At 39.8% G+C, this 510,258-nt stretch overlaps 4 protein-coding genes across 5 annotated transcripts in view; 1 reads left to right on the plus strand and 3 right to left on the minus strand.

Moving 5' to 3' along the window:
* Window positions 1–82,537, plus strand: part of MAGI3 (membrane associated guanylate kinase, WW and PDZ domain containing 3) — a 254,024-nt gene extending 171,487 nt beyond the window's left edge. Inside the window, exons 8-22 of one of the 2 annotated variants that reach the window (XM_075196269.1) lie at window positions 16,318–16,424; window positions 16,544–16,732; window positions 18,481–19,089; window positions 22,504–22,535; window positions 25,534–25,696; window positions 29,478–29,569; window positions 41,127–41,319; window positions 44,007–44,198; window positions 48,571–48,756; window positions 55,722–55,824; window positions 58,379–58,496; window positions 67,540–67,683; window positions 75,557–75,695; window positions 77,156–77,246; window positions 78,300–78,430. In XM_075196269.1, coding sequence (XP_075052370.1) covers window positions 16,318–16,424; window positions 16,544–16,732; window positions 18,481–19,089; window positions 22,504–22,535; window positions 25,534–25,696; window positions 29,478–29,569; window positions 41,127–41,319; window positions 44,007–44,198; window positions 48,571–48,756; window positions 55,722–55,824; window positions 58,379–58,496; window positions 67,540–67,683; window positions 75,557–75,695; window positions 77,156–77,205 — 2,317 coding nt within the window. In that variant the 3' untranslated portion in view covers window positions 77,206–77,246; window positions 78,300–78,430. Of the gene's footprint in view, window positions 1–16,317; window positions 16,425–16,543; window positions 16,733–18,480; window positions 19,090–22,503; window positions 22,536–25,533; window positions 25,697–29,477; window positions 29,570–41,126; window positions 41,320–44,006; window positions 44,199–48,570; window positions 48,757–55,721; window positions 55,825–58,378; window positions 58,497–67,539; window positions 67,684–75,556; window positions 75,696–77,155; window positions 77,247–78,299 lie in introns of both variants that reach the window. The other variant, XM_075196267.1, reaches the window with a different exon arrangement.
* Window positions 82,538–147,386: 64,849 nt separating this feature from the next.
* Window positions 147,387–228,466, minus strand: PHTF1 (putative homeodomain transcription factor 1). The gene is made up of 19 exons (XM_075196270.1): window positions 228,313–228,466; window positions 222,814–222,929; window positions 211,558–211,620; window positions 208,092–208,161; window positions 204,261–204,419; window positions 199,830–199,986; window positions 198,578–198,679; window positions 195,432–195,570; window positions 190,052–190,222; window positions 185,403–185,483; window positions 183,454–183,675; window positions 182,828–182,956; window positions 169,468–169,740; window positions 154,378–154,509; window positions 154,205–154,291; window positions 153,463–153,618; window positions 152,057–152,152; window positions 149,031–149,156; window positions 147,387–147,971 (listed from the first exon to the last, which is right to left on the minus strand). Exons 2-19 carry the CDS (start codon window positions 222,856–222,858, stop codon window positions 147,951–147,953), a joined length of 2,229 nt encoding a protein of 742 aa, XP_075052371.1. The 5' UTR covers window positions 222,859–222,929; window positions 228,313–228,466; the 3' UTR covers window positions 147,387–147,950.
* Window positions 228,467–243,038: 14,572 nt separating this feature from the next.
* On the minus strand, window positions 243,039–262,016 carry RSBN1 (round spermatid basic protein 1). The gene is made up of 7 exons (XM_075196271.1): window positions 260,871–262,016; window positions 254,783–255,459; window positions 251,277–251,414; window positions 247,062–247,204; window positions 246,174–246,341; window positions 245,770–245,878; window positions 243,039–245,610 (listed from the first exon to the last, which is right to left on the minus strand). The coding sequence occupies exons 1-7, from the start codon at window positions 261,307–261,309 to the stop codon at window positions 245,218–245,220; spliced, it is 2,067 nt and encodes a 688-aa protein (XP_075052372.1). The 5' UTR covers window positions 261,310–262,016; the 3' UTR covers window positions 243,039–245,217.
* A 4,794-nt stretch (window positions 262,017–266,810) lies between these two features.
* Window positions 266,811–377,347, minus strand: PTPN22 (protein tyrosine phosphatase non-receptor type 22). The gene is made up of 21 exons (XM_075196283.1): window positions 376,930–377,347; window positions 322,245–322,353; window positions 316,205–316,281; window positions 313,031–313,126; window positions 311,340–311,378; window positions 311,106–311,177; window positions 310,955–311,014; window positions 309,324–309,466; window positions 307,668–307,734; window positions 298,471–298,548; window positions 298,088–298,180; window positions 293,862–293,923; window positions 289,951–290,693; window positions 289,493–289,570; window positions 284,554–284,696; window positions 282,796–282,823; window positions 280,477–280,560; window positions 278,807–278,916; window positions 277,129–277,159; window positions 273,781–273,852; window positions 266,811–269,783 (listed from the first exon to the last, which is right to left on the minus strand). Exons 1-21 carry the CDS (start codon window positions 377,014–377,016, stop codon window positions 269,719–269,721), a joined length of 2,337 nt encoding a protein of 778 aa, XP_075052384.1. The 5' UTR covers window positions 377,017–377,347; the 3' UTR covers window positions 266,811–269,718.
* Window positions 377,348–510,258: the final 132,911 nt, after the last annotated feature.

Consider the following 510,258-nt stretch of genomic DNA (forward strand, 5'->3'; position numbering starts at 1 on the left):
GTAGGCTTTAAAATATTTTTTCGCATAAAGGTTGCTTATGGCTTTTAACCCTTCCCATACCATAGTTGCTTTTAGCGCACCGAAGGGATTACCACCCATAGCATTTTGCAGAAAAGCCGCGTTGTCATAGCAACATCTCTATCAGCAGCAGCCTTGTGCAATTTATTTTAGAGGACATTTCACCTGAAATAAACAGAACTAGGATGTCATGTGAACTTTTCTTTTTGGCCATGTATATTTTTGGTCCGATGCAGAAGGCGGAGGCAATTTGTCATTCCAGATTCCTGCACGGTGTCTTGTGTTCATATAAACACCCACTCGTATATCCATTTGAGATGGGGGGACGGCTTCCAGCGTTCTGCCTCTTCTACTGAGCAACACAAAAAATACCAGTTTGCTTGGAAAGGTTTCTGCCAGCCTGGGGACCTGTCTTGTTAGATGTGTAACTAGCTCAGACCGAGAGGATATTTACCAGAAATATTTCCTATGTATGGTACTGTGTCTGTTTTATGTAACACTCAGCTTTTTGTGGCAACTTGGTCCCCATCTCGAATTAAAGCTAAAATAATAGTTACCCAAACGTAAAAGTTAATCTTGCAGCAATCCCAAATGTATGGGAAAACTTCCAAACCTATGAAAGAATGTCATTTACCATTTTTTTGCACACTGAAAGCTAACAAGGGTACAAAAAAAGGCAATACATTATTCCTGTTGTATTCCTCAATAGTCTTGTAATTGGTCTTCCTGGTCAGCAGAATAAATAAATAATTTCATGTGCATACCAAAACGCGCTTCCCCCACAAAATGCAGCTTTGTCTCCCCTAAATATTTTTACTTTGGGTGAGTTGCTGAAATTAGTACATATAAATTTGAGAATAGTATTTGTTTACTTAAGTTTTCCTTTGACACGTTAAATATATAGTAGCAGGCATTATTTTATATTGCATTGTGTGGCATGAAGTTGACTTTACTAGATTAAATTATGAGGCGAAAATGCATATTTTTTTCCTTTTGAAACTGATTTACCTAGGAAACTTTATTGATTGTTCTTGGAGTCCGCCGGAGAGTCAAGGATGTCGCTACCGGAAACTTTCGTGCACTGCTTGTTTTTCCAGATCCCTGAATTATTCAAATTAACCGCATACGTGGGGATAATTTTGTGTGTATTGTATATATGTATATATTTATAGATAGAGATATATATATATATATATATATATATATATATATATATATATATATATATATATATATATATATATATATATATATGAGAGAGAGAGATTAACTGATAATGAAGCCAGCTGAGGCATTTATCTTAATTAAGATACTTAACAGTGTAATTTTGATGGCCTCTACATTATTAATAAATATAATACAATTACAATGTTTATTTAGTGTTACAGTAAATTACTGCGATAATGGGCTAATTCTATTATTTGCAAGGTTCCGTAGCAACCTTGCGGTTATGTTACCACATAATGTTCTAGTTCGTTTTTTAGCTGTGTTTATTTTGTGGAGGCAAATTGAGAGAAGTTTTCACTACCATAATTGCCGTTAGATAGCCATGGGTTTAGTACAAAACCTTGCAGCTTATTGAATCACCCTCTTTATGTTGATGATTGTGAGGGGTGAAAGGGGCACAGTTTAAGGCATTAGGATAGCTAGACTTCAAAAAGGGGCCAAAATAGTTAAAGAATGTTCCAGAGATGTTACAGAAATAACAGATGGCATCATTTTGAGGGGAATTATTATTCCTTCAAGCAAGGGATGTAACCGTTCCTCTTTTATCCAGGGTGCTCTCATACTCCATAGAACTGCTTTACAAGTTAAGCTGGGTACACACCTATGCAGTCTTACTTCAGTTTCAATTTCTGTAACGATTTCACCAACAATTGAAAGTCCCGATGAGCATGCCCATTCTTGCATATGCACCTACACAATTTACCTTCAGATCTGTGATCTTCATTGCTCAAAACTATCTGCTGACATCATTCCATCGCTGATCCTGATTTTTAGAAAGTTTGTAAAACCAAATCAATAGATGCAATGTGTTTTGGTACACTAAAACATGATTGTGAGAGCGTACACAATGTAGCAATACCTGACCAAGTGGTTGTTAATGTTGTGATCTGCACGGTAATTCAGTGGCGGATCCAGGGGGGGGGGGCGATCGCCCCCCCTAGCAGACACTTGCTGCCAACGGCTGCACAGTATGTGCAGGTCCGTCCAGCCGTGACAGGCAGGGACAGTGTGCTGCCCGGCTGCTCTGACTGTGTTTAAAACAATCAGAGCAGCCGGGCAGCACACTGTCCCTGCCTGTCACGGCTGGACGGACCTGCACATAGTGTGCAGCCGTCAGCAGCCTAAGATGTTAGAAAGGGACGGGGCCTAAATCGCCCCCCCCCCCCCTAAATCGCCCCGGGTACAGTATTTTTCTAGATCCGCCCCTGCGGTAATTGCATAGTTATGTACCCAACTTTACAATGGCAAGATGCAGCATCCAGAGACCATTCCTTGTACCATTCCTCACTGAAGACAGTTGACTGAAATAATAGCATGCACATAGCCCTTACTGATGACTGCCTTTAAAGTAGAGATGCTAAGGCTCGGTTCCTCATTAACTGAACACACCCGAACTTAGGGGATCCGAGTACTTTTGCGCTTTTTCAGATTCCAAAACGAGGCAAAATGTCATTGGGATGTCGTCGGATCTCGCAAATTTTGGAATCTATAAATACCGCCCCCCACGGCGATCTAGCGCCATTTGAGAGAGGGATACAGAAGGGGTAGGATAGAGTGTAGAGCAGTTGGCCAGGCAAACTTACAGAATTGAAAGAGGAGGGTGGTAGCAGTGTTAAAGAAAGCTCCATTGCCAATTGTCATTGGTGAAATACAAATATACTGGTCCTTGCAGGCTTTTTTTCTGAATTTGAACCAAAAAGTGCAGGGTGTTATCCAAATGGATTCACAGCAGTACACAGAAGAGCAGGAGCAACAAGCAGCTGCTGCCACCAGTCCTGATGATAGTAATCCCTGTACGTCATCTGGTAAAGCCTATGTAAAAGTACATAGTCTTTTTAAGTCAGGGGGAAAAAAAACAAGAAAAAAAAAACACTGTGGTGATGAAAAAAAGAGCTGTAATCTATGAAAAGTTATCTGCCGGGGGAAAAAAAATTGCCAACTTGCCATTCTACACACACAGTGGCAAAGAAAGAATGAGGCCTTCGCCTTTCTCTGAGTGCGAGATCTAAAATTGTTACTGAGGCATCTTCTTGTAAGATCACTCATGACCAAGCAAGACCAAGTAATTTGGACTCCAAAAGTGGTACACAAATACTGTTACGTGTGAAAGCTGAGCTGGAAGAGAACAGTAAGGCTTTAGAGGAAAATGTATGCTCCGATTCAGAAATGACACCAATCCCTGAGGAAAGTCCATGCACGAGTGTTATGTGTAATCGTGACCATTCTGATACTGTACCCATAAAGAAGGCCCCTTTCAACCTTTCTGCAGATGTGTGCCTGAACAGCCCGAGTGTAGCAGGTGATACACAAATTAAGGATGCCACTTTGGAATTGGAAGAGGATGAGGGGGATATTTGTATAGATGACGAGGCCGCTAATGAGGATGTTGATGAGGATGATGTTATTTGTGTAAGTCCTGCACCAGTGGAAGCAGTTCTGGCACGTGATAAGAAGGCCATTGTCATGCCTGGTCATAAGACCAAAAAAGCCACTTCTTTTGTGTGGAATTATTTCTACCCAAATCCTGCCAACAGTTGTCTAGCCATTTGTAGTGTATGTAAAGGCACAGACAGTCGAGGGAGGGACCTTAACGATCTAGGAACTTCATCCATGTTCGCCATTTGACGCAAGTTCATGGCAAGGTGTTGGACTGCTTGTTGTTATTTTTTTACCATAACTTTACAATTTTCCCATTATCAGCTAGGTCCCTTCTCTCACCTACATCCCGACGCCTGCAATCTACACCCACGACACCGTTTCTCATCAATATCCTCAGTAGCGATCAGAGTTAGTCCTGCATCCAAGTTACTAAGGCTAGATGACACCTGCACTATCCTTGATTCCTCTGAAGAATTCTTGAGCGTTTGTCCCGCTGCTGCTGCTGTTGCTGCTGCTGGTGAATCTTCGTCCAAGAAGCAGACCAAGAAGAAGACTGCTAGTAGTTTACAACAATTGACTGTTAAACAATCATTTGCAAGAGGAAGCAAGTATGAAAGCTGTCGCCCAGTCGCAAAGCGGATCACAGATGCCATGGCGACTATGCTCGTATTAGATCTGCGTCCAATATCCACTATTAATGCAGCTGGTTTTAAACAGTAACTTGAGGTCTTGTGTCCCTGTTACCAAATTCCATCACGACACCATTTCAGTAGAAAAGCTATTCCTCACCTCTACCAGAAGGTTCATAAAAAATTTATTATGGGGCGGCAAAATGCCATTCTACCCACTGTACACGTAACCACAGATATGTGGACGAGCGGAACTGGGCAAACTAAAGATTATTTGACTATGACAGCTCACTGGGTTGGTAATTCACTTTCACCAGCAGGAACAGCAGCAGCATGTACCCAGTACGTCACATTTTTCAGAGGTAGGCTACTCTATGTATCACCAGCTTTACTAAGAGGCATACAGCTGACAATCTGTTACAAAAACTAAGGAATGTCATTGCAACATGGCTTATCCCACTTGGACTCTCCTCAGGATATGCCATTTCTGATAACGCCACCAATATTGTGAGAGCATTACAGCTGGATGAATTTCATCACGTTCCCTGTTTTGCTCACACTATTGTGTGAGCAAAACTTGGTGGTACAGAGCTTTTTGAGAAATTACATGGACGTGCAGAAGATTCTGTCTGTGGCCCGTAAAATATCTGGACATTTCCGGCATTCGGCAACAGCGTGTAGGAGTTTGTAGCAGCCACAAGAGCAATTTAATTTGCCTTGCCACCAACTGAAGCAAGAGGTGATGACAAGGAGGAATTCCACCCTGTATATGCTTCTGCATATGGATGAACAGCGAAAAGCCATCCACGCTTACTCCACAAGCCATGACATTGGGAAAGGAGGGGAGATGTATTTTAGTCAAGCGCAGTGGAGAATACTTTCCGTGTGGTGCAAGGTGCTGAAACCATTTTGAAGTAGTCACCTGTGAAGTGAGTTCAGACACTGCGATTAATTAGACTTTTGGACTTTTGGAAAAGCAGCTTGAGAAACTGAAGGAGGAGATTAAACAAAGCAATTCCGCTAAGTATGTCGGACTTGTAGATCAAGTACTTCATTCGCTTCGCCAGTATCCAAGAGTTATCAAAATCTTGAAATCGGATCACTACATTTTGGCGACTGTGCTTGATCCTCGGTTTAAGACCTATGCCTTCTCTTTGTTTCCAACTGACCTAGATCTGAAGAGATGCAAGGAGCTCCTGGTGAGCAAGATGACAGTTCAAGTGTTACATGACAGGACGACGTCTCCTCCTTCAGTTTCTCAGTCAACTGCTGCTAGGAAAAACCTTAGCTTTCCCAAGGGACCCAGGGATGATGCAGATGTCTCGGCACCAAATTTTGACATCTGGTCTGGTCTAAAAGAATTGACCAAAAAACGTGAAACCTCTGCCGTAACTCCACCTGATCCTACTATCAACATTCAAAGGATAGTGAAGGATTATTTTCACGACATAGAAATAGACACATCAGACAGTCCCTTTACATACTGTGGGGAAAAATAGGGAATTTGGAGACCCATGTACCAACTTGCTTTGCACTAAGCTGCCCACCCTCCAGTGTGTACTCTGAAAGAGTTTTCAGCACAACCGGGAAACTTGTCAGCGATCGGCGTAGAGGGCTACTTTCTCAAAATTTGGAAAAGATGTTCATAAAAATGAACTTCAAGTTCCACAAGGAAGGCCTTTCACGCCAATTAGTTCAAAGTACTGAGACTTCTGCAATGGTGGATTCCAGCGGTGATGAATTAATGTGTGAGTATGATGTACACACTGATGAGGATGAGGATGATGACAACAACATCTTGCCACAGTAGAGTTCATTAACACCACTGTTACCTTAGGTGGCTTAAGGCCATCATTACCTTGTTTTGTGGGGGCCCAAACAAACCAAGCACTTCAGCCACAAGGAGTGGTACTTTTGTGGCTGAAGTGCTTGGTTTGTTAAACTGTGCATGTCCTTTTTAAGATCCAACATAAGGGTGGGTGTGAGGGCCCAAGGACAATGCCATCTTGCACCATTTTTCCTTTCAGCTAACACTGTGTGCCAATGTTACCTACATGTGCTATATATTGTTGTGTGCTTAGCAAAACTCTTAGACACCCATTGATGATGCAGATGACTCGGCACAACATTTTGACATCTGGTCTTGTCTACTGTAAAAATATTGTCCAGAATTAGTGACACATGTGCTGTAACTCCACCTGATCCTACTATCATCTATCAACATCCAAAGAATGGTGGAGGATTATTTAAAATAAATTTGAACGGTATAAAGGCAACAGTTTTATCAACAAAGAACAACGTTGCTTGCAGAATTAATGTAAGCATGGATGTTTAAATAGACGTGTGTGTGTGTGTGTGTGTGTGTGTGTGTGTGTATATATATGTATATATATGTGTATATATATATATGTGTGTGTATATATATATATATATATATATATATATATATATATATATATATATATATAATTACCTTCAACTTTGCTGCTGTTTCATTAAGTGTTTGTAATTGGCACTTTACATGGAAGATACAGATTATAATACTAATACTATAATATAATACTAGATTATAATTTTGTGGGAATTTGGGCTGATTCAAAGCTCACTGATGAACTGGCTTCTTGCTCTGAATTACAATGGCTCTCTTTAGTGCATTGTCTGGTACCCTGGATTGGCGTGTGTCTGATAAAAGCACGCATCCCGGGGGGAGTCAGCGCTCGTTGCCATGTATTAGCTGTAGAATTACCTCACTTATCCAAGAAACAGGAGGAGCAATCAAATGAACCATAACTGGCTCCAAAGACAATTCCATCTTGCCCCACTTTTCTTTTCTGCCACTGTTGTGTGCCAATGTGTCTTAGATATGGTAGGAACTGCGGTGTGTTTGAGTCATTGCTCTGTCGCTTACCATCAAGCCAGGTCACTGCAGTATTTGTCCAAAAGTGAAAATATGAAAATAATATTGTGACCTGTGAGTGAGGTGGTCAAAATTGACTGCAAATGACTTGAAATTAGTGTTATTAAGGTTAATAGTAATGTAGGATCAAAAAAAAGAGCAAAATTATGTGATTTTAGCAATTTTGCTAAAAAAATACAGATCCAAAACACACAGGGGTGGTTTTACCAAAACCAAAACCCGAAGCTAATCAAGATCCAAAACCAAAACCACTTCATGGGGGTCAGTGAGCATCTCTACTTTAAAGGCAACAAAATAGAATACTTTACAAAAAAGATAATAAATCAATGGATTTGTTTCCTTGCAGATCTGATGGATTCATATAGGAAAGCAATTCTAAAATGCATCTGACAATCATATAGTTTTTATAAGAACTTCTAAAAAGAAACATAGAGAAAAAGAACAATGCATATGAAACTAAATGAATCGGTATATTCCTTCACCTGTAAAATTATTTGTTTCCACATTAGAAAGCTTAGATGAGGTAGAGTAGATTGCACTTAGCAAATGATTAATTAAGTGGGCAAACTGTTTTATCTCTTGGCAGATCTTTAATATAGTTATAAATAGCTTGCAGTATTTCAGGTAATTGCCCAAAAATTACATTTTGCAATGCAAATCACTTTGTGCTGCAATGAACACTAGTCACTCTGTGTAGAACTTGTTATGTAAATGAGATAAGTAATAGATCTGCAGACCCTTTCAGCAATAGAAACTCATGACTGTGCATGGATCTCAGAAGTTGGTGCTTGAATAGATTATTGAAGTAAAAGTCTTATTTGGAAGATATTCCTACAGTCCCCAACAGGATGGTAGGAACTCTTGTGATAGTAAATTTTGCTGGATGACCCCCCCTCAGAGGACTTTGTTTACTTGCATTCTATCTGCCTGATGAAGACTGTAGCAGTGATATTTTAACCATTTTACCCTTAGGAACATATTAGGCATGATTCACTTTTCAATCTGGTATGGATTGCAGAGTCTAACATTTTGTCTTGTTAGAGGTATGCTCACACCCATACCTAATTTGTCATTTTAGCTCAAATGAATACTCTGATACAGATTGTAAAGGTTTCCCCAGCTGTCTCAAAATTGTGTGTTCTGTATAATGGATGACTAGCAGTTGTTGACAAAAAAAAGTAGACACTTTAGTAACTATTTTGTTAAATGATGTTTTGGTATACTTAAGGTATACTTTTTTTTTATGAGAGTGTAGTAGTCAGCCTGTCTCACAAATTTTTCTCGTCAGAGAATATTGTAGCATTGCTGCATTGGAAGGGCAGGGCAGCACGTTGGCTAAGTGGTTAGCACTTCGGCCTTACAGCACTGGGGTAATGAGTTCAATTCCCGACCATGGCCTTAACTGTGAGGAGTTTGTATGTTCTCCCCGTGTTTGCATGGGTTTCTTTCGGGTGCTCCGGTTTCCTCCCACACTCCAAAAACATACTGGTAGGTTAATTGACTGCTAACAAATTGACCCTAGTCTTTGTGTGTGTGTGTTAGGAAATTTAGACTGTAAGCCCCAATGGGGCAGGAACCAATGTGAAGGAGTTCTCTGTACAGCGCTGCGGAATTAGTGGCGCTATATAAGTAAATGGTGATGATGATGGGAAAGGAGCCTGGGGAATTGTGATACTGGGTGTATTTTGAGCAGTGTCATGTCTGCTTTACTCTCTTCTTTCTCCATCATCTCAATCAAAGAAGCAGTAAGTAATGTTCAATTAGTATATGCACAAATGGGGGACTATATTACTGGTTGCAGTATTACTTGGATAATACACTCCCTATTGTAAAGATATTTGCAGGTTTTATTAGCACTTTACCAAATTATCCTTTTGGTCTACTCATTTTTGTGAGAGAAATAAAAGGGTCACACAGCTGTGACAGTAAACTGGTTGTGAACAGCTGCTTGGGCATGTTCGAGGGGCCAGGTGCAGGGTTGATGTTTTGGGTGTCTTGTGATTATCAACCTTGCCTCAGCCAGAGTTATACTGGAGGAGGAGTGAAAGCGAAGCAAGAGGTATTGTTTAGATCAGTGATCCTGATACACTTCAGGGGCCGAATGGGTAGCCACCAATATCCAAAATGAAGCATACCCTTAATCTCTGTATTAAGGTATAACACATGTAATCAAAGAAAGCGGCATCTACCTGTATTATCATATCAGTCGCCATTTTAAAGAAGTGTTAGACTTTAAGAAACAAACTCACAGTACCATACGCAGCCCTAGGGCCGTTTGTTGTCCATCATTGGCTTCAATAGTGTATGAGCAACTGCAGACTGTTATCTTTGCAGGGCCGGTGCTAGGGTCCTCGGCGCCCTAGGCACAATGTCAAAATCCCCCCCCACGCCTTTCCTTACCTTTGCTCCACAAAGCTGGTGCTCTCTGCCGGGTCCCGTCCCTCACTGACACTGTCGGGCCATGATGATGGTGTCACGCCCGACAGTCAGTGAGTGGAGGAGAGGAGACAAAGCGCCCCATCAGCTGTTAGAGGGGAGGGCGGCGGTGGTGATCCATAGCCCCTCCCCGTGGATCTATTTGAAGCTGTGCAGCGGCCGTGGAAGGTATGCTCCACCGTTGCCGCACAGTTTTAGACTACACCGGCAGTTCCCAAACTGTGCGCCGCGGCTCCCTGGGGTGCCGCGACGCTGTCACAGGGGTGCCACGATCGCCCTGGCAAAAAAAACAACCCAAAAAAACGTACCCATCATCCAGCGCCGGATCCTCCTCCTCACTGACTGCCGGGCTTGACGTCATCAAGTCCGCCAGCGTCAGTGAGGAGCAGCAGCAGAGAAGACGTCAGGGAAGAAGGTAAGTGAAGGGGGGCACTGAGAGACACGTTGAAGGGGACAGAGAGAGGCTGAAGGAGGGGAGACAGAGAGAGGCTGAAGGAGGGGAGACAGAGAGAGGCTGAAGGAGGGGAGACAGAGAGAGGCTGAAGGAGGGGAGACAGAGAGAGGCTGAAGGAGGGGAGACAGAGAGAGGCTGAAGGAGGGGAGACAGAGAGAGGCTGAAGGAGGGGAGACAGAGAGAGGCTGAAGGAGGGGAGACAGAGAGAGGCTGAAGGAGGGGAGACAGAGAGAGGCTGAAGGAGGGGAGACAGAGAGAGGCTGAAGGAGGGGAGACAGAGAGAGGCTGAAGGAGGGGAGACAGAGAGAGGCTGAAGGAGGGGGGACAGAGAGAGGCTGAAGGAGGGGGGACAGAGAGAGGCTGAAGGAGGGGGGACAGAGAGAGGCTGAAGGAGGGGGGACAGAGAGAGGCTGAAGGAGGGGGGACAGAGAGAGGCTGAAGGAGGGGGGACAGAGAGAGGCTGAAGGAGGGGGGACAGAGAGAGGCTGAAGGAGGGGGACACAGGGTGTGGTATGGCGAAGAGGGGGGACACAGGGTGTGGTATGGCGAAGAGGGGGGACACAGGGTGTGGTATGGCGAAGAGGGGGGACACAGGGTGTGGTATGGCGAAGAGGGGGGACACAGGGTGTGGTATGGCGAAGAGGGGGGACACAGGGTGTGAGATGGCGAAGAGGGGGGACACAGGGTGTGAGATGGCGAAGAGGGGGACACAGAGTGATATGATAAAGGGGCACAATGTGATGGTGATTTGACCCAACTACTTAAAAACCGGGACTACCCGGTAATTATTTTTGCTTAGGGGTGCCTTGGAAAAATTATGGTGACTCTAAGGGTGCCTCGAGCTGAGAAAGTTTGGGAACCACTGGACTACACTAATAAATGCTTTTTAATTCTGTGGCGCCCACCAGAGCCCGGCGCCCTAGGCAACTGCCTAACCTTGCCTAATGGGAGCGCCGGGCCTGTATCTTTGTCACTCTCTGGTATCTGAGGTAAGTTCTATAATGTACTATTTAATAAAGATACACTGAATAGTGATGTGAGAGTAGAAAATATAAGGATATCTTTTTACAGTGTATACAAGTATTCATACCACTCATGAATTATTCTGATATTACTAATTTTATATTTGCATTAAGACTTGTAATTTGTGAATATAGAGTGATAAACTAAGATATGTGTTGCCTGTATTGATCAAGCAAGCTCCTATGTGTGCACACGGACAAATGTAGTTAGGATATATATTTATACATACTTATTATATATATTTTTTTTGCATTTGCTGGTTTATATTGGTGGTTTCACAGAACAATGAAATCTGACTGACGTATTTGAAAGCTTCTAGTATACAGCCAAGTCCATTAAGAGATATGATATTTAGTACTCCATCTGTCTAATTTCCAATCGCTTTATGTTTACATAATCGCAAATTAGCAATTCCAGCACATGTTGTTGCATTATAAACACTTCAAGGAGCGAGCTCATATCACAAACTTAGAATATGATTTACATAATGTTAATGTAGACTGCCGTATTAAAAAAAGAAGGGCGAACCGGCCTCTATAACAGGCTTTTGTTTCTTTTGTTGTACTGCTGTAGTCTCACCTAATACTAATGCAGATGCAAAGGTTTAATTGCAGAATGATGAATTAGCGTGGCACGTGATACTGCAGCAAAAAGCTTAAAATGCAGCCCTCTGATATATATTGCCTGTGGCATGGCTGTTGGAATAATCCTGAATTGACTGAGGTGTTTGATCCGGGTTGTCTCTGTAGTCTGTGTATGAATATTTAACTACCTGTGAGAGAAGACTCTCCGCAGAGCAGACAGCACAGTGAGAAGCTGTAATTTCCTGCTGCTTTTGAGACACCTGGGACAGGAATTACTTGTGCAGAATCTATTGCACGGAGAACAAATAATGACTGTCCAAAAACATACTGGTAGGTTAATTGGCCACTGACAATTGGACCCTTGTGTGTGTGATGGGGAATTTAGACTGTAAGCTCCAATGGAGCAGGGCCTGATGTGATTACATATTATCTTTACAGAGCTGCGTAATATTATTGACGCTATATATATATATAAACAATAATATTAAACTCTGTTATTGACCCTCATGCTAGATCTGTTGTAAACCAGAATTCTGCATTTAATCAGCAGGCACAGGACTTATGCTGTCTCTTTTTTTAAAGTATATATTTTTATTTATTTATAAAAATTAGCACTTGTGGAATTAGAAATATAAAAGCTTATGCTTTGTTGGGGGGGGTTATGTATTTTTTTGTTTTTTTTCTTCTTCCATGCTGCATCCAATGCATTGAAAAACCTCAACTGAACGGGGTTGTGTTCTGCCTGGAGCGACAAAGTACTTCAAATGATCCTAAGGAGTTATAAAACTGCAGGTTTACAAAAGTGGAGATGTTGCCTATAGCAACCAATCAGATTATAGCTGTCATTTTGTAGAATGTACTAAATAAATGATAGCTAGAATCTGACTGGTTGCTATAGGCAATATCTCCACTTTTTCAAACCCGCAGTTTAGTAAATATACCCCTAAGAATAAAAATCCCTCTCAGTATGGTCCTGGTGCGGAGTTGAACTTTCTTCATTGATTGTGCATATATTATAGGATTTCGTAGGGATATTTTTTTTTTATTTTTTTTTGCTTTTAACTTGTACACAAGAAGGAATATTATATCTGCTATACTATATCAAACCTCAAAGAAAATAGGTTTTTCTCTATCAAAACAAATGTTCTCAAACTTTTCTTACTTGTGACCTGATGGTGTTTACATGGTTGTGTGTATTTTTCATGTAAATGTGGCATATATACCACAGTTGTAGAGCTGAACCAATTGAAATGTCTACGACTCCGCATATGGGTGTAAATAATATGCTATTTTTATATGTGCCTTTTTTTGTGTAAATTACGCCCAATTTGCAGCCAGCTCAGCATCAGGGCCAATGTTTCTTAAAATATTCAAAGTCACATTGCTGTGTTTCGTATGCATATTGCTGTGGGATAGTTGTTGGAAGACTCCATTAATATTGGCTATCGCATTGCACAGAACGTTAGCATTGGTAAAGCTTAAAACTCCAGAGATGATCTCTGTGTATGTCACACGGAAATAGGTAGTGGACCTTTCCCCTATAGAAAAAAGGGTAATCTAAAAATATTTTTGGCTATTTGCAAAAATTTTGGGAAATTGTAATGGGTTTTTCATGGAATACATGTTTGCTTATGCATGGGAGTTCTGTGTTCACAAACGAGTTAATTATCTTTGTACTCATTACAGAACATGCCAAATGTGTAATTGCATTGATAATTCACTCGTAGAAATATCTGGAGAGTCTGCTTAATTTGAGAGTGCTAGTCACAGTGACAGCTTTGTGAGAGGGAGAGTCTGTGAGTGTCACGGTGAAACTGAGCACGCTAGATTAAATTACTGTTCTTAGTGACATGTCGGGAAAACACTGCAGTAATTAGAGAACAATTTAAAATATTCTTTGTTTTCATGAAATCTGTGCGTTCTCCTTATTGTAAACTTAATTTGTTTAACATGATCCTCTTTGTATCTTTGTAATTTTCCATGTCTTAGAATGGACAAGTAGAATGCTGTGTAATATGATTAGGGTTTATCTTTCAGAGCATTTAGTAAATGAGGAGTTTACACCTAGTGTAGCTAGCATTAGATGATTATGTCTGTGACATAAGATTCTTTTGCAGTCAAACATATTAAACTTTAACGTGTTCAGTTGCTCTTTCAGGATATGAATATTTTTTTATTTATTTTTTTGATGCTATGGTGACTCACTCTTGAATTTCATGTGAATAGTTTTTTCATGTACACCTTTATGTGAAGCCACTATAACTGTGTCTAACATAAAGAAATAACATTCTCAGCCATCTCCATATTCATACCTCCCAACATTTAAAATGTATAAATCAGGACACTGCCACAATTCCTCAAATAAGGTGCATGGCACATTAGAGGTGTAATCACGTCCACTGGGTGGTGTGTGTCTAGGACTTCTGAAGTACTAGACCACACCCAACCTCACTCCCCTCGAGGCCTCGAGGGGAGTAAGAACCAGGGAGTGGTGGGGGGCGGAGGGGGCAGTTGGCCCCCTATGGTTTCTGTTGGGTGGGCAAACACTATGTTTTGCCCCCCCATGAATTTCTACACAAAAGCCTTTATTTTACTTTCTGAAGTCATGGTATCTGTTCTAAACTTGTGAAACGTTTATAAATGCGTTTGTCTTCGTATAACTACCAAATGTTCTTTAATATAGATTGCGTTAGTGTCGATTTAATACAGCTTGATTTGGTTATTTAAAAAACTCTTAAGTGTTCTGTTTATAAACATTTAATAAATAACCTGTATTGATGATGAACAACTATTCACTTTACTTTTACTCTGATTTCTGTGTGGTGCGTCCTGTAAGAAACATAAGATATAGTCATTTAAATTTATAGCACATACCATAACCAGTGAGGCAGTGGCCATAGATTTAAAAATACTCCCAGTCAAATGAGATTAGGCTGTCAATGAAATCTGATTAAAAACTAGGTTAATGACTATGAAAATGTAAATTTTTAAGATGAACAATTGAATTTATCTATCTTTCTAACAACTATTGGGCATTAATATTAATAATAATAATTGTTTAATGTATAAAGACATTTTTGGCCAACTGACAAAAAATAACATAGGATTTGAGAGTCTTTGTATATCTACAGTCACTATTATAACTGTCATAAAATTAGATACCAAATGCAAGAATAAGGGGCTCCAAGCCCTATATTAGTCCTTGTCCTTTTGCCCCCCCCATGAAAATTTTCATTTCTACGCATCTGCTCCCTTCCCCCTAAAAAAACCAAAACCCTTGAATTGCCTAATGCATTAGTGGCACCTGCCTCTTGTCCACGTGGCACCCACTCTTGTACGTAAGCAGGGATGTACTTGCCAACTTTGCAAAGTCGGGACAAACCTGCTGAGTTGGAGGACACTACCCTCAAATCAAGAATATCCTGCCGACAGTTGGGAGAATATGCCATAGGTTCCCGATCACCAAATATAGGTGTCTTAATCAAAACAGACCATTGTCAGTGAATGGTTAAACATCTCTTCTCTGTATCATATTTATAGTGCATACATGTGTGAAATGTATAAATACAGTATCTAAATATGTTATTTTGGAGTGTTTGGAACAATAGAAATTATGGCTGTGGCTCAGCTTAAGGGTTAACTATCAACGTACTAGATAAGCTCTTGTAGAGTCGGTGACTTTTTGCAGTGGTGTTTTTAAAAGATATTAGGGGGTAAATGTATCATACTCCGATTTGTACAAGTCGCCGGAAATCGGCGAGTTGACAGCTAAAATTTAAAGCGGCGCTGTCTTGTAAAGGGAAACATCCCTTTGCAAGGCAGCGCCGCTTTAAATTTTAGCTGTCAACATGCCGATTTCCAGCGACTTGTACAAATCGGAGTATGATACATTTACCCCTAGATTTCTTCTTCAACTATTTTTGGGATCAAAAACATTAGTCACCATACGATTTATAATGGGTCCCTGCAATACTCCTCTTGCGACCCAGGTGTATGGTCCTAACTAAAACAAATTACATATTTTATTATTTTTTTCTTCTGTACTCTATTTTCTAACTGTTGCCTTAATAATCTTCTGACTAACTAATAAATAGAAAGCATATGTTTACTAAAATGCGAGTCATGGATGGTAAAACTGATTTACAGATATAGGGCTGGAATTAGCAGTAAACCTAAAATTGCACTCTTGGTGGTTGACTTGTATCTCCATGGCCCATCTATTCTGAGCGTGCAAACAAATGCCCTGATCTACCTCTCCAAACGCAAGTATAATATACACAACTCAATATACGGGTGCAAGTTGTGTACATACACAGTGAGGCATATTTTATGCAAGATGCATTTTTACATGGTGCAGATGGTCTTTAAATTATAATGTGTATCCTGCCACAGTACACAGGAAGAGTGGAGTACAAACATGCGTTTCCGTCCTGTTGAACATGCAAATCTATAGAGAAAAGAAATAGGTGCACCTTTCTCTGATAATTGTAACCAGTGCCCTTTTGAAGATCAGTTTAACATAGCTGTGTTGTAAACAGACTTCTTGCAGTATCACATGGGAACTTTATCCTTTTATGTGTAGCTGGATCACTTTGACAGAGCATCTTTCGTACTGATTCATCTTTTTTTTTATTTTTTTATTTTTTTAAGCCACATAAATCAGAAAACACAGTTTGAAAATCCAGTTTTGGAAGCCAAAAGAAGGAAACAGCTTGGACATCTGAGTTTGCCTCCACCTGAGGGAGCATTAATTGCAGGTAAATTTGTTGCTCATTATTCATCTATAGTATCGTGGAAATGTATACTGGCATTAATCACTTTTTGTGTTTTAACTTTTTTTTTTTTCTTTTGATTAATTTTTTTGTACCCACTTCAGAGCCTGACAAGTCCCTATTCACCAGGGATCCGGCACTGTTAAAGGGTGCACTGCTGCGCACATCACTTAAGAAGAGTTCTATGGGGTTTGGATTCACTATTATTGGAGGAGACAGACCAGACGAGTTCTTGCAGGTGAAAAACGTTCTGAAAGATGGTCCAGCTGCACAAGATGGCAAAATTACTCCAGGTATAAAGTACAGGCTTACCCAGATAAATATGCCCAAATCAGTCCACAGTTTATTAAACTTCTTGGGAGTACAGACAGTGATTAAAGAACCTAGAAGCTTTACATTGGGTTTATTACACTGTATATTGCCAATGTGTATTCTGTACCTTTTTCTTACATTAAACAAGAACGTCATTTATGAATAAAATATAACTACACTCTGAGATCTAACTGGCACTTCCATGTCTTAGACCCTGCATTTCCTTCCTTTGCCATAATGCTGGTTTGTGTGTGTGTGTGTTTGTGTGTGTGTATTTATATATTGTACACCCTGGAAAACATAAGATATCGAAGTGTAGCTGATTTTATTGGCTGCTGCTTAGTCAGCACTATCGGTACAATTGCTCTGATAGTTGAGTGCATATATCACTCTCCAGAGTCTCAAACACTGGAGAAATGACTGAACGGATAATTTGGTTGGAGTTTTTCTTTTAGTGGATCTGGCAATTCAATTTTTTAGACTCTCCTTATTCTACTTTTTTTTTTTATTTATTTTAAGTGGAAAGTGTGGAACCCAATATGTTATAGTAGAAATCATTATTTTGTGCTCAGAGATCAATTTTATAGATTTATTTTTTTTCCGTATTATATTATTTACTGTCTTTAGCTAACTGCTCCAAATTTTTACAGTATTCATAAAAACTCTATTTTGACCCGCCCCCCGGTGTTTTCATATACAATAATTTTCCCGTAAAAGTGATCCATATCCGTTCCCTTTTTATAAACAACTGCAGTGAGAGGATTAAAGTAGTGACTGCAGCTCAGAAAATGAACTGCATCCATATGAAAACATATGCTCAGCCATCAGTCTGAAATAAAGTCCTCCCAAAAACCATTTGCCACTGTTGTTAATAGAAATGAATAAACGGGCCACTCTGCAATCAGCAGAGGAATGAGTTCTGTTATAGAAATGTGTAAAATGGTAAAATTAAATTGGCATTTAGCGAGAGTCTGGTTTCATGGAACACTGAGTTCCAAGCTGTGCTCTCTGTGCAGGCCATTTTCCAAAGTGCCGAAACTTCAGAGCATGCAAATTATTTAGTTTAGCGTAAAAGTGTTTTAAAGTCACAAATGCTTTTTGCTCTATTTGCAAAACTTCGGTAGTAATAATATTTTTTTTTCTAGACTTTAAAGACCACCCATCAATTAGAATATTTCTAATAAAATAATGCTCACACTACATAAGTTTTTTTTGTTTTAAAAATCTATCTCTATACATAACTTAAAGAGAGTTTCATATGTGTTTTCTCAACATCCATCACACTTAGCTGTCTTATTGAGTGTGCATTGTTTTGGATCAGTATCCGTTACATCTTGGTCTCAGCCAACTCAGCACTAACAGCCCTCTCCTCTGTGGAGAAACACTCTGCAGAATATTAGCTCCCACTACAGCTATTGTTTAGAATATGCAACAACAATATAAAGATATATTATGCTGCAAACTTGAGAAGACTGCCGTATTAGTTAATTCATTGTGAAATGGTTGGGTAGATTTAACGTGGATGGTAAAAGTTCTGATGCAGCTATAAAAGTTTTGAAGAACAATTGTTCAGGTATATCATTGTAATTCTACTTTTTAGGTCCTAAAGAAAGTTTTTAAATTCCCGATAGTTTGGCATAGTGATAAAACATTGATTTTTACAAATGATAGTATTTGCTGTATAATTTTTGTTTAGCTTGAAGTACATAATTTATTGTCTCTTTGCCAGGTGATGTGATTGTAGACATAAATGGAACCTGTGTCCTAGGTCACACACATGCAGAAGTCGTCCAAATGTTCCAGCTCATCCCTATAAATCAATATGTGAATATGACCCTTTGTCGGGGCTACCCACTTCCTGAAGATAGTGATGATCCTGTCGCTGACATTCTTAATACTTCTCCACCAATCATCAATGGGCAGATGACTACACAAGGAGAAAACATGGGAAGTCAAGACTTGAAAGCTGGAATAGTTATTCTGGACCAGAATGGAAAACCAGGTCATTTGTTAGTGAATGGCCGATTGAATGGACCATCTCTGGATCTGCAAGATCAAAGGACATCTATGGCATCATCTGGAAACTCACAGCCTGAACTTGTAACCGTTCCTTTATTAAAAGGACCTAAAGGTTTTGGATTTGCTATCGCTGATAGTGCAATGGGGCAGAAGGTCAAAATGATCTTGGATAGTCAGTGGTGCCCTGGACTCCAGAAAGGAGATGTAATCAAAGAAATCTATCATCAAAATGTGCAGAACCTGACGCACATACAGGTTGTTGAAGTCCTGAAGCAGTTCCCAGTGGGATCTGAAGTACCGTTACTCATCTTAAGAGGAGGTCAGTAACACAGATGGTTTGAGTGTAAATCCATTCTTACAACATATGTGCATGTTATGAGCGGTGCTTTTTTTTTTTTTAGTTAAAAAATGTGTACATATAAATGACAGTATTATTTTCTGTGTGTGCACAAAGCATAGCTGCAAAGCCTCCAATGCAGCACAACGTACAACTATGTACAAAATGCATATGTTTTTATGAATATAGATACCAAAATTACACTTTTAAATGCCAATGGTAGGTTGTCAATAAAGAGGTTATTTTATGGATATAAGTGTTTCATTTAAAGAAGCATTTTAACATATACAAGGCTGGTGGAAGGGAACTAGGTGCCCTATGTCTTCTCCCTCTATACATATGGCTTCTTATCATGTATGGGGAAAATAGGGACTGGGGGCATTAAGCAGAGGAGGAGCGATGCCGTTCTCCTTGATGCTGGTTGCTGCTGCCCTGTGTCTGTTTTCGGCTGGGAGTGCAGCACTGTGCTGTATATATACTGGTGCTGTCTATGGACACTGCTGCCTTACAGGTGTATATAAGTCTCAATAGACCTCGGTGCACTACAATCCCCATCATATTATGGTTGTCGAACTAAACTTCATTAAAATTTAATTTAATGGGAGGATTTTAAACACTTAATAAATAAATGCTAATTTACAAAGCTCAGGGAATATGACTGTAGCGAGAATTGCATTCAATATACACAGTACGAGAGCCTGGGACATTTTCCCTGGAAAAGTCTGTATTTCGGGGACAACTGGCAGCTATGTTACATACACAAGCTTCATTTCTGTCTATAGCACTGCAGTGAATTCTACCTGCTTGATTAGAGCTGGCCATTAAAGCAATGGCTCCATCATTAGCTAAATTACCAGTGGCTTTTAATTCCAAGATAATGGAGTGCCCTCAAATATGCTATAAAAGCCTGTTATCAGCAAACAAATGTCAGCATTCAGAATATAAATGAGCATCTGTTTTTCTGCTACTATCCATAAGCAGTAAGAATCCATATGAATGTACATTAGACACATCCTTGTTGTTTCAGCATGGACATAGTTAATAGCAATTACATTTACTCCATTTCCATTCCATCCTAATTAGCTTATACTTGCACATAATGCGGTTCCTGATAGCTGCCAGTTAAAGATTGTCTCTGTCTTCTGTAATGGCCCAGACGGTGCCCTTTTAAGAGCTGTTTTATTCCCAGTGATTGAATCCGAGTGGCCTTATCAAGGCTCATTCATGTGTTACATTCATTGACTTCGCGTCTCTAAATGGGGGAAAAAAATATAGAGCTGGATTAAGAGAGAATGCTATGTAGCGCAGTCTGATCTCGGCTTTTGTTTTTCAAACCTTTGTGATGCTGTTGCAATTGAAATTATAATTTGTGACTGTTCAGTTAAATATAATTATAAATCTATATGTCTAAGTAACGTTATAAAAATGGAGAGAAATTATTTTACTGCTTGAAAACTAGTGTTTGTATGGTATTTGAGTAATGGGCCTAACATTATGGTCTATCCCCCTCGGTTCTACATGTGATGAAACATCCACTTTGCAGCAGAGTAGAAATGGAAGTCACCCTGCGTGTTTTATTTGGTTATTTTCCTTAGAGCAAAATAGCATTGGTCGAACTTGTGGATCATATTACAGATCTATGGTGTCTTTTGCTTTATAGATATTCTTTTTATCCAGTGGTCCTTTATTTTTTTTCATTATGTGTTTCTATTTTTTTTTTCTTACTTATACCTCACCTGTCTTGACAGACATTTCACATTTTTCTTTTTGTGTCAAGATCCAAACTAATAACCACTAAATAATAGGATTATTTTGGTGTTTGTCTACCACTACCACACACTTTTCTGCATCCTGATTCTTTGTATATTTTACCCAGATCTCTTTCTGCAAACTGTGCTGAAGCATTTGGGTCTATTTATTTGAAGCCCTATTACTTCCACCACTTGGTCCATATTGATCAATGTGTTGGTGGTTTAAATGTTTATATGTGAATCTTAAATGTAGCAGTTAGTTATCTTTTTAACTCTGCTTTTTAGGATGGTTCACTATATATTATATAATGCGTGGATTACTTTGCCTGTTCTGTTAGGCCATATATTTGGATTTATACCGATCAGACAAAATATTAATACCACTGACAAGTGAAGTGAATAACATTGATTATCTCGTTACGATGGCAATTGTCAAGGGGTGGGATATATTAGGCAGGGAGTGAACAATTGGTTATTGAAGTTGATGTGTTGGAAGCAGGAAAAGTATAAGGATTTGAGCGACTTTGACAAAGGCCAAATCGTGATGGTTAGACGATTGGGTCAGAGCATTTTCAGAACTGCAGGTGGGCCCAGTATGTAGTGGTTAGTATATACCAAAAGTGGTCCAAGGAAGCACAACCGGTGAACCGGCCACAGGGTCTTGAGCGCCCAAGGCTCATTGATGCACGTGGTGAGTGAAGGCTAGCCCACCTGAGCCAGTCCCACAAAAGAGCTAATGTAGCACAAATTGCTGAAAAAGTTAGTACTGTCTATGATCGAAAGGTGTCTGCTTGCTGTGTATGGGGTTCCAAAGCAGCAGACCGCTCTGAGTGCCCACACTGACCCCTGTCCACTGCCAAAAGCGCCTACAATGGGCACATTGGCTCCAGAACTGGACCAAGGTGCAATCCAAAACGTGGCCTGGTTTGATGAATCATGTTTGCTTTTACATCATGTGGATGCCCGGGTGTGCCTGCATCGTTACCTGGGAAAGAGAGTGTACTAGTGTGCACTATGGGATGAAAGCCAGCTGGCACAAGCAGTGTGATGCTCTGGGAAATCTTGGGTCCTTGCAATCATGTGAATGTTACTTTGCTACGTACCACCTACCTAAACATTTTTGTAGACCAAGTACACCCGTTCATGGCAACGCTCTTCCTTGGAGGCCCCACCTCGCAACTTACAGTACTTGAAGGATCTGCTGCTAACGTCTTTGTGCCAGATACCACAGGACACATTCAGAGGTCTTGGGGAGTCCATGTCTGAAAGTTTCAAAGATGTTTAGGCAGCAAGAGAGGGACCTATACAATATTTGGCAGGTGGTTTTAATGTTGTGACTGTTCGGCGCCTATAACAGTACTAAATGTTCTTGTTTACACAAGGTCGTTTACTGGGAATATATAGGATATTTATCCAGTTTATTGTAAGTAACTTTAAATATTCTAGTAATGTATTCATACAATCTGCAGTATTTCAGCCAAGTAGATTATTTGTTACCCATATCTGGCACAATTAAGTTATAATAACTGCATCTACATAAACTCCACAGTGACAGCAGTGTAGCCATATGCAATAATTGTTTCTCTGATCACATAACACCTCAGTCCTTTCTTTGCAGTGATAAAATGTACTCTTCTATTTGCAGGCCCTCCATCACCAACCAAAGTTACAAAAGTGGTGAGTATCCATCAAACGGATTACAAGGTACAACCTTCATGTAATGAATTGTCATCTTATCCTATTTTTGCTAGAAAGTCCCTGACATAAATTGCAGGGCGTTGAGGAAATAATGTATTTCTATCTCCGTTCTCGCTTTTAAGCAAAAGGAACAGTATTTTTTTCCATTGGGTATTTTCGCTGAAGTCAGATAAGCTGCAATGTCAAAGAATTCAGATATATTGCTGAGTTTGTGTTGTACAAAAATAACTTTAGTCCTGTTATAGCAGTACTTTTATGTGTATAATCAAAGCATGGTAGAAATCGGTTATCTCTGGCCCCACAGCAGTATTTAAAGCTTTACCCCTTATGAGATTTCATATGTGATAAGACATGCCACTATTTCATTTTATATGTATTAAATTAATCAACCGTAATATATATGTAGTTATTAGATTTAATAACAAGTATAGTTTAATGGTTAAATCTATAAATTGGAGAATTTGGTCGAGTTAAAATTGCACAACATCGCCTTAAATAATTTGTTGATCAATTTCCAAAACTATCAAATGTATTAACAATTGATTTTTTTTTTATTTTTGGCTGATTTTACTGTGCTGTGTAAATTTGCCATACTTCCCATTCATAAGAATGGGCAATGCATTTTCAGTGTGCACAATTGAAATTAATCACAAGCTACATTTACATGCTGACAACTTGTGATTGGCTGAAGAGTAACCGACTTCCAGCCTCATTGAAAACAAGGGCATTGTCAGCAAAACAATGAATTACTACTGTAGAACTGTTCCAGTGTGCCCTGGTTGAAGGACATGTATATATTTAAGGTACCATGTAGTCTGTTTATCATTAGAACCCCAGATTGTGGTGATAAGTCTGGATTTTTTATTTATTTATGGTGGTACTTGTTTAAATAGGTTTCCCCAGACAAATTGCCTAAGCCAGTGAAACTGAACTGCTGTCAGATTCATCACTTGTGATAACACTGTTCTAACCAGCAGTTGCCCATTTCTCATATTTGATGAAGCAAAAATTAGCCAGATCATCATCAGAAATTGACTCTTTGATAAATCCGTTTCCCTATTGTTTATTTCAAAATGTTTACTACAAAATCAAGGTTTTATATTTCATACACACATAAAATATATACAGTTACTCACTGTAAGTAATCTTTGTTTATTCTTCCAAGTCTATTGAATATTGTTTACCAATAAACGTCTCCTTTATTGAAAGCTAATAAACATATCATGATCACCATGTATTTATTTAATTCACATCAGTCCCTGTCACATTGGAGCTCAGTCTAAATTCACACACACACACACACACACACACACACACACACACACACACACACACACACACACACACACACACACACACACACGTTAATTTTGTCAGCAGCCAATTAACTTAATAGTATGTTTTTGGAGTGTGGGAGGAAACCCAGGCAAAGACTGGGTGCACACTGCAGTGTTTTCAGCAGATCATTGGTCTAACCAGATGATAAACAACTGATTGGCCCCATATCACGGTAGTGTGTATTCTGCAACGAGGAACGATTATCATTTCAAAGCACATCATTTCATTGAACGGGATTGTTAATCTGAACGAAAAATCTTGTTCAATGATGAAACGATGCCGTTCCAATCCTGCAGTGTGTATGCACTCATGATCAGAATGTCCGTAGAGTTTATAGAGTCAAGATCTTTTCAGACGATGGTTATGACAGATGAAGAGCACAGATCTGCAAAACGTGTATAGTGTGTACACATCAATCGGCATGCTGATCGGGGCTTTTTTCCCCTAGTCATTGATAAAATCATTATAGATCACAAAGTGGTTGAAAGACAAACTCCACTCAGATAAGGCCATAGTTGGGAATTGAACTCTTGACCCAAGTGCTGTGAGGCAGAAGTGCTAACTGCTAAGCCACTAAAACACTTTAGTTAGTTGCAGCATTTCATAGTTAATCTGTATATCTCCAATATTATAATTCTATGTGGAAAATGAAGGTACAGTCTCAGATGTTTGATTTGTTCTGGTTATCAATCTAATATATAAAAGCCTAGCGGTGTGTGTTTGTGTGTGGAAAAAACTATTTTCTCAGAAAGGGCTCATCCAATTGACCTTGATTTGACTAGAATGCATGAGTATCATGCACGGGTTAACTTGTGCTATAATAATAACCAATATAATAGCCAATATGTAAGAATTCCTGAAAAACTGTTGAAACCGTATGAAAACAGTTTAGAGGTATGTTGTAGAAAGGTTTATGGAATTTAATATATGTCGAGATAAAGTGAATGCACAGCTTTCTTGAATAGAACAATTGGGAAGCTACAAGCAATGATTTAGGGGCTGATTTATCAAAGGACGAACAGCTGACTTTAGGGCTTTCTTTAATTTTGCTCTGTATATAAAAAAAGATAAAACACTGCTTTTACTGATAACCCTGGCCATAAGTTTCGTTGTTGATGGCCTGTGCACGGGGAAGGCTATTTAACAAATAAAGCTGCAATACCTGCTCTTAGGATGACGATAACCAATTAAAATGATTAAACTAATGCTATTTTCTGTGAATAAAGCATTTTTTACTGTTTAAAGTTTTAGGTACTGCTTTCATTTTGTAAATAAAATATATATTTTTAAAAAATTTCTTTTACATTTTTTTTCCGCACATGAGGTTTTCAGTTCCACAGTGCATGTGCAAGCTTGCTCACACAATTGCACACACGCAAAGATTGCACCAGCAAATTGATAACTTATCCATCAGCTACCAAGGGGTTATTTCATTGTTACATTGCAATAAAAAAATCAGCCTTATCACTGCGATTAAGGCTCTTGATAATTAGGTCCCTTTTGTTTGGTGTTCCATGTGCAGTTACAGTGGCAGCAACTATGTGGTGTCGGGACTCATATACATACATATTTTGTTATATTCTAAGTAGAACCTTTCAATGTAGACTGAACTGAAGTGAATGGCATCGCTCTTTTACAGAAATCTGACAAGCAGGAGCTTGCAGGCAGTCTTGAAGCAATTGGCACAACTGAGCCTTTGCCACAGCCTTTGCCCTTTCCTCCAAATCTCGCAAGATCAAACTCCCCAAAACTTGACCCTTCTGAGGTGTACAAGAAATCAAAAAACATCTTCGAAGATAAACGTGAGTACTTCTCTATACATAAACAGATAAGGGGGGTGGTTGTGTTTATTGTTGTTTGGTCTTGGGAGTTGTGCAGTTTGCGGAACAGTTCGCCTCTGCAACGGCTGTATTGTTGCACTCTTGCTCAAATAAGTTGTGCCCTGCCTCTCTTCCGAAGGGCGTGCATCGGAGAACATGACCAATGCACCATAGGAATGTAACCAGAACCTCACACTAAATACTCAACAGTTAGCAGTCGTCTGCTATGCTCTGCATTCTGTACAGGTCCATTAACCAGTTGGGCCCAGTGAGATGAGGTAGGGCGTTTAGGCATAACAACAATACAATCCAAAAAGTAATTGTTAGCTGAGCTTCCTCTTGTTTCCTTGTTGCTACCCCTTATGCTGCCTCATGTGAGGTGGGTTCCCAACCCCACTTAGAATAGGATATGGATAATATTTGTAAAACCCTTGGCACAATAGTGTAGGACTTCAAAGCAATGTGATTTAGTTTTATAAAACTAGATCACATCGCTTTATAGTGCTTTCTTATTGCGTTTATGGTTTTCCAAATATTATCCATAATAATAGTATAACAAGTTTGATATTCAGCTTTGATGTGAAATCTCATTTCAGCAGACATTTAAAATGCCTTTTTTATGCATTTTGGCTGCAAACGCATCAGAATTGTCATACATAAAGAACTTGCCTTCATAATCACATAGTAACATTGTATAAAATATTGTTAATATGGAAGAGGAAGTTATTTTTTGATGTTTGGTGCATTCAGTTATCTTATAATTCTAATGTTTAACCCATGACTCTATGTGACCACAGTATATTCATGTTGGACTTTTCCAGTGGTCCTCCTTTAGTACTTTTGACATCACGTGATGTCATAGATAGAAGTGGTATGGACATTACATGCACTTTGCATCTCTATTCCTTTGTCTTGTAGTTGGTAAATTAACAAATTTTTGTAGGTGTATATAAATAATTTATTTATATTGTCTTGGTTACAGGAAATACAGTGCAGTTGGTCTTATGTATGCTTTTCTGAATTATTGCTGTTATAAAGCAAGTAGACATCACCTTCTATATTACAGAATCTTTGTTTAGCAAACCTTATTTTTCGGTGGCAAGGTTCTTTGACAAGAACACTTCCTATGAATAGTAATTTGTCAGTTTGAAATAATATATATAATCAAATCTCTGTAAGTAAGACGAACACTGCATTACTTCTGCTGAAGTGAATGTTATTTATTAGACCAATTGGTCTTGGTTATATGTGCATTTTAAAACAAGACCTGATGACTGCAATTCTTTGACCGCTGTAAAGGAAATCCCACGTGTGGTCTGAACCCACTAGCTGGTTATGCAAAGTTGTTGTTGTTGTTGGGTCATTTGGGCATTCTGTCACACAAGTTATCCTCTGAACACATTATTGGACATGATGACTGATGCTTTGTTACAGTTACATGGAACCTAAGGGTTGCTTAGAAGGGCAGGATTTCCCAGAAGCCTTACACAAGCTAACTTATCAGAACAATTTGTTTTCTAAAGTTGAATGAATGTTAAGTTTGTCTCTTTTTTTTTTTTCATATATAGTCTTTTCAGTGCTTGACACCTGAGTTCACTGTTACAGTATTCAGAAAGCTTGACAGTTATTAGTGTCTTTTATTAAGTCAAGGCTGCCACTTTTATATAGAGTGGCTGACCTCCCTAGTCCCACGGTATCCTGTAATACACATTTTTTTTTATTGCTCTCCATCATCATCATCATCAACATTTATTTATATAACGCCAGCAAATTCCGTAGTGCTTTACAATTGGGAACAACTATTAATAAAACAATACTGGGTAATACATACAGAGAGGTAAGAGAACCCTGCGCATACAAATGGATCATATTTACATCAGTTTTACAATCTTGGTCTTTGATGCTTGCTAGTTGCTGTTATAATTTCTCTGAATATCTGATTATTTATCTAAAGAGGCTACTGTGCCATATATATGATGAAGGCAATGCAAAATATTATATAATGGAGATGCTCAGTTCTGATCAACCATCTATTAAACTGTGTTACATGTAGCAGTAAATTAATATGTATTTGTTCCATATGTCATTATTTTTATAATGCCAGCTTTGGCCTGTGTATTAAGAATGCACTATAACAAAGATGCTTGGTCTAAATCAAGGGACCATCTGTTATAGAAGTTTGACAGATATTTTTTTTTGTTTGCATGGTACGACAGTTTTATACAAAATAGAACGATTAGGCTCCCATTTATCATTTTGCGGCAATAAAAAGTTTTCATAGACCCAATTTACCAATAAATGTTTCCCAGGACAACCGAGTGATGCTCAGCTCCCCAGCAATACTGGACGGAGTCTTACAGCTTCGCCATCAGTCTGGCTCCCTCTGTGCATACATGTCCCGGTCACACATGCACAGTGGAACTGGACGCTCGCACTTGGGCTTCCATTTGCACTTTCATTTAAAAAATAAAAAGTAAGAAATAGTCTAGAAAATGTAAAAACAATAAAATAATAATTTTAAATAATTGAACAATTGAAAAAAATGCTTTATTAAATTAATAAAACATTCTTTGTTTTGTTCTCCCAGAGGCTGCAGCGATCCTGCTGCACCTGTGAGAGGAGAGGGCTGGAAAGATGATATCTTCCTATTTCTCCCGGGTATTTTCCTATATGCCCATTTTGGGATTGACATATGAGGATTACCGGAGGTACATGGACCGTCGTGATCCTTTGTAAAGAGGCATCTATGTTTTGCTAGGAGACACCTGGTGAAACTATTCACTGGATACTGCTACTGTCAGCGGTAAACCTCTAATATATTGGGCAGAGCACTGTTTTTGACCGAGAAAGCTGTTCTCTCCCAAAGATAAATAGACCCCTTAATACTGTACATATGCTGCAACACATCAAAATTATATTTATTTTTATTTTAATATATAATATTTAATATAAAATAACGTGTCTGCGTACTGTTGTATGCAGATACGTACATGTACTAGCACATATGAGAAATAATATAGAGTAAAACTCAAACTGAGCTATCTGGAATTGGTCTTGTATCTGTCTCCTGAGACACTTGCTGTTTGTGTGATAAGCCATTTGCTAACCAAAAAAAGCTCTAAATACTTAAAAAATATACAGAATAATAAAAACATGTGTTTATTAGGTAAAAATACCTAAAATTAAGATAACGCCACACGGTGCATACACAGGACATTGTATTAACTTCTCTGTATCAGATAAGCAATTGTGAATGCATAAATACATTTTCTATTGGGTACAAATTGACCACTAAAAAATGTCGGTGTTCGTATAGAGTCTGTTTAAATTACCTGAGATTAGGAATAAGTATTGCTATAAAATATCTTGTGTTTTACTATTGGCAAAGGAAGACTGTTTAGAATATTCTATCTTCAAAACATAAAGCTTGAACCAGTAGACTGTTAAATGTAAAAGTTTTCATCTACATTTTATTACTTTTTCATTTAACTCTGTAAGGGCTAGCGTACATGGAGATAGCCTGGTCTTGGAATGTTTGTCCTGTTCTCCAGCAGACTACCGAATAAAACAGACTAATATTGCATTGCCCAGTGTCCATATACACCGCACCAGATCTTTAATGGAATGCCATGGTGCTCGTGTGCATGAACCCCAAAATGTTACATTTCCACCTGACATACCAGCAATTTAATTGATTAGAACTGAGATCTTGCCATTGTCAGTCAGTGTTTCTCACTGCTGTACCTTTATTCTGTATGTGTAGCTCCCAATACAAAGGATTTGGATGTTTTCCTGCGCAAGCAAGAATCTGGCTTTGGATTCAGGGTCCTTGGAGGGGATGGACCAGAACAGGCGGTGAGTACCATTAAGGAGTTTGCTTAGTACTTCCAAATGCAGTTACAAAAAAACTACACAGTATATTAATCATGCCAGAAGCTGTAAACAAGGCATGTTCTAGGCTGTTAGTGCATCTATAATCTAATGTGTGTAATAGTGTCCTCAACGGTTTTTGGGTAACCCTAATACCAGAGAAAACATGTGTTATTTGGTAGTGATAGGGCTTGTTTTCTTGTCACCCAAAATATGATGCGGGATAACGTTTACTATAAACCAGTGGCATTATTTATTCATGAGGAGCCTATTCACCAAGTATTGTCTCATCTTAAAATTGCTCAATGGAGGATTGGTGTACAGTTGTAACTCTTGCCACCACACTTCCGAACCACCTAGTGTATTCTCTATTAAGATCTCTTTATTCCATTATTAGGCAACCACTTTATAACACTACCATAGCTATGGCCCTCTCAATTTTGTGTGTTGTGTTCTAAGTGTTTAGAAGGGAGTATTGTATTACATCCATTGACTACACTGCACTGCTTCACACTTTGTCCTTATTTACACCACACCAACATTTTGTTTACCTCCGTTGAATTATCATAGCCCAAATTAAACACATTCCAGCTCCTCAGGACTTCATAGCGCCAAATTGTATATCCTTTCTCTGCCAGAGCCCATTTTGTGGCATTTCTGGGAGTGTCATTACCTACAGCCTTCCATTCCCTTACTAAACACTGGTTCATTGGGAAGTTGGACCACAAAGCTGCAGGCTCCACCAAATGCTGTTGTGCAGCATTACGAGTACAGCCTCATGGTTCAAAGCATGAATCTGTTATTGGTGGTGGCAACATACATGTGTATTGGATGGGGATCAGTGTTAGGATTGCTCATGGTTAAAATTTGTTTATTTTATGTTTATATGACCATGAGTGTGGCAGAGGGTGGTTGGGCATTTAACTGATGATCTGGAAAGACAATGTAGTGCTAGTGTAGGTGGATTTATCTCTCTGGGAAAAAGATTGATGTATAGTTACAATTCTGCTCTTTATTTGTGAAAGAACAAGGTATTTTAAACCCAATTTGTGAACAATGAAGTTGAGTAACTGATGGATAAAGTAATTGAACCCTATCTTCTGGCAGCAATCAATTTCATGTACCTGCAGGGGCTCTGTGTTGTTTTATTGATTAGTTTTCCACTCTGCATGCCCAATAGTTTCATGCAATTGAAGACTGGAAACCACAGCAACAAGGCATACACAGTTCACCACTGTCATTTGTAAGTTGATGAAATAGTACAGAATCAATGGCCATAAATAATACTTCTTGTTTGCTCTTTTAAGGCTTATATACATTAATACATTAAGATCATTTGAGCTAGAGCTAGCAAGTTTGCTAGAGTAGATCGCTTCCTGGGAATGTTTGCCTTTAGAGACCACAGTGTGGGAATTTTCATACTTCATCAACATTTATTTATATAGCGTCAGCAAATTTTGTAGCGCTTTATAATTGGTAAGTAACAAAGAGCAGATAATTACTTTGAAATTAGAACTCTTCATTTTCTTTTCACCCACTAATTTGTTCATTTTAATTCTACTACTTATTGCTCATCTTAAAAAGTGCATAACATAGATAAAATTATAGTGTATTTACTCAACCTGCTCCAGAGAAACTTAAACCATATAACTTAAGTGACTGCTGAGTATGTTTAGACATTGCTGTGCATTAATGTGCGTGCGTGACAATATGCATCCTATAGTGTGACCTTTTTGGAATTGTATCTGTAAAAATTTGCCAAGTACCCCTTCATCTCAGTAGATATTTGCTAAGTGGCTAAGAATTAAAAAGTGGGTGTAACTATACAAACTAATAGACAAGTTGTTATTTCTCTTTATCTGTGATTTCTTACACAAATTAGTTTTCACTGCACAGCATAATAATACACTTCATTGGGCAGCACAGTGGCTAAGTGGTTAGCACTTCTGCCTTACAGCACTGGTGTCATGAGCTCAATTCCTGACCATGACCTTATTTGTGAGGAGTTTGTATGTTCTCCCTGTGTTTGTGTGTGTTTCCCCCGGGTGCTCCGGTTTCCTTCCCACACTCCAAAAACATACTGCTAGGTTAATTGGCTGCTAACAAATTGACTCTAGTCTGTCTGTGTGTGTGTATTAGGGAATTTAGACTGAAAGCCCCAATGGGTCAGGGACTGATGTGAGTGAGTTCTCTGTAAAGCGCTGTGGAATTAGTGGCGCTATATAAATAAATGATGATGATGATACCCAGCAATTGACAAGTAAACACTAATATGCCGAGCAAATAATTACCATATTACAGTCAGCAAATGAAATAACGAGCATACGATAATCCAGCAAATAAAATTACCCAATAAATAATCAACGTATCAAGCAAGCAACTGAAATGTATATATTAATTTAATTAATTAATTTAAAATTGGCATTCTTTTTTTTTTATGCTGCTCAAAAGTTTTAATATGCGAGTTGAGCAGAAGGTGGCGATGGATGTTCCTCACAGCCCATGATGAAATGGTATTGCTGTTAAATATGATACACTATTCATTTCTAGGAGACAATTTTCACTCCATATGTCTCCCTTCAGTATTTGTTTTTAATTCTTCATAATCTTTGCACTTGGATAGCTGGATGTCATCAGCCTCCTATCCTGCCGTTGTAATACCCATCTTCAGGGCACATTGGGCACCTCCACGTTACCATGTTGTGCTGCACAATGCCCGCTGGGAGACTGGTAGACTATCAGTGATTCAACAGCATAGCAATGAGCATTAACAAATTTGCAAACCAAGCCAAGCAGTGGTGATATGAAACTCAGCCAGTGTGTACATGGGGGATAAAATAAAATAATACTTTGCATGCAGCTTAAAAGGAATTTTTCCATTTTATCTATGTAAATATTGATTAAGTATCCCACTACATCTGTGAATGTTAAATAATTAGCTTATGCACATATATATATATATATATATATATATATATATATATATATATATATATATATATATATATATATATATATATATATATATATATATATATTATATATATATTTATTTATTTTACGGTTACCGTGATCTATGATTTTGAGTTATATTAAACAGACTGACAGTAACCCTTTAATCATTTTACAGTGCACCTAACACTGGTAAGCAACACTGCTCTAGTTGGTGCAAACAGGTATTCACTTCAGACGTAAGAGACCTAGTAGGGAACTAAATCACTTCTCATTGCCCAGGGTACTGGTGTCACACATGTTGTTTATGCTAAAAGCACACTCCAGCCCTTCTCGAAGTGAGGAGGATGCACTGAATTGTACCACATTGATCAAGCCTACTTCATTGTGTATGTCACTATCAAAATAACACTGAGGTGATTTAACAAGAAGCTGATCTCGCTGTAAGTGTAATTAAGATGTGCTCCATCTGTAAGTGATCTTAGGACTTAACAGGCCACATTTTAACGATAACTGAATTGTTTGCGTAGATACTGATCCCCAAAACACTAAGACAGTAACTGATTTATTTGTGCTTCAACATAGATGATCTTCAAGTTAGAAACATTAACTGCATTTGACGATTGCCAACACCAGACCAGCTGAGGTCACCTGTCCCATTAGATAAACCAAACACATTTTAAATATTTTGAACAATGCTGGCACCTTTGCCTGGAGACTGCTCAGGATTTATATGTATTTTGATATGAAAAAATATTTATAATTTTTATATGGTAATAGTATTGGACTCCACTAACCCAGATTGTTGTGGGGCAAAGGGGTTTCTTTTGAGCTTTTTTAAAGCTTATTTTATAATGAATGTAGGGTCTTTTTCCCCTAATCCTGTTAATGCACATCATGCTGATTATCCTGCATGACATCAACCAAAAAGTAATCTTCAGTGCTGACTGAAGATAAAGATTTACTTGAAAGCCTTAATCCCTCAAATGAATGAGGAGGAGACCTAAACATAGAACGATCTATAACATCAGCCTGACAAAGCTGCAAACTACCATGTTTATCAATGAGCCATGGTTCTTGTGGACCCTTTGAGAGTTTCTATACAAAAATGGTATTTGTTGGAAATGCGATTATTCTGCTAACTATAGAGCACAGAGAGAACATTATATATGTCTTCAGGGCCACAATATTGTTAATCATTTCCTTTGTGTGTAGCTCTATTTATACATATGCCTGACTGGTTTCATCTAATTGAAAAGTAATAAAACATTGCATTCAATTCTATTTACATATAAATATTTTGTTTGGTTTGTACGATACCACAATTAATTACATATACAACTTTAATTGTCACTGGTGATTTCTAAATTTTCATAAGTTTTCTGTGATTTTCATCTTAAGGGGATTAAATCTTGTTCCATATTTTAAGATACAGGATATGTTTGTAAAGGAACCCAGTGAAAGTAACTAGGTTGCTGGTGAACCTTTGCTTGCAACATACGTTTGGCACACTTCCTCAGTGTTGAGACTAGAGATGGGCGGGTCCGGTTCTCCGAGAACCGAACCCACCCGAACTTTGGGTATCCGAGTACCGAGCTGAGCAGCTCGGTACTCTCCCGCCAATTCCGAATCCAAATCGAGGCCGAACGTCATTGTGACGTCGTCGGATCTCGGGACTCGGTTCTCGCGATACTTCAACTTTATAAATACACGCCTCCACAGCAATCCATCGCCATTTGACAGAGGGAGAGAGCAGGGTGTAGTCATAGGCTAATTAGAGCAGGGACAGAGAAAGAATACAATATTGTTCTTGCAATTGCTCTAACCAAAATCGCTAGTGCAGAGAGGAGGATAGAGGTTTATTATTTTTTCTTCATATTTGGCACTCCCCAGCGCTTTTGGGTTGTCCCCCATAATTGTGCATTAATATTTCTGGCTGTCAAAAGTCATATCTGTCAGCAGTATCTACTCAATAAATGTTAGCACTCCTCAGTGTTTTTGGGGTGTCCTCTCTAATTGTGCATTAATATTTCTGGCTGTCAAAAGTCATATCTGTCAGCAGTATCTACTCAATAATTTTAAGCACTCCTCAGTGTTTTTGGGGTGTCCTCTCTAATTGTGCATTAATATTTCTGGCTGTCAAAAGTCATATCTGTCAGCAGTATCTACTCAATAATTTTAAGCACTCCTCAGTGTTTTTGGGGTGTCCTCTCTAATTGTGCATTAATATTTCTGGCTGTCAAAAGTCATATCTGTCAGCAGTATCTACTCAATAAATTTTAGCACTCCTCTGTGTTTTTGGGGTGTCCTCCCTAATTGTGCATTAATATTTCTGGCTGTCAAAAGTCATATCTGTCAGCAGTATCTACTCAATAAATGTTAGCACTCCTCAGTGTTTTTGGGGTGTCCTCTCTAATTGTGCATTAATATTTCTGGCTGTCAAAAGTCATATCTGTCAGCAGTATCTACTCAATAAATGTTAGCACTCCTCAGTGTTTTTGGGGTGTCCTCTCTAATTGTGCATTAATATTTCTGGCTGTCAAAAGTCATATCTGTCAGCAGTATCTACTCAATAAATGTTAGCACTCCTCAGTGTTTTTGGGGTGTCCTCTCTAATTGTGCATTAATATTTCTGGCTGTCAAAAGTCATATCTGTCAGCAGTATCTACTCAATAATTTTAAGCACTCCTCAGTGTTTTTGGGGTGTCCTCTCTAATTGTGCATTAATATTTCTGGCTGTCAAAAGTCATATCTGTCAGCAGTATCTACTCAATAATTTTAAGCACTCCTCAGTGTTTTTGGGGTGTCCTCTCTAATTGTGCATTAATATTTCTGGCTGTCAAAAGTCATATCTGTCAGCAGTATCTACTCAATAAATTTTAGCACTCCTCTGTGTTTTTGGGGTGTCCTCCCTAATTGTGCATTAATATTTCTGGCTGTCAAAAGTCATATCTGTCAGCAGTATCTACTCAATAAATGTTAGCACTCCTCAGTGTTTTTGGGGTGTCCTCTCTAATTGTGCATTAATATTTCTGGCTGTCAAAAGTCATATCTGTCAGCAGTATCTACTCAATAATTTTAAGCACTCCTCAGTGTTTTTGGGGTGTCCTCTCTAATTGTGCATTAATATTTCTGGCTGTCAAAAGTCATATCTGTCAGCAGTATCTACTCAATAATTTTAAGCACTCCTCAGTGTTTTTGGGGTGTCCTCTCTAATTGTGCATTAATATTTCTGGCTGTCAAAAGTCATATCTGTCAGCAGTATCTACTCAATAAATTTTAGCACTCCTCAGTGTTTTTGGGGTGTCCTCCCTAATTGTGCATTAATATTTCTGGCTGTCAAAAGTCATATCTGTCAGCAGTATCTACGCAATGGATTCAAAGCAGTCCACATATGATCTAAATGAGCAACCAGGTTCTGTCACCAGTCCTGATGTTAGTGTTCCCAGTACGTCATCTGGCCAAGGCGATGTCAAACAACAGAGTGTTTTCAAATTAGTGCAAAAAACAAAAACCAAAAAAAAATTTACTGTATTGAAGCGAAAACGAAGTGTAACTGAGCAAAAGTTAAGTGACGATAAAAAAAAAATTGCAAGCATGCCATTCTACACACGCAGTGGCAAAGAGAGAATGAGGCCTTCACCTTTGGCTATTAGTGGCAGATCCCAAAAAGTTACCCAGCCTACAATTGGTGCACAACTACTGTTACGCGTCAAAGCTGAGCTGCAAGATACCAGTGAGGCATTACAGGAGAATATTTGCTCTGATTCACAAATGACAACAATCCCTGTGGAGAGTCCATCCAACAGTGGGATGTCTAATCGTGAGCATTCTGCTGATGTGTGCCTTAATAGCCCGAGTGTAGCCGGTGATACCCAAATTGAGGATGCCACTTTGGAATTAGAAGAGGATGAGGGGGAGATTTGTGTAGGCGACGAGGGCGCTAATGAGGATGTTGATGAGGATGAGGTTGTTTGTGTAAGTCCTGCACCAGTGGCAGCAGTTCTGGCACGTGACAAGAAAAAGGCCATTGTTATGCCTGGGCATAAAACAAAAAAATCCACTTCTTATGTGTGGAATTATTTCTACCCAAATCCAGACAACAATTGTATAGCCATTTGTAGTGTATGTGAAGCCACAGTCAGTCGAGGGAGGGACCTTAACCATCTTGGAACCTCGTCTATGTTACGCCATTTAACGAGAGTTCATGGCAAAGTGTTGGGAAAAGCTGAAAGTTCTTCCCAAAAGAATACAAGCACTCCCTCATCAGCTAAGACCCTCCGCTCACCGACATACCGACGGCCACAAAATACACCCACCACACCATCCTCATCAATATCCTCAGTAGCGCTCGGAGTTAGCCCGGCATCCCACTTAAGGCTGGATGACTCCGGCACTATTATTGATTCCTCTGAAGAAAGCGTTAGTCCTGCTGCTGCTGTTGCTGCTGCTGGGGGTGAATCGTCATCCCAGAGGCAGGTGAATAAAATGAGCAGTCCTACATTTCAGCAATTAACTGTGAAACAATCCTTTGCGAGGGGAAGCAAATATGACAGCAGTCACCCAGTCGCCAAGCGAATCACAGACGCCATGGCTGCAATGTTAGTGTTAGATCTGCGTCCAATCTCCACCATAAACGCAGCTGGTTTTTCACAGTTAATTGAGGTTTTGTGTCCGCGTTACAGAATTCCATCGCGACACCATTTCTCCCGTAAAGCTATTCCACAACTATACCAAAAAGTGTGTAAAAATGTAGAGATTGCGCTGAAAAATGCCATTCTGCCCACTGTTCACTTAACCACAGATATGTGGACAAGTGGAAGTGGCCAAACCAAAGACTATATGACTGTGACAGCCCACTGGGTTGGTCATTCACCTTCACCAGCAGGAACAGCAGCAGCATGTACACCACTACGTAACATTTGTCACAGGCAGGCCACTCTTTGTATCACCGGCTTCACTAACAGGCATACGGCTGACAATTTGTTACGCAAACTGAGAGATGTGATTGATGCATGGCTTATACCACTCGGACTCTCCCCAGGGTATGTCATTTCAGATAACGCCAACAATATAGTGCGAGCATTACAGCTGGGTGATTTCCAACATATTCCCTGTTTTGCTCACACCATCAACTTGGTGGTGCAGAGCTTCCTACGAAACAACCGTGAGGTGCAGGAGATGCTTTCGGTGGCCCGTAAAATTTCAGGCCATTTCAGGCATTCAGCCACAGCATGTAGGAGATTACAGCAGCTCCAAGAGCAGTTTAACTTGCCCTGCCACCAACTTAAGCAAGAGGTGGTAACTCGGTGGAATTCCACCCTGTACATGCTTCAGAGGATGGAGGAACAGCGCAAAGCCATCCAAGCATATTGCACAAGTCATGACATTGGGAAAGGAGGGGGGATGTATTTCACTCTTGCACAGTGGGGAATCCTTTCAGTGCTGTGCAAGGTGCTGAAACCATTTGAAGTTGTGACATGTGAGGTCAGTGCAGACTCTGCTAGTTTGAGCCAAGTCATTCCTTTAATTAGACTATTGGAAAAGCAGCTTGAGAAAATGAAGGAGGAGCTGAAAGCAAGCAATTCAGCAAAGTATGTTGGCCTTGTCGATCAAGTACTTAATTCGCTTCACAATGATCCTCGAGTTATTAAGATCTTGAACTCGGATCAGTACGTTTTGGCCACTGTGCTTGATCCAAGGTTTAAAACCTACATTGAGTCTTTACTTGTAAATGAGCGAGATGTGAACTTTTGCAAGGAGCTATTGCTCAGCAAGTTGGCCGCTGAACTGGGCCTCGGCTTGACGACGTGTCCTCCTTCACTTTCTCAAGCTGTTGCTCGTAAAAAATTAAATTTCCAAAAAAGAAGCAGGGAAGACACAGGGGGCAGACGAGAACAATTTAACATCTGGGCTGGTTTGAAGGATTTTTCAAAAAAAAGTGTCACTTTGCCCATAAGTCCATCCAATATGAGTATAAACATGCAAAGGATGGTGGAGGATTACTTTCAAGAGGTAGTTGATATGGAAATGTCAGACAGTCCCTTTCCTTACTGGGAAGAAAAGCAAGCTATTTGGAAACCCATGTACAAACTTGCTTTGCAATACCTAAGCTGCCCACCCTCCAGTGTGTACTCTGAACGAGTGTTCAGCACAGCAGGGAACTTAGTCAGTGATCGCCGTACAAGGTTACTTCCCAAAAATGTGGAGAAAATGATGTTTATAAAAAATGAACTACATCTTCCACGAGGAAGGCCTTCACCATCCAAGACATGCAAGCACTGACTGTTCTCTAATGGCGGATTCAAGCGGCGATGAATTGATAGTCTGTGATGATGACGATAACACTGATGAGGGTGAGGATGAAGCTGAAGATGATGCCGATAACATCTTTTTAAAACTTTCTATGTAAGTGTAGGGTGCAATCTACCCCCAAAGAGGAAAGGGACTTGTGGCATTTCCATATCACATACCATCTTGAAAGGCTGCTGTTAGGGCAATTTATCCTTAAGGGTAGGGTGTCATAGACAGAGTGACCCTAAACTGGCTTTGTCCATTTTTCATAATATTGTACAGTCTATAATGGCTGAATTTTTTAGTATTTTATACAAGTGGAGGGGGGCCTAGAGAGACAGAAACCAAACTGGCTTTCTCCATGTCAATTAATATTGTACAGTCTATAATGGCTGAATTTTTTAGTATTTTATACAAGTGGAGGGGGGCCTAGAGAGACAGAAACCAAACTGGCTTTCTCCATGTCAATTAATATTGTACAGTCTATAATGGCTGAATTTTTTAGTATTTTATACAAGTGGAGGGGGGCCTAGAGAGACAGAAACCAAACTGGCTTTCTCCATGTCAATTAATATTGTACAGTCTATAATGGCTGAATTTTTTAGTATTTTATACAAGTGGAGGGGGGCCTAGAGAGACAGAAACCAAACTGGCTTTCTCCATGTCAATTAATATTGTACAGTCTATAATGGCTGAATTTTTGGGTATTTTATACAAGTGGAGGGGGGCCTTGAGAGACAGAAACCAAACTGGCTTTCTCCATGTCAATTAATATTGTACAGTCTATAATGGCTGAATTTTTTGGTATTTTATACAAGTGGAGGGGGGCCTTGAGAGACAGAAACCAAACTGGCTTTTTCCATTTCTTTACATATTTAACTATAAGTGTAGGGTGTAATATACATTCAAAGACGATGGCTGCATTGCCAATATGCATAGATGGAGAGGAAGACAATCTGTTTTGTGTGTAGAATAGGCCTACCAACGAAGAATTAAACTGTTTTTTGGGATGATTTATTACCTCAACAATTAGATTACTTGTCTCTAAAACAGTTGGAGCACTAAATTGGGTTAATTTAGGCCCAAAAACATGGATTTTCCCAAAAAATAGCAAAACAAAACCAAACAAAACCAAAACCAAAACCAAAACACGCAATGGAGGTTTTGCAAAACCAAAACCAAAACACGACGGTAATCCAGATCCAAAACCGAATCCAAAACCAAAACACGGGGGTCAGTGACCATCTCTAGTTGAGACTGCTGACAAGTAGCAGTTATCCCGTGGTCTTTAGATATGCACTTATTTCGCAACTCACAACCAATCACATCTGGTCTTTCACAGCAAGGAATGCCCCCCCTTTGAAGCACTGCTGGTCAAAGGGTGTCCAAACCCGTAGTTGGCTTTTAATTCTTCTTAGATGTACAATCTCTTTTAAGTGATCAGAGGTTACATGAATAAATAAATGCTATGTTATCTGTAAAGACACTTGCCAAGCTTTAATTTATAGTGAATATATAAATATACAGTATATAATGTTTTATATTCTCTAATGGTTTCTTGGGAAACGCACTTCTTTTGAAGATCTTACTTAGCTATTGCTAACAGTTATCACTTGCTCTTAACAGAAGATCTATGTCTTAAAAAAGATATTTTTGAGAAAACAAATAGGTTTTTTTTCTTAAGAGTGACACAAAGTCATACAAGATAGATGCCTAAATATTTATTCAAGAGCCAATTCAGGATTTTTGCAGGGCAGGCATTTGCCATAGTTTACCAGCTTAACGGATCCTAGTGAACCAGATTTAATTTTAATATCGCTTTAAGTCATTTACAGACACAAATCTTTTAGTTAATAATTTAACAATTACATGATTTTATTTTTAACCAAACTGAATGTTAGACCTCATACCCCTTGTTTTCTTTTAAAATTAATCTTACACGTGTTTTTAATCAATGTAATTGGGTCTGACACTAGAAACCGTTGGTTCTAGAATTACCATACACACTGGCATTATTACGTGTATATTTAATGTTGGGAACAAATACAGTAATAACACAATGATGGGTAATACAATCTATAGTTTATCAACAATGTCTGCAGCTTAGATGTATTTTTACTAACATTAAAAAAAATACATAGGAAATGCCAATGGGTATGTGCCACTATGCCTAATTAAAATTAATCTTGGCACTATTTCTCTAATACAATACATTTTTGTGTGCATCAGTCTCTTCTGTAATACACCATACTGCCAGTAATAAATCACTCTCTACTGTTTTCGTCCCTGCTTGCAGATTTACATTGGAGCCATTATTCCTCTAGGCGCAGCAGAAAAAGATGGACGTCTACGTGCTGCTGATGAACTAATCTGTATTGATGGTGTTCCTGTGAAAGGAAAGTCACATAAGCAGGTCCTAGATTTAATGACGACCGCTGCTCGCAACGGTCATGTGCTGCTTACAGTGAGAAGGCAGATCTACTACACAGGTAGGAGAAGCTTGATGAATAGATATTTCATACCAGAGTTAACTGTGCAACTGTAACTTTTATTTTGTGGATTTTAGGGTATAAAAAAGTAATGAGTGATTAAAAACATTTTAATTCAAATTGCTAGATCTCAACAGGAATCATTTCTTCCTGAATTCCTTAAGGATACACTAAACCGTGTCACAACTGTAATAAACAGAACCCCTCATATATTAGTGTCAAGTGCAATGTTATACTGTGTGCATGGTAGGTGTGATTGTGGATATGCTGAGTTTATTTATGGAGCTGGACTCTTTGGGGTAAATTTATCAAGCTGCGGGTTTGAAAAAGTGAAGATGTTGCCTATAATATATATACTATAGGCAACTCTCCAGTTTTTCAAACCTGCAGCTTTATAAATTTACCCCTCGGTCAGAAATTAACTGTAGATGCAGTGTGGGAATGCAAAAATTAAAATAAATTCATAGGCAGCAGTGTAACAGAATCCAGTGACCATATTATAATATTGCATAACGTGTAGGTAGCAACCCGTGGCTCTCCAACCGTTATAGTACTAGAAGTCCCAGCATGCCCTACCAGCCCAATTAACAACTATAGAGCCACAAGTTGCTTAAGTCTGATATAATGTGTGCTTAAATCATAAAAGTGATTTTTCTGCCGAATTTCCACTTTGATTGCTAGAGATACATTCAATTACCCTATATAAGGATTTCCTGGTTGATTATGAGGTTTTAATCTCCGTAATAATCTGGCAAATGTATGGATGACCATTTACTATCGTGATATATGACTATTACCGCCAACCAACTCCTCGCAAAAGTACTTCTAAATTAACCTAAGAAATATAATTCTTAATAATTCTTAAATTAATATTCTTAAATCCATAGGATCAATATTCATATAATAGCTTATGCTCATATCTTCAAGAAAAACTACACACAAAATATAGTTTAATTTAAAATGTGTTGTATTATTAACTTTCTAATTGTAAAACTTATGTATATATTATAAAACGGTAAACAGCGTAACAATATTTTACACAAGTATAGATTTTGGTGCCATATATTACATTTATTACCTGTTGTATATTTATACAAGTCATTTTGTGTGTGTTTTTACTAACTAGAGACCTATGGAGGAGGGAGACCACACAGACAATCATGCACACATGTTAGCCTTCCAAATATTCTCACATACTCTACCACATTTATCTCTCTATCATTTCATTTCACTTACTCTATTTTATCTGATTCCACTCAAATAACCACAACATAACTCCATTACAACATTAAACCAACACAGAACCACACAGCACCATGTATAATACAAATGCTTCCATTTAAACCAACAATCTTTCCTAAACGCAACAGGAATTCCAAGAATTGTACAGCATTGCAGGAGTCAACATACTGTCAGCCATCTTAATAACATGTGCTCGTAATGACCTAATTGACTGCCAATGCAGTCTTTCATAGCAACAGGGCCCAGTTCTTATTGGACTACACAATCACATACAAATCAGACTAACACCATACCATTACCTATGTTATTTCTACTCAGCATTGCATCATTATTACAAGGCATGCAGTTATGTAACACTATCCATACCAAACCAAAGTCTTCACTTTTAAAACCAACACAAGCTCCAAATAACTCTTGTACCAAACTCAGACACTTCCATTCATATTTGCCATCTGTATACAAACTTTCATATCACTTACAACAAATAATCATTCAGTCCCATACACTCTACACATATGCATCCAGATTTGACCATCTTCCATTCAACAACACATTACAACATTTATAACATTTTGTTTCCAGACTCAATCACATTTCATTCATTCCATTCAAAAACTCCATTCTAACATCTATCCTGCTGGTCAGGGCCCAAGGCCCTCAGGCAACTCCCTTTCCTGCATGTCCATCTAGAAGCTATGGCTGCATCTCTAGTCAGGCTGGGGAACAGAGCACGAAGAGAGAGTTTCTCCTTGTATCACGTGTAAACCCTTTCTTGTGGACGGAGTGTGCCTTTTCCACAGGAAACTGCTCACGGCATTCATATGCTAATTACTGACCAACGGAACAAGACTTGTTTCACTGGTATTCAAGTTCCACAGTAACAGGTGGGGGAAGGAGAGCTTTGTGCCTAGGTCACCTAATTCAATTGTGGCTGAATCTGTTCATATGTTATGAAATCAGATATAAAATAATAGATTATTTATATACTCTTCATTAAACCCCTAGGAACCTGTCTTGATACTAGGAATAAAAACAATTTTACAATGCACATTATTTAAACACACTATTTGTACTGATGTTTGTGATACCATAGGTAAATTGGAAATTAATTTAGAACTATATTTGGCAAACAGATATAAACATTACTTCATACTTGCCAACTAAGGTGACGTATATGCAAATTGCGTTGTTTTCCACTCACCTTCGCAATGCATTACCGCGTTTGTGTCATTTCACAGCTGGGGTGGGGCCCAAATGATGCGGTTCGCGTCATAGAGGCCCCCATCCTGGGATGCGGGTGAATGGCCTGCTCTCCCAGGAATTCGGGAATCTCCCGGAAGAGTGGGCAAATATGCATTCCTTTTATCTGTTTTGGATGTAGTTAATTGAACCTAGCTCATACATACCACCTTAAAGTAAATTGTTATGTTTTTTGAACATTTCAGAGAAACAGCAAGAAGAGGAGGACCCACAGCATATCCACCCTGCACTTAATGGCTCTCCCAGGCTGAACAGGTTTGAGGTGACTGGTGCTCCTAAGCCTCTGGCAGAGGCGTATGATATCATCTTACAGCGCAAAGAAAATGAAGGCTTTGGGTTTGTCATCTTGACCTCAAAGAACAAGCCCCCTCCTGGAGGTGAGAAATGTTGATGCTTTAATCCTTTACCTCAACTGACCATATAAAGAAAACTTTCTTTATGGCAAATTGAAACACTATTTTTCACAATTCTTGAGCACAATTCACATTTTTCAGATCTCCAAATAATCTGTACTAGTAATTTTTCCTCTAGGGAATGGTTATTGGCGCTCTGGATCTCCTAGTCAGCCGTTATGTTACAATATGTTTATCAGCTGCTGTAAAGCTAGAGCGTTCTGCTCTAATTAGTATAATAGTAAGGATCCCTTACTATAGTAATTGTTACTGTATCTACATTTCCACACTATTTTATATTGCATTTTTTTATGAGTAGATTTGAACAAAACATTGAACCAAAATAAAACTTTTCTTCCTGTGTATTAGCTCAGCGAGCTTTTCAAGACAATACTTTTTTTTAAAAAAAACCTGTCTAAATATTAGTATTAATGTTGATTTTCAGATGCAGTTCCATCTGGGTGGCCTTGATAAATAAATTCCAGTGCTGCTATGCTTAATCCTTCTGTGTGTTCACATTTAATGTGCTGAAACAGATGTTGCATGCATTAACAATACCTCACATTGCTGAGCGAGACATCGAGGCATACTGGAACACGAGTCAATTAGCTCAAAGCCACAAACCTGCCTGAACAGTAATGTTGGGTAAAGGTGCAGTTCTCTTAGCATGACCTAGTTTCACAGGTGATTTTTTTTTTTCTGCCGATTGCCCGCTCACGTGTTAATTTTATTTGTTGTTTTTTGTTTTTTTTTATATAAGATTTAAATTTTCATTGGGACTGCCAAGGTAAAATATCTGAACAACTATTGAGCATGTCAGTTATTGCCAGGAGAAATTAAAAATAGAATCCAAATATTTGGCTGTATCACAAAAAATACAGTGGACCTCATGAGGCTCACTGATTGGGTACCGTATATTGCTCTGTTTTTGCAGTGTTACATTTAGATGGGCCTCCCAGCACACTTCAAGATGTACATTTAGTCTCTGTTCTCAGTGAACGGAGGGGTACTTGTGTGGTTTTGAAGATCATGATTTTGGGGGCAAAGGGCACCTTAATATTCACTTCTTCACTGAAGTACAACTGGAAGTTGCCATAAAGGACAAGACTGGTTCTCCACCAGCTCAGAGCTGTGCACTTTCGCAAAGCAAGGACTTTCCCTAAAAATGATCCCTCTCCACCTATCTCTTTTTAATAATCTCACTCAACAAAATTAATGGACATATTTATCATAGGGCAAAAAGCCCTATGGCCAGCAGAAACGGGTGTCTTGGCCAGCGATTAGGCTTAGCCCTATTCATCAGTGAAGAGGGAAATTAGCCCTTACTGCTCCAGGCCAGTATCACTGTGTGCTTTCACTCAGCTGCCCTGGTGATATTTTATTGATAAATTGTTGCCATAGACGCAGTGATTAAAAAAAAAAAATGGCCTCATTGCTGCATAATAGGAAATATACCCATTAGTCTTGATTTTGCACTGCTCTGCAAAGATAGGTGCACCTGTGTGCCTACACCATGCATAACCAGTAACACTCTTGTTCCACCTAACTCCTGCCTGTGCACATGTATATTAATCCGTCTTGCTCCACAAACCCATGCACTTTGGCGAAAGTCTAGGTGCATTCTGTAGCTAATGAGAATTTTGCTCCTCCACTGTTTTTGTGCCCCTTAAATAAGATCCATAAAGTTACTTAGTGCATTGTTCTATGAGAGGATATTTTGTTGTTCCAGCTCCTCTAAGAACTTTCTTGAGCTGCTTATAAGTGCATTTGACAGTGTAACAGTTAGAGATGCTCACTGACCCCCGTGTTTTGGTTTTGGATTTGGATCTGGATTACCGTCGTGTTTTGGTTTTGGTTTTGCCAAACCGCCCTTGCGTGTTTTGGCTTTGGTTTTGTTTGATTTTTAAACAAAATTGCAAAACAAAACCAATGTTTTTGGCATAAAATAACCTAATTTAGTGCTCCACCTGTTTCTTGGACAAGTAAGGTAATTCTAAAGCTAATAAATTAGGAAGAAAACAGTTGAATCCCTGGTAGGCCGTCCTTAATTCTGCACACAAACCTGGTTGTCTTCCTCTTCATCTTAGCCTATTGGCAATGCAGCCATCGTCCTTGGGTGTATATTACACCCTACACTTATAGTTAAATATATAAAGAAATGGACAAAGGCAGTTTGGTTTCAGTCTCTATAGCCCCCCCCCCCCTCCACTTGTAGTTTAATAGAAAAAAAGCAGCCTGCATAGACTGTCTTTGTCCATTTATTTTTATATTCTAATTCTACAGTTTGGTATCTGTCTGCATCAGACCCACTCTCCACTAGGAGTAAAACAGTTATATAGTCTAGAATATAAATATAAATTGAGAAAGGCAATTTGGTATCTGTCTGCATCATAATCATCATCAACATCATCATTAGTGCCCTCGTTGCCTACACAAATCTCCCCCTCATCCTCTTCTAATTCCAAAGTGGCATCCTCAATTGGTGTATCACCGGCTACACTCGGGCTGTTAAGGCACACATCAGCAGAACTTGCTGAAAGGAACCTTCTTTATGGGTACACTGTCACTAACAGAATGCTCACGATTAGACATACCACTGGTGGATGGACTCTCCACAGGGATTGGTGTCATTTCTGATTCAGAGCATACATTATCCTCTAATGCCTTACTGTTTTCTTGCAGCTCGGCTTTGACACGTAACAGTAGTTGTGCACCACTTTTAGGCTCCAAATTACTTGGTCTTGCTTGGTCACGAGTGACCGTACAAGAAGAAGGCTCAGTAACATTTTTGGATCTGCCACTAATAGAGAAAGGCGAAGGCCTCATTCTTTCTTTGCCACTGCGTGTGTAGAATGGCATGTTGGCAATTTTTTTTTTCGGCACTTAACTTTTCCTCAGTTACACTTCTTTTTCGCTTCAATACGGTAAAAAAATTTTGGGTGTGTGTTTTTTTGCCCGATTTAAAGACTATGTACCTTTACATCGCCTTTCCCAGATGACGTACTGGGAACACTACCATCAGGACTGGTGACAGAACCGGGTTGCTGATTCTGCTCATATGTGGACTGCTTTGAATCCATTTTAATGAGGCCAAAGCACTTCAAGTGCCAAAATTGTATTAGATAGATACTGCTGAGAAATATGACTTTTGACAGCCAGAAAAACTACAGTAAAACACTGGGGAATATGGGACACCCCAAAAGCACTTGTAGTGCTAAATATTATTTTTTTACACTGCTGACAAATAGGACTTTTGACAGCCAAAAAAATTAATGCAAAAGAATGAGGGACACCCCAAAAGCACTTGGAGTGCCAGAAACTGAACAAAAACCCTCCTCTATCCTCCTCTTACTGCTGTAACAACTGGTATTAAGATTAGAATGCTATTGAATAGAAACAATAATGTGTCCAATTACTGCTCTGTCCCTGCGCTGATATAGCCCGTGTGACCTAGCCCTGCTTTCTCCCTCTGTCAAATGGCGATGGATTACTGTGGAGGCTGGTATTTATGCTTTTCAAATCTCGCGAGAACCGAGCTCAGAAATACGTATACATCACGATGACGTTTTGCCTCGATTTAGAATCTGAACGGGCGGGAGAGTACCGAGCGTGCTCGGCTCGGTACTCGGATAGGCTAAATTCGGTTGAATTCGGATCTTGGGGAACCGAGCCCACCCATCTCTAGTAACAGTACTTTTTTAATTTTCATTGTGCATAAATGGAGATACATGAACGGGCAGAAGATGAAAGTGGTTGGTGCTGGAGAGTCTATAGCCAATCTTAACATTAGGAATTTAACAGCAACTCCGATTGGTACAGCTCTGGCTACTGCTGAATGCCCATACATAGGTAAGTTTAAGGTGGAAGGGGCAAAATAAGAGGTAACCAATCCGAGCATCTAAATTATACATACAGAATTATATAAGGCCCCTCTCGGACTGCTGCGGAAAGCGAACCTCTATATGAAACAAAGTGCACCTATCCATCTTTTTACTTTATCATTTTACCGCTGTTTACAACTTAATAAACTCATATAAGTATACCTACACAGAACTATATAAGTTACCTATTTAATTATGACCAATTGTAAAGCGCTACGGAATTTGCTGGCGCTATATAAATAAATGATTATGATACTAAGCTTGCTTTGAACGTATGTGCGAATAACAAATATAAACATCTTGAGCAGTGCTGTATAAAGGGTTTATTTATGTAAACACAGCACATTTGTCTTAGGTCTATTCAGGGCCTTCTTAAATGCTTTTATTAGACTGAATGTTTTGAAATCAACAATCTTGGCACAGACAGTGGTTGTGGACAAGCTACTAAAGTAAAAGTTTGTCTTTCTCAATTGCAGTGATTCCCCACAAGATTGGACGTGTAATAGAAGGTAGCCCTGCGGACCGGTGCAGGAAGCTGAAAGTGGGAGACAGGATTTCAGCTGTTAATGGCCAGTCCATTGTGGAGCTGGCGCATGATAACATTGTACAACTCATAAAGGATGCTGGGAATACTGTAACTCTCACAGTGATTGCAGAAGAGGGTAAGCAAAAGACTCAGTCATTCTACTTTTGATAGCTTAGAGTGTCTTGGGTGTCATCATTTAAGGCCACCCCTACCTGTCACTAGCTCCACCCATTAGCTTGTCAAACCAATCTCCCATGGTACCTATCTTTTTTTCTGGTCATAGCTCATGTATGGCACCTTTATAATGCACAATTTCATTAGTATTTTATATTTTATTAACATTATTGTATATTTTTATATCGTGTTTTATGGGATTTTACTTCACTGTGTTCACCATACTCCAGCTATAATTACATGCTATTACATTATTGTTTTTATGTTTTATTACCACTATAGTATATGGATTTTACATTTGCATTGATTTAAGTGAGAAATATAATTTGAGCATATGTGCCGAAACTTAGGGTGAGTCAGAGCATGTGTCTGTTATCATTTGGACATGTCAGGACTTGAGTGGAAAATAAGACTCATGCGCATGCTTAAACATTTTGATGAAAAAAAACAAAACACTTTTATTGGTACGTTTGTATTATACATTTATTTGAGTAGACGATACTTCTAAATTGGACTTTATTAGCCAGCACAGAGTATATACCATATATAATATAATCTTTTAGAATGTACAGTTGCATAATCATATATAAGAAGTCAGACAAGCAATAGATAATGGCTATGAAGCACCTATCACAGAATAATGTGCCCATTACAGTTTTCAAATTACCTTTCCAAACATTTTTGGACAAGACATTAATAACTGTTAGTATATGTCTTATTCCATTGTTATATTTAGAAAATTCAATCATTAAGACCAGATTTGCACTCCACTGTGTATCTATGTTAGAAAGCCAAATGATAGTTCTTAAAAATTAGTAGGAAATGTACTGGCATCTTGTCCAAGTCAGCAAGTCCTTGACATTAGAGGTGTAATTAGAGAAGTCCAATTTACCGCTACTAGATAAGTGTGGTCTAACATAATGGACCACTTCACAAATTACTTGTGTTTTGAACTTATACATCTGGCTTGATCATCTAATTTTTAAAGTTGTTAGGAATCTAGGTCATCTATAATAAACACTACAGGGTGATATGTTTCCATCCTCCAGGAAGCCCTCATGCGTGCTCTGATATCGAGTGAGGGCCTCGGCATCAAGTCCTGTCCTGGAAGCCAATGGACCGGCATCTCTAGTCTTCCTTTCACCGCTGGGCCCCATAGTCACCGCACCCCCTGCAACATCCATAGTTCTGCCACTGAATATCATATATATATACTCTATACTGGCTATTTATAACCTTTTACCTGTACATAATTGCTGAAAACTAAAATATGAAAGCCTAATGTGCTTAAGTGTTTTTTTCCATAAGTATTTTAGTCCTGTTTTCCAGTTTAGTCTCCAGACATGTCCAGGAGATTCCAGACACATGTCCAGATTCATCCGAAGTTTCTGCTCATGCACACACTGAAATATGAATCAATACAGGGGTGTAAATCGTATACCAAAATGGCAATATAAAACAATGTAATAATGTATTATGAATATCCTGATATGAAATATTAATGCATATAATGTGTTGTAACCAAAGGGAAATATACATGATGATGTACGACCACATCAAGAACAGGTAGGTACCACGGGGGTGGCATAGCTGATGGGTAAGGGGTGTGGGTTAAAGAGGTGCATGCCAGTTGTCATTTGACGCTTGGGAAAGGCTTTCATGTGGCCATGCCCACTTCTTTTTCGAGCCCTGCACCGTATTGTGACTTTTTATATGTTCCCTTCTATTTTTCCCCATCACACTTTTAGATGTTTGTGCTGTTTAATAAATTTGCGGGTTGGTTTTCTATTAATAAACATTGCAAAGTTCATACCAAGTGGACCCAACAACTACACACAGTGAAATTAGCCATTTCATGGACTGAACATATCGTGAAAGTACAACATATCAATTCACTAGGAACTAGTGACATCACTGAGGCATGAGGCACAAAGTGGCTGCCTCCAGAGTGTGTATGTGACAGGTGCACTTTAAATCAAACACAGCTACTAAAAATACAATTGGCGATCTGCTTGAAAACACATGATAAAGTAGTTCATCACAGACTTTTGTATCTGGTCAGCAGAGAATATTTATTTGCAGTAGTCTAAAATCTCTTGTTCAAATTATTTGTGTGTATCTTTACTCTATATTCCTGCCTTGAGAATGAAGTATATAAACAGTACATCTGCTTGCTTCTACTCTTGCAATTTATTCAAGACCGTGGCTCCTCAGTTTAATTAGAAGCATTATAATTCCGTTGCCAAATAGTTGGCTTTGCCCATTTTCGAATAATACGTACCTTAATCCAGCAAGCAGATGGATTAGCACAAGGGTTCATTCTCATTTCAGTGCAAATATTAGACTTGAAGTCATCAGTTTTATGCAAGGAAATATCTAAGACTCAATTTACCTGTTCTTAAATATATAATGAGACAGAGGCTTTTTTTCAGATTTATCAAAAAGAGTCTGTTATTAAAAGCCCTGGGATTTAAGAGTCATGATCTAAGAAGTCTCTCACAGAATTTCAGAAAATGTTGCCTTTTTTAGATCCCATTGTGATTATTTCAAGAGTGAACTGTAATGTGTATGTAAAATGTGTGTGTATGTGTACATAAAATACTCTAACAAACTAATGGTGTTCTGAATGTGTATCTGGATTACTGATTCTATATCGGGAGAGACAGACAAGTACAGTTGTGCCATTATAAACAGAATGCGTGTTACTAGAGCAAGAGCCTTGACTTCTTGGAACAGCCACACATTTACAAGTCATCTTTTAAAACAACCCTTAAGAATCCTCCCTACAAGGGCACCAAGAGAATCCTCCTGCACTCCCCCCAATTGCCAGTCAGTAAAAATGACCTAATTTAAATTTGGTCTCTACAATAGTAATAAAACCAAAATTCACAATTGCTTAATCTGCAGATGAATGTGTAAAGCGCTGCCCATCACTTACACGGTGCTACAGCATGGTCTTAACTGTGATCAATGTCAACAATGGGACACATATGCATCTTTTAAATGGAGTGAAAAATGTACCCCCAGACCGGTAATCCCACCTACAGACCACTGTTTTATACTGTTGTGCTCAGTATGTGAAGTTTTCTTATTTTGTGTAATAGAAAGCAGAGAACATACAAGGAGTACTTATCAGGGCATAATGCACCATCCACCATTTCCACAATAATTTTTCACAGGCTGCTGATTAAACGTAACATCTGCCTTCTTTAGCATCTTCCGGTCTGTGTTAGCAAATGTATAAAGACAAAACATGGGAAGAAGGGTGGAGGAGAAGTAGAGGATGATCTCAAGCATACAAGATATGTATAATATGAGTTTATCCAGCCGTATCTTGTCAAAACCAGGATCGAGATTTTAAATGATAAACTTTTCCCATTAATTGCTTTCCATTGACCAGGTCTATCGGACCATTCAGACAAGGATAGAGTGATTTGAGCTGCAGTGAAAGCTCTGGCTGTCATGCTGGTGTGTGTGTTGCCATCAGAGGAAATTTCGGGAGCAGGAAAGATTTTATTTTCACATTCAGGCTAGTGTCAGACAGGCATTTTGTTCGCCCACCTAAATAGCGCCACAGTGCTTATGCGTTTTGCTTTGCTGTACATAGCAGGTAGTGTGAGCATCAAGCTGCCTGTGCTAATATTTTTCCAGCAGTATTTATAGAGCATATAAGTGGTGATGCCACAGGAACTCAGTGCTTGTACTCTTCAAAGTTTGGATACGCTCTCAGTCAATGGAGCAGAAACCCTGGGCGAATATATCAAATTGTAGGTCTTGAGAACTAGCGGATCTGTTAATTATGTCCTGATATGTAAAGACACACATTTGAAAGAGAATGTTCTTCTTCACTACATGACTGGCTGTGTATTATATGTACATTATATAATGCACATAATATAAATAATCTCCCTTGTTATGCCGCACACTATATACTGCATGTGTCTGCCCCTTGCGCTGCCCTCTATTGCAGAGTGGCACAACTTGAGACTGACTGTATGGAACTGAGTCACAGCCCCCCCACTGCCACCACCACCAGCCTGTCATTAATTTACCACCTTATGGCTCCTCACCCCACAGAGCCCTTGTGAACATGTCTCATATCTCTACACCATGGGGGAGCCGGCACCAGCATCACTGAACCAAGCTTTGGCTCCCCCGTTAAATTCTGCTGTCAGAGTTGGGACTGTAGGCAATAGGTGTTCAGGACAAATTAAGTGTGTATTTGTGAGAATATATTGTGTGTATATTTATATAAAAATGAATGTGTGTGTGTGCATGTATATATGTATACATTTGTATATATCACATAATTATAAGTCAGGAGATCTTAAATTCTGTTGGCATGCTGAACAATTTAGTATTGGCTCTTTGCCCATTCAGCTACAGTTCCAAATGAGAAGCTTATTGGGGCCTGTACTGAATAGAAGAACAGCATCACACTGCAGTTAAACGTTTCATTGCTTTCCTTGCTTCTTGGCTGCATTTCTGAGCCCCTCGGTTCCACAGTTGTTATCTCTGTACACAGCTGGTGTACAGCCTGAACATCGCAAAGATGTGGGGAAAGAGGCCAAGACATGGTTATATTAGGTGTATCACTGCTTCAGATGTCTGCTGATTAACTCATTGCTATCCATTCTACACTGACTGAGAGTCCAGCTTTCTGCATTATCACTAAATAATTATAAATATGAAAGAGACTGAAACAGTGGTTTGTCAGATTTGAATGGAGGGGATTTTCAATCACTCCTTTGTCTTAAAAAGAGAACATCTAAAGCCAAGACTTTAATCAAAACAGTATGCTTGGGCCATCATTTCAGATTTTTTTTTTTAAATGTTTCTGTCTTTTTAATGATATTTTCAGTAAAGCATATGGGACCATTGGTGTTCTCTCACAATTTTTTTTAAGGAGTTTATAGCATCATCATAAAGTTTGCCATAAAATAGATGAATTGTATTATTTAAATCCATGGAAGGGACATAAGGAAGGCTGACTTTATTAAAAGGAGCATTCCCATTATTTTCAACAGTTCAGTCAATGAAATGCTCTAGAACAGGGGTTGGCAACCTTTTTCTATCGGAGTGCCGGCTAAAATCTAGTCAAGCCCGGGTGTGCCAGTTGTGTGTGGGGGTGTGTGTGTATGTATGTATGTATGTATGTATGTATGTATATGTATGTATGTATATGTATATATATGTATATATATAATATATATATATCTATATCTCTATCGCACATACATACAGATCTGCCTAGAGAAATTCATGGCCCCAGTACAGCAACTCCATGGGTCCTCCCTTTTAGTTAAGCATGGTTAAAAAAATGTTGTGCAACCTTTCGTCACACATGCCCCCTCTCCAGCACACCTTCTTCTTACCTTATTCTCCACTGCACAGCATGGGAAGATATCCAGCAGCCCGCCGAGTACCATGTGACTACTGCAGTCACATGACCTGGCGTCTGAAGGTACCTGTGCTGAAGGGGATTTAGCCACTGCCGATCCCCCTGCACTCAATAATTTTTAAAATATTTTATTTTTTTTCAAAATTAGGTCTCCAGAGGGTACTCGGGCCACCAAGCAGGCCCAGGCAATTTGTAGCCGCCCCCTCCCCTCTCTGCGGCTATAAATATATATATATATTTCTCATTTTATGAGGCTAATATCATATTAACAGAAAGGAACCAGCAAAAAAAAAGTTATGCCGCACAGTAGTGCCCCAGTTCACATCATACCTCATAATTGTGCCCCCAATTCATCTTATGCCACATAGTTGTGCCCCCAATTCATACCTTGCCACAGTTGCCCCCAGAAACACATAGTATGCCACAGTTGCCCCCAGAAACACATAATATGCCACAGTTGCCCCCAGAAACACATAATATGCCACAGTTGCCCCCAGAAACACATAATATGCCACAGTTGCCCTCAAACACATAATATGCCACAGTTGCCCTCAGAAACACATAATATGCCACAGTTGCCCTCAGAAACACATAATATGCCACAGTTGCCCTTGCGCAGCAGTTCAGCTCTTCTCCGGCTGTCATTTAGACAGCGGACGGCGTGCCAGGACTCAGGGGGCTCCGTGCCACTTCCGGCACGCGTCCTGGGGGTTGCCGACCCCTGCTCTAGAAAGTATGCACGTGTGGCAAAATCAGCAGAATAGGTGTAAAACATTAGTATTTATCATATATAATTAGCCACCAGAAATGTGTGGAGGCAAATCAATATTTGTGTTGACAAAGTTACTCTGCTACAACTTTAACTGCAACATAACTAGATTTTTGTGCTTTTGACACTTGATGTTTTTTTTTTTTTTTTTTTTCCAAAAGATGTATTTTCAATAACAAAATTGCAGCTGGTAAAAATATATGTTCTCATTTACTAAATATATGTTCACAGAGCACACTGGGTGTTGTTAATTTGTGTTCTATTCATGTGTTTTCATACTTTTATTCTATTATTATAATATCATCCATTCAAAGATTGTTCATATTGTATAATGTGTATTATGTCTTTATTCAACTTATTGTTCTCACTACATTTTAAATGTTTTTATTTGTGCTCTGCTATAATATAAACTTTGATATATATATATATACATTGCTGTAGCAAAATATTGTGTGTGTGTGTGTGTGTGTGTATATGTGTATGTATGTGTGTGTGTATATATATATATTATATATTATATATTATATGTGTGTGTGTGTGTTTTGGGTTTTTTTTAGTGCTCATAAGTAGGTGAGGAAGCAAACAATATTCAGTTTTAAAAGTAAATAATTTATTCATGGAACTTTAAAGGTTCAGTCAAAATAAAGATAACACAAAGGTGGTTAAACTGCTGTCTCTAAGCACTTTCTACAAAAGGTATTTTTGTGTGGCTTTTGTTGTATGAATACCCTAGCTCCAATATTGTTTCCTCCATCAGAACATAGAGGTCCTCCATCTGGATCCAACTCTGCAAGACAGAGTCCTGCTTCCCAGCACCGTGCCATGGGTCAATCGCAACCAAGTTATGGGACTTTAGACAGGTAAGTGACGTGTAACCATCCTGGACAAATTTCCACAAATGTTAGGAGCCAGCAATTTTGTAAAAAAGCAAGCATAGCATCATAACTAGCATCATAGCTAACAATGCCAGCATATAATTACTCCAAATATTGTGTCCCACCACACACAGCAAGCGGGTGTCCCCACCAATTTTTTCTAATACAGACTTTTATCTTAACCCCAATGCATCATCTGGATTAGAAATCCTCTGATATCTGTAAAAGGTGATTTATGCAAAATATGTATAATACAGCAAGATAATAAACAAAATGTATTAATACCATTAGAAATGGGCCATATATAAAACATATTGGGACAATTAAGTAAAATATTAAACATTTTAGAAAAAAAACAAGTATGATGTACAGTATAGAGTACAGATATAAAATCTCCTTTCTCCAGTATAAATTTCTAGACCAAATCGTCTCTTGAAAGAATCCACTTTGCTCTGGATTAAATTTGAAACTCAAATACATATTATTGTATCTTTTATATAGAGAAATATTGAAATGCCACTAAAATTATAAATAGCAGTAAGAAAATATTGTCATATAATAGAATAGCCTGTAGTAACGTTAAAGGTTTGAAATTTAAAGTAAATATAGGAACTATAATTCACTTATTGGACATATTGTTACTAAATAGCAGTGATTGACAACAGGCTGCCCTCCAATCTTTCACCCGTGGCCCCCAGCTCCTCCTGCTTTATTGTCCCTTTGTTTGTTATAACTTGTAACTCTTGTTTGAAATGCCAACTGATATGTTGTTATTATAGACGGGTCTAGTACTTTGAATAAATGTATGATTTTACCAGTGAGGGTAAAATGATGATAATCCTATTATGTAATTTCTGTGAACTTTAGGATCAAATTGTCACTATGCATGGATACACCATCTTTATCCATTATTTAATCCTAATGTACATTTACAGAGCTCCTGGGTGATTTAATGGGAACTTTTTCTCTTTCTCGTACTACAATTTATTCTCTTTTCTTAGTAACCCCCTCTGACTATAATTGGTCTGTGTTCTGAATACCAGAAACATTATCATTTGAGGCTTTAATAGCTCATGAATTTACAGAGAATTTGGACTTTTTCCATACCATATATAATTATTCCTCTGTGGACTGCAATTTATTTACTATTTATTTACATTCTTCTGGGAATCATAAGACCAGGGTCCTGGTGATTACAGCACTATGACCATCCATTATAATACACTGTCCTTTTACTGCACCCACAGCTGCTCTATAATGAAACCTTGCCTGGGTCTGGCACAGCATCTTATATGCAGTGGATCTGTAATCGTCCGTGACCATCTCTGATGGATGCGCTGGATCTATCACTCATAGCCGGCTTCCCGTGCGGAGGGCATAACTTATTTGTTATTATGAACTAGTGACTTGGATTTTTCCAACCCTGACAAACCATATCACTGTGTCACATTATATTGTTTGTGTCATCATATTTCATTAATATATTGGAAAGATGATTTCCATATGTTTGTTAGTGACTGTGTAGCCGATGGGGACACTTTAAGGTTAGAGATGAGTTAGCAAATTTTTGGGCCAAACTACTCTTCATGAGAATGCAGCATACTAATTAATCAGTAGCTACTAACATCACTATGGCATAAAATGGAAACAGCGGTTTTGTGTTCAGAGGATGCAGCCAAATAATTTTATTAGGAACTAGTTACTTCACTGAGGCAAAAAGTATAGGCTGCTGTATTGTTGGTTGAACTAGTTTCCCTGAGAATGTTGCCTGCCAGCAGCCATTTTGGGGCAAGCCAGTATTAACAAGAATGCAGTCTATACTATTCACTTGAAACTAGCACCAAGAGGATGAAACCACAAAATGGCTGTTTCCACTAAGTGAAGGCAGGGGTTGAAGTGTATTGGGTTTTGAAAGAAGAAAGACTAGATGGGCTTATAATGTTCACTTCTGGTGGGTCTAAATATTTTAAGGAAAGCCTGCAAGAGTATAAAATTGCACATGACACACATAAATATCTGTTAGAGTCAAATAGCTAGATTTACTAAGCCAGGGGTTTGAAAAAGTGGGGATGTTGCCTATAGCAACCAATCAGATTCTAGTTATTTAGTGCTTTCTACAAAATGACAGCTAGAATCTGATTGGTTGCTATAGGCAACTTCCCCACTTTTTCAAACCCGCAGCTTAGTAAATCTAGCCCAAAATGTTTACTTAGGTGTTTGAGAACAAAATTCAGTAGTTGCAGGAATAAGAAAAAATAGGTTGTCACCAAACTTCCTTACAAAGTGTTCAGGTTCCTTTGTGGATATGACCTTTAATGGAGAAGCACAGTTCTATATGAAATAAAGAAGTTATTTGACTTGGCTGACCTGGTTGTATTTGAATGAAAGGAGGAGGGTGACGAGATAGTGGGAGATGATAAAATAGAAGATATTATGACAAGAGAGGACTGATAAAGTGAAAAAGGACACTATATAACTGGTATATTTACAAACCCCAGCAGACATGTCCCAGTAACACATATAAACTCTCTTTATACAGAAATACATTGGATGCAGATAGTAGTAAGGGAGACCTCTCTGCACCGTATAGATTCCTGTGGGCTGATCACAAGCCTGATGCTTCACTCACCCTGCCTTCTGGAAGCAGACACTCACAGGTAAGATATTACAAGTCTCACTCTTAAGGTTTTGTTTGTAATGTATGTATCCGACACTTTTCTGGTTTCCTTGCCATGCACTGTTGTGATGTGATTGTTACTGAGCATTTTAGTCTATAGCTTTTACTCTTATCTTATGGACAGTTGTCAAAAACTTCTCTTAGCCACATTAAAGAAGCAGGTGAATCTGAGTTGTAGTAGCACCTTGGTAATATTTTTTCATTGACCGTAGCTTGCCTGAAAATTACATGGTATATGGGGAGATCTTTAAGTTACTCCCTAAGGATAGTATACAAATAGGCCAGTACGCAAATACGTCCTATTTAAAAGAATAGACATCTGGTAAATACCATTTGCATGGCAGTCCTTTCTGTTAAGAATCACTGGATTTTTACAGCATGTTAAGAGAATGTGCTGCAAGGTATTTGGCCCATTGTGAAAAGAAAAAGAAATACCTGGCGCATAAATAACATAGTATGTAAATCAGTACAAAAAAACATTTATTTATACACATAAGATCCATCCCTTGTCCGGACCAGCAGAGAACGATCTAAAAAACAATTCACAGTCCCAATAAGGAAAAGGAACTAATGCTGATAAAAATGGGAGGGTATGTATGAATAAAAGACACAATGAACAGAAAAAAGGAATATGACAGTCCAAATTATGAAAAAAACAGCAAAAAAAAGGGGAAGAGAAATCCAAAGAGTCCAAAGAGAATATCCAGAACTGCAGGAATAAACAGTGGAGAAAGAAGTAAAAAAAATCACTCGCTATTTTTGAAGGTAACGCTGATTGCAAGCTGCAGAGTCCGAGTCCGATAACATAGGTAGGTGGAAGCAGTACGTCTACTCCGTCCTCTAGTGTCCAGTTGAACGTTCCATAATAAACAGGTACCTGTGTTGAATCCTCTGCGTCCTGGACGTGTTCGCGCATGCGCTCCAACCTCCGGAGTTCGATGTTCGGCAATTCAGCAGGTTAGAATCAGTCCATGTAGAGAGATGTTTAAAAATAGTGGTTGAAGTGGTAAGAAGTAACCAACGCGTTTCTCCCAAAAATGGGCTTCCTCAGGGATATCGATAACCTTATGTTTGTGCCAGTGCCGTACAGTAGGGAAAACGGTACATACATAAAGCAGGGACATACAATGTAGACAAAATAAATGCAGACATGAAAACAAAGTGTATGAAGGACCCTGCTCATTAGAGAGCTTACATTCTAAGCGGAACAGGGCACAGCTGAAACGAGGAGTAAATGTGTTTCAGAGTGGAGATTAGGACAGTTGTGAGGGTGCATTAGTGTGAATAGTGTTATCTGGTATAAGGTCGCCTCTAAAAACAGAGATGGGTTTTTTAAATGTTGCAAATACTCTTGTCCTTTTGTGTGCGTTGATCATTTATACACAGGGTTGTGAACCGCTAGAGAAGAAGCAATGTTTTCACCTGTCCGTAATTAATTGGCCCAACAAAAAAAATCATGGAAAAGTGTTACACCAATGATTTAGAGATTGTGTAGGGTTGTGAACCCCTTTCTTATAATCCTTGATATCCAATTTTGTTGTAGATGCCGCTTCTATTTTCGGTCCTAGGCAGATTTTCCTACAGCATGATGCGTGTATTCAGTATAAAAATGTTGCTTGACGCTATTTTTTTTTAATCACATATTCAGTTAAAGGTGTTTTCATGAGGTGGAAACCCTGTTTATACATTGCTGTGTTTTTATGAGGCAAATAAAAACTGTTTAAAAGTTTATTTTGGTTCAGAAGATATTTTTAAAAAAATATTTTAGTTTTGAGTGGAGTTTACAAAGATACAGGGCCGGATTAACCCGAGGTCTAACTGGGCTACAGCCCAGGGGCCTCCGGCATCCAGAGGGCCCTTGACGGTGCTCCGTGGCATTAGTGATCGGAGCAGGATCAATGCTGCTGAGCCTGTCCCTGTTGTCCTTCCGCGGCGCTCAGTATTCTCCTTACTGAGGAGATCTCGTGAGTCTCACTCTCGCGAGATCTCCTCAGTAAAGAGCTTTAAGCACGGTGGAAGGACTACAGTGACAGGAGAACAGAAAGAGGTAAGTGCTTGGGGTGGGGGGCGGCTCACAGGGAGGGGGGGCCTCACGGGGGAATGGAGGCCCCCTTAGCCCAGGGCCTCCATTCCCTTAATCGGCACTGCAAGGATAAGATAAAATACAGTTACTACTACTTAAAGTTTGTGTGGCGTTGCCCAATCCAGACAGTCCTCCCCAAAAGCTGTAATAGTTCAATGTGCAAGTGCTATTTCCTACTACCCCTTGTCTGATTCAAACAGGCATGATGTTGATGATGCCCTTTCACTGTCAAGTTCCTATTTCTGTGAATAGAGAGCTCATGGATAAGGGGAATTAACACTGCTGATAGTGTGAAAAAGGCCTACATTAAAGTCAGTATTGCAACACTGGACTACTTTTGCATAGAAGTTGTTTATTAATATGAAAATTCCAGAAAAGGGGAAAAGTTGTGTAATAAACGTACAGTAAATAATTCTGTAGAAGTTGTAAAACAAAGGGATTAGTTTTTGGTGTACTTATAAATGTGAAATTAATGTACCGTAGGGAATGGGACTAAATTGGTTCAGGAAACAATCATAAAATGTTTAAATTCTGCATCAGTGTCTTAGACTTCAGTATGAACAATTATTCCAAATATTTTATGCATGCCAGCAGAAATCCTGTTTTCATTGTCCATTGCATATGATGAACAATATCTCACTGTGGAAGGAGCTTTTGTAAGCAAACTCCTTCCTACTAGCCTTGCCCTGGAAGTTTGCCATCAAAAGATCAGAGATGAGCGACCGATGGTCCACCAGCTATTGGAAACTACAAGCCCTAGCCTCCATATGGCAAGGCTTGTATGAACTGGATAACCAAATGTCTCCTATTTCTGCCCAGATGCTTTGAAAAAAATTTTTTTTAAGCAATTGGGAAGACAGATCTTGTTCTGGATGGTATTAATGTGCATTGAGTTAAGCTAATACATACTTATTCTGGTCTTTACGAACTGTCTGGTTTGGGCATGACAATTTCATGGTGAAGAAAATCTTGACTAACAAAAACCAATAGGCCTAAAGAACTACCACTTCTGATATGTATAAATGTTAGCACATGTATATACCTGAGATCATTCTTCTTTATATCATTATGGTTGATTTAAGGCCATCATTCTTGTGCTTAATTTGCCTATCCTATCAATCATTGGAGATGACTTTGTACATGTTTGTAACCTATTTAGATCATTCCTATGTAGACTGGTATCATTGAAGAAGCTGTAAGCTTTCATGGACCAATTTCCTTGGGTTCCCCTGACAACTGTAGCTAATAAGAATATTATTCTATAACATGCTGTCACGGTACAGTGCATTATTAACTGAATATAGGTGTTCAGGGTACCAGGCCCGGATTTAACCTGTTTCACGGCTCCAGCAATCCACCTGTAATTAAAAATAATAATGGAACCATGGATCAGCAGAAATACAGGTACATGTGGAAAAATGTTACATTTAAAAGGATTGAATGAAGTGGAGGTCATTTATGAAGCAGAAAAAAATCTAATGTGTGGGGAAAATGTGGCTCTGTTGGAGAGCGCATAGTTTTAGAGGCGTGGAGGGGAGTGTACATGGAATTTACATCAGCTCAAACTTGGGGACTTCTGGTCTTGTCCTATGTTTTTAATAGTATCCATTTCACACTTTTATTGGTCTGTTCTAAGCAATGTGGTAAAAAAAAATTCACTCACACAAAATTGCCACATAAAATATAAACCATTCTGGAAGTGTTTACTGAGTGTAGGTGATGGTTCAAAACCAGGTAGTTTTTCAATTCTCGATGTGTACACTTTGTAAATGAGGCCCAGTGAATTGCAAATTGCCATTGGGAACTGAAGACACACAGCCTGCTACCCTTGTAGTACTTCTGACCTAGGCATGGTCTTTGTAAGCCTTTCCTGAGATCTTGGCCTGAGGTAAGCTGGGACCTAGAATCTATATCAAATGCTTTGAGCAGAACAACTTAACAACCAGGAGACAGAAATGTAGAGGCTGCAGGTGGTAGCAATGCCAACAGGAATGATGCCTATACCCACAAGACGACAAGGCGGAACCTGCAGTGGTAGCAGTGAGTTCTGGGATGAGGCTGACATCCAAGAGACAGAAAGGCGGAGGCTGCAGTGGTAGAGTGAGAGCTGGATGGAGGTTTATACCCACAAGACAAAAAGCGGAGCCTGCAGTGATAGCATTGAGAGCTGGAATGAGGCTTTCATCCAAGAGACAGAAAGGTGGAGGCTGCAGTGGTAGCAGTGAAAGCTAGACTGATGCTTACATCCAAGAGACAGAAAGGTGGAGGCTGCAGTAGTAGCATTGAGAGCTGTAATGAGGCTTTCATCCAAGAGACAGAAAGGCGGAAGCTGCAGTGGTAGCAGTGAGAGCTAGACTGAGGCTGACATCCAAGAGACAGAAAGGCGGAGCCTACAGTGGTTGCAATGAGAGCTGAAATTACACTATTTGTTAAGTATTACTGGTGGTAATTATCAAAACGATGTATTCTCTAAAGTGAGTTGGGCGGGAAGACATGGCTAAATTGTTTAGTTTACAATGCAAGTATGTGTGGGATAGTTAATACAAAAGAGAACTAATAACACAGGGGTGGTCTATGGTGGTAATTTTCCTCTTAGAGCAGTTATGCTAGCAAAAGAAGAATAATTCTACTCATTAGTATATTGATTACACTACGCTACTTATCTGATTACACTGGACATTGCAATTAGGCAATTCCTTTAATTCCTCATTTTTGCTATTTGACTACTAGTCCCAATGCTTGCCAAAATATTTTTCTTTCTCTCTTTTCATGGCATTATCTTTAGGACTATATCATCCCTCACCCATCCTGCAACACACACCTCTGTCCACATTGCCCCTTCATTACTTCACTCACCTCTAGTGAACACTCATGAACTCTTTTGCTATTTAAATTCAATAACTTTAACAGCCTCACCCTGCCGCCAGAAACTAAAAGGACACACATCTTACAATCATCTTTCCTACCTTTCTTCCTCCCTGCTTCTATTAGCTGGTGATATATCACCTAATCCAGGTCCCCCTCACTTCTCCCACACACATATATCTGAACACTATAGAAATCTGGCAAACCTCAAACACATCACCTGTCTCACCTCTCTTCCAAAGTCCTTTAGATGTGCCCTTTGGAATGCACGCTCTGTTTGTAACAAACTTACCTCCGTACATGATCTCTTCCTCTCATACAACCTCAACCTTCTAGCAATAACAGAAACATGGCTCACGCAATCAGACACTGCCTCACCTGCAGCCCTTTCACATGGTGGTCTCCATTTCACCCACACCCCCAGACCAGGAGGCAGACAAGGAGGGGGGGTTGGACTACTTCTCTCCCCACAGTGCACATTCACAGTTCTACCAAGTGTCCCATCACTCACATTCACATCTTTTGAAGTACATGCTGTTAGGATTTTTAACCCATTCTCTATGCGTGTTGCTGTCATCTATCGCCCCCCTGGTCCACACCAACAATTTCTTGAACACTTCTCTGCATGGCTCCCTTACTTCTTATCTACTGATATCCCCACCATCATCATGGGTGATTTCAACATCCCTATTTCTAATCCACGTTCCAATGCTGCTTCCAAACTACTCTCTCTAACCTCCTCACTGACCTCTCCCAGTGGATTGAATCTGCTGCTCATCAGGATGGCCACTGTCTTGATCTTGTTTTCTCTAGACTATGCTCAGTTTCTAATTTCCTTAACACTCCTTTCCCCCTCTCGGATCATCACCTTATTAGCTACGCGCTCACCCCCAGTTCTTTACCCTCCCTGGTGTCAAACTCTTCCAAGCCTCCTCGTACCCGCAGGAATATCAACGCTATTGATTTTTAACAGTTTCCCACCTCTCTCCAACACCTTCTCTTCCTTCTCTTCCTCTCTTTTGTACCACCCTCTGACACTCTCTCTTCATTTGATCCCACAAATGAAGAGGAAGTTTCTACTCTCTTCTCATCTTCCTACTCTACCTCCTGTCCTCTTGATCCCATTCCCTCACAAATGGGTATGTCCCTGTCTCCTGTGCTCATTCCCCCTCTAACTAAAATCTGTAATCTATCTCTTTCTACTGGTATTTTTCCATCTATATTCAAGCATGCAGTGATTACTCCCATTTTAAAAAAACAGAATTCTGACCCTAACGCTCTTATAAATTACCGCCCCATCTCCCAGCTCCCATGCCCCTCCAAGCTTCTCGAGAGAATTGCCTACACACGTCTCACACACTTTCTTACAGAAAACAACTTATTGGATCCTCTGCAGTCAGGCTTTCGCTCTCAACACTCCACAGAGACTGCGCTGACCAAAGTTGTCAATGATTTGATCACTGCAAAAAATAATAACCAATACTCTCTTCTAATTCTCCTGGATCTCTCTGCTGCATTTGACACTGTTGACCACTCTCTCCTCATACAAATGCTGCAATCCCTAGGTCTTGAAGGCACTGTCCTATCCTGGTTCTCATCCTACCTATCTAATCGCTCTTTCAGTGTTAATTTCTCTGGATCCACCTCTGCTCCGCTTCCTTTATCAGTTGGAGTTCCACAGGGCTCAGTCCTAGGTCCTCTGCTATTCTCTATCTACACCACTTCTCTTAGAAAACTAATAAGCTCCTTTGGATTTCAGTATCATCTCTATGCGGATGATACACAAATTTATCTATCCTCTCCTGATCTTTCACCATCTGTGTTGTATCGCATTACTGACTGTCTTTCTGCCATTTCATCTTGGATGTCTTCTCGCCAACTCAAACTCAATCTTTCAAAAACTGAATTAATAGTATTCCCACCCAAGAAAAGAAGCTTCCTGCCTGACATTTCTATTTCTGTCGATAACATGACCATAAATGCCACCCCGCAAGCTCGTTGCCTAGGTGTAATCCTTGATTCACAACTGTCGTTTATTCCCCACATCAACTCTATATCTAAATCCTGTTACATACACCTAAAGAACATTTCCAGAATACGCACATATCTGACACAAGACACCGCAAAAACATTAATTCATGCACTCATCATCTCCCGCATCGACTATTGCAATTCCCTCCTTACTGGTCTTCCCAAAGTCAGACTTGAACCCCTACAATCTATTTTGCACGCAGCGGCTAGACTGATTTTCCTTACAAACCGTTATTCCTCTGCTGAGCCACTCTGTCAGTCTCTACATTGGCTGCCTGTATTTCAACGAATCCAATATAAAATTCTTCTACTAACATACAAGGCCATCAACAAAATTGCACCGACATACATTTCCTCACTTGTCTCGAAATATATCCCTACTCGACACCTCCGTTCTGCACAAGATCTACGTCTCTCCTCCACTCTCATCACAACCTCCCATTCTCGGTTACAGGATTTTTTCCGGGCTGCACCTACTTTGTGGAATTCCCTCCCTCGCACAGTAAGACTTTCCTCTAGTCTTCAAACCTTCAAGTGTTCACTAAAAACCCACCTCTTCAGACAAGGTTATTATATTCCTCAACCATCAACTTAATTTCCCTAGATTACCCTATTGCCATCCTCTACACTGCTAACGCAAGACAACAACCTTCTGACCAACATTGCAACACACACAGCCCACTCAGTACTTTTACCTTTGCAGTCTGGCTGGTCCATTGTGCAATATGATGTAGCACATGCCCTTGTGTTTCTAACTCCCATTGTCCTAAATATTGTAAGCTTTCGAGCAGGGTTCTCTTACCTCTCTGTCTGTATGTATTACCCAGTATTGTCTTATTAATGTTTGTTCCCAATTGTAAAGCGCTACGGAATTTGCTGGCGCTATATAAATAAATGTTGATGATGATGATTGATTAAAAAAAACAGTGATTTTTGCTTCTGTATTAATCTGTATAGCACCACTCCTATATACCATACAAGGTCAGACAGACACGTTTATTCTCGTGAGATAAAAAATATGTCCAACTTCTATTTGTAATGGACTTGTTTGTTTTCTATTTCCTTTATATAAGGTATTCAGTATAAATAACTGAAGCACAGAGGTTTGGGATTATTAGTTCATTGATCATATTTTTATTTAAAAATCTTGCACCGACTATTTGCTGTATAACTCCACTGGTGAAGAGCCTTCATAAGCTGTAATAGTTGAACAGACCCTCTGACCCCTTGCTGTTCTGATCCCAGCAGTGGGTATGGAATAAGTTCTATTGAGTGTTTTGACCAATGACCAGATTATAACACTGCTAGTCTCTTCACTCCATAAATCAGATCTCCCTCGCAACCAATCTGATTATGTAATTTTAACCTGGTAATGAAACTGCTAGAGCTTATATAGAAGGGTGGTTTTTTTTCTTCTAGCATTCTAAAGGTGTATTGTATGCCTGTAATGCAATAGTAATATGTGGTGTTCTGGACTTTAATGAAATGTAAAAGGAAAACTTGCATAAAGGCATGCCTGAATTTCTCTGCATATCAGCCTGAAAAGTATATTCATTTTTTTTTCAAGGTCCTGAATGCTGTAAATTAGCACTGACCAGGTGGTGGAGCCATTAGACGGAACTGAGACTAGGGGCCAGATTTACTAAACTGCGGGTTTGAAAAAGTGGGGATGTTGCCTATAGCAACCAATAAGATTCTAGCTGTCATTTTGTAGAAAGCACTAAATGAATGAAAGCTAGAATCTGATTGGTTGCTATAGGCAACATCCCCACTTTTTCAAACCCGCAGCTTAGTAAATCTAGCCCTAGGTCTTTAGCCAAAATTATGTAAAGTTCAACTATTATGTAGCATTATTGTGATGCATCTCTGGAAAATTGGACTATTTTTGTTTCAAAGCATTAATTTAGTGCAAACACTCTACCCCCAACCCCCCCCCCCCCTCCAAAACAAAATGAAACACAATGTTCCTTGCATTGGGGAATGACTTTTCTGTTTGGTATAAGTAACATGCAGTAAATATGTGTTCATTTATTTATTTTTTCAGAGTTTGGGCTGTTACCCTGTGGAGTTGGAGAGAGGACCTAGGGGCTTTGGGTTTAGCCTCCGTGGAGGCAAAGAGTACAACATGGGGTTATTCATTCTCCGCCTTGCAGAAGATGGGCCTGCGATCAAAGATGGACGCATTCATGTATGTAACACTTGAAGCTTATGCCTTCCTTGTTGTCCAACCTCCAGATTGTGTAATAACTAAAGGCATGTAAATGCTTAATGATGTAAAACAATAAAGTTGCAGGAGGCCTGTTTCAAATTCTTCCTGCTGTATCGATATAACAGTTTTATTATAAACCCTGTATAGTTCTCCCATCTAAAATTGTGGAATATGTTGATTATATAGAGGGATGCTAAGTGGGTGTTTTCCTAACACTTCCTACTACATTCTTGCAAATATTTTCTCGTAGGAATGCTGTCCCTGCTTGTTTATCCTTTAATATGCCACTATTATGAATGCAATAAATGTTTTCAAGATTTACTAGCAATAGTAATTTGATTGTTACCCATTGTGTGACTTTAGAGTATTCCATACTTGCCAACTCTCCCGTAATGTCCGGGAGACTCCCGCATTTTGCGAGAGTCTCCCGGACGAGTGTGGCAATCTCCCTGATTGTAAGTGGGAAAAAATCAGTTTAAACGCCGCGATTCACCCGGAATCGCGGCGTTTAGCCCCGCCCCCGCTGTAAAATGACGCGATTTGCGTCATTCCGTAACGGGGGCGGGGCCAAAATGACGCGATTTCGCCGCCCCGCCCCCTGCACGCCCACCTCCCAGCCAGCATCTTCCGGAAAAAGAAAAAGAAATGTTGGCAAGTATGGAGTATTCTTATGTCCCAGTTCTGCAGAATGTCAGTTGTGTTAGAAGCATAATAAATTTTCACAGCAGACCAAGGTCTTCCGAGCACAATATTAGGATTGGAGATAAATTTGGTACCAGGTATTATTAGACCATGCACTATTTTGTTGTCCAAGTATTTTTCATAAGATTCAATGATTATTAAAGTAAAGTGGCCGTGACTTTGGGACGAATTGAGGATTGAGTTTACGTGATAACTCTTGTACCTCTCCAGCTTTCCCTAAAGCGAGCTTGCAGTTTTAAAGTAACATTGCATGGCATCAATTTGCAGACCCTGAGAAAGAAGATTTCTGCAATATCTGCTGTAGGGAGCTACATAATATCTGTAGCGTTGTAGATGGCTTTTCTTATAAAGCATGTTTTGTATAGAAAGCTCATTATTTTATAACTGATCTGGGGAAAATCAGATGACTTATCCTGTATCACAACCAGGCGCGGGCTGGGAGAGCTCGGCCCGGGGGCGCACAGGCGGCCGCATCGCGTGTCACATTATGCGGCCGTCTGTGTGCTGGACGCAGCCGCATCGCGTGTTTTGCGATGCAGCCGCGGATAATGTGCTAAAAATTTGACCTCCTGGGGAGTTGGGGTCGGCCCAAACAGGGGTCGGACTGAGCGGCCCGGGGGGCCGATGCCCCCCTGCCCCCCGGCCCAGCCCGCCCCTGATCACAACATAGCAATATATTATAGATTTGAAGCTTGTGACTGCCTTGTCTACCTGTGTTAATACCCAGTCTTGTTTTATTACTGTATACAGTTAGAAAGCCATACAGGGTTTGCTGGAGCTATAGAAGTAAATGTTCAATAATAAGTATAATGTTGATAATATTTAGTTTTGGTACATTTTTGTAACAGCTAACATTAGGGTAACAAAATTAGTAGTATTGTGATAAATACTTAATACATAGGAGAGAATTGTGTTATGTTTGATTTGTTGAAGTTTAATGCTAGTCTCTACTAGAGCCCGTCACTGAGGTACTGTCCTGTCTACCTGATCATAACCCACTTACCAACCCTTGCTGGGGATCAGCTTCTACCATAGCTGGCAAGTTGGCTCCATCTCTTGTAGACAGCATAGAGGAGATAGTTATTTTATGTTATGCTTGCACAGAGGGGAGCAGAGTCTTCTGGTCACTGTGCTGCAATGTAAGAGCAGAGTATTGCCATTAAACACCCTAATAAGCGTCTATTCTACCAATGTTCTGCTGGAATGGCCGGCATAGTGGGTATCCATTGTTGTGGTGCCCAGATGTAGAATGGGCTGGTCCAGATTATAGAGGCCCATGAATGGGGTGGTCTAGGCCACAGGGAAAAAAAATATGAACTATGCAGAATAGCCTGCTTTACATGTTATTGGAACATTAAAATAAAAGCTGTTTTTTTTTTCTGGTACAGTAGGGTTGAGAGGGGGGATGGTTCAGCTATGAATCCTGTGTAAAGTAAAGAGGTGCTGGAAACCATAGCAGTCAATTAGTTTGTGACACTTCTTTTTCTAAAAATTTTTAGAAAATGAAAGCAAGTATCTACTTGTTTGCTGTGTGTCACAACAGAGCTTTTTATCTATATAATAAATGTTCCCAAATGTAACTTGAGACATTTGACAGCCAAGTTAAGTGCAGGGTGTTATGCCCGAGAGAGTATAAGAGATTAATGTAGATAAATCAAGTAAATTGACTGGTATTCTTTTGTAATACAAATCTGGGGCTTACCATATACCATTGCTCTAACACTTTTAATAATATAGAGCTCTGCCAATGTGATTTGCAACAAATGTAATGGTGTTGCGGAAATATCCAGATATCAGGAATCCTTTAGAAAATCATTCCTGATGTCTGGCATGATTAAAGATCTGGGAACATGTTAAATTTTATACGTAATCTTCGAGGTAAAGAGGAATGTTATCTGATTTATTTGTGTGGTTTTATGGGTCCGTTCCACCTGTCTCTCTGGATTTCCATCTGCAATAATACCCGTGCTAGTCCAAGCTCACAGACTGTGTCTACACCATGTATGCCTTTTCTCTTTCCTTCACTAACTCCCTTTGACTGTAATATTTGTAGAGGGTTTTTTTTCTTCTGTTGAACCTCTAAATTAGTACATCTTGGCCTAAGGAACACATTTTGTTTTTGTTAGTATGAATGGTGTTATGATAGCGCATAGTTAAGCATAGTTAAGATAGGAAAAAGGTAGGCACCCTGTGGCTGTTAAACCTTTGTAGGACTACAAATCCAAGCATGCTGTTCCAGACAAGAGTCACATGATACAGTATGGGGTAGGAAAACACAAAGGCATTTAAATTCCTTCGCTCCACATTATAAACTCTATCGTTTCTTGTACAAAGTAAATATGTTTGGACACTGATTTAGTGGGGATGTAGTTCAGTAACAAATGTTTGCGTAATAGTGTAGAGCAGGGTTTCCTAAACCCAGTCCTCAGGGCTCCCCTAACAGTGCAGGTTTTCCATATCTCCTTGCTGGAGGACAGGTGTATTCATTACTGACTGACACATTGTAACAGATCCACAGGTGGTCCTAATTATGTCACATGTGATCCGGAAAACCTGCACTGTTGGGGAGCCCTGAGGACTGGGTTTGGGAAACCCTGGTGTAGAGTATTTGCAGGAGTATTGTCTTAGGAGAGGCCAAGTTGCTTTGTAATTGGTAGGTTGAAGACGAAAATGACTGTCTCTTAAGTCAACCATAATTTACCACACTATTTATCCTGCTGCCATTTCGGTGAGACACATTCTACTTCTGTTGTTATGGTTACCCCTGTGCCTGCGGTTTTGTTACAGCTGGTTGCAAGGGTAAAATTGGTATTTATTCCCTGTCCTAGGAAACAAATGACTGTCAAAACCTATATGGTTCTGTTTTATTTCTTTCGATATCGATGGGGGTATAGATAAAGATGGGGATGTAGAGATTTTGTATATATTGTATACAATATAGATAATTTATTATCCTTTTTATTAGCTTTTGTTACATAGCGTCTGCATATTATACATTTCAGAGAATATCTATTTAATCATTAACATCGGACTTGCCCCATTGGAGCTTACACTCTAAGTTCTCAATCACACAAACACACACACACTCGTGTGGTTGTTAATGGTGACCGCTTCTTCACTGCTTCGGGAGAGAATGTCGCCAATCCTGTCACAGAGGTGAGACCCCCAAAGAGAGACAAGACCCCAAGTAACTGGACACTTTTAAAGGAATGATCTTTATTTTCAAGATTCAGGGGAATGGTGAAGTCACAGTCATAGAGCTTGACTGCTTACAACACTAATAAATTACCATATAAATGACTCTAAATAGATTGGTACAACATTAATAAATAAATAATAATAATAAATAATTACCATATAAATGATTCTACAAAGAACAATCTTCATATAATGCTTAATATATGACTCTAGAGAACAATTTTAAAATTTCTGATAAATAATTTTAGTACTCATTACTGTTCTACTAGACACTTTTTTTTTTTTTTTATATATATATATATAAATTAAACATATACAAAGGCTGTTTCTATTTAAACCAAATATATCCAAAACTATTTCATGGCTATTAATGTTCAGTTTCATTATTAATTGCCCTGTGGTTCTAAGGTATAGTAACTCTTTACTATTAGGTTCAGTTTCTGCCTCTCTATAACAATGTCTCTTAGTTGTTCGTGCAAACACTGAGAGGTTTTCTCCTGGCTTAGGCTCACAACTTACTGTGGGTGCCGTGTCACTGAGTAGAGACCTATTTGTATCTTTCTTTTTATACCTTTCTCTGCACCTCTTCGCTCACTTGTCTCTGTCTCTTACTCCTGTTTCTTTCTCTACTCCCCCTCAGACTTGCTGCTGCACCCTTACTGCTCTGCATTTATCTCACTGTGTCCCTTCACCAATACTTATACTTTCACCTCATTTCATTACCACCCTTTACATTTCTATTAATGTTCTGTTACCCTCTCCCTCTCTCTGCTCCTCAGTTTTGTGGCTGCTTTCTCTTCTCCCTCCAGCTCTCAACTGACTCTGATGAGCGGTTGTTTTTCTTTTCTTTTTTTCTTTTTTTTTCAAGCCCCTTGCAGTGGTCGAAGTGGCAGTATGGAAGATGTAAGTGACTGGAATTTGATAGTTTTACAATGAAGGTGATATGCCACTGTACGCCAACCTATTTTGACCACTAGTCTTCAAACTTAATCTGATTGGGGAGCTGTGGAGCAACGACAGGAGGTTTGCTTCAATCACATGAAGGGGGGGTGGGGTTTGTGTTGAAAGTCAGACACGTGATTGCAGCCTGTTTTCTTGCCCTGCTAGTGGCTGGTGGTTCACAGATTGTTTCTCCCTTTTGTTACATTGACAGCTATATATATTTAACCAGATCCCACTGGTCACCACGGTATTTCCTTACTCTTGCACACAATCGTATTCCACAAAATTGAATTCATATTATCCCTACATTTTATTAATAATAGAAAAAAAAGGTTTCTCATACCATCAAGCAATAAAAATGGGGATCTTCTTTTGTATTGCATATAATACTCCTAAAGATGCTCAGGTGGTTGCAGCCATGCCGCCAGCCTAGCCTCAGCTCAGAAAGAATCATATTGCACAAAGATCATTAAGTCAGAATAGGAAGAATGGGTGCGGTCCATGGAGGGGACTGGAGGGAAATCAAGTGCTTGTAAATGGCTAACCATACTCCGTGGGCTAGGTTCACCCCATCACTTGGTAGGCCCCCTGCAATCACTCCTACCATGATGGAGGGGTGGGACGCCAGTGTTCTCTGTCACCTAGGGCAATAAAATTACTAGTTTAAATCTGAGTATAACACACATCACATCTTGAGTTATTTAATATGAAAGCAAAGTTCAAACTAGTAGTAATACAGCATTTATAAAGCAATGATGATTTAATAGCGATGGTGAGCCAAAGTGAAACAGGTTGTACCTAGGGCTCCTGACTAGTCCATATATTAAGCTTGCAAAAGGGCATGTTATTTCATTCTCAAAATGCCAGCATTGGATAACTACATAAGAATTTAAATCCCCCCATATTTACACTGTGATTGTCAGTTGCCTGTAGTGATAATGTATCAATATACATCAGAAAACTATTTAAAATCACATTTTACTGTAGATATGTTTTCCAGTAATCCCTCTTTACCTGACTTTTTGTTTTTCTCAAAATGCCAAAATTTGAAACCTGGGTGCATCTCTTTATATACGGAAATGCATCGTGTATTACCCTGCTGTGACTGTAGGTTGTTCTATTTGTTACTCAGATGTGTATGCAGTGATTGATTCAGCACACACAGGATGTTTCTTGCTAGTCAGATTGCTTTTACTGTAAGCTGAGTCACTGCCTCTCAACTCACAGTTCAATAAACAAACGTCAGCTAAATCTACAAGTTATTTTTATTACCTTTTATTGGAGCTTCAGGCCCTCACTGTCAGTATGAGGAAAAACGACAGGAATGGACGCTGTGGCATCGCATAGGTCAGCATTCTGCAGACAGAATTCTATGGTACCAGATGTGCAGTATCTGTAAATTACAGGTTCCTATGTACAGTCAGGTTTTTTCCAAAATCAAATATCACTAACACTAACTACTACAGCTGTTATCGTGCTGATTTTGAGGCCAAAATGGCATCTTTACTAGACCGAGCTGAAAGGTGGTAATTGCAACAATTTAAGCAAAAGAAAAATGTTTTGTAAGAAACCATTGTTTTCTTACATTCATATAATTTATTGATATAATTTACAGTTTTGTTTTTTTCACTTGTTCTAAAGAGAACATTCCCAACACATTTATTGTACACGAAGAGCAAAACACATTTTGACTATTGATGAGCAGCAGGTTCTCCTAACCAGAGTAACTATATTGCATGTGTGGTTTGCGTCAAAGCTCCTCAACATTTAATATGTTTCCCCAATAAGAGAGAGATTTGACATATTATATGTGTTGTACACCACAGGACAATCACTTATTCTTAATAATACAAGCATTTTGTAGGTTGCAGTCTTGGAGGTCTTAGGTGTTAGAATTGTAGTCATTAAAAAATGGAAAAATGATCTTGCTCCAAGATTTCTTCATCACTTTAGTATGTACACTTGTTTATGGGGTTACAGTCTTCTTTACACGTGTGTTTTATTGCAGTTGTCTACCCATTGCATTTGTCTAAACAACAGAAGATATCTATTGCTCTTTGTCAGAAAGCACTCTGTCAGGAGAGAGGGTTTGTGTCCCACCCCATGACCCTTCATAATCATATTAACAAACTCTGGGTGTTGCAACGTCAGTGTCTGTGGTATGAAAATTACCCCATGCCTGGTGATAACCCAGTAGAAATAGATTGGATAATTATCAGATATGCTAGTATATACCGCTGGAATTTGACTGCAGGTGACCTCTATTGACCTGTGTTTTGTCATTATTTTCCAACCTCACAAGCCAACCTCAGTGAATCCAGTGGCCATATAATGCTTCAAGTTCGTCTCAATTAGTCATTACAGACACTCCAAAACCGACATGCAGTTTAAACAAAACAAAACACAGCTACAAGTTATTTTAATTGTCAGGTTGCAAAAACATTCTTTGAAAGAGCTTTCACATATATTCAAACAAACTGTACTGTGAAATATTTTTATATTCTATGTTATTTTACCAGTTGGCTTTGGTATTACAAGTGAATAAAATTAAATGATTTTGAAAACAGGTTTATTATAGAGACTCAAAGTATATTGAGTAACAGATGTTTTTTTTTTTGGTAGGAATATTTTTAGACTTTACTTGGGGCTACTTTTCTAGCAAACTTTAATGCCGTGATTTGTAGTAAGGAAATTTGTGTATATTGTTGGAATAAATTTTTACATTTCCTTCTAAATTGTTTAGCATTGATTGTCAGCACTTGTGTATTGCAAAAAAATAATATGCCCTCTATTGTTGATAATACAGAGAATAGATTTTTGCCTTTGTTTTCAATCTCCTATGGTTAATGTTACTCTACCTGTGGCCTTGTGCTTTTGTGGTCAAAAAGTTGCTACAGGAGTTGTAATTGTTGTGTTCTGCCTTTCACGTTGACACATTGAGATCTTTTTATTTTTTTGTGCCCTTCGTCTTATATATCTTATATGGCTCATATTAATTATGTTTTGTTAGGTTGGGGACCAGATAGTTGAAATTAATGGAGAACCAACGCAAGGCATCACTCACACTCGAGCCATTGAGCTGATCCAAGCTGGTGGGACCAAAGTTCTCCTCTTACTGAGACCGGGAACAGGGCTTATTCCAGACCATGGTGAGTATATGCCTTGTTGCTGTATTACCCTCAGTGCTGCTATGTATTTCTTACAGCTGGGTTTACGGTTATAAGCAAGGGGGGGTGACTAAGATAGGTGCAAGGGGCGCAGCTGCTGTAGGGCCCACCTTCTGGTTTGAAACCCTATCTGTTAAGTTTTTCACATTTGGGTGGTACATGGTGACCCTTACAAACTTTTTTTATGGGGCCCACAAATGCCTAGTTACGTCCCTGGCTATAAAAATTAAGAAGTGTGCAGAACTTTTTTAATGACCCAAGATTCATGTAATGAACATAACTGGACATTTGTTCTTTTCAGTTGCTAAAAGGTTGGTGAAACAATTCTCTTTAATTTTGTTAAAATATAGGGTGGAAAATGCAAAAACATTAGAAATGATTATTCAATATATAAATGTAAAAACGTAGTTTACCTATGTGTCCCTCCTCATTGTTTGTCTTATGCAACTTGAGAAATGAGTGAAGCAACAGAAACCATGGTGCTAACATTTATAGAAACATATGAGATCATCTCTACATGGTCTCAAACAAACCTAATTCAACTGCATTTACAATGACCGGGTTGATGTTTTCTCTCTTCTATTTTATAATAACTGAAATCTTTATTTAGGTGGCTACAAAAAGGTGGCAAGGAAGACGGAGGTATTGCTAGGGATCCAGTGACATGTCCACAATCGGCACATTTGTACTTGCTACTGCCATGCACACAGTATATAAAGTCACTAAAGGAACACTAATCAAAGAGGACATTTCTATTTAATAGCTGTTCTTGTGTTTCACAATAGTTAAAGTACATCAAGCAAGTTGCTATAAATCAATTACAAATTATAGGGCCCTCTTTATACTTCCAGCTTAAAGCAAAGGCCATAACACATTTTAATATATATTATTTTTGCAGATAATAAATGTGATGGTGAGGGTGGCATTATAAGAAGGGAGTACAGTAATAATAAAAACATTATAAGGGGCAGTATTCTTGAAACCGGGCGCTCAACATCAGAACCTAGTAATGCCCATGAAGGAAGTAAACTCCATAATAGGGAGGTGGAATAAGTCAAATGCAGAGTAAAAAATTACGCATCAAATTTTATTTATAATAGTGGTAGTATTACCTGATATATTTTGCCAAATGGTGACTTATTCATTTATTTATTTTATTTTAAAATTTGTATGTGCTGAGAAAATGAAGATATTTTTATATTATTATGCTATCATTTTACTTATTTTGCCTGTTTGGTGCTGCTTTGATATTTTGGATCTGTCATTAACAGACAAAGATAATTGGGAATCAATATGTTAACAGATATTACCAAAGCTGATGGTCTAACTGAGCATTTCTGTACCTGCCACACATTGCTAATGATCGTCTGGTTATAGACTGTTGCTAGCTAAGCTTTGGTGATGTTGGTATTCTGTTCCAGGCTTGTTTTCCTTCTCCTCAGGTTTGGCTCCTTCCAGCCTCTGCTCCTACGTGAAACCTGATCAGCAATAAGGCTTTCTCGTGCTTTTCTTGGTCTTTCCCTTAAAGACTTGGTAAATGTGCATGTCCCATGATTCATCTTTTCACTTCCTCCTCCATCTTCTCGGTGTCTTTTGTCTGCTCTAATTGCAGCTCAGGCTCATTAAATTGCATGTGCACGCGCCGATTAACCAATCGCATCCAGTGGCCTTACTAAGGTACAGAGGTCGCAGGCCTTGGGGAAATTGCTTATAGCGAACGTTAACAATCACATAGTCCCCCATGTTGCAGTAATCTAAGCAGTGGTTTTATTCAGGTTTAGATCTTATTGCTGGTTTTAAATAGATTTTTTTAAAAAAAATAAAAATATATATAACTATTAACTAGTACCCATTCAGATATTTAATTTGAAAAAGTTTTTAACATTATATGTGTATGTGGGGACATCTATGTAAGTGGGTATATCCAACAATGTGTGCTGCAATATTGGCCTTTAGAACTATTAGACTCTAAAGTTACTAATGTTACATGCATGCTTTAAAATGTTGCAAAGACCTGATTGGCTATGAATTTGAAGAACTGTAAAACTTAGTTGTGCTCTGGATTGTATTTCTAATGTAACTTGCACTGGTCACACGAGTGGACCATGTATATGTGTTTGTATTTTAAAACAAGATGTAAAACATCTTACACTGCATGAAATACAGCTTAATGTACTTGGTCTACACTTCTACTTTTATTTATTTTTATTTTACTTTTACATATGAGCACATTTGGCTATGTGCACCCTTTAGCTTGAATTGTCCTGTTGAATTGAAGTTGTCCTGTAGAAAATAGTTGTCTTCGTTAAAGGAAAGTGCACTATATATCATTTACTCTACATGTTGTTGCATTTCAAACTACACACACTCTCATATGGGGTTTTAGCTTCATAAATGCATGGAGTTTTTTTTTTGTTATGAAGGCTTTTAAGTACACAAGGAATGTTCATGAATAATTCCCCTGCACAGTATACTGTATAAGCCATTACATGTCACAAATGTTTACCTCATTTAATTTATTTTTTCTAAAGTGCTTATTGAACAGTCTCAATGCTAACTTTATTTCATTTGTTGCATTTAATTTAGATGATCTGGACGGTATTGATCCTGCATCTACAAATGTAATATATGATGACCTCTCAGCATTTTCATCAACTTCATATGTGGATCCCACTGCTGGAGTTTTTCATTTGCCAGTACCTTATGAGGATTTTTTTGAAGTTCAGGAAACTGAGAAAATGGGTGAGCCAAATGATATACAGCAAATCAAAGAAGTTACTGTATTGCCTAGTGTTAGTGCTCAAGAGAAGAAAGACATTAAGCAAGAAAACCTTCTGTCACCTGTCCAAAACAAAAATCGGCAAAGAGAAAGGTCTGTGAGTCCCAATAATTTAAATAAAAAGAAACCAGTTGAGGCTGGGAAAGAAATTGGCACACGGAGAGGACGATCTGCAAGTCCAAAAAAAGATAGTAAAATATATAAAGAACATCCCCAAAGACTCCAGGGATCTAGACAAACAGACTCTAAAAGAACACAAAAGGAAGTCCGAGATCGATCTTTAAGTCCCAGAAAATCATATAACAAAAATGCAGAGGGTGCTAATGAGGCTTCCACTTACACTAAAGACCAGAGTAGACATAGGAGAAGGTCTGCCAGTCCAAAAAAGGCTTACAAGAAGGAGGAAATAGAGAAAAAAATCATTGGAGAAGAAGAGAAACTGCAAAAACAACAAAACAAGTCCCAGAAACCTAATGTCAAAGCTGAATGTGTTGACCAGCCTAGTGAAAGAAAAGACAAAAAGTCAGTTAGGGAACATAGAGAAGAAAAATCAAAGACACACGAAAAGCATGAAAGACCAAAGAAAGAGGAGAGAGAGGAGAAGCCCAGGAGAGAGGGGAGGGAGGAGAAGCCCAGGAGGGAGGGGAGGGAGGAGAAGCCCAGGAGGGAGGGGAGGGAGGAGAAGCCCAGGAGGGGGGAGAGGGAGGAGAAGCCCAGGAGGGGGGAGAGGGAGGAGAAGCCCAGGAGGGAGGAGAGGGAGGAGAAGCCCAGGAGGGAGGAGAGGGAGGAGAAGCCCAGGAGGGAGGAGAGGGAGGAGAAGCCCAGGAGGGAGGAGAGGGAGGAGAAGCCCAGGAGGGAGGAGAGGGAGGAGAAGCCCAGGAGGGAGGAGAGGGAGGAGAAGCCCAGGAGAGAGGGGAGGGAGGAGAAGCCCGAGAGGGAGGAGAAGCCCAGCAGAGAGGGGAGGGAGGAGAAGCCCATCAGACATGATAAATCCCGAAAAGAAAGCAGAGATGATAAATCTAGTAGAGACTTGCAGCAATCAAAAGGCGAAAGAAAGATAGATGGGCAGCATGAGAAGTCCAGGCGAGAGGGAAGATCAAGTCTTCATGATGTTCATGACAGAAAATCTCTGGAACACAAAAGTAAGTACACTGAGGAAAAATCTCAAAGAAATATTACAGATTATGATAATAGAAAGCAAGAGACTGAATTATTTAAAAAAGGTGGTGGTGGTTATTCCACCGTTAAACAAGAAATGCAAGACCAAGTTCTGAAATCTAAACTATCAGAGAAGAACCACTATGAAGCACCCTCAGTTGCTCTTCATGAGCCACGAACCAAGAATTCTGCAGTCGAAACTGCAGAGAAAACCAAAGATGAAGGAGTGTCTGGGACAGCAGGGAAAAAAACACATCTAAGTCCAGGACCATGGAAAGTGCCCAGCACAAATAAAGTCACAGAAGCTGACACAATGAATATATAGACATCAATCCCATGTGCCGCCAGCTGAGTGCAGCAAATGTATGTTAAAGTTCTTTAACTGCACGAAGGACATTTTGGATTTTGCTTGCAATGAATGGTCTTCCAAAGGCTTGAGATCGACATAACCCTATGAAGGTGTCCTGTTGCACTTTTTGGACATTATGCTGCTATTACAAAATTTGGGACAGTGTTGTACAGATCCTGAACAATTTTTATTTACTTTTTGCCAATGTGATCATAATTCCACTACTTGTGCCAATTTATCTACCTGCTCAGTTTTTTTCCTACTGTGTGTTTGTGTAAAGTCTAAACTAAACTAAGCCAAAAAGGCCTGGCTGAAATATGATTAGCATGTTGCATGTTTACAAACTGTAACAAAACAACATACAGGTTTGTACCTGTCAAAGAAAAGACAATATTGGGATGACATATGGTTGGTTACATGTGACTATCCACTGATGTTTTATATACTGCTTTATCCTGTGTGAAAGTATCATACCACAACAAAGATTGTGTGAAGAACATATTTGAGTCCAGTTACCAACTAGTTTTCTACTTTTAAACCAGTGCTTAACATGTATATGTGTTACTGCAAAAATAGCAGAAGAACAGTTAAATTTTGCACTCATCTTCCCCTGAAGGATTTTTATTCTAATGTACATGATTTAATATGAAAGGAACAAAAAGATATATGTGCAGTAAACTGGGCAGCATGTATCTTATCGGCTTTTGAAATAATGATTTTGCATAACTTAATTATAGTTGTGCGAGGGGAAAACAAGCTTTTTCAGATCAATAAAAAGCAAAGTGTGACTGGGATCAAGATAAGAGATAGAACTCTTTATATGGTGCAATTTCTTACAAAGCAAGAATGGCATTTTTAGAATGCAACTTATCCGTTACAGGTGAAACACTGTGACTGTTGTGGATGCTACCACCACTATTAATATTTTCTTTGTCAGATGACACTTTCTGCAAAATGCATCCCACAACTTAACATCTTAGCAGCTAAAGGACTCCAAGGCAAATTGTTTGTAAATTATGCTGTACCATGTATGTGCATCCACATTTAAGATAGCGTGTAAGAGGTCACAGCTGTCACACATTCCTGCACCTAGTTCATTAGTGTACAGTTCTGTCTTCTTAAAGTGGAACTGCGGTTTATACACAGTGGAAGTATCATGAGAATGCAGCCTATACATTCTCTAGTAACCAGTGACATTACAGGGACACAGGCAGTGTGATCGATGGTAATAACTTCATAAGCTGCATTTTGAATGAATATTTTTAATGAACATTGTTTCAGCCTACACGTATGTCTCCAATGTGTGTAGGCGGCAAGTCCACTTTCAATAGTTAAATGACCCACAAAACCCACAAGTTACTACAGCTACTTTATCAGTGCATGTCACAAGAAATACCCATTTTTATGTTTGCATGTGTTTTGACTTTCTTTTTCCCTTTTAATTAAAAAGTGCAGTGGGCAAATACAGTATTACTGCCATGCCCTATTTTTTTTCAAGTATTTTTGAATGCTGACCTATAATAGAAAGAAAACAAAACACTAAACTCCTTTTTATACGTAGGGAGAGAGCTATTCCCTATTTCAGATTAAAAAATGACTTGAGGGAAGTCTAGTTGGTAGACGGCCATCAGATTGAACACCACAGAATAATCTATATTTGGTGATTTATTTAGTGTTATGTTTCACCCACAAAGCCTTATTAATATTAGGAAACTGTAATTATTTGCCTCAATGTTTGCATGCTATTGAGAGCTATTATAAATGTTCGTCAGTGAACTATACACTTTTACATCATATCAATTTGACTAAAGCAGGTTAAACCCTCAAACACACTTCTGACTTAACTAGGAAGAACAAGTTAATCAAGTGCGTGTGTGTCAAATATCAGGCCATCATCTATACAATATTAGTCTTGAGACTGCATTTTGCTGTAGACTTTTTAAAGACACTAAGCCTAGGGATGGTTCACCTTACCAACATATTGCTATATACCTCTGTTCTTCTGTTTTGTTATGGTGAATGTTGCTCTGCTGTGATTAACTCTTTCATTGCCAGGGTGATTTAATGTCTGCTTCCTCTGCCAACAAAACTGTTAATCCAGATGTTATGCACCTAGCTGATTACTGTGATTTGATCTATTCTGTTTAACATATTCTGATAATTTTCAAAAGTAAATCGTTTTCGAAAGGAACTGGTATTTCCAAATCTCTAAGTAAAGTTGCCTTGAAATATTAATGGAATCAAGAATAGATTTACTGGTTGTAAATGTTTATATAATGTACAGCACCTATAAATATATACATATATCTTTCCAAAATATAGAATAGATCTGTAAAGCAGTTATTTTTTTTTTATATAGATATATATATATATGAGAACAATCCAGTCAATGGCCTTCAGTTCTTGCACTGTAAAATAAAAAAATAAATTGCTGTATAATTTTGGTTTATTTTCAAATAATGCATTATATATTGTATGTGTTCGGCAGAAGCATCATGCAGAATTAGGAACTATTTTGCATTAAAATGAATACATTCATTTGCTTTGTCTCTTGTTATTAAGACCCTTAGCAGGTTTACTAAAGATTAAATTAAATACACATTTTATTTGTCTTTATTTTCATTTAAAATAGTGCACAATATACACATTCAAACAAGATTTAAGTATTAAATTGCTGCACCATGTTCCATTCACAGGTAAGCAGAATAGACTGCATTAACATTGTAATTTGCCTTTATTAAAATACCTAATAAAGAATGCAGTTTAATAATAACCTTGAAAGATTGAATTAAAAATTCTGCTTTTGGGTAAGTTTTTACTGTATAACATTGAGCTCTGTAGTATTTTGGACAAGGTAGCTTATGATTGGAATGTATATTCTATATACACATAGCAATCTCTGAACTGCAAGTGTGGTCATTTAGAACTAAGTGGTGAAACATTGCTGCATTTGTGGTCCCAAACCAGTTTCTAATCCCATGTACACCTTAGGGTCTGACAGATATGTTTGGCGATGACTGCGATCTGCTAGTATGGGCAGTCTTCATCTAACTTCACTAATTGGGCCCCATAGTCCTAGAACTTCATATCGAGCTCAGACAATCCATTCAGTGGGTGGCAGTGGATGTTGCAAATTTAACCCGACTGAATAGGTTTTGCTTTTCTTAACTGGCCATAGACGTATTCAGCAAGTGTGTAACTATGCTGCAAATATGACATTATGGCTACTGTGGTCAAAGTGGTCCTCATAGCTGTGGTAAAATTGCTAAGTTTTAACATAAAAGTGGCCAATTTAACAAATATAAAACTACATGAAATCAAGGCATCTAATCCAGAATTTTACTGAATACTGTATGTACAGTTTATTCCCCCTCCATTGTGTCTGTTTATAGAATGTATATAAGACATACACTCCAAATCAAAGAAAATACTAACACACTTCCTTTGCTTATACCTAGACAGAGTTTATATTTGTCAAGACTTCTGTAAAGTGTCATAAAACATTAAGTGGGGAATTCATTTCCCTGCATTGTTCTTTAGAACAAAGTGGGTTGTGCACTATTACCATTACTTCGGTAACATATGCGCATTATTACTGTCACTACGGTAATTTCAATGTTGATTTTTCAGCTCCGCAAGCAAAAATCTGCGTTAAAATTACCGTAGTAATGGTAATTGAGTGCGGCCCACATTGTTCTTTAGAACAACGCAGGCGATTAAAATCCCCCTACAAAAATGGTTGTAGCCATGGATTTCACTCACCCCTTGTCCTGACGGCAAAATATCAAAGGAAAGAAAAAAGTAGCTTCCATTCTTGCACAGAGGTCTTTTTTTCCATAATGAATATCATCATCATTTATTTATATAGCACTGTTATGTGCGTATTGTCGCTAACCAATAACGATTGTCGAATCTCGATTTGTGTTTCCAAAGCACAAAGATTTATTCGCAATAAGTGGAATAATATGCTCAAGCGAAGTAATAGTAAATACAGCCGTTACTTATCGCAGGCGCTCTGGATCCAGTGCAGTCATTCAATCCTGAAGTCTGGGGACAAGATGTCTGCACTCTGGATCACAAGCTGCTGCTTATATACACAATCAAATACAGTAATACAATGAAGATGGTATAGCTTGCATCTATTGGTCCGGGTCTCAGGAATGTCCAAGGGGTCGTCAATCATTGGCTGGTTCATCCTAAGGAATCCAAAGGAGGGGGTCATCTCTGCAGGGGGTATGCTCTGCTCTTCCCGCCAGGATTCCTTAGTCTTAAGTAGTTCATAATTCCCTATCATTCATAACTTGCGTATGCACTCTGCGATTCCTTCGCAGAGTGAACCAAACAGTAGGATATGTAACAAGGTTCATTATGATACCACTCATGAGGTTATTCCTTTAACCCGTTCCGTGTATTTCACTAATATGCATGTAACTCTGATATAACATATAAATACTACTATATTTCGACATAACTGACTATGTGTTGCAACTACCATTAATGTGTACTATTTTATAAGTATGCGTGTTTGTGCGAATGTATGGTAAAAGACCAATTACTGTTGCTGCCACGTGCAGTGGATGCGTACGCCCTTTCACGCCGTAGCGTGCCCTTGTACGTCATAGCGTACCGTACGCATCTTTTCAGACAAAGACAACCAAGTTTGCTAGACTTTAATTGAAATGACTTTATCCAATTTGCTGACTTCGACAGTTCCACCCTTTGATAGTGTAATAAACTATCACCCAATCACCGTTTCAAGTTCAGGATTATACAATACTTCTTCACAGACCATGATCTCAGTATCTGGTACCACCCTTTCAGTCTCTTTCTCAGTGTTACTCCCATGAGACCGTTTTCCACACTTCAACATAGTAGGAACACATTTGACAACTAAACCAATTGCTAAGATGACACCCAGTATAAGGAGAAGGAGCTTACCTACACTCGCAATCATTTCCTGTACCCACTCCCCCAGACCGGAGAACCATTTTGCTGGGTTCAACCATGAGAACCAACCCGCCACCTTTTCCCCGACCTCATATAACGAAGAATTATGGCTCTTTCGAAATTCCCATTTCAGCTGCAAAATTTCATCCATCTTCCGGTCTATAACCTCTTTAGGGTCATCAGTATTATTAGTAATGTACGTGCAACATTTGACACCGAACTGGGTGGCCAGTGTCACACAGTACCCACCAGTAATAGAGGTGAGATAATTTAGTACCAGTCTATGTTGCACCAACTCCTTTTTGTATGCTTGTAGCTCCCTTCCAGTATACCTGAAAGTGTCATCATACATCTCGGTGATATTATCTATTAATTTAGCTAGGTCTTGGATATATTTAAAGTTTAATGTTTCCCGAGCGGTCCTGGTGAGATCTAGAGCAACCATAACTTGGAAACCAGCAGTTTCACTAATCAATTTTGTAGCTATGGGTTCCTCACCAGGAATCATATTTCTCTTGCCATGGTGTTCATACTGTGTGTGTATGTATGCTGGTGATGTAGTCTTGTGAATATCAACCATTTCTTCATGAGTAATAGTCATGATTTCAGGAACCAGTTTAGCTAAGAAACACAAGCCTTTGGAACTCGGAGTCACCCAGGAAGAGTACTTCGGATATGTTCAGAGGGAATGGCACTAGTCCTATGTTATGCTGCCCTTGAGGCACATGAAAGCACACCCAACACTCGGTTTGGTTCAGCACCTTACCCACCAGGGAGTGATAATCCTCCAAGGGATGCCCGCCTATATTCAGAGTACTGGGGGACTGGCATCGTTGGATGCATCTCTCTTCAACTAGGGAGTTGCAGAACTTGCAGATACAATACTCATCAGACAATAGCCCCTCACACTGCCTCCGAGTTCCTGAGCTAGCAGACCTTTTCATAACCCCTGGACCAAGTTTGATAATGGGCTGCTCAGGATATCCTATTAACTTTTCTTCGGCCTCCATTTCATCTGTATCACTCCCAGAACTCTCCTCCGTCCTCCATCCTCCTTCACAAAAATAGAATGTCCTAGAAAAAGTAAAAACAAGGAAAATCCTGGAACAAAAGAAAAACAAAAACCGCCACTCCATCGCTGGAAAGGTAGTTCTGAGGCAACGTCTCTGGTTCAGGTGTCTCAACTGCAGGCTTTAGGTCTCCCGGAACAGGCTTACGAGTGACAGCTCTATGTCGTCGGTCTGAGTCTTGTCTTGCACTTTCTCCGGATTATGGACTCTCCTGCAGTGGGTGGAATGGACCCAAGTGTCTCTCTCTGCAACCTTCAGTGATGTAGTACTGGTCAGCAGCACTTGGTACGGGCCTTCCCAACGGTCTGTTAAACAACCTGAACGTAGGAAATTGCGGATCATAACATAGTCTCCAGGTTCAACATCATGACAGTTCGTCTCTGGCATACCAGGTGACAGCATTTTTAGTTTTTGTTGTTGTTGTTTCAGCTGTCTACTCATTCTTATAAGATATTGTACAGTCACTTCATTATTACACTTTAAGTCGTCTTGTGGACTCACGATCAAATGAGGTTGTCGTCCGAACAGTATCTCAAAGGGGGACAGATTAAGAGGAGGTCTAGGAGTGGTTTGAATGCTGTCGAGGACCAACGGCAAAGCCTCAGGCCATGCCAACCCAGTTTCAGCCATTATCTTACCTAGTTTGTTCTTGATAGTACCGTTTACTCTCTCCACCTTACCACTGGCTTGTGGTCGGTAAGGGGTGTGAAGTCTGCTACTGATTCCCATGAGTTTACACACATTTTGGAAGATATCACCAGTAAAATGGGTACCCCTATCACTTTCAATGATTCTAGGGATACCGAACCTACACACAAAGTCTTGTACAATTTTCTTTGCAGTGAACACAGCAGTATTAGTGGCCGCCGGATATGCTTCTACCCAACCGGAAAACACATCAATACACACTAACACATACTTTAGATTCCTGCACGGTGGTAATTGGATATAGTCAATTTGTATTACCTGAAAAGGTCCGTCTGTAGGAGGGATGTGGGATGGCTCAGTTGGAATAGTTTTCCCAACATTTTTCCTCAAACAAGTAAGACATGACATTGCTTTCTTACCAGCTTGAGAGGAAAATCCGGGAGCACACCAGTATGCTCTCACCAGTTTGCACATACCTTCTTTACCCAGGTGAGTCAGGCCGTGTGCTGCTTCAGCCAGGCTTGGATAGTATGTTCGGGGAGCTACAGGCTTACCTTGTCCATCCCTCCAGAGTCCTGAGGACTCTTGACCACATCCCTTCGCCTTCCAGACCGCCTTCTCCTGCAGGGAACACAAATCTTGCATTTCAATTAATTTCTGCGTGTCTAATGTCTGAAAAACCATCATAGTCTCGGTCGATACAGTCATAGGTTGCCCTGCTGCCCATTTAGCAGCTTCGTCTGCCCTGTTGTTGCCCAATGACACTGGGTCTTCTTCAAAGGTATGGGCGTTGCACTTTATGATGGCTACTGTTCTGGGTAACTGTATCGCTGTCAGAAGTCCTTTTATGTGTTGTGAGTGTGCTACTGGTGTACCTGCTGCTGTTGTAAAGTTTCTAAGACGCCAAAGGGCCCCAAAATCGTGCACTACCCCGAAGGCGTACCTAGAGTCAGTATATATATTGGCTGATTTACCCTCTGCCAATTCACACGCTCTCCTTAGTGCTACTGGTTCCGCCACCTGGGCTGAGTGAGGTGGACCAAGGGTTTCAGCTTCTACCACATCCTGATCGTCTACAACAGCGTAACCAGTACATAGCTCTCCTGTCTGTCTGTCTATGGCAACTTCCGTCTGTATAAAACGTAAAATCTGCTTTTTCTAAGGGGGTGTCACGTATGTCGGGCCTTGCAGTAAAGGTCTGATTCAGGTGTTCCATACAGTCATGCGTGTCAGTATTCTTGCCTAACTCATCATCAACCAGGGTCTCCTCACCTCCCACCCTTTGTGTCTCTTGAGACACATACGGAAGGTATGTAGCTGGATTTAAGGTGTTACATCGTTTGATGGTGATGTTTGAGGGTGCCATCAGGGCTAGTTCCCATTTTGTGAATCTAGCTGAAGAAACATGTCTGGTTTGGGCTGAATTTAACAGAGCTGATACAGCATGGGGTGTATAGATGGTTGAATTATGACCTAATACTACATCTTCGCTCTTACTTACTAAAAGGGCCGTTGCTGCTACACTTCTGAGACATGTTGGGAGTGACCTTGCCACATTGTCTAATTGTGCACTGTAGTATGCTACCGGTCTGCTAGCGTCACCATGTTTCTGTGCGAGGACACCTGCTGCACAGCCATCAGCTTCTGTACAAAATAGCTCAAAAGGCTTTTCATAATCAGGTATTTCCAATGCAGGTGCTCTTGTCAGACTATCTTTAAGTTTAAAGAACGCTTGCTCTGACTCTGGTTTTGAGGAAGAGACTAGCTCCTGCAATGGTAATGCCAGAATAGAAAAACCTGGGATCCAGGACCTACAGTATCCACACATCCCCAAGAAAGTACGAATCTGCTTCTGGCTCTGCGGCAGGGTCATGTGTTGTATGGCCTCAATTCTGTCGGTTGTCAGGTGTCTTAGCCCCTTAGTGAGGCAGTGTCCTAAGTATTTGACCTTAGTCTGACATGGCTGTAATTTATCCTTTGCCACCTTGTGCCCTGTTTGTGAAAGATGAAGCAACAACAATTTAGTATCATGCAAACATGACATAAAAGAATCGGAGCACAACAACAAATCGTCCACATATTGAATTAGAACAGACCCATTGTGGGGTTGAAAGGATTGCAAACAGTCATGTAAGGCTTGGGAGAAAATACTGGGGCTGTCAATGAACCCCTGGGGTAGTCTGGTCCATGTATATTGCACTCCTCTGTAGGAGAATGCAAAAAGGTATTGGCAGTCAGGGTGAAGAGGGACTGAGAAGAAAGCAGAACATAGATCAATGACAGTAAAATGACTGGCAGACGGTGGAATCTGCATGAGGATGACAGCTGGATTCGGCACTACGGGGAATTGGCTCTCAACAACTTTGTTAATTCCCCTTAAATCCTGGACTAATCTATAGCCCCTCCCCCCACTCTTCTTCACAGGGAAAATGGGACTATTTGCTGTACTGGCTGTACGAATTAAAATCCCTTGTTGTAACAGCCTCTCAATTACAGGATATACCCCTAGTTCCACCTCCGGTTTTAATGGATACTGTGGGATTTTTGGAGCTATCCTACCACTTTTTAGATTGACCATGACAGGGGCTACGTTTGCCATCAGTCCAGTGTCCTGTCCATCTCTGGTCCATAGGGAACCTGGTATTCCCAGCAACATCCCCTTTACTTGAGATGGATTTTGTTCTATAACAGTAGAGTGTAACATTAACCTTTGAGGGGTGTCCAATATATCCTGTACCTCATGTGCGACCTTCTCCGGCATATCTAAGAACACACCATCAGAAGTACAGTATATGACACATCCCATTTTACATAACAAGTCTCTCCCTAGCAAGTTAGTAGGAGCCGCTGCAGCCAAGAGAAACGAATGCTTAGTATGCAGAGGCCCGATAGTAACTTCGGCGGGTTTAGTTAGAGGATAATGTAACACTTTTCCCGTTACCCCCATAGCTGGAATAGTTTTACTGGTCACCTGTAGGTTGAAAGGAGAGGTTATCACAGATCGGGCCGCCCCTGTATCTACAAGAAAAGTTTGTTTCCTACCAGCTATGTCAACTATCATTGTTGGTTCTTCACTCTGACTCTCAGTTAACCTCACTGGCTGTAGACTACAGGTATGACCTGACCCCTACTGCTGACTATTGATTTCCCGCGCAGCATTTGTTGCCGTAATATGCGCGGGTAGATGTGAGTCTTCTGTCTATGTGAATCCCTCCTTGGAGGATATCTATGTGACCCACCTTTCTGTGTATTGAGTCTTTCCTTTTTACACTCTCTAGCGTAATGTCCTTCCTCATTACAGTTGAAACACCTGATCACTTTAGGTTTCCTGTTATATGGGTTGTATGCTGGTGGTCGTGTATGCACCCTTTCTAGAGCCTGTATACTTACCATCATTAACCTATCACTTTTCTCCTCCCTTTTTCTAAAAAGGTTTTTGTCATGCTCCACAGCAGACTCCCTAAGAGAGTCTACCGTGACGCCTCTCCAATTAGGTAATGTGGTTTGTACTCTCGTCTTTAAATTTTCTCTAAGGCCATCCATCAGTACTCCTACAGCTACCTCTCTGTGATGTGGGTCCTCACTTATGTTGGATATCCCAGTAAATCGTGCGATCGCTGTTATAGCTCTAGCAAAGTAATCTGAGGCAGTTTCACTATCCTTTTGTTTAATGGTGAAAATCTTACTCCAATTTACTACTACTGGAAAACAGATGGCTAAGTGTTTGACAATTTGTTCTATATTCCGTTGGTTAATCTCATCAGTCAAGGTTTCATCTTCCTCCAACAAACAATCTTCAATAAATTTTTGTATGTTCGTATTGGGAGGAAGACACGCCCTCAACACTACCCGCCAATCCTTACTGGTTGGTTCGTGAGCATTTCCTAAATCTTTAACAAATTTCTGACATTTAGCTAACTCTTTTCTAGGATCTGGGAATTCAGTCATAATGGAACGTAATTCTGATCTAGTCCAGGGACAATGCATTGTAACATTTCTTAAAGGAACTACACCATCCTTATCCGGTTTCCCATTGGGAACTGATATTGTGCGGACCGGGAACGCACCATCTGGTACACTGACTTCAGGAGACACTACAGGATTTACTGGTCCTAGATTTAGAACGCTTTCACTCCTAGTGATCACGCTACTCTCACCTATCTCAGCCATTTTCTCAAACTTGCGCTGAGCCTCTAGTACACTAACGGCATGGGCAATGGCCGAAATCACAGTGGGTTCATCTTCACTTTCAGATACACTTGATTTAAACTGGTTTAAAACAGGATACAACTTAGCAATTTTTCTATTTTCAGTTTTAACAACGGCTGTACTTACCCCTCCCGCCACATAAGGTGGCGGGGGCGCGCTTGTGCTGAGTTCGCCACGCTTCGCAACGATTACATCCGCCTTGCGCGCGCTTTTCGTCACGCCTACTTCCGGTTTGCATTCGCTGCTCTGCCACGTGTTACTTTCCATTTGCCACAATTTTAAACAATCATTATGTTTATTCCTCACTTTCGTTGAGGTAATCAACCATACTTTATCTTTTACGGTATTTAGTACCTCTGCATTAAAACTTCCTATTGTTGGGAAAGGCCTATCACAAGTTTTGGTCATCTTGACCCACGTGTCACAATACACAGTTGCGTATGCACCATATTTCTTACACATGAGAAACTTCGCTGAACCAATAGGGCCTTCCTTAGGCAGTACACTGACCATCTCTAGCGTATGCTTAGCACCCATGTTGAACAATATACCTTCTACCCGGAACACAGACACACCGCAATGCTCTGTTCCTTCCTGCCAAATGTGAAACACAGACACACCGCAATGCTCTGTTCTTTCCACCTAATAATTTCAACTCTGTTGCTATACTCACCGCTAGAGATCTATAATGCTCGGTGAACGTATTTCCTTTAGCCGCGTTCACTCGCTTTTCTCGCCCCTGGCGAGGATCCCTAATACAGAAATATCACTGTGGGCTCCAAGGGCTATCAGCTCCTTGATACCCTGGCTCAACCACAAAAATCTGCTGAGTTTATTATCGCTGGGAGCGCAAGTTAATACAATCAACCTGCTTTTCCAGTATAATTCCTCGTAGCTGCTTCACCAATTCGCACTAACGGTGCGATCGGATCGCACTGCCTACCAATACTAATTATTAGCAAACCTTGCGATCTGTTGGTAGCGCTTTGCGAAAACCCGGTTTTCGCATTCGGTATACCTGCCCTGTATACCGTCCTCCAGTTGGGCAATCCGCCTCGTCAGACAGCAACTGAGCACAATCCACAATAAAACAGTGTATCTACGTTACAACATCACACACTATACACCTTTTCTGCGCAGAAAATCAAAAGTTCCCAACAACAGTAATAATATCTCGGAGGCTTTCACAAGTAATTATACTATACATGTACAATAACTATCAAAACGATTGTTTAACCACGTGGCAAGTCTACCGGAAGTTCGCGTACGCACAGCAGGAAATACACATACGCTAAGCAATGCAATACAGTTAAAACGCACAATGACAGAAAAAAGAAACAGTTTTCTCTTTTGTCCCTAGTTTCTAGTTAGCGTGCCCTAGATAATGCAAAACGGACATTCGGTTTCGCAACACAGAGTAAAATTCAGGTTTTGAACACCATGCGTTCTTACCCGTTTATGATGCGTCTCCACCCTTTGTTGAGGAACCGAAATCCGTTGGTCTTGCGTATCATCGGCAACGAAACCTCCAAAGCTCACGAGCCCCCAAATTGTTATGTGCGTATTGTCGCTAACCAATAACGATTGTCGAATCTCGATTTGTGTTTCCAAAGCACAGATTTATTCGCAATAAGTGGAATAATATGCTCAAGCGAAGTAATAGTAAATACAGCCGTTACTTATCGCAGGCGCTCTGGATCCAGTGCAGTCATTCAATCCTGAAGTCTGGGGACAAGATGTCTGCACTCTGGATCACAAGCTGCTGCTTATATACACAATCAAATACAGTAATACAATGAAGATGGTATAGCTTGCATCTATTGGTCCGGGTCTCAGGAATGTCCAAGGGGTCGTCAATCATTGGCTGGTTCATCCTAAGGAATCCAAAGGAGGGGGTCATCTCTGCAGGGGGTATGCTCTGCTCTTCCCGCCAGGATTCCTTAGTCTTAAGTAGTTCATAATTCCCTGTCATTCATAACTTGCGTATGCACTCTGCGATTCCCTCGCAGAGTGAATCAAACAGTAGGATATGTAACAAGGTTCATTATGATACCACTCATGAGGTTATTCCTTTAACCCGTTCCGTGTATTTCACTAATATGCATGTAACTCTGATATAACATATAAATACTACTATATTTCGACATAACTGACTATGTGTTGCAACTACCATTAATGTGTACTATTTTATAAGTATGCGTGTTTGTGCGAATGTATGGTAAAAGACCAATTACTGTTGCTGCCACGTGCAGTGGATGCGTACGCCCTTTCACGCCGTAGCGTGCCCTTGTACGTCATAGCGTACCGTACGCATCTTTTCAGACAAAGACAACCAAGTTTGCTAGACTTTAATTGAAATGACTTTATCCAATTTGCTGACTTCGACAGCACCAACAGATTCTGTAGCGCTTTCCAATTGGGGACAAACACAGTAAACTAATAAACAAACTGGGTTAAACAGACAGAGGTGAGAAGGCCCTGCTTACAATCTATGGATATATGAATAGTTAGCATACCTACTGTTTTGAAGTAAGGGCTATATAAGCAGGGATTTCCATATAGTCCTTTCAAGTTTGCATTCGTGAATGTACCATCAGTTTGTATGAAGCCTGAGAGATAACCCTTTCAATGAATCCTGATATATTAAGAGCACGTCTACTCTTCCAGTTTTTAGCTATGTAATTTAGAAGTTGCAGCACACAGGATAAACGCCACTACTGTTGACTCTTCTGAGACAATGGCCCCCATTAGTAAGGCCAATGTTTGATCAGACAGATGTGCGATATTGGACTGAGGTAATAGCAATTTAAAACTGCCTTGTGAAAGTGCCTTATGCATCTATAATTCCACCAAATTTGGCTCAGGAGCCCAGTTAACCACATTGCTCCTGCAACTGAAGGAGCAATCCAATGAAAATGTTTTGATAGTATAAGAGGCATTAAGTATCATAAAATATTCCAGACCCAAAGATAACAAAATATTGGCTAGCAGGCTTATGTTGTGAGTTACTTATCCCGTTTAATACCCCCCCACAAAGGGGACATATATATTTTTATTTCTCAAACTATTGCATAACCAATGTGTAGCTTAATGGTAATTGATGAATGTCCTATATTATTTGTCTACTATTTATATGAAGTACTATGTGTAAAGAAAGGCATAGCCTTTTTAGACCAACCTTTACATTCAGACCTGTCTAGTAGTCTTGAATGTAGAGATGCTCACTCACCCCCGTGTTTTGGTTTTGGATCTGGATTACCGTTGTGTTTTGGTTTTAGTTTTGCCAAACCGCCCTTGCGTGTTTTGGTTTTGTTTGGTTTTGTTTTGCTATTTTTGAAAAAAATAAAAAAAATTTGGTCTAAAATAACCTAATTTAGTGCTCCACCAGTTTCTTGGATAAGTGAGGTAATTCTAAAGCTAATAAATTATGAAAAAACAGTTTAATCCCTGGTAGGCCGTCCTTAATTCTAACACTTGCCTGCAAATTATACAGACAAACCTGGTTCTCTACCTCCTCCATCTTTGATTATTGACAACGTAGCCATTGTCTTTGGGTGTATATTATACCCTCCACTTGTAGTTGAATAGAAAAAAAGCAGCCTGCATAGACTGTAGAATTATAATATAAAAATAAATGGACCAAGGTAGTTTCGTATCTGTCTGCATCAGACCCCCTCTCCACTAGGAGTAAAATAGAAAACTATTCAGACGTTATAAAGTCTAGAATAGAAATAGAAATTGAAAAAGGCAATTTGGTATCTGTCTGCATCATCATCATCATCATTAGTGCCCTCGTCGCCTACACAAATCTCCCCCTCATCCTCTTCTTATTCCAAAGTGGCATCCTCAATTGGTGTATCACCGGCTACACTCGGGCTGTTAAGGCACACATCAGCAGAACTGCTGAAAGGAACCTTCTTTATGGGTACACTGTCACTAACAGAATGCTCATGTGTCACGACTAGTATAGCGTACCTGCTATCGTTGGCACTACTCGGAGGAAGGCGCGGAGTCTAACGTGCACCTGGTGTTCACCAGGGACCCCCGCAAGGAGGTATGGACTTGGCTGCAGGAAACACGCAGGTCGCGGTCCTTCCACGAGTCAGATAGCGAAGCACGAGAGGGATATCAGACAGGCGGGTTCAGCAATGATGCGGGTAATGCAGGTACACAAGGAGAATTCAAACGGGGTGTGAGTCAAGCCGGGTCGATAACGTTCTGACAGCGAGGTACAAAGGGAGATCCAAAGGGGTAGTCAAGGCAATCCGGGTCACAATGGTCACAGGCAAATGGCAATAAACTGGAGGAAGGCAAGGGTCAGGAAACAGATAGACACAGGAACACTGGAACGCTGGAGGACAGGAAAGGACCTGAAACTCTGGCACAGGAGGTGAGGTCAGAGGCACTTAAATAGGGCTGCTAACCAATGCCCTCAGCACTAGTGGTGCTGTAATAGCTGTAGCGCCGTAGCGCTAGTCATAGGGCAGCGCCGTAGCGCTCTCTATCTGCAGCGTCCCGTTGCCTAGCAACGGGGACGCTTCTGGGTCTGGGCCGGCCGGGCGGAAGGGGAAATGACGCGTCTGGTTGCTAGGCAACCAGACGTTCTTGTATGGACAGGCGGGCGGCCGCCGAGCGGCGCCTGACATCATGATTAGACATACCACTGGTGGATGGACTCTGCACAGGGATTGGTGTCATTTCTGATTCAGAGCATACATTATCCTCTAATGCCTTACTGTTTTCTTGCAGCTCGGCATTCACGCGTAACAGTAGTTGTGCACCACTTTTAGACTCCAAATTACTTGGTTTTGCTTGGTCACGAGTGACCTTACAAGAAGGCTCAGTAACATTTTTTGATCTGCCACTAATAGAGAAAGGCGAAGGCCTCATTCTCTCTTTGCCACTGCGTGTGTAGGATGGCATGTTGGTAATTTTTTTATTTTATCCGCACGTAACTTTTCCTCAGTTACATTTCTTTTTCGCTTCAACACGGTAAAAAAATTTTTAGTGTGTGTTTTTTTTCCCTGATTTAAAAAGACTATGTACTTTTACATCGCCTTTCCCAGATGATGTACTGGGAACACTACCATCAGGACTGGTGACAGAACCTGGTTGCTGATTCTGCTCATATGTGGACTGCTTTGAATCCATTTTAATAAGCCCAAACCACTTGTAGTACAAAAAATTGTTGAAATACTGCTGACAAATGACTTTTGACAGCCAGAAAAATTACAGTAAAACACTGGGGAATATGGGACACCCCAAAAGCACTTGTAGTGCTAAATATTTTTTTTATACTGCCGACAAATATGACCCTTGACAGCCAGAAAAATTTATGCAAAATAATGGGGAACACCCCAAAAGCACTTGGAGTGCCAGAAATTGAAAAAAAACAACCCTCCTCTTATTGCTGTAACAACTGGTATTAAGATTAGAATGGTATTGAATAGAAACAATAATGTGTCCAATTACTGCTCTGTCCCTGCGCTGATATAGCCTGTGTGACCTAATCCTGCGCTCTCCCTCTGTTAAATGGCTGTGGATTGCTGTGGAGGCTGGTATTTATGCTTTTCAAATCTCGCGAGAACCGAGCTCAGAAATACGAATACGTCACGATGATGTTTTGCCTCGATTTCGATTCCGAATGGGCGGGAGAGTACCGAGTGTGCTCGGCCCGGTACTCGGATAGGCTAAATTCGGATGAATTCAGATCTCGAGGAACCGAGCCCACCCATCTCTACTTGAATGTGACCCTAGTGATCTCTCAAATGCCTTATTTGCATCCAGAGAAGGTGTTTTGTTCAACCTAGCTAATTGAATGAGATTGATAAATCCCCTTGATCCATTCGGGGCTTACAGTCATTCACAAATAACTGCAGCATTTATTTAATATAATGTTTTTTTTAAAGGTTTTAAATTACACCTGACGAGTGGAATTGTTGTAAAATTACCAGGACTGTCAGACTTTTATCAGGTTAACATATCCTTAAGAAAAAATCCTTGTTTAATAACCAAGTTGAAAGTTCAAGCAGATCAGGTTGTCGAGAAACTAATTGCTCTCTCACGGGTTTATGATTAATATTTGTATAGCGTCGGCATATTCCACAACGCTTTACAATCGGGAACAAACTTTGTACTAAATTAAGACTGGGTATTAACTGACAGACAAACTGGTAAGCAGGTCCTGCTCGTAAGCTTACAATCTATAAGACAATAGAAGTTTAGTGAATGAGGTTAAGTGCCACATATTGATACAGCCATATTGCAAGGGTAAAAAGTGCTTAGTGGGGCTATTTGGTCCAATCACACAGCAATGTTGATCTGGGGGTCAGAGGGTTGTTTGAGCATAGAAAAATAACACATGTAGGTTTTGTGTGAACTGTATAGAGGGGTGGCAATCTGATAGAATAGCATATAAGATGGAATTTGATAAGCCTGCCTAAAAAGAGGCTAAAGGAAAGTCTTGTGGGATGGAGGGCATATCTGAATTTTCTCACCGATAGAAATATACATATCATTATATTGCATCATGCGGCATCAGAAGCTTTCAATATTTATATTAAGACCGAGTTCTTTAATATGATTCAATGTAAAATATTTAAATGCAAACCTTGGAATTATGGTTGGCCACTCACTGAGATATAAACATTCTTTATGGTTTTTATTTTTTTTATTAACTTTTATTATTGAAGCATGTCAAAAATAGCATAAATAGTCATGTATATTTAAGAACTAATATAGCAGATAAAGCAAACTATTCAACAATTGGCATAATCGTCAATGGAGAAGTGAGCTTTTATAGGAGCCACTTGGAGCCCATTGGTTTTCGCCAACAGAAGTCATGATCTCATCACACAACAAAACAAGGGAGAGAGGGGAAACAAAAAAAAGTTACTGTCACAAAAGTTCAAATTGTAAACAACACCCAGGAACCATCAATGGAGGTAAGATATGCAGTTGGAGCATCTAAAGATTGATCAGAGCTTCATTGGCATATAAACTGTTTCGTACCATACGGTATGTCAAAAAGGTAAAAAGTGGAGAGGGTGTCAAAGAAGCTTTCCCATTAATCAAAGAATGCCTGGACGCGACTTTCCTTCTGCAAGAAGGCCTCCATCCAATCCATATGGAATATATGGAAAAGTTTCTTCCAAAATAATGGAGGGATTGGGGTGGATGTTCTGTACTCACATCGCGCGCATACTTTTTCTAGCAGCTGCTGAGACTGCAAACAGGAGTTCCCTACTGCCTTTTGATACTTTTACACCTGTGGCTAATAATTTAAAGAGCCCGATTCAGGTGGGATATCTAACCAAGTACTCATTAGTAAATATCCAAACGTTGGTTCAGTACATTTTATTGGTGAGTAATCTCACAGGCAATGGATGATATCCACCATCGGGGAGCCACATTTCGAACATGAGTGATCAGCAATCAACCCAATTTTAAAGCGATGAGATGAAGACAAGTAGAATCTATTTTATATTTTTTTTGTATAATTTGTTTCTATTGAAAGTATAGAGGGATATATACAGCAGATGAACTACAATGCTCTCAAACAATTTTGCTTTTGTATTTGGTTCATCAATCAATAATGAATAACGCTAAGTATACAGACAGACAAAACACAACAGACCTAGGAAAAAAAAGATAGAACGGAGGACATAAAGGGTGGAGTGGAGGAAACGAAAAGAGGAGGGAGGAGTCCTATTATGAAAGCAGTTTAGCTAAGAAGGTAATGCCAAACAAAAATATGTAGATCCTGCCTGCTCACTAGTGTGCCTACCCAGACAATCCTCTAGTGTTAGGAGGCCTTCCATAGTTCATGATGTAGCTGTACTCCGGAGACTCCTGAAATTGAAGCCAGCAGAGCCACATCGCTTTGTATTCCACAACCTTCTTTTGGCCAGAAAGGGCGATGTCATCCATGAGCCTGTAGAAGTCAATCCATCTGAACCATCCCTGCATGCCAGGAGCAGCTGGAGACCGCCAATGGACTGGGATGACCACCATGGCTGTGTTGCTCAAATGTCGGAGCAAAGGTTTTTTTGTACTGAGAGATGGAAACATCTGGGATGCTAAACAGTCAGAAATTGCGCCCATCCGGAACCTGACAACCCATGATTTCCTCTGTGACCGTTCTTACTTTGCGCCATTACTGCACTATTACAGAACACAAGCACAAAATATGTAGGTGGGATCCCGTCCCTGATCCACATATCTAGCACGACCCTGAGACACCGGGGTGCATCTTACTTAATTGAGAAGGACACCTGTTCCAATGAGAGAGAACTTTGTACTGTCTCTTCATCACTGAATAGCTAGTAGAGCTCACTAGGGTGTACTGGAACGCTCTAGCCCAGAACTGGTCGAAGGTAGGGCTCCACAGTTCTCTATCCCATACACTAGCATAGCCCAGTAGTGCAGGGTAGAGGTTAAGAATAAGCAATTGGTATGTGGTTGAGATAGTGTATTGGCACAGCTCCTCAAAATCAGACAGGCTTCTACTCAATGCTTTCATAGCAGTCTTCATCTGCAAGTAATGACTGGCCTACAAATACAGCCAGAACTCTGATGCGGGCACATTCAAATTTTCCTGCAAGAGAGAAAAGGTGCGTACACGTCCATTAGCCACAAGCTGGCCACTCCTGATCACCTTACCTGCAGACCACAACCTAAAAGCCACTGATGTTAGTTCAAGGGGGAAGTCTAGGTTAGCAGTCATGGGGGTGAGAGGAGATAAAGGAGATGAGATAAACATCAAAGTGCGCATTCGAGCCCATCATTGACGTTTGGGAGCAATGGTGGGATGGGAGGAATGTGGAAGTTTGGTGAGCCAGGGAAGGACAGTGGTGGAGATATTCATTGCTTGCCCCTCAATATGAACCCTGTGCTTGGTTGACTCTGCTCTAGTCCACTCCATGACCCTATTGAGGTGTACAGCTTCATAATATTTAGCATAGAGAGGCAGCTGAAGGCCCCCTTGTGCCTTCCGTGTATTAAATATCATGGCAAAATCTGGGAGGCTTACCAGCCCATACAAATTCGAGAGCCAATTTTTGAAGATCTATAAAATATCTTGGGGGGAATGTGTATAGGGAGGGTTTGGAGGAGATATAAAAGTTTTGGTAGGATGTTCACTTTAATTATATACATCCTCCCAAGCCAGGAGATCTCCAGCGCCCAAATTTCACACAAAACTTGAGAATTAGAGGATGAAATTGATTTTATACAAGACAGAGAGGTCCTTAGTTTGCAATATTCCTAAATATTTAATATATTAAATTTAAAGTGGGGTGACAGGTAAAGGGGAAGGAGCAACAAAGACTTTCAAGAACATGAGGCAGGATGGAGAGATTGAGGGCCATAGATTTAATATAATTAATTTTGAAGCTGAACAGTGCCCCGAACCTCTCAAACTCAAGAATTAAATTGAATAGTGAAACATGTATTCTAACCTCCCCCAACCGTCACATCGGGGTTATTCCTAATGGATCAAGACAGAGCCTCCATGGAAAAGCGGGCAATCCTGATGTCTGCCACTGTAGATGGAAAATGTGTTGGAAAGAGAGCCTTTCATTTTATTGCAGGCTGTAGGATTCTTGTAAAGGTGGAGAATTCTATGAGAACAAACCTGACCAAGTCCCATGTGTTCTAACATCCCCTTGAGGAATTTCCAATCTACCCTGTCAAAGGCCTTTTCCATGCCTATTGACAATAACAAGGCCGGAGTGTGCCTAGTCTCTATCAAATACATCAGGCCTATGATCTTGGTTGTGTTGTCCCAAGCCTCACAGCTAGGAACAGACCCAACCTGGCCATTATGTATGAGGTCTGGTAGGAGGATCTTTAGGCGATTTGCCGTCATTTTCTCAAAGTTTTAGATCAACAATTAACGGAGATTGAGCGGTCCTACCATCTTTAGAAAGAATCTTAACATGTGCTACAAGTGACTGCTGGGAGAAGCTAGATTTATCTGAGACCTCATTAAAGGCCCCTAAGAGAAGAGGGTTTATCACTTGGCCAAACATCTTATATTAGCCAGTTGGCATGGAGGAGATATCCTCCTCCAACTCTTTCAGGATAAAAGGTTGATCCAGCATTTCCCTGTCAGACTCCGAGAGCTTGGGGAAATTGCATTTCTCAAGGTATTTTACTAATCAGTTCCTGCTTAGAGTCAGAAGTCGGCAGGGGGAATGAACCAGCAATGTTTTATAAACGGGAATAATAAGCGTGAAAAGCTGAGGCTATTTCCCATGTCATATGACTCTCCTTCCCACTACCATCTTTCACCAAATGAATTAAAGCGACTGTGCCCAAGCTAACAGCTTTCCCGGCTTGTTGCTCCATTGGAAGAATGTGTTTGCAGCGATCAAAGACCAACTTAGTTCGATCGCCAAGCAACTTATTGAGAGCAACCCTGGCTTCAGTCAATTAAAGCAACATTCCCCCTGCCAGGGAGAACTTGTGTTTTGGTTTCCAGATCCCTTATTTTAAGTAGGAGATCTGCCTTGAGAACATTCTTTTGTTGTTTATCAAATTACCCTAATTGAACGCAATTATGGGCCTCCCAAATGGTCACCTTAGACATTTCATCAGCATCACTGTGTGCAGTGTAGTCCTCAGTAGCAGCACCAATGTGGTCCTTAGAGTTGGTGTCATAAAGGAGGGATGATTCGTTGAGTCTCCACGTCAATTGCTTAGGGAGGTTAAGAGGAATGTGTGTAGTGCGCGACATGGGGGCATTGTCCTACCATGTTATTTGGCTCTGTCTGATCAAATGTGGGTTCTTTAGCTAACCATCAGGTAGTCAAATCTAGAGTATGCTGAGTCAGGGTGTAAGTAGAAGTGTAATCATGGTCTAGGGGATCCTTAAGGCACCAGGAGTCAGCCAGCTGGAGGTCATGAAAATGTGTTTTACCTTACAATAGACATTGCCCAGGTGTCTTCGAAGTCCCGTCCGAGGTATCTAAGGCCGACTCCAGGATTCAATTCGAGTTGTCCCTTAACAGCACTATTCTCTCCAATTGGGGCTTCAGGGAGTGCAAAGTTGTCACTAAGAAAGTCGCCTGGCTGTGATTAGGAACATTAACATTGACAAACATAAATTGCTGGTGTAAAATCTTACACTTCACAAGAAGCCCTTGGTCCTCACTAAAAGAGTAATGGGATACATCAGAAAGTTGCATAGGTTTGGAGAGTAGTACTGCAACACCCTGAGGGGTTATTGCTATAGAAGGAAAGTGGGTAGTGCTTGCTACGGAGAAGGGATGATGAGTCAAGTTTGAAATGCCTCTCCTGGATAAGTACCATATCGGCCAGATGAGCATGAAAAAATGGAGCACCTGGGACCTTTTTTCAGGAACATTAAGACATTTAGCGTTTATGAAATAGACTCTGAGAGTAGCCAGAGGCAGAGGAGGCAGCCATAGTTTTACCTGTGGTGAACTCATTTAGGAGGGATCAAAGATGCAGTGAGGAGAGAGAGGCACATGGGGGCAATAGGAGGCAGTCTAGAAAGGTGGGTAGAGAAGATAAACAAAACATAAGACAAACAAACAAAATCAATGTACCGCACCTGGGGTAAAGTACGAGGGCATAGCGGTGACCGTAACGCCCAACAAACCGATATGTATGACGTATACCCTGAAATTGAGCAATCTACATCAGTAATTTTTCAGATTAGATTATAAAGTAATCTTGGTAAGAGTCAAACATCAAAAATAATTATCATGTAAAAACAGAGATACAGACACATTCATTACCATAAGCGGGAGTGATAGAATTATGTGAATGTTTTCCAAACAAAGCAAATAGGTGAACGACAGCGTAAGTTAAGTGTATCTTCAACAAAATCTGTGCAAAGATGCGTGAGGCTTGACGGATTATGTATATCAAATACGATCATTTGAAACAGTAACATTTGCAATCTGTTCCAAGTGTCTGTAAGGGTGTAGACCACTTGTACCCTAAATCAGGGAGTGTCTTTCAGGTTGCGGGCTGGGGTTTCTTTGGGGCTTCTGTTTGACTGACAAGCTTGTTACCATTGCTCCCGCTGTGGAAGAGGTGGCGGATGGAATCTGGTGGAGTCCTCCTGCTATTCAACAAAGCTTGTTTCCCATTATGTGTGTCATTTAGGCTAAAGTGGAATACCCAGCGATATCTCATATTGTGCTCCTTGGACAAAGGTCTCAAGGCATGTCTCTGCTGTAGGGCATTCCAGGAGAGATTTTGAAAAACCTGGACTCTGTGCCCATTAAAGTCAATACCATCAAGGTCCCTTATGTTCCTCAAAATCTCTTCATATTGGTAATGGTAATGCAGTCAGCAGATAATGTCTCTGGGTTTTTCTGTGGCAAGGACTTTGGGGCGCAGAACTCTGTGGGCCAGATCAAAGATGATTGGGGCAGATGGATCAAGTCCCAAGTTGAAGGTTTTTGTGAGAACATCCACAATGCCCTGAGGAGGGCCATCCTCCGGAATGCCCCGTATACACAAGTTGCTGTAGCGCCCTTGATTGTCAAAGTCACCCACTTTCGCCTGAAGGTCCATAAATGTCGAAGCCTGATGGGACATCGTCTTCTGTAGTTTAGCAACATAGTCATTAGAGCATTTTGTGTCATCCTCCAAGGAGAGTGCGGCCAGGTGCGAGATTTCAGCATGTGTTCTTGAGACTGCAGTGGAGACTGTCTCTTGCAGTTTGTGTTCCAAATCTAGGATATTCTGTTTGGATGATAAGGACGTAACATGTTGGAGAATCTCTTGCAGATCTGCAGCATCCCCAGGGGGTGAAGATGTCACCATGGATTCTGGAATAGTGCATTCACTGGATATACACTTCGTGATGTGTTGCCATGAAGCGGGTCAGAAGTAGATGTAGTGGTAGACACCTTGAGGTATTGTCGGATTTCAGGACGAAGTGAGGTATCACTACCATGGGTGGCCTCCTTAACCGCGGCTTTCTTGTCTTTGCCCATGGAGGATAGGGTACGTCTGTTTAGTTTAGGTTACCTCAAATGCTGCATCGTCAATTAGCAAAAGTAGATGTGGGGAAGAGCGGCAGACCACATACCCACATTGGTTTAGAGCACCCCCTTATGGTATATATTTAGGAACATCTCCACATAATTTGTCACTGGGAGCAGTCTACTAGAGGTTGCTAAAGAACAAAGTAAAAAGGCAGGTCTGGAAAGAGGCCCCTCCATTGTCCCTTTCCCATCGTGACTGTATCATAGTCAAGTGTTTCTTGTAAACAGTTTTATAATGAATTGAAATCGCCCCACAAGTAGGAGTAGGTCAAAGTTCTAAGGGTTTGTGCCAATAGTTTTGGGGAAATATCCTAGCTACTAACCTTGCATGTGGTTAAACGGAGTAACCACTACAGGTCGGTCCCCTGTCTGTTGGAAAGTCAAGGGTTTCTTAAGACATTCAGAAACTGCCTCACATTTTTAACTCCCGCATCACTTTAGAAAGTAAAGTGGTAGGCAGCCAGTAGAGGAAGATAGATAAGTAAGACTTTAGTTTCTGTTTCCCTCGTAAAATGTGCTGCAATTTTCTAGTAAATATCAAAAGGGGTGTAGGAAAAAGGTCAAGCTCCGAACAGGGAGGAAATTTTGCTCTAGCAGGGTATTTTCATTTGTATTAGATTCTTGCATCGAATACCTCAAGTATCTTACTTGGGTGGCCTAATTATATTGTTCCACAGTCGGCAAATTAATTCCACCATTAGTTCTGGGCTAAGAAAACAGAAATATGATCTATGTTCAGCGCTTCATATACAATTGCAGCCGAATCAAATCCCAAATGACAAAGGTACACAACTTGTCAGCCAAATAAAAATGCTAATGAATAAGCATTGGAGAGTTGGTTGCTTGGCCGGGATACTTTTCATCTGATACAGAGGAATTGCCGAAGTACTTTGGACGTTTACATCCTATATTTACACGCGTTCCATGTTTCTGCTATTCGGTACGAACAACTACAATCCTTTGTGTATGTGACTGGTTAATGAATTTTTATTGTTTTTGTATTAAATACGAGTGGTTTTATAAAAATGTATTGCACTAGATTTTTTTCTTTCTCCTTATGTGATTGGTGATTACAAGCGCTGTCGATGCCCTGGGGTGGATCAAAGTGCTTAGAAGTTCAACACAAGTACCCACTATGTGCACATCGGGACAATATACTCTAAGTTTTATTCCTTGGGGGAGAAGGCCCTGCTATAAGTAATACAAAATAAAGAAAGGACTGTTTGTACCCTCAGATGTTTGTATGATACAGGTGTAGGAGTTCTCTCCGGACAATCTTACATACTATTATATCGTCATTCTATGATACAGTACTCTTTGAAAGAGTTTGGCTTGTTCTGGATGGGGGACCAATGGCGCTGATTTAAATCCCGATTTTTGTTTCTTTTCATTAGTTCTGGGTTGTTGAAGTTTATATTTGTCACGACAGTCATCACTCGGGTCAGAAACATAGTCATAATAATATGGAGACCTGTTGGTGAAGGGAACAATATTTTAACATGTTTGATTTATTAGCTATAGAGGTATAGGCAAGAATATGGCCACACATGACTGCCTTGGAGGTCTCCCAAAAGAGAGTCTGGTTGCCCCAATTTCCAATGTTATCACCTTGGAACTCCAGCCATTTTTGTTTGACAAATTGTTGACATTTTTCAGACTGGTAGAGGTGTGAGGGAAACCTCCAAGAGTGGTGTCTAGGTGTTAGGGAAGGCATATGAATTGTGACAAGTCATTGCATGATCAGAGATCAGTCAAAAGTGCATCAGATACCAAAATATAATCTGTATGGGAAAAGGATTTGTGGACTCATGAATTAAATGTAAGAGATCTTACCGTAGGATTGAAAGTCTCCAGGGGTTTACCAAATTATGGGTTGCTTTAAGACTGAAAATTTGTCCTCTGTCCTGGGGAGTGAATATTTTAGGAGTTGGGGATTTATCCAGCATGGGGCCATCTACCAGATTAAAATCTCCCAACAAAACAAGATTGAGCATGTCTCTTTGTAGTAGAAATTGGTAAATCTGCAAGCAAAATTCCCCTTGGTTAGAATTAGGGGCATGCAAGTTAAATAAAGTGTAGTTGGTATCAAGAATACATATGTCCATTAAAACATAATGTCCCTCCAGATCAATGATAGAATGGAGCATAGTATATGGAAAGTGGCCAGCACTATGGCTACCCCTCTAGATTTAGTCCAATATGGGGCAAAAACACAGTTCCGTATCCACCTCACTTTGAGAGCGGAGTTGTTCTTGTCTCTCTAATGCAGAGTTGTCCAACCCGTGGCCTGTGGGCCGCATGCGGTCCAGCACGCCTGTAAATGTGGCCCAGAAGGAGTTTTGGTTGTGGCAAGGGGGCAGCGCTGTTAATGGGGAAAAAAAATCCTGCAAAGAAAAGAAATTACTTACCTTGCGGTCACGCGGTCACGTCAGCTGGTACTCTGGCTCCCTCCCTTGTCTCCTCCTCTGTGCGGTGCTCGCAGTGAATGTCGGGCATAATGTCATCACGCCCAACATCCATTGCGGAGCGCAGCACAGAGGAGACACCCGCGCAAGAAGAACAATAAGCAGCACAGAATTGGAGAAGAGAAGAGGACAGGAGAACAAGCCGATTAAAAGGTAAGTTAAGAGGGATTTTTTTTTATTATTTCAAGGGACGCTGACCAGTGAATAAAAGTCACCTGGTCCTGGAGCATCATGGACCTTATCTCCCTGCTACATACTTCTACTTGTATTACTAATGGGGCATTATATATTATTCTCTTTGGCCCATTATAAGTTGTTATCCCTTAACTAACATAGTGGTGTAATTATCAAAACAGGTCACAATTTGGGGTCACAGTGGTGTATATGTCAGGTACCGCAGGCCTGGTCAGGGCACCCTGATATACAATACCTGGCTTAAATGCACTTTATTGATATTGCATTGAAACAATACAAAAAGTGATTATAGTATAATAACTAGAGGAGTTTTTGAACAGGGCGATTGAAAGGTAAGTATAGGGGGATTTGAAAAAAAAGTGATATATATATATGATATATATATATCTATCACTTTTTTTCTCATATATATATATATGTTAACTATGTTTTCCATGGTTTTTTGGATGATCAGCTATCGTTATTGTTAGTGTATCTTATGTGCGGCCCAAACCAACTTGTTGTCTTCCAATGTCACCAAACATTATTTAAGGCTTGGAAATGGCAGCAGCAGCTCCTCAATGATTTATTGGGCTACAAAATGGGATTCTACCCTCTGTACACTTAACCACAGATATTTGGATAAGCGGAACTGAGCAAACTAAAGATTATATGACTGTGACAGCCCACGGGGTTGGTGATTCACCTTCACCAGCAGGAACAGCAGCAGCATGTACCCAAGTACACTGAAAAAATGGCGCTGTGGGAAGTGGCTAAATGTACATATAGTAATGCAATAAATATAAGAGATTGGTTCAATCAATAATAAATTCTGCCAGCATAAAGGCTCACCACAGCGGGACAACATAGATTCACATCTTAGTTCCCGACAGAAAAAAAGGAAATAATCTTACCAGTAAATATCAGAAGCATACCCTCCGGAGGGAATAGAATAAAAGTCTGTATGCTTCTGATGTTTACAGGTAATAAGATTTTTTTTCTTTTTCTGTAAAACTAAGATGTGGATCTATATTGTCCCGCTGTGGTTAGACTTTATGCTGGCAGAATTTTTTTCTGGAAGATTTCTTAACCCGAGTTCCACTCTCATAAACCTGTGGGGATCGGCTCTTCGTATTAGTGACACTACTTGAGGATTTTTGGTTCTCTAATTGAATTTATGGAGGATCCCAGGAGAGCAGGGCCGGACTGGCCATCGGGCACTTCTGGCAAATGCCAGAAGGGCCGATGGCACCGTGGGCCGGTCCGGCTACCTGCAATCACCATTGTGCTAATTAAATAATAAAAAATAAAAAAATCCTACTTGCGGTGGAGCCGTCATGACGGCTCTGTGGGCGGGGCCGCACTTCAGGTTTGCGGCCGCGCGATGTAACGTCAGAATGTTATGCGCGCCCGCGTAGGACTGTATCACAGGGCGCACAGGTTCCCGGAGGCTGCAGAGGTGAGTACATTTTTTTTTTCCACAGTCAAAATGGGTCCAACGAGGGGGAGTCTCTGCATGGAGGGTCAATCTCTGAATGGGGGAGGACAGTACCCGATAATCTCTGAAGGGGGGGGGAAAGAGGACCCGATAATCTCTGAAGGGGGGGGGGGAAGAGGACCCGATAATCTCTGAAGGGGGGGGAAAGAGGACAGGACCCAATAATACGTGAAGGGAGGGGGAAGAGGACCCGATAATGTTTGAAGGGGGGGGAGGGAGAGGACCCGATAATTTTTGAAGGGGGGGGAAGAGAGGACAGAATCCGATTATCTCTGCCAGGGGGGGGGGGAAGAGGACAGGACCCGATAATATGTGATGGGGGGGGGGGGAGAGGACCCGATAATGTTTGAAGGGGGGGAGGAGTGGGGCTGAAAATGTCTACATGGTTAATGAAATGTCTTGGGTTAGGGTGGGGCTGAAAATGTCTGAAGGGGAGTGGAGAGAGGGGCTGAAAATGTCTACAGGGTTAATGAAATGTCTGCAGGGGTGGGGCTGAAAATGCCTGGAGGGTTAATGAAATGTCTTGGGTTAGGGTGGGGCTGAAAATGTCTGAAGGGGGGAGAGAGGGGCTGAAAATGTCTATAGGGTTAATAAAATGTCTGCAGGGGTGGGGGGGGAGAGGGGATGAAAATGTCTGCAGGGTTAATGCAATGTCTTGGGTGGTATTTAAAAAATATGGCAGTTTTGGGGGACATGATATTTTTTTTTTTGTGGCAGTTACATGGCTGTTCAACTATCACTATTATATTAAATACCAGTGAGATGGGGCAGGTAGAGGTTAATATTTTATTGACCACAAATGGTTAGATATTACTTGTATATGCCTGTACAATGGGGTAGTGTTATCGGGCCATAATGGGGTGGTGTTTTTTTAAATTAAAGAACCTAATCATTCTGGATTTGTTAACATTTTGTAATTTAATACATTTTTTGCATTTTCAGTACAGGACTCCAAATTTCCAGAAGTCAGCGAGAAGACAACAAAGCAGCAAGAGAGAAGAGCAAGAACAGGTAAGAGACAACTGTCTAATCAATCTAAATTGAATGCTGGAGAATATTTTAGAATATTTATATTTAGGAGTATTCCTATACATTGGAGGGGAGGCGCTGTTGGTGTATTTGACTACGGTGACTAAAACCCTTAATCAGGCCCTGGGTTTACTGTAGTCATTTTATGTTGTCTCACGCAGTCAGAACAGTCCGCTTTTGTAAATGTAGCAAACTGCTTGGTACTTGTTAATCTGTGACTGTGCTCAAAACATTTTCAGAATAGGTTTGGTTAGTTCATGTCCAACTACATGTATCTGACAGTTCTTTCGATTGTTTTTCAAATGTGTTACCCATTTATGCTGAGGATTTTTTTACTTTTCTTGTGTCCTATTGATATGTCCGTATTAATCTCTGCAATGAAATGTCTTTTTATTATCCGTTATTTTATGATTTTGTTGTGACTGTGTATTCATTTATAATATTAAATGAATTTAACGTTTTGTACGTATCCCTGAATGTCTAATTGGCCATCTGTATGTATATGTTGTTTTTTTTTTATTATCTATTATGTGTTTTTTATTAATCATCTTCAGCGCAGTTTGCTTAACCTTTTTTGTTCTATGTGTTGCAAATTCAGATGCTCTGGATTATTTGGATAAATATTATTTTAGCTATTGTCTTCACTTATCAGCCAGTTTTATTTGGTAAACTTGATTTCTAAATATTTTGTGTACATTTTTTTGGTTGAATCTGTTTTAATTCTGGTTTCTCTGGTGGATGGCTAAATTGAACAGATGCAATTTTTTAGTGGATGGGCTGACCGAATGGATTAGAGTGTTAAAATGTATTCTAAAAAAATAGTCAATTTAAATTACTAATATGTTGACAACTCTCATTTAGTCTTGTATTAGTAGTTAATTTATGTAATGTTTGTTACATTTTAGGCTTATTGGTCAGGACAAGTTAAAGTGGTGTATTCTCTTCTTTGTTGAGGTTGTGTAAGCTTTGATTGGATTTTTACTCTTTCTGGTATCTTTGGATAAGTTCAAGGAATGAGTGTAGCAAGGAAAGTCTCTTGGTATTTTATAATATTTTCTGCCATCTACTCACAGTTAAGGTCAGGGCCCCGGAATGAGCTGCAGCATTGTAAATCCTTAGTCTCAGCCCCATGAAAGCGGGGGACCGAGGGCACGTACCCTTGTGACCCCCCCTTAATCTGACTCTGTATATCCCACACAAAGGAATAAAATTTTAGCATGTTGGTACAAAAGTAGACTCGCTGATGCACTTAACTTGTTTTCATGAAGGAATCTCCCATCAGTGAAGAGGAGGGACACCATTATCCCAGAGACAGACAGCAGTCAATATACCTTTCATAAGGCACAGCATAGCATTGAGTGGAGGCATTGGACTGAAAGTTGAGCAAAAATAGAAGAGCATCTAACAAAATTAGTGGCCTTTGCTCCTTTGTCAGGTGAGTATATATATATATATATATATATATATATATATATATATATATATATATATATACTGAAATCTCACAATTTACACAATTCATTGGTTAATTTATCAACAATATTAAAAATAAACCCAAAATTATCTCCCTTGAATAGTTTTTGTACCCTGTTGGAAGAAAGTATGGACTCCAAACCAAAACGAAAAGGTGGAGCTGAAAAAATCAGGGAGAAGAAAAAGAAGACTCTTGAAGCTGATGCCGAAAAATGCGTTAAAATAACTGATATGTTCAGTCGACATCAACAAGGTCACACTATTCCTGGGAAAACATCCACGGAAGAAAATGTTTCAGAAATGCAAATTGATCAAGAAAGTGAAACTCAGTTATGTATTCCAGAATCCCCAAGCACCAGTCAACAGAAGGAACAGTCAGTTATATCTGTGCATGAGCACCAAATTGCTGCACTAGCGTATGGTCTAGTAACCGAACAAGATGTCAGCGTTGTCATGAAGGAATCCTTGCCAGAACAAGAGGGTGAAGAAAGGCAATTTTTTTTGGAAACCAGTAGCTTGCCATGTACACAAGTTTTAGAGTCACAGTCTCCATTCAATTACTTTGTTCGGCCGAAAACAAATCAGCTAGCTTTATTTTTTAGTTATCACCCAAAACAAAACATAAGTGATCATATCATAAAGAAAGCTGTCCTTCGCAAAGATGGATCAATCCGCAAGTGGCTGACATACTGTGAGGTCCAAAACACTGTATTTTGCTCTGTCTATCTGGCATTTTCAAAGACTTCTGTAACAAATCCATTCATTGAAGGAATGACAGACAGGAGACATATTCATCAAAGAATTGAAGAACACGAAAAAAGTGTACTGCACAGATCCTGCGCTGAAGCTTACTTTTTGAATGCCAGCAGTGCAGATATCAATAACTTACTGCTTTGCAATCAAATGTCTGTACACAGAGAACAAGTCAAAAAAAGACGTCAGATATTGGAGCGGGTGATAGACATTATAAAAGTGATTGGTAAATGTGGACTTAGCTATAGGGGAAACAAATTTGAGGCTGCATACACTTTAGAGGACATTTCTGTCGATCACGGCAATTTTTTAGAGTTTGTTTTACTGCTCAGCAAGTACGATGCTTGTCTACGAGAACACATCAGCGATTGCATAGCAAAAAGCAAGAAGTTGCATTCAAGAGGAAAGGGCAGAGGGTCGTTTATAACTTTTCTCTCCAAAACAACTCTTAACAAAGTTATAGAAACTATACGACAGCTTATTCAAGAGACTGTGGCAAGTGATGTTAGAGAAGCTGAGATGTTCTCAGTACAAATTGACACCACTCAGGATATCACATCAAAAGAACAGTGTTCAGTAATTGTTCATTATGTAACAGATCAAATTCATGAGAAGCTCCTTGCAGTGGTAGATTGTGAATCTTCAACTGGAGAATACTTTCTTAACTTGGTAAAGCAAGTTCTACAGAAATGCAAAATAAACATAAATAATTGCACTGGCAGTTCTACTGATGGCGCAGCAAACATGCAAGGACAATATAAAGGCTTCTCTACATGGTTGTCAGCTGAATCACCGCACCAAGTTCATGTCTGGTGTTATGCGCATGTACTGAATTTAGTACTAGCACATACCACAATAGGTGTTGTTGAAAGTGCCTCGTTATTTGCTTTAATTAATGATGTTGCAGTATTTATTCGGGACTCTTTTCAACGCATGAATACATGGCTAAATGTCAGTCAGGACCCTCACCAACGAAGACTGTCTGTGATTGGTGAAACTCGCTGGTGGTCTAAAGATGCAGCACTTAGAAAAGTATTTGGCTCATTTTCACAACCTGATTCTGCTTTGTACATTGACCTTGTTGTCACATTGGCAAAGATTAAAGAGCACCCAAGATCTAGAGCTGAAGTGCGCCTAAAAGCAAGAACATTTGTGGAATCTCTTCTTAAATACGAGACCATTCTCACAGCTCAAATTTTTCTTCGTATATTTGAATTGACAACACCATTGTCAAAATATCTACAAACAAGTGGTTTGGATATATTAAAAGCTCATCACATGGTGTCTGGGACACAGGAAAATCTTAGAAAACTTGTAAGAGATTTTGATGGGGTTAAGAACACTGCAGATAATTTTGTAATGTGGGCAAATCACAAGCTGCAAAATCTTGAAGACTGTGACCTTGAAGTACAGACCACTCTACCTCAAAAAAGGTTAAGGAAGAAAAAATCCATGCCTGGTGAGTCTGCTCAAGACGAAGTTATATGTGATGCTATTACAGCATAAAAAATCCAAGTACACAATGTGATCCTTGACATAATCACTGAGAGCATAAATCGACGTTTTCTCACCAGTGGATAACTGTACGCTGATTATGTTTGTCTGGACCCTAGGAACTTTTTCATCATAAGAGAACAAGGACTTCAGAACACAGCAATGGAAGACTTAAGTAAAGTCTTGATCAAATTTGATGAAAACGCCAGAGGTGAAAATTTGCGCTGTGAATTAACTAATCTAGCTTTGCACTGGGAAAAATTAAAGACATCAGCGCTAGAAGAATATACTGTTCGAGTGGCAACAGAAATCCCTGCAGAAGACCAGAGTGAAGAAGGTGGTGACATAGAAATGGAGCTGGTGAATAAGCCATGTGCGACATGTAAGAACTGTGCCATTTGTTGCTATCAAATTCTACGGCGATACAATTTATTAGCAGATGCCTCTAATGTGATTGGCCTGGCCTACAAATACATACTGACTCTATCATTCACACAAGTTGCTTGTGAGAGAAGCTTCTCCACCTTGAGGTTTATCAAGAATAGACTGAGGAATACTGTATCCCAGGACCATTTGGATTCTTTCATGCTGATGGCTACAGAAAGACATTCTCATGAGTCTTGATGTGGAAGACATAATCGACAGAATTGCAGAAAGGAGTGAAGTCCTGCGAAGTCAACTCATTCCTTAAAAGCTCGCTATGCACAGAGTTTTTGCAGTGATTTTAGGGGTTAGCTTTTATATGGGGGGAAATCACAAGGTTAAAAATAAGCTTCAGTTATATGTAAAGGATACAACATTTATATCACTCCTCGCTCACACTGGAGAGATCAGAAGAAATAACTATACTGCTATATAATTCAATACAATGTTGTATCCTTTAGATATTGCATAAGCTTATTCTTAACATGTGATTTCCCCAAAAACCTCTTTGAAATTACCTTCAAGTCTTAAAATAATTCAGTCTGTTAAATATACCGAATAAAAGTTACAGCAAAGGTGACAGCAGCCATAAAGGATGTGGGAAGTTAAGTAGCAGAGCCTCTTGTACCTGGTGGAAGGGGTCATGATGGAGGATCTGCTGACTTTTGGTTTGTTTACATTGTAGTAAATGGGTAGTTTCATGCAGTTCTGTGCAATATTTATGTTTTACATGTTTTACTTGTTATTTTATTTACAATTCTTACGTTATTTAAAATAGTTATGTTATTTAAAATTCTTATGTTTATAATTCTTACGTTATTTAAAATAGTTATGTTATTTAAAATTCTTATGTTATTTATAATTCTTACTGTCACTCACCGGACTGTGAGTGCTTCTTCCCGTATATTTAGGAACCGTGGCCGTCCTCCATCCTGAGGGTCTGCGCATGCGCAGCCCTTTCAAACCCTTCAGTACCTGTTCCTTTAACTTAATTGGCAGATCAGGCAACACTCCCTATATTAAGCACCTGTGGTCAATACCACGTTGCCTGATCTTGGAGTCTCATTCCCATGAGCCTCTGAAGGTGTTTCCTCGTGTATTCAGCGCTGCTGATTCCTGTGGTTTCCAAACCACTTCTACCCCTGTGGTTTCCAGACCACTTCTACTCCTGTGGTTTCCTAACCACTTCAACCCTCCTGTGTATCATCGTGACTGTTAGCTGATTCCTATCCGCTGCCTCCGTGCACTACAGTCTTCAAGCCACTTCAACTCTGCTATGTATCATCGTGACTGTTAGCTGATTCCTATCCGCTGCCTCCGTGCACTACAGTCTTCAAACCACTTCAACTCTGCTATGTATCATCGTGACTGTTAGCTGATTCCTATCCGCTGCCTCCGTGCACTACAGTCTTCAATCTACTTCAACTCACCTGTGTGCCATCATGACTGTTAGCTGATTCCTATCCGCTGCCTCCGTGCACTACAGTCTTCAATCTACTTCAACTCGCCTGTGTTTCATCGTGACTGTTTGGCTGATTCCTATCCGCTGCCTCCGTGCGCGTCAGTCTTCAGCTCATCTCATCTCTCCCGTGTTTCCTCGAGACTGCTACAACTGATTCCTATCCGCTACTCTCCGTGCTCAACAGTTCCAGCTCAGCTCTGCTCTCCCGTGTTTCATCGTTGCTGCACCTGCTGGTTGCCATCCGCTACCTCCGTGTATCTGCAGAGTCCTGCTGCTGCTACTTCTCAGTTCTACTCGTCCTACAACAGCTGACCCGCTCTCCATGCTTCTCCGTGTTCCCGCTGGTCTCTACTCGCCAGTCTGCATCGGATCTGCGCTTCACTGTTTTCATCTCATCTAGATCATCGCTACTCTTCAGGGTCCTCCAGGAGTCCAGTCCTACATACTACTGCATCCTGAGTATTTGTTCCCCTGCTGGTCTACCTACCTGTGCGCTGCACCTACTTGATGACCGCTTCACCCCTCCAGGGACTTCGCATCCTGCCGGCCTCCAGCCGTTCAGGTATCTCTGCACTCCTGTCTGACAGCCTGCTTCTGAACCACGGTATGCATACTTCTCATTGACTGTGCTGGTGTATTGCATATCTTGCTGGACTGAGTTTGTTCTCCTCTGGAGTTTACTATCCGCTGAGACTATTGCCATCATTGACTCTGTTATCTTGTGACGGATTACCTCAAGTGACTTTCTATTATTGCAGTGCTGTTCAGTCATTAATATATTGTGCATGTTATTGTGGATCAAGTTTAAGGTGCCCGTGTATCCCCTGTATTGCAGTCTCTCCCCGTGCTCCTCCTCACATATATATTCAGTGGTACAACTTGCTAGAGGCAGACCACTGATCCTTGTTTCCTGTGTCACCTGTTCCAGTATCCCCTCACATAGCAGTGGTACAACTTGCTAACGCAGACCACTGACTCCCCGGATACCTCCACGTGGATTCCATTCCTTCACTCAGACAGCGGTACAACTTGCTATCCGCAGACCGCTGACTCTCATCACCTCCTCGTTTCTGTTGGACATTCCTCCTCACTATAGCAGTGGTACAACTTGCTACCGCAGACCACTGACTACCTTCACGTGTCCTTTGTCCATACAGTTCCTCGTGTTTTTCTACATCCATATTACCAGTGCTGCTAGTCATAGACTTTCCTGAGCATCTCCATCATCTGCTATTTCCTGTTCCGTGATCACCCTGCTACCAGAGTACCATATTACCATCTATACTGCTCTGGTAAGCCTATCACCTGGTGATCCCTGGGTAAAGACTCCTAGTGCCCGTGACACTTACGTTATTTAAAATACTTATGTTATTTAAAAGACTTACGTTTTATGCTGTGGCTTATAGTATGTTATGATTCAATAAATTACTATTGCCATTACGTCTCAAAACAATTACTGTCTTATATGGTTCAGGGGGAAGTAGCATGGAAACATTATACATTGTATTTTAACTATATATTTTAAAAGATTAGGGTTTGGTGCATTTTCATGGTGCTCCAGGTGATTTGCACAACAAGGGAATTGATCAGGGTGGGCAGAGGACAAAGTGTGATACACAAGTTTGTGCTGATGCTTCATGTTGGACTGCACCAGCAACGCCACTTCAGTGTGCAACAATATTGTACATGGAGCCCACAGCAGGTGGGCCTGTGTGCTTTAAATGCCAGGGCTGATTTTTAGTCCCAGTCCGGCCCTGCAGGAGAGAATTCATTGCACTCTAGGATTATGGACTCCATGCTTATGGGCTCCATGCGATTTGTGACCCTAAGTGAGGGAGTCTTATACAATAGCCACACCATCTGCTACTTGTTTATATTTTTAAAAGCAAATTTCTATGTGTTTTTATTTTATAGTGTTATGTATTAAACATTTTGTCTTTTGATTGAACAAATCTCTTATGTTTATTGTATTACTATATGTACATTTAGCCACTTCCCACAGCGCCATTTTTTTAGTGTTTTTTTGTATTTTCTAGGGTTTCCAATAGTCCCTAAATGAGCTGCAGTGTGAACTGGCTAATCTCTTAAGGATATTGGTCTCCCTAAGAACATCACATTTTATTTACTGTTTTTCCTGTGAGCGCCGGACTTAACCCTTTGGTGGGTCTGAGGTTGTTAATGTACCCAAGTACGTCACATTTTTCAGAGGCAAGCTACTCTGTGTATCACCGTCTTCACTAAGGCATACAGCTGGCAATCTGTTGCAAAAACTAAGGGATGTCATTGCAACATGGTTTATCCCGCTTAGACTCTCCTCAGGATATGTAATTTCTGATAACGCCACCAATGTTGTCAGAGCATTACAGCTGGGTGAATTCTATCACATTTCCTGTTTTGCTCGCACAATAAACTTGGTGGTGCAGAGCTTTTAAAAAAATGATCATGTTGGAGATTGCAGCAGCTACAAGAGCAAGTTAAATTGCCTTGCCACCAACTGAAGCAAGAGGTGGTAACAAGGTGGAATTCCACCCTGTATATGCTTGAGGATGGAGGAGCAGCGAAAAGCCATCCACGCTTACTTCACAAGCCATCATATTGGAAAATGAGGGGGGATGTATTTTCCTCAAGCGCAGTGGAGAATACTTTCCGTGTTGTGCAAGGTGCTGAAACCATTCAAAGTAGTCACCTGTGAAGTGAGTTCAGACACTGCGAGCTTGAACCAAGTGATTCCGTTAAAACAAAGCAATAACGCTAAGTATGTTGGATTTGTAGATAAAGTACTTTATTCGCTTCGCAAGGATCCAAAAGTTATCAAAATGTTGAAATCAGATCACTACATTTTTGCTTGATCCTAGGTTTAAGAGCTATGTCTTCTTTTTGCTTACAACTGACCCAGATCTCAAGAGATGCAAGGAGCTCCTGGTGAGCAAGATGACAGCTCAAGTGTTACGTGACGGTGTCTCCTCCTTCAGTTTCTCAGTCAACTGCTGCTCGGAAAAAACTTTGCTTTCCAAACAGACCCAGGTACGATGCAGATGACTCAGCACAACATTTTGACATCTGGTCTGATCTAAAAGAATTGACCAAAAAACGTGAAACCTCTGCCGTAACTTTACCTGATCCTATCAACATTCACAGGATGGTGGAGGACTATTTTAATGACAGCATAGAAATAAACACATCAGACAGACCCTTTACATACTGGGAGGAAAAATAGGGAATTTGGAGACCCATGTACCAACTCGATTTGGACTACCTAAGCTGCCCACCCTCCAGTGGGTACTCGGAATGAATTTTCAGCACAGCCAGGAGCCTTGTCAGAGATCGGCGTAGGAGGCTACTTCCTCAAAATGTGGAAAAGATGATGTTCATCAAAATGAACTACCATTTCCACGAAGAAGGTCTTTCCTGCCAATTACATCAAAGTACAGAGACTGCTGTAATGGTGGATTCCAGCGGGGCTAAATTAATAATGTGTGAGGATGATATACAAACTGATGAGGGTGAGGATGAGGCTGAGGATGATGACAACAACATCTTGCCACAGTAGAGTTCATTAACAGCACTGTTAACTGAAGGCCATTAAGGCCATTGTTAACTTGTTTTGTGGGGGCCCAAACAAATCAAGCACTTCATCCACAAAAGTGGCACTCCTTGTTGCTGAAGTGCTTGGTTAAAGTGTACATGTCCTTTTTAAGATCCAACATAAGGGTGGGTGGGAAGGCCCAAGGACAATCCCATCTTGCACCACTTTTCCTTTCAGCTACCGCTGTGTGTCAATGTTACCTAGATGTTTTAGTAACAAAGAACAATGTTGCCTGCAGAAGTATTGTAAGCATGAATGTCTAAATAGATGTGTGTGTGTATGTATATATATATATATATATATATATATATATATATATATATATATATATATATATATATATATATTACTCAAATATTTCACTTTGCTGCTGTGTCATCAGTATTCCACAAAGTGTTTGTAATCTGCACTTTACGTCAAAGGTACCTAGCTATATTTTATTTTTTGGGGGATTGGGGCTTCTAAGCTCGGTGATGTCCTTGCTTTTTGCTGTGAATGCCAATGACTTTTTTTAGTGCATTGTCTGGAACAAGATCCGATATACTCATGTCAGAGTGATTCAGACAATTTTTGGACAACTGGTGGAATTACCCTTCTGAAGATTGCTTTCAATCATCCTTTCAATTGCTTCTCTCTCGTACATGTGACCACATACTTTGTTTTACACTGGATTCATCATCTCCAACTGTGTTATAGGAGTGCTCTGGGTTATGGTCATCCCCTCGTCTTCATCTTTCAAAGCTTTGTCTGCAAGGGCACGTGACTCGCCCATTTGTTTTCTCAGTTCCCTTAACTGTTTTTAAAAACTGAACATATTTATCGTCCTGCCTCAGGGCCTCCTCTGTATTATTCTTCTGAAGTGCAGTGTATCTCTCGAGTACACGCTCTCTTAAATCCGGGATCTCATGCGGTGGGTAAAGTTTTAACTTAAGGACGATCTCCTCAAATGCGTGTATATATTGGTTTCAATCTCTGTTTAATGCAGTGTATTCCAAGATGATTCCATGCTGCCCACATGTTCCATGTCACAGACTGTCTGAAGCAAATGTAATGCCACTCCAGTTGTAATTGCCAAACTTATGTAGACACATAAATGGATGTTCTTCAGGGATGAGAGGGAGGTATCCAGAGAGGAGAAGGAGATTAAAGATGCAGCACAAGCAGACATGGGTTAATAATGTAGAGTTCATTGACAGTACTGTTGGGCTTAAGGCAGCTAAGCTATTGGTAGATTGTTTTGTGGTGGCCCAAACAAACCAAGCACTTGAGCCACAAAAGTGTCACTCCTTGTCGCTGGAGTGCTTGCTTTGTTAAAATGTACATGTAATTTTCAATATCTTATATAAGGGTGGGTGGGAGGTCCCAAGGACAATTCCATCTTGCACCACTTTTCTTTTCTGCCACTGCTAGATGTGCTATGAACTACCGTGTGTTTGTGTTGTTGCTCTGTTGCTTCGCATCCAACCAGGTAGCTGCAGTCTTTGTTCAAAAGTGGATGAAAACCACTTGAATGGAGATAGAGAAGAAAGTCTTGCATAAGAAGGAATCTTCAAATCCCAAGTTTCTCACCCTTTTTTTAAATTTTTAAAACAACTGAACCTCAACTCTTAAGTAGCACCCTTTAATCTACCTCTCTTCTATCCCAAACCACCAAATAGAATCAGAATCAGAGCCATTCATATTTTAACTCTATCTCCCCTTCAATCAAAGCCCCCTGTCATGGTTATAGACACCATAGGGAGCACCGGTTGATATTTACGCAACTGAACAGGGAGGCGCGGAGTACAGGGAGAGGAAGAAGAAGAACGACTGGGGATCTTGTGTCTGGAACAAACCTTGCAGGCCAGAATATATTTCTTAACATCAGTGACCAGGGAAGACCTCCAGTAGAGGTGAGAGAGGAGAGTTACCGTTTTCTTGATACCGACATGTTCAGCAAACCTAGACCTGTGAGTCCATGCCAAGACTTTGGTGCGCAGGTGGGCAGAGACGAAAGATCTGCCAATGGGAGGAGTCTTGACAGAGGTCAAGGCTAAACCTTAAGAAGGGGTAATAATGGGCTTGAATACCGGAGAAGAATTAGTCAGAGGGGTCGAAAGACCTAGAAAGGGCATCAGCCCTGAAGTTCTTGGTGTGTGGACCGAAGGGCAAAATCAATTGGAATCTGCTGAAAAACAATGACCACCGAGCCTATCTAGGATTTAGGCTTTGAGCAGACTGAAGGTAGGTTAAATTTTTATGGTCAGTAAATACTGTGACGGTAAAGAGACTCCCCTCCAAGAGGTAACTTCAAGGTCAGCTTTGATGGCCAAGAGTTCCTTGTCGCCAATACAGTAAATGACTTCATTAGGAGTAAATTTTTTAGACGGGAATCCACAAGGTCTGAGCTTACCGGAGGAATCCATTTGAGAGAGCACCACCCCTATTCCTACCGCATCGACTTCCAAAAACAAGGGTTTGTTTTGGCCCGGCTGACACAGAACAGGGGCAGAAGAAAAAGCCTGTTTCAAGACCTTAAATGCTAGCATAGCATCCTGAGACAAAGATTTGACTCATCCTCCCTTATGGGTAAGTAGTGGGAAAGATAAGGGTAGAGAAATTCTTAATAAATTGTCGGTAATAATTGGTAAATCAATGAAGCATTGAGTAGTTTTCAAACCGATGGGTTGGGGCCAATTGAGAATAGCATCCACTTTGCTCGTATCCATCTGCAGACATGTGCAAGAGATCAAATAGCCAAGAAAGGATACCTGAGACTGTTCAAAAAGACATCTCTCTAGCTTAGAGTACAAATGATTGTCCTGTAGGCAGCGGAGTACCTCCTTAACGTGGTTACGATGGGATGAGAGGTCTTGAGAGAAGATCAAAATATTGTTCAAGTAAATGACTACCATTTGATATAAATGATCCCGGAAGATCTCATTGACAAACTCTTGGAAGACTGCTGGTGTGTTACTAATCCAGAAGGGCATCACAAGATATTCGTGGTGATCGTCTCTGGTCACTACGAATATTATTATTATTATTATTATTAATATTATTATTAATTATTAATATTATTATAATATACTTATTATAATATAATTATTATATATATTATTATATAATAGTATATTATAATATTAATAATTATTAATATTATTAATATTAATATTAGCGGTCTTCCACTCGTCCCCTTGGCAAATTCTGATCAAATTATAGTTACCACTTAGGTCCAAATTGGTAAAGATCTGCGCCCCACAGTGGCGATCAAAGAGTTCAGGAATGAGAAGAAGAGGATATCGTTTTTCTTTACCATAATCGCGTTTAGCTGACGGTAATCTATGCATGGTCCAAGGGTACCATCTTTTTTCATTATGAAGAAGAACCCTGCGCCAACTGGCGAGGAGGATTCCCGAATAAACCCTCGTATGAGGTTCTCCTACACATACTCTGACATGGCTTGGGTCTCTGGTAAGTATAGAGGGTACACCTTGCCTCTGGTAATGTTTTTACTGGGAATCAGATCTATAGGACAATCCCAGGGCCGGTGAAGAGGTAGAACCTCAGATGCAGCTTTACTGATGATATCAAGGAATTCAGAGTATGGTTACGGCAGAGTCTTGAGTGAGGATATGATGATGCATGGAATAGCGGACCCAGGAGGTCGAACAGACTTCAGGTAGCGTCCATTGCAGGACGAACCCCAGGAAATAACTTGTGCATGAATCCAATCAAATTGTGGAGAGTGCATTCTCAGCCAAGGGAGACCCAAAATGGATTAATAGACTGCGGGAGCACTAGGAAACTAATCCAATCTGAGTGTAGAACTCCTACCAACAGCTGAATGGGACAGGCCCTACTGGTGATTGAGCGTTGAAGACTCGATTACCATCAACAGCAGTTAATGTCAAAGGCCTGTGTAGCCAAATGGAGTTCAAAGACCAAGCTGGCCGATATGAAATTCCCGGCGGATCCCAAGTCTACAAAAGCTTAAAATGATTGGGATTCTTTATGGGTAAAGCTGGGTACACACTACAGAAATTCCAACCAACTTTTTATGCCGAGCGATTTTACATGCGATCGATGGTCCGATCGCTCGGTCCATGGACTGCATACACACTAGCCTTGTTTAGGACGATAAAGGGAAGAGCGGACGTCCCTTTAGCGACTTTTTACAGCCATGTTATTAAAGTAATTCTATCATTTTCAAATAAGCATTGCCCAAGCGATTGTATTGTGTTTCTAACGCACAAAGTGATTTATTTTAGCAGATGCAAATTTTAACAGTTCAATACATGATTATGTTATGATACAGTACAGTACAGCCAATACCAAAAGATACATAAACACCACTGCGCTAACCACGGGCACCAGTGGACAGTAGTTCAGCCGTGAATACTGTGATCAGAGTAGACTGAGGCTAGTGGGGGTGCAGCTATGATTATATATACTTTCAGTGTTAGAGTGAACAATAGAGATGACGTGGCTTGTTTCTATAGGTCCAGACTTCAGATGGGTCCAGGGTAAACAGGTCATAGGCTGGTTCAATCTAAGGAATCCAAAGGTGGGGGCCATCTCTCCAGGGGATGAGCTCTGTTCTTCCCACCAAAACTCCAATTACAATCAGCCCATTAGCATTTTACAGCCAGCATCATATTAAGGGTTTATTCCCTAACAACAATAACTTGAGTATGCAATGTGCTATCTCTTCGCCGAATGAACCAGACAGCTGCTGATGAATAGGGGTTTAATATGATACTAGACATGACACCTTTCCTATAACCTGAACCTTAAATAACACTGAAGTGTACATATAATCATATTATATAAACTAAATACTATCTGCTCATAAATTACTGTGTAACGGAACCAATATGAATGATATAAATACCTAAATGTTGTAATGCGAGTGTGTACGTGCGTATTTTACCTTGCGATTGCCGTATGCCACGTGTAGCGTGGCATACTGAGTGCAATCGACCAATAAAACAATATTAACCAATATACATCCAATTATACGACTTTCACAATGTTGACGTGAGCAATGATTTTAATTTCGTACACACTGCAGCGACATTTGCAGGAAATGTAACGAGTTACCAAAAACATTAGCATAAAGGGGCAGAGCTTTCGCTATAGTTAACACCCAAAGCTGCATAAAAAGAGAAAGCAACACTGTCTCTTCATTCATTTCTATAAAATAGAAGTTTAGTAATATACATTAAACTTAGAAAAACATTTAACTGCTAAAGTGCAATGCAATGAATATTCCCTAATAATAAAATCCCTTCGTATGTAATGGAATGCTCCATTCTCGGCGTGCATCATCGCTGATTGGTCCACAGCAGAAACGAACGCCCATGTCTGAGTGTATAAAATGACATAGGAGCCTGTTTGGCGCCGAGGAGCGTCAGAAGATGGCTAGTGAGAGAGTGTCAGTGGGGGTTGCGGGTGAGGAGAAGATGTCAGTGGGGGTTGTGGGTGAGGAGAAGGTGTCAGTGGGGGTTGCAGCTATGGAGACAGAGACGGAGATAGAGTCAGAGATGGTGCTGGAAGGGCCAAAAAATGTTGGAAAAGTTAAGGTGGGGGATGGAGATACTCAAGAAGAGCAAAGAGTAAATCCAATGAGCCCAAGAGAGGTGGAGATGATGATCAAAGTACTGGACCAGGACGACAACGACATTAAAAAAAGGTCAGTAGCACGTGTAGTCTACCTGTTAGAAGGACTTTATTTCATTCTTGTGTCATATAAAGAAATGTAAACTAATTTGTAACCTAATTTTTTATGTCAGATCGAAGAATTAACGGTGAGAAGGCCTGTTTAGATACCACTGATACCACTAATGTTACACCTGAAAAATATACTAAAGAAGTTCTTCACGAAGGTATTTCAGTGAACATGTGTAGACAACTTAATGCTTTGGGCACATACCTGTACCGTTATAATAACCAAAATGGCGCCTGTTTTCCAGAATGTATGGAGGTTAAGCCCGCTATTGATGCGATTTCGCCACAGGGACCAAAATATAAACTGATCTCGAGCAGTGTGAAAGGTGAGAAAATGAGAGTATTTATGTCGTTGACTATAAATTACAGATATAAAAGTTAAATGGTAAACATTTTTTTATTTCCTTGTATCGTAGATAAAGAAATCAAAGGAAATAGAAACCCAAGCAACTTTAAAAATACTAAATACTAAAAATAATACTCTGCAGTACTCTGCGCTTTGATTGGTTTGGGTGCGCTCACTTCTCATGCGGATCTTTCAGACAGCTGTGTGTGTTACAATTTTTATACCTTTTTCTTGCAATAAAAATGTTGCTTGAACACTGTGTGGTTTATTCTGGGTACTTCACAATTATAAGTTAATAAAGGTTAATATAACTTTAATATGTTATAAAGGTATAAGTGTATAAAGAGTAAATATGAATACATAGAGGCAAAGGGTAATAACACACGTGCTTTATACAAGTGTAATGGTCTGCAGCCAGACAGGTGCAATATACATTGATACAAAACACAAGTCAGTGATGTGCGGATTCCGCACCACGTGGGACTGGAACAGACATCAAAAAATTTACATACACACGTCCCCCAGGTCGAGGAAGTATCGGAGGATTGTTGTGGATCGGTCGGAAGTTTATACACACTACACAGCGGAAACGAGATTGGAACGAAAATATTAAACGGTACGACCAACCAAATGAGGCGACAATCGTCCATTTGGGCAGACTTTCGACCATCGTGTCACTGCACACACTAACCCGACTTTTGAACGAGCGGTCGTATGTCGGCTGATTGAGCCGATTATTGGACGAAAACCTTGTAGTGAGTACCCAGCTTAAGAAAGGTGATGGGCATCAGGAACTCAGATTCTTTTTGCGGATAGGAAGAAGAGGACTGTGATCCTAGGTTAACCTCCCTAATATAAGAAGTACGAGTTACACAGCCTCTTAGAGCCTTAGAGCAAGCGGAGAGGAGATGCCTGGAATCTCCACTATATGCACAGATGATTTTTGATACGCCTTTCCTGTTCTTCAGGGGATAAGCGGGAGTGACCTATCTGCATAGACTCTTCCATGGAAATAACTGGAGACTGAAAGTGAAGGGCCAGACGAGGAAATAAGCGTCGAACTGTCATGCTCTTGTGTGCATTCTCTATGGCGAATGTCTAGAGGGATATCATGTCATCGACGTTGGTAGGCAATTTGCGGGAGGTTAGGTCATCTATTATGCCATCATTCAGACCCTGCCAGAAGGTGGCAATCAGTGCCTTGTTATTCCAACGGAGCTCAGAAGCAAGAATCCGGAATTGGACTGCATACTTTCCAATGGTAAGAAATCCCTGACATAGATTTAAAAGGCCAGAAGCGGCAGAGGACACTCTGCCTGGTTCGTCAAAGACCTTGCGGAAACTTCTGATGAACACGATGGCATTCTGAAGTATAGGATCATCATGTTCCCACAAAGATGATGCCCAAGCGAGGGTCTACCCCAACAGAAGAGATTATGTAGGCCGCCTTGGTGCCCTCAGAAGAGAAATTCTCTGGAGCAAGTTCAAATTGAATGGCACACTGGTTGAGGAAACCACGACACTTCTTAGGGTCTCCGTCAAATTTCTCTACATGGCAATGGCTGAGGTTGTTGCCGTAATTACTATTGCCACAGGGCGAGATGGTAAGGAGCTTTCGAGAGAGTCCAGACAAGATACCACCCCTTGAATACATTGTAGGAGCTGGGCCTGGTTGGTCTCTTGCTGTTCTACTCTTGAAGCCAGATATAGAAGAAGCTCCCGAGCGGATAGTTCATCCTTTCCATTCATGGCCAGAGTATTCTGTCACGGTTACAGACACCATAGGAAGCACCGGCTGGTATTTACGCAACTGAACAGGGAGGCGCGGAGTCTAAAGCACCCCCGGTCTTCACTAGGGACCCCCGCAATGAGGTATGGCCTTGGCTGCGTTGGATGTGCATGTTGCAGTTCTCCAAGTCAGTTACCAGTGCAGTGCAGGTAGACAGGAATAGTCAGGCTGTCTGGGTCGACCAAATGGTAGTGCAGTACACGGAGAACCAAAAGAAGAGTCGGGAACAAGCAGAAGGTCAATGACTATGCAGCGAAACACAATGGAGCATACAAACTAGAGATGCTCACTGACCCACGTGAACTGGTTTTGGATCTTGGTTAGCTTTGTGTTTTGGTTTATTTTTTGGTTGTATTTGATTTTATTTTTTTTATGAAAAAAATGAGGCCTGTTTTCTGCATTCACTCTAGGAAGGCCAATACGATGTGTTCTTTTAATCACTAAATCTTTACATTCTTCAGTCACTTTAAGCAATAAGTGATAAAGTGTTGTAAGGCAGACCCTTTCAGTGTCTCAGGCTGTCCCACAATACATAAGTTATTTCTTCTGGATCTGTTTTCTAAATCATCCAGTTTATACTAGAGATGCTCACTGACCCCCGTGAAGTGGTTTTGGATCGGGATTAGCTTTGTATTTTGGTTTTGGCAAAACCACCCCCCGTGTGTTTTGGTTTTGGATTTGTATTTTTTAGAAAAATTCCTAAAATATGATAAAATCACATAATTTTGTCCTTTTATTGTTCCTACATTATTATTAACCTCAACAACACTAATATCAATATTATTTTCATACACTTTCGAACAAATACTGCAGTGACCTGGCTGGATGGTAAGCAACAGAGCAATGACTCAAACACATGGCAGTTCCTAGCCCATCTAGGACACATTGGCACACAGCAGTGGCAGAAAAGAAAAGTGGGGCAAAATTGAATTGTCCTTGGATCATGAAACCAGTTATAGTTCATTTGATCGCTCTACCTGTTTCTTGGATAACTGAGGTAATTCTACAGCTAATGCCAGAGTGCAGTTTCAAAAGAAGACAGGGAAAGCTGATTCGGTGGTCAAAGCAGCTGACGCCCGGGTAGTATGTCCCATTGCAATTGCTTCTGCGCATGCGTGCAGTGAGGAACTTTAAGTGCGTAAGGAACTGTAAGGGCGGAGAAAACAGGCGACGCTCTCCTGAACCTAGGAGGAATGCGGGGACTGCGTCTGACACCCACTAAGCAATCTTGAGCAATGAAATTGCTACACAAACACCAGCTGACCAATCCCTGGAGAAGACACTTGAACTTAATTTTGGATAGCAGCAATTCTCAAATCCTGTGATCTGATCATGCCCCAATCTACATTTCAATTGTTCTTGAGTATGCCTTTGTCAGACAGTGAACGTTAATGGAAGTAAAGGACAATAGCGTTCTCACACTGAAAGAGATAGCAAATGTGTTCCATAACTACTACTTTGTTATATAATTTAAAATGGGACACACCCTCCCAAAATTCATTACTTCTAAAATAAACTAAAAGACTATCATAAGACAATGGAATTCCTATATATTCAAACCCAAAAGACCTCAAAGTCCCTTCACCATAGAAAAATTGGACCAAGTTATATCTACAGCTCCTAATGGGAAGAGCCCAGGTTTTTATGGATTTTGAATATTATGCTATAACATTTTTAAAGAGATATTATTGCTTTGCTTGTCCAAGCTCTCAATGAAATAAATCCTTCTCACTTCAGTCTTTGGAAGCACATCTAATGGTTATCCCTAAGGATGTGAAGGACCCATGCCAGTATTCCAGTTATAGACCGATTTCCTTATAAAATATAGATCACAAATTATATGATAAGCTTCTTGTTAATCTTCTGAAACCTTAAGACCCTTTTACCTGATCTGTTTCATAGAGCTCAGGTAGGTTTTGTGCCTGCACAATGATGCAAAGTTCAACACTGCTAAAATAATTGACTTCAGCCATCATGCCAAGCAACACAAACTCCATACATACGGTCCTCAACAAATGCTGAAAAAGCATTTGATAGGTTTGATTGGTCTTTGTCAAGTCTGCTGGAGCACATTGGACTTTAAAAAATTATGGTATTATACTATGTCTTTGATTGCTATGAACACCCTGCATTTCTTGAGTTCTGTAGATGCCATAATTATGAGTAAGGGTTTGTAATGGTTAAATTATTTTTAACTTGTAGAAGTTTGTTTCCTTATCAAAGTAGAAGAAAAGCCATCTTTTTAGGTATTTTTCTAAAATTATTGAGGCATTATATAAACTGGGTAATTCATGGCAAATATCGTCTGTTGGCCATAAGAAAGATCTGTAATTAATGATAAACTTTTTAAAAAGTAGAATTTACTGGCCCACTACCTTGGGAATACTAATTATTTATCTGTATAGTACGTGGCTCCCGTTGAGCTTGCGCTTTCTCTGAAGCCCACCAATTCTGGGTATTCTTCTTCCCTTCCACGTTGGTTACCGACAATGGCGATGGCGGTCTCTTTAAACTCTCGGAAGGTTTTGCCTGGCATATGGGCTTTCATCAGTCGTAGCTGAATCTTAACGCTTTCTTGGGCGACTCCTTCTACGAACTGTACGGTCAGGGCTTCGTCCGCATTTCGTACTTCCCCGTTGTCCACTGCCTGAATGGCTCTTAGCATCTCTTGTAGGCTCAGGGCATAGTCCCGCAGTGTCTCATTCTGTTGTTGCTTGCGAGCATATAGTTTCATCTTCAGCTCCGGAAGAGTTCTTGTCTCAAACGTTGTGGAAATTTTTTTTAAAACTTGTGCCGCTTCTTTCTTGTCGTCCATCGGCCATGAGATTCCTTCTCTGAGTGCCGACCCTGTGAGTTGCCCTATTAAGATCTCCACTTTCTGCTGTTCATTCAACGAGTATAGCCGGAACATGGATTCCAGTTTGTTCTCGAATTCTGTGAATGAAGTCTTCTGTAGCTTGTCGTGGTCCTCGCTGTACTTCGGGAGCCATGGGGCCCCGAAATAGTACGGTAGGGTTATGGGCACATTTGGTGTTGCTGCTGGTTGCGCTGTTCCCCCGCCTTGTTGCTGATCCATTTTTCACTGAAGGTATTACTCTCCTGATGCACTCGGATCCTGTTCGGTTTGACGCCAAAGTTATGTGGTGGTCGAGACTGATGGGATTTCCTTCCCTTACCTTGTCCTCCAGACACGAGTCAGGTTCTTTTTTGGTCGGATATCCGGTGGTCAGGAGATAAATACTTCAATGAAAGGGACAAGGATTGGTCAAATAACTTGGGTTTATTAATAATGCGGTAAAGATAATTTTGGTAAGCCACCGCGCCACTGACCCCTTCAACTCAATGGTAATGACAAAATATTCATTTGATCAACATAGAGCACAATAGCATTTAACATATAATATAACAATAAATCAATTTTTAGGTAAATCACTTAACATTAACATTCAACTAAAACATGTGGTACCAATATTATCCCTGGTAACGTTACCATATTTTACACTCAGTCCTGGGCTGACCTGTGCACAGGAATTTTGTAGTACATTAAATCTGTCAGCATGGAGGAAAGCAAGTGGAGGAATCTGTGACAAAGGTGATTTGCAGACCTACTGTATTTTCAACTAGAGTTCCTTCATATGATCAACTTCCAGCAGTAATACCTCTTATCTCTCTCAGCCTGTTCCTGAAGTAGTGAGCAGCTACATGGAAAGATTCAACTCAGATTTCTTATCTCTCGGTCTGTCTTCTTGTCACTCATAAAACTCATCTCTCTCCCTCAGAAGTCTAGAACTTTCCTCTCCCCACTGCTTTCTGGGAGTTCAGTTATTACCAAACTCAGTGGACTAGTTGCTATGACACATACTCTTCCTTCCTGCACATCCTCCTGGACACGCCTCTTCAGTTCAACTGTCAACTGTCATTCCCACTGTGTCTTTCTCAGCCTCCATTAAAGCCCTTGTAGCTCTGCATTTCAAAAGCGTTTATGTACTTCCTCTGTGCTGTTTAACATGGTTTTGGGGCACCACAAATGCTTCAAACTTACAGAGCTTCCTGCTGGTGGAAACACTGAGCAAGTAGCTGCGTTTTAAACTTAGGGTAGAGCACTGCTTTTAAACAGAACTCCTAATTTTGGTTCATTCATCTTGCTGTGTTCAATCATTGGGCTTTTTGTACGGTATTTTTTAGGGGACTCTAAGACATCTTAATAATAATAATAATTAATATTATTATGTTTAATTTATATGGCACCACAAAGGGTCCACAGCATCATACATAGAGCATGGACAAAACAGAAATGACATACAGGGCAGTACAAAAAAAACAAGTACAATAGAAACCAACTCAGCTGAGAACAGGTGAATAGGGCAATGAAGTATAAGTGAATTCTAGAAAACTTAGAAGCTAGGAAAGAGGAGGAGGAGAGGTGGGGAGTAAACTAATGCAAGCTGAACCTGCCCAACAGCGTGGGCAGACTAATTGGATCTTTGATAAAGTTTGGCTGAGCTGAACGAAACGCTTCGACATTGAGGAGTAGGAGGAAGTTATCAACACTGTTTGTCTTTACAATACAAACTTCTATTGATCCAACAGATTCTATCTGGTTTATAACCTCACATGCAGTGGCCACTCGGAGGTGCTATGAACTCCTTCTAAGCTTACTAATCAGTCCTCATGGCACGGCGATAACTGTGAATGTTTGTGGGGCTAATGATATTGTGTCTGTGCCAGCTGCTACGGGTCTCACAAGCCTACCAGTTACTCACAAACACGGCAGGATCGTGATTGGAGTAACTGGCTTCCACCTAAAGGTCTGTTCACATTTATTTGGATATCTATACATTCGTGCTAAATGGTGGAAATCAAGCCGAGTTATCTAACTGTGTCAGGAGTCTCTGTCCATTATTGAAGGTAGAATTACACCGTTACCGAACAGATTTTAAACTAGTGGATCAGATATCTATACCGTGTGCTGAATCAGTGGACACTTAGGTATAGTCTTTATTGAGACTGGTCTCTATGTATGGGATATTTGGGATCTTTTTGCTTGTATGTATTTTTTATGACTATGCATTATTAAATATTTGTATCGGACAACTATCCCCAATTTTTATTTAAATACTTCTGCCATTAAGACTTTAAAACATTTTTTGGTATTTACCTACCGTATTGGATTTTTGGCGCTGTCATGTGTTCTTGATTGGTTTTATTTTCAGAGGGTTTGGCATCAACCCCTTGAATAGTACAGCTGCTGTGATTATATTACTATTTGTCTTAATCTTCTCAGCGCAGAACACACTTTTTTTTTTTTCTATGAATATACAAAGGCAAGGGAGAAGAGGAGAACCAAGGGCAGGTGCAAAAGTGAGGCTGGGGAGCCAAAGGCAGAGGTAACAGGAGGAGGAAGAAAAGAGGGTTAGACGATCCTGCTCGTGGGAAATTGCAATTTAAAGGGAAGTGGCAGTCTGACTGGAAACACAAAGTGGGGAGGGGAATAGAAGTCTGAAAGTAAATGTCAGGAAACGAGTTTGATATCCCCTTAAACAGCCTGTCCCTCATTTCTCACAAAATTTACTTTTTCTAGCCTTGGTTTATGTTCCCCAGCTCACCAGGGTACAAGTGCAGTGTCTAATTAAATGTGGATAAGAGGACATTGTAGCCATGCCTATATAAAAGACTTTTTCACTACATGTTGCTCATTGTTTATTGTATCTTGTTGATATTGCAGGGAAGCTGTTATTCATTGTTCTTAAAGTGAAGCCAGGTGAGTTATGGGCAAGGTTCAGGTGGTGTCCATGATACAGGTGAGGGGGCTGTAGCTGCATCCATTCTCCTGCTCCTTTCTCTGCAGGAAGTCCTGAATAGCTGAAAGCCTGGTCTGGCTGAAAAAGCTTGTAAGGGGTTAATCTCAGGAGGAGCTGAGTGCTATCTTAGATTTGGAGGTGAGGAAGGCCAATTAGTATCCTTTGTCCTCCACAGGACTGGGCCAGACATTCTGTCAGGGGAACAGCAGGGGAGCCACTTTGGAAGGACTGCTCATCTCCACTCCCACTCCATCCCTCTTATTAAGCACCCACCAATATTTAAGAGGGAGAGAGCCAGCGGTTTGCTCAGGAAGGGGAAAATATTGTGGAAATTTGACCCTGGATATAAGGAGCCACTCCAGGGGAGCATGAGATGTTTATTCTGAGTATTTATTCCTGGAAGGTGCAGGGTGGCTGGTGTTGAGTTTCTGTTCTCTACCAATAACTGCAGCTGAGAGAAATTAATGGGTGTTTGGGTTATCCAAATCGGGACAGCCAGATGACTGTAATTTCTTAAGATAGTAGAGTAGGGGACAGATAATGTGATAAACCTGCCTGGCATTTACTTATTGTGTGTATATAATATTCTAGTGATTGTTTTTATTACAATAAATGTATTATTGCACTTTCTGACTTAATTTGCCTGAGTAATTATAAGAACCCTAGAAGGTACTGGGTAGGCTTCCCTGGCATAGTAAGGCACCCCTGGGTGGCCAGCCAGCATGAAGTGGGTAGAATTGGGCCAGATAAACCTTGTATCCCCACAGAAGAGATGAACAAGAACAGGTAGTAAGAGAGGAGGAAGAAGAATTAGGGGGATGTATACTATGATAGCGAAGAAGGATCATGAAGAAGAGAAGATGAGGGCAAGAGAGAGGTTATAAAGAGGAAAGATAGGCTTTCCTAAACAGGTGGGTTTAAGGTATAGTTTGAAGTTATGCGGTTTAGGGGACATACTGATAGAATGAATGAGATTGTTCCAGAGAAGGGGGTAAGTACGGGAGAAATCTTGAATGTGGGATTGAAATGTGGTAAGCAGATGAGAGATGAGGCAGCAGTTGTTGGCTGACCATAGGAAAAAAGCAGGCGTATGAATGGAGATGAGGTTGGAGATGTAAGGAGCAGTGAATTTAGAGAGGGCATTATGGGTGACCTGATTGAAGAGGATTCTGTAACAGATGGGGAGCCACTGCAGTGCTTGTCAGAGAGAGGAGGCAAATGTTGATTGGCGGCAACGGAAGATTAGTCAGACTGTAGCATTGAACATGGACTGAAAAGAACTGAGATAGGATTGGGGGAGGCCAGTAAAGAGAAGGTTGCAGTAATCAAGGCAGGAGATGATCAGAGGTTGAATAAGAGTTTTGTGGCATCAATGGAGAGGAAAGGTCTGATACAAGCTATATTCCAGAGATGGAAGTGAAAGGATTAAGTGAGGGTTTGAATGTGTGCATGTGGGGTGGCATGAAGGAGAAGGAGGAGTCAAGGATGACATCCACGCATCGAACTTGGGGAAAGAGGAGATGCTGGTATTGCCAAAAGTGGTGCAGAGAGTGGGAGTGGAGGATAGTCTTGAGGGAGGGAACGCTAGAAGTTCAGATTTGGCCATGTTAAGTTTAAGGAAACAATGGGGCATCCAGGAGGAGATGGCAGAGTGGCAGCATGACACCTTGTGAGGAGGGAAGGGGAGAGGTCAGGAGATGAGAGGTAAATTTGGGTGTCATATCGGCATAGAGGTGATATTGGAGGCCGAAGAAACTGATATGTTCACCCATTGAAGAGGTGTACAAAGAAAAGAAAAGAGCAGAGGACAGAGCCCTAAGGGATTCCTACAGGTAGAGGAGAAATGGAGAGGATGTGCCCGAGTTTGAAATAAAGAAAGAGCGATTAGAGAGATAAGAGGTGAACCATGAAAGAACAGTGTCAGAAAGGCGAAGGGTGTGACATCTAGTAAGTTTCAACTTTTCTAAAATGTGAAAAAAACACACTTGCAAGGGTTCTTACTGTTACAGAGAAAGTCCATATCTGTCCCTCACTTTCTCTCTTCTTGCAATACCTGTTAAAGATAATGAAACCCTAGAACTGATTCACATGGTCTTCACCTGTAGGAGCCCCCTTGATTTTTGAGCATGATATGCTCATGAATACTCATTGCCCCACGGTCTTATCTAGTAGTAGTATTAGGGGCATTGCAAGGTAAAAATTGGTGGATTGGAAATGGTTGGAGGCAGCACAATAGCAGATTAAAATATATATTCAGAGGTCAGGGCTGGCAGTGTATATAGTAGAGTCCAATAAACAATCTGAGGTCTGGGACAAAAGAGAAAGGCAACTTCCAATTTCAGGAAGAAGAACTCAACCACAGGTTTAACACACTGTTTCAGAGCGAGCTATGAATAGCACAGCAAGTGGGAAGACAGAATTATAAAGGGTAAGAGACCAATAGTGGAAGGACTGCAGATCAGCCTATTCATTACTGCAAATAGAATTCAGGAGTGTGCTGCCTGACAATCACCAACAGACAATGCCCAACAACCAGCACAATGCCCAGAAGAATGACCAAATTCAAGCAAAGACACTGTTGCCACTAGGCAATGAGATCAAGGCAGTATAGTATCTCTGGGAATTGAAGACACTACATACTGCCCTGCTGTTAGGAACCCCTCCAACCGGCACAACACAACCCGGGGTCTACTCTGCCAGTCAGGTGTTCACTGGAGCCCCTGATGGTGGGGACAGGCTGGGCTGCAGACTGACAGAGGGTCGTGAAGTGTGTACCGGCTGGGGAGAACCCAGGCAAGCGGAGTGTAGTCCAAGCAGAGGTCAAGGGCCGGCAGCAGATAGCAGATCCGATAAACAAGCCGAGGTCAGGCATCACGAGCAGACAGGGAGGTCGGTATTCAAGCCAGAGGTCAAGGTCACGAGAAACACAGGCAGGGTCCAAATCCAGGCAAGGGGTCATACACAGGTAATCAGTAGAATTTCCAACAGACAGGAACAAGGCACAGAGCAGGTCAGCAGACTGGCAAACAGAAGCTATAACCGGCAATGAGGCAGCAGACCAAATTGCCTTAAATACCCAGATGGACCAATCAGAGCTTGCCCCCAGATAGAGCACATTTGCAGGCTAATTGCCTGCTACACTATCCACCAATCGGGGCTAAGCCCTGGCATCCACATTTGCAGGCTAATGCCTGTTAATTCAGCCACAGGCTGAATCCGATTGTTTGCCCCCTATGCACGTGCACGCCCGGCTGCCGGGACGCCGCGCTGCAGAGGCTTGGCAACGGTCGGCAGTTGGGCGGAAGTGACATCCCGGTCATCATGGTGACAGCCGGGACGTCGGGAGGCGTAGGAAGCGAGCCGAGGCGGCTGTGAGACACCTGCTGTGAGCTTCAGTTTATGCAACTGCCCCTGGATTTACTCCAAAGCATGAAAATCTTAAATGCCCTATGTGAACAAGTAGGCATATTTGTGCATATAAAAAGCACTGTGGGTTCACATTAATTGTGGTTTTGTTAAAAACTCTTATTGAGTTTGTTTACACCTGGTAGGCAGGCATGAGTGGTACTCAAAGATCACTTCTGTTCCCTCCCATTGTCCTCTCCCACCTTCCCACCTACCTCTAAACAAATGTCTGATAAGTATCTTACGGTTACAAAGAAGTTTGACACAGTGGTGATAGTGAGACTTTTTAGCCCACACATACAGTCACTTTGAAAGGCCACCAATGTTCTTGTTCTAATTGCTGGTGTAGCAGTCAACACCATGCAATATAATGAAAGCATTTCTGTATCTAGAAAAAATTTATACACATTTTATGTAATCTTTTACTTCATAACTCCAATCATATTAGAAAGCTTTAAAAATTATATCCGTGTGCATTTAATCTTCTAGTTTCTCAATTTTGGTACATTATTCCCAAGACTTTTCCTCCCCTTCATGTGCTCAGGACAGCCTACCTACCTACCCTTCAGCACCGATCCTACGCTTGCCAGTAAAATGCACATGAGAGCTGCTGTATCCAAGCCTTACATTTGCTTACAACCTATGGCACACCTGGTAACAACTATTACCAATGTGACAACAGTCTGCTCCCAATTCCCCACTTATTTCTCAATTTCAGTAACCTAACCTGAATCACAGCAGTGATTTAATACAGACTCTGGGTATTGCAAAGTAAGTTGAAAACAGGCACATAACGCACTGTGGAATGGTCTGTCACTCTTCCATCACCATCTCTATGTTTTAGCTATTACAACAACTTGGTATTGCCATTCTTTACCTGCAAACTTTTTCTGTTCCTTATCCAATACTTCTCCCCTTCATCCATTATTACCCTCACCCCTCCCCAAACAGCACCATTAATTTACTGGACAGTAGCATTAATTTGCCAACTGAGCTATAAATCCTTGATGAATTGAAGGCAAATGTGGGATTTTCATGAGTGTAAAAGTATGTCTGTCTTAATTTGAGTCATAAGCATAAATAGGAAATAGATCATAGGCAAGTTTTTTCTGATGAAATCAGGCACCGGGGAGTTTTAAAAAATGGACTTTCATACATTTACCACCAGATGTCATTTTGTAGAATGTACTAAATAAATGATAACTAGCCCTCAGTACTATTTTTTTTTTTTTTACATTTTTTTCTTGCGATCTTTTGGGATTCTTTTTTTTTGGGGGGGGGGGGGGGTGGTGATCCATTTCGTTCGTTGGTGGGGGGAGCTGAAAAAAAAAAAATACATACTCGTGTGATAGCGTCCCTCCTCTCCTCTCCTCTCCATTCACACTGACTGTCGGGCATGGTGTCATCAAGTCACGCCCGACAGTTAGTGAGGAGCGCCGCAGATAGTCACAGGATCAAGCAAGAAGAGAGAAGAGAAGACATAGGAAAATAAAAGAAAGAAGCTAACAAAAGGTAAGTAAAGAAATGGAGAGGAAAGGAGAAAGGGAAAGTGCTATAAAGAAGGGGAGAGAGAGGCACAGAGTAAAAAAAAAGGGGGTGCAAGGCACAGAGTGAAAAAGAAGGTGGAGAGCAGCATGGTGGGCACAGTGTGAGCATAAGGGGGCACAGTGTAGTTGTGATGAAGGGGCACAGTATTGGGTGTGTAATTGCACAGAGGGCTTGTTGCAATGTAGTGTGTGTGAGGTAGGTGGTGGCTAATTAATTGGTGCTATTTTGTTTGTATGGTGATGGTGAGGCAATTTAATATTGGGGACTATTAATTTAAGATGGGGTGGTTTGGGGGCTATTGAATGTGGGGGTGAGTTTGGGGAGAATGAGGTCTCTTTACTAAATGTGACTATGAATTATTTAATGGCAGTGATGGTTACGGGACATAGGTATTGCTGGGGCTGTTTGGAGTAAGGGAAATAGGTTTATTTATTAAATGTGAATACTATTATTTTAATGTTGGGGCTGGAGGAAGCCCTAATTATTAGTCGTGGGTGCTATTGGTTTAACGCTGGGTCTGGCTGTAATTTTCTAAATGTAGCCATTTTTTTTCCAAATAGGTCCTCCAACATTCCAGGATCCAGACAAGCCGCAACTAAAGAAACCAGCAGCCACAGGTGGTGAAAGTGAGAAGAACAGGTAGGAGAGAGCAGCAGAGTGTGTGAAATGTTGTGATTCTAGTAGGGACAATGCCAATTTTTGGTGAGTGTTGTGCCCAATGTAAGGTGCAGGCCAAGACTGAACTCTTTCTGTACACCCTGCATTCTTTCTATACTACACTGTGTGGTGCTAGATGTCTTGAAAGTTAGGAGTGCTGGGACATATGTCACACTCTGGTGAATTTAGGACCTAGTATTTTTTATGTGCTAGCCACGCCCCGATGGCACATTGCCACGCCCCCAATTGTATGACCACACCTCCGAAAAATTTAGCAAACTTTTTTACTCAACTATGAGGGGAGCCCCATGAATTTGTTGTACCGGGGCCCTGAATTCCTCTTGGCAGCCCTGGTAGCAGCCATTGGTACAGAACTAATTGTAACAATCCTAATTAGACCTTGAGTTCTTTAAGCATCTTTCTTTGAGTGTGAATGTGATGCCCTGTGCTTGGTCATTGCTATGCCAGGAATCTGGGTGAGGCTGAAAGTCATGATGGGAACTGCTTTAAAACAAAAGCTCCAATGATTCTGATATTTCTGATTGAATGGTAATAAATGGGGGATTCTGTGAGATATATATATCCTATATGTTTCTCTACACGCTATCCATTTACAGGCAGTGTTGATTTAGAATTGATCCACGTTTCAGCAACCTGTGACTCTCACGCCTGTGACAGAACTACGAGTGCCAGCAGACTCCGAATGGCTTCTGTCTGGTCTGCTGGGACTTGTAGTTCCCGCGCAGGTGGCATAGCTGCGTGTTTGCATTTATTAAAGTTAGGTGAGCTGCAGCATTTGAGCATGCAGCCTAGGGGGGAAGCAATAAAATCTTATTAAGGTGCAGTGCAGGGTGCAAAATAGTGCATGCCCTGTTTACAAAAAAAAATGCTCCCAGATCAATTTCCGAAAACATTTGGTGTCCCCTAGGACTATCCGTCCCTGTAATTTTAGATGGCCCCGCGGGGGAGCCCCTGATTACGCACACTCGGGCTTCACAAAGATGTTACAGCACAATAGCACGAGCACACAGGTGGTGAAAGTGAGAAGAACAGGTAGGAGAGAGCAGCAGAGTGTGTGAAATGTTGTGATTCTAGTAGGGACAATTTTGGGTGAGTGTTGTGCCCAATGTAAGGTGCAATAGCACGAGCAGTCTGTGACGTCTCCGCAGCTCAGCTTTACCGTGGAGACGTCCAGGGGTCCGGCAGTCCCGTAAGAGTTTGCTTACAGAGCAGAGCTATGAGCTCTAAGGGACTCTCGATGCCCGGCATCGTGCTCCTGTTGGCACTGATGCTCACGGCGGAGGGAGCACCGCTCTACAGAGAGCCTTTAAAGAAGGAAGAGATTTCGGACTTTGCACTTGACAATGGACATAACAATTCTTCAGACGATGACCACGGCTTTAAGAATGATGTACTTCATGACACCGGCCAAAACAGTTCTGTACGTGATGACACCGGCCAAAACAATAATCTACTTGATGACAACGGCCTTGAGAATCAAGCAATTGATGACACCGGCACTGGTAATGATTATCAGAATATTCACGATACTGGAACAGAGGCACCAAAGACTGCGATCATGCAGAATTTAAATGAGGAATATGCAAATACCGAGATTGCCAATACCAAAAAAGACAACATGAAGAATGCCAAAATGCAAGTGAGGAGCAAGCCATTAACCTTGAAGAACCAGGCTCCGGCAAAAATGCCCCATAACAACATTACCCTGGTGTGCCTCACGGCTTCAGTGCTCCTCCTTGTATTCTTTATGGTGATAATATTCCTCATTATCAATTTAAAAACACTTAGGGGTATGTTTGGCAATGCTGTGACAGAAGGCAGGGTCGACAGAGGAGTCCCCTGATGCCTTTGCCTCAGAAAAAATGAAACAAACTGCATATGATCGATGCAGAAAAAACCCCAGAAAAAAAACCTTATTTTTTTTTTTTATCTATTAAATAACCCTACATGAACTGTAAGTATTTTGTGGAATTTGTCATAGAACAGATAAGAACAATGCTATAGGTAAAATTGGTAATAAGGTTGTTAATTGTTAGCTACTGGGTCATATCCTCCATCGTCCAGACCAGGCCTGGCCAACCTGTGGATCTTCAGGGGTTGTGAAACTACAAGTCCCAGCAGGATGCCCTGACAGCTATCAGCTGTCTATCTACTTGCAAAGCATGTTTGGGCTTATAGTTCAGAACATCTGGAGAACCACAGGTTGGCCAGGCCTGGTCCAGACCATGACCCTAGCCGTCATTAGGCCACGCTTCTAAATCACTATGTCACTAACCGTTTTTGCTAGATTAAGAGGGGACTTTTTTGCAACTCATCAAATTGCAACTGATTGAGCTGATTTTTTATACTTATATTTATAAACCAAACTCGTAAAATCTCTACATCCATACTCGCTATATTTATTGATCACCCAAAACCAATTTTCTACCATGTACCCGCCTAACATTTTATAGTAAATTAAGATATTTTTAAAATTAAATTTGTAGAGCAGGGGCCAGGGTTTCACTAAGGATTGTTTTACTGACATTTAGAGCTTTGTTTGGGAAGAGGGTTTTATTACGCTTTGACTTGGGGCTCAATTATCCTGTCCCTAACCCTAAGAGAAACCGGGGCATCCAGGTGTACCAGTGCAAAAAAACAGGTGTTGTGGAATGCATTAAGTGCAAGGCGATATTGGAAGAAAAGGGGCTGCGGCTGCACGGAGAACCAGCTGAAGGAGCGTCTACACATCTGGGGCTACAGAATGCCATTCTCCAGGAACCCAGCAAAACCAAAACATAAGAGTGCCATACCCAGCATTGAAATATATTCAATATCTTAATTATATTCACAACTAGTGGTCCTGTAAGTAAGAGTAGGACAAAAACAAACAATGAGAACATCAGCTTACCGGCAGGACACACAAGTGTTGGGTACTCTTGTGTACTGAATGGTATGATCGGTGGAAAAGTCACTTTTCGTCATAGGCACCAAAGACTAAATTGTTAGCTTAATTGTGCTACATAAAATGATAGAACTTTGTAGGCTTTATATAAAAATACTCTACATAACATAATAAATAAATAAAACTACTTCCATATTGCTAGCCTCTGAAACACAAGAATACTTTGGCTCCAGACAAGCTGCAACTAAAGAAACCAACAGCCACAGGTGGTGAAAGTGACAATAACAGGTAGGAGAGAGCAGGAGAGTCTGTCAAATGTTGTGATTCTAGTGGGACAATGCCAATTTTTGGTGACTGTTCTGCCCAATGTAAGGTGCAGGGCAATGTTGCTTAGCCACGCCCCCAATTGTATGAACACACCCACACACACTTTTGGCAAATTTTTGCCATGCTCAACTATATGGGGGGCCCCATGAAGTTGTTGTACCAAAGCCCTGAATTCCTCTTGGCAACCCTGTCCACATGCTCATGTAGAAATCGATTATTTTAAACTTCTGTTATAGAGGAAGGGTTATGAGATCTTCAGTGAACAAAGGATAACTTATTTGGTAGCATTGCTTAACAGACCAGGTTATTGGCTACCAAAGATATAGATTTGTAGGAATCTTTGAAGATTCTCAGGAGGCTGTTGGTCAAAGCGGGTGGCAGGGGACCCAGGACTTTGTGGCAGTAAATCGGCCTCTTCCTGTCTTATCATTGAATCCAGACTAAAAGAAGCAGTAAAATCCCAGATAATGACCTCTAGTAGGTCTTGGGGTCTTGTGTTACCCTTTGCCTGATTGTGGGTTTGGGGAGAAATCTTAAATAAATGAGTTGTGTAACTGCTCTCTTAGCCAGTCACCCTTATTTTTCTTTTCTTACTAGACCCTTTTGCATTCTCAGAATACCCTTACAGAGTAATTACAATTATAATTGTAGATATTAAAAATTATGTTTTTGGTAACTAATTATATATATATTAGAAAAACATAATATAAGACATCCCAACTATAATACTATTAATGTAGTTAAATATCTAATGAAAATTAAAATAAAGATCCAGAAACTTCAGTGAGTTAAGAATAACAAGTTTACAGATAGATGTCTTATCTCTTTATAAATGTTAGAGTATTCACTGCTAATTAACATAGTTAATTAAGCACAATCCCTTAGGCAGCAACAACATTTCTTACAGAAGCAAGTATTTTATTGTCACACTTACATATTCCCTTTCTTGTCCTTTTTTTATTTCTATGACACTGGGTATGTCATGTACAGTAATCCCTTTAATACCAGAAGGCCTGAATATTATGCCCTATTTCCATATCTGCTCATATCCTACAATCTATATTAACAATACTTGTAACCTCACCTTCTTAAATTAAAACAATGCCTTAATCTAATTGGGTTCAGTTTCAGTGGGTGAAGCATTGACTCCCATTGCTGTCACATAAATGGCACTACATGAAATGGAGAGACTTATTTTTCCATTTTGTCCCTAGGGGTTGTAACTCTCTAAAATCTTTCTAAATCTTCCAGTTGCTTTTACTGAAGCTGCCTCTCTAGAACTAAACAGGACGTCCTATCTTTCATTGAGGAGTACATGTGTATGAGGTTATTCATTGTTAATACAAGCCTAGTCATTATAGCCTCACCCAGAAGACAATTCTTCAGAATAGGAGATGCTTGTTTGCATAAAGTAGGAAGCATAACATTAAAAAAATCTCATTAACTGTTCCCATTTTTTTCAAATGTTGACCAGAGTATCCTATGCTGCACTGAGGAATCTTAACAAGGTTCAACGTAAGACCATGCTTTTTATTGCAAATTGGTATTATCTTTCAGTATTCATTGTTTTTTTCCATCTATTTGTCTATCATATTTGTGCTACAATTTTATTCAGTTATTCCCCAGTTTACTATTGTTATTACTTGATGCAAAGTGGTCACCCTTTGCTATTTAGATATCTGTTGACTGAGAGATCTGTTAACTATAGAAGGCACTGCAATAAGTTGAAATCACTGTGGTATTCTTAGAACCACTTCAGAATGTTCCAAGCTTTAGGGCACAGAGCCTTATGTTTCAGGAAAAAAAACATTCATAGATAGGTAAATTGATACAGATATCACATGGCACTCAAACAATAGTCTATTAATTTTAAGGGTCCAACTAGGTGACATGAAAACCCATCTAACATAACATTGTCATTACCAACCTGTAAAACTATACATCCCAACTTCATACCTTTAAATCTTCCACAAACATTGCTCTCCTCACTTATACCTCACAAGCTGCAAATCCCTGCAGTCACATTTGACTCCTTGCTTTAACCAAACTCCATCTTACCCAACAACAGCATTTATTTAGTGCCCAAGATATCACTGACAAGTTTAAAGAAAATAGGCAGAGATGGCAATGTAAAACTGTACTAGACATCTTCATGCCTACCCCCAACTCCATCCTTGACTCTTTCAGCCCATTGCTCTCACCCTCTCAATTCACTACATCTACTTTATTATATGCTCCCTCCATCACATTGGTCTCTGTCTTGACTGAACTATTCAACCATTCCCTCTCCACATGTATTTCCCTTTGCCTTTAAACAGACAATTATTTTATTCTCAAGAACCTTAATACAACCTTGCCCTGCACCTACTGCCCGTTTTCTACTTCCGTTTGCTTCAAAGCTACTTGAGCACCTTATCTACAATACATTGGCCCTTTCTCTTACTTCTTCGGGGTGATTACCTGCTGGCATTCAAACATTGTATCTGACTTGTATTTTAAACGTGCAATGCATGCAAAATTGGATCCATCCTATTCTATGTGTCCATACCCATTTCTATACTCGTGTTTGCATGTATTTGTATTGTGCTGTGACAGAGTTTTTTTTGGATACTACGTGTTGTTCTGGTTTTTCTCACTGATTGGTATGGTCCATTTATTTCTATACCCAAATCAATTCAAAAGGCATTATGTGCTACATGTGGAAACTTAATTTAAATAAATGACCCTTAGACATCAATGGAGCTGCGCAGTGTAGTAATTGTTTGTCCCTCATATCAATAGTTTGAATTAGTCTCTATTGATGTATAATTAAAGTCGGGAGTCTCTAGGACCTCCCTCACCACCAGTGATTACTTTAGAGTCAAATAATGTATGTATCGTTTATGCCCCACATCTTTTAGAGTGTAATATACTTTTGGCAGTGTCCACTTTACCTTTGTGTTCCACCTCTTTCCAGTGTTTTTGTATCTTAGTTCAATGCAAGTGTTCCTTTTTTTTATTGAGGAATAGGTCATTGTCTGCCATACCCCATCTGTAGGGGTGTAGAAAGCAGGTGGGGGCAGTTGCCCTCCCTCCATCATTTTTGTTTTGTAGGCAAAGACTGTGTTTTTTTGCCCCTCCCCATAAACTTCTACACAAAAGACTTCATGCTACTTTCTGAAGTCAGAGTATCTGTGAAACTTTTCTAAATTATATATTGTCTTAGTAAAACTACCAAATGTTCTTTAATATAGATTGTCTTAGTATAGATTTATTACAGATTGATTGATTTGTTTATTTAAAAAACTTTAAGGGGTGTATTTCCTAAACTGCAGCTTTTGAAAAAGTGGAGATGTTGTCTTTAGCACCCAATCAGATTCCTACGCCCCTGCCCATCTGTGTTGCAAGTAATATGTCTCTGTGTCATTGTTTTACCTCTTGAGCAAATCCATAACTTGCGGAAGTCGTGGCAGTCTCCATTGATCGTTTTCATCAAGCGCCTGTTTTTGACCACAGAACTACCTAGATTGGATGTTCTTTTGGGGGTGGATCACTCAATATATCTGTGACATTGATGTGCTATAATAGTTAATCAACACTGTTCTTGATACATACACACTGGTTTGTCTGACCAGCATTCATGATTTTCCCAATTCTCTCTCTGAATAACACATGCAACCGATAAATACCTGTCTCCGTCCATTAAATATCACTGTTTGCACATTTGTTGTTGATATGAATTGAGCAGTCAAATGGGAAGGGGAAGTGTACACAATAAATTGTCCCCTGGTATATTCTACAATGATCAGGAGAAATGTTATGCTTAGTCTGTGCACAAACAGAACAATAAACCCTATTAGTCTATTAAAGGATAATGGAGTCAGGAGATCAGAACTTCTTCTGGATAAATACAGAAAACAACTGCTTGCACTTATCTCAAAAGCAAATGTACAATTTCACAATTATATAATGTATCGGTATTTGGGACTGTGATGTAAATATATTATATACATGACTTACCCCCTTTCAAAATCTATAAATAAAAAAGATTGCAAATTCCTACAGTAAAACAGAGTTCCAATACATGTCTGTCTTGTGGCAATGTAAGAGTTAAGGCTTGTCTGCATTCACAAATGCTCTGCAGATATCGCTGTACTGGAAGCATAAAACCCCTGCAGGTTTTATATTTTTTACAGTTGAAGAGCCATTCACTTGGCTTTTTATGACTTAATTAAATTAATGAGTCACATAATGATGCACCATATCTGTGTATCAAACTACACAAATTAAAAAAAAAAAAAAAAGAAGCCATATCAAGCGGCATCTCATTTCCCTGTTTAACAATGTTAAACACACACTTAGGGCGAACGAGTGTAAATGAGCTTGCAACAGCGATAGAAATTCTGATTAGTGTTTCAGGGCAGAACTTTCAGCTGCCACCTCCTAGAAAATGACAACACAGTAATGCAAAGCAATGCAGTCTGTGACCGCACAGTTTCAGCTGCTTGTATGTTTGCAACAAACTCATTCAATGTATCGCTGCAACCTTTTAAGTAATTTTAAGGATGCTTTGCTAGTGGGCTGCTGCATTTATGTAAATACTGCATTCTCACCACTACGATTACTTCAACACTGAGCATGATTATCATGCAATTCTGAATACATGCATTAAATAAATATTAAATTGTACAGCATTCAACATACAAAGAGACAAGGCCAAACATTTTCAAATCTTCAAACACTTGGCTGACCCTGTAAATAAGGGGTAATTCTCTATGTCCCTGCTCTCTATATGGCATTGAAATACAACCAGCAGAAACAATTTAAGCCTATTTTTACAGGATGTAGTTCAACTGCAGTAAAATACTGCTGTAAAAATCACCCTAGCAACTGAGAGAGCTGTGGTCTCAGAGAGGTTGCTGCAGTTCCCTGTTGATGATGTGCTTCATGTCCTTTGAGAAATCATTTTTTGGGCTTCATAGAACTTCTAAGAATTCAAATAATTAATTCAACTTCGCACAGAGATCCTTTCAAGTTGGTGAGAGAGGGAAATGTTCATTGGATGGCTTTGTTCTATTAATGTAAATAGCGTCTAATGGGTCTCATTTGGAGGTATGAGCAAATTCAGCTAAAGGGTGCAATCTTGCACCTGGATAAATCATGCTGCAATGCAAGGGGTGCAAGTACATTTTTTTTGCATGCATGGAAAATACTGCCTGATTTTGCATATAGCACACAAACACTAGGACACTTTATTTTTACACTGTAATTTATAGATGAGCTAGGAAGCACCCCACTGCCAAATTTAAATCTGTCCACACATTTTAAATTCCCACACAGCCATTTTTGCCAAGGTGCAAAGTTGCACATTCTCCTTACCTCCAACTGTCATGATTTCGATTTCAGCAGGTCAGTCCTGATTTAAGGGAACTGTACCACTATCCCATGGTCGGAACATTTGTTCTGACTAGCGAAAAGCTGGGAGGTATGCCTGGTGCCACATACACCAGAAGCAGGTACCTATGATGCATGTGGCAATTCAGGTGTAGGAAGCGTGACTGTATCCTGCTTTTGATACTTCAAACTCCTATCTGCACATGAGGCACAATATGCATAACTACACCAACTATTCCTAACCAGTGTGTGGGAACACGTGTGTCTCTAAATACCAGACTCAATGGGGTAGATTCAATTAGCTTTATTACCGTTACTATGGTAATGGCTGAGCATTATTACCATTACAACTATAATCGCTGATTTTTGCACGTAGCTCTATGAGCAATAAGCAAAAATCAGCAGAGAGATTACCGTAGTAACAGTAATAATGCGTGTGCCACGTTGTTCTAAAGAACAATGCAGCTAATTGAATCTACCCTAATGTGTCCCAACAATGTATGGGTGATAAAAGAAATATGTTTACAAAATATGAAGGATAATATGTAAACTATGTTTTAATAGAAATTGACAGGATTTTGCTATGATTTACTTTGTTTCAATGTCTTGCTTTTTAAATTGGGTAGGTGGGAGCGATGGGGATATATTTACTAAACTGCGAAGTTGAAGTGTTGCCTATAGCAACCAATCAGATTCTAGCTGTCATTTTGTAGAATGTATTAAATAAATAACTAGAATCTGATTGGTTGCTACATGAAACATCTCCACTTCTTTAAACCCGCAGTTTAGTAAATATACCCCATGGTATCCCAAGCATCTAAAAGGTTGCTGCATTAAATATGTAAATTTTCAGCTTCACTCAATTTTTTGGGGGAAAAGGAAAGAACCCTGGGAAAACTTGCATTGTATCTTCAGAGTTATTAGAAGTTTCAAAGCTTCCTCCAGAGACATTTCACACAAATCAATGTTGCAGCAGAAGAGGCCTTTGTGCAGATGTGCACAGTTCCGGGGATATAATTTTTCAGTTCTGCTTTTGATTCATCATTTCGCGGAATGACATTCTGAATTGTATTTGTAAATTCAGCATTTTGTGGAATTTATAGCTGGGCCGACTCATTCTGCTCTCTGTGGTGGTGTTGTGTATGATTTGGGAACTTCATATGGATCACTTAAGGTCAAATTCCATCTCACTTTTGGTCAAATTCCATCTCAGACAAGTGCAAAATTCAGAGCCCAAATCCTAAATAAGGCAAAAATTCAGCAGAACAGTTCTTAAAAGGTCGCTCATCTTCAGCTGACACCTGCATTTATTTTTATTTATAAAACCTCATTATCACAGCACAACTGGCAAGCCCTCTAAAAATTGAGGGTATTTTTAATAAGGGTGAAGTTTGTATGAGTAAGAGATTATTTTCATAGCTTATACATTTGTAATATGCCAATAAAACATGTTGCCTATTTTCCTCTACCCACACTTTGAACTATAAATCAATTTTATGGGCACAGTTTAAATGTTAAACCCGGGTTAACAAGGCAAATTTTTAACATATTAAATATACTGTCTCTGATATTCCAAAATTCATCCATTACAAATTTCAATAAATATATATTTTTTTTATGATTTTGTACAAAAAAAAAGGATAAAATTATCTGCTATAAAAAGTATTTTGGCACTTTTCAAATAGGGCAACGTCTTCCAAATTCTCTCTACATCTCGCTGATTCTTCTTCATGCAAAACCTGTATAGTGCATGCAATAGAGAGGTCTCCAAGCCACAAATCAGATATCCAATCCAATGTGTCTGCATAGATGTCTTTCTCCATAGTAGAAGGTCATGGTTTAATTTTCCACAGCTATGAAGAGAAAGGAGGTGGGGAAAAAAACACTTTTACCAGTTCCACAGTGCTGCAACAATTTTCTGATCCAATTATACAATACAATAAATTGAAAATATCTGTGCTAAAAGTGGAAAAAAAAGTGTTAATCAATTTTCCCCAGGAAAAAGTAATCAAGTTATGACAAGAAACGACAACGCTATTTCATGTATCCCATTGATTTGAGATAAGACTTGCTTAACAAGTACATTGCTAGGTTCCAGGTACTCCTGTTTAAGCATAACTGGGGTAATGTATAAATCAGTTACCTGAGATCAAAACTTTTAAAGTTCATTATCATCAATATGCCTGATACCTATTTTTTCTGGATAAAATTTAACACAAAAAGTTAATGTGTGCTTGTTTATTGTTACTGATAGAGCTGACATGGACACAGAGATTAAAATCAGAGAAGAACACTAATCTGACACTTTTATTTTTGAAGCGTTGATAACTTTGTTTCCTTAATTTGGAGTGTGTGTGTCATCTATGATGTCTCTCCAACCGCCTTTGCCCACTACTAATGGTAAACACTGAGTGATCTCTCTTGCTCTATTCACTCAAGGGGTCAGCCGTGAACTGTCAGCTATAAACAACACTATCAGCTAAATAGCAATAACAGCTATTCCTTCATGCCCCACACTTTGTAATGAAGGGTCACCACATCAATCCATCAAACTGTGCTGTGTAATATAGGGCCCAGATCTAAGACTCAAATCCTATAGAGTTTCATAGCAGCCCATGGGCTGTAATGCCTTGGTTTACTTTTGTGCTGTCCGCTGTAGCTAAGTAAGTTATTCCTGACTTTTGCAGAACTAGCTAAAGGGGTTTAAAGATTTAAATTAAACTAATCGTATTAACCAATCAGGCATTTGCTCTCATTAGTCTAACTTGATGACTACATTCATGACATTCATTTGTTGCTGTGAGTTACATATGTAACTTACATATATTCCGAGATTCCCCATGTTATGCAGAGAAATGAAGCTGACTGCAACAGAAAATGGTAGCAGAATAGGCTCTGTATACTAGACTCACCCTAATGTTGAATCCCAAAAGGTCGCTCACAACACCGGACACTACAGAAAGAATGACCACACGGGTTATATTATAAATTAAAGGGTTCACTGTAAGTCCATACAGCCTGAATGGGGTGTCAATTTCCTGCAAAGCAATAAAGAATATTATTGATAAAGTAAGATATTAGTTTTTGAGTGATGTAAGTGCTAGATTTATTCTAGTAAGTAAAATGTTGCTGATTGCTAAATCATGTCATTTCCTCATTTACAACATTTTACTATAATCAGCACCTATACTTTACAGAACTGTACAGAATGTACCCATTTGAAGCACCGCCATTTTCACTTTACATAATCTAAGTGTGTAATTTATTGGCGCAGAAAAATCTTGGCAGGATGCCATGTTTCTTTCCACTCTACAAGAAAGTGACAAGTTCACTCCATGTTTAAATTAAAATTGTGGTGAAGATACACTTCCCGCGTTGTGTAAAACTAAATATTATTGAAATCTGACATTTAGTAACAAATACACAATTTGAACTGTTTGCCAATTTGATAGCGGATATATCCCTTTTCCTTTGTACATGGTAAATATAAATTGTATGCAATAAATTTTGGAGAACCGAGCTGGAATGTGACCTGCATACACTAGTAGAGTAACTCTCAATGCCAGGCTGAAAGGGCTAATAAAGGCTAATATAATACTGGGATGCATATAAACAGAAGTACAGATGCACACACAAAAAAAACGTTTTACCAAATCAATAGTTAGACTGCATGTTGCATATGATGGAAGGTTTATATTAACTAAGGTCTAGACAAATTGTGATTATTTATTTATTTATTGACATGGCAGCAGAAGACGTGTGAGTGAGGAGCTCCTACTATATTTTTTTCCTATACATATCTAATGCCTTATCTTTAATGGATTTTACAGACAAATTGTGAAACAACTGATAAAGTACAAGTATCAACTGCACAGAGGATATAAATACAGTATCACACATTTCAGGTTCTGCCACAGTATGGGAACTTTTACATACGGATCTGCAAATGTTCTTGGCAGCTCTTTTATGTAAGGTCACTTACAGTTTAAGTTTAGTGGTCCTTTTAAGGATTGTTTATTTCTAAGCTGACACTAGAGAAGAGGTTCTACAGCATCTTATGTATTGATAGTGGTTGATAAAATCAGTAAAACTTCACAGCAATGCCATCTTCTGGTAGAAAGTGTATATTTTAACTATAGAACTCTAGGCTACCTATAAAACAGGAAATATTATAATAAGAAAATATATTAACTTTTAACCCAGAGGTCGGGGGAAATTAGTAATTTGCGGAGCCAAGCTGCAATATTTGGATATTTGTACCTTTAAGCACTGTTCATGCCAACACGACTTATTTACTAAAAATTTCCAAATATAAAATAGGGAATTATGGGATAAATTTGGTTAGGAGGGTAGGTCTTCACTAAGGGTTTGGTCACAAAACTCTTTTTTAACAAAAAGCCTGTACATTATTGTGCTCTACAAAAAGCTCAAGATATGAAAGGAAATGAAAACGGTGGTGTAAGAGATGGGAGAAATTGATATGAACAAAACCCCATTGGTCTTCTGCATTCACCAAACCATTAGCAATGCTAGTAATGCCTTTAGAGCGAATTTAAACTGCAATCTGTATTAAACATGCTGTATTAAAACATGGAATGATAGATCCACATATCTATTAACATTATATAAATAAGATTTGAATATTATATATAAGAATTGTAACATTTTCTCCATTTGAACTACGAACACTACTATGTTTGGGAGAAAAAAAAAAAAAGGTAAAACGTGTGAATCTGTTGAACCTGTCAGACTTTCTCAAACTTAGCTTAATTTTTTTAGATACATTTTTAGAAATTTAGACAATTATGAAATTGGGGTTAATAATCAGGGTTAGTAGTTACTGAGAAGGAGGTTAATAATCAAGTGGGGGTTAATAATTAATGAGGAGTTGCTGACGATGAAAGTGTTCATGGTGATGCTATACAGATTACTAGATGAGGTGATGAGTGTTAATAATGAGTAAGATGGGGGGTGTTGTGAGGATGTTAAAGCAGCAATCATCACTAACTGGTATTACTTTAAATAATTTACATAAAGGGGCCAAAAATATATTGCATTGTCCCCTGATTCGGTGTAACCTTGTTGTACTTCTGGTAAGCTGTCCATGCCTCCCAACAATGCTAGCTATTGCGACGGGGAGGACACAGTCCCCTCAAATCAGAAATTCGCTTTTGCCACAAAACCTCTTTTGGCAGACGGCAGAAGGGTTGCAGGTCTTCAGCATCCTTGGTCTTCTATTGTTTATTATTAATAGCTCCTGATCTTTACTGTACCTGTGTGACCAGGAAGCAACAATCTCCATGAAATTATTCTCCACTATTTTCTTCTTTTTAATATATAGGCTAACAATCTAATTTTTATATGTATGGGATAAAAGAGATAATGCATTTCTGGACAGTAACGATTTGATGGGTCCCATCACTTCACTGTTTGTCCCAGCTCATGGACAGTTAGGTGGTGTGCCAATAGTGCAAGTTGCAATTAAAATATATTTTATGGGAGGGAATTGGGGTGACCTAGCTCTTTGGAAGCACTGGGCATGCATCCAATGTGGCATGGCCATGTCAATTCTCCATGTGTTCTAGCACACTAAATTTGTCCAGGACAAATTTGGGAGGTATGACGATGTAAAATGTTCAAGGTCCGAGGGAGCCAACTGAGGAATTTGAACCAGTTTTAGCACCATGGCTTTTAGTATCAATCAATGCTATTTTATAAATAAGAATAGTAATCATAAAGTTATTCTTACTGCAACAGGTGCAGTCCACTAATTTAAAAGCTAGTCTAGTCACCTGAGGTGCATAATTGGCTCAGACTTCTGGCAGGAAAAGTTCCAACAAGGTCCAATCAATTTCCATTACTCAACTCTAGCTAAGTAACATTGTAATTTCCCCCTAAGTATGTATCACCCATATGATCACCTTTCTCACATACATACTTTGATGAGTTTGGAGGACAATTTCAGGACATTATTCACAATATTGAGTTGTTCTTTCTTGTTTGGCTTCTTTTCCATTTTGAGATAAAGGTTGATCTTTAAAAGCAAAGTAATATAAATTATAACAGGGTAGTTCTCAGTTCATTATATAAATATGTATAAAATAAAAGTTTAACATAACAGATAATCATAGTGATAGACTTGGGGAAAAAAAGAGACTGCCAGTTTATTCTCAATTATAATCCCAATTTGTTTAATTTCAAATGTTCTGAAAGTTTTGTTCTGTGGATATGCATATAAGCCGCTTCCTTTCTGAAGCACAGACTTATGGGTACGTCATCTAAATATGTCTTTTGCGTCAATGCTTGGCCACTGGGCGTTCACAAAGACACTATTCAGTGCTGAGACATAATCCACCCACTGACGTACATTTTCACTCTTATACCGCTTTCATACTGCTGCCCAGGCAGTATCCCGGATATATGAACCTGGGAAAGTACTGGGGGACAGAGGCTTCCCCTGGAGTTAAAATCCCAGGTAGACCGCATTCATACTGAACATGGGTCTGCCCGGAGTCTCCATGGCAACATCACAAGAGGAGCTCTGATTGGCTCCTCTTCTGATGATTTTTTTTTTTTTACTTTAACATTGTGTCTGGCAAAAACCCGGGTTTTTGGTGCAGTATGAAAGGGGTATTATTGGAGCCAAGAGCTCATCTGTGTACAATAAAGAGCCCTTGCATGTTAAGTGGTATAGATACAGACTCTCTGAACCAATATAAAAAATTAAAAGATTTGTAGTTTGATTTGCTTATCACCAGATCTATTAAAGTCAAAGACATATAAATCGCCAACTTCCCTTAAAAAAATAATTTAAATTGGCAGATATCACAAAAGTACTGCCATCTCTAATTCAACTGTGAAAAGTATAGAACAAGGGGAATCTATGAAAGATCGATTTTAGTAAATCGCTGTGTAATTCACTAAAAATACTTTCACTGGTTTCAGACACTGAAGTGTGCTTCAAAACCAGTGAAAAAGAAAATTAACCCCTAAAAAAACAACCTCTTAAACATGTACATTTTTTTCCATTCATTTTAATGACACATTCCTTTGTCTTTCAAGTGCTTGTGATACATGTAGAAATAGCATTGAAATGAATAGGAAAAGCACTATAATACATAAAAAAAATAAAAATATCAGGCAGCATGAAACGATTCTTATTAATATCTTCATTATTTTTTTATGTGTAACGATTTTGACCAATTTAAAAGGAAGGGAAAACTGAGCTGTAGTAGATTCTCCATAAAATCTTAGTCATCATCTTGAGACCTAGGTTACCACACATCCAACAAACTATACATCAACAAGCTAAAGCTTCTGAGGTTGGAGCGTCTTATGACTTACCTCTTCGGTCAGTAGTATTGACACATTACTGTATTTCTTGTTGGTGTCTGATCCCAGTGAAGTCAGACGTAGGAGAAAGATCAGCAAAGCTACCTCCCATATGAGGAACTCCCAGTTATACACATAGTTTAGAAAGGTAGTATGACCATGTAGGACCTATGTCGAGATGATACAATGAGAATATATTAAAAATAAGATTGCAAATTTATCAACGATCCACTGTGGTGCTCTGTAGAAATGATTATATATAGGTGCCCACACACAGGAAGATCCACCACTTGGCTGAGCAATGGGTGACCAAATCTACATTAATTTTGGCCACAAACAAGTGTCACCAAATTGGTAATATCAAATATGAATCAATCAATTTGTCTGGGCCTTTGACTGCACACTATTATATTGCAGTCCTTGTTAGACTATGTTTCTCATAGGTACACACAAGCAGTGATTTGTGCTCAATTTGGTTTAAAACAACCAAACTGAACATTCAATCTTATGGACCTGTTCAGATAAGAGATGTAGATGTAGTTGTCGTAGCCCTTGACCTAGTGTGTAGACCTAGCAGTGTCATATGTACACATATGATAATTAGTTTTACTTTGTTATATATCGGTATATTAACTACTGTGAACATTTGTATGTACACAGCATAAGTTAAAGATGGTGAATCTGTCTTTACTTGTATTCATGCATAGGTGTGTGCATGACGCACTAGCTGAATATTTCACAAGTGAATAATTACCTGAGCACAGCAAATGAAAGCGATAGATAGAGTTAATAAATAGACCGAAGACACAATAACATCCACAGATCTCTGGGGTCCTCGTCTCTGGTAAGGAAAATATGATCATCAGAAGTACAAAATGGAGTTTTGCTTACAATACACAGCAGCAGCTTTGTAACAATTTAGCTCACCTTCAAATAGGATCGTAGAGACAGCCACATCTTAATGTTCTCCACCTTCTTCAGCCTGAAGTGAGGGATTTCAGATTTCAGAGCTTTCCTGGCAGAGGTCAGGTGACTAAATAGCTTGGCTATCAGAAATCTCTGCAGGAGCAGAGGAAGGTATCACACAGCAACAGTGGAGGAAGATACAGTAGTTATAATTCACAGCTACAAAAGGACTGCAGTACATAGAAGGTCACAGAGAGAAACAGAGATTATACACAAATGAAATTCTCACAGGAATGAAACAGCATAACATGATACTATACAAGCCCGCACACTGTCTTCTAGATAAAAAAATAAAAATACAGGCACCGATATGTAGGAATGCAATAGGTTATGGGGAAACATGATTACTAGGTGCCACTTACTAAAGTACTTATGAGCAGTGATGCTAAACCATTTAGTACAGAGTGGAATGACAGGGGAAAAGTGGAGAAAGTCAGGAGTAAAGAAATAATTTTGTAAATATCGGGCATGGTGTTCTAAAGTACAGAAATCCCATTCTCAAAAAAAACAAAACTAAAATCACAAGTTTCTGCGGCTTAGATCACATACCTGTTTATGTTGGTGTAAAATGTAAACAAACAATGCTATAACAATAACGATACATTTAAACCTAAAATGTAAGCAGGGCCTATTAAAAAATAAAGGGGAAAATGGGCCAAGCCTAACTGCCCACAATTACACTCCTCAGTAATAGAGTCTGGATTGGAGAGTTCCTGTCTCAGCCCCCTGGTGTACGAGGACATCAAAAGACTCCTTTTTAAAGTTAAATGTAAAGTTAAAAAGGTCAAGTTAAAAAAATAAAAATAAATGCTAGGCTCGCTCATATGTATAAATAGATGATGATGATGATGATGATGATATAGAACGCCCTTTACTCTGAGCACTGCTTAGTGGGTTCTGCACCACTTTGGATGTCACTGCTTATTCTGCCCCAGTGATGAATAGTTACTTACTGGCGGGATTGGAGGGGAAAGAACAAAAAGAGAAAGGAGAGAAATCATAAATATACACAGAGTAAAGAGATACATGACCTTCCCATGTGGTTTGAGTATGTCAAGAAAGTATTTATCCTGGCTGACGGACATAACAATGGAAGTAAAGAGATCCAAGTTGAGCCATGTAACCAAATACCCGTAACTGAGTTCTGGTAAGCTGGTTAGTGTGTGAACAGTTTCCTGGTCAAGTCCAAGCTCAAGCCCATTGAGACAGCTTTAACCTTGTCTGGTAGTTGACTGGATGAATGGTCACAGGAATGATGACAGATGAGAAGCAGAGTGAGAGAGCTGCAGTCAAGATATATACGTTAGTGGGAAACCAGTAAGAGCCATGCAGAGGTGCAGTGACACAGGTCTTGAGTCATTAAGGAAAGTAAGAAGTAAATGTTTTCTGGGACAAACCATGTTACAAAGCAAGGGGTGCAAATTAGTTTCTTATTTTGCACATAAGTTTAATACTGGCTGTTTTTTCATGTAGCGCACAAATACTTCATAACTTTATTTTTACACTAAAATTTAAAATTGATCTAGGACATGCCCTACCCCAACTATAAATCTGTCCCCACATTTTAAACTTACCTCCCCCTCCAATGCAACATGGTTTTGCCCAGGTGCAAAATTACTCCTCTTTCATGCTTGGCTCTCCTTAATGACTCAGGCCCACAGAGTGCATTTATGGGAATGCTCCTAGGCTGAAACTGTTAAATTGGTCCATGCTTTGAGTAGAGTTGTGATGACTAGGAACTCAATACCATGACCTGTAATGTGTGTAGTGTTCATGTCCAGAAAGGGGAAGGCACAAGAGACACTATAGCGATGTGTAATAACAGGGTTCTGGGGATTAATCTACAGAGAACAGAGCAGAAGGCAAGTGTGGGAGTTACCATTGTGTTTTGCAAAGTAGATTGAGCGCCCACTAAAGTCTTAAACTGGTCCTGAATACACTTACCTTATACCACCCTAAAAAGAGAACACATGGTTTCACTTAGCTCTATAGTGAATGTAGCCTAAATACAAATCTCAAATTCTGTCATGGGCAAGGGTGGCAATGTATCATTTAGGAATATGCTACAGAGCTTTCCAGGCATCTCATGGTTAGGGCACCAGAAAGTATATAAACATATTTCATCCAGATCACTTTAAAAATTATTACAATATCATATACTGAATGGAGAAAAATGAAAGATCACAAAAATACTTGGAAGGGCTGCTAGTTGTACAGCCTTGGCCTACACCAATAATGGGCAGCATGACAGCGGTAAAGGGCCTCGTGTTGCCCGCCGCTGGGCTACAGCGTACACAAAGACCAATAAAATACCAAAATAAACCACACTGCTTTGTGCTTTATATTGTATTCTGAATTCTCAACACTATGTTGAAAATTTTAGTATGCAAGTTCTATTTTTTCTGTATGGAATCCTGCTTTGTGTTTTAAAATGTCATGTAAATAGCCTCAAAAGTATGCATATGTTATCCATATACTATTGGTGCATTTTTTAGACGCATACCTGTGAACATAGCTCAACATCTGGCCTCAAGGGCTGAAAGCCATATTTTTGGCTTCTGTCAGCCGGACTGACTACCCTGACCTGGAACTGACCAAAGATATGCGAAGCATGTGTCAGATGTCACTGTGTCACCCTAAGGACACATTAAAATAATTTATTTTTAAAAATATAGGATAGCAGAGCAAGTCCATCCGGTCACCTTTTCTTTCACCCCACTGATGCCACCAGTTATGGGCTTAGTGTGCCACCCTTTTTTTTTTTTTTTTCATCTCTCAACAGTTTATACCAATTACCCTCCGTAATCTCCTGCTGGTATTTTAGGACAGTAGACACTCACGACTTGTGAGTGGAGGCTGCGCTTTAGTTGTAAGAGAGTGGTTGCTGCCACCTATAGGATCTTACACAGGCACCTGGTACCATTTACTTCTGGGTGTAGTGTATTCTCAATCCATTATTAACATAGTTAAAGATTTCTTGAGAACTCTTCTGAAGGCCTTTAAAAGGAAACACTTTTTGATGTTTAATATTATGGTTGTTGGATACTCATTATAATACAATGTCTATTCAATCCCCCAGCCAATTCCACAATTTCACTGAATATCAAATCCTACACTGAAGTTTTGTTTGCTGTGAGTTTTTTATTTCAAAGCAATGCAACTCAATTATTTTTTCTGGTTTTTTTTTAAACAGTATTTTTTGAGGTAGTATATAGGGAAAATGATGGGGGGAATACAGAAGGAAAAAGGGCAAGAGCACATAAGGAACAGGTAATGTAGGTTACAATAGGAGCACAAATGTAAATGTAATTCCCAAGGTAAGTAGTATACAAATAATGAAATTTGCTGACAGATTCAATTTGAAGGTTGGACTGATTTTAGAAGGTAGCAAAAAAGTGTCTGATCTGCAATTTTTATTTTTAATGGAACATGGAACGTGTGTTAGCTTTCCTCAATGGTTTTGGGGGAAGGGGGATTATGGAAGCCATGTCTGTGAGAAATGTTTACGTTGTTTTGAGTCCAATGCATGAAATTTGTGTATATGCTGGATTATTCTACTTCGATCTGTGGAGACCAAATTAAGTTGGTGCGTACAGACACCCATATGCACAACAAGAACTGTTTTATGTTACAAGTACATGCTAAGACAATGACAGAAACATCTGACTGAGTCCCCACACTTTGCTTTTTTGTAGAACCACCTTTTGCAGCAATAACAGTCTACAAGTCTCATTTTCTAGAGACCAGAGGTCCACCTTCTCAATGAGGAGGCTACAATCCATTTCTAACATCGGCCGTCTGGCTACACGGAAACTTTTAGCCCTTTGAGTTGGAAGGGAACCAAGATTCCGTTATCCGATTCGGAGGAAGACCAAAACCGGCACTCTGAACATACACGTGGGAGATAGAGGAATCCGGAGCGGGTGTGTTGGCTGAGACCTCCACCTTGGGTAAGCAAGTGCCCCACCCACAGGCTTTATACTACCCATACAAACTTATATGTTTTTATACAGAGGAGGTTATATGAATGTAAACTCCACTATACCATCTTAGACGGACTTCATTCCGTTCATTCGGTTTAAGTGTGTCAATGTCCAACTGTGACTTTCAAATCGACGGAATTTGTTTATCTTGACTATTTCTACCATTGCAATTTGCATATACATCGATTGTTTCAAGACTCTCCCCACTCCGGTTATTGATCTAATTTTGCTGTACAGCTCATGAATTTATAGATACCAACTCAACAAGCTTCTAACAATATGGTCTAATTGCAAACAGATACCATCAGATGTCGAGATAATATTCAATCTTAATATAGGTGCACCTATTATCGATACTCCCTCAAGATAGGGATCTGTTTGTTTTTGTATGCATACTGAGAATTATCCATGTTTTAATCATTGTTCAATATTGTTTTAATAAATTTGTTTTATATCAATCACATTGCATTTCCAGCTTCTTTGGAGGATTTGATATCCACTGCAATTTGTTTTTGTTATATATTGTTGATTTTACGGGGTTGCAGATCCCGTGCAGTGGTTTCTCTCTTCCTCTCCATAATTTGCTCCAAATATACTTAGTGTTTTTAGGTTTATGCACACAGAGCCTGATTCATGTTCAGATGCAACTTGCACACAAGTTTTTCTTTAAAGAAAAAAAAAGAGCATGGACTGTGACTGTAGTTTCATCAGTATTCAAATCGAAGCGGATCTCAATATACGTACTTAGGAGAAACCCACAATTTGGGTGCATTTGTTTCGGAATACCCTTAGCACTCCCTTACTGTACATTGCCTACGTTAGTCCACCCATTTGCCCCCCCTTTCTGCTCCTCAAGCCGTAGGCTGTCGTAAATGTAATTTATGTGCAAATGCAATTTAATTGTGCTCCTTGGTGTAAGGTTCCTTTCCGAGCATGCCCAGTTATTATATGCAAGATACTCTATGCAAATGGATGTATGTTGGAACATGAATCAGGCTCACTGTGCTGTTTGGGTTTTGGTTACATATTGAAGTATTGGCAGCCGTTTTACTGTTCCTTACTTCTACAACTGATACACCTTGGGACATTTCACTGCTATTGACAGGCTGCACAACTAAGGCAATCAGAATTTTTCACTAGCACAAAGTCTTCATCTAATTATTTCTTCTGCTTCTGCTACCTGTCAGCCTTATTACAGTGGCGATTGGGGAATTATTGTCACAATGTGGTTTTGTTCAGCTTAACTGCCTTATACAATTCTGATATATTCAGTGATTTTTCATCTACACTACAATAATCCCTTCCCATGGGTTAATTGAATCGAATATTTTCTCTACACCTTGCCTATGCTCCTAGAACAACCACACCACACTTGGGAGACTGTTTCACTCCATGTTCTAATAGTTTAAAAAGTAAACTGTCTCTTTGAAGAAAAAAAGTTCTTCCTAACTACTTCTACATTTATTTTTCATTCAGTAACACAGATTACATAGGTTACTTAGTAACTGAAGTGAGGTAATATACAAGATTGAAAAAATCTGAAGCCACAGTGCATTTTGTTCTGCTCTTTGAAAGTTGTCCAAGAGTGCTTTGTGCAATATTTTCTAGGATTCAGAGGTACAAAAACATGCAATAAAAAATAGGTGGATGTGGTTGAATTGTGGATGGGCGTGACAAGCTTTCTTTCTGCTGTGATAAAGCCTCTCCCTTCCCCACTAGCCTAACTTACTGTCAAATATTCTTGATAAGATGGTCACAACTATGATTCAGTTTAGATGTAGCAAGCATTAAATTGTTTTCTAACACCACATTGTTTTTATTAATCTTCTGCAGGCTTTCACTTTAACATCATATTGCACCACGTGTTTCTGAAGCCGTAATACTGAAATTCCCTACAATATATTTTTCTGCCACCAGGTGGCACCTTGACAATGATGTACTACATATGCCTGATAAGTGAAAAGTATGCAGAGCATGTGTACTATGCTCTGTGATTCATATTCATATTTTCGACCCCCTGCTTAAATGAATGAATCACCAGCATCTGTGGTCTGAGCAGAGGTAACTGTCAGTCACTTGCAGAAACCCGGCATAGTAGCAGAGAAAGTGCAAGTCAAGCAAGTGCTTGACAGCTACCTCCTCTCAGACCACAGTTGCTACACCGTGTAATAACAATACATCATTAAATGTGTGAGGTCCCCCTGCTGTAGTGAAAACCAGTACCGGGCTGGTACCTCTACAAAAAGGGGATTGTAATAAACAGCGTAATTACCTACCCATCCTAGAGCCTAACAGCCCTGCACTGATAAGCACTAGGAATATTCCTGACCCCCATCGGCTTACGTATAATGAAAAGGGATCCCTAACACCAGCCCAGCAGCTGTCTAACATCAGAGCTGGTTAAGGAATTTGGAAGAAACATATGCAGCTAGTTTTCTAAAGGATTTTGAATTACACAGGGCACTGACAGTCTCCACCAGCAGTGTAATTGCTTTTAAAGGCATGATGCACAGAGGAGGTGTGGTAGGGACTGCCACAGATACAGCACAACAAAGACCACCCAGTGGGTGCGCTATTTATTGCAGTTTGTCAGAAGAGTGACAGCACACAGCATGGGAACAGTGGCGGAATTACCACCGTTGCAGGGAATACATTGATCATACTTGGCAACTCTCCCGGAATGTCCGGGAGACTCCCGCATTTTGCGAGAGTCTCCCGGACTCCCGGGCGAGTGTGGCAATCTCCCGAATTCTGCCCACTTCACTAGGAAGTGCCCACTTCCTAGTGAAGTGGGTAGAATTAGATCCCAAACGCCGCGATTCCCGATGAAACGCAGTGTTTAGCCCCGCCCCCCGCTGTCAAATGACGCAATTTGCGTCATGACGTCACAGGGGACGGGCGCCAAAATGACGCGATTTTGGCCGCCCCGCACCCTCATGCCCCCCTCCACTGGCTGGCTCCCAGAAGGGAGCTGAAGAAAGTAGGTAAGTATGACATTGATGCACATCCATTAATGCTGGTAGTGCCACCTCTACCTGCAGACAGCATAACCTAAGAACTTGTGCAGTGAAGACCAAAAGGAACTTCACAATGCATATGCAGACACCCAGCGCATGGTCATCAGAGCAGAGTGGTGGCTGCAGGAGGATAGACAGCTTCATTGGTCCCCACTCCTCCCAAGTTTTGCCATGTTGACAATGCTATTCTCCCCCTGCATGAGAACATATTAATCTTTGTCTCACAAATTAAAGGGTACATCTGTTTGGAATTTGAGTATGGTTATGAGGATACATCTATATGTCTCTTCCTAACATTGCTTTATTGCCCGTGATGAAAGTATCTCCCAGAAAAGTACAATCAAAATTTGGTGATGCTGCAAATTTTCCACTATAAAATATGCAGCACTTACAGATCATACAACTATGATTTACAGATGGCCAGAGATTCTATAGTGCTGCAGAAAATAAATAAATAAAATATATAAACAACTTTAGTAATCACCTAACTGACCACAATAGGTCACAAATTATATATGCTTGAAATTGGTTCTCAAATTGATTCTTTGAACCAAATCTAAAGTTTAAAAATTTTCAATAAATTCTTTAGCTTGCTAAAGCCATCCAGTTCTTCTGTGTTAAAGGAACACCAAAACACAGAAATTAACATAGCTTTTAACACAGCACTATTATTTTCCTATACATGTCTATTTCAACAAAAATCTGTAAAATAATTTTATATATATATAAATAAATGTATGTGTATATATATATATATATGTATATGTAGAAGCTAGTTATGGCTTCTTATCTCTTGACAAACATTTTCATTCACTTTTTTCCTGGAGCAATTACAATATGACAGGCTGTCTATTTGTTTTTATTATTTATTTTTATTACACAGTGCTTGTTATTTGCCATTCTCTGCTATTCAGCTGAGTATGTGTTTTCTGCAAGTCATTCACTAATTTTAAATTAAATTAAGTGTTTTAATTATTACAGCATCTGTTGTTCAGATGTAAACGACAGTTTTCACCGTGACCTAATACTTACAATGATTCAACAGCAAACCACACTGGTAGCTATGGTACTGCAAGTAAAATGGGTTGGTGTTTAATGCTAACAATATGTGTAGATACACTACACTGCATGGCTTCACAATAGCAGAATTGTTCATTGTTTAAAAAAAAAAAAAAAAGAGAGAAATCAAAGTTTGCTGCATCTGTAATAATTTTGACATTCTTTTTGTTTTATTGTATTGTTGGCCACATACACTACGATATCAGCAGTGATATCAGGCAAATGGGCAGATAAAACGGTCTGTGGCCTCAAAACTACAGTAATGTCCCATAATAATCCAATTAAAATAAATTGGGCCACTAAAAAACATGCTGGTAAATCAGGTTAGAAAATCGCATCTTACAGCTTGTTTGCAGTAATCTCCCAACTGCACTAATACACCCCAGTGAATTTGGAAAATGTTAAGTAAACTGGCCAAAGCTGTTGAATTCATCCAATTTGGTCACCGACTGGATATTGATTCTGGACTGAGCGGTAAGATCAACCCATGTGTGGCCAGTTAATTTATTAGGTGATAATGTATCTTGCACTGACACTTATCAGGATGTCAAAAGTAACTTCTACAACCAAGCTAGTCTTTCTATTGCCAGGCATTGAGTGGAGTGTCCTATCCCCTGACAACAGGCTGCCAGCAGCACTGTCCAGGAACTTTAGGTGCGTGGATGATGTCATGGGATCGGAGCCAAGGTAACTAATGGTTTGGGACCAGGTTGTGCTTAGGATATCCCTTATCTAAATTTACAGTTTTTCTGGTGAAATTATCCTTTAAATAGTATAGGCTAATGTTATGGTATACCTTATATAAAACTGAAGCTGTATTTTTAAACATTTTCATTTCTTTCTTAATATATTAGTTAGCCTTACAGACTTCCATTACATGACTTATATATAGTGTTTTATAAGGGATGTAAAACTGTCAGTGAAGACAAAAGTATTAAGGGGTTAATATGTAAATGACTGTATAATCAGAATTCTGATGTAAGAACTCACTAATTATATTATTGGGCACTACAATTACAAGTATATTATTGTCTGAAGTGTATTATACCAAAATAATGTAGATAGTTGAACTAATATGTTTTTCTATATGTACATTTTTGTTCTAGAGGAGATACAAGGCAGTACATGCATTAACAATACAAGACACCTGGTGAAATGTATTTTCCTTTAGCATGCCTATGGCTCCAATACTTATAAATATTATGGTGCACATTTAGAGGGAGTCATGAGGACTTTTTGTGACAACATAGTTGGAGGGCCTATTTTTCTGTTAATGCAACAGTACAGATTTGGATTACTATGCATGCAGCATATAGTTACCAAGACACATAGCAATGGTTTGGAAACATATCCTCCCGAACAGTGCAAAAGTCTGGACTAATGTCATCTTAAGGCTGCACTACCACTTTAGTAATTTTTTTTATTAAAGTGCCCCTACCCCTAGCCGGAGCACTGGGAAAATGATGGATGCATGTAGCAGCCCCCGGGTCTCCGGACTGTTCGTATTGCATACAAATTAAGCTAACCAAACTCAAATGATGGCAAAGGAGAAGCATGAACAGGAAGACCAATCACAAGGCTCAATCTCTGAATTGCAGCTTGTGATTGGTCCTCACCCACACCACCTATATTCCCAAAGTGTTCAGCTAAGGATGTTAGAGGAACGAAGAGGCTTCCAAGGCTTCAGCTAGGGGGAGAGATACCTTAGTAAAATATTTAACTAGGTTGCAGTGCAGTTTTAAGGCATGGTTTCCTATTTTATTTATATTGTGAACCGCTGTGTGCTTATAGATAACAAGGACGTATAGAACCTGATACTTTGTACTAATATAGTTGTATGGTAATGTTTAGGCACCCTTGATAAAATTGCATGTTTCACAGAGTCTCTAAATGTAAACATTACATATTTCTGAATATTTATTGCATTATTACTGTTTATTTGCTGCATTTAACCGATTAAAAATTTGTAAAAAATTTTATTAGATGTCTTAGTTCTTTATTAATTAAGCCAGTTGAAGACATTTCCAGAGTTTAATAAATGATCTGACCCTTCTAACCTCTCAGGTTACTATGCCTACAATGAACAACTGTGAGCTCCTCTAAGTGGCCGACCGAGGATCTGAAAATATAGATAATTACAAAGAAGGGAAGGATGTAAAAAAAAATAGCTTAATGCTTCCAGCTTGAAATTTACACTGTCAGAAACATCATTAAGACATGTAACTTTTGAAGCCAAAGCAAGATCTTTGAGGCTGAGTAAAATGTTTAATAGAGCTGCATTCAATGCAAAGGACTTAGAGAAAGGTTAAGCTGACACCAGAGTAATGGTCCACAGTACAGAACTGCTTACACAAAAATGATCTGCATGGAAGAGGTCAGAAGGAAACCTTTACTACAAGCTCATTATAAAAGTCAATGTCTGCAATACAAAGCTTAGAAAAGCCAGAAATAAAATGGAATAAAATATTGTAGACTACTGAAACAAGAATGTTACTTTTTGGTTACAACCATAAAAGATATACTTGGACAAACATAATGTAAATCAGCTGAAGAACTCCATGCCGACCGTTAAGCATTGGGTAGATCTATTACAGTATGGAATTTATTGGCAGCCAGTGGCTCAAGAAAACTTTCTGGTTGGAAGACCAAAAGGTTTAAGCTAAATATTTACAAAGTACAGAAGCTAATTTCAATGAAGAAATAGAAGATGAAAGAAGTTGAATATTTTAGCAAGAAACTTCTAAAACATAGCTCACAATCATCATATAGTACTTACAGGACAATACAATGAAGGTTTTGGAATGGCCTTCACAGTCCCCAGACTTGAATATTATAGAGAATCTGTGGGGAGATCTGAAACATTGCAGTGTAGGTTCTGAGCCAGAACGAGTTCTGCAAGGTAAAGTTGGGGAAAAAAATTCCAAAGAGACAAGAATGCACACACAGAAAAACGGTCAGCGCGGAAAGTGAATCACAGACTATTAAAATTCACTATTAAAATATTATATTACAACAATATTATTACGGCAAAACAAGGAAAAGGTCCAAAAATGTAAATGACATACATAAGCTGATCAGCTGACTGTTTCCGGAGAAATATTATGCGAGACATGGCTGCAGGTTTCAGACAATCATTAGAAATCTGTTAGCTGGCTACAAGAAACATTTGGAAGCTGTGATTTCTGCCAAAGGAGGTGTTACTAAACACTAACTGACAAGGTGCCCAAACTTTTGCACGAACATTCACCATTCTTGTTATGTTTAAACTGTTAAATTCAGCAAACTGTAAAATGTGTGTGTGTGTATATACATATATATATATATATATATATATATATACACACACACATATATACATACACACATACACACACACATAGATACATGTATGTATATATATATATATATATATATATATATATATATATTGTCGAAGTCGTATATTTGGATGAACGAAAGTATATTGGTTAATACTGTTTTGCCGTGCGATTGCGATCCGTACGCCACGTTACAAAGATCCGTACGCCACGTAACACGTGGCATGGTGCGATGGCACGGTAAAATACGCACGCACACACTCGCATTACAACATTTAGTTATTTATATAATTCATATTGGTTCCGTTACACTGTAATTTATGAGCAGATAGTATTTGGTTTATTATTAGTCTATATATATGTATATATAATGATTATATGTACACTTCACTGATATTCAAGGTTTCGGTTATAGGAAAGGTATCATGCCTAGTATCATATTAAAATCCTAATCATCAGCAGCTGTCCGGTTCCATCGCCGAAGAGATCGCATATTGCATACTCTAGTTATTGATGTTAGGGAATAAACCTTTGTATGATGCTGGCTATGAAATGCTAATTGTAACTGGAGCATTGGCGGGAAGAAAGGAGCCCATCCCCTGGAGAGATGACCCCCACCTTTGGATTCCTTAGATTGAATCAGCCTATGACCTGTTTAGCCTGGACCCATCTGATGTCTGGACCTATAGAAGCAAGCCACGTCATTTGCATTGTTCTCTGTAACACTGACTGTGTATATATGATCATAGCTGTGCACCCAGCTCTCAGTCTTCACTGATCACAGTATTCTAACAGATATACTGTCCACCGGGTCCCGTGGGTGCGCAGCGAGCACATGCGATAGCAGCGGTATGTATTTATCTTTTGGTATTGGCTGTACTGTATCATAATATAATAATGTATTGAATTGTTGACTATTTACATCTGCTAATATAAATCACTTTGTGCGTTAGAAACACAATACAATCGCTTGGGCAATGCTTATTTGAAAACGATAGAATTACTTTAATAATATATATCATAATAATCTAATTTAAAGAGACACATGTAATGCAAGCAGCTCTAAAGCAGTAGCATTTGAGCCAGACATGTTTCATGTGTACAAGTGTGTAGAATTATGCCCTACGATAGCATAGTGAAAGCTTAGAGATGTGGCTTGGCAGTGTTAGTAGTACATGCACTTTAGTTTATTTGTACACAATATGATAATGCAATGAAGTGACATATTCAGAAGAGAATATTGTCTTGAGTTTTTAAGAGATGCGAAAATCACATTTTCAATATAAAATGTAGTTAAATACAAACACAAAACATAAATACTAATTAAATTAGATACAAACATCTGTTCCCCCTTTCAAAATCAAACGAAAACTACTAACATGCAGTACTCCAAATGGAACTGTCAATTAAGTAATGAGAAATGACAGCCGTGACTTGATACATTATACCCGCAACACTAATGATTGAAGTACTACCAGCTGGAGGGGTCAATACACAATCAGCGGCGGTTAGATAGTCGTCATCTTCATTGTGCATCATTGCTCCAGCCCTCCAGCACCTGCAAGGGTACGCCTTCTAAAAAGGCATATCTGCAGATGCGTCCATGTCTAATTGTTCTGCAATTATGTTAAAATGCCCTTACCATGCTCTGCCTATGCTTGCCCGAACCCTGACTGCCTTCGTTGAGCCTCTTCAGGCATAAGGAGATGTGAGTTAATGATATGCAAAAAACTACACACTGTAATATTTATCGTACACATTTAGGTGCACATGCACAGTACGGAAATGCATATCTTACGCAACAAATAAAATAACTGATGTACATCCAACTGTAAATGAGCGCCATAATCTCTAGCCGAACTGCTCATAAATTGCTTAGATATGCAAATCACATATCACACATCAATGTGTGATATGCGAAACAGAAAGGTTTAGCTGCTACCAGAGTAGTGTGCATGCCCTTAATGCAATAAAGGAAGCAGTTGCTTTAATAATCTATTGCTTCACTCTTCTGAGGCAGAAATGGAGGTACACAGGATGTACCACAAAATCATTTTTCATTACACAAACCAAAATAGCATTTACCATGTTTACTGGAGACCATTTCTATGAGTATCTTAAAAGTTACAGTTGAGTAGTGTTTTGCATTACTACTTTTTAATATTACATATTACTATAATCCTTTATATTGTTATATAGTGACAAAAAATGCCACTATATTGAACTAGAATGTAACATAATCATCATTTATTTATAAGACTCCACAAATTCTGCAGTGCCATACAATAAACAAAAATACACAGAATAAAATACAAATAAATAAGGGGAAAAAGAAACAATAGCATCAGTAAAAATCAATACAAAATAACATCATAGAAAGAGCAACTACGTTAAAAGCAAATTGATAGGATAGGGGTGGAGAGAAAGGAGCAGTTAGAGTGTGAGGAGCAAGCTGTCTTAAGATGGGGCAGGGTAGGCAAAAGTGGAAACGTGAGATCTGAGGGAACGCCTGAAATATTGAAGGTTGGGGGCAAGTCTGGTTAGATAGGATAGGGAGTTCCAAGGGTGAGGTTGTGATAGGAGAGGCAATAGTTCATTGACAGAAAGGAGTGGAAGAGTAGAGTATTTTTTGGCAAGGTAACTGATGTAGGAGGGGGAGGCATTAAAGAGGGCTTTATAACTGAGAATAAACAGCTTGAATTGTATTCCTGAGGGAATGTGGAGAGAGGCACAGCAAGAGAGCAAAGGCAGGAGAGGAAGATTAATTGCAATGCCACTTTCATTACAGATTGAAAGGGGGACAGACATTTGGCAGAAAGGCTAGAAATTAGTAGATTGCAGTAATCAAGGCAGGAGATGACAAGGGCATGGATGATTGTCTTGGTGACAACCAGGAAGAGGAACTGGCACTTTTGAGAATGTGGAAGTGAACGGATTGGACGGAGGACTAAATGTAGAGAATGAAGTTTAGAGTGGAGTAAATAATGACCCCCAGGCAGCATGCATGGGGGACAGGGGAGAAGGTAACAACCTCAATCTTAAAGAAGAGGGGAGGAGTGAGAGGACATGACACTGAGTGGTGGAAAGACTAAGTTCAGTTGTGGATATGTTGAGTTGAGGTAGGATTCAGCCATCCAAGTGGAGATAGCAGAGAGGCAGTCAGACATGTGGGAGAGGAGAGAAGGAGAGGAAAGGTAGATTAGGGTGTGATCAGCATAGAAGTGATAGTAAAGGGAGAAAGAGCAGATGAGTTGACCCAGAGAATGGATCAAGGTTGTGAATGGTGTCAAGCAGGCGATAGTAGTCAACTGTGTAAAAAACGGCAGAGAGGTCAAGGAGCAAGAACCAGGAGAAGTGGCCCTTTGATTTAGCCTATAGTAGATAATTAGTGACCTTGTTGAGGACGGTCTTGGTGGAGTGGAGAGAACAGAAGATTGGTTGTAAGGGGTCAAGGAGATTGTGAACGGTGAGAAAGTGTGGTAAACGGTTGGAAAGGAATGGGAGTTGGCATACAGGGCAGCAGCTAGAGAGAGAAGCAGGGTGGAGAGATAGTTTGTTCACAATGGGAGTGTGAGGTAGACAAATTAACCATAATGCATTGAAACAGAAGCCATGATAAGACTAATAGCATAATATAATATGTAACATAATATAAACACTTTATTCTATACCAACCTGTTTGTAAGTTCTTTCTGCCACACACATCAGAAAGAAAAACATCCACGTGAGACAGATGCGAAGCACCAGATTAATAGATGAGAGAATCAACAAAAGTGGTGTTGGGGGTCCGCCACAAAAGACTGCCAGAAACTCTTTGCCAGTCAGTGAAAAGATCTGGTCTTTGTCCCGTTGATGACACAAGTTGAAGAGGAAGGGGAAGACAGACAAACCCAGAGTGACCACATTTCCAAGCATCTGATAGCCCACACCATGTTCATAGGAGCCCACCTGCACATTGCATAAAATAGACATTTGAAAGTTTAAAAAATATTCAGTGATCTGAAGCATTTCTAAAGAATTCCTTCTACCCCTTGTACATAACGTCCCCTACATGTTAGTTTACTAATGCAGCTGATGGGCTAGCTGTACACACAGAAACAGAGCAGTAACCCCAGCAATCCTCAAACAATGTGTCGGGGACATGTGTGTGTAACAGTGCTAAAACAACATGAAAAAAGTTGATACCGACTGGTCTTGCAAACAGTAAACTAATAAAAAGTATATGTCGGATTGGTTGCTATGGGATACTCCACTGTGCAAGGTTGATCTTATATTAGTAATGAATAACCATTGTTTCTGCTGTGTAGAGTGTTTCCATTGGCAATTATCATAAACCAGCACAATGCCCAATTTAACAGTCAACACACACACACACACAAATACATATACACAAATGAAAGTTTGAAGTCAAAGTGGAAATTTTGAAATACCAGTATGAAAAAAGTAATGGGAATGTAAGTGAATGGATAGTTTTAGAAAGAAAGCAGAAGAAGAAGCAGTGGCATCATATACCACTTTATACACCCCCACTCTGCCGTGTGTGTGTGTGTGTGTGTGTGTGTGTGTGTATATACATATATATGTGTATATATCTAAAATGTAAAGTTTTGTTTCAAAACATTCCTTTATGTTGTCTTAGCAGCTGTCTATCAAGCCTATTTCAGGCTCTTTTGGGCGTGGCTCACAAGCAGCCCTATCCTAGATGTAAACCTCTTTACCCGGGAGGTGCGTGCATCTTATTTTAATTACATTTCAATAGTCTTTGAAGCATATAGATCAGTGTAGCACCTGCATCAATGAGGTACCCTTGACGTTGGGATGCAGGCTTAAAGATTTCGATCAAAATATGAACCAAACCAATACCTTTCATTTTCATAGAAAGACACACACAAGCACTGACGACAACTGTCTTTTTGTTTTTGTATACATATAGGAAATGTATGTCACCATGCAGCTGGCACCATATATAATTTGGGATTAACCGAGCTCTGGTTTATTTTTTCACAGATGCCTTCGTATGCTTTCCAGGTGAACAGTTCTTATTGAAGTTCTCATTCATACTTGGATTCTTGTACTATATTTAGCCCTGTCTGAACCTATTGTTGGAGATGATACCAACATGTTTTCCGAAATACATTTACCTATTGGAGACATATTGAGTTTTTCTGATTCAGAGGCAGAACATATTTTATTAAAAAATAACCTTCTTTCCAAGTGAGGCTACTGCTGAGGAATATTTTTGCTATTTTAATAAACTTAAAAAATGCTAAATATTATTTTTCTTACATGGAGTAAAACTGTCAAACTTCAGCAGTGAGAAAAACATTCCTATATGTTTCATAGCCTCATGCAGGAAATGGGTTGTATACTATAACAAATGCTCACTTGATTTCATATTACTTGTCATAGAGAAACATAAAGTACAAATTAATCTGATTAAAGAGAAGATTGCTTTGTATTAAACCAGTAATAAACCAGACATTAGAGCTTAAAAACTAAATGTCCTTTAGTTTTGGATACTTACTACTGGAAGCTGTATCCCACAAAACCATCACTAGCGCAAACACGTGAAGCCTTGAAATCTTGATGAGACCCTTTTCCAAAATACCCTTGTTAGACACGGTTCATAAGAGTCATATACATTATGTGGACCACCCTGGCAGACCAACCATATCTGCCAGGGATTCCCTTATATCAACCCATTTCAATGTATCTGGACCAATATTATCAGACCTGTATACAAAATGAGGCTTTATAAAGGAAATTGCTTCATTCTTACTAAAAATGTAAGGGGTTTAAGCATACAAGACAAGAATTGTATGCACAATTGACATGTGTAGTCTCTATTACAAGTATATTGCATGATGAGGATTTGAAAACGTCCAAACAACTTCTTCTAAACAATGTTCATTATCTAGGACCTCAAATGGAAATGTTTCTGGATTGTTGGAGCTAATTCTAACTAGAAATTATTTCTGGTATGTCGGTGCATTCTGTCTGCAGCTGGTTGGCTGTGCAATGGGCTCTTGCATTGCACCGTCATATGCAAGTCCTTTTGTTTGCGGAAGAAAAGACACTGTTTTTCTCTGATCCACATATTAGGGGGAGATTCAATTAGCCGAAGTGTCTCCGGAATGTCTGTAAGACACATTGTGGTGGAGATTTGACGAAAAATGTCCGCTCATTTTTCCTTGCAGGAGTGACTGAAAGAAATTCTTTAGAATCCCTGGCCAAGAATTTTTGCAATGGAGTCCCTGGTAGGTCTAAGATAGAATCCATCTGTCTATTGCCACTCACACACCTATTCGCAAAGGAGATCCCACACCCAACAAAGCTGGATGGGAAGTAACTTTGTCAAGCGCATAAAATTTAAGGGGGCATAGGCCCAGGATGCAAGGATGCCCATGGCTGTCTTCCCTCTACTGACCACTGCCACTACCAAGGCTGATATTTTGACCTAAGTGGAACACAAAAAGAAATGATCCTCTGGCCTGTAAACTTGAGTGCATTGATTGAAAGAAAATATTCTCATATTTCCCGTAACCTGACGGAAGCTGTAAAGTTAATATCCAATGAAACAGTGTTCCCCAAAATTAAGGGGTTGCTTAGACTTGGGTGTATTGAGTGGGAGGAAATATTTGTCTTTGCTGTAGCCTGACAGATGCTGTAAAGTTGAGAACCAAACCAAACCAAACCATGCCACCAAAATAGAAAGGCTTCTAAAGACTTTCTTTTTGGATTCCCTTCAGCTACACAGTACCTGATCCAAGAGTTCACCAGGCAACGACTGCTGAATTTGAGATTCTAAAAGTAATTAAAGCCTCATCCAGCAAAACGCCTCCAAGCAAGTGTGATGCTTCCTTAAGGGGTAGCAAATCAGAGTTAGGCCCCTAGTGCTGCACCAGCAGCTTATTAAATGGACTTTAAAATGTTGTCACATTTTCTAACAGAGCAGTAGAAGTGCCATAAGTAGTTGGTCAATACCCCAACTATGAGGGTTTCTACTTAAATCCATATGGATCTACCAACGGTTTATACATTACTTGTGAGGAAAGATGTGCTACAGAATTGTCTCAAAACCTTCTACACCCATGATTACCTGATGATGTTTACGCGATCTGTGAGGAGAGCATGTCTGAAGAGTCTAATGTGAAGACCAGCATGCCAATACTACCATGGAAGTCCCCAATGTTTTGCCCACAAACCACAGCTGGGTCAAAACGGTGGGACTTGCAGAAAACTGGGTGACAGTCTCTCCAAGGAGCGCCTATTTTAGATGATCTTGTTGAAAGGAGAATTACAGGATTGTCACTCACCTCTTACGGACGCTCAGCAATTTATTTAATTAATCAAAGGATTTAGCTAGGGATCCTGACCAAGCTGCCATCACCAAGTCCACTGTGTCCCCTTCTTTTAGTTATGCTTATGATCCGTAATTCATCTGCTTCATATACCACACATATGGCATCTGCATCCTGCCGTCCACTAGGTAATTGAAACAAATTACTGATTGTCCCATACAAATTTAGACTTCGAACTGATTACTTAATCATCAGGCACAGTATAAAGTCAACAGCGTACCATACATCAGAGAAATCTGACCTAGAAGAAATATTATATATTCTGTTCTGGTACAGGTACAGTAATACAAAACACAAGTTACTAGAATATACAATATATCAGTGTTCCCACAGTAAAGGTACCTCTGTAAAACAGCTCCCACATGCACACAAACAGAGTGATTTACAGGATTTTAGAATGAGATACTTGGCTTCCAGAGAGCAGTCAAAGCACTTGATCATTACCAGAAGAGAGAGGATCAGTGTTCACTTTTCCAGCAGCAGGAAGGCAACCAGAGGTCAGCAAAGTTCCAACTGCTGCAGAGATTTGCTACTATTCTCTTCCTGGGAATAATTTTCTGGCAGGCTTCACCATAAGGGAAGCCCGCTAAGGGAATGTTGCATCATACACTCTTCTGAACTCACTTGGGAGGCAGGGTAAATAGAATGTGCCAGCGGCCATATTAGAAGCATGGTGCTCGTCTGAGCAAATCTACCGCTTCGGTGAGGACACTCCTGGAGCCCTATAGTTAGCAGTGTCCCCCAGATAGGTGTAAAAGAAATATATAACTCCAGCCATCAATCGTTGTGTCTTAGTATTCAGATCCATGATGGCGCAGAGTACAAGATGTGCAGAAGGACATTGCTGGATTAGCAGATAGCAGCTGTAAGCATATGTATCAAATAGAAATATATAATATTAGCCGCCATGTGTAGTGCTAGTGGGGTGTCCATTTTCAATCTATAAAAAGACTTTTGGCTTTCTTTGGGTTTTATACGAAGCTCTTACTGGGACGTGTGCTGCGTGCCCATGTTGCACTTCAGCATAGAAGTGCATTTCCAGACGTATTTTGAGCAATGTAATAAGAATATTCAAGTCCGAAAAAAACTGCTACATGTAAGAACAACAGTCTCCATATTCCAATAATTAATTTAAGCCCTTAATGAGGCTGAATTGAACAGTATTATAGGAGAGACTTTTCCGCCACTCTGTACACATCGGTGGTAGGTGAAAACTTTGATATACACTGGGCTGATGCAAAACCCAGGCCTTTTGTGGTGCACACTGAATGTGCTTTGAAAGTGACCTCAGGTGACTTTTAATGGATCGAAAAAAACATGAATTGTGCTCTTGTTTTGTGCTCCTTCTACAGTGCAGCCTTAATATTGAAATTTCTCCAGGCTGTTATGCCGGTAGAAGCATCAGGTTTAGGTACCAGTGGCGGGTTAGGTGAAGATTCATTCACATAAAACATTGTTTCCTCAAGATCTCCTTTAAACAATACTAAAACTAAAAAAAAAGAAGTTCAATGTCGCTATATTATATATAGAGAATATTTCTTGGTACAAAAAGTTATTGAACTATTATTCCTGAAACACAGAGTTGATACTAAGCTAAATCTTTTGGCATGCTATCTGTCCCCTATCTTGCAGAAAGCAGGCATGAAAACTACCAGCTTCGGGTGCATATCTAGAAAAGTCAGGACTGATTTTGAACGTGGTCTTGTACACGCAGCATCAATTTAAAAAAAAACACAGACCATTCCAAGTAAGGTATGAATAATAATGTATTATGAGACCCAGCAAATGTCATATCTGAAATTCACCCCCAAAGAATAGGGAAGAATAGGGAAATGATCACATGTTATGTTTAATATTGAAGAAAACACCTGCTTCTGCATGGACTGTCAGAACAAAACTAAGAACCAGTGAAGCAATTAATCAGCTAATTGCAATTAAATAAATAAAAACAATGAAGCCGAGCATAGATCCTACAGGTATTGACTATTTTAATCCACACATTGTTACTGCCTTAAATCTCCTTTCAAATATTGTGCTTTATAAGCCTGTTGGCTTATTTACCTCCATCTGTCATCACCTCACAAAAATGCTTTGCTTCTTTCATTATAATTGTTTTGTTAAAATAAAATAGTTATCATTTTTTTTTTCTTACTCACTATTCTACATTTTTACAGATCACTCTTTGTAATTATGCATTTTCGTGCTGATCTGCCATTTCCGTGACTGCTATATAAATACAGATATTATACACAACAGCTGCTAAACGTGATGGGTAAATTAATTAAAACAAATCCTAATGGCATCAACATGAAGGAGGGAGATAAGTCTGGGGATTTGGGAAGCCATACATTTCATTAACGTGATAATTACTGCTTTAACCTTTTTCCCTACACGCTGCTCTATGCTTCAATTATCCAGGTAGAATGTCAGGAATGACTCTTTGAAGGTCACTATCACAATGAAAATGATAAAGATATAACACAAACAGATGGTCTGCAACCCAATGCCCAGTATTTGGTAAAGCACATCCATTCCTTACACACAGTGGAGGAAACCATTTTGTGGGCTGAATGCAGCCTGGTGATGAGGTACTCTCATTAATGTGTCACAAAATGGCTGCCTCTGATGAGTGTTGGCACCAAACACACTTGAAAAAACAGGTCTTTTGCCATTTATTATGTCAATTTTAATTATTAGTATTGTGGATACTTTATATAGAATTATTAATTGAAACCGTTTGCAAATGTGTAAATCATTTTTTTTATTTTAATCAAATGTTTTTATTATTGGTTGTTATAATAAAACAAAAATAAAACCAAGTCAGCAGTCGAAAACTGTAACTGCCACCAAACGGGCATCAACAATATACAAGTACAGCTGCATAAGACAAAAAATTTGTCACACAACTAGTATCCAGGATTAACATCTGTGAACAATATGAAAATCTCCAGGTAGAAAAGAAATCAGTCACACAAGTAATGTCCAGGATAAACATATAAGAACAAAATGCAAATCTCAAGGTAATTGAGAAGAGTTAAGAAAACAAGTAGCATAAAGCTACAAATCCCCATTGCTCATCCTGGAGGTCACCAAGATCTACCTCCTACTTCCCCCGCAATTGTAAAATGGTATTTGTGACAAATTAACTTGTAAATTGAAATAGGTAAAGGAGGTAAGCTTCATGTATCTTAAAGGCTGAAACAGAGTTTTCATGGGGGTCTCTCTAAAGGGTAGAACCTCCTGCCAAACTGGGCCAGCAGGGCATGCCGTACCTGAAGGTAGCAGAAATACATAGAATTTGGGACCACACATTCATCCTTAAGTTGTTCAAACAATTTGAGAACACCATTGGTATATAGTTGTCCCAGGACAGATATCCCATACTAGGACCAAAGAAAGTGTCCAGCCAGAGATTTCAATTCTGAAAATTTAGTGAGCCCCTATAAAGGGGTACAAGGGTCTATGAGCAAAACTCCATATTTTAAACCGACTGCATGAGCAGTACAGGATCGGTACCAGACAACAAAATCTGGAGTGTGGCGGCTAGCTGCCTGACGCAGTAATTCCAAGTGGAGATCATGATAATCTGGGTCCGATACCCAGAATTGCAGGCGAGTAATTTGGGAGGGGTAATAATATAATTTATTGAAACCCCTAACTTTCCAGAGCATACCTTGAATGTCTTTATTTACTGAATATTCAGGCACCATTGTATGTGAAAACAATATGTATGCTGAATTGGGACAGGCATTCCCTGTGACTGACCCGGAGATGGAGGGACGCGGGGTACATAGTGTGACAGGTATATAAAAATAAGAAAAGTAAGTGTGAAGCACCAACATACTAAAAGTTAGAAACAAAAGGAGCAAACAAACGAACATTCCCAACCCTGCACAGACCACCCCAACCATGGCATACCTCATCCCCAAACATACCAAAAATAATTACCTACCCAAAGACTCTGAAAGGGCCATAGTCAACAAAAAGAGAAAAAAATACAACTATGACACTAAAATTAAAAAGGAGAGGAAGGAGATGTAGTAGGCCCTAACATCATGATCCCCAAAACAGTGAAAAATGTATTGTGGTGTTGAGAGGTTCCCGCTAGGGCGCGGCAACCAACAGCCGCCAACATGCATTAGGAGATACTCACAGATAATAACAGGCATGTGAGAAACAATGTGAGAGAAAATTACAAATCGTAAAACATGGGACATAAGCATGAGATACCATCAGTGTCCAGCTGCAAAAAAAAGGAGAAACGTCCATATGAGGGAGAATACAAGTTATACAGTCCTAATCAGGATCATTGAGGCTCTTTACAATTCAGCAATGCGACAGCAGTATGTGGAGAGTAAAAGAAATAGGTGTTTACATCCGCTTGCACCCGCGGTCTTGACGAAGAAACGCATAGTGTATGGTAACTGAAGATCCTGCAATGTCCTCTTGGCTTGTAGGAACTGAGCCTTAGCCTTCTGAACATCAATAGAAAAATCCAGGAAGAAGGCTACACTTTGGTTTTGGTATAGCAGGAGATCTTTAGTCCAGGTGAGATGTAGAATAGCAATTCTGTCCTTAAAATGGAGAATTTTTGGAATAAAGGTACATGGAGGTGCACCTGGAGGCGGTCTCTGTTTAGAAATGCGAGGTGCTCTTTCAATAGCAAATTGTGCAGTTAAGCCATCTCTCCCAAACAGTTGTATCAGCCAATTCTCCAAGAAGGTTTCCAGGTGATCCCTCTTTCAAGAAGGCCCATAAATCTAACATTATTGTGGCTTAAACTTCCTTTAACGTCTGATAACTTTTGTTTACGGGAGACCATTTGGGACTCTATGTTGGCAAGCTGCTGTTTCATAGGTGCAGTGGTATCCACTAGAGTAGAAATGTGGGTCTAAGCCTCACCAACTCTCTTCCTTATTTTTTGCACATCATGACGTAATAAGTCCACATGCACCTCCCATATTTTGTTCTCCATCTTTTCAGAGGAATGAATAGCAATGTAAAATCTCCTGCAAGGAAATTACAGGAACATCAGAAGTCGGAGGCTCTGCCACAAGTTGGGGTCCCTGAGAGGTAGACTTCAGCATCTCAGCCGGCTCAGATGCAGAGGATGATCTAGCAAAACGATCCAATCTGCCAGAGACAGTGGCATAGGAGTTCTTTCCCATAATGATTGGTAGACTCAGATAAACTTATTAGGCAGAGGTGAGGGGTGGCAAGCTGTCAGCAGTCTGGACCACAAGGTATGTTATGTAGGATAGGTACTGAGAGCTAGGTACTGGAGTGTACAGCCAGAGTACAATATCAGACAGCAGACTGAGTAAAGCTACTATAACAAAATATGTATGTATGAGATATTGACATGGCTGCCGTAAGAGCAATATAGGCCCCTGGCAAATCAATGCACTGGGGCCCTACCTACACAACCATTTACAGGAATAGAAATATAAATTATTGATAAAATTAAGCTTATATTTATCGGTACCTCCAGTAAAATCAGTATTTAAACATTGAAAAAAACATGCTGTACAGCAGAGATTAATCCACACAGACGTTTGGACAATATAACATGAGCCTTGAAGTTGAAAAACAAGAAGTTCAACATAAAATGGTACACAGTTGGTAAATCTGGATGGAGATGGCACAGTACGAAATTACTATGAATTATTTATTATTAATTGTTCAACATAAACATTTGCGAAATTTCTTTGCAGAGAAATGTTTTAAAAAATTGTGTGTTTATTTTGTCTTGCTTATGTACAAATAGTATGTGTACGTTATTTTCGTCAAGGTCAAGATATGTATTCGCAACAGCAAGATCGCATGTACAGAAAACAGCTGAAAATGAGGTGATTAGTCCACCTAAACGTTTTTATAGAGGGTTTGAAGGTTCTGGATAAATCTCTTGGAATAATATACTGAAAATTTGGCAAACCTATGCTTGTGGGGACCCTGGGCAACTGATCAGCGTGCCCATGCATTAAGACAGCTCTGGATATTAATGAACACCAGGAGAGGTGTAAGGACAGAGATGCCCTTAGATATGGGAAGCAGAAGGTAACTGGAGAACTGGTAACTGATAGCAGGAGAAATTGTGGGTTTGAAAATGTGGAGATGTTACCTATAGTAACCAATCAGATTCTAGCGTTCATTTATTTAGTGCATTCAACACAGCTATCTGAATAGTTTGTATAGGCAACATCTCGTTTTCAAACCCGCAGATTGATAAATTTACCCCTTAGTGTTACAGTGCCTGCTCAAGATGACCCTGAGTAAGCTGGCTGGGTAAACATATGAAATACCAGAGGAGATGCTGGCTGGTCCCTGTGCACTAGCGTTCCTGGCTACAGAAGAAGGAGGATGGAGGACACACTCAAGGAGAGAAAACCGGCACCACCACAGGCTCCAAGATGTCGACTGGAATCCTCAAAAGGTGGGAAGGAGACCCGCAGACTCCAGTAAGGCGACACACCTCTGCTAGTGAGACAGCAACGGACAAAGGTAAGTAAGTAGGAACCGCAGTACAGCAGGTTACAGCCTGAAGGAGGGAGACAGCGCAGGAACCTGGAAGGCACACTGTTGGAGGCACCAAAACAGGACCGCAGGAGATGCCAGGCAGATAAATTACTGTATAAAGGAGAAGTAGGCGGATCTTTAAAACAGAGCGAAAGTAGTAGTGCGTGCTTCCCCATGAGCTAACAGGCCACAACCCCCATGTAAGTCATGTTTGCATACTACTGGCATCATGGGGGAAGTACTGTATAGTGTGTGTGTACACATTTACATGTACATTATCATACAGCCACTTCTAAATTTCTACCTTGACCGCATGCATATAGATATCACATAGGTGGCACTTCATAATAGTGCATTAAAAAAGAAAGGTAAAACATATATAATATTATATATATAATAATATATATATATATATATATATATATATATATATATATATATATATTATATAATATATATAATATATATATATAATTATATATATATAAAATATAAATTAGTATGCACAAGATCAAGTGAAATATACATTGCCTCTCAAAACAGATATGCTATTTATCTCACAAATGCAAATTGTTTTCTGGTTTTTTTTATAGGTGAGAATAATCCCACACTCTTAGCATTGATTGGTAGAATTGTTAATATATACTGATATGCTTATATTATAGCAGAGCCTTTTTTGAGAAGCACTAATGTTTGTATACTTTTTATATCTGTGGTATGTGTGTCTCCTGTTAATATGAATTTTATAAATTTGCAATAATAGATAAAATATATTCAAGAAACTTATCTGGATAACGCACTTTAAAGTGCATGTTAGATGTCATTAATTGTTTAGTTCACTGAACGATTAACTTGCCCTGCAATTTGTTAATAATCCTGAATATTAATTATTTTATATGTCTTTGATTGGAATTTACAGGCAGCTTTCTGGCTCTGTATTATAAAGCTTTTGGTTTGCTATGAGACTCACACCTCCAACACTGATTAGCTAGCCCAGCAAAGGCTGAGAATATGCCAATGTGTGTGACTAGATGGAGATGCAAAGTTCCAAAAATATGAATTTTACAAGTATGATTATGATTGGAATGCTATTTGAGTGGATGACTGGCAATAATTTGATAGTGGTGGTAAGTTAAATTGGACCGACAGCAAGTTTAATTTTATTGTCTTCCAATTACCCATATCTTCAAATGTTAGAGCATAGTTTTCAAAATAAATATGAAGTTGATTGTATCAAAATGAACCTTACACTATTAGGTCCAGTATTTTATATGAAGAAATGTTCAATAACTTTGTTAGCTTAGAAAACAGAAGCTTTCGATCAGAGAAGGTGGAAAACACCAACATTCTTGGTTGACTGTAGTATATTTAAAGTGAAAGTGTTACAGGCAAGGCTAAACCTCTGACAAAGTTCTGGTGATGAAATGCATAGGCACAGTAAAGCTTTACGGTATTGTATGTCTGTTTTCAGCAAATTCACTCAAAGAATGTGTCCTGGGGGTCTATATTTACTAAACTGCGGGTTTGAAAAAGTGGAGATGTTGCCTATAGCGACCAATCAGATTCTAGTTGTCATTTATTTAGTACATTCTGTAAAATGACAGCTAGAATCTGATTGGTTGCTATAGGCAACATCTCCACTTTTTCAAACCCGTAGTTTAGTAAATATACCCTTTAGTGTTAGCTTTTTCTCGATGTACATTTTTCTGTTAATAAGCTGAGATAGTGATATATATTTTGTCAGGGATATACATGTGGTACTTAAAAACTATTTAAATGTTTGCCAATTGACCACTTGATGTAATTTGTTGCACATATTAAAAAAAATGTATGTTTTCTGTTCTTTATTTTTACATAATAACTTAAGACCAGAACTAAAATATAGTACAAGTGAGACACAAATGAAAAACGTGGTGGTGAGATTTTGGATTTGAATGTAAACATTTCATTTTTGTATTTGAGTAATGTCGGCACACTTGCGTTCTGTATTTTGAGTTGTATACATCTTAAGATTCATGCAACTTTCAATCTACGTACAGATGTGCCCGGAGAAAGCATGCGACAATCAATATCAAATCCAAAACGTTCACCCAGTTTATGTTGGGAGCACAATGTCTATCTTGTAGTCAAAATCTGTGTAACTAACAATAAAACACATCTCAAAAGGGGCATGCTAAATTGCAACTGCATGCCCTTACCTTACTACACCTGCATGTTAGCACCTCTGATCTGCCTCTCCAAGCGCAAGGGCGAGATATGTGTAACTCTAAATGCAGAATCAAGTTGTGCATATCATCAACATTTACTTATATAGCGCCAGCAAATTCCGTAGCGCTTTACAATTGGGAACAAACAGAAATAAAACAATACTGGGAAATACAGACAGAGAGGTAAGAGGGCCCTGCTCACAAGCTTACCATCTATTGTGCATGATCTGTGCGACACCTCTGCATCAAGATGTAAAGTTACATTGCATAAATGCACCTATAAGCAACTCTCAATCAGGCTCTTAGCGGAATGAATTATTGTGAATGTTGCATGTCAAATTCTTGCCCTGGAACTGCTGGTGAGAAAATGTTCCCAAACCTTTAGCAGTCTAAGGGCGCCTACATTAAAAAAACACCTACCCATTAAAAGCCTAGACAAAACCCTTTGTTCTGTTTACCAAGCTGTTGTTCAATAATATTGTATGTGTGTTCAAGCCCTTGAAACTAAAACTTCACTTTGAATGTAGTTTTTCTTTAATCAATTGCATTCCAGTTAATATAGTATGGTATTTTGATGCGCATTCAACTGTCTTTTTAAGTGTGACTGTGTGCACTCTTCTTTTGTACTGTTGATAATTATGATGTGCTACATAAAATGCAGAATAAGAATGGATATTTATGTAAGAAAATATAGACTGACATGCCACTTATTCACACCCACTGCTTTGGTTACATCAGCACATTTTTGCTCAAAACATTTTCTTCCCACACATTTCAAAAATTAGAGGGAACATTTGGGTGCCATTCAAAATTACAAAGACGTTTACTTTACAAACTATATGTTGGGCTATCGGCTACCTTTAAAAAAACAAAACCAAACTAAAACAAATCAAATCTTAGTAATAAAAAGTCTTGTAAAGTGTCTACTGATCTTTATAAACACATACTCACTTGATTCATGATGATCCCACTGATATCCAGCACAGACATGTCTGCCTTCTTACACTCATTCCTCTCCCATATGATTGCGCTAACTCGCTCAGACGTGGGGTTTGTATTTTGTAGCCAAAACAAATGGTTCTAAAAGGAAAAGAAATTGATGTCACAGGTAAAATTCACACACTCATAAAAGCAAACTTGGATGGAACTTCCACATCAAATAAATGTAACCCCACTCAAAAATGATGTTGTCGGTGGGCACATTGCTCTGCTGTAAGCAGACATCTTAAGACATCTACTTGGGTGCTTCTTGCCTCATTCTGGGGCAGCACAGAAGCCAGAATCTAAATGTCTGGGGCGTGCAGTCTCCTATGTAGCAATAATACTCCACATAGACTGTAAATTGGTAGATTCACACTCAGTGGTTTGGCCCATTATGCGCCCTAGCTGACATGTATGGTTTGCCAAATTAGTTTTGATATTTTTGTCATAAATGAACACTGCTTTAAACACCGTCTTAGAGTAGTGGGGTGTGGTTTCATCTATTTCAGACAGAGGGAATTAAATACCATAATCCTGACAAATTCTGATTAGTAAATGATGCCTTCTGAGCTAAGCTGTCTATCTCCCCATCTCACCAGCTGGAACACATCCTTGGCTGGAGGCTTCCTGCTGCCTCCAACATAGTTCTGTGAGAGGTCATCATCACTGTCACTCTCGCATGAGGATCGGCACTGGGGTCCATGAAGCAAGTCATCTAGAAGCATATCTTCTGTTTCTGAGCCCTGCCGAGTGCTCTCCGAGTCCTGATGAGAGGCTGTGTAACTGTGAGAACTACAACTTACACCAGACCTGGAGACCTGCCATGGAATAGTGGAAAAAGGGTTATATCATTTGACCAATGAACAATTCATATCATTTGCCCAAATACACAACTAGTATATATTAAAGTAAATGGACGCATGAGCAGATAATTTCTAAATTAACATAGACAAACTATTTAATTTCACAAACCAAAAGCCAAATATTAATACAACTGTCATTTATTGAAAATCTGCAACATATTCTGCAGTTTTGTACAACTGGGGAAAACAGAGTGACAAAAATACACAAACCAACCCATGTTATAAAGTGATTTGTTCTTTTAACTCTGCTAGAATGATTGGTTAGTGTGGAGCATGGGGTTAAAGTTGGGATGAAGAGAATTTGGGATACTTTTATACTCATATTATTTTGAGCAGATGTCTCAGATTACAAACGTCTCGAAAGATATACAAAGAGTACAAAATGTATACAGAGATATTTCCACATAATGTGAGTTTAACAGACCTGCTAAAGTGACTCATTGTCACTTATATACTTCACCTGCTTTTACAAATGGAAATGAGTGGGGCTATGAGGCAGGAGCAGAGCATTATCACACCATTGGAATGATACATGTTGGCAGGTTAAAGTATTGTATGGCAGTACTCAGTGATGCAGGGAATCACCATCCAAAATAATATACTTTATATAATTATTATACTTTATAACTTTCAAGCAGCTGTAGTACAATATATGGAAAAGCAACTTCGTTTTAATAATTATAATAAACATCCTGGCCCATTAGAGCAGGATGGTCTTGAAGAGATCAAGACCAATTTTAGTTACATTGTAATGTCAACTAGAAAGTTTTACCCAACATTCACTCTCCCCAAACAGCAGGTATCACAGGATTCATGCGATTGATATGTTGCATGGTCGGAAGAACTCACCCTTACCAGCACTGCAACGCTTCTTGTCCAACCAGAAGGAGGATAAATTAAGACAGCACTGTATAATTTAATAGTATAAGTGCTGAAAGACAGCTCAAAATCAGCTCCCGTGTCCCATACGGACAGAACCTTTTTCCGTTGCCGACTACAAGATGCATTTCAGTGTGGGATCAGTTTTTTCTCTGGAACTGTGGGTAGAGCAGGAGAATCCCTAGCAGGGCTCCCCGTAGTCTGCTCTTGTGAGGATTGGATGCTGACAAATTACTTTAGCTAGAGCTACCATTTAAGACTCTGAATTTATGTTACTATGTTAAATAAAAGTCTATTAATACACATGCCTTGTGCAGCTTATGTAGGCCTTTAATTAATTAATGCTTCTAATAGCTAGATAATAAGTAGTCATGTGTTTCCATGATCCAAGTGCAAAAGAAGATGGAAAGGCTTTAGATAATTACAGAGATTTTACTTTTCAGTAATTACACATTAGGTCAGGTTTGTGCACGAATTACATGTAGTTTGAATTTGTTAGCGTTCGGCTGACATACAGGACATGGTTTTTGGGAGCACTGATAATTGCACTTACGCTACGTAACAAGAAAGCACAGAAAACATCCACAAAAAAGTTGAACACATTTATAAATGTCAATAAATAAACAAATACAATATTTCACTTTGCACAAGAAACATTTTCAAGCCACTTAAAACTGAATTGTGGATGTAGAATCTTCACTGGACCTAGGTAAAAATAAAAGTCAGTGAAGATATGTAACCATTTAAACAGAGACAGCAAATCAATTAGTTTATATGTACTTCTTATTTCTCATAGAGAATACCTGGCTGAAGACATATTCTTCTTCTGAATCCGCTGGGCTATCTGACTCCTGGTTATTTCTCTGTAAACCTCTGTATTTTTCCTAAAGAAAAAACATATAATTTAGTAACCACAAAATATGCTGGTGTAAAATATTTTTCAATTTGCACAAATGAACCTAGTTACAGTGCATCCAGAGAGTATTCACAGCACTTCACTTTTTCCACATTTTGTTATGTTACAATCTTATTCCAAAATGGAATAAATTCTTTTTTACCCTCAATATTCTACACACAATACTCCATAATGACAATGTGAAAAAAGGTTTTTTGAGATTTTTGCAAATTTATTAAAAATAAAAAACTAGAAATATGCCTTCTCCATGCAGCGGATGATTTAGCCAATTGCATACCAGGCATGAGAAGATATAGTAGGAGATCAGAGATCATGACAGGCATTAATAACAAAAAACAGAAAAATAAAAACAAGCAGAAGACAAGAGGACAACAACAGAAGAAGATGTCCTTTAATATAATTTCTATGCGTTCTCAGGAAGCGAAATGGACTCATGATGTTGGGTAAATGCAAAGCAAATGTTGGTAATTCCAGTGGTCTCATATCTTATAGCTTCCATCTGAATGTTCCTGTAAGGAACAGGTGTATCCATATAGAACTATCCATGTAAGATACAGAAGCTGCCCTTCTCTATCTGCAGTTATTTTATAGCTTCCATCTGAATGTTCATATAAGGAACTGGTGTATCCATGTAAACCTATCCATGTAAGATACAGAAGCTGCCCTTCTCTATCTGCAGTTATTTTATATATAGGTATGCTTAAAGTTAAAATCAGGCTTGTTGTGTTTCTCTCTTACTGTTATATATATATTGCTGCCATTTTAATATACTTATTAGGAGCATTTACAGGTAAATGTAGATGATGACAACAATTTAGCTCATTTTAGTGACTTTCTTGACTTTTTATTAAAGGCTAATTTCATTGTCCCTAGTATTCTACTATCCTATCCCCCTATATTCCAACTAAAAAATATAGTACATGGGGGAGTATTCCCAACTTACAGGAACTGATAAGTAGGGACCTATAACAGCCTAAGCTACATTTAAGGTGCATGTCATGTACAACTAGCAGGAAGTTCTATACATCGTGCCACCTCCTGCCTGTTAGGAAATTCAACCCGCCAGCGGGAATAGTGATAAGTGGTGATGGCTTTATTTTTCTGACACAGAAGAAGACTCAGTAGGTAGGTTAGGATGGGATAGTAAAAAAAAAAGCTAAGTGAACCTAGCCTTAAATTATTCAGTCATTGTCTTTAAATTATCAATTCAATTTAGACCCCTGTACAGCTCACATGACCTGAAGTTTGCTACAGCAAAACAGCTCCAGCTTCCATTACTTTCGTTCATGGAAACTATGGTAAAAAACTTTTTTCCAAACAGAGAGCTAAACATCCAAACTGAAAACAGCATGTGGCATCGTTTTATATCTCGTGTGATTAATTAGGAAGCAGTACAGAGGTCTTTAGCTTTGTTACTGTGGCTTTCTGCAATATACAGAAGTTCAATGAATCAAGCCGTACACAGGGGGCAGGTGGATCAATGTGCAATTAAACACAGAACAAAATAAAGCAAAACATCTATTAAAACTCGTCTCCTGTCCCAGTTTTGGATTAAGATGCACAGTCTACAGTGGGTACTGAAAATCCAAGCACCTCTCTCATTGCCAATTTATCAAACACTTTGGACTATGTGTACACTGGCGTTAATAATTTCCATTTCTCCTCTGTTCCTTTTTTTGACTGCAAACAGCGGACGACAGATTGAATCTCACAAAATGATCATTGTTCCCCATGGAAAGACGCTGGTGCAGTGCTCTACTAGCCCCTGTCCCTGCTTTATCATCTATTCTGAAAGACTGCCGTGATCGCTGTACTTGTGTCTCTCCATAGTGATCAATTATCTCTATGTGAGATTCTGTATCTCCTCCACTGAGCTGTCCAAACTGGAGAAAGTGAATTAATTAATGCCCGAGTGCATAGGCCCTTACTCTATGTAGGTCAATGAACTAAGTCAATAGGGCAAAGTATTCCTTTGAAATAATTGTAACATCATTTTACTGATTATAGTCATTGTGACTCAAAATATCATATGTTTCAATCTCCTAACTTATCAATTTTTCAAGACGTACCCACTTGGTTCACCACTTACTTAAAGGGTGATTGAATATTTTTCACAAACCTGATTACACATGGAAGGTACTTTCTGCATGCATGTTACATTTAACTGATTACTTATTGGAGACATTTGCAAAATTTTCATTTAATAGTGAAAGTAGTTCTACTGTCAATAGTCCAATTGTATTTGCTTTAAGGAGAGATTTTTTTATAATTGTATTTGTACACATAGTACACATAGTGAGCTATTGTAATTTTTATCTTTGTGGGTAATTCTTGAAAACTATCTTTATTATAGAGTATTAAATGCACAATTTTGTAAATGTGATCAAAGAAATACCTTTCTAGACACTTCTGTGAAGCCCAGTAATTTTTTTCTAGCTATATATATTTTCGCAATGCAGTCCTAGAGCTTGGAGTGAAACTGCAGTAACATCATAGATCTGTGTGTAATAGTTGTAGCAGAAAATTACAAGTACCACTTTGCATTTCAAAGAGTTTGTGTTAGGGCTTTCCCGAATTCTGCATATGATTTTATAACAGTAGCAAAGGTTTTCACCTATAGCAGCCGCCTTTCCCGTAGATATAGTTACTCTCACAGGTACTCGAATGCCCCCAGTAGTAAAAGCTTATACTGAAGGAACAGGTTAGCAAGGACTAGGAGGCTGGGACACAACTCTGAAGAACAATGAAAGGAGTGACCGGAGCCAAGCCAGTGGTCGTAGGTCAGTAGCAAACCACGAAGTGTCAATACAGGCCAGGAGATCGGGGGCAGGCAGTGAGCAAGAATAGTCCAAGTAACAAGGCCAAAGGGTCAAGGGCAGGCTGCAAACAAATGTGGTCCAGATAACAAGCCTAGGGGTCAGATAACAGGTGGTCAAAAAATAGCAGAACTCAGACAGAGAGCAGGCACAGCAATTGATGGCAAGAGTGCTATAATAGGCAGGGAGGCTAAGCCCTCCCTGATTTTTAAACAGAGAGGGCCAATCAGAGGTGGAGAAGGTGCACACCCCAAGTCCACAATTTTGAGTGCAATCAGGTGATTGCAATGCGATTGTGCGTCCCGGATGCCTGTCAAACAGCTGGGGGCAGAGATATACTGAAGCATCCCAGCTGCCAAGGCAACAGACGGGACGGAACTATAAGCCGTCACAATAGTGAGGCAATTCAGGTAGGATTCAAAGGCAATGAGCCTATTACGCAGCTGCGATATTAAAAGGCATCTGTAGTGAGCCCGCCTATAGCAGGGAGATTACAAGACCAGTTACTTACCACAGGCTCAGGATATTGAAAGGAGGCCATAATAAAAGGACTTTAATCAAGAGTTCATAAGCTCCCAGGTGGCTGCAAATGCAAAAACCTACCCAAGAGCAATAAGAACATTCAGAAAAAGTACTTGGTTATGCTGTGTATTATTCAACACTTTTCAATAATCTCAGTGTGAGCTGTTATCTCTAAACAATGCCTATACTCAGGCATATTCAGCTAATTCTGACAGTTCCACTACTATATTTGGACCCCCCAGACAGCCATCTCCACTTAGTAGCATGACACCCTCACATTTCTGCATGTACCAATTTTTTTCTTATTAAAATGCACTAATATGGAAGTATGCAGCACCTGTACTATACATCACTTTTACTTTCCAAGGTACCAGGCACATATAAGTGGTGCATAAGGCCTACAAAGTGCTTTGTGTGCACTTTTCAAACCTCATAATATTAAAAGATTGTGAAAATGGCTCTGCTCATTAATAAGTGAATAAACAGAACATTCATGTGACCTGAAGTTTTCTCCAGCTAACTTTCCTTAGGTTCCAAATAAGGTTAAACAATTATAATGTGTCCTATAAATTTGTGTTCACTATGTTCACTTACAGAAACAGAGAAGTAATATGTTAAATATTTTGGAAGGAAAAACGGGGACTGCTCTGCTCTATGCTACTTCCACTGGTCTGATTCAAGCAGACAGCATTGCATGCAAATGGGAAATTCATGGGGCATCAACAAAAGAGCTGTCTTTCTGAAGATGGGCAGTGGTGAAGTGGTAGTGGTATAGAGCAGAGCAGTGTAATACTGAATGTTACAGTTTGGGTGGAGTTCTTTATGGAGAATATTGGTAAACCTTTAAGAAACATATGCAGCATTAAAATAGAAAGCATACAAATTCTTAATTTTGTAAATATCTTTTATGCTGGAGGCAAATTAAGAAAATTCTGAGCTCTTTCTATCAGGCATACGCTTCATGATGGAAGTCATGAGCCTTATCAGACTCATCTCAATGAATGTTAATCCCATGATGCCCAGCGCTCCAGTTTGTCCCTATGTATCATTTACTGTCTTATATTTTACAATGAAAGAGAAGGAGAGAGACTATTTACATTCACTTGTAAGAGAAAAATAATAAAAAAGGGTGATAATATAAAAATGTAAAAATATGATTCGCCAATATGTATTCACTTAAACATAGAACAAAGGTAACCTGAGAACTATTATTGATAGATGAGTTCAGGTTTCTCCTGATCAAAGTGCATCCGTTGTCACTTGATGTCCCCTCTACACTCCGCAGGGAAAATAATTCACTCCTTGATTTCACATCCTCCTCGCTTGTCAAATCTTCTGACATCCCATTACCGTCTTGTCTCAATCCACACTAGAAAAACGTCATCACAAGGTGTTAAGACACATTAAATATATTAAAACACTAATTAAGAAACGCAAAGCTACAGTGTGGTACTGTTCTGTTTCCATATTTATTTTTCGTATATATATGAATATGGTCCAGGTATGGACGCCTATTGTAACTGTCACACACAAGGCTAAACAACAAATTGGGATAAATTTGAGCGCTGATAACTCAGCCTATAAATTGAATGAAATGAATCTCTAAAATCTTGATTTATTTTCCAGACAGCATGTCAGGAAGAAATACGCACTCACTGAATGCTGCAAAAGAGTGTTTAAAACGGAGACTGAGTTATTATTACACTGAGTGGAATCAGATTGCATATGTTAGCATTCATTAAAAATGGGTGGGGGTGGGTTAACGGCTATATAAAAGCCGACATAGTTTTAAAAGATGTGACAATAACGATGGGTATAATGGTGATAATAATAAAATGACTACTTACCATATAACAGATAAGAACTTTTCCGAAGCTTGAAATGACCGCCCACTGTAATATCCGAATGGGCTAAACAGCGACACTACCAAATTACGTAATTTATCATGGACAGAATGATAAAGCCGCTTTTAAAGTGGCAATACTCGGACCCCAAGCTTGTATGCCATTATACATGGTGTGGGGTCCGTTTATTGCCGTTGTAAAAGCAGTATTTTCACTCTGTCCATGGTAAATTACGTAATTTGGTAGTGTCGCTGTTTAGCCCATTCGGATATTACAGTGGGCGGTCATTTCAAGCTTCGGAAAAGTTCTTATCTGTTATATGGTAAGTAGTCATTTTATTATTATCACCATTATACCCATCGTTATTATTACCTCATTTAAAACTATGTCGGCTTTTATATAGCCGTGATATTGACTACCACCATAAGAAATAAGGAGGGTTTTCAGTTATGAGTAAAACCTGCAGCTTAATGGAAACTGTATCTCTAACATCAAAAAAATTTATCCTATTTTTTACATAGACATTGCATTATAAAAAGCAGAGGGCAGCTTTAAACAGTACAAACAAATGACACACACACTATTTGTCTCTTTGCATTTGTGGAATATAAATATTAACAAATGTTGCAGGAATTTTCTTGCCTTCTATTAAAGTGTTACTGGATTGGAGAGATTAGATTTCTGATAGATAAACTGTTTTGACTCTCCAATAAACCCTTTATTGACTCTCGAAGGCAGGCAAAGTGGGTGACACCTAAAATTTGCTAAGAGCCTGTACAAAGGGAGATATCAAACCATGCCTAGAACATGCTCTTCCCTGTACTATGCTCATTAAAGAAAATATAATTTTTGAGTTTAGAGAGCATTTAACCTAACAAGAACAGTGATCTAGATCTATGTGCATGTTAAGTACAAGAGTGACAACAATATACAAGGAAAGAAAAAATATGTGATTGGAGTGGGAAGTAGAGGAACAGGGGGCTCAGGGAAGAGCGATATGGCTAACAAGACCAGCAGTACAATTGTACAGGAAGCCGTGAGGCTACATACTCTAAACCACACGTTTTAAAATTCAACAAGATTCCTTTATGAATCTATACACTCCTTTTGTATGCAAGTATTACATTAACGAGATTATCCTAAATACAAACACTTGTCAACACTCATTTTAATGCCAATTATAATAAAGGGATTTTGGGGTAACTTTGTGGTGCCGATTCCGAATATGAAATCTGTTTTGCTAGATTGGCTATAATTTTTGAGATAATTGGTACCCCATTGAAAAGCATAAAAATGCAACAAATTTAATTGTCAGGCAGAGCCTACCGCATTGAAATTGTCTCAAATAATAAAAAAGTAAACACATGAAATACATAATGTCAATTTATTCGGTATAATAGAAAAGCATAGTAATGCATAGTAAAACGCTGTTTGTATGATTTTCTTTTATGTGGGTTATTAAGACAATCACGTTGGAAGCTCCAACAATAGTCTGACATCATATGTCTGTCTCATGTGCCTTGATACCTTTCCTCCTTCACCTTTATTTCTTGAGAAAATCTGTCCCTTTTCCTCACTAAAATCACCAAGATTATCTGGTAATCTATGAAAGCAGCCATGGAAAAAGTATAACTTTATGCTGATATTAGTACCGACATTTAAAAAGTTTGTGAGCATGTTTTGCACCAGTTCTTCATAATTGTCTGCTTTGTGGTTATCCAGGAAGTTCTTGACAACTGAGACATAACTGCACCAGGAAGAAGCTTCAACATTATTCATAAATTATGTGAAATTAGAATCCTTGATAACTTTCATTGAATTTATTTTTACTTTAAACACTCTATATATACAAATTGTCACTACAATCACTCCATATACAACTTGAGTTATTTACACTAAATACATGTATACAAATATATTACATAGACGAGAGACAAGAAAAATACAATAGACAAATGAATGAACGCTGAGTGAACACTTAGAATGTATGTGTGTCTCACCATCTAGAATGTTCTGGTAGATTCCCATATGCATGCGTTATGGCTAAGTTCCATATTAACTGAGGGTAACCATTACCTCAAGAACCAATTCCAAAAAATACTTTCATTTTTGAATTCAGCAGCCACAAAACAGCCTAAATTTGTTCAAATGTCCTTAGCAACTAAAAAATACTTTTTGTTGGGCATTATAACCAGTACAACTGACCTTGTTGTTAAGTGGTATGAAATAATTTAAACAGATAAAACTGCAATGTAAAAAACTGCCTGAATACCTGTGCGTTTGTGTGTAAGCGTAAGTTTCCTGTTCTACGAGTGTGCATGCTTTTCTACAGGTTTGGAGAGTGTATTATCTCATAATAATATGTATAAGTTTTTATATTTATTATAAAACTTTAGCTTCAGTTACAGTAATATTGTAAAGCTTGGGCTAAATTATTGCATTTTAATATGCCTTTTCCATACCATAGAGCAGGGGTAGGCAACCTGCGGCTCTCCAGGTGTTGTGAAACTACAAATCCCAGCATGCCTTGCCACCTCTCTGCTGGTTATCTACTGGCAAAGCATGCTGGGACTTGTAGTTTCACAACACCTGGAGAGCCGCAGGTTGCCTACCCCTGCCATAGAGAATGTTGTACATGTAATGTATATCAATTACTGAGTTTCTCACCTTTCCATTTATAGCTGCTTACTCTTTCTTTCACACTCTGCCTCGGTGACCTCATTATAGCATGCTGGTACTCTATAATGAGGCAGGTCTATGTTTGAGCTGTCAGTTATACACTAGTCACACGGTACTCCCCCTCCCCCCCTCCCCTTCATCAAAGGGATTACCTCCACCGATCATCAGCAAGCTCCCTTACTCCTAAGCCTGCGCACACAAGTATCCGGCTAAAGATGCCATGCACACTACAATTTTGATGGCCAATTATACCATTTGAGACCTAATTTGCAATGGGCCAAAAAACATTGTCGATCTTAATTGGCACCTTACAGGGGTAAATGGTAATGTTGTTGGAATGATGACCATTTATCTGTGTATTAATACTGTGTATGTAATCTTTTGGTCAAACCAGTGTAGCCAAATCTGACCCTTAAGAGGAAGATAACTTGCTGCTGATTGGTGGAGGGCTTTCCAATAGAAGAGCGGGGTACTGTGTGAGCAGGGCATGCTCTCTCAGTAGGCAGTTTGATAAACTGTCGCTGAATGACAGAGTGTGAACAAGGAATTGAGCAGGTATTTCTGATAAGAGGAGAAACAAAGTAAATGATAAACACTGTATTACTTTATAAACATGCTGTGAAGAGCATTCAGTAATGAAAAGAAGGGAAGTATTACTGAGCAATAAGAAACAAGGACATTCTTAGGGCTGTTGAGTTCTATGAAAAAATCTGCAAAGCTCTTAAAATTAAAGGGCAGGTAGACACTGAGGGCTTGATTCAGAGTTGGACTTAAGTACATTTGCGCAACATAAAAATGCAGCACATGGCACATGTGCACAACGTACACCTGCATTTTGAGTTGAGCGTCTCTTATACTTACAGCCCTTTGTGTTTAGAGACACAAATAGGGTGTTAGCATGCATGTTCTGTACAGTATTGGTGTGAAGAGGCAAGTTAAACATGCCCTTTAAAAGATTTGTCTGACAATGACCTACACTTATCTTGAAAATATGCCTTTTAGGAGGCTTATCTTTGGCAAATCCCTTAAGCCTGGTGCAACAAATGATGATGAGAATGGCTGCAATTATTGGGCCTGACATATATATATACACCAGATTTAAATATTCACGTATTTTAAGAAATGTAAGTGTACAGGAGCTTAAATCTAAATATGGCAACAAGTGGTATTTACAAACATTGCATTTAGATGTCCATTTGTTATTTACAAACACTGCAACTAGGTGCACATTTGTTATAAGTCAATTAATGGATAAAAGCAAATTAGTTACTATGGTTTAATGCAAAGTCACACCTAAATGCAATGCTGCTATTATCAACATTATGTTTATTATATATCACCAGGGCCGGATTAACCATAGGGCTAACTGGGCTACAGCCCAGGGGTCTATGGCATCCAGGGGGCCCTTGAAAGTGCTCAGCAGCAGTATTGATCGGTCGGGGGCGCCCCCGGCGCGATCAGTGCTGCTGAGTACTTTCACTGCGGTCCTTCCCCCGCGCTGTAGTCTCCTTACTGAGGAGATCTGGTGTCTCACTCTCACGAGACCTCCTCAGTAAAGAGCGTACAGCGCGCCGGGGAAGGAGGTAAGTGCAGGGGGGGCGGGGCGTTCAGCTCGGATCACGGGGGGGGGCCCTCACGGGGGAATGGAGGCCCCCTTAGCCCAGGGGCCTCCATTCCCTTAATCCGGCCCTGTATGTCACTAGTATGTGTTTCGAATGTGGGAGGAAATCTACACAAACATAGGGAGAACACATAAATGTCACACAGATGTGCCCTACTCAGAGATGGAACACATTCATTTCCAAAGATGCAATGCTAATCACTGTGCTACCTATATTGTTATTAAATAACCCTGAGTACATTTACTACTTTATGGTAAGGTGGCCACCAGGTGGCACTATTCTATCACTGTCTACAAATCAAAATACATTTTGGAGAAACCAGCAGCAGTTCATATGAATATAAAGCACTATAAAGTTATATATTAATGCTTCCAAGAGTCCTAGTGGCTGATCCTAGTAGACAATATTAGAATGTGTACTCTTTATTGTATACCTGATTCTTTTCTCCATCTGAAATTACAGAGTTGCAAATTGAGCAATAGGATTCAAGCATACAGGAATCTCCTCCCCTCCTTCCAGTACCATCATGACGTGTCCTATAAGTTTTCTTAGGCAGATTTTTCCTTTTAACTCTAAGTGAAACAAATAATACAGATGAAGAGATTTGTGGAACATTAGTCTTAAACAGCAACTTAACACCCCCATATAAAATTGCATTGTTTTCTTTAAAACAATGAATAATGACTTGTCTTTTAGCATTAACTTTTTATTTATCTGTAGTGAAGCTATAGTGTAAGGACCCAAACTTTCTTTTTAAACTACAACTACTTTATCTTACTCTTGTTTGCATCCAATGCACTGACATTAGGGATCTGGTATCAGAAATTAGAGAAGTGAGTTACATGAAAATGTAAATACTGAAAACAGAAGAATTTCCGGAACAAAGGTTTAGTGTGATATATATTAGAGTGTTCTGTTATATCAAGGAATATAATTTCATGAAGGTCTTCTACAGAAATATATCTAGTAGTATAGATTTCTTTGAGATGTCCAAATCATGAATCAGACACTGCTGCGTACGCTTGAGCTTGGCATCCCATTACTATACATTGCCTACATGCATATACCCATTCTGTAGTAAGGATCCTTTGGGCTCAAAGATGAATTGGACGTTTCTATGTTCACTGGCATATGGTTCACTTCTGTGCACACGCAGAGTTACTGTGCACAAAATACGCAAGTAACGCCTTTTACATTCCTTAATGAATCAGGCACTATATGTCTCCCTCCCCCCAACATTCTCACCCGCAGAATAAACATGTCCCCGGGTATGACAGCTCCCTAAAATCAGGACGTTTGGTCGGTAGGCAAAAATTACAGTTACAATAAAATTTGATGTTATGTGTAGCAGTAGTTTTGTGAAGTTATCTATGCACTAGCTATCATACATGCACCCCAGAGCATTTGGCTTTCATGCAGACATGTTAACATGGCCTATTTATTTGAGAAACATTTGTCTGGTTTAGCATTTCCTTAATTAATTAATTAACCTGGACTCAATTAACTGATATAATAGATGTTATTTTATTACATTTTTATGATTGCAATGTAAACTACCCACACTCACACTCGTCCACCTGTATTGCCAGCATATAGTAGATACCAGCTCTCATTGGACACCCAAGGGGAGTCTACACATGAACATAGCTATGTTTTTCATCAACTAATTAACTGAGGCCAGAGTTTGTTGGACAGCATGTGGGAAATAATAATGCAGACAAATATGGTTTTATGAAGTTAGCCATGTCTGTCTGGTAACGGGCCATACAACAGTAATTCCCTGCTACATGTCTTGTTACACACTGTAGCCTTTGAAGGAATTATTTTGCTTTTCATGAAATGGAACGTGAGTGGACTTATCTAAAACCATGTACCCAGGGCCGCTGGAACACGGGAAGTGCTGCAATTAATGTGTAACATTCCTGACTTATACACTATAGCATGCTACTGACTTTTTGTCAGGTGACAAGTACAGGAGGGGGCTTGGTGACGATCATATGAAAATACTGTGGTCTCAATAAAATGCATATTTTGCCACAAAATGACCAATTCTGTAAAAGCTAAAGTCCTACCATACTTTTTTCCAGATTTGTACTGTTAAGTTTGTTTTATATAAATCAGTCATGCAATCAGTCAGCACATGACCACACAGAAAGAGAAGACCATTTTACAATGTATGTTTAAGTCAAACTCTTTAAAACATTACAGGCTAAAGGAATGTGCCCAGAATAACCATCACTGTTCCACAAGTTCAGAGTCATTTAATTAGTTAGATTATGTCCTCACTTACATGTAAAACACAGCTAGGACCAGATACAGATTGAGAGTCAATGTTGCCATAGGTTTTGTGAATGAATATTCAAATTTGCACCCTCTCCGGTCATGTTCCCCCTGCATAATTCCAAACTGGGACAAATATATCCAGGGGCACACACAGGGAAAAAAAACATATAGAGAGAGCTGCTGTGTATGCGGCCACGCATGCGCAGCAGCTCCATTTCGGCGGCACTGCACTGAACAGCAGCCGCGGCGCTGTCAAAGAAGCCACCGCGGCGGTGCTGTATTGTACTACAATACAGCACCGCAGTGGACACTTCTTTGACAGCGCTGCGGCTGCTGTATAGTACAGTGCCACTATGTAGGGACACTGTTCTTCGCAGAGGGGAGGGGTTTCTGAAGAACCAGAAACCCCCCTGCATGCGCCCCTGAATATGTGGTTGGTAAAGACCAGGAAGCAAAAATGTTTTACAAAAATGAGCATAACACCCCTTTTCATCAGTATTGCATTGTAGCCTAGATTCTAAACTAGCAGGGTCATCCAGCGTTGCACAGGTCTGATTAGTAATGTGTAGCAGTTTTTATATAGTAGCAACTTATTCGGTACATGGACCAAAAAAATTAGAAAATAGGATTTGTTACTTTTCCTTCCAGCAGTCAAACAATTCAATTGTTTATAACCAAAAAATGATGTTTTCAATATTGGGCAGTAGACATACAGATAGGGAGCATCCACCAATCCATATTTGTTCATCAGACTGCCAGATTCTAAAGTGTGATTTCAGAGAACGTGATCCACTGCTCCAGTGTCCAATGTCAGTAAGCTTTACACCCCAATGTTTGGCATTAGTGAGTGCTGCAACTGAGGACAGACAGATTTTTACACGCTATGCGCTTTAGCACTCAACTGTTTTGCAGCTGTGTTGTTGCTCCTACACGTTTCTACTTCACAATAGCAGCAAATACAGTTGACCAGGGCAGCTCTGGCAGGGCAGAAATTCACAGTTCAAATCTGTATACACATGAGCAGGGGTGGAACAGTGCATCTCTGGGGCCAGGAGAGGCAGCTCTAGCCTCCCAGCCACCAATGTGCTGTCAACACAGCAGTCTGGAGGTCTTGGGAGACTGAGTTAGCATTGGCAAGTCCCTCCTCACCTTCAGCCCTAATTGGCTGGATGCCCTGCAGTTACAGGTGGGAGCTTTCCTGCACAATCTGTTTTCATGAAAGATCACCCTAACAATCACATGACAATATAGAGAATAATTGCAAGATAAGCATATTGCAGGTAAGTACAAACACACCTATTGCAGAAGAAGGATTTGAGTGGGTTGCAGGAAGCTGGTGCCTTTGAGAATTTGCTGAATTCTTTTTTGTCATCACTGTTTAATACTTTCTGGGACTTTCTGCATAAAAAGAAATGAAATAATTATAATCAGTTTTCTAGACAGATGGCTTAGAGCAAAGCGTTTAATCATTTGTTGTTTGGTATCTATAGCAATGTATATGTTGCACACAATATAAACCATTTTAATAAGTAACATTTATATTCCTGTAAAAATTGTGGGCATAGATAATTATGCATAGAGGTCGTATCTATGTACCTGTATTTGCTTTACATACATGACAGGGAATTACATCTTTTTTTTGCAATGATATCCTGAAGCAACAATTATAATAGCAGTACCCAGCAATTGAAACCAATTAAAAAACCAAAGAAGAATAAAGCTCTATTCTGAGTACTTTCATTTTAATCTACAATGTTTTAAATTAAGTTTGTATTCTTTCTTTCCCTAGTGTTCCTCTAAATATACTACTTTACATTATGTGAAAGAAAACAGAATGAATATAATGGAAAATAAAATCATATCAGAGAAATAAAAAGCATATTAGACCACATAAAGGCATGAAGTGCCAGGAATCGAGACTTTAAAGACGGTACATAAATCACTTTTTTGATGTTTAGAAATTGATATACTGAGGCATGCTAATTTTAAAGAAAGCTTATAGCCACATTGTTACATTTTCAACTCCTACCGCAAACAGCTAAACCAATGCTTAGAGATCATTTCTGGATAAAGCTCATCAATAGATTCTGGACTACAGCTTTGTAGGTGGCACTGATCACTGAGCAGCAAACCCCCATCGGCCATAAAGAATTTAAGGTTTCAGAATGCAATATCAGGTCAAAAGTATCAAGTTCAATAGAAGTTATCATTGTAATTCAGTCTTATATAAAATGAAACATACAACTGATCTTTCAAACATGGCTTTGCCTGCCATGGGACAATGTGAATAATGGAAGATATCCTTTTTAAATGTAAGGTGAGATTAGAGAGAAACAAAAGAGAAGGGAAAAGGTTGAACACCCTTTAGATTGTAAGCTCTTGTGAAAGGTAACAAGATCATTGTTATTTGTGGCAGTCTGTATTTGTGTATGAAACCACACGGAACCCCCTATTGTACTGCCTTGCAGCATCTATTGGAGGCATATTATAATAAAATAACTGTATACAAAGCAAATGAGCAGAAACTAACCAAGCTCGAGTCTCCTACCTCTGTCTCTTTTCTCCATTTGTCCCTGATACCCTGTGGCTCTGTGTAGATACAATCTGACAATGAACCGTTCCTAGAAGCAGCATGATGCACATAGGTCCGGCCAGCTCACTCAGACTTGCAATAGGCACCAAGCAATACAGCACAACCGCTGTCACTATAAAAATATAAAAGAAGTGCTAAGTGAATACATAATGAAAAATGTTGCATTAATTATAAAGATTCCATACAACAATGTAGAGATTCTGGCACCAAAATTGCTTAAAATAAAAGTATTTATATTTTAGACCACAAGTGATATCCCAAGTGTGTAGCGTTTACTGGGACACTGATAAATGCAAATAATGCAATGAACATAACAGGAGATATCTATAAAAAAAAAAAGTATGTTTTCAGCAGAGGTTGGAGGGGTTCTTCCGCCTTCCACTTGGGATCCCGATAGCCACTACTCACCAGAATAAGATGACATTGTCTCGGTGCCTTGTGCCAGACAGCAGGTGATTGGGAACAACCTCATGCTCCAACACTACAGACAGTCATTAATAGAGTCTGGCACACATGGAGTACATGACTAGCATTCTTCATAATAAGACTTCGTTCACTTGAGTATGGGAACCATGGGCTTCCCACTTTCACATACATCTTCCCTACATCATCCCTTAATACCTACTTCACCCTCCTTTTCTTTTCCCCATCCTTTCATCTTCCTTTACGGCGGTAAGCCACACCTTACTTGAATCTATGTTTTGCCTCTTTTTTTCCGAAAAATAGTTCAGCAATTGTAATTTTCAGTTTTTTAGATAGTTTGCTATGGAATTTTTGTGTCACCGCGCTCTTACTTGTTTTATGTGTTGTTTATGTAACTACTTTACTTTGAGTGTTGGTGTATTTGATATTTTCAATGACACTGTCATCCGTTATGATATGCTGATCTTCGAATAAATAAAGTTATTAAAAATAAAAAAATGGTGTGTTTTAATTGCAATTTAAGGGAGCTGTATTGTTACAATAACCTTCTGTTTTTCTATGTTTAGTTTTAAACTGTTTTTATGGTTTTCCTATGATGTAAAATTGTAACTGTAATTATAGCTAAGCATTTACAGTACATTCAAATGTGTCAAATAAAAAGCTTCACAATTTATTTAACCCCATACATTATGTTTGTTTTTTTTATTTAAAGCTGTTTCACCACCTAGGTAAATATTTTACCAACGTGTCTCTCCCCTATCCAGAGCCCCATGGGATGTTACATCTATCCATCTTTCTCATGACTATGTAGGTTCTGTAATGCAGAACCAGCAAATAGACTAAACTAACCAACTTTAAAAGTTAATGTAAAGGAGGCGTGAGTAGGAGCACCAATCACAAGCCACAATCTTGTAACCACAACTTGTGATAGGTCCTCCCACCCCTACTTTAACCCGGGGCTGTTGGAGGAAAACAAAAGCCCCAAAAATGACAGCTGCATGGAGTAGACCCCAGGTCTATAATGGGTGGCACTTTATTAAAATCTTTTACTAGTTTGTAGTGAAGCTTTAAAGATGTTTTACCACCACTTAGACAAATAAGCTGAACTGTATCTTCCAGCAATCCAGACAGAGAATTGAATCAGTGAGGCATTTTAAGCCAAAGAAGACAGTGTGTTGGATGTAATTCAACCACATAATGCATCGTCTGACTTACATCCAAACACACACCACAGTTGTCAATTTCTGAACAAGGAAGTGTCATATCTGGCAGCTTAGTAATCATTATCTGCATTATCAGCAAGTAGCTTCTATCATCCTAGGGCAATTTAGACAATGAAAGCAAATGTCTGATTGTTATGGTTAAAATGTGAATTTTTCACCTAAGTGCAATGTTGGTAAAGAAACCCTTAGAGCTGCTGCAAAGTTACAATTTGAAGTCAGGCATGTGCCTCTATATACTGTACACCAGGCAGCACATATTCCAAATAGACATAATGAAAAATACCCTAAAACATAGCCCGGCTAGTGCACATGATCATAAAACAACTGTATTATATTTGAAAATATGATAAATCTTTATTTTGAGCAAAACACAGAATCTGATATTGTGAATTGCCTGTAGAAGAACAAGAAGGATAAGGACAAAAAGAAGTGCTCTTCAGTTAGACAGTATATATTAAAAACCTAAGGAAAAAAATACTGCGAATACTATATTAAAATTCAGATTGTCTCTGCAAAGAAAACACAACTTACACTATATGTTTTCTACAGAAGTGGAATTTGCTCAATCAATTTATAGGCTATAGCAGGTGCTTGAAAGGGTGGGGTTATCCTAAAAGGAACAAACACAGAGAAAAATCCCCCAGCACACTGCTATAGTTAGCAAAAGACCTGTCATTTCTACTTGTACATAAAAATGCAAATGTCTTAGTTGCACACATTTGCAAATGTATGTTAAAGCCACCCACCTCTCCACGGTGCTTTTGCTAATAGGGTGGTCCGAATTCTAAACAGTGAGAGTCCCATATATTTGGGCCATACATATATGTGTTTTTAAATTGAAAGCTAACTTACCAAGAGGTACCCCAGAAGCCTCCAAATAGCAATACAGCTACTCAGCTACTGACACCAACATGCCTCTCTTTTTTTCTCTGTGTTTGTTCCTTTTAGGATAACCCCACCCTTTCAAGCACCTGCTATGAGCCTATAAATTGATTGAGCAACTTCCACTTCTGTATTTATCCGAGAGGCATGTTGGTGTCAGTAGCTGAGGTAGGATGCATGCTTGGAAACAATTGACACCCACAGTTACAGACCAAGTCAATCTTGTCAAAATTATTCTGCAGCCAAAATTATATGTTCTGCAGCAGACGCTGGTTTATGTACCACAGAATATCTTTCTAAGTTTACCACTTTATGTAGATCCAGGAGAACAGGTGGACCCGGAGGTTCGGGAGAGCATGAAGGGAGGAATTGTACTGATCTTCATGAATACTTGCTTAATGTGACAGGAACTCTACACTTATGGGTACCATTTCTCCCGGCTGGCATACATACTACCCTGGATCCCTCTTTGGTGTCTCAGGCAGTTAAGATATGGAACCTTTCGGTTAAACTCACTGCTGAATATGGGTATAATCCTGAAATACCCCTTTTGGTTCAATACTGACCTGGGTGAACTATTGCCCATGGATGGGGCAGCTGCCTGATGCAAATTTGGGGTTCATCACCTTGGAAATCTATATGAAGAATTTGTTTTGCGATTCTTTGATCAAATTAGAGTGACTTATGGAGTTCCCAGAGGTTATTTTTACAGATATTTAGAGGCATGCTCTGATTTGCAGTTTCAAGGGGCTGTTCGCCGTCTCCATGATAATCCCGAGACTAATGCTGAGGGGACTTGGTCCTAGACACCATATCTCGTCCATGTACTGGATTCTTTTAGATGCGCTGGGTTCTAGCGGCATCTTGGGATTGTGAATCACTTGATAAGTTGATCTGGGTCTGAATAGTAATAAGGACTGGGGTACGATCCTTATGAATGCTTATAAGGTCACTGCGTCTGCGAAATCCAAGTTTTCATCCTCCATAGGGTATATTTAACTCCTTTACGGCTATCTAAACAGGAGACATTTAATGACCTATCCGAAATGTGTGAGCTAGCAGGGCACCTTCTGGTACCTCCTCAGGGAATGTCCCACGTGTCTGAGTTCTGAGATGAAGTCATGGACTGCATATTAAAAAAGGGAGTTGGTATGCCCCCAATTAATCCTAGAATGTGCCATCTTGGCCTTGAGCTGGCAGTCAAAATCCATAAACTTATCATACAGTTACTGTCTACCTTGTTCATATTGGCCAAAGTTATTATTGAAGTGGATGGAGCCTGAGCAGCCGAATGCCTGTGACTGAGCCAGCCTAGTTTATGAGACTGTTGGTCATGAAAGGTTCATGTATACGAGTCGTAATATTTTGTATAAATATGAAAAGATTTGGCACAGGTGGAGAATATCTCCCTATATCCTGGAGTAGTTGCAAGAATTTGATTACTCGCAATGATCTGTATCTGGCAGACACCCAGTCACTCTTCATGTCTTTTCCTTTTGTGTGTATCAAATATTTGCATTTTTCATGGTGATGTTTACTCTTGCATGCACAATGTATTCTACACTGTTTGTTTTCCTTGCTGCGCTCATGATGTGCATTTGATTTGATTTTGTAGGAGACATATGCTTCATCTGCAGTGCTCTATATTTGTACAGTGTTTGTCTATATAAAACATGTTAGATGCCCTTAGGTGGGATTAGTTTGGTGTTTGTTTTTCAGAAAAAATAACAAGAAAACTAATTATATTATAATATATATATATAATTTTACAATATGGTAAAAGGACACATGCTTTCAGTGTTGCTTAAGAGAGATGTGACTGTGTAGACAGGTTCCAGAAAAGCGTACTGATGAATACCTTGCATGATGTAAAGCACCAATAGCCAAGTGAAGACACAGGGACTGGTAACACGCATCCACCACTTGCTGAACATAGGAAACAGCACCACTCTTACTAAACCTTTTCGAGTAAGAGATGTCCATGGGCTTTCAGGTTTAGCTTTGGCAAATGTTGACCCTGGAATAAATGTAAATGGATTTCACACTCTGCATTAATATCTCCAAGCTTTGTTACTAAATTAGTTGTAGACTGTACATAGTAAGAGTGGCTTAAACTACCATAGTTACAGAAGTTGCAATGGTCGCAAGTGCAACTGGCTCTCTAAGTTGCAACCTCACACACAGCCATCAGTCCACCTGTGACAGTGGAGGTGCTGGGAGTACTTGCTGCCACCCACTGCAAAACGGATACTTGTGCCTGCTGTCAGGATGGGGTTAGGTGGCTCTATGGGCAGCCGTGCTCCCTTTCAGCCCAGAATCTTCACATGTGGAGGATCCAGGCCTATGAGCATCATACTGATCAGAGAAACATAGCAAGGCTCAGCATGGGCAAAACAGTCACTTGGTGATTCCTGGCTGTGAAGGCATCAATAGGTGATTAATTGGTGGATGCAGATCCCTTCTGTGCAATAATTATGGGGGTCCTTTCTGTGTAATTTTATGGGGATCTTCCTAATACATATCAGAGTAAGGAGACAAATGTAACATTCTTATGCTATAAAAAGATGCCCATCGCGTCAGTGCTTTGGGGATATGACCATGGAAGTATTTATAATATATGTGGCCATTGGTGGTCTAACCAGAAGGGGTGACAGACCGGGAGGTTTTATTTTCGAATTCCTCTCCATTGCTTGTAATAACTTCCAGGGTTGAAGAGAAGAAAGGGGAGAGGTGATTTGAATGCGCAATATCGGTGAACACTGATTATTGAATATTACTAATACTACTGTGCACATAGCTGTATTAATGCCTGCTACTCTATTAGGCACCACTGCAACTCAAAAGAAGTTTGTTTGTCCTCCTTACTACCACTGTCTATATAACTGGGCATTACTATTACTGGACATTTAAATTACTTCTGCATCTTACATAATCCCACTACTATTGTTTTACATATAACTGGGCACTTAATTGGCCATTACTGGTACTTATGTGCATCTTTGCCTACTTATAATATATGGCTGGGCATTATCTTCTTTATCATTAAAATGTTAAAATATCATTTTTCAAGGGCATTTTTTATCTTGCCGACTACTCTCAGATTTTAATGCCCATTATCACTTACTCATTAAGTCTTGCTAAGCATTATCAAAGGCATATGGACACATAATATTGTGTTTTGGAAATGGTCTTATTCTTGATAACAGAGACTTAAATGACAGCTCTCCTTGGACATTATCATAAGGCCTGAGAAGAGATGCTTAACACTGAGGTCTAGAGATTAAAATTTGTGACTTTATAAATGGATACATCTTCTGGTATGTCAAATGTATATATTTGTTTTTTCTTTTGTTTAATAGGAATGTATTATGCTATTTGTAAGAAATTATTAACAATCAAACAATAAATCACTACTGTTCACTATTACTTTATTATTCATGAAAATGTGATTGGTATGTGTGGGTGTTTAATGGGTTAAAAGAGGAGGATTAAAATAGTTTTTTGGGGTAAGGGGGCGGATATACTCTTAAATCATAGCCTTTGTAGCTAAATCTAAATTCAACACTAAATACACCCCTTGATGTTACAGAACAGATAAGTAAAATGTATTTTCTGTTTTTAATATTATACTTTGTTTTTGTTTCTAACAATTGTACTATATGAAATGGAGAGACAAGTTGAGAGAGGGAGGCTCCATGTGTTGAACCGATAGCCAGCAGGTGCTCCTCTAAACATTAGAAAGTGCTTCATAGCTAAATTACATTACATACAGGAGTTTTGATGTTTTTATCACAGTGAGAAGCAAACCATTCTTACTTTGAGAATAGATCCTGAATTTGTTTGAAAGTGGTTCTTGAAATTCACAACATATGCTCAAAAAAGATTGAGCGTAATTTAACCAAAGCACAAAGGTTCAACAATGTTTGAGTCGATTCAATCATATTTCAGCTTAATGGCTACATTATACAGTACTTTTAATGGTTTTCCATGTGAACATCAAGCTTTGAACACAATCACAGTAATGTTTACAGTTTGAATTAAAATATTGTTAAAATACCATGCAACATTTTATGGTTTATTTTGTCATATTTAGCAACAACAAACTTTTCAACGTGAACTTAAGTTTGAGGTTCTCCCGTTCAAGGGCAGACGGCGGTGGTATTTGAAACAAACCTCAAAACTGTCAAATTCATTCATAACAAACCGGTTTGTATTATTGTATTAGAGCACCTCTAAGCAAGGAAATAGATTAATGCACACAGCAAATAATTAAAAATTAGAATTAAAAGAAACAAGAAAAAAAACCAGGATAACTCTGTTCTACACTGATACTGTTCAACAATAAATTGGAGAGGACACCGTTGAAATAAAAGAGACAAGCACCAACCAACTAGCGGTTTTGGGGAATGTGGATATGGGCAGTTTACTCATTCTCAGCTGTGGGCCTTTGTATTTGTTCAAAAGGTTTGGCAGTAACTGAGAAGGAAAATCTGCTGCTACATTCATCCCACAAACATGGAGATTTTTGGATAAATTATTTTGAATACCTCAAGTTTTTACTTGTCTGAACCATTGCTATGTCCCTGTCCTCTGCACTGTGCTGAGATGTTATTACTTGGGATGCTCTGCACTAGCTTACATAGCAGCATTATCAGTTTGACTGGCATTTGACGGAATGGCCATAAGTTAGCGAAATGTGAGAACATTGCTGAAAGCTGGTGAACAGACAAAAGGTATTGTAACCTATGCCAACCAATCAGGCACCTGCTTTATTTAAAAAAAAATAAAGCACTAGAATAATGACAGAATCTATTTGCTTGCAGAACCTTTTTGTTCAATAGCTCAATATTCATAAATGCCCCCAAGGGTGTTTTGTCAAGTGCCAATCCAACTGGAAAGGCTATTATGCAAGCTTGGGCATAGTAAGCCAAATGCTCTATGGAAGACAGACAGCCATTTGTATGTGTGAGTGGATAAGTACAATTCATAACCAGGTTTCTGTACACATTAGAAAGGCATACAATTAGGTTTAGTTGGAAAAAACTTTTAAAGGAGATTCTATTTAAATATATTTTCACACTACCGCTCTCCTATCCCCCTCCTCAAAACCAAGCAAGTAGAAATGTGTGGTTCTGCTATTTGGGCAGGTAAGGGGAACTATGTTTACTGTACAAGGAAGCACACATACGCTGTACTTGTGCTGTATAATATTAGTTGGAGATTGGTGTACTGCAGGGGGTGCCGCTGCTATGGGGGGCACAGGTGACAGTGACTCAGTAATGCTGGTTCACCCTCCCAAAGTCCTGCTCTGCTCTTCATTATTTCAGAGTGAGAGCCTTGTCCAAGTAAGCTCGGGGGTTGGCACATGCACAATGAAAATGAGCAAAGTGGGGGCCTGGAGAGGGTGGACCAACATCGCTAAGCCCTCTGCCAAATTTTGCTATGGGGCCCTACAATGGGGTGTTCAGCCACTGTTGGAGGCATTGATCAAAATCTCTCACTGCAAAAGCACTAAGGAAACTACTTTGTTACAAGTTGAAAATAAAGGTTATTATGTTTTTGATAAGCTGTTTTATAGAGAATCAATATGGCACCATGACAGTCATCAATGAATGTGTCTCAGTTTCTTTACAAAACCCAATAAATGACAATGACATGCACATTTACACATTACATTACATTTACTTACCTCTGACCAGGTCAACATCAATCAGGTCAGATTTCATTTGGGCCATCTTCTTTGGCTTATTCTTGAATCCCTTAGAGATAAATTACCACATATAAGAGGACATTAGATGAACTTTGTTTGATTGCTTCCATCAGATTTTACATTAATACACTTTACTTTATAGAGCAGGATTAATTACATTTGATGTGAAAATACACCAATCAATTGACTGCAAATGTATTAAAAAAGTCAAAAGATTTCTAAATAGGTGACGTTAATATTAATTGGCTGGAGATTCCCTTTTCAAAAATAATACATCTACAGAATAATACATTTTCTTACATGAAACAGATTGTTTTGCACAGAAATAACAACTCACTACTAGCTATTTATTGTAGGAATATACTTCCATTGCACACATAAACGTTATTGCCTACCATACATTACAGTGACAATCCCACTGTCAGTCATACATTGCTCAGAGATACCCCCACTGCCAGCCATATACTGCAAGGAGATTCCGCAACTGACAGCCATATACTGTAAGTGGATACCTCCACTGCTAGCAATATATTGCATGGAGATACTACCACTGCAACCCAATTATTGCATATAGATACCCCCACTGCCAGCCAAATATTGCATAGCGATACACCCACTGCCAGCCATATATTGCATATGGATTATCCCCATTTGAAGCTATAAACTGCACAGAGATGAACTCCATTATGTTCTTGCCATATATTGTCCTCCCCACCACCCAATTGCTGAAAATATACTATACAAAGATCATCAGCTCAACTGTCAGGCATATAATGCACGAAGGACCTCCCCCAACTGCTGACCATTTATTGCAGAAATAATCTCATTGACTACCAGCCAGAATGTTCTGTAGCCTACATTGTCTCTATTGTTTTTGGGAACAAACTTCAATCGCAAGTGTACTTGTAATGGTCCCAAGAACCAAAGACCATGTGTCCCGGCCTGTCTGTTAGTGTTAGAGTGTTAGGGTTAGGGATATTATTGTCAGCCCAATAACATTGTCTACATTCAAATTGTCGATTTAACAATACTGTCTACATTTGTATTGTTGACCTAACAATACTGTCGATCATGTGAATTGTCAACCTATCAATACTGTTGATGTCATTATTGTTGACTTTTCAACCCTGTCTAGACTAAAACATACATTTGAATAACACTCAGGTAACTAGAATGCTGAAGTAGCCAATACAAAAGCTGCAGTCAATGCTTTTGTACAGAGATTGCTACCCAAAAATTGTAAAATAATTGCATTTGTATGGCAAACAGAACTACTTGCAGAATTAGAATGTATAGATAACCATTACCTGTCAGGATAATAACAAGGTAGATTCAAAAACCAAATGAATGGCTTTACAATTATAAAATTGTTCTGGTGGGAAAGGGAAAACTGGTGAAGATTTCAGCATCAGAGTGACCCCAATACCTGCCGCTGTGACTGTTAAGGCCCTGGAAAGCACAATGTCCAAACAAATAAGCAACTGAAAAATGTTTTCTGTACCCCTGAGTTTTCAACCCCAATGACTAATTGCACTTTTGGTCCCGTTAGACCAATTGGGATCTTCTGTTACTTGTACTACAGTAGGAAATCAGGTAGAATGATTGATAGGCACAGAAGTCTCTAACTGTGTATTGAAATCTTCTTAATTCTCTTCTGTTCCACTCTCCTCTGAAACTATCAGTGCTCTAGGTGATTAATAAGCCATTCATTCACCCCGCCTCTTAATCTCTCTCTCTCTCTCTGGCTATCTGACTAATGTCTACTTTCTGACCAAGGTGTATTTCTGTTTACTTCCCATAGAGATATTTAGGGCCTTATTTAGAGTTAGTAGCAAATATAGCTAAAGGGTGCAGATGTGCACCTGGACAAAGCATGTTGGGACGGAAGGGGTGCAAATGCATTTTTTTTCTGCATGCAGGCAAAATATTGGCCACTTTATTTTTAACCAGCAATTTATTGCTGGGCTAGAAACACCCACTCCCAACTCTATAGTTCTTTGCACATTTAAATTTGCCAATATTCTTATATAGTAAGAAAAATTACAGTTTCCAGTATTACGGTAGAAACAGCAGGTGGATGGAAACGAAATCATGGGCCAGAGTAAAAGATTTAACAAAACTGTGTGTCTACAATTAGCCACTTCTGGCTTTGTTTGCTTTATGGACAATGCTATTTTGGATATATAAATTCTGAAATTAAGCATGGTAATTCTCTTACTAAAGGTGGGATTAGAAATACAAGAAACAATTCTGAAATTGAAAGGCATTTTCTTATTTTATTCCTTATATAAGGAGTTAGTAGGACTGTCAAGGAAATCTGATTGTTACCCAGAGTTCTAGAAAAGGTTAGAAAAACTGCAAGCTTAATACAAAAGGTCACTGTATAAATGTCTGACATGAGAACTGCAACCCTGCAGAACAGAATTGTATTAAGGCTGGCCATTACAGGGGGAGTACGTATGTACCCTAGTTGTGTCTATATTCCTGATAACTCACTAAATATGCTTGATAATACTGAACACAGTAGAAAAAGAAGTATCAAAAACTGCTTAAAGATGAATTACCGAGTTTAGTTGGTTTGGTACTCCAGGGACACAAATATTTTATGGTATACTGATATCAGTTTGTTTCCTCATATTTTTGCTTCTGATGTTTAGCAAATACTGTCTTATTCATATGTGTAGTAAAATAACAGATCCTGTGCCACTTCATCTCATGAAAATATTGCAAATTAAAACTAAGTACTTTGATGTAAAAAATAGAGAAAAAGAAAGAGATAAATCTGTGAATATTCTGATATGTATTAACATTAATAATTACGTGGAGCTGAAAAAAGCTCAAAAGATGGGAATGTGGAGGTCATATCCAATAGTTCAAAAGTTTAAGGGTTATCTGTATTACAAAGTGTCCTAGAAAAAAAAAAAGGGAAATAAAAGGTAAGTGCATGTGTGATAATAGCAAAGTTAATTGTTTCTGTAAATGATGTAGTTGCCTAAAGGACTGTTCTTAGAAACATTAACCTATGTATACAAAACAAAGAATAGGCCTAAGTATTCAAGATAGTTAAGATAAGTTTTGACTTTTGAAATAGGAAACTCCTCATTAACCACCAAGAAGAAAGGAATGTGCACTGATAAGAGTAACTGTTTTATCAGCAAACTCTTATTGTATGCTGCGCATGAGAAATATGTTAAAAAATTGTTTCATGAAATAAACAGAAGTGTGTCTCCCTCTGGAAAGAGGATGCACACTGGGAGAGGTCGGTAACGTACATGGTCAATCTATGCTGGTAAACATCCTCCATGTGTGTACCTGATTCCTAAATAAGTGTGACTCTGGTCATTCTCACGTATAACTATATTAGTATACAGAAGCCTCCGAACCTTGGTTTCTTCCACAATTTTTGCTGTAAGTTTAAGCTAAAGAAGAATATAATGTGCATTACCTTCACCTTGAACTCCTTCTGTTCTACTGATTTCTCCCATATTTGTTTGTCATATGCACCAATCTGAAACAAAAGTAGTATTGAGTATATTTCCATATTAGAAGGAAGGAGAATATGCTACCTCAGGGATAGGGAAATTGTAGAATTACTTAACCCAGTTGTCCAGTGTTACATGATGTTCTGCTGTTAGCTTTATCTATTTTATGAAACACAGCATAACAATAAATTCAATCAGACGCCACAAAATATTCTTATATAATGCTAACTGATCTAATAGTGCCCTTTGCAACTCTGCAATAATGAGGGCTACTGGAACCCTCTATACATATGCACCATAAATATAATAATATATAGAAGATTAAAGAGGTAATCTCCAAAATATAGCAATTTATTAAAAAAAAAAAAAAAGTTAGTAGTCAAAATTCAATTTTAAAGATGCGTTATAAATTCAGCTTTTGAGTATTCTGGATATTTTGTAACTGAAAGAACTGTCAACTTCCTATCTTGACATAAGAGTTGCAATTAAGCATGCATGCTGCTAGTTCATCAATCAACATTTGTTGTATTATTTCATCAGTTTTCATATTTCTTTAAAATTGCAAGAATAATATAAGAAGTGTGAGATTTATATATCACTATTGATTGTAAAGATTTTTATTGTTATATTTTGCATATCAGTACTTTAATCTTCCATATATTACACAGCCCTTGAAGTTGCTAAGGGTAGTTGAAGAAATTTAGAGTACTTTATGATTGCTGATTTCAAAAATTATTTTTTCGAATTGGCTGTAGTTTGTGAGATAATGGTTACCCTAATTTAATAGGGAACTTAGCCATAACACAAACATATGGGAATCTACCAGAACATTCTAGGAGGTGAGACACGAGAGTATTCTAGATGTTCACTCTGCAATCATTCTAGAATATTCCACCTCTGTATATAAGTGATCAGTCACCCAACCAGTAGTCAGTTGAATGGCTCGCGTTGTCTATTGTGCTTTTCTTGTTTCTCATCTATATAATATATTGTATACATGTAATTCGTGTAAATAAGTGAAGTTGAACACGGAGTGGTTGTAGTGACAATTTGTATATACAGAGCATTTCAAGTAAGAATAAAGTCAATTAACGATAAAATGTGTTTTATTTACAATGCCCATGTGACAATATGATATTACAAAAACTTTATCTTTTTGGTGTTTATTTTTTTTAAGAGAAATATGAGTTATTCACAAAGAGGCTGCTTAAATAGAGATGTTCACTGGCCCCCATGCTTTGGTTTTGGATCTGTATTAACTTTGTGGTTTTGTTTTGGCAAAACCGCCCTCGCATGTTTTGGTTTTGAGCCTGTATTGTTTTGGAAAATTGCTAAAATATGCCAAAAGCACATAACTCTTTTTTGCTCTTTTGCTCTTTTTTTGTTCCTACATTATTATTCACCTCAATAACACTAATTTTCAGTCATTTACAGACAATTTTGAACACCTCACTGGTCACAATATTTTTTTCATAATGGCATCCCTCAATTTGTATATCTCCGGCTACACTTGAGCTGCTTATCCACACATCTGCAGAAATGGTGAAAGGAGGCTTCTTTAGGAGTACAGTATTAGAAAGGTCAGGCTTACACTTAGCACTTGTGGATAGACTCTCCGCAGGGATTTGTGTCATTTCTGAATCTGAACATACAGTGTCTTTTAATACCTTACTGTTTTTTTCCAGCTCGGCTTTTACACTTAAAAGTATTTGGGCAACCACTTTTTGAGTCTGAATGACAAGGTCTTGCATTGTCATGCCTGACCTTACATAAAGATGCCTCACCGACAGTTGCAGAACTAGAACTCATACAGAAAGGCAAAGGCCAGATTGTTTCCTTGCCACTGCGTGTGTAGAACGGCATGTAGATAATTTTATGTTTTGTTTGCAGTTAACTATGCCTTGATTACAGGTGTTTTTTTCTTTTCCAAGGTAAAAGCTTTTTTTTTACATTTTTGTTTCCCTGACTTAAAAACACTATGCACTAGAACATAGGCTTGATCAGATGATGTAGAGGGATTACTATCATCATGAATGGTGCCAGCAGTTGCTTGGTGCTCCTAGTCTTCTGTGGACTGAATCCATATCAATGGCACAGAGCAATGTGACTGGAGACTGGAGAGTGACAAGAACACTGTTACCCCTGTTTCTGTGTTACCAATGGCACAGAGCAATGTCACTGGAGAATTATAAGACTACCACTCCTCCTGTTTTTGTATGAACAATGGCACAGTGTCACACGCTGGGCGATCGGGCTGTACACCCGATCCCCGGCACTCTTACCTGCCTCAGCCGACCAGTCGCTCCATTCTGGGCCCTGCCATATTCATTCTAGGTCTGCGCATGCGCAGACCGGCTCCCTTTATTTACTAGGCTCCTCTCCTATTGGCTAGGGATTTTGGCTCCAAGTTTAAAAGGCACATCCTCTGAATCCTCAGTGCCTGTACTTTTTGGTACCTTCTTGGTGCAAGACGTGACTACCTGGTTCCTGCTTGTCCACAGAGCTGACACTCTACTCTAATGCAAACATCTCCCTTCAGTGTAACCTGCTAACTACTGAACCAACACTTCCAAAGTGTTTCTGCCGCCATTCCAGTGGTAACCAGTCGTTTACAGAGGTGACACTCTATTACAGCGCTACACCTCCATTCCTGTATAATCTGCTCACTACAGAGCTGACATTTTCTAGTGTTCTGCAACCATTCCAGTGGTAACCTGTTGTCTGCAGAGCTGACACCTCATTCTGTCTCCCTCTGCCACTCCTGAGGCATCCGCCAATCTCTCCTGAACAAGTTGTCTGCCATCGCTGACCCTCTTTACTTGTTCCTCTAAGAAGTTTCGCCTAGAACTCCTAGTAAGGGCCGCGACCTGCAAGATAGATGCAGCAAAGACCAAACCGCCTTGCGGCTGGTCCCTGGTGAATACTGTCTCCTCATTAGACTCCTCGCCTTACTTGAGCATTGTTAATCTAGGCAACCTGTAGGATCCATTCCAGTGAACCGTAACATACAGAGCAATGTCACTGGAGACTTATAAGAACTCTGCCACCCCTCCTCTTTCTGTTTTAGCTATGATGCTGGCCAACTACACTGGAGTCTGCCAAGAATGCTGCTGCTCCTTATGTGTCTGTGAAATGAAACTGGATCTCCGTGTAGGGCAGTACTTATAGAATCCAAAACTCGCAAGATCCGACATCGCAACAATGGTGTTTTGGCTCGTTTTCAGCTCCGAGGACGCACGAAAATACCAAGCCGGCTCGGCTTGGTATTCGGATCTGCTAAGTTTGGGGGGGCTGGGTTTTTTGGAAAACCGAGCATCTCTATGCTTAGAACAATCCTAATGCATTCTGCTACATTTGTGGTGAATACTCTCTGCAAAAATAAACAAAAAACATCACAGACTTTGTAAAGCAAGCTTATCTTGCGTATTTTGGCATGACCTGCCAAAACCTGTGTAGAATGCTTACGATGGTGAAAAAATCTGGAAACAAAAAGTTTAAACTTCAGTGTGCAGAGAGCCGAAAAAGCACCATGCAATTTTTTTGTCATTAATGTGAAAGGTTTCAATCGATAAAAGAAACTCAAGTGAGAGTATCCTGATTTGGAATCAGAAAGGCGACCTGTGCCACACAGCAAAGATGTTCCCATACCAGTGTTTACCACACTGCCTGACTTTCCGTTGTCAGATGTAGAAGAAATTTAGGACTTAGATGGAAAAACTGGAAGTGAATTTGAAAGAAGCATTTCAACACTTCAGCAGTTCTCAGCACTTCAGCAGTTCAGAAGAACTCAATGATCTGACACAGGACCTCAGTCTGTCAAGGCATACATCTGAACTTATAGAATCCAGACTAGAAGAAAAGAACTGTCAATAGCCAGAAACTAAAATAACAGCTGATCAGTCAAGAGAGGCACAACTTCTCCCTTATTTTAGCCAACATGAAGAACTTGTGTAATGCAATAACTTCTTCAAATGGGGATGGAAAAATCGACCAGGAGATTGGCGGCTTTTTATAAAGAAGTAGAAGCTTGAAATGTGTTTTATTGCACAATGGTAACCGATATGCATCGCTTTTAATTGCTCACTCAACAAAACCTAAAGAAGAATATGAAAATATCAAAATGGTCTAGCAGAAGCTCTGCTATCATGAGCACCAGTTGTCTATTTGTATTGATCTAAAGATAGTAAACTTCAAGCTTGGGCAGCAAAGTGGAGATCACTGGAGAAAAAGTGACAAGGCCTTCAAGAGAAAACATGACTCTAGGTGCAGTTAACATCATTAACGAGCACTTGGTTAACAAATAAAAAAAACCTTCTCGCAAAACCTCATATCTAGCTGGGATTAATGAAACAATTTGTTAAGGTCTTGGACAAAGATGGTGATTGCTTCAAATAAATTTGTACACCATTCACTGGACTAAGTATGGAAAAACTAAAATCTGGAATGTTTGATGGCCCTCAAATTCGTGAATTTATCAAGGATTATAATTTTACAAAATTTATGAATGGTGTTGAAGCTTCTTCCTGGTGCATTTATGTCTCAGTTGTCAAGAACTTCTTGGGTAAACACAAAGCAGATAATTATGAAAAACTGGTGCAATACATGCTCACAAACTTTAAAAGTTTGAGTACTAATATGAGCATAAAGATACACTTTCTCCATGGCCACTTACACAGATTTCTGGATAATGTTTGTGATTTTAGTGAGGAACAAGGGGGGAGGTTTCATCAAGATTTAAAGGTGATGGAGGAAAGGTATCATGGCACATGGGACAGATACATGATGTCAGACTATTGCTGGAGCCTCCAATGTGATTGTCCTGATAACCCACATAAAAGAAAATCATAGAAACAGCGTTTTATTATGCATTAATTGTAATTCTCCAAATCAGCTTAAAATGTTTAACTGTTATTAAACTGAATAAAATGCCATTATGTATCTCATGTGTTTACTTTTGCATTATTTGAGACAATATCAATGCATTTTGAAAGTAGGCTCTGCCTGACCATTACATTTTTTTGTGTTTCAAATGGGAACCATATATCTCAAAAATTAGAGCCAATGTAGCAAAACCAATGTCATAATCGGAGTCAGCACCACACATTTATCCCAAAATCACTCTATTATGATTGGCAATAAAATGAGTATTGACCAGTGTTCATTTATTTTATGTCTCACAATTCTGAACATCTCTAAGAATGTCCATTATTGTTTTGCACACTGTCATGGCCAAATGTTTTGAGAATGACGCAAATATTATTTTTCACAAAGTCTGCTGCCTCTTTATGATGGCAATTTGCATATACTCCAGAATGTCATGAAGAGTGATCAGATGAATTGCAATTAATTAAAAGCCCAAAGTCCCTCTTTGCCATGACAATGAACTTTATCCCAAAAACATTTTCACTGCATTTCAGCCCTGCCACAAAAGGACCAGCTGACATCAGGTCAGTGATTCTCTCGTTAACACAGGTGAGAGTGTTGAAGAGAACAAGGCTGGAGATCACTCAGTCAAGCTCATTGAGTTAGAATAACAGACAGGAAACTTTAAAAGGAGATTGGTGCTTGAAATCATTGTTCTTCCTCTATTAACCATGCTTACCTGCAAGGAAACACATGCAGTCATCATTGCTTTGCACAAATGCACAAAAAGGGTTTCACAGGCAAGGATAGTGCTGCTACTAAGATTGCACCTAAATCAACCATTTATAAGATCATCAAGAACTTCAAGGAGACAGGTTCAATAGTTGTGAAGAAGTCTTCAGGGCGCCTAAGAATGTGTAGCAAGCGACAGGACCGTATCCTAAAATTGATTCAGCTGCGGGATCGGGGCAACACCAGTGCAGAGCTTGCTCAGGAATGGCAGCAGGCAGGTGTGAGTGCATCTGCACACACAGTGAGGCGAATACTTTTGGAAGATGGCCTGGTGTCAAGAAGGCCAGCAAAGAAGCCACTTCTCACCAGAAAAAACATCAGGGACAGACTGATATTCTTCAAAAGGTGCAGGGATTGGACTGCTGAGGACTGGGGTAAAGTCATTTTCTCTAATGAATCCCGTTTCAGATTGTTTGGGGCATCTGGAAAAATGCCTGTCTGGAGATGGAAGGTGAGCGCTACCATCAGTCCTGTGTCATGCCAATAATAAAGCTTCATGAGACCATTCATGTGTGGGGTTGCTTCTCAGCCAAGGGAGTGGGCTCACTCACAATTTTGGCTAAGAACACAGCCATGAATAAAGAATGGTACCAAAACATCTTCCAAGAGCAACTTCTCCCAACCATCCAAGAACACTTTGGAGACAACAAAGCCTTTTCCAGCATGATGGAGCACCTTGCCATGAGGCAAAAGTGATAACTAAGTGGCTTGGGGATCGAAATTTAGGGTCCATGGCCAGGAAACTCCCCAGACCTTAATCCCATTGAGAACTTGCGGTCAATCGTCAAGAGGCAGGTGGACAAACAAAAATCCACAAATTTTGACAAATTCCAAGCATTGATTAGGCAAGCACGGGCAGCCATCAGTCAGTAGTTGATTGACAGCATGTCAGGACGAACTGCAGAGGTCTTCAAAAAGAAGGGTCAACATTGCAAATATTAACTCATTGCATAAACTTAATGCAATTGTCAAGAACAGCCTTTGACACTTATGAAATGCTTACAATTTTACTTCAGTATACCATAGCAACATCTGTCAAAAAGGTCTAAAAACACAGAAGCTGAAAACGTTGTCATTCGCAAAACTTTTGGCCATGACTGTACTTTAATGCCAGAAAATCTTTTTTTAATTCACCAGTGTGATAATGTTTCATAAACTCTGATTTTTAGGTTTACAAGTTACAGAACATATAGATCTCTTTTTCTTAATGCTAGTCACACATGCCCTAATCTCAAAGTTAAAAACAAGGTAATTTATTTGATATAACCTTGTGTGTAACCTTAAAATGAGCCGGATAGCCTGTGTGTATTTTATCTTTCAACTGTGCTAACAGGCCACTTTTGGGACTTATGCTTTACACTTGGAGACTGCAATGGCAAACAAAGATATATTGTAATTATCCCCACACAGTCCAATCCTGTACTCAACCTAAGCGCCAAATGGCCAGATCAAGTGCAACCAAAATGGACAGTCTGTTGCTCAGTGCTTAGCTCCTAGTTGTGTATGTTTGTAAAAAAATTACTAGTACGGTATATAGATAATTTCTGGTCAGGAGAGAATACACATATTACTAAAGTGGCATCTGTGAACTGTAAGAAGATACTATGCAGTATACGCATAATAAACAGGAGTGGCCATAAATGTTGCATTTTCTTCTAATAATGCATCATTTATTAAAAACTGTTGACATTAAAAAATATTCACATATATCCACATACATATTTCTTTGGTTTGCAGTGGAATAAAAACACAAAAGTCGCAGCCTATTCCACATGGAAATCCTTAAATGTGCCAAACAAAATTGTTGGTACCTTTTAAAAGTAGTTAAAAATAATTAGATTTCAGCAGGTGATTCTCCTTCACTTTGGAACTGAACCAACCTGTGTGAAGTAGCAGTTGCCAGCAATATAAAAATCTCTAATCAAACGAGGTTGAATAGAAAAGGGGACTCTTCTCCTGGTTTGTGCCACTGTGTGTATTGCAATGAGCATAGAGAAATGAAAGAAAGCCAGAGAATTGACTGAGCAGGTCAGACAGAAAATTGCAGCTACTCATTGACAATCTCAAGGCTACAAATGCAGTTCCAAATTATGTAATGTTATTATGAAGTTTAAGGCCCATGACACTGTAGCGTGGTGTCTTGCACGTGTGCATGGTATCATGAAATATAGAGATTTCCAGCTCATTTTGGAGCACAACGTTAAACCCAGCATCAGAAGAAGGGTTTTCATCAAAGATTTTCAAGCAGGATAATGGCTAGAAACATAATTCAAATAGCATTCGGGAATGATTCAAGACAAGATGCGGCCTACAATGAGTCCAGAGAACACCTGTGGAGAGATCTTAAAACAGCAGTTGGGAGAAAGTACCCTTCAAATCTGAGAAAACTGATTGCCAATAGAAAGATGCAGGAAGCTCATCTATGGCTATGGGAAGCAGATGACTGCAGTTAATTTGACCAAAGGCTGTGCTACCAAACATTACGAGTTGGTGTCAATCATTTTGTCAAAGCCATTTTTTTTATTGGATCATATTAAATTCAGAATAAAAAACAAAGGTTCTGAAACATTAATAGTGAAAGAGTTGTGGAGATGAAATACTGCCTCAGCTTATGTTTAGAGGAAAATGTGAGTTACTTAAAATAAAAAAAATAAAAAAAATAAAAAAAAAAAATGCAAGGGTGCCAATAATTTTGGCCAAGACACTACGCAGCATATAGTGATGAAGGGAAGAGCTTTTTAATGAAACATAGTGAAAGCTTTGCATTTCCTATCAAATTAACTCTAATTGCAATACTCAAAATATATTCTATTTTTGTTGTTATTTTATATAGGATAAAAAGCAATATCAACAAGACAATAAGAGATGTGGAGATTAAAAACTTAAACAGCATAGTAGAATATTACAGAAAAAATAAACATAACAATTTAAAATGTATTATCTAAACAGACTATAACAGTTTATATAAGTTTATATATACAGTTCAGATAAAATAAATAACATTTAGGAGGTGCAGCTAGCTTCCTGATTGTTGGTAGGCTCCAAATTTTAATGATCTTCTTCACAATGTTGACAACAAACATTATAGGACAATATCTATTTGATGTTAAATACTTTTGTGTCAAAAAAGACAAACCTTCATTTTATTACTTTAGCTTAGCTTAATGAACAGTATCCCCTTCCCCCGGTATAAATATCTTGATGTAAAAACGCTTAAATGTTGTGCCTTTTCCCCAGTCATTCATTTGTAAACTTGCCTGATGAAGGGGCCTCTGTGCTCTGAAAGCTAGCAAATATTATCATTTTTTTTTTGGTTAGCCAATAAAGGTATCAATCCTATAATACGTTTGTCTTTTTTGACACTAAAGTATTTAACATCACATAGATTTTTCTGGCTAACACGGTACTGCAATAATAATAATAAAAAAATATTTTTTGCTACACATTTTGATAAAGGACAAGAAATAAACATACATTACATTACAAACATTATTAAGTCTCCTATTAATAATCATGGCGCATGGTAACTAGAATTTATAAGTTGATTATGTTTGGGCCTTCACTGCACATGCATCCACCTGAGAATGCCAAGAAAAGGCCTCCTCTCATTGAGTAAGAGGGTGGAACAGCAATGCTGGGACCGCCTCGCTTCTAGGGCCCACAGTGGGCTTTTCTGCTACAGTGGCGGTAGTTCTGCCACTAGGAGGGAAACATGATATGGGGGAAATAAACATTACAAAAGGGTGGTGTTATGACATGTGCAACATGAAATATTATTGGGAAATATGGAATGATATGGCGATGATATATAAGGCATTATATGGCATGGAACAATATGGGAGTCAATGGGATGCAAAAGAGATATTATGGGGGAGAATAAAATTACATAAAATGGAATTATATGATATTGGAAGGAGATTGAATGATATAAGATGAAGATGGAATGACATGAAAAAGGGATGAAATTACATTAAGTGGAGATGGAATAATGTCAACAATAGGTGGAGGGAGGGAGGAAGAGAGTGAGGAAAAAAGAATAGAAAAAGTAACAGGATGAGCAAGCATGTGAAAAAAGTAAGGAGAAGGGTGGGCCACAAAGTAATGAGGGTGAGTCCAGTTGTCACGATCTACCTCCGGCTGCACTGAAGCATCTTCCATAGGGATGCTGCTTGCCTACTGCAGCTTCTGCCTGCTAAGAACTATGTTTGGACTTTGCCATTATGTCAATCTGTCCTGCAGTACCCCTCTATCACCAGAGGGGCTGCTGTCTTACATTCCAAATCACTAGCAGGAGTTATCTCCTTCCCTAATCAGCACCCACACGTTTCACTGCCTTTATAAAATTACCTCTCCCAGTAATCAGTGGCAGTTCATTGTTGTCTTGTCTGCTGCTTCTGATTCTTCAGAGTAATTCTGTGTCCTGTTCCAGACTGACTCCCTGATATTGACCTCTGCTTTGTTCTCGGTTCTGTTGCTTATCTTCTGATCCAGACCCTGACTCCATTCCTGACTACACTCCAGCTCAGATTTTTCAGCTACACATTCATGCTGCAAAACTCCTCTTCCAGCATATCGCTAATATATGCTCTATTGGATTGAGTTCTGATGGCTTTGAAAGCTATTGGAGTACATTGAACTCATTGTCATGTTTGTGGAAGCAACATGTGCTTTGTGACATGGTGCTTTATCCTACTGCTCAACTGTGTCAATAAAACATTTCACACACCATTACACCACCACCAGCCTGTATCATTAACACAAGGTAGGTTGGATCCATGGATTCATGTTGTTTACGCCAAATTCTGATCATGCCATGAGACCAGGCAAGGTCTTTTTCCAAACTTCAATTGTCCAGTGTTGGTGAGCCTGTGCCCACTGTAGCCTCAGTTTCCTTTTATTAGTTGACAGAACCCGGTGTGGTCTTCTCCTGCTGTTGCCCATTCACTTCCAGGATTTGACATGCTGTCCATTAAGAAACGCTCTTCTGTATACCACTATTGTACCACAAGGTTATTTGAGTTACTGTCGCCTTCTCGAAAGCTTGAAACAGTCTGGCCATTCTCTTCTGAACTCTCTCATTAACAAGGCAATTTTGCCCATAGAACTATAGCTCACTGGAAGTTTTTTTTGTTTTCGCACCATTCTCTGTAAACTCTAGTGTGCATGAAATTCCCATTAGAACAGCAGTTTCTGAGATACTCACACCATCCAGTCTGACACTAGCAATCATTTCACGGCCAAAGTTACTTAGATCACATTTCTTCCCCATTCTGGTGTTGGGTCTGAACAACAACAGAACCTCTTGACCATGTCTGCATGGCTTTCAGCGTTGAGTTACTGCCACATGATTAAGCTAATTACATATTTGCATTAACGAGCAGGTGTACAGGTGCCACTCAAATATATATGCACAGTATAGATGAGCCCAGTAGCCAAGATTATTACACCTGTGTTTTATGGTGTATAACAATAGACCAACTCTATACTTCCCTGTAAAATCTATGCATAACAGAAAATAGTTTTTTGATTCTTTGACTACTGTGTTTAATGAAATCGTTACTTACTTTTTTTTGATACCAAGATATTGCATCTCTATTTTCCACAGCCATTCTGTTATCCTTTCATTGGAGATTCTATCTGTAGACCACGGCAGGACACCGAGCATGACACACACCTAAAACTGGATAAAAATACAGAGTATAAAGAGATGCCTGAATTAAAGGAAAGTTTAATCATGACCCATTTTATTTCACACCATGGGCCTGATTGAGAGCTGAACATAAATCGAACTCTCACGCTCGAAATTCAGCTGAGGCGGATCACGATGACTGAAGTACAGCAAGAGTGGCACGTTAATGGAGATGAAGCCTACTCTAAATAGGTTGTATCTCCAGATATATATTTCAGGTGTATCTTTTACAGGTCTCGATCGATGTTGCAGAGATACGTGCTGATGATGATTATCACCAGTACAGATTTTTGCAGTATTTTAAAAAGATTAAATAGGAAACATCCTCCCCAGAGTGAAAACAGCGCTCATAACCTGGTCTCTTTACAGCTAATTTAGGATTCTGACATGATTATCTAGAAGGTTTTCAGTGCACTGGAAGCTGACTTGAATGGTCCCTGCAAGGGACCGATCTTACAGGCTTTAGTAAGCCTTTTTCTTAACCAAAAATCAGCTGGGTCTGTGCATGTGCAGAACGATTTTGCGTAGGATATGCTGACAACAGCCAAATATGTGTCTTGATGAATCAGGCTCTGTAAAAGGGATTTGCTCATATTGTCTAAATCTGATTTCTAATATCCATGTAATGGCCATCAAGCATAGCTACTCATCCAAGTCTGTCTGCATCAGGTGGGAGAAACATATAACTGAGAATCAGCTCTGTGCTGAATAATATGTAAAATACAAATTCAGCACAGTAACCTACTAGAAAAGACTGGGAGCAAATGGGCCTCTGAAATAAATATCTAGAAGGTTTGTGTCTGCGACCCTTCCCCTCTTTCATTCATTTCCAAAGATTAAACAGCACTCATTTACCACATCAATATGCCACACAAGAGTAAGAAAAATCCATTCAGAGCAACATGGCTCACTTATTTACAAGGAAATCAATGACCACTGTGCAAAACTCAGATCAGTCTTTCTCCTTCAGCCCTACTCCTCCATCAGAAATAAAGTTTGATTCCAACACCCAATCTCTTGTCACCAAGTTGGTTAATGATATTAAAGCAACGTTTCAATATAAACTGAAGAAGGCAAATTTAAATTTGACATTGCTAGTTGTGGCACTGGAATGGACTTCTTGGAGTCCAAAACAGACAAACTGTGAATTCTACAGCAACATAAATATCGATGGGGATTCCCATTTCAACAGTCGTATTTGCAGAGAATCTATAAATTTTTAATCAATGGAACAAGGTCAGAGGTTCTCTTCAAGCTGGAAATCCTTCCTGTAATTAATCTGTACCTAATGTTTCAACTAATCAAAGAAGCTCCCTGGAAATGCAAACATCCAAACCACCAGCACCTGAGTAGACAAAACTAGGTCAATTAATCTGAGAGACCACTCCAAATTGATAAGGCAAACGGATTGATGCTGTGATCAATATGCTATGTTCTTACCGTGAACTTCATCTTCAGATGGACTAAGAGAAAACGCTCATTTGTCCATTGCCTGTGGATACAAATCCATGTTTATTTAGCTTGACCTTAAATGTGCCCTTTGTTACAGAGTCTCATCAAACTTTTCTACCAGAAGTTACAAGATAAGTTTTATAGTTTGTTAGTTAACCTCTCATTCTGGGTTGGACAGAATGGTACCCTTCCTTTATACTGGTAGAGTATCACCATCATAGTGCCACTTCAGACCAAATCTCTAGGCCATTTTATTAAGTTTCTTCATAAAGCAGACAAGCCTAGATTGCCAAGGCCTTTCTGTTTCACCATATTTGCCTAATGTACTGTTCGTAAACTTCTGATGCAGACTGCAAATTACTGTATAGAACAGTCAAGAGTCCGCATTTTATAGTTTATTTTTTGTTTAATGTTTTACTGTTGATCTAATGAAATCTCCTCCTCGGTACCGTATGTGGCACCTTGATAATTCACAACTCTTGAATCCACATTTTATAGTTTATTTGTTGCTTAATGTTATTGTTCTCTCTGTTCACTTATTTTGTTATCTCTCTGTGGAATACCCCACCCCCCTCCCACTGCCTAAAACACAAACACTTTCCATCATCTCTTTCCTTCTATTCCCCTCCAATTTCCTCCATATGCATTTTACCCCCTCCCCTTGCCACTTGCCTGGTCCTCCCCCATACTACTTCCTTCCCCCTCTAGACTAACCTACCTTCCCTCCTCTCCATCCCCCCATCCCTGGACACAAACCAACTATATCAACCTCCCCAGAAGACACTCCATCTACGTAACACAGAATACATAGTTCTGAATGACCTCACCTCCATCTCATAGCCACCCCCAAGCACCCTTAATTCTCCAACAGGGGGAAAAAAATATTTCTCTGTACTTCTTATGATCCTTCACAGGGTTTTCTTACTCAAGGGTATTCACCCTATGAGGATTTCCTAACCTGCTTTCCTATGGTCCTTTTCCTGCACCCTTTTCCTCCCACAGATCCAGGCACACTAGCCTTTTTCTTGCCTATAGTGCACCTCCTCGCTGACACGAGGTTGACCTCAGTATGTTCTCTAAATGGCTCTAAAGTTCCTATCCATTAATCTAAATGTCCTGAACTAAACCAGTGCACAATGTTCCAAGGAGCCTGCAGGATGGAGAGAGTTGATGTCTATTCTGCAAGGTACACTCTCATCCTCAATGTAAGAAATTTCCCCAGACTTTCTTCACCTCAGCCAACTGTAAAAAGCGAGAAATAGTGATCCTGATACATGAAAGTTCTCTTTGTTCTAAACAAATCACTAACAGACTCTGATCATTATCAGAGGTGACTTCAATTAAGTGATAAATAAGGCATTAGACAAAACAACTCCTTTATCTACTAGCAGTGAAGCCACTCCCTCATGCCTTATCAGACTTTTGTGGGTCTCCTTAAGTGGCTGGCCTTATGTGACCCCTTGCACTTGAAAAATTCCACAGCAAAAGACTATAAACATTGTCAGTGCCACACCATACTTTCATATAAACATAATATTTGTCACACAATCTCTTTGCAAGGCTGAGATAACCCCTTTCTCTTGGACAGACCATGCAGGAGTGTACATACTACTTGATCTAATCAAATCTCCTCCTCAGTACCGTATGTGGAGCGTTGATGAATCAATCCACTTTCCAAGATATTAAGGCAGCAATGACAGAATACTTTTAAATGAATTCCTTTGAGGAGGTCGCACGGGGGGTATATGGGAAGCTCGAAAGTCTACTGTTTGGAAGGGCAGATAACTGCACTTTTGTCTCACAACATATGCGAATTACCTTGAGAGACCCTTTCACTCAGATCAATTCCCTCAAAGGTCAAGTTAACATTATTTGCAAAGCTGCTAACACCTTAAAAAAAACTCCAACAAAGCTTTTATGACAAAGCCGGCAAGACTGCCTCCATTTTGCCAAAAAGAGGGCACTCGGTCTGATCAGTGAGATCAAAATAAAGATAGAGTCCACACTACCTATAAGCCTCCTGAAATCATCAAATTATTTTTAATTCTGGATGTGATGAAAGTTTTATTGGAACAAAATTTTCACTTCAAACAGCATCAAAAGAAAAGAATACATATGACTAGACACTACCTGTTCCAGGCTAACTTTCCTCAACAACTCTCCCAGATTAAATCTGTCCTTGATAATTGGAGACATCATTACAAATCCCCAGATTTTTGTACTGAACACATTTTGCTTTTTCAAATTTCTACAGCAATATGTCACAAGTTACTTGGCAAAAAATAGTGCCCCAGGTGAGGGTTCTGGGGAGGTTGGCTCATATTTGGGGACACTGTCCTCAAAGACCTCCGCTAAAATATGTGAGCCATAGACATTATAACTCAATGCCCGCCTTCTGTTCACTTAATCCCAATATTAATTTATTCAATTAGTCACTTTGTATTCTGATATAGGTATCAAAATCTGAAGCGACTTTTTTCACTAGTCTTCCTGGATGACACCACTAACTCCTCCCGTTTTCTCCACTTGCAGCGGGATGCAACACTGCTCCGTTTCCCCTCCCGGCCCCTCCGAGACCTTATCAAAAATGTAATCAGCACATTCTCATGCAATTCCTCTATGATACTTATTTACTGTGTCAATGACATCCTAATAATACAGTCTCATATTTCTTGTTATACCACACAGAACATTGTATGTTTTATACTCTACTGTCATTTGCTGACCCTCTACCAGATAAAGTTGTTGAAAAGATGTAAATAAAGAGATTTACCCATTACCTCATTGTCATCTTTATGCCACACCTAAATCCTTTTTCTTTTTTTCCTCCTTTAATCCAATAATTAAAAAAAAAAAAAAAACCTGTTGGAAGCCAATAGACATGCTCCTCTAGGCCAGGGGCATGTCAGCAAGTAACCAATCAGAGCAGCTTGCACTGATTATCTAGAGTGTGAAAAGGATGCGCTGATTGGTTACTTGCATACAGACCTGATTTGTTGCAATTAACTTCATTAATCATTCATAAAATCTATAAATTAACTTAATTAACACAATAAAATCAATTCATACCACATGTGGTGGGCTCAATAAGCAAGAAAACATTCAGAGCATCTTTTTTACATAAAACTGCTGATGGGTTATTTGCGTAAAGGCCTCTAGCCTGTCATTTGCTTTTATCGGAAATAAACATTGGGTTAATGTAGAGACGTAGAGAAGGAAAAAAGAAGGAAGATCTTGGCTTGGACATTCCTTGCTTGTTGCGTGCTGTTGTCACCCATACATCCAGCCATACATGGTCTAGCTTAGCCCCACAATCTGGTACATTGGTATCCCAAGCAGGGTGTAAAAGTGCAGGGTTACAGGATCCTTTGGTAACCAATGATTAACATTTATATAACAGCATGTGCAGAATGTGAATGAATATATGTAACATTTTCAATTTGATTGTACTGTATGGAAATTAATGTATGGGTATGTAAATATAGGCAATTTTATTTCAATACACTAAAATGATTTATTACATATAAATTGTTTAAACCTAAATAACGGTTATATAATAAGTATAAAACATATGCAAATGTTCAGAACACAGTAGAATCAAATACCTTAAAAGAAGATTATAAAATCAACATGATTGAACCACTATATTTGTTTAGATTTCAATACATTAAATATGTCATAATATTTCTGTAAGAAAAGACATTAGTTTCACCTGAACAGATTAATAACTGACTGTCTATAGAAAACGTGCCAATCTCCTGCTAGGTCTTTGAAAACACTGAAATAACTACAATAGGTTAGTGAAATATGCATGTCTAGCTATGAATACACAGTTCATTTGAAGTGAATGACAGTGAGAGGGATCTCCACAGTGACATTAGAATTAGGATAGTAATCCCTGAACAAATGAAATGTTACTTACAGTTTTGTTTCCAGCTCTGTATTAGACTCAGTGACTAAGCACACAGCCGTCTCTCCACACGATAGCTAGGTGCACAGATATCGCTTACTGATACACACACATACCCAGGTGTCAGTCCAGCAATAACAGATAAGCAAACTCAAACCAGCTTACACTTCCTTTTTCCGGGTATGTGATGAAATCCATTGTAGCTACAGTGCATTTAAAGGGAAAGTACGTTTAGCCTATTAAGACAACAAAGAGAAGCATAGATAAAAAAAACTTTTATCTAACTTAAAAAATCGCTATCATTGACAGTAAACATACAATTTGCAAATGCATGCTTAATCGATTTCCTTGTAAATATATCATTTGTCAACCATGAATGGATGCCTGCAAGAAGTACGTTAATTATTATGGGGAACTCTTTAAACCTTAATTAGAATTTGTTAGCAAAATTAAACTTTTGTTAAGCGCTCATACAGTATTTCCAATGCAAGTCAAAATACATTATTTGCCTTATTAATTATTCTTTTTTTCATGTAATATGGAATTTTATATTCCACATTTGGTTTTACCAACCTAATTATAATAATTTAATGTGGGTCTGCATAGCAATAACTACTTGCATGAAACATAAATGTAAAGCAGCCTTGTTACATGTTTATTTCCTATGTGTCCAAATGTACATGTCTGATCTGGTGCACCATAAAAATTACTGTGAAATTATCACTAGTTAGTATTAGTTTCTGTACTGTTGTACACATAAAATCAGTTTTATTAACAAATAACTATGACATTAACATTTCACAGCAGTAATAGATACAACATGCTTCCAAATAGAAAAAAAATTCTATGGTAGAGTGGTAAAGTACTCAGTTGAAGTACTGTAGCCAGATATCTGCATTTGGAGGCTTCTCATGTGTACATTTTCTCACTAGTAATATTTAACAGTCCTCATTTAAAAAGTACCTAAACTAACAAAATTAGCAATAGTCTTTGATTGTTTTACTTTAACAGGTATTTGTGGACTGAGTGAAGTTAATGTTTCATTGTTTAATTCTGTTTTTTCATGAAAATCCCCTGAAATCATGGGCCAAATGCACATTTATGTAACGTGCTATATTGCACAATTTAACAGGTTCCAAAAATCAAAGATTTTTGGAACTTGTTCATGTACGTCAGCTCAGGCTGGCGTACATTACCGTATTTGTTGTTTTTCATCATCACGCATGTGTGGAGTGATCATATGAACATTGCCTGTCACATATGATGCATGTCTTTCTGTAAGTGTTGTTTGTGTGCATGTCTCAGGTTTTCGGATGGAGCATGCGCACAAGACTGCTGTGGATCGCACCAGACTTCTGGGGATCGCACATGACTGCTGGGGATTGCACAACAGTTCGGGAGAGAAGAGACAATGTTAAAGGTGAGTTTACAACTTGTCAAGAATAGCACTTGTTCATGTCTGCTGTTCCTGTTGAAGTTTTTTTAATAAATACGATCTTTCAATCCTTATCTTTGCAATAAGGATTGAAAGGGATTGTTTTCAAAACACATTCATTAAATGTATCATAAATATGCCCTTTTGTGTTTGAACCCTCTCTAAATACTTATTATTATTTATATTTTGCTGCCTCTAAATACTTCCTTAAGCTTATGTAGTTCCCTGCCCTAGTGTAGGGTGGTGTGGGTGCACCTACCTCTGGAGGTTCTCTCACTCACCACACAGTTCTAGCTTAGTACTCTTTCTTCCAGGAACAGTGGGTGTCTGTGTGGATAGGTGATCCTGAACATGCAGATTTAGTGACAAGAAAGTGTTAGTCAGACACAGGCATAGCAATATACTACTATTTATAGTTGACAAATGAAAGGAATACCAGACTATATCTTTCTGACTAAATAGATAATCACTTTATTATTATCTACAGCACTGTACTGGGTTGTATACATCACAGTCGAGGTATTAAATAATTAATGCTCTGAGCTGATACTCTCACTGATTAATGCTACCACTCTACCTCTGACTCTCCCGCCTTTGCTCTACCAGGGTCATTCCATCTGACTTGCTCTCACTTCACTTCAAGATGTCTGTCTCCATCGTCCCCTGAGTTCTGCCACACTTGGTACTCTCAGGTCTCAATTCACACACCTACCACGATGCCTCTCAAAGCAGACACCTATGCTTTTATCATTCAGCTCCCTAACAGCTCAGAATGACAGCACCTGCCTTGGATGCTCCTCTCGAACTCTCACCACAACGCACAGCAATCTCTCAAACTCTTCTTGCCATCATTGGATGCCTCCCTCTTTGGGCCGCAGGCTCGGTCTGGCACACCACAGCCAACTCTTGCTATTGCTGGGTTATGAAGCCTCCCTCTCAGAACTCACAACTTTTCTGGCACACAGCTATAACTTTCTTGTCAATGTGTCTGTGACAGGATGGACCGCCTATGCCAACCGGCTGGGCTTACTTTCCCACCGTTTCCTTTTGTTATCCAAAATGTTGCCGCAGTAGGAGGGGCTTACAAATGCTGCCACCACTGGACTCCTTACCAGCATCCAGTACCGGGTTTCTTCTGGGTAACTGACACTGCAAGTGTACTCCGGTACTGGTGTACATGGGCTGGTACTCCTTACTTGTTACTATGGATCAGGGTTGCTGTGGATGGATCCCTCTTGGCCTATCACACTGACCAGAGCTGCAGGGTAGCAGGCAGAGCGGTGGTACTGGAAAAGCTGGGTCCAAACCTCAGAAACAGCCGGGAACGGATTAGATTTTGGGTCTAATACGGCGGTTCCCAAACTGTGCGCCGTGGCTCCCTGGGGTGCTGCAGCGCTGTCTCAGGGGTGCCGCGATCGCCTTAGAAAAAAAAAAAAAACGTACCCATTATCCAGCGCCGGATCCTCCTCCTCACTGACTGTCGGGCGTGACGTCATCATGTCCGACAGCCTCAGTGAGGAGCAGCAGCACAGAAGACGTCAGGGAAGAAGGTAAATAAAGGAAGTGAAGGGGGACACAGAGAGGCTGAAGGGGGACACAGAGAGACACTGAAGGGGGACACAGAGAGACACTGAAGGGGGACACAGAGAGACACTGAAGGGGGACACAGAGACACTGAAGGGGGACACAGAGAGGCTGAGGGGGACACAGAGAGACACTGAAGGGGGACACAGAGAGGAGGGGACAGAGAGAGATGCTGGAGGGGGACAGAGAGAGATGCTAAAGGGGGGTCAGAGTGTGAGATGGTGAAGAGGGGGACACAGGGTGTGAGATGGCGAAGAGGGGGACACAGGGTGTGAGATGGCGAAGAGGGGGACACAGGGTGTGAGATGGCGAAGAGGGGGACACAGGGTGTGAGATGGCGAAGGGGATACAGAGTGATATGATAAAGGGGCACAATGTGATGGTGAAGGGGTCTAAATACATCTTACGTCATTTTGACCCAACTACTTAAAAAACGGGACTACCCGGTAATTATTTTTGCTTAGGGGTGCCTTGGAAAAATTATGGTACTCTAAGGGTGCCTCGAGCTGAGAAAGTTTGGGAACCACTAGTCTAATATATAGGTCAAAGGATTTTCAGCATGGAAGATATTTTCAAGCAGGTCTTTGAAGCAAGTGATGTTTATTTGCAGTCATACTGATTGGAGGTACCAGTGCTAAGATCAGGTGAAATCAGAAGAACAACTTGTAATACAAAACAGTGCTGTTTTTATACACATTTGAGCGCAGTCTCACTGAATAAGCCAGCCCAGTCGAGGTCTGAGTTATTTTTAGAATCAGGATGTAATTTGTTTATCCAAACATGGATTCACATGCAATTCAAAGCTAACAATATTTACACTTATCTGTGATATCCTAGAACTTGCTGTGATTTCCTGCATAACATGATATTTGCAAAGTTCAGAAAGGTTTGAACACGCTGGACAAAAGGCCACACAAGAAGTTTGAAGTTTTTTCACTACCCAAACAATGGCCAAACATTCCTTCTCAATTGTGGCATACCCCACCTCCCGGTTTAGCAGTTTTCTGCTCAAACAGACCACAGGGTGCCCCTACCCATCTGGCCCCACCTGGCTAAATACTTCTCCCAGTCCATACTGTGGCGCGTCCGTTTGCACAATAAAGTCCTTGTCATAATTAGGCACCAACAGTTCAGTAGCATGAACCAGGGCTTCCTTCAATGACTAAAATGCCAGCTCACAAACAGGTGTTCAGTCAACTACTTTGGAGAGTTTGTTCTTAGTGAGATCTGTCAGGGGCTTCGCTACAGTACTAAAGTCTGGGACAGAACGTCTGTAATACCCTGCAGTCGTTAAGAATGTCAGTACATGCAACTGGGTCATGGGCTGGGGCCAGGCTCTCATTGCCTCTACCTTAGCTGGTTCTGACCTAACCCTACCTGCCCCCACACGATCACCCAGGTATTGTACCTCTGACATACCCATCTGACACTTCTCTGCCGTAACAGTCAGACATGCCCACCCAATCTTTCCTAACACCATCCCTATTTGCTCCAGATTATCTCCCCAAATCTTACTGAAAATGGAAATGTCTTCTAGGTATCCCTGAACTCTGTCCAACTCATCTACAAAAGCAGTAATACAGGGCAAGGGATAGGTGTCAGACATGGGCACATTATTCAACTGGCGGTAGTATACGCAAAACCGCATTGCCTTATCATTCGTGGGCACCAATACAACGGAGGAAGCAGATGGACTGCGCAATGGCTGGTTCACCCCTAGCTCAAGCAGCCCCCACATCTCCCTGTATAGACTCTCCTTGGCCGCTGGTTGAGACCCCATACGCAGGTTGCCTAACTGGCCTATGCTCACCAGTGTCCACGTAGTGCATCACCAAGGAAGTCCGACCAGGCTTTCTACTGAACTCAGTCGCAAAGGGCCACAGCACTGCCTCGAGCTGCTCCCTCTTGCAGGCACTCAACTGCTCATCCCAGCCCCCTTCCTCTACACCACCTTCACCTCTGGCATCCACAAGGTGGTCAGGTAGTGGGTCACTTCCTGGTTCCTCAGTTGGTAAGCAGCAAACCGCTGTTACCGACTCTACATGCTTGTGGTATGGTTCAATATTTTTCCGCAGTTATAGAGGATAGAGCTACAGCCTCTGGATACCGGGTATCGTAGTCTACCATGGTGAGGATGTATCTCTTCCCCGATCTACTGGGCACAGACAGGGGACCTACTATGTCCACAGCCACTCGCTGAAGAGGTTTCCCAACTATCGGCAAGGACCTGACGGGAGCACGAGCACTTGGGGGGCACGAGACGTTGACACACATCACAGGACTTACAGTAGGCCCCGACGTCATCCGACATTCCCAGCCAGAAAAATTCTGTGTCAGGTGCTTCATCGTTCGGTCTCTTCCCTGGTTTCCCATCATAGGGATTTCGTGGGCAATTGACATCAGTTGCGTGCGAAAGCCCCGTGGTACCACCAGTTGAACTTGTTCCCGGACTGGTCTATCCCCATCTACCTTCTAGCTACACGGTACAATAACCCTTTACGCCAGGTCACACTCCCTACCTCCATCGCTGGAAGGCTGCCGCCAGCCTGGCGCCTCATGCCTTCCAGTGAGGGATAAGAGAGCTGTGCTGCCCTGAACTCCACCCTGTGGCCCTCACTATCGGCATGATACGCTGCAGGGGGGTCTATGTTGGGGTAACTAGGGTCAGTCAAAGGGTGGTCACGGTGGTCTGCTATACTCACCTATGGAACTGGCATACTGCTAGGGACAGGAGCATCACCGGGCAGCCCCACAAGATCAGGTTGGCAAGAGACGACATGCAAAATGTAGACTTAACCTCATGTGTCAATCTCCCATTGTCCCATAGATTGTAAGTTTGCGAGCAGGGTCTTCTCACCTCTTTGTCTGTTTTACCCAGTTTGTTTATTAGTTTATTATGTTTGTCCCCAATTGTAAAGCGCTACGGAATATGTTGGCGCTATATAAATAGATGATGATGATGATGATGATACTCTGCGTTGCTAGGGGACGTAGTCTTTCCAGAGGCAAAGGGCTGGTTGTTTCCTGAAGAAATAGCAGATGTGGTCTTTTCCTCTGGGCTGGCTGAAGCTGTGGTTGATGGTGATGGCTGTTGTCTAGCAGCTATGGTCTTTTCCTCTGGGCTGGGTTGTGCAGTTGTAGATCCTGAAGACTGTAGTTTAGCAGCTTGGTTTCGGGTAATAGAGTTGAGAAATGCAGTCAAAATTCCACCCCCAACATCGTCGCCTAAGATCACGTCAGTTGGGAGGCCATCCATAACGGTAACATCTCACAACTCTCAGCCATCTCCCCAGTCCAGATACACCCTTGCAACAGGCACTTCCTTCTCCAGTCCATCTGCCACAGCAACTTTGGCACTGCGACCCTGCAATACTGCAGTAGGATATATAAGATGGGGACTCACGACAATGATTGAGGCCCCTGAGTCTCTAAGTCCCCATCATCCCACAGGAGAGTGGTCCTTGAGGATAAGCCAGCTATGGCTGAATCCACCTTAGGCACCACCATTTCAGCACATCCTAATCCTGAAAAGGGTACATGCGATTCAGTCTCCCTATGTTAGGATGACTCTTATCTAAGGCTTGACATTCCTTAGCAATCAAGTCTTTAATCACCTTATGTATATGGAACACTCTAGACTTTACTTGGTGCTCCGAAAACAATGCATCCTGAGGTTTTATTGGAACTGTCGGCTCCTCAATACCTAAGGATTTTTTTAATATGCTTAAGTATAACATTCACAGTATCCAAATTAAACACCCTGGGATCCTCTTTCACCTCAGCCTCACTATCTGACTCAGAATCCCACTCCTGAGGAGAACTGAATGTTTCAGAGGAGGGCCCTGGCCTCATTTCCACCATATCTTCTGCTATAGGAATCCTGTCCCTCTTTGTGGTCTGAAAATCCTGCATCGCTTTAACCATCCATAAAAAGAACTGTTTGAATTGTTCAGGGGGGCCAGGCTCTTCTACCGTTTCAGGGGTGCATGACACACATAATGGATCACTACAATCTTTCGCTAATCGGCCATCACAAGCTGCACACACATGATTTTTCACTTTACATTTCCGTTATCCCTGCACAAGCTTCACAGAGGTACTGTAAACAATAGAAGAAAGGAACTAAGTAACCTATCCTACAATACACAAAACCGCTTTCTAAGGGCTTATCTTGGGGTGTCCTTCAGCTTTTTTGGGGTGGGCTCCTGGTCCACAGTGCACTTATAATAATGGGCTTCAGCTGCTCATACACGGTGCCTACCTAGACATCATCATAGTGAGCCTTTTAGCAGAGTAATTATCTCACCTGTCTCCATCCTGACAGGTGAGTAGGACAAGAAATAGCTCTGCCGGCAAACCAGAGCGCGCGTGTCCTCCATGCACGTCCGCCGGGAGTCCAGAAAACAAAATACTTCAGAGAGGAGAAACTCTCGTCCCAGACCTGCCCCGCTGATACTGCACACTCAGAGGTTTTCTGGCTTTCGTCTGTGCTGACTGCTAGCAGGTAAGCCCTCTCAAATAAAATAAAATAAAAACAAAACACTACACTACCCTGTCCTACACACACTGAGACAGGAAAAGAAGACACTGAGGAAGAGGAAGAGCTGCCTTATATAGGGACCAGGTGGGGCAAAATTCTTCCTGTCTAGCTGATCAGGGTATTATCCCATTGTAAGGGCTGCCATGGAGTAGGGAATGGAAAATGTTTTGTTTGTTTTCTGATACTAATTAAACTTTGTTTTTTCTTCTTCTTTAGACAACGACAGCCAGAGAGATATATATGTATTAAATATGGGGATACAGGAGAAATGCAAAGTTTTTCACTTAAAGGCAAAAGTTAACAGTGGGTCATTCTAATACTCTTTCTTCTAGAGTGGGTCATGATAACTTATTTGGCTGAGTTATTATTTTATGTATTCCAGGCAGACACACATGGGAGATAGAGTATGCATCTCAAGGGTTAATTTTGTTATAGCGACAAGTCCATCACAGGTTGTATAGTTATTGTGATCAGAGATACAGGGTTCTTTATGAACTATTGATGGACGACACTGGATTGGATAGGTAATGTAACACCCTGTAAGGTTTAAAAAGAATGGGGAGGGGTCATAGATTAGTTAAGATTTAAGGGGATTAATGAAATAGTTGAGAGCTAATTCCCCGTAGTGCCCAATCCAGCTGTCATCTTGCTGTAAATCTCCTTTCCTGCTTTTCTGCCAATCATTTCAATATTATTATTCTTTTCTGTCTTTTTTCCCATTGTTTACACTTAACTGTCAATACCGCAGTCTTTTCTTATAAAGAGGTACAAAATACATAGACACTGTCTCAAAGGGTTATAGGCAACCTCAATATCAGGACACAAGCCTGATGTGACTGTTTTCAATCTTTTCGATCAAATAAGGGGTGCAGTATGAAAAATAGTATTGCAGTGTCCTGATTTGTTTATATAATCAGTTTGAAACTAAATACTTGTTCATTCATTTCTTGGTAACAGGACATAAGGTTGCAAAATAATGGATCACAGCCATGCCAGACAAAGGTCCAATACTTGAGATATTGTCTCAACCATGGAGCTAGGACATTTTTTGACAACAGTGAGAATTAGGGGTACACACACTACACTGACATAGTCACGAAGGTAGATAAAGGTTGTGTTTTTTTATGCTTACAGAAGCTGCTGATTTTTAAGCAGCAGGAGTTTTGTTAGGGAAATATGATTCAAGTTTTATAGATTGCATGCGGTATCTGCCCACCCAAGTTCTGCCTAAACTACATATGTCTCCTGAGCAAGGTGTACAAAGTGTGCCTCTAGATCAGTGTTGGCTAACCTGTGACACTCCAGGTGTTGTGAAACTACAAGTCCCAGCATACCCTTCCAGCAATAAGCTGCTATATATTGGCAAAGCATGCTGGGGCTTGTAGTTTCACAACATCTGGAGTGTCACAGGTTAGCCAACAGTGCTCTAGATGCATAAAGGGTGGAAGGAGACTAGCTGAAAATGAATTAGGCAGACATACAGAGATGCATGACTGTGAATAAGACTTTTACCACAAGATCTGACATAAGTGCCAAGATCTGACATAATAACCCTTTAGAAAATGTAAAATTTTCATGTTTTATATTTTTCATAGTCAGACAGACATGTACTGGATATTGTTATAAATGAACTTGTGGGATCGAGAATGGCATGCGAGTTGGCCGAGTAAATCAGTTGATATACACTGGGTTTAAGTACATTTCTAGGATAGGGGGCGACAAAGGAACTTTTATGACAATAGCAGGACACAAGTAGCATACTCACATTACATGAAGGACTTGTGACAGTGACAGTTACCAAATGAAGTAGCTGTTCTTTAATTTAAAGCCTACACACGGCTGTAATAACAGGGCGAATGAAGCCGTCAAGCGGGCAGCAGGATTAAATATAACAACTGACAAAACAATGTTTTTTGTATAAATTGTAAACACACAAGAATTAAGTAAAATACAAGCTTTGTGTTCCCTGCAGAAAAAGGCAGTCTGGAAGGTGAAGGGATGTGGTCAGGAATCCTATGGCGAGGTGGGCGAGGTAGGCCTGTGGCTCCCAGAGTGTATCTTCTAGTCCTAGCTGAGGCAGCACATGGTCTGACTCATCTCTATAAAGAAGGTATGTGTAAGCTGGTAAGGGAATACTGGTGTGCAGCAGACTTTTCTTCTCAAGCTAGTAGGAAGGCAATGTCCTTTCTGACTTGATTGAGAGGAAATGTTGAAAAGACAATACCAATAGAGGCATCCCATACCACTCCTACAGATGGACGTTTTCCAGGTAAAACAAATCCACTTCATCCAATTGCCACTTTGCAGGATTCTCAAGTATATACTGATGTAATATCTCTCCATGTAAAGGTTCATTCAAATGTTTCTATTATTGCTGTGTCATACTCAGGATTCTGGTTAGTAGATATGGTATCCCTAGAGTTATAGAAGGTTATAGGGGTATTCATTTTACTGGTAATAACTTTTAGATAATGAGTACAACGTATGAGCAGCGATAGTAAGTTACATACTCTTTATCAGCCACAAGCCAGTGGGAAAATAGAGTAAACGGTACTATCTAGAAGGAATTGAATAGAGTGATAGTTGAAACTAGATTGGAGTGGCCGGAAGCTTTGGCTACTAGCCCTCCCCATTATCAGAACCACTCCTAAATCTTCTCTTAAGCGGTCATCTTTTGAAATAGTTTTGATGAGCCACCTCACTTGATGTTATTCCTGAGATGAGTTTATCATGGACTGTTGAAAATCTTATAAAGCGAAGCAAATAGTTAGACAGCAACAAAGGACGTTTGAAACACTGTCTCCTGAGATGTTACACTAACTGTCATGACGTTGGACTGGGAGAGTATGTTATAGACTGTAATTTCCTACGTTCAAGTTGTTTGACAGACAGGCATCAAGTGTTGACGACCAGCACCACTTCCCTGGGAGTAGCAGACAAGACACTTGGACCCATTCCACCCACTGCAGAGGAGTCAACAACCCAGAGAAAGTTTAAATTACAGCCGAGGATGACACTCGTGAATCTGTTCCGGGAGAACGCAGTTAAAAACACCTGAGGCAAGGACTTTGCAAAGACTGGTCACCTATACTGGAGCAGCGGCTTCTCTGTTTTCCCTTTCCAGTGTTTCTCTCATCATTATTCTCTTTCCAGGACAGTCAATTCTTTCAGTGGTGATCAGGTGATGGAGACTGGTTCAGGTAGTGATACTGAGGATGTGGGGATGAAGGAGAAATTGTTAGCACAATCGGTCCAGCCAATTACAGTATTCAACTCAGAGGTAAAAGAAAAATGTTGCTAATCGTGGAGCTCAGAGACAGTGTGAGGCGCTGTTGTCTGAAGAACATTGCGTCTAAGTACTGTGACCCCAATCGTTGAAGAGAGGTCCAGTCAGCGATGTCAGTTCAGTAATAATTTGGACTTGAGCAGGTATCCATGAGAATGGATATCATTCTTCGGTGGGTAAGGTTTTAGACTAAACTGAAAGCGGAGTGTGCTCTCACATGCCTCAGGGACTAAATTATGTAGGACTAATTCTCTTTCCACAAAATATTTCTCAGGTACCTTAATTATGGGGTGGAAGGGCCAGTAGAGGCACGGTAATACAGCTAGGTCCCTTAGTTTGAAGTTTCCCAATACTCGGCCAAACGATCACCGTTTCACGTACAAAGAAACTTGAGTATTGGGAGACAGCACAGAAAACAGCCCGCCCCACAAATGTTGATGAAAAACCTATTGATGTTATTAGAGTGCAATTAACTAAAAAGGCTGAAGGAGAATACATAAGATTATGTTAACAGACATAGGATGGCGTTATTGGTAAAAATGTATTGGTTAAATGTCATAAGCTATAAGACATGCCTCGGACAGCTGGACCTACCAGGCATAAGGAACCTTACTAGAATATTGATTGATGTAACATTTTATTGTACCTGGTATCCTTTCCGATAATGTATTACATATGTGGGTGAAGGCTAGAAGCATACAAAAGGTTAACTGAGCTCCAAAGGTATATATTATGTAGGAAAAAGAATGGTAACCTGACTGAAATCCAGTGTGATTGTACTAACAGTGACATATATTACAAAGAATAAAACATACTATTGAGTTCCTGCAATAAAATTTTAGGGTGAGAATGTTGGGTATACTCTCATAAGGTGGCCCATGGAAGTCAAATAATTGGATGAAGTAAACTAAATTGATTAATATTGTTTTACCATGCAATTGCAATTAGTATGCCATGTGCAATTGCACAGATTATTAACACACACATTTACATTAGAACTTACACTTTTAAATAGTACACATTTTATTAAGGTTCCAATCCACATTTATTTATTAGTAAAATGTATTCAAGATTATTTATACATAAATGATATTATATTAGAAGGTATCTAAGGCTCAGGATATAGGATGTATCATGGTTAGTGTCATTTTGATCTGCACATTACCCTCAGGAATCCGCTATCAGCGAAGCAATCGCTAGTTATGGAAAATAAAGTATTAATGTTCAAAATGATAGTGTTTGGAATGCAAATAGGTTGGTTTAAACTGGATTAGGTCAGTTCCCTTAGGCACAACATGTGCTTAGCTGTTGGAGTGAGCCGACCCTTGCTTTACCGTAGGAGTCCTTTGAACAGACCTATGATTTGCATTATACTGGACTGACCTCACTCCTGCACCAATGAAGAAAAACCTTAGTTTATCTTTGTGTACATTGTGACATCACTGGTTTTTTTTTTTAGTTGCCCAGCCGTCCATTGGTTATTTTACCACTAGACATACATACATGGCCAAAAGTATGTATACACTCCTTCTAATCAGTGTGTTTGGTCATTTCAGCCACACCCCTTTCAATGTGGAACAGTCATAGACCCACACCTTTCCAACATATTTGTTCGTCAAATTTCTGCCTTGCTAGAGCTGCCCCATCAACTGCAAGTGCAGTTTTTTGGAAATTTCTAACAGCAACAATAGAAAGTGAGCACAGAGTGCTGTAGTGAATACTCACTACAGCATTTCAAATTGCCACTGGAAGCATCAGTGCAAGAACTGGTCGTCGGGAGCTTCATTGATTGAATTTCCATGCCACTTCACATCACATCACCATGCCAGAAATCGACTGGAGTTGTGTAAATCACACCCAAAGGACTCTGGATCAATGAAAATGTATTCTCTGGTGTAATGAATCACACTTACCCATTATGCAGTCTGATGGATGAAGCTGTGTTTTGCAAATGCCAAAAGAACAGTTCCTAAGCAAATGCGTACTACTAACTGTAAAATTAGTTAGAGGAATAATGGTCTGGGTCTATTTTTCAAGGTTTAGACTGAACCCCTTAATTCTAAAGAAGGGAAATCTTAATACTACAGCTTACAATGACAGAGAGCATTAAGAGCCTGAAACTTGGTGCCAACAGTTTGGGGAAGACCCTTTCAAGTTTCAGCATGACACAGCCCCATACACAAAGAGAGGTCCATCGCAAAATGTTTTCCAGAGTGTGCTGTGAAAAAGCTTCTCTGGCCAGAAAAGAGCCCTGATCCCAAACCCATCAAACAACTTTGGGATAAAATGAAATGCCAACTGCAAACCAGGTGTTATCACTCATCAACCTCACTAATGCACTCACGGATGAATGGATACAAATCCCTCATCCATGGTTTGTTTTTTTTCACTTACAATCTATTGGAAAGCATACCCAGTAGGGTGGAGGCTGTGCTAGCAGCAAAGGGAGGATCAACTCTATATTGATGCCATGGTTTTGGAATGAGATGTTCAACAAGCACATATTGAATACTTGCTGGGTCTCAAATCTGCATCTTTATCTTATACTAGATTACAAAACAATTACAATGATATGCCAAATTCCTTTCGCGTATCCAGTTTGATAAAATTTGTAAAGAGTCTCATTCGAGAAATAAAAAAAACTGTTTACAAGAATACAGTTCTTGCAAAACAGACATAAGCCTAGTTTATGGATGGGTTTTTACAAAAAATTATGGTTTGACACTGGAAATTTGGGAGCAACATACAGGCAACTGAAGAAAATGTGCTATAATACATAGCAACCAAATGTGTTCTTATTTAAAAACTGTAATAGGAAAAAAAAATAAAAAAATAAAAGTTACATACTAAAAAGGTTGTTGCAGTTTTAAGCAACTGGAACGACAGTTTTCATAAGCTTTCCTTAACCAATATACACTTCTGAACTGTCACCATAAGGGAAAGTAACCCACCACTATAATTTACCTTTTGTAATAAGCTGCAAACAATTGTAAAATGTGCTTCAAGGAAAAAGGAATATTCTCAAGCATGCTTACCTACAAACTAAAAAGTCTTGAAAAGGATTCTCTATTCTAGAGAACAGGTAGGTCATAGACCAAATTCCACATTGTAATGTTTTACAATTATTAAGGGCAGCACAGTGACCTAGTGGTTAGCACTTCTGCCTCACAGCACTGGGGTCATGAGTTCGATTCCCAACCATGCCCTTATCTGTGTGGAGTTTGTATGTTTTCCCTGTGTTTGCATGGGTTTCCTCCGGGTGCTACGGTTTCCTCCCACACTCCAAAGACATACTAGTAGGTTAATTGGCCGCTATCAAAATTGACCCTAGTCTCTCCCTGTCTGTCTGTCCCCCTCTCTGTCTGTGTGTGTGTGTGTGTGTGTGTGTCTATATTAGGGAATTTAGAATTCTCTGTACAGCGCTGTGTAATTAGTGGCGCTATATAAATAAATGATGATGATGATGAACTTGCTTACTGGTTACTTTGAGTGGTGGCACACGAATGATAGAGCTTTTCCAGAGGAAAAACACTAGAGTTCTTAGTGATCAAAATTATCCATGACGACATTTTAGAGCAAAAGATTAAAGCAGTGGCATCTACAAACACAGCTTGGCATTATACCATGCTATGCATGTATGAAATAGCAATTATAGTTCTTTCCCCATTGACTCCAGGACACCTTATTTATACAAAATATCCAAAAAATCATGCATTCTAAACATTTTAAGATGTAAAAGATTAAATAAAAATAATAAATTCATGTTCAGCAAATTTCTACGTACATTAATGTAGAGCAAAGCTACTGTATGGGATTGCAAAAGTGTGGTGTAATGGCTTACAGACTGAAGGGGAAAGGGAGATGGTTAATGGACTTTAAATCAGACAACAAAATTATTTACAATAATTCATTTATTTTAAAATGAAAATAAAGATCATTTAAGAGCCATATGCTTAAAATCTATTTGGCTTTATCTTGTATACAATCATATCAATAAATCAGCTAATGCCACTGTGAAAACTAAAAATTATACAACAGAAAGTGGCTCACTTGATCTGTATCGTATCGCAACACGTTACTGAAGTGTATTGTTATATTTCTGAGAAATGTGTCATTTATAAAATTCCTATACAGCTGGTTATACTTCAACAGACATTAGACTAGGCCACTGACTTGATAGTTATACACACGTCATTAGAAATATGAACAAAATGCTCTTAAATGAGCCGGGTGCATATGGCATTACAGTGGTTCAGAATTCCAGTGCTGGTAAGGAAATTCCTGCAAAGAAAAGCAGGAGTGTGCCATCTTTGCTCTTCACTTGTACTGAAACTAATGTACAGTGATCCAGGTCAGTTATTGGCATTTAGTGGATATTTGGAAGCTATAGTTTAACATCTGGAGAGCAGAGCTGCACACTCCTTATCCAAATAACAGAGGATTTTCCAGTTTCCTTAAAGAGTTTCTCCACAAAGGTCAAAAAAAAAAAAAAAAGTATTTTTTTTTTACACCCCCTGTGAACATTACATAGTAAAATCGTTTTCACCTTTGGCGAGTCACTTAAACAATGATTCTGTACCGCAGGGGTGGTGCCCCTGTTCTCCCTGCAGTCTTGTGTGAAATAGCGTGCACTACAATTTAGTTTGCTGGCCCAGTTCCTCTAAAACGAGGCTATGAAGTCCGCATTGAACAAACAGCAAAAGTGACCAGAAAGGAATACTACAGATTTTTTTTCTTCTTCACCATTTGTGGAGATGCCCATTAAGCAATACCTCTGGAAGAACGACAAGCTCAAGGAGGAATTTAACAAACACCCAAGACAGTTACCAGATGATTATATCCTATGGCAAACTGCATCTATATTTCATTGGTTAAGAGACATTGATCATTTTATACATGTAAATTGAGGCAAGTACATTCCATTCCTCCTTGGCCATTAGTATCTCTACATATGTTTACAGTTCCATCCATACTAAACCAGGATTGATATAAGAATTGCTTAATGTTATTCTTTAAAAGCCACTGAATTAAGAAACATACTATTAAAGCAAGTCCTACAGTAATAATTTTGCCAACAGCAATTACATAAGTAAAATGGATATTTGTGTAGTAGAAATCATGTAATAACCTTTTCAGTAGACACAAGAACATGAAATAATTTACATGACAACACACCACTGAACATTTAGCTGTATGGGGTAAAAAAAACAAAACACAAAAAACCCAAAACCCATATTTTAAATTAAGTCTTTGTTTTTCTTTTAGACACAATATATATAATAAAATTAAGTGCTGGAATCTGTTAGCATGTCCTTGATTCAACTGATGCGCATAAAAATGAAAAAGCATATAAAAACATAAATACATAAAAAAATAAAAAGCAAAGAAATAGAACATGATTTAAGCCAAGTTGTACTTTCTAAAAACAGGTGGAAAACATGGAAGTATCTGAAATTCTAGTACCAAATTAAAAGTATTGCATATAAAACACAAAGACACAAAAAAAAAAAAAAAAAAAAAAAAAGTTAAAAATTGACTGTCAAGCTGATTAGTAGCTGACGTTTGTATAAAGTTAGATCAATCATCCATGATGGTTAAAATGTGTTGTGCCACTTAAAAACAAACAAAACCCCCACTACATATAGTAACACAAGTGCTTCAGTCCATCTTTCAAAAAGGTTTTCAGTCTTGCTATGGTTTTAAGAATAAATTGTATATGGGAGTTTAAGAAAGTCAAATAGCTACATTTACAAACATTACATAAAAGTGCTTCTTATTTACCCCAAGCTTAAAAATAGTAGTAGATTGAAAGCCCTGCCAGAATGATCTGCCAAAATGACAATTTCATGTAGAAAGACATTTTCACGGATCACATACTTCTTTTCAGCCAGCAGTGCTCAAGTTATATTTTGCTACCCCAAACGGCTGCACTGCCTGAAAGACACAGAAAATGTTCTGAAATTGTTTTTGAAATTACAGGTCAGTCTGTTATAAAACTATAACTTCACATCAAAAAACTTTAAAAATAGGCTTAAGAAACTAAATGAAAGAAAAAAAAAAAAAAAATCTTATTTACAAATCTGACTGATGTGTGTTAAGGGTTTGTGTCAATGGTGTCTGGTTTTCCAACCTTTGTGATGGAATGTGTGGTGCTACAAAAGGTCCTTGTGTCGTTATGGAAATAGGGGTCTCCTCTGGCTCCATTTTTACACTGGCGGGTTCTTTGACTGGAGGTGAAATACCAAAGCGGTGGTCCATTTCTATAGGTTGAGTCTCTTTGTTGGAGTTATACTGCTTCAGACGTATGTGCCATGCCAAGCTGCAGACGGCAGACACGGTCTTAAACTGGTGGATGACATTGCGAGGGATAAAATAGATGTCGTTATCACACAACTGGATGCGTGCATACCGGATCCCTTCTCGACGCATTTGGTTCAGCTTTGCTTCATCCACCCATTGCACACACTGAAAAAAAACAAAAACAAAACGGTTTTACTGCAAACCAAAAAGAAGGCAATGGGAAGGGAGAAATGACGATCAAAACATAAAAAAACCCACCAAAAACTTAATACAGTACACGTAATACAGAATAGTGGAATTAATCCTTTTCTCCAACAACAGTACCTGGGAAACAGGAGGTTCGTGGAGATCTAGTTGCAGCCTCTGCACAACATGAGAAAAGTCCTCTGCGTGGAAGCAGATCACATCTTTGGTTATGCGAGGTTGATCACTCCTGGTGAGAAAAAACAAAATATGCCACTCAAGCAGTCCTATTAACTGATCAGTCATACAGTTGTCAAGACAGAGTGCTCACTTCCACCATTCTCTGTGACCATATACAATTTTAGTCCATTATACGGTTTACACGTAGCTTTGAAATCTGTTTAATCTCAAATATTTCCTTAATTTTTAAGACCATGCAGGGTAATTGTGAAGATAAAACAAAAAATCCCTGCTATAAATGTTAATGCAAAATATTATATATCATTCTAGATACTATATATCGATTTGTCTTATAATTTACCAACCATTCTCCAAACTGCACAGCTTTCAAAACCCCTACAGCAGCTGTACTCTCCCAGTCAAATCCTTGACCAACATGATCAGCATGCGCTCTCGTTCGGTCCTCAAAGAGGACTTCTCTGGGTTCACTAGTACGAGGAAGGTATTGCAAGTTCTTTATCTCATTCATAGACCTGCAGACAGGATAAAAAAAACACACATCAATAGAAAATATTAAATACAAATTAAAATATAAAATTTAAAGTCTCAACAATCAGCTAGATACATTGCAAATGTCCCAAAATGCACTTAATATGTATCAAATGCTATTCCACATGTAACTCAAGGCAAAGCTGGTGCTGCCCATAGCAACCAGATATTTGTGTTAATTTTCTAGACCAACGATAGGCAATCTGATAACACTTCGGGGATGCATATTCGGCCCTCTAACCATCAAAGGCCTGCACATTACCCCTTAATCTCTGTATTAATTTAAAACAATGCATATAATTAAAGGCATATCTAGCTGTATTAATATATCAGCAGGCATTTTATCAAGTGTTACAAGCTATAACAAACAAATCTGATAATAAAGCAGGAAGGAGCTTGGGATCGCAGGTGAAGAATCAGATTGTTGCGTGCGGCCCCAAGGCCACCTGTTCCCAATCACTTTTCTAAACAGTGGTAGGCGAAAAGGACTACAAGAACTGGATTGATCTCTACGGGCAATCCTAAGTTTTCCGCAGTTAATGTAATTCATGTAAACTATTAAACAGTTAAGTGTTATGTTATATTCAGCAAATTTGCAGATCTAAAAAACAAAAACAAAAACCCACAAAACATTTTTGGTTTGTTTTTTGCTTTAAACAAAATCATCACATGCACCTTTATGATCAGGCTAAGGTCTTTTTTACCTTCGTCGTTTGAATGGAGATTTCGGCATGTCTGCTGTGGGGATCATTTGCTCTCCTGGTCTCACCCACATGATTGGCCCATCATCACTTTGTGATCTGCACTGAAGCTTAAGTGTAGACATTGTTCCCCATGGCAAGGTCATCTGCAAACATAATCAGCAACAAGAATGCACTCCATTTCATTTTACAACATGTAAAATAACCAGTGTGAAGGATACAGATGGGCTATCCTTTCAATTGCTCAATTTCATGTTTGTTACATAAATATAGTACAAAAAACCATGGTCTATTTTAAAAGACAAATGTCTACTGCATAGATATAGCAGAAAGCAGGATGATACATTCTCATAATCCTTTCATTATAACACACTAACACCTCCAAGGTCTCGCCACATTTCCCTCCCTGTTGAAAATACCACCCTTTACTCTGTCCCTCATGTCCACTGCCTAGGTATCATCATCATCTCCTCCCTCTCCTTCACATTGTCCCTTTTCCAACCCTGACACTTTTGTAATCTCCAGGATCAGGCCCTCTTACCCTGTATGCAACTAAAATGGACCTCCACTTACTTCTTGTTATCTCTTGCATCAATTACTGTAATCTTCTCATGTCTCTCCCTACCGCAATCTGTCACTGCTGGCAAACTCATTTTCCTCTTGTCGCTCTACCTCTACCACCACATGTTTCAGAATCCAATACAAACTCATTAACCTCAAAGCCCTCAACCACTCTTCTTCTACCTACATATCCAATCTCATTTCTATACATACTCCTTCCAGCCCACTCCGCTTTGTCAATGACCGCTGCCTCTTCACTCTTTACCTCTTCCCACTCCCGCCTTCAGGATTTCTCCCATGCAGGATTTCTGCAATAAGCGAAAAATGTCAAAGTCTTATGTGAGACAATATAAGAATTTTGTAATAAAAGCTATGCAGGGACTACTTTGCCATCACTGCAAATTCCTTTGGTTTTTAACCATATGGACAGATCGACATCACATAAATCATTTTAACTCAGGTAAAAATACACAATTTGCAGGGAGTACACAGAGGTAAATTTTACATTTGAATTTATGGTCTTTATGAAAGTGGAATTGGGAGACCCACTAACCATAGGAGGCACTACAAACTATAGGACATCCACTATAAGGCAGTGCATTCAGAACTCATTTGTACACTAAAGCCTCCTCCTAACTCTCCCTCTGCATCTTCCATCTCTGCCCCCCCCCCCATTCAGTTTCACTCTATCCGCGTCCACCCATCGCCTCTAGAATGTAGGCTCTCTCACTTTTGTACTTCCAAAGATCATTTTAAATATTATACAAAGCTGTACATTGAGGGGACCATTATAAAAATAAGTTACATACATGACAAGAAATGTAAAGATGGTCAGATGAGCTTAAAATCAAAGAGGTGTAAAGAACATTTAGGGTAGTATAAAAAAATAAAAAAATAGCAGAATTGTAGCTATTGGTGGGTATACATAAAAGAGAGCTAAGCCATAAACAGCAATATGTACAAAGAGGTCAGAAAGCCAATATGGAGTACATCAGCTGTGAATTCAAGGCCCATATACCGGAACGTATTTTGGAGACAAGCTTCTACTGAGTGAAATCAAACTTAATTCAGCCCCTCATTAATAGTAATATTACAGACCATGAGAGATCCAGGCATCCACAGCCATATAGAGGCATTGGAGTAGCTGCCTGATTATTACAGTGTCATGGAACACTTAAACCTGCCAAATAGTGATGAGCAACCAAAGGTAGCCCACACACCAGGGGCACTAGGACCTCACCATGAACTGTGCTTTATTCCAGAACGTTTAAGTCCAAGGGGGCAGTTTCCACATTATATTAATTCTATTTAACTTACATACCTAACTAATATAACATTACATTGGTGATATTATTATTGTAGGTTTGTAAGGTGCCACAGTGCTCCGCAGCGCCGTACAGTAGGGCAAACAGTACATACAAGGTAGACAAAATAAACACATGAAAACAATGGTTATAAAAAGGACCCTCATTGGAGAGCTTCCATTCTAAGTGGAAGAGGGCACAGCTGAAACAAGAGGAGCAAATGTGGTTCAGAATGGAGATTGGAACAGTTGTGAGGGTGTATTAGTGTGAATAGTGTTATCAGGGCTAAGGTCACAAAAAAAAAGGGGGGGGGGTTTTTCAAAGAGCGTCTAAAGATTTGAAGGCTGTGTGAAAGTCTGACTGAGCATGGTAGGGAACTCCGTAAGTGGGGAGCAGCACAGGAGAAGTCTTGTAGGCGGGAGGCGATCAAAAACGAGACAAGGCGCAGGACGGCGGTAGCTCTAAGATGGCAGGAGGGAGAGAGTATTTTGATATGCGATTTGAGATGTATGCAGGTGTAGTGTTGTTGAGGGCTTTGTAGGTAAGGGTGAGTAATTTCAATGTGGTTCTGGAGGACAGTGAGCCAGTGTAGGGATTTACAAAGTGGTGCAGCAGATGTGGAATGGTGAGAGGCAGATCAGTCTTGCAGCAGCATTTAGGATGGATTGAAGTGTGGATATACGAGTGTCAAGAATGCCAGATGGCAGGAGGTTGCAATAGTCAGGACGGGAGATGAGAGAATGAATAAGAATTTTTGTAGCATGTTGAGTAAGAAAAGGGTGTATTCTGGCAATGTTTTTAAGGTGGAGTCGACAGGAGAGTCTGGATGTGAGTAATAAAGCAGAAGGTCGAATCAAGTGTGACACCAAGGCAGCGGGCTTGGAAGACTGAGGAAATGGTGGTGTAATTGGCAGTGAGGAAGATTTGTGAGCAGGTGGTGACTGGCACGAGAGAAGATAAGCAGCTCAGTTTTGGACATGTTGAGCTTTAAGTAGCGTTGGGACATCCATGTGGATATAGCAGAAAGACAGTTGGGTACACGAGAGTACAGAAGGAGACAGGTCAGGGGAAGAAATATAGATTTGGGTGTCATCAGCGTAGAGGTGGTATTGGAGGCCGAATGAGAGAATTAGTGCCTGAAGAGAAGAGTACAATAAAAAAAAGAAAAAGCCAAGAATAGAGCTTTGTGAGACACCCAATAGATAGTGGAATTGAGGATGTGCCAGACGTAGAAACACTAAAAGATCGTCTCGATAGGTAGGAAGTGAACCAGGATAGAACTGTGTCGCGAAGGCCAATGTAGTGAAGGGGGTGTTTGAGAAGAGGGTGATCAACAGTATCAATAGCAGCAGAGAGGTCCAGGAGAAGGAGTATTGAGGTATTGAGAAATGAACCTTAGACTTTGCATTAAGTAGATCATTGATCACTTTTGTGAGAGCAGTTTCAGTAAAATATTGGGGGCGGAAGTCTGATTACAGAGTTGACAATGGAATGAGAGGAGAGAAAGTGAGAGGTGTTTGCCTCCAAACCACTTGAGTGATTAGTGTACAAAGGGGAGGAGAGAAATAAGGTGGTAGTTAGAGAGAGCCTGGATCGAGATGGTTTCTTTAGAATTGGTGAGATGAGCGCATGTTTTAAGGAGGATGGAAAGGTGCCAGTGGAGAGAGACAGGTTGAAGAGGTGAGACAGAGGGGGAGCAGAGAAGTTGGGAGGGAATAGGGTCGAGGGGACAGGTTGTAGGGTGAGATAATGAGTGCAGAGTTTTCATCTTCAGTTACTGGAGAGAATGAATTGAAGGTGGATTGGGGAGTGCGGGCAAAGGTGGGTAGAGTGAATGGTGTCAGTGGAATTTGGCATGAATGGTGTCGATTTTGTCTTTGAAACAAGTGGCAAAATCATGGGCTGTGATGGAGGAAGGGGGAGGGGATGCAGGTGGGCAGAGAAGTTGAAGGTGGCAAAGAGGCAATGTGGATTAGAAGACTGGGTGGATATTAGAGATTTGAAGAATGTTGTTTGGCAATTGAAAGGGCAGTGCTGTAAGATGAAAGGATGAAATTATAGTGGAGGAAATCTGGATAGGAGCGAGATTTCCTCTAGTGGCGCTCTTTTGCAGGTAGCGGGTCTGTTTGGTGTGCCATTGTTGGGGTTTGGATAGTCAGAAACTATATGTAGTAGCTGGAGCTGCTGGGGTTGAAGTGAGTGTTTTGTTATACAAATAGGCAGCCTGATTAGGACAGGACAATGCAGTTTTTGGGAAGAAAATAGTTGTTTTAGTGAAAATGAGAAGTGGGTAGAATTAAGACTACATCGGTTTCGCTGTGTACGTGTGAATTTGATATTTTTTTTAACCAACCTTTAAAAATGGAGATTCTTCCAACATGTCTAGGAACTCAGGGAAAAAGTCTCCAACCTCTTCATCAACTGCTCCCACCAAGCTTATTTGCCTCATTGGGCCAGCTCTATATGTTCCACAACAATACGTCCTGCTGACCTATTAAAAAAGAAAAGAAAAAAAAAAAAAGTGATCAGCTGTTAAGACATGTTGATGATCTTAAATTTTAAATAAATTAAAGATGTGGCATGTATTACGTTCAGATATTGCATGCTTACTTTTCTATTGCACTTTACTGGGCAATTTATTCTTCATTATTTCACTATGGTGTTCCAAATCAACAATTTACTGAATAGAGCCAATTGTACATTTATTGAATATGCAATGACTGAAAACCTGTAGCACAGAAACATGGTGGTGCTTGGCTGCCTATCCACTGCCTCTTGACCCTAGTCACCATCAGTAAAGTTTTGACTGATAGCAATAGAGAAGTCAAATATAAAACCGGTTGATAGATTTGTTAAATTACACATGGGTCAACACAATTTTAGACAAAAATTCTATCTTACATTCTCCAATTTAAATTAAATTTGGTATAATAAATGCTGCCATGGATGTAAAGAAATCCCCCAAATCTTAGGCTGAAATGTGCACTGGTTTTGAAGTTATATATGACTTTAAAGTTGCACTTTAACGAAAAAGTTGCTTTTAATGTTTTTGGGTTTGTTTTTGTTTTTTTAATTTGGAAATACCACTCTATACATCTTGTCTATAGCTTTTTCCCTTATGTGAAAAACAGTAGGCAGAGACCAGGATAACGTAATTGCACCTGGCTGTGTGTATGTTGCAGAGGTGGAATTTTCCCCAGCAGCCCTTATGCCCGCCTCTGGATTCCATTGGCCCCTGGATGTTGGGAGTGTGTTACATTCATGGATGTCATTTTGAATTGATTCGGAGTGAGGATTTTATTCGGCTGTGATAACCTCTAAGAGGGAGATTCGCTCCTAACAGCCTGCATGCTACTTGTGGCAAACTGCTCTAGGCCATTTCCAAAACATAGACTGCATGCATATTTTACTTCCTTTTGTTTTTTGAGTCAATAATAAGGCTATATGGATACCTTTACATCTATCTACAAGGTGAATTGGCCACTCACTTCGGTTTATCACAAACAAGATACCATATCAGCACGCTGGCTAAGTATCTAGCACTTCTGCCTCACAGCACTGGGGTCATGAGTTCAATTTCCAACCATGGCCTTATCTGTATGGAGTTTGTATGTTCTCCCTGTGTTTTCGTGGGTTTCCTCCGGGTGCTCCGATTTCCTCCCACACTCCAAAAACATACTGGTAGGTTAATTGGATGCTATCAAAATTGGCCCTAGTCTTTCCCTCTGTCTGTGTGTGTGTGTATGTAAGGTCCAATGGGGTAGGGACTGATGTGAATGAGTTCTCTGTACAGAGCTGCGGAATCAGTGGCGCTATATACATAAAATGATGATGTCACAAACTCTTATTATTTGTTATTAGTTCTCATTGAGAGCTGGTGATTAAGTGTGCAAATTATTATTTTCTATCTTTAGACATGCTTGCCACCTTTGAGTACCTTAATTGGATTATAGGCATATGGTCTTAGTGCAAGCTCATTGCTTGTCATTATCATACATTGTATTCGGTTATTATACTTTTTGTCAGATATTGTCTGTTATTTTATTTAGATTACTCATTTATGAGACAATAAAAGTATTGTTTATTTTAAGACGTCATCCGCCATATTCATTCAGGTTCGACATCAACTTATTCCCTTGGCGCACCTTATTGTATGTTTTGGTTGTTCATCTTTAAAACAACTGGTATAAAAAAATAAGTAGATAAACAAAAAAACAAATGATTCGCCAAAAGCAAGTGACTCCCTTAGCTATCTGGAGAGAAGTCGGAAGACTCAGTTTGACTGAAATTAAAATGTATAGCTGAACCGGACTATAATAAATAATTACTACTTACATATTAATAAGTTATGAGCAGTCTGTCACTATCTTCTGACCTGCCACTCTAATATATCATGTACCATCCCTAATGTTAGGGGCTTTACAAAAAAGAAAGGAGGATTATGGGTCAGATACATAAGGTATGGCTTTCTAGTAGTGAATGTTAAGATCTATAAACAGTTTGACACATTTATAGCAACTAGTTAAAACGCTACAATAAATAAAAAGCAAGCACAAAAAGTGATACAAAACCATTGCGCATGGTTGATCCACTTAATAAATGTATACTTTCAAGTCTGTAAAAGTTGCATCCATGATCAGGTGAATACAGTGTACCACTCAGGATTCATGCGATAGCATGGTTAAATGCCAGTGGGTACAAGCCCTTGAAAGATTTTAACAAGTCAATTTTGGTCCATTTAACAGTTAGCTACAGAGCAAGACTCAAGACTCTTGATATAAGAGACCAAATCCAAAAAATGAAAATTTTAAACAGTAGAATAGATGCAGCAAGAGAATGCTCAACAGTGACTAAACATTCTGTAAATAAACAAAAGAGAGGTTAAAAACCATACACAGAGAAACAGTGATCGCTAATCTAAAAATAGGCCATAAAGCTAGCTTCTGCACAATGATTTCAGCTGACAGGGGGAACAATTGGTGGATCAAAACCTCAATAACATAAAAGCCTCTTTGATGAATACCAAACGACACAATTCGACGCATTTCTTCACTCAGGACATTGTACAGGCATAGAACACTTAAATAAAATATCAATGCGCAAAAAAAATGTTTTATTATTTGTTTCTCGTCTTTTCCCATAGCTGGTATGATTTAAAAATTAGTTACAGCACATGCTTAAAGTCATGCAAGTATTTCCTGTTGGATACAAGATATAATTTTATTAATGCATGTTATATACTAGGCTGGTAATTGAAATAAAGCTCTAGATTATGTAAAAGCAGCATATCAACATTACATCAAAAACAAAGATTCATAACAAATAATTGTTTTATTAAGAGTTATATGCCTGTAGTGAGTGAACAGGGAGCATTGTTATAATGCCTGTCAACTTATAACCATCCCTCTATATGTCCATCGGTGACTAATAGTGGAAAAGGAAGAAATTAACCTACATCAAGCTATACCCCACTAAGGCCTTTTCTGTTGCCACAATTGAAGGTTGCATCAAATGCTTTCCCTGTTAGCTGGAGCCATTCTCTGGTTCTCACATCCAGGAATGTATGGTGTATTGAGATAAGCTGTAACTGTTTAGCCATTATTTTGAGTATTAAACTGTTGGGTGTCCCCTTCACTTTCCTATTTCTTAGTCAAGTACTTCACAGTCTGTATTGATCCAAGTGCTGAACTCTATCTGCATTGCTGTACGATTTGATTTTTTAAATGTTTGTAATACTTAACCACATGTACACGGCTTTAAGAGGTTTAGGAGAGCCCCAATGTTTATTTTACATACAATAAAATAAAGTTTGCAATTCTCCTACAATTTAATAACAAATTTTAAAACATTGAAATTTACCTGTGTATGGAAGTTTGCTATTGTTGTCGTCTCTATATCTTTCTTGCCAAGGATCTCCATTTTCACTGGGGTGTTTGGAAAATTGAAAGCAAAGTAGTCCAGAAAATCTGGCAAGTAAGCAGCTGCGCCATGAACTATAGCTAGCGCATAATCAGCTGCACTCTTGTCATTTTCATTAAATGTCCTTTCAAGGAACTCTTCAGCAAACCTCTCCATCTCCACAGGAGACAAAAAGGAGAGTTCATCCATGTACGCATGTAAAACGGGTGCTCCACCATTTGACTGATTCTCCTCGTGCATTAATCTGTTAAACCGAGATCCTGTATCTAAAGTACTAGTACGGATGCAGCGCTCTTGATGAGAAGCAAAAGGCATCTGGACCTCCTGGGGGACTCTATATTCTTCAGTACCCAAGTCAGAGCGGCACAGTTGCTCATCCTTCAAATATCTGCACGACTCCTTGTTCACTTCTACCTCTGCTTGGTCTAGGGATTCTTGGTTGATGCGAGTGAGTCCAGCACAGAGAGTCTGCACCTCTTTGTTGTACATCTTCAACCGCTGTCCCCTCAAGTCATCCCGATGTTTTTTTTTCTTCTTTTTCTTCATTTTCTTAATGAGTAAAGCATTGTCATCATCCTTCATCAGTCTCTGGGATTTACCATTTTCATCTGAAATTTCTGTGATAAATCACAATGAGGTTATTCAACTGTTCTAATACTAATTTACAGGTGCACGTTTTAAACATTTTTAAGAAAAAACAGACTATAGAATGTTGAGGAGCACATACTAAGTCAGCTTAGATGACTCAGCTACCCAACCTTAACACTGGTGCTCCCCATCCTTAAGAGCTGACTTAAGGACTAGGACCAGCAATATTCAACCAGCTATATTTTAGGGACAACATGCAAAAGAGCCGCATATCAACCTCAATCTCTGTGAGAAGTTAAAACAAAACTTCTAATCAAATATACACCTATCAAAAATAACATAACAAACATTTTATTGTAAGGCAAACAAAGAAGTGCTACTACCCATCACAAACAAATCTGACACCAAAGCAGAAAAAAACTGGAAGCCACAGATGAAGGCCCTTGGGCCTCCCGGTTACCCATCACTGGTCCTCTTTGGAATGTATAAGCATCTAAAGCTCATCATAATGTAGGCTTCATATTAGTCAATGTCACATACAGGTCACATTTTACAGTTAGAGTACTACTGCCATTTACTGTATAAAGTTATAGGATGCAGGACTATCTTCTGAAACTGAGGAGACTACATAAAGAGTAAAAATTAAAAGTTTCTTTGGAATCACACTCAGATTATAGCAGCAAGTATTACGTAGGGACCTACTTTCTTGTCAAATCAAATACAACTGTTTATGTAGTCAGACTTGATATCCTTGACTAAAAGTAAGGCCTATTAAGACAATGTTTTATTTTATTATTTTATGCGTGAACAAGCCAGGTTTCAGAAACTCCGTGTAGCACCAAATGTAGTAGATTGTTGCAAAGCTTAATACCAGTCACAGCACAATCCAATAAAGGATTCATCAAAAAAAATAAATAAAAAATAAATAAATCAAAGAGCAAAGATATTTCGCTTAAAATGGGGGAGGTGGCCCATTTTCAGCTTGCATGGATATGCAATCCATGATATGAAATAATCAATATTACAAATGTGTATATACCTGCATATATATATATATATGCAGGTATATACACATGCAGGTATATACACATTTGTAATATTGATTATTTCATATCATGGATTGTATATCCATGCAAGCTGAAAATGAAATGTATTGCCTTTAAACCTGTAAAGAAGCAACTTCAGATGATTGGAGTGTTGAAACACCATCACTATTGTTTTGTGTAAAATATATATATATATATATATATATATATATATATATATATATATATATATATATATATATATATATATATATATATATATATATATATATATATATATATATATATATACACACACACATGAAAATAAAACAATAATTTTTGGCACTGAAGGGGTTTAGAGTTTAGGGGCCACTTCTCACTAGCCAGGCAATTTTGTAAGATTTGGATGTAGAGCAGAATCTACATTTATGTGATTCTATTCCTCTTTAACATAAAGGGGCATATTCAATTGTTGGCGTTACTGGCTAAAGTAACGCAGCGCGCGCCCTATTACCATCATTACGGTAATAGTGCGTGTATATAACGTTATTACAGTACATTTCAGCTCGTGGCTCAGGGAGCTGCGAGCTGAAATCCGGCTCAGTATTACCGTAATAATGGTAATACTTTTTCCGCGGCGCAAAACGGGAACAATTGAATATGCCCCAAAGAGTAAATACATTGTTTCATAAATTAAGCTTTCCATTCATGTGTCACTTGCATTTCACTGTTTATAGGTTATGTTGTCATACTGAAATAAAGCTGTATAAATTTATACATTTTAAAATAAGAGAACATAGTTTGTTTTAAAGTGGTTAAAACTGAAGACTCGTGTCAACTGATGCCATATAGTCCTAACCCTCACACCATATATGAATAGCACTAGCCCAAAACACAACAGTGCTGATATGCAAAATATTTCTTTAAAAACAAAAACAAACAAAAAAACGACAATAGGAAAAACTGAACTTTAGGGTGACAATACAATACTATTTCCCCATAAACAAAGATGTTTTATGAAACTAGATGTTGGATAGAACAGTAAAATTATTTTATAGTTTAATTAAAACTACGCTACATAATTTTGTGGGTTGAATATCTCACAGAAAACCTATATAAACAAAATAAAAATAACATTGTGTTAAGTCCATAGATAGCATTTATGTCTAGTTTTCAATAACTGTCTATCTGGCAAAATGGCCAAAATAGGGTATGATGCTAAATAGCATTCAGATGTGAAATTCATCAGCCACATATGAAGCGGGTCGAACTGGCATGTGTGTGGCATCAATTTTTTTTTAGGTTATAATCTGGCTTTTTGGACAGGCATCTCAGATGAAGTAAAATCCACGTAGCATTGGAAGTCCCAATTGGTAGCCTGGGTGGCTACTATAGGAGAGAAAAACTAAACAAAAACGTTAAAATATTGATTTTAATATTAGCCATTGGCAAAGACTACTAATACTCACCAAGATACAGAACAAGAGAAAATAATAAAAATCTATACTTAAATAAAAAAACCACCCTGCTGAAATCCAGGTTCACTGAATGAATGTAAAACAATCTAGAGTCCATCATACTCACGTGTTGTGAAAATAAATGTCAAAAGCAATAATTCATTACGGATAAAATCAAACATGAAAATTCTCACAAGACACTTCTGATAGAGTAAAAAAAAAAATGGTACAACACCAGCCTTGGGGATAATACCCAATGCATTTTTTATGCAAGCGCAAAGCATGAAAATGCATGTAAAAATATAACTCATTCTCTTTCCTTCACATATTGTAGTCCAGCAGAGATGTTGTCTGGTGTCCGGGACATCATTCTCTCCCTAACCTACATTGTTTCACCCTTCCTAAATATGTGTTACTTCTCCCTACTATTTCCAGATCTTTCAAAACATCAGAATTTGCTTGCCACATATGTCCCGAGTGCTACTACTTGCCATATAGCCAGCTGCAGAAAGAGCGTTATCCCTCCGACAACAGCGGAGCTCTGGAGATAGATCTGGCACGCCTACGAGATGGAACTAATGACAAGCATCTTAAGGAACTCACCTATCTCATTCTACAAAACATGGGGCTAGATTTACTAAGCTGCGGGTTTGAAAAAGTGGGGATGTTGCCTAAAGCAACCAATCAGATTCTAGCTGTCATTTTGTAGAAAGTACTAAATAAATGAAAGCTAGAATCTGATTGGTTGCTATAGGCAACATCCCCACTTTTTCAAACCCGCAGCTTAGTAAATATACCCCATGGAGTCCTTGGACCCAGTTCGTATATAATGGGAGATGGATAAATTGCTCTATCCCAATCTATGTTATTTGTTTGTACTCCTCTGCATTAATACGATCATTGCATTCAAAGCATGTCACTTTGGTTGAAAAAGTCCGGTTTAACCAAACTTGTGCTGTATTTCTCATTTCCATGGACCTGTACGCTACATGTAGAAACACCATTGACATTAATATGCTATAAAAAGAAATGGCCTCACCTGCATTGTTAACGTGTGATACATTTTTAATGATGTGCAATAAAAGCAGGAAGCCATTTTAAGGCCCCTACCGCGAGCCAATCGCATTGTGGCTAACATGAGAAGCTGCTCATAATTGGCCGAGCTACTAAAGAGGAGTCCCAGTAATCTCAGATCACAGACATTCTGCAGAGCAGTTTATAATCCTTTCTGGAGTTTTTTTTTCTTCCCTTTCCATTTTTATTTCCTGTGAATCACAAGAAGATTATACAGTGGATTTTTTTTATTTATTAATAAACTGAGGGATTTTTCTTTCAACAAAATTTTACCTAACGTGTTTTATATATATTTTATTAATATTCTTGTATAATGTAAAGAAGACTTATACTGGAATCCCTGAGATGGCAAAGTTGCCAGTCCAGTGGTCCCAATATTCCCTGATACCCACAGCCTTACAGTGGCAGGAAGTCCCCTGACACTAACGGTAACAGAGTGCAGGCCGTGTAACTTTCGGCCGTAACGTAGCCAAGTGAATTCCCCCCAAAAGCATGAGACCAAGAGAAATAAAAACAATCATGATGCTTAAAAAGTCTCATAAGGAAAAACAAAAATAAACATGTCTTGACAAAGCGTGGCAAGACATGAAAATAATTTAGAACATGGCCTTGTGCACAGTTACATGTGTACAGAAATCATTAATCAGTATTTTAGAAAGTATTGCTGTGTCTAACAGTGCAAGAAAATAAAGCCCACAATGAATGAACAGTAATTTTGCTTTAAACTAATATTTTGTTAACCTCATTAAACAGATTAAAACGGTTATATCTCAGACAAGAGACACGTTTTACATAGGATCAAGCCATATCAAACTGCATCTTAAGAAAAAGTGGGGCAGATCTGTTGAGGTGTCTAGCAGGTCTCTGACACCAGAGAAAAGCAAGTTAAAGCCTCATACCCACTGACATTTTACTTACATTATTAATGATAAAAATAATGCCAACTCCTTTTAGCATTCCAGATTTGGTTACACACATCAAACACAAAAACAAAAGAACTATCATTCTGCCAATCGCTACCGCAATGCAAGTAAAATTTCTATGTATATGGAGGGAAAAGAAGAGAAAGCTCACACAGGGCAGTTTAAGCACAGATCTGACAAGGAGAAAAGTCTGTACACCGAGCAACTTGTTTAGCCTTAGATAGAATGTGGACAGGCTTGTTCTAATTTACTGAAGGTCTGTCAAAAAGAAAATACTGTCATAAATGTTATATCATTGCCTTCATTTTTCCAGGGATTGTAAAAAGGATAAAAACAAACATTAAAGTATTGTAAAAGATAAAGTTAAAAAACAAAAAACAAAACACAAGACACCTCAGAAGTCTGGTGGAGTATTATTGCACATATTCAAACGGGATTGCAAAGGGAATGAACTACTTCAATAAACCTGTGACATATAACAAGGTTTCCCCCTTTGCTGTTACCACCAACCTCCCTTGAATAGAAGAAAAAAAAGTTCTGTTTTGCTTCCCTTTTAACACACTTCTATGCACTCCTCCGTCATTACAAATACAAAACATCCTCATCTGCAAACACTACAGAAAACATGACAAAACCATTCAACAAGACTGTTGTCACAGCTCTCACAACATTTCCACCCATGGTTTAACAAAATATGCCAAAGTTTGACAATAACCAGTGCGGAGAGGATATGCTGGGACATAGTTGTAACACAGCTGCTCAGGGGGACAACCTCTATGAGGAACAATGCAGAGTATTCTGGGACTTATAGTACCACAACAACAAGAGAACCACAGGTTTGCCTCTACACTGTTATATCATGAAATAAGCTCCAGGAGAGAAAGCCATGTGCCTATATTCAGTGCACCGTGCGGTCACACCCCCCTCACACCGATGACAGACACCCCTATCTAGTCACCTTTCTTGACAGGTCTCAGGGGGCTCTCTCCTTCGCCATTCTCCTTCTTCGTCCGGTGCTTCCTGTCGCCCTTGTCCCTAGGCCTTTCCAGCTGAGGCAGGGTGAACAGGGCCTGGCTGCTGGGGGGCACAGGCGGGGCAGTGTTGGGCAGGACCGCTGGTGGTGGAGGCAACAAGAGCATCTCCTCTTTGCCATGGCGGTGATGGTGGTGCTTGTGGTGGTGATGATGGTGGTGGTGATGATGGTGACAGCTGTGATGGGTGTCATTGCCCAGCTTCCTCCTCTTCGTTTCCTTCTCAGACAGGTCCTCTCCAGTGTCCTCTTCACCTTTCTTCTTTCTCTTCTTCTCCGATGAAGGCGAGCTATCCCTCCGCTTCTTCTTACGTCCCCCCTTGGCTTTGTCTCTCTCCTCTGCAAACGTACCAAGCTGCGCGGCCATTTCCCCTAACGACGACTTTTAAATGGCCCAACGTCTAGCACAGCGCATGAGCACAGCGATGTGCCGTGTGGGTTGTGTAGTCTTTCTATCCGCCTATCAGAGGGACCCAATGGAATGAACAGCGCAGGCGCATGCCGCGTTGGCTCACGGGAGATGTAGTCCCGAAAGCGGAAGATTGTAGTCCGTGAGCGAGGTTCGTGCCTGAGCGCACGCAGTACCTGACGTCACTGCTGGCACATGTTAACCATTCAGCTGCTGATTGTTTACATTCTTCTGCTACTCCGCTGGAAACTATGGTGGACACACTACAGTTCCGGAGTATGCGTGTGACAATGTTGTGGCTTCCTGTATTTTAAGCAGTCTATTTGATTATGTATATCTCTATGAACATGAGTTACAGTACCGCTGTAATTGAAATACCATAAGTAATATTAAACGTTCCATGTGTTACAATGGAAAAGAAAAGTATCCTTTGGTGGGAAAAAGTTACAGTTCTGGCATTTTACCTTCACATTTCTACCTCTACTTAGCTCGAGTTGATATACTCATCTTGAGAAGGGAGAAGATGACCATCCAGGACTGTGGCAGGCTGATCCACAGCCAGCTAAGAGACTACAACACCATGGACAGCCCTGAGGAAGGAAGACGATTGATTGTTGTCCCCCTCTTCCCCTTCTCCCCCCCTTGTGTCTGTCTTTTCAATAAAGCTTTTGGCCTGTGTTTCCCCCTCCAAACTATTCCCCCATCACTGTATGAAGTTTTGTTGTAATGTCTTGCCTTAATTGACGCACCTTTCCCCATTTGTGTCTGTCTCAATAAAGCTTTGGCATTTGATCTCCCCACCCTACCCCTCTCACCTACCGCCCCCTCACAACCACTGCTTATTTGGAAATGTTATTTGTTTATGTTTGGTATGTTTAGTGCAGTATCTGATGTATAGAGTAGGATTTAATATCTTGTACCTTATGCCTTTTATTGTGCTTAAAAGTATGAATGAATATGTTTCACGGTGTACTGTGTACACTGAAATGTAATGTGTGTTTTATTGTGTCTTTATGCAAATAAAGATACTTTATCAATCAAAAATGAGTCAATATACTTAAAGTGAAGGCAATCTATATTTATATTCTCTAGAAAAAAAATACTATTCGTTTACTGTCATCTGTTAATAATATAGTCATTAATGACCAAACATTTTTTTGTGTTTTTTTTTACCTTAAAGTACATGTATTAGGATCTTATTCATGTCTACTGTACATTTTTACAGTTGCCTGATTGCAAACACATGCTCCCTCCAAGGTCTCCTCCTCTGTGCGGCGCTCGCAGTGCAGATCGGGCGTGACGTCATCATGCCCGCCCGACATCCATTGCGGAGCGCGACGGAGGAGGAGACCATGGAGGGAGCCGGATCGCCAGCTGACCGCAAGGTAAGTATTTTCTTTCTTTTTTTTCAGGTTTTTTTTTTTGTGCTGCCTCCAACGGGCCCCCCTGGGCTGCAGGGCCCATATATATAGCCACTTTTTTTTTTTTTAATATATATGTATATATAGGGGCCCCGGTGCACTGCTTTGCCCGGGGGCCCAAAATGTTGTTCAGAGGGCCCTGTCGGACACTGCTGCGTGCGCTCAGGCTTGGCGGGCCTTTACTATACATTGTGTATATGTATACACCCATTTCACTGCTGTTCCGCCCATGAAATCGTAGGCTGTCGTAAGGGTCCTTTGCATTTGAAGATGAATTTGGCGTTGTTGCAGTTTCGGGCGTATGGTTAGTTTCTGGGCTTGCGCAGAGCAATTTCATGCAAAATACAGCACATATCAGCATTTATGTTTCTTAATGAATCAGGCCCTGCAGTTTTATTTCCTGAAGTAATAATCAATTGTAATTAGATGTAAGTGGTCTGTTTGTAATATGTATAGTTGTTTCTACAAGCTCTTGACTCTGAAGACAAATTTTGCTCTATAACTTTGTATGGGAATTAATAATGCCCTTTAAACCATAAGTTGAGCAGTTCTAGCGTACTGTTCTGATGTTAGGTTTAAAATATAGGTTAGACCAGTGGTTCCCAAACTGGGTGCCGCGGCTCCCTGGGGTGCCATGGAAGTCTCACTAGGGTCGGTGGTAAGCAAGGCAGAGGCAACTTGGTAATTATTTTGACATGGGGGGACCTTGAAAAATTATGGAGACCCTAAGGGTGCCTCAAACTGAGAAAGTTTGGGATCCACTGGGTTAGACTGTATCAGTTGGTAAAAGTAAAGAAGGATGTAGAAGAGGAGTGGGGCTAGGAAAATGTATTTGCATAGTTGCTAAATGTCTCAGTTGTCTTAGTTTTTAATTAAGTTCCCTGATTTTAGAGTTCTGTAAATGGAAATATTTGTCAAGACAGTAAGTAGGTAGTGTGACAGGATGGACCGCCTATGCCACCCTGTCTGCTGTTGCTGGGAAGCGGCTGGGCTTACTTTGCCACCGTTCCCTTTTGTTATCCCAAATACGCCCTCTTGCTGCTGTAGGAGGGGCTTACAAAGGCTGCCACCACTGGACTGCTATACCGGCATCCAGAACCGGGATTTTTCTGTGTAACTGATGCTGCTAGCATATCTCGTTGCTGGTGTACCTGGGCTGGTACTCTTGACATCTTTCTATGGATCAGCGATGCTTGTGGATTGATCCTCCCTGGTCTATCACATTGACCAGGGCTGCCTGGGTTGCAGGCAGAGTGGTGGTACTGGAAAAGCTTGGGTCCAAACCTCAGAGACAGCCGGAGAATGGATTAGATTTAGGGTCTAATCTGCAGTTCACAGGAATACAGCAATATTGAAGATGTTTTCAAGAAGGTCTCTGAAGCAAGTGATGTTTATCTGCTATTACACTGGTTGGAGGTACCAGTGATCAGGTCGGATGAAAATCAGAAGAACAAGTTTCCAAAAAAAGCTAGTGCCTTTTATACAGTTTAGACACAGGCTATTTTTAGCATCAGGATATAACCTGTTTACACAAACATGGATTTACATTGCAAAGCCAATAATATTTACACTTAGCTATGAAATTCTTAAAAACCTTGCTGTGATATCCTGCGTCTTATTTCAGAGGCATGATACATACTAGCAAGTGAAAATGTCTAATTGACATGAATACCTTCTTCAGACAGTAGCCGAATACACATTCCCACAGAACAACACAAACCCAAACAAGCAAATTCCCCACATCACAATACACCAAAGGCTTTCTAAACAAAGGCTCATTGTATCAGATATATACATCAGATATAATGCATTTCCTCTAGAAAGGCTAAACAGAAAAAACACATTTTCTACCCTTGTCTCAGAAATAACGATTTCCTATCTCAAAATAAACATAATATCAAACATAAGTGCTTGTGCAATTATATAAATAATCACCCTGCGCTATTTCCTTTAAATAAATTTATACCATAGAGCCATAGATTAGGATTTATAGAGCATGTTGTAGCAGAACAAATAATTGTTGTTTTTTAGTACACATGTAGGGAAGTTGTTCCTGCTGTATTAGCCATGTTATTCAAGTTTAAATGAGGTTTCATAGCAATTGCGTTGTTAACATCTGCCCAGTATTTGTGTGTTACATGAAAAGGCATTTATTATTTTCCCTACATGCAAAAGAAAATTACATTTGCACTTCCTGCATAACAACATGGTTTGTCTAGGTGCATATTTGCACTTTTTTACCTGGATTTGCTCCTAAATGTAAATGAGGCTTATTAGTTTGAAATTACATTTTGTGGTTAGTAAATTAATATAATGCTTCTTTTATTTAACAATGATTAATTGCACAGTTACAAGTCTATTATTCTGTTTAAAAACTCTTCCTGGTTCTGGCCAAATATGCTCACATTAAATCAAGGCCACACCCACTTTCGAATACTATAAATTTTAGGGATGTACCAAATCCAGCATTTTTTGTTTATTTATTATATTTGCGAGATTTGGCTTTGGCCATAACATAAGGCTTGTTATTTGTCAGAATCTTTTGTAAAATGATTTAGTATTGTCTAAGTCAGCTAATTGGATAAAGTCATTTCAATTAATATGTAACAGCTTGATTGTCTTTGTCTGAAAATTATGCGTATAGCACGCTACGGCGTGGAAAAGCGTATCCAGCTGCGACACGTGGCAACAACAGATTTTACACATTTACACACATTCACACGATCATACACATTTGTAATTAGTACACAGTAATTGTAGTTGCAACATATAGTTATTTATGTCAAAATTTAGCAATGTTTTCAGTTAATATTCTAAGTTATATACATGTTAGGGACTTCAAAGGTTCAGGTTACAGGAAGCATGTCATGTTTAGTATCATTTTAATCCCCTATTTATCCACCGTTGTCCAGTTCATTCGCCATAGGGATCGCACATTGCATACTCTAGTTAGCGATGATAGGGAATAAATGTTTAAAATGATATTGTCTGTGTAATGTAAATAGACTAGTTTAAACTGCATTCTTGGCGGGAAAATCAGAGTGCATCACCTGGAGAGCTGACCCCCACCTTTGGATATTTTTGTTTGAACTGGCCTATGACCTGCCTTACACTGGACCCTCCTGAAGCCTGGACCTATAGAAGCAAGCCACATCATCTGCATTGTTTTACTGTATTCACTGACTGTATATAAGCAGGGGCTCTGAACCTAGTGAACAGTCTACTTGACCTGAGCCTTCAGACCTGAATGACTGTACACTGGATCCAGGGCGCCTGCGATAAGTAACGGCTGTACTTATTTTATTCTGATTTGTTATTCTGCTACTTTTGGCTATTAAATCACATTGTGCTTTGGAACCACATTACGGCAATCGACAATCATTATTGGATAGGAACTAGATGTGCATAACAGTATACAGTTAAATCCTAAACTCTTGAGTGCATCATTTATATGTGTTACTAGTCTGTATGTTGCACACATTGATTTATTGCAGGTGAGAACATAAAATAGATGAACTGGATTGGATTTGTCCAAAGTCATCTTATGGGTATAGTGTGTTATCTGTTTGGATAATTTACCATGCGCGTGGCATATATAAATGCACATATACCCCTGGAAGGTAACAGTAAAGTTGGCCAGTGCAGAATATTGACCTTATATAATGCATAAGTGACCCTAGAACGATAAGCATGTCTGAGAATGATCTAAGTTAAGTTTTGGCCTGCCTATGTATGTAATTAGACAGAGTAGCAAAATCAGCCCAAGAGTGGCCTTGGAAGATACTGAAATGGTAAGAAACAGAAGAGAAAGAAAAAGGTGCTTAAGAGGAAGGCATTGTCAAGGCAAAAGAATGTCCCATTGTGAGAGAGATTAATCTAGTGAGTGTTGGTAGTAGAGAGGCTCAAAGCTAAATGTCTAGTAGAGAAACAAAGGCTGAAAATAAGCATTAAAAGAGTAGAAGTGAGGGTAACACTACACCAAAAATGGAAGAAAAATTGCATTAAATCCCATTAAAGAATTCCATGCAAATAAATAGATTCGATCAATATAAATATTTATTAAGACCATACAAACATTCTCAAAATGGGTTACAGTTGTATTTTTGTGATAATTAAAAAATTGTTCCTTTTCTAATACCATTTATGAAGGCAATTCATCTATCATCATTGACTAAGAGAAAATCCATTAAGATATCCTTTTATTATATTGTTGTAAAATGGTTTGTGATGTTTTTGAGAATTAAGGAAAGCAGGGTTTATAGGACAATTCTGCCATACCTATGCTGTTATATTAGGCTAACATTTGAAAAATATCAAATATGCTATAAACGCTAATGTGGAACCCGATTAAGATTCCAGTAAACAAAGTAAACATTTACATCTTGTTCTGGATTTTAATGAATCCAAAGAGTTTCAGCCAACAGAATTCTCAATTGAATTCTGATTTCATATAAGTTTGGTGAACATGACACAGCTTTAAGGACCACAATTAAAGATGCAATTTTATCTTTTAGGCCCTTAATGCTTAGTTTTATTATGCAAAATTATGGTATTCATCAGATTATCTGGATTTAGCATTAGGTAAATCCCTTGTAAGTACTGTTAGTCTACAGATTTTATACATTAATATTCATTGAAGGAGAGTAGAAAAAATTCAATAGTAATGTGTTGTATCAGGAAGGTTGTGGGTCTAATTCTGTTTGTCTATAGATAATATAGATTGTGTTACATGCAAAGATGCCACTGTTTGGTATTCCGCTTGGATATTTTGCTGCTTCCATAAATTAGTAGTTTCCCCAAGCACAGGCTTAGGCCTAGGGCAGGAGAATTCTCCTCTTTTTGTTCTCATTTTTTCAGTGTCCCAAGAAGTGCAATTACCTGTATTACCAATGGTAAGATACACAACTGCAATGTTTCATACTTAAGCGGCAATTCCAGCGTAACTACTTGCTGTTTGTTCACTATATATATATATATATATATCTATAATATAAATGTTTAGTGGCGTGTGTTAGTCTGTGTGTGTGTGTGTGGAAAATATAAAACCAAGCTGCAGTGCCACCTGCTGGGCGGAGTTATACACTGACCTACTAAATTCTTAGTGTGTGTGGGAAAAAAAATTCAGAAAGGGCTGAAATTTGGTATACTAAGATGTTTTTAATTTGTTAATTTCATTTGTTAATTGTTAAAAGTGTTTATAAAGATTTAAAAAAAATATATATATATTTCTTAAAGGAGAAGTGACAGTTGGGAGTGGTTGGTGGTTGCCGGGGGTGACAGTGGGGAGTTTTTAACACCTTAAGTAGCTTGATTTGACTAGAATGCATGAGTATCATGCACAGGTTAACTTGTATGTATATATATATATATATATATATATATATATATATGTATATACAGTGTGTTCGCCTGAAAGGGATTATTTTAAACTTCCTGTCAAGGTGACAAGGGTGCAGTGTGTGTAAGGTGTTATTTCTGATTTCTGGTAATATGGTTAATATGAATTTTGTGTTCCCCAATACAGAAGCACTGCATTAGGGGGTACAACAGATCACTGTTAATAGTGATCTAGTGTTTGCTGTTCAGCTAGCTACCATTAGATCTCTATTAAAAGGGATCTCACATTAATGAGTGGAATTACAAATATGGAGCAAGTCCCTCCTACACCTATGTGGCCCGCCAGTACAAAGAAAGATAAAAAAAAGTAAAGAAAAGAAAAAAATATAAACAAAATATTAATATGTAGAAAATGAAAATGTCCCTGTCATCCATCTCCTTTCCCAACCCATCCAAACTGTGTAAAGCCATTCTGTGTGACACAGATGCATTTTGACTAAATATTAAGATTTTGCAGTTGTTCCATGCCATTAGGGAAGGAAAGTAAATTGATACTTAAATGAGTACATTTCTTCTAGGGTCTTATTACTATCAGATCTTAAATAAGTATACCTATTTGGAATAGCTGTGCATAGGAGAACTAGCTAACTAGATACCATTGTGGCCTGTTTTCCCTTATATATTGTTTATAAATTAAAAATGTATTTGTTACCAAAAGAAAGCCATATCTGTCCCAGAAAAAACTATATAAAACTCATTTGGGTAGACTAAGAAATAAAAAAAGATATTCCCATTGAAATCGATACATCCCAAAAAGTCAAATTTGGTCTGGTCATAGAGAACTGAAAAACCTCCGGTCATCAAATGGTTAAATATAATGGGAGATACTTTCCAGGGCACCAATTTGTCACCCAGAAATTAATATTAATCCTGTATCATAATCTGTTTCTTGGAGTTCAATTAAGCTAGAATCCCATGCAGAGGCTGGATGGGCCGGGGGGCAGGGAGGCATCGGTCCCCCGGGCCGCTTAGAGTGACCGCTGTTCGGGCCGCACAGGCGGTCGCATCATATGACACGCGATGCGGCCGCATCGCCTGTCATGTGATGCGGCCGCCTGTGCGCCCCCCGGGCTGCATGTTGTCAGCCCGCGCCTGATCCCATGCACACAATGGGGTATTGTTTATCAATCATCTGTTTTGTAAAATTGACAATTTTTGGTGATGTTGCTAGCAGGATTTAAGCACATTTTATGCAAATTTAACAAAGGCAAACCCAAGATTGGATTGGAAAATATATATTTAGCAACCCACACACCAAGCTTTGCATTTGATAAAATTGCCACTTACAATCCCACAGGCAAAATTGACAGAAAAAGATTTTTTACAAAACTGATGGTTGATAAATAATACCTAATGGCTCACAGCAGTTCTGTGTTACAAAAACAGTCACAGTTGCAGAAACATTTACAATGTATAAATAAACAGTCACAAACTAAATGTAAATAATAATTAGAATCAAAACAAGAATGAAGCCTGACTTTGTTCAAAACCTTCAGGTTGAAAATGGAAAGTTACAGTTATACTATTTAAGACAATTTACATGTGTACATTATATGTTCCATGTTGCTGGTGGATTTCTGGGACCCTTCGGTTTACAAAATCGATGTCCAAATCCTGCGAATATTTGGTAAGAAAGGTAATATGTTAGAATAGTTGAATTATATTTTTGTTTCATTTTGCAGTACAAAAACTTTTATATTACTTGCAGAGGAGTAAATACAATGCAAAATCTTACAGTGAAATTGAATGATAGGACAATTTATATACAGTATAGAACATATAGATTAACTATAAACAATGCCAAAACAATATCAGGAGTTCACAAAGCTGAATAACAATCACATCATCTTGATTGAAGTAATAATATGCCTATTTTTTTACTGTGTAAATGTAATTTGGAATTTATAGTGCAACATACTGTCAGTGTCAGATAAAAGAGAACTGTTGAATCAATTTCATTATTTACTAACATCTGCCATCTTCTCCTGGATGTCCTCCAGATTTCTTAAACTCCGCATTGCCAAAACTAAACTCATTGTCTTCTCTCCATCTAGAAACTCCTCCCCCTGCCCTCTCTATCACTGTTAACATTTCCACGATCTCATCTGTTACCCATGGGCAGCACGGTGGCTGAATGGTTAGCACTTCTACCTCACAGCACTGGGGTCATGAGTTTGATTCCCGACCATGACCTTATCTGTGTGGAGTTTGTATGTTCTCCCCGTGTTTGCATGGGTTTCCTCCAGGTGCTCCGGTTTCCTCCCACACTCCAAAAACATACTGGTAGGGTAATTGGCTGCTATCAAAATTGCCCTTAGTTTTTCTTGGCCTGTGTATGTTAGGGAATTTAGATTGTAAGATCCAATGGGGCAGGGACTGATGTGAATGGGTTCTCTGTACAGCGCTGCGAAAATAAGTGGCGCTTTATAAATAAATAGATGATGATGATGATGATCTCCACTGCCTGGGTGTCATCCTTGACTCATCTCTCTCCTTTGCTCCCCACATTCAATCTCTTGCCAAATCCTGCCGCTCTCAGTTATGCAACATTGCTTGCATTCGGCTCTTCCTCTTCCAGGATGCCACCAAATGTCTCATCCACACTCTGATCATCTCTCGTTTGGACTACTGTAAGCTTCTCCTTACTGGCATCCACCAGTCTCATCTCACTCCGCTTTAATCAATACTGAATACCACTGCTTGGCTTACCTTCCTTTCTTGCTGTACCACATCTATCCCCCCCCCTCCCCTACCAACCCCTACACTGGCTTCCCTTTCCCTAAAGAATCATTTTCAAGCTCCTCACCCTCACATACAAGGCCCTCACCAACTCCACTGCTCCCTTAATCTCTATCCTCATCTCTATTCGGACTCCATCCCACCCACTGCAATTGGCCAATGATCGCCGCTTGTCTTCCCCTCTGATAACCTCATCTCACTCCTGTATTCAAGACTTGTTCGGCACTGCCCCCTCTACTGGAACGACATCTCTCTTTCCATCAGAACATCAACCAGTCTGTGCAGCTTCAAATGGGCATTAAAAACCCACCTATTCTTAAGAGCCTATCTGTCATCCGCTTAACTACCCACCTTGTCAGTTACCTGTCCATCTCATCCCTTACTCCTACAACCGCCGTATAACCCCATTTCCCCCCTTGTGTCTTTGGTATGTCTGTCCTTCCCTTTAGATTGTAAGCTCCTTTGGGCAGGGCACTCTCTCCTACTTTTTCCACCACTTTTAACTTTGCTCTCTAGCTACTGTACCCACCTCCTTCTTGGGCTTTCTGTTTACTGACTCCACTCTTGCTTTTCTCTTCACCTTTTCAGTAGCTCTTAACCGGTTAGCTGTGCCCACATTTTTGCTCACAGGTTTCCAGCTTGTCCTGAATATCCCTCACCCTTTCTTATTAGCTGTGCTTTGAGCATGAGTTATAGTGTTACTTGTTTATTGTACCATACTTTTCTACCTTGTACTGTTTTATGGTTTGTACCCTGTACAGCACTGCAGACATTTTGTGGCGCCCTATAAATAAAAACTAATAATAATAATAATAATTGCACAAAGGTGCAAAAGTAGACTAAACAATAGAAACCAATCAATTATTTGCTTTACAGCCATTGTTTAAGCTGTGCATACAGCATGCAAATTTGAAGGTTAATTAGCTATTTTAGACTTAACTGGCTAAAAATGACAGCATATTTAGACTCAAAAAGACTGATAACTGAGATCAACATATCAGGATTTATCAGATGTAAACTAGAAAGGATGGTAAATCCATTTGAAGGACGACTGCTTCTGATGGTGTATGCGGTTATCAAGCATCCATGCTGGTTGTGGCCATTGGATCCAGCAGTTACTGAGCAGTAAATAGATAGGACCAGACACATATAAGATAAAAGCTGACAAATTTCTTAACTTGCACTAAACAGATACAAGCTAATTGTTGCTTGATTCTTGTCAGGATTATGAACAAAGGTTGGGATAGAAAGAGTGGCAGATTGAGGCATTTCACTATATCTTAGCCTATTTCTATTGTTTACACTAGTTGCCTTGACATCACTTCCCTGACACTCAAGTGCTTTGCACCATTGATCAGCACTGTGAGGGCTGGGGTGATTGATTTATTGGGATTAGTTCCTGGTGGCTTAATAAGGCTGTCGACAACACACTCTCATTGTCTGTATATACTTTGTTATCTGTTAGATTTTTGACCCTGCTTATTTATTGACCATTTTTGTCTGCCACCTGCACTGACCTGAGCCTGTTTATTAATTATACTTGTCTACTGCTTGCCCTGACCACAGTTTGTGACCACTACTATTCTGTTTGCCATATGCTACTAATTTCGATTGTATCTGAGTATTCAGCATTTTGTAGTAAGTTATCATTTGTCATCTGGTAAGACCTGGGGTCAACTAACTAATCAACTTCTAATTTAGAAGTGGGGGTATGGAAAATTTAAGTGAACATATAATTGTAGCAAACTTATATAATGGTACCCCATTGAAACTTATATAAAATATTCATAAGGACTAAATATTTTCATCTGAAACAGAGCAGACAAAAATGTAGAATGTATATCCCATATGTCAAGCTTCTTAGAAACACAAGTCCACTTGCTAAAGAGTGAGTTGCTCTATCTTTAGTAATGGTATCTCCTTTGAAAGTTCCTTTAAACAATGAGGGAATTCTGTTTTTAAACAAACAAATGCTCTTCAAACGTTAGCCGGGAAATAATCAAAACCTCAAATTAGGAATCATCCAGTCCAAGCAAGGTAAAATATCTTCACTCAGAACATAGTAAAATAAGTTATGAGTATGGACTTTATGAATACAGCAGTTCCGGGTTGAAAAAGAGCCTTATATAACATGACATAGCCCGACAGATCAAGGGAGATATAAAAAAAAGGTTTTATCTCAACAATCTCAATCTGATATGTCTATTGCCCTTTTTCTTTTCGGTTGATATTTTTAGTGTGGGGGGGGGCATTATATATTGTGATGGGCACTTCTATAAAAAGCAATCAACCTCATGCTATCCAGCCTGGGGGGGTTTGTTGTTGACATAATTAGGGGGAATTCTGTGCACCCAGATTTCCCCGCTTTATGTTGACAGTCAGTCCTGGCTAGCTACTACACAGTGCTAGATACAGGAAGTGTCTAGGGGAGATGGATAATATGCACACAGTATTAACATAACAATAATCGTATTGATGAAGCTGACAAAGGGGGTAGATTGCACTTTTAAGGAATCAAGATTGGACTTTGTGTGCCTTCACATAGCTGAGTGCCCAGTAAAATTAACAGCAGATTATTCTTAAGATATAGAATATTTATGTGTACCATGAGAGAGAAATGAGATGCATAGTTTCCCTTTGGTTTTGGTTAGCAAATTATAATTTCTAGGTGTGATCTAAGGGATTTAGCTAACCCCAATGTGATATTACCCATGTCCTTTCCTGCATCTGAGGAGAGTTTTTTTTACAGTGGGATAATTGATGAGACTGTGCTGGTGTTGGTCTTTATAGCTTATATTCAGCTACATGGTGGTTTACATAGAAACCTGTTTCGAAGACTACATATACATTATTATTGCCAAAAAGCTCTTACCAAAATTTAAAAATGAGAGGGAGCCTCTTGATTGAGAAGTTTCAGATTCTTGTTTTACCAAACTGCAAACATCTATGAAAGAATATTAAAATGTTAACCAATAGCCAAGGAAATTATCTTCAAAACAGTACACCAAATAATAATGTGTAAATCAGAAATATAATCCATGCTTGTGTCAAATAATACCTTTGAATTATTGAGAGATTTTATTTTTTCCTCCCCATTTGTTATTATTTTTCATCTGGGCAAGTTTTTACATACCTAACCACAACCTCTGTGACACAGCAATAGGGTTTCTGGGATCCGTCTCGGGACCATTGGGACTAGTTGTGGCAGGAATGAATTGGAAACTAGGAAGGCGGATGAAGGTCTTGGAGGAGAAATGCTGGACTGGACTCCGTACTGAAATAAATAACTGGAAACTGGATCTGGTGGACTGGAGCGTTGATGCAGGAACAGAGGTACTGAACCCACGGCCAGAGACTCAGTGCATCCAAGGAACCAGAAACTCAGATGAATATAGTACCAAAACTGGGACAGGGAAGGCTCAGAATTCAGGCAGCGGATTATCAGGGGTGACTACCTCCTGAGCTGTATAAGCCTGGAACCGGCCCCGGACACATCAGAACTCAGACCCTGAGACAAGCCTGGAACTGGAAATCGATACCCAGAGACACAGATGGCTCCAGAAGTTGGAAGACTCAGAGGAGTAACCTACTACCCCAAATAGCTAGATCCACATGAGGGGTGACAGCTGGAATTTGTATAGCAGCAGATAGAATGAATCTGAATCCACACAAAGGGTTAATGGCTGAAGTCTGTATTACAGCAGCAGAATGAAGCTGAATTTACATAAAAGGTTAATGGATGAGGTCAAGTCAGGTGCTCAGAATAAGCAGGATCTAACAAAATGTCTCACTGAAGATGGCAGCCTCCAGTACAGCAGACAGAAGTCACGCTTTGTCACAAGATTTAGAATGCTGCATTCTGACAGGAGGGAGATGCATAGTGATATGACACCGCTGAGTGGCGTAAACAGGGCTAATTCATGATACCCTGTTGCCATCTCTTTTCCTCTTTTGGTGATCTTCATAGTCTCCTTGGTGGCAGCAGCTGCCGCCACAACTTCAACTTCTAACATGGGGAAAAAGTGTCTTGGCTTTGTGTCCAGCATGGAGCATGATACCAAAAATAAATATGTCAGGTACACTGCTACTGTGAGCTGTTGGATAACTACAACAGTGCCCATGCAGCAGAAAACCAAAAGCCTTCTATCAAAAGAGAAGAGGAAGGAGGTTTGGTTTCTATAAATGGTGAACGATAGTAATGGTTGCCAGCTGCTGCTGCCTGTTTTAAGATTTCAACAGGGACTAATTAATCCTTCATGTCTTAAGCTTGCACTGTCTCCCCTCATTCCATCTGTACCACGACACTGGTAGTTACACACAAATGCCAGTTGACAGTCGCTATATTAATATTGGTGGCATATAATGCTTCTATTTTACAGCAGCCACATGCACTTGCCCACCAGCAGCAGCAGCATATTTCCCACTAGCAGCAACTGCTGCCTTATTCTATTGTTCTTGCTGGTTTGCAACCTATCCATGCCCTGGAGTTTGGGATCCATTTTAACAAGACTGAATAGATGTGGGAGCTGAGGAGGCAGCTCAATGTGGAGTTCAGTAGAGGGCCCAGTATGAAGCTGTATTTATGTCTAACAGGAGGTCTGAGACAGTCACCAGTTGGAATCATGAAGTATCACATCCTTGTGGAGTGGAATCACGCCAAGTGACCACAGTTACTGGTAAGACGGAAACCTCAGCAATACAAGGACCATGTATTTGTGTGTTCAGCCACTAAACTGAAAGTGATAAGCGGCCTAGCCACTGGATAGAGAAGGGCCAAGAATGAGATAGTGTTCTGAATGGATTATGTTGTTTTTTTATGTTTCCTTCAAAATAGTTAATTTTAACAGTGGTGCTAAAGTTAAATGAAGCTCATTTAGATACAAAGTATCAGCTGACCAAGTGGAGAAAACTATGTGCACCTACACACTGTGTCACTGATCAAAAGGCTGCTACGTATGAAGCTAATTCTATCACTGTATGAACACACAAATGTATAGATCTCTATTATCTCAAATTCCTGGAACTTATGGTTTTATGGGTTTTTGGCGTACCATACCTAAAATTACTAAATTACCCCTGCGCTTCCCCTGCTATTCAATTCCTTATTATCTTATATAGCAGTGAACCCCACAGGGATTAAAAGAGAAGGTATTTTATGAACATGTCTGTGTGTAGGACATTATCACTAAGCACCAACATTTATAACTTTTTTTTCTTTGAGTTTTCCAGTTTCTCCAGAACTTCCTGGCTATCGGGTTTTTGGATAAGAGACAAATCATAGCACGTGTGATATATCTAAGTTTAGCAAATTGTACTAAGTTATAAATTGTAAATGACCAATTATTGTGGTATAATGGTAGGTTTAGAAAGTGATTATAGAAAGATTTAGTGAAAAAGCTGGGAAGAAAATTTAAGAATACAGTTCATTTGGTGAGAAAATATTTTTAAAATAATCACCCTTCAAAAAACATTGTGCTAAAATAGCCCAGATCTTAATTCCATTGATCACAGGGGTATGTAAATAAAGTTTTACAGACCATTCATATTGCAATGTGTCCGTTTTGCATGGAATTAGGGACTAAGTGCTTTCTGAAACCACATGAACCTTGGTACACAACTTGTCTCATTGATTGGCAGTGGTTATTAAGGCAAACAATTAGCTAGCCAAGTACTAATATAGCACTAACATTTTTCTTTATTATTAACTGTTGCTCTAATATTCATTTTTTGTAAAATGTAAATTGTTTTGGTTAAAAAAAACCTATTTATTAAGTTTGCTTTATAGTTTCCCCCAAAAAATAATCAGAAAGATATTAAGGTTAATTTACAAACAGCAACATGTGCAAATGGGAAGTGTGGTTAGTGTTGTGCCAATGCTCTTATTTGTCCAACTAGTGAATACATAGCAGCATGTCAGCATTCTACTTTTGGAAATTGATCCTAATAAATTGAGGACTAGACTACATATACAAGATTTGGGTGCACATTTAAATGTACATGGGGAGATTTGAAAAAGCCATTTAAAAGTCGTGTAAATTAGCAATTTAGGACCATCGCTTGATTAATTACAGCTTAATTTTTTCTCATACATATCATGAGAGCCGGGGACACCTAGATTGTTACGTCACATGACACATATAATATCTCCTTTTCTCTCTCTCACATACACACACTTTTTCAGAACTACAATTGATTTTAAGAAATATTTGATTAAACTTACTCTTTTTGACATTCCTCAATATTTTTAAACTCTGTAAAGGAGAAAAAAAAAGAAATTTACAACATGAAAACATTAAAAAAAATCAGTAAGGTCACAAACAATATCATGGTCATGTCGTGTTTTTCCATTTTACATAAAACCCTTGGTGAAATCTAATCTATATGTCCCTTTGTATGTATATTATACAGCTATGAGCAAGTCTGTACATACAATCTGCCATTTTATTGGCCAATTAGGCCATTTATTATATATTACACCACATATCACAGTTTGTGTTGGCCCAAAAAGACAGCAGATCCCAATCAACATCTTATTAGGTCCTATCAGATGTCGTAATGGATGAATGACAAAAGTGATTGATGACTTCATCTAACCGTGTATGTGATAATTACTACACTGCTCTGCTAATGCTACCTACTTGGACCCAACTCTATGGACTGAGCAGTGAATGACCGGATCTTTTAGAATTAGCCACACTTGTATGACTAAATCCTACAGAGATCTGGCAGCTCGGTGGCTGGATTGTTATATATATGGGTAGCTTTATTCCTTACCAGCTTGCTACATTGACTTTCCAGTTCCTTTGTGATACTATCACATCAGATCTAACTTTGACTAGGATAGTGGATAAATATGGGATATGCTCATGAACACATTGCTTTAAAAGAATGGGAAAAAATAAAAGGGAAAGAATATTAATGCTGTGCTTTTGGGTTTCTTTACCAATTAAATAATTGTTCTGAAGTTATTTTCTTGTCATAGCCATACTACACTGACCAAGATCCAAGTTCTTATTCAGAAATGAAGCAATCATTTTGGTACACTTCCATCATGTCATAATAATATCAATCGATGTATAGTATTCATGAAAATCCCTCCCAAAATGTGGACCTTTTTTGGATTTTGTGTACTTCCAGCACCACATACCAGAACAGAATAAGAGATCCAGAATGTTTTGAGCAGAACCTAATGAAAGCAGTGTTTTATAACATAGTCAACTAATTATACTAAACTTTTAAGATCTCTCCAGTGACCTGTGAAAGAAAAACCAAACAGGGATTTGCAATAAATTCCAGGAAGCAGTAAATTAATTATTTCATGCAAGAATCATGACGTGTGTAAAAACAGATGTTATACTGTGGAATTTAAATAATTTTTTGGGTTGTTATTGTACTTTTGAATGATTTGGGCTGCCATGTACTTTAGTAATGTGTTTAGGCCAAGGCAGCACAAATCAGGTAAGTTGGAATCATCCTTTATTTCCTGTGTGTATACTGTATGCTTTTTAAAGATGTTTTTCAATGAATGTATTCTAAAAAATTAAACTTTGATGTAAGCAACTACCTGATCTGAGAGCAGACTTGGCTTTGGAGTTGAGTGGACCGAATCCACAACTGGCAATTTTATGTGATCCAACCACTATGATATTATTATATTTTTTCATTAAACAATGCGAATATGCAAATGCTCTAGCCACAGCAGTGCTACTACTTTGTCCAGTACATCTACTACTCAATGAGATGTCACTATGTAATGGTTAATTACCAAATACTTGTGAAAATATTTGGTAGCTACAAATGAAGTGAGAGGAAGCTAAAGGTAAGAGCACTATGAGCATTCTCATTTATGTCCCCTAGCACTTATAACCTTTATGTCGCCATCTAAAAGCACATATTACCTTTTTCCTTGTAATTTGTTTGCCAGGCTCTGAAGACGACAAAGAGCCACTAGTTTCTGTTTCATTGGGATCTAATGGCAGCGGGATTTCAGAAACAACGTTTTTTGCACCTGAAAAACAAGAGACTGTTCAGGGTCTAGATAGCAGTCACAAATAAAAAATATCAGTTGCTTTTCAATGCAATACTTTTCTAAACACCAATCTCTAATGTGACATTTTGCCTAATCAGTAGTACATATGTTTTCCTGCTAAAGCAGCTAGCTATAATGCATGGATTACTTAGGCTTACTATTGCATAGAACAAAGACAATGGAGATTAAAGGTGGACACAAAGGGGCGCAATTTAGATTTGGATGTAAATCAATCTGCGCTATGTAAAAATGAGACTTGCATCAAATTTGTTGCACTGTGCATGAGCTTAACTTGTGGCTGTATTTTCAGCTGAGCATAACTTATACTCGATGGGTCTGATTCATTAAGGATCCTAAATGAAGAGGTATCTTATTTCAGTCTCCTGGACAAAACCATGTTACAATGCAAGGGGTGCAAACTAGTTTTCTGTTTTGCACATAAGCTAAATACTGACTGTTTTTTCATGTAGCACACAAATATCAACTTTAAATTTCAGTGTACAAATAAGCTATAAAGTATTTGTGTGCTACATGAAAAAACAGTCAGTATTTAACTTATGTGCAAAACAGAAAACTAGTTTGCACCCCTTGCATTGTAACATGGTTTTGTCCAGGAGACTGAAATAAGATACCTCTTCATTTAAGATCCTTAATGAATCAGGCCCGATGTCCCTGCTTAGAGAGGCTGATCAGGTGCGTTCATGTGTAAGTTCAGTACAGTAAGGGCAGGGTTATGGTATGCCATTTAGAGATGCGTTGGACTTTGACTTACCTATTTCTGTAAAACAGGCCTTTTAGGAGGCATATTTTCGTACAGGTATCTTTAGTGGGAATGCTGAGGTGGAACAATTGCCTGTACCCGTAGCTGAAAAACACTGGGGCTGGTAGGCTCTGGGAGGAATGGAACATGCTGTTTTTTTGTGCCCTCGTCCCATGGAGGCATCAGCCATGCGCTGACAGCCCTGGTTTTCACTATAACAGGGGAACTGGGAAACCAGCCCAGGCTGTCTAGTACTGGGCGGATTCAGGACTTGTTGTGATGGTATGTCCACTTTTTCATTGTTGATTGTTAGCAGCATCTTGAATCCGGAGGTAACTGTCAGTCACCTGCAGTTCTCCGCTATTCAGCTGAGTGTGTGCTTTTTTCTGCAAGCGATTGACACTTACCTCAGCTTAGGCCCACAGATGCTGCCAGTTCATTAATTTAAGCCATGAATTTACCATAGTAATTTTATTCACAAAGCACTGTTATTCATCTGACATGCGTCGTAAGATTCTCTCAATGTGAACTATTTATTGTGTGGAATTTCACTATTAGGCTTTGGGAAACAGAATTGACATAATGCAATTTGTTTCTTTAAAGTAGAATATTGCTACATCTGTAAAGTTGTCAATGTCCAAGCTCTACTGATTTTGTGAAGACAATATTTCTCTGAAGAAAATCAAAAGTTTACAGTCTATTTCAAAGATCTTTAGAAAGCACTTTCTTACCATAGTGTATCTTATAATATGTTATTAGATTTCTGTCTTTATACCCACCACTAGCTTCATCAGCAACAATATAAGAGTCCTCAGTTCTTTCTGGCACAGGTGGTGGAGAAGCCGATCTGTCTCGTGTTTTTTCTAGGATATAGAAGTCTTAAGTCAGTTCCTAGTGCATGTCACAAGAAAGTGTCACATTCAAAAAAATATATTTTGATTATTGAATACATGTAGTTCACTTGGTTGTCAGAAAAAAAGGTCTATTTGTAGGTTTTATCTTCTTGCATATTAAAGGATTTGTCCACCTTTATATAACCTAATGGCCATGAGCCAAACCATGCTGTATGGTCAGACAGCTGTTGAAGTATGACTCCATCCATCTATGTAATAAAGTAGAATAGAGCACTTCTATTATGCTCTATTGAATAGGAATGAATTTGTTACATGTGGCTAGGGCAACATAGACAAACCGAGGGGAAGGGGGGTTTCTAGTGCCTGGAACCCCCCCTCCATGACTGGGGCACTGTATAATTGAGGTGGATGGACCCTGCTCCCACTTCACACAGCTCTGCACGCAATGCTGCGTGCACTAACAGTAGTGCACGCAGCATTGCCCATGTATATTATAGGGATAGGAAGAGCAGCCAAGCACTGTCTAAAATTATAGCCACTCCCCCATGCTTGCTAGTCACGCCCACTGGCGCCGTGGTGTGGAAACCCCCCTCTAAAAATGCGTTTGCCCCTGGGAAAGTACATAAATAGGGTTGTGGATTGTCCAAAAGTGTCCAACTTTTTTAACCAGGGCTGTCTATAAAATACTATGTTAGTATTTGACTATGAACTGTATATATTAAACAGGCAAAAGCCCTAGCTCCGGTAATAATGCAGATAGGGCTAGCGCCCTGCCAGAGTTTTGCCAGGTTTCTATTTGCAAAAGGTTCCTCATACAAAGCATGGGAAGCCTATCTAACAAGTATATCAGGATGGCAATAGCAGTTGATATCCAATGAAAACATGCTTTATATATTTAAAAAACAATTTCTTCAAATCAGACCTCTTGGAAATAATACATTTTCAGATATTTTTCAAATATTTGTAACGTTTTTTTTTTCCACAGTAAATCATAGTGACAGAAGGTTTTCTAGTTCTGCTGTAGGCAGCTTTAGAATACCAGCTCTATCACCACTTATTAATAAATAGACCTGATAATGCTACTGTATGCATTTTTGTTATGTTATTAAACCATGTTATTAAACCATGTGTTATCTAAAAACAATCCCATGATTTAATATTGGACTAGGGAATTACAGATTACCCTAGAGACACAGACATGCCTTAAAGATGCCATATATACAAAAATCTGTCTGCAAATTTGAATGGTTTTTGGGAAAATTGGTCACGACTTCCCTTAAAAAAACCTTGGAACCTGATCAACATCTGATCAGGAACCATCAGGTGTCAACTGGGAGAGGTAGAAAATCCATTTGGACTATAGGAGTGATCTGGAAGAATTTGCAATCATTAACTGACCACGCTAATGGGCTCCTATCTATCCAGTTTGGTTGCACAGGTGTTTGCATATATATGTACAGCTTAACACTACTTTAAAATGAGAAAACATTTCTGTCCCTGTTTAGTGTTCTCATTTTATGAATATATATAAAATGTTTTGAAAATAGGACATCACTGTGCATTACAATAAATCATTACATAATAGAAATGAGGCACTATGTTCTAATCAAATTAAGCAAACTTCAATTATATTAATTTTACACAATATATTTAACAAATTGCCACAGGAAAATCGCATTGTGATTACCCTAGATAGGCTGCAGGTCCACAAATAAATGAGTGTAAAAGCCACAATATAGACCAGCTTACAATTACTTTAGGACCACACACTAATTAATTACAACAGAATCTCCAAAAACATTACTTAGTTATGTCTTAGCTCATGAGAGGGATCAGGTCTTTTTTTATTACATATAACACTATTGTACATTTTTAGGATTGAAGTGTGTCTAAAAATTCAATGAATCTGGAAAGTGAAAATAGCATCTATTCAAATGTATCGGCAGAGGTCTGATCACCGCCACCCTTTAGGATGTGAAAAAACCAAGTCCCTTTGCAAGGGAGAAAGTCTTTGCATTAAATAGCTCTTGTTTTTGAACATTGGCTCAATAAAGAGTGCACAGATGTACCTAGACCACATTCAGGAAAGAACATCCAGATACATCTAGCTACTCCTATCAGAATATGCACCAGATATAACAAAATCGCATTTGCACAGCACAACTGTCATGTTAGTAGGTGTGCAAATAACCTTTAAGATATTCAAGGTCCAGTCAATGTTGTTTTTAATAAATGTTAACTTACCAAACCTTGATCCCCTCACTTTTACACTCTATAATAAGTAAGAACAGAAAAGAACAACCAATGTTAAGAATTGAAATCTTCACAATCAAACAAAATATTATAATTCAATACACATGTATATATCTTTAAAATATACACATAAAGAACTTAATAAATAACATCATGAAAATATGACATTGATTTGCTAAATAATTGCTGAAACTGTTATACTAGTACTAGTGCAGTATATACAATGCAAAGAAATGTTCAGTTACTGTAAAATTATGTTCCTAAGTTGTTGTTGTTTTTTTAAATAGGTTGCAACATAAGTTAAATACTGCCTGTTTTTTCATGTAACACACAAATACTTGATAGCTTATTTGTACACTGAAATTTAAAGTTGATATGTGTGTGCTACATGAAAAAACAGGCAGTATTTAACTTATGGGCAAAACAGAACACTCATTTGCACCCCTTGCAATATAACATGGTTTTGTCCAGGAGACTGAAATAAGAATCCTCTTCATTTAAGATCCTTAATGAATCAGGCCTCTTGTACTGTGTAAGTGAATAATAGGAGTAAGATAACATTGGAGTTTATTGGTTTAATTTTGAATGCAACCTTCAATATTGGTTTCATATCTTTGCTGTGTATGTTGTATTTCAGAAATTGAAACATACCATGACTATAAATCATGTAACTCTTGTTGGTGTAGTGTGTCAAAAAATGTTTTCTTCACGTTATGCCGTGAGACATATTGTAGTTTTTTTCAGTGTCCTACGTGTCAATGATAGGCTGGAAGTGTGGTGCTGCTCTGTGATGTTAGACTGTCATCAACATGGAGGAGCAGCAGCCAGCAGCACTAAGACAGACATTCCCCTTCTCTACCTGCTGTCCGTCCTTCCAACTTGCACCATAGGGGTGGTTGTGGAGTCCTGATGGTGGAGGGCATCTTACAGGGAGGGGCGCCTAGTACACTTCCATTAACCTTAATAGTAATGTTTCAAACACCTTGCTGGAGTATTAATGGTAACATGCACAAGATCTGCATCTCTCTTCCACTTTTATCACATCCTCCCATTCTCGGTTACAGGACTTTTTTTGGGCTGCACCCACTTTGTGGAATTCCCTCCCTCGCACAGTAAGACTTTCCTCTAGTCTCCAAACCTTCAAGCGTTCTCTGAAAACCTACCTCTTCAGACAATCTTATGATATTCCTCAACCACCATCTTAATCTCCCCTATTACCACCCTCTACACAGCTAACACAAGACAACAACCCTCTGACCAACATTGCTACACATACAGCCCACTCAGTACTTTTACCTTTGCGTTCTAGCTGGTCCATTGTGCACATGCCCTTGTGTTTCAAACTCCCAATGCCCCATAGATTGTAAGCTTGCGAGCAGGGTTCTCTTACCTCTCTGACTGTATGTATTACCCAGTATTGTTTTATTGATGTTTGTTCCCAATTGTAAAGCGCTACGGAATTTGCTGGCGCTATATAAATAAATGATGATGATGATGATGATGATAACGTACGGTATCTAGTTGGTTAACTCAATTAATTGAGATATCCCAGTGCCCAGTAACATATGATTTAAAATGTTACATATTTGTTTGATGCCAAGATGATTCTTTTTTAAGATCAGGTTATTTAAAGTTAGACATTTTTCATTTGATTATTGATAGAGACCCTTTTGTAGTTTTGCACACCTTACAAAATCACGTGCATGTTCCACTTCTACAATAGATTTGTAACATACTGCCTTTGGATACCTTGCTGCGTGCCGTGAGTCTGAAATCATCAACCTTACATTGGGACACACCACCCCATTCCAGCGATGTGCCAATTCTTATACTTGGAGCTTTGAGTGGCAGTGTAGGTTGCAGTTTCAGAGAGTCCTCTTGTGGTTCAACTACTGAAAGCATATTAAATATTAATACTAAAATACTAAATAATCAAGACATTATTTTATATTTTATTATATCTCATGTTATACACTATTTACCACTGAAATTGTAACAATGTATGTAATGTTTGGAGCATATATTGCTAAACTTTTCCCATTCTTTTCAAGGATGATTTGCAGATGACTTTGCTGTCGTAAGCATTAAATGGAAAGTGAGCTAAGTCATTTATCTCTGTATCCAGTGACATTGAAATAACTCAGTTACATGTGTTAATCTGAACCTTTGTTTGGAATACATGAGATTTTATCTGGTCTGGTCTCCATAGCAACTAATAGCATTTTCACTACTCTCTGTATAACACGAAACTCAGTGTGGTTATAATACAATTTTCTTAATACATGTATCTGCTTTCGCTCAGCTTTATTTCAGGTTTGCATTGTTAGTGCTTCACCCAATATCTGTCTATATGGGAAATTTATGTAACTGCAGACATGCAGGTTAAATGGCATCATGTCCCTTATTTTGCATGATTATACTCATTTATAAGTGAAATACAAGGTGACAGACACTGTTGGGGGTACAACATTTCTGATCTGGGTCCACAATCCCACAAATGGTCTTGCAAAATATTTACATCGGGGCACTTCCAAAAGCTTGAAGTGAGGTGCACCAGGGGTGGATTGGTCATAGGCCTCATTGGGAGTTTTCTCCAGAGTACCAAGGCCCCATGATGTCTTGGAGCTACCTTTAGTATTTTATAAAGTACCAAAGGGTAGGCAGGGCTCTGGTTTTGGGGAAACTTCTTAAGCTCCCTGCTGTGTGACTGCTGACACAGTGAAGTGTCAGACAGAGCAGGAGGAGGTGGCTGGCATGAAGTTAAAAGGGATTGATGGGGGTATAAGTATATAGGGATTGATAGGGACATAACGATATAGGTTATTTATTACTGGCATGAGTATATATGGTATTGATGGGGGCATGATAATATAGGGGAATATTGGTGGCATGAGAAATTGGGGGAATTATAGGGGACATGAGGAGATGAGCCTATTTTGTAAATGCAAACGCTATTAATTTAATGTCAGATCTGGTTGGGGGGAAATAAGCCTATTTTTTAAGCATGAATGCTATTACTTTAATGGTGGGTTTAGTTCAGTTGGTAGCAAGCCTAATTATTAAACATGGGAATCCTGTTTGGGTGGAGGTAGGTCTAGAGTTTTCATTTGTTGCTCAACTTTCATGTTGAATAATACCCATGACACTTTACAGATGTTCTTAAGAGCCATCTCTTTATGCAACCTTCCTAAACATTTGTGTTGTACCTTGACAACCATAGACAGGGAGTATCTGCTGCATCGCAACAAGAAGTCCATGAAAGCAACTCACACAACCTCCTTTTCTGATCAGACCTACACCACATAACTATCAGACATCTCCATCAAATAACCCACCATTTGTCAATCTCTATGCGAACAAAATTATTTCATCAGCTACAAAGGTAATATAATTATAGGCAAACTAATCAATAATCATTTCTCTCAGTTATTAAGAATACACAAACGAATACATAGTACAAGATATTTTACTTGAGTTTGAGATCATATAAATAGTACGTAGAAGTCCTTACACACAGTAAATATAGTATGGATCAACAAGTAACATATTATACAATACCGCTTAGCCACTCTCAGAAATGAGTTTCCAGTTTACATCCAGAAAGGTATTACCTTATTCTGTTACTAAGTTGACTCTTTGTGTTTTGTTGATCCTTTCTTGTATAAAGCTTCAGAGTTTCTTATAAATAACGGGGAGGAGTGTGATAATCAGTTTATCCTCTCTGTGTTCAGTTGTGTACATATGTGTGTTTGGTAACAGAGAGAGTGTAAGGACCATGTTATATAGAGAGAAGAAAGAATATAGAAAGGGAAATATTGAAATAGCAGATATTGTGCAGTATGGAGATAGCAGGGTAAAATAGTAATATAGGCCCATACAATGCAACTATGCATGTGCCAATATGCGCAGCAGATATGTGGTACTGCACATGTGTCAATCCACTGCCTGCACAGACCAGATATAGCATTTACCAAAGGATATCTGTGTGGCCATGCAGTGAGTAGGAGTAATTACTTCTTCGCAATCCTATTTCTTTATCTAACAGGGCACCAGCATTCCAGGATCCATAGAAGCAGCAACTGAGCTTAAGACATGAGCAGCAGCAGGTAATGGAAGCTGCAAGAATAAGTAGGAGAGAGAAGCGCTGTTTGCCACTTCTGGGGGACAGCTCATATTTTGAGGAACTGTCGAGTGCAGTCAGGACTAAGTTGTCCTGCTTCATGCTACTCTGCTTGTGAAGTGGTAGCCTTATGCACCTAACAGTGGCGCTTGCAGCATTGCCAAAGTTATTGAATGGGAAGTGAAGGGGTTTGAGGGTGGCCTAACACTGTCTAAAATCCCCCTTTCATGGTTACCATGCCCATTGTGATAACAGTCACACCAGTGGTATGCCACTACTGCACATTTTCCATCTCCTGGCAATTTCACTACACCTACTGACAATGTGGTCCCACCCACAACATGAGGCCACTTTTGGAATATTTTCCAGGGTCATTTGAGATGCCAATCCACTCCTGGGGTGCACTCAACTAAGCACAAGGCAAGGAAATAGGCACATACGCACAAGGGGTATATTTATTAAGCTGCGGGTTTGAAAAAATGGAGATGTTGCCTATAGCAGCCAATCAGATTCTAACTGGTATTTTGTAGAATGTACTGAACAAATGATAACTAGAATCTGATTGGTTGCTATATGCAACATCTCCACTTTTTCAAACCTACAGTTTAGTAAATATACCCCTAAGTGTCCTGTTTGCCCACTGATTTTACAACTTCTAAATCACATTGTAACAGTCCATGGGCATCGAGAGTGGAGGACAAAATATTATATATATATATTGGTAATAGATAGGTTGGTATATTACTTGTTTGTAAATTTGGGACTGGTGACAGCTATAATATATCATTTTTTGCCCTCCACTCTCGATGCCCATGGACTGATAAATATATATATATATATATATATATATATATATATATATATATATGTGTGTGTGTGTGTATACACACATCTATATCACATTCACCCCTTTAAGTCTTTAAATGTATACATTCACTTAAAATTCTATTGAAATGTACTATGATGAACAAAGAGGATGTGCTACTCCTGATAACCCAATATTAGTTAATATTAGCTAATATCTTGACTTGAAAGAACGAGTGGTAATCTCTGTTGAAGTGCACTATGGTATATATTAAAATAAATTATCTTTATTAGTGTGCATTAAAATATAATATTTTTCCTTTTGTTGAGTTCATCATTAAAGAATTGTATTAATAACAGATTGTGGAATACAATTTGCAAACACTTATTGTCACTATTGTGTGTAGGCTCTTTATGTACCTGTATATTGTATATCAAATCCCTATTCAATCAGTGTTCTCCATTTACAAAGTCCCAAAAAAGTATTTAACAGCAATTCCCTGCGTGCTTCTCTCCTTCTCTATAGCCTAATAGTCACATCCATATTATGTTACAAGTTAACCCGTGCATGATACTCATGCATTCTAGTCAAATCAAGCTACTTAAGGTGTTAAAAAGGTTCTTGTCATGCATTTGGGCCTAGCCCAGGCCTCCTCAGGGGAAGAGTGTTACTTCCCGACGCAAGCGCCCTTTTTTAACGTGGTTTTGTCCACATGTCACCACCTCATCATTCTTCTCCATCACCTCATCCTTCATTTTCATCGCCACATCTATCCAGATGTCTATCCAGACACAGGGATCTCTCTCAGCGGTCCTGAGTATCACACTCCTCTCGCTCTGTCACCCCCGGCAACCACCAACCACTCCCCACTGTCACCCCCGGCAACCACTAACCACTCCCAACTGTCACTTCTCCTTCAAGAAATATATATATTTTTTTTTTAAATCTTTATAAACATTTTTAACAATTAACAAATTAAATTAACAAATTAAAAACATCTTAGTATACCAAATTTCAGCCCTTTCTGAGGTTTTTTTTCCACACACACTAAGAATTTAGTAGGTCAGTGTATAACTCACACACAGACAGACTAACACACGCCACTAGGCATTTATATTATAGATGCAAGGTATGGCCAATCCATAATTCTGATCCGCAGATTATATTTCTATAAATAATCATGAAAAAATCAGCTAAACATTAATATTAATAGTAAACCACCAAAATTCAGGACAAAAATACCCTCCATCACAGCTGTTATAATGAGAATATGGTATCAAATGAAATACATGACATTTATTATAAACAACTCACCAAAGTGTTTCATCTTTTATATAGAGGCAAGTTTCTACACACTGTTGACCACAAAATTAAACACATCCATACATTGCTTGGGCTTACGGAAATTATTCCTCTAGGTTGACTGTGCCTCAAACTACTTTAGATAATACCTGTTAAGAGTAATCGTTTTGTGATTTTGCCACATTTCAAGTTGGGTGTAGATACTAGATGCAAATCAAGAAAAGGTTGAATCCAGTGTTTTTGTCTAATGACATTATCCACAGATATAACAGACTTTATGACATATCTGTGACTGCAAGTAGATCGTGTTTGCAACTTTCTTTCCAGCTGAAATGCAATGCTATTTTTATTAAACACAAACTAACACACACTAATCTTTCATGAAGAATAAAATCAATACTGTAAAGAAAGGTCTTCCAATTATCTAGTATCTATAGTGCTTTTATACATTCATTACTTACCATGTTCATCAGGTACAATGAAGGAGTCAGGTGTGCGTTCTGGCAAAGGAGGGGGACTCTCTGCATTGGTAAAAGTGACTGAATATAAAAAGGAAAATGCAAGTAAAGGATATGCTACATTTTATGCAGTTATTTACACTTTACTGGCATAGAAGGTCACACGTGCAGCAATATCATCAAATTAACCCCTCGTTGCCTTTTCGTGTAGATCCCAAACAATCTTGACTCCTGAAGTTAAAAACTATTAAAATTGGTTTGATCATTTTCCGGTACACCCTGAAATCTGATTAACAAATGACTGCTGTTTCCTATTGTGTACCGACCACATTAATAGGACATGTATTATACAGATCTATTTTTTTTAATATAGAATATTTAAATGTATCTGCACAAAATAAGTATAAAACTAATCATTTCTGCATTAGGTCTAGTTTAAAATTAACCGTGTTGATACTTACAATTGTAGTTTAGGTTGTTTTCAAGAGGAACTTCTTCCTCTTTCAGTATCTCTTGGATGGACACATCATTTACATGGGACAAAGGATAAGAAGCAGACATTGGCAAATTAAGTTTTGACATAGTTTTGACTTTTGGTATGGATACATCAGGACAAGTGGCTTCAATGCAAAAATCTGCAAATTTTGGCGAACCAGGGTCAGAAGATGATGTTGGAGAAAAATAAGGATCTTCAGTCAAACGGATGTATACATGGCTACTATGAACAGTACTGATGTTACCCAAAGAGCCTGTAAATCTTGGCCGTTGGTCAACATAAGATGCCATAACATTGGGTTCGAGAAAGTAGACATCTGGTGCTTCAACAACGTGCTCCGATATGAAGGACTGTTTCTGTTGTAGCAGTTCAAATGGAGTGGATTTGGTTTTTGTTAATGGTGTATGCACACTGTAACATCTTTTATCTGCGATAGGAAACTCGGCGTAAGAATCATTGCTGGTGATATTTTGGAAATGCTTGCCAAATTGTGTCCTAGGGAAAGGATGAGGCATACACTGACCAACTGAATCCATTGTCTGGCTACTTAGGTCATTTAGCTCTGAGGTGTTGCAAGTTTTATACATCTTTGGAGGTGTTAAAGGTACCATAATATCATTACAGTTTACTCCAGTGTTGCATGCTGTTGTAGATGAGCTCCCAATAGATTTGTGAATGTCCTCAGTCATCATGTTATTACCTGTAGAACTGTAAACAGAACAATATATGTTTTTATAGGTATATGCAATACCATTGTTGAATTTTATACTTAACTATTTTGTATTAAAGTTTTTTTAAACACTTTTCTTAAACTTGTAAAAAGTGAATTTTTAAAAAAACGGGGAATTGGGGATACAAAAAAGAGGTGAGAGGGGCTAAAGACACATAATCCCAATGTTCATACATCTACTTAATTATATTAGGGTGCCCTTTTTCTACAAATATTAATTGAAAACTCATTTAAGACATTGGACTGGCTAACAGAAATGTGTCACTCACCGGACCTTGAGTGCCTCTACGCTGGTGCGTGGCTCCCTAGCCTTCCTGCCGGCACCTGTCCTAAACCGCGGTCGTCCGCCATCCTGATGGACTGCGCATGCGCAGCACCCAAGAACTCTTGTGACGTTTGCTTTTAATCTAATTGGTTGATCAGGCAACTCTCCCTATTTAAGGCACCTGTGCTCATTATCTCATTGCCTGATCTTGAGTCTCATTCCCTGTGAGTCTCTGAAGGTGTCTCCTGTGTTCTACTAGTGTCTTCAGTTTCCTGTGGATTCCCAGTGCTACTCATCGCTGGTTTCCATACCCGCTACAGTCTCCTGTGTTCTACTAGTGTCTTCAGTTTCCTGTGGATTCCCCGTGCTACTCATCGCTGGTTTCCATACCCGCTACAGTCTCCTGTGTTCTACTAGTGTCTTCAGTTTCCTGTGGATTCCCCGTGCTACTCATCGCTGGTTTCCATACCTGCTACAGTCTTCTGCTTCCTGCCTGTGTCCTCAGCTGGTCTCTGATTACCGCTTCTACTCACCTGTGGTTCCTATACCCGTTGCTGCCGTTCAGCGTCTCTGCAGTCCCTGCATCTTCCTGTGGACAGACTGTTCTACTGAATAGCGGTATGCCTATTTGTTATTGACTTTCCACGTTTACTATGCATATCCGCAAGTACTAGCTTCTCCTCTCGGCAGCGGTATCCATACCCGCTATAGACTGTTATTGTTACGCTGCATATCTGTGCTGAGCAAGTCTCTCTACCCAGCAGCGTCACACATACCGTTATAGACTTTGCTGGATACACTGCATATCTGTTGGGATCAAGTTCCTCTGTGCTCTCAGTGTCTTCATCCTATTACCCGTTGTATGCCTCCACTCATCGGCACCTGTACACATCCTCACCTATTAAGCAGTGGTACAACTTGCTGTACGCAGACCACTGACTTCCCGCTACCTACCTGCACCTGTACAAGTCTTCTCACCATAAGCAGTGGTACAACTTGCTGTACGCAGACCACTGACTTCCCCGCTACCTACCTGCACCTGTACAAGTCTTCTCACCATAAGCAGTGGTACAACTTGCTGTACGCAGACCACTGACTTCTCTGCTACCTTCCTGCATCTGCTCACGTCCATCCTGATCTCCGTGTTCAAATCTGCCTTTCTACAACAGCAGCTAGTCACTGACTCATTGACCAAGATTGCTGCAAGTCACTGACTTTCCTATTCTCTTTTGGCATCCTCTTTCCATCTGCTGTGATATATGTTCCGCTAGTCACCCTGCTACCAGAGGACCGTTGTGTTAACTTCACTGCTCTGGTAAGCCCAGTCATCTGGTGAATTCCTGGGCAAGACTCCTAGTGCCCGTGACAAAATGTTTTAAATGTCGCATATGTACTGTGTGCAATTCTTTGTGAAAATATATTTTGCAATTTATGTAGTCTGTAAGTGTTTGATATTTATACAAGGAATGTTTTATATTAACATTATAAAATTATGATGCCGTTTTTTTGTCTACTGAACTGTTGGTGACTGTGCTTGCTAATATATTATATTGATATTCTAAAGTAGTATATATTGGATTGCTGGTTTGCTGTGATATAATAATGATAGGCAATTAGCATGTGATTTAATGCCCTGGTCCTATTACTATGTGCCACATATACAGTCATTTGTTTTTCACAGGCTTGATTTGCAAATAGAAGTCTGGGTTACTGTTTTTCTGATGAAAACAAGCTCATTTTGCAGAATATAACATGATATTTCTATACTTTATTCATCGGAAATATATGATATTTGTTTTGTATTACATTATAAATGTTAAAGTGTCTGTTTTTTTAATATCAGTATCATTGATAACATTAATACGATTGACATACAATTGTTCATGTACATTTCTTTCTGTGGCAAGTTTTGTTTTAGTCTTATTTTTGTATGTGAGTTTTATAAATATAGTTTTTTTTATCACTTGTTTTTATTGTTTACTTTTTCATGATGTATACTTTTTGTACTTTTTATTGTTTTATTTCCATTTTCTGAGCTTATCTGGGAATAATGAGAACATGTTTTCAATTATTGACCCTATTATTTTCAATCATCTTCTTGACATTTAGGGTTAACCATAAAAAGTCATGCGTCTTTTTAGAGAATGTAGACGCAATTTTCTAATCTTTTTATGTTTTGCTGGTTCTTTATATACCTACATTGTTTGGAGTTGTAGCAGGTTTTGGCCATGCACCTGTGCAAACTGACCTAAGTAGTGCAAGCTAAATATCTTGGGTTTTTGTGATGGCATGGTGTACTGACAAAGACAGGAAATGACAGCTAATGTAAGAATAATCACCTTGCTGAGTTGCAATGTATGTGCTTTTGAACAGATATAAATATCTATAGTTAATTTGTTTAAAGCTAAAAACATCTGGTCTTTTGACAGAGGGCTGAGCAATGAAGAAGATGGAGGGTCCAGTGTGTTACTGCTGGCATTTTAGTTTAGATGGTTTCTCATTAGTAGACCTACAAATGTTTTGCTTTACCGTTTTGATAATAAACAGCACTACTAATTATAAGGATATTAAAATTTAATATGAAATCCCATGATCTGTATGTGGTCTATATCTGCTACATCTGCATAGATTTAAATCGTCCTGGTACTTTCGAGGGTATTCAATATTCATTATGTAAGATGTATGTTTGTATATATATATATATATATATATATATATATATATATATAGCTAACTAATTAATTAGTGTTTCAGTATAATATTCCTTAGCATTGTGCATGAGCGGTCAGAATAAGCTATATTACTTGTATCATACAAGTCTTACACCTGCATTTTCTGGGATCATACAAGTTGTAAAACCATGACCAGTTGTTGCACTTACCCGCCTGCCAGTCTGGTTAGGCCACTGTTGACGTCTTGTAGGTCTGAGGGATTCCAAAATGTCTGCAAGTTAAATATTACATTCTGTATTAGTGTTGTATATATTTTAACAGAGACATGCAAAGGCTTATTTTTTGTTCTACTGAATTTACTAAAAAATTAAGGCTGACTTTAACTCTACTAGAGCCTTATGGGGTGGGGTAAATGTGTCTTTTTGAAAAGGATAACTGTTTGCTGCTTTGATATTTGTCTCTTTAAAAGTTAATACCATCTGATTATGCCGTTAACCATGTAATAATATAGCTTTCAGTGCTGCTCTGGTGCTGAATGTCCAGTCAAGAACCAGTTACATATCTACTCTTCAAGCAGGAAAAGTATCCAGATCCAACATTCCCCAAGAAATCACATGGATGGAAAGGGGACAGAAGGAGGAAAACCTCTCTGAGCTGGGAGTTTGCAAATGCAGGGGTACAGGAGGGAGACCTTCCTGGGCAGGGGCTACTCTTGGCGAGAATAGCCCTACTATCCTATACTCAAATATTGTTACCTACACTGTGATGACATACTGGCATCCCACTCTGACATTCAACCCCCACCTATGCAATGTCTGACCAATTTCTGCACATAAATGCTGGTAAACTTTTATTGCACAAAACCAATGTACTGGCCTTATTCACATACTGACCTCTATAATATGCTATGCTGGTTCAAGGTGGGATACACTGGGATAGCATCATAGATACAAGCAGGGAAAAATGGCACATTATAGGTATTCTGGTACAAAGTGGATTACATTAACTACTATATAATATGCAATATGGACACAAGATGGGTTTATACTACATTATACTAGTATGAATACAGTATTGGTACAATGTACATGTTTAGTTAAACAAGAGTAGTGTTCTATGGAATCAGTTATATTATTATTATTAATAATAGTAATAATAATAATTATAATAATAATAATAATAATAATAATAATATTAATGTTGATTTGGAAGGCGCTACATTGTTCCACAGTGCCAGAAAGTAGGGAAAACAATATATACATAAAAACAGGTGCATATAGTAGGTCAAGCGCTGGGGCACCCACAATACAGATATTACTCTATTCCTATCATAGGATACAATTTGCGATGAAGCCAAATTAAAATGTTAAATTTGAAATTTTATTCATACACCATCTAATATAACAAATATATAAAAAAAACCTGAAATATCCTCAGTTTGGAATACAAAGCATCACATAAGTTGGTAGGTTCCACTCAATATATGAAACAGAATATATTCCTTATCTCATAAGATCGTTGCAGAGAGGAACAATTACCTACACCTTCTGAATATTCATAACAGGTGAAACCAATCTCTATATAGATGAAGATATTATTACATATGGATCCAATATGATACAGATACCCAAATAGTAGTTAAAAATTAAAAAGTATACATTCCCAATATCCAGAAACCGAATGCATGCATGATTCAAACATAAAAACAGGGACAAACAAGGTAGACAAAAAAAAATGCAGACATAAAAACAAAGGGCAGGGAGGGAACGCTCATGAGCTTACATTGTAATTGGAAGAGGGCACAGCTGAAACGATGAATGAGTGTGACTTTGACTGTATATTATGAGGGTCTTTTAGTGTAGGTAATATAAGTGGGAGTATGGTAAGCTTTAAAAAAGAGATGGGCTTTCAGAGAGAGTATAAGAGTTTAAAGGTTGTGGGATAGTCTGATTGGGTGTGGTAGGGAATTCCACAAGTGGGTGGTTGAATGTAAAAAACTTGCAAGCAGGATTGAGTGGTACTTACCAGAGATTAGTGGAGGAGCAGGTCAGAGGTAAATATATTAGGACTGACTAGAGGTTTCCTTACCTCGAAGAGCTGGAGGATCTCCCTCCTGATCAGGTACGCCTTAGGATCAGTGGTGTTCCTGTCTAGACTGAAAACGAGTTACTGGGCCATTGTATGGGGGAGATGTGTATACACAGCGAGATGCTGAAACTTACAGCTCTCAGGAGCTGAGGAGGAAGAGGCTGGACAGTCCCAGGAAAAACATGTAGCTTCAATGGCTCATCAAGTGCTTCATCGTTGGCAGTAAGGTGGGCATATCAGATGCCCTAAAGAGTGGCTTGAAATGAAGATGGACAGGACTGGGCTTGGGTACAATTACTGTGGAAGAAAGTGGCAAGCAAAGAACTGACAAAGAGGATGAAGAGAAAGAGATAGAGTGGAGACACCCATGTGCCAGATCTGTAAGTTGTCAAGGTGGGTGCCAGCCTGGGTAATGCTTGGTAAGATGTAGCATCTTGTAGTGGATGTGCTCAGGGTAGTGTTGTGTTGCAGCTTAAAGCCTGTTTACATATGTACCATGGTGTAAAGACAAACTAGTTGCTTTTACACATGACACTGCTCTTATTCGAGAACGTGTAGAGAAAGATTTCACCGCGGCAATAATGCCGAGCAGAGGTTCTCTGCAGGGAATACAACCTACCAGGACAGACACTTTTGCTGGTGCTGTCCCAGCAAGATTAGTTTCTTAAATATTTTAAAGTATATTTATTGCTGTGATAAGTGGCGATAAAAAGTATTTGTTTTCTCCAGGTCAGGGGACATGATGATAAATAGAGCCGTTAATGAGTTGTTCAAGCTGATTTCATTACATTTTCTATGGCATCTACTCCTCATAAGAGATATCCATGATGCAGCACCATGAACAGAAAAGGGGACAAAAGGAGGGATCATCATCATTTACATAGCGCCATTAATTCTGCAGCGCTGTACAGAGAACTCACTCACATCAGTCCCTGCCCCATAGGGGCTTACAGTCTAAATACGCTAACATACACACACATACGAGGGTCAATTTGTTAGCAGCCAATTAACCTACCAGTATGTTTTTGGAGTGTGGGAGGAAACCAGAGCACCCGGAGGAAACCCACGCAAACACAGGAAAAACATACAAACTCCACACAGATAAGGTCATTATCGGGAATTGAACTCATGACTCCAGTGCTGTAAGGTAGAAGTGCTAATCACTTAGCCACCGTGCATTGTATTGTGGAAATATGAACTATTCTTGTTTAGCCAATGGCATGACACATTGCAAAATACTTTTGAGAGTTATTCCAAAAGCAATGGGTAATTTTATAATTTAAGGGGAGTCCTGATAAGTTCTTAAATATTTTACATATACATTTGCTAATGTTTATAATAGTTCTATAAAATTCCCCTTTATAGTGTCTCGGTCATGTGTAGACATATATGGGCTCATTTAAAGTGTAACGCAGCCATAAATTATATTGCGCACTAAAGGCGCATTTATGTGTTTATTTTCTGTTGCACATACTGTATATTACGATACATGCAGTTAAAAATAAGCACCATTTATATCAGCAGCATGAAGACGCCAACCACCCATGAGGATGGATGGCGTCTTTATGTTAAAAAAGCTTTAAATAAATAAAATAATTTTAAAAAAAATGTGTGCCCCCTCAAACAAAATTATATCAGTACTCATAGAATGGGCTGGTAGCAGCAACTACAGAGGGAGGAACAGCATGGGATCTCCCAACGAAAGCTGCTACCAGCCCAACTTGCCTAGCCTAGTGTTGGTAGCTGCTTTTGTGGGTGTAATACACCATGCAAATGCGCTGATGCTGGTATCGCTTTTTTATGGGAGGGGTCGCATTTAAAAAAATAAATTAAAACCTTGTTTTAAAAATCACAAAGGTTCATGCTGATGATAATCATCAATTTTCGTGCACATGTGCAATACAAAAGGGAGTATTTTACACTTTAAGATGGTCATGGTTAGTGCAGTAGAGTCTTCATCCCATAGACCCCCACTAACAGCCATAGCGATAGTACTATTAATCTACCCAAAAGGGAGTACCTGTCATTATACATATCAATTGAGCCTGCCTCTGTAGGCACTGCATTAACATAGTAGGCGAGATTAGCGTGGCATGTTCCTCAAGCATCTGTAGACAAAGTGGCTATGGACAGAGAAGAAGGGGAAATGCTTCACTGTTGGTTTTCTCTAAAATGGTACTGTGAGTGTATTAAAATTGTCCTGTGTGTCTGTGTGTGATAAAAATGTATATTGCAATTAGACTTTACTCAAGCTTTAATTTTAATATGAAATGTTTCATATTCTTATGAGGCACCAATAGATCTTATGCTGTTCAGATGTACAGGACATATAAAAGCAGACACTCACTGTGTTCTCTTTGGAGTCTGTTATCCCATTGATCTTCTCAAGTTCTTTCTTGAAGAGATGGATCACTGCACTATAGACGAGTTCAAATTGTTCCTGGGACATAACAGGTAAGTATTTATTGGTTGTATTGTGTAATCAAAATGTAAAATGCTATAAAATATACAGTAAGAAAATATTTCAATGATTTCCTTGATAAATAGTACCAGTGTGCATGTTTGACAATTCAATTTACATTGGCAATTAAAATATAGTTAATACATATATTTTATGCAGCTATTCCAAACCATGATCTAAATATGTTTTCAAATGTAGACCTCACTCTACATCTAAGGGTTGTGTAAGTTTTATATGAGCACTTTTTATGATTCTGATATAAAACATACCTTAGTCTGGACAAGTGAAGATCTCTGAGTTCTCATCTCTTGGATAATGGAATAAATGCTGAAATTGACTGGAATAATCTAATTAATGGGAAAAAAAACAGAGTGTCTATCTATATATCCATCTATCCATCTATATGTGCAAATATATATATATATATATCATAGCTATGCGGTGCATGGACATATTTACATTGCATGGACATATTTACAGTGAGCTATGTCTTTCCATTTCAGGTTTATGTACAGCAGAAATTGGGGATTAATAATCTGAATGGGAAGCTGTATGTCCATTGAATGCAAGTGCCAGAGAATAGGCAACATTTTTTTCATACAATGGTTTCGCTCTATGATCCATTTTTTTTAGTTGAAGTGATGTTCAACAACATGTATTTGTAATCATTTACATGACCCCATTCTAACATTTGTGAGTAATACATTAATACTTTACCATGATACAAATATTATAGTACAGTATTAAATAAGGTTAGTCAGCCAGCATTGTTGTCCAAACTAGCTTCCTCTCTTAGCTTTGTAACACTCTTATTTTGTACATGTCACCTCAATACTGTGTGAACTTTATCTGTCCGACACCCACGCAAAAACTGCCATTTCCATTCCACTTGTTGGTTTGCCCAGTAGATCTACATTTTCTTATAACATTTTCTCCCCCTTTTCCCTGGCCTTTTCCTTTCCTTGATCTTATATTAATTACAAAGTAAGTGAGGATGACTGGCAAGAGCACAGCGCACTAGTATACACTTGCAGGAAAGAGTGGGGTGACAGGTCACCATTTATTCAATGCATTCCCAATAATCAATGCTTATATAAAAGCACAAACATGATCGTGCAGAGTACTTGATTGTGTTAGAGATCCCATTAGAGTAGAGAATATTAGTCAGTTACTTAAAAAATGGTTGGTCCAGTTTAATGTGTGATTGCTTGGCCTGTTTTGGATATACACATTTGTTCTACAAATGTAAAAAAAGAAAATCTAAGCAATCACTTCAGAATAATAATAATAATAATAATAATAATAGTATTGTTTAAACACATAACAAACTTTATATATAAACGTTCTAAATAAATTAAGATGGTTCCAAATTTCTGACAGTCTCCAACAGTTTTTAACGCTTTATATTTGTGAAAATAACTGCTGTTCACGTGACACCCAGCATTCAATATTTCAACATTCCCATTGACAACCCCCTCTGCTGCCACAAAACTTATTTCACTTACTTTTTCCATAAAATCTGTCCCCTTGATGACAGTCCCTCTAAACCTCTCCACTCCCTCCTCCACTACATGCACACCTCTAGCTTCCGTCCTCAACCTATCTCTGCTCACTGGCACATTACCATCCCCCTTTAAACACATGCTCATCTTACCACTTCTAAATAAATTGTTTTTTGGCCCAGCCTCTAACTACTAGGGATGTGCACCGGCCACTTTTGGTGTCTCGTGTTTTGTGTTTTGGATTCGGATTTTCTTGAGGTTTTGGGTTCGGATTTGTTTCGCAAAACACCTGCCGAAAGGTTTTGGTTCGGATTTAAGGTTTTGGATTCGGATTTTTTTTGAAAAAAGCATAAAAAGTTCAAAAATCAAGTTTTTGGGCTTATTTACACTCCTACGCTATTATTAACCTCAATAACATTCAATAACAATCATTTCCACTAATTTACAGTGTATTCTGAACACCTCACAATATTAGTGCAAAACGTTGCAACGAGGTATCTTTCTGGACTGCGTAGTGGAGTGGTCAACACAATATAATAAGAAAACCATCAACTGGTCTTAATTACACCAAAAATTGTATCTGGACTGCGTAGAGGAGTGGTCACCACAATATAATAAGAAAACCATCAACTGGTCTTAATTACACCAAAAATTGTACCTGGACTGCGTAGAGGAGTGGTCACCACAATATAATTAAAAAATCCTCAACTGGTCTGAATCGCACCAAAAAATGTACCTGGACTGCGTAGAGGAGTGGTCACCACAAAATAATAAGAAAACCATCAACTGGTCTGAATCGCACCAAAAAATGTACCTGGACTGCGTAGAGGAGTGGTCACCACAATATAATAAGAAAACCATCAACTGGTCTTAATTACACCAAAAATTGTATCTGGACTGCGTAGAGGAGTGGTCACCACAATATAATAAGAAAACCATCAACTGGTGTTAATTACACCAAAAATTGTATCTGGACTGCGTAGAGGAGTGGTCACCACAATATAATTAAAAAACCCTCAAATGGTCTGAATCCCACCAAAAATTGCACCTGGACTGCGTAGAGGAGTGGTCACCACAATATAATAAGAAAACCATCAACTGGTCTTAATTACACCAAAAATTGTATCTGGACTGCGTAGAGGAGTGGTCACCACAATTTAATAAGAAAACCATCAACTGGTCTGAATCGCACCAAAAAATGTACATGGACTGCGTAGAGGAGTGGTCACCACAATATAATAAGAAAACCATCAACTGGTCTGAATCGCACCATAAAATGTACCTGGACTGCTTAGAGGAGGGGTCACCACAATATAATAAGAAAACCATCAACTGGTCTGAATCGCACCAAAAAATGTACCTGGACTGCGTAGAGGAGTGGTCACCACAATATAATAAGAAAACCATCAACTGGTCTGAATCGCACCAAAAAATGTACCTGGACTGCGTAGAGGAGTGGTCACCACAATATAATTTAAAAACCCTCAACTGGTCTGAATCACACCAAAAATTGTATCTGGACTGCGTAGAGGAGTGGTCACCACAATATAAGAAAACCATGAAATGGTCTGAATCGCACCAAAAATTGTACCTGGACTGCGTAGAGGAGTGGTCACCACAATATAATTTAAAAACACTCAACTGGTCTGAATCGCACCAAAAAATGTACCTGGACTGCGTAGAGGAGTGGTCACCACAATATAATAAGAAAACCATCAACTGGTCTTAATTACACCAAAAATTGTATCTGGACTGCGTAGAGGAGTGGTCCCTACAATATAATTAAAAAACCCTCCACGGGTCTGAATTTCAAAAGAAAAGTTTCTTGACTGCGTAGTGGTGTGGCCCCGGTACACAATTTTTTTACCGGGGCCACAATATAATTAAAAAACCCTCCACGGGTCTGAATTCCACCAAAAAAGTTTATGAACTGCATAGTGTAGTGTTCCCCACAATATTATTTAAAAATTTTGCAGCAACAATCAACGTTGTTTAATATCTGATACACCTCTATCTGGACTGCATAGTGGAGTGGCCACAATACCTCCTCCAACTTCCAAGTGTAGTGTTTATAACATATAAACACTACAGTAATTCTAGCACGTCAATACCTTTTTGTTTTAAATAATGACAGGGCATTTTACTTTTGGTTTAATTTTTTGAATTTGTAGACATTTTGTTTTACTTTTTGAACATGGCAAACGACTGTTGAATGGTCACATAATGCCAAAAAAAGAGTTGCAAGATGGAATTGTCCTTGGGCCCTCACACCCACCCTTATGTTGTTGAAACAGGACATGCACACTATAACAAACCAATCATTTCAGCGACAGGGCCTACCAAACAACTGTGGCTGAAATGATTGGTTTGTTTGGGCCCCCACACCAAAAAAACAATTCATCTCTCCCTGTACAAACTAAACAGGCTCTACTGAGGAAAGATGTCGTCCTCATCCTCAACCTCTGATTCCTCTCCCCCTATAGTGTGTACTTCCTCTTCCTCACACATTATCAATTCGTTCCCGCTGGACTCCACAACCACAGGTCCCTCTGTACTATCTGGAGGGCAGTGCTGTACTTCATTGAGGAATTGATTATTCATTTTTATAAACATCATTTTTTCAACGTTGTGAGGAAGCAACCTCCTTCGCCGCTCACTGACCAGGTTCCCCGCTGCACTAAAAACTCTTTCCGAGTACACACTGAAGGGGGGACAACTCAGGTAAAATAGAGCCAGTTTGTACAGGGGCTTCGAAACTGCCTTTTTTTCCTGCCAGTAACAATATGGACTGTCTGACATGTCTATTTGGATGGTGTCAGCAAAATAATCCTCCACCATTTTTTCAATTGTGACAGCATCCAATGCAGCGACAGTAGACATGTCTGCAATGGTTGGCAGGTCCTTCAGTCCGGACCAGATGTTATCAGCATCCCCGCCAGCGGCTCTTTTAGGAAAACTGAGCTTTTTCCTCGCAGCCATAGATGTGGAAGAAAATGAGGGTGGAGCTGTTGGCATGTCACGGTCCTCTTCAGAGGACAATCTCCTGACCAGCAGGTCTTTGCACCGCTGTAGACTTGTGTCCGCCGGAAACAGAGACACAACATACGCTTTAAACCGAGGATCGAGCACGGTGGCCAGAATGTATTCCTCTGACTTTAAAAGAGTGACCACCCTCGGATCCTAGCAAAGCGTACGAAGGGCTACATCCACAAGAGCTACATACTTGGTGTAATCGCAATGGTTTACCAGCTCCTCCCTCACTTTCTCCAGCTGCTTCTGCAACAGCCTGATCAGGGGAATGACCTGACTCAAGCTGGCAGTGTCGGAACTGACTTCTCGTGTGGCAAGTTCAAACGGCTGGAGAACCTTGCACAACATGGAAATCAGTCTCCACTGCACTTGACTCAGGCGCATCCCCACTCCTTTGCCTATGTCGTAGGTGGCTGTGTAGGCCTGAATGGCCTTTTGCTGCTCCTCCATCCTCTGCAGCATATAGAGGGTGGCGTTCCAGCGCGTCACAACCTCTTGTTTGAGGTGATGGCAGGGCAGGTTCATGCTTTTTTGATGTGCCTCTAGTCTGCGGTAGGCACTGGCTGAAAGGCCGAAAGTGTCCAGCAATTTTGCGCGCCACCGCAAGCATCTCCTGCACACCCCTGTCACTTTTGAGGTAATGCTGCACCACCAAATTAATGGTGTGGGCAAAACATGGGACGTGCTGGAAATTGCCCATATTTAATGCCCGCACAATGTTACTGGCATTGTCTGACACCACAAATCCCCATGAGAGTCTTAGTGGGGTAAGATAATTTCCCTCAGTTTCTCTAATATGTTGTCAGCGTTGTGCCTCTTATTAAAGCCTGTAATACACAATGTTGCCTGCCTTTGCACGAGCAGCCATTTTGTAGATGCTGCTACTGATGCAGCTGTTGCTGTTGCTGCGGAAGGGGATGCATCTACCCAGTGGGCTGTCACAGTCATATAGTCCTTCGTTTGCCCAGAACCACTTGTCCACATGTCCGTGGTTAAGTGGACAGTGGGTACAACCGCATTTTTTAGAGCACTAAGGACACTTGATTGTACTTCTCTGTACATTTTTGGTATCGCCTGCCTAGTGAAGTGGAATCTCGACGGGATTTGGTACCGGGGACACAATACCTCCATCAACCCTCTAAATCTCGCTCCACTGATGGCGGACACTGGGCGCACATCTAACACCAACATTGCAGTTACAGCCGCAGTTATACGCTTTGCAATAGGGTGAATACTATCGTATTTTGTGGTCATGGCAAACGACTGTTGGACGGTCAATTGTTTTGTGAAAGACTTAGCGGTCTTACGACTTCCCCTCTGGGAAGATGACCGACTAACAGCAGCAACAGCAGCAGTGGCAGTAGTAGGCGTACCGCTGCAGGATTCCTCGGATGTATCCCGTATTGAAAAGGACTCAGTCTGGCTGCTGACTTGGGCTGTAGGACTGAATCTGATGGAGATCGTGGAGGAAGTTGACGAGGAGGGTGTTGCTGGTGTGTATCCAACTGGACCACGGGATTTAGGTGTCCCTGTACCGATGACGGTTCTAGCCCCAGTTCCTGAACTAACCACTGAACTATGAAGGTTATTCAGGTGACGTATAAGGGAGGATGTCCCTAGGTGGGCAAGATCCTTACCCCTGCTTATTTGATCTTTACATAAGCTACATATGGCCATACATTGGTTGTCCGCATTTGGATAAAAATAACTCCAGACCGAAGAGGTGCATTTTTTTGGTCTTCTGACCAGGCATGACGATAGGCTTTTTCATCCCATGGACATCAGCTGTTTCCCCCCCTGGTGCCTCATTTTCAATAACCACATCACCATCCTCATCATCAAGTTCCTTCACAGCGCCAGCTACATCATCAATAGCCTCCTCCCGAGCCACCTCTTCCCGTACAGTGATGGGAAGGTCAGGCTTGACAACCACCAACACCCTTGGACTCGCCTTGGGGATTTGTGATAATTTCTCTTTAGAAGGCAGAGTTGTTTGCTGTTTTGTTGCTGACAGCATAACTCTCTTCAATTTTTTGTAGGGGGGGGGAGGAGGAGGAGGGCTAAGATCCTTGGGTGAAGCTGAACCACTAGTCATGAACACGGGCCAGGGACTAAGCCGTTCCTTGCCACTCCGTGTCGTAAATGGCATATTGGCAACTTTACGTTTCTCCGCAGATGATTTTAAGTTTCTCTTTTTGCTACTTTTACTTAACTTGGGCTTTTTGGATTTTACATGCCCTGTACTAGGAGATTGGGCATCGGGCTTGGAAGACGACGTTGATGGCATTTCATCGTCTATGTCATGACTAGTGGCAGCAGCTTCAGCATTAGGAGGAAGTGGGTCTTGATCTTTTCCTACTTTATCCTCCAAATTTTTGGTCTCCATTATATGTAGCACAAGATACTGCAGAATGTGTGAACTTGATAATATTGCAGTACCAATGGACTTTAACTGCTGGATTGGTTTTGCAAATTTTGTTATAATTACTTTTTAAAAAAAAAAAAAAAAATTTTATGTTTTTTTTATTTTTTAAAAACTTGGGAATAATGGGGAAATATCTATGCCCTTAGAAGCACAGAGCACAGGACACAGCACCACTGGATTGAACAGGACACAGCACAGGACCCAGCAGCACCACTGAACTCAGAAGGACAGAGCACAGGACACAGCACCACTGGACTGATACTGCAGAATGTGTGAACTTTGTAATATTGCAGTACCACTGGACTTTTACTGCTGAATGTGTGAACTTGTTAATATTGCAGTACCAATGGGCTTATACTGCAGGATTGGTTTTGCAAATTTTGTTGTAATAATATTTTTTTTAAAAAAATTTTTTGTATTTTTTTTTATAACTTTTTTTTAATTTTTTAAACACTTGGGAATAATGGGGAAATAACTATGCCCTTAGATGCACAGAGCACAGGACACAGCACTACTGGACTGAACAGGACACAGCACAGGACCCAGCAGCACCACTGAACTCAAAATTGACAGAGCACAGCACACAACACCACTGGACTGATACTGCAGAACACAACACAGTACAGCACAGCACAGCACAGCACAGAACTAAACAGCACAGCACGAGATCTACCAGGACAGAGGACCACCTAACACACCCTCCCTCTACCCTGATCAATGCCCGAGTGAAGATGGCGGCGACTAGCGGGGAATTTATAGGATCCGAGTATCGCGAGATCCGACAGCGGGATTATGACTCCGAGCCTCGGTTTCAGGTTTTCATTTGGCGCCAATACCCGGATCTGTCTCGGATCCGACTCGGATCGGCAACGTTCGGGTGGGCTCGGATTCACGAAATCCGAGTGCGCTCATCTCTACCAACTACAACTACTGTCCTACTCATTGCCTACCCTTTGCCTCCAAATTAGTTGAGAAATTTGTGTACGACTGTCTATCTCACTTCCTCTCCCCTCACGCCCTTCTTAATTTTCAGCAATCTGACTTCATCCCCAAGATTCAGCTGAAACTGCGCTCATAAAAGGATCAATAACCTAGTTATAGCATAGTCTGAGGGTCAATTTTCCATATTCATCCTCCTGGACTCTGCTACTTTTGAAACTTTTGATTACTTTCTTTTCCTACACACCCTTCACATAATTGGCCTTCACAGTTCTTTCCTGGTTCACTTCCTGCTTATTAAACTGCTCCTGCCCTCCATTCCTACTTCCTTTTGGGGTCCTACCAGGCTCTGTTATTGGCCCTCTGCTTTTCTCACTGTAAACCTCTTCTCTTGAACTCATTTGCTCACTCGGCCTCCAGTACTACCTCTACGCTGACAACACCCAATCAAATCTCTCCTTCCCTAAGCATTCCCCTTCTGTACAGTCTCATGTAACCAACCCTCTATTATCTCCACATGGAGGTCCCAATGCTAGCTAAAGCTCAACAGGTCCAAACAGAGTGTAGCATCTTCTCTCCTCTGGATTCAACAACACTCCTCAAATTTTCCTCACATTCAATAACATGACAATTTCATCAGCCTCCCAAGGCCTGTCACACTTTATTGTACACATCCAGTCTTTCTCTCAGTTCTGTCACCAGTAAAATATTGCCAGAATATGCCCTTTACTTACCCAAGGTGCAACCCAAAATTCTTAGCATTCCTCCTAATTGGCACTCTTTTCACCCATCTTTACCTGCTTTGGTCAATCTTAAATGATGCTGGATGACCTCCCTTATCACTCCATATGCGCTGCACCACTCTACAAATCCCACTCTATAAATCCCTAAACTGGCTCCCCGTTTTCTCCAGAATCCAATTCATATCACTCTCACCTACACAGCATTCAAAAAATCTCCACCATAGCTTTCAAACTTTAAAATACTCACTGAAAACCCATCACTTTATTAAGGTTTTTTCTACTTCCACCTATTCTAATCACACTGATACACCCTCACAACTCTCTCTTCAATCTCCACTCTGAGCCACACTTTCTTCTCTTGTCTCAGCTAGGCCTGTTTCCTATGAGACTGCGAAGTCTCACATAAGCAGGGCCCTCTCTACCCTTTGTTTTTTTGATGTGTGCATTTCATTTGTCTACCTTATATTTCACTGTTTTATGCATGGCCATTTCGCACTGTCCAACACTGCGGAGCACTGTGGCACCTTGCAAGTCAACAAGAATAATAATGTTTGGGAATCTGAAACTTTGAGACCATATCTTTCAAGTATTTTCCTGTTCCATGTTAAGTGATAAAATATATGTTCCCTATAACATAGCACTCTCGTACAACATGTGTTTTACAACATAAATTCTAAGCAAAAATAGATCACAGGTACATTATTTGTTGGTCAGTCCAAATTATTAGTTTGTATTAGATAAGAATCAAAGCTGTGGGAATATTTGGGAATGTGACACTTACACAAATCTATTGAAACGACAGAAAAGCTTTGTGACATCAATCTCACCTCATCTTTCAGAAGCCTCCATGTGTAATCAATTGCACAAATAACTCCAGTTCGTCCACAGCCAGCACTAAATGTAAAACAACATAATGAATTAACAGAAATTATGTTTTTGTACTTTGTCAAATATTGATGTTCATTCAGTAAGTTGATAATCACAGTATTATCTTGTGTTAACACTGTAATAATAGTGGTCTGATACTAGATGGCACTGCAGTCCCAATAATTCTTCAGTGGGAGTCAGCTTGTTTTAATGCTATGATGTGACTGTGAGACTTCAGCAAGTAATGTTATGGACAGATATGGTGCATCTTTCTGTTTAATGTACTGTACTAGGCAGTCAACAAAATATGTTTACACCCTCTCATTTAACATGTGATGCCAGTGGAAATGTGAAAGAAGACAAAATTAGAAAGATAACTATAAAATGAAAAAACGTAACATCAGCCATCTACACTATTTGAATATGTAAAACTAGAATGAAAACCTTACTAATGTGTGTATGGGGGTGGGGAGTAGACTTTGTGGGACAATTATTACATCATATCAAAATTGCTTTATTTGTTCCCAGAAAAAAACATTATTTTTTCTTTGTTTTGCTTTTGGTAGCCCTAGTTGCAACTCATAAATATAGGCTACTACTGTAGTCTGAGGGGAAATTATTCCATGTTATGTAGTAGTTGTCAGGCGCCGTCCCCGCTTTTCTTCCGCTCAGCGGGTAAGGACGCCTGTGAGAGCCGCTCGGGGCGCCCTGTTGCCTAGCAACAAGGATGCCGCGCCCCCAGATCCGTCGGGCGCATGCACCCAGGTCCGTCCCGTTACGCTACTATCGGCACACAGAATGCCTGATTCAGCCCTCCAATCACTGCCACTTCCTGCCCCTATTTAAATCTGGGTCTGGCTCCATTAGGGTGCCAAAGTAACAGGTTCCTGCCTCTAGCTATCCAGTTAGTATCTTCCCTGTTGTGACCCGGCTTCCTTGACTATCCTCCAGTGTATCTGCTTTCCTGTTGTGACCCGGCTTGTCGACCATTCTGCTATCTACGTGCCCCACTTTGTTCCTCCGACCTTGGCTTGTTTGACTACCCTCCTGGATTCTCCTTTTGTACCTTGCATCCCAATTGGCTTGACCTGGACCGTCTGAACCTTCTTTCACTACACCGGCAACTGGCTAATAGGACCGCGACCTGCGTGCCTTGTGCAGCGAAGTCCAAACCTCCTTGCGGGGGTCCCTGGCGAATACCAGGGGTACGTTAGACTCCGCACCTACTAGCTCAGTAGTGCTAATACCGGTTAGTGTTCTCTACTACTCAGGCTTGACAGTAGTACTACATAACATGGAGTAATTTCTCCTCATTTGTTTTACATTTTCAGTCAACCCTGAAGCTATAAATTTGCTTAATGTCCTCTACAAGTTTAACTACAACAAATCTGCACCACTGAGAAAGTAGAAACTTAATTTATTACATTATATTTTTTTATGGATCCCTACCATTTTTTATACTTTAAAGTATCAATTATAGCTTGTCATACAAAATATATCTAGTAAACTCCACACAGTTAAGTCTGACCATTCAAACAAGTAATTTCCTATTTCCAAAGAGCTTTTGCTTATACAGAAGAATGGCAAATTATACTCTGTCCAGTGAGACCCCATACCTGCAATGGACACATATTGGGGGACTATCATCTTTTTGCAGAAGTCGAATGTCTTGTATCATGTCCAAAATATGCTGAACGGAAGAGGGGACATCATGATCTGGCCAGTTCTTATAGTGAAATTGATGAACTATTCGTATTTCCTGCATCAGATAAACAATGTGATATATTATGCATCATATTATTGAAGGATTAATACATAATCTAAGAATTACATGACACAGTACACAGAGGTGAGAAATGTTCCAAAGATTTAGGTATGAAATTTGAATGAGTCTGAAATGGCCTTAATCTGCCTTACTACTACCAGTAAAATGGAATGGCATGTTCTCCAGTCATCATCATTCAAAAAATGAATTTTATTAGTGGTGCTTTTGTCTGATAGATTCTAATTCTAGATTCCACAACTACACTTGGATCTGCACAGTGCAATCAGGGACTAACTGGCAAATATTAGCCCAGGGGACGAGACTTGGCTCAACAGCCTATTAGAAACATTTTAAAGGAAAAAAAAATCCAGGTAGACCAGTGACCCAGCCCAAGGTAGCCTACTATGGAACCAGCCCAGGGGGCAGATGCCCCCCTGCCCCCCAGCCCAGACAGCCAGCCCCTGAGTGTAATGTGGATACCGTGCCCGCATCCCCACCCAGTGGCAGTGGGGGGTGCGGGCAATGCACACCCACCCAGTGGCAATGTTTTGATCGCTACATAGCTGACATTGTGGTGCTATCATCTTTATTTTCTATATATATTAAACACTCAGAAAACAGAGTTACCATTTTTGTGATAATTATTATCATACTATGGAAAATCATGATAAGAGTGGATTGGTGCATGGATGGAAAATTGTCATTATAAAAAACAATGTCAATATTTGCAGACCATACAAATAACGTTTCACCAGCTATGCTACATGGGTAACATTTCCCTCAAAGGAACCGTCAATTGTGGTGTTTTTCAAGTGATATACAGGAAATACTGTTTTCAAATGAGGAAATACATTGCAGGAATCTCCACAGTGACATGACCACTGTGAACTATAGTATTTTCTTGACTATCACTATAGAAACATGTTTTAAAACTTCCCATAACATATAACCAGTAGTAAAAACTCCCTTTGTGGCAAAATGACAACTTTTTTTTTTAGGTTTCCTAATGTTAGTTAGCCGTGACGGCACACTTCTTCATATAAGCAATAAATCACTGGCTCGGCAGACAACACAACTAGCGCTTGCAGTATATCCTTTGTTTACACATATCGAAGGCAGGCATTTGGTGGCTCAGTTAGCTAGCAACAACCTTATATCATGATGCATGAAGTGCCTCATGGCTCAGTGAATTCACCAACCACCCCCCCTCGTGTTTGTGTGGTTTTCCACTGGGTGTTCTGGTTTCCTCCAGAACATACTCATAAGCTAATGTTAGTTTGTGTAGTAGAGACTAAAATTAATGTTTCAAGCATTATCTGTAAAGAGCTATGTAACATTGAAAAAAGGCTAGTAATACTTATAATAATAATTATAATAATAACACTGGTTCAGACATTTGTGCATAGGATACAGGTGCACTTTGTATAATATTATCACTATGCAATTCTCTAACAAAACAAAAATTAAAAAAAATAATCTTACACTCCCATAAGTTGCTATCAAAGTCCTGATGACATAGTCTGTCTTCTTCTCCTCCTTATTCTAAAGAATAAAGTACAGTATAGTTATATGGATGGAAAAATGACAGACTGATTATCATGCTAATTGTTCGTATAGTCATCATAATACTTACACAGGCAATGGTGAACGGGCCACACTGTAATACATCACACCCTGCTTCCACCCAGTAGCGCTCACACTTTTTCTAGTAATAATAGAAAAGGTACAGACATTGCTAATATGATTCTGCAGATAACTGCTAATCTACTCTGAACTCCAACATTTATAGTGTATATGCATTTCATGATCAGGTTACCCTGTGTCAAAGGTAGCAAAGTCTTTTGACTTGAAAGAAACTTATACTCACTTTTCCATATTCAAACTCCATACAGGCCATGGCTATAACCTGGGGACAAAGCAGAATGAACATGTCTCAGGAACCCTGAAATAATACACCTTTCTGAAACTCCATGTTTTCCATAGCCAGATACAAATGACATAATATAGATTATTTTCAATTAATATGAGAAAATTTAAGTTAGTTTTTAAAAAGTGGGATGGAAATGTTTAGATTTAAACCCCTTTTTCACCTCCCCCAAAATCTACATTCTTGGTTCAAATAGCTTTTGGGATCAGTTAGGATGACTTTTACAGGTCTATGAAGATGCTCTTGGAGTTGTAAAGTTATTACATACTTTCCCTGATACTTAACTCTTACTTAAGAGGTCTTAATCTGTCAAAGTCAATGTGGCAATCTGGGACAGGAATATAGTGTTTATAATAAATAGCAGGAAGAAGTATTCTGGAATACTGGGGCTAATATTGTTTTGTCTGGCTGCTCCATTCTTATAGTAACATAAGATATCACAGTGTAAACATACCGCCTAGCAAATCACAGTCTTCCTTTAACAGAGCACTAGTTTACTAATGTCTCTCTCTCTCTCTCTCTCTATATATATATATATATATATATATATATATATATATATATATATATATGCATACAGTATGTATCAGACAAATTGAAAAATACTGTATACTTTTAAAGGGCCCTCATACTTACAGGCTAATGTACATAGAGTTCCTCTGTTTATGAAGCAGAGTGATGGCATATGTAATATTTAGTTAGTACATATAGCGCAGCTCTGTTCAAAGATGGAGCACAACAGACATCAGTCACCTCAAAGTTAATGGTGGAATTTGGGACAGGGAGTAGTGTAGAGAGCAGCACGACATGGCACGAGGTGATATTTCAAAAGCCCTCCATCACCTTTGAGGTGGCAGAGGTCAGTGCTGCTCTGTTTTTGAGCAAAGTTTCTTACTATGTATGTAAGTATGAAAGTGTGAAATGCTCTGCAAAATGTATCAATATGTATTTGTTTGGTACATATTAATATGTATTAATAAATGCTGTGTAAAAGTGAACTATGATTTGCTGAATCGTGTGTATGTTGTTTCCTATAAGAAAAGTTTCTACTTTCACCACTCTTGATGTTTCATGTATTTCATGTACTATAATTCTCTCCGAGAGCCCTTTCACAAATGCATAGAAGTAAATATAAAAGTAAATATAGACTTTCTAAACTATGCTCATTTGTTATGATGGGTATGGCCTATTTGAGTTTTTCAAATACTGTCTGTACATTGATATTATTAAATATTGTTACATTTTTGTATCATTTGGGGCTTTATTATTTTATTATTTGTTGATCATAAAGAGTAATTTTGGCCTGAAGAAACATGTCAACACCCCTGTGAAATCATTTCAAGAGATGTGCAACATATTTCTAATTAGAAATTAAAAATTAGCTGATTAGGTGGTAATAGGCTTTTGCCTTGGGAGACAGTTTGCATAGAAAGTGCCCTTGTTGTTATTATATAAAGATTTGTTTGACATATATACTGATAATGGCTGTTTAGCCCAGAAATATACTAAAATAATCACATTATAATAAGTCAGCCGCTAGATAAATACTCCACACTTACCTTAATGAACTGCTTTTTATTACGGCTTTGTGACAGATTATTGAACCATACGTTTAAAGACAATTATCTTACCCCAATATTGTATTCCCAGATCATTCTCCAGAAGTCTACAACAGTATTTGGCAGGGGACCTTGTGTGGCAATATATGCCTTGGGATAGTAAACACCCTGTAATATATAGTCAAATGAGACGTCAGCTAACCAAACACATTTAAATAATATCATCTTTTTAACCATATATTTAAAGTAAAAAGAGGATAATTTATCATGCTCAACCTAACTGTATGAAGTGATTATATTTGCATTATATCTGGTTATGAGGTGATTAATTAGGCCTAGTCCAAAATCATGGAAAAAGAAGTGACTAGGCTATGCCTGTTGATTGCCTGCAGAACACAGGAGTAAAGTGATGTCTAGCCATAGTTGCCTACTCTCCCGGAATGTCTGGGAGACTCCCGAATTTTTGGGAGCTCTCCCGGACTCCCGAGAGAGTAGGCAAAAATCCCGGATCCAGCTGTCGCCGTTGTTGAAGACGGTGGGGGCGGGGCTAAATGCGCCATCGCGGCCACAGCCCCCTTCTGCGATTGGCTAAGATTGACAGGGGCGGAGCATAACGGCGCACCACACGTGGCCCTCGACAGACCCCCTTCCGGACAGCTGCCTTCAAAAGTAGGCAAGTATGTGTCTAGCACTTCCTGCTGTAACTTACAATGTCAGGCAATTGCAGTGCAAAATTGTCTGTCTGAGTTATTTGACAACTGACTACAGAGCATACATTTATAATACATTATGCCAAATTACAATTTGAAAGCAAATTGCTAATCACAGTTTAGGAAACTTTAGTCTCTCTGTCATTAAAATGTTTTCCATAAAACATGCGACCTGGGTGGACCAACAAATTTCTGCCCAATAAACTTCAGGGAACATTTTCTGTGTTTATATTATCTATCTTTATGTTTTCCTATATCACTGATAACCATTCCCCCAGAAAAGGAGGGGTGTTAAGCAACCATTGTCATGCTATAAACTTTCCAGCAATAAATAATGGGTTTTGTGTTGTTAAGATAATATTGCCTGCTCTATGTAAAACTCATTGTATGCAATGTAATCTTATAAATATGAAGAATATCTACTATATTATCTTTCTTAGCTAAAGGGTTCATTAAAACAGTAAATGTTGTAGCAGGGGTTAAAATATATTATTTTTGTTCCAGATGCCCGAGAAAGAATGATGGTCAGTGGCTGGTTGAAGGTGGTTGAGGTTGAAATTTTATTAACACTTAGCCAATACAGGTAATCACACAGTATTTATTGTAAGGCACTTAAGAAAAATAATGCTGTATCAACCATTAAATAATGTATTAATTGCATGAATGTCTTTACCCCTTATACCTCATAATAAAGAAACAAAAGAACTCAAAATATAAATATATATATTAATGTTTATTATATATTAAAACACAGGAGTATGTTCATATTGTAATTTATTATATTTCTGGCATTCATTTTTATGATTTTAAATGTTTTAATGTTTTTTAATGTATGTATTTTTACTATTGATTTGACTAAGAGCATTTATGTGATATCTATTGTTTATCTTAGGAATTGGTGCTACAGGATTTTATATCTATTGTCGAACCAGAGCCGTAGGTAAGAATTCTAGCGCCTGGGGGAGAAAGACAAATGCCGCCTCCCTAGCCCTCAATTTTAACCAAATGAACCTAAAATATTCCTAAACTGCGCCCCCCTTCAGCGTTGCGCCCTGGGCTGCCGGCCCTATTGCACAGCCCTAGTTACAGCCCTGTGTAGAACATTGTACCTCATAATAAACTTTCCCCGCAAGTCCCTGATATATGACTGGCTGATGGCTAAGTAGCTACGTCATTGTCTCTGTGACTGGCCATGCATCTCTGGTGACCACACCCCCTATGTCAGCTGTTCCTTCATGCCCCAGTCCGACACTGAGTGGAGGAGTTGCCCATAGGAACCAATGAGAGGCTAGCTATCATTTTCTAGAATATACTAGATAAATGATAGCTAGAATCTGATTGGTTGTTTTGGACAACATCTCCACTTTTCCTTTTTAGAAGGTTTTGTAAATCTACCTCTAAGGGGTCTATTTATTTATCGATGAAGTACCAAAATGTTGGCTTTTCTCTTTCACTTTTTCACCTCAGTAACGAGCTTACTGCTATTCCCATAGATGTCTAATGATGGCTATTGTGCTGGGTCATAAATAGACCCCTAAATGTGTTATCTCTGTCCCTTGAATCTCATTTGAATAGTCTTATCCTGCTAAATATAATTATGTTTTTCACTCAAAAAGGAACACTGAGATCCACACAGTTCCGCACATCAAAAAATACTAAATTATGCAATCCACAGACAATGCTATTTTGGTCTGCAGATCCTTGCCCTTCCCTGCAAAAATGCATTCATGGAATACAGCATTTGCCCCATAAGCGGTTCAATATGCAAGAAATGCATACACAATCTGGACCTGTACAACTCTTGCTGAATTGACTGGCTCACCATGGTCATATGGAGCATTAATACCACATGATTAGAATTGATATAAGTTAATGTACATATGAAGAGGAACACATAAGATAAAAAATATTAATATATTTGACATAAGTCAAAATTTAAACTAACATTGGCCACTAGTGTTTAGACATTTTTTGCCAATATGGTTGCCATTCTTTTATTTTGACCAAAGTGACTCAACATTGTAGTATTTGAAAATCCTGTTTTTGCATTCTGATGGGGCATAATGCAAAATCTGGGTGGCCAATGATTAGATCATCACAAGTGTGCGCAGTATATTAATGATTACTGATCAATGATTACTGATCAATACGTTTCAGAATGCATGTTTCTCAATGAATATTAGAAATTCTAAATTATGTTGTAATTATTTGTTTTCCATTAGCTTTATTTACTTTTAACTAACTATACTTTTCATTATTCCAGATTATTCAAATGTTTAATTTTGTTTTTAAACAAAATAAATAAATGTAAGTTATGAAAAAGTCTATTTTATCAAAAAAAGGGCAAAACAGTAACTTGACAAGGTGAGTACATACATTAAATGAAAGATGCGCATAATTGAAAGAGTACTTTGTAACATTTCCAAATACATTAAATATGCTTTCAAAGAGAACAGTTATTACGGTAAATAGAGATGTATATGTTTTTGGTTTGGAATTTCTGGTGGAAACTAAACAAGTATATTTAAATACGTACCTTAATAAAACTGGCATTGACAAAATCTGTATCTTCATCTGAGGTGATCAGTGAGAGTTCCACACGACTGTGATCAACTGTAACACAAAATACATGCAGTTATGTAGTGATCAATTATTCCACTTATTGTTTATAAAACACTGTCAAGAATAATAAAGATTTATGTCACAAATTACTGTTTATGTTGTAGATTAAATGTTTGGAATAACATTATAACTATGACATCTGGATTCTACATTTACTGCAATCAGACTTTTCTGTTATGTTTATATATACATTTTGAGAAATAAAATACCACAATGGTCATATTTTGGAAAAGTAAATGCTTACCATGTGCTATAGAATAAAAGTTAGTATATACAATATTACAAAAAAGTTAATTCTATCAATATCAGTCCCAACAGTCCGGCATATTACATAACTCTATGCCTATAACATGCAGCCAATGGCATTACTAAGTAGCAGTTACTCAGAATTTAGTTTAAAGCAATTTCTGTTTAGCTGGCATTCACTATAACAAAGTGTAAGTGCAATTCAAAATAAGAAGTGCAAGCCTGGTACTGCAACCAGTGACAGCGATAAAGTTGCTATAGTCTAAAGTAATTGGCAGAAGCACACATTAGTAAGAAATGTAACTAATAAGAAGACCAAAGTTGTTTCCTGTTTGCTCCTTGGGGAAAAATTGCCTGTTAGACACCTCAGTGGAAGGGAGCGGCGCATGCGCAGTAAAGCACCAAAGGATTTGGAACATTGGGATATATTGTTTAATCACTGAGGTTTAATGAGCTTTGCAGAGTGTGTGGGTTGGGGAGGTCATTTCATTATATCTGCAGTTAACCCTTTTTTTTGGAAAAGGATCAGATAAACATAGCCCCATTTCAGTCCAGACATCGTAGCCCCATGCAGCCTGCCAATAGGAAAGCTCGTTAGCTTAAACCAATGGTGGGTGTGCTGCTTTAAGAGAAGGCTGAGCCCAGATCCAGGTTTTGCCAGTCTGAGATTTCCATCGTTGGTTTAGTCAGCTGTGAGCCGTTCACTGCTACTATAGAGAACTAAAGACTTTCTACGTATTGTCTGCTATTGTGGACTGCTTGGTTGTCAATGACGATTGACGGTGGTTTGTGGTAATCATTTGGCTGTTTACTGGAACTGATGTTAATGTACAGTGTGATGTTTCAATAAAACCTACTATTTTTTTCATGCCTTTGAATGTGCCTGAGTGAAAAGGTAACTCACTAGAAGGTACCAACCCTGTTATATTCACCCTACCATGCCCAGAGTGTACAGTACAACTCCTATGTCTCCAACAGACAGTACAACTCCAGACCAGCAGTAAATAGTACAGCATCAATTCCCTAGAATTACTTAAGCTTTTTTGTGTTGCTGCTGTAAGAGAAGGGGCCAACACTACAAATAGTCAAGAGTATCTAGAATACTGCACATCCAAATGTTATTAGCTCGTTAGCTTCTACTCATACAGTAAACTTCAATTGGCTTATGAATTTCACTGAATAACAGAAAGACAGAGTGCTAGTAGCCTGGGAATAATTTTTGACAGGAAGTTAGGGAGTTACTGTGGCCTACAGCAGTAGCATGGGGATTACAATTTGCAGCGACCCATATTGCTACTCCTCTAGCACAACAACCACCAATTACAATATCAAAAACACAAAACATAAATGTATAACAGTGACATTGCCTATAAGCACTGTCACTGCCTCTTTTCAGCCCTCCTTCTGCCTTCCATGCCTCTTCAGCCTGCTGTCTCATATTTGCTGCTGTTGTCTTCCTTTACCAGTGTCCTTTGCCTCATATGTGCCCCGATTGACTCACCTGTCCCCTTGTATCCCCGTACCATTTCTGTCTTCTGCTCCCTTACCTTGTCTCCCTTAACCTACTGCCACATATATGACCAGATCCCATCTTTTCCTCCCCTTATTTCTTTCTTCCACACTCTCATATCTCTCCTGCATACTTGTCTATTGGGGATATGGAAGTGCAGCTTTGTTTGATATAAAGCCTTCTTATTATGTGGAGGCTGTGTTGATGATATTGCACAGTACTACCATGGCATACAGAGTATGAAAGTCTACTATCATAGCCTAGGAGGCTATTATACTCTGTACATCACTGGAGCCATGTCAGCAGGGTGCAGATGTCAGCAAACAGGCATGAGAGGGATATCAATGTTGTTGAGGAGAATTTGGGGTCTATTTATTAATAGGTGAAAAGCCCTAGATCCAGTGAAAACACACGTATTTGCTGGATTTAATGCTTCTCCCTATTTACTAATAATGCCAGCAGTAGCCTTCGTCGGGTTCCCTAGCATGTGCAGAGGGACCATGTACTGGCACGGAACTGCTAAGACTTCTCTTATCACTGCCAACCAGTATTGCCAGGGAGCTGAGCATCGCACCAGTGACATTTTATTGATAAATTAGACAGCCTAAGACTTTCTATAGCAGTAATAAAATAGACCCCTTAGCCTCAACTCTTCCCACTAAAAAAGTTTCAGCAGCAATAAAATAAAAAAAGCTGCTCTCTTGTACACTGTCTTCCATTTTATTTGTCCCTTTACCTCTTGTCTGCCCCTATGTCTCTTGTTTCTTCCACCCAGTCTGCCCCCATGACTTTAACCTGCACCCCTTTGTTTACTTTATTGGCTGAGTCATCTCATATATTCTCTTTCTCTGCTCCCTCTTTTGTGTGATTGCCCTTTCAGTTTCTACTCCCCAACAGCTGTTAAAACTGAGCTCTCCTCTTTCCTTACAGCACAGCTCAGTCTGCAGGATTAGTAATGAAGGCTGCACTTTTTGTCACTTTCTATGATGCACACAGAACAACCTGGTCACCTGGTCACCACTGCAACACTTCTCGGGTGAATCGCTTGAATGGCCTCTAGACCTGCAAAGACCCCTAGTTCAGTCATGTGTTGGGGACTGTGTCTCATGATCTCACCGTGACCAGAGCTCATCACATGGTGGAATTGAGCAGCATTTCTTTTCCCAGCCAAGTGATATGAGTCACCACCTTCTCCCTCCCTAACATACCCATGAAATAAGACGAGGCAGGAGCAGTGGAGGAAGAGGAGCTATACCATCCCTATAAAATAGGAACATATGAGCCTATATTGGCACTTTGGCTATTTACTGGCATGTAAGACAACGCTGGCATATAGGCTATCTAATTGTCTGTAAAGTTATGTTGGCATATTGACTAGCCGGAGGCCCTTTGCCTCTATGTCAATATGCCAGCCTCCATGATGGTTATCGGGCATATTAGTTAGCTTATCAGACATATGTGTGAGGAATATGAAGACATATTGGAGGACAAATTGATCTGATATACACAGCCTTACTTTTTGTTATGCTGTACCAAAATAGTATATCCTATGCCACCATAGTGTACATGCTAAATACTCACTTTTATGATTCTATATCTATTTTTTACCAAACCATGTATGTGAGGTATATAATGTTTTCCCACATCATGCACTGTGTAATACCCTGCTAAATTACACCTTTGGTAGGTGCCTTGCATGCAATACTACTTTAGCACTTCATTTTGTGGTGTGGTGTGCACTACATGGGTCATTTTTGCTTTAACAGCATGTTAATTTAATTTTTTTTGACCGTGAGTGAATTAATTAATTTCACAGGAGTCGTTATCAATGTAAAACTATTAGCTAATGTCATAAGTTTACACCATGCTGATTTTTTTCACGATAATCTCACAGTAAAACATTTTCAAGCTGTCAGGCCTCCTCTCTACAACAGACTACAGTAGATAGAGATAGCTAGTAAAGTGATCTGCCCGAATGCTGATGCAATGCTCTAAAAACTGTATCAGTAGTAGTGACCACAGTAGACGAATTAAGAAAATAAGTTGCCCAGCCAATCTCACACTATCTATGCTTTGAGTCATTACTGGGATTTCCTGCTGGCTGTCTCTGTTATTACTTTTGATTAGACAAGATAAAGCCTACTGCACCTACTGTGCTATTGCTTAAAAAAACAAACTGAGTGCAGTAACTCACCCTAAAAACATGTATATTGGTGCTATGAAAGTCTTTCCAAATATGGACGGTCAGCCTTGGGGTCTATTTATTAACTGGAGAAAAGTCCTATTTGTGATGAAATATCATCATCATTTATTTATATAGCGCCACTGATTCCGCAGCGCTGTACAGAAAACTCATTCACATCTGTCCCTGCCCCATTGGAGCTTACAGTCTAAATTCCCTAATATAGACACTCACTCACACACATACAGACAGAGAGGGAGACAGACAGGTAGAGACTAGGGTCAATTTTGATAGCAACCAATTAACCTACTAGTATGTTTTTGGAGTGTGGGAGGAAACTGGAGCACCCGGAGGAAACCCACGCAAACACAGGGAGAACATACAAACTCCACACAGATAAGGCCATGGTTGGGAATTGAACTCATGACCCCAGTGCTGTGAGGCAGAAGTGCTATCACTTCGCCACTGTGCTGCCCCACATATCTACTGAGGGCTATCGCTGTTCTATCACTGGCGGTGACCTCACCAGCAATGGCTTCTCCATGCATAGAGAACCTATAATAAACCTATTCACCAAGAATTACAGCGGTTCATGTAGCACTGCAATCCCCCATTCCTCATTTCACCATTGCAATCTCAGGATTTCAATCATGGAGGATGGAAGATATTTATATAGAAAGATATATAAGATATCTGTATTCTCCAGTCCCCACCTCCCAGGGCTGCAGTAGCCTCTGGAAGAAAGAAAAAATGCTTTATTATTTGAATAAAACATTTTTCAAACATTGCCTATTGATTTAAAATTCTTTTAATAAGGGACAGTAAAACTAAAAGTCCGGACTTTCCAGGTCCATTCTGCATGCTCAAGCCGGATAGCCAGGTCACACAAGCTGCTCTGGTGATATTTTCCTGGTAAACTACTGTGAAAAAGGTTTGTTGCAGCCTTCTTTTGATGTCGTGTTGGGGTGAAGAGGGGGAGCAAAGAACAATTCGGTATTTACTGTTTTTACTGGACTTAGCTATGTAAAGTCTGTTCTCCTTGCGTATACATTGTTCTATTTGACCAAAAATATATAAATCCCTGTTTTCCATTGTGCAAACCATTTGGATTGTGTGTAATAAAAATCTTAGTCATGATATCAGCTCAATAAAAGTTTCTTATTTTGCGATACATATGCAGGTTGTAACTGGGCCCTACTTCAACAGGGGGCCAGTTTGCAGAATGAATCATTTGTCTTAGCTTCTACATACAGGAGTTGCCAGCAGTTGTAGGACTGATCTGATTAGAACTCAGTTCAAGCAACAAATGCAGAAACATTGCCTTTAAGAGACACCTACAAACAAACACTGGCAAGCCCTGGCAGAAAGTGCTATACATCTCAAATGTAATATATAAAATGAAATGCTAAATAAATGTAAGTACAGAATAGTCTTTAAGGGAGCATCTACTATACTAGTCTGCAGGGGCGGATCTAGAAAACTACTGTACCCGGGGCGATTTAGGGGGGCGATTTAGGCCCCGCCCCTTTCTAACAGTTTAGGCTGCCGACGGCTGCACAGTATGTGCAGGTCCGTCCAGCCGTGACAGGTAGGGACAGTGTGCTGCCCGGCTGCTCTGATTGTGTTTTAAACACAGTCAGAGCAGCCGGGCAGCACACTGTCCCTGCCTGTCACGGCTGGACGGACCTGCACATACTGTGCAGCCGTCGGCAGCAAGTGTCTGCTAGGGGGGGGCGATCGCCCCGATCGCCCCCCACCCTGGATCCGCCACTGCTAGTCTGTATGTGTCAGTCTCATTTATGAGTGAGTGCTATAAATAATTTATTTTAGTTTTGTTTACATTGTCATATTTGTCTGTCATATGACAATACAAATAAATACCAGGTTTATCACAATAAAAAAGGATGGAAAAGTTTCAGCTAAATGATGTTCATTACTTTATGAGCAGGTAAATATAGATCATATAAAAGTCTGGAAATGATGGCTGACAAGTGAATGGCAGGTTATCTCACTTACATGGAAGGATGTCTTTATAACGGTTCTTCTTAATGTTCTCTGCCCGCTCTGCTGCCTTTGTGGTGTAGTTTTTATCTGTTTTATACTTTGCAGATTGCCTTTTCAGATTCTGTTGTAAGGTAAAAATATGGTTATTCATTATGCTGCACTTATCACATTGATAACGATTTATCTTACATCTTATCTTTATAACTATGTCTTTAGAGTAGTATGTATTCTTATTAAGTGAATTGATTTGTCTCCTCATCAAGGTCCAGTCTATTGGATCCAATTTCACTATCCTCAAGGCATATTTTTTGTTTTTGCTTTCCTGGTAGTTGGTCCCTCCCTCTCTTCTCCTTTCTTCCCTTCCCCTACCCCTTCTCAGGGCCTGCGAAGACTTCCAAGAAGCAGAAATCAGCAAGAATTGCACACTAAGTATACATTATAGATAATTGATAGTTTCATTATGCTATTAGTTAATATATAAACATAAATATAATATATACATACCTCTCACCATTCTCAATTTGAAAATCAGGACAAATTAGGGTCATATCCCTGTGATGCTACCCCACCATGGTACTGTTAAAATCCCAGATGGACCCAACTGCCAGAGGGCTCTGCCCCTTTCCATAGATTTGGGGCCAAGGTCGTGCACTAGGGGCACCTGGAGATTTCCCAGGCTGGTCTTATAATGGGCAGGCTATCATCCTCTTTCTTGTTTCAGTTAGGAGGAGGCGGGGCTACATGGCCCAGGCATTGCTGTTTTTCCTGGTATCTGGCCCCTCTTCTGGGACCACCCACCTCATTGAAAGTACATCCCTCTCGCCTCCTTCTCTCCTCCCTTCACTCCCCCTCCTCAGGACCTGTGGAGACTTCCAAGAATTAGACAGAGGAGTTTCTATTCTAATTTCTATTCTACCATACTTGCCCATTCTCCCGGAATGTCCAGGAGACTTCTGAATTCTGGGTAGGTCTCCCGGACTCCTGGAGGTGCAGGCCATTTTCCCTTATCCTGTCCACTCCCTAGTGAAGTGGGCGGAATGAGGGCCTCTGCGACCCGATTTGTGGTGAATCGTATTTTGGCCCTATTGCCTCTGCAAACTTATGTTTTTGCATTGCGGGGTTGGGCCAAAATGAAGCAAAAACTAAATATTTATACTATAGATAAAATAAATGTGATAATTAATATACTGTGTATGTTAATTTACTTTGGGGACTGGGGTGCATGTAAAAGTTTAATATACTGTGTAGCCTGGTGTGTGTATATACACGGTTAATAAACTGTGGGGACTAGTATTTGTGTATGTAAAAGGTTAACATAATCTGTAGTCTGGTGTGAATGTAAAGGGTTAATAGTTTGGGGACTGATGTGGTCAATTCCCTGTTTCATGGTATCCCATCTGTCATACTCTTCCTCCCAGCTGCCACATTGGTCACCAGTCATCCAATGCTGCAGTTGACCTCCCTACACAATTCCCTAGACAATAGCCAGACATCCTCTGATGCTGCACATCAGCTGCCACCATTCTACCCTAACAGACTTTAGGCTGGTCTCCATGCACCACTTTCATAGCTGCACTGGAGACTGGAGAAGAGAGTAAAAAAGAAGAGATTACATTCACCTTGATCTAGAAAATTGCATGTACAGTATATATATATATATATATATATATATATATATATATATATATATATATATATATATTGTGGGTTTGTTTTTTTTTCTGATTAAAAAATAGCCTTTCAGGTATACAATATTTAAAGTAGCTCTGGAGAAATGCACTGTGTGATGTGGTGGATTCATTCAGAGATGCATGGCCAATGATGTGACAGCAGCTTAACTGACTAAATTTCACCTACCTATATCAGATTCCATTAAAATACCATGCAGCTGTGGCTTCAGATGTCTTTAACAGGGTAAAGTAACGCACTTTATTTTTAATGGAGCTGCAGAGGAATGTCAGGTTAATACTGTAAATTTATTTTTACCTTCATTATTTCATAGATAAAAAATTAATTTGAGGTTTTAAAGGTTCTTGTAACCTTTCCTTACCAATGGTTTAGACCAGTGGTTCCCAAACTGGGTGCTGCGGCTCCCTGGGGTGCCGTGGCTATCTCACTGGGGTGCCACAGCTAAGGCTGGTGGTAGTCAAGGCAGGGGCAACTTGGTAATTATTTTGGCTTAGGGTGCCTTGAAAAAACTATGGGGACCCTAAGCGTTCCTCGAACTGAGAAAGTTTGGGATCCACTGGCTTAGACCCTATGTTGATAATTGGCTGCAGTGCAGAAAGTCTGTGAGTAAACAGGCACCCAAATATCTTAATAGACACTTGGTGAAAGTGATTTTATGGAAATTGATATCTCCATACATTATAATGGAGCCACCAGAGCTACAGGAAATACTAAGATAATCTCTGACACAACACCCCTGATGTTAGAGCATGATATTGCATGCACTAAAATATCATCATCATCAACACCATTTATTTATATAGCGCCACTAATTCCGCAGCGCTGTACAGAGAACTCATTCACATCAGTCCCTGCCCCATTGGAGCTTACAAATTACCTAACATAACCAGACACACAGACAGAGAGAGAGAGAGACTGGGGTCAATTTTGATAGCAGTCAACATTCTACTATGTTTTTGGAGTGTGGGAGGAAACCGGAGCACCTGGAGGAAACCCACGCAAACACAGGGAGAACATACAAACTCCACACAGATAAGGCCATGGTCGGGAATTGAACCCATGACTCCAGTGCTGTGAGGCAGAAATGCTAAGCACTTAGCCACCATGCTGGATGTCTTTGACACTAATCTATGGTATTCCATGTTAATGCATGCTATGCCAAAATAAAGGTAATTTATAGAAGAAAGTTTTCCACAAAATATATTGGGCTGATTCATTAAGGAAAGTAAGGCAAAAAAATTTTCTCCTCAACAAAACCATGTTACAATGCAAGGGGTGCAAATTAGTTTATTATTTTGCACATAAAGAAAATACTGACTGTTTTTTCATGTAGCACACAAATACTTGATAGCTTTATTTGTACACTGAAATTTAAAGTTGATCTAGGACATGTCCTACCCCAACTATAAATCTGCCATTACATTTTAAATTTACCTTCCCCTCCAATGCAACATGGTTTTGCCAAGCTGCAAAGTTACTCATGTTTTTGCTTTCCTTTTCTTAATGAATCAGGCCCATTGTATCTCCATTAAAAGTTAATGTAATAGCAATGTTACTCTTTTATTTAAACTATTTTCATTTTAAAGCTAAATATCTAAATAATTTGACCATTTGCTGTGAGATTGTCTGACCACAACATCCAGTAAATCAGGTTGAACAGATACCACGTCATAGTCACCATTTTGAGAGAACAGTCAGACTTTATTACAGGGTATGATATGGGATCTGAAATGAATCATTCTACCACATTGTGAAAACTCTCACATAAGTCAATTAACACTATTGGCCAACTGAGGTACGGGTTGTTTAAATGAGGAGAAAATTACATTGCCCGAAAGTGAATCATTATTTATGCTAGAATTGTATTCTCTTCTGGTAACTGTGTTTTTCATTATACCCATAAATTAATCTTAACCAAATTATTCACTCAATGTAACTGCAAGTGTAAGATATTTGGACATAATTAGGTTCACTTTGTGTTACAGAAAATACTCCACTTTTCTGCACATTTTCAACTAAGTAGACTTTTTGTTGTTATGTTATAATTTATTTTGCTAGATTTTTTTTTACTTTCCAGCTACATTGATGTAGCAATATCACTTTAAAGAGGATCTCCAATGATTTACGTCATATGTCTTTCATATCACACATTTCTCATATAAAATCAATTGAAAGTGGAAATTTAAATATGAAAAAGATAATGTTCCATTTAATGCTCTACTTACATTGAAGGAAACAGAAGTGATACACATTGTAATTGTGGAAAAGTTACACCCAAGGACGGTTCATTTTTGCTGAAACTAAATACTTTACTCACAGTAAAATGTGAGCATTTGCCACAAATAGCTAGTTGGAGGACAATAGTATATCTAGAGCTTAATCCCAATATACAATTCTCAATTGACCACACTTGTTTCCTCTATGGATATACAGAATATCATACCACGTAATGATAAACTTAGCTGCCAAAGAGGGTATATACTATATAGTACTGTGGTCAAGGCTTCTGAAAGATACTCTAGGTAAAGTCATTAACAACATCATCATCATTTATTTATATAGCGCCACTAATTCCGGGGCGCTGTACATAGAACTCAATCACATCAGTCCCTGCCCCATTGGGGCTTACAGTCTAAATTCCCTCACACAGACAGACAGACACACACACACACACACACACACACACACACACACACAGACTAGGGTCAATTTGTTAGCAGCCAATTAACCTACCAGTATGTTTTTGGAGTGTGGGAGGAAACCAGAGCACCCGGAGGAAACCCACGCAAACACAGGGAGAACATATAAACTCCTCACAGATAAATCCATGGTCGGGAATTGAACTCATGACCCCAGTGCTGTGAGGCAGAAGTGCTAACAACATGGTTGTTAGCACTTCTGCCTCACAGCACTGGGGTCTCTGAAAACACCCATTAAGACCAATGAACCAGCATCAATGAGCTCTAGGGACTTTCCAATTATTACTACTTAAAAAATTTTAACATGCCGTCCCAAAATCTTTCAGGAACTGTGACTGCAGTTATAAAATATCAAAATATTCTGTTTTTGAGTAACACAATTGACTCATTTTGTGTAAAAAGCAGAAATGACATTTAACGTGTGTTTTGACTTCAAAACAGAAAATACAGATGAACAGAAAAAAATGTCAATAGAACATCAATAGAACAAAGTATTTCAAGTCAGGTAACTCCTGCATGCCCATATGTAGACAATTTTTAAAGGGAAAGGACTAAGCTAACTTGTATTCAAACTGAGCATCTAAAACGTAAATAGCAGCAAAGTGATATAAGTCTCCGCTCAAACTGCTACAGGAAGATTGTGGTGTCATCATTTCTATATGGATATAAGATCATACATCTAACTTTTTATGAATATGGATTAATAAGAGTTGTCATAGACCACTGTTCAAGAACAGCTCTGGTTGAATGATTTACTGTTAAAGGGAACTAGTTTAAAAAAAACTTGCAAACTTTAACTTTGAAAAACATTAATGGATTAATAACTGTTTGGCATTTGGCTAGTATATAGTGAAAGCATAATATGACTTGTTTCATCAAGATAGGACCAAGTATATACTAGTAACAACAGCATGTTATGTACAGTTGATAGAAAATGTATTAGTAGATAAGCACCACTTAGGCTAATAGAATAATATGAGTACAACTGCTGTATACCCACCAATGTATATGTACTGTAAGCATGTATGCTTGTTTGTGTACTCTATGCAATCTTGATTCCTTTTAATTTCCATCTTATGAATTGGATTATTATGTTTTTGTCTGGAGAAAGGTTTTAAACATATTCTAATATCTTCATGAAAAGCAAAAGCGATTTCAGTAGGGTATAAGCAGGTAGTCTTCAACATAGTCCTCTCATGAATTTAAATGTGGTATATCTGTTAGAGGTTGCCAACTCCAAAAACCATCCATAGGTGTTTTGCAAAAGAAAAATGTTGTTATTAACGATCTATGATACACCTAACCATCACTTTATTGTCCTGATTTATTATTACTGCTGGTATATATACTAAAGTGAGTTAAGGCATATTTGTGTGTTACCTGTTCAGTTTCTTAATCACCTCTATACTTGGGGAGAATATCTTGTTATTTTATGTAGCCTACGAGGAAGAAGTTCAAGGACCAAGGAGAAAAAAGTAATAGGAGGAATTCTCTTTTACCATGGTGTTGAGTTACTTGGATTGTCTGCTGGGGGCTTAAAAACAACTATCAAGTGTGAAGCCTCACTCACTGCTTCTGTATAACACAAGCTGCTACTGGGAGAAAGTGAAATGACCAGCAGGCCTGTGTAACAAGAGTAAATTAGCAGGTGAAACAATACCCAGCTGGGATAAACAGTATATGCAAGTGACACCCAGCAGTAACACCTAAGACCTGGTGCATGATTATTACTCCTCAAGGCTCTAAACAGACAGATGGAGAGTGAGTAGGTTACAGATGTATAAACTGAGTTCTTGTTATTCAGAGGCGATATCATAAAATCGTTTTCAATCATGTCAGCAAGTTTTTAGGAGATGTCTATTATCATTTAATAACATACCTTCCAACTGTCCCGATTTAGGCAATACAGCGTTGCCCACAGCTCACTAGTTCCGCCTCTGGTTGGGAGGTATATACTGTTTGTGCAGTGATGAATGGGTGACGGGTGCTCTTTCCACTGGAGCACGTAGGTTTGAAGAGGAGAGGAAGAGGACTGGGCGGCAATTCCTTGGCTGTCGTCTAAAATGATTTTATTCACTTGTACACATTTCATTAAGTTAAAGAAGCGCGCCTTGTTCTCTTTCACTATTTTCTAGTTTGTTTTTCTGGGACTTGATCCCTCCCTCCAGGTGCTGCAGGCTTTATAAGATGGAGGTTCAGGGGAAGGTCTTAAATGGGACACCCTGAATATAAATTTGTATCACAAGCTTTGGGACTCACCTATAGGAGATCCCTTGATGCTGGTAGGTGAGCGTAAACCCAATATAGCTATGTTGTGCACAAAATTCTCCTTTATATATATGCTAACACATAGTGAGTTTTTTATATATTGTTTGCTTCTGAGCGCCGGACATTTTTTTTTTGTTTGCACATGCACCTTGGTCTCATTTGTCCTTGGCTGCCGTCTCAAATGATTTTATTCACTTGTACACATTTCATTAATTTAAAGAAGCTCGCCTTTGTCTCTGGCACTTTGGGAAGTGCTGGATGTGCCCCTGTGACACCACACCCTTTCTAACATTTTCCCGGTTCCCCAACTTAAAAAGTTGGGAGCTATGTAGTATGTAGTAATCCTCACCTGTAGGTGGGTTTCCTATGCAGGACATTTGTACACCTGATAGGTGTAAACAATGCAATGAGTGTCCCTTTTTAGGTGCTAAGTAGTGTAATATCTTTGCATGTTAAATTTAAATTGTAGTATATCTAATTTTACTAAGAATTTAAAAATTGAGTGAATGGGTTAACAATGTCAAATTAAGTTAATGGACAGCTGGACAATACATTTAAAAACATGGATCATTCACTTGTAATATTTCTTTCCACATTTGGCCTGGAAATTTACACATTTCATTCAAACATACACATGCAAAAAGAATTGTCTGTCGTTATCCCTGCTTTATTCATTCTGCAATGTGCAAGTTTACAAATACAGTGCGAAAGGTGTACTTGTGTGAAATGGCTTGTTCTGCTGCGAAACACGATTACGCAACATTTTGCAACAATTCACTCATACGTATTTTGGTGTAATTCTACAGATCTTAACTAAGACTATCTAGCAGGAAGGCTTTGACAAGAGTCGATAGGCTTCTTAAAACACAGGTTTATTTCTGCAGTCAACAAGTGTAAAAACAAACAAAACAGCTTCACTACAGCCTAAAGGGATGAAATAATATACAACTTCTCTTCAGCAACATAATCTGGGATTATTAAGAGGGATCAGTGTTCTATGACAAAGGGTTCATATGCATTCAGAGTTTCCAAGTTTAGCAGGTGAACATCTGTGGAGCAAAAAATCCCCTCATTTATTTATTTCAACCTTCTTGCATAGGTACTCTGATTAGCAAAGTTATGCCTGATAAAGACTTCACACAGCTCACCAAAGAAGCTACAAAATCATGGAGGAACTAACAGGCCTGTCCAAAAGGCTGCTACTAAAATCTGTAATGGTGCTATATGCCAGTGGAGCAGGAGTTCTTTTACACAGAGCTCAAATAACAACATGAGGCTGTGCAACATGATGTGCACTGCTGTACATGGGGTTGGATTTGTCTTTGTAATTTATTTTTGCATAATGTGGGCCTGATTCATTAAGAAACGTAAATGCTGTTACATACTGTATTTTGCATAAAATCTCTCTGCACACCCCCAGAACTGGATTGAATGACAGTGAACGCAGCAACATACAATTAATCTTCGAGCGCAAAGGACCAGGGCCCTCTTAACAACATTTGGGGCCCCCGGGCAAAGCAGTGCACCGTTGCCCCTATATATATATATATAAAAAAAAAAAAAAAGATTATATATATGGGCCCTGCAGCCCAGGGGGGCCCGTCTGAGGCAGCGAGAGAAAAAAGTTCCTCCGCAATGGATGTCGGGCGGGCGTGATGATGTCACGCCCGACATGCACTGCGAGCGCAGCACGGAGGAGGAGACCAGGGAGGGAGCCGGATCGCCAGCTGAGAGCAAGGTAAGTATTTTCTTCTTTTTTTTTTCAGGAACTTTTTTCTCTCGCTGCCTCTGACGGGCCCCCCTGGGCTGCAGGGCCCCCGGGCACCTGCCCATCGTGCCCTATGGAAGAGACGGACCATTACTACAGCCAACGACTTCATGGGCGCAACGGGTAGGGGAATGAGCGTATGCACGTAGTTAATGTATAGTAAGGGCATGCCAAGCTTGAGCACATGCAGCAATATCTGATTCAAGTTATGGGCATCTCAAAGGTACGTGTTTTTCTGTCGTATCACTTGCACCAGCTACAGGTCGGGTTTAGGTGCCGATAACTAGTGATGACCAAAATGTGTACAGCTAGAACATTTATTTGCAATCAGAAGCAACTATAAAACTGCATTTTATGTACAGTAGACATTAATAACATACTAAAAGATGTATTGGATGGAAAAAAATGTTTTTTAATGTCATAATTGACTATATTAATAATTGGTGACAATAATTGAAAACGTTTATTTTTTTTTCTGTGCGTTCTTTTGTGACTTTAAATTCCACATATGTATTGGACGTATCCTGCAGTGTATTGTCTGTTAGAGCAGAGCATAATTAGACCCGTAATCAACAAAAGACTTCTCTTCAGATCCGCTCTTAGTTGAATATAACCATGCATATGCACGATTTATGTACGTTTTTTAAAAAAAACATAATTTACATTCGCTTTGCGTGCCTTAATGAATCAGGCCTTGTGTGTGCAAAGTGAAACCCCATGCTGCTACAGACATATGCAACAAAATATACTGAACACAACATTGTACAGTATTGTGAGTAAAAATAAAGTTTATAATACTGTCATACTGTGTATCATTTACTGGAAATATTTCAGTCACACTTGAGTCATCGTCAGTAATCAAAACTTCAGAAGGAAGGCTCAGTTTCATAGGCAGAGGAGGAAAAAAAATGCTTGGTGTTCTACATTGTCAGCTGACATTATTTATGTGTATTGTTGCAAAGTCTTTTGAACTGTATTCAACACTGTAGTGGTGTTTTTTTTAATTTAGTACATCATCCCACATACCAGAATACACTTCCTGATCTCAGTGGGGTTCCCCAATTCAAGTTATGATTTGTTGGTGTGGCTTTCCCCATTGGCCTGTGTTTACTAAGCAGAGTGATGAATAGAGGGCCTGACATGCATTTCACTGCATTTTAAGACTTTGTAGAGGTATTTTGGAGTTATTCCCAGGTTGGTGTAGGGCTTTAAAGTCTCTTTTTTCCCCACAAGACTATTTTCTTTTTATGGATGTTCTGGAGGCGTTGGTAATCAATAGTCATTGTATATTTTTAATAGGACTTTTGCATTTTCTAAGAACATTTATTGCAGTTAAGCACATTTTTTAAATGTAATAAACAGAAATTTAGGCTAGAAAATGTGATGCATAGCATATAGGCAGTCCCTTACACTCATGATTTATTTATGGTATAAATGAGATTAAAATGTAAAGGTTGACATTAAGGAAGGGGCGGTCTTAAAGTGACAGGAGGCTGGACTTTGAAGTGACGCACGTTTTTGTTGTATACACCATACATATTTCCATCTGGACCCACAATCCTACAAAAGGTGATGCATAATGTTTTTACATTTTCATTTCCCAAAAGCTGAACAAGGGTGGCCATTTAGGAATGTGCTCAGCAAACAAATAGGTGTCCCTGTGCAAAATTACATTTGTTGCATTTCCTCATATTAATTTAGTAAATGACTCTGAGCTCTTTAAATATGCTTGGCCAATGGAAACAAAATGATTCTGTGGCCGCAGTAGCAAATTTTCCTGGAAAATGTTAAAATTATTGCCTATTAATCATATACATTAATATTTATACCCCTAATTACCAGACAAGTGTGATTATGTGACTGACTTGTTATCAAACAGTATATTTCCAGCATGCCCTAGGTACCTGGACATAGGAAGTAATGCCAGGAGAGAACTGGGGAAGAAGAAAGAGAAATGCAGTAGTGTGGCAGAGGAGATGGTAGGCATGGCCATTGCTGGGACATTTGCCATAATGTGAGGAGCTGCATAAGCATAAAAACCAGTGCAAATACAGCTAATAATCCTGCAAAAGGAGAAGAATCATAAATTGAGAGTAAATATCGTGTTTACAATTGCTATAAAGCCAGAAAGAGAACTGGAAGGCGTTCACTGCATTTTGAGACTATAGAAATGAGTTGGACACCCATCCCTTAGACAGAGCTGCAAGTCTCACAGAGAAAGCTGCCATTCTAGTAAAAAAAAGCTTACAATCTATCAGAAAGAGCTACAAGATTGCTACAGCTAGCTGTTAGACTAACTAAGAGGGAACTGACAATTCCAGAGGGGAGTCTGTCACTGATTGAGAGTAAACTATCAGAGGTCCTGTACATTCTGTCAGAGGATCAGAGGGAGTCCAAGTCCATCCCGGAGATAAAATAAGCCCAGGACCAGTACAGGGATCCAGGGAGAGTTCAGAGTTGTTCTTGTCAATTGTTGATTGTCCGATTTCGTTGCCATTTTCCAGGTTCCTTCTATTGCTAATACTCCATCTACTTTGCCATTTACAGGATATGCACTGGAGATGCTTCCAGACCTTTGATACATGTTCAAAGAGCCCTCTCAGTTTCCAGAACTAATCAATGTCTGCTGCAGGTGTAAGTCATCTGCCTAGCTCTGGATTGCACCACACTTTGCGCCATTTGCCTATGTTACAGCCTATTTGAGGCAGAGGTAACCTTGCATTGCCCTACACTACTGGGGCTCCTCCTCTCCTCATTCTCAACATTTAATAGTGCTTATTGCCTAAGAGACTAATCCGCTCCTGATCCATTTCACTTGGCTGTGCCTATTGAAGACATGTTATTTCATGGTGTGCTATAAATCTCCAATTGCTCCTAGAACTGGTTGTGCTACCTGCAACATTGCTTTATATATATATATATATATATATATATATATATATATATATATATATATATTTAATATTGTTGGGACAACAACTCCCATTTTCTTTGTCTTCTATCATATTGCACATTTTCTTCTTCAATTTTGTTATTCTTCGGAGATGCTACCAGTTTCACTATTGATATTGAGATTGTGGGCCTGATTCTTTAAGGATCTTAACTTAAGAAACTACTTATTTCAGTCTCCTGGACAAAACCATGTTACAATGCAAAAGATGCAAATTAGTTTTCTGTTTTGCACATAAGTTAAATACTGACTGTTTTTTCATGTAGCACACAAATACTTGATAGCTTTATTTTTACACTGAAATTTAAAGTTGATATTTGTGTGCTACATGAAAAAACAGTCAGTATTTAACTTATGTGCAAAACAGAATACTAATTTGCACCCCTTGCATTGTAACATGGTTTTGTCCAGGAGACTTAAATAAGAAGTTTCTTAAGTTAAGATCCTTAATGAATCAGGCCCTGAAATACTATCTATTTCTCCCTTATCTTCTTCAAATTGAGGCCAATCTTACGGTCCAGAAAGTGCTCCTCTTTGTAACGATACACTGCCTCATTCTTAATGCTTACAACCCTGCATTGGAGTTGTTTAAAGTGATTGTTTATTTACTGTTTGTTATTTACTGCTATTAATGTGCTAATTTATTTTCCAATTTGCTATATATTTTTTCATATTGTGGTTACATTGGTCTTCACCTTTTCACCCATGACAGAGAATAAAATTGTTGTACATCACCTACTACTTATCAGGGTACAAGCCTATAGGTTACACAACCTTATAACAAAGGTGCTAAGTGGCTTACTTACAGATACTTGGTTGGGGGTTTCCTAAGTTAACTCCTGGTGGACCCTACTAAAATCTTCAACCCAGCAAATGAAAATGACTCAGGTGGAAGCATCGCATTTTGTCTACCTTGTAAGTCCCTTTATTTATTTATTTATTTATGCTTTGTTTCTTCTGATGAGTGGATAAAACAGTGCATAATATAAATAATGATAATGATAATCAGATGGACGGATGGAAGGGATCCTTTGACCCAGACATTTATACTGTGGGGACAAAATTTGTTAACTTTCTTTTCATTGCAAGACTAAGTTGGAGATATTGCATATAAGCCCCCAATAGCACACTAACTTCAGCTGCGAAGTCTTTATGAATATATGTCCGAGGGCGTGATTCTATCACACTAGCACTATAATGTACCATCGCTAATTCAGGGAGGTGCACATTGTTCCATAACGAGGTAAAAGTGGATTAATGTAGATTGCAACATACATATTATAAATAACTGGAAGAAATGTTGTATCTTGTCAATCATTTACAGAATATTAAGATGGACTAAGGAACACAAATTGGAACATTGTTTTATTCACATTATTGCAGTTGTTGTGGATCTTTATTTTTAATTTCATTAGACCAGTTATGTTGATTGCATATGTGTGAACTCACTGATCTATATCCTGTATGTTGTCTTAAGTAATGCAAATAGACAGCCGCGACTTGATATAATATAGACACAACTCTAAAGATAAAGAACTGTCAGTCGGAGGGGTCAATGAAGCAACCAATCAGAAGCAGCTAGATAGTACTGCTGATAGTCATCATCTTTGTTTGGTATTGTTGCTTCAGCCCTTCAGCACCCGCAAGAGATACTGCTCCTAAAAGGTGTATTTGCGGATACGTCCATGACTATCTTCATCGTAATTACATGAACACACTTTTTGACCTATGCATGCTGCTCCTGCCTGTCTCTGCTCCCCCTCCCCAGATGTGAGGGGAAGTAAGTCAATGATACTCAAATAACTATATACCATACTTACCAACATTTGGTAAGTTAATTCTGGGAGATTCCAGGCAGGGGGCGTGGTTGGTGGGCGGGAGGGGCGGTAATTCGCGGCATTTTGGCTCCTTCCCCGTGACAAAATGCAGTTTTTGTCGCGATTCACAGAGTTTCGGGAGTCTCCCGGACATTCCGGGAGAGTTGGCAAGTATGCTATATACAGATGTATGCATGTACATTTTTGGTGCTTGTGCACAGTATGGAAATGCGTATCTTATGTCTGACTCTAAATAAGCCCCTTAGTCTGCAATGTTTGATACATAAATTTTATGTGTATATCGGGGCTCAAAATGTATCAAATTCTAAACGATGTTCTATATGTTTTGCATATGACGAGGTGACTTTATTCCCTTCAGGAATTCGTAAATCACATCAAAAGAGTTAATTCATAAATCACTGTCACTAACATTTTTCAATCATATTGTTCAGGATGGAAAACTAAACTACTGTTAACAATAACTTGCTATTTTTTTTTTAAATCAATCATCAAGAAAATATTAATCTTTGACTTCCTCCTTTTCTAATAAGAAATGCCCTGATTTATGAGAGCTAGATTGTTTACATAGTTTAGATAGAAAACTAAAATGACTAAAAAAGGCACTGACCAAGTGTATATGTTATAGGCGATGAGCTCAATAGAAAAGAGTCCCTTTTTCTAATGGCTATCCACTTCCTCTATTCAGTTTTTCAGAACAAGATATTCCATTGAGGCTCAAGGGCTGGAGAGAGTGCATTAACAGTGGCGATCCCTGGTTTGTAGATGGCCGCAGAACCCATTTCACACAAAAGGACTTGATTTCTTGTTGGTTCTCAAGGGGTTTTCTGGAGTCATCTTATATTTTCAATTAGGTGGCTCTAGCCTAGCACATTTAATAAGTGTACACTATACTCAAAAGTAACACACCCACAGTCCAGACGTCCCCTGATTCTCATCATTAATTTAAACCATTAATAAAACTGCAATATGCACTAAAAGTAACATTTTTTAAATTAAACAATTGTTCTTTAGTAAAGAATGGTATGCATAAAATATAGAATGAAAAAAACATAAGAACAGAAATACCTAGAGAATTTAAAAACATCACACATGAGTGAAAATATAATAATTCCTGTATAGTGTCAGCTGTTTAATGTCATAGAGTGTTGGAGAAAAGCCCATATAATCCATAAGAAAGAACCAGACAATAACTCAGCAATGACATCAGTAGAAAAAATGAATTGTTCTGTTCATAATAGTAATAATATAATAAATAATAAACTATATATGAACATTGAGCCACAATAGAAGTTTACACTAAAACTAAAGGTTCTCCTTGCCATAAGGTAGAACCTTAAGTCCCAAATGTCAGAAATACATACAAAAAAACAGAATATACAAAAAACTAAGTTCCCGTGCCATCCGAGTCCCCATCACCAGGGGCGGATTGGTCATGTAACCTACCTGTAGTCCCGGTAGGCCGATGGCCTCAGGAAGCCGACTGGTGTCTTTTTAGAGGTTTAAAAAAATCAAACATCAAATAATGTGTAGCGAGGGGGCAGTGTGGTACTAAGTGGCTGGCACCCTACTAAAGGGTGTGGGGGATAGGAGTGGGGGCTGCTAAAGGGTGTGTAGGATAGGAGTGAGGGCAGCTAAAGGGTGTGTAGGATAGGAGTGAGGGCTGCTAAAGGGTGTGTAGGATGGGAGTGGGGGCTGCTAAAGGGTGGAATGGGAGGGTCTTAATATATTGTGTGATATGAAGGTAGGGGGGCTGTCTTAATGGTTCATGGGTGGGAGGTAGGGTATTAATTTAATGGTGGAGTTTAGGTTGGGGCTAATTATTTAATGCTCTGCTCTACTACAAAAGAAACTACACAATATGTCCATTACCTATGTGGATTATAATTTTGCACAGAAAAAAATATATAATTAATGCCACCTGTCAATAATAAAAGCATTAATGATCAAAAAGTTAAAAAAAAAGTTTTTTTTATGAATATTTTATTAAGAGATGATTTCACCTCGAAGTACTGCTTTAGCGGCCTGCCAAAATAAGAAAGGTTCCAGTTTATGTTCCTAATTAGTATTTTTAAATGACTCCCAGGCAGCATCTAGCATATTTCCCAAAATCGGAGGAATAAATTAGATATAAAGGGACCCAAACCATGGGTTATTTTTTGCTTCAATAATATTCGGTGGACGTTGATCAGACAACAGTAAATAATCTATACGGGAAGAAGATCCATGTGCTGCAGAAAGACAAGTACATTTTTTATATAGAGGGTCCTGGGCCCTTCAAATTTCAATCAATTTCAGTTGACGATCGAAAAAAATTACCCCCGCTTTAGGTAAATGAGAACGAAAGGCTCTTGCAGCTTGTCTGTGCATATAAAGCTAGGCTGTTAGATTAAACTGTGAGAGAGGTATCTGCATGGGATATATAATTTACACAATAGGGTCCGAAATAATCATTTTCTGCATACATTGGGAGCATATAAGTAAAATAAAACATATCAGTTTACCATCAATAATAACAAAGCGACTATCAGGATCTACAATAGTGGAGTGAAAAGTTTTTTACTCTTTTTACTAGTATTACTACTCCTCTTGCTTTAGAGATTTCTCGGTCAGTTGTCATCTTTATTGTCGTGATGGATTGCACCTGAATGAAGAGGGGGCTGCAGTGCTAGGGGAGAGGATGGTTAGAAGGTTGGAGGAGATTTTAAACTAGGCTCCGGGGGGGAGGGGCAAGCAAGTATTTATGGGATAGACATTAAGAGTAGTAAGGAGGAATTTAACAAGAGTCAAGGTGGTGGAGAGGGGGGAAAGGGAAGCATAGCCGATAAGGAGAGGCCCTTTTTTAAGGAAAAAGAAATACCTAAGGGAGGCAATAGACTTAAGTGTATGCTTGCAAATGCAAGAAGCCTGACAGGTAAAATGGGGGAGTTAGAGCTAGTAGCAATGAATGAGCAGTATGATATTATAGGTATTACGGAGACCTGGTGGGATGATACACATGACTGGGCAGTCAACTTGGAAGGCTATTCTCTCTTCAGGAGGGATAGGGTAAATAAAAGGGGAGGAGGAGTATGTCTTTATATTAAGCCAGAATTAAAACCAAGTATTCAGGAAGTTATATATGAGAATATTGGTGATAATATAGAGGCATTGTGGGTGGAAATATCCAGCGGAGGAAAAAGTTCAGAGAAGTTGCTGATAGGGATATGCTATAAACCGCCAGATATTAGTACGATTGAGGAAGCCCAACTTCTACAGCAAATTGAAAAGGCTACACAACTAGGTCAAATTTTAATTATGGGGGATTTTAATTATTCGGACATTGATTGGAGTACTGAGACCTGCGGTACAGCTAGGGGAAATGGGTTTCTGAGCACGCTAAAAGACCATTACATGTCCCAATTAGTAGAGGAGCCAACAAGGAACCGGACTATACTGGACCTAGTAATAACAAACAATGTAGACATAATATCAAATATTCAAGTAAGGGAGCACTTGGGAAACAGTGATCATAATATGGTCTCTTTTGAAATTAGTTTCCAGAAGCAACGGTATAAGGGATCAACTAGGACTTTAAACTTCAGAAAGGCAAATTTTAATATGCTAAAGGAGTCTATAAAGAGCATAGACTGGGACAAAGCCTTTGAAGGAAAAAATACGGAAGAAAAGTGGGCTGTCTTTAAAATGTTGTTGAAAACATACACGTATAAGTTCATTCCTATGGGAAATAAATGTAAAAGAATTAAGTCTAAACCAATGTGGCTAAATAAAAAGGTAAGGGAAGAAATGCAAAGGAAGAAGCGTGCATTTAAATTGTTTAAGTCTGAAGGGTCAGAGGAGTCCTTCCGTAGGTACAAGGAATGTAATAAAACATGCAAAAAGGAAATTAGATTGGCTAAATTAGAAAATGAAAGGCATGTTGCAAAAGAAAGTAAGACAAACCCTAAAAAGTTTTTTAAGTATATAAATGGCAAAAGGATTAAAAAAGATAATATAGGACCCCTAAGAAGTGAGATGGGTGAATTGATAAATGATACTAAGGAGAGAGCAGAGGTATTAAACACTTTCTTTTCTTCAGTATTTACTAGAGAGGAACAAATGGTAGAAGTAATACATAAAAATGGAAATGAAACTATGCCATTAATTAATACTTGGTTGTCAGAGGAAGAAGTCCAAAGGCGACTGAAAAATATTAAGATAAATAAAGCTCCAGGTCCAGATGACATACACCCAAGGGTCCTTATGGAGTTAAATTCAGAAATAGCTAGACCGCTATTCTTAATTTTCAGAGATTCAATCTCATCAGTGTCACTCACCGGACTGTGAGTGCTTCTTCCCGGACTATTAGGAACCGTGGACGTCCTCTATCCTGAGGGACTGCGCATGCGCAGCCCTTTCCAAACCTTCAGTGTATGTTCCTTTAACTTAATTGGCAGATCAGGCAACCTCCCTATATTAAGCACCTGTGGTCAACACCACGTTGCCTGATCTTGGAGTCTCATTCCCCATGAGTCTCTGAAGGTGTTCCTGTGTTTCCTTGTTCATTCAGCCCTGCTGATTCCTGTGGTTTCCAAACCACTTCTACCTCTGTGGTTTCCAAACCACTTCTGCTACTGTGGTTCCCATACCACTTCTACCATCTACTATATCATCGTGACTGTGAGCTGATTCCTATCCGCTGCCTCCGTGCACTACAGTCTTCTAATCACTTCAACTCTACCATGTATCATTGGGACTGTTAGCTGATGCCTATCCGCTGCCTCCGTGCATTACAGGCTTCAACCACATCCACTCACCTGTTCATGATTGTGACTGCCAGCTGATTCCTATCCGCTGCCTCCGTGCACTACAGGCTTCAACCTGCAACTCGTCTGTGTTTCATCATCGTGACTGCTAGCTGATTCCTATCCGCTGCCTCCGTGCACTACAGTCTTCAACCTGCAACCCGTCTGTGTTTCATCGTGACTGTTTAGCTGATTCCTATCCGCTGCCTCTGTGCGCTTCAGTCTTCAGTCCTTGTCTACTCTACCGTGTTTCCTTGAGTCTGCTGCCACTATTGCTACCCGCTACTCTCCGTGATCATCTGTTCCAGTTCAACTCTGCTCCGGTGTCCCATCGTTACTGCACCTGCTGGTTGCTATTGGTTACCTCCGTGTTCCCGCAGAGACCCGCTGCTGTTACTTCTCAGCGCTACTCATCCATCTACTGCTGATCCGCTCTCCACGCCTTCCTGTGTTCCCTGCTGGTCTACCTACCTGTGCGCTGCACCTGCTAGACCCCTGCTTCACCCATCCAGGGACTTGTATCCTGCTGGCCTCCTGCCCTTCAGGTATCTCTGCACTCCTGTCTGACTGCCTTCTCCTGAACCACGGTATGCATACTTCCCATTGACTGTGCTGTGTATTGCATACCTTGCTGGACTGTGTTGGTTCTCCTCTGGAGTGTACTATCCGCTGAGTCTATTGCCATCATTGACTGTGTTGGTTCTCCTCTGGAGTGTACTATCTGCTGACTCTACTGCCATCATTGACTGTGTTATCTCATGCCGGATTACTTCAAGAGACTTTCTATATTGGCAGTGTTGTTCAGTCATTTATACATTTATATTGTGCATATTACTGTGGATCAAAGTCAAGGTGCCCGTGTATATATTGTGTTGCAGTCTCTCCCCGTGCACCTCCTCACATATATATTCAGTAGTACAACTTGCTAGTGGCAGACCACTGACTCCTGTTTACAGTTTCACCTGTTCCAGTATCCTCTCACATAGCAGTGGTACAACTTGCTAACGCAGACCACTGACTCCCCGGATACCTCCACTTGGATTCCATTCCTTCACTCAGACAGCGGTACAACTTGCTATCCGCAGACCGCTGACTCTCATCACCTCCTCATTTCTGTTGGTCATTCCTCCTCACTATAGCAGTGGTACAACTTGCTACCGCAGACCACTGACTACCTTCACGTGTCCTTTGTCCATACAGTTCCTCGTGTATTACTACCTCCATATTGCCAGTGCTGCTAGTCATAGACTTTCCTGAGCATCTCATCATCTGCTATTTCCTGTTCCGTGATCACCCTGCTACCAGAGTACCATATTACCACCTATACTGCTCTGGTAAGCCTATCACCTGGTGATCCCTGGGTAAAGACTCCTAGTGCCCGTGACAGTAAGATCAGGCCATGACAGACCCAGATACGGAACCTACTGCTAAAGAGATGCTGCAGCATCTGGTCAGCCGTGTGGAGCAACAGGATGCTCGCCAACAGCTGTTACTTCAATGTTACCAATCGTTAACCTCCCAAGGAACATCTGGACAGACTGTTACAGCTAGTATTGAAGCTCCTGTGCTTTCCTCCGTTTCCCCAGTGCCATCCCAGGTGTCTACAGCTCCTACGCTTCACCTGCCTACTCCGTCAAAATATGACGGGGACCCCAAAACTTGTAGAGGTTTCCTTAACCAATGTTCAGTCCATTTTGAACTCCAACCTCAAAATTTTTCTACCCATCGTTCCAGAGTGGCCTATCTTATCTCATTGTTTTCTGGACAAGCCCTGGCTTGGGCCTCCCCTCTGTGGGAAAGAAACGATCCAATTCTACAAGATAGTGCCAAATTCATTTCCACGTTCCGAAGTGTGTTCGATGAACCAGGTCGTGTGACCTCCGCTGCTTCCAGCATTCTTCGTTTGCGACAAGGCTCCCATACAGTAGGACAGTATGTCATTCAATTTAGGATCTTAGCCTCTGAACTTCAGTGGAACACTGAAGCATTAGTTGCCGCCTTCTGGCAGGGGCTCTCCGATAAAATTAAAGATGCACTGACTACCCAAGAGCTTCCTTCGTCACTAGAAGATTTGATCTCTCTTTGCCATCGTGTAGACATGAGATTTCGTGAAAGAGAATCTGAGAAAACAACTTCTGCTAAAGCACCTCTTCGTTTAAACCCTCAATTTCGTCCAGTTTCACCTTCTGTGATTCCCATGGAGATAGGACGTTCCAAATTATCTTTAGAAGAGAGGAAACGAAGAGTAAAGAATAGACTCTGTATCTATTGTGCTGATTCCACACATATGCTCAGTTCTTGCCCTAAGAAATCGGGAAATGCCAGGCCCTAACTAGTTCTGGAGAGGTGAAGTTAGGGTCCCTGGAGTCCTCTCCATTGTCTATGAAATCTAAAGTCTGCGCTTTCGATGTTACGATTTCCTTTGCTACCAAATCCTTTGAGTCACAGGCATTGATTGATTCCGGAGCAGCAGGAAATTTCATTTCTAAATCACTAGTGAATCAATGGTCCCTACCAGTGATCACTTTAAAAACACCCATTACTGTGACGGCTATAGATGGATCACGTCTCATCAATGGTCTCATCACCCAGAGTACGTCTCCAGTAACCCTTCAGATTGGTGTACTACACCATGAAGAAATTTCGTTTTTAATTCTTCCTGTTACGACAAGTCCGATTGTCTTAGGCCTTCCATGGCTTCAATGTCACTCTCCCCAGATTGACTGGCGCACCCCTCAAGTTACGTCTTGGGGGCCTGAATGTCACCATCGTTGTCTCTCTCAAGTTATTCCTCTTAAAGTACAGCAATCTTCCATCTCATCGTCCTCCCCGGGACTCCCTCCTCAGTATGCTTCATTTGCCGATGTGTTTGATAAAGCTCAGTCTGAACGTCTTCCTCCTCATCGTTCTTGGGATTGTCCGATCGACCTTCTACCTGGCAAGACTCCTCCCAGGGGTCGGGTCTATCCTCTCTCGTTACCTGAAACTCAAGCCACATCTGAGTACATACAGGAGAATCTCCAGCGTGGGTTCATTCGACCTTCCACCTCTCCCGCTGGAGCTGGGTTCTTCTTCGTCAAAAAGAAGGATGGATCATTACGCCCTTGTATAGATTTTCGTGGACTCAACGCCATTACTATCAAGAATCGGTATCCCATTCCGCTGATCACTGAGCTATTTGATCGCATCAAGGGAGCTCGGATATTTACTAAGTTGGATCTTCGTGGTGCCTACAATTTAATTAGAATCCGTTCCGGTGACGAATGGAAGACCGCGTTTAACACCAGAGATGGGCATTACGAATATTTAGTAATGCCCTTCGGGCTGTGTAATGCCCCCGCGGTTTTCCAGGGTTTCATCAATGAGATCTTTCGGGACTTATTATATGTATGTGTCGTTGTCTACCTGGACGACATCTTGATCTTCTCACAGGACCTGCCTTCTCATCACCAACATGTGGCAGAGGTCCTCTCCAGACTACGGAAAAACTCATTGTTCTGTAAATTGGAAAAATGTTCATTCGAGTTACCCCAGATTCCATTCTTGGGGTATATAGTTTCCGGAGTTGGCCTGAAGATGGATCCAGACAAAGTAAATGCTGTACTACATTGGCCTCAGCCAACTACTCTTCGTGCCATCCAGCGTTTTTTAGGTTTTGCCAATTACTATAGACGCTTCATTCAAGACTTCTCATCCATTGCATCTCCCATTGTGGCCTTAACTCGGAAAGGGGCTAATACTAAGCAATGGTCATCTGAGGCTCTCCAAGCCTTTCAAATCCTCAAAGAGTCCTTCTCGTCTGCTCCCATTCTGCGACAACCTGATGTGACACTCCCCTTCTTCCTAGAAGTAGATGCCTCTAATGTGGGCTTAGGAGCTATTCTCTCCCAACGCTCGGAGCAACAAAAATTACATCCTTGTGCCTTCTACTCTCGGGGTCTTCTGCCCGCAGAGAAAAACTATACTATCGGGGACAAGGAGTTGCTGGCCATCAAAGCTGCATTAGAGGAATGGAGATACTTGTTGGAAGGAGCTCGCCATCCTGTGACGATCTTCACGGATCATAAGAACTTGTCATATTTGCAATCTGCTCAATGCTTGAACCCTCGTCAAGCAAGATGGTCTCTTTTCTTTTCCCGTTTTGAATTAATTATAACCTTCAAACCAGCTGCTAAGAACAAGAAAGCTGACGCTCTATCTCGAGCTTTTGTGACGTCCTCTGATGTAGAAGAGGTTCCCAATCATGCTATTCTAGACCCCAAATGTATTTCTCTGGCTGCGTCATCCACCAAAATGCTACCATTTGGGAAGACCCTCGTGCCTCCTACTCTGAGGAGGAAAATCCTTTCGTGGTTCCATGCCTCTCGTTTTTCTGGACACGCCGGTGAACATAAGACCTTTGAGATTCTCTCTCGTAGTTACTGGTGGCCTTCAATGAGGAGAGACGTCAAAGAGTTTATTGCTTCCTGTGATTTATGTTCTCAGTTCAAATCCTCCCGCAGAACTCCAGCAGGGTTGCTGCGACCACTACCCATTCCGTCCAAGCCTTGGACCCATATTAGTATGGATTTCGTTACTGATTTGCCACCAAGTAAGAATCACAATACTATTTGGGTAGTGGTAGACAGATTTTCGAAGATGGCTCATTTCGTCCCTCTGTCCGGTTTACCTTCCTCGTCTACTCTGGCTGAACATTTCATTAAAGAAATCTTCCGCATCCATGGATGTCCGTCTGAGATTGTGTCAGATAGAGGAGTACAATTCGTTTCCAGATTCTGGCGGGCCCTTTGTAAAACCTTGGGCATACGATTAGCACTCTCATCGTCTTACCATCCGCAATCTAACGGACAAACGGAACGAGTCAATCAAGATCTTGAGACTTTTATTAGGATGTTCTCTTCAGCCAACCAAGACAACTGGGTAGAATTGCTCCCTTGGGCTGAATTCGCCCATAACAACATGTACCATGAGTCATCATCCAAAACTCCATTCTTTGTGGTCTACGGTCACCATCCGTCTTTTCCGGAATTTCCTGCCCTCCCGCCCACCCAAGTTCCTGCTGTGGAGACTGCTTGTCAGACCTTCAAAAATATCTGGTCTCAGGTCAAAACCTGTTTAAAGAAGACATCTAACAAATATAAGTCTTTCGCAGATAAGAAGAGGCGGGCTATTCCACCACTAAAAATTGGAGATCGTGTCTGGTTATCTACCAAAAATATTCGTTTGAAGGTTCCATCTATGAAATTCGCCCCTCGTTTTATTGGTCCATATAGGATCATTCAAGTTATCAATCCAGTATGTGTTAAACTTCTTCTTCCTAAGAATCTTCGGATTTCCAATGCCTTCCATGTGTCCTTACTCAAACCTCTTATTATCAATCGTTTCTCGACTCCTCCCTCAGCACCGCAGCCAGTTCAAGTTCATCAGGAGGAGGATTTCGAGATTACTGAGGTATTGGATGCAAAAATTTCGCGAGGAGTCCTCCGTTTCCTCGTTCATTGGAAGGGCTTTGGTCCTGAAGAGCGTTCATGGATCAAAGCTGAAGATCTTAATGCTCCTGCCCTTCTGAAGAAGTTTTATTCCAAAAATCCGGACAAGCCCGGTTCCAGGCGTTCTGTGCCCACCTTTAAAAGGGGGGGTACTGTCACTCACCGGACTGTGAGTGCTTCTTCCCGGACTATTAGGAACCGTGGACGTCCTCTATCCTGAGGGACTGCGCATGCGCAGCCCTTTCCAAACCTTCAGTGTATGTTCCTTTAACTTAATTGGCAGATCAGGCAACCTCCCTATATTAAGCACCTGTGGTCAACACCACGTTGCCTGATCTTGGAGTCTCATTCCCCATGAGTCTCTGAAGGTGTTCCTGTGTTTCCTTGTTCATTCAGCCCTGCTGATTCCTGTGGTTTCCAAACCACTTCTACCTCTGTGGTTTCCAAACCACTTCTGCTACTGTGGTTCCCATACCACTTCTACCATCTACTATATCATCGTGACTGTGAGCTGATTCCTATCCGCTGCCTCCGTGCACTACAGTCTTCTAATCACTTCAACTCTACCATGTATCATTGGGACTGTTAGCTGATGCCTATCCGCTGCCTCCGTGCATTACAGGCTTCAACCACATCCACTCACCTGTTCATGATTGTGACTGCCAGCTGATTCCTATCCGCTGCCTCCGTGCACTACAGGCTTCAACCTGCAACTCGTCTGTGTTTCATCATCGTGACTGCTAGCTGATTCCTATCCGCTGCCTCCGTGCACTACAGTCTTCAACCTGCAACCCGTCTGTGTTTCATCGTGACTGTTTAGCTGATTCCTATCCGCTGCCTCTGTGCGCTTCAGTCTTCAGTCCTTGTCTACTCTACCGTGTTTCCTTGAGTCTGCTGCCACTATTGCTACCCGCTACTCTCCGTGATCATCTGTTCCAGTTCAACTCTGCTCCGGTGTCCCATCGTTACTGCACCTGCTGGTTGCTATTGGTTACCTCCGTGTTCCCGCAGAGACCCGCTGCTGTTACTTCTCAGCGCTACTCATCCATCTACTGCTGATCCGCTCTCCACGCCTTCCTGTGTTCCCTGCTGGTCTACCTACCTGTGCGCTGCACCTGCTAGACCCCTGCTTCACCCATCCAGGGACTTGTATCCTGCTGGCCTCCTGCCCTTCAGGTATCTCTGCACTCCTGTCTGACTGCCTTCTCCTGAACCACGGTATGCATACTTCCCATTGACTGTGCTGTGTATTGCATACCTTGCTGGACTGTGTTGGTTCTCCTCTGGAGTGTACTATCCGCTGAGTCTATTGCCATCATTGACTGTGTTGGTTCTCCTCTGGAGTGTACTATCTGCTGACTCTACTGCCATCATTGACTGTGTTATCTCATGCCGGATTACTTCAAGAGACTTTCTATATTGGCAGTGTTGTTCAGTCATTTATACATTTATATTGTGCATATTACTGTGGATCAAAGTCAAGGTGCCCGTGTATATATTGTGTTGCAGTCTCTCCCCGTGCACCTCCTCACATATATATTCAGTAGTACAACTTGCTAGTGGCAGACCACTGACTCCTGTTTACAGTTTCACCTGTTCCAGTATCCTCTCACATAGCAGTGGTACAACTTGCTAACGCAGACCACTGACTCCCCGGATACCTCCACTTGGATTCCATTCCTTCACTCAGACAGCGGTACAACTTGCTATCCGCAGACCGCTGACTCTCATCACCTCCTCGTTTCTGTTGGACATTCCTCCTCACTATAGCAGTGGTACAACTTGCTACCGCAGACCACTGACTACCTTCACGTGTCCTTTGTCCATACAGTTCCTCGTGTATTACTACCTCCATATTGCCAGTGCTGCTAGTCATAGACTTTCCTGAGCATCTCATCATCTGCTATTTCCTGTTCCGTGATCACCCTGCTACCAGAGTACCATATTACCACCTATACTGCTCTGGTAAGCCTATCACCTGGTGATCCCTGGGTAAAGACTCCTAGTGCCCGTGACAATCAGGCTCAGTACCAAGGGATTGTCGAATAGCAGATGTGGTGCCGTTGTTTAAAAAGGGGACGAGATCACAACCAGGGAATTATAGACCTGTAAGCCTGACATCAATAGTGGGGAAACTACTGAAAGGTATTTTAAGGGATAGTATTCAGGATTACTTGGTACGCCATAAAATTATTAGTGGGAATCAACATGGATTTGTGAGGGATAGGTCATGTCAAACTAATCTAATTAGTTTCTATGAGGAAGTTAGTGGAAACTTAGACCAGGGTAGCACAGTAGATGTGGTCTACTTAGATTTTGCAAAGGCCTTTGATACAGTGCCACACAAGAGGTTGGTTTACAAAATTAGGGAACTGGGTCTAGGAATCAACATTTGTACTTGGATCGAAAACTGGTTAGAGAATAGGGAACAGAGAGTTGTGATAAATGGAACATTTTCTAATTGGTCAAAAGTCTTAAGTGGAGTACCTCAAGGTTCCGTGCTGGGGCCACTCCTTTTTAATATATTCATTAATGACCTTGGTGATGGTTTAGAGAGTAAAGTTTCTATTTTTGCAGATGACACTAAACTCTGTAAGGTAATAAAATCAGAGCAAGATGTAGCTTCTCTACAGAGGGACTTAAATAAACTGGAGGATTGGGCGGCCAAATGGGATATGAGGTTTAACACAGATAAATGTAAGGTTATGCATTCAGGGATAAAAAACAAGAACGCAATCTATAAATTAAATGGAATTAATTTAGGAAAATCTATAATGGAAAAGGATTTGGGAGTGCTCGTAGACAGTAGACTTAGCAATAGTGCTCAATGTCAAGCAGCAGCTGCAAGGGCAAACAAAGTATTGGCATGCATAAAAAGGGGCATAGATGCATGGGAAGACATTGTAATTTTGCCACTATATAAATCGTTGGTAAGACCTCATCTTGAATATGCAGTACAGTTCTGGGCACCACTCTATAAAAAAGATAATTTGGAACTAGAAAGGGTTCAGAGAAGGGTGACAAAATTGATAAAGGGTATGGAGTCATTAAGTTATGAGGAAAGGTTAGCCAGTTTAGGCATGTTTACTTTAGAAAAGAGGCGTCTAAGGGGAGATATGATTATTATGTACAAATACATTAGGGGTCAATACAGAGAACTTTCATGGGAACTTTTTACCCCAAGGACTATACAAAGGACACGTGGTCACCCTCTAAGGTTAGAGGAGAGGAAATTTCACAACCAGCAAAGGAAGGGGTTCTTTACAGTAAGGGCAGTCAAGATATGGAATTCATTGCCAGGGAAGGTTGTGATGGCAGATTCAATAGATATGTTTAAGAAAGAGTTAGACAAATTTTTAGTGGAAAGGTGTATCCAGGGATACGACCGTTAATTAAAATGTAGGATAGTAGTGGATATAGGGTAAAAATAGGACTGCAATATTGAGTCTGGGGGGATTTTCACAATTGAAACAGATTGGCGGTTGCTTACTCTGGATCAATTTCAAATATAAGTGCAGGATCGCAGGAGATCCAAAATAGGTTCAACTTGATGGACTGGTGTCTTTTTTCAACCTCATCAACTATGTTACTATGTTACTATGTATGTGAGATGTAGGTGGCATAATTTAAAACCTCCATTTTCATCATATTCAGCTTCATCACTTTACTGTCAACCACTGGCTGTTGTAATGAAATTTACACCACATGTCAGCAACAACCCGTGCACTCCAAACATGCAAAGCCATCAAACCAAAGATGTCCATAAAATAAGTTTAGAAAGATAATAGTCAGTATGGATCGCAGCTTATAAGGTGCATGGCAAGGAGTATCACTGCCAAATTTTGCAATACCATAACAAATAACCAAACATAATTCTTGTTAAAACTAAAAATGTATACGTACTAGCGAACATTCCCAGGAAAATGATAAGCAAAATGGACCTCAGTAAAGAAACAGCATACCAAGGATTATCACATGCTATATGACGTAGTAACAGAAAATAACTAGCAATGTATGGTATATGGAGGTAGGCATGAATTTATTTAGAAAAAAGGATAATATAGAGTTCAATCCCCAGGAGATAGCGATTCACCCTCCTGCGCCAGTGTTCCCTCTAAGCTGATCAATCTGGAAGTGATAGAGTTAAACCTGTATCTTACTAGGAAACATCCTGCAGATTGTGAATGCAAACCTTTCCGGTGGAGACCTCATTAGAGTGACCTTTTAACTCTTTCCTTTCCAGATTGCTTAGCTTAAAGGGAACACTGTCCTGCGCATCCAATTCTTCTTGAATGAAAGCTTTGGCACCATCTGCTGTGTTAAAATTTGTAATTGGTAATCTTTTACGTGCTGGATATAGAAGTGCAAAACATCAGCCATCTTTAATTAGGTGTGCACAGGTCATAGAAAACTTTTTTCTAGCCCTTGTAACTTCAGCTGAATAATCAGCTGAAACAATGGTCTTTAGCTTTTTAGAAACACCCCACAAAGTTTTCTTATAAATAAAATTAAGACAAAGAAATATGAAAAAATGAAGCCAGTTTTCTGCATCTACTCTAGGAGGGCCAATATGATGTGTTCTTTCAATCACTAAATCTTTACATTCTTCAGCCACTTTAAGCAAACCTGGAAGAGTATAAGTGATAAACTGTTGTAAGACAGACCCTTTCAGTGTCCCAGGTAGTCCCACCATACATAAGTTATTTCTTCTGGATCTGTTTTCTAAATCATCCAGTTTATACCACATCTGCTTGTGTTTTGTAATACAGCAGCTGTGGCCACAATGGAGGTGCTCAGACCAGTGTCTCCTCACATATTTGCCAGAACCAAAAGTGTCCTAAAAGGTTTATATAATAAAGGGATGGTCCTACAGTTGTAGGAGACTGGACTTTGCAGTGATGTTTTGACTCTTTTCTCCAGGTGCATTTCCAACTGTGCCCACATTGCTGCAAACATAGTTTTACAAGGGCAGTTACATAAAATGAAATGTGGGTGAGCACCTATGTATTCGTGCACTGTGCATATAGAAATATATTGCGGGGCTGCACTTTACAGACATCACATAAGGCAATTAATGCACAAGCAGAGGCTTACCCTTACAGCACACATTAGTATTGGTTTCATGTAAAATATTGCCAGTTCATTTTTAGTAAACCACAGGTGCTCTGTCCTCTGCGTACATCTTACATATACATTCCCCACTTCCCCTATGTTTCTTACAAACTAGATTGCCCTTTAACTTCACACGCTGTCCCCACAACAAATGCATTGTTTAAACCCCCCCACAACACACATCCTGTCACGCTACTTGACATTACAATTTGAAGACTTTTTTGCTTCTGTCATTTGATTTTAATCTGGTCATACACCATTAATTTAAAAGTCCAGTTCTTTTTCCTTATTCTTGCCAAACATTTTTGTTATTTACATGTAAGTGGCATCTTCCTCTTTTTGCTCTTTAAAATAACTTCAGTATGCATTCTCATAGTTTCTTCTGCAGTTTAACAAGGAAGAAAACTAGTCATATATTTAACTAGTTTCCATGCCTTAAACCACAATGCTATTTTAAAGAATAACTCCACCCTAACCTAAAATTGTTGAGTAAACACCCACCTTCCCCACCAAGCAGATCTGGGACCACCACCATTCTAAGATGTTTACCCACATTACTTGAACAATGAAGAATTCTCTAATTCTCTTTACAGAGGAGGCAGGAATTTGAACCCTCAGTGCTTTATTTTGCTGAGAGTACTGAGTGGGTTGCTGGGCAGCATCCAATCAGTACTCTTGATACATGGGGCCTGTTTCATCTCCGGTAGTAAATTGAACGCAACTTGCATTTACAAAAAGTGCACGGAACTTGACCGTACTTCCGAGCAGATTCAAGTACAAGTAGATCCCAAAATACGTTTCCATTTGAATCTGGGTATAAGTATTTGCCTTATGTAGGCAGACAGAACAGAGTGCAGGATACATACATGCTTATGTGCAATATGAAGGCACATCAGAACACAAGCAAAAACATAAGTTTATACAACAAATGGACAACTCTTAATATTATAATCATTAATAAAAAAAAAATTCAATTTTTTACAGTAAATAAATAAATGCATACCTTACATACAATCCGTTTTTATAGTCTATCTTCCTTGCTTACACATGTTCTGTGCTATTTAGTGGCATACATACATGTAGTTTTTAATACAAAGACTGTGCAGTGACAGTCAACACTAGCACTTACACTGCTCTGTAACTGGTGCAAATGATACGGCTAAAACACACGTACTTGAATCGGTTGCATCTGCATTTGCACGCCCTCTGCAACCTGTTCCACCCTTCAAGTTGTGGGCAGTCATTAGTGTCATTTGCTTGCAGGCATGGATTGCATGCAATTGCTTTCATTGGCATATTGTTCATTTCTGAGTGTATGCAGAATATGGAATATACAGCAGCCAAAGGACTTACGTCCGAAGATAGATCAGGCCCATGGTGTCAGGGAGCTTTCATTTCAAATGTCTCCTGGCTCAGTGGAGAATTAGAAATTTGAAACAGAAAGATTGTGGTAAGAATTTCATGTATGGCGGAGGTCACAATAAAATTAAAACAATATTTTTGGGTGGAGTTTTTTTTAGGTCACCACTTTTTCAAATGGAAATATTTTCTTGTAAATACAAGAAAATTGTAATGATACATTATGTGATTTATAAAGAAGGTGTTTTCAATCAAAGGGTAGTTTATAATGAATATCATAGTAGATTCATAATTTCAACAAACAACACTGGGTATATTGGAAAGCAAAAGTCAAAGTGTATAGAAACATGAGAAAAACACTCGTAATTTGAAATACAGTTTTATTCATTAATGGTAAATTCCAAATGTCACTGAAAGCTGTTTTACATTGCAAAGAGACCACAAATTATATAATTTTTTTATATTTAGTTGATCATATTTGATCATATTTACTGCCAACGATATGATATCTGCCAACAAGTACACAAAATCAGCTGTATTTTGAGCCAAGTATAACATGCTGAGCCTTATCTGCCAAGCATACAAAGTTGAGCCATGTCTGATACAAATTATAATAGGCTAGCTTGTCTAGCACAACTCTTATCCAGAAGGGCTGGTTTAACAACTTGTAGTTCAAAGTGTACATGTTGTACTGACTTCTATATAGTGTGATGCAGAGGCGGACCTAGCGAGCTGTGAACCCGGTGCAGGGAAGCAAGGTGGAGGGAACCGGGGTCCATAGCTCACTAGTTCCCCATGCAGTGAACCTCATTATCTCCATGGGCCCCCGGTACACCGCATCTGCTGCACCAATGGTAGTTCCACCACTGGTGTGATGCACAGAAAATACAAGCGGATGGTAGAGGGAGCAAATGATGATTATATCAATCAATGCTATGCACTGGGACATTTGTTATCTTTGTGTGGAGAACCCTTTTAAGACTCAACAATCGAAATAATCAGGAAACAAGTCACTTCTCCATGTGCCTGGAGGTTATATAGTAAAATATATGCAATGATGTTGCTTTTCATGTTTGGGTATTTATGTACATTGCTGAATACATAGCACAGTACAACAAATAGGTTTATGACTACAATCCTGCACATGAATTGTAATGGCAAGCTTATTAAATATTTTATGTATTCCCCTTGTTTCAACCTACGTATAGTAAATAAAATGTTACTGTGTACTATCTAAACATGCTGCAGCATTTAAAAAGACAATTGTAAGAAAACAAAGAAAAACTAAAAACAGAATGAAAAGAATTGTAAAGGATAAGACCACCGTATCTGACCAACTAAACAAGCTAGGGATTGACTTCTATTTGCTTTAGGCCTTATAAGTATACTTTAGGAAAAAAAACAATCCACACTTTATATACATTTTACATGTATAAGATAGTTTTTGGTTTACTGTCCATGTTATCCATGTACTTTTACAGACCTCATTTTAAAAAACAATTTCCAGAAAATAGAAATACAATTTCTCCACTGACTATTTGTTTAAAATTATTGTCTTGCCCTATCTCTGATTGTCAGAATGAGAAGTATTAGTTTTTAACTAACATCTTTTCTTTGTTTGAAATATAACTTTTTTCCAAGCTGAATTTATATCTTAGCACTATCTTATACAAAGCAATCAATATTCTTAGTTAAAATGTGTCAAGGAGTGCTTCATTGTAAATAAAATACAGTAAAAACATTCTTAAAACAGACTTTATTATGCTCTTTCTATGAAATAAGGTTGTTTTTTGAAAATAACAAAAGCAGGTGTTGCAGTGGAATTAACACCTTAATTTTTTGTTTTTATGAGGCAATGCTGTTTTATATTATTATTATTATTATTATTATAATTATTATTATTATTATTATTATCACCATAATTTGTTTAAATAAAATAATCATTTCTGCTATGTTAAGAAAGTTTTTATCACATACAGGTACTTAAGAAAGACTAATATTTTATCTACACAGAAGTTTTGTGCTATCAATTTTTAATGAAACATTTTTTCATAACATCCCAAATACTATGATTAAACAATCATCATCCACATACGTCTGCTGATGACTGTGTAAAATATATTAATTAGACAATCGCAATTGTAGCAATATTGCTGAGTTGTGAAGCTTTTGCTGTAAGTATGGATTTGTTTTTGAGTATATAAGAAATACAGGAACAATAAAGCTTAAAGCCTTAAGATCTGCTATGCAGTCAACCAGACCAAAATATGATATATTGCAGAATAATCGTGAACTGGTTTACAATTTTTTGTTATATTTGTATACACATAGAAAGTCTAGTGAAACCTAAAATAAAAGGTTAATATATTGTACAATATATGTAAATATTAATTATTTCAAGTTCAGCTTCGGGTGTGAAGGTATTGGGGGCGGAAATTTGACACAGAGAGGCATAAACTGAAATTAATTTTAAAATATAAGAGAATATTTGCTCTCCAAAGTAAAAATAAAAAAAATGAAAGAAAAATGTAGTAAGGTATTAACAAAATGAATGGCATAGATTGCTGTGTAAAAAGCCTAGTGGAGCTGCATTTCAAGGATATGAAACTATAAACAATGGTTGGTGGTGAATTTGCCTTCCGCTTATTAGCCTGGTGTGGAAGGTGAGGGGGCACTACGAGCATATTAGCCTAGGGTGGCCTGAATCCTCAATACTACATACTGATTTAATGCCCAATTCAATAAGCACCCTCCTTAAAATGTATCAAAATATTCCACCAATGAAACAGTGAACATTGATCAATTATAAAGCTTTTGCTCCCATTTAGAATCAATCTGCATTTTGAAGACTCTTTTGAATTAAAGGTATTTTCGACATAGAAAGTGTATTTCTATATAATGTACATATCGTTCAAAAAGCCTATTGTGTCTTTTCTGATTTAAAGATGTGCTGCTTATTTTTAATAAAATCCACTTGAAAATACAAACTTGTATTTGTGATTAGAAAGAGACTAGTTAGTCTTAGTGCTGATGAGATAGTAAAAGCATAGAGCTTAAACCACTCTCACCACCCAATCCAACTTTGCTGTTAAGGGCCACCAACAGCACTGAAGGGCAAGTGGTATTAGGAAGAGGAGAGCATCCCTAGACTATTTGAGCCTTCAGAGGACATGCACTGTCTAAAAATGTGTAGCTGTTTTACCATAGCAGATCCAAGCTGACCTTTTAGCCATTATTGTACCCCATAACCAGGACCGCACATGTATGGGTCAGGAGGAACACATGCAGGGCCCCATGATCTCAGGGGGGAACTTACATTGCAAAGAAACTTCTCATGAAGTGGGCTACTAATTAATCCATCAATTGTTTGCTTTACCCACACCAAGATATTATAGCATTACTGTTCTAAAATTATCTTTTTGAATTAGACGTTAATATATTACATTTTTTAAACTCACTCTCAATGACAGGTGGACCTGTCATAAAAACATTTCAGAAGTCCCATAATTCTTTAGTCGGCCCTGCTCGTGCCCATCTCTCCTTCATCTAAAGATCATTATAGCAGACTCAAAAGATGCTTATACTATAAAAGTGATAGACCGAAAATTAAATAAAAGGGATTTAAAGAGTTGCTTTAGCTGTAAGTCGTATTCTATAAAAATGTACCCCATTGTAAAGTCATTTTTAAGTCTTTTGAGGACAAATGTAATCTAATAAAGCTAAGTGAGCATGATGAAGATTTACTAATAATTTTTATGTATTTTTATACAATCTGTACAATTCTGAAAAAAATATATAGTTAAAAATAAAAATGGTTTTAACAGTTGGTAGTGCTGTTATCATTTTTACAAGTTATTAATGTTAACATTTTATTTACACTTAGGGGCAGATTCATTTCCCTGCGTTTTTCTTTCTCAGAAAATCTCCGCTGATTTTTACTTGTGGCTCATAGAGCTGTGAGCAAATGTCAGCAGAGAAATTGGCGTAATAACGGCAATAATGCGCATCCGCATGAACAGCATGAGAAATTTAATCTGAATTTTAAATCTGTCTCACTGAACTCTTTAGAGAGAACTATTGCTCTTTATATAACCTATTTACTTTGTCACATGGGAAGCAGATCTTGCCTCTTTATTATATTGATAAGAAAAATGACATATAATTATGGCCCACAAATGTACACAAAACCTCTGCTACAGTTCACATATTTGGTACACCTATAAACATAAGAAGTCAAAGTATATATTTAGATATATGATTTAAGGGAACACTTATTATAAGGGCAACGCAGTGGCTTAGTGGTTAGCATTTCTGCCTTACAGCACTGGAGTCATGAGTTCAATTCCCGACCATGGCCTTATCTGTGTGGAGTTTGTATGTTCTCCCCGTGTTTGTGTGGGTTTCTTCTGGGTGCTCCGGTTTCCTCCCACACTCCAAAAACATACTGGTAGGTTAATTGGCTGCTAACAAATTGACCCTAGTCTCTGTCCCCATCTGTGTGTGTCTGTGTGTGTGTGTGTTAGGGAATTAAGACTGTAAGCCCCAATAGGGCAGGGACTGATGTGAGTGAGTTCTCTGTGCAGCACTGCGGAATTGGTGGTGCTATATAAATAAATGGTAATATTAAAATAATAATAATTATGACAACATAACAAAGAGCAGGATTACATTAAAGTGACATTTTCCTATTACCAATTTTGCATGCTTGTGGTTTTGGTTGTTTTGTAAGTATGCACAACTTTAAAACTGGACATATGAGGTATTGATTAACTCTACATATTTTTAGTAGGATTTTGTGAGTTTGTGTCAGATTTTCAGATGCAAACACTATTTATTGTGTATATTGTAGAATTTTTTTTGTAAATATTTTGTTTGAAGTTGCAAAATGGGGAGCACAAAATCATGGATACTAAATTAGAATATAGGATATTTAGAGGATATTTGCATTCATAAAATCAGCAGACCTCTGATAGAGACAGGGCTAATGCATCAATGTTTGGAAGTCTTGTGGTTATGAAATATTGGTAGGAATTCTAAACCATACAATAATGTAAAAATTACTTTGACAAACTCAAGACTGGACCAATTTAGAATCAAGTGGTCCAAATGCCTTGTGCAGTGTGCAAGGGGAGTAGTATGTAATAATATAGAAATAAATGATTATAATAATAATAATACAAATAATTATCAATAACATTTCTTATTAAAAATTAATAATGTGCAAAATTGCAATAATATTTTAGGTGAATTGAGTTTCATGTCAGTACAGGTCATTTCACAGAGGGGCAAAGTTTTGTCCATAAAATCATCAATTTGAAGATGAGTCCAGGTCTGAATGAGTAGCAGATGCGTCTGCTTGTCCACAGACACCCCTCATACACTTACGTCTAACTTGAGCAAAAACATTTTATTTTACAAACATATTTGCTATGAAGTATCAGCTAAACTTGAATAATCTACCTAAGACAGCAGAAACAAAATTCTCACATGCGTACAAAAAATAATTAACTTTTTAAAAATCTTTTTAACCCAGTTTACAAATCCTAATCTACAGTATGGCCGAGCGACTACTAAAGTCTCAACAAGCATCTGCGCATCATCTGCTACTTATACCTGTCCTTGACCATCTGAAATAAAATCTCTTTTTCAGTTGTATCAGTTGCTCAAACACGTCCTTACTGTACATTGCCTTCATTAGAGCACCCCTTCCCTCCCCGTCACGCCTCTTCAGGCATAAGGAGTCATAAGTGTCAAACAGTCCCATTTGAGCATCCCCAGTGTGAAAAGAAAGCAAAGATACACAAATGAGAAAACATCTAACTCTGAATCAGGCCCTATATTTGTAAATTTGCATCTATTGTTAGTCTTTGCCTGGAGCTGGGATGACAACAGCCAGTTCATTTTGCTATGTAAAGTAGTTGGGGTAGGATGCTTAAGGCTACATTTCACCAGATGAGAGAGTAGAGCATTTAGGAACCTTAGAGTGTTTTTTAAATAAATAATCTTAATATAGTTCATGTAATTCATGAGCTGAAAACAACCTTGCAAATGATATACTGATCACAGCGCTCCATTATATATAATAGATCAAACAATATATCATATATATTATACATGCATATTCATTTGCTTTGAATAATTGTAAGTGTATATCTATATCTATCTATCTATCTATCTATCTATCTATCTATCTATCTATCTCTCTCTATCTATCTATCTATATGAAACTATACTAAATATATGTAAATTGATTGATAGCAGCTCCCACAAACTGATACACTTGTTCCCATGTCTATCCAAGAGGTTATTCCATGAAACATGTAACAATGGGTACACGTTATTGATCAATTGGGACATATTCTATTGTTGTGGTGGAGAGCAGCCTGAAATGCAATTATAAAATCTACTTAATTTCATTAAAACAATTAATTGCTCTATTGAGAATCTTTATTACCTTTTTTGTCCATGTTCCATTTATAAATAAAATAATTAATCAACAGTCCACCTCTTTTATTTGTTTTTCCTGGCATCTTAGGCACTTGGTGGTGTTATGTTTATGTCTTAATTGTAGGGTTGAGGTGAGCATGTGTCAGGGGTAAATAATTTTGGGCCTGATTCATTAAGGATCTTAAATGAAGAGGTATCTTATTTCAGTCTCCTGGACAAAACCATGTTACATTGCAAGGGGTGCAAACTAGTTTTCTGTTTTGCACATAAGTTAAATACTGACTGTTTTTTCATGTAGCACACAAATATCAACTTTAAATTTCAGTGTACAAATAAGCTATCAAGTATTTGTGTGCTACATGAAAAAACAGTCAGTATTTAACTTATGTGCAAAACAGAAAACTAGTTTGCACCCCTTACAATGTAACATGGTTTTGTCCAGGAGACTGAAATAAGATACCTCTTCATTTAAGATCCTTAATAAATCAGGCCCTTTAATCCTGATGCCTTGATCTGTTTTCGCTTAAATGAGTTTTGACTTCTGGCTCCAGCCACAGTAGATGTGGGAAAATACAGTATGATGCAGAGCACTTGAGCCCTGTTTTAAATCACATTTAGAGCTGTTGTCTTTTTTAATGGCTCTTGGTCCATTAGGTACTCACACTAAGGTTTGGATTGAGTGAGTGGCAGTAGCGAATCAGAAGAATGGCTTTGTGAGCATGACTCTAAAGCAGTGTTTCCCAACCCTAGTCTTCAAGTACCCCTAACAGTGCAGGTGACCAGTGATATAATTATACCACCTGTGGATCTTTCAGAATGTGTCAGCCAGTAATGATTACACCTGTGCTCCAGCAAGGAGATATATGGGAAACATGCACTGTTAGTGGTACTTGAGGACTAGGATTGGGAAACACTGCTCTTGAGTAATCTCCACCTTTGTCTACTTGTTACATTTGTATTAATATGGTGTATATGGATTATCTTTGTATTGATTTTAGTTAGTTTGTATTCATCTTAGTTAGCTGGATACATTAAAATAATTTATAATAAACACATAATTAAATATTACAAATTGCATTGGTGACTGAAGCTTCAATGTGGACTTCTGAAGCCCCGTGCCTTTTTCCTTGTTGGAAGGATTCTATTAGTCTTGTCACAGGTTTGTTCTCTTTTTAGAAGTTTCAGATTAGTGTTTTGCATTTGGGCCTTTCAAGTTTCCAAGGTAGTCATTCACGCTAAGAATGGCTACAGGAAGTAATAGATTGGGGATGTCCATATAATCCTGCCAGGTGTGTCATGCTGATCGAGGAGGTAGAGGTAAGTCAGTATGTTAGCAAGCCAAGATGGTCTGGATTGCCCATTTCATTGGTAGGTATATGAGGGTAAGCCTTCTGGACCAGGATTTTTATTGGTTCATATTGCTAGTTTACGTTTAACTTTTAATTTTTGTCTCATAGGATTTGGCTAAGATGGTGGAATTGTTGGTTATCAGAGTGAGACATTCCAATGTTTAGCAATATTTATTCATTATTGGCTATGTAGCAGAGATGGATCATTTAGATGAGTATTATGGAGGTGCAATGTATTGGCAGGTGAGAGTAACAACATTATATATCTTCTATGATGTTTTATTGGCTACTTGTATATTGGGCAGAAAGTATGTTGATATCAGAGATTATGGTCAGCAACTTGGATTTTCAACTAATATTGTGCAGGTCAAATGGAAAAGGGGTTAAGGGTGTATAAGACGACTCAACTAGACCCAAATATATCCAGAATTAATTTAATTAAATTGATAAATTAAATTATGCTTTTTCTGTTACTTGTATGAAGCCTTTAATTTGGAAAATGTGATGTAAATACTTATATCAAGATTATGCTTACATTTCTTTAGGCTAGTCACTTTTATGTATCTGCATATAATAGCCCAAGGAACATGGTGCTTACACATGCTAAATACCTGCACAACGCACAACAATCTCTGATACACGCTATGGGCCAGAAAATATTGTTATGTGCAGGAAAACAGAGTGAGTAAGTGCTGTTTTCAACACGTGAGGGCTCAAAGCATCTGTATTGTATGGCATTTGAATAAATTTGATAAATGCATTTTTTGACTATATTTCAAGGACATTTTTTTAATGTATTAAGGATAATCATGGTCTGGAAATCCATGCAGTAGTATTGGGCTATGATAGTGGAATTATTGGTTATCAGAGTGAGATGTTCCAATGTTTAGCAAACAGTGTTGTCATGAAAGTACATCTACAAAAGCATGCATGAGAATAGACTACTATGTATTATTATAAAATAGAGTGCAATTGTCAAAATTATAATACAAAGATGTTTATTTGCTTGATTTTGTCTATGTATCAACTTATTCATCATTAATAATGTGCTAGCTTATAGAGGACATGTAATGTTGCATTACACAAACACACATCTCACATTTTCCTACCGTGCAGGAAATGGAAATAACTCTCACCAGGGTGTGTAAACAGGTTTAAATAGACATAGTTTAGCAATACCTAAAGGTTTTAAGAGAAGTTGAACAGTGCATGCTGTGGTTCTTTCTAGCATCAAGATGAAGTATTAAAAGGTAGATTCTGAGTTTTCAAATAATAGACTAGCAAAAGTATGTGCCTATTCCAGTGAAATTAGGGTCATGTGAGTGAATGCGGATGCAAACATACATTAAACAGGTACAGGCAACAGAAACTGGAGTGGAGGGTGGATGTGGGCTGTATTAAGACTTTAGGGGGCCAGGGCACTTAGGGTCGGGGGCCCCTATTTTCTAAAATTAAGGGCATAGTGTCATCATTCACAAGAGAGAGAAATTGTTATCGTTACACTCATATCTCATTTTACCATCCATGTTTCTCTTATTCCCCTTCAATGCCTCTCTCATTCCCCTTCAATGCCTCTCTCATTGCATGCAGCCCCTGCATGCCTCTCTCATTCCCCTTCAATGCCTCTTTTATTCCCCTTCAATGCCTCTTTCATTCCTCTTCAATGCCTCTCTCATTGCATGCAACCCCTGCATGCCTCTCTCATTGCAGCCCTGTGTGCCTCTCTCTTTGCAGCCCTGCGTGTCTCTATTTTTGCAGCCCTGTGTGCCTCTCTCTTTGCAACCCCTGCCATGCCACCTTAATTGCAAACCCCGCCATTCCTCTCTCATTGCAGTCCCCACCGTTCATCTCTCATTGCTTCCCCCTCTGTGTCTCTCTCATTGCTGTCCCCAATGGGTCTCTCTCATTCTAGCCTCCTCTGTGTATCTCTCATTGCTGCCCCCTCCTTGTCTCTCTCATCGCACCCCCTTCTGTGTCTCTCTCATTCTAGCCTCTTCCGTGTCTCCCTCATTGCTACCCCTCCATGCCTCTCTCATTGCTGTCCCTTCATGTCTCTTTCATTGCAGTCCCCTCTGTGTCACTCTCATTCTAGCCTCCTCTATGTCTCTCTCTTTCTAGCCTCTTCCATGTCTCTCGCATTGCAGCCCTGCCGTGCCTCCTCTGTGTCTCTCATTGCTGCCTCTTCATGTCTCTCTCATTGTTGCCCCCTTCATGTCTTTCTTATTGCCCCCTCTGTGCCTCTCTTATTGCTGCACCCTCCATGTCTCTCTCATTAGGCCCACTGTGCATCTCTCCTTACTGCACCCTCCATGCAGCTTTCATTGCAGCCCTTTCAGTCTGTCTTATTGCTCCCTCTGTGTCTCTCTCATTGCAGGCCCCCCATAGGTCTCATTGTAGCCTTGCATGAAATGCTGATTGAGAGTTTTCAGTGTAATGAAAGGTGGTATTTGATTGGTTGTGAGAAACCAGTGATATATACCATTCTCTGCAGCACTGTAACACTAGGGAAGTGTACATTTAATTGGTACTACGGGCCTGATTCATTAAGGATCTTTACTTGAGAAGCTTCTTATTTCAGTCCCCTGGACAAAACCATGTTACAATGCAAGGGGTGCAAATTAGTATTTTGTTTTGCACATAAGTTAAATACTGACTGTTTTATCATGTAGCACACAAATATCAACTTTAAATTTCAGTGTACAAATAAGCTATCAAGTATTTGTGTGCTACATGAAAAAACAGTCAGTATTTAACTTATGTGCAAAACAAAATACTAATTTGCACCCCTTGCATTGTAACATGGTTTTGTCCAGAAGACTGAAATAAGAAGTTTCTCAAGTTAAGATCCTTAATGAATCAGGCCCCACATCTTGTTAGCTACTGTTTAAAACAGTGGTTTAACTGTCACAAAGATTCTGGGCATTCTGAGCCTAGTATTGCAAGCTATGGAAGCAATTTTGGTTTCTTGGGACTGAGGTTGAGAGGAGTGGTTGTCACATTTTTTGTAGGTGCCTGAATTCTTTTCTCATTTAATAGTTTTTAAAACATATTACCAAGGAATAGCCGGCTATCAAAGCAATATTTTGATCTAAAAAAAATTACCCAAGAAGAAGAATTGAGAAAGAATATAAATAAAGAAAATGTTCATGAACTGCCCTATGAAGGTATTGACCCGCTATCATAACCAGTAGAAATTTGAACATGGTAGACAGAATTTCTCACACAACAACGCCACGTTTGGATAACTACAACACTCATCACCTAATGTACCACTGCAAGGCAGAAATATCTCCTTTAATTTCATCCTAGAACTGATATCTAGACCATATGATCCCTGGATGGCTGGATTCAATGGTATACATCCCTTTCAAATTTTTTATCAATATTTGCCCTGTGGCATGTACATGGCATAAATTGAGCATCAAAATATTAGCATTCAAGTTTATGTCACCAGTGACTTTGGATTAAAACTTAGAAAATAATAATATCCTCATTAATGTAATATGTTAAATTAATCATGAGAGTAAGGAAACCCTGAGGCTGCCTTTATTATATGTGTCACTCTTGTATTTTTAAAGGCTTTTATAAAAGTGCCTAAAATGAATTTACATTTAGCACCTGGAAGACTTTAAATGCACCCCAATGAAAGTATAGGACATAACCGAAAATTCAAGTCCTTTTGCGGGGTACAATGGCTGCAGAGGCAGAACTAGTGAGCTGTGCCCCCAGTGCAGGTAGGTAGGGATTAGGGACCTGAGCCCCCCTACCCTCTGCATCTGCCATGCAGTGGGCCCCATTATTTCCATGGGCCCCTGGTTGAACTGCATCTGCTGCACCAATGGTAGTTCCACCTCTGAATGGCTGTGTCCTCTCCTGCAAAGCAGGGAATGCCATTGTGCCCCCTTCAACCCTTTATTTCATTTACATAACACTGTCCCACAAAACTTAATTCTGTTTGTGCATATGGTTGCAAAAGCATGTGCACTTATATCCATAATCCATACTCTGCAAGGAAAGCCCCCAATCCACCCAGCTCTTCCTATCAGCCATGCAACTGATTGACGTCCAGCAGATGCCTCCATTCTTATCGTGCAAATCTGTGAGTTTCCCCACAAACCAGCAGTTGTGCAAAACTAGTTACATGAAGTTGCAAAATAGCATTTGTGCTGCAGTGTTCTACTTTTGTGGTTTGTAGGTTTGTAAATGACCATTGCGGTAAGTTAGTTAAAAGCAAACCATTTAATTTGTTACATTGCAATAATATATTTTTTTTTTCTGTATAAGTTATTTTGTGCAATACAATTCAATAGAGCCACAAGTGGTACAACAGTCCATTAGCAGTTATATGCAACTCTACATACAATCACAATCTGACTTTTTGCAGATGATTTGTTATCTGTCACTATGGGTGTCAATGCTGTTTTCTGTTTGTAAATTATAGTCGTGAAATCAAAGTCTATGATGCCTGAATTTTAGCAGTATTAAACCATGAGGTTGTGAAACTGCCCTTAACAAGGTGTAGTTGATCATGGGACAAGGCTCTTTTGATTTTTTCTTTTTTAAACATATACAAAACAAAATTAAATACAGTTGTCCTTAGAAATGTTCAGTAAAAGAAATGGGCATATATGATCCTATATAGAAAACAGAATACTGCATCTACTTGTGCTTTAGTATAGCTGAATTTTGTTGTGTGCACATTTCTATGCCAAACAACAATTTGCATAATTTTGCCTGATACGTATCAACATCTCCAATTGCAAATTTGGGACAAAATAGGACACTGTGATCTGCACAAAAACCGTGCTCATACTTGATGTTTCAAAGCCATATCATGTCCATACCTGCTGCTTTCCAGGCTGTTAACACCCCTTTCGAGTGTCAGAAATTGTGACTTTTCCTGGAATCAGGATTGTTGGTTTCTGTGTGATGTACGCAGTTTGTCCTTGATGATATAGGGGGTTATATAGTGTCAGATGCAAGTCATGTGCAGCAGAAAAATTTACATCTCAGTCTGCCCTCAGACCTAGACGTCTCTCTCTCTTGCGCCTCACTATGCTTAGAGAGGTGGAACAAGAGATGCAGTGGGTTCGGTAGGTGTAAGCATAGAACAGTAAGGGTATGTTAACCCTCCTTACTTACTATACTGAGGAGGACGGAGCCATACATCCAGTGGCTGATCCAGGGGGGGGCGATCGCCCCCCCTAGCAGACACTTGCTGCCGACGGCTGCACACTATGTGCAGGTCCGTCCAGCCGTGACAGGCAGGGACAGTGTTCTGCCCGGCTGCTCTAAATGTGTTTAAAACACAATCAGAGCAGCCGGGCAGCACACTGTCCCTGCCTGTCACGGCTGGACGGACCTGCACATAGTGTGCAGCCGTCGGCAGCCTAAGATTTTAGAAAGGGGCGGGGCCTAGATCACCCCCCCTAAATCACCCCCCTAAATCCCCCCGGGTACAGTACTTTTCTAGATCCGCCCCTGCGTACATCTCGGCGTATCTTTTGCAGCTGCTTTTCCCCTGGTGTAAAATCTGTGCTGCTGATTATGAGACATATTTACTATTCTGAGTTAGACATATCGTAAGATACGTGTGACTCAAAATACTGAGTAAAGGACGGGAACAATTCACACTTACCTTGTTAGCATATATTGCGTGCAACTCTACATAAGGCCCATAGTCAGTGTTGCCCTCTGTGCTTTAACAAAGGGCACATCTCCTTTAAGTTTAATCAAAGTCATATCTAATCCTTCCTTGTCCTAACTGACATTTAAGCTCATTAAATTATTATTACTTTAATGTGAATGTTACAATATTTGTTTAACTCTCAATTATACATCAAATAAGTCATTGAAGTAAGAGAAAATGGTATTTCTTTAAACTTTCACATATATAAACAAATTATTTACATTTACTGTGTGTACTTTAAGTGCATGGATTGCTCTTTAGAAAAAATAAGTAAAAAAAACAAAATTAGTACTTGTGCTATATGCAAGCTCTACTACCAAATAGGAACACTAACAAAGTTGCTCTACTCTTGGTTAATTTAAATATGAACATTTAGCAAACCCTACAACATCTCTCTCTGGGGCATATTTATTAATTAATGGGTTTTGCCCCATTAATTATCTTCTGTCATCGCAATGATGACAGATGATTTCAGCACTCAACAGTCTTTTTGCATCTGACATGATATATATCAATTATTATGTCATTTTGTGTGTAGAATCCAAATATACCTTCGGAAATTTGATATAACATAAGGCTTTTGAGATATTTTGAAAAATTTAAATTCGAAAAGTATTTAATCACTGTAACTGCTTGGAAAGACTCCCTTCATCAATGTGTGCGTGTATTGATGTTAACGATTTAATGATTGAGTTTGGTGCTCAGAACAATGCTAGTGAGTGGCGACTGTTTATTGATCCCTCGAAGAGTAGTCTGAAAAAACTGTTACTCCATAATAGGAACAAACTCCCTTCAGTGCCTCTGGCCTATGCAGTGGACATGAAAGATACATATGAAAGTATGGCTGTGTTGTTGGATGGAATCTTTGTTGTGAATTAAAGGTAGTTGCACTGCTGTTAGGTTTGCAAGGTGGATTCACAAAGTACTGCTGTTGTCTGTGCTTATGGGACAGCAGAGACACTAGAATTCACTATATCACAAAGAAGTGGAGAGAGAAACCTATGTTGCTGGAAAATGTCAAGTACACTCCATTGGTTGAGCTTTATTAAATCATTTTATGTCCACTTCCCAGTAAGTTTGGTCTAATGAAGAATTTTGTGAAAGCTCTGATAGAGAAAGCCAGGCTTTTAGTTATCTGAAGGTACCATTTCTGAAGTTAAGAAAAGCAAATCTTACAGAAGGCATATTTGTAGTCCCCCAAATAAGGAAGCCGCTTTTGGATTAATTATTTAACGCTGAATTGATGATAAAATTGAGTCTGCTGATTGGTCTTCCATTAAAGACTGCTGTGCATGGAGTCTTAGGGAAGAGAAAACTATGTGTCCACCGTGAATGAAATATGAGACAACTACAAGAATATGGGTTGTAGAATGTCACTTAAAATTCACTTTTCACATTCCGATCTAGTCTTTGCCCTGGCATCCTGGGTAGTGTAAGTTATGAACAGGGGGAATGTTTTCACCAAGACATTCTGACAATGGAGCATCGCTACCAAGGACACTGGGACCCTGCAATGATGGGGGACTACTATGGTTCATTTTTGAGAGACCAATGAGACACTGTGCAAACGAGAAGCGTCAACATCCTATTCCCCTATAGCAAAGTTACTTTACATTTTATCTTTTATTAACAATTAATTTGAACTTTTAAGAGTTTCTGAAGTTTAGTTTCTGCAGTTTTATTGAGTAGTGTTTTTAGCAACCATTTATTAAAAAATCATCCTAGGCAAGTGCATCCGATAGGAGGCTGTCCCAGCAATGATTTCACTTACCTTAAAAGTCCCGTTCTCTGGCTCTCCTCTCCAGTCATGATGACAAAGTTGCTGTGACCTAAGATCATGCATTCGCATAGACATACTTGCGATAGTGACTGGAGGGGAGAACAGGTAAGCTTCGGTGAGGGACCCGAAGATCCCTCTACCACAATGCTCTCCCCATAGGATTCAGTAGCTAACGTCATCTTCAGATGGCATTAACCAGCGGACACAAGTTCAGAAACTCTTTGATTTTTAAACTTGTTAAATCACGCAAAATTGCACTACATAGAAACCCATGAGTACTGCTTTTGTGTCCGAGAATAGTGGGACCACAGCAGATATTGGTCCTGTTGGTAAATAACTGCCATACTTAAAAATGCGGTTATCAGATTTAAGGCTTAAAGATCTTTTAAAAAAAAAAATAGGCCCCTCTGTCACTACAAATGCAACTATAACACTTTTTAGCATACTGGGTGAAACATTAACTGCATATAGTATGGTAGATGTACACATAGTATTTGCCCCCATATTCTGTTGAGATATCCCATTATTTTTAATCATCATGATCATCAACATTTATTAATATATTTCCAGCAAGTTTCATAGCGCTTTACAATTGGATCATATTACTTATTTAACAAAAACATCATCTGTAATAACTGCATTACTCTTTCTGATGTTTGTTGGATGAAAAAGAACAATTTAAATTAATCATTTCTGTACTAAGGCTAGTGACACACAAGGGCCTTTAGTGATCATGCATCTCAGTACCCTGGAACCCGGTGATCATATTATTTGCATGTTGCTGGTGGTGTAATCACTGAGTTCCTGGCACATTAGACACAGTACCACTGATATTTTCTATACTTTCAATATTCTCTACACATCAATTGAGCATATGGGGATATGAATATAAAATTGTGTTCATCTAAATGAGTACAAATGTTTCATAAAGCCATGTTTCCACATTAATAGTTTATTACATTGTACTCTTATGGCTTCTAAAATATGTTCTGTGTATATGGTACACCCAGGTTAAAGGAAGTGGTAATTTTTAACATAAAAATCCCCTTGACATAATATTTATGGTCAATACTTTACCATACTTTTAAAAGTCCTGTTTTGAAACAAAAACTACAGGACAATAATATAGCTTCATGTTTTATAACAAAGAGGAACCTATCGGGTAATAAATCATCTTGCTGAGAGCGGGGGGGGGGGGGGGGGAAGGATTTTGAAAAGAGGTTTTCATCTTTGCCAAAATATTCATATCCTAGGTAAGTACATGCTCTACAAATACTAAATACAGTAAATCTAGCAAACATTGTATATACATCCTGTTTTGGAAAAAAACACTAATTACAATGCCCTAACAATGTGATGCAAGTGCAAGTGCTTGGGTGTTGAAGAAATGCAGAACAAAAGCCTCTCTTTATAACTGAATTTCAGACACCTGTATTCACACCTTGAGCTTACCTATTGAGAGAAAAAATGATTCCCACTTACACTTAAACACTTATTTTGGGTCACAGTTACATATTTGCTTCGGTTTTATATCATGTTATTTAATCACCTATAGCACAGATGTTTCTACGTTTTTCTGGGAGTCAAAATGCAATAAACCATTTTACAGGAATCTATTTTCGCTAATCACAATAAACCTGATGCTTCGGGAGACTGGCTTCTACAAAACAAATCACTGATTGAGGATTTCTATTGAGCCAGGCTCATATTGACAATTAAAGGCAGAGGACTTGCCTTTGAAGCCAAGGATGATGGACCCTAATAAAATATATTTGACTCAAGGAAGAAAGCTTTTATTGGGGTCATGTAGTGTCAAACATAAGTCTGATTCGTAAGTGCAAAATGCGATTGTCACACACCGGTCTCCGGGTATCTCCACTCGAGGATCGGCACATCTGCCCTCATCTTAATTCTACCCATAGTGCATGCTGTCCTGACAGCAGCAGTCTGCGTTTGTGCAACTGCCCCACCTGTGTTACCTGGCCTATCTGGCCATCGGTCAGTACTCTTTTATAAGGCTCCTCCTCTCACCTTTCAGTGCGGGTTCTTTGAGTCTTCACCTGGCCTGAAGCAGCTCCCTTCTCCCCGTTGTGTTCTATGCCCGCTACCTATCCTGTATGCACCGCTGGCCTCCGCTGATCCGTTCCACCTCCAAGTGGTAATAGCTGTGGTTCACCATCTGCTGCATATCCTGTGGGTCCCGCTGATCTCTGCCTACCTGTTCCACTCGTTAGTGGTAATCACTGTGATCAACGCCCGCTACCTATACCGCAAGCAATGCTGACCTCCGCTGATCCATTCCACCTCCAAGTGGTAATAGCTGTGGTTCACCGTCTGCTGCACATCCTCTATACCGCTGATCTCTGCTTACGCGATCCACTCGTTAGTGTTAATCGTTATGATCAACGCCCGCTACCAATTCTGCATGTACCGCTGATCTCCGCTGATCCGTTTCACCTCCTAGTGGGAATAGCTGTGGTTCATTGTCTGCTACATATCCTGTGTACCGCTGATCTCTGCTTACCTGTTCCACTCGTCAATGGTAATCGCTGTGATCAACGCCTGCTACCTATCCTGCACACACCGCTGACCTCCGCTGATCCGTTCCACTCCAAAGTGGTAATAGCTGTGGTTCAACGCCTGCTACCTATCCTGCACACACCGCTGACCTCCGCTGATCCATTCCACTCCGAAGTGGTAATAGCTGTGGTTCAACGCCTGCTGCATATCCTGGGTACCGCTGACCTCTGCCTGCTACCTCTCCGTGAATTGCCCTGTCCGGGGTCATCATCTCCTCCTCTCCAGTGTTCTACTAGAGACTCATGTACCTACCCTTCATTGGGTCCTATTCCTCTGTGTCAAGTTGCCTCTCAAAATTATCTCTCTGTTCTGTCTCACTGGGAACTTCCCTAGGGGGCCGCAACCTGCAGGGTGGAAGCCGCTAAGCCCAAAGCTCCTTGCAGGGATCTTTGGTGAATACCTTCCGTTCTGTTAGACTCCGTGCCTCTGGGTGAAGTCTAGCCAATACCAGTTGAGACAGAAGGATCTCACTCATCCTTCGTGCCCAACCTGACAGCGCTTTTACTTTCTGCGCATGTGCAATACAATGATTATGTTTCAGGACAGATCAAACTGAGACGAGGAGACCATGTAGTGATGATCATTTAATTAGGTCCCTGTACCATATTTAATAGCAGGCCTGATAAGAGTCTGTAGTGCTACTACTGTATAAACAGGTATCAAGATTCTGGATATTTACACTCTAGTGGCCATCAGAATAGGGTCTGCACTGGGTTCTGCATTGTATAGCTTACCAATAGGTCCTAGATTGTAACGTTTTCAGAAGGCTGGGCACTGCATTGTATCGTATAATAACCAGAACGGGTGCACCCTTTATTGCATAGTGACCCTTAGAATGCACCTTTTATTGCATATTAGTCACTAAATAATCTCTGTATTGCATAGTGATACTGGAATACATTCTCACGGTCAGTGTCTTTAATAGTAGACCTTTCAGTACTTCTGTGTATCTCCAGGCTATTATGAGTAAAACAGTGGTATTGACACAATTGTTTATGGAACATTTCAGCAGAATTTTTGTGATTAAAAAAACCTAAACTTTTGTGACACAAAAAGATATGTAACTAAAAAGCTTAATGTAGGACACCAACACAAAATTCTTCCGCCATAACCTATATTGTATGGTTTATCAGCAAGGGCTGCAAAGTTTATTTTTTGGAACAGAAGGGATCCACAGATATACAGCATAAAAGCTGTTCATACACAACTGACAAATATCCAGCTAGACAAAGTTGTGCCTGCAAGATTTTATTGTGACCGTCCGATTCCCTAAAAGGCTCCATAAACTATTTTGTATAAAATAATTTTGTAATAAATCCCAGCCTGCAAACATGCATTTGTGACAACTTTCCCATAACAAAATTGGACAGCACAGCTATACATTGTGTCGAAGTCAGCAAATTGGATAAAGTCATTTCAATTAAAATCGAGCAAACTTTGTTGTCTTTGTCTGAAAAGATGCGTACGGTACGCTACGGCGTAAAAGGGCACGCGTGGAAGGGCACGCTGCTACAACACGTGGCAACAACAGTAATTGGTCTTTTACCATACATTCGCACAAACACGCATACTTGTAAAATAGTACACATTAATGGTAGTTGCAACACATAGTCAGTTATGTCGAAATATAGTAGTATTTATGTGTTATAATATAAGTTATATGCACATTAGTGAAATATATGGAACAGGTTGAAGGAATCATATCATGTGTGGTATCATAATAAACCTCTTAACATTTGCTACTGTTTGGTTCACTCTGCGAAGGAATCGCAGAGTGCATACACAAGTTATGAATGGTAGGGAATTATGAACTACTTAAGACTAAGGAATCTTGTCGGGAAGAGCAGAGCATACCCCCTGGAGAGATGACCCCCTCCTTTGGATTCCTTAGGATGAACTAGCCAATGATTGACAACCCCTTGGACCTTCCTGAAACCTGGACCAATAGAAGCAAGCTATACCATCTTCATTGTATTACTGTATTTCTGTGTGCATATAAGCAGCAGCTTCACATCTAGTGTTCAGACATCTTGTCCCCAGACTTCAGGATTGAATGACTGCACACTGGATCCAGAGCGCCTGCGATGAGTAACGGCTGTACTTATTATTATTTCGCTTGAATTATTCTGCTACTTTTTGAGAATAAATCTTTGTGCTTTGGAAACACAAATCAAGGTTCGACAATCGTTATTGGTTTGCGACAATACACACATAACAATTGAATACAGAAGTGTTAATACTGTGAATTCAATCAACCATTACCTAATAAACAAACAATTTCTGACCAGTCTGAAATCACATGATACTCAAAAACAACAGGGATTTTTTGGTGTTGAATGTGGAAACAATCAGTAGCTATGCAAAAAAATAAAAATACCCTTGTTTTAAATGGGAATCACTGTTAAAATGTCTGTGTTCCTTGAAATGTATTTTAGTGTAAGTTTAAATTATTAAATTGTGCCACAGATGTGCTCATATGGAACCATTGCCAGACTTCTATATTGCAACGTTATCAAACTGCTATACAATAATTTACTATACCCTAAAATGATTATTAAAAAAGATTATACCTACCTCAGTGATTGACAGATATATTTATTCAGAAAAGTATAAAAATGTCTTTCCTATGAGCTCAGTCAATAATTTGAGCTAAATTAATAAATTGCTGTGTTTGCAGCGATTCATACTAGAGTAGGCAATTTAACCGTTATTTTGGCAGGTTACCTCTTAAATTAGAAGAAAGGAAAAAAATCATCAGAATAAACAATTTCCTATTATCTTTCAATTCCTTTTACATACATATAACTTGTCGTGAACTGGAACCCAATTAGATGTGTGCAAAGTAATATCAGGAATACTTAAATTTAAAAACTAACTTTTGAATGGTTCTATGAATACTTTTGTAAGCAGGAGCTGGATCGTTAACTACACATGACCATACTGAAAATGAGCCCTTGCAGAGCCTATAATAAAAAAGGTGATTATCTCTACCTTTCGTTTTCAAAGAAATATAAACAAAACCCTCATTTGGAAAAGTCAATAATCTCTGATGTTCAATAAATATAAAAAAATAGATAATTGTTCAGATTAAAGTACGCCAACCTCTATTCTAAACTACAATCTAGAGTATAGGTGTGAACTGGCACTGACAAAAAAATGAGGACACATGACATTAGGTTGCAAACTTAAATTCTTTTAATCAAAATCTGAACAAAGTTTTTATTAACCTTAATTTCTACGCTAATTCTAATGCAATTTCTACTCTTAATAATTAGTCCTAACCCTAGACTTAACATAAATTGTAAACTAGAGACAAAGGAAGTTCCAGTAAAATTTTGCGCAATAAGTATTTTGCGATTGCAAAGGCCTTTTAGCAGAGGTGCAAATATAGTGCTGTTCTTTCCACTGTGAACTGTAAAAGCAGAATCTTTTGCATTGGTAAAGCAGCCAGCCAATCAGATCAGCTGAAATAAGGGATCTACAACAAGTGCAGGAATGAAGGGAGGAAGGCGCTATCAATTTAAAAAAAGACAGTAGTAGGGATTAAAAATGATAATTCACTATTACAAAGAACAGGACAATTGTCACAACAAATAGAATAGGTCATAGAAATGTGAGGTTAGCATACAAACGACAATAATGCCTTTACTCCCTACTTTTAATACAAGTTTTTTTTTTTTATAGAAACTATACTTTTATAAGAGGCTGCTTTGGATAATGTTATGATTGCTGTTATAAATTGTGTAGCAGTTCAAACTTATGCTTATGCACCCTACATTTGGGACACTCCTTGTGTCATGAAATTTTCCCAGGTCATAAAATTCACCACATGCTTTGTTTTGGGTGTCAGCTAAAATAAAACAGTTACAACATCATATGTTCCCACTTTTGATGTCAGCTTAACAGCATCAATGCTGTAAATTCAACTCAGGAAAAATATAATACAGAGTTTTTATTTAGAACTTAAATTGCTGCAATGCTATAACATTGCCTTATTGGATAAGGGGCACATCCTTATTTTTGCCCAGGGCAACATTTCATCAGAAGCCGGCCGTGTCAGTATAATAATATAGATAATGGTAATGCTAAGTAATGTGCATTACAAAAATAGGTGACTGCATTGTAATTTATTGTATACACCCACAAAAAACGTTCCTTGTATTTGTTGTCAATCTTAGTCACCTGTATTGTTACTGCCTGCTGTTATAAATAAAAACGTTTTTAAAAATAGGCTTTATAAGTAGCAAACTGCAAGAGCTAGATTTACTAAGCTGCGGGTTTGAAAAAGTGGGGATGTTGCCTATAGCAACCAATCAGATTCTAGCTGTCATTTTGTAGAAGGTAATAAATAAATGAAAGCTAGATTCTGATTGGTTGCTATAGGCAACATCCCCACTTTTTCAAACCCGCAGGTTAGTAAATCTAGCCCTGAATGTTTTATCAATCTGCCATTCTTCTTATGTATCATCAAAGTGAGAAAACAAATCTGCTCACTAGCTATTCTTCTGAGCATAATGTTTTCTTCATGTTTGGGTTTGTGCCCTGATTAATGTCATCTGACATCGGAGCAAGGGAGTGAATATATCTGTACACAGCTTTATATTGATGTCATGGGAAAAACTGATCTCCTCGCTTAACCCCACGGATGCTGCTGCAAGGAGCAAACTGCTGAAGTACAAGTGATATTAATATCAGTACTTGAGGTCAGAACCTTTAAAAAAACATTCTCTATAAAGATTTGCTTTATATATTCAATGATAACCAGAGTTAATGAAAAATAAAAAATGTATGTATGCGTAATGTATTTAAAATTTTGCTTACAACATTTGATTTTACACAGTTTTTAAAATCAGCATATCAAGGGCCGCTGGTTCTAATTTGGTTGACATACACTTTATGGCGTTAATAGAAGAGTAAATTCAAGGTAAAATATACCTGCCACACACACATACAGGTCATTGTGTATAAGGAGATTGAGGATACTCCGCACTTCAAAATCTCACATACTCATCTGTATGTGAAAATATTAATTGTATATTTTATAGATACTTAAGCACAGATGTTAATGCCACTTGGGGGTAAATGTATCAATATGCGGGTTCTTCAACACCCGCGCGTTCAGCCTCTTCCGCGATTAAATTTCAAGCAGCGCTGCATTGTAAAGGGAAGTTAACCCTTTACAATGCAGCGCCGCTTGAAATTTAATCGGCTGAACACGCGGGTGTTGAAGAACCCGCATATTAATACATTTACCCCTTGGTCTCATAAACTCAACTAACTGCTAAAGACACACAGATCTTCTGAATACAAAACAAGAGAAACAAAATTTTAATTATTATATACGTAATTATTAGATACGTTTTTCTAACAATATTTTTTCTCATTATAAATGCATCTTTTCCTATAGAAGAGCTGAGGTTCATTTTCAAATAGTATAACTCTTTAAAAGGTGTATTGTTTTACTTACATGTAAACAGTAAATCTTTTTTTTAATATGATTTATGACACACTTTACCCATCCATTTAATTAGACTATAAGTTGTTTGGGACAGGAACCACTTTTCTATTTTATAGGATTGTTCCCGATGCCTTCAGACTTTCATTATGACTTGAAGCCATTAACAAGACAAAAAAAAATGAGCAGCAGTTTAGGAGTAAAGCTGAAAAGTTTAAATGAAAGTAAAGGTTATAAAAGGGAAAAAGGGTTGCACAGTGGGCCTTTCATATTTTTACATCTCCACTCAAACGTAGGCAAATTAGTATACAGAGGTGTCTCCCAAGAGCAGAGGGTTAACGAGCACCATGAAATGTGCTGAGCGGAACATGTAGGCAAGCGGTGGGCAACAGGGGCCCTAGGGCCCCAGCTGCTTCTAGCTTTTTTTTTTTTTACCAGATTTGTTTGTTAGAGTTTGTAACACTTGTTTAAAATCCCTGCTAATATATTATTACAGATAGGTAATTGTAAAGTGCTACGGAATTTGCTGGCGCTATATAAATAAATGTTGATGATGTTGATGATGATGATGATGAGATAGGTATCTCTTTCTTTGATTAAATGCATTATTTTAGCTTATTACTGAGATTAAGGATATGTGCGGACCTTTTGAAGGTTAGGAGTCTGCACCATGTATCCCCCGAAATGTATCAGGTTGCCCATCACTGAACTAGGGGCACCAGTGCTGTATGTGATGCCACGTACATTGTGTGGCATCACATAAATGGACTTTTACATATCAAATTACTCCAGTAAACACAGTACAGATTTAAATTACTCTAGGCTAGATTTACTAAACTGCGGGTTTGAAAAAGTGGAGATGTTGCCTATAGCAACCAATCAGATTCTAGCTGTCATTTTGTAAAATGCACTAAATAAATGATAACTAGAATCTGATTGGTTGCTATAGGAAACATCTCCACTTTTTCATACCTGCAGTTTAGTAAATATACCCCTAAGTAGCTTTACTAAACCTTGTAAAAAGGAAAGGTGGAGATATTCCCCATAGTAACCATTCAGATTCTAGAATGTACTAGATAAATGATAAAGTCGACTAACAGGCCTGTTTGACAAGTGTCTGTACGATATATAGAACCTGATGTATGAATCAACTGTTCTTTAGATTCTTATGTTGTCTCCTCTAACTTTTCTTCAATGTTAGTTCACATACCACATACTTCCTGGCTTACAGCTTTCTCGTACAGCACAGATATTGAGTGTTTTCTCCATATGCAATTGCAAACATAGTAAATGTGACTAAATATCAATTCATTGTTAAAATATTCACTTCCAATTATTAACAGAGTATCAGGTATACTTAAACAAAAAAGTAAGTTATGTACTATATAGGAAATAAAGACTAATCTTACCAATAACAGTAGTTTGAATTGAAAAACAGACTTACCATGAAATCATTGGCAAACTCATCCGACCTTTCTTTCTTCTTTTGGTAATTATCAAGATAAAGCTGTAGAACTTCCCTCTGCTCCATCTTGTGAGGCCAGCAATGAATATAGTCACATTAAGCAGATGTTTAATGAGACCACCAGGCAGAAGCGAGGAGTGTGGTTAACAAACATTACGGCAAAAGAAAGAAACAAGTATAAACTTTTAAGCGGAAGCTATTACTGACAGCTACTTGTGGTCAAGATAAAACCAGACACTAACTGGGTCCTATAGCCTTCCACTTTTTTTTTTACAGGGTAAGCAACAAGATTTGCTGTGCTAAAACATCAACTTTTTAGCTTTGTGCTAGAGAATGTTCAGTGTTATACTGATCTAAATGTGTTTTATACTGTAGCTGTGAGAACACACATCCCACTGAGGGCTGCACAAACTCTTTATATGACTCTGCTGTGACAATATCTTGTTACCTCTTCCTCTGTCTCATAAACAATGTGTTCTTTGTTGATGCAGATCATGAAGTTGCTTTTTTGGATATACACAAGAGCTATTTTAGTGCTGTAATACAGTAACATAATAGATGAGTATAGTCTTTATTCAGGTTGGCCCTCCGTGACACTTTAGTTAATGTGTTAATGTAATACCATTCTTGTATCTATGCAGATATATATATATATATATATATATATATATATATATATATATATATATATATATATATTGTAAGCTTGCGAGCAGGGCCTTCTCACCTCTTTGTCTGTTTTACCCAGTTTGTTTATTAGTTTATTATGTTTGTCTCCAATTGTAAAGCGCTACGGAATATGTTGGCGCTATATAAATAAATGATGATGACGATGATATATTGTAACAAAGGCACCCTTCTTGTGGCACTATTGACACCTTCTTTTGCAAGAACACCCAGCAGATAGCAGATATCAGCAACTTCTTGTTGCAAATGAAAATGACGGTTTATTGTTACATCACAATAGCACATCAAAACGTTAGCATGACACCAGGCAACCTACATCTGACTGTACGGTAGTTCCCTAGCTACCAGCCGGCCACTAATTGGCATCGGTTGCCCTGCACAATTGTACAGTACAGGTCTTTATATATTCGAGACTCCTCCCACAGGCTTGGGTGACTGACAGGAGACACTACCACCTTGTCTTTAAAGGAAGTCTACTCAGGTGCTCTGTAAGGCCTATTCAGTACAGACAGCTCTGCTGTTAGCTGTGGAAATAAACACTTTAAAGCATGTAAGTAAATCACATGTTACATTTACTTTATCACATGTCTCAGACCTGTATATAACTGAACATAAGCACAGTGCTGTATGACTTGGTCTGCAGCCCTCTACCTGCAGACTGTTAGCTCCATAGCTAATTGCACTCTGAGAGGCCTGTGGCCAGCCACTTCCATTGCCACAATATATATATATATATATATATATATATATATATATATATATATGCTTAGTGGCGTCTGTCTGTCTGTCTGTCTGTGTGTGAAAAAAAAAAACAAGTTGCAGCGCCACCTGCTGGGCAGAGTTATACACTGACCTACTAAATTCTTAGTGTGTGTGGGGAAAAAAATTCAAAAAGGGCTGAAATTTGGTAGGGCTCAAACTCATTTTCGTGAGGTAATTTTACCTCATGAACACACATGTGTAGAGGCGTGTGTTAGTGTGTGTGTGTGTGTGTGTGTAAAAAAATATTTTCTCAGAAAGGGCTCATCCAATTGACCTGAAATTTGGTATACTGACATTATTTGAAAAAAAATTAGAATAGTCAAGTCAGTTAACTTCCATCATCCCCCCTTCCCCCCGTGGGAGGGGTAGTAAAGGCTAAATTTACGAGTTGAGGGGTCAAACTCATTTTCGTGAGGTAATTTTACCTCATGAACACACATTAAAAAGGCCGCTTGCGTCGGGAACTAACGCTCTTCCCCTGAGGAGGCCTGGGCTCGGTCCAAATGCATGACAAGAACCTTTTTAAGACCTTAAGTAGCTTGATTTGACTAGAATGCATGAGTATCATGCACGGGTTAACTTGTATATATATATATATATATATATCCATAGATACAAGAATATATATATATATATATATATATATATATATATATATATATATATATATATTAAATATACAGACACACACATCTAGCAAATATCTCCAATGATCTTTCATTGGCTACTGCAGTACTGGGTGGTAGACCAGCTTACAATAACACAGGCTGATAAATGCACTGCGGACCAGAGGGTTTGTGAGTAGTTAACACCAGATATAGATCACTTTCTGTATTATTTTTATTATTATCTGTAATTTATAAGGCACCACATAGGGTCCGCAGCTCCCTACATGACATATACAGAAAACAGTGACCCATGACACAACATGATACATAAAGAACAGAATATGAAGAGCAAAAATATATAAATATATATACACACAGGTAACATGGTAATGCAAATCAAATTATTTCTGGGACACTGAGTGAAAGTGATGGTAGAAATCAGCGAGAAGTAGGCCAAAAACAGGGTTAGAGTAGCAGGTCAAGAGGTACAGAGGGTGATAGAATTGTAAAAGGAGCACACAAGGAAAAAGGGCCCTGCTCTTGAGAGCTTACATCAAGTGAGAGTGAGGAGTTTAAATTAAATTCTGTAGGCCATGGGGTGACTGCTGGAGGGAGACAGCTGAGATAGAGTGGCAGGATAGAAAAATGAGGCGGGCATCAGCATTGAGGATAGACTTAAAAGGATCAAGGTGAGAATCAGGTCGGCCAGAGAGAAGGAGGTTACAGTAGTCAAGGCGAGAGATTACAAGCGAGTGAACAAGGGTTTTTGTGGCTTCCATGGTGAGAAAGGGGCGTATCTTGGATATATTCCGAAGGTGTAAGTAGCAGGATTTGAGAGGGACAGAATGTGATGTTTGAAGGAGAGGGAGGAATCAAGGATGACCCCAAGGCATCGGACTTGAGGGACAGAAACGAGGGTAGTGTTCTTAACAGAAATAGAGAGGGGGGAGGTGGCAGAGTCCTGGAAGGGGGGAAGATGATAACTTTAATCTTGGAAATATTGAGTTTAAGGAAGTGCTGGGACATCCAAGATGAGATGGCCGAGAGACAGCAGGAGACACGCGACAGAAGGGAAGGGATGAGGTCAGGGGATGAAAGATAAATTTGGGTATCATCAGCATAGAGGTGATACTGGAGGCCAAAGGAGTGGATGAGGACATCAAGGGAGGAGGTGTAGAGGGAGAAAAGCAGGGGGCCAAGAACAGAACCTTGGGGAATGCCAACAGGTAAGGGAAGAGGGGGGGATGTGGAGTCATATGTAGAGACTGAGGAGGAACGTTTGGTGAGGTTAGAGGAAAACCAGGAGAGGACAGTATTGCAGAGGCCTATAGATTTGAGAGTTTGCAAAAGGAGTCAATGGTATTGAAGGCAGCAGAGAAGTCAAGAAGGATAGGAAGGGAGTAGTGTCTTGGATTTAGCGAGGAGAAGGTCAATAGTGACCTTAGTGGGGGTAGTTTCGGTGGAGTGGAGGGGGCGAAAACCGGATCGGATACGCTTGTAGACAACCAGTTCAAGGAGTTTGGAGGCAAAAGGAAGAAGCATAATAGGCCATAATTAGAGAGAGAGGCGGGATCAAGGTATGGTTTCCTGAGTATAGGGGAGACAAGAGCATGTTTAAAAGAGGAGAGGAAGATTCCAGAGTAGAGGGATAGGTTGAGGAGGTGGGCAAGGTGGAAGCAGACCTCAAGAGAGAGGGAGCGGAGGAAGGGGGGGATTGGGTCCTGTGGGCAATTGGAGGGGGATGAGGAAGAGAGAAAGGTATGGACTTCAACTACAGATACCAGAGTGAAGGTAGAGAAGGAGGGTGAGCTAGCAAGTGGGAAGGGGAGAAAAGAGATAGCAGCCACATAGGAGGATGGGAAGGGGGACAGAGTGGACAGGGAGAGAGTGGTGTAAGAAGGGACTGCTGGGAGATATCATGACATATTGAATCATCCTTGGAGGTGAAATGGGTAGCAAAGTCGACAGCAGAGAGTGTGGGGGAAGTGGGAGAGGGGGAGGAGAGGGGAGGGAGATGAAGGTGGCAAAAAGCAGATGGGGATGGATGATTGGGAAGAAGTGAGAGCTTTAAATAAGGATTCTTTAGAGAGCAATAGTGCTGAACTGTAAGACGCAAGCATGAACTTGAAGTGGAGGAAGTCAGCATGAGTGCATGACTTTCTCCAGAGCCGTTTTGCACTGCAGGAGCATTTTTGAAGACAGCGGGTAAGTTTTGAGTGCCACTGTTGAGGCAGGGACCGACAAAGCTTGATGGTGACAGCCGGGGTCATGTGCAGTGGTAAGAGTGTGATTGAAAAGGAGACAGCCTCATCAGGGCAAGAAAGAGTGGTGATTGGGGAGAGGAGCAAGCCCAAGTAGGAGGAGGATGTGGTAGGATCAACTGTGTCAAGATTATGCCTGGTGAGAGATGGGGACAGTGAGAGGGGTGGAGAGATGGTGGTCCAAGGGAGGAAAAGGTGAATTAATGAGGTTGGAGACAGTACCGAGGTGTGAAAAACCCAGATCAAGGGAGTGGCCACTGCGGTGGGAGATAGAGGAGATCCATTGAGAGAGACCAAGGGAGGAGGAGAGGGAGAGAAGTTTGGAGGCAGTCTGAAGGATTGTCTATAGGGATATTAAAATCCCGCAAGATGAGGGAGGAAAGGTCAGAGGAGAGAAAGTGAGGGAGCCTGCTGGCAAAGTGATCAAAATATTGAGACACATAACCAGGAGGACAGTAGATTACAGCAACACGGAGGTGGACTTGGTGGAATAGGGGAATAGAGTGTACCTCAAAGGAATAAAAAGAGATTATTTCTGGGAGAAGAACTCGAAAAGAGCAGCAGGAGGAGAAAAGTATGCCGATGTCACCAGCTTGCCGGTCCCCAGGTTTGTGGGAGAGGTAGTGTCCTCAGGGGATAGCCAGGTTTCTGTGATGTCAAGCAGTTTGAAGGATTTAGAGATAAACAGATCATGGATAGAGATCATTTTGTTACAGACTGACCTGGCATTCCAGAAACCAGAGACCACAGGATAGAGGTATATTAAACACAGGATATGGCTCATCTTCTGTATACTGGCCACCAGATATTGCATAGCTTTGTGCTGTTGAATCTGTTTTTTATTGAAGGTTATAAAAACATACAGATATTATGTGTGCAAACACTGTAAACAAAAATAGCAAATAACATAGGCATAATCTTCCCATTTCTCTATGTATTAACATACATAATTGGGTGTATGGACCACATGGGTTTTGAATGGCAGGTTGGAGGGAATGTGATCCTCAGGGATTTGTGTTGAAAAGGCCTGCCTAAGAACCTGCCGAACTGTAATTGTATTCATATTAGTGAGCAATATCAGGCCAAATTGCTGTAAAGTCTGTGGAGTGATCTAAGCTAGACATATAAATATCAGGAACAGGACAGACCAAAATTTTTGCTGAAAGCTCCTTTACTTTTAGCTACAAGGAAGATAATCTAGAACAGTTCTACCAAATATGCAGAAGGGTCCCAAACCCTGGATCATACCTCCACTAGAGCCCTGAGACCTCAGTGTATAACCTATACAGTTGAGAAGGGCATCTAAAGATGACCTGGAATTGCATTTCCAGTACTGATAGGCTTTAGGAACTTGATTGGGTATATTGGAATATCTTGGGTCAAATCTGCTCAGTGTCTAAATCTAAGTCCCATAATTTGGTAAATCCACGGAGGGAGTCAAAAAGATTGTAAATAAACATTTTATATTCAACAGAGATTGTGTGTTTAGGATCCTGGGGAGCACAACACATTACCTCAAAAACATTAGGGCCCTTCTCATTTCAGCTAAACATTTTTATTAAGAAACAAGAGGTACAGCTAGAATTCAGCTAGGGATAGATTCAATTTATCTTGCAGGGAAGCAAAGGCACAAACTGTCTCCCCTCCAAAAAATGGCCACCCCTGACCACCCCCTGGTCAAACAGGAGTTAAACATTCCAGGGTGCAGTCCTGGGGAAAAGTCTGGATTTTGTGACAATGGTGTTAGGGGACACAAAGGGAAAGAAACACATTTTTTGTTTCCTCAGCTTGGCCTAGAAGTGAAGCATGGTACCAATTGTGAGAAGTGAAGTGAGCAGTAGCTAGACGAGCCACGTAAAATGCTGAAACTAGTTCCCAGTTCATGACTCTAAATTACCACTCATTGCTTGGATGTCGAAGTCCACATTCATTCTAGTACTCTGGTGAGCATTACCACTTGATGATCTTTAGAGGAAAGAGGAAGCTGAAGTCCTCCCTGAGACCTTCTTCCTGTCAAGATATCTTGTGAGATCCAAAAGGACTTCCCAGCCCAGACACAGATCAGCGACTGTGTCTGGAAGTGGTGTAAGACTGGAATTTGTGTTCATCTTGATGATGTTTATTCTCCCTCGCCAGCAGAAACCATGGGAACACCACTGGTGTAGCTCCGAGAGCAGATTTGAGATTATAGGGACGAGTTTGCCTTGAAAAAGCTTGAGGGAGTTTTAGTAATCAGTATATCTTAAGTATTGCTGTCGAGTGGAAGGTGAAGCGAAAGGCCTGCTGAATGCCATTCAGTGAGATCGATGGAACAGAGAGGTTCAGAGCTATCGATTTGGATTAATTTATTTTGAAGTTAGATAATTGGCTAAATTTTTGGAATTCTAACATCAAATTTGATAGAGAGATTACAGACTTAGTAATGATTGGCAGTAGGTCATCTGCAAATAACGCCAATTTGTGGTCCTTCCCCCCACTGGGACACCGATTTATCAGGGTGATTTCTTATTAAGTTTTCAGGGCTTCCATATAAAGGATAAAGACCAAGGGGGATAATGAGCAACTCTGGTCCCATTTCTGAATCGGATCTGAAAGGGAGCCATTGACTATCTTTCTGGCTGTGGGTTTCTTATATAAAGAAAGAATTATTTATATGCAGCTACTAACCAGCACCAAATGTTCCAACATGCCTGAGAAAAATAACCAATCCACCCTTTCAAATGACTCTTCTGCATTCATTGATAAGAGTAAGGCGTGTGGCTGATTTTCCAACAGAATATATTGATGATCTTTGTGATGTTGCCCCGAGCCTCTCTACCTGGCACAAAGTCCACCTGGGGCTAGATTTACTAAACTGCGGGTTTGAGAAAGTGCCTATAGCAACCAATCAGATTCTAGCTGTCATTTTGTAGAATGTACTAAATAAATGACAGCTACAATCTGATTGGTTGTTATAGGCAACATCTCTTTTTCAAACCCACAGTTTAGTAAATATACCCCCTGATCGCTATGTATTAGTGCTGGTTAGAAGCTTTATATGGTTTGCAATAATTCTTGAGTGACTGTTGAGAGAAGCTCTCCTCGGCTGATATCTCATTAAAAGTCCTAAGGAGTAGTGGGTTTAGTTTTGACCCAAAGGATTTGTATTATGGTTTGGTGAAACCATCTGGTCCAGGCCTTTTACCTGAAGGGGAGGATGAGATTGCCCTCTAATTCTGACAAAGTAAATGATTTGCCTAAGTGCTACCTTGCTTCTTCCAAAATGTTGTACTTCCTAACAGACTCGGAGTCTCACTTTATTAAGTGTAATGTCTACCAGTGTGGATGCTGTAGAGCAGAGGTGTCCAAGTTCAGTTCTCAAGGGCTACCAACAGTTCATGATTTTGTCTTTCATCCGGTTTAATCAAGTTCCATTTAGACTGCAAATTCCTTTGTGTAACGGATTAGCTGGATTCAGTACTATTCTTGACTAACGCTGGCTTACCTGAGGTGCGGATTCTAACAAACTCCCCGGTGTGCACCAAGAACCGCCGCAGGCGGGATGGGCTTAGCTGCTGAAAAACACAGGTCGCAGTCCTCAGGATTGTCTCAAGAAGTAGTGTAGCGGATGGAGTAGCAGGGGAATGCAGCGTGAAGGAATACGGGTTTGGTACACAGGCTGGCGGCAGCAGTACAAATGGAGGCAAAGAAGTGTCAGACAATCCGGGTCAGGGTCACAGGCAATCAGAATGGTCAGCAAGCTGGGTCGGTACACAGCTATGGCAAAGAAGGCGGAATAGAGATTGGAACGTCAACAATCTGGGTCAGGGTCACAGGCAAACAGGATAGTGGACAAGCCGGGTCAGTACACAAGCGCAGGAGATCCAGAAAGGTCAGCAAGCAGAGACCAGTACACAGGAGGACTTTTCACAAGGGACAGGCATTAGGAGATAACATGGGAACAGGAGCCAGGAACAGGTGAGTTGCTCTGACACTTAGCACGTGTCAGAGAGAGTCTTATATAGGCAGCCCTATTTGAATTCCCCGCCCTGGGTTTAGCGGTCATGTGACCGCCAAACCCGGAAGTGCGACTTCCGGGTCCGACAGAGCGGTGGGGGAATGAGTAAAGGTAAGTTTCGTTACACTTTGCATAAAGAGCACAGCAGGTGGCTGATCGGTAGTGGAGTGCTCGGTTCTACGGTATATAAACAGGAGGTTGTCAATTTTGTGTTGTAATCGCACATGTACAAGGTGCATAGACTTGATAGCTTTTTTGAAAATTTGTATGAATCTCTCAGCCATGAACGTTTGAAATTCAGCAGACACAAATTGGGGATAATTGTCACAAAATACTTGTTCAGGCAGACTATTTATTACAAAGGTAGTTTTCAAAACACCAATTGTTATCTGTCACGGGCACTAGGAGTCTTTACCCAGGGATCACCAGGTGATGAGCTTACCAGAGCAGTGTAGATGGTAATATGGTACTCTGGTAGCGGGGTGATCACGGAACAGGAGACAGCAGAGGATAGAGATGCTCGTGAAAGTCTATGACTAGCAGCACTGGTAATATATATGTAGTAGTACACGAGGAACTAAATGGACAAAGGAAACGTGAGGGTAGTCAGTGGTCTGCGGTAGCAAGTTGTACCACTGCTATAGTGAGGAGGAATGTCCAACAGCAACGAGGAGGTGATGAGAGTCAGCGGTCTGCGTTTAGCAAGTTGTACCGCTGTCTGGGTGAAGGAATGGAATCCAGGTGGAGGTATCCGGGGAGTTAGTGGTCTGCGTTAGCAAGTTGTACCACTGCTATGTGAGAGGACACTGGAACAGGTGACACAGGAAACAGGGATCAGTGGTCTGCCTCTAGCAAGTTGTACCACTGAATATATATGTGAGGAGGAGCACGGGGAGAGACTGCAATACAGAGGATACACGGGCACCTTGAGCTTGATCCACAATGACATGCACAATATAGTAATGACTGAACAGCACTGCAATAATACAAAGTCACAGAAACTATCCGGGCAAAAGATAACACAGTCAATGATGGCAAAAGTCTCAGCGGATAGTAAGCTCCAGAGGAGAACAACTCAGTCCAGCAAGATATGCAATACACCAGCACAGTCAATGAGAAGTATGCATACCGTGGTTCAGGAGCAGGCTGTCAGACAGGAGTGCAGAGATACCTGAACGGCTGGAGGCCGGCAGGATACGAAGTCCCTGGAGGGTGAAGCGGTAATCAAGTAGGTGCAGCGCACAGGTAGGTAGACCAGCAGGGATAGTAACAAATACTCAGGAAGCAGTAGTATGTAAAACTGGACTCCTGGTGGACCCTGAAGAGTAGCGATGGTCTAGACGAGATGAAAGCAGCGAGGCGTAGATCCGATGCAGACTGGCGAGTAGACACCGGCAGGAACACTGAGAATCACGGAGAGCGGATCAGCTGCTGCAGACACGAGTAGAACTGAGGGGTAGCAGCCAGCAGGACTCTGCAGGTACACGGAGGTAGTGGATAGAAATCAGCAGGTGCAGACACTATGAAACACGGGAGAGTAGAGCTGAGCTGGGACTGTTGAGCACGGAGAGCAGCGGATAGGAATCAGCTGGTGCAGACTCGAGGAAACACAGGAGAGTTGAGGTGAGCTGAAGACTGTAGTGCACGGAGGCAGCGGATAGGAATCCGCTAAACAGTCACGATGAAACACAGGAGAGTTGAAGTGAGCTGAAGACTGTAGTGCACGGAGGCAGCGGATAGGAATCAGCTAAACAGTCACGATGAAACACAGGAAAGTCGAAGTGAGCTGAAGACTGTAGTGCACGGAGGCAGCGGATAGGAATCAGCTAAACAGTCACGATGAAACACAGGAGAGTTGAAGTGAGCTGAAGACTGTAGTGCACGGAGGCAGCGGATAGGAATCAGCTAAACAGTCACGATGAAACACAGGAGGGTTGAAGTGGTCTGGAAACCACAGGAGAGTTGAAGTGGTCTGGAAACCACAGGAATCAGCAGCGCTGAATACACGAGGAAACACAGGAACACCTTCAGAGGCTCATGGGGAATGAGACTCCAAGATCAGGCCACGAGGTATGGAACTCAGGTGCTTTAAATAGGGAGTGTTGCCTGATCAGCCAATTAAGTAAAGGGACAGGTACTGAAGGTTTGAAAGGGCTGCGCATGCGCAGACCCTCAGGATGGTGGACGGCCACGGTTCCTAAATACACGGGAAGAAGCACCCACAGTCCGGTGAGTGACATTATCTCAGATGTAGTGGATTTCATATTTATTACCTCCGGCTATTTTGAATGATCATCCACTGTAATGAGAAACATACAAACCATGATTGGACCAGCAAAGTCAATATGCACACGCTGACATAGGGATAATGGTCATTTCCAGGGGTGTAACGGGGCAATGGGCGTTGAATTTTGAATCCTCTGACATTGTTCACATTCCTTTGTCAATGTTTCAATTTGGCCACCCATCCCTGGCCACTACTCGTAGCTTCTAGCAAGACTCTTCATTTCATAGTGACCAAGTGACCCTCATGCAAATTTTAGAGATCTCTGCTCTGCAGTTTTGGTGGTGTGTTCCAGAACTCTGTTCCACAGTTTTGGTGGTTTTACCACTCTGGACCCACATATGAAAGTTTATAGACAGACTAAAAGTTGATCTCCCTGGCCGAGAATCCATAATATTGAGCATTGCCATGTTTGAGAGTGAAATAAATTACAGTACAGGTTCCTTCCTTGTTTCCCGATTGTTCATGTCATTGGTAATATGTAGCTGAACTACCAACATCTTGTGATATATTTCCAGTGGGTCTTTACCATGGTTCTCCTCACTTTGGTGCAAGGGGGAAAGTGATAGACCGTCAGCATTGCCAGGCAGTTTCCTTCCTTTAAACTCAATGTCATATGTGTGTGGACCCAGGAACAATGACCAACGTTGAAGACGAGCAGCAGTCATGGCTGGAACTTCCTTTTCAGGGTTGACTTGATTATCAGTTACCAATGTGAACTTTTGTCCATACAAATATTGATGAAATTTCTTTACTCCCCATACTAGATTTAAGACCTTTCAATCAATTTGTGCATAATATATCTCTGCTACTGTCAAGGACCTTGAAGCATACACTATTGGTTTCTAGCTTCCATCTCTCATTTGATGTGACAACACTGCTTCAATGCCATATGGTGGGTTTTGGATCAAAATAAGTGAGTACTCAATCAGATGTAATCAGTCTTTTTGTTTCTGAGAATGGTTTTTCAGTTTTTTGTCCACTACCAATGTGCGTTTTTCTGTACTAGGGCATTTAGTGGGTGTAGTACTGCGGAGATTTCCGGCAAGAGCTTGTAGTAATAATTCACTAGGCCCAAGTGAGATATCAGTTGAGACTGGAGTCGGGTGCTTGCAGTACTTCCTCAGTTTTATCAGTCAAATTGTGCAGGCCCTATCTATCGATTAAATGACCAAATTCTTTCCTGGAAAAATTTACATTTGTCTTTGATAACTCTGAGTCCCTATTCATGTAGTCAGGCCAATACCCTTTCTAAATTGTTTAAATGGCCCTCATCATCTTTGCCTGTCACTATTATGTCATCCAGGTAGTATTGTGTACCAGGTATTCCTTGTAGGACTTGATCCATTGCTCTCTGTCATAGCGATGAGGCGGAAGCTATTCCAAATACAGGGTGGTTGTATTGTAGTAAGCCTTTGTATATATTGATAGTCAGGTATTTCTTGGATGCTTCATCTATTCACATCTGTAAGTATGCTTGAGCTAGTTCAATTTTGCCCTGAGAGAGCAGCAGAAATGTCCTCTGTTATAGGCAAAGGATACTTTACACTGTCTAGCACTGGATTTTTTGTTCCTTTGAAATCTCCACAGATGCAGATTTCACTTCACGCTTTGTTCTTCTTTACTATGGGGACTATAAGCGTAGCCCATTCACTCCATTCTACAGTGGAGAGTATCTCAGAGTCTTCCAGTTTCTGTAAATTCCTCCACCACCCCTGGTCGGATAGCATATGGTACCATACGGGCTTTGTGAAATTTTGTAACGGCATTTGGATACAACTCTATACTAACCTTAATGCCCTTTAATGTGTCTATCCCTTCTTCAAAAATGGTTTGTGTGGTAGCTAGCAATTTCGAAAGTCCTTTAGTAGCTGTGTAATTTTTGGACACATTAGATGTGGTAGACTTAAACATGTGAATATACTGCCAATCAAGTTGAATTTTCCTCATCCATTTGTGGCTCAGTGCCGGTCCACCCTTTGGAAGTATGTATAAATACAATTTATATGTATTGCCTTTGTATTTCAGCAGCACTTTTATTTTTCCAAGCGGGGACTCCGGTTAGCCAGTATACATGCTGATCTTTACCAATGTTTGCTTTAATGGAATCTTTGCAAAATGGTGTTTGTAAGCACTTGCATTTATCACTGACACAGCAGGCCTGTATCAAACTGCATTTGCAATTTAAATCCCGCCACTTCCATACTTACCCAGATCACTTAGCACTCTTTTGCCATTAAGGTGTGCACCTCTAGGCAGCTTAGAACATTTTCTTTCCATTACTATCAGTAGAGTCTGGCTCACTGCCGGCTACCTTATGCATCAGGAGTGTATTGTATTTTCTCCCAGGGTATTTTAATACTGGACGGTCAGGAGTTTTCCCAAACCAGCACACCCTTTCAATATGGCCTCTTTTGCAACATTTTCTACACACTTTGGGCCTGATTCATTAAGGATAGTGTGACAGGATAGACCGTCTGTGCCACCCTGTCAGTTGTTGCTGGGAACCGGTTGGGCTTACTATGCCACCATTCCCTTTCATTATCCCAAATGCACCCTCTAACCACAGTAGGAGGGGCTTACAAATGCTGCCACCACTGGACTCCTTCACGCCATCCAGAACAGCGTTTCTTTGGGTGCTAGGGTACCCCCTTGCTGGTGTAGCTGGGCTGGTACCCCTGACCTCTTCCTATAGATCAGAGTTGCTCTGGATGGATCCCCTCTGACCTATCACACTGGCCAGAGCTGCTGGGTAGCGGCCAGAGCGGTGGTACTGGAAAGCTTGGTGCAAACCTCAGTACAACTGGGGACGGATTAGAGTTGGGTCTAATCTGTAGGTCAAAGGAATTTCAGCGTGGAAGAAGTTGTCAAGCAGGTCTTTGAAGCAAGTGGTGTTTATTTGCTTTCACAGTGGTTTAAGGTAAAAGTGATCAAGAGGTCAGAAGAAACAAGAATGATACATTTCAGTACAAACCAATGCTCTTTTATACAGTTTTGGACACAGTCTCACAGGGGGTAAGCCAGCCTCCTGAAGTCTGAATTTTTTTTAGTATCGGGATGCAATATGTTTCCCCAAACGTGGATTTAAATGCAATTTATACTTAACAAAATCTTCAGTAATTTGTGATATCCTAAATCACATTGATCAGAGATTTTCTTTCACTTTAACCAGGATACAGGTAACGGCTCCCTGCTGGGCCTTCAGGCCAGAGCAGGCATTTGACACTTGACACTTGACACCAAAAGACTTAGCATTTCCTGCTATCAGCAAAACAGACTCCCTCCCCACATATGGCTAATTGGAGATTTCCTCTAGCAAAGTTACAAAACCCCAAGCAAAACATTTCCTATACCAAAATACACACAATATAAAAAATAAGTACATTTGCAATTATATATAATAAGCGGCCTGCGCTATTTCCTTTAAATAAATGTATACGTTATGTTATAAATACATAATATGTTATAAGTTATAAATTTATAAGTTATTTATAAGTGATCCAGCCACAGATAGTAAGTAAAAACAAATGAGTAAGTTTTCTCCTGGACACATCATGTCACAATGCAAGGGATGCAAATTAGTTTATTATTTTGCACATACGATTAATACTGGCTGTTTTTCATGTTGCACACAAATACTTGATAGTTTTATTTGTACACTGAAATTTAAAGTTGATCTAGGACATGCCTTTCCTCAATTATAAATCTGCCATCACATTTGCCTCCCCCTCCAATGCAGCATGGTTTTGCCAAGGTGCAAAGATACCTCTTTTTTTTCGCTTTCCTTTCCTTAATGAATCAGACCCTTTGGGCTAGATTTACTAAGCTGCGGGTTTGAAAAAGTGGGGATGTTGCCTATAGCAACCATTTAGATTCTAGCTGTCATTTTGTAGAAGGTACTAAATAAATGAAAGCAAGAATCTGATTGGTTGCTATAGGCAATATCCCCACTTTTTCAAACTCGCAGCTTAGTAAATCTAGCCCTTTGTCTTTAAACTGGCTGGCATTCTGTGAGGACTTTCCACAGCGGAAACTGGACTGTCTCTGATTCCAGTGGATTAAATGTGTAGTACATTCTTGCCCCTTTCTGTGCAATTCTGATGCATTCCTGGTTGCAGTCTCCATTGAAATAGCTTTAGACAATGCCCACTCTAAGGTCAGTTCAGGCTCAGCCAGCAATTTCTTTTCTGTATTTTGACCACATACTAAAGGGTATCTGACAACCCGGTTCCAAATTGACAGTGTACGATAACTTTCTCAGTTCAGCAATGTATTCTGTCACACTTTCACTTTTAGCTTGGTTTCTACTTTGAAACCGAAATCTCTCAGCAATCACTAGTGGTTTAGGATTTAAATGCTTTTGTAAAATGTTCACTATGTCTAAATGATTTGCTGACTGACAGATGCTAATAACCTTCTCAGTAAATTGTTTTAGCACCCATAGCACCGAGTAAAATTGTTATTTTCTTGTCTCCCTGTACATAATTAGCATCACAGTATAGTTTCACTCCTTCAATAAATGTAACTTAGTCCTCTATAGCACTATCAAAAGCAGCTATTGTGCTAATGTATCCTGACATTTCGCCTTTATGCCCTTTTTGCTCCCTTTCTTAGAGAAAGAATAATATAACTCACATGCTGCTTTATTCAGCCTGGGTGATTCTGGCAGTCTGCATATGCTTCTCCTTTGCACCCCACAATAGTGCTGTGTCAGTCCTACTGGCGCTCTGCTGATCACTGGAGAGATGGTGACGAAGAGTTTGATCCTCGTCGCTAATGTTAAGTCTGTGACTTATAATTCAATAAAAGCTTTCTTATTGACCAAGACACAGTGGTTACTGCACGCTTCTTTACTATAGAACGTCAGGAGACACATTCTACAGAAGATAGATTCATACACCCACTATATACAGCACAAAATAAGATCTGGTATAACTAGAGATGGGCGGGCTCGGTTCCCCGAATCCATCCAAATTTCGCCTATCCGAGTACCGAGCCGAGCAGGCTCGGTACTCTCCCTCCCATTCGGAATCGAAATCGAGGCAAAACGTCATCGTGACGTATTCGTATTTCTGAGCTTGGTTCTCGCGAGATTTGAAAAGCATAAATACCAGCCTACACAGCCTCCACAGCAATCCATGGCCATTTGACAGAGGGAGAGAGCAGGGTTAGGTCACAGGCTATATCAGCGCAGGGACAGAGCAATAATTGTACACATAATTGTTTAAATTCTATTCTATAAAATTCTATTATTATTAATACCAATTCTCTTAGCAATTGTTAGAGCAGGAAGAGAGGAGCATAGAGGAGGCTATTTTTTAAATTTTTTGCACGACAAGTGCTTTGGGGTCTCCCATATTCCCCAGTATTTTAGACTAATTTTCACCATGCTGTCAGTGCAGAAGAGCCAACACAGCGGGAAGCTGAGAACTGACCTTAAGTAAGTGAGGGGGAGGGGGATCTTTCAGCTCCGTTACTTGTTTTCTCCCTAAGCACTGGTCTGTTAAATCATATGTGCAGGGGCGCACGGAGGATTGTCGGGGGAGGGTTTCTCCCCGCCGACCCAAAAAAAAAAAAACCCAGAGAGAGAGGTGCTGTGCTAGAGACTCAGAAACCCCCCCTGCGTGCGCCACTGATGTGTGTTATCATGTGTGTTAGCAGCTCTCTGCTTCCAGGACTGTCCCTCCCAGCATCCCCAGCTTCTCCTGACACCCCTGCGTTCCACCAACACTCTCACCTATGCCCCTGATAACTATGACTCCAGTGCCCCTCCCAACTCTCGGTACAGTACAGAGCCCCCATCATTGACCTTTACTTGCCCTGCATATCAGTTCCCTCTGTTTCTATCAAGATATGTTTCCCTTCCTTCTGATCCCTGACACCTGTCAATTCTGACACTTGGACCCCCGAAATACAGCTGTAACCTCTACACCCTCTCCATCACTACTGCAGATATCGCTCATCTTCCTTATATCTTATATAGACCACCCCCTAATTCCATGTAGCTGTTACCTGCCCCCTTTCCCTCCACCATAAACACAGAATATTTCACACACTGACCTGCAGTAAGGGGAGCCCTAACCTCTTCCCTGTCTCACAGCCACCAAATCCCAAGCAGGTGGGTGAAAATATCTTCTGTATAATTTTTATGCTGTCATCAGCATATGATGTTACAGGAATGCTTTCTGTATAGTATGGCGGTCATAGGAATGCTCTCTGTATTGTATGGTGGTCATAGGAATGCTCTCTGTATAGTATGGTGGTCATAGGAATGCTCTCTGTATAGTATGGCGGTCATAGGAATGCACTCTGTATAGTATGGCGGTCATAGGAATGCTCTCTGTATAGTATGGTGGTCATAGGAATGCTCTCTGTATAGTATGGAGGTCATAGGAATGCTCTCTGTATTGTATGGTGGTCATAGGAATGCTCTCTGTATAGTATGGTGGTCATAGGAATGCTCTCTGTATAGTATGGCGGTCATAGGAATGCTCTCTGTATAGTTTGGCGGTCATAGGAATGCTTTCTGTATAGTATGGTGGTCATAGGAATGCTCTCTGTATAGTATGGTGGTCATAGGAATGCTCTCTGTATAGTATGGCGGTCATAGGAATGCTTTCTGTATAGTATGGCGGTCATAGGAATGCTTTCTGTATAGTATGGAGGTCATAGGAATGCTCTCTGTATAGTATGGTGGTCATAGGAATGCTCTCTATATAGTATGGCGGTCATAGGAATGCTCTCTGTATAGTATGGCGGTCATAGAAATGCTCTCTGTATAGTATGGTGGTCATAGGAATGCTCTCTGTATAGTATGGTGGTTATAGGAATGCTCTCTGTATAGTATGGCGGTCATAGGAATGCTTTCTGTATAGTATGGCGGTCATAGGAATACTCTCTGTATAGTATGGAGGTCATAGGAATGCTCTCTGTATTGTATGGTGGTCATAGGAATGCTCTCTATATAGTATGGTGGTCATAGGAATGCTCTCTGTATAGTATGGCGGTCATAGGAATGCTCTCTGTATAGTTTGGCGGTCATAGGAATGCTTTCTGTATAGTATGGTGGTCATAGGAATGCTCTCTGTATAGGATGGTGGTCATAGGAATGCTCTCTGTATAGTATGGCGGTCATAGGAATGCTTTCTGTATAGTATGGCGGTCATAGGAATGCTTTCTGTATAGTATGGAGGTCATAGGAATGCTTTCTGTATAGTATGGCGGTCATAGGAATGCTCTCTGTATGGTATGGCGGTCACAGGAATGCTCTCTGTATAGTATGGAGGCCATAGGAATGCTCTCTGTATTGTATGGTGGTCATAGGAATGCTCTCTGTATAGTATGGTGGTCATAGGAATGCTTTCTGTATAGTATGGCGGTCACAGGAATGCTCTCTGTATGGTACGGCGGACACTAGGAGGCTCTTTATATTGTATGTGTGTGTGTGTGTGTGTGTATATATATATATATATATATATATATATATATATATATATATAATTTAGTGTGATGGTGATAAGGGGGCACAATGTGATAAAGGGGAAACTGTGATGGAGGGCACAGTGGGATGAAGGGGCAGTGTGATACAGATGGTACCGTTACAATTATGTTTTAATTTGTTTCAGTGAGTTTTATTTAAAAAACCAATTAATTTTTTATACAGCTAGCATGTGATAGCTGCAAATAAAGTACTTTGATTCTATGGAGGCTTATTACATAAAGATCCTTACAAAGCCAAACCGTGAAGAATGGGGAGGGAGTGGGTTTCAGTGCGGTCTAGAACTTGTAAAGCGCTAGCCATGCCCCCACAGTAGGTTGACCACGCCCACTCGATTATTGACACTCCCACTTAGATGGGGGCGCCGGTGCCCTGTCTCGCCCAGGGCACTAAAATGTTTAGGTACGGCACTGCTTTGGGGTGTCCCATATTCCCTAGTGTGAAACATTAATTTTTCTGGCTGTCAAAAGTGATATTTGTCAGCAGTATTTCTACAATTTATTGGCACTACAAGTGCTTTGGGGTGTCCCATATTCCCCAGTGTGAAACACAAATTTTTCTGGCTGTCAAAAGTGATATTTGTCAGCAGTATTTCTAAAAATTGTTTTGCACTACAAGTGCTTTGGTGTGTCCCATATTCCCCGGTGTAAAACATTAATTTTTCTGGCTGTCAAAAGTGATATTTGTCAGAAGTATTTCTAAAAAATGTTTGCACTACAAGTGCTTTGGGGTGTCCCATATTCCCCAGTGTAAAACATTAATTTTTCTGGCTGTCAAAAGTGATATTTGTCAGCAGTATTTCTACAATTTATTGGCACTACAAGTGCTTTGGGGTGCCCCATATTCCCCAGTGTGAAACATTAATTTTTCTGGCTGTCAAAGTGATATTTGTCAGCAGTATTTCTAAAAAAAATTGGCACTACAAGTGCTTTGGGGTGTCCCATATTCCCCAGTGTGAAACATTAATTTTTCTGGCTGTCAAAGTGATATTTATCAGCAGTATTTCTAAAAAATTTTGGCACTATAAGTGCTTTGGGGTGTCCCATATTCCCCAGTGTTTTACACTAATTTTTCTGGCTGTCAAAAAAGTCATATTTGTTAGCAGTATCTATCTAATAGAATACTTTCCACTACAAGTGCTTTGGGCTCATTAAAATGGATTCAAAGCAGTCCACATACGAGCAGAATCAGCAAGCGGGTGCTGGCACCAGTCCTGATGGTAGGGTTCCCAGTACGTCATCTGGTAAAGCATATGTAAAAGTACATAGTCTTTTGAAATCAGGGAAAAAAACACACACACCTAAAAAAAAGTTACTGTGTTGAAGTGAAAAAGAAGTGTAACTGAGGAAAAGTTAACTGCCAATAAAAACAAAATTGCCAACATGCCATTCTACACACGCAGTGGCAAAGAAAGAATGAGGCCTTCGCTTTTCTCTATTACTGGCAGATCTAAAAATGTTACTGAGCCTTCTTCTTCTTGTACGGTCACTCGTGAGCAAGCAAGGCCAAGTAATTTGGAGTCTAAAAGTGGTGCACAACTACTGTTACGCGTGAAAGGCGAGCTGCAAGAAAACAGTAAGGCATTAGAGGATAATGTGTGCTCACAATCAGAAATGACACCAATCCCTGTGGAGAGTCCATCCACCAGTGGTATGTGTAATCGTGAGCATTCTGTTAGTGTACCCATAAAGAAGGGTCCTTTCAGCAGTTCTGCTGATGTGTGCCTTAACAGCCCGAGTGTAGCCGGTGATACACCAATTGAGGATGCCACTTTGGAATTAAAAGAGGATGAGGGGGAGATTTGTGTAGGCGACGAGGGCGCTAATGATGATGTTGATGAGGTTGATGCAGACAGATACCAAATTGCCTTTCTCAATTTCTATTTATATTCTAGACTCTATAACAGCTGAATAGTTTTCTATTTTTCTCCTAGTAGAGAGGGGGTCTGATGCAGACAGATACCAAACTGCCTTTGTCCATTTCTTTTTATATTCCAATTCTACAGTCTATGCAGGCTGCTTGTTTTCTATTCAACTACAAGTGGAGGGCGGGGGGGGGGGTCATAGACAGCCACCAAACTACCTTGGTCCATTTATTTTTTTATATTGTTCAGTTTATGCAGCCTGCATTTTTTCTATTCAACTACAAGTGGGGGGGGGGGCTCATAGACAGCCACCAAACTACCTTGGTCCATTTATTTTTTATATGGTTCAGTCTATGCAGGCTGTTTTTTTTCTATTCAACTACAAGTGGAGGGCTGGGGGGGTCATAGAAAGCCACCAAACTACCTTAGTCCATTTATTTTTTATATTGTTCAGTCTATGCAGGCTGCTTTTTTTCTATTCAACTACAAGTGGAGGGTGGAGGGTGGGGGGGGGGGGGTGGGGGTCATAGACAGCCACCAAACTACCTTGGCCCATTTATTTTTTATATTGTTCAGTCTATGCAAGCTGCTTTTTTCTATTTAACTACAAGTGGAGGGGGGGGGGGGCTAAAGAGACTGAAACCAAGCTGCCTTTGTCCATTTCAATTTATATTGTACAGTCTATAATGGCTGAATTTTTTAGTATTTTCTACAAGTGGAAGGGGGCCTAGAGAGACAGAAACCAAACTGCCTTTGTCCATTTCTTTATATATTTAACTATAAGTATAGGGTGTAATATACACCCAAAGACGATGGCTGCATTGCCAATAGGCTAAGATGAAGAGGAAGACAATCAGGTTTGTGTGCAGAATTAAGGACGGCCTACCAGGGATTAAACTATTTTTTTCCTATCTTATTAGCTTTAGAATTACCTTACTTATCCAAGAAACAGGTGGAGCACTAAATTAGGTGTTTTTATGCCCAAAAACATTGAATTTTAAACAAAATTGCAAAACAAAACCAAACGAAACCAAAACCAAAACACGCAAGGGCGGTTTGGCAAAACCCAAACCAAAACACGACGTTTATCCAGATCCAAAACCAAAACCAAAATGAAAACACGGGGGTCAGTGAGCATCTCTAGGTATAACCATCCAACGAAAACATTGAGTACAGTAAGGACGTGCCAAACTCAAGAGCACGCAGCAGCATCCAATTCAAGCTCCGAGCATCTTTTAGTTGTATCTCTTGCTTCAGCTATAGGTCTAGTCTACGTGCTGTCTAGTCTAGTGATGACAGCTGTGTATGCATGCTAGGACATGTGTTTGCAATCAGGAGAAACTGTAAAAATTAATTTTATGTACATTAAAAATTCATAACATCCTAATAAATGTATTTCATGGAACCCCCCCCCAAAAAAAAAACCAACATTTTTTTTTATTGCTTATGTTTTATCATTAATATTCTGTATTATTTACAGGTTACATTGAAAAGTCTTTTTTGTGTGTTCTTTTGTGAGTTTATATTCCACATATGTATTGGACATATCCTGCAGTGTCTTGTTTAGAAGAGCAGAGCAGACCTACACCTGTATTCATCACCACACGTATCTTCAGATCTGCACATGTATAATCAAATTACACTTTGAGCTCAATATGTGTTTCATGGTCAACTGGAGTATGTACTTCAGAAGTAAGCCATCTCATGGGGTGCTGTACTGATCACTGGTGAATATCTAATTTTCTGCTCAGCCGAAAGTCTGACTCACAGCTGTGCCTATCCTGCAGCAGGCTCAGTGCTTTCATCTCCACCAGGGCCGGACTGACCATCTGTCAGTTCTGGCAACTGCCAGAAGGGCCGATGGCTAGATAGGTCGGTATGGAGAGGGAGTAGTTTGTGTGTGTGTGACAGGGTGTGAATATAGTGTGTGTGTGTGTGTGACAGTGTATGACTATAGTGTGTGTATGTGTTTGACAGTATAACTATAGTATGTGTGTGTGAGCCAGTGTATGAATATAGTATATGTGTGTGTGACAGGGTATGACTATAGTGTGTATGTGTGTGACAGTGTAGGACTATAGTGTGTGGGCCAGTGTATGTCTATAGTGTGTGTGTGTGTGTTTGTGTGACAGGGTATGATTACAGTATGTGTGTGTGGGTCAGTGTATGACTATAATGTGTGTGGGGGCCAGTGTATGACTATAATGTGTGTGGGGGCAGTGTATGACTATAATGTGTGTCTGGGCCAGTGTATGACTATAAATGTGAGTGGGGGACAGTGTATGAATATAAATGTGAGTGGGTGACAGTGTATGAATATAATGTGTTTGGAGAACAGTGTATGACTATAATGTGTGTGTGAGGGGCGACAGTGTATAATTATAATGTGTGTGGGGGACAGTGTATGACTATAGTGTGTGAGTGTGAGGGAGACAGTATATGACGATAATGTATGAGTGTGAGGGAGGGTCTTAATATAATGTGGGAAGTAGGGTATTAATCTAATGGTGAATTGAAGGTGGGAGCTAATTATTGGGTGCTATTTTATTTGTGGGGAGATGGTGGGACAATTTAATTTAATAGTGGGGCCTATCAATTTAAGATGGGGTTATTGGATTTTTAATTTAATGCTGGGGTGGTTTGGGAGCTATTAATTGAATGCAGGGCTGTTTGGGGAAAATCAGGTCTATTTGTTAAATGTGATTATGAGTTATTTAATGCCTGGGGTGGTTGTGGGAAATGGTTATATTTTTTAACGAAATTGCTATTTAATTTCTTGCTGGGGTTGTTTGGAGGGAGGGAAATAGGTTTATTTATTAAATGGGAATACTATCAATTTAATGTCAGGGCTAGTTGGAGGGAATTAGATGTATTTGTCAAATGTGAATACTATTATTTTAATGTTGGGGCTGGAGGGAGGCTTAATTTTAAAACGTGGGTACTATATTTATTTAACACCGGGGCTGATTGGAGTTTTCTAAATTTCATGTAATCATTTTTTCCCCCGCAACATTCCAGGATACAGACAAGCAGCAACTGATCTAAAGACCCCAACAGCCAAAAGTGGTGAAAGTGACAAGACAGGTAGGAGACACCAGGACAGTCTGCCAACTGTCCTGAATTTGGTGGGTGACTGTCCCGCTTAGTTAGGATTTGGTCTGACTGCAAGGACAGTTGGGAGGTATATCCTGCTTTACACTGTACTGCTTGTGAAGGCAGAGCTGCGTGCACCTAACAGTAGTGCACACAGTATTACCTGTGTATTTGTCGAAAAATGTGTCTAGTAACCAAGTTACATCATAGGAGCCCCCCTGTCTTTAGTGCCTTGGGCCCCCCGAGCCCTAATCCAGTTCTGGTCAGCAGGAGGAATCTGATAGTAGCTCCCAGTCCCGGACAGAACACAGCCTGCAGAGCAAGCCGAGGAGCTTTAAATCTCATGAGATTTATTAATCTCGTGAGACTAAGAGCTTCCCTGCTCACTCTACAGGAAATTTGACAGATGTCAGCAGCATCAGAAGCACAGATAAGTACAGTGGACTGGGGGTGTCGTAATGTGTCTGGGGGGGTGACGTGATGTGGATGGGAGGGCCTGATAAATGTAATGTTTTACTATAATGTATCAACGCACCATGTTGACCACGCCCCCAACATAATGTAGCCCAGCCCTTGGTGGCACACAGGGTTTTTCCTGCTCATCAACAGAGGTGGGACCGTGTGCTTTAAATACCAGGGCTGATTTTTAGTCCCATTCCGGCCCTGATCTCCACACTAGGGCTGTAGGGAAAAATGAGTTACAGTGATATATATACAGACCAAACCGGCATTGGTTACAAAACATACAAAATGTATTTTGCATACCATGGTAAAATTTATCATCATCATGTTATGAAAAAAAGATTTTTTGGCAGAGCTAGTTATCACTGTAACTAATTTCTTGCATCTGTTTTATACAATTTCTGGGAAATTTGGAGAGGTGGTGGCTGAAAGGAGGTCCAAACCTCTAGACATGTGCACACCAATGCTGCATGGAGGCATCCACGCTTTGTACCAGCATGTTTGGGGGTGCCTGAGCAGGTGCTGTCTTGCCATTGCCCACTGAATAGTTGGCATGAACATAAATTGGAGATGTTTGACAAGAGGTATAAGTAATGGCAAAATGGGAGTGAACGCACCTAAATGGTCACATAGAGAATAATTTGAGTGACAGATATATGAATCTAGCAAGGAATGGTGAAACTAATGTATAAACTTAATAAAGTAGTTGGTTAACAAATATACGACAAATATATGAATCCAAGTCTGGTGAAACTAATATATAAATTTAATAAAGTTCTGGGGTGACAAATATATGAATCAAACAAGGGACGTAGGGAAATGGGTAAATGTAAGACTGCCAAGGTGGGTGTATGAATGAAATTAATGACTGATGAGATGGATAAATGAATCGAATATTATCTGGCTATACAGCTATATAAATATATACAAATATGGACTGGACAATGTATATATAACTGAATAAAGGATTTAGGAAGAGGATATATACAGTATATATCCACTAAAGGACTGGAGAAACTGCTGTATGAATCAAGTAAAGTGCTGTACAAAACAAGTATGCAAATAAAATAGGCAACTGGGAAAATGGTTGTATGAATTGTTTGAAGGAATGGAGAAACAAGTATATGATTCAAATGTAGGACTGGGGGCATCTATAACCAAACTGAATGAAGGCCATAAAGGACTAGGTAAACTGGTTGAATGAAGGACTTGGAAAATTGGCCTATGAATCAAATAAAGTACTAAGGAGATATACAAACTGAATGAAGGAATTGAGAAACAGGTATGGTTTGAGTAAAGACTTGGGGAAATAGGTATATGAATTGGATAAAGTACTGGGTTAATAGATGTTGGCATATAAAAGGATTAGAAAAAATGGGTATACAAATTGAAGCACTGACTTTGGAATAAATATGCACACTATTTTTGAGGAAACTAGTATGTGATTAGAATAAAGGATTGGGAAATGGGTATAAATGTCAAATAAGAGGCAGGGGAATCTGGACACAGATCAGATGAGGGAACTGTGGAGCGGAATAAATATTGTAAAGGAAGCATGTGTATGAATCAAACTGAGGATTTTGAAAAACGGAAAATAAAATAAAATGAAAGTCTAAAGGAGAATAGGGGCATGTGAAGTGATATAGAAATCAAATGTATTGGGGAGTACAGAAACAAGTGAAGGTCTGAATAGCTAAAAATAAATACATGAAGTAATTGGGATATCAGGTCATTTAATAAAGTATAACATCCGTATTTTCCACTAGGAACTAATTTACAACTCTTTTGTTTAAGCTTAGTCATCCAGGTGTTCCCTGTATTCCAACCCTCTCTCAGTGAAACAAAATCCATGTTTAATAAAGAGTGAATTGACTCTATTACATTTTTACCCCAATGTAGATACTCAGGAAATAAATTTGGGTAAAAATCCCCTTTGATTCAGCCGCCCAAGACCTGACGGATACTCCTCCACAGGGGACCAAGGGAAGGACCAAGTGATAGTTATCTCCGGGAGTGGGCTGTCAAATGTTAGCCCAGAGGGTAAGACTCGACTCAACGGCCTATTAGAAATATTTTAAAGGAAAGAAAATTTTCAGGTGGCCCAGTGACTCAGCCGAAGGTAGCCCACTATATGCCCCCCAGCCCAGCCTGCCCTTGGATATCTCCTAGTTTGGGGATTATTAATACCCCAAGCCATCAGGAACAGCATCTGGCACTGGCACAGAAAACCCCCTTGGCTGAAAATATTGTGATTGACTCAAATCGGAACACAACTTGCATGTAAGTTGCATGTTTAAAATGAGCACAAAACTTGTTTGTAAATTCACCCGTATTCAAATCTACAGATTTCCCTAGATATGTTCTAATGTTAACAAGGAAGTAAATAAGTTACGTAATATAATTCCGCCGTAAGCGTAGTTAAGAATACCTGTTTTTTTAAGCAACTGTACTTTTTTTTACTATATGCATATTTATTACTACTTCACATTAGAACACACTTATATGCTTTTCCATACTAAATACTATATTTAAACATCACTACATCACAACATTATCACATGTTAGAAACATAATTTTACTCTATGGATGTAGTTTGGTCCCCCATTTATCAAGCTTTACAGAGTTAATATTAGAGATGCTCACTGACTCCCATGTTTTAGTTTTGGTTTTGGATCTGGATTACCGTCGTGTTTTGGTTTTGGTTTTGCCAAACCGCCCTTGCGTGTTTTGGTTTTGGTTTTGTTTGGTTTTGTTTTGCTATTTTTGAAAAAAATACAATTTTATTGGTCTAAAATAACCTAATTTAGTGCTCCACCAGTTTCTTGGATAAGTGAGGTAATTCTAAAGCTCATAAATTATGAAAAAAACTGTTTTAATTCCCTGGTAGGCTGTCCTTATTTCTAACACTTGCCTGCAAATTATACAGACAAATCTGGTTGTCTTCCTGCTCCATCTTTGACTATTGGATGTAGCAATCGTCTTTGGGTGTATATTACACCCTCCACTTGTAGTTAAATAGGAAAAAAATCCGCCTGCATTGACTGTACGTTAAATAGAAACAGCCAAAGGCAGTTTGGTGTCAGTCTCTATAGCCCCCCCCCCCCCCTCCACTTGTAGTTAAATAGAAAAAAAGCAGCCTGCACAGACTGAACAATATTAAAAATAAAAGGATCAAGGTAGTTTGGTGGCTGTCTATAACCCCCCCCCCTCCAATTGTAGTTAAAAAAAAAAGCAGCCTGCATAGACTGAACAATATTAAAATAAATGGACCAAGGTAGTTTGGTGGCTGTCTATGGCCCCCCTCCACTTGTAGTTAAATAGAAAAAAAGCAGCCTGCATAGACTGAACAATATTAAAAATAAATGGACCAAGGTAGTTTGGTGGCTGTCTATGACCCCCCCTCCACTTGTAGTTAAATAGAAAAAAAGCAGCCTGCATAGACTGTAGAATTAGAATATTAAAATAAATGGACAAAGGCAGTTTGGTATCTGTCTGCATCAGACCCCCTCTCCACTAGGAGTAAAATAGAAAACTATTCAGCCGTTATAGACTGTAGAATATAAATAGAAATTGAGAAAGGAAATTTGGTATCTGTCTGCATCATCCTCATCAACATCCTCATTAGCGCCCACATCACTTACACAAATCTCCCCCTCATCCTCTTCTAATTCCAAAGTGGCATCCTCAATTGGTGTATCACCGGCTACACTCGGCCTGTTAAGGCTCACATCAGCAGAACTGCAGAAAGGGCCCTTCTTTATGGGTTCACTAACAGAATGCTCACGATTACACATACCACTGGTGGATGGACTCTCCACAGGGATTGGTGTCATTTCTGATTGTGAGCACACATTATCCTCTAAAGCCTTAGTGTTTTCTTGCAGCTCGCCTTTCACGCGTAACAGTAGTTGTGCACCACTTTTAGACTCCAAAATACTTGGTCTTGCTTGGTCACGAGTGACCGTACAAGAAGAAGGCTCAGTAACATTTTTTGATCTGCCACTAATAGAGAAAAGCGAAGGCCTCATTCTTTCTTTGCCACTGTATGTGTAGAAGGGCATGTTGGCAATTTTTTTTTTATTGGCACTTAACTTTTCCTCAGTTACACTTTTTTTTTGGTGTGTGTTTTTTTCCCTGATTTAAAAAGACTATGTACTTTTACATATGCTTTACCAGATGACGTACTGGGAACACTACCATCAGGACTGGTGTCAGCACCCGCTTGCTGATTCTGCTCATATGTGGACTGCTTTGAATCCATTTTAATGAGCCCAAAGCACTTGTAGTAGAAAGTATTCTATTAGATAGATACTGCTGACAAATATGACTTTTTTTGACAGCCAGAAAAATGAGTGTAAAACACTGGGGAATATGGGACACCCCAAAGCACTTGTAGTGCCAAAAATGTTTAGAAATACTGCTGACAAATATCACTTTGACAGCCAGAAAAATTAATGTTTCACACTGGGGAATATGGGACACCCCAAAGCACTTGTAGTGCCAAATTTTTTTAGAAATACTGCTGACAAATATCACTTTGACAGCCAGAAAAATGAATGTTTCACACTGGGGAATATGGGCCACCCCAAAGCACTTGTAGTGCAAAAAATTGTAGAAATACTGCTGCTAAATATGACTTTTGACAGCCAGAAAAATTAGTGTTTCACACTGGGAAATAAGGGACATTCCAAAGCACTTGTAGTGCCAAAAATTGTATAAATACTGCTGCTAAATATGACTTTTGACAGCCAGAAAAATTAGTGTTTCACACTGATTAATATGGGACACCCCAAAGCACTTGTAGTGCAAAAAATTGTAGAAATACTGCTGCTAAATATGACTTTTGACAGCCAGAAAAATTAGTGTTTCACACTGGGAAATAAGGGACATTCCAAAGCACTTGTAGTGCCAAAAATTGTATAAATACTGCTGCTAAATATGACTTTTGACAGCCAGAAAAATTAGTGTTTCACACTGATTAATATGGGACACCCCAAAGCACTTGTAGTGCCAAAAATTGTAGAAATACTGTTGCTAAATATGACTTTACACAGCCAGAAAAATTAGTGTTTCACACTGATTAATATGGGACACCCCAAAGCACTTGTAGTGCCAAAAATTGTAGAAATACTGTTGCTAAATATGACTTTACACAGCCAGAAAAATTAGTGTTTCACACTGGGGAATATAGGACACCCCAAAGCACTTGTAGTGCAAAATATTGAAAAAAATGCCTCCTCTATCCTCCTCTCTTCCTGCTGAGCAATTGCTAATAGAATTGGTAATAATAATAGAATTGAATAGAATAGAATTAAAATAATAATAGAAAGAATAAGGTGTACTATTATTGCTCTGTCCCTGCTCTAATACAGCCTGTGACCTAACCCTTCTCTCCCTCTGTCAAATGGCGATGGATTGCTGTGGAGGCGTGTATTTATGCATTTCGAATATCACGAGAACCGACCTCCGAGATCCGACTACGTCACGATGACGTTTTGCCTCGATTTCGATTCCGAACGGGCGGGAAAGTACCGAGCTTGCTCGGCTCGGTACTCGGATAGGCAAAGTTCGGGTGGGTTCGGATCTCGGGGAACCGAGCCTGCCCATCTCTAGTTAATATGTACTACATTAATGGAAATTTTCCTTAAGATTCTTCTTATTGTTAACACAGTAGTAGCCAGAGAACTGCATTTTCGAGACACATGCAGTCAGGGGCAAACGCAGGATTTGTAGAGGGGGGTTTCCACACCATGCTGCCAGTTGGCGTGGCAAGCATGCATGGGGGTGTGGCTATAATTTTAGACAGTGCTTGGCTGCTCTCCAACTCTTCTTATCCCCATAATATACATGTGCAATGCTGCATGCACTACTGTTAGGTGCATGCAGCTCTCCCTATTGAAGCAGAGCTGTGTGAAGTGGGGGCAAGATCCAGCCACCTCAATTATACAGGCTTGGAGGGGGGTTTTCAAGCACTAGGAAGCCCCCCCTCGGTTTGCCTATGGCAGTGGGGGGCTCTTTTAGTTAAGAATAAACAGCTATTGTGCCCATGGCCGTCAAGAGAAATTTAGGTCACCTGTACAGGAACTTATTTTGCCCCCTTCCATAGCCACTGAGAAGGGTGGGACCACCCCAGGTTGATGACCACACCCACTACACAGGCAGGTCAGGTCCCCTAGACAGGTCTGGGCCCTGGTACTTTGTACCTGCACCTTCCTCTTGGCACCCCTGATTATTCACATTAATTGATACACCTGTCTAATAGAAGCATTTGCCTAGTCTATTAAGGTATCAATAAAACAATATTTTATTATTTCTATAGTTTTCTACAGAAACAGCATGCCCCCATCTCCTTCTGGGTCTTTAGCTGTGCCACATCCATTGCCTCTTCCCTGGCCTCCCTCCTACTCCTGGAAACATTTCTTGAGAACCACTTGTACTTGTATACAGGCATACGTTTGTGCAGTTTTAAAAACCGCAAATTGCGTTTACATTGTGTTACAAGATGAATCAGTCCCACAATGTGTAAATTGGATGATACTACATGCTGAAATAGACCTTTCCTATATAGGGACATCAATATATTAATACATATAACCTGTAGTATATCAATAAGCATATTTTGCCCTCTAGAGGTAAAATAGGGCTATTACATATCCAATATATTTGTTAACATTTGACTGGTAACTAATACATTTTGAAGTGCACCTAATAATCAATGACAATATATACCCTCAAATTCCCACTTGCTACCTCACCTAGTAACACTTTAGGGGACAATGTAGCTACTATTGGAAGGCTAACAAGCTCATTATGATTATATTGGTCTAAAAATAAGTACACAGCTAATAGACCTGATCACAATAAATAATTAAGTCGTGATGCATTGATATAAGACGTAACAATCTACAATTTAATAGAGGAATAAATGGAGAAGGCACCAACAGGTGAGATTTTATTGATTTTATTTTAGTAAACACAGAGAACAACACAACTTTCACTTTTTCATATTATGTTTTATATTTCACTAACAATCATTAATAAATAGTTCAGAGCATAATAAAAAAAAGGTTTTAAATTAAATGGGGATACTTAGCTGCCACTACTTAATAAAGTTATGTCCCCCCCACCCCCCATTGCAGCAGCACCAACAGTTATAAGTGCTCCCACTACCTGCATGTGGGGAAGAAGGGTCTCCACACTGCTTCCACATGCAGGGCCCATTTCGGTTATGCTGCTAACAGCCCCCCTGCTCACAGATGTCAATTTCTTATGATGCTACACCCCTGCTTTGGTGCCTGCAGTGTCAGGGCCCATGATGTTTAGCTGTACTATTCTCATTACCATATATCAAATTTACATGAGCCAAGTTGCTTATATAACATATAAGGGACGTGTCCATTAGGGATGGTACCAATGGACTGCTCATTACTAACTTTGTGACAGGATTTGCGAGTTGTGTAGCAGAACTTATATAGCGAATTTAATTCATGGTTCCTGGTTTGACTGTGCATAATAATATTTTGTACTGGTACATCCCCATATACTGTAAGTATATCAGGATGAGTGTGCACGTTTTCTTCCACTTCATTTTGTCCTAGTAACAGGTGAAGTTCATATGGATGGGGCCTGCTAGAGGGAAGGGCTGCGAGTACAATTGATGTTATGGAGGAGCTGCCTCTCTAAGCGATGTAGAGTACAGGTTTGGAGTGGGGTATGTCCTCAGCAAGTTCCCTCTATTCTCACGGTTGACACGGTGTGTGCAGACTTATTAGGTACACAGGCTTTGGGAGCGTAGTTCTTCCTGTGTGTAGCAGTTACTGTATTATAATTTTACATATAGAACACGGTATTGATTGTGGGTAATGCTATCCCGGGCTTCTCCTTGTTCGCTTACTAGGTATATGTGGGATTGTTCTTGCACGTGCATAGGTATTACACTATTCTGTAATACTGTACGAACAAGGGCCATTTTCATTTGAGGGACATTTTGTGGGCGAGTAGTCATCCATCGGTTGTGGATACAGATCTGCAATTGAACCATGTTATTTCCATGAGGCTGTGTGAAGGAGTGACCAATGAAACTATTTTAAACACTGATGTTCAATTAATAAAGCGATACTCCAATGAACAGGAGGAAGACAGGAACAATTTGAGTTATCTGTGTAGATGAAGGAGGTGGATAATCTTTGAAATACATTCCCTAATAGTAATTTTCAGGTGATTTACTAGGTGTACTCTGGTATACGGGGAAACAAGTTATCCTTTATTAAAGGTAGTGCCCTCCAATATATCACCACAGTGCTTGCCTCCCGATTAAGGTCTTTTTTCAACTAAACTGACATGTCAATGACACTATGGTTGAAAAATCTGTAGTCATTATATTGAGGTGTCCCTTAAAAATGCATGTACCTCAAGAACATAGAATCAATACATTACAAGTTTTGAATCCCTCTTCTTTAATGCACATAAATGAAACTGATTCGTTTCAGAGAGAGCAGTGGAGAGATAGTGTTATTAGAGCTTAAATTTTGCTTGATTTAAGTGAAATTCCACTCACTTCAAAACCCTGATTTAAATTATTATGAGGATTGCAGCTGTCATAAGCAAACAGAAATAGGTGTAATGTAGTCAGGTTATGCTGTAGTGGATAACATTCAAATTGTATACTGAAAGCATTAACAAAAGCATGTCAGCTAGCAGAAAATAAGTGATAACATATACATAGATTCCCATTACGCATTTGGCGTTTGTCACGTTTCTGTCGAGATCTGGAAACAAAGACTTTCTGACTGCAACGGGTTAGCCCATTGCTCATGTTGGAGCAGTAAAAGAATTATTTGTAGTTGCCATCGTAAATTGCCGTTATTAAATGTTAAGCAACTGTGCAGATACATATTGAAATAGAACAAACATGTATCAAACAAAATGTTGTTTGTTTACCTGATGTACAAACATTAATTGATATGCAAAAAGTTTGTGATTCACAGGAAAGGATCAAGTGGGAAAATGTAGGTTGCTCACAGGACTGACCCATGTAGGTAAGATCATACTTGCCAACTCTCCCGAAATGTCCGGGAGACTCCCGCATTTCGGGAGAGTCTCACGGACTCCCGGGAGAGTATGGCAATCTCCCGCATTGGTCAGATTTTGGTCCAAATCGCCACGATTCCCCGTGAATTGCTGCGTTTGGCTGTAAAATGATGCGTTTTGCGTCATTCCGTCACGGGGGCGGGGCAAAAATGATGCGCTCTTTGGAGCCCCGTCCCCTGCACGCCCACCTTCCCTTGGCAGATCCCGGATCATACTTGCCATAAGTTGGCAAGTATGGGTAAGATCAGGGCCATCTTTTCCATTGGGCACGATGGGCAGCTGCCCGGGGGCCCCACGGGCAAGGGGGCCCCATAGGCATGGCTCTTAATGAGAATAAATAATCCTGCAAAAGAAAAAAACCTGCAAAAAAAACCTTCAAGAGTCACTGAGCAAGTACATCTATATATCTCTACTCTATATATCTATATCTGTATCTGTATACAGCTATATATCTATATCTATATCTATATCTAGGGGCCCCGGTGCACTGCTTTGCCCGGGGGCCCATAATGTTGTTAAGATGGCCCTGGGTAAGATGACCATTATCAGTCTGATTCAGACTCATTGGTATGCACCTGAGTTTACATTCATTAGCAACCAAATACTGTGCTTCATGTATTAAACTGTTTGCAGAACAATACAGGTAGACCAATAAAAACAATACCTTCACATTTTCCACAAATATTGCAGATAGACTTTATTCAACTTACAAAAGGTTAGGATGTTTTGATTAGTGTAGACCTAATATCAATTACAGCAAAATAAATGTATATAGTAATTTTATTGCAGCTTGATATTTCATATGTTATGTTATATTTTCAGACAAAGGTCCACACTTCAAAAGATGCGCGTGTAAGAAAATGTGTGAATTAATGGTAATTGCCCCGCAATTACATATGCCAAATTATTCACCATTGAGTGTCAAGGTAGAAAGGTGTTATGTGACAATAAAAAAACAAACTTTGAACATTCTCCCGTTAGAGATCTTGGGCCTGATTCATTAAGGATCTTAACTTGAGAAACTTCTTATTTCAGTCTCTTTGACAAAACCATGTTGCAGTGCAAGGGGTGCAAATTAGATTTCTGTTTTGCACATAAGTTAAATACTGTCTGTTTTTTCATGTAACACACAAATACTTGATAGCTTATTTGTACACTGAAATTTAAAGTTGATATTTGTGTGCTACATGAAAAAACAGTCAGTATTTAACTTATGTGCAAAACAGAAATCTAATTTGCACCCCTTGATTTGTAACATGGTTTTGTCCAGGAGACTGAAATAAGAAGTTTCTCAAGTTAAGATCCTTAATGAATCAGGCCCCTTATTTGGGAAGCTGCCAGTGTATTTGTTAGAATACACTGGTTATAGTTAGGATTTATTTTTCTGTTAGTTAGAGCTCAGATAACAGGTTCTAATTGCGAAGTTAATTCTGGTAAAGAAGAGGGCACATCAAGTTTGTCGAGTTGTGAGTAGAACTGATGTATTCCAATTTTTCATGATCAGTGAATTTGGTGACTTTGTGATCTGCACCCTCCAATCAGTGCCAGCATTCTTTTAGAACCCACTTTATTGCAAAAAGCTCTCTGTTGCCTAAGTCTTAATTATGCTCAGCAGAGGAAACTTTTTTTAAACGAGATTGAACAGGGTTGAGGTTTCTGAGTTTTCTTATGTATGAAATGCTCCAGCTCCCACATCCGAGGCATCAACCTATTTCAATAAAGCAGGGCAATCTGGGATCAGGATGTCCCAAAACTGGTGCAGAAGTGAAAGTTTTCTTTAATGATTCAAAAGCTTACAAGTCCTGATGGGACCAGGAGGACAGATCTGTCCCTCTCATTGTGAGTTCTGTGATTGGTGCTACTATAGAAGAGAATGCTGGTATAACTCTTCTATAGTAGTTAGTTAGTGAAATCCAGAAATCTTTGGATGGCCATGAGACTAACAGGCACTGCCGAATCCAATTTGGCTTGGACCATGATGGGATTCTTGGAGAAACCTTCAGCAAATATGGTGTTGCCCAAAAATGAAACCTGAGGTGCCTTGAATTCACATTCATTCCTTTTGGAAAACAACTTGCAAACTCTTAGGCATTCAAAAACTTGGTAAACATGGGATAAATGTTATGTAAGACTTGTTATGTTCATCTTTTTGCTACCAATAAATATTGTCAGCTGCGATCGCTGTGGTTCCAAAGCACATAGGAATTATTTGCAAAGTATATTAAAAGGCAAAGTTTGGTAACCATAAGCATGCGCCTGCTAGCACTAACACAATCTTCTATGAGAACGCTCTGAGGTCCAAAACACAGAGCTCAACCATTTATAAACTGTACAGTTATAAAAGTAGTTACATCACAGAGATATACAGTTACAGTTGTAAGGTCTTCATTCATAAATGTGGATTGGAACCTTAATAAATGTGTATTTGCAAGTGTAAGTGTGAATGTAAATTTTGTAATTATTCCGTGCGATTGTTTCATAAAACTTGGCGTACTAATCGCAATCGCACGGTAAAGCAATATTAATTTATTTGGTTTTACACCATCCAATTATTTGACTTTCACAGGCCACCCTTTGAGAGTATACCCAACACTCTCACCCTAAAATTTTATTGCAGGAACTCAGCAGTATGTTTCATTTTTCTGTGATGTATGACCACACTGTCTGTGGATATCAGTTAGGTTATCATAAAGGAGTCACAATCCTAGAAATCATTTTCTTTCTTTTTTTTTTACTACGGAACATATAGCTTTGGAGCTTAGAGTTAACCTTTAGTATGCCCTTCACCCACATATGTAATACATTATCTGGAAGGATATAAGGTACAATAAAATATGTAACATCAATATAGAATATTCTTCTAAAGTTCTTCATGCCTAGCATGTCCATCTGGCTGAAGCATGTCTTATAGCTTATATGACATTTAAATAATACATTTTCCACCAATAACGTCATCCTATGTCTGTTAACATAATCTCAACCTTTTTAATTTAAATACACTCTTAATAGTATCAACGGGTTTTTCATCAACATTTGTAGGGGGCTATTGTTTGTTCATTCTGTCCAGTTTCCCAATACTCAAGTTTCTTTGTACATGAAATGGCGATCGGCCTACCGAATATTAGGAGACTTCAAACTAAGGGACCGAGCTGTATTACCTTTCCTCTACTTGCCTCCCACCCCATAATTTGAGTTCCTCAGAAATATTTAGTGGAAAGAGAGCTAGTCATACTTAATATAGATTCTGAGGCACGTGAGAGTACACCCAGCACTCAGTTTGGTCTAAAACCTTACCCACCAAGAAATGATAATCATTTTCATGGATGCCGGCTCAAGTCCGAATTATTCCTAGTCTGTCATTGCTGGATGCACCTTTCTTCAACTATGGGTTCAAAGTACTTACAGAAACAATACTCCTCAGACAATAGCTCCTCACACTGTCTCTGAGCTCCAAGGTTAGCAAAACTTTTCTTTACCCCTGAATTGAATAGTGTAATTGGCTGGACCGATTGTGCTACCAACTTCTCATTCATCCCCACCTCCTCAGCATCACTACCTGAACCAATCTCCACCACCTGTTCACCATTGAAATAATTGACTGTCCTGGAAATAAAATAAGATGAGAGAAACACTAGAAAGGGAAAACAGGAAAACCGCTGCTCCATGCTGGATAACAGTCTTTGCAAAGTCCTTGCCTCAGGTGTTATTAACTGTGATCTTGGGTCTCCTAGCAGAGCCACGAGTGTCATTATCAGCTGTAATTTGAACCTTCCCTGGGTGTTGGCTCCTCTGCAGTGGGTGGAATGGGTCCAAGTGTCTCTCTGCTACTCCTTGGGATGTGATGCTGGTCGTCAACACTTGGTACCTATCTGTCAAACAATTTGAGGTTAGGAAATTACAGTCCATAACATACTTTCCCAGTCCAATGTCATAACAATTAGTGTAACATATCAGGAGACAGTGTTTTGAACATCCTTTGTTGCTGTCTCACTGCTTACTTTTCTTTACAAGATTTTCAGCAGTCTCTCCATTATAAACTCATCTCAGGGAAAGTCAAAAATATTTCAAAAGGCGACAGATTTAAGGCTTAGGAGTGAATCTGATGATATGGAGGACTAGTGTCCAAAGCTACCGGCCACTCCTATCTAGTTTCAACCATCACTCTATTCGTTTAGTTCTAGATAGTACCGTTTACTCTATTTTCCCACTGGCTTGTGGCTGATGAAGAGTATGCAACTTACTATCACTGTACTCCTGTACAGATATACACTGTATATTGTACTCCTTATCCTAAAGTTATTACTAGTAAGAATGAGTACCCCTATCACTTTCTATATAATGCTAGGGATACCATATCTACTAACAAAAAAACTAAATATGACACAGCAATATTAGAAACATTTGAATAAACCTTCACCCAGATATATATTTCATCAGTACATTAGTATATACTTGAGAATCCTGTAAGGTGGCAATTGGATGAAGTTGATTCATTTTACCTGGAGAAAGTCTAGCTGTGGGAGGAGTATGGGATGGCTTTACTGCTATTGTCTTTCCAACATTTTTCCTCCCTCAAGTAAGACAGGACATTGCCTTCCTACTAGCCTGAGAAGAAACGTCTGACGCACACCAGTACGCTCTTACCAGCTTGCACATACCTTCTTTATCCCCGATGAGTCAGACCATGTGCTGCCTCAGCTAGGCCTGGAAGATACGCTCTGGGAGCAACAGGCCTACCTTGTCCATCTTTCCAGAGTCCAGAGGACTCCTGACCACAACCCTTCACCTTCCAGACCACTTGTTCCTGCAGGGAATACAAACCTTACACTTTAACAAATTTTTGTGTGTCATTATTTTAAAAAAAACAAAAAAAAACATTGATTTGTCAGTTGTCATATTTAAACCTGCTGCCCACTTGCCAGCTTTGTCCACCCTGTTATTAAAGTCATGTGTGTGTAGGCTTTAAATTAAATAACAGCTACTTCATTCACTGTCACTGTCACTGTCACTGTCACAAGTCCTTCATGTAATGTGAGTGTGTTACTCATGCCTTGCTATTGTCATAAAAATTCCTCTATCGCTTCAACGTCGCCCCCTATCCTAGAAAAGTACTCAAAATCAATGTATATCAACTGATTTACCTTCTGCCAACTCCCATGCCATTCTCAATCTCACAAGTTCAGCTACTTGGCTAAGTGAACAGGGCAGAAGGGGTAAATTTTTATAGCACTTTCGTGAATTATAACAATATCCAGTACATGTCTGTCAGAATATAAAAAATATAAAAACATGAAAATATTTTATAAAGGGTTTCACTTATGTCAGGTCTTGTGGTAAAAATCTTAATCAAATGTTCCACACAGAGATGCATATTTGTATGTCTGCCTAATTCACCTTCAGCTAGTCTCCTGTCTCCTTCCACCCTTGGTGCATCTAGAGGCACACTTTGTACACTTTGCTCAGGAGACAAAAGGCAGATACCACATGCAATCTATTAAACATGAATCATATTTCCACAACAAAACTCCTGCTTAAAATCAGCAGCATCTATAAGCATAAAAACAAAACATTTAGCTACCTTTGTGACTATGTCAGTGTAGTGTGTGTACCCCTAATTCTGTCCATTGTAAAAAAAAGTCTTAGCCCCGTGAGTGAGACAATTTGTTAAGTATTGGACCATTGTCTAATATAGCTGTGGTCCATCCTTTTGCAACCTCATGTCCTGTTAGAGAGAAATGAATGAACAAGTCTGATGATATAAATAAATCAGGACACAGCAAAACTATTTTTCATACTGCACACCTTATTTGGTTGAAAAAAAAATTGAAGACAGTCACGACTGGCCTGTGTCCTGATATTGAGGTTGCCTATAACCCTTTGGGACAGTATGAACGTATTTTGTACCTCTTTATAAGAGAAGAATGAGATACTGACAGTTAGAATGGGAAATAAGACAGCAAAGAATAATAATAACTAAATGATTTGCAGAAAAACAGAATGTCGGAAAGCAGAAAAGGAGATTTACAGCAGGATGACAGCTGGATTCGGCACTAAGGGGGATTGGCTTTCAACTAATCCCCTTGACTCTTGACTAATCTAAGACCCCTTCCCCATTCTTATTAAATTTAACAGGGAGTTACATCACCCATCCCATCCAGTGTTGTCCATCGTAAGCTTGTATGGAACAAGGTATCTCTGATCACAATAACTATTCAACTTGCAATAGACTTGTGGCTATAATAGGGAGTTGCAAAATTAACCCTTTGTGACGCATACTCTGTATCCCCCATGTGTGTCTTCCTGGAATACATAAAACAACATTAGAAGCAGAGTATATACACACTTACACATTTTAAATTATAAATCTCAACCAAGTAAGTTATCATGAGCCCCCACAATTAGAAGAAAGAGTGTTACAATGACCCATTGTTAACTTGTCTTTTAAGGGAAAATTTTGTATTTCTTCTATAATCCCTATAATTGCAAAATATATTTCTCTGGATGTCCTTGTCTACAAAAGAGGAAAACAAAAGAAAGTTAGTATCAGAAATAAATAAAACACTTTCATTTCTTTACTTTCAATCCTTATCAACCAACAACAGGAAAACAAACACAAAACAACAGAAAACAAATAAATAAATAAAAATTCAGACTGCATTGTTATGCAGAAATATTCCCTAGTAACTGTTATCTCTAACCTTTTGTATTGATCTAAGGCTATGGCCTTATTGCAGTCTGGGTCAATTAGCTAAAACTATTTGTCTTGACACAATAGATATTTCTCACCTACTAGTAACACATACATGTGAAAACTTATTTTTCATTGTAGGATTTCTGAAACTAAGCCATTACTGGGACACAACAAATTTCTTTTACTAATACATAATACACTTCTTTTCCCTGGCTGCAATTTAGTAATTATCCATTAGGAATGTCACTTTACATAAAGTAGGCTCAACTTTATTCCCTTCAATAGCACATTTGTTTTTTTCTAAAACAGGCTATAGTTTACAGGGCTCACTATCTTCCCTGGCTACATTTTGGTTGCTATCCACATAAGGTGGGGGTGGCGCTGTTGCTTGTTCAGATTTTAAACAATTGTTTTTATTCGTCTGCGCTAATTCCTTGCACCAAACTTTGCCTTCACTCTGCCACAAATTTAAACACGTGAGATGTTTAAGCCTTAATATTCTTGAGTTTATCATACAAATCTGACCTTTAACTGTATTCAAAACATCAGAATCAAAACTGCCAGCAGTAGGAAATTTTCTCACACACTCTGCAGTTATTTAAGTTCACGTCTCACAATATACAGTTGCTCTAAGACCATACTTCCTGTATATAATGTATATTGCAGACCCCTCAGGTCCTGCCGTATACTTATGCTCTACTATTGCCCCATATCGTGCCTGTCCGGCTACCATGATCTGTGGTCCTTCAGACTCATGGAGGCATATTCAATTAGTCACGTTACTCACAAAAGTAATGCAGCGTTAAATGTATTACCGTTATTACAGTAATTCATACCTGGATTTCAGCTCGCAGCTCCCTGAGCTGCAAGCAGAAAGCTGGCGTTAAAGGTACCGTAATAACACACTAGTACAGTAGTAATGGTAATAGTGCGCAAGCCGCGTTACGTTTCACAGTAACGTGGCCAATTGAATATTCCCCTTGGGTAGGTTAAAAAATGTCAATTATTAACCAATACAGGTCTCACACAATTTGCACGTCTGCGGGGTCGTTATCGTTACTAAAGCGACGTTTCCTCACTCTTCCCACTAGGAACGCTTTCGCCTAATGAGAATTAATTTCCCGAACGGAAATATTTTTTTCCGTTGAGGTATCCCTTACCAATTAAAAAATATTTTTCTTTCTATGTGAGGTATTGAACCTCCCACGAGGTATCTAACCTTCCCACCTGGAAACTTGTTTCTACGAGGTATCCAAACTAAATGCTAGGCCAGAGAGTACTATTAACCGCCCACGTAGCGTACCACTACAAACGCGAAACACGAGCAGTATTATTAGCTGTCCGTGTAGCGTGCCTATACAAAGTAATCTCTTTGTTTCACTCCACACATACACACTTTCATAACACACTTTGTTAGTAATATTTCCTATTGTTGGCAACCCTTTCTTCCAAGATATGTTTAACAAATTACTTTACTATATTATAACAAAACAAAACAGAATTTATTATATATCTTTATGCATAAAGCTGTGGCAGTATAGAAATGTAATATGCACTTTTAAAACAAACAAATGCTGTGCACAGCAATCACAAAACAGGACTTATGTAACACAATATTACCTTCCTCCCTAGATTCCCTTCAGCTCCTCTGACAGACTCTCAAAGCAGGAATTCGGTTTATCAACACAAGAGATAAAAAGTATAAAACGATAAGCGTTCTTGCCTTCTGTGACGTGTCCGCCCTTTGTTGAGAAACCGAAATCCGTATGTGTAACGCTTCGGTCCCGCAAGTAGTACCTGTCCCGTTACCCGCATTTCATTTATCTGGAAACTGCCGTGTTCCAGCATCAGACTAACTTCATTCATTCATTCAGCTATATTCAGATCTGTGCACGTGCAAGTCTATTGCACTTCAGGACCTCCTCCCTCTTTTTCATTGGCTAAGCACTTCTGGAGCACTATTTAAACCTCCTGGATTCACCTGTCTGATGCCTGTTCTTCAGGCTCACTTCCTGTAGCCTGTGGTTCTGGTTCCTATTCTCCTCGTGGTTTTCCTGTGTTCCAGTCTGCTCTCAGTCTCCTGCTGTGTTGAACTATTGCTGCTCCAGCACTGCTACTACCATCTCCAGTGTACTTCATCGCGACAGCTTCAATTCCCTCATCGCTACCACTCAGAGCTGCTACTACACCTGTGACTCATCAGCTGTTACTACGGGTTACCTCCGTTACTTCAGTTTGCTCTCAGTCTCTGGCTGTGTTGAACTATTGCTGCTCCAGCACTGCTACTACTATCTCCAGTGTACTTCATCGTGACAGCTCCAGTTCTCTCATCGCTACCACTCAGAGCTGCTACTACACCTGTGACTCATCAGCTGTTACTATGGGTTACCTCCGTTACTTCAGTTTGCTCTCAGTCTCCGGCTGTGTTGAACTATTGCTGCTCCAGCACTGATATTACCATCTCAACTGTACTTCATCGTGACAGCTCCAGTTCTCTCACCACCACCACTCAGAGCCGCTACTACTACTGTGAGTCATCGGCTGTTACTATGAGTTACCTTCACCACGTCAGTTTACTCTCAGTCTCCTGCTGTACTGAACTATTGCTGCTCTAGTACTTCTATACCATCTCTGATGTACTTCATCGTGACAGCTCCAGTTCTCTAACCGCTTTCACTGTGAGCCGCAACTGCCTTGGTGACTCATTGGCTGTTCTCCCTCAGCTACCTCTGCTTTCCCGTGTGTGCTCAGCATGCTCCAGTGCTGTACTCCCGCTGTTCCAGTATCTCTATCAATCACCATTGGATAAACCATTGTGACAGCCTCTGCTTTTTCTCATTGTGCCACAGGACATCTATTCTCCTTGTGCCTCATTTGTCTCTTCCCGTGTTACCTGGCTCCTCCACACCGTTCTGCTGTTCGCCCACTCAAAGGACCGCGACCTGCAGGTTTGGTGCCGCTAAATCCATACCTCCTTGTGGGGGTTATTGGTGAAAATCACCTGCCTGTTAGACTCCACGCCTGTGGGTGGGCTAAGCCATGTCCAGCAGACCATAGGGATCAATTTCCCATAAGCCAACCGTGACATGCCCCATATCTTTGGAACTCCCTAACCGGTCTCACTTGACTCTCTCCTAGCCTTCAGTCCTTCAAACGCTCACTCAAAACTCACCTTTTCAAGCTTGCTTATCCTACCACCTCCTAACCATTTTAACCATCAACCCCTCTTCCTCATCTGCCATCTAAATTTTTCTCCCAGTTGGTCCTACTGTCTGTCACCACCCCTCTCTTTAGCATATAAGCCCTCGCAGGCAGGATCCTCTCTACCTACTGTCCCACATCTGTGTCCTGTCCTCGTACGTCCTGTCATGTCTTTTGCTACACTTGGTGTGAGTCCCCATAGCATTACTCACACTCATCTGTGCTACTGACTTGTATTACGACATCTATTTGTTACTTGATTCTATAACCGGCGCTATGGAATGAATGGCTCCTTATAAATAATAATAATAATTCATAAATAGTCTTAAAGGATTGTTAAGCAAGTAACTTAAGTCACAACATTATTGTTAGTAAAAGAAGTGTAGTAAAGCCATAGTTCCAGTAGATGGTAATATTGTACAAGAAATTACTGGACATAAAGGGATGAGAAAAGTAGAGAATTCTGTCAGTGGTGAATACTGTAAAGCTGCTCATGCCTTCTGAAGCAGATAGATGTGGTTGTTTACAATAATCAAAATTAAAGTAAAACAGGCACATAAATATCCAGAGTAGGAGATAAATATTCTCTGATAAGGAGTCCCAGAAAACACTATATGATATTTTAACTGCCGGAAGAGTAAACAGACTGCAGCAGTTCATTTACTGAAAATATTGGGCCCAGCAGCATGTAAGAAATATAAGAAATGTGCCGTTATGAGACCTAGTGCTTAAGAGCAGGTCTGAGTATAAATAAATATAGTGTAGTAGGACTGGGAGATACAGAATCAGGACCAGATGTTCTTGGTGTAGCTGGGAAGTAGGGTACCTTATAATTTATTTGGGGGTCACTGGTGGGGTGCTGCCACAGAATTTGTTTTGCTGTGCAGTGGTCGGAGGTGAACAGGTCAGTGCCTGCAGTGTACAAGTCAGCCGTTCAACTGTGAAGAGGAGGTCTGGATGGAAACAAGATACAAAACTCTCCTCCCTGCAAGTAATGAGTGCTTGGGCTGACCAAGTCTCTCTCTCCAACTAACGCCCTATTTATCTCCTCTCCCTGCTTGCGACATCTGAGCAACAACCTTCTATATCACTATTGTCTCGGTAACAAGAAATTAAAATTAGTTACCTGAGTCTCTAATAATTTCTATCCCTGTAGCTGAGAGCTGAGTGTAGGTAGAGCAGGCAGTTGAAAGGTCTCTGTGTGGTACAGCTCTAATTTGGAAGTAGATCTTGGGGATATCCAGATGCGTTGTCCTTAATCAAGCCGGGTTGGTATACAAGAAAACAAGGCAATGAGTTCCATAGGTTGAAAAGTCACTTAGTCCAAACAGTATTGCAAGTAATGTTCCAAAAAGGGTTAATCAGAGGCAGAATCCAAATTTCAGATCAATACACAGTTAAGAAAAAATGCAAACAGGTACCAAGGGAGAAGAGCAGTTTCGAAGTCCAGAAGTTAAGCTGAGTCAGTCAAAGGTCAGCCAAATGTCAGTAAGGACAATGTGAAGAAGCTAGGAAGTGAAAGCATAATTACCTGGTAATCTTCATAATGAAGAGGGGTCCCTGTCATAGTCCTAGGGAGTTGCAGCTTGATGACATCATCAGATTCATTAAAAGATAGTTCAGACATTCTGCAGATGCTTGGCAACGACGATGCAACGTCTCTGTTGGAGCGAGCAGGCCAGGAGGAAAGAGCTACGGGACCAGTAGAATTGGGCAAGCCAAGTGAAGGGGCTTGTGCTGACAGGTAAGGTGTGGCATGTAAAAGGTGATGATTGACATGTTGCAATAGGTAGCCTCACGGGCCATGACAGCTTTCTCTCCTCTCACTCCATGCAAATGAGTATCCTTCCCAACATTCCACTGACACTGCACTAACAATAGTGCTAAATGAGCTACTTACAGTGAAGAGCAAGGGTTACTTCTCATTACTCATAATCCTTAACATCTCTGCTGCTTTCAAAACTGTTGAGCATCCTATTCTACATACCCTTCACTCCACTGATCTTCAGGACACGGGTCTTTCTTTGTTCGCTTCTTAGCTATTGAAACCACTCTGTTCTCGATCTATTGCTTTTCTCACTGTGCACCACTTCTGACTAAATTGCTCATTTGGCCTCCAGTGCCATCTCTGTGCTGATGACTTCCAAACATACCTTTTTTCCCCTGACCTCTCCCCCTCTGTATTTTGTGTAATCAACTGTTTCTCTGCTCTTTTTGCTAATGCTATCTACATCTCAACATGTCCAAAATAGAGCTTAACGTTTTCGCTCCTCCCAGAAACATGACTTCCCCTCAAATCTCCCTTACCATCAATAACAGCACAATTTCCTCAGTTTTCCAAGCCCATTGCCTTGCTGTCACACGTGACTGTAGTTTCTGCTTTATTCCTCACATCGATTGTGTCTCCCAGTCCTATCAATTCCAGCTTCAAAATATTCCTGGGATACTCCCTTTTCTAACTCAAAATGCTACCAAAACTCTTATCAACTCTCTCATAATCTCCCGCCTTGCCTAGTGCAACCTCCTTCTCTCTGGCATTCCCCTCTCCCATCTATACCTGTTTCATCCATCTTAAATACCGCAGCAAGACTGATATTCCTCTTTCGTCACTCCACATCTTCTTCACCATTTTGAAAATGGCTTCCCAGGTCTCCAAAATTCAATTCAAATTACTCACCTTGACAAAGCCATCAACAACACCATATCTTCATACATCTAAAATCTAATTTCAATATGCTTTTCCTCTCACCTTCTTAGATCTACTTCTGACCTGTGCCTTGCCTTGCATCCGGTAGCCACTGTGTAACTATCCGGAGACTGAATAGGAGTCCAGTGGCAAGAGAGAAGGCAGGTCACATGGGGATATATTATAAGAATAGTCAACGGCAGCTGGTTTTGGTACACAGTTATACAATAAGGTAAAAGGATTCTGGCGGAGGTGTAGTTTGAGGACAATCCGAGGCTGGTACACAAATAGTGGATGGCTGGAGGCAGAAAAGCAGCAGCAACAACAGGAACTAGTTTACTGGCAGGAGCACAATAATCTGACAAGGAGACAGGAACAGGCAAGGCTTTTATAGGCAATCCAGGGGTGGAGCTAGGACATGCTGGAACATCAGAAGAATAGTTCAACTAGTAAAAGCATGGAGGTGTCCAGCAGCTAGATTAGCTCAGTCAGCAAAGTAGCAGTCTACAGAAGCTCACATTGTCACAGACCCACCTACAAGACCTGTCCAATACTGCTACCCACTTATAGAACTCCCTACCACTCCCCAATTAAACTTCAATTCTTTAAACACTCTCTGAAAATCCATCTGTAAGGCAACCTCACATCTGTCCCAATCTCCACTCTAAGCCACATTTGCTACTTTTGTTTCAGATGTGCCCTCTTCTAATTAAAATTTAAGCTCTGTCATGAGCAGAGCCCTCCCTACTCTTTATTTTTATGTCTGCATTTATTTTGTGTACAAAATGAATATAAACATTTGGTTCTAAAACATCTTTGTTTTTTGGTTTTGTCACAGGTTTTGCCCCAAAATCATGAAAGGCTTTGGTTTTGGATCTGGATTTATTTAAAAATTGTGAAAAATAGGTAAAATTATGTGATTTTAAACTTTGCTCCTATATTACTGTTTATAGCATTAAAATTCATTTACAGTCTATTTTCTAATGATCCCATCATAATTGTCCAAATTTTCACCAATTTTGGACAAAGTCTGCAGCGAGCTGGCTGACTAAAATTAGTGACAGAGTAGCGACACAAATACATAGCAGTTTACTAAAAGATACAATCACCATTTCTGCTTTCATTTTCTTTTAATTCAATTTCATATCTCACATTATAAGTCAATGTTTCAGTCCTACATTTGGACCTTTGTCAAGACAACCACATAGAACAACAGAAAAGACCGTTATTAAAAAAAACATTTGGTTACATAACTTCTTATGTAATCCGAGATTGTCTTCAGCTGCGACTCATGATACATCAAAAGGTGATAGTCTGTATATCATTGCAAAATATATGAGCCAATGGCTCCCTTGTATTCTCTTTAAGGCACTCCAAACAATATGCATTCCACCCTGGTACTCAGTCATAACCAGACGTGCCAGAGACGGAAGTACACAAACAGGTTTTCACTATAACAACCAAACACAGCAATTCCTAGGCGAGTCACTGAGACACCTGCCTAGCAGGTGTGTATTCCCCATAAGTACCTAAGACATGTACCAAGGAGATGCAATAACGCACCTCCACTATCAAATGCACAGTCCATTTTGCACACAATTACTCCAGACACTGCAAAAATGTCCAATTTATCTTTGACCGCAAAGGAACCTTATTACAATCTATGATTTTAGGGGTGGAACAGGGAGGGGAATGGGTGTATGCACGTAGTCAATGTACAGTAATGGCGTCAGCAGCATCAGATTCAAGCTTTGGGAATCTGAAAGGAACATGCTTTTCAGTCGCAACACTTGTACCAGGAACAGACCTGGTGTAAGTGCCGATTACTAGTGATGACAGCTGTATGCATGCTAGAACATGTGTTTGCAATCAGTAGCAACTGTAAAGAGGTTTTTTATGTACAGTAGACATTAAGGACCTTAAATTAAGAAGTTTCTTATTTCAGTCTCCTGGACAAAACCATGTTACAATGCAGGGGTGCAAACTAGTTTTCTATTTTGCACATAAGTTAAATACTGACTGTTTTTTCATGTAGCACACAAATATCAACTTTAAATGTCAGTATACAAATAAGCTATCAAATATTTGTGTGCTACATGAAAAAACAGTCAGTATTTAACTTATGTGCAAAACAGAAAGCTAATTTTCACCCCTTGCATTGTAACATGGTTTTGTCCAAAAGACTGAAATAAGAAACTTCTTAATTTAAGATCCTTAATGAATCAGGCCCTATATTATTAACATGTGACATTAATTAAATATTTTTGTTTTGTGTGTTCTTTTGTAACTAGATATTCCACATATGTATAGGACGTTTCCTGCAGTATCTTGTCTGTTAGAGCAGAACGGAGCTATTCATCAACAGATGCTCTTTGTTGAATAGAGACATGCGTATACTTGATGTATGTGCGTTTTAAGCAGAAAAACACAGATTGCGTCTGTTAATGAATCAGGCCCTGAATCAAGAGGTGGACACTTGCAGGACTACATTCAGTTCAATAAATCTATAGAACCCTGCTCATTACATCAATAGTGCTTGACTAGAGCATATGCTTTTTTCATGTTTTGAATGGTGTCCTGACAAATACATTAAAGTTTTTGAAGAGCATACAAAATTGCATCAAACATGCATGGAGTCCTTCAAGTGCCCTCCTTCTCCAGCTCTCTACACAGCTGTATAAACACTACAGCAAACTTCTTATTTGAATCAATACAGAACAATAAATATTCTTATTTACCTATGCATTATAGCCCACTTCAATTACACTCAAAAAATATATTTTTATATTTATTAGCAAATGTAAAATGCCTGGACAAGCCAGAATACCAGATTTAATTTTTTGGGAAACTCGTATTTTAGTGAACCATATCATATATACAACCCACTGTGCTATTATTGTAAAGGTCACTCAGTATTTACAATTTTAATCCTTTAAGGAAAAATGCAATGCTTTACTTGCCCAAAATATATTAATGTTGTAAATATCAGCCAAAGGTATCTGTCATTAATGTTTTTTTTTTTTTTTTTATCATTGGGTAGATATAAACCATTTAGATTTATGTGTTCTGTTGAACATTTACTTTTGGATTCTTCACCACAGATGCATACAAGTCTGTGTTGGCATTTTCGGCTTGTGACTGTCCTGACAGCTTCACATCTGCATAAGTAGCTTCTGCACCAGAGTTCCTCTGAGGATTTTCTCTTTCTTTTCTTCTCTCATTAAACTTCACATCTGCGTAGACAAGTCCATCATCTTGTTTTGCTGTGTTCTGTACAAAAGAGAAATGATATTTGTAGTTTCAATATAACTACATTCACAGTTTTAAAGTAAGTTTGTCTGACTTACAATGAACATAAATGTCTCTCTCTGTATTGGCTACCAGTCTCCCTCCCCAGGTAGTGAAAGATGGTGCAGGTGCAGAGTGACACACCCTTTTATTTACAACTTGCAGCTGTAACTGCTAATCAGTGTGCCTGAACTGGGACTCAGAAATGGAGTCCACCCACTTTCTCCATTCACTCCAGGGGACCCTTAAACCAACTCTTATTAGAGCCAAGTCAAGCCTATATATTATTGTTGAGCCTGTTGTTGGAAAGATTAAAAAGAAAAATAACAAAAAAAATTTGTATGCATGTTGGTAAGATGCTCCTGCTGCATTAGCTAGGTTATTCAAGTTTAAATGACGCTTCATAGCAATTGCGTTTTTAACATATAAAATAAAAGATTTTTGTATATGTTCGCAAGTTGAATGTAAGAGTCTGAGTGGTGTCTCTGTTGTCAAGCAGATGCATCTGCTACTTATTCAGACCTGGACACATCTTCAACTCTGAATACGACGTACATACACATACTGTCACGGGCACTAGGAGTCTTTACCCAGGGATCACCAGGTGATAGGCTTACCAGAGCAATATAGGTGGTATTATGGTACTCTGGTAGCACGGTGATCACGGAACAGGAAATAGCAGATGATGAGATGCTCAGGAAAGTCTATGACTAGCAGCACTGGTAATATGGAGGTAATAATACACGAGGAACTGTATGGACAAAGGACACGTGAAGGTAGTCAGTGGTCTGCGGTAGCAAGTTGTACCACTGCTATAGTGAGGAGGAATGTCCAACAGAAACGAGGAGGTGATGAGGGTCAGCGGTCTGCAGATAGCAAGTTGTACCGCTGTCTTGAGTGAAGGAATGGAATCCAAGTGGAGGTATCCGGGGAGTCAGTGGTCTGCGTTAGCAAGTTGTACCACTGCTATGTGAAAGGATACTGGAACAAGTGACACAGGGAACAGGGATCAGTGGTCTGCCTCTAGCAAGTTGTACCACTGAATATATATGTGGGGAGGAGCACGGGGAGAGACTGCAACACAGGAGATACACGGGCACCTTAAACTTGATCCACAATAATATGCACAATATATAAATGACTGAACAGCACTGTAATAATAGAAAGTCTCTTGAGATAATCCGGCACAAGATAACACAGTCAATGATGGCAGTAGACTCAGCGGATAGCAAACTCCAGAGAAGAACCAACACAGTCCAGCAAGATATGCAATACACCAGCACAGTCAATGAGAAGTATGCATACCGTGGTTCAGAAGCAGGCTGTCAGACAGGAGTGCAGAGATACCTGAACGGCAGGAGGCCGGCAGGATGCGAAGTCCCTGGATGGGTGAAGCGGCAGTCAAGTAGGTGCAGCGCACAGGTAGGTAGACCAGAAGGGAAACAAATACACAGGAATCAGTAGAGTGTGGAACTGGACTCCTGGAGGACCCTGAAGAATAGCGATGGTCTAGCTGAGAGGTAAGTAGTGAGACACGAATCCAATGTTAACAGGCGGGTAGAGACCAGCGGGAACACAGGAAAGCATGGAGAGTGGATCAGCAGTTGAAGGACGAGTAGAGCTGAGGAGTAGCGGCAGCAGGACTCTGCGGACACACGGAGGTAGCCAATAGCAACCAGCAGGCGCAGTAACGATGGCACACGGGAGAGCAGAGTTGAGCTGGAACTGATGATCACGGAGAGTAGCGGATAGCAATCGTAGTAGCAGTCTCGAGGAAACACGGGAGAGTTGAGATGAGCTGAAGACTGAAGCGCACAGAGGCAGCGGATAGGAATCAGCCAAACAGTCACGATGAAACACAGACGAGTTGCAGGTTGCAGACTGTAGTGCACGGAGGCAGCGGATAGGAATCAGCTAACAGTCATGATGGAACACAGACGAGTTGCAGGTTGAAGACTGTAGTGCACGGAGGCAGCGGACAGGAACCAGCTAACAGTCACGATGATGCACAGGTGAGTAGATGTAGATTGAAGACTATAGTGCACGGAGGCAGCGGATAGGAATCAGCTAACAGTCACAATGATATATGATAGAGTTGAAGTGGCTTGAAGACTGTAGTGCACGGAGGCAGCGGATAGGAATCAGCTAACAGTCACGATGATACACAGGAGGGTAGAAGTGGTATGGGAACCACAGGAGTAGAAGTGGTTTGGAAACCACAGAGGTAGAAGTGGTTTGGAAACCACAGGAATCAGCAGCGCTGAATACACGAGGAAACACAGGAACACCTTCAGAGACTCATGGGGAATGAGACTCCAAGATCAGGCAACGTGGTATTGACCACAGGTGCTTAATATAGGGAGTGTTGCCTGATCTGCCAATTAAGTTAAAGGAACATACACTGAAAGGTTAGAAAGGGCTGCGCATGTGCAGACCCTCAGGATGGAGGACGGCCACGGTTCCTAAATGTCCGGGAAGAAGCACTCACAGTCCGGTGAGTGACACATACACTTGTGGGCGACTTTTTCAATCACAAGTTAGGCTTACACTTGTGTTCCACTCCAAATTAGGCCCTAAGTGTTTTATACAGGTATAGGAACTCTGAACTCACTTCTATTATCCTTATATTTCACAGTAGGAGATAGGTGCATTATCCCTTTCAATACAGAAATAAGAAAATGTTACTAATTTACTGTTATATTATATTATGCTTTGCATTACTTTTTTGTATAATTATATATGTTCTCTTTTTCATGAAAATAAAGTGGTCTGCCTGCCACACAGAGGATTCTGTAACAGATGTGAGATGGGGACAGGAGCTGGGCTAATACTATGCCTAGTGTGAACAGAGAACATTTGGTGGAGGAAGACTGGAAAGAAACAGAGAAATGGAAGGTGTTGTTCAAGCAAATAATATAAATGAATATGAAGCATTTTATCTTTGTCACTCTCAGGCATGGATGACATATGTCTTGTCACCATGGGGAAATATGTAGGGCATAATGTAACCAATAGTGTAGATTATAAGGACGACTATAGAGGGAGAAATTGTAATTTTCAGCAAATCGGTACAGTTCAATCATATTGCTCACTCCCTTAATAAAACAATGAAATGGGACACAGCTGAAACAAGAGGTGAGAATGTGGCTCAAAGTGTAGATTAGGAAAGTTGTGAAAATGTACATGTGTGACCAGTATAGGTGGGGGTAGGATAAGCTCTAATAAAAAGATGGGTTTTCAGAGAGCATTTAAAGGTTTATAAGCTGTGGGAGAGTCTTACTGGGTGTGGTAGGCGGTCCATAAGTGTATAGCAGTGCAAGAGATCCATATAGGCGGGAATGAGAGGTGGTTTTCTGAGATGATTTAAAGCGCAGCTCAGAGATAGATCTAAGAGGGTGTAAGGGAGAATGTTTTTCAAGATGAGATTTAAGATATATCAAGGGGTGTTGTTGCTGGCTTTGTTGGTGAGGGTGAGTAATTTGAATTGAATTATGAAGGACATGGGAGCCAGAATAGGCATTTGCAAAGTGGTGCGGTGGATGTGAAATGGAGAAAGAGGAAGATCAGTCTTGTTGCACCATTTAAGATGGATTGAAGCAGGGAATGCCAAATATGAGGAGATTGCAGTAAATCGAGGCAGGAGATGATGAGAGAATGGAGCTTTGGTTGCATTTGGGTAAGAAAAGGGCATATTCTGACAACCTTTTGAAGGGGGAGGTTAGAGATCTTTTAGAGAGACTGGTGCAGTGTGGGAAGCCGTGCTGAAGAATCCATATGAACGATAGGTGACGAAAGTAAGAAGTTTGTGTGTGTCTGTTGTTCCCGGTAGGCACTACAAAAACATACCTTTCAGATACTCTTACCTTAAAAATAATTAATGATTCCAATTTATGTGGTAACTCAGTACAATTTGTATCTATGGGCAATACTGCCCCTCCATTACTTGTCTGTGCCTGAAATATTTGGGATTATGAAGCCATATAGTTTCTCCTTGCATTTCTATATCTATCTGGAAAATTACCTTGATTTCAGCATAAGTTATTTCTTTCTCAGAATTCTTCATCCTTGGCGTCTTTTCATCATCATTAAATACAATGCTACTGTAAATTAGATTGCCACCTTCTTTCTGTAAAACATAACAATAAACTAATATTATATTTTGAGTACATGAGCAATGATTTCTACACTTGTGCTAAATAATGATTTAAACTTTAAATTCTGTGACAGAATTCATTTCTAATGTTATGCTTCAGACCTGCTCATGGAGTGGAGAGGGGGTAAGTGATTAAAAATAATAACCACTTTCTTTTTTTAGGTTTCATTATACTGTTCCCAGTGGTTAGACTGCCTTCTGTTCCACTGAATTGGTCAAGTTATGTCTAGCAGATGGATTCAAAAGATTTGCATATGAGGGTAGAGGTGCATGTTTATAATGGTGTGGGAACCAGGGACAAAGTAACATTCTTATGACGATGAGGTGATGGTTACGGAAATCTTTAATTTCAGTGGAGGTATTATGTATATGGCCTATGTCAAAGCTTAGCATGAAGAAAGAAAAACCAGCAAATTTAAGTCCAGGTTGCATTTGGGTCACAGCATAAAGTGGGATCTGCTCCAGCATAAATCTCTTCTAACCAAACAAATTAATTTATTTGTTTTTGACTTTGAGTTTCTATGTACCCTGTTTTTCCTAGGATCATCTCAGTTTTTATTAAAAAATCGTCGACCATCTATAGCTACGAGCAGAATTTTGAGGGTTCTATGCCAGCTTCCTGCATCGTCAGTTTTATAAAGAATAAAAAATGATAGACGTTAAAAGGTAATGTAACAATTTGTTAACAAAATTGGTTTTGAATAGTGAATCAACAATATCTGTGAAATGTCTGACCCATAGCCTTAATTTTTAAAGAGATCGTATTAAAAATACATACTGTTTCTGTCACCGGAGTCATCTCATGGGTAATGTTGGAATTCTGTTTAGTGCCTGTAATGGGAAACAACAAAAACATTTTTGTTTTAACAACAATAAAGGAAAACTTAAGTTACTAAGATTTAAAGCATCACTACCATGGGTCACGCTGTCTTAGATGCAGTTGCAGGCACACATCCCCTCCTTGCCATTGAAACTTCCTGATGTGCACAACCCACTGAGTCTCGGGGCTAAATTTACTAAGAATTGAGTTTGATGGCAGTTTGAAACTGCCACACATCACTGGGGGTTTACTGGTCCAAACCGCTGCAATTACTATAGGGCGATTTGAGCTATTTTGCCATTCAGAGCATAAGAGGAAACATCAATAATATATAAATTATTGAGGCAATCATTCTTTATTGATTAAGATGCAAAATTAATTTATAATTTACTTATGAGGAAAACTTTTTTTTTCATTTTTAAGGGGGCAAAATTATTGAATTATTATATTAATCTGGTACTATGTAAAGCCAAATTGTGCAATCAAAACAATTATATTCACCATTATCAATCACTTAATATTATCAATAGTATTATATTTGTTGCACAATTTGGCATTACATAGTGCCAGAATAATATAATAATTCAATAAATCTGCCCCCTTAAAATTTTAAATTATAAATTAATTTTGCACCTTAATAAATAAATAATGATTGCTTCAATAATTTTTATATGATTGATGCTTCCTCTTATGTTCTGAATGGCAAAATAGCTCAAACAGTATGAAGTTTCAGTAATCTCGCCACTCAAAACCAACCCTTTCATTTTGGCCATTTGGACGGCTGTTTTGCAGTGGTTTTGAAAACCCCATCTTAGTAAATCTGGTGGTTTGTATGTTAATCATTGTTAAAATCGGGATGCCGATTTGTAAAGTGGTGGTTTTGAAAAATGTCAATTCTGGCCATTTTAACGGCTGTTTGGGCATTAGTAAATCCGGTGGTTTAAAATAGCCAAAAACCATCAGTTTCACCAAACCCTTTAGTAAATCTAGCCCTCAGTCTGACAAGGAAATAACTAGTGGATAAATGATAAGGTGCACTTGCAATGTATCAACTATGGCTGTTCTTCAGGAACAGCCATATGGTTGTTTTGCCACTTGGCAACAGCTAGTGGATAGAATGGTAAGACTCTTGAATCACCGCTGGGGCAGGGAAGGAGAAAAAGTATTTTCTATCTCCCCACATCTAACCCAAGAAACATGTGCAAACTGGCAAGCAGACAACTAATGCTGCCTTTCAAATATCGGGATCATATGTTTTCATCTACTTGAGAGTTTCTCTTATTGCTCAAGATGGAGGACACATTCTCAGTAGCTGCAACCAAGTCACTGTAATTACTATCCTTAAGAACCAGTACTATCAATCAAGCAAAACATAATTAAAATTAATGTGGATACACAGTATGACTCTCATATTGTAACAAAAAAAGAAGAAAGCCTGTCAAAGGGATCACTTTATCTCCTGAGAGTCTGAGGAGAATGTTAACATTAAAATGGAGTACCCTGTTTAGGAGTTTAAAGTGAAAGGGAAAAGAGCTCAAGATCATAGTTCTCATTTAACTGTTTATCTCTGGAGTGAGGAGTCTGCTGATACCTAAAAGAAAGGTAACAACCGCACTAAGCATATTGATTTAACATCCCTAAGTCAATCCACAAAAAACTTTATTTATAACCCAGGATTTATCATCTAAATCGTAGCCTGAGAGTTGCACCCTAACACCTGAATAATTGTCAGAAACCAGAAAAAAGAGACAAGAGGTGTATATAGGGGCATTCTGTAAAGTGAATATATTAAAAATATAAACTTTATTGGATAAATTTAAAATACCATAAAATCTTGACAAGGAGAAAGCTAGCATTATATGATAACAAGGGGAAAGTGCAATGAAAGTGATATTAAAATTGCAGATCAACTGCAATAACCCTGTTGTCACGTATATTAAATGTATAAAACACATTTATTCTAGAGATGCTCAGGCTCATTTCCCCGACAACCAAATACACCAGAACGTAGCAGATCCAAGTACCGAGCCCAGCCGACTCTGTACTTTTGCGCGTCCTCGAAATTGACAACAAGGGCGCCAATTTACAGAGGGACACAGAAGGGATATCACAGTTCTTGGCAGTCTCTAGTGCAGTTGGGCAGCGTCAAAGGTAGAAAAAAAAGAGGAGGGGTAGCAGTGTTCTTCAAAGTCTCCAGTGACTTTCAGGAGAGCTCCATTGCTCCATTGTGAATTGTCATTGCTAAAATAGAAATAATAGGGCTGGCAGGCTTGGCCTTCTAAATCTGCAGTCACATTGTACTGTGTTATATAGGTAACATACAACGAGGAGAGCTCCTTTGCTCCATTGCTAATTGTCATTGCTGAAATAGAAATAATAGGGCTGGCAGGCTTGGTCTTCTAAATCTGCAGTTACATTGTACTATGTTATATAGGTAACATACAAAGAGGAGAGCTCCTTTGCTCCATTGCTAATTGTCATTGCTGAAATAGAAATAATAGGGCTGGCAGGCTTGGTCTTCTAAATCTGGAGTTACATTGTACTGTGTTATATAGGTAATACACAAAGAGGAGAGCTCCTTTGCTCCATTGCTAATTGTCATTGCTGAAATACAAATAATAGGGCTGGCAGGCTTAGTCTTCTACATCTGCAGTCACATTGTACTGTGTTATATAGGTAACACCCAAAGAGGAGAGCTCCATTGCTAATTGTCATTGTTGAAATAGAAATAATAGGGCTGACAGGCTTGGTCTTCTAAATCTGCAGTTACATTGTACTGTGTTATATAGGTAACACCCAAAGAGGAGAGCTCCATTGCTGAAATAGAAATATTAAGGCTGACAGGTCTTCTTAATCTGCAGTTACATTTTACTGTACCATAGCTCACTCAGAAACAGGAGAGGTGGCAGGGTTCATTGCTGAAACAGAAATTGTAATAATAGGGCTGTCAGTGTTCTTAAAAGTGTCCAGTGACATTCTACTGTGCCATAGCTCATACAGAAACAGGACGGTTGGCATTGTTCTTGTCACTCTCCAGTCTCAGTCATGATGATACTAATCCCTCTACCTCATGTGCTAAAGCCTATGTTCAAGTGCATAGTGGTTTTAAGTCAGGGAAACAAAAATGTAAATAAAAAGCTTGTACCTCTCTAATAAAGGTGAAAGTTTACTGTAGAAAAACATAAAATTGCCAACATTCCATTCTACCCAAAATAATAACAAGCATACCAGCATGAGCTCCCTTCTCTCAGCTAGATTCAGCACCTGCAATCTACACTGTCATCATATTCACCCTCATCAGTGTGTATATCATCCTCAAACAATACTAATTCATCCCCGCTGGAATCCACCATCACAGAAGTCTGTCTCCTTTGATGTAATTGCCGGTAATGGCCTTCCTCATGGAATTTGTAGTTCATTTTACGGAAGAGCTGTCACGATTTTTGGGCAATTCTTTTAGACCAGACCAAATGTCAAAATGTTGTGCAGACTCATCTGCATCACCACTGGGTGTCTTGGGAAAACTAAGTTTTTTCCTAGCAGTAATTTCCAGAGAAACTGAAGGAGGAGACGTCATTGTGTCATGTACCACTTGAGCTGTCAGCTTGCTGCAAAGTGGTGCGGTGGATCATTGCATCTCTTGAGATCTGGGTCAGTTGGAAAGAAAGAAAAGACATAGCTCTTAAACCTAGGATCAAGCACAGTTGCCAAAATGTAATGATCCGATTTCAAGATGTTGATAACTCTTGGATCCTGGCGAAGCAAATAAAGTACTTAATCTACAAGTCCAACATAATTAGCGGAATTGCTTTGTTTAATTTCCTCCTTCAATTTCTCTTGCTGCTTTTCAAACAGTCTAATTAGGGGAATCACTTGACTCAAGCTAACAGTGTCTGCACTCTCTTCACAGGTGACTACTTTGAGGTTTCAGCACCTTGCACAACACGGAAAGTATTCTCCACTGCGCTGGACTAAAGTATATTCCCCCTAAATTCTATTATTCTTGTAGCTGCTGCATTCTCCTACATGCTGTTGCAGAATCCCAAAAATGACCCTATATATTTCGGGACACAGACAGCACCCGTGCTGCTAATTAGAATTTGGCACCTTATGTCTGCTAATTCAAATGAGAATAGATGTAATGGAGTACATGTCTTTTGAAGCTATATAAATAGCGTGTCAGCATATAGCAGTGGTGCTAAGAATGCCTACAATAGAAACTGAGGTGTGGCTGAAGGTGCCGAATCCTAATTAGCAGGATGAAAAGGTACTATTCTCGACAAGATTAATTATAGTGAGAGACAACAGGGCGAACGACAACGCGCGTGTCGCTTTTGTTAGGCTGCTGGCCCTGATCACCAACCCACAGAACTAGAGGACGGACATCTTTGCCTATAGCAGCCGCCTTTCCCTTAGAGCTTGACGCGCTCACCGGTACTCGGATGCCTACAGGACTTAGCTCCACGTGTAGTGTGGGTTGGTAATGCAGGACCACAGCGGCGGGCCAGGAGACTGGTAGAAAGCAGCGGGTAGTGAAAACGATAGCCAAGGTCAAGGATCACAGGCACGGTAGCAAGGTCCAAGGTACAGGCAAGAAAGGTCAGGGTCACAAGCAAAACAGGCAGAGTCCAATAATCCAAGCAGGGGGTCCTACACAGGGAATCAAACAGAGTAACCACAGGACAGGGACTAGGAAGCAGGAGCAGGTCAGCAAGACTGGAACAGTGAAGCTATAACCGGCAGTGAGGCTGCAGATCTCACTGCTTTAATTACTCCAGACAGCCAATCAGAGCCTAGCTCTGATATTACACACAGGCCCCTATTAGTTAATCAAATGAACTTAAATAGCCTCAGGCTATTAACTAGCTTTGCGCACGCGCCCGACTGTCCCCTGTTGCCGGGACGCGGCGCTACAGTGCAAAGCGTCCGACCGTTGCCTTGGCAATGGTCGGGTGCTGGGCGGAAGTGACGCCCCGGTCATCAAGGTGACGGCCCGGGCGCCAGGGGGGCGCAGGAAGCAGGCGGCGGCGGCTGTGGGTATCGCCGCGGCTCGTGACAGCTTGTACAGCTTTTTCAAGGCAACCAGATAGATGATCCAATTCGCATTATTTACCTTTATTACCACTCTCTGATGATTCTCTCTGCCACCAGTTGCACACTCACTCCCCATCTCCTACAGAATTCAATTCAAACTCCTCACCCTCACTTAGAAAGCCCTCAGCCTCTCCTCTCCATCCTACATCTCAACCTCATTTCATTTCCTATCCACAATCCCTCCTATCCCCTAAGACTGCCAACTTACTACCACATTGACTACTTCTTCCCACTCTCACCTCCAGGATTTCACCCGTGCTGCTCCACACCTGTGGAAAACACTCCTAAGTTAAAAGGTGATAGTTGTGCCTAATTAGAGGTGCAATGCTCTCCGGACTTACTGTGCTCTGTCATGCATCCACTTGGTATATAGAGTATCGTAGTGAGTTGCAATGAGCTTTAATTTGCTAACAAGTAAATTAGTTAGTTATTTATTGCTGACCTTTGCACCAGATGAACAGGAGAGCAGAATTTACATTAACACATATCTCAGATCCGTGGCTGTATGTGACTCCATAGGGATTATACATTATGCTTAAGAGCAGAACTAAAACATGCACTATGAAAACACTGTGGTGGAATTTAACTCAATCAAAGACACACAGGATCCATCGTTGTGATTGGTTATTTGTTTTCATCCTTTTTGAAGATGTCCCTTCCCCTCTGCAACCATATTTCACAACTATTTATTACTTGCAGAAGGCTTTACAGGGCAGCAATAGCAAAATACCATTAGTGGTGTGATAGTTTCAACAATACGTTACTCAGACATTTATACTTCCTAATTCAAGGAACTTTTTATTAGAGAACCACAAGACCTGAAGACTTTCCCTCAGGAAAAGACATGTAGCACTGATTTCTTTTTCTAGGATTGACAAATGATATAATGCTGGATAATATACTATTTAATGTTCTTCAAGTTTGACAGATGCACAATTGTCATAAGTTTAAGTTTGGCCCCATATATTGGTATGTTATTTAAAAAAAATAATTGTTCACTAGTCTGTACTGTTCCATGATTAGTTATGTTATTGTTTACAGCAACTAACAGTAAAAATATTGGATCTATCAATGCTATCTAGGACAGGTGCCCTAGAAATTAAGTTTTCAGAGCTTAGGTTCCTGAAAACATCTGTTTGATGTGCTTGGCTGGAAACTGGAAATGTAATCTTATCCGTGTATAGACTTACCGCCAGCTCGCCTCCTCTTTCGTAAGAACCATAAAGTCGTTGCTGCAACCAACCACAAAACTGTCACCACAGTGCCTGTGCCAAAATAGTAGGTTTTGCATTCTGCATAATCTGAAAAATAGTAACTGAATATGTCAGCACATAAAATCATTCATTATCATTCACTGTATATACACTCTAAGGTGTAGATTTATAAAACCTTCTAAGAAGGGAAAGTGGAGGTGTTGCCCATAGCAACCAATCAGATTCTAGCTTGCATTTATCTAATACATTCTAGTTAAACTCAGATTGGTTGCTATGCTCAACACCTTTACTTATCCTATTTAGAATGTATGATAAATCTACCCCTAAGTCTTCTTCATTGAGTTGTTTTTTTTTTGTGAACAGATGACTCTACTCCTGGGGAATCAACTGTTATATAGCATGATTAAATTGGTAATTTTTTATTGGTTGCTACAAATTTTGTCAGTTCCTTCATATGCACTTCCGATGAACTCGCGAGTTAGCGAGAAATCATAGTAGGTGATCCATGCTCACATATCTAACCCTTAATCAATCAATTGTGTCCAATTGGACTATATAAGACTGACTGTGTAAGTTGACTTTATGTTTTGCAAACCAGACTTTGAAGATTAGCAAATTTACCAGTTTTAGTCCAGCTAGCAGGTACGTGCATCCAAAGGATTTGAGGGGTCACTTGCAGTAGTTCATTTGAAATCTTGTGTCACATGTGAATTAGGCTACATATTCAGGAGGATATCAAACTGCTTGTTTATTTGTACCAAGGGACAGGATTTCCTGAACACACTCCGAAAGTCTTGGAGTCTTAATAACATATGTAAGGTACTGTGGGAGTCCATTGTTAACTCTCTTACCAATACTGTCCTAACATTGTACACACTTGGCTTGCATGTTTTTCTTCCAGATCACATTTGTGTACTGTACAATCAGGGACTGATTCATCAAGGTATGCAAAACAAACATAGGGGTAAATGTATCAAGCTGAGAGTTTTCCGGCGGGTTTGAAAAGTGGAGATGTTGCCTATAGCAACCAATCAGATTCTATCTGTCATTTTGTAGAATGTACTAAATAAATGATAGCTACAATCTGATTGGTTTTTCAAACTCGCAGAAAAACTCTCAGCTTGATACATTTACCCCATAATGTGCGTTTTTTTAAAAACAAAGATTTTGCTGCAAAATGCCACTTTCACATTTGTACTAAAGCAGTAAAAAAGTCCAGTTGATGCAAACCAAATATGCAGTGTTTTTTAACAAGTGTACCTTGATGGTCTGCCACTTTCATTAAAATAAACATTGACATTTTTCACCAAGATTTTGCTCAGTTCAGCCTCATTTATGGCTTAAATTATTAGTTATTTGTTAGGGGACATCAGGACTGTCTTTATTGCATGTGGCAAATGTGTCTGTTTGTGTCGGACAGTGAGCCTAGAAAAGTGTTTCTACGCAACATGGAGGGACAAAACGGGGCTCATTAAAAGCATAGGATGAGCAATTGTGGAAATAGTAATTTTATAGAGCTAGTGCAAAAACTCATTTTACTGTATCTTATTACAATAATCTCACTGCTTTATGGCTCATTGATGAGCCTATACCATATTTTACTAGCAGAGCGGGATTTAGACCTCATGGGGCCCTAGGCAAGATACTGGTTTGGGGCCCCCTCCCTGAAAAAATCCATAGCACTATAGCTTTTTAGCATAATATATACCCCCATTCAGGGGCTGGCTGGCAGACTTTAGCCGGGGGGGGGCAAGCATATAGCACTGGTCCATAAATAGCGACCCATTTTTAAAGGGTGGTCTCACCGCCGGCCCTGGGAGGGCCCTCTGGGGACTGCTGGCCCAGGCAATTAGGCAATTGACTAGTTGATTAGTGGTAAATCCGACCCTGTTTACTAGGATGCTTTCTTTCCATCTAACTCCTGTTCTTTGGCTGTGCATAATTCCGCCACCATATTACACCAAAAAGCCTTGCACCTTAGTGGATATCTAAGCACATTTATACAAATCCAGGCACATGGGGCATCTAAAGCTTAAAGCACTACACAGCAGGCAATTTGTGCTTCATAAATAAGTGCTACTTTATTAAATAATTAATTAAAGCATACATCTTATTAGTAGCTCTGGGTTACAGCACTGTTCCAAGTTATTAAATAAGCCTCAGTGACCCAGTCCAGCCTATGCTCTGACCCCTATAATGTCTGTTATGATTTTCACAGAATTAAAAAATATAATAACCTTAACTTAAATGGGGGTATTTCTGAGAACAGATGAAAAAATGTAAGCTCTTGAATATCACTAGTTTGTACAGGAAAAAGATGTATTCGATTTATTTTCTGTTATTTTTAGCCTCTGAGCTGCATATTTTTCCGTTGAGGAAGTGGTTATTGCTTAATTTAAAGTGAATTACAGTGCACTGTGCTATTTAACCATTTGTTGATACAAATGTTTGCTGCATCTCATGCAATACATATTTGTGGCATTGTGGCAAAGCTATGACTGAATGTGTGCATTTGATATATCATCCTAGACAGTCCAATAGATTAAATGTACGACAGTTTAGATTTGTTTCATTTTGCTAAGGTTCTGTTGGTCACTTAAAATAGAATGTTAAGTGAGGTATGTTTTTAACATAACTCATTCGAGTACATATGGATTTCTTTTTTTATTCAAGCTGCTATATATAACGTACAGTGTGCTAAATGGCTTGTGATTACATATAACATTCTCTTGTATAACAGAATATTATGTGTCTAAAAATCCTACAGATTAATAAATTCCCTGGATGTATAGCTACCACTTGGTGTTTTCCAGCTGCCTGTAGTATGGGACCACTCCAAAATGTGTTGCAGTAAGGACACTTTAAGGTTTAATTTACTATATGACTGTTATTCTCTAGCACGTGTATTTATCTAATAATGCGCTTGATCTGTTTTGGACTCTAAGCTTATTTCCTTCTCAGTTCATGAAAGTTTGTTTTATTTGTCAAATTATTTTCCCAGTAACATCCCCTCTGTTTAATCAGCCTGCTGTACTACTTGCTCAGCCATTTCCTCTCCCTGCTTCAACTGTTTTAGTTTTCTATCTCATCATTGTACTTTCAAGGCTACTGAAGGCTTTTCTTCCATGTGAAGAGCTGAAACTGAGTTTGAACTGACTTTGACCCACTATCCTTTTTCATGACTCTGCAAAAACTCAGTTACTACATCACCTGTGCGTTATTACTCTCCATTCAACACTTCCACCAGCTCCCTCACATGGCTTCCCACATAATTACTCCACACTATATGCCCAAGCCCATCCCCTCTATCAGCTGCTGCTCCCCCTCAAACACATATCACCTTGTCGCCCCAGGATATCCAAAGCAGCCAGCCTTATTCCCATCCTTCCTCTCACACTCATTCCCTTATCATGTGCACTCTGGAATGTAGATCTGTCAGCAATAAGCTCCCTCCCATTCATGACCTTTTCCTCTCCCACTCATTTGGTCTCCTGGCCGTTAGAGAAATATGGATCTCCCCCTCTGATACTGCTTCCCCCACTGCACTATCCCATGGGGGTCTCTCCTTTTCCCACACTCCCCATCCCGGGGCCTGCCAAGGAGGTGGTGTAGGTGTTCTACTGTGTACTGGCTACACCTTCAATGTTATCCCCACTGAGCCATCCCTCTCCTTCTCCTCCTTTGAAGTTCACTCTATTAGTCTCTTCTCCTTTCTCCACCATCATGTTGCTGTCATCTATCATCCTTCTAGCTTCCTCCCAGTTTCTAGATAACTTAGCCACCTGGCTTTTCCATTTCCTCTCTTCTGATTTTCCCATGATTATTACCGGTGATTTTAACATCCCTACCAACTTTCCTATTACTACAGCTTCTTCCTATGGCCTCTCCCAATGGACTACTTCCACCAACCACCGTGATGGTCAATCCCTGGACCTAGTGTTCTCCCCTCTCTGTGCAGTGGGGCACGCACGGGGCAGGGGGGGGGTTTCTGGGTCTCCAGAAACCCCCCCCCCTCCGCTAACTAAGTGCCTACCATAGTGGCACTGTCCTATACAGCAGCCGCGGCGCTGTCAAAGAAGCGTCCGCGGCTGTATTGTATACAGCATGCGCAGCGCTACTGAAACGGAGCTGCTGAACACCTCCTTGCTTCCATTTCTTCCCTATCATGCCCCAATGTTGCTGTCACTCTTTACAACTCCTCACTCTCTGTTGCCCTTGACACTGCAGTCCCAGCCACCCCACTCCGTCTCTGCCAATCTCAAACCCAACCCTGCAACTCCCCCCCACTCATCTCCTCCAAAAGTGCTGTTGCTCCTCTGAACGCCATTGGAGGAAATTGAAATCATCCTTTCCTCCTACTATTCTGCCCTCTTTCTTGCTAAACAAACCTATTTCACATCTCTCATCTCCTCCCTGTAAAAAAAAACCCCAAGGCCTCTTCGCTACCAATTATTCTCTACTGTGTCCTTCCCCACCTCCTCTCCCCTCATCCATCACTGCTCTTGATTTTGCCACCTACTTCAAAGACAAGATTGACTCTATCCACAATGATATTTTTTCTCACCAGATTCACCTTCCCCACCCATCCTCTCTAGTAATCACTCGGCATCCTTTCGCTCCTATGCGTCCTGTAACTGCGTCTGAGATCCTCACTCTTCTCTCCTCCTATTTTTCTACAACCTGTCCTCTTGACTTTGTCCCCTTCAAGTTCCTCTGCTTTCTTCTCTCCCATTGCTTGTCATCACCTTGCTCACCTCTTTAACCTCTCTCTCTCTCCACTGGTATCTTCCCCTTGGCTTTCAAGAATGCTCTCATTTCCCCTATTTTCAAAAAACCCTTCCTTGACCCATCCTCTCTCTCCAACTATCGTCCCATATCTATGCTTCCCTTTGCTTCTAAAATTCTTGAATGATTGGTCTTCAATCATCTGACTCACTTTCTTTCCTCCTACTCTCTTCTTGACCTTCTCCAATCTGGCTTCTGTCCCCTTCACTCAACTGAAACTGCCCTCGCTAAAGTAACAAATGACTTACTCTCAGCGAAGTCCAAAGGTCACTTCTCCCTTCTCATACTCCTCGACCTTCACTCTCTAGGTCTTTGTGAAACAGCTCTCTCCTGGTTTGCCTCCTATCTCTCTGCCAATCTTTTTGCTTCTCTGCTTCTGGCTCTTCCATCCCCCCATCTACCTCTTTCTATTGTAGTCCCCGAAGGCTTTGTCCTTGGCCCTCTGCTCATCTCTCTCTTCACTCCCTCTCTCTGTGAACTTATTCAATCATTTGGCCTCCAATACCACCTCTATTCTGACAACACGTAAATCTATTTTTCCTCCCCTGACCTCTCTCTCGTCTTCCTAGTCCAAGTATCTAGATCTCTCTCGGCTGTAACTACCTGGATGTCACAACGCTTCCTCAAACTCAAAGGGCTTGATTCATTAACGAAAGTAAGGCAAAAAGTTAGTTTTCTCCTGGACAAAACCATGTTGCAATGCAAAAGGTGCAAAGTAGTTTTTTTACTTTGCACATAAGTTGAGTACTGTCTGTCTATCTGCTTTTTCATGTAGCACACAAATACTTTATCGCTTATCTGTACACTCAAATTTAACGTTGATTTAATACATGTCCTACCCCAAATATAAATTTGCCATCCAATATTAAATTTACATCCACCTCCAATACAACATGGTTTTGCCAAGGTTCACAGTTACTTATTTGTTTTGGTCTACTTTCTTTAATGAATCAGGTCCAACATCTCCAAATATGAGCTCATCATCATTCCTCCCGACAATGCTGCTATCCATTCCAATATCGCCTTCTTGGTTGACAACATAACCCTCCCTCCTGTCACCCAAGCCCACTGCCATGGAGTCACCCTTGACTCTGCCCTCAGATTTACCCTTCATATCCAGTACCTTACCAAATCCTGCCACTTCCTCCTCCATAACATCATGAAAATACGTTCCTTCCTCTCTCAGGAAGCAACCAAAATCCCTATCCATTCACTCATCATTTCTCGCATCGACTATTGCAACCTCCTTCTCACTGGCCTTACTATCTCTCATTTGTATGACCTTCAATCCATACAGAATGCTCCACTCCTGTCACTCCTCTTCCGCTACTCCTCTTCCGCTACTCCTCTCCGTAAATTCCCTTCATTGGCTCCCCATCCATTTCAGAATTCGGTTCAAGCTTCTTACTCTCACTTTGAAAGCCCTTACTGACACTTCTCTACCTTACATCACTGACCTTGTCTCAAGGTCCATAAATACTCAACCACTCCACTTCTGACCTCCGATTCAATTCACCTCTCATTACCTCCTCCCATGCTTGCTTCAAGGACTTCTGCCATGGCCTCCATCTTTTGGTACTCCCTACCTCGTCTCACTCGACTCTCCCCCAACCTTCAGTCCTTCAAACGCTCACTCAAAACTCACTTTTTCAAGCTCGTCTATCCTTCCACCTCCAAACCATCTTATCCATCACCTCCTCTCCCTTCTCCTGTCATCTACATTTTCTCCCAGCTAGTCCTACTGTCTCTCACCAACCCTCCCTCTAGAATGTAAGCTCTCATTGGCAGGGTTCTCTTTACTTATTGTACCATGTCTGTCTACTGTCTGACTCCCTCGTATGTCCTTTCATGTGTTTTGCTGCACTCCGTATGAGTCCCCATAGTGTCACTCACACTCATCTGTGCTATGTATGTGTATTACCCCATCTATTTGTTACTGGCTTCCGTATCCGGCGCTACGGAACCTTTAGCGCTTTATAAATAAATAAATTAATAATAATCTATGAGATCTGTTTCACTTTTCAACATTCCCCATTCATTGAATAACGGCCTCCTCCTACACTGACGTAGCAGTGTTTAGAACTTCATTCCATGAAAACCTCACTCCCACTCCATTCACATTCATTTCATGACCATGGAGAAGATTGGTGATTGACTGGGTCAGTCAAGCAGAAACAAGCGTTTCCATGACAGAGACACTTTTTTTTTTACAGTAACAGCCATAGCAATCTCTCCTACAGATTGATTTTGCAAAGGGAATACTGTATTAAACGAGAAAATCTTCGAGAAATAAATCAACTTCAGCTCTAAGAAATAGAAACAAAAAAGTTTATATCACCTATATAGGTTTCCACCTTTATTATAACAGAGGGATCTATAATATGAACACAAAAAAAGAGGTGTGCCAATGCACATACTTTATTAATAACACACACACATACACATGAGATGTAGGCACCATGGGCCTGATTCATTTAGGCAAAAAAAAAAAATTTCCTGGACAAAACTATGTTACAATGCAAGGGGTGCAAATTAGTTTATTATTTTGCACATAAGTTAAGTACTGTCTGTTTTTTCATGTAGCACACAAATACTTGATAGCTTATCTGTACACTGAGATTTAAAGTTGATCTAGGACATGACCTACCCCAAATTTAAATTGGCCACCACATTTTAAATTTACCTCCCCCTCCAATGCATCATGGTTTTGCCAAGTTGCAAAGTTACTCATTTTTTTTTTGCTTTACATTTCTTAATGAATCAGGCCCCGTATGTTTTCCAAAAAATGTAAGGCAGCATAATAACACAGTGTATACTCATCTGAGCAGTAATGTAATCAAAAACACAAAGACCGTTTTATCAAAGGCTGCCATTTATATGAGCACTAAGCATAAAGACTTGTAAAGAAACTCGTGCCAAAAAATGATATGAAACGCTCCCATTGTCAAACAACCAATGCGGTCACATAATTGGTGCTCAAAAACATAGGGTGGAGGCATATCTGTCAAAACAAACATCTTCATGTAACATGGACTAGGTCAATCACACAAATTGAAATTTTTGAAATAAAGTACACCAAGCTCTATAATCGAAGGATATCCCAATTAGCAAAAGTAGGTAATGTGATCGGACTCATATCGCATTAAAACCATAATAATGATACCAAAGTCTGTGTGTCCCCCGAATGGGTAACGTAGCAGCCAACAGAATACACAGAAGTATAAACAGGACAATGACAGTGTGTCATGTGGCTAGCAAAAATCCATGAAATGTACAGAAATGGAGATGAAAAAAACAGATATATAGAGCATTAAAATCAGATACAGAACAGCGGCACATATATTAAGCAAATATATTTGAACACATATAGTGATATCTATATAATCAAAAAAATATCACCCACGACCCCGTGGAATCTAGTATCTATCACTGTCACAGAGTTAGTGTCATCAAGAGATACCAAACCATAACATATATTGTGGCAATATATAGGTACTCAAAATCAGACAGACAATATTTATATATGAATACATGGAGGACAATCAACAAAATTGTCCACCAAAGTGTCCTATTGCAAATTAATCCTATTGGCAACCTATTGAAAAATGCAAAAATAAGACAAAGGACGTATCTATTTGTCAAACAACCATAATATTTACTAAATATCAGGCAGTTACAATCAGAATTTGAATTGCAACACGCAGCATAAAAAGCTGGATACATTAAGTTGCTCAGATTGTGCTTTCTGTGGGTATTACTAAATCCTCTCTGTTTAATTCCAAACAGCATAATATGGCCTGATTGATCTGAGTCTCATTGTAACCTCTCTTCAAGAAAAAATCTCCCATCTCATTCAGGGCTTCAGTAAATCTTGTTACCTGGCGGATTACTCAACATTTTCTGAATTTTAAATGGAATATTAATAATAGACACCTTGTCCTGTGTAAGAAATTTAGCCATATTCTCAGTTAAAGAAATGCTCTGCAATCCTAAATTGATAATACAATATTTTTGTTTATATGACTAAGCAAAGTCATATTGCAAGACCTTGAAACATGTAGTTCATGTGATTAATTAATACTCCGCCTTTATTAACTGAATGGATAACAATGTAATTATTGTCAAGTATTGATTTAATTGCTGATGTCTCCTCTAAAATAAGGTTGGAGAAGGAAATCCTTTGATTCCGGATATAAATGTACAATATTCTGTTTAACCAACCTAAAAATGGTTGGTTTGGTTTGAAGGGGGATCAAAAGAACTCTCAATAGTCTCTGAAAAGCAAATAGTTCCACCTCAAAGTTCAAAAGGATTTTGATGGTAGTATTGCACAAATGACAGACTTTTGGAAAGAACATATCTCTGTTTTTTGGGTTTTGATTGATATGTTTGGTTGAATGCTTGCGACAGCATAAATTATGCAAAACAAACTGGGCGCTAATATACCTAAAAAAATGAACAACATAAAGCAGCAGCTCCTATGATAGGTTCCAAACCTAATAAAAAGAACATACAAATAGAAAAGGAGCGCTCGGTAAACATTAGAACAATATTTAATATATATATAAATATACATATATATATATATATATATATATATATATATATATATATATATATATGTAAAACCTAATAACATAGATCATAAATGCATACGGCCATATACACAAAGGTAACGAAAATACATCAGCAATAATATATAACCAATGATTAAAAGTTCCCTGGTGCGGGATATATAGAACTATAATAGCGCTATATGGGTTGCAAGGCTCAGGCGACCATTCAATCCTTAGTGGAATACCATTAGTATGGCAAGAAATAATGGTTATATATTATTGCTGATGTATTTTCATTACCTTGGAGTATATGGCCAATTGCTTGTGACAGCACCCTGTCCTTCTACATGACTTTTTCCTTTTTCTCTTTCTTTTACACACTGAATGAGATTTATCTGAGTTACTTAGTGAAGTGTGCGACCCTAGATCAGTTAATGGTCTTTCTTGCCTAGGACTTTTAAATCCACTAGTTGAGAGCCACATAATGTGCCCCTTACTTTAAGTCATAAGAACATTTGAAGTTCAGGGTGCATCAAGCTACATTTTATGTGTGTATGATGCAGCCCATGCTACAGTGAGCAGTCATCATAAAAGTCCCACCACCCACCCAAAAAAACGGCTAAGACAGGCTGTGCTTGTCACACTGTAATGGAAACTCACAGCTTGGGAATTTGCCCAGAAAAAATGTTCTCAGAAAATGAGAAATAGTGTTGTGCAGTTGTCCAAACATAGTGTTTACTAAAAGAATATATTTTTACACAGCAACTGTGACATTCCTTTATAAAGCATGTCAATCACCAGCTCATAAATACAATGGCTTCTATGGATCTATGGAGACTTTTGTCAGGGACATAGTGTTACTGTTAGGCTGCTGGTCTGATCACCAACCCACAGAACTAGATGGCAGAGGTCTTCACCTATAGCAGTCGCTTTTCCCTTAGAGCTTAATGTGCTCACCGGTACCGGGGCGCGCTGTGCAGGGAATCGGCGTCCGGCCGTTGTCTTGGCTACGGTCAGACCAGCTGGCAGAAGTGACGTCCCGGTCACTAAGGAGATGGCCGGGACATTCAGCGGGGTAATAGACGAGTCGCGGCGGTGCCCGTGGCCGCGTCGGCTCCTAACAGTTACTGGGGACTGTCCTTGGAAAATGGATCTAGATTGGCCTATAGGCATTGGATTTTAATATTAACAGCAGCATAATTTATTTCAGCCCAGTCAACATTTACATGTGTAGAGAAGTTTGAAATGGGAGATGCTAGGTCAACATGTAGCCAGTATGAGCAGATGATTTACAAAGTGGAAAAAACAGAAACTCCGCTGCACAAATGTAGCTGTGGACCCACTGTTTGTCTCAATTTAGACTCATCTAAATTTACACCAGGACACATATGTTTATGGAGCAAGATGGTCGCATTTTGAGGGGAACATAAATTTGCACAGGCAAAGGAGTTGAATGGAGTAGTGCAAAAAGGGAATTTCTTTTCTGCAGAGCGCAATTATTGTAATGAGGTAAACTCGTGGAAAAGGTGCATTATCAAGGTGATGCCTCCCGTGCACAGCCATTCTTCAATTCAATTCTGCAACAGTTAATTAGCTGATGGAAATTGGGTCTTGTTCTATACTATAACTGAGACAAAACAGTTCCCATGTATAAAACATTGTGTTAAAAGTAAAAAAATAAATAATAAAAAATGGCTAGCATGCTCTCCTCCACAAATCATCTCCCTGCTATACTGAAACCATGCCGGGGCTGGTCAGCGCGGAGCTGTTGACCCACCACACACTCTGACGCAAAATTACCAAAGGGGGAGCAACCTCTTTGCATGCAGCAAAACACAAGTGTTTTCAGTTGATGGTTGCTTGCGATTGGCTGCCAGTAAATGGGGGACGTGAGGAATCTATCTTTCATAATTTTGCAATGGTTGGTCATAGTGTACTGGTGGGTGATTTTTATGGGGATTTTTTTAGAGATGCTCACTGACCCCCGTGTTTTGGTTTTGTTTTTGGTTTTGGATCTGGATTACCTTCGTGTTTTGGTTTTGGTTTTGTTTGGTTTTGTTTTGAAATTTTTGAAAAAAATACAATTTTTTTGGTCTAAAATAACCTAATTTAGTGCTCCACCAGTTTCTTAGATAAGTGAGGTAATTCTAAAGCTAATAAATTATGAAAAAAAAAGTTTAATCCCTGGTAGGCCGTCCTTAATTCGAATACTTGTCTGCAAATTATACAGACAAACCTGGTTGTCTACCTCCTCCATCTTTGATTATTGGCAATGTAGCCATCATCTTTGGGTGTATATTACACCCTCCAATTGTAATTGAATATAAAAAAGCAGCCTGTACAGACTGTGGAATTAGAAAGTAAAATTAAATGGACCACGGTAGTTTGGTGGCTATGTATGCCCCCCCCCTCCCCCCCCCCTCACTTGTAGTTGAATATAAAAAAAGCAGTCTGCACAGACTTTGGAATTAGAAAGTAAAATTAAATGGACCACGGTAGTTTGGTGGCTATCTATGCCCCCCCCCTTTGCCCTCCACTTGTAGTTGAATATAAAAAAGAGCAGCCTGCATAGACTGTAGAACTATAAATTCGAATATACAAAGAAATGGAAAAAGGCAGTTTGGTATCTGTCTGCATCAGATCCCCCCCCCCCATCCACTTGTAGTAAAATAGAAAAAAAAGCAGCCTGCATAGACTGTAGAACTAGAAGTTCGAATATACAAAGAAATGGAAAAAGGCAGTTTGGTATCTGTCTGCATCAGATCCCCTCTCCACTAGAAGTAAAATAGAAAACTATTCAGCCATTATATAATCTAGAATATAAATAGAAATTGAGAAAGGCAATTTGGTATCTGTCTGCATCATAATCATCAACATCCTCATTAGCGCCCTCGTCCCCTCCACAAATCTCCCCCTCATCCTCTTCTATTTCCAAAGTGGCATCCTCAATTTGTGTATCACCGGCTACACTCGGGCTGTTCAGGTACACATCAGCAGAACTGCTGAAAGGGCCCTTCTTTATGGGTACACTAACAGAAAGCTCACGATTAGACACACCACTGTTGGATGGACTCTCGACAGGGATTGGTGTCATTTCTGATTCAGAGCAAACATTATCCTCCAATGCCTTACTGTTATCTTGCAGCTCGGCTTTGACGCGTAACAGTAGTTGTGCACCACTTGTAGGCTTGGTAACATTTTTGGATCTGCCACTAATAGAGAAAGGCAAAGGCCTCATTCTCTCTTTGTCACTGCGTGTGTAGAATGGCATGTTGGCAATATTTTTTTATCGGCACTTAACTTTTACTCAGTTAGACTTTTTTTTTCGCTTCAACACCGTAAATTTTTTGGGGGTGTGTGTTTTTTTGGATGATTTCAAAAGACGGTGTAGTTTGACATCACCTTTGCCAGATGACGTACTGGGAACACTACCATCAGGACTGGTGACAGAACCTGGTTGCTCATTTTGCTCATATGTGGACTGCTTTGAATCCATTCTGAGCCCAAAGCACTTGTAGTGCTAAAAATTATTTGGTATATACTGCTGACAAATATGACTTTTGACAGCCAGAAATATTTTTGCACAATTATGGGGGACATCCCAAAAGCACTGGGGAGTGCTAAAAATTATTTGGTAGATACTGCTGACAGATAGTAATTTTGACAGCCAGAAATATTTATGTACAATTATGGGGGACACCTCAAAAGCACTGGGGAGTGCTAAAAAATATTTGGTAGATACTGCTGACAGATAGTAATTTTGACAGCCAGAAATATTTATGCACAATTATGGGGGACACCCCAAAAGCACTGGAGAGTGCTACAAATTATTTGGTAGATACTGCTGACAGATAGTAATTTTGACAGCCAGAAATATTTATACACAATTAAGGGGGGCACCCCAAAAGCACTGGGGAGTGCTACAAATTATTTGGTAGATACTGCTGACAGATAGTAATTTTGACAGCCAGAAATGTTTATGCACAATTATGGGGGACACCCCAAAAGCACTGGGGAGTGCTAAAAATGATTTGGTAGATACTGCTGACAGATAGTAATTTTGACAGACAGAAATATTTATGCACAATAATGGGGTACACCCAAAAAGCACTTTGAGTGCCAAATATTGAAAAAAAAAACCAAAACCCTCTATCCTTCTCTCTTCTGTAGCGATTTTTGTTAGCACAATTGGAATCAGAATATTGTATTCTCTGACCCTGCTCTAATCAGCCTGTGACTACACCCTGCTCTCTCCCTCTGTCAAATGGCGATGGATTGCTGTGGAGGCGTGTATTTATAATCTTCAAGTATCGCGAGAACCGACCCCCGAGATCCGACGATGTCACAATGACATTTGGCCTCAATTTGGATTCCGAACGGGCGGGAGAGTACCGAGCCTACTCGGATCAGTACTCGGATACCCAAAGTTCAAGTGGGTTCGGTTCTCGGGGAACCGAGCCCGCCCATCTCTAGATTTTTCTGTTTATGCTTTCAGTTTAGACTATGATTATTACAAAAGGAAACTTTTGGTTTATTTCAAATTTGGATTACAATTTTGATAACCTTTATGCATGCTGATTGGACCTTCAAGATGTGCCTGTGCATATTAACAACAGCACAGAGTTGTATTGTAAAGCTCTTGTCAAAATGGTACTGGAAAATTGTGATACCAGGCAAACTTCCATATGAAGTCCATACATCCAAATAGTTTTTAATTCGTTTAGGTAATTCAAACATTTTTTAAAGCAAAGAAAATCAGAAAGTAGTTATTATAATTATAGTTGATTTGTAAGGCACCACAGTGCTCCGCAACGCTGTACAGTAGAGAAAACAGGACATACATAAAACAGGGACATACAAAGGTAGACAGTAGAAGTTTGATGAATTAAAAAAACAACATCATTAAAGTGTATTCGAATATCTTGTATTTTCCTTTTATCTCATTGAGTGATGAGCAGAGATGACAATCATACCCTTTAATTACACCAAAGATTGATGTAATATATTTTTTACTCATTCTCCCATACAGTCAATTAGAAAAGCATAGCGTTCAAAAATTGACCTAACGTCTGGTGTTGGGACGGCTCTTCATTGCTGGTGTCAGCTGGGCTTTATTTCCCTACTACAGTATTACCTCTAATAGCAAAATCATTAAATGAGAACTCCAACCAAAACCCTCTACAATGAGTAAAGAACCATAAGTCTCTTTAATGGCAACTGATTGGATTGTCATTTCAACTTATTCAGTCAACTGCCATCAACAACCATACAATATACTGCCCACATAAACAATTATCCAGAATTTTGCTAGATAACATTTATAAATTAAATCAATTAAGTGATAATATTCCTAAAAATAAGTCCCTACGTAAGATTTTGTGATCAAATTGAGATCATTGTTAGTGCATGGTCTACATAAAGAATTAATATATAAGGAAGAATATCAATATTTGATTCAAAATAACCCAGTTATTCCTATTTTTTATTACCAAAAATATATAAATCATTAGAATGACCTCCAGGTAGACCAATTAAAGCTGGAGTAGAATCTCTTACTTCTAATATCGCAGAATATGAAGATATTTTCTTGAATAAATATGTTAAGAATGTGCCATCTTCTGTGAAAGACAAATAAAGGAATACTATATCTGGGAAGATAAATATATGTGGGTAACCATAGATGTACAGTCACTATGTACATCAATTGTGCATGAAAAGGGAATTTCATTGGTGCAAGAATTTTTAGCAAATTGATCATATACATGTAAACTTACACATTTAATTTTGATCCATAACTATTTTAAATTGTTAGAGATTTTCTATCTACAATTATGTGGAACTACTATGGGTATGATTTTTGCTCCTAGCTTTGCAAATTTACACATGTGGTGATGAGAAGAACAATATTTGTATAACAGTACCTTTTTTTCCAGAAAATATATGCCTATATAAACGTTACATAGATGGTACTAACTATCTTAGTATGCCAAGGAGATATGAAAAGTTTTGAAGAATTTAAAAAGTAAATAAGTAATAATTAATTCAATATTAAATTTACAATATCAGTAAGGAGAAAAGAATACTAAAACTTAGTATTAGTGCATGAAGATAAAAAAGTTGTGACAAAAAACTATTAAGTCAGTGGATACGAATAGCTATTTACATTTTAAAAGCGGCCATGCTAAAAAATAGAAACAAAACATTCCTTAGTCTCAATTCTGTCGAATTAAAAGAAATTGTAATAAGGAAGAGATATGTTAGGAACAGCTATCTAACTCTGCTGATAGATTTAAATCAATAGGCCATCCTAATGTATTGATTTACAATGCAATATTAAAAATAAGTATAAAGGAAAGACCAGCTAAAGTATAAAGAGAAAAAGGAGAATGCAAAAATGATTCCCTTCACTACAAAATGTAATAAAGCATAAGGAAAAAGAGAAAAAGATTCTCAATAAACATTGGCATGTCTTACAGATGGATTCAGTATTAAATAAGATGGGGACAAACTTTTAACACTATCCCTCAGTTTGACCTGTATATATTTTTATGATAGAGCTTTTAAAAGTCTTCATGATGTTTCAGAAAAACATCTAAAATACCTGAGATCAGATAAGTCCATATTCCAAGTTTGTTTGATGTACGTGCAATTTTTTTAGATTTTGTAGGAATACATTTATTTTTGAATAAAAAAATAAACACCATGTTGTGTTATTTATTTTTGCTTATGGACTTCGCCATCATATGCTGTGGAGGTAATAAAATAAGGCGCCTGAAGTGTAAAGAGATCCTGATTGAGAGGATCTATGCACTTTTTGATATAAAAGTTGGTACTTAGGGAATTTATATATATTTATTATTGGTGAATATTCGAGTGATCGAGTCATCATGGAATCCTGGTGGTGGTAAAGAATATACACAGAATACTTATGTAAAAGTGCTATAAAAGAAGATTTTCTGGTATTAATCCACTATTTGAGTGTGGTTTGAACATTGGTGTTTTTTGAAATAGCAATATTAAACTTTTGTTGTACAGTTTTCTTTGTTGCTTCTATGTTATCATCATCCGGTATATGAAGCAGAGATATAACAGACATTTTTAAACCTCCCATCCCCTTTTTCTAACTGGTAAAATGGACTGACTCCCTCCGCTGTGACCTCTGTTGTAACCTAGATACTTAGCCTTCCATTTTACTCGGTATTCAGATTTTAGAGCCAGAAGAATAAAGAAATTGAGCCAGGATCTTCCTCAATTACTAGAAATTGCAGTAGAGGAAGTAAGAAAAAATACTGTTAACTATTGTGTAATGTTTCTAATTTATGAGTGTTTCATTATTAATCAGTAAATGTTTGTGTGTACTTTTTTGGCAGCAGACCAGGCCATTTCGCAGAAGTGCAAAATCCTTGCAATATAATCGTTTTCCGCTTTGCGGTAACCAGGAATGATCAATTCATAGCGAAAGCAGAACTCCAAGACTGCATCACCAGCACATCAACCCTACTCTGTAGCTTGATCTGCTGCAATTTTCCAATCTCTACTCAGAGATAACATCAACTATCAATATAAAATTACATCAGTTGGTACATTACTCCATATATTAATTCTGCATATTTTAAAAAGTTTATTTCAGTGTGTTTAGTGTAAACTCATTTGACCTTTTTGTATACAGTGATAGGATGAAGAGAATTAAAAGAAACTTACCATTAATCGTAAAAAAATAAATTGAAAAAATTGCATTTTTCGGAAACAAATGTACATTAAGAGTTTTTTTTTATATATTTACTCTAAAGTAGAGGGAGGGTCTTTGATTACTTTAATACAGAGCTTCATGGAGTTAGCATGCCTACTATTCTAATTGCAGAACTGGGCCAGTCTCTGCCTCTTCTGCACCCAGCCACCACTCCATAAACTACTGCTTCTGGCTTTCTGCACCAATCAAGAGTGCTGGACATGAATGAAGGAGGTGGTGCTGGAAAGATACATCTCTTTCTAGCAGCAACCTTTAAATAGTAATCATTTTTCAGTCACTGTTAGATAAAGCCAACTTCCTCATATATGGCTCTGTTCTCAGAGTTGTTTACTGGTTTAAAGTAAAGGGACCAGGGACATGAAAAGATAGGAGGCGAACAGTCCAGTTTTGCAATTAGCATTCTTGACTCACAATTTCTAAATGGTCTCCTGGGATAACAGTGGGGTATAGGAGACTAAGGGGTCTATTTATTAACAGTGCCCCCATGTGACTGTAGGAATGATTTTTGAAAATCCCTTATCGCTTGCACTTATTTTTACTGTTTTTACATTTGGTCATGCGGACATTGTATGGTTACAGTCTGTGTATCTCACATGTGCAATCACTGTGTCAGGCTTCGGGAACGAGGACTCGAAGTAGGGAAACCATTAACTGGTATTAGCGCCACTGATCCAGGAGGTGTGGAGTCAAACTTACACCTGGTGTTCACCAGGGACCCCCGCAAGGAGGTTTGGGCTTTGCTGCACAGGGTATGCAGGTCGCGGTCCTCCAGGACAATTACCAGTGTAGCAATAGAGATTGGTCAGAACAGTCTGGGTCAGAAGCCAAACGGAGACAGGCGGTACCAACGGGTGATCCACAGAGAAATCAGACAGGCCATGGTCAAACCGGGAGGACAAGAAGTGGAATCCAGAAGAATAGTCAAACTAGCTGAGGTCACAACAGGAACAGAAGTCAATCCAGAAGGGAAGTCAGGGAAGCCGGATCAGAACCAAATACAGGAGCATGAATACAATAGATGGAGAACAGATGACCTGATACTTTGGCACCCTAATGGTGCCAGAGCAGGTCTTAAATAGAGGCTGCTGGTGGAGGATTGGAGGAGAGCAGGGGCGGTAAGACACGCTGACCGCCCGAACAGAGGAGCGTCCCGTTGCCTAGCAACAGGATGGAGCAGAGCGCATGCGCACGGCGGTGTGGAGATGGCTGTCAAGTGACCATCCCCGCTTCGTGGAGGAACAGCGGGGACGGCGCCTGACACACTGCAGTTTGTCGAACTCAAGTGAACCACTAAGCATTGCTCAATAACCCCCATTCTAAAGGGTATTTTTAATATTACAGAATATTTAGTTACTGATAGAATGAGTCTTACGCAGGGTAAGCGCCACCACTAGGCAAACCTAGGTAGTTGCCTAGGGTGACAGGGCATAGGGGGTAAAATGCTGAGTGAGTGACATAATATCATTCACTGAGTGTCTTAATAGTCACTACTGCGCTCCCACACTGAGCACTGAGTTCCTAAGAGGGGCCTCTTAGGAGGTAGATATGCATATCTGCACCTGCTTCCACCTCAACTATGTAAGATGCATGTAATGCTATGCTAACCTGCTCCTTCCTTTTCCTATTCCGCCTCTATATGTGTAGAGAGGATCAACTGACAGATACAGACTTATGTCAACATACTGCACATGCATAGTACAGAAAAGTGTAATTTTCACTTAAGAGTTGGATTTATACCAACTCTACATCAGCTCCTAAATGTTGTAATCACAAAGTATTGCACAATTTACAGTTAAATAATACAGTTTAACATACAGTTAAAAACAGCTTAGGACAACAGGAAAATCTTCTCTGACTTACATTTACATTTTCTCTCTATTTCGTTTGTTTATTTCCTTTAATCTCTTGTCAGTTATTTTTGATTTCTTATAATGTTGAACAAATTGTTTTTCTCACTATACATCTATGGCATTAGCCTTAGAACTATAACATTCTTCAACCTGCTTCACACTCTTTTTTCCATATTGCCTCATCACTATTCAGCTGTTATTGGCAACACCTCCACTTTTCTTTTTCAGAAGTTTTAGTAAATATACCCCATTATTTTTTTCCTATGGTTATTCATTAACTGTATCATGCTCAACCTGTTGCCATAAAGTAAAATTTCACAAATCTTACAATCACCCTTTTTTTAATCTATCTCTTCTGTTTTTATTAGCTGGTTCCAGGTCCACCCTCATTTTCCATACATGCCATTCTAATTCAGCACACTATAGATATCCAGCAAACATCAAACACATCATCTGTCTCCCATCACTTTCAAAATCTTTAAAATGTGCCTATTGAATGTACGTTCTGTTTTTAACAAGCTAACTTCCATCCATGACCTCTTACTGTCAAATAGCCTCAACCTTCTGACAATAATAGAAACATGGCTCACACAATCAGACACTGCCTCGCCAACATCCCTTTCACATGGTGTTCTCTACTTCATGCATATCTCCAGGCTTTATAGCAGACAGAGAGTTGGGGTTGGACTATTCCTTATCCCACAGTGCACATTCGCAGTTCTACTAAATATCCCATCACTCACATTCCTTTCTTTTGAAGTACAAGTCATCCATATTTACAACCCATCCTCTCTACGTGTTGCTGTGATCTATCATTCACCAGGATAACCCTAACAGTTTCATGAATATTTCCAAAGTTTAGAATTGGTGGATTTTTTGTTAATGCGATAATGGGTGCCACGAAGGGAAAAAAAACCCTTGATGAAGTGTCGGTAGTAATTAGCAAACCCCAAGAACCATTGAACCGCCTTAAGACCCATAGGCTGGGGCCACTCCAATATCGCCTTAAGTTTCTCAAGGTCCATTTGAACACCAGAGCCTGAAACCACGTATCCTAGGAAGGGAAGATGATCTTTTTTAAAGAGACATTTTTTCAACTTGCAGTGTTATCGATGATGTTGGAGCCGGTCAATAACGATAGAAATATGCTTCTAATGGCAAGTGATATCTGGAGAAAATATAAGGATATCATCCAAGTATATTACCACAAATTGGTAAAGAATATCTCAAAAGATGTTGTTCATAAAGGTTTGGTATACTGCGGGGGCATTGGATAGCCCAAAGGGCATAACCAAATACTCAAAAAGTCCATCATGAGTATTAAATGCAGTCTTCCATTTGTCTCCATGCTTGAAACGGATTAAATTATATGCACTTCTGAGATCCAGCTTGGAGAATATAGAAGCCCTTCTATTTCTGTCAAACAACTCAGAGATTAGAGGTAGAGGGTATTTATTCTTCATGGTGATAGCGTTCAGTCCCCTGTAATCGATTCAGGGACGTAGACCACTGTCCTTCTTTTAAACAAAAAAGAAGCCTGCTCCGGCAGGATAGGAAGATTTCCTAATAAATCCCTGCTTAAGGTTATCTTCAATATAATCGGACATGGACTGTGATTCAGGCAGCGACAGTGGGTAGACTCGCCCCCGAGGTGGCATCTTATCCGGCATGAGTTCAATGCTGCAGTCACAAGTTCTATGGGGAGGTAACTTGGAAGCCTCCTTTTCCCAGAATACATCAATAAATGAGCTGTATTATGGAGGAATATCAGAGGATGCCTCGGATAGAGGAGAGGTAGCCCCCAAGGGCTTTTCTACCTTTAGAAGAAGTGACAAACGAGTCCATAAGCAAGCACTTTGGCCTTACGTCAGTCCAGGTTGGAGGAATGAAGTCTAAGCCAAGGACGGCCCAGTACCAATGCAATGATCAGAAATTAAATGATCTTCTTATGCAATGCTCCAATCTGAAGAGACAGGTTTATAGTACACTTTCTAATAGATCCTCCAGCAATCCGACTACCATCAATTGCAGTAATAGCAATGGGATGATCCGGGGGAAGTGTAGGTAGCGATAATTTAGTGACTGGGGCAGCACTAATGAAATTACCTGCCGCACCAGAATCAACAAGAGCAAGAAGATTAAGCTGTCTGTCAGCATTTTGAAGAAAGGGTGCCTTGGCGAAGGGCCAGAATATTAGAGGCCGCACTGGAGACCCATCCGGGTTCATCAAAGATACGCCTGAAGGTTTCCAAAAATGTGGTACAATTATGCAAAATGGGAACATTGCGTTCCCAACAGGGGATGCCCAGGCTAGAGCTTGTTCCGATAATAAAGAAATAATATATGCCACCTTAGTTTTCTCTGTAGGAAAATTTCCTGGCTCTAATTCAAATTGGATAGTGCATTGGTTTAAAAAAACACTGCAAGATTTAGGATCTCGGTCAAATTTAGGAGGATTTGGGATCCGAAGCTGAGAAGTCGACGATGCAGAATTTGCCGAACTTGGTGCATGAGAAAAAGGAGGCTTTGGAGGAGAAGGCAGAGAAGGTGGCATAGCCGCCTGTGAGGCTAGAGTATTCTGAAGGCTATCTAGTCGAGCAGACATACCCTGTAGAAATTGTAGTAGCTGGGCTTGATTCTTTTCTTGTTCCTCCACCTGAGCGGCGAAATGCTCCAAAAGGTCCCTGGCAGAGGGGTTACGGATCGGTCCATCATGGTGGGGTCAGAGCAAACGGTTATGTCTCAAGGGAGAATTCTATTAGTCAGTGTTATTGCAGGCCTTCCCAAGGCGCGGAGTCTAACGGACCTCCCGCTCTTCACCAAAAACTTCCGCAAGGCAGGAAGGGCTTTGCTGCCAGAAGCACGCAGGTCGCGGCCCTTAAGTTAGCCCCCTGATGTAATAGGTGAGAGACAGTAGATGAGGGATCCGGAGAGCAGACTCTGTAGCGGTATAGTAGTACAGCGCGGCAGGATTGTTTAGCTGAGGTAGTATAACACATACAGAAGAATCCCATCAAGTCTCAGTGGAACACCGGGTCGGATTACCTGAAGAGATACCACATTCAGGAGAGTCGCAGGGTCGGTTACACTGATACTCAGACAGCGGAATGGTCAATAATAATAACCGGGTCGGAGCATGGAGCTCTCTAGCGAGAATCCAGGAGCGCTCCTCAGGTCCATAACCTTTCCAATCGACCAAGAATTGCAATGAACCTCTGGAAATGCAAGAGTTTAGGATTCCGTTAAGAACACAGCAGTGACTGCGATGGAGTACAGGAGCGAGGGTCAGGTAAGTCTCTTACATCTACTCATTACGATGGCTACTACCTTGATCTTGTTTTCTCTAAACTATGCTCAGTTTCTGATTTATTTAACACACCTTTCCCCATCTCAGACCATCAGCTTATCATCTGAAACTCTCCCCCATTACTTTAACTTATCTGCTGTTAAACTCTACCAAGACTTCTCATACCCACATGATTTTTTACCTCTAGTATCAACAGCTCTTTACTTATCTCCACAATTTCTACATTCTGATCTCCGTATCTGGCAGTATTACATCTTAACATCTTAATCAAACTCTAGAATCCGCTATTGATAAAGTAGCTCCAGCTACACTTTACATTCCGCATTGACCTCAATGTCAATGGTGGCACACTAAAGAAGCCCAATGCCTTCAGAAACTTTCTTTTCAACTAGAATAACATAGCCATCAGTCTCATATTTCTAATGACTTCCTCACATATACTGCTATCTACTACTCCCATCGAAATGCTCTGGATTGGTCCAGAGCACTTCCAATCTGTCATCTGCTCAGGATTCTAACCCCAAATGTCTTTTTCAATACATTTAAATTTCTTCTCAATCCTCTCAACCAAACCTTGTGACCATCATTAATGTATGTGAATAGGTTTATAATTTCTACTAATATTGGGATATGATCAGTTGTGAAAATGGAAATATAGAAGTGACGGTATGGAAATTTAAAAGTGGCAGCATATCATCATCATCATCATTTATTTATATAGCGCCACTGATTCTGCAGCGCTGTACAGAGAGCTCACTCACATCAGTCCCTGCCCCATTGGGGCTTACAGTCTAAATTCCCTAACATACACACTGACACAGACAGACAGAGAGAGAGAGACTAGGGTCAATTTTGATAGCAGCCAATTAACCTACTAGTATGTTTTTGGAGTGTGGGAGGAAACCGGAGCACCAGGAGGAAACCCACGCAAACACAGGGAGAACATTCAAACTCCACACAGATAAGGCCATGGTCGGGAATTGAACTCATGACCCCAGTGCTGTGAGGCAGAAGTGCTAACCACTTAGCCACTGTGCTGCCCATAGAAAATGTAAGTGAATGTAATTTGCTCGTTTTAAAATGAAGGCAGTAGGAGAAGTGGAGGTATGTCATACCACCATATATCAGCCTACTTCAATCAGATATAAGTGGCTTAAACTGATGGTGGAATGCTGAAAACATTTTCCTTATCCCAGATCTCCTGTGGAGCGCTAATCTTCTTCTGTGGGACTCATAAGAATTTTGTACCAGTTGTATAAACTGTATCTAAATACTGGAGGGAACCAATGGGTTCTGCTTTCTCCTTACACACTGCTAATTCAGCTCTATATGTGTATTAAGTTGTAGCCCGGGATTGTACACTCTGGATCTTTATTCAGATCCTAGATGATAACTTTATATAGACAATTATAAGCAGTGCATGTGATTTTATTAGCAATTATATGATTTTATATATATATATATATAAATATATATATACTATTAAAACTTAATTAGATTTCAAAGCTTTCCGTAGTATGCTATTTTAATTTCTTACTTCTGCTTTATTAGAGGTAACTAAAAAGCGCAGAAAAGCGTTTATTGGTTTTAGTTAAACAATCTTTATCAATATGCGGTACACATGGCCAGCATTTTACCATCTGATCATCATTTCACCCCTTTAGCATAAAGGTATTGTTTTTTCTCTCCTTAGGAGGCATTCCTATACACACTTCACACACTTACTTTCCTCACACAACTTACTGGACCATCTTCAGTTAGGTTTTCATTCCTAAAACTCCACAGAGACTGCACAGACTAATGTGGTCATTGATTTGATATCTGCTAAATCTAAAAGCCATTTCTATCTTCTAATTATTCTGGAATTTTCCTGCTGCATTTGACCACTCTCCTCATACAAATGCTACATTCCCTAAGTCTAAAAATACAGTCCTAATCTGGTTCTCATCCTACCAATCAAATTGCTCTTTCAATGTTCATTTCTCTGCATTCACCTCCTCTCCACTTCCTCTCTCAGTTTGAGTACCACAAGGCCCCCATCATTTTCAAAATCTTTTAAATGTGCCTATTGAATAAACTATTCTCCATTCGTGTCCTTTTCCTCTCAAACAGTGTAAACCTTCTAACAATAACAGAAACATGGCTCACACAATCAGACACCTGAAGATCAAACTTTAAAAAAACAAAGCTAATAATATTCCCAACAGCCCACAGAAGCTACCTATCTGACATCACTATTATTTTGCAACTCGACAATAAACCCTAACCCTCAAGCTCACTGCTAGGTGTTATCCATACTTACTAACTTCCTGAAGTTGGCTTCTGGGAGCCTGCCTGGGGAGGTGTGCATCATGGGGGGCGGGGCTCCAAGATTTTGGATCCACCCCCGTGACGTAATGACGCAAACGCGTCATTGTACAGCAGGGGGCGGGGCTGGCGTTTTGGACCTAATTCTGCCCACTTCACTAGGAAGTGGGCAGATGCTGGAGATTGCCACACTCTCCCGGGAGGCCGTGAGACTCACGCGACATTCCGGGAGAGTTGGCAAGTATGGTGTTATCTTTGACTCAGAACTATACTTTGTTCCCCACATTCAGTATGTTTCCAAATCCTGCTACATACATCTAAGAAACATTTCCAGAATATGCACATATCTCAAACAAGACCGTGTAAAAACTTTAATTTGTGCATTCTTAAGCTTCCTTCTTACTGGTCCTCACAACTATAATCTATTTTGAATGCAGAGGCTAGACTAGCTTTACTAGCAGTCCCTGTATTTTACAGAATCCAGTATAAAATACTTGTACTAACATACAAGAACTGAAACAATACTGCACCTTCTTCATACTTCTCACTTGTTTCAAAATATATCCCACCTCTACTCTTCCTCTCTGCACAAGATTTGCATCTGTCATTTACATTTGTCACCCGCTCCCACTTCGGTTACAAGCTACTACGTCCACAAAATACTTTTTACCCTTGTAACTTGACAAATAAGCAATATGTGGCATTAACCACATGAACAAAACTATTATTGTCCCATAGATTGTAAGCTTGCAAACAGGACCTTCTTACCTCTTTGCCTGTCGATACCCCAATATCCACAATAATAGCCCCAAAGTCAACCATATTATATGTCCATTACTCACACGCACATCCCTATTGCTGCTGTACTCAAGTTGCCAGAGATCAGAGAGGGAACCAGTCAAAGTAACTCATAGACAGCAACTGCTGCTGTGACTGGTTACTAGCTTCTCCTACTGCAAACTCAATATGGCAGCTGATAATTACATTTAGAAAGCAGCAAGCAATCACATCACCATTTGCTTTTCAATAGTTACTGTTGCTGGCATTATGTGACTTCAGTGTCTGGTAGTGTTCTTGTAATGCTGTTTGGGCCATTCAGTTCCACTCTCAGTCCTCCTTAGGACCAGCCCTGTTAAAGGGCCAAATTAACATCCAAATTAACATCCTACACCTTAGTACAAATGACCTGCCTATACTGTAAGCTAGCTCTGAAGGTTTTTATGGTATGGAAATCTGATACGCCCAGCACCTTCTCTTTCAGAAGGGAAACTATTGCAATGTGGACATCCAGGTACACCTGCATAGACCATAAAAAAGATAGGCGTAAAAAAAAAAATTGATAAGGAAATTAGGGAATGGTTTTAGGAATAGTTTAAGGTGCTAAGGAGGAAAGAGAAAAGAATGATAGGTTTTTCACTATGTGAACGCAGCAAAGATGTGGGCCACAGGAGGTATATTTGGGACAAACCCCGCTGTGTGAATTTAATACTAGCAAGGGTGACCTGTACATTGCCTGGTATATTGTGGTTTTGGTAGCAGTGACCGGCGTGTGGCTAATAATAAATTAGGCCAAAAAAGGCACTACTCACCTACTTAGTGTATAGGCCCAATCAGGCTGGTTCTCAAAAGAGCTGTCTTTTAAAACAGCAGGCAAAAAGTGGTGTCAGTAATCTTCTGAGAGTGGACAACCCTAGACCCATCTTATTCAGTTCATGTCATTCGGATCACAGCACATAATGTTCACAGAAAACACAATGGGGTACATTTAGCAAACCTTCCAAAAAGAATGACAGGAGGTGTTGCCCATAGCAACCAATCTGATTCTAGCTGTCATTTATCTAGTACATTCTAGAAGATGATAGCAAGAATCTGACTGGTTGCTAAGGGTAACACCTCCACTTCCCCTTTAAGAAAGTTTGAAAATCTACCCCCATGTGTTGATTATTCATTTATTTGTGATTGCATTGATTTCATAAGAATTTTGAGCAACAGTGGGCAATACCAATGTAGTGCAGGGCAAACATGTAGAAGCAGTTCTGTTAATCACTGAAATCTTTATTGCTGGCCAACGGGGAGAACTATCAAACAAACCAGGAAACAAAAGGTTTTCAGTTATATTATGGGGAAATTTCATCCTCATTCCACATGGTCTAATATAACCATAACCTCCAAGTTCAACAAGGACCTCACCAAGTGTTCCAGCTGTAGGCCCATTTTCTTACTAAACATGGATATCAAACTCTTTGCAATATTTCCATCCAACAGGCTCAATAACTCTCTGATTCTTTTAACTGACTCAGATCAAGTGAGCTTTGTCCCTATGAGACAAGCTCTAAATAATGCTAGCAGGACTGTAATCCTCATTTCTTATATTAACAAACTAAAACTCCCTTCAGTAGTCATGGCTTTAAATGCAGAGAAGGCATTTGACAGGCTCTCCTACCCATTTATGTTCCAAACATTGAAAAATGTTGGGTTCAATAGTATATAACATTCCTAGAGGCTATAGAAACTTTTTGCTTTTATTCCACATTCTCAGTGCTGACTAATGGTTTGATGTCATCTGTGTTTCATCTGAGCAATAGTACTAGACATGGCTGCCCCCTCTCTCCATAATTGTATACCCTTTGTATTAGATTGATCCCAGATGTAAGGGGAATTCTGATTGATTCCAAGCAAAACAATATTTTGCTGTCCACAAATGATATATTGTTAATGTTAATATCACTTAGTGAAGTGTCGTTGCCTAATCTGTTTACAGAATTGGAGAATAATGGTTCTCTTTCTGGCTGCAAAATAAACAATACCAAACGTAAGGCGGTAGCCTTAACTATCTCCCCAAATAGCAAAAATGGTGGAACTCAATTTTAAATTTCAATGGAGGCCCCTTGCTCTTCATTATTTAGGCACTTCAATTACTAAATCAGCTATTCCATCCTAATTATATCCTTACTTAATAGCATCAAACAATACTTAAATACTTTAGTCTTCTTTATGGAATTAATTCTACCAAACCATGATATATAACACAGTGGTTGAAGTGGGGGTGTATATGGTGGTATGTCATACCACCACTTCTCTTACTGCCTTCATTTTTAAACTATCAAAGTCTTTTCACTTAAATTACCATTACATTTTTATACCTGCACTTTTAAACTTCCATGTGGACCACTGCATAAACATGAATGCACTGCCCATGCTGTTGTACTTCTTCCAAATATGCATTCACTTTCTGGCAAATTGAAATGGGACAGGAAAATAAAATATCCTGTTTGGCAAAATCTACATCAAATAGATGTCTGGGTCTCCCCATTTGTGAAAAGTATTATTATGCCACACAGCTAAGCCACATCTTATGCTAGCATCATGGCCCAGGTCGTGAGAAATGGATTGATATTGAGGTTGCTTTGTCTAAGGATCAAGGATTAAGTTTTATCCCTTGACTTACAAGGAGCTTCAGAGCAGCCTCAACCTATGCTATCTCAACAATCAAATTCATTTTGAATATCTGGGACAAACTAAATAAACAATTAAGTCTGGTGGAAAATGTTTCTTCACTATCTCGACTCTAGAAACAAACTCCCATTGACAGACTCCTAACTATGCATAACCTTGGGTGAATGCTAGAAAAAGATTTCTCCATAACATGAGTGAATTCACCCCACGCTCTTTGGTTGACATGTGTGATAAGTATAACCTTTCACACTCCCTTTATTTTTATTATATTCAGTTGCAGGGCTTCCTTCAATCCCATATCAAATTGTCTAATTAAGTGTAACCCCCTGTCAATGTGTGTAGGGGGTCCCTGCATATGCAGGTGTTTCTTTCTAAGTAGTGGGACACATTGGATGCCACTTTGTGGTGCAGTGCAATAAAACTCAGAATAATTTGGGCGCCAGACTATCTCTAGCACAAACTGAACTCTTTATTTACACTACTCTTCCTCCAGCACAATAATCATAATGGTTGCAGTGATACAGACATTTATACAGCTCCTTACTCTCTCCAGCACACATTACACTTCTGGTGTTATCACAATAGACACCAAGTTCTCTTGGTCACAGTAGTTCCACAACTACTCACAATTCAGCCACTGTCTAGTTCCTGTATTCAAAGGCAGGAATCACAGTGTAGCTTTCAGCTTTGCAAGCAGAGGTAAAATCTCTTGGGCTATAACACTCTTCTCTAGTCTTCTCTCTGCCCCTCTCTGGGTTTCCCACAACTCCACAACTGCCTGTCTTTGATACAACCCTCTCTCCAGGGGTCTCTACTCTTTACATCTCTTAGTGTATGCCTGCTGCCACTTGCAGCAATGCCCCTCTTCTCTCCAGGGGTCTCTGCTCTGGGGACTCTCTCCTTATTCAGGGCATACATTCCTTGTCCTGGCGCAGTCACTGCGCTTGCCCTTCCAGCCAATGCCCCGGGAGCCTGGGAGGTCCCCAGCTTCTCACATCACCTCTCCTCTCTCCCTCTGTGTCTCTCTTTCCCCTACTTTTTACCGCCCCTCCTTCTTCTCACTCTGTCTCTAGCAGACTGGGCTGAGTTGTCCCAATAGCAACCAGCCTGAATCACTGCTCTTTCCACAAACACCTAACTCGCCACTAGAGGAGTTACATAAGGAATTACAAAGATTTGTACCAAAAATCCAGAGAGACATGGGGTTCTTTCCCTCCTAAATAACACGATTCTCGCACCCAATACCGAGCTCGTTGAAACTCTTGAAGCCACTTGGGAACAGGGACTTTGCTTGATCAAGAAGAATGGATGCTCATTTGTCAACGCAAATCTGCAGTTTCAGTTAATACAGCATTTATTAAGAATGCAAAAAAATTAACACCCCATGGTATTTGGTCCCATCTAAACTGCACTACATACCTGCCATCATCTAACTTATGTTGGAGAAATTGTGGGCATATTGGAACATTTATGCATAAATGGTGGCACTGTCTGATTATTTCAAGTTTCACGGAAAACCTATTGTCTTTAATTGCACACATTGATAGCATTCAACTTAAACAGGATCCCCTCACTATTTTATTAGGTGAATCGAATTCTTCTAATAAATCCACAGACAAACTGATGCGCCACATATGCAATGCAGTCAAATTTCAAATAGTTAAAGTTAAATAAATAATTGGGTATATGGCATATATGGAATATATTCCTAGTCTCCTGCATGACACCATTAAAACCTTTCATAAAACTTGGGACCCCTGGCATTCATACAATAATTCAACTCTTTGTGAGTCAACTAACCCTTAGGAGTATATTTACTAAACTGCGGGTTTGGAAAAGTGGAGATGTTGCCTATAGCAACCAATCAGATTCTAGCTGTCATTTATTTAGTGCATTCTACAAAATGACAGCTAGAATCTGATTGGTTGCTATAGGCAACATCTCCACTTTTTCAAACCCGCAGTTTAGTAAATCTAGCCCTTGGTCTTTTCAGTTATTAAATCTATTCCTTTTTAACTTACAACTACCTGTCACCTGTTAAACTCCAGATATATCCAGAGTACTACTCTCACCACTTTCCTTAAACATTTTTCTCCCACTTTCACCCATGTTTTTTTTGTTTTGTTTTAAACTCAGCCATACTAGGGGCATGTTTGTGGGTTTTTTTGCCCCCTCTTTCTGCTCCCTAATTATTTTTGCCATTTATTTACTGGTTTTCATAATTAGGGGGCCCTTATTATGTGCATCTTTCCAAAATCATGGTAGCACATCCAGTCTGTCTAGATTAGGTGTTTACTGTTAAGCCCCCTTCTAAAAACACATTTGACCCTGGACTTTTGGGGTGTCATTTGGGAGATATTCACCCTCTGGTGCAGTCAAATGGCTGCTTTTCCCAGTAGGGGAATTTTAAAATTCTTTCAATGCATTGGAGCATCACCTGAATGACAGGGGTCCCAGTCATTGTCATCTATAGGTATGAGGATTTACTAGTAAAATACCATTGTGGGAGGATATCTACTTTAATGTTTATAATAAAAAATTAAATTCACACATCGCTATATAAAACAATATGTAAAACATAGTGCAACCTTTTGTAATCAACATTAATCATGTTTGACTGATTTAGTCCTTTTTAAGTCTTATTTTCTTATGCATATATGCAGCTAATAATAATTAAGAAATACATTATGTCTATATATATATATATATATATAGCTAAAAATAGATACATGGATACATAATTCTTGTGGATGTTATTTAAGCATTCAGGGCATACTATTTTAAAATGTCATCTAACTTATTTTGCTTGTGAGCACATCTAGTAACCCTAAGCCAGGCCTTATCATCGCAGAGTGGTTAACTTCTCTTTTGTTTATGCCAGCGCCGTCAATCCCAAGACATAAATCTAGCCCTTTGGGTGAAGTTCCCCCATTGCCATGCATCAGCATGCATCACAGTTCAGTCTTAAGATTTTTTGAATGGGATTCATGGCCTACATGTTTTATAGAAAGGTGCACAGTATGAGGATTAGTCCACCATAGGACAGCAACTTCTGTCTTTCTTTATACAGATACATTGCCAGGCATGTCAAACTCAAAACCTAAATTGGGCCAAATAATCAAAGTCTAAAATTGTGTGGGCTGCAAGAAAACTCAAAACAAATAAACATCGTCAGCACAAACAGGAAATACATTTGAAAAACAATCGTCAAACTGTCATATAAATGAACTTGGACACCAACTTACCAAACGAATAATCATAGTGTTTTGAGCATGGTCACAGATTACCAAGTAACGAGCAGTCCGCTTGAATTACAAAAGCGTACTGTTGTGACTGCAAGCAACAACATACAGCGTGGATGAAGGGAGATGAGCGGAATCGGCGCATGCTCGGATCACGTGACTCTGCCAGGGGAGGTTTACTGAACTCACGCACAAACAGTTCTGTCGTTTTCAGTGAGTTTTTAAGTAATTTAACCGAATAAAATAAAATGCGGGCCACATTCTACTTATTTTCCCATAGTAATGCAGGGACACAAAAAATATATGTTTGTGCAGACCACGAGTTTGGCACGTCTGATCTAGACCTTCAACCAATAGAAGGTTTGGGTTGTATGGTCTATTGGAAAGCGAGTTTGGAGCAGTGTAAGCCATCTTTGGTTCCCCTTGGTTCATTAGCTGCTGTAACCCAGATGCACATCTCGGCAGCTCAGTTCCCTCCTAAGACAATAAAGGTGACCTCCTAAAGCTAATAGTATGTAAGTGAAGTTAAAGTACAACTTTGATTCCTAGGCTATTATTGAATACAGATTTTTGCCCTATGTAATTTAGACAGCAACAGATTATTTAGTATTGGCACTCCCTTTCCTAGCATACATCTTCTCTTTTCTGAGAAAAAGAAATTTGCTGAGTCCTTGTTCCCACTTCTCCTAAAATAAAACAGGAAAAGTTGAGTGTGCACATTGTAGCCACACAACAATTTAATACAGTAAGTTATCCCATACTATTGCTTTCTTCCAGTATATACAATATGAATAATTCAGCTACCTAAAAAAAATAAGATAAATCGGCATTGTGGATCATTTGAGTTGAAGTTGACATGTAATGTATAGTAAATAATTTCAAAATTCTTCTCCATCACAGAAGGCTTAACACTTCCTCACCAGGTCCCAAAGCAAAATTTGCACTTTCATTTGCGGAACTGAAAGGCCAAATGTGCGTTCGATGGCCCCAACACATGCAATGCAGAGCAGGGGCCCTGGGAGGAGATAGATTGGCATTGCTGTGCCCCCATCTCCTATGGTTCCATAGATGCCAGACCCTCTGTCCATCACTTTATCTCCTATAAAATAAACATGTTCCACAAAAACAAAACAAAATTTTCCACGTGGGTAAAACAAGTGGTGCACTCATGCACCAAATCCATAGTCAGCAAGGAATGCCCTATATTCAAATTAGATGGGGTAACTTTTCCAGTCCTTCATTGCAGCTACAAATCCATGCATTTACCCATAAAAATGGGTGCGCTTTTGCATCTTTTCACTTTTGAAAATGAGCCTTACTGTCCAAACAATATAGCTGTTACTTTGGTTAAAAAATTATAACCATTTTGATATAAATTGTGGAATCTTGAAAAGTTATAATATGAGAAAGTCACAGGTACGATATGAATAGGGAAAACCAACCACCACCCTCATTAAAAATGTAAAAAATTAAGTGAAATTATCATATAATCCAAACAAGCAAATAAACTAGTATCATATAACACATTACACAGAAAGCCTAGAAAATGCATGGAATGGAGGAACCTTAGAGAGTGGAGACCTAGGACACAAAACCTATTTTCTGCACCTCAATCTGAATTTATTCCTAGTAACCTCACTAACAGTATCTAAGTAACAAATCACTCACCATACTTCTTACACCCGTCCAATGTCATTTTTAACTCGCTCTGAGATCTAAAAAGCAGAAATGGAAAAAAGAAGACTGAGCTGTGGATAGCAGTCTTAACACTGATGTGATGAAACTCTGCTGGTTATTTTCCTCCACCCATTTGAAAAAGGACAATTGTGAAACATCATCACATTGCTCTCTTCTACATTACTCACTTGCTGTGTTTTAACTGTAAAGGTTCAATGGAAAAATACCTACCACTCATTTGTCGTGTCCTTGTTATATTTACTTGTAGATTTGTAAAGTTGTTGAAACCTTAAAGAAAGGAAAAAATCAGAACCCTGTTTTAAAATGATGTAGCCTAATATAAGACAAAAATGTTTCAAAATCTTCAATAGCATAGAAAATATTATTATTTCTTTAATTAAGACAATGATGTGGAGTAAAGGGATGGGGTTTAAAGTGTGAAAACTAGAGCTAGGTCTACATTTAAAATAGATCTACAAAACAAAGTTTTACACATCCGTTAAGATGGTGGTGGTCAGATACCAATGTTTCCGTGAGACCAATTACAAGTTTGTCCAGACAAAACATACTTGTTGGTTTTTAAAAATAAATGGGAAGAACATCCCCCTCTGTGTTTTTTTTAAAATATTAATATAAGGTTTTTAATCATGTACGTTCCGTCTAGACAAACTTGTGATTTCCTTATGCTAATACATTCACGTTTTCTAACATCAAATGGACATACTGTTTAAGCGAAGCTGTGCGCTCAGGGATTCAGAAGTGTTATTATTATACATCTATTAGGCGTTTTATGTTGAGATAGTCAATGTTTTATGTATGTTGGTAAGTTTTTCTTATTATCCTTTTGTCACGGGCACTAGGAGTCTTTGCCCAGGATATCACCAGATGATGGACTTACCAGCGTAATATAGCTGGTACTATGGTTCTCTGGTAGCGGGGTGACAACGGAACAGGAGAAACAGCAGATGGTAAGAGAATTCTCAAGGAAAGTCTATGACTAGCAGCAACTGGTAATGAGTAGATGAATGTACAAGAGGAACCAGATGGACAAGTAAACGTGAGGAGAGTCAGTGGTCTGCGTATAGCAAGTTGTACCACTGCTATAGTGAGGAGGAATGTCCAGGAGTAGCGAAGAGGTAGTGAGAGTCAGCGGTCTGCGTATAGCAAGTTGTACCGCTGTCTATAGTGAAGGAATGGATTCCAGGTGCAAGTAGGTAACGGGGAAGTCAGTGGTCTGCGTATAGCAAGTTGTACCACTGCTTATGTGAGAGGATACTTGAAACTGGTGTCACAGGGAAACAGGAGTCAGTGGTCTGCGTCAGCAAGTTGTACCACTGCTATATATATGTGAGGAGGGGCACGAGGAGGTGAATGTAAAGCAGAGTATACACTGGGCACACAGAACTTGATCCCACGATGATATCCACAATACAACAATAACTGACAAGCGGTGCTTGAAGTATACAAAGTCACAATAGCTATCCAGGTAATAGGAAACAAAGTCAATGGTAACAATAGCTTCAGTGGATAGGAGACTCGGAGAAGAACACAACTCAGTCCAGATGGATATGCAATACAAAAGCAAAGTCAATGGAAAATATGCATACCGCGGTTCAGGAGAGCAGGCTGTCAGAGAGACGTGCAGGGATACCTGAACGGCTGAAGGCCGGCAGGAGGAGAGACCACTGGAGAGTGGAAGCGGTAATCAGGTTGGTGCAGCGCACTGCAGGTAATCCAGAATCAACGAGGCAATACTCAGGAAGCTGTAGTAAGTGAAACTGGAAACATGATGAACACGGGAGAGTTGAGGCTGTCTGGTATCCAGCAGTAGTAGCGAAGGCAGCGGAGAGGAGACACGCTGAACATAGAGGAGTAGAGACGGTCTGGAATCCGGCAGCAGTAGCAGATAGGAATCAGTGGAGGACTGACACGATAAACACAGGAGAGTTGAGACGATCTGGAACCCTGTAGTAGTAACGGAGGCAGCGGAGAGCAGACACGCTGAACACAGGAGAGTTGAGACGAACTGGAGTCCGGTAGTAGTAGCAGATAGGAATCAGCTGAGTGCAGGCACGATGAACACAGGAGAGTTGAGACGAACTGGAGTCCGGAAGTAGTAGCAGATAGGAATCAGCTGAGTGCAGGTACGATGAACACAAGAGAGTTGAAGTGGTCTGGAAACCACAATAGCAGTAAACAGGAATCAGCTGGAGCTAAATACACGAGGAAACACAGGAACACCTTCAGAGGCTCATGGGGAATGAGACTCCAAGATCAGGCAACCAGGTAATGATCACAGGTGGTTTAAATAGGGAGGGTTGCCTGATCATCCAATCAATTAAAAGCAACAGGTACTGAAGGTTTGATAAGGGCTGCACATGCGCAGACCCTCAGGATGGCGGACGGCCACGGTTCCTGATCACAGGAGAAATGGCACTCACAGTCCGGTGAGTGACACCTTTGGTTTTCATGTTATATATAATGTGAACAAAAGAATCAAATTGGTCCCAGGGCATTTAAAACTGGAATGTACATTGCAATCCCCACACCTTGACAAAGAAACGCGTTGGTGTGAGTGGGGAGTTGTGACCAGGTGTGCTACTCAATTGAAGTACTGAAGAGACTTCTTTGGTGTTGAAACACCTTCTCTGCAGAGATCTGTCAGTATCTACATACTTTATTTCGATCTGTTTGGGGTTAAGCGCATATCGTCCCTGGTATGGTTTTAACCTTGAAAATCTAATTTCCAGCAAAAGTCTGATAATAAAGAACATATATTTTTTTATTGCAACTTGCATTGGATATTTATAAACATCTTATGAACCATTGAAGTGGGATAAACAAGGAGTGAGACCTTTTATCTTATGGCAATATAAGCGAGTAGATATTGAGTATATCACGGTTTTTTATAAGACCTAAAAGTATAAAAAAGTCACAAACATTGCTTATATAGGTAAGGAGTAATGTTTGATGTAATGTAAGAAAAAGAGTATAATTGTCACTGTTTTAGAAAAATTAATAGATCCGCATTCATTTTGTTTGGATTTATTTATAGTAGGAATGAAATCACTTTTGAGGATTATGTTGTTTTGATACAGGTCACACCATGTTTCTTTATTTTGCTTTTTTCACATGTTAAACAGGAGCAACAATGAAGAATTTAAACCTTCACGGTTGCAATCATAGGATATTTTTTGCACTTTTGAGAGACTTTCTTTGATTATTAAATGTTGAACACTTTGTTGAATATTTAATATTGCAAGATTAATACTAGCGCAGAATTGCACTATTGTTTTGTTTATATATTGGACTCTTGGGGGATGAGCTTGACCATAAGGTCATGGAAAAATCCCCTTCAAGTCAGTTGCACCTCTACAGAAGTCATGGATACAAATGCACCCTGAATATCTTCAAAAACTGACTGCTATAATGACAAATGTCTGTAAAGCTGTAATTGCTAGAAATTGAGGATTCTTTCATGAATGTAAAGTGTGAAATGTAATAAATAAAAATAATAAGTTTTGACATCGTCATTGCATTGACTATAATTTCAAGTCAATTTATTGGTACCTTGATTGAAAAAACTATTGGGGTTTTAGCTCCATTTAGGTTTGCTGAGCAGTTTTCAGCAGCATCAAAAGTAAAATAATTCACGATAAGTATTTAAATCAAGTCTAGATGGCTTTGATTGGCATCAAAGCAAAAGTTACCATAATCAAACAGTACCACATGTCATTTCAAAAATCCTTCACCACCACAGTTCTAGAAACACACTCTTCTTAAAAGATATTAGACCTCAGGTGAACTTTTACCTTATTAACCCCTTTTAGAACACATAGGACAATGTCCTGGGCAGTGGTTGAAGTGGGGGGAAGGGTGTGACTGGATCACTTATAAATAGCTTATTTGTGGCTGGATTATGTAGAAATAATTTATTGTAAAAATGTATTTCAATCAGAGATGCAGGCCCCAATGTATAATTTGAAATGCACTTATTGGGATGTGTTTAATATGCAAGTGTCATTGTTTGGGTTTGTAACATTGCTAGAGGAAGTCTGTTTGCTGAAAGCAGGACATTTTAAGTAAGTCTTTATGTGAAGTGACAAACACCTGTTTAGCCTGTATACCCAGCAGTGGGCTGCTGCCTGACTGTCTGGCATGACTGCATCTCAGATAATGCAAGCATCAAGTATTAGCCCATAACAGAGAAGTGTATATATTGTTAACTTTGCATTGCATGTAAATCCATGTTTGGGTAAACAAATTGCATCCTGATTTTAAAAATAGCCTTTGAGGCTGTGTCCAAATCTGTATAAAAAGTACTGTCTTGTATTGAAAATTATGTTTCTGATTCCATCTGCCCTGAGCACTAATACCTTCAATCAGTGTGACTGCAAATAAACATCACTTACTTCAAGGAACAAACTCAGGGTTGTCAGGGGCTGGCTGTACTTAGGGGCAGGGGGGCATCTGCCCCCCATTACGGTCCCATAGTTGGCCACCTTATGCTGGGTCACTCGGCCACCTGCTGTTTTTCTCCTTTGAAATATTTCTAATACACAGCTGAGTGAAGTCTTGCCCCCACCACACCCCTTTGCAACTAAAATTTGCCAGCCCTCCCCTTGTAACAGCTGCACAGTTTTCATCAAGGCCAATATTTTTGTTACTGGTGCGTTGGTAGCCCTCCACTGCTTGCATCTAACAACCACAGATCTTCCCTGTAAGCTTATAGAGACTGAATGTTAAACGTATGTTATATTACAAAGTATATTACGTGATCTGTGTTATGTACTGTGTTCACTTATTGGTTTTGGCAAACTCTGTCCAAAGCATCTATGGAGGGGTCCCCAAGAAGTTACTGTGCCAGGGCCCCAAATTCCTCTTGGCAGCCTTGTGCATCTCTATCTCAGGTTCAGGAAACTCACGTTCCTATCTCTCCATCTCGACACACCACTCTGACCTCTAGGCATTCTCTGACTCTGAACTAGATTAGACTCCTCTGGACTCTGTGAACTTCTACTCTTAAAAAGTAAATTACTCCCACTGTCAGTGTCACACACTCTTACTCCACAGGGCACATTACAAATACAGTTTTGGACCAACTGTGTGCCAGGGATGTCACACACTAGGCTCTAGGGTCCTGTCACTTACCTCTCTGCTGTCTTTCCAAGCTGTCCCTGCAGTCCTCAGGCTCTGCTGGTTTCAGATCTCTTTGCAAGATGCTGCCCAGTCACGGTATGGGTGCTGCCATCTTTTATTCGGTCACATGATTCCTCTAAGTCAATCAGGGGATAGCAGCCTCCATTCCAGGTTTCTCTCAAAACCAGTTCCTGGGAGCTGCCATCTTGGAAATAGTCACCTGATCCATCTCAGGAACTCAGAGTGCTGCTTCTGCCCAGCTGACCGCCGTCCCCAATCAGGAAACAATTACTACTTTAAAAGGACTTCCTGGAGCCCTTACCTGTTGCCAGTGCAATGTTGTTATTTCAAACACCAACCTGGTTCACAACAGTCTACAATCCTTTCTGTTGTTCCAGTTCAGACAGTGCAGTCTGCATTCTGTCTTCAGTCTGGTTCCAACATTCCCAGTTACATTCCGGTTCCAGCATTCCAGTTACTCAGTTCTGGTTTCAGCATTCTGGTTCCATTCCGGTTCAAGCATTCCGGTTGCAGCATTACCAGTTCCATTCCGGTTCCAGCATTCTGGTTCCTCCGTTCTGGTTCCAGCAATCCAGTTCCAGCCTGGTATACCCTGCTAGTTTATCACCAGCCTACCTCCAGAGACACAACCCAGTCTGGATGCGGACAGATCCTCAGGCGTGACAAGGGAGTTGGGAGAATTGAAGCGATTCCTAGCAGAGTATGTTCACTGGTGCACCTCATTTGCAGAGCAGTGAAGAAAAGAGTTTTCAATTTGTGAAGCTATTTTTTTAAAATGAGGAAAGGCAAGGATATGGCACATTTTCAGGGGCTTTCCTTGCCATGTGTGGCCATTCACTCTCCACAAAAAGACTGGAATTCTGCAACAGCTCAGAGCGCAGGGATATTGTCTCATAGAGCATGCCTCCCCCCCCCCCCCCCACCCAGAGACTACCAGTCATGAGATGAAAAGCAATAGGGCTCTCTATGGGAGGCTGGTGTAATCAACAAGATTATGACCCTTTGAGTAACAACTTTGCTACTCCAGTGGTTCCGCTATAGCACATTATTCCAAAAGAAATATATTCACACACACACAAGCACATACACACAATTGAAATAAACTTTAATTGAATTAAAGACTTCCCACGCCTTCTTTTGCCACAAATAGAAAATGGAAAATAAGGAATGATTCCCATAAAAACATGACTCACTTCATACAAGTCCTGCTAAATGATCAAAATCAGGAGTCCCTGGGACTCCACTTCACTGACCAGTCAATCACAAACATTCCCACACTGATGGCTTGTGATTTGCTACCCAGGACTTCCCTTTCTAAAACAGTCCAGGTTATAGCTAGCAAATAGAATTATTAGTACAGCAGCAGCTAGCAACCTGCATTTTTATTGGATAATAATCATAATATGGTTGCTTCCCTTTCTATGAGCTTTGTCAGCCACTCAAAGCTCACTCCTGTCGCATAAAGATATAATAAGCGAATAGTGCTCACCTTAGTCACTATTCTCATTTGTGAAGAATCATAAGTTAGTGCAAAACAATCAGACAAATATTTACAACAATTATAGTGGATACACTCACAATACTATAAGAGTTTCAGTGTTCATAATAGAAAGGAATCAACAAATGGTAAAATCCTAAATTGATGATTCCTCTGGTAAACACATACTTCCTATGATTATCGGCTTCCGTTATTCCGGTTTGTAGTACAGGTTTCTAAGCAACTCCAGCCAGTGTTGATGAAGCGGCTATTTATGCTTCTTTATAACAGGCCAGAGTCTTTTCACATGTGCTGCTGATTCTCGGGTTAAGAGGCACATTCCTTAAGTGGGTCATGTGATTTAGAGGCTTGTCTTCCAGACATCACCTTTACAAGTTTTATTAGCCTTATTCGCCTGTACCCTTGGTGATTGTTTGTTCTGACCCACTGCTTAGTGTGTGCCTCTCTGTTTTGACCCTATTGTGAATTAGACCACGGTTCTCTCTTCTGCCCCTGACCTTGGATTGTTTACTCTTTCCTCCACTGTCCAGCACTGAGGGGCAATATAGCGCCTTAGAAATCAACAATAATAATAATAATATTAATATTGATAAATGCTTGCACTGAATTCATGTAAGATATGTTTTGATGTTGTTACTTATTATGAGAGCATATGTTTGAACTAAATGCATTAATTCCATGCAGCTTGTACTGTATTTATTTTATTTATATCCAGATTAAATTAACAGACCTGGATACATTGGTCCCTTACCAATATTCAATTTGTGGTGCCACATTTTATGCCACAACCTTAAGGTCATAGAGCCAGTGGTACCATTAGGTGACCATAGGCAGTTGCGTAGGGTGCAAATGGTTAGGGGACACCTAAAATACTGAATGAGTGACATAATGTCACAATGCTCCTGTTGTGCCCCCACATGGAGCTTTGGCTGCTGACATGGAGGAAAGCAGGCAGAAACATCTTACATATGAAGCTGCCAGCTGCTGCTCCTCCATGTCTGTGACAGGCTGGGGTTGAGGTGCTTGGTTGTGCTGTCACAGCCAAGCATCACACTCCCGCTCAAGAAGCAGAGGATGCCGCACCCACCTCACACCTACTGAGGTAAGAAGCAGCGGGATGGTGGCACAGGACATGTACAATAAAGTAATGCATGTGAAATAATGTAATGCAACCTCAGTTTAAAATGGCTGATCATACAACCTTAGCCCTGTGCCCAATGTATAATATTGCCTCATGACAGTATAGGTCTCATGCATTTATGCAGTGCAGTCTTTATAAAACTTTATAAAATATAGCCCTATGTCAGTATTTAATATAGCCCTATGCCAGTACAAAGTATGCTGCATGCCATTATGTAGTATAGTCCTGTCAGAGATGTTAGTATGCAAAATGTCACTTGCCAGTGTACATTAGAGGCGCATGCAAAAGGACATTGTATTTAAATAAATATATAGAAGCATGCAGTTCTCTGCAAAAATAGTGTGAAATAAGCTCTGCATATAGTTTCCTTCTCAGTAGAGAATGAAAATATTCCTACAGTCATATTGAATTTTAGGAAGATAAAAAAATGGTCTTAACTAAAAAGTTGTCCCCATATTTTAATTAAATATTTAATTGATAGAGCTAATATTGACAGCATACTAGCAACCAATAAAATACAGAGCACATTCTAATAAACACTACACAGCAAAGTTTAGGAAGCACTCTAGTCCCCAATATACAATACAGAGAGCTTTCTATTGAACACTATAAATACAGAAACCATTCTAATGAACACTGTAAAATACCAAGAGCATTCTAGCAATCGGTTTAAAAACAGAAGGCCACTATACAATAAAGGATGCACTCCAGCAAGCACAGTTTTACTTCTGGAACTTAGAAATACCGTAATTCATGATCAGTATAGACAAGCAAGATAAGCTGTCTGTCCTGCTCTAAGGGAGAAAGTTTCCAGATGTCTTTGTTACCTTAATTGACGGTCATAGCTACAAAGTAAAGGAGTGTTTTAATTATTACACTATGTAACCACAAGACGGTATGCTATGTTTTCTGTATAAATATTAATTATACAAGCTCCAATAAACAGAACTGATTATTCTGACGCAACTGATCAACTCTCCAGTGCACACTGTATACCTAAATTAAAAGGAATATTATAGGTGGCAAAAGGTCTATTGCTTTTACAAAAGTATTCTACTGACTAATAAACAATAAATGGGGCATTCCAGAGATCATTCTAATGAAAAATATAGATAAGAGAGAGAGTCTAATGACCAATATAAAACACAGGAAATATTCTGGTGACCACTGTATAATGCAGTTCTTGCTCTGTTGATATATGATAATGCAGAGCCCATTTGAGTGCCGAATCACCAACAGAACCTAATCACCCAGTTTGAGGAGTACATACCTTGACACAGCATCCTGTGCTTTCTTTATACTACTTCAACTTAAAGGCAACACTCCACACCTGTAACTTTAATTACATCAGTCTAGGGGAGGAACAGAATGGTACAGAGAGGGGTTCATTTCCCTTACAGGTCCTCTTCTGATGTCACTTGATCTCCACTCTTGACAACAAAATGTATCAAACTGTGCACTTTATATTGGTTTCATACCAGAAGAAGTACTCCGTTAAGAAGAATATTTTTCTAAGTCAAAACTCTAGAAAGAGGGAGTGACGGGCAGGAGACGGGGAGTTAGTTTCTAGAGACTCCGGAAACTTCCAGAAAGATGAAAGATCTGCTTATGGTAGAGATCCTGAACCTTAACTGCAGACTTTCCTTATCACTGGCAAGCAACTTGTCCTTATTGTTGCTAATGTATTATAATTAGCCCACAACTACCGAGAGGTTTCAGCTAGTATTTCACTATCTATACCATTAACCATAACATATTGTCATAAATATGACTTATGTGAAAGCAAAATCTTTCATCAATTAAATATTTTTGGAATACACCAAAGTTCACTAAAAATCTCCTTATGTACAGAGAACATCTGAATTTATCATGTACTATTTTCTGTCTTTTCATTTTAGAAGAGAATGGAGAGTGTGCTGCATTGCTGGATTGTCTGACAAGTCGAAAAATGTTCAAGGTTATACATTGTTAAATTAAGCTGATGCAGAAGCAGTTGACAAATGTCATACATTTGTGTAAGAGTATGGGGAAGTTTGGGATGATCCTGGCATTTGAATAAAATTTTTAAGAAATACGTCTTCTTGTAAATAATGTACGGCAAGCTTTCAACAGCACTGACCAAAGACATGATACAGTATTATGTCTCCATGCGTAAGTTGCTTGCAAAAAAATGTGACAACAAACGGATTAGGGATAGAATTGCATGTGGTATCTATAATGACACAGTTCACATGTAGTTACTGCGAAAGAAGGATTTACTGCTTGAGATTGCAATCAACATCTGCATGCTAAATGACGAATCAGAGAGTAGTGCAAGACTGTTAAGGAATGAGGCAGAAGTGTACAATGTTCAGTACACACCACCCTTATACAAAGAGTGTATAAACTGCACTGGACACTACCACCATGACACCACCTTGATCAGCAAAAATGTCCACCTGCCACGGTCAATGGGTATCTGTAGGATCCTTAGAGCCTGCTAGATTCATGCCACCTACACGGAGGCACGGAGTCTACTGGGACAGAAGGTTTTCATCAGTGACCTCCGCAAGGGAGTTTGGGCTTACAGCTTCTGCCCCGCAGTTCGCGGCCCTACAGGTAGACACCCAGCAAGATCCAGTGGAGAGTGCAGCATGGAAGAGCATACGGCGGAGACAATGGTCTGTAAGCAGAAGTATAGAGAATCCAGGCGGCTTGGAAGTAGGCAGCAAGATCTGCAGGAGATAAGATCTGCAGCAGGTATACACGAAGGTCCATGTAGCTGCAAGCATTAGACTGATTCTGGCGGGTAGATAATCTGCGGCAGGTACACACTAGGATCCAGGTAGCTTGGGAGTTGGATACTGGATCAGAAGGTGAGATAAACTGCAGCAGGTATGCACAAGGGTCCAGGTAGCTTGCAACAGAAGACTGGATCTGAAGGTGAGATATTCTTGCAGGTATCCAAGAGGATCCAGGTAGCTGCAGCAGGAGACTGTAGCAGAAGGTGAGACAATTTGCGGTAGGTATGCACCGGGGTCCAAATAGCGGCAGCGGGAGGCTGGTACAGAAGGTAGGATATTCTGTGCAGGTATATATGAGGGTCCAGGCAACTGCAGAAGGAGACTGGATCCAATGGCCATATATTCTGCCACAGGAAACAGGAGCCAGGGAAAGTCACGTCCACACAGTGTGAAATAGACACAAGATCTGTCAGAGAAAGAACGCAGCCAGGTGTAATATATACCTGCCACTAAAGGACACTGTGCCTTAAAGTTATCTCCTGCAGTTAATCAAGATCCTGGGCATGTTTATGAGTGAATTCACATTGTTAACCATGACTTTAAGCCATTATTGGGCCTAACTATTTGTTTTAAACTTAGTTTAATACACCTTGGACCAGAAGTGCACGTGATTCAACAAGAAAACCATTCAGGACCACCATCTGGGTAATAGAGGCTGTACAGCTGTATGGAGGATGGACAGATTAGGGGATTCCTCCATTTGTCCGGGCCCCCAAGTCTGAACACTTAGAATCTGCATCCCTCCGCAATGCACTGGCTTCTAGACATTGATAGATTGGGTGCTTGCGGTTCAGTGAAATCATCACTACGCTGCACTCCCAGTTTATCTTTATCTGTGAGCCACTGCATTGTGCCAAGAACAGGGTAAGTGAATTGGGGGGATGTATTGTGCAGAGGGAGGAGGGAATATTTTGTGAATAGGGAGGGTGGTATATATCTGTGAAGAGGGAGAGGGGTATGTATCTGTGAAGAGGGAGGGTTGCATGTATTGTGAGGGTGGAGGAGTTCATTTACAGGGAAGTGGATAGGGGGCATGTACAGTGAAGAGGGGGGGGACATGTATTGTAAAGAGGCAGGGGTGCATATATTGTGAAGAGGGAGGGGGGAATGTATTGTGGGGAAGGAGAGGGGCATGCATTCTGAAGAGGGAGGGGGACATTTATCTGTGAAGAGGGAGAAGGGCATGTACAGTGGAGAGGAAGGAGGCATGTATGGTGAAGAAGGAGGGGGCATGTATTATGAAAAGGGAGTGGGACATGTACTGTGAAGCGGGAGGGGGGCATGTACAGTGAAGATGGGGGGCATGTTTTGTAAAGAAGGGGAATGAGTTGTGCAGAGGGAGTGGGGCATGTATTATGAAGAGAGGGGGATGTATTGTAGAGTGGGAGGGTGGCATGTATCGTGAAGGTGGAGAGGGGCATGTATGGTGAAGAAGGAGGGGGGCATGTATGGTGAAGAGGGAGTGGGCATGTATTATAATGAGGGAGAGGGACCCTGCTGGATTAATTTGTACTGGGCCACAAGACAGCCCTGACACCATTGGTAAGCTTTCAGTGACTTACAACAAGCAACTATATGAATCCTTAAGCCACACCATCTATGCACCTGTTAGGACCTTGATAAGTTTTTAGAGCCAGACTAGTAGAGGTCTTCACCTTTAGCAGCTGCCTTTCCCATAGATGTGTTCGGAGGTAGTTGGATGCTCCCACTTGACTCAAGTAGAAACTTATGGTAGTAGAAACTTATCAGTGTAACCGCAGTGCAGGGTAGAAAACTGGAATACTGGAGGCTGATATCATGGACAGGCCTAAGTCGTGGGTCCGTAGCAATCAGGAAGGTCAGAATATAAGCCGAAGATCAGAAGGCAGCCAATCTGTGATCATGACACACACACACATGCACAATGGGCTGCCTAAATAATAGATCAGTACTCCTCCTGTTGCCCGAGGAGGCTGAGTGTAATTCTGCTAATTGCGCATACATGCCAGGCTGCCCATTTCCCTGTATGCGGCACTGACAATAAAAGCATCCCGGTCGTCGCCTAGGTGATGGGCGGGACAAAAAAATAGAAGTGACGTGTTGGCTGTTACCATGACAGCCAGGACGTTAGGGAAGCGAGCCGCGGCCGTCGCGGCTTGACAGCACCAAGGCACATCCTATTTTCCATGAAAGACAAAGTCATCACAGAGGTTGACACCATTACCAAAGTTGGGGTCATCATCCCTGTGGAAGAAATAACACAGTGGTTTTCTGATGGTAGATGCCATAAAAAAAAAATAGCACAATCAGACTATGTATTGATCCAGTTCATCTCAACAAAGCATTCTTATGACCTCATCACCTTCTGTAGAACAGGTAATCACTGATACGCTGGGGCCAAGGCTGATGCTAAATGCAGTTTCTGGAATATCCCCCTAGATGCTGAATTATCCTTGCTCACCACTTTTATGACACCCAACTGGAGACATGCCTTATTATGCATGCCCTATGGCCTATCCACAGGTAGTGAAGTGTTTCAATGGAGCATTGAAACAGCTTTTTTGCTACCTACCAGTGTGAAATCATAGTCAACGACATCCTAGTCTGGGGAACGTCACATACTAACATGATGACTGCGTCAGGTCCTCAGGGGGTATGTGAAATACATCTAAAGCTTAATCCCGACAAATGTCATTTCAGCGTATCAGAAGTCTGTTAATGTAGGGCATATATTAACTAATACTGGAATCAAGCCTGATCTAGCCATTTGAGACATTCCGCTACCAGAGGAAAAGCGAAGACTACAGAAATTCTTGACTACTTATCTCTCCAAATTTGTTGCTCATTACAGTGAAGGGACAGCAACCTTACAACAGCTAATAATTTCAAGAAGCAGAATGGTGTTTGGAGGAACGCCATAGTGTAGCAATTATAACACTAGAAGATATGTTAAGCATCCACCGTTTTACAGTACTTCAATGTACACTAACCAGTTGTGTTGTCTGCAGATGCATCACCACATGGGTTAGGTGCCATCTGTCTTCAACAAGGCAAGTCCATCGCATTTGCCTCCAGGGCTCAGACTAAGACTGAATTTAGATACACACAAATAGAGAAGTAACTGCTAACTTTTGTGTTTGCATGGAAAAAAATCACAACTTCATTTATGGTCGCCCAGTTACAATTGAAACCGATCATCGGCCTCTCATTATCATCCTGTGAAAGTCTCTACTTACCACTTCTCCCTGCATCAGTTACAATATGGATATGATTTACAAGCATAGCAAAGAACTATTTGTAGCTGATGCTCTGCCCCATGTTCATGTACCTTTGTCTGTTGACATGATACATGAAGACGAATTTGATGTTACGGTTGTGCAGAGTCTTTTCTTCAATAGGATTGCAGAACTCAGAAAAGAAACCCTGGCTTATGACATCTGTTAACATTTTTCAGACTCTGTTACAATGTTGGCCATCATCTTCTAGATAACTCCTACAAGACCTAAGCCCCTTCTTTGCCATGAGAGATAGGTTTACCCTTTCTGATTGGATCCTTCAGAAGGGACAGAGATTCATTATTCAAAATAGATTTCAGTAATACTAAACCCAACAGTTACATCAACCTTGAAGCTACCAAATGCAGGGCTTGTGATTCACTTTTTTGGTCTACAATATACAGTCATATTGAAAGGGCAGTAGGTTCTTGTGCACCATGTAATGCACTCAAATCTCATCAACCTAAGGAACCGATGCATCCTTTAAGACATCAGTTACTGCAGAAGGTTGAAACTCAGGTACCTGATTCACTTACTAGGATGTGAGTGCATGCAAATCACATTTTGACAAAACAACACATCAACTTGTTCCACTTCATCCTGGTCAGACTGTCCTATGCAAATTCCATGTGGGTATGACAAGTTAGCAACTGTTCAAAGAATGTTCACCCAATCTAACAGTTACATGGTCCAAGCTAGTGGCAGCGTTTATAAACGGAACACCTGTTATTTGTACCCGAGCCGTGTTATGTTTTTGCTGCTCTGTTGTCTCAGAGTCCATTCCTGATGCTGCTGTATGTCAGAGTTGTTGTGTTTCTGTGTGCTGGACGTTGCTAAGCAACCATACTCACCCAGCTTCCTGAGCTGCTAAGGAGAAATTCCTATTGCAGCTAATTTATCTGCTCTTGCAAGGCTACTACTCACTACCTGGCAGCTGAGCAGTCAACACTCTCTGCTCACATGATTTCTAGCCAACAGCTGATTAGCCAGGACCTACATAAATACACTCATTGCCATTATTGACTTGCTGGTGTTAGGTTTACCTAAGATTGTGTCTTTGTCCTTATAGATTGGTATATCTTCTGCTGCTATAGTGTGTGTTTGACCTTGGCTACATTTACTGGAGCTTGCTGTTGGATCTCTGCCAGCCCTTGAACTCTCTGCCTGCTTTTTGACATCATGTATCTCTCCTATCCTCTAATCTGGCTTGCCAGTGGACTATCCTCTTTTGTGTTCTGTTTGTCTTGTTTTGCCTATGTGTTGTTCCATAACTGTGAGTTTCCCTGACTCTACCTCACTCATGGCTGTTAACAACTATACAATACACGGATCAAGTCCAGGGGGGCATCCGAGTACCAGTAAACAGTGTGGTTGTGGGAAAGGTGTGTGCTCATGGTGAAAAGAACCCTGTGAAATAGGATCTGTATAGGGAGTTATCAGTCCCTGATTGTTGGTTTTGTAACAAGCCTGTCTCTTCTACATGTAGTCCTATTTTAACCTCCACTTCTACCAGTGTGGATTCACAGACAAAGAATCTTATGTCACATCTTTAGATTCATGAGTGTCCTCAGAACTTAATAGAAGCTCAGAGGATACATCTGAGCACCTTCCTTCAACAAACATCATCATCTTCACAAGATTTGTCAAGGTATCAAGACCTAACCCAAAGTTTCAGGGCTTTGTGACTTGAACATCACTAATGTTTCACAACTTCCCTCCTTATTTATACCCTTTTCTACCACTGCCCCATCTACTTGTTGTTTCCTTTACTCTTTCACATGATCATGAAGGGAGGGATGTACATGGGATGTATGTCCTGGTGTGAGCTCAATGGAGCTGAGAGCATGGACTCTGGTGTCAAGTATTTTGTCAGTTATCACTGTTTGTACTTGTTACTGAGTAAACATTTTTACACGGTCCTCTACACTTGCATGCAATTTTTATTACCACCAACCTATACTTTCCATATATAGTCAGAAATCTGTTTAAGAAAGTTAACCCATAACAACATTTTAAAAATTGATCCTCAACAATTTCCCCTTTGTTGAATGTAATTCTTGGTATCTGTTCATATTTGTATGCTGTAAAAGTTGTATACATGTAAGGTCAGCCTTTCTAATAAAATCTGTTTCACTTCCCATGTCTTTGACTTGGATGAAAGAATATATTGGATTGCTTGGTGCATTGTATGTAAAAGCATTTATCCTTTTAGCATGTAACATCTTACATTTCCATTTCCAATGTCATTTAGGTTTCTCTCAATGTATATACATACCTCACAACATTTGCCTGCTGTATATTGGGGCAAGAAGTGTGCATTGTCACTTTTCAGTGATGCACACAAAAAGGGAGAGTGGCCATGTTACATTGGGGTGTACCAGACCACCAGGGCAAGCCTAACACTTCAGAGGCACCATGGTAAACTTTCAATCATGGTTTCAACAAAGTACTTTCAAACTTCCAAGCAGTAGACACAAACATACTGACTATCAGGACAGCAGGTCATCCTCTCAAATTGTGGCTGTATACATAAATTAGGGACAGTTGGGCGGTATGTATAAATGGTGCAGAAGTAGAAAAAAATAAGCCATTCCCTTGTCAGAAAAGGATAAGGCTGTAAAATATCTGTATGTCAGTATTAGCAGAGTTCCACTACATTAAATAATATTAGCCGTTGGCCTACACATCCAGTAGTTTTACTATACATTAATTGTTTGCACAATTAAGAGCTTCTTCAACAGTTTTATATGTTCCTATTTTTACATTAGTGCTCTTTTTCATGCTATGTATAGACATACAGCAGCTAGGTTCATCAGTGGGGAATTAGACAAGGCTAGATAATAATAAATAGATTCAGAGATCCTCATTTACCAGCAGGCTTCACACATTTTCTTCAGTTAAGCTGGGTACACACTACACTGTTTTCGTCCAATAATCGTCTCAAACAGCCGACATACGACCGCTCGTTCAAAAGTCGGGTCAGTGTTTACAGTGACACGATGGTCGAAAGACTGCCCAAATGGACAATTCTCGCCTCATTTGGTTGGTCGTACCGTTTAATATTTTTGTTTCAATCTCGTTTCCGCTGTGTAGTGTGTATAAACTTCCGACAGATCCACGACAATCCTCCGATACTTCCTCGACCTTGGGGGCGTGTGTATGTAAATTTTTATGTCAATCCCAGTCCCACATGGCGCGGAATCCGCACATCACATGCTTGTGTTTTGTATAGATGTGTATTGCACCTGTCTGGCTGTAGACCGTTACATGTTTAGAAAGCACGTGGGTTATTACCCTTTGCATGTATGTTGGCATTCATTTCTCATTTAACCTTTATAAATTTTAAAAACTAGGAAAGTTATAACGCCATATTAACCTTTATTACATAATGAATATGCCCAATATGTCTGAAATATTCTGAATAAACCACACAGTGTTAACGCAACACTTTTATTGCTGGTAAAAAATATAGCAATGTCAAATTTCTCTAGTACAATATGAAAAGTGAAAAAAAAGTAGTATTACAGTGAAAGGGTGCTACTGGTTTGGGGCACAACAGTTGCAAACAGCATATACATATCATCAAAAGTATTATCAAGGATTTTGATTTTTCTCTTAATGTTCGCAATATTGGCTTTCATTTTTTTTAAATGATCGTAGAGCTCGGCGACATTTTTTTCCTCTTCCGAACTTTCATCTGATATGACGATGGTATCTATGAAGCAAGAAAATACAAAGGTTTTACCATTTCGTTTCTATCTCTGTAATAAAGTTAATACAAGTTTTATTCCAACACCAGAAATGTGATCACCTTGCACACTGCTCGAGATCACTTTGTGTTGTGGTCCCTCGGGCACATTTATTTGTTCTTGTTTTATAACAGGTGTTATTACATTTAGGGTATCTACAGTGGCCTTGTCACCGTTAATTCTTGCTTCTGACAAAACAATAATCATACATTTGCATTGGTTCGTGTGACAGTAGAATGAAATACATAAAGTCCTTCAAACAGGTACATTACACGACTACACGGGCTACTCACTTTTTTTTTATGTTTTTACGGATTCGCTCCAGTCTTCTTGCCTCTTTATTTTTAAGGTCCGACCACCTCTTCTGGACTTGGAATTTATTTCTTTTCTTTCCACGTTTTTCCTTCAGTAATCGCAGTAGTTTTTGCATTATCAATTCCTTTCTATTATTCACTTTTTTGTACTTTCGCTTTTGACAGTCGTAGTCGTACTGGTCCAGTACTTTTACCATCATCTCCATCTCTCTTGGGCTCATTGACTTTGCTCTTTTACCTGCAGTACATTCATCTTGGGCATCTCCATCCCCCTCTGTAACTTTTCCTACATTTGTTGGCCCTTCCGCCACCATTTGTGCCTGCGTCTCCGTCTCCATTGCTTCAACCCCCACTAACACCTTCTCTTTATTCTCCATCTTCTCACGTCCCTCGGCGCCAGACAGGCTGCTCTATAATTTTATACACTCTGACATGTGCATTTGTTTAGAGAATGGAACATTGTGGGTGAAGCCTATTCGTGTATAATAACCTCGTGTATCAGTGTTTTTTTTCTATAACTGTAACCCGTTCGTGGCCATTACATACGAAGGGATTTTACGATTCTTCGGAGCTGTACATTCGTTCACATATACGGTAAGTTATTTCTGATTGATACATACAAGTGTACTTGTATTGGTGTAATTTACAGCACGGATGGGACTTATGTTTCTTTTTATTATACACAAACAGATAATCATAATGGCATATGAAAGAAATGCTGACCTAATGAAGGATTTTATTGAGACCTACAGGGCTCACCCATGTTTGTGGAAAGCCAAATCCAAAGAGTATTCTAACAGAATGATGCGAAACATGGGGATGCAAGAGCTTGTAAAAGCATGTCTGCCATATCACCCTGGAGTAACTGTTGAATGGGCAAAAAGCAAGATCCAGAACCTTAGGACTGTGTATAAAAAAGAATTAAATAAAGTTGAAGCATCCAAAAAATCAGGAGCTGCAGCTGAAGACATGTATGTGCCAAAGCTATGGTACTTTGATCTGTTACACTTTGTGAGGGACCAAGAAACACCACGTACGTCCACTAGCAGCATGTCCACAGACAGCAGTTCATCCCCAGAGGTAGAGCAAGCATATACCTGCAAGCGGCACAGTAAGTACAGTACATTATGATGTTGTAATGTAACAGATTTATTAATGTTCAAACAATCAACAACACAGTAAAAAATGCATAGCATGTATATAAATAGTCATATACAATCATTTTGCCATGGCACGGCACCATCATCGTTGAAATACGAAAGGTAGACCTCACGATTTAATTTTGCCTCTGAATTACTGTTTTTAGAGTGTCCACACTCTAATGGTGTTAAGCCCACTACCTCCATGTCCTCGCCATTACTTTCCACATTGACCTGAGTGGTACGTCCACTGTTGCTTTTACGCCGCAGAAAGTTATGCAGAACACAACAGGCCATCACTACTTTGTCGATTTTGTCCAAACGCAGGTTTATTGTCGAATGAAAAACTCGCAACCTGTTGCTTAGAATCCCAAAGGCCTTTTCAACGACACGCCGAGCACATGACAGTCTGTAATTAAATATACGCCTTTCATGGGTCATATTTCTTTGAGGGTACGGTTTTAATACATTCCTGTGCAATGCAGAGGCGTCATCTGCCACAAACACAAAGTTTAATCCATATTTTGTGCTGCTCCGCGATGGAAGGTTTAGGGCATTGTTTTTTAGTTTGTTATGGAAGGCAGTATGCTCCAATGCACCACCATCTGAGACTCTTCCATTTTTCCAATGTCCACAAATAGGAATTCATAGTTCGCATCCACGATGGCCATTAAAATAATGCTGAAAAACCCTTTGTAGTTGTAGTAGAAAGATCCACTGTTTGATGGTGGCATGATTCGGACATGTTTGTCATCAATAGCACCACCGCAATTTGGGAAATTCCATAGTCTTTCAAAGTCTTCCGCTATCACTTTCCAGTCTGCCTCGGTCGATGGAAACTGAAACATAAAGATGTGTACATAGTTTACATTTGAACATGCAGGCAATTGCATTCCCTCATTCGTTTGCTCTTTTTCAGCCTGCACTACTGTCTGATGGGCTCTTGCTGGAAGTTGAAGACCCGGATGCTACAACAATTAATCCCACTCCACGGGAAAGCCAGCTAACTGCAGACAGGCAAGATGTGACCCAAGGTGATACACCAGCAAAAATAAATCAGAAGGTAAAGAGACGCAGAATACATGAAATACAAGAAACTGACGCACTAGCAGAAAGGATGCTTGATTGCGCTAACAGTCTGCTAACACCAAGAAAGGAACAGGACACATTTGAGTTACTCGCAGCAACACTAGCTAGCAAAATGAGAAGTAGCAAGCGCATACAAACTGAAATGGAGCGGCTGCTGTGCGACGTCATGTGTAGGGCTACCGCTGAAGATTTGTGGCCGGACACATGTCTTTCCTCAACTAACCATAGACACAAACAAGCATACACATTTCAGACCATGGGTGGACAAAGCGGCATGTCTCAACCTTGTATGACATCAACGTCATTACCATGAGTTAAGGATGCCACATAACGTTGGGGACACACCTGGTATGGACACAAGCGAAATTTTGCACTACCAACATTTATAAACTATTGCTCTGGTCCTAACAATTTATGATTTGCACATTCCAAGTTAAATGTATTTTTACAATGTTATATATGTTAATATGTACAACGCTATTTTTACAATAAATACTATTTATTTTCACCAACCTTCATATACTGGTCACTGAGAACTTCAATGATAGCATCACAGGTGTCAGGTATTATCATGCCAAGAGCTTGAGGTGAAATAGCCGTGCTGTATTTAAGATCTGCCAGTGTTCTCCCTGTTGCAAAAAAATGTAGTGTTGCCACCAGTCTTTGCCCTGGTGGTATGGGTTTCCTTAAATGGGTGTTCTCCCTCTGGATGAGAGGGGTTACAAGTTGGAGCAGTTCCTGAAAAGTTGAATCATTCATACGAAGAAAATTCTTGAAATCATCGGGGTTGTTGTCCCGTATCTCCTGCAGCAGGGGCATATGACAGAATGTGTCTCTCCTCTTGAACCAATCTTTGCTCCAACAAGATCTATTCTTTCTCCTTCTTTCTCTTCGGTTCCGTACCAGCAGTCTTCTTTCCACAGCAAGCATGAGAAGTGCAGCTGCTTGTTCTTGTTTTGTAGCCATTGTACGTTTACAAATGGGAATGAATGAAGGGACAGTGTAGCCTTCTGTTTTTAAGCTGTTTTGGGAGTTAACTATAGTGCAGGGTCCGCCCCTTTATGCTAATGTCTTCGGTATCTCGTACATTTCCCCGCAAATGTCGCTGCAGTGTGTACGGAATTTAAATCATTGCTCACGACAACATGGCTGTAAAAAGTCGCTAACGGGACGTCCGCTCTTCCCTTTCTCGTCCTAAACAAGGCTAGTGTGTATGCAGTCCATGGACCGAGCGATCGGACCATCGGTCGCATGTAAAATCACTCGGCATAAAAAGTTGGTCGAAATTTCTGTAGTGTGTACCCAGCTTTACTATGGTCCTCCAACCAATTCGATGATTTGCAACACTCTTGCATTCGCTTTGTATGCCTTATCTATAATTAGCTCACGTATTCCTAAGTAATAACATCCTAACTTGGGATTGTGTAAGATACCATTAAGCATTATGTCTCCCTTCTAATGTGACAAATAGGAGAATTAGTTCCATGTAGCCCCGAATACCAGTGGAGCAACGTTCGGTAATGAGCAATTCACTCTAGATAACATACCTCTGTACGACAGCTGTCTATTATTTATGTATTAAGCCTGATTAAACATTGAAGGTAATGTCTGCAATTCTATGCATATCGATTACGATTTAAGGGTTGTTCCAACTAGTTTTAGATTGGTCTTACAATAAAAGTGTATCGATTTTAGATACAATATATATTATAACTAGAACAGGTAGAGTTACAGCCACAGTCTAACCAAGAACAATATGGTGAAACCAACTTGTAAATTAACTTACTAACAATAATACCAATAGGTAGAACATTATAATCTAATATTGGAGGCTGGAAAGGTAATTTGATCCAAACTCAAGTGTTGCTGTCACTGATTATAATTCACATAATGAGTCTCAAAATACTTATTTATTAATTTTTAAATAGTTTTTACTGCTATAACAGTGAGAACTAAAAATTAAATAGCAGTTATAAATAAATCTAGTGGGGACAACAGTAAGATTCATTTATAAAAAAAATATTAGGAACCACATATATAGAGGGAATATAAGACATATACAGGAGAGATTATTGCTACATATTCACTTTGTTATTTTGCTGTTTTAAATATTACAATACTAAAGATTATGAATAAAAGTTACAATCATTAGTTAGAATGATCATTTAAAGCCAATTATTTTTCCCTAAACTCATATTCAGTCTAACTTGGTGGGTAGCACCTCAACAATATAATAATTAATGTACATATACTGGTATCTGCGAGAGCAATAAGTTACTAATAAAATACAATTTAAATATTCAGTTACAGTCTCTTCATATGAAACTTGTGCGACAATATCGTTAGAATCTTTAGTTGTTCCATATGTGATATTGTAAAATGAGCGGTGTGGGAAAGGAGAAGTATTGTACCTTCAGTGCTGTGTAAGTCTTACCACAGACAAATATTCTGTCTTGCACTTTGTCTTGCACTTCTCTCTTTTTTTAATCACATATTTTATGGTAATATATTAAATAACTTATGGGGGATATGTATGAAGATATTCATTTCAACAATCTCTCATTGTCATCTCACAATCCAGACCCTTCACCCACCAGGGCTCTAAATATGTATACTCAAAATGTAATTTAGAAACATAATGTATTAGTAGTTCTGCTGTCACAGAAAACTGAACCAATAATATGTACATATTTTTTTACAATGTTGTGATTAACGAATCAAATAGAGTAAGCTCAGCTCCGGAGCTTCGGGGGAGTCACAACAGTGGCACAAGTAGCAGGGAGGGGGGGATCCTTTTTCCCTGCTCCCTCCTTGCCTGCTTCACATAGCAGCAGAGGAACCCGCAGGTCCTGCATAGGCAGCATCTCCTCCTCCACATCAGCTTCTACAGAAGGGGGGTTCAGAACTCCCACTCCCCTTCACAAATTTTTGAGCCACTCATAAGGGGACGCAGGCAACATATTCCAGTCACCCACCACTACATCAGAGGTCCAGTCTCATCAGTTTGGCAGGTGCCAGCCCCATTCTTCCCCAGCCCCTATTTATTATGGTCCAGATCATGAGACCCATTTTTACCATCCACCAGTCCCCCCCAACCCCCTCTCATCCTTAACTTTTAATCCCCCTCACCTGCCCTGGCTAACATGCACCCATGGTCGTGTCCCGCACTTCTTCCCCCACAATCCCGGTCCCCCCTCCTTTTTTTTCAGGAAACCCATACAGGGGGTACACCGCATCCCATTTCCAGAACTCCCCTCCCCCCTCTATGTTCGTTTTCCTGGTCAGCTTCCATAGCTCCACATACCCTCCTTTCCGCCCACACGGTCAGATTTTCCATCAACCCCCTTGCATCAGTCACAACAAACCCCCTGTACTCCTCTCACTCATTGCCCTTTCCACGACCTGCCCTGCAGAACCCGGTCATGCCCTTAGACCCATCTAGCTGGTCACTGCATTATCCTCTGCTTACTCGGCGATCCAGCACCCATGAGATTCCCGGTTGGTCTGCTCCTTATCCCCCCCCTTCCCACTCTGCCCTCAGTGCCACATCCACACCCGATAGCATGATCCAGCCCTACCGGAGCCCTACCACCCCCCTACCCCCTCATTCACTGAATTTAGACTTCCACCCAGCCCTGGACTTTATAGTACCACATTCACTCCCACCCCCATCACGCGACATTGCAAAGAGCTTGTCAGCATCTGGAGAAGTGTCTTCTAATGCTTCTTCTTGTCCAATTTTGCAGGATGCACATCTTTCTGAAGACAATCCTGGTTGTACCCGTGAGCAGTCGGATGAGAATCCACAGGTGTCGCAACCAACTGCATCAGAAACCACATGAGAGGAAAACGTTGGGGGTTAACCAGGTCAAATCTGGCGAGTATGACTCTCAAGTTATGTTGTTTGCAGGCCCACACAGTCCACCCAGGTCAACAACTACTTGTCAGAATCAGAGCAGGGCTCATGCAAGCTCTTGAAAAATTTTACATGCACACACTTCATGCGGTGTTTGGTCCCTGGACATTAGGTGAAGCAATGGTACGGTGAGAAGACATGGCACTCCTCTCTGGCGTACTATCACGTATCTCACCAGTTTCGCCCTGTATAGTTCACTGTGTGCTTTGGTTTCCCTTGGTTACCGCTATCTGCTGTTCAGCCTGGCATTCCTCAATCATCAGACGACATCTTGCCTAGTGGTCTGCGCATGCGTTTCCCTGGGAACCTTCAAAACCTTTGCTCCGCAGTGATTGGATCATCCGCAGCCAGTTCCCTTTATAAGGGCCCTTCTCCATTTAATGGGTGTCAGATCATCAGGTCTACCTGATAGGAAGCATTTCTTATGACTCCTGTTGTTCCTTACATCGTGGATGGTGCAGCTTGTTGCTACTGAGAATACCTATGCAGCTTACTGCTTCCCAGCAATTACCTGAGCAGCTCATCTCTACTCAGCAATACCTGTGCTGCTCACTGATTCTCAGCATTACCTGTGCAGCTCAGAATTCCTGTGCTGCTCAATGCTTCTCAGCAACTACCTGTGCAGCTCATCACTCCTCAGCATTACCTGTACAGCTCACCACTTCTCCGCAATACCTCTGCTGCTTACTGCTTCCCAGTAGTACCTGTGCAGCTCACTGCTTCCCAGCGTTATCCCTGCAGAGCATCGCTCATTATTGGTATTGTTCCAGTGTTATAACACCTGTGTGGATCACAGTGCTATTGCTCTCTGCAGCTCATCACTTCACCGCCATATTGGTTCAGCTTCCCTCACAATCAAGACCTGTAGATTCACTGCAGAGCATCGCTCATCATCGGTTCTGTTCCAGAGTTATAACACCTGTGTGGATCATAGTGCTATTGCTCTCTGCAGCTCATCACTTCACCACCATATTGGTTCAGCTTCCCTCACAATCAAGACCTGTAGGTTCACTGCAGAGCATCGCTCATCATCGGTTCTGTTCCAGAGTTATATACCTGTGTGGACCTCAGTGCTCAAGCTCTCTGCTGTGCATCTCTTCACCACTACTACTGTTCTGCCAAACAACAACTTGGTGGTTCTGCGCATTCTCTGCTCTGCGCCCCCTAGAGGAACGCTACCTGCGGTGGAGAGCAGCCAAGGCCATATTCCCTTGCAGAAATCCCTGGTGAACACCTCTCCACCGTTAGACTCCGCACCTCTCTGGGGGTAAGCTGTCACTCTAGCAGCAATCAAGACCATTCCCATTATCCGGCCTTTGTGACACGTACGACCTAGCATTAGGGATAATATATGCAAGGGTATTATGTGGATATGTTTTCCCTTACAGGAAGGTTCCACAAAGAATTTACTCAGCCTCCGCAAAAGGGGGGATTCGTGAAGAGGCGTTCTTCGTGGAGTGCTACGTTAAGAAAAGACCCTTGGCGAATATAGATGTTTGTCACTACCTGCACCTCATCAACAAGATGACAATATGTGATGGCCCCATTATTTGGCTCAGATATGATGAAAGTTTTAGGAAGAAGGTTGCCGGGCAGTGGTTAATTCCCTTTGTCTACAAGGATGTAGAGACCTTGAAGGCCCTGATGCGAGCTAGTGCAACTCTCACGCCACCAGCTATTGACACAAGGTTTCAGACATCAGGGAGGCAAGGCCTTTCCCTTACTTCTAGGAACCGCTGTTTCGCATCCTGTAACTCTACATGCAGATGGGGGCAAGTGTGCAACTATCAACATGCTTGCTCATCCTGCCACAGGGTCCACCCATCAAAGGATTGCCCCAAGGGTGCAGCGGGCTCTAACAGAGGTCGAGGCAACTTCGGGAGTAATGGCTAAGGCCCATTCACCCATAAATCTACAAGTACTAAACAAGTTGCTTAGCCTATCCCCCAATGCTTCCCAGGATAAGTTAAAGGAGCCCATCAGAGATTGAATGCGCAGCAGCGAGCTAGAAGGGGAGGGGAGAACTTCCACTATTTGGTCTGTCAGCTTCTTCATTTTGCCCCTGAGTAACCTGCAGCACCCCACAAAGGTGTCGATCTCAATGCCCAGGAAAGACAAGCAAGGCAGCGGCCCCTCTATCTAATCGTGGGCAATGGGTACACCCATTACTGTAAACAAAGCCTTGGCTGCGAATAGCGAGTCTGCGCAAACTGGGGATTGTGCAGGACCCATGAACAAAAAAACGTCCAGATAGTGTGATATCCCTGGGTTCCCTGGGATCCCTGTTCCAAGAAGTGAGCCTGATGGGTAGAATCTTTTGTAGGAAACTTCAGTTAGCCATAGCGTGTCTAAATAGGCCACATGCTTGAGTGTGTTAGAATGTTGCAATAAAACACGATGGGCCTGAGTCATTAAGAAGAGCAAGGCAAAAAAAAAGGAGTAAGTTTTCTCCTGGACAAACCATGTTACAAGGGGTGGAAATTAGTTTATTATTTTGCACTTAAGGAAAATATTAGCTTTTGTCTCATGTAGCACATAAATACTTGATAGCTTTGTTTTTACAAATAAATTTAAATTTGATCTAGGACATGCCCTACCGCAACTATAAATCTGTCACCACATTTTAAATTTACTTCCCCTCCAATGCAACATGGTTTTGTCAAGGTGCAAAGTTACTCCTTTTTTTGCTTTACTCTCCTTAATGACTCAGGCCCAATACGAGGTATGTCTATTAAATAATGAACGGTGATTCCACCTAGTAAACAAAGCCGTCAGAATCGGTTGTAACTGCATATGTAGTAACCTTGAATCTGTCTGAACCTGCAAAACAAACTGCAACACTCTATGGTGTTCAGTTGATTGTGAGTCGCCATTTAGTTTGGTTTTGTTTTCTGTAGAGTGCCGAAGAAATTCTAGGTTTCAAAGTTGAACAACGTGTCAATTTGAAATGTTTAGTAAAATTGCACAAAACACCAACAGAATGTTTTCAAATGCTTATTGCGACCTATGGGAATGACTGCCTGTCTCATGCGCGTGTGTTTGAGTGGCACAAAAGATTTAGCGAGGGACATGAGAATGTCGAAGATGATGAACGCCCTGGACGACCTTGTACTTCAAGAATCGAAGAAAATGTAGAAAAAAATGAGTTAGATTGTTTGAAAAGACTGCCAATGACAGCTGAATCCGTGAACATTGACAAAAGACACCGTATGGAAAATTTTGCGTGAGGATCTTAACATGACAAAAGTTTGTGCAAAGATGGCCCCAATGGTTCTCACACCAGAGCAAATAGAATGTTGCAAGGAATGTTGATCCAAACCTGTTTCATGAAATAATCACTTGTGATGAGACCTGGATCTTCCAATATGATCCTGAAACCAAAAGACAGTCAATGCACAGGAAAACACCATCACCAAGAATGAAAAAAGCTCATCAAAGCAAGTCAAAATTCAAAGCAATGCTCATTGTTTTTTTTCGATATCAAGGGTGTAATTTTGGAAGAATAGGTTCCAGAAAACACAACAATTAATCAGCATTATTATAGGGAAGTTTTAAAAAGCTGAGAGAAACAGTCAGAAAGAAATGTCCACAACTGTAGAAAAATGGTTTCTTTCTTCACCAGTACAATCGCCTGCTCACACAGCACTCTCTGTGAAGCAGTTTTTGACTGACAAATACATTACTACACTTGAACATCCTCCATATTCGCCCAATTTAGCACCTTGCGATTTTTATCTTTTCCCAAAAGTAAAATCAGTATGTGACGAAACGAGTGTGATACGCTAACTATTCTGTGTCTCGTTTCTCACATAATGTGTATTATAGTACTTTTTATAGCCCTTGCTTTTGTTCCACAGCTCACCAGACTATAACTGTATTGTCCAATTACATGTGGTTAAGGGGACATTGTAGCTCAGTGTAAATATGTATATTGTGTATTATATATTGATGACTTGTAGTAAGGTTATTCATTGTTTTTAAAGTGAAGCCAGGGGGATTATGGGTAGGGATCAGGTTGCCAGGTGCTTGAGTAGGAAAACTAAATAGGGTCCATTGTTCCCACCAGGCTAGTCCAGACAGGCCATCTAACAGGGGAGGTTCTCTGGAAGGACAGCTCATCTTCACTCCCATGTCCAACCCCCCCCCCCCTATTCCAGCACTGACCAATGGTTAAGAAGAATAGACCCAGGGGTTTGCCCAGGGAGGGGAAAGACTGTGGAAATTAGACCTGAGATATAAGGAACGACTCCAGGGGGGCAGGGTATTCATTCTGGGATTTCATTCATGAAGACTGCAAGATCTAGCTTTTGAGTTGTCGTTCTCTAACTAGAGTCTATATATGCAGCGAAGAGAGATCCATGGGTCGTGAAGTCTGGACAGCCAGGTGACTATTACTCCTTAAGCTATCGGGGTGAGGGACAGATGATGTGGTAATCCTGCCTGGCTTTTATTTACTATGTGTACATAATATTCTAGTGTTGTTTGTATGACAATAAATATATGGTTGTATTTTTATAACTGCATTTGCCTGAGTGACCATATGAATCCTAGAAGGTACTGGGTAGACTTCCCTGGCATAGGAAGGCACCCGTGGGTGGCCAGCCAGCGTGAAGTGGGTAGCATTGGGCCAGATAAACCCGGTATCTTCACACAGTGTTTAAAGGGACACATTTTGAGTCAGTTGATGCTGTAAGAAGAAAATGGCAGATATGTTGAAAGAAGTGACAGAAATTGATTTGCTCCATGCCTTCGACCAGTGGAAAACAAGACTACAGCGATGTATTAGTACAAATGGGGAGTATATTGAAGGGAACAAACATTACATTTGTAATACCAATAAATAAAGGTGAGTTATTTAATCAGGCTCGTTATGTAATAGGCATACCTCGTATGCGGATTTAGTTGGAACTTCTACAGGATTTCAATGGAGTCCTTATACCCACCAGAACAACAAAATGATATGCTTGATTTCATATCATAATAGGGCAACTAAAACAACTATGTCCATTGCCCCATTTTTCCCTTGTTACAGGCCTGATTAGTGGTGATTTCCTTGTTTCTGCCGTGGCACAACCTGTGATGGAGAGAGAGTGGGGAGTAGGGGGGAAAAAAAGGTGGGGGGGGGTCGGGGGGAGACAGTATACACAAAAACAGCCGATCTTAGGGTGCTTGAAGAGGCTTGTTGTTTAAGGATAGCAGTCTTTACTACGAGCTACAGACATTGAGCTATAAACAGGGCAGTCTAACCCTCCTGCCCGCCCTACCCCTAAGAGCCATATGCTCAAAACCACAACCACCACCACCACAGTATACACGGCACTAGGGCTATAAACAAAGCAAAACAGCTATAGACCAAAACTGCAAAAGAAGCTCTAAACGTTTCCCATACCAGCAGCACCCTAAGATCGGCTGGTTTTGTGTATACTGTCTCCCCCCGACCCCCCCCCCCCCCTTTTTTTCCCCCCTACTCTCTCTCCATCACAGGTTGCGCCACGGCAGAAACAAGGAAACAACCAACAAGCACGGGAACTGGAACACCCAGAACATCCGTAACGGCAGCAACTACCCTCAAAATACACAAACCAAGCGTAGACGTCCCAGGTAAGCCCTCCCAAAAGGGTCTCTTCCACCCACATCAAAACCTCTGATTAGTGGTGAGCCTCCTGGGGTTTTATGGATTTTCACCTTCATATGGGTTATCGTTGCTCTCCCTCTCTCTCCCTCTCTGCCCACCTTTTCAGCCCATGTTTCCCCATCTCTTTGGCATGGGAAGCTCATGGTATGCAGCCCACTGGGGGGTTGGTTGGGTTGGGAAGAGGGGATTAACATGAGAGTCACTTAGGCCCCTTTTTAACGGAGTAGATGGTCAACGGTTCCCCCAACATCTTAGTCATACACCTTGGGGGCAATGACCTTTGTAAAGGAAAGTCCTTAGACCTGCTCCATTAGGGAAGACCTAAGGACCATTTGGGTCCATTTGCCAACAATTACATTGGGTTGGTCCTTCCCTACCTCTCGTGGAGATCATAAATCCCATGTAAGATTATGGGTATCATTCTCAGGAAGCTGAACAGATCCACGGGGCAGGTTATATGGGCGTTCGTGGCATAGTTATTGACCACCCTTTAATAAGAGTGGATCAAGGGCACCTGTTTTAGCATGATGGTGTGCACTTGACTTATGAAGGGCTTAAGTTTTTCATAGAGCAAATTTTGGGGAAATTAGGTCTGGCAGTGAGGTCACTGAGTGGCTGTGGTTTCCTTTAAAGGATCATAGCTTTGGTAGGAGAGCATCGCAGTCAACGAATAGTAAGCATATGGTGTTACTGGTAATTGCTGGGGTCACTGCCCCTTCCAAAGTATCACAAATCTTGGTCCTTTAGTGTGGAGGATTCCTTGGCATGCTTTGAGTGGGCACGCCAATGTCAAGTCCAGGAGGGGTATAGTCACCCCATTAGAAGAATTTAACACCAATCAGTTGTAAAAGATTTATTCCTGGGCTGGGACCAGTGGTAAAGTATCAAATAGGGTTTGAGTTTACCATAAGTTAATAATAATAAAAAAAATGGCAGACTAGATGGGTCAATCGGTTCTTATCTGCCTTAAAATGCTGTGTTTCTATGTTTCACTCCTTAGCATTCATGTAGTACAAGCCATCTGTTGCAATATTTAAGTTGAGGGAACTTCCCTATTTAGAGCTCCACCATGGGCAGACAGTGTTTTCTATGTTGAGAAGTCCCCTCACATATCTACATTGCCAGACAATAATTAAAGGCACTTTCTGACTGTTTAGAGCATTGCAATTGGAACACAATAAAGCTAAGTAACATTTTTCTTTTACGTTGTGTTTTTCATTGTAGTTTTATTTACATCCTGGAATCACCTTCAGTATGTTCATTTTAAAAAGAACAAATATCGGTTGACTTTGGCACTGATACGGATGGGGGTGTGCAATTTTGCAGTTTGCAAATGATCATTAATGTGGCTATTCCTTCCCATATACAGATAATAAAGTGTGTACATCCATCCCATCATGACAGTGAACATGATCAGTCTTGCAAAGTGATAGGCAACTTGATATACTTCAAGGGACAACCCATACTACCCGTAATTTTAAGAATTAAATAAAAGGCCAGAAATTACCTAGGCACGCCTCCATCATTTGCCGCAAACTGCATCCAAATGCACTCCGATCCCCACACCCCTCAGATCACACACACACACTCCAAAACTCCCCCACATGTTACTCAGACCTCCCCACATGTACCTCAATATGGTATTCAGACCTCCTCACATGCCCCCCTAATACTCCATTCAGAACACCTGACATGCCCTCAGAAGTCCACACATGCTGTTTAAACTTCCCAACATGAAGGTTCACTGCGCCCGCGGACCGCCTGTTGCACACCACCATGCCAATAAGGTGTCTATAGCCAGGTCTGAGAGGTGAAATTCTGATCACCATCCCCAGTGCTACAAAGTATAGACACTTATAGTAATTTAAAGTAGTCCAGTAGATGGTATAGAACAAAAATCTACACATAACATTAAAAAGGGTAAGCTCTAGTTTAAAACTCAGGTTAAAAGACAGTCTTGTAATCACAAAAAGTTTTAATTTAAAACTCTGAATTAAATTGTAAATAAGTTATAGAAAATGTTTTAAGTACAGTAGCTTTATGTTATACAATGTAAAATTATATTAAACTTGTTATGTTAATCACTGACCAAGCCTAACCCATATCTAAAAATTACTACAAAATATTGTAGGATATGTAGCAGTATTTTGTAAATGTCATAGTTCTTCCTATATCATATATCGGAGGATATGTAGCAGTGTTTTGTAAATGTCATAGTTCTTCCAATATCATATGGTATAGACACCAATATATACAGTAATATTATAATGCCCCTCTAGCTCTCTGCCTTCCTCTACTATTTTACCCCACAGCCTGGGTAACTTAGACAAACAGGTTTCATCAAAAGAATCTTATGTAGTATGTCATTAAATGTACTTGATTTCATTTCATTTCAAAGCAAAGATACAGAGTACCTACCCTGACATACAGTAGTTTCAATTCCCTGGGCATACAGCAGAAAGACGTATGTGGCTTATGTTATCGCAAAATGAAAGAGAGCAGAGTTCTTGGCAAGTGTTCTCATTAAATACTTCCTCTTTTTGACAGATGGGATAACATTGGTATAGTACAGTACCTAGATTTAATGCAAATTTAAGAATAGGTTGCATGAAAAAAAACAAGCCCCTCAATGTGCAGAAAAGAATAATAATCACGGTGCCTGGATTTGTGCATTGCAATTTTATATTACCTAATCACTAGAGATGCAGTGTGAACTTTAGAAAGTTGACTTTCCCTTTTAATTACTATTGTCATTATATTTGCAAAATGAATCCACTCTCCAATCTATTTCGCAGCTAACATGTTGCCACTTTCTATTTAAGATGAATGATATATATGAAATAACTGAATTGTTTATACTCTATTAAATCCCGGTATGGGATCTAATATCAGGAATGCTTGGGACCTAAACATTTTCCAGATAAGAAGTTTTTCAGTAATTTTGAGCATGCATAGTCTACTAACACACATATACTAATGACCCCTTGTCCTTCCTTGTTTAGCAGTGCTCCGCATAGAGCCTATAGGAAGAAACACAATACTGTGTACAGGACAAAATCAACAATTTACTTAGAAGTAAAATTACATACAAAGTTGGATGATTTTCAATGACACCTGTTAGGAGCTGCAGCGGCCGTGGGCACCGCCGCGACTCTCTGCCCCACTCCCCGGCCTCGCCATCTCCATGACGACCGGGACATCACTTACGGGTATTCAGCCCAACCGTTGCTGGGGCAACGGCCGGACGCCGAAATGATCACTATTGCGCCCCGGCAATCAGTGCTGCTGGGTGCGCGTGCTACAGCCTGCATGCTGATTAAACAGCCAATGATTAATTACCTTGTGTTTGAGGGTGATTCAGGGCAAAGCCCTGATTGGCTGCCATTAGTATTTAAGGCAGGGAGGGATTAGCCTCCCTGCCCGTGATAGCGTAGACTTTCTCTGTTGCTGACCTGCTCCTGTCCTGCTCCTGCTTGTCCAAGTTCCTGTGGATACTCTTCCCGTTTTACTATTGGACCTACTGTTGTGACCCTCTGCCCGTACCTTGGACCTTGCCTGTGACCCTGACACTTTGGCCTGTGTATTGGACTCCGCTGTTTTGCCTGTGACCCTGACTCTTGGCGTGTACCTGACCATTCTACCTTGCTTATGACCCCTGACCTTGGCTTACGTCTGACCACCTGTTACCATCTACTCAGCCTCCTCTGGCCTGCCGCTGCTATATTGTATAATGAACTTGCACTACGCTAGGGGTTAAGTCCTGGGTGCATCCCAGTACCTGTGAGCACATAAAGCTCTACGGGAAAGGCAGCTGCTATAGGTGAAGACCCCTGTCATCTGTTCTGCAAGTTAGTTATCAAACCGGCAGCCTAACAATACCTCAACCAGCAAGAAATTCAGCTGTTAATACCAATATTCTATCTTTATTGTAGTAACCATAAACAGTATGTTTTCCAAAGATACATCATGTCTGCTTTGCTAATACTACTTCACAAGCTCTATACCATATTTTACTACTTTCGCTATGGGATTCTTGACAATGCTGAAGATGTTTTGTTATAGTAATCCTGGTGAATATCTGAGATTAAAGAGACATATTATTTGTTAGTATTGTGTGCAGATAAGTAAATGTGAAAATATTGTCTAGTTATGTGCTTTTTTTTGGGTAAAGACATAAGTCGCCTAGCGGTTGATACTCTTTAGCTTTTACATTAATTCTCTTACCAAGAGATATCTTACTACCATAGAAGACACTTGTTTGGGAATGGTAGATCATAAATTGCAGTGGTGGCAAAAAAGCAAAGCCAATCAGCCTTCAGCCATATACAGAAACCGTAAATTATTCGGATAATTCTGGGCGGTGGAGCCCAACTGTACCCCATTTTGGCTCACTAGCTGATGCCTGCCTGACCAAGCGGTGCCCCATAACTCCCCGAGCGGTAGTATAGCTTATTGAATCTTCCTGTTAAGGGAGAGTGGCCAACCCGAATGTGTCATTATGGCTGCTTATTGGACTGCTTTCCACCATCTAGACTTTTCTGGAAGAAAAAGCAGAGCAAACAAAGAAAGTAAGCAGTCTAAAGACAAACAAAGGGTCTGGGAGAGCAGGGAACTTTCCAGAAGACAAGCGAAAGTCAACTGGCATAGACCTAATAAGCCTTCCCTAGCGTAACCCCTCCCTTACCCCCTGTACCGTTTGGCTAATAATTCATAACCAATAATGCTAAGTTAACTCTTGCTAAGCTCAATTCTTTTTCTGCAATATTTAACAACTTTGGTGTTTATGTTACTTCAGGCCTAATCCCGCCTAAGTTATCCTAAGCCACCTAGCCATTGATGCACTTTAGTTTTTACATTATTTCACTTACCAAGAGTTATCTTACCTCCATAAAATAAAGGCACAGGACACATGTTTGCTGGATGAAAGATCACAAGTTTTATTGAAAATTAAATTGAATTGAAGTAATGGCAAATAAAAGAAAGACCAATCAGCCTTCAGCCATAGCCATAAACCATAAATTATTGAACTAAAATATTCAGACACTTCCAGGTTGTGGAGCCCAATTCTACTCCACTTTGACTCACTAGCCTGACCAGGAGGTGCCCCATATCTCCCTGAGGTATAGTATAACTAATTTAAGTGCCTGAGTGCCCAACAGCCATTGGAATATGTCATTATGGCTGCTGATTGGATTGCCTCTTCCTCCCACCTTATCCTCCGTTCCTCCATCTCTCCCCTGTGTCTCTCTGTCTGTCTACCCCACCCCTTAGATTGTACGCTCCTTTGAGCAGGGTATTCTCTCCTCCTGTCTTCACCACTGTTAACTCTGCTCTCCAGCTACTTAGCCCTCCTCCTTGAGGACGCTCTTCCCCCCGTCCCCTCTCTCTCCCTCCTCTCCCCTTGGGGGTCTCCCTGTCATCCGTGCCTTCCCTCTTGGACTCCGTCATTGGCGGACCTTCCCCTCTCCCCTCCCCCGCCCTCTCTAGCTGTGCTTTGAGCTCACTGAGTTACTGTGCTTATTGTTTACTGTACTGTGCTGTCTCACCTCGTATTGTAATTTTCGTTTGTCCCTGTACGGCGCTACGGACACCTAGTGGCGCCCTTTAAATAAAAATTAATAATAATAAAAAATAATAATAATAATAATAATAATAATAATAATATACCGGCCTAATAATCTGCCATAAAGAATCAGGGTATGTGACCCCTAAACATTAGCTACTTGCACTAAACAACAAAATTTTGCTCAATCAAAATGCAACAAAGCATTAGTTTTGACATTAACTTACCCTGGAACATACCTTGCTTTAAAAACAAGATTAAGACACAAACATTTATATACCATATGCCTTAGCAGCCTATGAGCTCGAGTACAAGTGGCCTTATAATTATTAATAGCTTGGACTACCCCTAAATTATCACACCATAAATTAATGCTATTTTCTTGCAAACAGTCACTCCATAATTTGACCGCTACAATAATCAGAAACAATTCCAACAGAAGAAGATTCTTTGTGAGCTCCTCCTGATGTCACTCAATGGGCCGATGAGCGGGGCATAAGCCCAAAAGCCAGTAGACCCAGCTGCATCAGTAAACAACTGAATATCCCCATTAGTGGCAGGAGGAGGAGTCACACAAGCAAACTCTGTTGAAATGCAATGCTGCAAGAAAAGATGCCACTTAGCCAAATCCTCCCTAATCTCTCTGGAAAGCCTAGCAAAATGGTGATTTCTAACTACGTCAGCAGTAGCTCACTTGTGTTTACGGCAAAATACCCCGCCCATTGGAATAATCCAACATGCAAAATTTAAAAGGCCAAAAAGGGACTGAACCTGCTTCAACTTGACCCTTCCAACCCCAGTAAAAAAATATAGCATGCCCCTCAATTTAGCCACTTTGGCCTCCATCAACCTGCAAGATCCAGCCACAGTATCAATTTCAGTACCAAAGGATGACACTTTAACAGACGAGCCCTCCGTCTTACCTGGCATGACCGACACTCCCAAAACAGAGAATAAAGACTGAACGGAAAACGATACTTCCTGACCCGCATTAGACCCCATCGGACCAATGAACAAATAAAAGGCCACACCCCGATGCCCTGTACCAGCAACTATACACCAATGGAAAAAAGAGCTAAAGCACGCAAAAAAGAAACATGACACTGCACATTCCATAGGCAAGCATTTGTCCACATAGTATCCATCAGGCAACCGAAAATCCATATATTTGAATGAAGAAGGGCACAATGGATGAAGTATAAATGCAGATTCTACATCAAGCTTCGCCAGCAATGGGCCAGACCAACACTGCTGTACAAGCGTCAAGGCTTCCTCAAAGGATTGATGCACCACTCTGCACTCTTCATCCGCAATCGCGTCATTCACAGACATACCAGTAGGATGGGACAAATGTTGTATCAGCCTGAACTTACCTGGCTCTTTTTGGGCACTACCCCCACTAGTGATATAACCAAACCAGGCACAGGAGGTGATGAAAAGGGGCCACACATCCTACGCAAAATCACTTCTTTGTTAACTTTCTCCTGAACTACAAGTGGCATCTCCCGGACAGACTTTAAATTCCTAGGAGAACCAAACTGAACATGTCCACTAACAAGCAGATTAAAACATTTTTGTAAAAAAACATCCCATAAGAACTTGACTATTAACTATTATCTTAACAGTTTGACCATTGGGATGCCAGCCCAATCACTTGTGCAGTTCTGACAAAACCACACGGGAAAAGTCTTTAGCGAGCAGGAGCCCCTGTACTGGGACGCACGTTGGGCCCGATTTATCAAGGCACGTATCTGCTGGTTTTGAGCATCTCAAATGCAAAATCACTCTGCACATGCCCAGAACTGGCAGATACTGCCTTGACTGCAGCCGTGTTCCGTGCGCTAGCGAGCGCAAGGGACAGCTACTACAGCCCACTACATTGGGGAGTGTCCTGAATGGGGAAGAGGTGTGTTGCCATAGTCAATGTACAGTTGGGGCATACCAAACTCGAACGCATGCAGACACGTCTAAATCAAGATCTACAGCCATCAGAGTAATTTGATTTTCTGCCGTATCTCTTGCACCAGCTATGGGGCTAATCAAAGTTGAGCCTGGGTCTGGTGGCATTATATCCATCGTAACAGCAGGCTCTTTATAGTGTAAAAGTGTGTGGGGTCCCCCCTCCTAATGATATTAACCCTAGTTCTGCCAGTCTAGTGTTGGTAATCCCAAAATGTGTGGGGGGGCATGGTGTCACCCCAATTTCACAAAAACAGCACTAGGCAAGCCAGCCGGGACTGGCAGCACTATAGCAATGAAATACAGCAGGGCGGCCCCTGCCATAATTACACCCAGCCCAAGGCTGTTCAGCACGGAATTCCATAAGGAGTGGGGTTTGCAAAAAAATAATGTGCAGTTTGCCCCTTTACGGACACCCAGCCCTTTGCTGAAAGCACTAGGGCTCTTCCCACTCTCTTCCTGGGGAATGGTTGATCGTTTGAACATTGGTAGGATAAAATACTATTTTGACTAATAAGTGATTAGTTATTTTATTGCATTTTTACATGTGAATTCTGTATTTTATCCAAGTATAAAGTGTACAAGATAATTTCATCTGCTCTGTGGCCCTTACATTTTATACATACACTTTATTGAGTAGATATTAAACTTCATATTTAATTTTCTATGCAAGCATTTACATAGCATTTCAATGTGGGCCTTGGGAATTATCCATACATTTTTAACATATGAATATATTCAAGAGAAAATAGTGGCTGTGGTAAGTAGTGTCTTACGCCCCAATAAAATGCGAGTAGTACGGGAGGGGGCGGGGCAAAAAATTTGACACATGCTAAATTAACAAAAGAGGTGGGCAGAAACTAGGGGACACAATTTAAGGCTAAGAAAAACAATACAATGTGGAGATACAAAAATGTAGGAAATGAAAGTAGAATAAAATAAATAAAAGGAACACTGTCGTGAACATAGAGAGCTTGCAGTTATTTATAAGGGATAATTCATAACTGCAGTGTAACTAGGTTGTATCAAAGGAATCCATTGATAAGTTAGTGTGACATGGTTCTCTTAGAAGCTGTTAGATCAAGGGATTTTGTGTATGTTAAACCACCCAGGGGGGCTGGTAGATAAGGGTAGCACCTTATGTCATTTATGGCAGGACGCAAATGGGAAAGCCTTTGAAGAAATCTCTTGCAAGACAATGAAATCTCACACATGTTTGGGAGGCCTCAGACATGCCGACTGCAGAGACTGGGTTGTATGTAAATGACAGATTCAAGCTGAATAAGGTCACAGGAAGGGAAGGGGGCTGTGGGCCCTGTAGCTGGGTTTTAAAACTGTACTGAAAATGTAACTCCTGGTTCTTCTTCTGAGGGAGTTTAATTGAAGAGGTTCCATTTTTTCCTGCTCCTCCCGGCACCACAAACTTGATTCTAAGTGAGGTATCAATTCTGTGTTTTATCCTTTTTATTTTATAAGAAACAATTGCACTATATTTGTATGTCATTTTATTATCTTTTTATCTTAAGCATTGTGGATGTGTCTTCCATATTAAATTACACTTAATAAGTTCTAGTCTCTGTGTTCTTATGAATTCACGCGACAGTTTGGTCCAGACGCTACCTAATTGAAACTGCGCAGACCTTGTGGTTTAAGTGAACTCTGATTAAAGTAAATTGTGTTGGATTAATGCTAGGGAGAACTGAAGGCTTCCTAAATAAGAGTGTCAGCTCTTATCCGAAAAAACCTTGGTGGTGGTAATAAGTATCGCAAAGCTAGTGGGTGGCATAGATAGGGAAGGATTTAATAATTTTAGACAGACCAGGTGGTTGTCTTTGTGGTTGACACTGTGTCACATAAGCGTCACGCAGACTCAGGTGAGTGCTGTTCGTGACAAATTGGTGGCAAGCTTGTGGGATATATTTTTAATTTTTTTTTAAGAACTTAAGTGAATTAGGGTTGTGTGATCCCTGAGAGAGGAAATACAGACTAATTCACCAGAGACTGAACTCAATGCTTAAAACATTATAAGACATACAGCAATTGTTTCTTTCCCTCCCCTTCTCTTTTTTTTCTTATCTTTTTTTATTTGGCATTAAACTGAGGAAATGGCTGCTGCATATAAACTTTTGACAAAGGAGGCGCTGATTTCAGATTGTGAGGATGCAGGAATTCCCACCAGTGGCAAAAGTAAGGAGCAATTGATTGAAGCTCTTGTACAGAGGGATGAACATCAACTCACAGTTGTGTCTGAGGAAGAGCATAGCCAGGACTCAGGAGCGGACCTGACTGTGGATATTCCTCAAAACCAGGGACGGTTAATTTCGGATGATTCTAATGGTTCATGTGTGGACACTGCTATGGACGTTTATATGCAAACCGCCCTGAAATATTTGGGCCCAGCGGACATTACAACTAAAATGCAACTTATACAGCAGTTCCAGGAGAAGGAAGCGGCTGACCGTCAGGAGAGAGAGATACACGCTGCTATGGAGGCAGCAGAGAGGCACGCTGCTATGGAGGCAGCAGAGAGGCACGCTGCTATGGAGGCAGCAGAGAGGCGCGCTGCTATGGAGGCAGCGGAGCGCAAAGCAGAGCGACAGGCAGAAAGAGAATCTGCCGAGCGAGAGGCAGATAGGAGATATGAGCTGGAGCTTGCCAAGCTCAAACGCCAGCCAGAAGCCAAAGACACTGGTATTAGCAGACCCCATCCTGAGAATTTCCCTGTATTGGAAAAAGACGGGGATGTAGATGCTTTTTTGCGAGGATTTGAAAAGACTTGCCGACAGTATGGTCTGCCCAAAGATCAGTGGGCACAATATTTAACCCCTGGTTTGCGAGGTAAAGCATTAGAAGCCTTTGCAGATCTTCCACCTGAGATGGACGGAAATTATGAGGCAATCAAAAGTGCCCTGTTGCAACGTTTTAACATCACCCCAGAGGCGCATAGGCAGAAATTCAGAGATTTAAAACGCAGTGTCTCTGACAAATATTCAGGACTTGTGGCCCAGCTGTGTGCTTCCTTCAAACAGTGGGTTGGAGGGCTACAGATCACCACCTTTGATGCTCTGCAAGATTTGATGATCCAGGAGCAGTTTCTGACTTTGTGTCCGGCTGATGTGAAGGAATGGGTAGTGGATCGTGACACTACATCATCTGCGGAAGCAGCTAGACTGGCTGACAAGTACACTGTCACCCGGGCACCTGCAGCTAAAAGAGGAACTTTTGTGCCAGGGCAGTCGGCCTGGAAAGGGGGCCGGCCAGGAGGATCAACGCCACCCCCCTCAACACCATCACCCACTGTTTCTTCATCTTTAGGGAGGGTTGGGGCAAAGCCTGCTGTGGGAGACACCCGCAGGTGTTTTGTGTGCAACCAGGTGGGGCACATTAGTACCGCTTGTCCAGAGAAGAAGACCAGTTCACCCTCC

Source organism: Mixophyes fleayi, chromosome 2, assembly GCF_038048845.1.
Source record: "Mixophyes fleayi isolate aMixFle1 chromosome 2, aMixFle1.hap1, whole genome shotgun sequence".
NCBI classification, from domain to species: Eukaryota; Metazoa; Chordata; class Amphibia; order Anura; family Limnodynastidae; genus Mixophyes; species Mixophyes fleayi.

Coding starts and splice junctions, on each gene's coding strand:
- PHTF1 (XM_075196270.1), bottom strand. CDS start 222,858: ATGGCTGTGGAAAATAGAGATGCAATATCTTGGTATCAAAAAAAA. Junction 198,680..199,829: donor AATGGAGAAAAGAGACAGAG/GTAGGAGACTCG, acceptor CTTTTTATGCAG/AAAGTCCCAGAAAGTATTAA. Junction 147,972..149,030: donor TTTTGGGATTCAACATTAGG/GTGAGTCTAGTA, acceptor TTCTCTTCATAG/CTGTGGAAAATTAAACCATG.
- RSBN1 (XM_075196271.1), bottom strand. CDS start 261,309: ATGGCCGCGCAGCTTGGTACGTTTGCAGAGGAGAGAGACAAAGCCAAG. Junction 251,415..254,782: donor TAGCAAACTTCCATACACAG/GTAAATTTCAAT, acceptor CTTTTTTAATAG/GTCAGCAGGACGTATTGTTG. Junction 247,205..251,276: donor AAGAATCTCCATTTTTAAAG/GTTGGTTAAAAA, acceptor TTATGTTTGCAG/ATGACCTTGCCATGGGGAAC.
- PTPN22 (XM_075196283.1), bottom strand. CDS start 377,016: ATGGAGCAGAGGGAAGTTCTACAGCTTTATCTTGATAATTACCAAAAG. Junction 313,127..316,204: donor TCAATGCCAGTTTTATTAAG/GTACGTATTTAA, acceptor TATATATTACAG/GGTGTTTACTATCCCAAGGC. Junction 282,824..284,553: donor GACTCACGGCACGCAGCAAG/GTATCCAAAGGC, acceptor TACTTATTATAG/AGTGTAAAAGTGAGGGGATC.